Raw genomic sequence first — 541,279 nt, 5'->3', positions numbered from 1 at the left:
TGTAAAGCCATCGGCACAACCTCCAGTCCACCCCTGCTGCAGATCCATATGGAGAAACGCCAGAGCATCTGCCGCTCTTCCCAGCGAAGAAAAATGCTTTCGTGGACAAACTTCCTGTTTTGTAACTTGTCTCCTCTTGTTTATCAGCGGTCTACGGGGTAGAGCACGATAGTGTTGGTTTGACCCGCTGCCTGCAATCTTTCTGCCCTTTATACAGTATACGCTGGGATTTCCACAGACTGGAGTCGGCTCGTTTAACAGTTTGACATTGATGTCTGAACTCTTTTTTTTATCTTGATCAAACTGATGTGATGTCGTTTCACAAGAACGTCTGTGACTCTCGTAGAGAAAGACTTAATCATTTTGTTCGTTATATTATAAAAACAAGTTCCTAATTCATTTTTTCTGAATAGTGTGAAACAGCGGATTTAAATATTCAGTATAAAACGATCATTGCTGTCTTAATAAATAAAGATCATCTGTTTGGCGAATGAGAACATATTAAAACGTTTGTGAATAATTTAACATAACGTTAAAGTAACGACAAACACTTGTGTGTACGCTACCTACAAACGTGTCGTAAAGTCTGAACTCTTTAACACTATTTTCATTATTGATACATATGAACTTTATGTGGAAAAGTATGTCCGCACTTTTTTTGTGCTTACGACCCCTTCGTACATGAGGCCCCTGATGTTTAATCTTATTATTATTAACAGAGCAATATTACCGACGGCTTGTAAAACTATACGTTGCAGGCAACACTAGTCTCAGATACAGCAGAATGTAAAGGACTACATTAGCTTCTGTTAAACTTCCAAAGAATAAATGACTTATTTTTAAATTAATAACAGATAATCATTATTTAATCTCTTGACAGCAGTAATTATGATAAGCATAATATGTGTGATGTTCTTTAGATTGTGTCTTTTGGCCTTTACTTATAAATCATACATTTTATCTACCTGTGTACCAGCCTACTTACAACCATCCTGAGCAAAACAAAACAGGAAACACGCTGAGTCATATTCACACTGCAGACTATGACTCAAACTATAAAACTGTAAACTTCTTCTCACTTTCCCTCCATCCCGAAGTGCTACTGTTATGAAATCTACTTGACTCTGACACTTTTTCGTGTGACTTTACCAACAGTCGGAGACTACATTTGAAGGTGAACCGGAGAGAAAAAGACACTGAGCTTCAGTGAGACAAAAGAAGAAACAGCCCGAGGACATGAAACTGCACCAGAAAAACAAGAGGAGGCAATAGGAAGCTGTTCCTAGAACCAGTGCTACTTAGACAGCTGGTTTGAAAAAAAAACACACAACAGAGCATATATCTGCAAGTATTCAGCATCCATACGGACTTCATTTAGAGACGGCGAACAGATGCTGGAGCCTGAAGGCCAAGTATGAATGTATGCTGATTTGAAAGCGTCACCTAAAAGAGCAGCCAGTGTAGGAAAAAATATATACATTTTTATTGTACTGTTCAGTACGTTGTACCAAACGGTTCAACCGTCTGACAAACAAATTGTCTACGATACACATCCTCCTGTTCAAATGGCATGAAACAATAAAACATGTTTACAACTTCAATAAACCGGAAGAAAGTTTCATCCCAGCTGTGCGAGGAAGAGCCATTTTGTCAAGAAAAGAAGTTTGGAATCAACACCTTTTTTTTTTAATGTGTGTCATCTTTGCAATAGATATGAAATTCCTATACGGTTTAATCCTCTATTAGTTTTTTACCTCTCGCCATCTTTACTCAAGACAAATGCTGCGTTCTGTGTCGCTGTTATTATACCATTAAAGGTTTACATTTCCCTCCATCCACCCCCTGATGCTTTTAATTAGTGGCTGCTGCACTGGGTTCCAGCGCCACTGTGTTTTCACAGCCCATGAAGTACAACAGAGATGGTGCTGATGCTAAGAGGCGACGTCGCTTTCTGCAACAGGCTTCTATTAACTTGTGTCGAGATCTAAAATGGAATGTTGAAAATCAGTGCTTACAATAGCAGGCTTTTATTATACTCTAGACCTGATTCAGCTTGTATTAATAGTTGAACTGTATTTTTATTGTATGTCTTATTTTCATTGTTGCACAACTGTACACAAGCTAATCCGTGGAGCTTCAAATACAGATATTTCAGATGCTGATTTAGTATGTCGTGTCATGTTCCCTGTTTTTATTCCGTCTATTTCCTGTTCTTTTCTACCTTGACGGTAAACTGTGTCTGAAACTATCATGTTTTTAGGTTATTTTAGTGTTGCTTCTTTTGTTCTGCCGTGTTTGATTTCATTTTCATTTTCATTTTTACATACGTTCGGTCGGATCAACTATGGTTTTAGATTTCTGCCTTAAGGGTTTTTTTTCACAGCACACCAAGAACTATTTCCAAACAGGAAGTTAAAATGTAAGACAACAAAGGAATAAGTATTCCTTTTATTTTGAGAAAAAAGGTTTATTTTCACACCTTAAAATAGTTGTTTTCCTTCTCTGGTTGAATAATGCAGTTCATAACGGAGACTGCGAGCCATAATAAATCCACACAAAGGTCACAAATGCCCCCCGAGCCAGACATTCGGCAAACCTCTACCAGCCTTCTTTTTAGTGAAATTTGGTTTTGACTTGGCCATTTTTAATTCCAGCATATTTTCTAACATTTTTTATTGAAACTATGGACTATTTTAAGATTTGCTTCTGGGAGAACTGTGCGTTTGGGAAAGCGTGGCCTAGATTTTACTGGTTCAAACTTTAATTGGCTTCCGGGTCGGTTTGAATAAATAATGTGCAGCTGCAGTGCAGGCAGTAAACTTAAAATAAAACATGTCTGAGATATTCATCAAGATCAATTATTTTAATGGTCTACAGAATATTGTAAATAATATTGGGATTCAGGTCTTGTTGGTGAGAGAAGCGTTAATCTGTGAAGCTTTTCTGCTTTTAGAATATGAAAGCTATTATCTAGGGATTCTAAAGGGCAACTAATGTGAAAACCCAACTCTCCTGACTCTCTCACATGTTTCAAATGTTGAAACCTTCCTCTCCAAAATGAAGTCCCTCATCATGACCATGTTTTCAAGTTAGTACTTTATAAAGTTCTCCCTCCTCAACGAACGAGAGGTTACAAGAGCGTACATTATGACGTAATATCAGTTTCGCTCCTCCTCCAGCCAGCAGTAATCACGCCCGGCTTTGTTTACACAACGAGTCCTGGGGGTGGAGACTTCTTGGGATCGACGACGAGCCGTGACAAACCTTGACATTTGACCAATCACAGCAGAGTGGAGCAGGGTTATAAACCGTCTTTCATCTCCGGAAGAGGAAAGTGTTTGCAGTGGGCGGGGCTTAAGATCATTTTCTCATTCAATAAGATAAAGTTTTGTACAAACAGACACTGATGATACAATAGAGTCAAACATCTATTTAAGACACACTCAAATCAACACATTAGTTCTTTAAAAAGATCTTTTAAAAATGTCGTTGCCTCGTGTGATCGAGTCTGAACTAATACATCCTTTAAGAAACATCTTAAGACGTTCCTATTTGTTCAGGCTTTTCCTTGATTTTCTGGAACTCCTGTTGTGTTCTCAGTTTTATCTTGATCTTTAAAATATATACTTTATTGAATATTGTTTTGATTGTTTAAGCGCTTTGTGACCCTGGTCTGGAAAAGCGCTATACAAATAAAAATGACTTACTTACTTACTTACATTCAGCTCTTGTCACGACCACGTCCTCCTTTGTTTATACAACGAGTTCCTTTGGAGGCGGAGACTTCTGGCATTCATGACCCGTGGTGAAGAACCTCAATGTTTGACCAATCGCAGCAGAGTGGGTGTGGTTAAGATTTTATCTCCAGGAAAAGCTTTTGTCAGTGGGCGGGGCTTAAGCACGTAGTTTTCTAATGTAAATATTTCAATTTAAAGAGAGTTTTTGTACAAATAGACACTGATGATACAATAGAGTCCAACATCTATTTAAGACACACTTAAATCAACACATTAGTTCTTTAAAAGATCTTTAAAAAATGTTGTCGCCTCGTGTGATCGAGTCTAAACTAATACATTCAGCTCTTGTCACGGCCACGTCCTCCTTTGTTTATACAACGAGTCCCTTGGAGGCGGAGACTTCTGGCATTCACAAACATCAATGTTTGACCAATCACAGCAGAGTGGGCGTGGTTATGTTGAACACGATTTGATCTCCATGACAGCTTTTTTCAGTGGGCGGGGCTTAAGCACGTTTTCTAATGTAAATATTTCAATTTAAAGAGAGTTTTCGTACAAATAGACACGTACTGATGATACAATAGAGGTTTCAAGATCAATACTTGGTTGTCAGGAAGGATTTCAAACCTTGTAATCATTCTCTACAGCTTATTTCGTATCCGCCGCTGCAAGGATCGTGAAGGTACATACAGTTTTGCAGTTCTTTCCACTCGCACGTCGCCCACTGTACACTGCCTCCCTCTGCCGGTGGCGCGCAGGCGTGCACGAGCGCGGTGCTGGGAGGCTGCTGGTGGATCTGCTGGAGGACACGATGGGATAATCACGCGTGTCTGGCTCCGGGCGTTGATGCAGCTGCTGGACCAGGACTCGGGACTCAGGGACGCAGGGTTGGGTTCTCGTTGTTCACGGACGCGTTGGCATGATCCGGAACCTTGATGCTCTGGAACAAAATCCTCGGAAGACGCGACGGTTCGTTGGGCGTGAGGGGACTTGGTGCTGCAGATCTTTGACGGAGACATCGACCCTAATGGAGGACAGGATCCACCGGCGGTACTGAGAACTACTTGGGAAAAGGGAAACAATCCCCACCTCGCATGGTTTTCCAAATCGGGATATACAGATAGAAGGACTTTTCCACGGGTGGGAGCGGTGGATGGCGAGGGCTCAGTGAGGGGCTCAGAACCGGCTCGGACGGAAGGGAGGACTGGGACGGTGCGAGGCGGCTCCATGAGCGGCTCCTGCCGGGACCAGAGCCCCGCCGGAGCGTCCCCGCCACGGCAGCCAGTTTGGAAGTTTTGATGCATATGATCACAACCACCATGATTTTTATGATTCTTGGTGCTTCAGTTGTAATGGTAAGATCCTTCACTTTACTTTACGAGTGTGTTTTTAAAAAAAAAATACGCTCACCCCCTTTGGACTCCAAACCCATTTGTTCATCTTTTTCTTTTTTTTTTCTGTCATATTTTTTAATGATATTACGGGGAAGATGATTCGCTGCTTCCACGTCTTGACATGTCCCAGCTGACTGCATGTTTCCCTCGCAGGCGATCGCCTGTTTAATGGACATGAACGCACTACTGGATCGCTTTCACAACTACATCTTACCGCATCTGAGAGGGGAGGACCGGGTCTGCCACTGCAACTGTGGAAGGTAAACACCACCAAAAATCCCGCACGCTTTTTTTTCCATATTTCACATTTATTATAAAAAAAAAACTGCTGTATTCCCTCCTCCCTCCATCCCTTATCCAAGAGGCCCTTGGATGTGTCGGTGATAGCAGCAGCTCGACGCGGTCCTAATATCTTAACATTTCCACCACAGTAATGATCAGAAATGGCAGATGGTTCAGTTTTTTTTTTTCTCACACAGATTGACGTTTTTTTTCTTCTTTTTTTTGTGCCTCTGCTGCACAAGCTGGGGTGTGCCATAAATAGGTAATGAGCAATCCGAGGATGCTCAAAAACAATCTGAGCATCAAGTGCGATTCACATGGGCCTGCATCTCCAGCCTGATGCTGCTGCTGGATCAACATATGGTAGGGGCTGACAAAGTGCTCCTGGAAGGGGTTCGCTCCCTGAAAAAAAAAGTCTGAATATATCATGAATATATGAATTCAACCTGTAACGCAAAGGGTTGACAATAAGTATCAATTTTCTTTGCTGCAATCCAAAAAGATGCTGCTTAAAACAAAGCAACAGTGTGATCGGCGTGTACTGCAGTGAGGGGGTTGAGAGTGTTTTTACTCCCCAAAAAATGTGTCATGATGACAAGTAGGAAAATGCCACTGGTTGGGCTTGTAATACACTTCAGATCGTGAAGAGCGATAATCTCAATATCGGATCGTTTTTTTGTTTTTTCTATCGTTAGTGCAGACGCTTGCAGAGCCCATCCTGTCTTGATAGTTTTTAGGTTACTATAGCAACACTGTTTTCTTCCCATATGGCTTAAGACATCCGAAAGAAAGAGGGGTAAAAACAGGCTCATGATTTATATTATTTTTAAATTAACATTAGAGTAAAGTTTGCAATTTTAATTCATCACGTGATTTTAAAGGCTTTAATATTCCCAATATGAAGTAGCGGCAGCTGTCCATGGTGCTGAAGTTCGGTTGCTCACCAAGAGAGTTTTTCTTCTACTGCTGCTTAACATCGCAATGAGTCAACACTTAATGTATTTATCGGACTATATAAGGAGTCTAATGATAAACTCATTCAATCGCCATGACAACAAATATATAAGAAGGACATAGGTTCAATGACAGTTCCATAATAAGCAGATAATGCAATAAAGTCGTGCTAAGAGCTTCTAATCTCCTTATCTCCTACTGTTGTCTTCTTCATATGGATGTCTCGGTTTGGGTATTTTATGACCACTTGGAAAATGTATATCTAGTCCCCCTCATCTTGTCTTGGGCCAGACCCGTCGTCCTACTATCGAAAATAAACCCATTTATAGGTCATCCTAATGACCTCCTTTCTGATCAAATCACTTGGATGTATGATTTAGCTCTCACGTATTTAAGCCGTTCATTTTGTTTGGTATCTAAGTTTTATTTTGGTTAAAGCAGAATGTAAGTGGTTATGGATAAACAAAACCTAAAATATGGATAAGGTTTATTAAGATATAACATTGAGAAAAAATTACATTTGTATTGATTTGTCATAAATACCACATATACTTATAATAGGAATATATATGAATGTATATATTTATATATATGTTCATATAACTATGGACCAAACTGTGTATTAAATCAATGAAAGTAATATCTTGGGAGTCCTCAAACTGAATAGTTCTTGATATTGTTTCACGATTCTTAGTTGTTTTAAGATCCTCTGGTATTTTCCATCTATCAAAAGGTTTCGAGATGAAGCGTCTGTCCTGACAGGAACTTGAAAATGAATCAACACTTTCTGAATTAACTTGTCTCAGAGAAAAAAGTCCCCGAGGAGGAAGAGTGTTCTCTCTTCCAGCACTCTTTCATCTCTCTCACTGTGTCCTCGTACGCTGCTTGTTAGCTTTAGCAGAAGCTCTTGTCATCAGCGGAGGCGCCGCTCAAGTCTAGCGAGGATTTTCGGAACAAGCAGGCGTCACTTAGTGGAGCTTAAAGGCGGTAGAGTTGAGGAAGTTGGTGTTTCATTTTGATCCGATACAAGTTTAATTTCAATATGTCTGACCAACTATTCACATGTCTTGTTTCATTTAATAAAAGGTTGGGACTGAACTTTTTAGTGTCCCGTTAATGACTTATCTTGGGCATAGGTAAAATAAATGAACTGCCACTTTGTCAACATACTGTACATATTAGGAATCAGACCATATGTGGACTTTAATACAATTGTAAATGTCCCTCATAATTATATATATATAGAATTATTATTATAATTGTATCACTGCTCTCTGTTCTCTCTCTGCTTCTCTGAAGCAGTAAACGCCACCTCCGACCTTGATGATAATAACTCAATTCAAGTTTCCTCTTTTATTCGCTTGGAGTAAGATCATTAACGGCTTGTGAAACCACGACAGAGATATACCAGATAACTAACACCTCTGTGCTTCATGAAAAAAAATCAGACAGACATGTTAACTCTGTTCTACTTTTCTCACTTGTATACAAGTGAAATGTGTGACTTTAAACCATATCTAAATACTATTCTTTGTTTAAGTTATTTGAAGCTCTGATACCAGTTAAAAGTGAGTTTAAATCAAATCAGTATATCTAGATAAACATTTTGATCACCACACAGAGACTAATTTGTAGCCCCTTCTTCAGTCATTATGCTGAAAATAAATGCCAAACGGAAGAGTTGAGATAAAAAATTGTAAAATGAAACAAGTGAATTTATCATGAAAAGCAGAAGGATACACTTTTATCTGTATCATCGCTAATAATAGAGAAATAAATCACTTCTCTTGGATCCATAATTTGAGTGATAACACATGTTTTTTCCTAAAATAAAATAAGAATCAAAGAATAAAATTGATCCAAAATGCTGATAAGAAGTCTGCCATGGCTTATTTGAATTAGAAAAAAGGTTTATTACTTTTACTTACCGAATAAATGGACGCAGGGAAATGGGAGAACGTAGTTGATAGATTGACTGTACAGAGTGTCCTTCACCTATTGCCCTTTGTAGCTGGGTACCTCTAATGTCCTTCTCAACCCCATCAAGGGATATTGATCCTGCAACCTTCAAAGGACTATTACTTGATGTAATGTTGTAATGTAAATGTATATAAGAAAAATGGATGCTCTGAAAATGAAGCTCAGTAGTTGCTAGTCACGGCGTGGACAGAATAAAACACAGTGGAAGAAGATGGTCGTCTCCTGGGGCATGTGGACCATGACGTCATTTAACACGATCACGTCACCACGGAAGCCGTGACCGTGATGATGCTAATAAAACATGTGCCGCGTTATTTTCGCTCCATTTCTCAGCGTAAACGACATGATATCTGCGCAGGTGCAGCTATGAAGACCTTTGTCAGGAGGTCTTTGACCCGAGAGCCGGATCACTGCTTATTATCTGTTTCTTTTTAATGGTCTCATCTGTCCATTTATTTATGCTCCTATACCCTCAGAACTTTATTACATTTAACTTTGAAGACTCAGGGATGAGGATCAGCATCTCTTGGTTTGGTCAAAACGCCAATAGGTGTATGATGTATGAGGTATGAGAAAGGGTACTTGATAAAGCTCATCCAAAAAAGTATTTCAGGCACTTTTACAACATGAATATTTATATTACTTGCTCTCTTTAATACTTTACAGATACAATGTTGTTTGTATTTCCCTTGATGTGCATAATTCCCTGGCCTGTATTATGTCAGATATCTTTTATATTATTGTTTTTACTCTTTGCTTTTCGTCCACTGTAATTATGAAGTTCTCCACCTGTGTGGCCAAGAAGAAACTTTTTAATTAAATCTAAATAGCTAATATGAGTAGGAAGGCAACAGCAGTAACACAGATTCCAATAAAGTTAAAGCGTCTCTATAATATGAAGTGAGGAAAAGAAACGGATGTAATAGTTTGGATTTTGATTTTTAAATTGACCTCTTAATCAATCAAACCACATTCTTAGATTCTCCATTATTAATCCCTTGCTTATTTCATTAAAACATTTTCTTTAATTAATATAATAATCTGATTCGTTTGAGCCATTGAATGGTTTGATTGGAATCATCAAGTATGAGATTCTTCATTATAAAGCATCACAGTTGAAACATTTTTCCGCTCATACATCGAAATCGTCATTGAAATCTTCAGATTTAACAACCACTTTAATTAAATGGCTTCTTGAAAATGAATCCACATGTATTGTATCGTGACTAATGACAATTTTACCGTCTTCCCTCCAAGGCATCATGTCCACTACGTGATCCCGTACGACGGGGACCATTCTCTGGTGGACTCGTCAGAGAACTACTTTGTGAGTGACAGTGTGACCAAGCAGGAGATGGACTTGATGCTGGGCCTGCTGTTGGGCTTCTGCATCAGCTGGTTGCTCCTATGGCTGGACGGAGTTCTACACTGTGCCGTCAGGGCCTGGAGATCAAGCCGCTACTACGGTAAGATGAGAGAGTCTTGAAAAGCGAACGGTACGAAAACACTGGAGACGGAGTGCAAGTTGGAAGCACTCCAAGTGATCCATTTCTCTATGATCTCCAACTGCAATCACTTATTAAAGTACAACAACAAATATTTTCTTTGCTATTTTTGGCAATCTTTCATTTCATATCCAAACGTAAGGGCATCTGTGGTATAGAGCTATACATTTTTAATATTAATGGATTTAGAAATACAGTTACAATGTGAAGAAGAGGGCAGGATGGAACATAGAAATACTTTGTTGGTCCAAAATATTTGTGTTCTCTGCAATAGGTCGAAGCACAACCTTCTTTTGATCCTACTCTTTCCATTTAAAAGGGAATTTTTAAAGACTGGCACATTTCAGGGATGCTCCTCACTGTTAGCTCCAAAAATAGCAGCCTACTTTCCCTCTCTCTTCTCCACTCTCTGACACCTGTTGGAATTCCAGGGATGAGAGAAAGAGCTACTGCAAACCCAAGTAGGCGGCACCGAAATAGCCGGGAGGTTCATTTTCATGCCAGCATTGCTGCATGCCGCACTGAAAAAAAAAAAAACGGGAGCAGGGCGTTTTTACTCAATTTAAAAGTCACCCGCTTTGTCCTTCGCATTGATATCTGAGTAGAGTGACACATCAGCATCATTCCAAGCTCACTGCAGGGACACAAACTCCAACTTGAGCAAAGAAATACAAGAGTAAATCACAATATTAGATATTTCAAACACATTCTAACTGTTTTTATATTGTCATAAATACTTAAAAATGAATTTCAATACTCATTTACATCAATAAATAGATTAAAACTTTTATTAAAAATTACATTTATTTAAAGGTAATAGCTAATAAAACAAAAATATTAACTGATATCAAGAATATATATATTTTTAAATAGTGGATATGACTATAGGCCAAACATGAAAAAGGATATTTTCAATCTAAATCAAAATATATATATTTTTTTTAAACGGATAAATCTGGACATCTGAAACATGTTGGGGTATCAAGATTCTCAACCACGAGAGTCTCAATAACATTTATCTCAGTGGTCAATTTTGGACCCCTCTCCTCTCCTCTCTTCTTTCTCCCCCATTTCCATTATATTATACTGTATATAAATGGGCAAAAATAGTGTTCAATACTAAAACATATAAATCAACAGATGAAGTTTAAATATCAGAAAAGGACCTCAAAACCCCAAAAAATAAAAATTTAATTTTTAGATTTTACACAAAAACATGACGGGTCTGCAGTCCTGACTCCACCACCAGTCCAGGATCCATTAAACTTGCTGCGGACATGAGTAACATGAGACACTGTAAAACCTTTTTTAAACATTGTTTTTTCATGTTATTGAGGCAGGAGAGCGACAGCTTGCAGATTCCGCTGATAATGAAACACCTGTGGGAGGCATTGAAGATGCCGTGGTGACATCAGCTATAATATAAGACTGATGAACAGTGTACAGTAGGAGGTTCGCTTCTGTTCTCCCGCACGAAGCCAACTTGGCATAAATCGCAAACCCGCTGAAAGGAAATACAGTAGAAAATAAAGCCAACCTGCACAAACCAGCAGGAGATTTTTTTTGGCTCTTGTATGGCAGTAAAAGTCCGACAGCCCTTGCATCTTTGAAGGTGCAATCTTTTTATGTCACTGGCATCTATTCAAGCGATGCTGAAGCAGCGCTTGGTCGGAAAATATAGTAAAGCGGCACTTCTTTAAAAGACAGGCAAATGATGATAAAGTGTATGTCAATGATTTATTTTTTTAAAAACCCCTTAAGCAGGGGAAGTTTTCGGTTCAAAAGCCACTTCACGTCTCGAGTAAACGGTTGCGTTTTAAAAATAGTTTGGCAGCTGACAATCACATCTGGTCTTCACACGCCTTCACAGTCATGCGCAAAGTTTTAAAGGGCATCACTCGTTCAGGGATTGGTTCAAATCAAAACCTACTTTTGCCTGAAGATTCGCCATATGTGCTCGTGACATCTGTGCGTCAGAACAACGGGCAGATTGGCGCTTACAATCCCTGTAGTTGTCATCCAAAAATGATAGTTTGCTTGTATAGATATGATATTTAATGTGTCTATGTGTCGACACACACACGTACACAAATGGTCCCTTAGCTGTATTGTTATAAACTCCAGGAGCAGAGCACGAGGGATGAATGATCTTCCACCATCTGCTGTGCTACATTTACACATAACATATGTCAAACACACTCAAGTGTGATTGTAGCTCCTACATTTTCCTGCCTCCCATCAATGCCACAAATCTAAATATACGTGTCATTATTTCCGTGTTCACGACCCGCAGATGTGGCAGATGGAAAAGGATGGAACGTATATACTGCGCCAACGTGGCATGAAATGGTACTAACAGACAGGGATTGAGAATTCTACATTTAAAATAAACAAATAAATAAGATCATTTTAATTCAGTTCAGTACATGATCTAGTACATTAAATATTTCAGTCAATCCTTTAAATGTTATTGTTGCTCAGCTTTCTCATATATCTTTACCAACCCAAAGCAAATAGATGGTCTACATTTGAACTCTTTTATTCCAAATGTGTTATTAAATTGGAGATTTACAGTTGTTTTCTACTCTCCCTCATGTCGACTAAGGGTTGGGATTATTTTCAGAGTAATCTGTTCCTTTTTAGAATTATAGGCAAGTATGTTTGTTCATTTTAATGTAGCAACTTCAGCTGAGTTGTCTTTTTCGTCCAAAAAGACAATTAAAAACATCCAAATACCTCCATACTGCTCGTTTGTAACATCCATCTTGTACTGAAGCGTCGACATGAGCAAGGGGTGCGAATTTTTCTTTAACAAGTCTACATTTTAAGCGTGTTTGTAGCAAAAGCTTAAAGGCTAACATGCTACACAGAGACACGAAACTCCGGGTAAATATCTACTGTCTACTGTTGCGATACTTCAATACAAGATGGACGCTACAGACAAGCAGTGTGGAGGTATTTTGGATGTTTTTATGTGTCTTTTTGGACAACAAACTGAGCTCCTGTTGCTACATTAAAATTAAAAAAACATTTTTGTCTATAACTCAAAAGATGAATAGAGTACTCTGAAAATAATCCCAAACCTTAGTCGATACAAGGTTGAGTAAAAAATTAGAAATTTAATTTTTTTTCAATTCACCTCTGAATGACTGCACTAAGCTAAGCTATGCTAAGTTGCATTCCATTTAAAAGGTCTTTCTTTTGTATAGTTGAAGCTCTTGTCTGGGTTCATGGAGAACAATGCTTCTTCAGGGCATCACTGTCAAACACATCATCACGAAAACCACCCATAGAAGAAGAGGCATCCATATTCATCAGGTGTGGGGGCGGGGGGGGTCGAGGAGGATTCTTTCTTGGTGCCGGACGGGAATGCCCGTCGCTTCCACGGCGATGATGCTGATGCTGGGTCAGAATCATTTAGCCTCGTTGAGATGAGGAGTGAAGGTGAGGCTGACCGAGCAGTCAAGGGTGTAAGGTGATGGTGTTGGAGGGGGGGGGGGGGGTTCGGGATGGAGTCACATCCCCACCCCCACTTTCACACACACTCTTTCTAGAGCTATAAATAGAACGAGAGAGCAGCTGGAATGGCAAGTGAGACACACACACACACACACATGCAGCATCATTGAGATGCACATTGATTCTCACTTCTTTTCCCCTCCTTCTTCCATCTCCAGCTCCTCCCTTACTCCTCCCTCGTTCGCCTAGAGACACTCTCCTTCTCAATCTATGGGTTTTTATGTTTAATACTTCACCGCAACGCTCCTCCGAAGCTTTATCGATATAACTGAGACCTGTATTTATGTGACCCTGTTCCTTTGGATACCCTTCAAATCAGTCCCTGTGGACAGCATTGCCATTCACAGCTATAAATAACTCCCTCCCTCCCGCTCACCCTCACATCTCCTCCACCCAGTTTCAACCACACCAGGAACACCCCCATCCCTCTCCTACCAGCTCCTCCATTTCTGGTTTTTTTTTGCTGTCTGGGGCTCTTCCTCTCGCCTCAGTGGACCACGCTCTGCCTCGCCAGCTCCGATTTAGAAGCCGACATGTTTTTTTCATTCACCTGGCTCTCCATTCATATACCTTATTTATTCTCAGGTCTGTGACGGATTCTAGTCGCTGGCCTTTAAGTCTAACTAGATAATTGTTCTCTTCTTTCATTAGATGTCTTGATTGTTTGTCTTAATAAAAAAAAAAACCAGCAACTCTCCTACTTTCTAGTTTTTTATCGAATCAATTGTTCTTCTGTCGGCCCAGCATGCACTGCAGGGCAGAAGGCTTTCACTTGGCTTCTGATTTCTTCCCTTCTATATGGAGGTCATCTTATCTTGTTGTGAAAATCATTTACGTGGGAGTGTAAGCGGTGTCAGATAATCGGTAACTGCTGGTCAGCAGAACCAATGACACATTTTGGAGACAAAGTGGTGGAATAAAGAATTCAATTTGGGCAAATAATTTGAGACCAAACGAATAAAAACCTCCAAAGGGACTAACATTTGATTCATTTATTACTCACTCATGTCGACAAAGGTTTGGGATTATTTTCATGGTAATTTGTTCATTTTCAGAGGTATAGACAAAAATGTTTGTTCATTTTAATGTAGCCCCTCGAGCTCAGCTGTCTTCATTTTCATCCGAAAAGACAAACTGAAAAACATCCAGATACCTCCATACTGCTCACGAGCAAGTGATCCAAATTTTTTTTTTAAAACTCTACATTTTTAGCTTGTTTGTAGCAGAAGCTAAAAGGCTAACATGCTACACAGACAGGAAGTACTCCGGGTAAATATCTACTGTTTACCGTTGCGATACTTCAATATTAGATGGACGTTACAGACAAGCAGTATGGAGGTATTTTGGATGTTTTTAAGTGTCTTTTTGGACGAAGATGAAGAAGAAGCTCCAGTCGCTACATTAAAATGAACAAACATTTTTGTCTATAACTCTAAAAAGGGACCAGATTACTCTGAAAATAATCCCAACCATTAATGTTGGCAGAAAAAAATTAAAAAATCCAAATTGTCCAAAGATCAGCCACTTTTTCTCAGTTATGGCGTCACATCCTTCATTGGCTTCCTGTCCATTGGATTCATTTACCCTTGAAATAATCAATCCTTTAAAGTCTGTCTCGGATTGTATTGTTCTGATTCCAATACTAGCTTTCGTAGTCTTCAGAAGAAAGAGAGCGAGTAACACAATTCAATGTCAATCGAAGTCATTTATGAAACAAGAAAAGGTTAAAACTGCCTCTTAACTCCTATTTATCTTGATGCCCTTGTCATCCTTCCAGACACTCCGTCCTGGTCCTGGCTGCCCCAGTTCTGCAACTTCCGAGAGCTCCGTCGCCGAGCCCAGCTCAGACAGCTGGACGATTCCAGCGGCAACATGGTGCACATTAAGCAGAAGCTGTACCACAACGGCCACCCCAGCCCTCGCCACCTCTGACTCCCCTGAATAAAATCAAAATAAATAGAAGAAACTTACTCCCCCGGTTTCTCCTCAAACCTGTGCCAAAATCTGGTTTGCTGCAGTTGTTGCCTCAGAGACCCTGAAAACTGCCCTCTTAAAACCAAACAACTGGAGTTTCTTATGTCACAACCAGGCCACCGTCACCCACTGATAAAAGAAGAAAAAAAAATCCCAAATTATTTGTGGCCACTGTCGTACGTCGTGGGAGGAAGAAGCAAAACATTTTGAAGGTTGTTTTTTTTTTTTTCTGTATAGAGACATTTTCTGTGTTCATTGTTCAACTTGGCATGCTCTTTTAGAACAGGGTAAAATGTGGGCAGAGTGTTGACAGCAAGGAGGGTTGTTTTTTTATTTCTTTCTTTTTTTTTTCTCCCCTCTGTCGGGTGGGTCTGTGTTGGGAGGGGGTGAATGTGACTGCTGGGTGGGTGGGTTTTTTTATGGTTAGAATGCTGCTTCTGTAAATAGTTATAAATAGTTGGAGGTTTTTTTCCGTGAGTAATAAAAAGACGAAGGCTTGTGTAGGAATGGATCTGTGCGATGTTTTAAAAAACTGGATGTGATGTGGTTTCTGCTCAAAAACACAGATTAATTAGCTTTGTTACTTAGTACCTGAATGTATTAATTTTACCTGTAAATACGTGAGGGTGAGGGGGAGCAGCAGGGGCGTCAGCGATTCTTTCTGCCAAACGTTTGGAGACAACGGGGAGGAGGGACGCAGGAGCCAAACGCCAGCCAGGATGAGTCAGTTTCGACGGCGTCCATCTTCCACACACCGAGCTCAACAGCCCCAGTTCAATTTGCTTTATCCAATTCCCTCTCACTTATCAGGAGCAACCAGCCTATCGGCGGAGAGAACGCCCGCCCACCAACACCCCCCCTCACCCTCTCTGTCCAGACATTGCTGTTGTGAGGATGAAATGTCTGTTTTATTAAATGTGCCATTGAAGCACAACAGTGACCTCTGATGTTTGAGTATGTCATTCTCTGCTCGCGGCGGAGCACCGAGGAACGCATTCAGTTCTCGATAGAAATGAAGCGGAATTCTTCTCATGAATATCTAAAATTAAATTTATTCAAACACTTATTTAGTGAAATTACACTGAAATCTTCGGTTTTCTGGCAATATTGGGATTAAAAGAAGTTGGATCTCTCATGGAAATACAAAAGGAAGTTGACATCTTCAACTATTTATACAGTTTTCTTTCTTCCTCAGATTTCAACAAGATAAAATTCCTCTATTTAGGAACCGATCTGGTTAAAATATATTCACATTTCAACCTGATACTCCCCAATTAAACATAATATTTCATATTTACGCAACATATTGTTTTCAAGCAAAATCTGTTAATATATTTAAAGATAAACTTGATTTTTTTTAAATGTATTAAGTCCCTTGTTTTATCTTTATTTTGTATATGAATATGTAATAGTCTTAAGGTTAATTTACACTTTAGGTATAAATGGAGGCTTTTTAAGGCAGGGCTGCGGGAATTCAACGACCTCATTAGTTTCAACACAAAAGAAAGGAGGGATACAGAAGGAGCCTTTATATTATGTAAGAAAAAAAAAAGGTAAACACAAAATCTCAAGGGTAATTATGAACATACAGATACATAATTGATCAAATTTTGATCTTAAAAAGTATTTCAGGAACATTAAAAAAGAAGACCAAGGAGTACAAGGCAATGCACTAACAACCCTTTATACAATTAAATATACAATTTATTCAAAATTAACACAATTCAGTTAACAGAACACACTACAAAAAAAATGCCAGGAAGTCTGGAAAACAAAGAGCAAATCAGATGCACGATTCACTCAAACAAAAGCACAAATAGACAGTTGATGATTTAAAAAAAATGACCAAAACTGAGTAAATAAACAAGAGAAGACAGAGACCGGAATGGGAATGGACAAAATAAAATGTCTCTTAAGGGAATCATCACAAAGGGATTTGTTACATGTTTTGTTCTGTAAAATTAACAAGTGGGTTAAAAAAACATTTTGATTGGAATCAATGAAAAGTAAGTATGTTTTATATTGTTTGGACTCGATATTCTTGGCTCATTTCTTGCAAACGCGACTCAAATGATTTCAGTGATTATGTGTAAAACACACGTAACTACTTACTGCACCCTTTAGCTTTAAGTATAATGTCTCTTCTGGTGGCTCTTCGGTCACTGAATTATTTAACATACAAAGCCGCGTTCTCTTCTCCCCGCAGAGGGAAAGTGCACTGAGTGTGTCTTCGAGGCCTTCGGTGATCGCTCTTGGAGGGTAAAAATAAGAACACTGTCTATACAGTGTGGGATCAAAACATGGTTCAATTTAATAATACACATGTGAGACGACAATGAATATGTAGAATAGAGGGAGAATTGTTCTGAACATTCTCTGTGTTTTGCCAGAAGGATTATTGTGTCGCATCTAGACTACTTTCAGACTTAAATGTCTTTTACACACTTTTCTCACAATAAAATTATATTTGTTTATAAACAACGTCACTAACTGGTTAATTGGATATTATATATTATATTAAAATTTGTAAGTGATGGTCTGTAAAAGCTTCATGAAGCAGTGTCATTATTTGTCAGTAGATGGCGGACTTTGCACTATTTTCCTTTGTTTTGAACAAATGTACTAATGAAATTTCACATTATTTTTAAACCGATGGCGCCACCTACTGACCTCTAAACAAACATGACACTGTTTCATGAAGCTTCATCAGCTAGTGATGGTCTGTAAAAGCTTCATGAAGCAGTTTCATTATTTTTCAGAGTCCACTAGATGGCGGTTTCTGCACTATTTCCCTTTGTTTTGAACAACTGTACTAATGAAACATCACATTATTTTTAAACCAATGGCGCCACCTACTGACCTCTAAACAACATGGCAATGCTACATGAAGCTTCATCAGCACATCACTACCAATAGATAGATAGATAAAACTTTATTGATCCTTCTGGATCATTGTGTTTTTTTTTTTTAAATAAATCTATTTTTTTTATAACACTAGTAACTCAAAATCATCCTCATGTCAATTATATTTGTTTTTTTGTCAACATCAACTTCTCAATTTGGTCAAACGATGTCAAATTTTTGTAATTGTTTAAATCTAAAAACACATTTTAGGTTCTCACTGATACAGAAACATGCTTGTGTTATTGAACCTTCACTGTCATCATAAATTGTTCACGCATTTCTTTCTAAAGGCCAAAAAGACAGTTGAGTAACTGACCGGCCTTCAAAGTTCTATTATCCAACTTCGGTGGAGGAACGTGAACGCACCGTTCTGACGTCAACCTACGCGCTTACGTCACAGAGTGGGCGCGGCCTAAGGTTATATACACGCTGAACTACTGGAAGCTACTTCAGGGTCTTCCAAAAAAACAACAAAATCTCGAAATATAAGAACATGTCTGTGGTTTGTTTGGCGTTGAGTCGTAATGCGTTGGCCTTCCGTAACGCAGGAGGGATGGTGGTGAGTGAAATATACGTTAATGTCCTTTAAAATGGCTTATTCCTCGTTTTATAATAACGCTGAAAATTGCTAGAAATTTCACTGTTATTAGGTTTAAATAAACATTTTTATTTCCTTAGTAGTTTTATTATCTTATTTAAAACTTTATTACTGTTAATATTGACTGTACAATGTAGGTTATGGCCATTACTATTTCAAATGTTTGTTTACAACATTTATGTCCAGTATTTTTCTATACTTTTTTTCTTTTCTTACTATATAATGTAATGCACTTACTTTAATAATATTTACGGCCAAAATTAGAAGTTTTATTGTTCGAAGGAGACACTTGTGTAACATGAGGGCGAATCGTGATGTAACGTGGTTGTTGAAATTCACCCCAATGGCCACTAGGGAGCAGCACCTACTATTGAAACGACAATAATCTTGTGATTGATTATAACAAAAAACGAATATTTACTTCAATAGAGAGGGATTTTAGATTTAAATGAAGTATTATTAGATGTGCTTCTTTGCACGATGTTGAAATGAAGAAATCAATCATTGTTGGATATTTAATTGATTGAAGGAAAATAGATTGATTGAAAAACAGATAAAATAAACCCATTATTGTTGTTTTTTTCTCAAATATATGTTATTAACAACTGACCACAATTCTTGAAATGACAATCTTCAGTTTTTTTCAGGGTATTTAGAAAGTAGAGAATTTAATAACATGTTTTTTTTTCCCGCAATACTTTTTTTTAAGTGACAATGTTTAAGTATTTTCCTTCCATAATTATAAAGTCCTTGCAGTTTTTCATAGAGCCGAGCTGCTGGGTCACTTGTCCGCCTGCAAACCTTCTTGTTTACAAGTCTCCTCAGTTTAGTGAACTGCTGCTTGGGTTTTACTAGAGGGTGTGTGTCATAATACTAAAGATAACACGGAGAAGAGTGAGTGTAAAAACCCAGTAATTATATCCAGGATGTAAAAACATTTGCTCGCTATAATCCTCGGTTATAGATGGTGCGGTACGCCCAGACGGCAGCCGCTCCGGCTCCTGAACCACGGATTAAGAAATTTCAAATCTACCGATGGGATCCGGACACGGCTGGAGACAAACCACGGATGCAGACGTATGATATCGATCTCAACACGTAAGTGTCACAAAAGAAAGAATGTGCAAGAGCTTCATTGGTTCATTAATTAATCAATTTTTTTTGTTTTAAAAGGTGTGGTCCAATGGTTCTGGACGCCCTCATTAAGATCAAGAACGAGATGGACCCCACGCTCACTTTCCGACGATCCTGCCGAGAGGGTGGGCTCAGATTTTATCAAAAGTTAAAGAACAAGTGGTGTGAATGAACCTGAAGATAATTTTTTTAATTTGTTTTGGTCTTTCAGGGATATGCGGCTCATGTGCCATGAACATCAACGGAGGCAACACTTTGGCTTGTCTCAACAAGATTGACATCAACACAAGCAAACCCACTAAGATCTACCCCCTGCCTCACATGTATGTAGTGAAAGATCTCGTCCCGGTGAGTCCAGGTCAAGCATGTGTGGATAACACTGTAGAACAGACAGTCATAATTCATTGAATCCTTTTTGTTACATTTTCTGTCTTGCAGTAAAACAAATATTTGCGAAAAAGCTAAGCACTTATAAAAACAAGAACAGGATAAACCTGTAAAATAGAACAGATCTGTAAATTAGCAAGTTTTAAACAAGAATAAAGATCTACATTCTGGTTAAAGATGAAATGGTGCAAGAAGTAAGTCATGGTATTAGAAATAAGGTGTTCATCTGCAATCATTTTATCCGCCCACCAGGATATGAGCAACTTCTACGCCCAGTACAAATCCATCGAGCCTTACCTGAAGAAGAAGGACGACACCAAGGAAGGGAAGGAGCAATATTATCAGTCGGTGGAGGATCGACAGAAACTGGTGAGAAAATCTGTCTTTTATATTTGGATAAAAGTTAGTTTAGGACGAGCATTGAAGGAGAACTTACTTGGTATTGTTTGACCACAGGACGGACTGTACGAGTGCATCCTCTGCGCCTGCTGCAGCACCAGCTGCCCCAGTTACTGGTGGAACGGAGACAAGTACTTAGGACCTGCTGTTCTGATGCAGGTGAGATCCACCACTACTGAAGTACATCAGTGCCATCACAATATTAAATGGTTGAATTTATTTTTTCAAATAATGAAAGGTTGAAATCATTTCAATATTTGTTATATTTTAATTTCAATTATTCATTTTTTTTTTTTTTAATTAGTAGTCTTTAAAATTCAATATTAAAACATTTAAGCCTTTAAAATTCATTATAAAAAAAATACGAAGCCTTTTAAATTCAATATAAAAAGATTTAAGCCTTTTAAATTCAATATAAAAAAAAATACGAAGCCTTTTAAATTCAATATAAAAATGAGTACCAAGTTACTTTAATAAGTTTCAATTATTCAAAAATTTTAAATTAGTAGCCTTTTAAATTCAATATTAAAAAAAAGACACCAGCCAAAACCAAACGAGTACTGAGTTACTTTTATCATACTTGCATGCATAAACGATCAGGTGAATTTAAAAGGCTTTGAATTTTGAATTTGAAATGCTTAAAAAAAACGATATTGAATTTAAAATGCTTCGAAATTTTTACATTGAATTTTAAATACTTCAAATTGTTTAATATTGAATTTAAAACGCTCCGAATTAAACAAATATTGAATAATTGAAATTAAAATATAACAAATATTGAATAGTTGAAATTAAAATATAACAAATATTGAATAATTGAAATTAATTCAACATTTAAATATCTGAAAAGAAAAAAAATCCCACCATTCAATATTCTGATGGTATTAATTTACTTCGACAGGTTACTACCCTTATTGCCATAACTTCTTTTTCATAAACGTACAATAACTCTGCATCCCTTTCCAGGCATACCGGTGGATGATCGACTCTCGTGACGAGTTCACGGAGGAACGTCTGGCTAAACTTCAAGACCCTTTCTCCCTTTATCGATGCCACACCATAATGAATTGCACTAAAACTTGCCCAAAGGTAATTTGAGTAAATAGTGATTTGGTGTTTACACACTTTTATTTCTCATGCTGTCTACTCATCTTGTCTAACAGGGACTGAACCCAGGAAAAGCCATCGCAGAAATCAAGAAAATGATGGCGACGTACAAAGAGAAGAACGCAGCAGCTTCATAATTTGAATATAACATGTTTTTTTTTATCATGTTAGACGACAAACTGGATGTTCTATAAGGGAATATGTCGCTGGAGGACTATATTTCTTTCATCATTTAGGTGCATGTGTTTTAAAATGTTACGAATGATTTGATTTTGTTGTTTACTTATGAGTAAATATACCTCAGAATGTAAATATTCAGTGCTTGTCTATATCAAACAGTTATTGTGATTAATAATATGTAATACTCATCTGTTTAAGCATGGTGTGAAATAAACTATTGATCTTGGCTGACTCTGGTAAATCTACATGTACAACATGAGACTAATAATACATCAATAAAGTTCTATCTATCTATCTATCTATAAACTAATGTGTAAATAAACTCATATAATAGGTTTTAAACAGTGGCACCATTTGCATACGAGATGTTCTGAATTTGTCGGTCATTTATAGGAGAGGGTATAGACTGGTGATGACTTTTTATTTTATTTTTTTGGCTGATAAAATCAGCTTCTCTGAATGCGATGTAACCACGACTCAAGGTCTCGGAACTATGAGTAACAGGTCAACTTTGAAGGATTATCTGGGTAAAAAGAATGGTTGGTTCGGTTTTCTTTCTTGGGTAAAACTAATGTAAAATTGAAATTCACTGGATAATTTCAAAAAATGTATATTATTTATTAAAATATTTATTCATATTATATTATACATATATTTTTTAAATTAAAATTATAATCTATATTTGAGTATTGTCAACAAACACCAACGTCTACTATTATATTCAGTATTTGTTGATTTGTTGATACTCGCGCTAAAACTGAATCTGATTCGCCATTTTGGTCCATATTGCTTCCCGTAGTTCCCTCAGTCGTTTCTCCAATTGGTTGCTGGTTCTTCTGAGGACCAGCCAGCATGTATTGTTTGTGTTGTAAAAATGTAAAATTGTTTTATGTCACGTACTGTATCCAAAGACAAAATGGACCGAAGCGGTGAGTTTTTAAATGATTATTTAATCTTCATGCTACTGATGCTAATTGTGATGCTAGTTCACTATCATGTCAACATATGCTAGTCAGCTGGGCTAATATTGATGTTTTCTATAAGGATTATTCAACTTGAATGTCTTTTCTGTCTGTCGTTTAAGCAGCGACTAACTATTTTAAACTGTTAAATAAAATATGTGGTCAAGCTGTCAGCGAAATATATACTTTTAGGAGTCATTTTTGTTACTGCCAAGATCGTCCCCCAAGTGGGGCCTGTGTCACTATAGTTGTGTTCTTGTGTGGAATCCTTATGAACAACATTCTAGGAATAACAATGAAAAGGTCAAGAGCTCCTGTTTTAATAAAGTTATAATTAGTTTGCATAAGAGCTCGTTCACCCTGTGACGTGGTCAGTGCAAATAAGTAGAACGTAGACAAGAAAGATCAATGATAAAAATGTTATACCACCTTAAATTTAATTTAAAATTTGAAATGGCAACCAAATTCAATTTGAAGAAACTGTAGCACGTAGTTTTATTTAGTCATGTTTATTTAAATACTTTACAAGTGGACTGACTGTGAGTGTTTTGAGTCATTTAACAAATACTTTACAGTGTTGTTTATTCACATCATTTAAAGCTGACATTTGCTTTTCTACTGTTGCACTTTGTCCTGTTTTTTAAATCCGATGACCTTGTCAGACGACTGTGTCGTCACTTTTCATTTCCCCTTTTTAAGAGTTAAGATACGAGAGGTTAAAAAAAGAAAATCGACCCAGTGTTTGATGTGTTTGTCCTTAAAAGGAACACACAGTGTTTAAATGGACATGTATAACTGTACAGTATATACATTTAAAGGAGATTCTGGGAAACAGCTTCTTCTAAAGTTAAAAAAAAAAGAACGGTTGTGTGTTTGTTCGTGTTAGTTATTCCCAATTTCCAGCCAGAAATATAACGTATAATTTCCAACAGCTAAGATAATAAACAGCATTTTACATGTGCTATTTGTTTAGTTACATGACTAGTTAAACCCAATGTTATCTTTGCACTGACTGATGACTTAGTTCATTAATAATGTGTTATTGTTGCCATTAGGGTCATTTATTTATCCACGATAAGCGAGTCCCAACAAATGTTGCCAATAAAGTGGCACAGCAGAGTTTAAGTCTGTGTACACGGCAAGCCTGTATGTGTACATATCACTCCACAAGTTCTTATAATAGTAGCTTACACGTCACCTTTAAATTAATCCCTCTGAACGTCACATTATTGTTTATAAAACTTGTCTGTGCAAATAATGTTGTAATAGTCTCACGTTGATGGCTGTGCAGGTATTTTAAAGGCATCATATTGAAAACTGGGGAATCACACAATTGAGATCCTGTTTCCTTCTGACCTAAACTTTGTTCCGCATCTCCTCCCATAAATTGTATCAGATTTGAACCGTTCAAAATTCAGCTCGTTTCCGAAATGCGGGCTATGTTCTATCTTTCTTTTATCTCTTCCACTCTTTCTTTTATTTCTCTTTTTCTACCCCATTTATTTCAATAGGAAACATCTTCAACTCATGTTTCAACTCCTTCCACTTCTACTACTAATCCTAATACTACTTCTACGTTTACTACTAATGCTACTAGTACTTTTACTTTTCTGCAACTTTAACTTGTACTACTAATTCCACATCTTCTACTTTAACTACTATTTCCACTACTACTTCCACAACTACTTCAACAACTAATACTACTACTACTTCTACTTGTCTAATACTTCTGTTGTACTACTAATTCAACTTCTTCTACTTTAACTACTACTTCCACAACTACTTCTACAACTAATACTACTACTACTTCCATAACTACTTCTACAACTAATACTACTACTACTTCTACTTTTCTACTACTTCTGTTTTTACTACTAATTCCACTTCTTCTACTATAAATACTACGTCCACTACTACCTTTACTTTTATACTACTTCTATTTTCAATACTACTTCCACAGCACAGCAGGGTCAGCATTCACACTGCATTTTCTTCTGGAAATGCATTTTTCTAGTGTGAAATCTGATTTCGACTCATTTGAATGAACAACAATATTCTGAACAATAAATCGTATATAGTATTTTTTTTTTCATACAGGTTTTGTGAGTGTTTAAAGTTTAAATTGTTTATTTATAGAAACGTCTGATGGATTATTAATTCAAATAATAAATCCTTTAAATAATCCTTATTTTTAACGACTGATAAAAAGTAAAAACATACTGGCAATTCCAGTCCTGAATCCTCTTTGACCTCACCAGGTAAAACAAACAAACCTGGATACGCCCCCTATTGTCAATACAGGGAGAATAAAACCTGGTCTCAGGTCTGATCTGCTGTCGTTCCTGGAGGTCCTGTAACCTGTTCCACAAGTCCACAGGTGTTCTGAGGGAAGCGAAACCTTACCAGCCGGAATAGCGCTTAAAATGAATTCTTTTTTTGTGGATTAAAAAAAAAAAACCTGCTTGAATTGCTGTCGTCGACGGTGAGCGAAATCTCGGCTAAATAAAACAATAATCGTTATCAGTAATCGAGTTAACGCGAAAGTTACGGAAGTTTGTTGGACTAATGTTTATATTTTTTTAACGAGTTTTTTTATATGGTCCTTTTGTATTCAGTGGTCGTATTATTCAGCTTTATTATAGGATAAGTATGTATTTTACGAAGTGTTTATTGCTTTTTAAGTCATAAACGTCCACGTTTGCGAGTTGGTGCGTTCAATGGACTCGGGAATTTCCATGTTTTGAAATCGAAAGAAGATGTGAGGATAATATGGACTTCTTACTGAATTATATTCCTTTAATTTTTTTTTTAAGTTTCGTGTTTTAGCATTGAATTATTGTTGTGCAAAAGATTTACAAAATAAGTCGCAGTTTGAGGTGAATATAATGAAATGAAAGCAAATATAGTTGTACTTGTTTGTAACGAAACATTCGTTGAAATCTCTCTGTATATTAAAGGAAAAAAAAGAACTAGCAAAGTATGACAGCCAAAATAACATTTTAAAAGCCCAAGTTCTGGAAAATAAAACAAATGAAAAGTTTGATCAATTTGTTTTTCAAACAACTTAAATAAAACATTTTTGCTGTGAGAATATATTTTAAATGTGTCATGTTCACATAACCCTGTTCAAAATAGCTTATATATTTATATATATATATATATATATTTCTTTTAATGCTATTAATATTCTTTTAATGCAGTTATCAGCATTGGCACATAAAAATTGTTTCAGAATTGTTTGAGAATATTTTCCAACTTTGAAATTCCTCTCACAGACTGTTCCTAGATATCAAGTAGAACTACCTCTGAAAGTCACAAGCAGCTCAGTAAATGTCAAAAATGATCCAGGACTAATGCAAATTACTTGAGTTGTCATAATATAATTGTATACAAGGAATAACGGTGTTTAAGTGTTTTCTTTAAATATCAAGCGTTGACAGAAATGTTAAAGCATACATACAGTTAGTGATGTCATTATAGATTGTTACATATAAGCTATCAGACTTTTAAGAAAGATGTATTCCCTCTCTTTCAGGGTGTGTTGTCGACCTGCAGAGTGGACTCCCCTCACCCAATCTACGCAACCCTCTGTTCAGTCCTGACGGTCAAATGGTGAGGCCAGAGTCATTGTTTGCATTGATAAAATGTTGAATATACAAAGCAAATTGAATCTTACTATTAGAATTTTAATTGTGACAATGAACATGTTTCTCCCTTCCATCAGGATGTTGTGGGGTATAAGTGGGTGCAATGGCGAATTTGGATGTGCCGACTTGGAGCGTTGTTGTCCCTGGGCACACTACTAGTCCTTTTCCACTGGCGCCCCAGATTGGCCGTCCGTGCCCGCTGCCGTTCCTGCCCAGCAGTTCTGGCCGATGTTCTGATCATTACAGTAAGTTTTCCTTACCTTTATTCTTTTATGTATTCACCTTTGTGTATTTTTCTTGTCCTCCACCTCACCCTATGTATTTCTTATGTGTATCTTCTGGGAGGAGCTTTTTGTGATCTATTTACTTTTAAATTTAAATATTAAGAGAACAAACCCAATAACGTTTGAAGAATAAAAAGAAAAGATGACGAGGAAATTATTGATTTTTTTATTTTTTAGGATGGTTTTGGCCGGCAGCATGTGGTAGATGTTCAAACGGAGGAGACGGAGGAGGGAAGGTCAGTAGTGTCGATATATCATACCAGAGAATCTTGAGTAAATCTAATCGGTTCATTTCTTTGATTGTTGAAGTTTGGGGGCGTTTGGGGACCTTGGGGAAAATGAATGCCGAGATACGATCCAGCTCAACAAGGAAAATGTAAGTTGTATATTTCAACAAAATTCACTCACCTGTTGTTTATGTGTTGATAGATCATTTTTGTTCCAGAAAACACTTCTGCGCTACTACATTTATGAAGGATCACGCTTTGTCTGGTTGGACCGGAAAGGAGCTTTCTGTTCTGTTGGGTAAAGTTTAAACTCTCAAGTCTTCATTGTGTTTGTACACATTAGGTTATTGAATATTCGGTCACAATCAGCAGGACTCCACAATCTCTTAGTTGTTGTTGTTATGACACATTTTTTAGCATCAGATATGCGTTATCTAAGTTTTCTGGTTCTATTAATAGACCATTTGTTATTGCTTTTTTTTTGTCTCGCATTTGAACTTTAATTGCAGTATCAAATCTTGAATATATATTGGACTAAAGCTCTAAGCCCAGCTGGCCTATAATTGTAGCACTAGGAGATTTAATAAGTTTGGCTAAACATTTAATTACGAAGGTGTTTGTTAACAGGGTTTACTAATCCATAGGAGACAAAGGCGTCAATATTTGTCTCGTCACATGGCTTAATTACCTCCGCAAAGAAGGTGATGAACTGTCTGTCTTTCTATAATACCGATGACATTTTCCTGGTATGTTGACAATGGGACGAAGAACAGATTATTAGATTTTGGTGTTGACGTCATTCACGGTTAAATCATGTCCCAGTTATCATTTTTATTGAGTTTAATAAATTATTACATGGATACGAAAAATATAAAAGATGCATGTATAATAGAAATAATGACAAATAAATATAGTACTTGTCAAGCTTCCTCTTTTTCATCATCTGTGTCAAAGTCTAATTTGGTGCCATTTTTAGTGTCCTCAATGAGGACCGGACCTGCAGTGACCTGCACAGCCTCCAAAAAGGTTTGAGTCTATACGACCAGAGCTCAAGGTCAGAAGCCACTCAAGCTGATGGATCTGAAGGGGAAAGAATATGGCGCTTTAACCTTTTACTTTCCTGGCGTCTTCCAGGAGACAGATTTTTGGTCCCAACCTTATCGACGTGCCCGTCAAGTCATACCTCAGGCTGCTGTTTGAAGAGGTGACGTCTTATTGTCCGTTTATCGTTTGATCTCTCTCTTATAACTCTACATTCTGTTTTGTGTTTAGGTCCTGAACCCATTTTACGTCTTCCAGATCTTTAGTATAATCCTGTGGAGCATTGATGATTATTATTATTATGCCTCCTGTATATTTTTTATCTCGGTTCTCTCCATTAGTGTGTCACTGTACGAGATACGAAAGGTGAGTCACTAATGAAGCCCCATTCTTTTTCTCGATTAATAACGCGACTGATGTTACGTTCTTAACAAAGTGGAAAGAGTAATCGCTTCTCTGCACTCACAGCAAAGTGAAACGCTTCACGAAATGGCCCGTTTGGTCACGACCGTCGTCGTCCGCCGACAATCGGGAGGTAGGTTTGCATCTGGAGCTCCATTTTTTTGCTGATGACGTCGCTCACTCTTCTCCTTGCTTAGAGGAGCACAGCGTGAGCTCGGTGGAGCTCGTGCCCGGCGACTGCATCCTCATACCTCAAGATGGACTTGTGTTCCCATGTGACGCAGCCCTGCTGAGCGGGGAATGTCTGGTCAACGAAAGCATGCTCACAGGTGAAAGAAAATCTTCGGCATATCATATAAATAGACTGAGATTATTGTGGTATCCTGTTTTTGTAGTTTATTAGATGCGTTGCAGCCTACTCCCATCAGTATGTGATTGTGTCTGAATGGATGATTTATATACATACTGTATATATGTATATTCCATGTTACTTGTTTTACTAGTTTACAGACTTGTGTTTTAAGTAAACTTGACAGAACACAAGCTTGATTCAGATAAAATGAACACTGTGTTATGCTTTAATAATCAATACAACAGAAATTTTATCCGTTCTTTGTTTTCAATTTCTCCAGGTGAGAGTGTTCCAGTGCTGAAAACACCGTTGCCGGGAGGTGAAGGAATCTACAAATCCGAGACCGAGCGTCGCCACACAATATTCTGCGGGACTCACATTATTCAAACCAAAGGAGGAAAATCAGGAGAAGGTGGTGTTGCTATAGTAACCAAAACGGGTACGGAGATTGTTGACGATGAATATCTTTGTATTCATTGAGATTCCATTTCATGTCTATGAAGGTTAACGTTTAATAATTTTGCAGGTTTCCTCACAGCCAAAGGAAGCTTGATCAGCTCCATCTTGTATCCTGAACCAGGCAACTTCCGCTTCTACCAAGATTCCATTAAGTTTATGGCCGTCATGGCTCTTTTTGGTGAGTAACGGCAACAATTTCGTCAATAAAGAATTGGAGATTAACGTTTTCATCCTTTTTTTCAGCATTCATTGGAACCCTTTACAGCTTTGTTGTCTTCTATGAGTATCATGTAAGAAAGCTCTCATCTGGTGTGGCATTTAAAAATAAAACATAACCCCTGACTTATCCTTTCTGACCAGGCAAGCTGGCGGGATATCATATTTCGTAGCTTGGACGTAGTGACCATTGCTGTGCCTCCTGCTCTGCCGGCTGCACTCACCATCGGGACCATATTTGCCCAGAGGCGGCTGAAGAAGTTGGGCGTGTTCTGCATCAGTCCACCGCGCATCAACGCCTCTGGAAAAGTGTCCATGTTCTGCTTTGACAAGGTGAGGACCTCCTAGAGTCGTAGATAATTATCGATGGAAATAATAGCACTGTAAACAAGGCAGCCGAATTAAAAACGAATCAAAAATTATATCTCGGCCTCCAATGGGCAGTTTGTTCTTGTCTCAGTGATGGTAGTAACTAACAATGTAAGTAACAAACTATGAATCCTCACATTAAATCTTTATAGAATGATACAAAATGCATACAAATGTAGGCTGTGCATCTCTGGTCCTGTTGGGTCCAATATTAAATGTACCACAACAACAATAACTATGCTTAAACTTGCTATTGACAAAAAGGCGTGTTGGACAATGTATACCTCACCAAAGGATATACACAATAGTGTTGTGAAAAAATAATAAATAAAGATTTATCAGATGGCAATCATGAAGTCACATTGTACAGTTAAAGAATCGCATAAATAAATTCAATTTGACGAAAAAATGCTACACTTGAAGCATGTAAGATGGCGCTAAAGGAACCAATTAAATTAAGCGTAAAAAAGGAGAATAATTGTATTCATGTCTTAATTAACAGTAAACTACAAAACATATAGTCATCAAATCCATGTCACTTAAAAAATATACCTTGTCTTTTTTACTGATCTAATGTATTTTTTGAATTTTCTCTCTTAAATATTTTTAGGAATGTTTTATAAATGTTTTTTGTTGCCTCATTTACCATAACACTGATTATTTTCTTGATTCTATTTAATACATTTCTCCGTAATATCTTCAATACTTCTACCGCACAGATGGACACGTTATTCCAGGCCCTATGGATGATATCTATGTTATCTTACTACATTAAATAATTTGTTTATCATGATATGGGCTTCCTTGTGAACTCCTGTTTCTGTTACTTGTATGTTTGGATCTTTACTATCTCAATCAAAACATTGCCAACAATAATGTTTTTCAAATCAGACCTAAACACAAAGTATCAATCGTATAAATCGTATCAAGTATCAATCTTGTCTGTCATTGGGTTGTAAAGAGGAATTAATCTTCTATGAAAACTGAGAAAAACATTTTTTATTAATAGTATTCAATATCAAAATGGGAATACATTTAAAAATGGTTATTGAGACTGAGGCTGCCATCTCTTCTCTTCAAGACTGGAACCCTGACAGAGGATGGTCTGGATGTGTGGGGGGTGATGGAGGCGACACCTGCTGGCTTCTCAGATTTGGTCTCGGACCCCGCACTCCTTCCTGCGGGGCCCATGTTGTCAGGACTGGCGTGTGCCCACACGGTGACCCTGCTGAAAGGTCGGCCGCTAGGAGACCCTTTGGAGTTGAAGATGATGGATTCCACTGGCTGGGTAAGATTCGCATTAAACACATTTAGACTGTTGTAATCGATGCTAAATTAAATTGAATTGTTTTATAGACTCTTCACGAGCCAGAGGGAGATGAAAAGGTGCTCAATGAGGAGTTTGGAGGTCGCAGAGTTTTAAGCGTCATGAGACCACCGCTTGATAAACCAGTAGGTTTTTGTGCCACGAGGTAAAATAAGCCCTACACAGAAACCTTGAATCTCCTCATCCTCCTCAGAGTTCCTGTGAGGCGGTGGCCACCGTTCAGAGGTTCCCCTTTTCCTCGGTCTTGCAGAGGATGAGTGTGGTGACCGCGACCAGCGGGGGGCGCTGTGTCGCTTTTATGAAAGGCTCCCCAGAGATGGTGGCCAGTCTCTGCCACCAGAACACAGGTGCACGACTTGATAAGTGTTTAAGCCGCGTCTACAATGTGTTAATATTGAAAACCTTATCCTCGACAGTGCCGCCACAGTTCTCAAGTGTGCTTAAAAACTTTGCCAGTGAAGGTCTCAGGGTTCTCGCGCTGGCTTATAGGACCCTAGACGACAGCAGCGACTTGACGGCCATCAAACGGTAGTGAACGAAAGTCGCTTTCTGGTCAATTTTTGGGAGGATTCAATGATTATTCCGTCATCAGCGGGGAGATCGAGAGAGACATGACGTTCGTGGGCATGTTGATGTTGAAGAACCTGATCAAGCCAGAAAGTCCCAAGGCCATCAACGTCCTGAGACTGGCTCATCTGCGCACAGTCATGGTGACGGGTGAGAGAACCTCAAGACGTCTGAACCCCTCGAGTCATAATAAACGAGCGATTGATCACTTCCCAGGCGACAACCTCCTCACAGCCGTCAACGTTGCCAAGAACTGTGGGATGATCGGAGCTGAGGAGAAGGTGATTTTCATCAGCGCCACTCCAGCAACAGCCGAGGCCATGCCGACTCTCAAGTTCAGCCTGGAGGGAGTCGAGTCTACAGACTCTGAAGAGTCTGCAGAAACTTCAAGACAGGTCTTTCACTTTCATTTAAGGACTATTTTGACGTGAATAAACCGATGAAGAATTTCAGTTTCATGATTGAAGTCTGTCTATATTGTTTAACAGCAACTCTACCAGGGAGGATGGGAATACCACCTAGCCATCAGCGGGAAGTCCTTTGCTGTCCTCTGTGATCACTTTCGTGATTATCTGCCAAAGGTAAACGAGAGCCGAGGTGTGAAAATGGGATCATCGAACCTCCGACTACGGTCTGTTGCAGGTTTTGATGAAGGCGACAATATTTGCTCGTATGGCTCCCGACCAGAAGACCGAGCTGGTGAAGGAACTGCAGGACCTACAGTGAGTTTTCACGTTTTTGTGTCGCACGATGAGCTATAGATGAAGAGCTGTTGTTTTTTAATTCTACTTCAGTTACTCGGTGGGCATGTGTGGAGACGGAGCCAACGACTGTGGAGCCCTCCGGGCCTCCGATGCCGGCATTTCTCTGTCTGAAGCGGAAGCGTCCGTTGCTTCACCTTTCACCTCCAAGATAAGCAACATCAGCTGCGTCCCGCTGCTCATCAGGTGAGATCAGATCAAAGGTTTGCCGAAGAATCAGCCTGACTTTAATATTCCCCGTCGTTTTCCAGTGAAGGCCGATGCTCCCTGGTCACTTCCTTCAGTCTCTTCAGGTACATGGCCATGTACAGTATGATCCAGTTCCTGTCTGTGCTCATCCTGTACTCGGTGAGTGGCCGTGGGTGGGGGTACGGATACAAACTATTCTTCGGGAACTAATGTTGGTTTCCCGTTTCAGCGGCCTGAAATACAATGTCCATTACTGTCTTTTTAACCTAGTTTAAAAACTGATTACGTTCAACTGGTTTTAGTCAATAAAATGTTTGTTTTATTCTATTCTATTTAATAATGCAATTCCATTAACCCAACTAATAATGTATAATGTAAGTAGCCAATAATGAGTGTTATGGGAAACTTCACTCTCTACGTGAACTAGTTCAGGTCATAGTTCGTTATTTAAATTGTTCAAACGTTCACTGATCCAAGGATTAATTGGTTCATAGAACTCTTTTTTATACCTACTGCCACAGCCATACATGACCACAGACGGCAAATATTATATCTGTTTAACTGGATTCAAAATATTTTATTTTATTGTGATATCAGACACGATTTAACATTTATTCTGTGTTTTCTTAGTATTGTAAGAAATAAATATAAAGATATATAAATAATGCATAAAATAAACATTTATAAAAAAAATGAATTTAGCAACTCGTACATTTGGTTCACGAAAACCAAATATCACAGTTATTTTTACTATAAACATAAATTGCGTTCAAAGTTATGTATCTTATGTTTACTTAATTCACTTTCAAGTAATGTTCTCATGTTATCACATTACCTGCGTGTCGGTGTGATGTGTGACAATTTTTCGTTTATCCCTTTTCCCCCCCACAAGAAATTCTGTTTTATTTTCCATGTCTGTGTAGAATTCTGCTCATTAATGACTGCCCTGGAAGTGAAAGACACGAACCACAAATAGAGATAAAATGAGTACGTAAATAAAGACATTTTAAGACCAAATTTTGTTTCTCCGTGACCAGGTGAGGACTTCTCTGGGCGACTTCCAGTTCCTCTATTTTGACATCTTCCTCGTGACCGTCCTCGCCGTCCTCATGGGATTAGGAGGTCCAAGCAAAGAGCTTCACACCCGCAGACCCCCGGCCTGTCTTCTGTCGCTGCCGGTCCTGGGCAGCGTCGTCCTCCACGCTTGCGCTCTCTTCTCAACTCAGCTGGGCTCGCTCTTCATCACTACCTCACAAACGTGGTCAGTAGAATATCTCGCCTCACGTTGAACTCCTACCGTCCTCGTCACGATCCGGTTAATCACCACACTTCGTCGTTTAAGGTACGTTCCACTCAACACCACCCTGGTTGGAGAAGAGAACCTTCCGAACATGGTGAACACTGGTGTTTTCAGCGTGACTGGATACCAGTACATCTTCATCGCTGTGGTGCTCACCAAAGGATATCCTCACAAGCTGCCGCTCTACCGCACCCGTGAGTCAAATCAAGCTTGAGAAGATGATGGATTGAGTAAAGTGAGGTCATTTTTTAACTTCTTTTTTTTACAGCGATTTTCCTGTTCATCATAATTGGCCTGTTTTCCGTAATGACCTGGATGGCTTTGTATCCGGGGAAGGTTTTCGGCGGCTTGCTTGCATTGTTCGACTTAAGCGATATGGATTTCAAGCTGCTGTTGGTCGCGCTGGCTGCTCTTAACTTCCTCGTTTGCTTCGTGGTGGAGGTGAGTGACGAATGAATAGAAAACCTACCGTTCGTTTCAGGCTGAATATCTCATGATGACCACAGTAAAGATTAAACGTGCGTCTGCTTATTAAAGAATATCAAAACTTTTTATTCCGCAGCTTCTGATCGACAAGGGTTTGCTCGATTTATTCCGCTGTCGAGCAAAGCGTCCGTCGAAGAAAAAGTACAAGCTTCTGGACACGCAACTCGCTGGGTCGACCTTGTGGCCTCCGCTTAACCAAACCCTGTTTCCGTCGGAGCGGACAGTCATCAACTGCAGCTAACACCAGCTACCTCTCTTCACCTTTGGACTACATGAAGGTTTTCACTTGATTAAAAGCATTTTTTTTATACAAGCGTTTCCGGGTTTTGATGGCTTTACATAAAATGAAGGAAACTACACTTTTCTTTTTTATTAAATCTGTTTTTTTACAGGCAGTATTGAGAAGTACAGTTTGACTATTAGAACTCTTGATTTTTCTAACTATTCTTTCAGAACAGGCTGGAAATAAAGAGTCAGGAGGCACAATCATGACACGGCCCCAGCAACTGAGTTATGGCTTTAGATTTTCCAGTAAAAAGTGAGAAAAATAAAACATTTATCCAGCAACTACAGCTGAAGAAGTGTTGATCTTACCATGACTGATGATTTTATTGCGAAAATTTGCTTCCTATGATGACGGTGAAATCGATCAAACTTTCAGGTTCGAGTGGTTGGAAAAAAAATATATATATACAATCTCAGTTCATTCAGTCTGGCCAACATTCACCGTTCCTTCCAGCTGCTACACCAGATCCTGCACATATTTAAAAACTTCCTAGAGATACTTTTATATACACTTTGAGGGATTTTGGTAGGATTAAAAATACTTGATTTACCCAAAAAAAGGCAGAGAAAAAAAAAAAGGAAATTTAAAAAATAGATGAGGTCAGCAGTCTTGGTGGAGACAGCTGGTAAAGCACAACTTATTTAGAAAAAAAAACAACCCGTAAACATACACAACTTTACATTCAAACCCCGTCACTCTTTAAAAACAAATGGCAGCATGATTATGAGACCGACTGACACCACAGCTTGGTTAAAAAAAAAAATTAGACAGTGGAGTTGAACCTTACACTGACTGGGAGAGAATAAGTTGCAACTTCGACGGGTGCTGAGATTGTGGAGAAGCATCTCCTCTGGTAGTCTGTCTGCAGGGGGGTGATGGGTAAAAAAAAAAAAGGGGTGGATCTTTTTAAAGGGATCTTCACAGTGGATCCGGGTAAAGTCACAGTGTCAAACGGAGCGGAGAGAAAAGGGCCGAGATCCCATACACGCACACACACACAGTCTCATCTGAGGAACTGAACCACACACTCGCAAACACACACGAAAAAAAATGGCGCTGCTCTGCAGTCCAATTATCTGAGCTGCCGGAACCCGTGGTTGCCGTCAGGACTGGCTTGCTGCCGGACAGAGCTATTGTTGGATCTAGTGTCCTCAGATGATGATGAAGGGTTACCTCTTCCAGACCTGCTGGGGAAACACAAACGGGACTCGGTGTCATTCATGTTCAGACAACGATAATTACTACTTTGAAGATGAGAATATTCCGCGTATCTGTTGTAGAGCCTGGTGGGGAAACACCATCTAAACCATGTGGGAATTACAGGTTTATGTTCAATCATAGCGACATGGTAAAGGCAGTCTCACACCTCAAGTCATTTACAGCTGAACTCTATCACCGTTTTCACAATTCAATTAAAAGAATAAATATTATGAATTGAATCATTAAGTCAGCTTTTATCTGCTGGTGAAACAAGTGTTCATTCTTCATTGTCATTTTTGCTCTGTTAGACTTGGATGATTATGAAACACAGCAAAGCAAACATCCCGTGTGCCTCTGCGGTTAAGACACTCTGCTTTTACTGAAGCAACACAAGTAAGATTTCAGGTCTGTGATCTTTTCAATCATGAGAGTTGTTTTAGATAGATGGATAAAACGTTATTGATCCCTCTGGGGGTCTCTTTCGGGGAAATTGTTGGGAATAGTTTGCTGCTTTTTGGTTAATTTACCTGTCGTTATTGGTTTTATTATCCGGGGGCGTCTCGTCTGGACAGGCGCTCCCCAATATTCTTTTCCGGGCCTCGGCGTACTCGGCTTCTCGCTGGGCCAGAGACTTGACCTGCGGCGTGGGTCGGCTTTGGTTGAGGGGCGAGCCTAGGGACCCGTTGCTCGTGGGACGCTTTAGAATCCTGATCTGTGGTGGCGGTGCCATTGGGAGAGAGTCGTCCTGGATGACAATCGATGCCATCAGTGGAGGGGGCGAATGATTGTTGGAATCCCTGAAAAAAAGATAAGAAAATGAGCACAACATTATATTTTAGGAAGAAAATAGTCACAAGATGTAATCCAGAAACTATTTTTAAACATTTACTATAGTTGCATAATCTCATGCTGGTTAAGATCAAAGTCTTACTTTTCTCTTTGACTTATCCGTAGTTTCTCCTCCAGCCGTCTTTCCATTTCCTGTATAGGATGGAAAGAGGGTCAACGAACAAAAAACACCTGAATGACAATGATACGTGAATCCTTAAGGTGGGGCGAGGGCACCAGAGTGAGGCAAATAGAGGCTTCAGTTACGGAGTTAAAAATACACAGTAGCGGCAGCAGTGCCAAATCCAGCTCTGCAAGTCAACATCAGTGCCTGATATCCTCACACAGAGATTTAATTCCCCTGGTTTTATTGTACTTTTCACTCTTAATAAAGAGTTTTATTCCTCTTGAACATGTTTCTTTATAATACCATATTTAGATGAATCCAATGAATTTTGTTAGGTCAACATTAGAAATGAGAATCCAAATTAAGAAACTTATATATTAAAACAAGATTTGTTTGAATTTAAAAATGTGTATTTGCCTTAATAAAATATGTACCTCAATTGTAAAAAATAAATAAATAAAAAATAGTGATAATAAAGACCATATTTTATTTATATATTTGTTTCTACAATATGCACTTTTAAGAGTTGTTTTGTAATATTATTCAGTGAAAAAAATGTTAACGTTAATAAATAGAATTAGGATAAAGTTATTCTGTTAAACAATAATCACGATAAAGCCGGAAATGTCGTAGTTTAGCACCAGCCGATGAACTTCAATCAGTTCTGATCGTGTCAATCATCAGTGAAGTGAATTCTGGGAAATAATCCAGACATACCTTTTCTCTATTTCATTGTAAAAACAGACGAATGACGCCATTTTATGAACATTTCCGCGGTGAGCAACAAAAAGTTGATCATCTTCATTCAACAAACTTGAAACCAACACGAAACCAAACAAGCCAGCTTTCGAATTCAAGGTAAGCGAACCTTCCGAACCTGGAGTGAGAATTTACTTTAAAACAACACGTATTTGTCAACTATTTAACAATATAAACTGATAAATAATACAAATAGAATACGTTAGGAGCCAAGTAACAACTTAGCATTAGCTAACAACTTTAAACACATACATTAGCATAGCTCGGAATTCCCTTTAAAATACTACAATAGACTGGATAAAACAACGTCCGTGTCGTTTAAACTAGCTAGTAAACGTGTAGTTATTTGAGTTAAAGCCTTAAACTTGTGAATTTAAAGGTAGCTATAGCAGCTTACTTTCCCGACGCTAGCGAGTTAGCATTAGCCACATTGTTGGCCCACGAGACTTGTTTAAACACGAACAACAACTGACTCCAGATCAGCCGAGCGGGTCCAACGAGCGGATCCGAGAGCGTGCGAGAGTTCTGTGCGGTGTTGTCGTTATTTACCCCACTATCGGCGGCTTCCTCCCAACTTTCCGCGATCTCCTCATCCATGTTTCATGTTGCTTAAGACACGCTGAAGAGTCGGCCGGGATGCTCCGCCTCCATCGCCGCGTCACCTCCTCCTGAGACCGGCTTTCCCACAGCTCGAACTCCGCAGCGAAACTTCAACTGTGAGGGAGGACGAAGAAAAAGATCAACACACGAGTATGTACACAAAGAAAATATCTCGATTAGATAAATTCATCTTCTAAAAAACAGAACCTTAACTCACAATATTTTACAATTAATGTAGAACAAAAGTCTATTTTGACTTAAGCATCTGTGGTCATATTTCCACCAATATATTTGTTTTCTTTTGGGGTTGTGGAGCTCTTAGATTACTCTAGCTAATTGGTAAGAGAGGCGAGGGACACCCTGGACAGGATGCCAGTGCATCAAGAAAAAGCCATTTTTTGTATTCACATGAAGGGATTTAAAAAATGCATGCTTTTAATATGTTCCCTTATTAAGGTTTTGTTGAAATATATCAGATATTTCCATAAATATATATATTTTAAATGATTTATTTTAGCTTTCTAATATACAGTAGATAGATAGATAGATCAACTTTATTGATCATCTATAGAGTCGACAAATATGTTTTTGTCATCGCAAAATATGTGTTTATCTAAGGGTTTAATGATTAATACAATTTGTAGCCGGTTGACCCACAATAATAACACATTTTCTGCGGATAATTGAGATTAAGGAGCTTTGTGAGTGTTTGTCCAGAACACTGTGTTCCCACGAATATAGGTTTATTTTCTAGATATATAGTAAATTGCAGCTCACTGTGGTGGGAAAAAAATAGAGTAAGACCTTAACCAAAAATATATATTAATAGAAACAATATTGGAATAATATTAAAGTAATAGTGAGTGTTAGGTGTGGTATTGTTATAATACTTGTGTCATTACAATCAGCACACGGATTTTCTCAAATTAAAAGCATTCCATATAGTATCCCGCAGGGGGCGCTACTTGTCTATTCTAACGTAAGTTAATTTGCTGCAGCATTCAGGTGGCTGCTGGCTAGACAGCTCCCTGCACCATGGCATGAGTCATGACTCTGTAAGAACCCCTCAAATCACAGGGCTGCTGGGACATTTGCTTCACATCGAAACACACCTCACCCTCAGCCTTATTGCTGCAGTCAAAAAAACACAAGTTCAAGTAAAGCGATGGGTTATTGACGTCACATATAGCTAATGTTGAACAGTCTTAACTTCTATTTATTTTAAAGGCTCACATTAACAACGACTGCTACTCTTCATTGAGGCATCTTAACAAGAGAGGCAATGTCTTGCCTGGTGAATTCTGATTCTGATTAAACTCTTGGTAGATGTGCTGCACATTCTAATGTCTCTCTGGGGGGAGATCAGCTGTCTAATCCTGACAAAAGGTCCTCAGAAGGTCTGCACTGATCACTACCACCACACTATCCCCTTTGCACCCTGCATCACTTTGCACTTTTGCACTGAATCTATTACATCCGTGTGTGTGCATCAATCATATGTAGCCTTTCGTTCGATGAAATAAAACCTAAAAGCTTCCTGCACTTTCTGCAAACTGTGGTATACGACAGTCACCACTTCCTTCCGTGCAGCACGACAAAGTACTTCTCTGTTCACTTCTGTTTCAGGCAGAGTTTTTCATATGAATATTAGTATGCATTAATAAAAAGCACTCATTAACACATTTCTTATACTGCTTCCACTTCCACTATAATATCTTACCACTCCACATTACTACAACAACCAATTTTACATTAATATCACTTCATTTGTGGTAAGAAAATGGTTTGTTAAGCATCTTACATTTATATTATATACATTTTGCTTGTTTTTAATAGAAAATAAATGTGGTTATACACATTTTCTTGTTCATTTTATGCATTATTTTGCATCTGGCTGTATTTACAAACCCATCCGAAACCACACGTTGACGGTAAAAAAATCGGATCGGCCTTCAATGTCATCCTTGTCTTCTAGGCGTAATTCAATTAGAAAAAAAACGTTCGTTTCGTGTTATTTTCAGATCAGAAAGCAAGCAAATGGCTGTCAAAAAACATTGTTTTTATAATTTGACACAAAATGGCGTTTGACAAAGAAAGCGATCAATCTTCACACCACAAACACGGAAACTCATTTTTCTTGCTATTTAACCATTAAAAAAAAGGAACAAGACAAATTGACGGAATTAAAACAGCCCAATAAAGTACTATTTTTTTGTTTTTCAGTTTAATCTTATTGTTCAGTGCAGCTCATGTGTGGGTCCAAATTCGCGTTTGTGGTTCCGATCCGATTTTCTTTTCTTCCCTCCTCGCCATAATAGAACCTACATCACAACACACTCGTATCCACATTATGACGCCCTTATCCGTCCATTATCAAGATGCTTTCTGCTTCACTCGGGACTCCACCAGCATGGCAGTCCACAGTCCCCAAAAATAATCCAGAACCACGGAGGATGGGTTTTTATTTGCGGTTCACCAACACATGAAAATTGTACTTCCACTGGTTTATTGTTTTTACAAGATCCACAAGGAAAAGTCTCTGCAGTCGCAACGTATATGCGCTCCAACTGGTCTCCGCGTTTATCTTCCTTTCTCCTGTGAACGCCCACACCCGTGTGTCCCTCTCTGATTGGCTCGCCGGGCGCATGCGCTCGTCCTGTTACCGCAGTGGCGCAAGCGCACTTCTGCCCTGATACAAGGCTAAAAATAGCGGCTGGAGCAGAATAGACTTGTGGCATGGAAACATGAGAAAAAAATATAATTGCTATTACAACACAAGTTTTATTTATATAATTAATGTTTTCAATTTTAATTTAATCTTGCATTTTATTTGTAAAAATTCTTTCTGAAGCGGCATCTCTGTTATTATCTGTTATTATTGTCATCCTGGGAATTTGAGTCAAGTTTAATTGACTTCTTTCGTCATATTTAAACAAGAACTATTATTGATTTTAATTCACCTGAACTTCTATTGCTTTAATTTTTTTTTAATTTTTCGAAGCAACCAAAATAATTTAAACCAAAATACGTTAAGTGAGTAAGTAAGTAATTTTTATTTGTATAGCGCTTTTCCAGACCAGGGTCACAAAGCGCTTAAACAATCAAAACAATATTCAATAAAATATATACTTTAAAGTTCAAGATAAAACTGATAATACAACAGGAGTTCCAGAAAATCAAGGAAAAGCCTGAACAAATAAAAACGTCTTAAGATGTTTCTTAAAGGAGTCAGTAGACTCCATCAAAAAAAATATGTTGTTCATAACTTGAGTTGTTTGTAAACCAAGGTTTGAGTGATTTTACAGAACAGCTATTGCCTGGGGGAAAGAAGCTGTGAAGCAGATGGTATTGGAGCTTCGTGCTCTTGATGGTCTAGACGAGAAGGATTTTGCGTTTATTTTCCACATCTTGAAAAGAGGTCATCTATGAGCAGATCATCCTATCCGCATTTGTTTTCTTGTTGCTTAGTTGCAGTGCAGAACCAGACGCTGATGGACAAACAAAAGGCAGATAGGATCTTAGACCTTTAGAAATACCCTGGCAGCTTCTGGATCAGGTCATACTTCTTCAGTTGGGCGACATTGGAATCTATTAAGAGATTACACAGCCCATAAAGCTCCTGTCATTCATCATTGGCACTCCTCCTGCAGTTGCCTTGAATTGACGCACCAACTCGATCCAAGATGCAACCTAAGCATTTACAAGTTGCTATCAAAGTCCTTTCTTTGGACTTTGGTCAGGGGACTGATTGCTAAAGTTATTCATTACCTAAAAATAAAGAACAGGCTAAAGTCTGCGTGCTATAATCTCAGACTGGAGGGACATGATAGTGAGTGAAATAAACAGTACACATGTTTACGAACACTACATCTTATAACACAAACATTGCACATTTTAAGCTATGTTAAACATGTGCGTCAAATCAGAAGAATCCGGCGCATGGCAATACACTTTAATATCTAGATAGTTCTTAAAAGCCACATTTTTAAAATCATCTTTTGCTTTTATATATTTAATATGCGAATCATTAGTTGTTACATAAAAGATACACATAAATCAATTATATCTTATATCTTCACTGATTTAAGCAAGTACTATTTTCATGTTGTGATACTGTTGTTTGTCAATATAAAACCAAAATAATCCATTTTATCAACAAAAGTTGCTGACTGGACACATATTCCACATTCAATTTAATGAAAAAAAAGAATACATAAACAATAGAGCACTTAATTGTGGATTATGTTTGTGCATACACATTGTATTCGTCGTCAATTTGCATTTTTACATTGAAAGACCTTTCGTTTGATTTATAAGTCAATCCATTTTACCCAACATCCTCGGTTAATTCCTCCCGTGAATCCCTCAGGTCGGAACTGCCACAGGGCTTTTCTCACGCATGCGTGCTGACAGAACACTATCTCATCGGGTGAGGGAGAAGAGAAAAAAAAAAAAGTATTTCGCACACACAAAGCCACGCCTGCGCGGTGTCGACTCTCAATACAAACTTGCTGCATCTTTTTAGGAAGCCTCATGCTTTCTCTCGACAGGCAAAGGTCGCATGGTGTCAGGGGCGCGCCTTATCACGGGAGCAGTCCTGGAGGCGCGTTCACGAGGAAGCAGGGTCGCGCTCTGAAACAGCGAAGAGTATCAAAAGGGGATCCAAACCTGGTGATTTTTTTACCCCGGGTCACCACCACCAGTCAATGATTTGCACCGCGTGTGGTTTGTTTTTTTTGCGCTTGTATTTTTTATTTTTATTTTGCACTGGGATAAACTGACAGAGCCAAAGTCATCTGTATGATCGCGGAGCAGGAGCTCGCAGTATGGTCCGGGAAACCAGACATTTATGGGTGGGAAATTTACCCGAAAATGTCCGAGAGGAGAAAATAATTGAGCACTTCAAGCGGTGAGTGGGAACCGTGTTCTCTCCGTGTATTGTTGTATTTTCTCTTCGAAAATTGACGGGGTGCACGAGGAGCATCACCAGCCTTGTGTTGTCACATTTGTGTTTGGTGGGATGAGACCTGTCTGTCAGCTCTCTCCCCCATAACACTGGACACCCCACAACACACTGGACACCCCAGCTCCCAATCACAACACATGTTTTTGTCATTCTCACGTTAACTTTCGCCGAGGAATTGGAATCTACTCAATATTTGACTTTCCACGTCGCTCGTACTGTAAACAAAAGTTACCGGTGTCCTGCTCAACTAGCTGTGCTTTTATTACCTCTATAGCGTATTAAAACTAACACAATTCTCAACTATTATTGTCTAGTATTAAGGTGCGTTTTTAGCTTTATGTTTTAATTTACCTCAACAAAAACAAAAACATGTTGCACTGTCCTAGAGGCGGGATGTTTCTGTTTTCATGTCAAATTTGCGACATTTATTCTTATTTTTTGCGTTTTATTATTGTAAATATGATCCGTGTGTGCGCTCCCACACCATCCAGGAAAGAGCAGCTCCGTCCCCCCCGTCCATACGCGCGCAGAGCATCACCTTTAAAATCCGTTAAAAAACGATAAATTCGGAAATTAAGAAGCTTTACCAAAAATGAATGCTTCGCCTCTTTTGTTACCCGGAGCGCGCTCCGCACATGCAATGTTTTTTTTTTTGTCATGATGCAACGGACATGTCTGATTCCTGCAGCCTTGAACGCACCGACGTGTATTTTATTTACGGTGCTCAGGGTTGGTACTGTGGCGGGCAGTGATGTTGCGACGGAACCAGGCTCCGAAATAATAATAAAAAAAAGGGTTATTTTGCGTTGTTCCGCCTTAGCGGCTCGTTTGTTAACCCCGGAGGTTGTCCGAGCACGCAGGTGCATGACAGCCTCCCCCGATGTGTGATAGAAGTCATTGAAGATGGGGGACGGCAGAATGAGTAAGCAGCAGTGTGAACAGCTTTTTCTAAAATGGCGTCCGAGCTATTCAATGTTGTAAGTGGCATGCCAATAAATTTATGGGCAGCCTGTCGTCTCTTGTCTCTCCGACAGAGGAAATGATTTCCCCAGACGGTGATGATAAAACCAAATTTCTGAAGTCATGGCATTCTCTGCAGCGTTGACATCCCATTTTTTTTTTAAAATGCATAATACTGAATAACACCTGCTTTCAGTATTAATAATGTAATATTACACATGCATACATCGTGTGAAGAGAATGGGAAAAGTGATCTCAATGGAAATTTAAAACATGCATGCCTCTTATTAACACAAATCTAGTTGCTGGGTTACTGTTTCCCTGCATGACGCTTAAATACAAGACTTTTAACTACAGTGTGTCCAGTTATCAATAGGAAGTCAGTAGAAAATAGGTGAATAATTGACTTATTATGTTACGGCGTTGCAAAAATAAAATACTTTGCACCTAGGTTTATCTGGATGACACGATAATAAATAACTAGTTGTTTGATTTAACTATTTAAATCAGTGTTGCCTTGAAAATCTTGATTTATTTCACAAAATGAATTATACTTGACTTCTTTGTTTGACCTTAGAAGAGTAATATGTTCTCCTTAACCGCAGTTTGGTTTGTGAGGACATTTTTTTTCTCACGAGGTCGCATCAATTTTCAATGAAAATTGTAAGACGGTGTTCTTGTTGCTTATTGTATTTATTTTTGTGTGTCCACACTCTCGGCAAATAGAAACCAACAATAATAACACAAAGTTCTCAGGTCCTTGAGTATAATTTATAATTTATTTTTTGTTTTTTTTAGGAATTATTCTTTATTTATTGATATGCCATTTTATAGTAATGTCGATTATTTTATTTGAATACATGCGTTTTATTTTATTAATCACTTTTTATTATTTCATTTTTATATTCTGCATGTATTTTGCATCTTATTCTGGTGCAATCTGTCAAGGGAAAGTATAGTGTGGGAAATCTTCATAAACATATTTTATTTGAGATATGATTGTGTATGCAAATCCAAGAACAGCACAACACCATGAATGCATTATTTCTAAATGTCGCTGAAAAGGAGGCATTTGACAATGAGTTGTCAAATGAATTGTGAAAATTGTAGGGTTTTTTTGCTGGACTACTCCCAGATAACGCTGTTTGAATAACAAATTTTCTTTTCTTTCTAGGTATGGACGTGTGGAGAGCGTCAAGGTCCTCCCCAAGCGAGGATCTGAAGGTGGAGTCGCAGCCTTTGTGGATTTTGTGGACATTAAAAGTGCTCAAAAAGCTCACAATGCTATCAACAAAATGGGAGACAGAGACCTACGCACTGATTATAATGAACCGGGCACAATTCCGAGTGCCGCCAGGGGGCTGGACGATAGTCTATCGCTAGGCTCTCGTGGCCGGGATATATCAGGGTTCACAAGGACAGCAGGGGGGTCTGTTTATGGGCCTTCTGCGTCACTGCACAGCAGAGATGGACGCTATGAACGGAGACTAGACGGGTAAGTGGACCAAGTTTCTCTAAAGAAAGAGGAATCAATGGTTTGTGACAAACACCTCACCTCCAAGCATCTTTCCACCATCTTTTCATTTATGTGTTTTGGGGCCAACAGAGGTCATACTAAAGAGTTAATCTCATAGTGGTTACGTGTTACCTTTACGTGAGAGGTTTTTTTTTGGAATTTTCTCGTGAATTTAGTTAGACCAGAGAGGTGGATGTATCAAATGAAGTTCGGGGCAAGATTTGGTGGTGTAAAAATTTCCCCGGAATACTGGAGATGACTAGAGAGAGAATAAAAGAGAGAGTGGTCCAGCAACCATACCTGGGATTCCATTTAATCTGGAGTAACATTCCATGCCTGTTGGATTAATATCATCCCCTTTTCCTCATCCAACATAACCAAGAGCGCATATGTATCAGACCGGTTTGGATTAGCCTAATTTGGTTTTTGCTCAATGTGATCCCTCAAGATCTGGAGTTATACGGATAACCTTTCAAGGATATTAACTCTCCTCTCCTGGATTATATCTGGTTACCAATTGGAATCCACATTCTAATTTAAAAGATCTTAATTTGTCTTAAAACATCATTCAAATTTGAGAACTGGGAGATGTCGACTGGACTGATAGAGACAAGTGAGCAAATACTTTTTTACTGAATTGTCTTTTTTATTGTGGAGATTATATTTTTTCTCTTTTTCTTTTTTTTCCTTTTTTGCTTTTCAACATCCAAGACGTATTCCGGAACATGGGCTGTGCTTGGAGTGTATAATTCAAAGGCAAGATGCCGGAAAAAAAAAGTCCTTGACTCTGGAGATAACCTACATATCTGAGGCGTGTGGATTAATCCCCTCATTTCTTGGAATGAAACTAACATAACCTTGGATTCAATCAAGACTTTAAGAAAAACATGCCTTTGCCTCAGTTATATCACTTGACTCAGCTTTAGCTTGGACTATGTGAACCCTTTTTTGGTTTCTAAAGGAAATTCTCTGATTGACGTTATCACCCACCGAGCCAAACCTGGATTGGTTCAGCGCCACTATATATGAGAAGACGGATTATCATCCAGAAGCATCATCTTCCTTCATTCGCTCTTCTCTTTAAAAAGAATTGGACTACTTTGATGTTATCTCCTGGAATATTCTGGACATTACAGATGACAACGCCAAAAACCGATCCGACAATATACTGTTAACAAGAAGAAGGCTCTTGGATAACTTTTTTCCTTTTTTTAATCACTGACTTTGGATGTAATGATGGACTCTGCTTGACATTATCCAGCTTCCAAGACAACCCGGATCAATACGGCACACAAGCCATCACGCTCTAAGAACGAGGATTATGTTGGGTTTTTTTTTTTTAATGTGAAACCTCTCATCTAACTCCACTCATCATTTTTGCCCACCTTTTTCTGCTCACAAAGTTCTATCTCCCTAAATTGTATTTGGAATTATAGGTCAAGTTACCACTCTCTCAAAAGGTTGGTATGTTCTGCCCTGTGTATTTTAGTTCTCCTCTCTAACCCCCTAGTTTGAACCCATCTCTCTCCATTCCCTCCACTAACCGTAGTAGGTGGTATGTAGTTTATTTCTGTCTTCAAACGCAAACGTCTTTATCTTACCTTGTGTTGTTTTCCTTTTCTCTTTCACTTACTTGGCCCCACCTTTTCCCTTCTTTCCTGAAAAATCAATGCATTAATCTTGCAGTCGTTCTTCAGTAATACTCTTGTACGGCTATGACCTGCTGTCTTTTCTCGCAACTATCACACATGCTCTCTGTTAAATTACTTTTAACAACATTATAAATATATGCAAATTTGACACATTGATTGTTTTGAAAACAAGAAAGCGAGTATGCAAAATCTTTAGGTGATATTATTTAACCATTATATATACTTTATTTAAAAAAAACAAACGTCTAACATGATCCTTACACTAAATAATTCTAGGGTGTGGACAAAATGTTGTTTGTGTTTTCTACTCCATACAACCTATATTGTTGTTTGCTTTCAGTGTTGGCTGATGGAATCATGTTTGTTGTTTTAGAGAAACTAAACGTTAAGGTGCCGATGCAGGCTGAGATGGGAGGTTTGAAAGCTACGAGGGCAAAACAGCCTAAATAATCATTAATCACTATTTATTTTAAATTTACTTTTGCGGAAAAATAAGATGAAGAAAGAAAAGAAAATCATTGGCAAAGGCAAATTTATTTTTTTTATATTTAAAAAAGGTGATGGTTTTAAATGTTTATCAAGATACTGATGTTGATTAATTTAATTGGGTAAAACTGTTAAAATATGCAGAAATATTGTAAATTCAGAAGCCAAAAAAAACAACACATTTAGCCACTTAACAAAACCTTGAATCAAATGTAATTTTTACATTAATTACAATCAATATTAACATGATCTTACTATAGTTTAAAAAAAAAACACAAAACAAAAGAGAAGCAACATTAACTATTCACTTCCAAATAATAGGCATTTTCTTACCCTCGGATAAAAAAGAAAAACCTGCAATGTTTCTCATGCAAACATTCTAGTGACGTTAGATTTATGTATAGCTCTGCTGTTGCTGGGAGACTGTGGCGCATTGATGTTCTTTTGATGTAACTGCATTTCCCTCTGAAATTTAGTTGAAATACAGGTGGATAAGCGGAGATAAGAAACATTTTAGCACTCGATTGAAATGCATGATTGTCTTCAGTTTGGATCGATTAATTACAAACGTAGATGACAAAGACAAATCTTGTAACATTTACCTGAAGACGGTACAATGGGATTGTAGCTGTGCTGCTGTTTATAAAGAAATTAATGATCATTTTGAAAGAGAGATGTTACAAGGGATGTTTATTTATTAAAATGAAATATTTTCGCTTTCGAAGACATTATTTAGACATTATATGACTGATCATATGTAATATATGAACTGCAGCAGAAATACAATAGTAACAATGACCTTTAAAAACACCTCTAAAAACAAATCTATAGTATTAAATGCAGCGATGTTTGGATGCAAGTAACCTGCCTATTTTCCTAATTGCTGCTGGAACGCATCCCATTTTAATTAAAGCCGAAAGACAGAAGCGCCAAACGGCAGATGTGCTTTGCATGCACGACGGCAGTCTAATAATCAAATACTGATGGAAATTCTGCCAAAAGAACCACATTTTTTTTCAAGGTCCATGAATAATGGAGCGCTGGTATTGTGCAAAGTGAAATTGAAGGCTGTCTATTGAGCAGTGAACCTGCACTGCTAAAATTTGCATTTTCGAGAGCATCTAGGGGTCAAGGTAATCCATCAATTTCTCAGCACGCGTCATTATTCCAAAGATGGCATTCATGAATCCTGCGCATATTTGATGGATGCCTAAAAACTGGAACAGAATGTCCCCTAACATCTTACACAGAGCGGATGTGTACGACTGCTCTACTACTCTTGTTATTGTATATAAGTTATTAGGAATTACATTTTAACAAAACAGTATTTAATATTTGAGCACTATATGTATTTTGTAAGTATATATGGTTTGTTATTCACAACAAATTACATATAATTATAAATATAAGCACCAACCGTATGAAACATAGTAGAGGTTGTTAGTTCTCTGTCCATATTCAATGACTGTAGCTTAATCATTAAAAATATAAATGGATTTGAAAAAAGGAATTACCGAGAACCCATAGGTTTCTCACAGTTATCAAAACAATTTCAAGTAAAAAAAGATATATTATAATAATATAAATATATATATATATATATATATATATATATATATATATATATATTTGTATTGCATTATGCATTACTAAAATGAAACATCCTTCTAAAATAACTGCATATAATATCAATTATTATACGATCACATTATATTTATAATTGTAATTTCCAGTTGGTTAGTGTATATATGCATACAATAATTAAATTGAAATCTAAACACAAATCCATTAGATTAGCTTAAAAGAAGAAACCCAAAGCAGTAAGCACATATTTTTTCAAATCTACTGTCACTGAGAATTAACCTAAGCTCACTGTTATATCGCTTTTCTAATTAGCTGCCCGAAAAATAAAAAGGAATCAATCCAACCCATGTTCTTCTCAGTACAGCAAATATTATTGAAGCATAAATTGCAAAGAAGTCTAATCTCAGAAAAGCTGTAGAAAAGGCAACGAGATACACACAGTCAACCGGGGGAAAAAAGCATTTGTCAGAGCAGCTAGTCATTAATATGCGAGAAACGGCTTCTTTAATCTATTATTTTAGACGTATGCTTTTGAAGTGAACACTCACCACCAGCTTGCAAATCTCAACTCTCCGTATGCTACTTTGCTTAAAGTCACCCGAGCTTTACTGCGAAAACCCTTCTCTGAAAAAAACCTTCAGCTACTTGTTTAATTACGAAGAACCCTCCAAAAGCATAGCTTGTCCTCTTTCTGATACCAGCAGCTTTCTGAAACCGTTGTGTGATGGTGGCTCTCTTCTTCTTGATAGGACCACTGACACTCGCGAGAGGGCCTATGATCACAGTGCCTACGGACATCACGAGCGACCTGGTAGCAGTTTTGAGCGCCAGCGTCACTACGAAACAGACTATTATCGCGAGGCCAGAGAAAGGACTCTAAGTACTCCCGCCAATGGTTCTGGTACATCCAGTGGAAGCAGTACCACGGTGACGTCGGGCGCCGTTGGATCTATTGGAGTTGTCCCTGGTGCTGCAACTAGCGGATCTGTCGGTACCACAAGCGGAGTAAGTGGCGGGTCCGTCTCCAGCGGTGTCGGGTTCTACCGCTCTCACAGCAGGAGTCCGTGTCGTTTTGAGACACCAGAGCCTCGCTACGAGTCTCGCACACGGGAACCTTTCACGTTGGCGAGCGTGGTTCACCGGGACCTTTACCGGGAGGACCGGGGTCGACGCGCGGAGCGCTCTTATCGTCCCAGTCGCAGTCGGTCTCCTCACTCAACTCATTCACGAAACCCATCACCTCAGAGACTAGCTAGTCAGGCCACGCGGCCCATGCGCTCTCAAAGTGGGTCCCGCTCGCAAAGCCGTTCGTCCAGTTCGGATTCGGTCAGCAGTACCAGCAGCAGTACGAGTGGAAGGTGAGTGAAAAGCTTCGTTGTTAAGAATGTGTGAAATCATCAAACCTTTTACCACTAAGAATGAATAAGCATTAAACATTTTTTGAATTGTTGATTATTACAACTCTACGAATTGACTTGTCTTTTCTGGACACAAGATCGATTCACTGCTGTCAAATCATTTAAGATGTTTTTGTTGAAGGTGACACGACATCGTGAATGGAAATTGCATTTGTAGATGATTTTAAATGTGCTGGGAACAATGTCTTTGATGTGACGAAAATTGATATTATGCATGTCCAGGAAAGCACAGGTACTGTGCGGCAAGATCCCCCCAAATTGCTTGGTTTGAGCAAACGTTTTTTGCCCTTTAAAGCCAAAATCCTAAAATGATCAAAAACTCATTAATACATTGTTAACTGAATAGTGTTTTAAGGTTAAAAACCAGCAACATAAATGTCCTAATGGCTTGTATTTGTGGTTTTAGTTTCATGCGAAGCACCCTCGTGTGGGTGAAGATTTGGTTCCTCCCTCTTATTTTTTTTTTTATCTTTTAACCGCATCCTCTTACGATACCGTCGCTCCGAAAAAGAACCGGAGCGTCACATGCGGTCCGATGAGGTAGTGTTTCAAGAGAAATATCAGGGAGATGGTTGGCATTTTCTTTCTCGCCGCCTACCTCCGAGAGTGTGTACGCTTTTTTTGACTCCCCCCCCACCCCCCCGCCTCCGTGAGATCCAGTTGGAACTGGAAATTTCTGGCCAGCGCTGGCTACATGCCCACTCCCACAGGCCAGGCTCCGTCAGCGGCACTTCCGGGAGTGTCTGAGCTCAGGAGGAGAAAGTGAGAGGGAAAACAACAGAGTGCTTTAAAAGCTGCGACAGGCGCAGGACTGGGTTGAACAAAACTGTGAATGAGGCAGCGCTGATGCGTGAAGCCTTTCAGAGCCATCAGCCGCACTATTATGAGGGATCTTTAAGGATAAAAAACCATTTCCCGCACACAGATTATGAGAGAATAATTAATCATAGTCCATTATTCGCAAGTATTATCATTAAAATCAATGTATAAATAGACAATATGGGTATTGAAATACCTGAAGATGTATTAATTGCCAATTGACGGACATGTTTACCAACTTGAAATTCGCCATTGAAAAATGAATAATGCGGGTGGTGACCTCGGAAATCCCGGTGGGTGTCGATCAACTCGTAGAGACAATGTTCCTTCTCTGCCTCAGTGACTCAAGCAGCAGCTCAAGCGACGACTCTCCGGCACGTTCCGTACAGTCTGCCGCCGTCCCGGCACCCTCTGCACTTCCATTATCCTCCCTTGACAAGGAGGAACCCCGTAAAAGCTTTGGTATCAAGGTCCAAAATCTTCCTGTGCGGTCTACAGGTTAGTTCACGCACTAAAAACACTTGGGTTGACGGCTTTCATTCATGCTAAATGACAAATGATCTTGACTGCAGATACCAGTCTAAAGGATGGTTTGTTCCATGAGTTTAAAAAACACGGGAAAGTCACATCCGTACAAATCCATGGAGCTCTGGAGGACCGATACGGACTTGTGTTTTTCCGACAACAAGAAGACCAAGAAAAGGCTCTTACCGCGTCCAAAGGGAAGCTTTTTTTCGGGATGCAAATCGATGTCACCGCTTGGAACGGCCCTGGTATATTCTTATTTTATTGGCAAATCTTTCTTTTGAATCTAGGATATTACTAAATTAACTCTTTTTTTCACAGAGACTGAAAGTGAGAATGAGTTCAGGCCATTAGATGAAAGAATAGATGAGTTTCATCCAAAAGCCACCAGGACATTATTTATCGGCAACTTGGAAAAGACCACCACCTACCATGACCTGCTAAACATCTTCCAGCGCTTTGGAGAAATAGTTGTATGTATCTCTTGGCTTGCTTCTTCTTTTCAATACCAAACATAATTCCGGGTGTTAATCACTTTTCTTAATTCACCAATTTAGGATATTGACATTAAGAAAGTAAATGGAGCGCCACAGTATGCCTTCCTACAGTACTGCGACATTGCTAGTGTCTGTAAAGCCATCAAGAAAATGGATGGCGAGTACCTCGGTAACAACAGATTAAAGGTGAGAAACTGCGTAAACAAACATTCTTATTTTTAAAAAATTCAATTATATCATTATGTTTTGAATAGTTTTTCCGCTACAATGAACATTTTGGTTCTTCTCTATAGCTTGGCTTTGGAAAGAGTATGCCAACAACTTGTGTTTGGTTGGATGGATTGGCATCCAACACAACCGAACAGTTTCTTACCCGCCATTTCTGTTGCTATGGACATGTAGTAAAGGTAAGCATTTTACATAATCCTCAGCATGTACCCAGCATGAGCCTTCTTGCACAATGTAGTTACTATCTGGCTACTTTTAGGTGGTTTTTGACAGAATGAAAGGAATGGCTTTAATCCTATACAACAATATTGAATATGCACAAGCGGCTGTAAAAGACACAAAGGGATGGAAAATAGGAGGAAGTAAAATCAAGGTATGTACTGTAAATCAAGCTTGAAGAATGTGAATAATATTTACTTTATTTAAAACTTCTACGATATATTTTTCTTGCAAGGTGGACTTTGCTAATCAGGAGAGTCAAATGGCTTTCTATCGATCGATGCAGTCGTCTGGTCAGGATATTCGAGACTTTTATGACATTCTTTCTGAAAGGAGGTTTGTTCTTTTCTTTCCCCTGAATTAAATAAATTGAAAATCTAATTATTGACCGAAGTAAACTCGCTCTGATTCTCTCTGACAGGGAGGACCGTCGCTCTACTTATGAGTTTCAGACCGACAGACAATACTACGATAATGTACGAACTCCAGGAACATACACCGAAGAACAACGGCGTAAATACACTTCCAGGAATCGGGAATTCTACACCGAATGGGATCCGTACCAGGGAGATTACTATGAGACCCAGTACTTTGAAGATCCCCGGGAATACCGGGAGTACAGATCTGATCCTTATGAACAGGACATCCGTAAATACAGCTACTTGCAAAGAGAGCGAGAACGGGAGAGGGAGCGCTTTGAAACAGATCGAGGACGGGAGCATGGGAGGAGGACCATCGAGCGAAGCCAAAGCCCAACTCATAACACTTCCAGGAGAACCATTAGCCCAACTGCATCTCCTTCCCTCTCTGAAAGGATCAATAGCGACTCGGACCGTCTGATTTGCTGTCGATCCTCTGAAAGAAGCGGTAGTTGTAGTTCAATGTCTCCGCCCAGGTTTGAAAAGCTGGAAAAGGTTCGTACCGAACAGTTTGCTAAGCCTGACAAACTGGAGAAGGAGCGCATTTTTGAAGTTGAAAGACGCAATTTGGGTGAAAAGGAAAAAAGAATGGGACGAAAAGAAAGAGGGGACAAAGATAAGAGTGAGAAACAGAGGCTTAAAAAACTAAAAGTTGCATCCCCTGTGTTTCAACACTGTGAGACTGAGCCTATCCCTGAAAGGGATATCAGCCCAGAGTCTCTGATTCAATGTAAAATCAGCAAAATCCCAAGGGAAAACTTGAGTAAAGGCCGGTTGGACCTCCTCCCTTGTGTGGTGCAGTTAACAAGGGTGAAAGAAAAAGAAGGAAATTTGGTTTCTCATACAGGACAAGATAAACAAATTATGAAGTGTGACAGTCCGAAACTAGCGTCACCTCAAGCTGACCCGAGGCCCAAGAGTCCACCTTTTCTTTTTGATCAAAAGAGTGAAATTGCAAAGCACGGAAAAGTCCATAGAGAGAAAACTATACAAACGTTATTGGATCCAACAGACAAAGTTAATAAAGTAAAATCCAAGAAACATGGAAAATCAGAAGTAGGATTAGAATGTTCAATATCGATGGATAAAGACCGCTCTGCTGCAAGGAAAAGGCGTTTCGAGGAACCCGGTAAAAGTGAACGACAGAAGAGGACTAGTGAGGATGACCTCGGAAGACCTGGACTCCATAAGATATTAAACAATTCTAAGGAACGAGATTTGATCAAAGCTCCTCGTAAAAAGGAAATCCTCAAGGATAAATGTGACCACATGGCATCGGTTCATAGTCCTAAAGAGGGGCCTGATTCTGAAAGCAGCTTCATGCAGTCCCAGCTTTTGGAACCACCAGAATATTCCTCTATTCACTTAGATTCTCCGCAACCTAAAGTGGAATCAGAATTATCTGCAAGTGAAAATGGCTCAATTTTGAGAAAAGCTGATGATGTCTTTCTTGATTCCGAAGAAATTCAAGAGCACCAGAAGCTATCTGAAAGCGACCTACGAAAAAGAAAGCAAAGAGAGGCCGAAAATGCTGATGACTTATTTTTCAAAATTGACCTGGCAAACACTTGTTCAAAACAAAATGATCAAAGGCGTTGGCAAAAATCAAAGCATAGCGAGCTCGACCATTTTTTTAAGTATGAAAACACATCCTGTGTTGAGCCCCGAAACTACGAAAAGGATTACATGTCTTATGATGTTGGAAAACAAGTTGAAGGCATGAACAATGAAGACATGTCCTGCAAAAGAAAACAAAAAGAACTCTTTGACTACGATAGTTCAGGTGAGAGAAGCGAGCAGAAATTGTGTAGTTCTTTGAAAGAAAAAGAAGACATTTATCAGAGAAGATTTTCATCTATTGATGAGGAGGAAACTGCTCAGATCTCTGTGTCAGTTACAAAGAGGGAACGAAAATCTCTGGCCTCTGAATTGTTGAAAAGCAGTTCCAGTCTGAGGCAGTTTCATTCACCAGACATCGAGGCCACAAAAGTAAAGATGCAGCTGCTTGACAGTAATGAAGAATTCATGCACCAGTGGGAAACAAGGATTAAGTCAGATTCGCTCAGAATGAATATGAGTTTCCCTAACTACCTAGCAAAAAACGATACCTGCAAAAGCCAAGATCAGGATCTGGAACCTGGGGAAGTTCAGTCCGATTCCGATGAAGATGACGATGGAGACAGTAAACAAATGTGTTCTAAATCTAATCGTACTTTATCTTATGTTCTTCAGGAGCACGATGAGAGAGTCGGTGAACTCAAACTTTCTGGTTCACTCGAAAAGAATAAGTTTTATTCATTTGCGTTAGACAAAACCATAACTCCCGACACGAAAGCGCTTCTTGAGAGAGCTAAAACGCTCTATTCCTCCAGAGAAGACAACTGGTCGTTCCTTCCTTCACGTTTCCCTACATCCCACAGCTGCTCAGATAAGGACAAGGTGGAGCTAACACCGCGCCCTATTCCCTCATGGTACAAGAAAAAGATTCGCACAAACTCTGATGACAAGATACTTGACAAAAAGGAGGAACATCCGGATCAGGATCAGGAGCGGCAAGAGCTTTTCGCTTCCAGATTTCTACACAGCTCAATCTTTGAACAAGATTCACGCCGATTGCAGCATCTTGACCGTAAAGTCCAAGATGAAAAAGCTAGCTCATGTAGAACATTAATAAAGACAGAGACTCCAGAATTACTGCCTAAAACTTTGGACAACAATGCCACACATGAGCCAATAGTCTTATTCCATAGCCGTTTTTTGGAACTGCAGCAACAAAAAGACAAGGACCTTTTTCAACCAGATGGTGATTCAGTAATTCAGGATACGGACCAGAGTGACTCACAGAATTGTGGTGATGGGCTATTTGATAAAATGACTGACACAATTCAGAATGTGGACAGCAAAGCGAACAGTCCATCTAGAACTTTATCAGTTTCGCCAACTCTTTCAGTCCCTAAAGAAACATCCCCAAAAAGAGAAGTCATATCACCTCCTTCAAATCAGCCATTTGTTTGTCTTCAATATGAAAAAGCCGAGACAGTTCAAGAATCTGAATCTGAAGTGCCTGCTCTAGAGTTTGTCAAACCACTTTCTCCAAAGCCAACAATATCCATACTTCATGGTTCAGAAATAAAAGCAGAATCCAAAACAGATGTAGTGGTCAAAACAAAGATTAAGGAAGGTGTGGCATTGGAGGCCAGTGTTGACCAAGAAAACCTTCTCTCTGCCAGTTGTGCCTTGGCCACCTTTGAAGTCGAGAATGTAGAATCAACCTCCTCTGCCACTAAAACCGCAGAGGAAAAATGTGACAACTTGGAAGAAAAAACAATCGACATTGATCAGGCTGTAAGTAGAGAAGCAGAGTATTTTGATGAACATTTGAAAAATGAGATGGACACTGACTTGTCTAGGCCACACCTGGAAGTTGAAATCAAACCGTTGACCAATCGCAGACAGCCAAAAAGTAAAAGAGCAAAACCATTGTCCATACTGCGGTCCCTACAGTCTTTCCAGAGTGAGGCTGCAGAGAAACCTGCAACAAGAAAAAGTGAAAGAATTGACAAAGAGAAACTCAAAAAGGCCTCGTCTCCCCGGGCAGAAATGCCTAAAATTTCTGACTCTAGAACAAATCTCAACAAGTCACCAATTAATGCATCAGATTCCGACCAAAGTCTGGAATCCGGCTTGGTCCAAGGACGGACACGTCGCCGAAATGTGAGATCAGTCTACGCCAAGATTGGCGAAGGAGACCAAGCAGGCAAAGATGCTGTTGAGCCGTCACGCTCTATGCGCAAACGCGTTGCTGATAAGGATCCAATACCGAGTCAAGAGTCAAGCCCCCAAGCCCCGCCTACTCATGCTCGAAGAGGACGACCCCCGAAAAGAGGTGTGAAAAGAAATCAACCTGCACCAGTAAAAATTGAACAGCAGAAAATAACTGAAGTGGAGATGGAAGAGGAAGAAATATCAGTTGAAACAGAAGCTGTTAAAGGGTTGGAAGGCTGGCGATCGCCACGAAGCCAAAAAGTACCACAAACAAACAAGAAATCAAGTAAAACTGACAAACAATCTGGCATTGCCAACATACAACCTGACGAGATTGATCAGGAAGAGACTGAGACAAAAGAAGATTTGGAAGTACTAGGTTCACTATCTGAGAAGCTGGATGGGACTTCTGCACCTTTATCCAAGAAGGAAAAGGACCTTAAAGATGCCTTTGGGAAGAAAGCAGTGGAAGGGGCCGACTCTTGTGAAAGAAAGCTCCCTGAAAAGAGTGTTAAATTAAAAGGCACAAGATTTAAAAGGAACAGTAAAGCAGTCACCGATGATAAGTCACATGCCCTGAAGAATCTTGAGATCCGCGTCAGCGTTGATGATGTTAAAGATTTACTCAGGACTGAGAATGATGAGCCTCATTCGTTCCAAGTTTCAAGGCTAACAAAAATTAAGACATTGGTGCAAGCTCAGGAGGAAACGCATGTGTCGGGTATTAAAAAGGAAGCAGTGGAACCTGCAGTCCAGGAGGTAGAAAAGTGCTTATCTGAAGATGAACTTCCCATTGATCCAGCTACTTCTCTGTTAGCACGCCAAATGGAACTGGAGCAGGCTGTTGAAAATATAGCTAAGCTCACAGTTGAGCAAGCTCCTCGGCCTTTTAAAGAACCGCCAACCGAGCAGCCAGTCTCACTGCCTCCTGTTATTGTAGAGCAAGAAAGTGAGGCTGAAGAAGAAAAGAGGGAAAACCCTGCCAGTGAAACAGAACTTGCAGCAGCAATTGATTCCATAACTGGTGAAGTAACCTGTGTAGAGACCGATGGATTTACAGCTTCCCCAACTTACACTCCTCTCATCTCTACACCAGATTCCTTGGTATCCCCCTCCTCCAATGAGATAATGGAACCTGAGACCCATATGGTCATCAACAACATTCTAGCTGCCAGCTCAGATGATGATTCTCTGCTGCCCAGCCCAAAGAGGGAAATGCCTGAATCCAAGAGAGACGAAGAATCACTTATTCAGGAAGCAGCTAAAAGGTTGAGTAAAGTCAAACCTAAAACCACACAGAAGAAGCCCAGAGGAAGGAGAGGCACGTTGAACAAGAGAGGGGAGTCTTCTGCCAACGTTACTCTACCTGAGCCTTCCTTAGTGAAGTTACCTGAATCGATTCCTGAAGATCCAGAGTCCATCAAGTCAAAAGCTGTGGCTGTCACAGCTTGTACAACTATTGGGGCATCTGTAGTTACCGCAGTCACAACATGTAGACAAGATGTAACAAGTGCTATAACTGTTAACACTCCTAGAGAGGCAGAGCATCCTGACGTGGAACAGCCTGTTCCCAAAGAATCTGCCTTCCACTCTGGACCTAACAACAGCTCAAGGTTGAGTAAAATCCCTACACAACCACCAGATTTGTCCTTTCCTGTCCTTGCTCCTGCAAATCCTCAACATTTATCCCATATTAATGTCCCCCCACTTCGTCCACCTAAAATGTCCCTATCCCAAGAGTGGCCTACGAGAAGTGAGGAAAGTAAATCTGCTGCCGCTTCACGTCATGTCACAGTTGTAACTCCTACTAAGCAACATCACACGTCAAACATTCTGGGAAATCCTTCTATGAATCCCACAATGCCACCTGATACCAAGGCTTCAGATATCGACACAAGCTCAAGCACCTTGAGGAAAATCCTTATGGAGCCTAAATATGTAACAGCGTCAATTAGTAACTCTGCACACACCACCGTGGTGACATCTTCTCTTGGTGACCTGACACGGATGTCTGAGAATGAAAACCCCTCTGACACAGTGGGCTCAAGTCGGCTGTATCCAAAAGAGCGATCTTTACCGCCACAGCCCTTACTGCACAAACCATCCCCGCTAACCGAGTCCCAACAAAACTGTGGAGAGAAGACCCAGCTTCCATGTATTTCTCCCGCCACTTCAGTTATTAGTCGCATCCCAATGCCTTACGACACAGAGGAAACTCCAAGGATTTCTCTTAGTAACCGAAACACTGGTGTCAACATCTGCAAGCAGAGATTTCGATCTAATTCCAATGAAAACAGCCGCTATCATGACATGAACGTTGCTGAAGATGAACCAAGAGGGCACTCTGTTGTTGAGAGCAATCCCTTCAACCCAAGTTCCTCAACTGGTTTAAGACTTAACACGTCAGAGGGGGTTGTGGTGTTGAGTTATTCAGGCCAGAAGACAGAGGGCCCCCATAGAATGAGAGCCAAAATAAGTCAAATCCCTCAGGCCAATGCTGGAGATATTGAGTTCCAACAATCCATGTCCAAATCACAGACAAAGCAAGAGTCTCTAAACCCGGCGTCTCAGACACCATCTCAAAAAATAGCTTCTACTTCTTCACTGTATGGGCATACAGGCGTTCTCTTAACCAATCAGTCTTATACCTCTCAACCTTTCGTTCCTAGCACCAACCTTGAGAACGTTGGTTGTGACAACTCCGAAGCCTTGCATCACACGATGTCACAGGGCGGTGTTGTTAAAATGTTTCAACAGCCTATCAGCTCCCCGAAGGTCTTGATGTACAACCCGGCCGTGATCCAACAACATCATGGAAAGAGAGGATTGGTCACGGATCAGTTACCAAAGAAGGTGGACATTGCCGTTCAACAGTCAACCCGTAGTCCGATCGTGAACCATCCATCAGTAGCTAGTTCTCACACTGGCTCCATTGTCGGCGATAGGTCGCCGCACCTCCTGAAACAAGACCGCCAATCACCTCAAACCACAGTTCACTCCTCTACTTTTATAAAGACAAGTAATCCGCCCATGGGTGCCTCGGTTCTTAGCCACGGGATGCCGAAAACAACCGCATATCATTCTCCCATGCATCACCCGGAGCAGTCCTCTGTCATAATCCAGCCTCACAGCGTCACTCAGTCTATTGCACACGAAGCAAGGATAAACTCCTCCCAGATGCAAGGTATGAACCTCGGAAGGAGAAGCGAAACGATTTCATCCCAGAACCCTGCACCCGCACAGCGCTCGAATACACCTCAGCATAATGTTATCAGAGATATAGTCCTGAAGAGTCATTCCAGCCCTCATCGCTCCTTGTCGAACATTGAAAGCGGCAGCAGTGTAATCGAAGACGATATACGACACTTTACTCAAACCTCCGGTCGACCTCCTGTGTCACAGTTCCAGACAGAGCTCATGATGATGCACGGCGACCAGAGAGGACGCCACTCGGCGATGAGGATGGAACAATATAGAGATATGCACCAGCGCATACTCATGCACCAGCAACTGGGAGATCAGGCCCCGGCAGAACCCAGGCAGGTGCGCAGCTCGGACACAGGAGCAATGTCGTCCGGCAATATTTTAAGTCCCGGCAAAAGTTCAATTGTAAGAAAGAGCATGGAGTTCCCAACAAAAGAGTCTCTCAAGCAACTCGAGGGGAAGGTTATACATCAAACCAGCAACGAGAGCAGAATCATAGGAGTCCATTCAACCAGTCCAGTCATGGTTTCCCCACACCTCCACGGCAGTCCACTGGTCCACCCAGGAGGAACGAGCTCTTTCCCAATATATCGGGACACCAGAGGCTTTCCATCCCAGTTCCCTGGACACAATGTTTCCAATCAAGGCCTGGCATCGTCACAGGTGAGTCCGAGTGTCAACGTTAGCAAATATTTACATCCGTTAATCTTGAAACATTTCCAGCAGGTATCCACGGAGCATGAGTCGAGTCAAAGGGCGAAACCGGTGCAGTCAAGTTTGGCGGGAATGGACACGAAGCTGGAGAGTTCCCATCTCCGTCACACCACGTCCTCCGAGCTCCCCCACTTATCCAGAATGCCCGGCGAGAGGGTCTCACCCTCGTACCCGTCTCCCATCACCTCCCCTATAGCGTACACGCATAAGACGGATTTATCCCTCCAAAAAGCCCCGCCCTCCTTCTTGCCCACGACTCAATCAGTCGCGCCCTCGCTGGAGCACGGCGGACACCATTCCGTTGACACGGCGCAGCTCTTGGCGGTAAGATTGCGGCGATGGCGAACCTCAGGGATCCACCCAGAGTCCATTGATTTTTTTTTTTTTTTCTTTCTCCACAGAAATATCCAATCGTATGGCAAGGCCTGTTGGCGCTCAAGAACGATCAGTCGGCGGTCCAGTTGCACTTTGTCTCCGGTAACACCGTTCTGGCCCAGCGGTCCCTGCCACCACCCGAGGGAGGCCCACTCCTACGGATCGTGCAGAGAATGAGGCTGGAAGCGTCACAACTAGACAGCGTGGCCCGTCGAATGACCGTGAGTGTCTTGATGTTTTTTTTTGTTTCCGGGGTTATCTCTGACGGAGCGTTCACTCAGGTGGAGAACGACTACTGTCTGCTCCTGGCTTTACCCTGTGGCCGCGACCAAGAAGACGTCCTGAATCAAACCCAGGCTCTGAAGAGCGGCTTTATAACCTACCTGCAAGCCAAGCAGGCGGCTGGAATCATCAACGTGCCTAACCCTGGCTCCAATCAGGTCAGTGTTGCCCATTTCTAACTCATATCCTCCCGATTTCGCTAACAATCTTCCGTCTCTCCACAGCCGGCCTACGTGGTACAGATTTTCCCGCCCTGTGAGTTTTCAGAGAGCCACCTTTCACGCCTGGCCCCGGACCTTCTCAACAGCATCTACAGCATTTCCCCTCATCTCATGATTGTCATCGCCTCGGTTTAATCACCTCCACGACGGGAGAATATCAGCACCAGCCCTCTTGTACTGGTCCGGCTCTTTAAAGCTGGACTCGCCTCATGTTTCTACTGGGATCAGCATTGACTCTTTTCTCTGTCACCTCACCATGTCCTTAAGTGAAGACTTAAACAAAAGGGTGACATTCCACCGGGATCCTTATTCCTTTTTTTTTTCTTTTTTTTTTAATCATGTCGTTTTTGTCATTCGAATCAGTGTTTTCTAATTTGTAGCGTTCACAAAGCTGCAGATTTAGAATGTTGCTACTGGATATTTTTATCTTCAAAGAAGTATTTGTGATATATTTTCTCTTTTTTTAAAGAAAAAAAATGTGATACATCATTGCACTATGTTGAGGAAGAATTGTGAACTCTGTACAGATTTGAGTATAAAATGTAAATGACTTGTATTTAGCCGAGCTTGTGAGTTAAAAAAAAAAAAAAAAAAAAAGACCCTTAAAGGATCAATTCAACTTCTTTTGATTCCAACCTAAAAAACGCTCCTTCCAGAAACGTTCAGTTGTGGAGTTTACACTCAATGCCTCAAGTGGGACTTTATTTCTGTTTATTTGTGTCTTTGAACTGTAAATATCACATATTTAAAGCAACAAGAGGAGACCAAGTGAATTGTTATCAAGCTACAGTTTGTTTTTTCTCAGCCAAGGCTGATACAAAAAATATTTTTAAACAGAATCTGTGCCAAAATATCTCAATGTATTTAAAAAAACAACATATTTTCTTCATTTTTTTTACGGAAGAGTTTGTACAGTTTGTTGTTTTGGTTTAATTTTATTACCACTTCTCTGCTGCCCCCTGCTGTATGAAATCAACAGAACTATCTAACTCACGCATGCGCTGTTTGGTTTTTATTTTTATTCTAGGGGGAAATCATCAAAAGAAAAATGAATGTGACTTGAATATCATGCCGCTATTGGATGTGTTGATCGTCTCCCTTAACCTCTGACCCTTTCTAACGATCTTTGAGCTGTAAATACCGACTCTACGTGTGCGCTTGCGTGAAACCCCTCGTGCGTCTCCATTCGTTTTGTGTGATCGAGCAGAGAAGTCTGACAAAGACGAGGTCGTACCGATGCTGAAAGTAAACCGTGCTTGCAGGTTCTGTGTTGTAAATATATATATTATTTTTTTCTTTGCAAGCCGAAAATCCTCATGGTTATGTTGAAGGCACTTGTAATTTTTTAAATAAATGAAATGATGAAAAAAAAAAAAAAGAAGTAAAAAAAATGAATAACTTAAAGCGGTTATTATGAAAAAAAAGAAAAAAGTCTTTTGATCGATCTTCATTTTAAGTGTATTTTGCTGTTCCTCCATGAGGACATTTTAAACTGTAAAATAAATGGTTGTTTAAATCCTGAAGATCATTAAATGGTCAATCATTGCTGTTTTCTGAGTCTTTTCATCTTTAAAATTGCGTGAAAAAAAAAATATATATATTTCCCTTTCTTTGTCATATATATATTATTTATTATTATTTCTTGCTGCTTTTATTGAGACGTTACTTCTTTGTTAAAAAATTAATTGAATTTATTTTTTATTATATACTGCAAAGGTTCTTTTTACGATTTTACGCTGTAATATATATATTTATATATTTTATTTTAAACCAACTATATATTACTATTGTTCATTTACGATGTAAAATCGTAAAATAAGCAATAGTAGTATATAATTTGAAAAAAATCAATTTATTTATGAACAAAAAAGGAAGTGACGTCTGTATAAACGAGCAAAAACTAATAACATGTATGTTTTAATAAAAGAAAATGAAAAAAAAGAAATCATTGACTGAACTATTTTTTTTATTTGCAGGCTCTAGTTATCATGGATTTGTATGATCATTTCGATAAAAAATAAAGAGTGATATTTCAAAATAAAACACCATTTGTTATTTAATAACTGTAGAAGGATCTGAATGTTCAGTAGAAAAAAAATGTTTTTGCACATAAAGCTGCAGTTCATTTATTGCCGGTAGAGGTCAGTGTTTATCTACAAGTGCTCTATCAACCAACGTTAAACCATTTTCACCTTTATTTGTTCATTATAATTTAATAAAAAGCTGATTTCCTTTACCTGATGATTAATAATATTATCATGGGTTATTTCAAGCATCACTCGGTGCTTCCCTGAGCTCCACCCACCATAGTGCTGACTCAGATATCTGTGAACTGACAAACCTGCATTCAAAGAACCAGGAACTATCACTTACGGGCTCATCCTAGAACACAGCGGCATTGGGGTTTTTTGGAAAATTTTAAGACTGCGGCCGGGACATTAGGGTTTCCGGTTGCACCCATGCAAATGTGCCCGGAGAGGGATGCAGACTGGAGGCTTTTTGGTGGCCCTTGGCATTCTGCAAGGAACATTTAGTGGTCAGATGAAGAGAGAGCAGCTACTTTTTGAAAGTCGAAGAACGTGAGATTAATATAAATGAAAAACCGATACGAGCTTCAAACTATAGTCGATGTTGGATAAAATATAACAATGAGATTCAATATATTACAAATGAAATGGATTCATTTTTACTGCAGTAGAAGGAGCTCTACAGCAGAGGTGAACTCAAGGTTATTTATGGTTTTCCCCTAAAAGCCACTCGGAATGTTAATTGACGCACTAGTTGCACAACAAAAAATCTCAAACCTCTCCCTCCGTCCTCCATCGGCGAGGATCTCGCTCGGGTTCTTACCTCATCCAGCAGCTCCTCGCAGCAAGGTTACATTTTTTTAATTCCCACTTTAAGCCCGAAAAGAATTCCGACTATTCCCTCGGTTGGGTTTTTCCAGACAATGATAAGTGCATGTTTGCTTGTTTGTGTCCTTCTGGAGCTGCGATCGCAACATTCCTCGCTGCCGCCCGGGTGCGAGCGAGAGGGATCGGGGGGGATGGATGCCAGTGTGGAGTGGAGGCCGCGCTCCAGTTGAAGTGGTTTTTCGAGTAAAGACCCGCTCTGTTTACAGCGTGGGGTCAAAGGTCAGAGTGGCATCTACCTGCTAGCTTGTTTGGTTCACTTAAGAGTTTGCTGGATGCAGTGCATCGTGGGGCAGGAGAGTGATATATTGCCTGCCTTTTGGTAGCGGATGCAGCAGAGAACCAGATGGTGATGGGAAGGGTAATTTTGGATGTTGACAAAGGAGGCTTGTTTTAAGTATAGTAAGAGTAAAACACAGATTTTTTACGTTATTTACGTTTTTGTCAGCAATTTATATTTGCTTTTTAAATAATATATAACTTATCTGTTACTATTATGTCACTAATTTTCCACTTTTTCCTCTTTTATTTTATATTTAAGGTTTAAGTTTAATTGAAAAAGTTCGGGTTTAAAAAAAAACTATCTATCTGTCTGTCTGTCTGTCTATCTATACCCATCCATCCATCCATCCATCCATCCATCCATCCATCCATCCATCCATCCATCCATCCATCCATCCATCCATCCATCCATCCATCCATCCATCCATCCACCCATCCATCCATCCATCATCCATCCATCCATCCATCCATCCATCCATCCATCCATCCATCCATCCATCCATCCATCCATCATCCATCATCCATCCATCCATCCATCCATCCATCCATCCATCCATCAATCCATCCATCCATCCATCCATCCATCCATCCATCCGTCCACCAATCCATCCATCCATCCATCCATCCTTCCATCCATCCATCCATCCATCCATCCATCCATCCATCCATCCATCCATCCATCCATCCATCCATCCATCCATCCATCCATCCATCCATCCATCCATCCATCCATCCATCCTTCCATCCATCCATCCATCCATCCATCCATCCATCCATCCATCCATCCATCCATCCATCCATCCATCCATCTATCCATCTTAATTTGTTGTGTTTTATTTTATGAATCTCTTTTTATTTCATTCGTAATGTTTAATTTTTATATTCTTTAATTCCACCACTAAAAAAGCCAGTGTTGTGTTCACAATAAAACTTTTCTCCAAATTCCTCTCATTAAAAAAAACAAAAACCCCGCAGCAACTTTAACTGTCCACCCCTGAACTCCTCCTGTGAGTGGTCCAGTCCGCTTCCTTTCTTGACCTGGAGCCGATTCCCTGGATGTCGCAGCTGTTCCACTCAGAGTCGCTCCAGGATGACTGAGCTGTTGCCCTTATCTCTCCCTCCACGGTCCAGACGCCCTCCGGAGTCTTGTTGTTAATAGCCAGCTCCCCTTTTTTTCCTCACCATTAGATTGTTCATGACCTCCGAACCCGCCCGACATCTCACCCTAAAACTCCCTTCCTTGATTCCTCCGGAAATATCGATGCTTCCCAAATAAATAAGTCTTCGGAGGTACAGACAGAGCCGCCGATAAATCCCGCCACGTTGTAAACAGACGAGAAGTGAAGTGGCCTCCGGGGATTTTAGGGCGACCTGCTGTTCGACAGATGTTCCACGACAACTGTTAAATCAAGGTGAGCAGCTTATTAATGAGAGTGAACGAGCGTTCCCAGATCCCTTCCAGTGTTTTCCTTCTGCTGATTCCAAACAGCTAAATTTAATCCCAGGCACCAGAAAAACGTCTGTCGCTGGTTTGGATGGAAATGAATCGCGGTGGTGTTGGATAGTAAGTGTAAATGGACAGGCAGTGGCTTCACCTCCTCCCTCCTCAGGGCGACCAATTTGGGGTCTGGCTCCCGGGATTTGATTCGTGGTTTTGCTTTTTTCTTTTTTTTTGAAGATTTCTTTTTTTTGTCTTTGTATTTTTGTATTCATCTCAGGATTGTGACTGCAGGTCTTTTTAAGGCGGGCGTGGGTTGGGAAAGAGGGTGTACCCGCCCTCACTTACTCTGAAGTCGGCGTCCAGCGGAGACCATTAGGCGGAGGACAAAGAGCTTTTCTATACTCCAGAGAGCTTCATGAGCACCTTCAGGAATGTGCCGGGATTTGCCTCTTTTACTGGGACATGATGGGATGAAAGCTCAAATGTTTACACAGGATCTCGATGGGTATAGTTTTAAAATCTTTCACCAGGAATAGTACATATACATATGAATAATGATATAAAAAAATGAATAAATAAAAAGAAAATAAAGCGAATGAGGGTGTCCAGGGTGAAAGGGGGTCGGCTACAATCCTGCCTGCAGGCCTCGATGTCCTGGTGACGTACAGTTCCCGTAGAGATGGAAGAGAGCAGCCAATCACCTTCTCAGCAGAACGGTTAATCCGCTGTTCTTGTCCGTAGCTGTTGCAGCAGAGTACCACACGGTGATGAGGGAGGTGAGTGTGGACAATGGTGTAGAACTGCACCAGCATCATCCGTGGGAATTGGAATTTCCTCAACTGACACAGGAAGTACATCCGCTTCCGGGGCTTCTTTACGATGAGACTGATGTTCATCTCCCACTTCAGATCTCCAGTGACGATGGTAACCAGCTGACGAACAAATTGTCTTTCGGTATCATGTTTATTCCACTGCATATGTCAATGTACAGATTGGAATCCAGTAGGATCTGGAATTGTACTAGTACAGATTGGAAGAATCTATATTTAGATCCAAGTTCAGTAGTAGGATTCAATGTACTAGTACAGAGAATCCTACGACTGAATTGTTCCCATGGTTACACTGTGTATTGACAGAAGGGTTATCAGATCTAAAATATGAAGTATTTCCCCTAGAATAGTAATGGTAAATGTAGGCTTACCTAAGCTGAAATTGTAGGTGTGAAATGATTCATTTTCAAAATTGTTTTTATGTAATCCGGATTTCTCCTATTAGAATTGGAGATTGTCCTGGTAGAATTCCCATTTGTCCTAGGACAGATTGGAATTCCAATATTCAGATCCCAATACAATCTGTACTGCTACTATCTGTACTAGTACAGTACTAGTACTAGTACATGGATTTCCAGGGATTCCAGATACCACTGGTAGAGATTGGAATTCCAATCTGTACTAGTAGGATTCCAGATACTACTGGATTCCAATATGTACTGTGACACTTATATGGACATATATCCTTAATTATTTGTACCTAACTTTGCTTGAGGATAATGCAACAAAAGTTTGTGCAGTTGTGGATACTTCAATGAAAATAAGTATTTCTAAGTCTAAGTAAGTTTTACTGCCTTTAGCTCACCTATCTAACTGGTCATAGGCAGTAGAAAATGAATGTCTTTATGCATGTTAAGTCTTTTATTGAGTAAAAGTTAATTACAGCTAAAACATTTATTTTATTGATGTTTAGCAAATATCTGCCCATGAAGAAAATTGAAGGAAAGAAACCAACTTCAAGAAAATCCGCTGGATTCGAATCTTATTTGCAACTCAATCATCTGAGACGAGAGTTTTCTCGAACAGGGAGCTGATCTTACCTGACATCTGGGCCAATCAGACGGCCAACCCTGGCGCCGAAAGCTGCAGCTACAGCGCCCAAACTTGCAGCACTCGTAATGGGTAACAGATGCAGGAGAAAAAAATAAAAAAAAAACAACCTTCGAGCATCGAAATTTGTTAAATGGAGCCTCCAACACGAAGAAATAAGCTGTCAACAGTTTGCCGTAATTGAAATTCTTGTGCCCGCAGAGTTGTCGAGACACTACAGAGCTTTTTATCCTGATCGCAATGAAGTGAAACTTTTTCTTTGTATGTGCGGTAATTTTTGGAAACGTACGATCTTTACAAGGAGTCTTGGACTTAAGGTGACACTCAGACGTGAGGTGAAATTACAGTATAGGAAATAAAATGTGTCAGTGGGTCAACAGTGTGTGTATTTTATTGTCATAGATGGTGTGTGTTACATGCTTAAGACACCTGAAACGATTGGTTGTCTAATGTTTTTTGTTTCCTTTTGATCCAAAATTGTTCCAGATTCTGACACATTGTCTAAATCATGACATTTCCAAACATTGTAACTTATTATTTATTATTAAAATAAACTAAACTTTATTTATTTGTGTTTTTCAAAGTGACTCTGCTCATAACTCCACACCTGTTTGTGATAGTAATCTATCATTTATAATTTTGCTTTTCTGACTTAAAATCAACAATTGAGTTAATTTAAAATAAGATAAATGGTATTTTTGCAATTGTAGCTTTAGTTTTAAATTGTTTTGCCACCAAAATACATTCTTTGATAAAGAAATTAAAACATTCGTATTCATTTATCCATTATCTAGTAATGATAAATTATCATTAGCAATTGAGTTGTATCATTTAAGCATGTGCAATATGTGCTAGTAGCAAAATAAACTTCTTTTAATTTTATTACTAATTTAGCCCAATATAGTATTGTAATTAGCATTTTAGCTTTAGCATTTTTTAAAATGTCTCATTTTCCCTTTTGGCCTTGTTTTATTCAGCAAATAAATTGAATTTAGCCTTTTATTTGGTATCAATTTCCTTTAGCAACACAGCCTTTACTGCTATAAGATATATTTTTGCTACTTGTTTTTAACCGTTATCTACCCTCTCTATCTGGCCAAAGGTGGTAGAAAAGCAATGGCTTTTATGCATGTTAAGCTTACATTCTTCAGACTTTTAATATTCATTTAGTTAGTATTTTCATGAGCATTTTAGCATTAGCATTTTTTTTTTGGCAGTTGCTGTTTAGCGTTGTTTTATTTAGCAGATTAATTTAATTTATTTTAAATAAATAGTGGCGTTGAAGCTTAGCTGTATTGCTTTTTAATATTCGATCTAGTTCAAAGAAACAATATATTTACGTTTGTCATTAAATAACAAGAACATGAGACTTGTGTGAAATAAGTCATCAAAGTAACTACTACTGTGACTAATAAGTAACAAAATGTGTTATGACAGAATATTAATAATGATAATGATAAGGTAACATCACACCACAAGAAAGAACAGCAGCCTGGAGCAGAAATTGCAACAATTATTTTTGTTTTGAAGCTGCCGGCCGCCCCCGCAGGTGCAGGGGAGGAATTGCTTTGGTATTTTGTTGAAAGCCATCGACAAGCACTAACAGGCTGTCATACAGCAGGAGACTTGACGGGGAAATGAACCACCGACAGCTGTCACTTTCCCACCGCACCACTGTCCACCCCGATCAATGGCAGGGAACCCCCCGCAGTGCAGGCAGGTACATGGATACACCTGTTCTGTTCTCGCGCACATCCATGCACACACACTTGGTGTGTGTCTGTGTGAGCGGCAGCTGAAGACAGCCTGTCTAAACACAGGAGCCTCCTCTGACTGAGCTGTAAGTGAAAGTGTGTTTCCACCATCTGGAAGGTCACTTTAGGTGCCATGTGGAGGGAGGAGGTCACCGCCGAGCTGATAATGGCTCATTGTTTTACCGCGCCGAGGGTTTTCAGATTCATGCAATTCTTTTAAAGTCAAACCTCGACATATGTTAGGTCGCGGCCTTTTCCTGAACCTTTTTGAATAAACCATGAATGAATAATATCACATGAAGATACCGGGGTGATTTTAAGATGAATACATTTTAATTAAGCCAGTAAATTAATCTTTAAATCGTATTAATTAGAACAATACATTGATTTATTACATTAACAACAATTTAAATAATAAACAATGAGTCCTCGGATTAATCTTTGTAAAAATGATACAAAAATGATTTACTTAAACATGTCCAATATTGTGAAATGCTATTAAACTTAAACTTGCTACTTTGTAACTGATGAAAGTTTGAAAAGAAAAAATAAAGAAAAAAAAATAGATGGTATAAAAAAAGACAAACTGAGAATAAATTTTCCTCTCTAATTTCATTTAAATGTTTATTTTAATAATGTTGCATTAAATACCCAAACTTAAAAAAATTAATTATTAATAAAAGATGGTTGATAAAGACAAACTGTTTATTTTACATTCATTTTACGTAGGAATAATTTATTTGTTTCATTCTCTCAACTAACAATATACATTTTGGAAGTTAAGTAAAGAAAGAATTTTATTATTTTAACAATATTATTTTTAGATTTTCTTAAACCTGTAAACATATAACATTACTTGCAGGATAGAAAGTTGAATCATTAATATTTTATATATCTTGTTTCACCATTTAACATTATTTTAAAATAGTTATGATACGTTATGATAAATTTGTAATACACTAAAAACGGTGATTTATGAGATTGTGTCTCCTCGTTAGTTCGCTCTGAGTAGGAACTTTCATTATAATTATTTGTTCCCCTGGGACCTTTTAATTGGACGGACAATAACATTATGATTCCATTAAGAACTTCACAGAAGACTGAATTGTTACTAACAACATGAGTCAACCGGGTATTTATGTACTATTGTAACGTTTTATTTTTGTTTTACGTTGCTATTGTATTGTGTTTGTGACTTGTGTGAGTTTTTCAGTTCAGCGTAAGTTAAGAAATAAAGGAACGAAAACAACCAAATGCGTCTGTCGCCCTCGAGAAACCTGCATCAAGGTAAACATTTAATAATAATAATAATTAAAAGAAACAACAACAATATGTTGATTATATTTAATAATTAATTATTATAACTTTACTGTGAAGTTTAATAATAGAAAATAGTCACCAAAATACACGTTTTTTTAAGTAGTATTTAAGTATTTAAAGGGCGTTCATAGAAAGGAGTTATAAGAACAAAAAAATGATTAATATATATCTGGCTCTGTATATTTTAACTTGTGGTCTTCGTCAGTGTGATTTATTTTTTTTATGCATGTGACAAAAGTATTCATGGCAACAGTGAAGATTAATGAGCATCGAATGAGCAAAAATAAGCATCGAAATGATTGTTTGCATTACATGTCACTCCCCATCAGTTTGTTTGTGTAAGTACCCCTGAAAGTTGAATTAATTCCAATTCATTATCCTTTTACAAGATCCCAAAATAAGCTTCCTGTGAGAGAACACACACTCAGCTGTCCGGCACTTTCATTGGCATAGCAGCCGTCTGTTGCCGTTGGAGTCACAGTTAGACATGCCAGACATGCCGACATCAGCAAACCACAAGTACGGGGTGGGGAGGTGGGCTCCGGGACCACCAGGACAGGTGCTGCGCCAGTGACTTCACCCGAGGAAGTAGCAGCGATGACAGCAGCTACTGCCAGATAATGGAGTTATTACAGTTCGGAATTATTTGGGAACGTTGTTCTTGCGATTCTAATCAGCAAATATTTTAGTCACGAGTTGACGGGCGAGAAATGAATCGCGTCCAAAAGTGAATCGCACAACCTGTTTAAATAAACTTGAGCTGAGATTGTGCGGCGTGTTCAAACATTGTAACGCTTGATGTAAGTTCAGCAAAGAGACTTTTGTATTAATAATTTCTCTGATTTGTCAGTTTCTTGGCAGCGGCGCCGACACGCTGTGTCCTTTCAGATTAAGTTAATGTCGTTTAAGATCCCGGCCGAACGCAGAACTTTGGTCCGTGTTGTCAATCAACTCCTGCTAATTGCTGCCGGCAGGGAATGCGGACGAAGGCGGGCGGTGGGATTGTTTATCTCGCTCGGTACTTTGGGGAATAATTATTTCTGGTACCTCAGTCCATAATGATGTTGGTTAGCTCAGGGTTGCTGGTTCATACCCCCAGATGGACCACATACACAGCCTGTAAGAACAGATGTAGGGATTCATTTTGCAGCTTTTTTTTTGTACGTGCCCTAGAGCAGTACACTCTTCTGCTTTAGGGCACTTAACAACATGTGCTAAAAACATAATGAAGTAGAAGTCAAATTTACTAAGACATGCTGTAACTATCCTATCTTAATTATACTCACTATGGCCAGACTATAGATGTCCTTTGAGTAGAAATGTGTCTGTTCAGGAAAGATGATATGATTACAAATACGTTATTGATGATACGATACAAATGCATCTACTTTAAGGGCAACTAATGTGTCAATTTAAGTGCGTCTTAAATAGATGTTGGACTCTACTGTACTCATCAGTATGTGTCTGTTTGTACAAAACTCTCTTTGCATTGAAGTATTGACGTTAGAAAATGTGTTTAAGTCCCGCCCACTGAAAACACTGTTTATTTTTTTAGATGAAATGTTTACCATTACCACACCCACTCTACTGTGATTGGTCCCTCCAATGGACTCTTTTTATAAACAAAGCGAGGCGTGATTACAGCTGGCTGGAGGAGGAGTGAAGCAATTATTATGTCCTAATGGACTCCGCTCTCGTAACCTCTCATTTGCCAAGATTTATGACTGGGGAGAAGTAAAGTTATAACTTCAAAACATGGTCATGATGAGAGACTTTTAACATTTTAAAGAACAGGAGAATTGGGTTTTCAGCATTAGTTTCCATTTAATATCTCCTTTAAACTCCCTTAAATTAGTAAAGGTTTATTTAAATCCTTGAATTCAGAAACTCATCCATTCATTGTTTCTCTTTGTCCTTCTTGTCCAACACCGGTGGGGTCATGTGGAACAGAATCAACAGGTGTTTTCTTTACATTGAGGCCCTCCCTCTCCTCCTTTTTCTCTTCAACCTCTCTGAGAATCCTTTTTCTCCGCTCTATTAAAGGTCTTACTATGGCCTTTGGGTTTCCCGGTCACCTGATCTGGTAGGAGGAGAAGACGTAGGCGTCTGAAGGACCAGGTCATTCTACTTCGGTGAGCAAATGGGAACATCTGCCGCTCTCTCCTCCGTCCAGAGTCTCCAATAAAATGAAACACTGGAGGCGTCGTCTGAGAATATGAGCACGTTCCAGCTCAGGGCATCGGAATGCTGAGATAATGTTGTGATAAGGTTTGGATGGATGGCTCGGCACATTTATTCCGCTCTCCAGTGGTGCTTTCCAAGGACAGATAGCTCTAATGAGAGCAGTGGAGGTTGCTGCCAAGGCTGGAGAGCGTCTTAATCTGGGAGTAGCTGTTGGCATGCTATTGGAAAATATATGAGGTTCACATGATTTCTGACACAGGGAAGCAGGAGCTACTTTTTGAGTTAAAAGAGCTGCTATCCTCGGAGCGTTGTGGAATCTCTGTGTGTAAAAATAACATTTCTGCCGAATTACTGTGATCCAACTCTTACTCATCAAGTTCCAAGAAATTCGTTCCAAACAGGTTGTTTTACAGAGAAAAGAAGCTCATTTCCTTCTTTTCATTCTGTTACTTTCGTTTGACCATGTTCTCACCAAGGAGTTCTAAATAAACTAATACAAATTTATATGAAATGATACTGGAATTTAAAAAAATAAATAGCATGTCAGCACCCACATGTTAAAGAAAATATGATCTCGTCTACTATTTACGTTTTTCCTCCTTTTTTAGATTGTTATTTTTAATTAGGTCAAAGTCGTCATAATAAGTTTATATAATAAAGCTAAGCTATCTTGTTAGCTGACAAATAAACAACAAGAAACGTAACAAAATCCTGAAATAATCTTCTCAATAATGTGTTCATTTATACAGATATTCAAACTGAAACTGAAGTGACAGATGAGAGTGACATCGCAAAACCAGCACTGAAGTCAAACCCCTGCGTGTGCGACTCATTTCTCACTGTTTTTCGAGGCATCGTAACTTGTTCTAATTTGCATGGAGAGGAACTGAAGAAACCAGTTTGAGCGTTTGACATGTACAGACAGGTTTGGCGGAGCATTGTTCAACAGTAATTGTTTGATGAACGCAGCAGGAAAGGAAGTTCATATTAACACGACAACGTAAAGACTTATTTGTCGGACAAGTTTTTCTGTTTGTCCAAGGTTTGCATCGTAAAGTTGTCCCCAGACCCTCGGGTAAAACTGCTCTGCAACGTATGGAGATACACAACTACTTGTTTGTTAAGCTCATTTTGGCTGTGATGTTATATTATTAAGACCCAATTTAAAGATTTATAGGAGGTAAAAAGAAGACTTGTTGTTTTTGTTAAAACGTAATTACCTGTAAATATGTGGTCCCGTCTCAGGTTTTAATTCCCTTCGCTATTATCTTTCAATTCGGGACATAACGCACAACAACTGTTTCCTAGTCGTAAAAAGTGTCTTAAATTTGATATTAGACATTGTTTAGATTTACAAAAATGTAATCTCAGAATGACTAGCTAAGTATACAATTCATTGTGAATGTAATAGTCATGTGTAAGTGTAACAGTAATGTATGGGATGATCACAATGAAAAAAGCAGCTTTATTTAATCATTTCAGTAGCAAGACTATGATTTTGATATTTTAGGTTCAATAGATGATACGTCCATTAACATGAACTTTTGGGTTTAATTGACCTATTTATAGTTTTACAATAATTCACAATAATCTTTTTTTCCATTTTAAATAAATTTTTTGTTCCATTTTTATTATTTTGGACAATCATAAATTGGACACAAACCTTTTTTTTTAGTACAATGGAGTCATTTATTTTTATTATGAAGTGTAAATATCTATAATATAATGGGAAATTAATTAATTAATTAATTTTCTGTAACACATCCCAGAATTTTCGGGCGTGAGGGTGGGGACAACCCGGACAAGAGGCCGTAGGACACACAAAGACACACAACTAATCACACACACATACTCATACCTATGGACAATTTCACCAAATTCACAATCAACCTCTGTATGTTTTTGGACACTGGGAAGAAACCGGAGTAAACTTACGCAACACAAACAAATATTATCTTAGTGATAATTCTGTGATGCTTTTAATATATAACATGCAATAACTTGACGACTACATACAGAATCTTCTAGTAATTTCGTTTAAAGCACTAGGAAAAAACACAAGAAATTGGGGGTAAAGTTGTCAAGAATGGTGAAAATCGCAGAATCATAGCATTGCTTGCTTTAATGGAATCCACCCCATCGTTTGTTTCAAAAACCATTTGACGCCAGATCTAATCGAATGATGAACCCACTTTATTCCAGTATATCTGCCACAGAATAATCCACTGTCTGAGTTTGTCTCTGTGTTTTAAAAATCCTGTCTGTCCAAGTACAACATTTACACCATGGTACAGGCATGTGAGATGCTTTCAACAAGAAAAAGATTAATCTCAGCCTCAGCTGTTGTCGGACGTTTCCTCTCCCCTTCTGTGTGAAATACAAACGACCAACAGCTCCGATGGTTTACATTACAGCTCGACAGCAAGGTCACACCAGTCGTGGCAAACACACACACAAGCCTACTGTACTGTTCGAACACATGTACGCACAGAGAAGTATTTTGTTATTAGCTTGTACGTTCTTGTACCGGCTTCTGTCTCGCTAAGTACATTGTTAAAACAGCAGTTAATGTGACATGAATCATTATTTTTCTAAGGATCAACAGAATAATGGCAGGAAAAACATGTAACTCCCTGCAACCAGAGGACGAGATAAACAGGTTTAAAATGTACTGGTTTCACAAGACTAAGAGGGTTTTGAAAAAATAAGATGTTAAAGGACACGTGACGGCCTAGACCTGGGAAAAGTTTGCCTTTGCCTGTATTCGTGTAGAACTGTCCAATTTTATTTGGAGTTTGTCTTGTCTATACATAAATACTTCAATTCTAGATAGATTTCTGCAACTGAGTGTTGCTGAATTATGTTGTTTTCTACAATATATTACCATAAATTATATTTAAATGTTTAACTATTCTTTTTATTCTTTACAAGTATATTTACCACTTAAATATAATTTATTCAGACCTTTAAAAATCTATACATAACACATATATACTTTATACTGTATAGTCAATAACTTCACAACATGTTGATACTTACTCTACCGTACTTTTAGTCTTTGTAGTACATTTTTCGAAAATATTTTAAGAAGGTTTTTTGCACTTTTTTGACTTCCTGGTTTTAAAAACCAACACAACTGTGCCCGTAATTTAGAAATGAATACAAACTTTTCTTTAATTGAAGAAATCAATGGAGTTTCTGAAGTGTTAATCTCAGGATTTGGACTAAGCCCTGAGGACTGTTTTATAAAACATCTAATGAAGATATAATCCAGGACAAACCTTTATAAAATACTATCACACATAAGGTATACATTCTAATTTAAATGACCAGTTTATATATTTTCTTTAAATGGAGCATTATTTATATAACAGGACTCTATTTATTTTCCATAAAGAGCAAATAAATCATATCAAATTCTGTGGGAATTTTCCAGCAAAACATTTTTTTTGGATAATGATTGACATTGAAACACGCTTTAAGTGCTTCTGAACACCTAAGTTAACAGTTCAGCTCATGAAATTGATGACTATTCTGGTAGAGTGAGCCCTATGGTGCGTTTAAGGCCCCAAATCTGGCACCAGCCTTTGATGGATTGAAAACGACTTAAGACTCAATCAGGCCAAAACTTGAGCTAGTTTTTTTTTTCAAAAAAAAAGGTCATAAACGTCTTTTCGCCGCATCTGTTCTCCTGACCCGTCCTGCCAGAAACGGTAAACGTGCGCCGCTGCACATGGAACTATTTTCTCACGTCAGGTCACGAACGCGTCGGATCAACTGGATCAGGTGTGGTTTTGATGGGGTTGTTAGAGGATGGAAGTGAAGCTAATCAGACTAACAGATGAGTTCAGTATCTGTGTGTGTGTGAGAAACAATGGTCCCGCTGTTTGCCGTTCGCCCCACTGTTGCTAGAGTTGCCTTACACCTGTGCTTGCCTCCTATCCTGTCGCCCCCCGACGCACATATTCTCACACACACATTGAGCCCCTAACTACCCCCTCAGGCCCTCCGACACACACCCTGATCCACTTTAGTTCTCGGTTTACAGCCTTACATTGGCTCTTAATGCTGCACCACAAAAGGGGATACATATTCAGCAGGCTCACGGGGTCACGTCACGCATGTGGGCCCCTTCAGGCACGTCTCAGCGCTCCATATCAATGTGGACGGAATCAAAGCGTTCTTCCACTCGACCGCACTCATCCTGTCGTTAAGTGAACCCACAGACCAGTCCCCCCATCACTTCTGCTTAGAAACCACTGGAGTTGAAATGGGAGTTGATCAGAGAGGAGCCGCTAGTAAACTCTGCAGTGAGACTTCTGATCTGCTCTAGTAGAAGAACTCACATTTCCTCGATCCTTAAAACTCTTCACTGGCTGCTTCTTTCAGGATTCATTTTAAAATTCTGGTTCTTACTTTCAGATCTATTCATGGTCAGGCTCCTCCTTACATCAGTGATCTGATCCAGCCTTACACCCCAGCTCGGGCTCTGAGGTCTGTGGATCAGAATCTACTGATGGTTCCTCGCACATGGTTCAGGACCAGAGGAGAGAAATCCTTCCAGACTGTTGCTCTTAAACTTTGGAACGATCTTCCTCTCCCTCTGTGATTGATGGATTTACTTACTCCTTCAAGAAACAACTTAAGACCTTCTTATTTGTGCAGGCTTTTCCTAATCTTCTGAGACTCCTGTGTTTGTCTTAGGTGTCTTGATCTTTTAGAGTTTTTAAATTTCTAGGTATTTATTAAATGTGTATTGCTTTGGATTTTTAAAGCACTTTGTGACCCTGGTCTAGAAAAGCGCTTTAAAAATAAATATTATTTACTCACTTAGTGTCTGTTCATCTCGACAAAATCGCGTTACATAGTCACGTCTACGGCAGGAGGGCGAGTTTTCTCGCAGCATGCGAAGCGTCTGGAGGGTTTTGTGTAACCGAATCCTCCTCGGGTGAGTGACGGGGGGGCGGTTTAGTATCACAGTAACTACTTTCCTCCCGCGGTGTCGACATCACAGGTGCGAGCTCCGGTGCATGTGTGCGTTTCTCGTCAAAAACCACGTCGAATCAATGACACACTGTATTGTAATTATCTATTGTGTTGACCTCGAAGACGGTCACGAAAAACCAGGAAGAGCCCGGTTGGCTGCTGATAGGGCGACTCCTTATCATTTGCTATGGCTCAACATTTTGTCATAGTTACACTAAGCGGCAAACAATGAAAAAGATAAGCTTTACACGGAATTCCACTCCTCACCAGTTGCTAGGATTTCCCCCCTAATTCCCATATTCATACTGGACTCCCCAGACCTCTCTCCCACACTCACTCGTCAGCTTAGAAAAACGTGTCTGGTCCTGCTTTTTTTTCTTCATAAATCGTGCAGCAACTATCTTCAGACATGGCAGGGCGCAGCATTTTTAGGATATTTTCCATAAATTATGACGGGCTATCAGTGGGCCGGCTATTGAGCCCAGCGCTGGTCTTCACGCTCGCTTTTATGCTTTTATGAATACATTTCTCTCCGGCTGTCACGTCTATTCTGCATCTGTAATGCGGAGATGACGAGAACAAAAACACGTCCAGTAACTGCTTCTTTTTTTCTGCCCCTCCTCGGGTTTCTTTCAACAATAAGTGAATTAATATGCGGATGCAAATGATCGGGCCACAATGCAGGCAGCTGGATTGGAAGGTCGTGTAGTCATGGTGCGTTCAAGTGCAGTTTCTAGAATCAGGTCAGGATGCTGACTAGTGACTGTAGTTGGACAGAGACATTTAAAAGAACTTGTGGTTCGTTTAATTAACAGCAATTAGTTGATGTGAATTTTTACATATTCTCAAGACCTCAGCTGATCACAGACAGACCACTAATGATAATAAATTGTTGTTTCTTTTGGGTAAAATAAAACTTTGCAAGGGGTAGTTGAGCCCATGTTTAGGAACGTTATCATTTTTTAAATAACATAAAAAGTAATTATAATAATAAGAATATATTTTATTTATATTGTACTTTAGATCCGCACACAAATCTCAAAGTGCTAAAAAAAGTAGAAGTACAAAGCAGATTAATTGTTTTCTTTCAATGCATCCTCATTGATCTGTCGGTTATTGAGGGTTATTATATTTGTGGAGTTTTTATATTATTTACGAGTTTGAGTTTCCTCTGGTAATTCCATTTTACTCCAAACAAATGGGTTTGTTATCAAAGTTCCTTAAAGGCAATAAGATAAACTCAGATTATTATCTCCACCAAGAAATTCCCATGTTGTGTTAACAACACTGGCGATTAAAGACGCTGATTCTCATTCTGATAAAGCGGGTTTACTTCTTTTTTTTTAAAGGCAAAAGAAAATAAAAATAAAAAAACACCTAAAGTAGGGTTGGGAAATAATATTTTCAATGGGGTCACACTAGAGGTTGCCTAGTCATTTTTATTTAACATATACAGTATACTTCGATTATATAGTATTTAATTAACATTTTGTTGATTATTTTGTATTTTCTTTCTATTTAAGTGCTTAATTTGTTGTAAAATAAACTAGAAAAACATATCCCAATGTATAGGGACATGAAATATGCCCCAAAAAGGACAAATGATTTCATATATTTTTGAATATAAATAGAGGAATAAGAGTAAAAAGGCACTTATCATTGAATGTAATGGTAATGAAAAAGTTAAAAATGAAGTTGTTAGTGTTATCATATGATCTGTGAGTCACTCTGACTCCATGAGAGCCTCATGAGTAACATGTGTTCTTACTAGTATAGACTTGTTCATGTCCAGTGTGTCCTGCCCCAGGTAGCTGGGATTAACTGTGAAGCGACCTTGAAAAGTGCTTATAAATAAAATGTATTATTATTATTATTATTATTATATGATTTAGCCTCATCTGACCTTGTTCACAAATAATAAAAAAAAAACTCTCCAATAGAGGTTTGAAGACTTGAAGTTAAAAGTCACGTGGTGTGCTTTCAAATAGTAATAATAAATGTTTTTATAACAAATAAGTTTTATTTTTATCGCAGCTTTTGAAGTAAAATAAAACCCACAGCAGGTGATATTTCCGCCTGTTTCTAAGGGTGGCAAAGTTTATACTGTGAGCTCCTCCGCCCAGTTCCCCCTCACACACACACACACACACACACACGCACACGCACGCACACATTCCAGCAGGCGGGGTCGCCGCTGAATGAGCCGCAGCAGCAGCGACTTCGCTCCAGAGTCTCTGCGGACACACACAAGAACACACACCAGAACACAACTGTCTGCACAAATGGATTTCTTTACGGGACTCAGACCTTTACTTTTCTCCTACGTCCTCATCAATGGAATACTGGTCACTTTGCAATCCAAAGAAGGTGAGATCTCACTTCAGTTTTATTGTTTTGGAAACTTTTGCAAAAAGTCGCGTGCAAGTTTTTTTTTGTTGGGGGGAGAAGAACGTGAGCCCACGCGGAGTTTTTCCTTGAAGAAAACTTTTGCGTGTGTGTGTGTGTGTGTGTGTGCGGGAACTTTATTCCACGCGTGACAGGAACTAACTTATTAAAACTGGAATGACAAGTGACGTTTATGATTTAAAGACCAGCTCAGGTGGACTTTGTAACTGCCAACAGGTGAATCATCATAACAAAAAAGAATAAAAATGACCAAAACGGATCTGATCGATCGAATCTCAAGCAATAATTTTGAAAAATTAAAATATAGAACCTCTTTATTTTAGTCAAGTGTTCTTCCTCTATGAACCCTAAGGAGTTAATAGTTAATCTTAATAGCCTTCTATTATCATGCTAATATTTAAGACACTATTGTAATGCAGATTAGACAGATTATATTCCCCCCTTTATTTCCGATTAAGTTTTTCATCAAATGACAAAATCCCTATTAAGTCAGTAAATATTGGAATGTTTTGAAACTAATGCTAGTGTAAATGAAATCAGGTGAAATTGAAGGATTTTGTTACCATTTTTTCTCAATTAATATCGGCCTTTTTTCTAATAATTGAGACTCACAGTTACTTTTTTTTCTTTGCAGAAGTTCTCCTGGACATGAGGGCAGCAGGAAGTGAGCTGGGCTGGCTGCCCTGGTCTCTGGATCAAGGTGACAGGTCCGGGGTGAGTGTTGCTCAAGTTCTCCTCCAGTCTGCACCTGGAATTTTGCCCGAAGGATTACATCCGTAGAAATTGCTGAGAAACTGATCTATGACACTGAAATATTTGACCGTTTGCACTCGCTGTGAAGTGGCGCCCCCACTCCGAAAGTGTGTGTGTGCGTGTTGGGTCCGAGTCCCCGCCGGTTGCCCTGGATATGAGGATGTGAGATTGCAAGACTCATGTTGGGAGTTGCCCCGAGTCCCTGAGCATGTCTGGGCCGCGCCGGCACCCCGGCAGACACCGGAGCTCCTCGCACCAAACTGGCGAATACTTGTGGCTTCTTGCGGTCTTGAAGGGCCTCCACTCCTGAATTGTATGTTAGCGAAGCAATTAACCTTTGAAAGTCTGCAAGATGTGGCGCTACTTTGTGGAGTTAAGAGTGGCACGAAGGGAGGAACTCCTACTTTTACGGGATGAATAGTCACTTTTGAGGGTTGGAAATAAAAGGAAATTAGACGACATTGAGCTCATCTGGGGCTTCTTATTTAGGGGCCACATTTGATGACTTTAAAACGAGCAGGGGCCAAACAGCCTATAAAGCTATAGCTTATATCTTCACCCAGTTCAACAAAAATGGCAAACTTTTACCGCAAGTAAGTAAGTAAGTAATTCTTATTTGTATAGCGCTTTTCTAGACCAGGGTCACAAAGCGCTTAAACAATCAAAACAATATTCAATAAAATATATACTTTAAAGGTCAAGATAAAACAGATAACACAACAGGAGTTCCAGAAAATCAAGGAAAAGCATCAGCGTCAACACTTCAATCAAGTCGTGATCTTGGTTGGTCTTTAAAAAAAGGTTGTTTCGAAACTCATGTCATTTTCATACTGACTCTGGATTTTCGGTCCATTTTGATTGTAGCTCTCTTATCCAATTGAATCCACTTATCGTGGTAGAAGTGAAGACTGTACGAGATGACGGACAGCATAAGCGATCGACCCCCTAATGTGGAATAATGTTACGACACAGCAATTGTGGGAAGAGATCTTGAGGTTCCAAAAGTTTGACAAATGCCTTTTTTTCAAGCTCATCTTACATTAAAAATGTCCCCTTAAGTATACAAATCCCAGTGGACTGAACATAGTGGACGACCAACCGTTTAAATCCACCAATCAACTACAGAGTTGTTTTTGGACCGTGGGTGGAAACACGGCTCTCGGGGGGGAAGTCCACCAAGTACAGGAAGAACTGACTTCTCTTTACAAAAGTCCGTACATGGACAACCTAAATCTCTTAAGAGGTGATATCTCCTGACACGTTTTTTTTTTTCGTGTGTGTTCTATCTCTTAAGATAAAGCAAAGAATGTGTGGCCGGGGCATTATCGTCGATAAGGAGAAAACACTGGAAGTGTTTGTGGTCAATTATTTGCTCGTAGGATGAGGTTTTTTTTTATTGCGGTTTCAAAGTACTGGACCAGTCACTAATGCTAATTTCCTTATTTCATGTGCCGATGACTCAGAGGCATGTGTGTGCGTGTCGCTAAACGCTTCTCGAAAATTTTCACTTAAGTTTCAATGTTGGAAACTTTTTTTTTTATTGCGCCAATTTTCTCCTGTTACCACCATCAGTAGTGATAATTATTATTTTAACTTTTACGCTCCCATTATAAAGAAATGTTCCCCAAACCGTTTTAACTGCCTACTGTCGAGTTTTTTAAACGCCAGCAGAGCAACAGGGGCCACAAGCGGAGAGCAAAACCACAGCCTCGGACCCCCTCGGGCGGGGGGGCCGTTGTTGCAGAGCTATGTTGAAACATGCTGTCACATTTTTTTCGGGATATTTGCGGTAGCGTTTAAGCTGCGATGCCGTTCAAGTTTTCGAAGCCAAAAGCAGCAGCGAATTGTGAATAATTTGATCACTTGAATGTCTGCGATCATGCTTCAAGTTGCATTAGCGCCCGGGGCCACAAATAGCTACCCAGAAGGCATCACGCATAGCAGGTGGCCCTTGTTGCCTGCATTCCGGTTCCCACACATCTGGAGCTCACCTTTTAGTTAGTGTGTGTTAGGAGTGCTCACACGCTCCACTCATTCTTTAGGAAAGAAAGGTTAAATCTAGGGTTTTTGAACTACAAACTATAAATACGAAGCCATACAGAAACTACATTGAATTCATATTAAAATTAAGTTTACTGAAATGACTTTTCTTAGTTCTTTGACAAAATAAAAAAACATGTTTATACATAATATCCATTTATTAGTAATACAGGCGGACAGCTTACTTACTTAGGATAAGTAACTTATGCTAAATGCTATAAAAAAATGTTTAAAATCCATGTGTGTATTAGCAGGAGACTATCTAGTTTTTATCCCTTGGGTCACCTTGACCCAGAGATAACGCACAGGTTTATCATTGGCATTTATCTTTGGTCCAGCAGTCACTCTAAAGGAGTGATGGGAAATTACTTTTTCTCAGGGGCCACATTTTTTAAAAGGGACTGTTTAGCGAAAAGTTTAACATAGACTATTAAGAATTAAGCTTTATATGCTCAAATTATTATTTGATTTGATATCAATTTTATTAATATACAAAACAAATCTTATATAAAAGCACCTCTTTTATCCATATATCTTTTTATATTTACTTATATCTTTTCAAACGGCAATAAATACTCACAAAAATGAAGAAAAAAAAGAAAAAGCGGAGGACAAAAGTCCTGAAAAATATTGTTTTTATTGTATTTTATAAAACTTATTAAACAGAAAATGTCATACAAAACCGCCATTTTTCCAAATAACTTTTTATATTCACTTTTCTTCTCCTTTCACAGGCAATGAATACTCACAAAAAGGCCAAATTATATAATATAACATTTTTTCCTAAATTATTTTTTAATCTCACTTAAACCTATTTGTAAAACAATAAAATAAAACTCTCAAAATTGACAAAAGCAGAGGGAAAAAGTTGTAAAATAAAGACTATTAATGATGAGAAGCTAGACTGTAAATAAATAAATACATTTTAGTTTCTATATGATCTTCAGTCTCATAAGGGCTACATAAACACTCCGCCCTGGTCTAAACGACACTAATAACCGATAATTGACAATAAATAATGAAGTCATTAGCATATTGACTTTTCCCTTTCTAAATTCTTCTCCTGAAAAATTGTTCGTACCAAAAGCGGTGAACTACGGTCGAAGCAGGAACTTAACGAATTACTGATGGGTCACATTTCAACAAAAATAATCTTCTCATACCGATATAACCCAAACGTTTTCTGGGCCACCGAAAACTTTCGTCGAGCAACTAATTTGGGGAATTAAGTGGCCCTCGGGATCAGGATCATTGCTGTCGTTGGGAATCATGTTCCGCACAGAACCCTTGAGTTTGGATCTATAGTTACACGGCTCAACCTCAAACTGAGAGTGCATACTTCTGGGTAATTGCTTAAGTGTGGTGCCATGAGTCCTTCGGCTCGCTGGCTGTTTTGACTTCAAGGTTCATGTTTCGGCACTTGAACCCGTCGTGAAAATAAGAGGGGTCTTCTTATTTTTACCCCAGTTTTGGTTGCAAACTTACACGTCTGTACCTTTTTGTTTTGCTTCAGTGGGAGGTCGCTCAGAAGGCGCTGAACGGCTCACAGCTCTACACCTACTCCATCTGCAACGTCGGCACCCCGGATCAGGACAACTGGCTCCGCACCACCTTCGTCCAGCGGCACCCGGCCGTGTTCCGGGTCTTCGTGGAGCTCCAGTTCATCGTGCGGGACTGCAACTCCTTCGGCGGCATCTCCATGACCTGCAAGGAGACCTTCAACCTCCACATCTCGGAATCGGACGCCGACGTGGGCACGACCTTCCGCAAGGGCCAGTTCAAGAAGGTGGCCACCATCGCCCCGGACGAGATCACCAGCAAGAACGAGCTGCACATCAACACGGAGACCCGGGTCGTGGAGAGCCTGTCCAGGAAGGGCTTCTACCTGGCGTTCCAGGACATCGGCGCCTGCGTGGCCCTCCTCTCCGTCCGGGTTTACTACAAAATGTGTCCCGCCATCGTGGCCAACCTGGCCTCGTTCCCCGAGACCGTGGCCGGCGGCGAGAACCAGAATCTGATGAAAGTCAGCGGGGTGTGTGTGGATAACGCCGTCAGCGAGGAGCTGCCTCTCATCTTCTGCACCGTGGACGGAGACTGGGTGGTGCCGGTGGGTCAGTGCAAGTGCAAACCCGGCTACGAAGAAACGGAGGACGGCTGTCAAGGTAAGACCTTATTGTTCATGTCTTCATTTTTTATGGTGGTCAGCAGGGCCGGGTCTAGACAGGCATGTATGAGGGGGCAGCCACAAATCTTGAGGGGGCATTGTGCTGTTACTTACTTACTTACTTACATGTAAGTTTGAGGGGGCCAGGCCCCCTCTTGCCCCTGCCTAGACCCGGTCCTGGTGGTCAGAGATAACTTATGAACACGTTCCTCTAGAGATGTTCTAGCACAGTTAAAGGAGATGAACTATATAGTTTGATCTGGTCGCAATTATCAGCTGTAAAAAAAAAGCCTGTGTGGCTCCAGGGTGTGAAACCAAGATGCCGTTCTCACGAGAGTCCTTCCAAAACCAGCCATTTGGCATCTCTCGCCCTCTCAGCCTCCTTCTGATTATCATTGGTTGTTGTGACTTATTATCATTGTTCTGAGGTATTCTTGCCCTCGGCTCCGCGAGGCGGCGTTTTTTTTGCAATGGAAGGAATGTTTGGTTCTGGTGGTGCATGTCTCGGCGTCTTCCTTCGAAGCTGTTGGATTAGGTAATGTTCTGTTGGGCTTCAGCTATTTCGGTCCTGGGCTTGTTCTCCTCCGGAACATCTGGGAGGATGCTGATGCAGATGTTGGACATTGGACTTTCATAGAAAAAAAGATTTGTTGCACATTAAAAAAGGACTAGTTACACTTTAAATTAGCCAAACTTGTATTATGTATGTATTTCACAACTAAGAGGATTTAAAAAGTAATAATATTTGTTTCTCTACTATGTTCTAGAATTGACTGTCAAACTTCTCTTCCTGTCATTTTATTTGTTTTGTTTGACATTATTACAAAAGCTTTTATTGTTGTGGGACGAGCTGTCGGTTGAGTGAGTGATCAAAGGGGTTTTATTTGTGGTGGTGGCGGGGGGGCTACTGTACTCTACTGGATTAGCATCTTCAATGCTCCTCGGGGGGGCATAGGAAGCCCCTTTTGTTCTGGAGGATCATCAGAGAAAACCTCCCTCTGTGAGCAGGCTTGTCTTGTCCCAGGATCCTCGTCTTCCCCGCTGTCCCGGGACCATGTGCGGATCTCGGAGCTTTGGGCTGTTTTTCTATCAGGCCGGCGATATTTTTAAACAACAGCGGCGTGCCGGGACGTGTCGTGATCCGTCAGCAGACTCTCATCAGTGAGCGTTCCTTCTCCGCCTCCGCTGCATTTCTTTGGCTCATTCATTAAAGAACATGTGGATCAAAACAAGGGTTGGATGTTTGTCCAGATTGCGAACACTTTAAAAAAAAATTGTCCTTGAGATATAGAAGCATTATGACCACCTTTGCAGACAAGAGTGAGTTTCGCTTCTTACTTGGACCATTTCCGGAATAAGAACCCATTCGTACTCCGGAAAGTCAGGCCTGGGGGCCACAGGCGGCCCTTTCACTGTATTTATGTGGCCCTCATGAGGTCAAAGATCGTGTAGAGAACTTATGTTTTTACTTATCTATAAGGGTTGTTTAAGGGCTTTTATCCTTGGCTTTTGATTTAAAGGATAATATAAGATAAGTTATACCTTTATTCTTCCCATATTGGGGAAATTTGAGTTGTCACCGCAGTTCCCAAAAAAAGATTAAACATGCATACACATTGTATTAAAACATACAGTGCACATATTAACAACGAAACAATAATATGTATTAATAAAACAAATACAATAATAATACAACAAAATTGAAATAAAAAACATAATAATAAACAATGTTAGTGTATCATTTAAAAAAATTCCCTGAAATATTGTAAATTGTTCCCTTGAAAAAAGACTTCAAAAAATACAAGTTATACTTAAATATATAATAGTTTTGTATCAAATTAAAAAAAGGTATATAAAATACAATTCATAGTATTTTTTGCATGTTTAGCTTGATTTTATTACTTCCTATCCAATCCCTTTATTTTTGCTTGATGGCCCCTCACATTTTACAAAGTTTGGCGCCTGAGGAAATTAAATTGCCCACCACTACTCTAAAGTAATTTCTCACAGGGCGAACGACGTTTCAAAAAAATATTTTCCTGTGTCAAAAAGGAAACCTCGTCGCTTGTATTTCTAACTCCATAGCAACCTTCCAACTGGATCTATTTCCCGACGGCTGTAGGAAAAAGTCTTGTGTCGGTACGTCATATTTTTCAGGAAAGTGCCAGGTAGGATGATTAAGAGAAGAAGGGAGGAGAAGGAGAGGCAGGAAGGAATGAGAGAAAAGCAGCGGAGGTCGTGTGTTTAGCGGAGGGGTGTGATTTTTTAAACACACAGAGGTGAGGATCGGTATGTAAAGGTAGGAGGACAATGAAGCTCTGTTTCCACCAGGAGCCCGTCTCTATCTCCACCTCCTCTCTGTACATTCCTGATCAGATCGCTCCCGAGTAGACTCCTTCCCATGGGTGGGGTGGAAAAGGTAGGAGAGGGGGCAGAATAGGGTCAAGACCTCACATAAAAACGACTAAACAAAGAACAAAAAAACGACCAAATTAGAGGTCGGGGAGATGAAGGAAGCGGATGATGGTGGAAATGAATCGGGAGGTTGTGGCGGGTCAAGATGGATGGTTGCGCGGGCTTAGAGCGGAATCTCCTGCAGACACGTGCTTAATCATTCTGCCGACTTCTGTCCACCACTGTTCGCCGCTCAAGGAGAAACCACAGAACTTCAATTGTGGTGTTTTTTTTTTTCTCCTCCACGTTGAGAGATGCCTTCAGTCACTTTTTACGACTCCTCGCCCCCCCTGGGGGAGCCGTTTCGAGTGGAGATCGCCGCTTCATCTGGTTTCAGTCTCACTCTCTTCATCAGCCGTCTCTGTTGTTGCCTTCCGTCCGTCAAACCGAGCCCCAGTATTTTCTTTTTCGACTGCACTTCTGTCGTCGCTCATGTTAACCGCTGGACCAACAAACGCTGAAGATGAAAACAAACACAGGCCAGACCCACTGGAGAGTCAAGAACAGCAAATAGAAGGTTTTTATAAAGTGGTTATGAATCTTTTTTGTCAGCAGATGAACAGAGACCTTCGCTTGTGTTTATCATAAAAACAAGCTACAGTCGTTTAAAAATCTTACTTTGGCTTTTGACCCACAAATCCAACTCTAAAGTGAACTGTAATGAACTTGAACTGGAATTTGGGTATAAATTAGACTTAAGACGTATAAAATATTTTTAGTCTTTCGTCTGAGTCGTGTCAAAATATACATTCTTTTTTTAAGTCCTGGAAAAACCGTTTGTGAAGTGGTCAGGTTTGAAAGTGGCACTGTGGCCTCACCACATGTGACTCACTGTTGACACTGGGAGTTGATTGGAAGGTTTTGGGTTTGAACCCCAGATGTCCCTGCCGGGGCGAATCCCTGCTTTTTCCTTACACTTAGTGTGTTCATGATGTATATGAATCCAGTTGTCAATACACAATCTTACATCTATTATGTTACCCGGTGTGGCTATTTTCACCTGTGCAACATCAATCACCTCCTCTTTGGATCACTGGGATTCTCTCCTTGGCCTCACTTACAAATCCCTTTAAAAACTTCATCTGGTCCAGATCTCAGCTGCTCCCATCACCACCAAAACCCCCTCCATTCAACACCTCCTGTACTTCAAAGTCTCCACCGGTCAGTTCTGTATTCAATTCAAAAGTCCTCATCTTCACATTCAAGGCCATCCATAACCTCGCCATCCAGAACTCATCTGTTAAAAAGTCCAAAAACACACAGAGGTTCATTGGGAAACTTAGGGAAGGTGTCCTTAGATATGTGTGTTTGTGTGAATGGGATAAAGTGGTAGAAAATGAATGAATGTGTTTTGATGTTTTGAATGTATACAGTACAGGTCAAAGGTTTGGAAACACCTTCTGGGCTCATTGAAAAATTGTAAAAACTTGAGACTGACTAATTACATTTTTTTAAAGTAATGATGGCCACTCATTTCTCCTTACTTGGCTGATTGGTTCCTTCTGTAAAATGAACTATAAGATTGTGGTCCAATGATCCATTAACAGTCCATTAATAAAGCAAAAACTTCCTCTAGGTGACCCAGAAATGTCTGTACTGTACTCACTCACCATGTCCATAAAGTAAAGGATACAAAGATCAACATAGAATAGAATCTTCCTTTCACTTCACTCCTTCCCCGAAACTCAAAATTAAACAGCCTAATATCATGAGGTATGAATGAGTCCCTGAGTCTATTAGTGTTGCTGCAGGGGAGAAGCATTTAAAAGAGGAGAATATAAGTATTTTCTAGCATCCACGTTTTGCTGCTGACCCAGAATGTATGTGCTCAGTCTCGTGAGGAGCTAAGCTGCTGTGTTTAAATTGATTGTGTTCCATGATCTAAAATGATTTAACGTTCGTCGTGACTATTTCGGTGAAAGGTTCTCATCGGAATACTGTAAACATTCTTGATTAGGGTGAAGAGTGCCGTTCCACCATCTGCAACCATGCTCTGTTTACCAAGACATCCCTCACTGTTGAAGATTGCGTTTAATAGTCCAAATGTGCATTTCATCAGCCTCTTTAAAAGACTCCTAATCTATTATTACAGCGGAGGATGAAGCCAAATCTTTCCACAAATCAGTGAATCTTTAAGGCTCTTGAAGCAAATGGTGCCTCAGTGGAACAACTGGGTTCCAGTAAAGTTATTACTTCTCGCTATAAAAAGGTTCCAGTAAGCTATTTTCTCCTGTTCCCCTCCTTCACATTCCCAACTCATCCTCTGCTGATGTAACAAACAGTTGGTGACTGAGTTGTAGCGCTACGACTGAGCGCTGCGGTGAGTGATTTGTATGGGTAGTAATTGACTTGGGTGTGTTTGGGCTTTTTAGTGAAGTAACTACTAGTTCTGCATGCTTTTTTGCCTTTGTGTAATCTCTTCTTCTACTGCGCCCCACATCCTCAATACGCCCACCTTATGTTTATTTTAAGTACATTTATCTCATTACATTCCCATCTTAACTAAAGTCTGGGTTGTATAACATTGACAAAGTTGTGCAAGATTCCCGAAGAGCAACTAAACAAAACAAGTTTTTCCTCCGAGCACAGTTTCTTGTTGTCCGCGAAATCACAGAGAGGCTGTTATTTTTGGCCGACGTTCCCGTCCTGAATATGACACCCATAGAGTCGGAACATCCCGGTTCGCATGGCCACGATGGTTCTATTTGGGCTCAACAATTTTTAACTTTTACTCGCCCGTCAAAGACATATCTGCACCGGCCGACTCGAACAGACACATAGTTTGGTTCCTTTTTCAAACAAAAGAGGTTAAAGACTTACTTCCATGTTGCATATTTTGGAGAACTTGTAAATTCCCTGTCTAGATGTTGAGGAGGAACTTGGTTTAAAAAAACGTATTAGTTGTTTGTTAACAGCCTAAATACATGAAGCGGTTTTAAAGTTTAAAATAGCGAAACCCTACAGTAGAAAGGTCCTTCTTGACATATAATTACATCTTTTGACCCACTGGTGCCCAACCTAGTCTGTTAGGAAGTGTTAGGAAAAAAGAATAATCGTGTAATATTTCTAGTGTATTTATAACAAAAGTCTAAAATAGGTTTTTATTTTTATTTTTAAAAAGTGACTGGATTTTCTTTGAAGTATTTTCCAGTGCTTAACTCCGTCACATGATACATTACTAAAATAACTTGTTCGTGGTACACAAAAAAGGCAAGAGAAACTCTAACCAGTCATCTAAATTATGGGGTATCTAAAATTCTATATTGGTTTTAGCCAACATATCCAAATAAATATTTTGAAAAAACATGAAAGGGAATAAAGTACCTTTAATAGTAAACTATTTATTCATTCATTTTCTCTATACCGATTAATCCCTTATGGGGGTCGCGGGGAAACTATCCCAGTTTCTTTAGGCTTTAGGCAGGGGGACACCCTGGACAGGACGCCAGTCTGTTGTGAGTTAAAATAATATTTACTAAGATCTAACAAAATATGTTAGAGCTGTCGAATGCTATTTAGTTTTTGGTATTCCATGTTAAGCAATGACGGTGAGTCACAAATTAAAAATCTAATAGAGGGCGATGAGCACATGAATCAGATCAATGGCAGGAGGTATTTGGACATGCCGGCTCAAAATAAGTGAGCTGTCCTTAAAAAACAAGTGTGTTCAGGTTCATTTCCAGCCTGTACCTAGAGCAAAGTGTCTCTTGAAAATCCCCTTTAACCTCTTAAGTCGAAACCTTGTGCAATTCCGAGCTTATCTGATGGATGTGTACAAAGCACCACGAGAAAAACCACCACGCCTTAAACTGGATTAACCATAATGGAATCATCCCACTTGTGCAAGATAATCCTCCACCAAACTCCCTTCGCGATCCCTGGACTAGCTTGAGCTACCGAATCTGTCTTAAGATTTACGGTACGCAGTTATGAAAGCTGAGATAAGTTTTCCTTACTCATCACCAAAGCGCTTTGATTAGCCCAAATGTGTGTGTCCTTCAGATCTGCTGCCAGGGGAACGTCTGCCTGGCGGCCTGAGTTTGAGGGAGTTGGCTGGATAATGGGAGTTGCAAGGAAAGGTCCTTTCAAGTGGTGGCTTGCTCCGGCTTGTTCCACGTTCCTTCTGAAGTGAACTCTGATAATTGCACCAGAGGAGTTGACAGGATATGTTGCTGTTGATGTAACTTTGAAACTATTATTTCACAATGCATCAAATTTATCAAAAAAGTTTATATTAAGTGACAAGTCTGAGCCATGATGAAATTCCTTTCACAAAGATCAGATCGTGAGATATAGTTGTTTTCTTTTAGCATCAAGTTGCAGATCTTGTCAACCTGCACCATGACTCGCACAGGATTACTTGTGGAACTTTTTTTATTTGTAAATTACACCCCACCTCTGTGTTATTTTAAGTACATTCGCACGGGATAAGCAACGTCTGTAAAATAGTGTTTTTACTGACATTACGGCCAGATATGTCGTCACATCCGACAAGATGGCTGTGTCCGATGTACCTCGCGCTCCGAAACGTATACACTCCAAAAGTAGGCACTGGACTCGAGACGAGACAGTAAATTTAATATCGGTATGAGGCGAGGCCCGATACCAACGAAGGTTCGAATCTATAATAATAATAATAATAATAATAATCTCTATTTATATAGCGCCTTTCTAGTGCACAACAGATCAAGAGAAAGGTAGCATAAAAGTGGCAAGATGGAAAAGCACCCCATTACCATAATAAACACTGGGATAAAGTAGGTCATTTGCGGCGGAATTATTACATTACAAATCACGGACATTCTCACGGGATTAAATTATCTGACATTCTCCGCAATTATTACTAATCGCCTTTGGTCCACAGGTAATATTTATCCCGTGCGAATCGTGAAATAAAGTTGAGTAACTGATTCATTATACTCCGGTTAGCCTGAAATAACGTTGTAAAGTATCCAAGTTCAATGATGATCTCTATTTTTTAACCCACAAGTACGTGGAATGCCACCATATTTTTCCCCGGTGTGACATTCCTGAGCCCGACGCTTACGTGGTGTTGGGATTCATAGCTATGTGAAACACATTGTTTTGTAGTGCTGGTGTGTGAGGTCAGCACTTTCCTCCCCCCACTCCGTCCACTTCTATTCACTCGCAGCCTTCAGCGCTAACAGGACGAGTCCACAGCGGAAACCGGAGGTCACCTAATCCCTCGGTGACTCCCCAACCCGTCGGCTCAGGCCTTTTTCTATTGTCGCCCGGTGCTTCGACGGGCCTCGCTCGGCCACTTTCTATTTTGTGGTTCTGTCTAATAAGTCGTTTTTGTTTATTGGTGCATCTGGTTCCATTTGGGCCCCCCTAAACCAGGAAGCAGACGTTTGTCGGCATCCAGTGCGTGACCTGTGCTGTGAAGTGGTGTTGAGTTTGCCACCTGGCTGGCTGCTCACAAACGTGACCACATGACTGCGAACCTGTGGAAGAATTCTGTCGCTCTGTCGATCCAGTGAGATTTGCATCATAGTTCTGTGGTTTGTGAAAGTTTTTTCTTAATTTACTCATGTGAAGGATCTTTGTATTTGGAGGAAGCAAAGGATTCTTAAAGGAAAGAGGCTCAGGCTTCCCTCTCTCAAGTAATCTCTAAAAAAGTTCATTCTTTATCTACTGGGTCTAAGAACAGTGGTTATTCAGAGCTCTAGTAAAGCAGGTCCCTAGGTTCTTTAGAATGTCCCCAAAAATCGTTCTGTCAAGAGGTCTGTAAGTATGCTATCTTAGATATTAAAAATGCTAAAAAGGAATTGAATGATGTAGATTAAATAAATATAGAGCATCCATTTTTGTGGCGTTTCCAGTTGTAGAAATCTGTGTTTATCCTTAAAGGGAAAGTTCACCCAAAATGTTAAATTCACTTATTCTCTTCTCACCACTCTTTGTGTTATTTGTCTTTGATCTATGTTCTTTATACGTAGATTTTGTCATCTTGCACTTTTTTTTTTTGCACTTCGCTCTTATGAATCTATCTTCTGTGTTGCTGTGAGCTGGAAAACCAATTTCCCGAAGGAGACCTCCAGAGGGTTTAATAAAGTTTATCTATCTATCTACCCTCTTATCGGCTACATTTTGGGATTATTTTCAGAGTTATTCATTCCTTTTTATATATTTAGGAAAACATGTATGTTTATTTTAATCTTGCGCTCGGGTTTATTCGTCTTCATCTTCCTCGAAAATAAAAACAATCCAAATACTTGAGTACTTCCTGTCTGTGTAGCCTTTAAGTTCTACAAACAATCTTAAAATACAGAAGTTTTTTTTGAACAATTGAAACAACAACTCTTGTTTGGACGTTAAAGACGAGCAGTGCGGAGGTATTTGGATGTTTTTAAGTTTGTCTTTTTGGACGAAGACCAAGACAACGGAGTCGCTACATTAGAATAAACAAACATTTTTGACTATAACTCTAAAAAGGAACAGATTACTCTGAAAATAATCCCAACCCTTAGTCGACATGAGGGCGAACTATCACTATCGAATCTAAGGCTGTTGTCTGTGACTGACAACTGAACGAGGACCAATCAGAGCATTCATTGTGTTGTTAACAGCGAATGCAGATGAAAGCCTGAGAGCGATTGTAAAACAGATGTAATGCCCTCACAGCTGCTCCACCGGTCAGCTAATCCCTTTGACTAATGACCACCTCCCCTTCGCGCGAGCAGCCTTCCATCAGCCCTGACACCTTGACCGCCCGCCCCCCCGCGACCTCCTTCCTCTCTACCTCCCTGACCTCTTTCACCTCCAGCCATCAGAGGCCCCCTTTGTCCCGGCACAACCTGACTCCCCCCCCCTCCATGCTAATGATATGTTGTCACGCTTCACACAAACACAGCGACATGATATATGGCAATTATGGGGTCTTGACCGGCTTCGGGAATGACTCACAGGGGTGGATTGTGTCGTGAAAATATTGTCCTTCTGACTCATAATCCCCTTAGAGTGACTCGTTTCGGTGCTTTGACTAGTCCTTGGCTGTGTAAGTACAACTCATTGACATTGATTGATATATCGACTTTCACGACGTGAGATGAAAATGAGAGGCTAGAAAATAAATGCTAGTGTCATCTGCCATAAAAGTGAATCAACATTTCGTAAATCCAGATGCAACTTCACAACATTATCAAAGTATATTTTTATGCCACAAATCATATCACTCCTTGGAGGGGGTAATAATTCCAGTGCTTTATCAGCATCTTTGACCTCAAAAAAGAGAGCACTGTGAGGTTAAGACATGCCGTCTGAGCTTTCCAAACCAACTTAAAAAGAAGTTTTCATCCTCCACTTTAAGTGGAGTACAACTCTTCCTCCTCCTCCTCCTCCTCCTCCTCCTCCTCACTTCATCCATGTGTTTGTTTTACTTGGCCGCCGACTCTGCGTCAGCCATGCACAGTTTAACTCACAACTACCCCGAGGCAGACATGACCTCGTAAAAAGCTCGGTGCCCAAACTCGATTGCGTGGGGGCCCCCTTCTACTTCTTCCCCCCTCCAGTGCTGAGGGCCATTTCTGTTGTCAGGCCCCTCATGTTTCCCATTCATCCAGCTATCCGGCCGCGCATTCATCACTGTCGCCATCTCATCCATCTTAACTTCTGCCGACAAGCCGGGCGGCGTGGAGGGAGGGGCCCCCGAGAGCCACCGGGGCTCCCTTAATGTAATGGACTCTCGATAAACAAACACAGAGCCACTCCAGGCGTGCGGGGGCCCCTCGTATGACAAACAGTGCTTCACTTTTTAGAGAACCAGAGCAGACGTTGTGGGGACGCTTGAGTCCAGCGATTGTGTTCGACGGCGCCTCAGTTTCTCGATCGTTTCCTCGCATGTATTACTCTTTTCTCCGCTTTGATGTTCGCTCTGTCTTGTCGCCGTATGTTTTCACACTTTGATTGGCTGCCCGGAGGAAGGAAGAGCTGCGTCACCCGGCGCTTCCTGCTTCCTGTTGTGGTCCAGCAACGATCCAGTGGAACCTGGAAGTTTCCTTTCACTTCATCTCAAAACACACAAAGGACTTAAAAAAAAAAAAAGATAAACCAGCGCAGAAGGATGGTAGTCGACCACGCTGAGCTCACTGGAGTCAGGCGGGGACACGCGAAAAGACTGTCTCCGTTGTGTCATGTGTGCAGGAATGTGTCTTGATCATAGACTAGGGTTGAAAATGAGACCATGGAGTCCGCAGACTTGACCACGGCGCATCACAGCCGACACTGCGCTGCCTAAAAGAGGCCAGTCCTCTATTCAGTTGCCATGTGGCATATCAGCCGTTACCATCTGCAGCCGTGTGTGTGTGTGTGTGTTTCTCCTGAATGGCATTCTCCCTGCCTGCTGGTCAGCCATGAATTACAATGTTAATGGGTTAGCATGGAGCCGTTTCAGTACTCGGAGAAAGGAGGGGAGGCAGGAATTTAGGGATTACGAGTGAGGAGAGGTAGGGAATGAATCGGGGTCCCGGGGCAGCAGCTGTTTCCCCTTCTCAATAGAAGAATCGGGTCTTCTCCGTACCCCCTTGCTTAAGAGCGGTCCTCAGCAGGATACAGTATTCCTCTCCAGAACCTTCTGTCTCAAACCATCTCTCTCTCTGCCTCCGTTAATGAGTAACACTTTCTGTTATTGAAACATCTGTCCGAGGACGGTGTGGAGATGATGCCTTCAGGGACTCATTACACATTCTTCTTGTTGTGCTTTAGGTTAATAAACAACTGCGTAGCAACACCAGAGGGTGTTTTGAGAACGAGTCATTTATTTTATCGTATCATCTTTTGTTTTCTTGGTGGTAAATAAAATGGCCACGTCACAATGAAGCGAGTTATTTTCCCCATTTCTGAAGCGCACACTCCAGTCGTCCGTTGCTTTCACCTTCGTCCGGAAACTCATCACCTTCAGGATGTAGCGTTTCGGAAGCTTGCTCGGCCCGTAAGAACTCTTTACAGCGAGTAAAACCTTCAGTGGAAACATTAAAACGTCACTGCTTAAGACTTTAGGGGAAACATAGGTTTTACATTCTTAAGCTTCTGTACTGTCGTGTGCTGCTTAAGGGTCAACATTGTTAACTTGAACACTTCTTTATCACTTGGTAAATTCTTTCTTGAGCTGTTTTTTTCTGTTTCTACAAAAACTCTTCTTACTTGTAAATCTTCTTCCTGTACAAAATAAAGCAGGGAATGTGTGCTTTTGTGTCAGGCACAGTTGTGTTGACTTCTTAACATGTTTAAAAATATATATTTTTTAATACGTTAAGAAGAATTACATGGACGATTTCAACAAGTCCCATTTTATAAATGACAAATTATAAATTTACTTACTATAATAATTGCCATACATTTTAAAATAAACTCAGTTTATTATTGTTTATTTGTGCTTTTTGGTAGTTAGTTTGGATCCTTATGTAAAATAAATAGGGGATTATGAAAATTAAGTTTATTTTTGAAGTGTAAGGTGATAGAAATGTTTACTGGTTAAGCTAGTCGATAAAAAAATTCAACTTTTGAAGAGTAGAAACTACATTCTGTAAAAAGTATAAGCATTATTCTTAAGATTGTGCATCTTATCCTTTATGAAGTGTCTTAAGATGAAATGATCAGTTCCAGATCCCCGAAAAAAGGCACTTTTGTTGTTGAAAACATCCCTTTTTAAGTTTAATAAAGCAAGAATTTCCCCTTTCCGTTATCCATCTCCTCTGCTCTTTCTTTAACCTTCATGTTCATCTGCATCGCCGACATCTCACGACATCTGCGGAGAGCTATTTAAACCCTCTTGAGTTGCAGGCGAGGAAAAAGGGAAAGTGTGAATGGATATGGTTGCGGCTCAACTGAGTTGGAGCGACGTGAACAGGTGACGGGCAGCTCGTAATCCCTCCTCTGATGTCAGATTTACCAAGGCGTCCATGCATACATGTATGTGTGTTTGCCGCACATGTGGGGGCTTGTGTGTCGTGCACACACACGAGCGTGTGTTGGTGGCGAGGACGTGCGATGGTGTGACCGTGTCAGCAACAGCCGCCGGAGCGCTCAGGAAAGGCTCGTTTTCGACTCTCTTTTACGGCCGCCTCCTTAGAGATTTCACACCGTATTAAGTTCATATTTCACCACAGCTGGATCTTCTACCTGCTCCACTTAAGATGTCAGGAGTGTGTGAAGGAGTTTCTCATGTGGTCTGGGGAGAAAAGAAAAATAAGATGCTCTGTTGTCTTTGACTTTTTAATGCTCTGACTTGCTGCAGAGGAATGTGGGACAACCAGTTGTGGGAGCCGGTAAGAAGGAGGACGGGGGGGGGGTTAAGTGAAGGAGTGCCACTTCTGAGACTTCCTGTAGATTTATTATTCCACTTGCTGATCAACCGATGAGCTCTTTAACAAGCAGATGCACTTCCCTCCCGTCTATCTGTCACGAATTTGACCTTTACCCCGCACACGTCCACACAACGTAGCTCAGTCTCACACACTCGAGGTGAAAAGTTCACGGGATAATTCATCATCCAAAAACGACTCGTATCTGAGTTCAAACCAACCCCCTCACCTGCTCACGTGTTTTTTTTTCAGAATGCAAGGCTGGATCCTTCAAGGCCGAGGCGTCCGGGGAGAAGTGCGAGCCGTGTCCCGCCAACACCCACCGACAGGAGGCCGGGGCCGTGGTCTGTCCTTGCATGGATGGGTTCTACAGAGCCCCGAGCGACCCGCAGACCGGACCCTGCTCAGGTAGGCATCTTTGATTATAAATAAAAATGTTTGATTTTTTTAATTAAACGCTTCGTTCTTAGGTCTCCCTTCGGCTCCACGCAACCTGGCGGCGACCACCACTCAGCTCTCCGCGGGAAAGCTCCTCCTCACCTGGAGCCCACCCGAAGACACCGGCGGTCGCTCCGACATCACGTACAGCGTGGAGTGCCAGCGCTGTGACGGCTCCTCCTGTCAGCCCTGCGGCGAGAAGATCCACTACGACCCGGGGAACTCCGGCCTCACTGACACCAGAGTCTCCGTCAGCGACCTGGAGGCTCACTTCAACTACTCCTTCGTCGTGGCGGCGCACAGCGGCGTGTCGGTGTTGGACGGCGAGGGGACGCCGCGGGCGAACAGGCCGCCGTCCACCAGCGCGCTCACCACCTCCCTGCACTACACAGGTGAGGGATTCTGGAGAGCAGATGTTTCGTCCATGTTCAAGCCTTAGTTAATCATCTGTCCATCCTCAGATCCTCCGAAGATAACCTCCATGTGGCTCGTTGAAAAGAGCCCCAATAGCTTGTCTCTGTCTTGGGACGTCAACCCACGACCAAGATCTGCTCACCGGCCCTTCCGTTATGAACTCACCTACCGGAAAAAGGTACATAAGAAAAGTTATTTTATGTTTCCCTTGCAGTAGGACAACTAATGTGATTTAAGCCTGTCTTAAATACAACTTGAACCTCTATTGTACTCATCAGTATGTGTCTGTTTGTACAAAATGCTCTTTTCATTCAAATATATACGTTACAAAATGTACTTAAGCCCGGCCCACTGAACAAAAACGTTTTGTTTTTCTGGTGATTAAATCTTGTTTACCGTAAACACACCCAGTCTTCTGTGAATGGTCAATCGTCAAGATTTATTACCACGTCATCAATCCAGGAATTCTCCACCTCCAAGGGACTCGTTGTATAAACAAAGCGGGCCGTGATTACAGCTGGCTGGAGGAGGAGTGAAGCCAGCCATTTTTTATAATGGACTCTGCTCTTGTAACCTCTTGTTCGCTGAGATTTTCAGAAAGGGGAGAACTCAAAAATCCTCACGATAAAGTTCTTGGTGTTCTTATGGTTTTCACATTAGTTGTCCTTTAATGTTAAGGTATTAATCTCGGTCCGCAGCTGATATAGAAACTTTCATTTGCTTTCAACAAATTCCATCTCTTTTCTGATTTTCTGGATTCTTCTCCAGGATGACAACCTGGACGCAACAACCTACATTGTCCGCATCTTGGAGAAAACCTCGGTGCAGATCTTGGAGCTCAGCCCGGGGACCCCCTACTTGTTCCGGGTCCAGGCGCTGACCAGCGACGGTAGTCCGGGAGGCTCCAGCATCGAGGAGCAGTTTGAGACGTCGTCAGAAGGTAGAGAGCGACTCCTGTTTTTTGTTTTTTTTTGTGGGTCATCGTTCTTTCCTGGAGTTTTAACGCGTGTCTTTCTAGGGAATCACAACACCGCCGTCATCATTTGCTCAGCAGCCGGAGCAGCCGCTCTGTTGTTCGTTGTCGTTCTGGTCCTTTTCTTACGCAGACGGTGAGTAACCCCTCCGCTAGTTTCCTTCTTCTATTCTTCCTCTCCTCTGTCGTGGCGCCTCCTCACGGCCTCCAGAACCTCTCCATTCTCTCCCCGTTTGGCCGGCGTTCTGTCCTTCTTCGGTCGAGGATCTGTGTCGTCGCCCTCCTGGTGACCACGACTGTGCAGCTCCTCAATGCCTTCATTCTCCGCTGCCTTGAAAAGGAGTTGTGCCGAGAGTGCTGCACTGTTGTAGAAGAGAGACTCGCCACAGATCCTGAGCTCTCTGTTTTAAAGTTGACCCGTTCCATTGGTCCAGCTGACCTACTCTTCTACCCGCTTGTCCTCCTTTTCAAAAGTTCTCATTCGCTTTTTATCCAAGAGAGACTGGATCTGCTTGAACAAGGATTCTTTTGATGACGAAACTAGCCAGAAATGTTGTACTGATATTAAAGCAGACACAGACAAGTATTGTTTTATTTATTGGATTTGGTGTTTTTCTTTCAGGAAGAGAAACTCTCACAGCAGACAAGGACCAGAGGACACCTACTTCTCAAGCTCAGGTCAGGATTTGACTTTAAATTGACTTTATTAGTTTACATTTTTTTGCTTTATTGCCGTCTGTAAAAATCAGCTCTATCTTCTTTCCCAATCTCTACATGAAGTGTTTTTCTATTTGTAAACAAATAATGTAATTTGAGCTGCTAATATTTTAACAAAACACTTCACTACGGAATGACACAGCACATGGCATTTGCATTCATTTCCATAAATCATTGACAGTACTTTCAATGTTTCCCGGAAGACTTTATCACAAACCATGTATAACATTTGTTTTTATTTTATTTTCTTGTCATTCACTACGCAATGAACCTGCACAATACTGCATTTACATTCCTATTCATAAAGTTCCTCGAGATTTCCAATAAGATCTGAACACAAACCCAACAAGAGCTTTTTTTTTTATATTAAGTTAGCAAAATCTAATGGGTAATGTCACAAAAGTGCTGGATTCTTTTTTATTTAAGAAATTGAAATTACTCTTTTCTAACACTGGGAGGAGCCAGACATAAATATATTCAATCTTACTTAGAGCTTCTTTAGGTTGATAAATAGTTTTTTATAATGCGCAACATCTTAAACAAAAAATCGAATTTTAATTTTTTTCTGTTTGTTTCCTCGCAGAACAACTGAAGCCCCTGAAGACGTACGTGGACCCCCACACATACGAGGACCCCAACACAGCCATCATGAAGTTCGCCACGGAAATACACCCGGGCCACATCACCAAACAAAAAGTCATCGGAGCCGGTGAGTGACATCTCCCCTTCGAGAGCGGATTTAACTCTGATCTGTCGACAGACGATTCCTGACCCTAAATTTGCTGTTGACACAGCATGTTTTTTTTTTCCCGTACTGACAGTTTGATTGACAGGAGTTACTTTAGCAAGATTAGCATCTTTTTGCCAGCAGTTCTTGCAAAACAAGTTGAGACCGTTTTTTTTTTTCTTGTTGTGGAGCAGATCTTGGCCGCCACAAGCCAGTTTTGGCACCAGATGAAATGCGAGTGTTAAAGATTAACATCAGGAAATCACAGCAAATATTTCCTCGTACGTTTGAAGGTTGATTAAGGTTCTCAGTAGTAAAATAATCATGAAAAAAAACTGGCTGAATTGATTCCCGACAATAAACGTCAAGTTTTTTTTTGGCATTTATCATTTGATTACCACAGAGTTACCCTTTGACCTGTTGTCTTTACAACCCCCCGCCACCCCACTCTCCCTCACTCTTCATGTGACAGCTGACTCCCATGTTCCCACACCACAGGCCACTCACCAATTATCCTCCTTGTTGCTCTTCCTCGAGCACCTCTGTGTGAGCTTCCTCCTCTGTTCGCTCCGCTGCCGCTCGAAAGCCCCCGCAGGCAGAAACCCAAAACCCACGTATCGGATGTATCGGTATCAATCGTCTCCGTTCATGTCCTTTTCAGGGGAGTTCGGCGAAGTGTATCGGGGAATTCTAAAGGTGCCGGGGAGGAAAGAGGTGGCCGTGGCTATTAAGACACTGAAGCCTGGATACAGTGAGAAGCAGAGGCAGGACTTCCTGAGCGAGGCGTCCATCATGGGCCAGTTCTCCCACCAGAACATCATCCGTCTGGAGGGGGTTGTGACCAAATGTAAGGACTTCTGTGAGTCCTTGACCTTTTTTTTTTTTATATACACACCTTTTAAAAACTATCGACTAAAGTCTACTGATGTGAATTTATGTTAAATGTTGTTTTTTTTCTCGTGCAGTCAAACACGCCATGATCGTGACTGAGTATATGGAGAATGGAGCTCTGGACCGGTACCTTAGAGTAAGTTTATATTAAAATGTATAAGTCAATTTGACCTTGGCTCCCTGCGAGACTTGAAAAAAACATGTTTCGGGTTGTTATGTTAAACTACAGGATAGACATAGATCATAAATATACTTTTATAAAAGGCATATGGTGTAGTAAACGCCCTATAAGTTCAAAATATATATTTTTAATAAATATATTGGGCGATGAATGTACATGAGTTTTTCTCCTCAAGGATCAATTGTTCTTATTGAAGGTAAATAAAAGGTAGATAGATGGATGAATGGGTGGATGGATGGATGGAAGGATGGATGATTTCCTGGATGGCAATTAGGTTCCACTTCACAGCAAGTTTCATAAAAACAGAACAAGAACAAAGGTCAAACAAAAGAACTAAGTGCAAGAACATAGATCAAAAGGAAATAACTCAAAGAAAAATAACAAAGAAAGAGGATACAAAGATTAACATAGAATAGAATCATCTTTTCGCTCCACTCCTGCCCCCAAACTCAGAATATTAATAAACCTAATAATACGAGGAATTAATGAGTCCCTGAGTCTATTAGTGTTGCATCATGGGAGGAGCATTCGTGCACTTCATCTTCTTCTCTGTTCACTGATGACAGTGTTCAGAGGATGACCGTCATCATCCATTATTGACAGTAGTTTGTTGTCGATTAATATTAACCATGACATTGAAATCCACGTCTTCCCAGGACCACGACGGCGAGTTTTCCGCCTTCCAGCTGGTGGGAATGATGCGCGGGATCGCGGCGGGAATGAAGTATCTTTCCGAGATGAGCTACGTCCACCGAGACCTGGCGGCTCGCAACATCCTGGTGAACAACACGCTGGAGTGTAAAGTGTCCGACTTCGGTTTGTCTCGAGTGCTGGAAGACGACCCCGAGGGGACCTACACCACAAGCGTGAGTTTAAACCTATATCTAGTTTTAACGTTTTCTATTAGGTTTGCGTTTTATAATAATCGCTTCTGAACAGGGAGGGAAAATTCCCATCCGCTGGACGGCTCCCGAAGCGATCGCTTACAGGAAGTTCACATCAGCGAGCGACGTGTGGAGTTTCGGGATCGTAATGTGGGAAGTGATGGCGTTCGGAGAGAGGCCGTACTGGGACATGAGTAACCATGAGGTGAGTGAGCTTTATTGAGCGGTGGTAGTGGGTTTTTTTTTCAACACCAGACTAAAAAATGACGAATGACTCACAGGTAATGAAAGCCATCAACGAGGCGTTCAGGCTCCCGGCGCCGATGGACTGTCCCTCCGCCGTCTACCAGCTGATGCTGCAGTGCTGGCTGCAGGACCGGTCCAAGAGGCCGCGCTTCGGGGACATCGTCAGCCTGCTGGACAAACTGCTGAAGAGCCCGGACTCCCTCAAAGCCATCGCAGACTTCGACCCGCGGTAAGTGTTTATTTACAGTCCCGGCTCTAGAGCTGTGTATATATGTCCCGACGCCACAGTAAACAATCCTCTCAGACACTCGATCCCAAAATGGATTCTACTTTTAGTGCACTTACTTCTTCATCTTAAAAGACAAGAACAATTTAAATGACAAATAAGAATATTTTTAATGAAACAAAATAAAAATAAAGAATGCAGTAAGTCTCTCATTATGACCATGTTTTGAACTTATTACTCTATAAAGTTTTCCCCACGTCCAAAATCTTGGCAAACGAAAGGTTACAAGAGCAGAGTCCATTATGATGTAATAATGGCTTCACTCCTCCTCCAGCCAGCTGTAATCACGCCCCGCTTTGTTTATACAACGAGTCCCTCAGAGGTGGAGACTTCGGGGATGAATGACGATGTAATAAATCTCGACGCTTGACCAATCACAGCAAAGTGGGTGTGGTTAGGGAAAACGATGTATTAGTGGGCGGGGCTTAAGCACATTTTCTACTATAATAATTTCAGTGAAAAGAGAGTTTTGTACAAACAAACACATACTGATGATACAATAGAGCTTCAACATCTATTTAAGACACACTTAAATCAACACATTAGTTGAACTTTTAAGTTATTTTTAGGTTTTTTTTACACACATAATCCATGATTAACTTTAGTAATTTATATAATATAGTTGTATGTTTAGAGTTTCATTCTGGACATATTAGGAACATTCATCCAGAGATTAATTAAGCTTGAGTTTAACCAGCGTATTCTCGCTCCAGACACCGTATGTGAGAACATTGCCGCGCCTGTGAGATGCATAATGCTCTCCAGACTTGAACGCCATTAACTTGTCGCACCTCAACACGTGACGTAGACTTGATTATCCTCAGACTTGGATCGACTTCAGAAACATTCTCCCATTTGTTGTTTAGGGAAAACAAGAGTAAATGGCTTCCAAATAATGTCTATTAGGAAGCAGCAGACACCTGGCTTAGGTGATGATGATGATGATGATGATGATGAGCCAGTGTGTGCTCGTTCAGGAGCTCTGTGAGATCTTGTTCTTGAGCGTTGGCAGTGATGACTTCCTCTGTGCTCGGACACAAAGTGTGTCACGCTCACGTCAGTCGGCCTCCTTTTCATCTGTAATTACACGGCTCTGATGTGGGAAACGCCGAGCTCGTCTCATCTGGATCGACTTGTTCCGTCTCCTCCTAGAGTTTCCATCCGCCTGCCGAGCACCAGCGGCTCAGACGCGCCATTCCGGACGGTGTCGGAGTGGCTGGAGTCCATCAAGATGAACCAGTACAGCGAGAACTTCACCTGCGCCGGGATCGTCACCATGGACCAGGTCTTGATGATGAAGAACGAGTAGGTTCCTATTGTTCCTTCCATGAGTCCTGCATACTTTTCTGGAGTCGGCGGTTCAGTGTTTTTTTCCCAGGAGCGTGTGTTTACTGTCAAACAAAAACAATCACCTGTGTGATATTTTAGTGCCGCCACTGTTGTTATTCTGGGGCGGGTTTTCTAAACAGAAGTCGGACTTTTGTTGACGACGGATTCAACAAAAATAAACACACAACTTTATGCAAAATCATTTCTATTTTGGACCAGGATGTCACTCACTAGCTTGTACTGTCAAATTGTCGTTGTTCAGCAGCCTTTTTCCCACGCGTCCCCAAAGAATTTGTTTTCAAGTTCCTCTCGAGCATTGTGTGCTCTCGTAAACCTCGACATGAGAAATCCTCCGGAGGGAAAAAATAAATGGGGGGGAAATAAGAAGTGGGTTATTTGTGGCGGGGCTCGACGAGAGATGCTTGCGGTCTCCTCAGTTCTTATTCTTCTTCCCTTTCTTCATTCTTTCTCTGATCCCTTCATTCAGCCACACACAAGCAGCACTTTTGCTTGATCCCCCCGTAAAAACCGCCAGTTCACTGTGGGGAAGGAAAAAGGCAGAATTCCCAGTCAATAAGCAGCGACGACTCAGGCTCTGAAATAGACGGATGCGATTTTTGGATCCTCGGAGACGGTTCCTCTTTTAGACAGAGGTCAAAACTGAGCCCCTTAAACTTCTCACCGAGCCGTCTCAGGCAATTGTAGCTCATCAGATGTTCGTTGAGAGCATGATTTACTGAAGTTTAGGGGGGAAAAAGGCTTACTGACTTACTTACTGATGCACATAATAAAAGGTGCTGTGGTGCAGTAATGAGGGCCAGAGATTTTCCCCTCAAACTCCAAACCCTCGACTCTCTGTATCACAGTTTCGAGGAAGATGGAGCAGATTGTAGCGCAGAACCAGAAACCTTTTTGAAGATTTATGTCGCAGTGCATCCATCTGGCAACACTCCGGGGAGACCAGAAGTTATTTACAAGTCTCTGTTTGCCAGACGAGCGTTCACCGTCATCAGGGAGAATCCTCATTAAGTCACGCAGGATGCAATTAAGGTTTGGACTCGGAGGAAGTACGTGCTCCGGCTCTAAGAGCTGCTGTTAAGGTAGAAAATATGTAGATGGAATTGGAGGTAAAAGCTCACTTCATTTCTTTTAATCCCTTAAAAAGTAAATTACAAATCTGAGACGCCTGTACATTAACCTTTAACTTTATTTTTAACTGTCAGAACTAGAGCTTTGCACTCGTACAACGGTCATTACGGTAGCTCCCGCAACCACACAAACACAGACCGGATTCAAGAGACAAATCCTGATGCAATACAAGATATCTTTCTCTCAATTACTTGCTTTCATTCTATTTTATTATTTTTTTTCAATTTTTTACTTTGCTATTTTTTTTATTTGTTTTTAAAATGAAGACTTTTCTTTCAAAATAATAAACTATATATATAATAAATAATGTATATATATTTGTTTTTTTTCAATTACTTGCTTTAATTATATGTTCTTTTAATCTAATATACATTTTTTTACTTAAATAAAAACTAAAAATAATATATATATATATATTTATATATATATATATACATATATATATATATATATATATATATATATATATATATATATTTATATATATATATATATATATATTTATATATATATATATATATATATATATATTTATATATATATATATATACATATATATATATATATATATATATATATACATATATATATATATATATACATATATATATATATATATATATATATACATATATATATATATATATATATATATATATATGTAATAAATAATTTGTATTTTTTCTTACATTACTTACTTTGTTTCTATTTTATTTTTCTTTAAAGCATTTTTTAATTTTTCTTCTCTTTTTTTTAATGAAGACTATTTTCTCTCAAAATAATAAATAATATATATAATAAATAATGTGTATATATTTGGGGGGGTCTCTCTCAATTACTTACTTTATTATATATTTTTTTGTTTGTTTCTTAACATTTTTCTTTTTTTTCTCAAGATAATAATTATATACATAAATAAATAAACACATAATATAACATAACATATATATATATATAATTTGTTTAGTTTTTTCTTCCTCAATTAATATTTACTATTACTGTTTTTTAATTCTATTTTCTATTTCTTCAAATTTTTCTTTTCCATTTTTTTTAACATTTTTTTTAATGATGCCGTCAACTCACTGTGTGTATCTAGATTTTCGATTACCTTTTTTTGCAGTAAAAGTATTTTAAAATATTTTGTGTTTAATGGATATATAGATAAAACATGTTGGAAAAATGTAAGCTAAATTTCTAATGACAAGATCATGGAGGATGAAGGTAAAAAATAAGGAAGGCCACCTGATCATCTTCATCATCTCTTGGTCAGATTTGATGATCATCCTACTTCTGACGCCGTTTTTGAGAAAGAATAGAAAAAAAAACATCCAGCGTTTGGTCTGTAAAACACTAGGAAAAGTACGGATCTTCATTCATGACTGAAAACTGAACAACATCCTACTTCTGACGCTATTTTCTTCCAAGTGTTGAGGAGTTGAACTGTTACACTAACGTGTTATCTTTCTCTCTCTCAGGGACATTAAGAACATCGGGGTTCGGCTGCCGGGACACTTGAAGAGAATCGCCTACAGCATCCTGGGCTTAAAGGACCAGACCAGCACTCTGAGTGTGTTCGCCGTGTGAACGCCGACCCCCGCGGAACGGAACAAACAAAAAAAAAGTCAGGCACTGAAGCGAACAGCCCGCTGAACTCTTGAGCTCCACATGTCGTCGGCAGAACCGGGACCATCATCTCCCTGCAGACAAAAAAAACCCAAAGAACTTGGAGGAGACTCTGTAGATTTCTATTTTTATCTGTTGACACATATTTTCTTTTTCATTCCTGTTTTGTAAAGAAGAATCACGCGGGCTCTCGAAATACATCTCGGGGCGTCCGAGACGGAAGAGTGACATCCTCGCCCCCGGTAGGAAGTCGACGCCTGATTCTTGTTTAAGCCAATCAGGAAAGAGCGTCAGGAGAGGCTGGACTCGGCTTGAGTTGGCCCGTCCACGATCATACAGAACCTCTGCTGGCTCAGTTCAGGAATGAAGCTATGATCTTATGAGAAAGAGGCTGTGTAAGGTACTCTGTGTACAGTTGTGTAATGTTTTGATGAAACCACTGGGGTTTATCTGTAGCACTTGGATCACCAGTTTAAAAAAAAAAAAATCCCAGAAAGAAAGTTGTATTTTTCAGTGGAAAACGTATTTTTGCAAATAATTATGAATTTGAGTGACGATTTGATAAGTGCCTTCGTAGATGTCGTGGATGATTGACAGACCATCGTTTACTTGAACTCCATGGATCTATCGCTTGCTTTTTGGAAAAGGGATTGAATTTTTTTGACATCTGGTTTACTGGTGGAGTTTTAACCATTCATAGATTCTTTGTCTTCCTTGTTTTCCCTCTGCCTTTTTAAACACCTCCTTCTTCTGAACCGATGTTTTATACTGTATTTAATAGTCTATTTATTTTATACTTTTATTTATTTATCCTGATAAACACTGAGCTGGGATTGTTAAGTGAAGGCTGTTTTCTCTCAAAATAATAATAAAAAAATAAGCTCAAACTGTTTTTCTGAGTCGATGTGTCATTTTAATGAGTTGATATTTCTTTCTTTCTTTTATAGTCATTACTATTTTTATTTTAACCAAAAATGCATTTATATACACCAAGTATATATGTTTTGTATTAATTAACGACATTTCTTTTCAATTGAACTGTGTGTGTCTAAATATTGGATGACCTTTTTTTGCAGGAAAAGTATTTTAACTCATTTTGTATTTACTGGATAAACTTTTTTGTACAACTTGAGTCTCATAATAAAGTATTTTGTATGACTTTAATCCCGTAATAAATAATTTTTTATGACTTTATTACAAGATTAAAGACGGACGAAAATACTTTATTGCGAGATTAATTATACAAAATACTTTATTACGAGATTAAAGACGGACGAAAATACTTCATTACGAGATTAGTCGTACAAAATACTTTATTACGAGATTAAAGTAGGACGAAGAAACTTATTACGAGATTATTCATACAAAATACTTTATTACAAGATTAAAGTCGGAAGAAAATACTTAATTATGAGATTAGTTGTACAAAATACTTTATTACAAGATTAAAGTCGGACGAAAATACTTTATTACGAGATTAGTCGTACAAAATACTTTATTACAAGATTAAAGTCAGAAGAAAATACTTAATTATGAGATTAGTTGTACAAAATACTTTATTACAAGATTAAAGTCGGACGAAAATACTTTATTACGAGATTAAAGTATTTTGTACGACTTTAATGGCTCTCTGCAGTGTCCCCTAAAATATTTGTATTTATTCATTATTTATTTTATTTTTGCTGGATCTCAGTTCAACCCTGACATGCTGGGAACAATAACAACGAATTATTGTTTGTATCTAAATAAAAAACGGTCGGTTGAAATCTTGAAATTACAGCAACTTTCTTAACTATGACCCAGAGGCAAAGCAAGGGATACCACAAACACTTTTTTTTTCAGGCCTCCGTGTCACCTTGACCCAGAGATAAGACTCTCCACCGATGGTCAGAACGATGAAAAACCTTTATTTCTGTCACTCTGCAGCAGAGACGCACCGAGAGAGAAACTGAAAGGAACCTTCGAGTCGACGACTGGTCTCGTGGCTTCAGTAATCTGGCGTGGATTCCTCGCTGTCTGGTCTTGTTGCACTGAAACGTTTCAGGCGCTAATGAATCACCTGGAAACCACATAATAACCTCATTATAGGACGAATTCCAGCTAAATCAGAATGTAGGCTAGACCGAAACCAAACACCTTAAAGGTCACTTTTGCCTCTCAGGAAACATTTTTATTTTTATTTTACATCAGTCTAATGCTGCTAATGTTGCTAATAATAATGCTGCATAGCATTCAGTCACTAGTTTTAAATAAAGATAGTAAAGATACTATCTTCCACTTTTTTTTCTTATCATTTCAAAAGGAGCGATGAAAAGAAAAAAAGTAGATAATTTTAATGAAATAACTCTTTAAGAATCCTGAGGTAATCTTTATTCGAAACTACATTTTGCTATGCAGCATTATTGTTAGCAACATTAGCAGCATTAGACTGATGTAAAATAAAAATAGAAACATTTTCTGAGAGGCAAAAGGGACCTAGAGGTGCTTGGTTTCGTTTATTCTGTGGTTTCCAGGTGATTCATTAGCGCCTGAAACGTTTCACTGCAACAAGACCAGACAGCGAGGAATCCACGCCAGATTACTGAAGCCACAAGACCAGTCGTCGGCTCGAAGGTTCCTTTCAGTTTCTCTCTTGGTGCGTCTCTGCTGCGGAGTGACAGAAATAAAGGTTTTTCATTGTTCTTGTACTGGACAGTATTATCTCTGGGTCAAGGTGACCCGGAGGCCCTGATGTGGCGTACATGTGGCGCCAGATGAGGGATCGATGGCCGTCATAAACACATCTTTCTTACAGGTAATAATTGATCATGACATGAAAAGATCCAGGAACTTGTTGCTGAGGACCAGAGGAAGTATTTTCAGGAATGTGAAGGTGGATTTGTTTTTTTTTTGTTATATTTTTTTGTTATACCAGAGCCAAGGTGACCTGTAGGCCCCTAAAACAAATGTGTCTGTGGTATCCCCTGTGTTGTCTCTGGCTCAAGTTGACCCGGAAGCCTGAAAATAAATGTATTTGTGGTATCCCTTGCGTTGTCTTTGGGTCACGTTGACCCGGAAGCCTGAAAACAAATGTGTTTGTGGTTAACCTTTGTGTAGTCTCTGAGTCAAGGTGACACAAAGGCCTGAAATAAAAAAAAGATTGATAATAACAAAACACAAAGGTCAGTAAGAAATAGTTTTACCTTTCTTTGGTAAAATAATTGATCATGACATGAAACGATCCAGGAACTTGCTGCTGAGGACCAAAGGAAGTATTTTCAGTTGTTTTTTTTTAGCATTTTTATCTTATAAATAATATTAATATACATTTTTATTTAGAAATATTTGCCTGATTTCCTCTATTTTCTCTTCTCACATTTACTTTTTTCCCCTCAAATTTAGATAATGATTTTGTTAATATGTACTACTATTAATACTAGATTAATCTATTCATGTCATGATCAATTATTTTACCAAAAACAAAATAAAAGTATTTCTTATTGACCTCATGAAGACACTATGTGCCTCCAAAAAAATGGGTCTAAAATATTCAAGAGTGTTTTGTTATTATCGATCACATACCTGTAAGAAAGGTGTGTTCATGGCGGCCATTGATCTCTCGTCCGGCGCCACGTCACGACCCCACGCTGTCGTCTGCGGGACGACCCACTGTTGTTCTTCACCTTGAGCGCCGCACTTATCTCTGGGGCCTTCGGGAAAGCGCTCGACTGACGAAGCCTCTAATGGATTCTGCTGATAAGGGACAGGAATGTCAACATTGAGGGGAATCAATTTAATCTGGCGACTCCTCATCTCCTCCTGCGAGGGAGGAGAAGTTAAGTGTCGATGGACGCCACAGAGAGAGATTCTCCGGCAGACATTTTTTTGATCTTGTCATTAAGACGGTAAATGACAGGGAGATGTTTCTGTGTGGATTGAAGCAGCAAAGAGAAACTTCCCTGCAGGCCACAATAGCATGTGTGGCGATTGTGCCAAAGCTGTTCACCCCTTCCTCTCCTCCTCCTCCTCCTCCTCCTCCTCCTCTTCCTGTGGCCTGCTCAGCCTCTTTGTTCTCGGCCTAAACAGCGACACAGAAAACATCTCTTCATGTGCGACCTCTCCCTTTCACCGCCACCACCGCTCTATTTTTTAAAGGTTTTTATGTTTTCCCGGCAGCTCCCTCCATGTCATGCGTGGATTTTGTGATCGCTGAGGAATTTACATCCTGGCTAATTTTAGCTCCGGTTCCTGACCAGAAAACACATCCTCCAATTTCCGTCTATATCGGTCGTCGTGCGTCTTTCCGTTCGTCGCAGCAGAGACGCAGAAGTCACTGGTGGAGCTTATGAACGATGACTCAGCGTTTGATATCCCTGAAGTTCACTTTTAGATTGTTGCAGTACAATTGACATGTTAAAGTGCAGCATTAGCTTCAACTAAAAGTAACAGTATTTATCAGCTGTCATGAGGTCAAACTGTGACACTGTATAGTTTTTTTCTCCTTTTGCTACTAAATTATAAATATATAACATTATGCTTAGAAGTTTATGATTTGTATTTAAAGCTATTGACAATGTATCTTCTTTATTTTACATTTAGAAAACAAAAGGCATTTGTGAATTATTGTTAAATACAATAAATTCTTATTATTATATATTGTATATTTTTAAATGTAGTAAAATAGACAAGCATAGACAGTATTTCATATAATTGTGCCTTCTATGATTTAATGCATGTATAATGTATAATGTTACACTAAAATTGTTTTATTTATTCTTACTGTATTTGCTAAAAAACAACAATAAATCTTATATAGCCTCAACAGACAGTTGCCGCTTGTTCATAAACAGTAAATATACTCTTTTTTTAATCAGCTTCTGGTTAAAACTTCAGCGACCTCTTTTAAATGTTTAACCCTGGAAACAAATGTGGTTGTGGTATCCCTTGTAGTGTCCCTGGCTCAAGTTGACCCGGAGGCCTAAAAATAAATGTATTTGTGGTATCCCTTGAGTGGTCTCTGGGTCAAGGTGACCCGAAGGACAGAAAACAAATGTGTTTGTGGTATCCCTTGAGTTGTCTCTGGGTCAAGGTGACCCGAATGACAGAAAACAAATGTGTTTGTGGTATCCCGAGCATTGTCTCTTTGTCAAGGTGACCTGAAGGCCCGAAAACAAATGTGTTTGTGGTATCCCTTGAGTTGTCTCTGGGTCAAGGTGATCCGAAGGTCTGAAAACAAATGTGTTTTTGGTATCCCTAGCGTTGTCTCTTTGTCAAGGTGACCTGAAGGCCCGAAAACAAATGTGCTTGTGGTATCCCTAGAGTTGTCTCTTGGTCAAGGTGATCCAAAGGCCTGGAAACAATTGTGTTTGTGGTATCCCTTGTGTTGTCTTTGGCACAAGGTGGACACATCGTGAACACAAGGGATACCACAAACACATTTGTTTGGGGCCCCTGGGTCACCTTGACCCTGAGATAACACAAGGGTTAAAAAAGTCCAGCCTAACAATGCAGACACAGAGACACATTCAAGTACTTTAATAACTATATTCAAGTGGTCTAATAACTATAACTCTAACTTGCAGTCTGAGTCTCCCTCATTCCAGAATCCAGAGTCCTCCCTAGACCTCATCAAAAATGCTCTGCCCATGAAAAACAAACCCAGTCGCTGAAACAACATGTTTCCCAGCTTTAATAGAATGTTGAGAAAATAATTATTGCCTGCATGAAGCGTCTCACAAACTGTGGTGGAGATTTGCTGGATGTCAGCAGCAGGGGGGGCCGAGAGAAGAAACTCAAGCCGCTGTTGACACAAGACTCCTCTTGTGTATCTGAAAAAGTCTAATCCGACCCATATTTCTGCTGCTGACCTCACTGATGCTTCTCCTCATGTGGAACTGACCCGCTGGTATTATACAGTTTAAATACGCTTTTTTTTTATGTGTTTTTAAAACACAAACAAACACAAACAAACGAAAACCTTATTAGGTAATAAATATATATGTATATACAATGTAAAACACCAGGATAAATAATTATAAAATGTATATATTTTTCTTAAATTAAGTGAAAGAATATTGAAATATTACAACTAAATAGTTTAGTATTAAGTCATGTACAGTTTGTAAATAGTGTATGTCATATAAAAAAATTATAAATGTTGTTTTCTTAAGTTATTTATTTTAATTAGAATAGAAAAAAGGCAATATTTAGCAATTCTTCTAAGAAATATGTGCTGCTAAGAGATTGATAAAATTAAGAGATTCATTTATTATTATCTCTTATTAATGTACCCAATTCCTGGATATTTTAATCTTATGTAAATATCTCTAAACTTGAGTTTTTTTTTATTATTATTATTAATATATTTATTAAATGACCTTTTGTGGCAGATCAACGATAGATATATAACAACAAAAAAAAGTGGCTTCACAGGGTCATTTTCAAAACAGAATTAAATAAATTCCAAAAAGTTTCAAATATAAAATGATTGTCAGTTACTAAATCTCTAAATATTATAAGATATATAAATAATTTAATTTAAGTGAGTGAGCTAAAGAAGAAAACAAATACATTACATTACATTACATTACATAAAAATAAATCTACGTAACATTTTTGCTATAAAAATGAACACAAATTGAAAACTTGTTTGATAGTTTAAGAGCTTCATCAAAGTGTAAATGTTTGCAAACACGTTCCAAACATGCTTGAATAGAACTGTTATAGTGAGGCTGAGGGTTAAATAGCAGGATCTAGTCTCTTGTTAGTTGTCATCACCGGCATCCCATAGTTTTTATTTTATTGAACCACAAATAACTTTCATTTCTGGTGTTTCCTCGCCGGGCCTGGAGACGATTGAGCGAAGCCACAAGCATGATGTCGGCATGATTTAATCTGCTGTTTTATAAACTCCAGAAAGCCTTTTGGAGTGTTTGGAGAATATTTTCCGCCCTCTTTATCTTCCCACTGTTTTCCTTTCTGCCTCATTAACGTTTCACTCGCTGCTCTCTGATCACGCTGAAGGAATCTTTGCGAGGCTGGATTCACATGTGTTCAGAGGACACTACCAGACATTTTTTCATGGGATTCAACAATGATTTTTTAGTGTTTGAACCATCAACCTGTGTGAAATGCCTTCAAGGTCTTGCAACAGGAGTTGCGTCTGTAATTTTGTACAGACTTTCCCTTTTGCCTCGAAGGCTGGAACCAGGAGGTCGTCACGGGGTCGTGACCACAAACGTCAAAATAAATCACAATTTGCTGGTGGAAAAGAAGAAGAGGTTGCGTCATTTATGAGCAAGTGTTACACATTTCTCAACGTAAAACACTTCATATCTAATCAGGCAAGTACATCTCAATAGAATACAGTGTGGGTTTCAAGTAGTAAAGCTACACATCTTGATTTACTGTTGTGATCTAAAAGTCCAGATTTCACTCGTCAAAAATCACACGCAAAACATCTAAGGCAGGGAAAACATTCATTGGAATCCCTTTAATAATAAATGTTTTACCTTTAGCAGTGAGTCTTCCAAGTGATTCTGACCTGTGACATGATATTTGTTGTACAAGACAAATTGTCCACCACAAAAATCCATAAAACATTAAACAACAAAATAAAATCAACGTTGCCAAAGACGTTAAGAAAAATAAATACTCCCAAACTCATGTTTACTGAAATTTTCCGGCACTTACAATGTTAATTTTATGAATTTAATAAATTAAAAATACACTGTAACAAAGCTTTATGCTTCCATTAATGTATATTATACAATTATAGTGCGTTTGTTCAATTTTTTTTTTATGCATATTTTGAGAGACACATTTTTTAATTAAACGTTAATGAATTGATAAAAAATATAAACATACATGACGAAACCAGTGTTTTCTGTTTCATGGTCTAACACGCTAACCAACATAGCAAATTAAATATTTAGTAAGTTATTTTGAAAGTCGGATTTAACAAAAATATTGACTTAGTATTAAAAAGTTTGAGCGGAAATTCGTGCATTTTCACTGGTTTTAATAATCCATAACTTTCTTAATATTTATCAGATAGAAATTACACTTATATCACTGGAATCTTCTTTACAATAATTATCTAATATTTAAATTTTAAAAGTTTTAGACACATACCAACTAAGATCTAATTCTTGTTAAAAAATCGGTTACTGTCTCTTTAACGGAACAGGGACACCATGTTGTCACCTAAATTCAAAATTGGAACTAATAACAATAACGAAAATAAGAGTGGTGGAGTTTTGCTATTAATCCAAATAATATGTGTAAATTAGGTCGATTAATTAATATTAATTTATTAATATTATATTGTGATAAGAAAACCATAAGTAAACCCGAGTGTCCACTTCAGGTAACCATGATGGTGATGGCGCGTGAACTAGCGTATGAAGTTCAAGATTAAATGTCCATTTTTCGAAAGAAAATGTCTTCGACACGATGTTATGTGTTTTACTTTCTTTATTTGATATAACTTTATCTCATGCGTTGTTGTTTTTTCATCCTAAAGTGAACGACGGACTCGGGAATGGAACGTGAACGTCGCACTAATGCTAACAACAAGTTAGCAACGTAAGTTACACCATTTTGTTTGTTCACTTGTTTAAAGACGGTAAGGTTTTGAAGCCTAATTTGTTTCTTTACAACCTACAGTTACGTTTGCATGAATATACACTTAAATCCAAAAGTTTAAATCAATACAGAGTTTAGCTTTTAAGAAGCAAGTCCCAATATAAGTTAAACAGTTAGTTAAAAAGGTGCATCTTTAGAAATTGTAGGGTGTAAGTAAGTTTTCAACAATATTTGTTTCAATTGTGAGAGGTACAAAAAATATGGAAACAAAACTATTTAAGAAAGTGTTTGGTGCTTCATTTTATTTTAAGAATACTATTATTGTAGGGAAAAGTCGAAACAATCAGTGCATCCATTGTTTGTTTTCTCTAACACAGCAAGGATGTGTGACTTTTTCCCCTCCTTTGAAACTCCTCCACCTTCTTGTCTTAATTTCCGTCTGTCTGCATCTGTTTTGGAAGCCATTAATCGTCCTCCGCACCCCGAGCACCCCAGCAGATAATAACGGTCATTAAAGCAATTAGGGAGCGCATGGAGGGAGGTTCCACTCCAGCCCCGAGGACTCCCACTCCTGTTCCTCGGTGGTCCGCTGTAGAATCTGGCACCAGGCGTTGCAACAAAAAAAATGATGCCAGTGAATAAGGTTCAGCTGGGCTCGGGATTAATGCAGCTTCCTGTTGGTGTAGCCTTGACGGCGCTCGCCAAGAACTATTAGCAAGTAAAAAGTCCTGCCCACGTCCACATCCTCCACCAGGTTTTTTTGACTGTGTCATCGAAACTCGCAGCTGGGTGGGGATCGGTGGGAAAAAATGAGAAGGTTTGGGGAAAACGGGAGATAGTGGTTTTTTCATCCATCACGCCTCTCCTGGGCTAATATTATTCCTGCGCTCAAACTTACAGAGCGTTCAACTGCTATTGCTAATTTATTGAGACAAATGGAAATAGAGCTTTCCTCCCAGTCACCGTCTCGCGTGTAGACAAGCCACAAAAAGTCCCAATTGTGATTCAGGTTCCCAGAACTCGGTGTTGTCCTTGGAGTTCACCGACGTGGCGGATGCCAAGCAGGAGCTTTTTCACACGTTCGCCGCTGATTTATGAATGAGCGACGTCGTCACGACCGACAAAGGAACACTTTTTTAGGTTCGAAACTTCAACCAAGAGAAATAAGATGTCGGTCCAGACGGTCCTCCGGGTCGGGTCGGCTGTACAATCCTTCTCTTTCACAAACGATGGAAAGCAGTTCAAAGTAACAACTGGGATCAGTTTTCTTGTTTCTTGGACAGAACACAAAAGTTCTGCTAATAGTTTTTGTGTTTATACAGTCACTACCCATGCACCAGTTCATTCGTCTTTTGGCTGCAATTGACACATTAATTGACACAATAATATTGACAGGAAAGAGTAATCTTTGCATTCTTTATTATTTCCCTTCTTTTTGGGAAGAAGAATAATTTAAGTAATCTTAAGTAAATTCTTGTGGCCCCGAATCTTAAAATCGTATTAGGTTGTGTCAACATTTTTCGGCCAGCTTACATGTATTTAATCTTGTGCAGTATAATTATTTCATATTTATCGATCTTTGAGAAAAAGCTTAGCAACTGTTATCTTTAAACATTTAAATTTTTCGAAAGGCAGAAAGTTCCGCTTGTGGTTTTTGTGTTTATATACTCACTGCTCAACCAGAGCAAATTCTAACTCGTCTTTTGGCCTTAATGTGTTTACAATTATGAGGAATCGCGAAAGGAAAGATTCATCTTTTGCTTTTTTAGATAAAAGCCAGTGAATTGGAAAAGTCGAGATTTCCCTCAAAACAAGCACTTGGTGAAGACAGGAAGTGGCTTCTGATATTTTCATTTTATGAGATCAGAACTTGTTTGTCTTTCGAAGGTCGTCAAAAGTGTTTCTTCTTCTTTCGCACGAGTGTCTCTTTTCACTGTTCGTGGAATATAAACACAGAATGTCGCGGATGGTTTTCCAGGTCAATTCAGCCAAAATGGAAGTGTCCGAGTTTTGTGAATCTTGTTGAACTCTGACTAACAGCAGTCGTGTTGCGCTAGATTTAATCCAGCAGAACCCCCCGAATGTAAAATGAAAACAAATCTAAAGCCGTGGTTGGATAAGTAGGGCCGCAGTTTGGATCCCATGTGAGCCGCTCGGTGTGAAGGAAAATAATCTTTCATCGAAACCACAAGCGCCGTTTCTAGATCCAGAACTCTGTTGGTATTTCAGCGACCTTTGACTCTCGTTCTCCGTTAATGAGTTTAGATTTCTCCAAAAGTGTCAGGAGAGAAGTGTGTGTGTGAGTCACGGTGGTCTGATCCAGCAAATTTCATTTTTTTCCCCCCGTTATGATACAAACACTCCACAGCCGGTTTGGAAACCACTTCTGAGATAATATCACAAAATATATATTGATTTTCTCTATCAGCTGATGATCTGGTTTGGATTCCTGTGTAGATGGCTAAATAAACACTTTAATAGAATATGAAAAGTTAATGTTGGATCATGTGTTTCCACGCAGAAAAACAGAGTCTCTGACCGACTGACTGTGAGACTCTCAGCCTCATGACTAGTTCAATCCTTTAGTTTCTTGGACATTTTGCCCTTTATTTTAACACTTTATAATGGAAATTTAAAAAAATTACCTTCTTGATAAAGCTTATTGTCCACAGTAATGATCACTTATTGTTTAATGCCCTAATGTATTTTTTGAGCACTTCACAAATAAGGGAATTATAAGAAGTACTTAAAGATAAACTTTATTTAGCGATGTTGTTGCACTTCTCGTGTTTGAACACTAGAGGTCATACTTCTCCAGGCTAATTTTTCATACCGCATTTTTCGTTTCTTTCTCTCTGACGATCCCTTCTTTTTTGCTAATAATATAATTTTATAATGCAATAACTTACGTGTATTATCGTGGCCACGATTATTTAAATCTTATTAGTGTTGTCTGTTAACATTTTTAACTCACCTTATATATATTTAATCTTAATTGTACAATAACATGTATCAATGATCTTTAAGAAAAATCTAAGCATCTATCATCATAAAAAAATTTAATTTCTAATGTCAATGTGTGTAGATGAGATGGTCTTTTCTGAAGATCAACTTAAAAACGCGATCAAAACAATTGGAATTCAATCCTTCTATATGCAAATGTGAACAACCTCTTCCTCTATGTGTGACATCTTCAGTCGCACTTATTTTTGGATCAATTAGTTGAGGTAAAAGAGCGAAAAGTCTGGAGTGGCTTTGTTGCCGTGGTAACAGGATTCTCCATATGATGGCGGGAGACCGGCTGTTGATTTGGGTGACGTCAGTCAAGCTGGTTGTTCATTTGTAGACGGAGGGAAACGCTAATCTCCAGGAAATTCTGAAATATTCTTTTGATGTGAGCTGTGCCTCAGGGACAACTACTATCACAAGACATGCAATTATTATTTTTTTCATGGAAATTAAGAAACAGGAAAATCATTTTTTAAGCTTCTTTATGCAATAACCACATTATACGCAGCTTCCAAAGGTTATCTGATGTGAATGTACAGATAAATGGAAAGATTGGATTGGTGCTACAACATGGCTGAAGAATTATATGTACAATTATGATTATAAATTGATAGTGTTTGAAAAGTAGATACTGAATTATGTGTGGATAATAGAAATGGATGGATGATTAAAGGTGTATATTTGGATGATAGATTTCTCTCTTTGAAAAGACTGAGGAATCAATACACAAATATGAACTGGTGACGGATAGATGAAGCTGGGATAGAAAGAAGGGTAGAAAGATAACCAATGAATTAATTCATAAGTTATGGATGGTTGAAAGCTGGATGTTTATTTAAACAATTAATGACAATTGAAGGACGAAAGGAAAGCAAGTTAAAGATGGAGTAAAGAACTGATCACTTGGTTAAGATTGTGTTCAAATTAAAGTATGAAATGTCAGATGGATAGATGGTTAAATAATTTGAATTGGAAGGTTCATCTTAATTTAACACAAATCATCAGAATAGTTACATTTTAGTTGAATATAGAAATCAACTTTTCTACCTATTAACTAGACGAAACCATTTAAAAAATAGTTTTTTTTTTTCTCTAAATAAGTTAGTTGCCCTACTTTGAGGCTCAGAGTAAACATAGCTTATTTCTGATTGACAACTGGCAACTAGACTCATCAAACTTAAAAGATTAAAAAAACTTCAAATCACTTTTGTAAAAACCCTGTTTTATCAATGTTGCCTTCCATATGAGGCAAGAATGTATTTGAATGCTTGTAATGTACGTGAACATGGTCTGAAATGTGACGCATAAGGTTGAAATGATTGAAGTAAACCTGTGAGAAGATAAGGGCAGAAAAGAAGCTACAAAATAGAGGGGAGGGATTAAGGAAACGTCAGCACTGCCTTTGACACTTTCTCCACATTCCTCCCTCTTTTTGTCCCCCTCCTCTCTCTCTCTCCCCTCTCTCTCTCCCTCTCTTCACTAAGAAGCTGATGCTCATCAGGCACCTGCTCTTACTCCTCTCCAGCTCCTCCTCTCGGATCTGTTTCCTCGTCCTCGGCGCACCATGGGGACCAGATAACCGCCCGGCTTTCCGGCGACTATGGGTGCCTGCCTCTGCAGAGGTCACAGAGGTCAGTGACACCTGTGTTTTGCGAGGGTGGATGAACCTGCATCAAGAAGTTGAATGCAAGAGAATATGTGGCTTTAGAGTGGATATGAGCAGCTGACATCCTTGAGAATAGAAGAAGCAGAAGGTGAAACTGTTTGTAGAACATATTTTTTGCCTGACCTAGATGTTTGCTAGGCTCTGAAATTGAACAGCAGAAAATTGGTGTGAAACTTATTTCCACCTTCAGTATCTGCGTCCATCCCAGACTTTGATGATGAGTGGATGTTGAGCAGCGGAGGACAACAATTGTCGTGACTGAAAGATGTGACCTGGGTCTTTGATGTGATGTTTGCGTTACGTGCTTCAGATGGGCCACGATAGTTAAAGCCTGGGATGGTGGATGTAAACGCAGATCGTTTTTTGTTCGGAATGAGCAAAATGTTCGGAATGACTCGACGATTAAAGCTATTTTGTTGTCATTTTGACTTTCTATACTTTGTGCGACGCTATATTCAGATAGAAGAATAATCTAATGACTTGCAGACATGGTATGAGAGGATATGATATCATCATACATGACCAGAACAAGTATTAAGCACAAAGTCTAGAATGTCTTGTCCAGGCTTAAGATGAGATCCTTCAACTTCAAGTATGTTGGGTGAGAGATGGAACCATTTTATGGCTATAGGCAGCCATAGCATAGAGGAGGCCCAGGGGCAGATCCAGAACACACTTTGTCAATCAGTATACTGCATAAAATGAATCCAATTTATTTATATCATTTTTTTGGGAAAGTGCATAAGTCATAATTCTGATAGATTTAAAAAAATGTGTGTGTATATATATGTATATATATGTGTATATATATATATATATATATATATATATATAATGCTAAGTATGATTTGGTATATACATTTCAACACATTTTTAGTTTTGAGAAAAACTTCTGTTCAACTTTTAGGACACAAACGTAAACGGTCTGCATGAACAGGAGCTAATTGTATTAGCCCAGGTAGGACTAAAGTCACTCCCTCTATTGGTCAAATAGATAACTACAGTTAAAAGCTCATGTATAAGATTTAAATCCTTAGCTTTATTGTGGATTTTCTGTAAATTCGACATGAATCAGATTTTTTTTTTCCATGACTATCTTTTTTCCTATTCTGTGAAGTTTTAACTGTGTAAAAAAAGTAACAAGTTACAGATCAAATGGTTTACAATAAGTAACTTCCAAAAGATTCAACAAGTTAAAAAAGAACAAAAGAAGAAACCAGCTTTCAGCAGCTGGTCGTCTCAGGACATTTACGTAAATATCAGGTTATCATGCGTCATGTTCAGGCTCTATATGCGATGTGAAGTGAAAATATTCCGAGTAGACAAAGAGGAGTATTGTTCACAGAGGTGTAAAGAGCAGACGCTTTCAACCAGCAGAGGAACAACAACAACAACAACAACCGCAGCAGCAGCTGGGAAGCTCCAGACTAACACAGGAGATAAGAGAGGGTGGCTGGCGTGTGCGCCTGTGTGTGCGTTAAGATTCAGCCCATCATTTCAGGGTGGATGCATGACCTGCTGCCATCATATGAAGCCCCAACCCGTCAGCGAGTTTATTGTTGGTGTAACCTTGATTTCACTGAAATATTCCTGGTTATCTGCACTTCACAGACCTTTATTCTAAATGAACTTGATTTGACACTATATTTGTTTAGTTGTGTGCTTGTTGTGCCTTAACGAAAGGATGGATTCATGGATTCATGACTTTTAAGGTCATCAATTAGAAGACAAACTAGTTCTGCAGTCAGTGTTTTAAATTAATTTTGAGGTTTGACATGCAAGTTTTTAAAGAGTTAAACAGGACCTTTATGTAATTATTCACGCCCAACTTGAGTGCATTGGACCTCCAAACACTCAACACCACTTACGACATGTTGCTCCTCCGTTTCCAAAGCAACATCCTCTCCATAACAACCTCCTGGGGAAACCCCACCAGTGCATTTGCATTCTTGTTCCTGTGCTCTGACCACTCCGATCAAATTTTCCATCCCCCCCAGTCTGAGCATGAGTCACCTCCATCAATCATGGAATCAGCAGGAAGGGAACTCTTCGGACAGCTTCCAATTAACTGACTGATTTACCTCTTCTTGACTTCAATTTTGACTTTTGAAGACACAAAAAAAATTGCTGTGAAAATGGAGCCAAGAGATGTTTTCTGTCCTTTTTCTTGTAGATCTTCACTATCCCGTGACTGGACTGACTGCAGAGGGTCAACCGACTTGTTCCAATGTGAGTCTTAGCCTAGACAACTTTATGTCTAAATTTAACTTTTACCATTCAACTGATTTTTATTTTAAAAAAGCTTAACCTATGAAAAATAGCGGAATTGTTTTCAAACTTTATCTTAAAGGTGTTGATCTTCTTCTCCAGGATGATCAGGTGCCATCAAATGGAACACTCTCAGATAAGGCGGACCAGTACGACATTGGCGAGTTGGCTACCTCCTCTCTGATGGGTGAGACTAACCAGGCTCTTGCACACTGACACACACACACACGCACACACACAAATATGCAGCTCATCTTGTCTTTCATTATAATTCAAATATATAAGAGGCTGGACAAAGCTTGCTTGGAAATTGAGTTAGTAGCAATGGGAGGTCAGTAATAGGATTTTTTTTTTTTTTTTTCTGCTCGGTGCTGCTTCTCTCAACACACACACAGACACACAATCACAACAACACTCAGATAATAAGGTGGTTACATATCCCTCGATAGTATCATTTTTCTTTTTACAGTATCACAAACATTTCAGAAAATATAGGTCAATCCAAAAAAAAAATCCATGTCAGTGAAGTAAATCAGGGGAATGATTCTATGAATACATAAATATAAAATTATGAGATATAAGATTGAATGCTAATAATAATACAAGCGCTGACAAAAGGTCAAACATTAGCAGTCATGGTGTCTAGAGTTTCCAGTTTGTCCTAAATCTGATATGCACACAAGCTTGTTGAGTATTTCTGTCCTCTGTCCAAGCCTTGACGTTATGACCGTCTGCTTCACATTTTCCCCACTTTTGACGCAAACCTTTGTTGTTTTTGCTTCTCTCTGTTTTGAGCAGCCAAATCTCAAAAAGTGATCAAACCACACACACTGTGAGACCGGTGAGGCATGACTGACCCGTGTTGTCCACTAATGTTCCTCCAAATTGTTGAAACATCTACTAATGATCGGAACAGCCGGTGCCAGACCACTCATGTTGCCCGTGTCGACCCCTGTGCTCATGGGAAGGCAACAAAATGGCTGCATCAAATTTGATAATAATCCCTCGACAATAGAAACCCAGAACATCCTGCGTCGTCAATGCAAGGATTGTATCATTTGTATTAAAACCCTGAATAACTTTATCATTGTTTTTTTTCCTCTATTAGAGTGTAGAGGGAAAATTTGGTAATATATACATTTCAAAGAATTGTGTTTGCACTCTCTAGATTCAGTATTTTATTGCTCAGGCAGCTTTTGTATCACTTCATATTCACGTCCTTCTCTCATCCTCTCTCTGTGTAATCCACTCCATCAAGACGAATCTCTCCTCCTCCTCGTTTTGAAGGTCTGGTGGCCACGATAAAGGAGCACATCACCAAGCCGACAGCCATGGCACAAGGTCGAGTAGCTCACCTGATCGAGTGGAAGGGTTGGGGGGGCGCCGGCAATGCTGGAGGAAATGCAGCTCGGGGTAAAGGGCCGGGCGGTTGGGGAGCCGAGCTGCAGGAGGACGAACAGTTCTACTCCCAGATGACGGACGAGATCAAGGAAGCTCGATTTGCTGCAGGTGAGAAGAGATCTTGTGCAGTTCCAGTGATGACAGTAGCTCTGGTCTCTTACTTGTTTTTTGTTGTTGTCTCGCAGGGGTGGCTGAGCAGTTCGCCTTGGCCGAGGCTTCCATGAACATTTGGTCCCTGGACGATGACTCAGAGCAACCGTCCACCAGCAGGCAAGGTCAGGAAACCACGTTTTACTGTCAGGAATGTTTTCACTTTCATATGCCTCATTTAGACATGTGGTTACCTCAGAAATCCAAAACAGGATGTTAGTGGACGCCAACATTTTTATATATGGTATGCTCACATATAAGCTGTTTTATAATTTATTCTCTTATTTAAATATTAGTAATATTTTCTTCCCAAGGTGCACTGCATCAGTTGGAGCAACTGTCTCCAAAGTTAAACTCTCTTATATATTTCTCATTGAAGATGTTTTTTTTAGATTAGATTCTGGGATGTGACCACAGTTTTGCTCATACAGTAATTTTGTGAGGAAGAAAAAAACTTCGACAGGCATAATATTTATTTGCAAAGTTGTAATTTATTTGGATGTTGTCGGTGGATTTCAAATACTGTAGATTTTGGAGTAGAAAAAATGAGTCTTTGCATTGGAGAAAATGTTTCCTGAATCTTAAAAATGTAAATATACGTATTTATGTTTGTAGGATAATTCCGTTTAAGGCGATTTACATTTTATTACTTTTAGAATATGCTTCTTTTGTAAGCTTAACCTAATAGTATACTAGTGGAGAAGCTCAGCTGGCTATGAGTCAAATAAAGATAAAATCACAAATAAAATGGAAAATAAAGATTTAAAACATCAGCTGCTCATCCTCAATGTGTGTAATTTAATTAAATATAATTAAATATTTAGGTGTATAAAACATGATACTTACCATGGCATTAAAAATAAATGAAGTAATTGGGTTTTAAAAAAAACGTTATTTAACGTTAGCAGCTCTGATTGCTTCCCTGCGTCTCCAGCTCCTCAGAGCCTTTTCCTGTCTCACTTCCTGTTGGACGGTGGAAGTGTCGGGGTTCCTCACCACCTCTATAGCATTCATGCTCAGAACTACAGCGACAACCTAGCAGCCAGTTTAGTCTCTGCATCCCAGCAGCACAATCCAAGCTCCCATCGTGACACCAACCCTCCTGTGGGGAACGGACTCCCTGCAATTGTGGGGGACACGGTGCGACACGTGGACAGCAGCTCACTTTCAGAGGACGATGTTTTTTACAATTAGACTCTCTGGAAAGCTGGCCAAAGGAGGGGACGGAGACTGCAACTGGTCTCGGAGTGGATTGTTGGACGGCGAAAGAAGTGAAACCCAGCAAAAGAAGACATTTTATGAAGAGGGTTTTAATTTGGTGACTTCTGCGAGACCAATTCCTGTACATTCCTAGGACCATTCACTGCAACCGCCAATCAAATCCTCATTTTTGATGTGATTAAAACTTTATTTGAGGTCAAATCCCTGCTGAGGAAAAAGTGAAATCTTTGGACATTACATGTGAATGTTAAGCTGGATATTCAGTGTTCAAAGTCACCGTGTCTGTTTTACTGTGAGTTTAAACTGTAATTGAAGGACTTGTAAATATCATAAATCCTAATTTATACATCAGTGTGTTGTCCTCCTTAATGGTGTTGGAGAAAGAGTGTATCTCAATTCCACTGAGTTACTCCCTCTGAATGACTCACTCGTATGTTTGTCTTCTCTGCAGTAAGATTTAATAGGTACATTGTGAATTGGACTAGAAGCGCAGAGAAGCACACGTTATCTTTTTGATAAGCTTTATGTGAAGCCAGTGCCGCTAGCTGTCATTTAATCACACAATAGGCTGAACCGATGGCCTTTTTTTTTTATTCCCTGATGCGTTGCTCATTGATGGTGAAGCAGAGGGGAAAAAAGGCCACTTGGAAACTATTTTGATTCACCCATAAGAAAACAAAACCCTGCTTTCAAACTGAGTTTTAATTAGTGCAATCACTTAGAGGATGAAGACAACAAATGCATGTTTTAATTTTGGTTCCTTAAAGGGTATTTGAGGCAAGAGAACATTAAACTGAAGAATTACTGTTTTAATTAAAGGTTCCAAATACTGCTATGATTCAGATGATTGTGAAAAAAAAAAGAAGAAATTGCAAACTGATTGAAACTAGTCTTTAAGAGAAATGACTGTTAAAGTACCATTTAAATCACTAACTATTGAGTTTTTCACTTCTTGTTTTGTTGCTGGTTCTTTATTAAGCTGTTTTTATTTAATTTCTGGTTAAATAATTGTTCATCCTGAAAGCACCATCAATATCCAATCTGATTTGGGATTTGAGTGTCGCTTTTGGAAACACTTTTTCACAAATCACAATTTTAAGACTCGGCTGCTTCACAATGTGTCACAGTTTCTTGGCTTATGTGGAAACTAAACTCCTTGTCTAGGACATCTTACCAATAATTTATAAAAGTGCCATTCATGATATCATATAGGGCAACACAAAAGTACTTTTTGATACTTAATATTTATTCTTTAACATCAATACATGAAGCCGTTAAGGCTGAAATATATTCATTCGAATAGAAAAAGGATAAATTGATGGCATTTTAATTTGGCAAATACATCAGGATTTATGAAACGATCCCTGGGGCAACAAAGGTGTTTAAATAAGAGGCTAAAAATAGGACGTGATGGACTTAGAAGAGCCGTGTTGCTCGAACCGGTGACTCAAAAGAGACCTTATTGATTTTCCCATTTTCGTACAAAGCCACAGTAGATGACACACTCTTACGCAATCAGTAGACTGTGACAAATTAACCTCTATTTCAATTTTTTTGTGTTGGCTTTGGGCACTGTGAAAACGGACAAAAGAACCCGCCTGTCATCTAGCACTCAATATTTCTGCTCAAATAAATCCAGGCCACATCTGTTCATTTCTCAACGATCGTTCCCCCTTTTATGTCTTTTATCTCGTTGAACATGAACTGCTCATTTGTTGATTCTTTGAACCTCTTGCCGCCTTTTCCTGCATCTTTTAATTACTTTTCACTCCTCGCTCTTTCTTATGCGTCACTAGCATCCGCCTGTTTTTTTTATGCATCATCCATCATTAGTAAAACAGTTCTAATCAAGTCACTGTTGCCGCTGTTGTCACCGACATCCTTGTAAATTGAAAAAGTGCAGCAGCCTCTGTGTTAATATGAATCTCACGCCTCTAAATATACACATTGTTAACTATATGAAAGTGTTTTAACAGATACGAACCGAGAGGAGATTGTCCACGATGTCGTCTCGCTAGACGCATTTTCAATAAGCACAGACGCAAAGTGGGGATTTGTCTTTTGTAATTAGTTTTTCATCTCCTCCGACATGAGTTTATTTTAATTTTGTTGGTGCAGCATTGTTCTCCTTTATCTCCGGAGATGTGTTCAAATTAAAAAGGTCAGCGGATGTTTTCTTTTTTTTTCTTCTTCTTCTTCGCACGGATGATTAGATTTCTTTGGCCAAGTCTTCTAGTATTCTCTTCATCTGAAGGAAGGCAACAGAAGGAAGGAGTTAATCAGTTCAAATCCCGTTGTGATGCTCTTGGAAGAACAGAAGACGCGTCACGTTTAGAGATAACAATGGAAACACTACCTCTTGTTTTGTGATGAGCCCCAACAGGCGTCCTGCCTCCGTCACAAACACAGTCTGAGCTCCCATAATATTCAGCATATTGTGAGCCTGCAGAGGCAACATTACATCTCAGCAAAATTACTGGCGAGAGGAATTCTGTGCAACAAAAGATCCGAAGAGATCGACGTGTACCTCTTGGACGGTGACGTGAGGCGATATTTGAAATGTATTCTGGTGAATGTGAAACATCTCCTCCAGTGGCTTCGTCGTAGTCTGTGGAGGCGACAACGTTCTCTCATTATCAGAAAGTATTTTCCACTGACTTTTGACCCCTGCTCTACAGAAGTAGTTACCTCACTTTGGAAGGTCAGCAGCTCCGATTTGAGGACGAACCCGAGGAAAATTGGCGACCCTTGAAACAAGCCGAAAAAAGGGAATTTAAGTTCTGGACCACAGTACCGTTTAAAGTGTGTGACTCTCATAATAATGACGGCGAACTGCCCTGTTCACATAAAAAAATCCCATCTCCCAGATTGCAGATGAAAAGCCTCGCCTGGCCACCTATTTTCGCACCCTCGTCAGCTCCTTATAGACGTTCACACCCGTGATTTGCTCTTGAAAGCTACAATTGAATAGCGACTCACAAAGGAAATGCGTATAGAATTTTTTTTGAGGTTTCGTTTGCTTCTGCTAACGGCAAAATTCTCCCCAGAAGCCTTAAGGATGGTTTATTTTGTCAGACGGCTTTGACGTAAGATGAGTGTTTAGGCAGAGATCTTGGAGATATTCTCATGAGCCCACCGTGTGAGTCCACCACGGGGATTTGGGATTGAGTGCCGGTGTTGACAGCGAGCTGAATCTCTTCTGAGCCAGCGGATCTCTGAAGCTGAAAGGTTTTACCTCCCAAAACCTGCCCAACTGGTGTTGTGGAGATCCTGTAAAAGAGATGCGTCATTGAAAGAATACATTTGGTTTATTAAGTCTGACTTTTTTATGAACCAATATGGTTCTGACTTTTTATTTAGTCTATATACACTGGGACTTGGAATTGTCTTGTATGCAATTTTGCTTGTTTCTACCTAAAAATCTTGTCTGTAATTTTGCCAATTGTGTGCTAGCTAGTTAACCATTTGGTTATATGTTTAAATTACTAGTTTAGGTTCTAACTGGGTAATCATTTTGTTTTGTTTTTATTCATGATTTTTTTGGTTGGGGCCTAATAATCTAGTTATTTTCTGGGGGCTAGCTGGATTATAATTTAGTTATTCTTTTATCTTTATACTTTGGGTACTAGCTGGATTATAATTTATTCATTCACTTGGCTTTCTACTTAAATTGATACCTGGAATAAAATGTAGTTATTCACTTATCTCTCTAATTTGGGTGATATCTGGATTATAATTTAGTTATTCGCTTAGCTTTATACTATGGGTTCTAGCTGGATTATAGTTTAGTTATTCACTTATCCTTTTACTTTGGTTGCTAATTGTATTATAATTTAGTTCTATATTTAGCGTTTTACTTTGGGAGCTAGCTGGTTTATAATATAGTTATTCACTAAGATTTATACTTTGGGTCCTAGCTGGTTTATAATTTAGTTATTCACTTATCTTTATACGATGGGTGCTAGCTGGATTATAATTTAGTTATTCGCTTAACTTTATACTTTGGGTGCTAGCTGGATTATAATTTAGTTATTCTCTTATCTTTATACTTTGGGTACTAGCTGGATTATAATTTATTCATTCACTTGGCTTTCTACTTAAATTGATACCTGGAATAAAATGTAGTTATTCACTTATCTTTCTAATTTGGGTGATATCTGGATTATAATTTAGTTATTCGCTTATCCTTTTACTTTGGTTGCTAATTGTATTATAATTTAGTTCTATATTTAGCGTTATACTTTGGGAGCTAGCTGGTTTATAATATAGTTATTCACTAAGATTTATACTTTGGGTCCTAGCTGGATTATAATTTAGTTATTCGCTTAACTTTATACTTTTGGTGCTAGCTGGTTTATAATTTAGTTATACACTTATATTTATACTTTGGGTTCTACCTGGGTTATAATTTAACTATTTGTTTATCTTTATACTTTGGGTTGTAGCTGGTTTATAATTTAGTTATTCGTTTAGCTTTATACTTTTGGTGCTAGCTGGAATATAATTTAGTTATTTTCTTATCTTTATACTTTGGTTGCTAGCTGGATTATAATTTAGTTATTAATTTATCTTTAGTTTAGGTTCTTACTACTATTCATTTAGCGTTATACTTTGGGTTCTAGCTGGATTATAATTTAGTTATTCATTTATCTTTATAGTTTAGGTGCTTACTGGATTATAATTTTATTTTCTTGCTAGCTGGCTAACAATTTAGGTATTTATTTCACTTCGAAAGATTGGATTTTTTATTTCAGCTCCTCTATGGTTTGAAACCTGAGTTTGCTCAAGTATAACAATGACTTACTGAAGAGACGCTAGTATTAGAGATGGCAGGTGTGGAAGCCTTTTGCTTATAGATATGGCGTCATAGAACGATGGGCGATTTCCACGGCGAGCCACAGCGTTGGCGACCAGCGTGGCAATGAGAACAGGGATGGCGTGGCTGAGCTGGCCTGTTAACTCCACGGCCAGAAGAGGCTGGAGAGAGAGTGTGTGTGACGGCCCCAGAGAACGCGGCGGCACCTGAGTAACATTGTATTTCATATTTAGGCTTTATAGAGTTTTTTTTAAGTAAGTAAAGTACCAGCTAGAGCGTAGACACCAGGGTTGATGTGAACCCTCTCTGGGTTTGTTGCGGCGTACAAATACGCTGTACCTTCTGCTAGCAAGCGACCTAAAGCAGCGCCTGCAAAAAAAAGAGTTGGAGTAGGATTGTATTTAGAGTGTAGTTTAACTCACCGTAGATGAAAACTGGCATGAAATACCCAGCTGGCAGCGGCAGCGTGCAGGAGAGCAGCAGCATCCACAGCTGACGAACACACACACACACACACTTGCACAGATGCCTGCAGATGTTGCTGACAATCATTTTCAAATCAGTGTCTCTTAAATGGGTCGTTTACCTCGATTGTACTCATCAGTACGTGTCTGTCTGTACAAAACTCGCTTTTCATTGAAATGTTTACATTGGAAAATGATCTTAAGCCCCGCCCACTGACCCACTCTGCTGTGATTGGTCGAGCAATCTAGGTCATCAATCCCAGAGGTCTCCATCTCCAAGGGACTTGTTGTATAAACAAAGCGGGTGTGATTACAGTTGGCCGGAGGAGGAGTGAAGCCATTATTACGACATAATGGGCTCCGCTCTCGTAACCTCTTGTTTGCTGAGATTTCAGACGGGGGAGTACTTTATAAAGTAATAACTTCAAAACATGGTCATGATGAGAGACTAACTGCATCATGGAGAGAAAGACTGTCATGTACTTGCAGAACAATGATGTAGGTTGTATGAATCAGAAGAGTTCTTTGAAAAGATCTCCACTCGTGTCTCATACATATCCGCGTTTTACTAAAATATGCTCTTCTTGAACGATTCCTGGAACGACTAAACTAATGGTTTAAAATTGTTGAATCCATTCTCCGTCTGGGAGCGTTGCTAGGAGAACGCATCGGGGCTTCAGTCGACATTTCAGCCTCAAAGGTTAAACGGTCTGTAGCTTCTGTCTGCAGTCTGAAGGGACGTGTACCTTCATGATGAGGAAGACGGCCAGAGGGAGGTGGGCCGAGGATTCCGGGGAGCTCCACCTCAACTGAGGCTCGGCAGACGTGTTGTTGGGGACGGCGGTCCACTGTGTGTTGTCCAGCAGCGAGGTCAAGAGCTGCTTCATGGTGAACTGAGAGGAGAGAAGCTGCGGTTAGAATGATAAATATGCTCGACTCCTTTCGGAGTCTCACCTCGGAAGCCATGAAACCACCAGCAGCGTTAGGATACGTCAGAGTCGCCAGAAGGACGACCACCACACCCGAGTACAGAGTCTTCCTGCCGATATTAAGGAAGTGTCACCAAATTAGAACATCAGTTATGCATTCAAATATCCATAAGATTAAGGTTAAAAACACAAATATTAACTAAAATAAAGATTGCAACATCATTCTCTCCAAGCATGTGTGTGGGTGGAATGTGTTTCGTTGACAGAATATAACCTCATGTCAAACAGTAATCATATTTTGACTGATTTGGACAAATGTATCATAATTATAAATATTACAAATAGAAATGCATAAATAAAATAATAGGCAGGAAAAAATATGCTAAATTTGTATTAAGAAATTAAGTGGAAGTTGGAGTAATTTAAGTTAAATCTTATGATTTTAAATCAATAGAAATAAGGTAACGGAGGCAAAATAAACATGGTTTAAAAAGAATCCATGAAAGTTTTCTTAATTCCACCCATTAAAAAATATGATGTATTTTTAAATATATATTAAAATGGCTTAACTCATTTATTACAGTGAATATGTATGCAAAACATAAATAAACAACAAACACAAAAATCCTACTCACTTTAATAACAAGTAGTAATAAGTGAGTATAATGTTTGTGTGATGTTGTGCTGCTTTTATTAAGTGATTTGCAATAAGTATTTTTTCTTTACCTGGTCCATAACTTAAACTTAATAAAACAAATCTCCAAAATGGCTTTTGAAACTATTTAAAGGTCACTGAGCAGTGGGTTTAGAAGCTTCCATAAGACCAACAAAACAAAAAAGACTATTTTATTTGTGTGTGTGTCCTGTTGCCCTTTTTGTCATCAATTATTTGGCAGCTCATTGTGAAGAAACGTTAAAAGGGCAGGTAAATACTCCGCCATCTAGTGGTGGGAGGTTGTCACTACAATGTCCGCTTTAGGCTTCTACTTTGTAAGCTTGGTGAACGCTTAATGTATCTTAATGGAATCTCTACTCTGCACATTAAAACATTGAATCTTAACTAGAAAAGCTCTCACTCTGTCGTCAGCATCTTGATGAGAAATGGGTTGGTTTTGGTAAAGTTCAGAATCCAGCGATGGCAGCAGAGATAACCGCAGCTCACCGTTCCACACAACAGCCTTAGAGTTTGAGTCGTGCACATATTCACAGTTGATTAAAAGGGAGGAAGTCATTTAGGATGAAGTAGATCATATTTTAGACTCACCCCAAAAAAGCAAATAGAAGTATCTCCACCGGGAGAAAATGTAAAGATGTGGAGACATTAGTCTGAACCAAAGCCTGGAGAGTTTCTGGAAATCCAAAATAAATTGGGGGGTCATGCTATTTTCAGCGAACGTAAGTAGATTCAAAACATTTCTCAACGCCTTCACCTTCCTCTCCACTCCACACCGGGAACAGACGGAAAGTCAGAGCCCCGCAGGCGGCCGAGAAGAAACATGGGTAGTAATTATTGAGGGCAAAGTGAGACGACATGACTTCCATGCTGAACAACACACCTGTGTGAGCGGAGAAGACAGGAAATAAAAGATGGTGAAGAGGGAGAGGAAGTCAGTGGAGCTTTCACACGGTGCTTTGTAAAAACAGAATAGAAGCGAATAACTAGTATGAACAATAATTTAAAATTAAACAATATATAAAAGTTGATAAAATCAGATTTTCAAGGTGTGTTAATGCTGCAAAATATTCAGTTTAACTCAATTCAATTTAAAATTATTACAAAAACGTTTAATGGTTTCAATTAAACTAAGAGAAAATAGAAGCAGGTTCCAACGAATCAACAATGAGTGAATCATAATGCGATTAAAAAAATACATTAAAAAAAAGTTTCTTTTTTTTCTGCTTCAAGTGTTTTTATTAAGACTTCTTAGTATTGATGCTACACATGCAGTAATATAAGTATGTACGAGTACAAGGTAATTAAAATGCATATCAATAGAATAAAAGATGAATTATATATTTAGGTCACATGTAAACAGGTAGTGATGATAATGATTGTAAGAAAAAACATTATGTAAACATGTAATAAAATATATATACTGTATGTGAATATATATATATATATATATATATATATATATTATGACGTTTAAATCTCTCTCTCTATATATATACATATATTTAAACGTCATAATAAAGTAAAACGCTATATGGTTAGTGTTCTTTATGTCACAGTAACTTATCAGGGCCTATATAAATATATATTATAATATCCTAAATAAAATTGCCCTATATTTCTGTATTGTCTTTGGACAGAGCAATGACCTGATACACTGGTGGTGCTCGGCGGGGGAAAGGTGAAGAGCCCTTGTAGAATAAAAGGCCGATGTGATCATATATAATCTGTTTTCACTCTCTCACCGCTGACAGGAGCTCCAAAGCAGCTGGAGACTCCGACAGCAGCAGCAGCAACTAACATCCCTCCATCACACTTTGCCTGGAGGACAAGGTTTTTAGTCTTTCTTGAACTTCCATTTACTGCTTAAAAGGTGAATACTCTGCAGATAGGTTTGTTCATATCTTTATTCTGTTATTGAAGAGTCTTTTACCTGCTTGTGGTCTCGGATCAGAGAGCACATGTTGCTCAGGTATCCCGCCAATATGGTGGAGAGATGCACGAACGGACCCTGAAGTTCAGGCACATGCTTCTCAATTGCTCACCAACGCATCTTGAAACACTTAGTGACATTACAAAGATAAATGTAGGTCATTACGCTTGAGTCACTCACTACTTTGCCCAGGAAAACGGAAGTTCCCGCTGCCAGAGTGCAGGTGAGGCCCAGAAACTTGGCAAAGAAGTTGGTCAGAGATGAATGATGAGGCATGTGGACGCCTGAAAGCATCACTCTCACCTCTGGAATCCCAGATCCTGAAGATGCCAGGAGACATTTCTTTTTTTTAATCTCTGAGAAATGTCTCTTGAGATAACGGAGAAAGCATTTAAAAAATTCCTCGGTCGCTTTTGAGCTTCTTCCTCTTCAATGCTTTCTTGATACAACCGTGTATGTGCTGTGAAGCTGTGAGGTGCATCATGGGATAAATATCAAAGATTTTGAGGCATTTACCTAAACATTTGCAAGTTTATACGAATGCATAACTATCTTACCTATGCTTTAATGGTTTCCTTTACGTGTATAAATATTTAACAAACACATAAACGTTTATTATTTTTTTTACCTCATCTGTATTTGATAATTTATCGTTCGCAGTGAATTCGTTTCAGTCGCAAGAGGGCGCTAAAAACAAGAATCGTGACTGAATTACATTGAGTACATTTAAAAAGTGTATAATGTATTAATACATGGCGCATAATACGTCAGTTATATATTCATACTTCAAAAACTTTAGTCAAGTTTAACATAAAACCAGTTATAACCAGATCCTGTTTATATTTTCCCTGGAGGGTTCCAATAACAAGATGTTGAATAAGAAAGGTGCAAACGATAACATTATCCATTTCTATACTGTGTTAATTAACCTTAAACATTTCATATTACCATAATAAAGAATCTTTAATCTGTATTTTTAATCACAATTGAGAACTGCAGCTGCAACAATCTCCTCATCAGTCTGATGAGCTAAAATTAGACTGCAGTCGCTCACTAACTGTGACATTAATTCTCTAAATCATTGTTTCTCTCGTGCGCCTCATAATTAAATGTGAAGACAGACCTGTGGAGAAGGGACAGATGTTGTCAGAGAAAGTGGACGCCACGGCACACAGGCATGCTGGGTAAAGAGTCCAACAGAAGAATTGCAGCAGACTGTTGCCCTCTAGATTCCTGTAAAGCCACTTGTGAGCTGGAAAAAAAACAGTTAAAGCATTAGTTTTCTTTAATCTTTTTCATATTATCTTATTTAGTAAAGGTTTTTTATCTTAATATAACACGTTAAAGTGTTCAACCTTCAAGTTTTTCATATCCCTTGTAAGAATATTGAAAAAAAATTATAAAAAAATTTACATTCAAGCAACAATTTTAGTTGTTTCTTGTTAATTTTACATTTTTACCGTTTTTTGGTTATGATATGTAGACTCTCAGACAACAACAACAAGAACACAGCAAGATAAATATTTAACAGCACCTCTTCTTGTTGTTTTTGTAAATATGTTGTGTATATATAATATGGTGCAGATTTCTATTTTATTCTATTTAGATTTTTTTCATTTTATTATTTTATTTCTGGGTGTTTTATTTGTTGTATATTGCTCTGCTGTTGTTTAAACCGAATTTCCCCTCGCGGGACAAATAAAGGATTCTGATTCGGATTCTGATTCTCTCTGTCTTCATCCCTCATTTCAGTTCTTCTAGATGGATGCACCTCAAGAGACCAATGTAATGTGGCAGCTTAGGAAATGTGATTGCGTTTCTACCTCTTATCAACTTGGTGACGCTGAGATCCATGGCATAGCTGAGGGTTGCGGTTGAAATCCCGAGTGCAGCGTAGCAGTACCACTCTAGTCCACACAACAAACACAAGACATCTCGGAGTTTGAGCAGCCAGCCTGTAGAAGGTGTAGAAAAATGTAAAATAATAGAATAAAATAAAAATATGAAACCATTTGCCACCAATTAATATATTTTCTGTTCTTTAAATATTCATTTTATTACAATTTTCTATGAAATACTGACTGTGTTTATCAAAAAAGTAACTCATATTTCAAAGGATCGCTAGATTTAATCCATAGCCAATTTAAGAATCAACCACTTTGATTTGATTTTATGACGCACATTCTCTCAATCTCACCTTTGACCAACAGATGAGTCCGTCTCTGAGGTCTCGGTCGATCAGAGTCGAACGGAGACTGGAACGTCTTCAGTAGATTTTCTCTCTGTTGGTCGTCTTTGTTGTGCGCGCCGGCCTCTCCTCCAGGGGTCTCCTGCTTCTCTTTCATTTTGTCTTCCAATAAGAGTCAAAGGAAAAGACTCCAATACACTTGCTCAGTCTTCTGATCCATCTGTTGCTTGTGAGTTGCGTAAATGTGTGTGTGTGTGTGTGTGAGCCAGTGGTGGGTTCGTGTGACCTTCGCGAAGGTTGAAATAAAGGCAATCAGGCGGTCATGGTTCGTTGCTAGCAGTATTTAATAGCTAACTGATGTGAGGGACTTTTCTTCATGTCCACTCGACTTTGAAAGCTGAAATGAGTCTGAAATTGAAAAATCAAGTCAGGTTAAAGATCATGTGACATCGCACCAAGTTGTGTAGTACTCTATGTATTTAATAAAGTGTATTTGTTGTGTGAAGCAGAGCTGGAGGGTATCCTACGCCACTGAAAGCAAGCGATGGGGAGACACTCTGGACACCTTCACAAGAGGCCACTTATACACTGACGTCAACACACAAATTAAAGTCACACATTGTTATAAAACTCGATTTTTAACCTGAAAACGCGAATCAGAAAACCTTTATTGCAAGTAAACGCAACACATGAATGTGTTGTGGTGTCATTACAGAATATAAAAATAAAGTAATATGAAGGAATTTTAATAAATAAAGTAGAATAAAATAAACAACATTACCTTGAAATAAATTAATGATTAATGAAAAGCTTAATTCTTGCTACAATTCTTCCTATATGGCAAATTACCCAAAACATTATGACCAGCTGTCAAATATTTTTCAAGGTCCACTTTGCCCTCAAGGTTTTTCCCTGATCCATTGCACCTTAAACTCCGCCTGACACTCCCGAGTGTGTCCTGAGGCATCTGACACCGAGGTGTTTATGGCGTTGAGTCCAGTACAATGCACATTTGGGCCTCTAGACTGTGAGCAGCATATCTTTTATTACACTGGTATGAAGAGGCATATAAAATGAACTTTTGATAAGGGTGAAGAATTTTGAATCAAAGCACTTGCTTGTTTCATAAAGTTGTTTCTGACATCAACATGCAGCATAGCTTGTTGTTGTTGGTATGAATTCAAAGATAAATAAAACATGAGAGGTGTCCACGACTGCAAAAATCTGCTATAATGGAGAATCGCCGAGCTCTACGAAAGGTCAGCGCTGACTGCAAATAGGCCTGTAAGTTCTGGGAGTTCTTGATATTCATGAGTATTGGTAAACAAACATTTGAATATGGAGCGGCCCTGAAGCGACCTTCCAGTATTCGTTCAATCAGATCTGGTCGCCTGTCTGTCTTATTATGTAACGCGGCAGCTGAGGCTGAGACAAACACATGCGTTTCAGTGTTCCATGCTAAAGCAGGGTGGAATGCTTCTACACACACACACACACACAGAGGTGACTCAATGTCACGAGTGGATATGGTGTGTAGCGGATCAAGTGGATGTCAACACCCCAACAGCTTTGTTGTTTTTACATATTTTGCCACACCAACGTCTGAATCACTTCACACTGTTGATAGAATCCTGTTGTTACAAGTCAAAATAAATAAGAATTGTGGCGTAGAATCCTTCAATAACACACAGCTTGGATTCATCCTTCAGTGCTTCTTCACCCACGACCTGAAGTTGAAGATTAACGCCACTGTGTTATTGACCAATCAAATTCAAGATGGCTGCCTTGACCATTTTTCTATTTTTATTTTTCTCATTTTGAGTGTCAATACTGTTTCTTGTGAGTCATATTCAAGAGTTATGAGTATTGGGTCTCGCCCTGTTCTCTTTCTACCCGTCTGCTGTCCCGATCATGATTACTGTTTAATTAAATTCAATGTATTTTATTTTTATCAATTATTCTTCATTTATAAATTATTTTATTTTATATAAATTGAATTCATATTGTTTAATTTTTATATTCTGTAACACTGGCAATAAAAGTTGTCTGATTCTGAAACAGTTTATCATTGATCACTGTGTGGTATTCTGCTGCAACTTCTGACGGCAGCATTAGCCCTGCAGTCCATCTTAAAGTGAAAGTTTTTAATGACCTCCTGCAACACCGTGTGGTATTCTGCTGCAACTGACTCAGCCCGGAGGAGAATAAATGAAGGATATTTCAATATATATTCATTTTATTGTGCTGAATTTTGTGAAAATAACACGGGAAAGTATTTATTTAAACCTTAAATAATCTTTTTTTTTTCTGGAGGGATACATCCTGACGGGGAGGAGGTGTGTTGCTGTGCCGAATTTAGATCTTCGCAGGGATAGCTTTAAGTTGTGCGCCGATAAGAACGAAGCCACATATCACTGCGTGGTGTCACTGCTGGGCAACCTTTCCAAACACAAATGCTTCTGTTGTGAATTTTCAGGACTCGTCGTGCACGTGTGTGTGTGTGTGTGTGTGTGTGTTAGACCCGGCAACAGCAAACTCCCTACATGGATCAAGGAAGAGGAGAGAGGCATTTTCTAATCATGACGAGGTGTTCCGTGCTCGTGGATATAAATAGACACAAAGCAATGACACTACCATGTCCGTCCTCTCGACAGTCGCTTTGTTTTCGTGTGCATTCTTTCCGTCTTTGTTGTCGTCCTAATTATGCTCCTTGATCACTTCTATTTTCGGCAGAAACCTAAAGAGAACCGGACGGATCCTAAACATCTAGAACATTATTGGAATAGAGCTATACCTACTAAAGCCTTCTTCCTCTATCTATAACCTTAAGAAGTTTTCCGACCACATCCATCCCTCTGTGTGTCGCCTGTTAAATATAGATCACTATTAGCTTTTTCCCGTAGAGCTGTGACACACATGCCCTCCCACCGCACTCATGGGACGACTATATAAGAGCGGCTGAGCATCAGAGGGGAGCAGTGATCTCGTCAGAAGAAACAAGGATTTTTTTTTTTTAATAACACAGAAAATCCTTTGGAGTCCTACTAAAAGGGGGAGGTCTCCTGTTTCCTCTTTTTTCTGCTCTTCTCTCCTCCTCTGCTTCAGTCAGCTACCCATGAGTGCGACCAACTCCTCTGCTTATCGGTCGGAGCGAAGTTTCCACCAGACCTCATCTTCATCCTCGTCCTCCACTAATCCACACATGGAGAAAAGTCGGGGACTTTTTGCAGAAGATTTCGGCTCCTTCATGAGACCAGGAAGTGACACTATGGGGTTCTCCAGTAAGTTATTTGTTCGATTGTTGTTACATGAGATGATAAGCTTCGTGAAAGTTGTGTGGAGAGCAGAGGGGGCGACTTGTTGAGCCTGGTGCTCACAGATGAGTGCGAGTGATTGACATCTGAACTTTAAATGGGAACCTTGTGTCAAGGCCAGAGCACAAATGATTCCGAGGGCAAGCCTAGAGGGAGCTGAGGAAAGAAAAGACAAAACAACACACTGAAGCGCACACACACAAACACACACAAGCCAGATATGCAGAACCACTTGCCAGCAGTGTGACTTCACAAACCCAGCGTCTCTGATGACGCCTCCATAAGGAATGACCAGATGGTGGCCTGGTGACGAATGTCCAAATACACACGCACACTGTAAGAGACTCACAATAGTTTGATGACATCACAAACTTTGAGATCATTGTTAAGGTCCAAAAAACACTGACCTACTTCTGTGACTTGTGATGACTTTATTTGTGCAAATGATGCCATTTGAGGCTAGATCTTGAGGGGAAAAAAAGAGAATTAAAGTGAAAGATTAGCAAACGTCTTTTATTTTGCTTTATAAAGTAATTTAGTTAATGTCAAAAGGTTAAAAGGGAGTTATTAATTGTAAATTATTGTATGCAAAGATGACAATTACCATTGAAAAGCAATATTATGACATTGACTTTAAGAAAAAAAGGTATAAAGATGTGATTTATCTCAGGAAGTTTAATTATGAATGCGAAAAAAAGAGAAAGAAAATCATCCATTACATTTAGTAAATAAGCCTTTAGTAAGATGGCCATGCCAGGAAGTCCATTTCCAAAGTGCCCCTCAGCCAAAACTTCTTTACCATAATGATTTTCCATCATCTGTATTTGCGTTCACTGTTATTCAACCATTGACGCAGCTAAGTAGTAGAAAGCACTCGTTTTTTGAGCTCGCTTTGAAATTGATCTTCTGTGATGCGTTCAGGTGGCGAAGGGAACATCAAGACTCTCGGTGACACATACGAGTTCACGGTCGATGTCCGAGACTTCTCCCCGGAAGACGTCATCGTCACCACGTCCAACAACCAGATTGAAGTTCATGCAGAAAAGGTACCAATATTTCCTTTTTTCGTTTTAATTGTAATGGGTCGAGTTAATCCTCCACAGTTGTGTTGTTTCTTGAGATGATTAAGAGATGTTAACCTTTCTCACTTATGTTTCCTGTCACAGTTAGCCCAGGACGGTTCGGTGATGAACACGTTCACCCACAAGTGCCAGCTTCCCGAAGACGTGGACCCCACTTCCGTGACATCATCACTGGGCACGGAGGGGACCCTCACGGTCCGAGCCCGGCGACACCCGGCCAAGCATGAGCTCACACAGACCTTCCGCACAGAAATCAAGATCTAGAGTTGGAAGGCGACTCCTGGAATTGTGTTTTATTTTGAAGGGTTCATGTTTCTTCACTGATGAGTTTCAAATTGAACAAATTGGAAATGATCCTAAAGTAGGTTTTAAAATTATTTGAATGTGATCAACAGCAAACATACGGATAATAATCTATTTAACAGGCTATTTTCTGAAGGACAAGTCACAAAGGTCAACAATGAATCTGGTTACTCTCAAAACAAGAGGTGTAGATTAAAGGAATTCAATCAAAGATAATGTTTTTGGACATTAAGATGAGAGGAAAAAACATGTCTGAGTAAATGTATTTTTGCACTGCTTCAACACTTGTTTCTTTTCAATTACACGTAGATAATGTTTTGTCCTGTCTGAAACTTGTTTTTAAAATCGTTGCGCAAGGTAAAAGTCGTAGCCATTAGTTTTTCCATTGTATCTATCCTGCTTTAACAATAAACGAAATAGTTTAGAACTTTTTTTTTGAGCTGCTTAAAATGTATTTAATATTAAATGCATTGTGTCAATTGTATCTAACATAATCACAGAAATGCATTGCTTTTAATTACTGTTTTGTCAACAACGAAATAAAAGTGTAGTTGTTTTAAATAAATTGGAAATAATCTGCAATTTTAGCGATGAAGCTGTATTTTGTCAATATGCATGTCTACTGACACGTGGCTCCACCACCCGGTCATAAGGAGTATTACAGAATCATGACGCGCGCATGCTCAGTCGACATATCCGGCTGGTCTGTATCAATCGATCAGCGAGAGGAAGATGGTGGAGGACGGAGCAAAGCTGCGCTCGATCGATCACCGAAAAACTCGATTGGGTCCGGGGATGCCAAATCGACTGAATAACGTCGCGGATCCGAAGGTTTGACAACGAGACCGCGTCACGGATAACAAGTAGGTTAAAGCGAGACGAGCGGACTCAAAAATGGCGCTTTTGATCGCCACACTTTGAGAGCTTTGTGGGAGAATAACAACGACTCAACCCTCAGCTCCGCCATTTTGCGCCCACAGCATAAACAGAGAAAGGCACGCTAAATTAATCCCCGATAGCACACGAGTGAAGATTTAAGGCGAAGTAATCGATGTGTCGCACTGTGAGACGAAACTGTTCTGAATACATCATTTAGATTCTGAAATATACCTGGACCTGACAGTTTAAATACAGATATAGTACTTCACGTACATTTTAAGACATTTCTAGTTGTTGATAGAGTTAGACATGTCTTATGGAGTCGTTCGATTAGAAAATAAATCAAAGGAAATAAATAATTTAATGAGCGCCTTCGCCGTTAAGTATAAAATATATACTCAATTATAATTTATATTTATATACATTTTTTCGTAATTTAATGTAACTTATGTATTACGTATTGCATGTTTAACTTTACGGTTTAAAGATAACGTGTGTCTTATGTATTTAATAATTTAACCCTATAAACGTTCTATTATTATTCAGAATCAGAAACTTTTATTTCCAGTGTTGTAAATACAACATATGTTTTGTTTGTGTTTTCAGTACAGAATAAAATAATTAAATTAATTTATTTTTATTTTTTAAAGCAATAGAACCAAGCACAAAGGCAGTCTTTCTTCGGTGCCTATTCAGCAGTATTATGATTTTTATTATTATAAATAATCTGGTTTATAACTGAGATATCTCGGAGTTATGTGACAAAGAGCAACTTTTTTTTTTGTGAACTATAATTTAAAAACGTACGTTTATTTTTTGCACCGTTACCATACGATTTCTGTGCATTAATTTAACAACCATATATCTTTTGTATTTTTCAGATAATTTAAGCTGCAAACGTTGAGATGGAGTTTCCCTGGCATAGTGAAAAAGTCCTGGAGCAGCTGAATTGCCAGCGAAAACAAGGTCTGCTGTGTGACTGCACGTTCGTAGTGGACGGCGTGGACTTTAAGGCCCATAAAGCAGTCCTGGCTGCCTGTAGCGCCTATTTCCGCACCCTCTTTCTCGACCAGAATGATGTTGTGCATCTGGACATCAGTAATGCAGCAGGTGTGTATCTGCATTTCTGCTTACGTTTACATTTCTAAATAGAATTTTTATTCATTATGCTCTCTCTAAATGTAAGGTTTGGGACAAATCCTGGAGTTCATGTACACAGCCAAGCTGAGTTTGACCTCGGAAAACATTGAAGATGTGGCAGCAGTCGCTAATTTCTTGCAAATGCAAGAAATTATAAATGCCTGCTCCGCTTACCAGTCGATGACGCATCCTAAACCTCCAGTGGTGAACCTGGACTTCAGTGCTGGTGAGTACAAATCTACTGGATATGCCGACAATCTTAAGTCTGACCATTTATCACAAACAGGGAAGAATCCTGATCTTGAAAACAAGGAGGAGGAACAGAGTCCAGAAGGTTCAAGGGCAGATATTTTGGATGAAAGTCAGCATGCTGCCTCAGAACCTAACAATAACGGCACCAATTCTAATCAAAATCCATCCTCACTGGAAAAGAAAATATCCATCACACAGGATGGAAGTGAGTTCCAGGACGACCCCTCTGATACGGACTTCTTGCCCAGTGAGTTTATAACTGATATAATGATGAATATATAATATAATGAATTTGATGATGCGTTTTTTAACATGCAAAATATATTTTTACTGCTTAAAGAATCACCCCATAAATCGTCCGGTAACTCTGCGTTTGTGCGCACTCGTGGGAGAAGAATCCGAAGGCCGCCTCAACGCAACTTTCCACCCGGTGAATAGCTTTTCTTTATTTTCACAAACATATTATTATTGTAGTTTTTGTTAGTATTCTTGTTGTTGTTGTTGTTGTTGTTGTTGTTGTTATTAGGTTAGGTTAGGTAGAACTTTATTGATCTCTCAGGAGGTCAGCCACAGCAAATACAGCAATTTTTCATAAAAAAAATAAAAAAATAAAATAAGAACAAGAATAAAGAGAAAGAACAAGATGATACAATCGAAGTCTAAAGATAAAGAACATAGATCAAAGAGAAATAATAAAGACAAAGGATACAAAGACTAACATAGAACAGAACATCATGATACTTTTACTCCACTCCTGCCCCCGAACTCAGAATTAATGTTATTCATAAACAGATCATGATGCAACTGTAAGAACCAAATTTACATTACGCTACGCCCTCTTAAATTATCACCATTTTGTTTGTTTCATGATCGTAACTTTAGATAACTCTTCGGACGACGAGTGCAAGGCGAAGACGAGCGAGGGGAAACTGACGGACGCCGTCGGAGAAGAGGAGGATGACACGGCGGACTTCGATGAGGAGGATGAGGACGATGAGGAAGAGGAGGAGGAGGATGAAGATGAGATCGGTGAAGATGGGGACAGTGAAGGAAGCCAGCAAGACGAGGATATGAGTGACGTGCACGATGGAAAGCAGACTTTGCTCGGGTCTAACGGCAGATCTGAATCAAAACCTTACAGCTCCATGACCCACAAATGCGAGGTATTAAATACAATAAAATATGATAATAATACAATCGAACATATATAGATCATTTAACTAATATTCAAGTATATATTTCTATTTTTTCCCCCTAAGGATTGTGGTAAAAAATTCACCCACACTGGAAATTTCAAGAGACACATGCGTATTCATACTGGGGAGAAGCCCTTTACCTGTCGAGACTGCAAAAAGGCTTTCTCTGACCCAGCAGCGTGTAAAGCTCATGAGAAAACCCACAGGTGAGTCACAGATCTTTCCTTGTGATTTATTTATTTTTTAACCATCGCTTCTGTTCTCTCAGCCCTCTCAAGCCGTACTGCTGTTCAACATGTGGCAAAAGCTACCGGCAGATCAGTCTGCTCAATCTGCACCGCAAGCGTCACACGGACGAGGCCAAGTTCAGCTGCGAGGTGTGCGGCAAACTCTTCACGACCTCCGGGAACCTGAAGCGCCACCAGCTGGTGCACAGCGGGGAGAAACCACATCAGTGCCACTACTGCGACAAGTCCTTCTCGGACCCCACCGCTAAGATGAGACACCTGGAGACCCACGACACTGAAAAGGCCAACAAGTGTCCACACTGTGATAAATTCTTTAACCAGGTACTTTTCTATTTAAAATTATGACACTGATGGTTCCACGCACACGGTTCAGGACCAGAGGAGAGAAATCCTTCCAGGCTGTTGCTCCTAAGCTTTGGAACGATCTTCCTCTCCCTCTGTGTTTGATGATCTACTGACTCCTTTAAGAAACATCTTAAGACGTTTTTATTTGTTCAGGCTTTTCCTTGATTTTCTGGAACTCCTGTTTTGTTATTAGTTTTATCTTGACCTTTAAATTATATACTTTATTGAATATTGTTTTGATTGTTTAAGCGCTTTGTGACCCTGGTCTGGAAAAGCGCTATACAAATAAAAATGACTTACTTACTTACTAATATACACTCCTTCTATCTAGGTGGGGAATCTGAGGGCTCACTTAAAAATCCACGTTGCAGATGGGCCTCTCAAGTGTCGGGAATGTGGCAAACAGTTTACGACTTCAGGTATAAGAGGACTGAAGGTGGATCCGCTTTTAGGGCGAGCTCAAACTGTTTTTCTTTTTTAGGTAATCTGAAGAGACATTTGAGGGTCCACAGTGGTGAAAAACCGTACGTCTGTGTCCACTGTCGGAGAGCTTTCAGTGACCCTGGAGCTCTGCAGCGCCATGAACGCATCCACACAGGTATTTCTTAAAGATTGTAGAAAAGTATTATACATTTGATTAACTTTTTTTTTTACAGGAGAGAAGCCATGTGTCTGTCCGACGTGTGGAAAAGCTTTCACCCAGGCCAGTTCTCTCATCGCACACGTCCGTCAACACACTGGAGAGAAGCCATACGTGTGCGACCGCTGTGGTAAAAGGTATATTCCAATTATATTATGTCAAGCCCTAAGAACAGTTCACTGCTTAATCATTTATTCCTGACTTCGTCGTACCTATTGCAGGTTTGTTCAGTCCAGTCAACTGGCCAATCACATCCGGCATCACGACAACGTTCGTCCTCACAAGTGTCAAATGTGCAACAAGGCGTTTGTGAACGTAGGGGATCTTTCCAAGCACATCATCATTCACACAGGTAATCTAGTGGCTAGAATGCTTAAAGGATGCATGTTTTTAACGTTCATTTTTTTGTATTGTAGGGGAGAAGCCATTTTTGTGCGACAAATGTGGCAGAGGGTTTAACAGGGTGGACAATTTGCGCTCCCACGTCAAGACGGTTCACCAAGGCAATGCGGGGATGAAGCGACTCGTCATCGAAGGGGGCTGCATTACTGAAGAGCTCGACATTTGTGCTGAGACGTCCAACTCTGAAAGCGAGATAAACATTGTCACCGTCACAACGGAGGACATCGTTACTCTGGCTACGGAGTCGATGGCCGCCACCAATGTCGCCCAGCTCACAGGTGAGGAAGTTGTTTCCGCACGAGTGGTCGTGAGAAGATGTTTCAGGAGTGTAAATCTGAGGTTTGTGTGTTCACAGTTGTTCCAGTTGATGCTGCGATGTCTGCAGTCGATGCAGAGGCTATTAAAGCAGAAATCAACAAAGCGGTAGAGAAAGCCCAGGAAGCAGGTAAAATAATTTTTGTTTTTTTAATCATCAAGAGTTTCCAATTTTTCTAATTTATGTCTTTGCATTTTATTTCGCCTTCCCTCCAGACCCGAACACACAAATACTGTACGCCTGCGATTCATGCGGAGACAAATTTTTGGACGCTACTTCCCTGGCCCAGCACGTGCGCATCCACACAGCACAAGCTTTGGTCATGTTCCAAGCGGATTCAGACTTTTACCAGTACACCACGACCACCGCCGAAGAGGGTGACCCCGGAACCACCGAGCAGGTGGTACAGGAGGGACAGTTCATCTGCGAGGAGGACACTGAAATGAGGGAGGTGGAGGGAGAGGTCCAGATCCAGGAGGAGATGCAGATGGAGCTGAAGGGTGAAGCCGTCCAAAAGACTTTTGCAGAGGATGCGGAGCAGGATATGATTTGTGAGGTTCAAGTGTAAGGAGTGTGTCTCTTGTTTAGTTCGTCTGCACCCCCAACCATTGGAATAGATGCACAAAACGTTAACTCCACTTGATCAATGAATACATTCGGATCAGTACTTGTTTTGGACACTAACATAAAAAAAAAACTATTTTAAAGTTTCCTTTACCCTGAATCACTGGATTGTTTTAAAGTAATAATTTCCATTAAGAAATCTAAGATATTACATATTTAGTAAGTCATACTGACTTTCCCCCAGAAAACATGAAATGTGTTTGTGTTCATCTGATGATTATTTGGGTTCCTATTTTAGTTCTGCTACTATCGTTCCAATCAATGTGAAAAGTTGGCTAAATGTATAGCTAATATCTCAGTTGTTCGAAGACGAACGTTTTGTCTCGAGCATTGGCAGGATCAATTCCTTTAATGCTAAAGTATATGTTTATATGTTTTGTGTTCTCTGGCTATGTACAAAAATGTAGTTTAAATATAAACGCGAAGTTATTAAATACGATTTGATATTCTCTCAACGGATGTGTTGTCTTTTATTTCTAAATAATAAAAAGTATTATTTTTATTTTCATATATTTTTAATGTTCGGATACAATAAACTCTTCCCTCATTGGTTTGTCTTCCGCCTTTGAGACGCGTTCCGCTCCGTGATTGGCCGACGACGCCGGGGGTCAAAGTTGACTCGAATACTAACGCTGACGTCTACTTCTACGGGAAAATGGCGACGTTGTCAGAAGACGTGCGGCCAGCTCGGTCTGGGTCTTTGCAGAAACGCAACACAAAAATGGCCCTGCCGTCGTTTACGTTCTTCCACAAGAACATTGTTGTGTTGCTGTCGCTAGCTTCTTTGTTGCAGTGCGCGGTGGCTGATGGGAAGACGCTGGTTCTTCTGGACAACCTGAACATCCGTGACACCCATTCAATCTTCTTCCGCAGTCTCGCTGGTAAGCGTTTACATTCTAGCCTTTGCATTAAAGCTACTCTATGTATCCCTTTTTTCTAGTGGTCAATTTAACCATTTTCATTCGTATGTTGAGAACTGGGTGGTTCACAATGAGCCGCTAACAGAAATGTATACGTGACCAAACGAAGCAAAAACGTCCTTATTCTTTTGAATAATTTCACTCATACTTTTGCAATTTTACTTAATTGATAATAGGAAGTTTGATTTAATTGTTGTTTTAAATGTCAACATTAAATGTAATAGAAATATAATTGTATCACTTATTAAAAAAATAGTTTTTTTGCAAGGTAAACTGAGTATACCCAAGTCAATAATGTAATATTGTAATCTTTTCATCACAGATCGGGGCTTTGATCTAACTTTCAAGACTGCTGATGATCCTTCCTTGTCCCTCATCAAATATGGCCAGTTCCTTTATGAACACCTGGTCATCTTCTCCCCGTCTGTCGAAGGTAAGGCTTTGACTTTTGTTCACAATGACGGTCAATGTTTAATTGCTCTTCTGTGTTTTATTTTTTTGAAGACTTTGGAGGAAACATAAACGTGGAGACCATCACATCTTTTATTGATGGCGGTGGAAACGTCTTGGTGGCTGCAAACTCAGATATTGGTGAGTTAACTTATGAATTTTTACTTGATAATATTTAACAGTGAACAGGGATAACTGTAAAATAAACGTGACCAAACAAAAAAAAAACTCCCTGTTGTTCTGAATAATTCCACTCAAACGTTTGATTTTTATATACATTTATATTGGGCTGTGATATAAGTGATTGTTATTAAATTTATCAACGTTAAATTTCAGCATGCCAATAGAATTGTATCACTTTTTGTGGATTTTTGGTTGTACTAAGGAAAAGAGAACTTTTCTTTTTAATAAAGTACAAAGTACTAATAGAGTACAAAATCACAGGACTATTCTTTTAATGTTTGTTATTGTTAGTTTATTATTACAATTATATTTAATAAACTACACTTTAAGGCTAAAAACTGTTTTATTTTACATTAACAAACCAGCTACAGTTACAACCTGGTCCTAGTCTGAGAGGAAACCCAACGTGATATCCTGTAGAGGGCAGAGCATGCATGAAGTAGAACTGTTGTTTAAAATTAGGAGAAAAATAAAGTACATTGTAACTCCATTTTCATTATTCAAGAGCAGATTATTAATCGTTTTTATGAACCATAAGAATCAAAATCTAATCCACACTGTCCATAATACCCAGCTCAAATGTACAGTATATACTTATGATGTCATTCCCCACTTCAGGTGACCCCCTGCGGGAGTTGGGGAGTGAGTGTGGCATCGAGTTTGATGAAGAAAAAACTGCCGTCATTGATCATCACAACTATGACGTGTCTGATCCTGGAGAGGTAAACATCATGAAGTTTACCTTGTGTGGGTGTCGCTCCTGTAGGGTTGACATTTTACTTAAAACAACCATTCTTTCCAGCACACCCTGATTGTTGCTGACCCAGAGAACCTGCTGAAGGCTCCAACCATCGTTGGCAAGCACAGAAGTCAACCTGTTCTATTCAAAGGAGTTGGGTAAGCGACTAAACCCACATTTGTATGCAAGCTTAAATTTAAGAAAAAAAGTTACAATTTGTACTGAACTCCTTTATGTCTAATACGATTATTAATATCTTATGCATTTATCCTTTTGAAGCATGGTGGCTGATCCTGACAATCCTCTTGTCCTGGACATACTTACTGGTTCTTCAACATCCTACTCTTTCTTCCCTGATAGACCAATCTCTCAGGTAAAGTATCCACACGATTGCATATTTATCATCTTGTATTTGTGTAACTGTAACACCTTGACCTTTGCTAGCACACAGACCTGAAATATACAACAGCTAAATTACATTCAAATCTAACCATTGTTTCCTGCTTAGTACCCTCACGCTGTTGGAAAGAATACTCTGCTGATCGCGGGTCTTCAGGCCAGAAACAACGCCAGAGTGGTTTTCAGTGGCTCCCTGGACTTCTTCAGTGATGCCTTTTTCAACTCTGCTGTGCAGAAGGCCACCCCGGGATCCCAGAGGTTCGTTCTATTTAGATTCACGTTATTATTTCTTGCCTCAATTGTGTGCCAGTATCTCCTGAATATATAGACATTTAATACTTTCTATGTCTCATGGACTGCTTTTAAATGGATAGATAAAATAATACTGAGCATTATTTAACAGTTAAAGTAACAGAGGATCCAGTCCAGTTAAGTTTTCTAATAAGTATTTATTGAATTACTCTCATATTACATGTATTACACACTTATTATTAATTTCAACCCTTCAATGAAGATCCCAAGTTAAATGCATTCTAATACATTTTGGAAAATTCACACATTAATTCTAAAGAATACTTGGGAATGAAGGCGAATGGGTCCAGAGTGAACAAAATCAATTTCATGAAGCTTTTTGCTACTCTGGTTTACAGCTCGTCAAGATCAACAAACTCTTTGTTGTGGTTTTCGTCCCATTAGAGGGATTTACAGTTTCCTGTCTGACAATGGAATTATACATACATATACATTATAAAGTGTGTAACACAATTGTCACAGTTTTTGTAAAACATTATGGTCAATATGTCTCCTTTAGGCACGAGCGGACTGGAAACATGGAGCTGGCAGAGGCCCTCTCGCGCTGGGTTTTCAAGGAAGCTGGAGTTCTCAGAGTTGGAGCTGTGAGCCACCATCCTGTTGGAGAGACCAGCCCCCCTGCAGCCTATACCATCACAGACCTTGTGGTGAGCTGTTAGACCTGATGATTTCCAATGATAAATGGCATATAAAATGGATATATTCTAATAACGAATTATGTTATCAATATGTGGATCATGTTTATTTAATGTTTGGTCGAACCTTTTACTGCAGGAATACAACATTGTCATTGAGATGCTATCTGAGGGCCGATGGATTCCATTTGATGGGGACGACATTCAGCTGGAGTTTGTAAGGATTGACCCATTTGTAAGGACTTACCTGAAGAAAAACGGTATGTTGTCATACTTGTGGAATAGTGTTGTTAAATGCAATGACTTTTTAAAATCTAAAATAAAAGATATTCTCTCGTCAAGGTGGTAGATACAGCATCCAATTCAAGCTGCCCGATGTGTACGGAGTATTCCAGTTCAAGGTGGACTACAACCGTCTGGGTTTCACGCACCTGTACTCATCCACTCAGGTGAGTTTGAGAGTTTGTGATGAAGAATGCATCAGTGTGTCACATATTTCTTATTTATTAAGAAAATTAAGTTAAATATAACTTATTAAATTAATTTCCTTGTAGGTGTCAGTGCGTCCTCTCCAGCACACCCAATACGAGCGCTTCATCCCCTCAGCCTTCCCCTATTACGCCAGCGTCTTCTCAATGATGTCGGGCCTCTTCATTTTCAGCTTCGTCTTCTTGCACATGAAGGAGAAGGAAAAGTCTGAGTAAAGACACTGCAACAATGGGGGCTGTTCAGAATTCGGCTGGGACTTCAATGTTGAGAACAGTCGTACAAAGACTTGGACTGCAGTCCTCATAAAAGACCATCTAGGGTTGGGTATGATGTCGCTCAAGTCCGTGGGTCCGGTAACGCTAATGTTTTGTTTTTTGGGGTTTTGTTTGAAGTTGTGTCGAACTTTTGCCTCCGACCTAAATTCTGTCCTTCTCGAGCGATTATGGTAACTCCATGCACTGAATAGGCCTTCTTTTGTGTTTTTTGATACTTTCAAAAAAGGGTTAACAACACGGTAAATAATAAAGAAATTGACATTCCACCTTGTCTTGTGTCACGAGTCTGATATCCTTTCAAATTTTACACATTGGAATACAAGCTTATAACAAGGAACGTTGGATCAAACGGATTGCAATGATTCAAAAAGGAATGTTCATTGATGATGTGTACAATTTACATTTTCTTTTCACCGTTTTTGTGCACTGCTAGAATACAATGGGGTCAACCATGCTTGTGAGCCAAAACTAGGGCCATTGTAAAAATAGTTCGATGCATGACCATGTTCGGTGTTTTTCCTAATTTCCACGCCATACAAAGCAGATATAAATAGTCGGGCAAATTTGACTGCGGATCCGGCCATAGTTCTCCAGCAGGTGCTGGATACCGGAAGTGACGTCACACTTCGTCTGGAAGTTGAATTTTGGAGCCGTTCGCAAAAGTAAGCCTTATTATTTGTCCCTTAATTTGACCTCTTAAGTTAAAAAAAATGTTAGTTTAATGCTACTTGTTTGCGAATAGTAACTTTATTTAAAATGCTAAGGTTATTAATGTTAAGGTGATTGGGAACGGCTACGTTTTTGTTTTATTTTTGTCAAAAAGGAGACGGCAAGGGAATGCAACACTTTTATCAGCGCGTTTATTCCTGATGTATTGGGCGTTTTTTGTGTATTTGTGACCATCCAAAGGCGTGTTAACGCTGTCAATGTGTGCAACATTGCAGTAGCTAGTTAGCTAGCAGAGCGTTAGCAAAACAGGGAGTCATCTGACAGGCGGCTGTGAGCTGCCAGCGCACGAGTGATGGATCAACTCAAAGTAAAAGACCGGATTTTGGAAAACATCTCCTTTTCCGTCAAAAAGGTAAGCGCCTGTCGACTTTTACACACGCCACTGACATTGTCTTGTCTTTTAAAAGTGGGTCCCATAGTTTAGTAGCTACTGTGAGGTCATCTATTGTCCGCGGAAGACGCTAACTTGGGTTGTTTTCTTCTGAGGCCTTTGCGTTTCCGGTTTAGGGTTAAAGTATTTGGTCATTAATATGTTGACTTTCAAACTGAACAGCTGTCATGTCGTTTATTTGTGTGGATAGGACGTGGAGCTCGCAATGATCCAAGCCCGTGGAGTGTTCACTGCGACATGCAATGTCAACACAGCTTCTACCTGAGCCTTGTTTACCTCAACACTATTGCATTGAATCTTGAATTCTAGGTGGTCAATATTTCTAGGCCCTTTCCAGAATCTAAAAAGGCCTTTTATATGACTGACTTTCACTTGGCAGATATGCCCATCACATATTTACTTTCACTTTAAAGCATAGCTCAAATAAACTTTCAGGGTTTTCTTTAAAACTTAAATTGTAGAAAACTCTAGCCTATTTTACACAAAACTAAACAATGTGTATCTCTCCTTATGTCTGTTTAGTTTTAATGTGTACTTAGACCACCCATGTATCCTTTATTTTGCTTTAGCAAGGGTGCTAAAATATAACAGTCTCACCAACACCCTCCATTGTTTTGAATTAATTTTTCATCTGCTGCTTAATATCTTGGTTGAATTGCAGTTGATACCCTGTACTGCACTCTCAGTCATAATAATTGTAAAGAATGAATCCCTGAGTCAAAACCTTTAATGGAATAAAGTGTGACCATTGCTTAATAATGACACCTTTCCTAAGTATTTAAGTCTTCCCAAAATGTTCAGAATTCTGACTGAACAACCAACATGCAGAACTATTCTTCAGAATTGTCTTAATTCCCATTTACTATTATTTTCAAAACATTCATATTAATGTTTTTCTTGCATGGTGGTTGTTTATTGTTTGTGTGATCTAATCAATATGAATGCCTGTTTGCATGCTTCATTTTTTTTATTACTTCCAAACACAATCAGTTATTATGAAATACTGTGACGGGAATGAACAAAAGTTATTTATATGCCAAAGGAAGTAGAGAATTTATCTCTTCTCTTGTTAAGCAACAACTAAGTTCTTCTTGCATGCTAATACAGTAGCATAAAAATAAAGGCTATTTAAGATTTATTTTCAGAAAGCACTATAACATGTTTGACTCTTTGTTGTTTGTTTTATGGTTCTTATGATTTAATTCCGATCATCGTGCTCTGATAGCAGAATTTAAAAAAAAAAAGAAGAAAAAAAAGTTTACTCTTGGCAAACACTTTAGTCATGTGAGTGTCGTCACGGTATGTGAGCATGAAGACGCTAACTTAGGTTGTTTTCTTCTAAGGCCTTTGTGTTTTTGGTTTAGGTTAAAGTATTTTCTCATGAATATATTCACTTTCAAACTTAACAGCTGTCATGTCGTTTATTTGTGTGGATACTATGTGAAACTGAAGCCTTTTGTGAATAATTTGCGTGTAAAATATCTACTGTATGGTCTTGTCTGTAGACGTTTAGAAGGCCATTGGTTAATCTGTTCAAGAACATTCCAGAGCTCTGACCTGTTTTCTTTGAGAATTAATCCTCCACTGCAACTCAGCAGTTATGGTACATTTAAATGCATATGGAAAAAAGATTCCGGTTTATTTTTTGAGAATCTTTCCGGAGATTCTAAATAAGGAACAAAGTGATAAGCAATACCAATCCCAAATCTTCTGCACACGCAGTTGCAGAGTTACTTTGCAGCCTGTGAAGATGAAACCCCAGCGATCCGAAACCATGACCGTGTCTTGCAACGGCTGTGTGAACACCTCGACCATGCTCTGTTGTATGGGTAAGTTCAATACTATGTTGAATTGCAAATAAAATGATCATCTAATCAGCATGGTTTCAGCTTCGACAATAACCACTGCCAAGACCTATCCATCGAGCAAATAGTCTAGAATAAAAAAAAAAGATTTATTCTGAGGAGGCTTCTTTCTGACATTTAACAACTGTCTACAATGTCATCGTTGGTACTGAAATGTATTTATAACAACAATCCTGTGTCTGATTCTTTCATAGTCTGCAGGACATTTCCTCTGGCTATTGGGTCCTGGTCCTTCACCTGACCAGGAGAGAAGCTGTCCGTCAGATTGAGGAGTTGCAACACATCGCCACAAACCTTGGCCGAAGTAAGAGATATTATTTTTGGGTGTTCACTCTTGGCAATGCAGCACATTTAGTTCAAATTGTAATGCCTCTGCAGGTCGTGCGTGGTTGTATCTGGCCCTAAGTGAGAGCTCTTTAGAGAGCTATCTGCGCCTCTTCCAGGAAAATCAAGGATTATTACACAAGTATTATTTCAAGTAAGTAGCGGTTATCAAAATAACTTCCATGGAATATCATGTCTCACCACCCTCGCATTTGGTTCAGTTTCAAGAATAAGATATAGTGTAAAGTGGTTTTCATGAGATCCTCTTGTGAGTGAGAAATTCTCGTGTCTTGCTGATAATGGTTTATTTTCAATTCTAGAAATGCTCTAGTCTGCAGTCACGATCACCTCGCCCTCTTCCTGACTCTGGTGTCTGGCCTGGAGTTTATCCGCTTTGATTTGGAGCTGGTCAGCATTTATTTTAGGACTACACTGTTTAACATGACGTTAACAATGTCTTGGCGAATGAAGAATATATGTTATACATATGCGGTTTATTTTGGCTAGGATGTGCCGTATCTGGACGTGGCTCCGTACATGCCAGAATACTACAAGCCCCAGAACCTGCTGGACTTTGAAGAAAGGCTTCCCAGCTCTGATAGCTTGTCCCTGCATTCCTTCACTTCTCTCACCTCCACCAACCTGGAGTGGGACGACAGTGCAATTGCCCCATCAAGTGAGGGTGAGTTTTTATTACTTGGTTTATCTTAATGGATCCATTTTATGGTGTTGTTTCCACATGATTAGAGTGCACAGGAACATTATTTTGCTAACTGAATTTTGGAGAGAGTGTGTTGACTATCTGTAGATTTCTTACAGATTGCAACAAGCACTTGAGTTTCACATCTACTTAAGTGCAATTATTTAGTCAGAATGTTCCATTTGAAGGATTATTAATCTAATTTATTTTTCCATTGTTTCCGTTTTCATTCATCCTCACTGTCATGTTCCAATTATCCAGATTATTTTCCTAAACTATTTTCTTCGAAAACTTCACTGTAAATATTGAAATACAATCGCTGCTAATTCATCTTTGTCACTGAATCCGAAGATGATCACACGTATCTCATCCTGATTTAAATGGACTGATTCATATATTCTTTATCTGACATAATAGAGTTGAAATATTATGTTTCCCTCTTAATTTAATGATCAAAATCATTTTGTTTCCGTCACATTTTTTCCATCTGTATTTGCTATAATCTGTTGTTGTTTTTTTTCATCCCTCCCTTTTGTTATAGATTATGATTTTGGTGACATCTTCCCTGTGTTGCAGTCATTGCCAAGTGCAGACTGGGAAGGTGGGACTTTAGTTGATGCATCCCCCTGCTTGATTCTTTTCTGTCATTGTTTTTTATTTCATCTACCATCTTGACGTATTATTTTCGACTAACGGGTTCAGAGTGATGCAAGTTGCACTGGGAATATTGAGGATTGGCTCTGCTGTGCATGTGTGACTCACCGGGGCAGTGAACGGCAACTTCTTGAAGACTTGAATATATTATGTGGCTTTTTCTTTCCTTTTTTTTTTTTATCAACAGACTGTCAAAATGTGGCTTGCAATTGACTCTCTTGAACCGTTGTGGGACAACAAAAGTATATTATTGAGGAATCTTGACACACATAAATGAATACATGCAATATTTTTAGTTTAAAAGAAGAAAAATGATTTGTTGTGAATAAAATATTTTTGTGTGCCCACAGCGGTCATGCCTCTAAGCAAGTTCTGTTTTTTATTACTGGCTGAGCTTATTTATGTTGCACCTCCTAACATTTGTTTTGTGCAGTGCTTGTCAAATTGTTGATCCGTGTGTTCGTATTTACCAGCCCTGTGTTGTCGAAATGTGTTTCTAGAGGGTGATTTCACAGACCATACTAGCTGCCTGCGCTCTAGCGGCTCCGATCCCCAGACGGTCATCAGCGAGGCTATGGTGGTACCTGTTGGGAGCATCAACGTGATGGTCGGAGCTCATCGCTCCCCAGACAGCCCGCCGCTCAGATCGAACCCTTTCAACGACGACTCGGACACGAACACCTCAGTTGACATCACTCCAGTACACGTAGCTAATTGTACCGCGGTGGCCATAAACGGAGATGAAGCGGAGAGCAATGAGCTAGAAGTTATAAGGTAACTTCTACTCATGTTCGCTCTTGCTTTGAATCCACGGATTACAGCTAATCTTTGTTTTGCAGGATGGCTAGGAGAAGGAAACCTGCAAAAAAGCGACGGCCAAAGGGTTCCACAGATTCAGCCACTTCCCTGCACAACTCCCTTTCATCGGAGCACATCGAGTCGGACAGATATAGTCTGACCACCTCAGCCGACCTTGACTCTATAAACCACACTGTGAATAACCTGGACTATGATGGCGACGTGAGGACGGCACAGGCGGGCTCTGGTGTGATGGAGGAAGCGGATGAGGATAGGATGGAAGGTCTACGTCTTCCAGAGATGGCTGACACCTCCATGGATAATGTCGGTCAACCCTTAAGTGACGTTATGGACAAGCTGAATGGAGCTCTGGACGGTGACGAACCCTGGGATCACCCTGGAGTGAAGGGGAGCAGAGGAGGCAGCAGCCACGGCACTGAGCCTCCCACCCAGCAGCCCTTTCGGGAGGACTCCGAAGGAAAGCCCCCCGATCCAGCCGACGACGCGCCGAGTCCGACAGACCAGCTTTGCTGCTTTACCCCCAACAGTCCAGACTCTGCTTCCACAGGTGGTGGCCAGTATGACCTTACAGAGTATAGCCAGTCACAGACTTGTTCAGGTAGCAATGAAGATGAAGGAGAGGAAGCGGCTGCAGGATCAGAAGCCATCGTGAGCAATGGAGGGAGAATCCTTCAGGAGGAAGGGAGGCTGAGTCCTTCGGAAACTTCTCATCCTGCAGAATTCAAGTGAGTAGAAGATCCAAATGGATTGAGTTATCTAATAGAATACCATCTGGCATTTTAACATTTGTGAAAAATCTATTTTTAGGGTGGACAACAACCATTTGCTGCTTCTGATGATTCACGTGTTCAGAGAAAATGAGGAGCAGCTATTCAGGGTAAAGATTGTTTTTTCCATCTAAAAGGTTTTTTATCAACAGTTTTTATTTTTATTCATTCCTATCGTCTGCTGAAATATCTGCCAAATCTCAATATCCACGGCAAGATAATGACTTCTTTGAATAAGGTTTTGTCATGCGTCTGTTTACAGATGGTGAGGATGAGCACCGGCCATATGGAAGGAGACCTTCAGCCTCTCTACTTGTTGCTGACGGACTGTTACATTTACTTGCTGAGGAAAGGTCAGTATTGAGAGAAAAAACTGTCATCTATAGTCTTATGTTAAAAGATATGGATGAATTTGAATAATACACCTGAAGATTTAAAAACATTTCTATGTTTCAGGTGCAGCAGAAAAGCCTTATACTGTAGAAGAAGCCGTTTCGTACAATGAGTTGGATTATTTGTCGGTAAGCACAGCATGGGTTTATTTTTTTAAATCAGGCAAGTAGCAACTTGCAATAAGGTGACTTGTAAAATCTGAATTGTTTTTTTTTAACCCCTGCATGTTTCAATTATTTAATCTCCTGTCGAGCATGAAGGTTTGAAGTTTAATTGTGTGTATTTTTAAAACTTTCTTATAGGTCGGTCTGGATCAACAGACGGTTACAATAGTTTGCACCAATAGACGGAGGAAGTTTCTACTGGATACAGCGGATTCTTCTTTAACCCTGTGAGTTTCATCCCATTTTTAATTCTATCAAAAGAATTTAAAAAAAAATCTATTGCCACTTTTTTCTTCTAAAATATTAGATGTGTCGTTTTATCAGATATTGGTGCTTAAAAAATAAACACGAAGGGGTTTTTGACACGTAAATAATAAAATGAACCTGGACGTGTTTTCATTGTAATACACCAAGTTCCGCGGTATGTTCTGTCAGTATTATTTCTGGGGATAAATCTTGTCAATTGTTCAAGACTCTGAGTTGCTTTCTGTCAGTATAAATTTGCTTCTGAATTGTGAGCGCGTGATACTATCGGTATTGGATAACTTTTATTGCCAGTTTTTTATGGTGATGAAAGTACAGAATGAAATAAGAATCTCTGCCAGGAAAGGTTTTGCTGACAGTCTCTGTACTGACTCTATTATAAAATACATGTTGAATGTTTGTGGGACCAGAATCTCGGTTGTCCTATATCTGATTCAGATATTTAATCGCTTCTATAACCATAATGTGTCGGTCTGTAGGTGGTTCCTGTCTGTGCTCAAATCGTCCATGGTAAAGGGGTGCAGGGAGCCTCCATATCCCTCCATCCTGACTGATGCCACGATGGAGAAACTTGCTCTAACCAAGTTTGTCTCCCAGGAAGCTCATTGTGAGGTATATATTTGTAACTTAGTAATTTATATGTTCCAAAACTTGGGGTGTTTCCAAATTGTCTATTGCACAACTTTGACACATTTACCTGAAGAAGTGTTTCTAAAAGTAGAGTTTTAGTGTAATCTCTATTGTCTTGAATTCTACTTGCCTGTTACATAATGTTGCCCTCTTCCCTCCACAGGTCTCTGAAGTCTCGATACAGTTATACTCTCTCATTCAATGGGAAGATCCTATGGACGTGTGTTTGTCACCTCAGGGGAGCTCGGCCGGTTCCAGGTCACTCTCCAGCACCAAGGAGGGCTCGGTTCAGTACCGAGCCGGGTGGTCCTACTTGGGAAAAGAGCTGTGGAAAAGCTGTTACCTCGTGCTCAGGTGCTGACTTGTTTCTAACGTCCAATTTGATCAAAACTCCGTCAATAAATTTGATTTGAATCAAATGTCTACCATAATATTTAACCAAATTCTCAAATATAATCATCAAATATATTACATTTACCATTTTTCTATTGTAGATATTTATTGATTATTAAAAATGTGCTTATTTATGCATTTTTATTGTTATAGATTAATCAAAATGCTTTCTTCTTTACAGCAGTAACGGGATTCTGTACCTCTACGCAGACAGAACTGACGTGACCCCTCTGATGTCCGTCACCATGGGGTGAGCTTCGAGTGACGATTTGTACTTTGCGATGCCTCTGAATCGTCTTTGATTGACATCAGGAGATGATTTGAGATGGTCTTCTCCTTCTGTGGTTTTAGAGGCGAACACTGCGGAGGATGCCGTCGCTCGAACAGTGCAGAGCGCCTTCATGCTTTTCAAGTTATCCTGACGGAGCGCCCCCCGCTGGAGCTGAGCGCCGACAACGAACAGGACATGGCTGATTGGATGCAGCTCCTCTGTCAGTCGGTCTCTAAAGGGGCAAGTGTCGATGACATCAAACTAAATCAACTTTTTCTATTGTGGTCTTTTTGTAATGGTCTTCGAACCTTTCCTTCAGGTCATCCCTCAAGGTCTCGCTCCAACACCGTGTATTCCATGTTGCCTGGTGGTGACGGACCAGGCACTGCTCACTTGCCATCAGGACTGTCAAACCAGCTTTTTCCGCTCACTTGGAAGTGTCGATATCTGTGACGTTATCTCGGTCAGCCTGGATGCAGACGAGGAGTACTGTGTCATCGTAAGTACAAGGTTCCATTTGGTGGAGTCATCAGAACCTACTGGCTTTGCCGACATGAGTTCAACAGTTGTTTTTTTTTGCCTGACACGCGATTTGATTTGCTTCCATTTTGTAAAGTGATAGTTCACCCAGAATGGAATTTTTCCTCATTTTCTACTCGCCCGCATGTCGGCTAAAGGTTACGATTATTTTCAGAGTTATTGATCTCTTTTCGAAATTATAGACAGAAACCTATTTGACTGTCACGGCTCTCCCTTTTCTTCGTCCAAAAAGAGAAACATAAAAACCTCCAAATACCTCCATACTGCTCGTCTGTAACGTCCATCTTGTATTGAAGCCTCGACATGAGCAATTGTTTGGGAATAAAATTAAACAAGTTCATATTTTAAGCTTGTTTGTAGCAGAAGCTAAAAGTCCAGCATGCTAACAATGTAAACATTATACACTGGGAACTCTCGCGATAATTACCCAAAACAGAAACTACTGAATATTGAACTAATATTGAAACTGTGACCTAATTCTTGTGTCTGCGTGCAGGAGTTTGCATCCGACCGCGCTCAGTTTCTCCCCCCCTGGGTCTTGTACTTCAGCGGCTGCGAGGAGAGGGATCGCCTGCTGGACGTGTTGGGTCGCACTTGGAGAAGCATCTATCAGGTGGGTTCAGGGATGTGCAGTGAATGAATGTTGCCCATTTGCGAACGATTAACCTTCACGCTTGTGTGCAGGTGGATCTCCCCCACAGGGAGGTGTGTGATCCATTAATGCAGAAGCGCTGCAGCGAAGCCCTGGCACTGATGAAGAGTGCCTGGCAGCGGGCAGACAGTCTGGCACGGGGCCGCGCCCAGCGTGAACCGTGGTGCTGACGGACATTTGCACCGACACCGATATGTGAATATGTCTGAGGTTTCCACAGAACGATGCCCTTTCCTGACTTTACTCGATTTTTTTCCTGTAGAGTGAAAGTGTTTTGTTGACTAACCGGTCAAACGTTGCATCCGAAAAATTTTGACGAGGTTTCAGAAGAAATCGTACACGTGAAGGACAACACTGCTGCTGCTTCATGTCAACAGTTGCACCTTTTGCCTTTTTTTCCACTGGTCTCGCACACACCGATCACTCAAGCGTGACTCGACAACTTGATACAAATGTATGTATTCATGCTAAAGAAAGACCCGATGAACACTGTCGTTGACGTCGTCCGCAACACTCGCACTGTTGCACTTCTTTGAGCGAGAGGAAACACTCTGGCAGGAGTTTATGCACATTTGCCTTGTTTTCTCCTCTCCTGCACGAGGGCGGAGGCTTCCGAGCAGACTTGCACATTTATATTTGCCTCTAGTACTTTCCTAGAAAGCACCTGTTAACTCGCTTCAATCGTAGCATGTGTTATGACTGCGGCAGATTACTGTGAGGAAGGACGCGTCTCAGACATGTAGCGCTACACTGTACAGACGTGTAAATACTTGTATATGGATTCAATTGGAAAGATGAAGGCGTTTTATTCATTACTTATTCAGGTATTTCTACAGCAAAGGTTCACCAATATGTGGGTCACAAAATGGTTTTGCCTTCTGACAAGGACCTGCAGACACATCCTCTCATACGTGCTTTAATCAAAGTGCCACCATCTTCTCTGCTTTTTAAAAACAAAAACCTAATCTCAGGTGCCAACGGTACGTGACATCCACACCTTTTAACTGCTGCTTTTTGTTTCGTTGGTCTTTAATACAAAGATGTTGCCGTGTTTGAATGTGGAAAAGGAGGCGGAGCTGTTGACGAAACAGTGTTGAATAATAGAATAGATTTTAAAGTCGGCAGTAGCTCGCCGAGATGTTGGAATAATTCCCAAAGTTCAATATTGAGGACGTGTGAAGGAAAGTGCTGAACTTGCAAAAGTTACTTGAAACACAGTTGACTAAACAATCAGGAGATGTTGGCGCTGTGGTGAGGAAGGAGGAAAGTAAGACATTGCTGGACAATGATGGATGACATCACTAAGATGATGCTCGTGTTTTATCTTAAACTTGGGTACTCGTAATGGTCAGTAAATGATTAACCAAGGACACACTTGGGAAAATCTACTGACTGGCATTCTAGGTTTTCATGTACTGCTCATGGTTTCATGTAATGTCAACATAATATACATGTATTAAAGACTTTGAATGGGAATGACTGTCATACATTAACCTATCACGCATGTACAACTACTAACATTGTTTGTGTTTTAAGTAGAAACATGGACAAAGATTGACAGCTAGTAACCAAATGAAGTGTACTCCAGTCTAATGGAGTTTGGTCTTCAACTGATGTATTTAGAAATTCATTTTGATCTTGGATATTTTCCTTTATTTATAATACTTATCTCTGATAAGTAACAAATTGGGAATATCTTTTGGGCTATTACTTTTTTTGTACTATAAACTTTAATCTCTGCATCTGAGTCGCAAAGTTTGTATTTTGTTTTGTTTTGACTTTATTTGGAATATATGTAACTAATAATTTCTTGCCTAATATTCGCTTTGAATGCCTCCCATTTATGCCGTTGCTAGATAAGTGTTTAACTCAAAATATCTATAAATACACTTTAATATATTAAATAAAAGCTGGGTCTCGTAGCAGGTAGACCGGAAGTCTCATTGTTTTTAAAAGACAACAGAAGCCGTTTCTAGTAAGGTTTTATCAATTTTATTTTATAATACAGCCAGTTTTCCATTTTTCCCGGCGTTCCAACTGGATATCATATCTGAAAGGACTCTACTTACCGTAATACTTTACTTTAGTTATCAGTTTAATAATCGGTGCATGCACGTGCACACTCACAGAAACGTGCGCCTTCTTGACCCGGAACTCAAAATCATTTTGCTGATACACCTGCTCTGGTTCGGATCCCCCGGCGCTGGCAGGCGTCCGCAGTGGACGTTCTTGTCCGGCTCCAAACCGAACTGATCGCTTCCAACCCCCGCACCTTTCTGGACAGATTCTTCCTCCTCCCTCGGTTCTCCAGGTAAGGCGTTAAGTAACCCTTTACCCGCCATCTTCGCTGCTTGTTTTGAAACTTCCTTCTTCAAATGTGCGACTTTACGGTTCGACATGTTAGCTTCTGTTTGCTCCCGTGACGATTTACCGATGGTTCGTCTTTTCCGAGTGAAAGTTCCGCCTGATATGACTGAAGTAGCGACTTTTATTCAAAAATGGTTTCTTGAGTTACGACTAGAAACCATGTTGGCAGAGGCTCCTGAAGTAAGTAAGTAGCTTAAATAATTAAAACAATACTCATAAAATATATGTAAAAGGTCAAGACACCACCCTAGACAAACAGGAGTTTTTAAAGTGCCTTTCTAGACCAGGGTCACAAAGCGCTTGAACAATCAAAAGCAATACACATTTAAAAATACCTACTGATTTAAAAACTCTAAAAGGCCAAGACATAAGACCAACATAGGAGTCTCAGAGAATCAAGGAAGAGACTGCACCAATAAAAAGATCTTCAGTTGTTTCTTGAAGGAGTCAGTAGATCATCAAACTCGGTGGGAGAGGAAGATCGTTCCAAAGCTTAGGAGCAACAGCCTGGAAGGATTTCTCTCCTCTGGTCCAGAAGCTTGCGTGTGAAACCAACAGTAGATTCTGATCCACAGACCTCAGAGCCCGAGCTGGGGTGTAAGGCTGGATCAGATCACTGATGTAAGGTGGAGTCTGACCATGAATAGATCTGAAAGTAAGAACCTGAATTTTTAAATCGATCTGGAAGAAAATTGGCAGCTAATTGAGTTTTAAGGATCAGGGAAATGTGAGTTCTTCTACTAGAGCAGCTCAGAATCCTCGCTACAGTTTTCTATTAACGGCAGGCGAGACAGCTTCTTGTTTAGGCTGTTCAGCTCATCAGGATCGGACTGCGTCACTGGAACATTACATTTTGGTCCAGAACACAACTGACTGTTATTATATAGTTGAGGCTCCATATAAACTCTTTAACGTGTTATGTTTTTGCTCAATAGAATGTTAGTATTTCCGGGCTGACAAACGAGAATCTTCGTAAAAATGTTGGTATATTTCGCCATCTTGTGGTCATTAGGTTTATTGCTTTCAGGTAAACCCAAAGAACACGTTTCCACAACTCCACAAACGCATCAACTTCCCAACACGAGGTACAGAAGCACTCCAGGACTTGAGAGCTCGGAATGCAGCCTTCAAGGCTGGAGACAAGATGGTTCTGAGGACGACCAGGGCTAACCTGTCACGAGGCATCAAGATGGCCAAGAGGGAGTACTCCAGGAGGATTGCTGACCGCTTCAGCAGAGACACCAGGAACCTGTGGCGAGGGATGCGGACCATAACAGACTATAATCCCCCTCCTCAGACCTGTGACAGCTCCACCTCTGAACCAGCTGAACCACTCATTCGCTCGCGTCGCGGCAAACGACAGCACCCCAGGCCCAGAAGACAACGCCACCTCCTGAGGACCAGGTGCTCACGCTATCCCTGCAGACGCACAAACCTGACAACATTCCTGGTCGTGTCCTGAGGGACTGTGCCGATGAGCTCACAGATGTTGTAACCGACATCTTCAACTCCTCACTGAGACAATCTGTTGTCCCCACATGCCTCAAAGCCATCATCCCAGTCCCGAAGAAGTCATCCAGCTACAATGACTACTGTCCGATCGCACCCACTTCTATGTTCATGAAGTGCTTTTGAGCGGCTAGTCCTGCAACACAATTGTCTACTTCATGTTTTACATTGTGGGTCTATCTGAGAGGACTGCAATTTCATCTATGCTGTATGTCTTGCATACTTGTATATTTGTGAATAAAAGAACTTGAACTTGAAGTATTAATCGTTATAAAGCACCTCACTAGTGCTGTGTCAAATCGCATACTTCTCTAAGTTCACTGGTATAGTGTATGTACTAACTAGTGCGCAAATTCTCGACAGTGTGTAGCGGCAGTGTTTGATTTGAGACATACTAACAGCTTCTTCTTCTACTACCTTTTAACGATGATTGCAAGCACCTGTAGGAACACTATCACCGACACCTGCTGGCAGCACATTTTGTTTGGATCAAGAAATATGAGAAACAAAATATTTGTGAGATATTTACGCCGGTATCAGCACCAAAGACATGTCATTTTCTTACTGCTGACTGAAAATGCACCTGTATATGCATATACATAGATGTATATGTATATGCATATACAAGTATGCGATTTGAGACACGGCTCAATGTGCTTGTGGCACATGGCAATGTGTGAGGAGGTTGTGGTGTAGTGGTAAAGTTCTCACACCTGAAGACAATCAAGTCCCATTTTGGTCATTTCAGCTTATTCGACTTAAATTGAAAATTCTTAAGTATTGATCCAAAATGTGTGTTATAAATGTGGTGGGAGTACAAGCCCAAATGTGAGGAGGTTGTGGTGCAGTGGTTAATTTCTTGGACTTGAACACAGCATGCCAAAAGTTTAGTGAGATCAAGTCCTGCCTCGTGTGTTAGAGGAGAAAACTACCTAAACAATTTTTAAATAGTTTTTCCTCTTTGTTTATTATAAATGTGTGCAGAGCACATGTCCAAATGGGGAGGTTCTCTGTTCCTATTCCCTCCAACACTAACTAAAACAAACTGAGTGGGACATGGGGAGCCTAGAGGTAAGATTTTAGTTTGTCCTCAGTATGCTAAATACGCCCGGAGCACAGGTCCAAATGTCAAAGTTCTATGGTGTAGTATAGAGCAAGTGCCTCTCAAACGCTTTCGATTTGGGTGGTCATGGGTTCGATTCCCGTTTCCTCCACCACCAACAGAAAAACGAACTGAGGTAAGATTTAACGTTTGTCCGCAATATGTATGATAAATATGCCCGGAGCACAGGTCCAAATGTTAAAGTTCTCTGGTGGAGTGAATAGAGCAGGTGCCTCTGAAACCCTTTCGCTTGTGTTAGTCATGGGTTCAATTCCGTCTCCCTCCACTACCAACTGAGGTAAGATTTTAACGCGTCTGTCCTCAATATGTCTGCTAAATACGCCCGGAGAAGAAGTCCCTATGTGAAAGTCCCGTGGTGGAGTGAATAGAGCAACTACCTCTGAAACCATATTGGTTTGGTTAGTCATGGGTTCGATTCCCACTCCATCACAAACTGATCGGGACATGGAGATCCAAATGGTTACATTTTAACGTGTTTGTCCTCAATATGTATGCTAAATAAGCCCGGAGCACAGGTCCAAATGTAAGAGTTCTGTGGAGGAGTGAATAGAGCAAGTGGCTCTGAGACCCATTCGGTTGGGTTAGTTGTGGGTTCGAGTCCCACTCACTCCATCAATAACTGAAACAAACTGACTGGGACATGAAGAGCCAAGTGGTTCAATTTTAACGTGTTTGTCCTCAATATGTATGCTAAATACGCCCGGAGCGCAGGTCCAAATGTGAAAGTTCTGTGGTGGAGTGAATAGAGCAAGTGGCTCTGAGACCCATTCGGTTGGGTTAGTTGTGGGTTCGAGTCCCGCTCACTCCATCAATAACTGAAACAAACTGACTGGGACATGAAGAGCCAAGTGGTTCAATTTTAACGTGTTTGTCCTCAATATGTATGCTAAATACGCCCGGAGCGCAGGTCCAAATGTGAAAGTTCTGTGGTGGAGTGAATAGAGCAAGTGGCTCTGAGACCCATTCGGTTGGGTTAGTTGTGGGTTCGAATCCCGCTCACTCCATCAGTAACTGAAACAAACTGTGTGGGACATGGAGAGCCCAGTGATGCGTGAAGCCCCTGGAAAAAGTGACCTGGTGGAGTGACAAGAGCAAGTTGCTCTGAGACCCGTTCGGTTGGGTTAGTCGTGGGTTTGAGTCCCACTCACTCCATCAGTAACTGAAACAAACTGTGTGGGACATGGAGAGCCCAGTGATGCGTGAAGCCCCCCGAAAAAAGTGACCTGGTGGAGTGACAAGAGCAAATGGCTCTGAGACCCGTTCGGTTGGGTTAGTCATGGGTTCGAGTCCCACTCACTCCATCAACGAACTGTGTGGGACATGAAGAGCCCAGTGATGCGTGAAGCCCCCCGGAAAAAGTGACCTGGTGGAGTGACAAGAGCAAGTGGCTCTGAGACCCGTTCGGTTGGGTTAGTCGTGGGTTCGAGTCCCACTCACTCCATCAACGAACTGTGTGGGACATGGAGAGCCCAGTGATGCGTGAAGCCCCCCGGAAAAAGTGACTCGGTGGAGTGACAAGAGGACCCTGAGACCCGTTCGGTTGCGTGGGTTCGAGTCCCACTCCATCAACGAACTGTGGAGAGCCCAGTGATGCGTAACTGGAAAAAGTTGCTCTGAGACCCGTTGGGTTAGTCATCAACGAACTGTGGGACATGGAGAATGTGAAGAGAGATCTGGAGTGACTAGAGCAAGTGGTTAGTGACCAACCGACCTGGTGTCGGAGCCAGTGTAGTGGGTTCGAGTCCCACTCCATCACTGACATGAACTGGACTTGATGGAACTCTCTTGTCACTCCACCAGGTCACTTTTTCCGAGGGGCTTCACGCATCACTGGGCTCTCCATGTCCCACACAGTTCGTTGATGGAGTGAGTGGGACTCGAACCCACGACTAACCCAACCGAACGGGTCTCAGAGCCACTTGCTCTTGTCACTCCACCAGGTCACTTTTTCCGAGGGGCTTCACGCATCACTGGGCTCTCCATGTCCCACACAGTTCGTTGATGGAGTGAGTGGGACTCGAACCCACGACTAACCCAACCGAACGGGTCTCAGAGCAACTTGCTCTTGTCACTCCACCAGGTCACTTTTTCCGAGGGGCTTCACGCATCACTGGGCTCTCCATGTCCCACACAGTTCGTTGATGGAGTGAGTGGGACTCGAACCCACGACTAACCCAACCGAACGGGTCTCAGAGCCACTTGCTCTTGTCACTCCACCAGGTCACTTTTTCCGAGGGGCTTCACGCATCACTGGGCTCTCCATGTCCCACACAGTTCGTTGATGGAGTGAGTGGGACTCGAACCCACGACTAACCCAACCGAACGGGTCTCAGAGCAACTTGCTCTTGTCACTCCACCAGGTCACTTTTTCCGAGGGGCTTCACGCATCACTGGGCTCTCCATGTCCCACACAGTTCGTTGATGGAGTGAGTGGGACTCGAACCCACGACTAACCCAACCGAACGGGTCTCAGAGCCACTTGCTCTTGTCACTCCACCAGGTCACTTTTTCCGGGGGGCTTCACGCATCACTGGGCTCTCCATGTCCCACACAGTTTGTTTCAGTTATTGATGGAGTGAGTGGGACTCGAACCCACGACTAACCCAACCGAATGGGTCTCAGAGCCACTTGCTCTATTCACTCCACCACAGAACTTTCACATTTGGACCTGCGCTCCGGGCGTATTTAGCATACATATTGAGGACAAACACGTTAAAATTTAACCACTTGGCTCCTCATGTCCCATTTAGTTTGTTTCAGTTAGTGATGGAGTGAGTGGGACTCGAACCCACGACTAACCCAACTGAATGGGTCTCAGAGCCACTTGCTCTATTCACTCCTCCACAGAAGTTTCACATTTGGACCTGCGCTGCGGGCGTATTTAGCATACATATTGAGGACAAACGCGTTAAAATGTAACCACTTGGATCTTCATGTCCCGAACAGTTTGTGATGGAGTGGGAATCGAACCCATGACTAACCAAACCAATATGGTTTCAGATGTAGTTGCTCTATTCACTCCACCACGGGACTTTCACATAGGGACTTCTTCTCCGGGCGTATTTAGCATACATAGAGGACAAACACTTTAAAATTTATGTACCTGGCTCTCCGTATCCCACTCAGTTTGTGATGGAGTGAGTGGGAATCGAACCCACGACTAACCCAAGCGAAAGGGTCTCAGAGGCACCTGCTCTATTCACTCCACCACAGAACTTTAACGTTTGGACCTGTGCTGCGGGCGTATTTAGCAGACATATTGAGGACAAACGCGTTAAAATCTTACCTCAGTTCGTAGTGGAGGGAGACGGAATTGAACCCATGACTAACACAAGCGAAAGGGTTTCAGAGGCACCTGCTCTATTCACTCCACCACAGAACTTTAACGTTTGGACCTGTGCTCCGGGCGTATTTAGCAGACATATTGAGGACAAACACGTTAAAATCTTACCTCAGTTCGTAGTGGAGGGAGACGGAATTGAACCCATGACAAACACAAGCGAAAGGGTTTCAGAGGCACCTGCTCTATTCACTCCACCAGAGCACTTTGACATTTGGACCTGTGCTCCGGGCATATGTATCATACATATTGAGGCCAAACGTTAAAATCTTACCTCAGTTCGTTTTTTGTTGGAGGGAACGGGAATCGAACCCACGACTAACCCAACCAAAAGGGTCTCAGAGGTACTTGCTCTATTCACTCCACCACAGAAAGTTCATAGTGGAAACCTAATCACTTGGCTCTCGGTGTCCCACTCTTTTCAATTAGCGGGGGAGGAAGTGGGAATCAAACTCACAACTAACCCAACCGAACTGAAAGGTTTCAGAGGCACTTGCTCTATTCACTCCACCACAGAACTTTCACATTTGGACATGTGCTGCGGGCATATTTAGCTAATTTAGCTATTTAGTTAAGGTTTAACGACCAAAAATGTACAAGTGAAATGTGATCTAGTGAGATTGAACCCACGTGTTATCCAACTGAAGAGTTCATCAGGTACTTGCTCTACCCATCACACCACAGAATCTTCATGTTCACATATGTGCTCTTGGCACATGTATCATCAGAGGTCAACCTTGAACTTAAGTATGCCAAGAGGTATCAGGAAGTGGAGACTGAACGACACCATCACAGTTCATCAGCCAGATTAAACACACAAATGGGATACAAGTTCCAAGCGCATCCAGTGAGGGTTCATGTGGTGTTCAAAGATATTCCGTGACTAACACAGACAAACGAAAATACAAAAAACCTTCCACTCTTATGAAGCTATAGTGGACGATTAAAACGCCACCCACGAACCTAGCAGCAGCTCTGGAAACTTTTGGACTTGCAAACAATCGATCCACATCTCGAGACATGTTCCTCAGAGTGCACGAAAGCTTTCAGATGCACTTTTCTCTTTTTTAAACATCAATACAATAATTTAGCAAAATCACATATTCATAGTACACTTATTATACATCCGGGTAAACAGGATCAGGAATTACATCTCAGCAACGACATTTTTTCTCTATTTGGCAAAAGGATCACTCCTGGCTAAGCTTCTTTTTTTTAAAATCATCTGCTGCTGGTATAAAAACCAAAAATATAAATTATCTTTTCGAAGGTTCAATTGCACAACTCACCCAAAGAAACACAAGCTTTGGCCAACATGGATTCTGTACATCATGATGTTGCAATCTCTTCCCTACTTTATACACAAGCTGGTTTGAATTCATCGGCTTTTGATTCAACATCTGATGTAATTGGTTAAACATTATAAAATGCAAGGCTTTCCTGATTAATATTTGTATTCATATTATATGGAGTGTTAAGGTTTCACATGCACAATTGTATTAAAAGTCTCTTAATTTCTTATAATTTAACTTCAAAAAGTTGGAAATTTTCTCACCAAAAAACATTTTTAGCTTCACTACGGTTTCACAAACTTTACCAAAAGAAAAAATTAAAAAAGGACAGACACTTAAGACATGACTTTAGTTGCATATCTATTAAAATATATATTGGTGAAAGTAGAATAAAGTTCTGGTACATTCATGTGCTGGTGGATTCTTATTAGTATTTTTATCTATTAAGTCAATTGAAAGATTTCAGTGAAAACAACCCACTTTTAAACAACAACAGAAATAATGTTTGGACTATGTTTTGAACCAGAAAGATAAATAATTACAAAGTGAATCTTCTCTTTCAACCTTAATATAGCCTAGTTTCTGTGCATCTTTAGTATCTTTGTTAGTAAAAAAAAAACAACTCATCATTAAATTAAATCAGCCCTGACCAGTTGCCAAGTAAAAAAACGGTCTCATAAAGTCTAAAGAACCAATAGTTAACGTGACATTCTTATTCTTGTTTGAAGATTTTTTACTTGACTGAAACCAGACACGTTAAAGAATCAAAGGCTAATGTTTTATTGATTTTACAAGAGAAACTCATTTGATACATGATGTGATTAGCATGTTGAACTGTGAACCCCCCCGTCGCCCCCCCCCCCCCCGTCCCTCACTTGTCTGGTCTATTCCCACAAAACCAATATGATTGATTGACGACCTCTTAAGAGTCTCACATTGTCCTGAAAATAAAAAATATATATTCTATTGACCTCAAGTGTACAATGTGTTTTCTAACTTTATGGAGATATGCTTTCACAATGCAAGCTAGGAGTTCTTTCCCACAAACTCACATATATTGTAACAAAAATAGTTTTCATTTTTTAAATGAACATATACAGTATATTTGTGTGAACATGAACATAAATAAGGCTCACAGGTTTCAATACACAACTGTATACATGAATGTGTAAAAATGTTAACTATGTGCAAAGCATTTTTACATCTCATCAACCAGTGTTTCGAAAAGGGTTAAGATCAATATTCCTTTGCCTCACTTTCCTCATGACACCTTTCCTTTCTCCTACTCGAGGACATCCAAAACTTTTAGGGCTGCTGAAGAAGTTGCACTGGGTCGTGGGGTCTATGAACTGCAGGGTTGTGTTGTTGTGCTTGTCCTGGCTTGCTTAGTGCAGGTTCTCTGGGCTCAACAACATCCTAGAGGACAGGGACACATGGACATTATGACTCAGACATGTATGGACACAATATACAAAATGGAGCAATAGTGTCATTTATATGAATGATCTATTGTTCAGAACAGTCAAGAGACACACACATGGGGAGAGCAACAAAGAGAGAGAGAGAGACACACACACACACACACAGGGAAAAAGACACACATACAAGATTATTTAAGCCTTAATAATAATAATATTGTTGTTGGTGTTTATTCTGTATTTAATATTTAATAATAATCCTAAAAAAACATACCTTATACTTTTGCGTTAAACAATGCCATTGTTGAGCCGCATTTAAAAAAAAACATAGATGATATAAGTGCAAACATTCTTATAAAAATAACAATAATACAGCTCGTAGCTTCAAGTAGCGCAGCTGCTGCAGCGATCATTCATTTACAAACGAGCGATAAACGCGATAATAAAGTTAAAAATATAAAAACACTTCACCTCATTGTCTGCACCGAGAGGATCAATGATACACTTTAAATCCACACCATCAGGAAGACAAATAAAAAAAAGAATAGCAGAAACAAACGATGACTCGTGAGCGTTCTTGTGTGTGTGCGTCAATAAAAACACTCCCTTAGAATAGTTCCGCCGTTACCGTAACTTTCAACAATCACAATGCACTTATCGTTTATATATATTAGTGCCCTAATATATTATTACCACTTATGACTAATTTATTGGTGCACTTTAAACTACATCAACGATATATTAATTTTAATTTCTTCTGCATTTCTCACAAGAATCCATGACGCGAAACTCCAGTGTTTCCTCTGTGACTCTGTATATAATATAATATAATGTCGGATAAATTATCAAATATTTTATTATCAAGAACTATCGACAAAAAAATAAAGCTTTTAATGTAAATGAGTTGTCACTAGCAGCAAAGCTATCGTTTGCATCTTCTCCTGTTGTGCAAAATTACAAACAAATGACAATTGTTTTTGTTAAAATACTCACATTTATGCTTCACCATGGTCGCAAATATTCAGCATTGTTTCTGGGTAAATGCATCATACACCTCCTGTTTTTCGAAGGCTGCCCTCCGTCTTACCCCTCCCCCTTCATCCAACGGAGAATTGGGACACCCCTTCCAATTCTCGTCTGGCCTGGGAATACCTTAGGGTTCCCCAGGGAATAGCTAGAGCTGGATGGCCCAGAATAAAGTTGAAAGTTGATGATGGATCACAAAGAGATATGCTGAGGAGGCGCTCTGGTTTTTCTTTCCTCTTTTCGACATCATCCCAACCAGCGTAGCTGCAAGCACTGACCCAGAACTTAAGACCAGGGAACAAAATAAATCATTAATAAAACACACATTTAAAGATTCAGTACATGTGCACAAGGCAGTTATGCTGAACTAGATGCTAATAAGTGCGTGTAAGTATACGGTTATTAACTCACTCCAACCACCAGCATTTGTAATAGTTAATAAATAGGAAATTCGTTTTATAATTATTATGTTTTATAAATTAAAATGGTTTAGGGTAGATGTTTTTGTGTGTTGTTGCTGGCACTTTGACCAACTCATCAGCCCTCAGAAGAAGTTGTAATATAAAAAGGTTCATAAAAAACTATGTCGCAGATATTCATTCAATTACATATATTTACATATAAAATATTCATAATGTAGCAGTTTGTTTTATTTTGTCAGGGATTTTGTCCTGCAGCAGCTAACAAAGAGAGAGAGAGAGGAAAAAAGGGGATAATATTATGAAAACCAGATGCATTCATTATGTTAAAAGTATAGAGAGAACGGAGACAGAACAAGCCCCTCCTCACACCTGCTCTCAATGACTTTGGTGGTAAAATGTCTTGTTTTTTCCCTCCTCCCCCTCTGCTTCTACTCAATTATTCATGATGTGGAGCAGAGCCCGTGCAGCTTTTTTTTCTCCAACACATTTTCATTCCGCTTGAATGCAGTGAAGTGCGTGCGACCCTCCAGCCATCACGGTAATCCACAGCCATCCAGCGGCAGACCGCTGAAGAGGACGGCTCCACAGATGCATGGATGAAGATGATGAAGATGAAGATGATGATCCACAGCCTGCTGCAGACTTTACCATCAGCCTCGTTGTCGCTGCTCCGGAGTGTCCGTCTTTCCTCTCCCTGCAGCCTCCATTTCTAAATATAACTCAACTTAAAAGACTCTGATTTTGGCAGCCTTGTGGGAGTGTTGGGTTGGTTTCGGTGAATCATGCTGAGGAGAGGCACGGAGCCGGTGAAGGGGGACAGGGAGGTTCTGCTGGATCTGGAAAGCAGAGGCACGGACCAAACTTCAGACAGCTATGGAAGCCTACAGAGGAGTGGCTTCACTCCGTCAAGATTCGTGAGAACATTTTTCATTTATCTTCTTCTAGAAACTGCAGAGCGATCCTAAAATGGTTCCAAGTAGGAGTAGGAATATAATCTTCCATCTTAATACGCTCTCTTTCGGGGATCATCTCAGTAACCAATAACCTGGAAACATTTGTTTTGCTTACGGCAACAATTAGTGGTCCTTCCCTGTCATTTAATGTCAAGGCTGGATACCAATAATCTATACTGGATGAATGATGGCCCCAGGAAGGTCTAAATGTCAGTCCATAAAATCAGTGGTTTATCTGCTCCTGGGTCAGTGAGATCTGCTTTAAATGTTTAATTCTGAGGTTAAAACTTAACCCTGTGTTTTCTTTATCGAGTGATTATGTGTGTGTATATATTTAAAAGTGGGGTAGTTGTTCTTCAAAATGTCGTGATCAACCCACTCTGTTGAGAATGTTCCCCCTCACACCTGCAAAGGCTCATGGGACGGGAACATAGAGGGTGGGGCGAACATCAACTAGATCATAACTCGATAATATCAAAGAGCCACTTAAAAATGATGGGACGGTGTATCGACAACAGAGTACCTTCCTAAACGTTTTATTCTTGTTAAATCTCCAACGTACCTTCACCTTAAAATGGAATCCTGACAAACAAGACATTGTCATTTATGTTCTGGTAAGCATCAGATTAATAGCAACTCATATCTCAACCACTCTCCACATTTGTTAAAAAAAATCCCATTATGGTCCAACTGTAGAGCAGACATTTTAACGCACTAGAGATTTGTTGTGGGATATGATGGTGACGTTCAATTGTTTTCATGACTGTATGCCATCAGCTGCACTTCTGGTGGTTTCTAATTCAATAACTACGTGAATGCTTTCAGCTTTTATCTCCTAGTGAGCATGCAGATGGAGACTCCACTGAGTCATTCAAAGCCGAGCGTCAGCAAACGCTTAACCAGTCGGCTTCGGCGATGGAGAAGTGTTTCCGAGATGGAAGGACTAAAATTGGTAAGTTTTAGCCCAAAAAAAGTCTCTTCAACAATGTAAGTTTTAACTTTCGTTTAGATTTTGTGCTCGTGTGGGAGGTTCGGTCGCAGAGGAGACGACGAGGTAAAGGAAAGCCGGAGACTGAGGATGGGAAGGCAGCGCCGGCGGGGAAGAAAAGCAGGTCTGAACATCGGAAGGAAAAACTGGAACAGTGGAGGGAGAAGTTCGTGCAGAATCTCCAGTCGTCTGGACTTCTAATGGAGAAGGTAACGACGTGAATATAAAATGACATTTCTTTACAGATTGAAATATTTTCTTTTGTTTCAGGAAGAAACTGCAAACGAGAAGAAAACAATACATTTTCTCAAACTGAGCGCGCCATGGAAGGTGCTGGTCTACTATGCAGAAGAACTCTGCCTGAGAGCTCCACTGCAGGTAGAGATCTATAGAAGGCTTTATAGTTGTTAATATGCGATTCCTTTTTTATATCTTGAAACAAGAAGCTACTTACGATGTGACAAATACAAACTGATCTTTAGTATTTATTATACAAGAAGGAGCCATCTCGCCTGCAGTTAATACAAAACTCTGCAGCCAGAATTCTGACCTGCTCTAGTAGAAGAACTCACATTTCCCCGATCCTTCTTAAACTCTTCACTGGCTGCCAGTTTCTTTCAGGATCAATTTTTAAATTATTTGTATTACTTTCAAAGCAATTCATGGCTCCTCCTTACATCAGTGATCTGATCCAGCCTTTCACCCCAGCTCGGGCTCTGAGGTCTGTGGATCAGAACCTACTGATGGTTTCACACGCAAGCTTCAGAACCAGAGGAGAGAAATCCTTCCAGACTGTTGCTCCTAAGCTTTGGAACGATCTTCCTCTCCCTCTGCGTCAAGAGACATTTTTATTTGTGAAGGCTTTATCTTAATTTTCTTGGGGCTACTGGGTTTGCCTCGATTTTATCTTGGCCTTTTAAAGAATGTTCCTTTATTTTAACTGTGTATTGTTTTTGTTTAATCACATTGTGACCCTGGTCTGAGAAAGGCACTTTACAAATAATCACTTATTTACTATGTATATGATCAGTTTATGTCTGATATGCGTCTTTGCCAATAAAAGAAAATCAACACCACTTTAGATCAATAATTGAATCTATTTTATTATATAATTAAAAAGGCTTGTTTTGTTTCCCTCTGTCTTCAGGCTCAGCAGAATCTGGACCTAAACACATCTGCTCGAATTCTGAGTAAACTATGCATACCTAACATAATGACAGAGAGCGTTCCGAACAGGCCTCTGGATTATTACACATGTGCCTTTCGCAAGTCAAAGATAAACAGGTGAGTCGAGCCTCACAGAGCGCCGGCGTAAATAATATCAAGTTGTCCCCATTTCTGCGCAGATTCCTCGGCTCTGGGGACCACGAGACCTACTTCACCAACACCCAAAGACAACGCATTGTAGGGTAGTAACAATATGGACTTACTTCATTTATATTCCGAAACACTTTTCTTTGCAGGTGTACGAGATTCTTTCTAAAACCGTTTACGGCAAAAGGAAACGAGCAGAAGTGGGCATGGACAGGCTGATAAAGGAAGGAGCGTTCACTGCTGCGTTCCCTCTGCACGAGGTCCGGATGTTTTTCTCTTCTGAATATTGTTTTACTGATTGAGCTTTCCTCGTGTTAGGGTCAGTTTCAGTTGCCGAACTACGGCGTCAGGTGCGACGAGTTGAACCAGAGGCAGGTTCTGCACCACTTTTGGGCACGCTGGCTCAAATGGTACAAGTATCAACCCCTGGACCACATCAGGGAGTACTTTGGCGAGAAGATTGCCTTCTACTTCGCCTGGTTGGGTAGGTAGACAATGAACTATCATTTTTAGACCTCAGTTCAGTTTTCCCTTCCGTAGAATCATTCATAGTTTAGGAAATATCCTCCTTGTCACAGCGAATTATCTCATGGACACTCAAAATAAGACGGTAACGAGAGTCAGGATCAGAATTCTACTTTATTCCTTCTCAGTTAATTCAGCCTTCTGTGGCGTAAACCGAGCAGTGTTCTTCATCTCAGAGGTTTATCTGCTGCTTTTTCAAATGTAGGGCAAGATAAACGAGGGGAAAATAGAGGTCCACGGCGTAAGCACCCCAGAGAATAGAAATCTGTCTTCTGTCAACGAGGAAATCCAATATTCAAACTCCTGTTAATCAGTTTGCACACGCGGCTCTTCTTGAAATGCATCACAGACAGTTTGATGAAACGTCCTTTTTGATCCGTGCAGGTTTCTACACCGCCTGGCTTCTGCCAGCTGCGATCGTCGGGACGGTGGTTTTCGTGTCTGGGGTCCTGTCGATGAGTTCAAACACACCAGCGTAAGTGCAAACATAATCGCAGGATCACGAGGGAAAATGCTGCATTGACGCGACTTTTTTTTATAACATTTTTCTTTTCCACACCAGAGAGGAAATCTGCAACAGCAACGGCTCGTACCAAATGTGTCCGCTCTGTAATACATGTGAAGCCTGGAACATGTCAGAAATCTGCACCATGGCTAAGGTACAATAGATTTGCTCCCTAAACTGTTTAATTTTAACAAATATATATTTGTTTGGATCACAGCTGGGGTACTTGTTTGACCATCCTGGCACCGTCCTCTTCAGCGTGTTTATGTCCTTCTGGGCCGTGACGTTCCTTGAGTACTGGAAGCGGAAGATGGCCACACTAGCACATCACTGGGACTGCATGGACTTCCATGAAGAAGAGGTGATTTAAAAAAAAAAAAAGTAATAAAAAGAATTAAAACAGGACTTCATTTTCATGGTCTCAGGAGAGGCCACGTCCAGAGTTTGCAGCAACGGCTCCAATGATGGAACCAAACCCAGTGACTGGAGTCAAAGAACCTTACTTTCCCAAGAGGACCAGGATCGCTCGCATGCTTACCGGCTCAATGGTCATCATCATGATGGTGAGAGAGTTTGAGTTGAGCAATTAACTATCCTTTTTCTGCTAGAAGCAGCATAAAGTAGAAGTCGGATAAAACACTGTAAGGCTGGATCAGATCAGTGATGTAAGGAGGAGCCTGACCATGAATAGTTCTGAAAGTAAGAACCAGAATTTTAAAATTGATCCTGAAAGAAACTGGCAGCCAGTGAAGAGTTTTAAGAATCAGGGAAATGTGAGTTCTTCTACTAGAGCAGCTCACAATTCTAGCTGCAGAGTTTTGTATCAACTGCAGGCGAGACAGCTCCTTCTTGTTTAGTCATGAAAATAGCCTGTTACAATATTCTAAACGAGAAGACACAAACGCATGGATTATATTTGTTTTTATATTGATGGTAATACCATAAACCTAAACGAATCTGGGACTAGTTGGCAATATTTATTTGTATTAAATAGTTTTACCGATGCCATCATTCGTGTTTCTCCACAGCTGTGTGTGGTGATGATTTTCCTGGTGACGGTGGTGATCTGCCGAGGGATCATCAGTGTGATGATGTTCCACACCGGCAATCCAATCCTGCGAACAGAGGTTCATCTTTAATTAGTATTATTATCACTCATTTATTGTCTCTAAATAGCACCGTTTCCTAGGCTACCACGATTGCCAACATCGCGGGCAGCATAGTCAACCTGGGTCTTATCCTGTTGCTGGGTCGAGTCTACACGTCACTAGCTGAGCAACTCACCAAATGGGGTAAGAACGAAAACTACATCTGCAATAACTGTGAGAAAATGACTGGTTATTTTTAAACTTGTCATATTTCCAACGTTTTGCCTTTGCCAGAGATGCATCGCACACAAACCCAGTACGACAACGCCTTCATCTTCAAAGTGTTCATCTTCCAGTTCGTTAATTTCTACTCCTCGCCCTTCTATGTGGCGTTCTTCAAAGGACGGTGAGACCTATTTTCCATTTTTGATCACAAAAAAACACTTTTCAACTCCTCTCTCCATGCAGGTTTGTCGGTTACCCCACCAACTACGGCACCTTGTTCGGGATGAGAAATGAAGACGTGAGTTTAATTCATCAGTTCGGTTCAGAACCAATGTTTGAGTGTGTTTTGTCGTAACCCAGTGTGGTCCTGGAGGGTGTCTGATCGAACTGGCCCAGCAGCTCTTCATCATCATGGTGGGGAAGCAGCTTATTAACAACATCCAAGAGTTCATTATCCCGTGAGTAATAATAATCCACCTGAATCTAATCATCCAGTGATATTAAAAACGTGCTTCACTCTGACAGAAAAATTAAGGCCTGGAAGCAGAAGAGAAGTGTTGCAAAGGTTCTCGGTGAAAAGAAATCCGAGCAGCCTTGTCAATGGGAGGCGGACTACCAGCTTGTAGAGTACGAGGGTCTGTTTGAGGAGTATCTGGAAATGGGTGAGTGTTATCGTTGCGTCACTTTAATCGACATCATTAGAGCATTCCATTGCTTTTTTTCTTGCTACAGTCCTCCAGTTCGGCTTCATAACAATCTTCGTGGCTGCGTTCCCGCTCGCCCCGCTCTTCGCCCTCCTCAACAATTGGGTGGAAATCCGTCTCGACGCCCACAAGTTCATCTGCGAGTACCGTCGGCCCGTGGCCGAACGTGCCCAGAATATTGGCGTTTGGTTCAACATTTTAGAGGCACTGTCTCACGTGTCTGTCATCGCCAATGTGAGTCCAGTATCGCACGCTTGACACACTCATATTAATAGTGTGATTAATATAAACCGATTCTCTGCTCTGTTGCAGGCTTTCTTGATCGCTTTTACTTCGGATTTCTTGCCGAGGATGCTCTACCAGATCAAGTTTGACAAGGATCTGCATGGATATGTCAACTTCTCTTTGGCTTATGCCCCGCCGAATTTCACCGAGCACCCGATGTGCAGGTGTGACGTGGGATTTCATCTTGTGTTTTATCTCTTTCATATTTGTCTAACTGTGGTTTTAATTTAGATACAAAGCATTTAGGGACAATGATGGGAGCTTCACACTCTTCTACTGGGAACTTCTGGCCGTCAGACTTGGATTTATTATCGCTTTTGAGGTGAATAAAATCGCAAATGTGCCTTCTACCTTTTCTCCATGTTTGTTGTGATGCATTTATAAGATGACATATGTTTATTGATGTTTAATTTAGGGTATATTGTCTGTTTAATGTGTATATAATTTAAGATAAAGTCTGTTACAGTCAGTTTATATCTGTAATTGAATATATATTATATTTTTTAGCATGTTGTCTTCTTTGTGGTGCGAGCCATTGACTGGATCGTTCCGGACGTCCCAGAATCTCTGGAGCTGAAGATGAAGAGGGAACGATATCTGGCCAAACAAGCACTGGCGGAAAACCAGGAAGCGCTATTGGCGAGACGTACCAGAGGTGCCAACGCTTCCTCGCCGGGCTCCTCCAGCGCAGGTAAACGTTTTTCAGTAAATTATCAAAGCGCAATTGAAAGTGTTGCTACAAGGTTCCTTTTATCTGGGTGGTCTAGCTCAACAGTCAAGGTCATAGGTCATTTTTCGAGGTGATTGCTGATGCCAATAAACAAATTCCAGAATTTACCACATTTTAAAAATGCTTTCACCCAAGCAGAGGGAAAGCCCCTGTGAAACATTTGGGAATAAAAACTGAAATTGTTCCCAGAAAGTTTCACACAAGATAAGAGGTGACGCAGTTGATTTTATACTGAGGATTTTAATGCGACAATACCCCCAAAGTTTAAATGTTTGTGGCGCCCCCGTGTGTAAGAAAGTTGTCACTGCGATGCCATAAAATCTCCTATGCGCCATCGTCAAAGCTGGTATGTGCACGTGTTTACAAAACGAGACAAACGCTCTATATTCTCTCTTATCTCCTTTAAATCCTATAAAAAACACTCTCTGACTCCCTTGTGAAGCAACTCTATATAATTTTAACGATCTTGTCATTATTGCCGCTTCTATATTTAATGGCGTGATCTTATCGCTCTCATCTTCTTTTATGTTCCCTCCTATGGCAACAGTATTAACCCTCTTTTCTTCCTCCCGTCTGCTTCACATTCCTTCTCCGTTTGAACTCACCTGCACCATCTTCCCTGAAGCAAGCGATACATCCCTTGGAATTGCAAGTTAATACTTCAGCTGCACCGAGGTGTGGGTGGACTACATGCGTAAACGTATTCTGGAATTCACATCTTTATATTCAGGGGGAACAGAAGTAATGTCTTAAAGAAGACGCACATTCATTTTACTGAGATATGTGTTTTAGTTAAAGGATGGTGGATTCTGAAGATTTTATTTTAAAAGGGACTTGATCATCAATGAGCTATGCATCTTGGAAAATATGCATTTAGTTGTTAAAAATAAACAAAAGCAGGATTTATATGCACGATTAATTCAGGCTCTAAAAAGAACTCTCTAATGACTGGTCACCACGGTTACGCAGGACGATCTCACTCCTGTCACCTGACTTCAACATAGTTGTGAACACATCATGGCTGCTTCGTGTCTTCCTAGCTAAGTACGTCTGTTCAGGGATAACTTGGAGCAATACTTAAAGCCAGGTAGAAAGCCCTGTCATCCTCGTGAAAAAAAGAAAAAACTACCTTGTAAAAGGTACAACAAAAGTGTCTTCGGTGTAACGCTAGCTAGGATGTCATGTTGGCTACAAACTATCTGGGCCCGCAACTACTTGAAGACTCACTGAATAGTCCTCAGCAGGTCGACGACTTTTGTGCATTTGTGACTCTCGTGTACCGTCTGTTGAGTGTGGCCTTAGTAACAATAGCACAACGTTTACTAAAAGACGTCAAGCATGCACCAACGTGTTCTTTGTCTCTTTCCTGATTCTCTCTGGACTATTATTATAATTTATTTGTTTATATTTGGGCACATTATCGAGTGAGAAAAGATGTTATTGGCACAGATATGTTTTCAACTCAATGTTGTCTGAAATAAAAGTTAATATTTGATAGTAATATAAAAAACATGGCCTGTGAGTAAAGGTACTGCTACAAGAATCCAAAATGTGATTCATCGACACTGGCTTTTTAACTCATTTTGTAATGCAGGAGAATGTTTTTTGTGCACTTGTGGTTATTTAAGAGATGATTTAGACCAGGGGTGTGAAACTCAATCACTTTTGCACTTGAGTTAGAGGAACTGTATGAGTCCGAATGCAAAGTTTGATACGTATGGTTTAGACAAACAAACAAACTATAGTTTTGACACAAAGCTCTCTGTTTGCAGCTTCAATATATTACTTGCAAGAATATTTTCTAAACATTTTTCCTAAAAAAGAATCAAACCAAAAAAATAAATAAGTAGTTGTTTAAAAAGTCTCTTGCCGTTATTTACCTAAAAGAAATTGGGATAAATAACAACAAGCTTCGAGCTTAGTAGAACATTTATTTAAAGTCCACAAAGAAGGTGAATCGCCTTATTTTGCACGGAAGAAATTTCAAGGAATATTCTGAAGTGGATTTCATTAGCGTTGACATTTCGGAGAGCGTTGCAGACGACCGAACAGCATCCGAGGCATGTGCTGCATTATGTATAGTGAGAAGAACACGGAAAGAACATGCAACTCATCGACTGTAGTTGTTGTGAACCTGGTCTACAATCTTCAATTCACACTAGAATCAACCTGTGTTTGTGCTGCAACAAAAAGTGATTGAATCTGTATAGTATTTTCTGTATATTCTGTTGTACTTTTTGTCTTTGAGACTCAATAAATGAAGAATGTAATTCGTGTTAACTTTGTGTCTTGTCTTTGTGTGTGAATGCGTGTAAAAGTTCTCCCCCATGAAATCTCAGCGAACGAGGTTACAAGAGCAGAGTCCATTATGTCGTAATAATGGCTTCACTCCTCCTCCAGCCAGCTGTAATCACGGCCCACTTTGTTTACACATCGAGTCCCTTGGAGGTGGAGACTTCTGGGATTGGTGACAAACACTAATGCAAGACCAATCACAACAGAGTGGGCGTGGTCATGATCAACAAGATTTCATCTCCAAGTGTTTTCAGTGGGCGGGGCTTAAGATCATATTCCTATGTAAATACTTCAATGAAAAGAGTTTTGTACAAACAGACGCAAACTGATGATACAAAAGAGGTTCAACATCTATTTAAGACACTTAAATCAACACAAAAAACAGGTATTTTATGGTTAAAAAAAGAGCAACACACACACACACACAAATATAGCTAAAAAAAAAGGAACAAAATGATTACATTTTGATTCATGAGATAAATCAATATTATGAATTAATATAATGACTCCACGACTTCCAATTTTTTAAAGCCCACCCACACCCACACACACACACACACACACACACACACCTCACACACACCTCCCATTGCAGGACTTCCCATCATCCTCCAGATAGAAGCAGGTGATTTATGGGGCAGCAGCAGCAGACAGGTGCTTGTTAATAATCCCTCTCTTCCTCCCTGCACTCAAATCTCAGTGCCCTTTGGCAACTGCTGACTTTTTCTCTCTGTACCAACCAGGACCTTTTGGGTAAAACGTATGACTCTTCAGTTCCCTCCCTCTCTCTCTCTCTCTCTCCCTCCCTCTCCCTCTCTCTGTCCGCCACACTCCTGATTGTTGTGATTGCAGAACGTTCCTCAGCCGTGGCCTGCAGGAAGAGTGAGTTTGTACATGTCAGCGAGAAGAAACATGCTCTGTGGACACTGTCTGGCTCGATCGCTGCTTTCTAGACTCACTTAAGACAGACACGGTCATTTAGACGCCTACGCAGGACAAGTTAAAATATGTTAAAACCATAATAAATGCATCAAAAATACTGAACTTTTACACTTCTGTATTATTAAACTTTACAACAACAATGTGCTTCTATTTATGTTCTTCCATTGGTTCTCAAAGTAAGTTTGATTGTACTTTTTTTTTTTAATGTCTTTTATTTCTGTCTGCTTTAAACTACATTATTTTTAATGAATGTACTTTTTGATGTTTTTCTTGAAGGCACTTTATAAAAGAGTGATTACGAAAGACATCAACCCAAAATTATGTAGACGCACCATATTACAGGTACAGTTTAAATAAGAGTAAACACTACATTTATATGCATTTAAGTAGCTGCTTTAGAGAAAAAACATCTTCCTCTTGAGGTTTGAACTTCACAAACGACTCATAAAGCTCACAGACCTACAAAAATGCATCGGAGAGATTGTCTCTCCAGGTTAAGAACGGGATTGTTAAGAAGATTTGGAACCAGTGTGTTCTTCATTTATGCACGTTACTGTCCTAAAGTCTCTCTCAAAAGACAGTAAAGTTGTTCATTTCCTTACACATTCTTTATCACTTCAGTACTGATTCTAATATGTCTTGGTATAAATAGATCCAAAGATAAACAACTTTAAAATACTTCGATTTGACTACACTTTATATTTTCAGCTTTTTTTTTTAATGTTTTCTGCTGGTGCCAAAGGGAGACTAACTATTAGAGGACGGCGAGAGGGGGGAGGAGAGAAAATGGAGAGCTGGAACAGAAGCAGAGAGGGAGGGGAAAGGAGTGAGAGGGAAGAGTGAGGAGCTTAGAGTAGGGATCTGCATTGTAAGTAGTTCTGTGAGCAGCAAGTGCTGGAAGTTTTTTAACCGCCCCCCCCCCCCAAAAAAAAGAAAACGATGGAGAAAAAGCAGGACATTTAAAGGGAGCCTCGAAGAGCGGCGTTTTAATTTCAAGCCAGTATTGCATTGACACAGCAGGAGCGGAGGTCGAAAAAGGAGGAAGCGAAGGAAGGACTTAAGCTGGGAGGAACACAAGGCAGCAATGGATAGCGGAGCCTGACCCTGGGATGGCCTGGATTCACACACTGCTGCTGGCCGGCGTCCAGCTCCCACACTAGGCTGCTAATGCCAACAAGGTACGGAAGCTGAACAACTTTACCAATATCTGCTGCAACATCAGCTTGAAACGGGAGCCGTCGGCATGTCAGGTGTCCGAGCTCGTGGACGGAACAGAGGGAGATGTTGTTTCTATGGAATTCTGGATTTATCTTCCGGAATCAGTTGACAAAACAAAAGCTCTTGTGACCTGAAAACAAAGCTGATATTTACACAGTAAAGTGATTTCAAGTCGAATCCACGGCAGGTCGTTTATCATGTTATCTGAGTTTGCGTCTTGAATGTTTTGGGGGACCGAGGGAGCCTTGAATGCGATGGTTACAGTGTAGGGTTGCAGTGGAGCGGGGCAGGTAAGTGCATGTCTGGAGTATGCTGCATAAGAGGTTGTTAAAAAACTGTACACTGTTGAACCGTGGCAGCTCGCACCACCTGTACCTTCGTCACGACAACACAAGACCAAACGTTTGTCGTGCAATATTTTTTTTTTGTATTCATGCTCACCGCTGTCAGAGACTCGATGATCCGTCTGTCACTTTTCTCCCGTCACTCCAAAGTTCAAGTGAAGTCAGGTGATTAATTGGAGTCTGGAGGTTGTGTGGTTTTGTTTTATTGTGTTACCTCCTCAGGACCCTGGAGGAATAAGACACACGGTTTTAAAACACTTATTTAACCTCTTCTGTTGTGTAAAGAGTAACTTCCCTAGGAAGATGTTTTGAGTTCCTATAGTTCGGTCAATGTTTTTTAATATATATTTAGGATCTAAACTCACTCTAACTGGCTGACAATTCTTCAGGCTGCTTGTGTTGTTGTGTTAAGGATCACCAGTAAAACTTCCCCCAGTAGACACCAATGAAAGTGCTTGTGTGACTCAGCCACGGATGAACCGTCTGGAGCTTCGTATGTTGGCATTTTGACTCTTATTTTCACTTAGAAAACTACTTTTAATTCGAATAATTTTGTTGATTACTAAATCTGGTAGATTTGTCCCAGGTCAAATTACACTAGTAGTGTTAACAAAATCTATTTAAGCTTTAAAAAAAACAATGTTTATTAACTAACTTTATCAACAGAAATGAACTGGTTAATTAAAGAAATATTATTATTTGAATTATTTAAAAACAAACAACAAAAACAATCTTTTCTGAGGCCTCTTTAGGTAGAACAATCCCACTTGTTTTTGTAAAGCAGCTGAGAATTAAAAGTTCAAATTCAAAAATCTTCCTTGAATCTATGATGCTGCATTTACCTCCTAGTAAACAAAACTAACCTCTACATATAGAGTAATAATATTAACTACAATTATAATTTTTAATCGTAAACTGTGTACTTCTAAGAACATTTGTAACTTGTACTATCAATTTAAAAGTGTTTTTTCAGAGGTGATTCAACTTTCTAATAAAAAGATAATTGTAAGGCATAAAAAAATCAATCACGTCTTTGAAAAAAGTAATTGATGAAATAATGTTTTGCTTATAATCCGCACGTTGGCGTCATTCCTCTCTATAACTGTCATTCTCTGGCAGGATCCTGGCTCTTAAGCGTCTGGTCCTGTCTGGACTGCTCATCGTGGTTCATGTTGTTGACATGTGCTGCCGCACCCAAACATAATCTCTTACAGTTCTTATAGTTGAAAACGTTGCTTCACTTTGGATGCAGAGCTCAGTTTATAAAGGCATTCGAGCGGTAAAATCTGTTGAATGATCTTTTTACTCCTCAGGCGTCTGTTGATATGACACAGATTTATATCTCAGTTCACTGTTTAAAAAAACTTTGCCTCCCACTTCCTAACTCGTCTGGTCTGGAGAACACCTGCCAGTTCACCTGCGTGACAACGACGGCCCGAACACCTTTGTGTTTATAGCAAGGTTTGTCCGTCTGTCCTGCTGCACGTGCACGTGTGTGCAGGTCCAACTTTGCCTCAGATTGTGTGTGTGTGTGTGCACGTGCTGCTGGACTAGATCCAAGGCCGCCACACCTCGCGTCTCTACTTTCTTCGTCTCCTCCAGCTAAATGAGTTTCACACACACTCGCACACACACACCTGATCGTATGCACCGACTTGTTCTCCGTGCATGAAAATCATTAAGAGTCATGCGCGCGTGTGTGTGTGTGTGTGCACTCTGCCCCTTTAAACATTAGTCGTCCTGACAGTTTAAGCAGGAATTTAATCACTTTCTAGCCTTTTTTTTTCTTCTGCCTGTGGCCTGAACTGCAGCCGTAATGACCCTAACAGCCGCGCTCTTTACACTTGACTTTCTTCGGCTCACTTTAGAGACACGCCGCTCCGGGAATGTGAGTTTTTAGAAGGTTCCTGGGAGCCTCTGAAGTTGGACATTAACCTGCCTTCAAATTAACGGTGAAACCAACCACCTACTGTGGATTCACTTAATAATGACACGGTGACGTTTCAGGCTTTGAGACGCCAGAAGTTGAACTGTTTACACTCATCAATCAGGCAGGAATAAGGAACCTCTTACCTGGTGATGCATTCAAATGCTGTGCGTCTTTACATTGATGTGTAACACGAGATTTACAGTGTAATACAATTAAATAGGAATACATTTTTGCTCCACATTTATCATATTTTTAAATGCAAATGTGTGAAAATGCATGTCGTTAAAATCTACATGAAGAAATATAATTTATTTGTACAAGTTCATCACCTTATTTCCCTTAAATTTGAAATTAAAATATTTTAGTCACTGTTTTCAAGACAAAAATGGTAAGTTTCCTTGTTCATGTCTGACATTCTAGATGGAGATTGTTCTTCTTAATTGGATTTTAACTACATATTAATCCAGAAATATTAATTAAATTAATATATAACCCAGTGTCATGTCAAAAAGTGAACCCCAGTTATTATTTTTTAAATCTAATGGTCCACATTCTTCAGGGTTTAAGACACATTTAAGGTCCGATTACGGTTTAAAGTGTCTTGGTTTCTGCGAACGTTAGCTCACGTTTCAAAACAAGAACCGGGCCAATTGTTTGCTCGTCCGTTCCTGTCCGGATAATAAAAGTGAGAGGTGAGCGTTTGTCGATGGGCGACGACAGGTGACGGCTGGCGCTCAGCCGGAGATATTTCGGGGGCAACGAGTGAACACACGAGAAGAACGCAAAGGTCTGCAGCAAAATGTTTGTAAAAGTAGGTCAGAGCGCCAAATGGTTTGTTTTGATTGATGGCCGAGGAGGAGCTATTGGCCTTGTGTTGCTCATTGTTGGCTTTGAACAGCATCTTCCGGGTTCATCTCCAGTTGTGTTTGTATTTTCTTTAGCCCCGTGATGGTGTTTAATCGTGATATTATAAAGCATAATGTTCTGAAATGGGCAAAAAACTTGAATTGCTTATTGTTTGCATTGCTAAAAAAAAATGACTAGAAACAAATCTTTTGAGTTAAAAGAATATTTACTTTCCTTATGAAATGTAAACAAACCAGAGGAGACTATTGGATCTGAAATATTTGTCTAAAACAATGTGTCATTGTAAAACGTCAATATTAACCTGTTGATAATTAAAGGATTCCGAGAATTTAACTTCCGTGACTTTCAGTTTATTGCATTTCTGCAACACTTAGTGATTCAAAATTCAAACTTTACCTATTTCTACTCACTAATGTCAACTAAAGGATTATTTTCAGAGTAATCTTATTTTTTAAAGTGAAAGACAAAAATGTTTGTTCATTTTAATGTAGAGACTGGAGCTCAGTTTTCTTTGTCTTCATCTTCGTCCAAAAAGACAAACATAAAAACATCCAAATACCTCCATAATGCTCTTCTGTAACGTCCATCTCGTATTGAAGCCTCGACATGAGGAATAGTTTGGAATAAGAAACTTAAATAATTTTGTATATTTTAAGTTTGTTTTTAGCGGATGCTTCCAGTCTCTCAGCTCCTTGGCTGTGCACATGTTTAAGATACGCTGATATACTGGGATCTTCTGCTAAAAAAATATCTTAACAAATAGACTTGTTTAATTCTTTAATTCCTCATGTCGAGGCTTCAATACAAGATGGATGTTACAGACGAGCAGTTTGGAGGTATTTGGATGTTTTTAAGTGTCTTTTTGAAAGTTGCTACATTAAAATGAACAAACATTTTTGTCTATAACTCTAAAAAGGAGCAGATTACTCTGAAAATAATCCCAACCCTTAGTCGACATGAGGCCGAGTAGAAAACCAGTGAAGTTTGGTTGAACTTTCCCTTTAATGTCCGATAAATAGCTCTGGTTGTTTAGCTTGTAACGTGAGTCCATGAATGCAATGCATGCTGGGAAGTGGAAGGAGCTAGTTAGAGGTCCAAACATTGTCGTGTTTACGTGCGAGATGGTCGCCATATTTCCAGACCGCCGTAAAGGAAGGTGTTTGTTTGTGACAGGAATTCAGTGGGCGGGACAAGGCCAGGGAAAGACCCTCACTCTCACACACACACACACATTTGGGGGAAGTTGTCATCGTTTTCTCTGATTGTATGTCAAGTTGTCAGTTTGAATCTTCAGTGTGTGTGAAGATTTTTGGCTAAATTGCCCGAGGACCTGCAGAGGATTAAGAGGACCCGGACCATGTGTAAACACTGAGGTTTCCTCCCACCTACTCGCCTCCTCTGTAGCCTCTAGGGTCTCCACCTGTCTCGGTCTGGAACGAATGCCAAGGATTCCCTGACCTGAACTCAGTCAGCTATAGTCGCACTTTACACTAGTCTAATCTTACTTTCTTTAAGTGTGCACTTACATGACATCTGCATATGTTTACCTTGTGTCCAATTATTTGTGTGTCCTTATATGTGTAAGTGAATGTAGGGCAGTGCTATTTTCAAAAGTTTTGGACCCATAATGAATAATATTGACGCCTAAATTTAGTGTATAATGACTATAAAGTTTGACATACCTGCCATAGTTCTACTGCTAACCCAGTGAAAGTGCTGAAGGAAATGACAACATGCAGACTTTATACTAAGCGCAACATTGCTATTGTTGATATTTCTATTTTCTAACTTTAGTAGTTTGCTCATAAAAATAAAGTAATGAGGTAAAAAAGACGTTTTTTCCATGAAATTCCTCCGCGATGACGTCACGTCTTGTCTGGCCAGACACTGAAGATCTTCAGTCTTTCTCTCTGACAATTAGTGGTGAGATGTGACGGAGTTAAACTGCGGTCCGACACGCACACACGAGATGGTCGCAGCAAACTGACAAAACACTCCAGTGTGTCTGACCAAACACAGCGATGAGCGCTGGAGGTGCTCGGCCTCAATATTCTCGTGTTCGGGAATGAACTTTGTCCTTTTTTTGATCCTGATCAAATGTATCACATTCATCTGTAGTGTGTTCGCTCATTGTTTAATGGTCTCTTTCATGTTCATATTGTTGTCACGGTCAACATTGAGCTTTATCACTAGTGAGTGCTTGTTTTTATTTTATTTTTTTATTTATTTGACGTGGTTAAAGTATTATGTGCAAACTCTTCTTCATGAGATAGATAGTAAATACATGCAGCCCCCCCTATACTTTCTGTTCATGTACCACACAAAAAAACTTTATCTACCAGAAAATACTTAAGTATTTACGCACTTTGTTGATGTATGATAAAATAGTTAAGGTTTATATGCCAGAAAATACTTTGTGTTTGTCTACCACAAGAAAGTATTTTATTTATGTACCAGAAATTACACACTTTATGCTATAGAAAATACTTTGTGTCTATGTGCCACGAAATACTTTTTTTATGAACCAAAAAATACTTTATTTACCATTAAATACTTTTGTTGATGCATCAGAAAATAGTTAAGGTTTATATATCACAAAATACTTTGTGTCTATGTACCGGGAATTATTTTGTTTATGTACCAGACACTACTGTTTATGTACCAAAATTACTTTAAGTAGCAGAAATTACTTTGTCCCCGTACCAGAAATTATTTGGGTTATGTACCAAAAATACTTTATTTACCAGAAAATACTTTAAGTTTATGTACTGGAAATTACTTTTTATTTACCAAAAATACTTTATGTAACAGAAAGTACTTTGTCTATGCACCATTAAATACTTTCATATGGAAACACTAACCTCACCCCCACCCCCTTTACAAAACTTCTTTCTTCATCATGATCTTTTGTTGAAAACGTTTCCTCCATCAAAACAAACAATAAACCGAGCAGCTATTGTTGTCTTGCAGTGCTCAAACTAAGAGCCGCACAAATGATTGTCAGCAATATAACATTAAATCTATCTGCCTCTAGATAGTTTCAAGTCAAATAAGCCTAAATGACCATAAATAACACTGGAAGAAACAGCTTTGAGTTATTGCATCTAAACGTTTCTTCTCAGATCTTCTCATAGATTGTGCTTTGAGTGATTTTCCAACTTGAACTAAAATGTTTCACTTCACTTAGTCAAGCATCATCAGTCTTCCATCTCAGCACCTCTTGTTCTAAAGTGTAGTTGAACTTTAAATGACTCGCTGGTGTAGAAAAGTCTCTGAATCTACAAGAACCACAAACTCATCCAAGAGTAAACCGTTGTCTTATGACGACCTAAAGTCTGCTTTATTTGCTTCTTCTTGATGCAGCGCGCGCTGGTTTACGCTGGTTTACTCTGAGATGAAAAGATCATTGACGGTGAACATTAATACTGCCAACAATTAAAAACGCTCCTGCCGTAGCTGCTGGCATTAGAGCTTCCACAGTGTGCCATTCATTAGCTGCAGACAGCAGTCAGGGGAAATTACAGGGAGAAAGACGAGCAGCAAAGTCCATAACCCTCACAAATAACAGCCTTCTGGGACAAGGGAAATTACACGCTTGAGAATTGAAGTTTTGAATGGCATGAAATGTATATATCTGGAAGAGGAAGTTGAAGTATTATATAATAATTCTCTTCATTGATATTTTTGTCTATCTAATCTATGACAGGATTATTAATGTGCTCAGTATTGTGCATGAATGAGTTTTTAGACACTTTTGTTGTTGAATACGCAATAACAGTTTGACCTAAATCTTTGGTAAACGTTGGTATCCAAAGATGTTCTTTACCGACGGGCTATAAATACTGTAATATGCCTGAAAGTCTCTTTGCAAATTAGCAACAGAGAGCATTGAAGATGAACGACTGATGACATTTGACCTTAAGATTAAGGGAGAAAAAGAGCCTCAAAAACAGTTTGTTTGGACTAATTTGCACTCTTGGTTGTTTTGCCCTCAGGTTGGATGTTGTACCACCAGACAGTATTTGATGTATAGAGCATAATTTACTCCACACGTCTCAGATGGAGGATACGATACGAGACTCGAGTTAATCTCAGAAGGGATTACGGAATCCATGGGTAATCCCAGTATGGTGTTATTGTGCCGTGTGTGTTTATAAGACTCGAATGAGTGGATCAGTAAAGGTGGTTCCCACACGCTCTCAGGTGTCCTGTGTTGAGGATAAGGCTGCCATTGTCTCCAGCCACGAACAGGTGACCGTTTGTCTGGACAGGTACACGTGTGTGTGTGTGTGTGTGTGTGTGTGTGTGTGTGTGTGTGTGTGTGTGTGTGTGTGTGTGTGTGTGTGTGTGTGTGTGTGCGTGCGTTGGAGATACACACCTTCATTGCAGCTGTGGTTTTCCAATAGCCTCATACGTGTCGTGGATGAAACTGATTTAGCTGGTTCTCTTTGCTGCAGGTTTATCCTCCTGCAAAAACATGTATTACAAGATGGTTTTACAGGATGATGAGCATGTAACAAGCTTAACATAATGTTGACTAAATCCTCTTTATAATTGTATTTATTCATTAAACATTCACAGTTGCCTTGGATTATCATCCTCACAGAGGTCATAGTGTCACAACAGGCTGGTTATTTGGACGTTGTTTCAAGCTGGAATCTTCTTTTGATTGATGGCGTCTTACTGACTGACTTACAGTTGCCTAAGTAACTCTATCAAATGAGCTCATTTACAGTTTAATTTGACGGAAAAAACTGTCCTTTTTCTTTGTCCCAGCAAGACCAAAACATCCATATTTGAGGTATTTGTGTCTGTTTACTGTTCTCTACCCTTTGTTTTGGGAATGTTGTGTAAGCAGAAATTAACTCGGCTGACTTCCTCTGCAGACTGAGGTTCACATTTGCGGTTCTGTTATCAGGAGTGAAGCCTGGCACCAGAACAAAACCTGTCAGCATGGAATCGCTTGCAAAGTGATTGATAATTAATGAACTAAAGATTTAAAACACATGTGTTGCACTCTAATTTTGTATTAGGTTTTGAATTGAAAAATAGGGTCTTTACATTTGTGCTAAAAATGTAATTTATCAGCAGTTTTTTTTAAGACAATCCTCAACTCGTGACACATCTAAGTAAGATAATTTTTTAGCCACATTTGGGGGGAAATACCTTCACCATCTTGTAGTGATGTTGCAAAAATGTAATTAGGTTGCAATGGCAGAAATGTCAGCAAAAGTCTTCTAAAGCAGCTGCCAAACAAAACATTGAGAAATAAACCAGTCTAATATGCACACGTTTGTCTCAGGATTCACTTATTTTTTCATTTGGAAAAATACTTTCTGTGCAACAGGTCAAATCCCAGATAGCAGCCGAATAAACATGGCTGCCATAATTATGTTCTATTGGTGTGGCTAATGAACTGCTGCCTTTATTTACCCCTCAAATGAAAGCAAACTTCATATCTTACTCTAAACGCAGTAAACGTTATATGTCAACAACCATAAATATTAGTCTCTTCTGGACACAGGCCGCGGTCTGCATGTTGCACTCGTGTTGTTTGCACCATCTGCCAGCGGATCCCACTTTATTACCTCGACTCTAAACCAAAGGGTAAATACTCGCTCGGCTCATGTCCAGGGTCTGGACCGAGCTCTCGAGTGAGAGTAGCGCCTCGGTCCCAGCGAGTGTCGTGCGTCTGAGATGCTAAGTACAGGGGCTAGCTTCGGCGCGGCGAGGCCTTTAATTATCGCAGGAAGAAACGGCACGAGGAAGTGCGTTGCGACCAGACGTGCGTGTGCACGTGCGCGGCTGGTAAGACTGGGACGCTTCCTGCACGTGGCTGTAGTTTGGCAGGTCAACTTGCTAATTGCAGCGTGTGAGAGTAAGTTTTAGGACGTTTGGGAAAATCCCCGGTCATCGCACAACATCCTAAATTTATGTGGAATTAAAACATTTTTACAACAAAAAAATGTCAAATATTTTACTTTAAACCTCCTCTGTGTTGAGCAGCTCCTCAGTGTCAAGAGATAATGAAAGTATTTTTCATCTAAGGTGTCTGAAAGAAAATCTGTTTTGTCTGCAGCGTTCATGATCGGGTTCAGTCATGCTCCCTGGATATGGATTCTCACACTTCCCTGAATTCCAGACCCACTCGCACGCTTTCTGCTGCAGAGGAGGCAGTTCCGGCATGTGGATCCCCGACCCGACTCTGAGCGAGGTCCAGGAGGACTGCCCGCTCCTCCAGCACCACAAGCACATCGCCGTCTGTCAGGAGGAGACGCTGGCTTTCATCGAGCTGCAGCCGCCGGCGACTCCCAGAGTCAACGGCCTCAGATCCCCGAGGCACGACTCTCAGGGTTCCCCGGCTCCGGTGAACTCTTCGCGGCGTCCCCGCTGTGACTCGGAGAATGGCCGTCGCCTTGTGAACTTGAAAACATCTTTCGGTGGTGTATGCCAGAATGGCATCAGGACTTCCTTGCTGGAGCCGACTGACGCGGTCACTTCCTTCCCCTGTCCTCACCACACGTCTCCGAGCATCGCTCTGTCGTCCCCCCTCTCCTCGCCCTTCACGGACTCTTGGGACTCTCTGCTCTCGCCGCCCGCAGGCCAAGACCTCCACCAGCCTCAGAGGCGGACATGCCAGGGTTCGTTGAAGGAGAAATCCATCCGTGAGTGAATTTCAACTTGTTTAACGATCATGTATTTCTTTGCTGAACGTTCTGTCGGTTTTCCAGGGAGGAAGATGCAGGTTTATTCCCCAGACAGCCTCAGTGATGAATCTCTCAGCAGCCCAATCCTGGATCCAGACTACATTTTCTCAGGACCTTTTGCATCTTTCTTGGAGGAGGATCTTGGCGGTTTATCCTCGTCCGCGACTGTAACACCTGTTGAGGCTCCTCATGACGACCCACTGAGTACAGAACCGCTGCAGATCATCGAGGACTCTGGCGTGGACAGCAGTTCTACAGACAGTTCCACGGCCTCCGGAGGAGGAAGCTTCTTGCCGTGCAGTCGCCCTGGGGACCAGGAGCGAAGGAGGTTCTCCGCCTCCGAGCTGATCTCCAGACTTCAGCTGTCACAGAGGAAGAACTCGTTCACCTTGAAACTTGGAAAGTCGCTGTCGGCTCGCGTGTCCTCCAGAGACCGGCAGAGTTCCCACAGCCTCGGATCCAGCAGTGACTGTGAGTAGATACTCATTTATCAAAGTTTTGAAGATCTCTGTAAGTCTAAGAATTGCATCACTTCAGCATTATACATTTCATTTCAATTTGGGTTGATTGCTACCAGTTGAAACAACATTTTATATAGTTTGTTGAACAGAGGGAACCAAAAAAAAGACACTTACCCGAATTTAAATGATTGGATGGAGAATGTCTATCGAATTCTGCCGCCGTTCGTCCCGTCTTCAGTCCCACTGCAACCAATTGTCTTTACAAAAAGAAATATTACTTGCAAAGCAGCTCTGGAGGATGTTTAAGGGTAGAGCTTGAAAAAAAAGGTGCTCGGAATTTTAAATGTAGCTCGCTTAAACCATTTTCCAAGATCACCTACACCACCTTTAACTCCGTCATCTCAAAGAATACAAATGTGTCTTTAGCTTCTCCGTTCATCCTCAACTTCCACTGTTTTTCACTTGAGCTGATCTCTATCATTCTCGCACTCAAGACAAGTCTAACTCAAGGCAGCGATGCTCCGTTGGCTCCAGTGACAGCGCCCCCCACAGCCCGGTGGGACCTTCCCCTCCTCTACCCGGATCTGACAACGGAATTCATCGCTGGAGTGCCAAGCTTGGGTGAGCGACAATGAACATGCTTCTCACCACATAAAATGGCGCTCTTATTTGACGCTGGTGCTCTTCTGGACAGAATGAGAAAACGGTCGGTAGAAGAAGACGTGAGCGCTCATCAGACCGTGGCCTGTTCAAATCGACTGTCGAGATTTCTGCCCAGTTGTAAGTTCCATTTATTCTCGTGGCTTACTTTGAAGAGTCAAAGTTAAGCGTGTCTTGTTTTCTGCAGCGATTCTCTATCAGGAGTACAGTGACGTCGCCATCAACCGGGAGATCCAGCGCCAACAGGGGAAGGAGCCTGGAACCGAGGAGGAGGGGTTCGAAGGGACCGCCTCGCCGTCCAGTCTGTCGCCGTCCAGCTCCTTCCGCTCGTCCAGGGGATCGGCTTTTGCTCTGTGGCAGGACATTCCCGACGTCCGCACCAGTGGACAGCTGGACAACTTCAGCAACGAGGAGAGGAAGTTACAGGAGGTGAGATGAGTCCAGAACACAAAGTCTTGGGGTGAAGTATCGCCTCACCGAAGAATCCTGATATAGAAGAGAAGGTTATTGTTTTCTACTAAATCCAAGAGGCTCTCATGCTGCATACCTGTTAAATGGAGCTTGTGATGACGACCTGCAGGTGTGAGCATGCATGGTTGAACAAATGGTTTTCTTAGATTGTCCAAACGTAAATCGACACACTTGTAAAGTTATGGATTAGCGAATGGACGGAACATCTTGTATGTTAAAAGGGGACATAAGTACACACTGTAGAATGCACATATACACACAAGCGCACACACTTGCAGCTTATCACCCATAGCCATCAAAAGATGTACACAAACACACACACAACATATAATAAATAAGCCTACACACTCTTAAGGTTCTCCAAAAGACCACATTTCCATTTGTTGTGAGCTCCAGTTGACCTCCTGTGACCTCCTCCAGGCAAAGTTTGAGCTGGTGACGTCGGAGGCGTCGTACATCCGCAGCCTCACGATCGCGGTGGATCACTTCATGCTGTCCCAGGATCTCTCCGAGTGTCTGGGAGCGCAGGATAAACAGTGGCTCTTCTCCAAGCTGCCTGAGGTCAAAGATGTCAGCGAGAGGTAGCGCGGCCTTAATTGAACCGATCCGTCAGTCCTCCCGTCTCCATTAACGTCTCATCCGTGCAGGTTCCTTCAGGACCTGGAGCATCGCCTGGAGGAGGACATTCTGCGCTTTGACGTGTGCGACATCGTCCTGGAGCACTGCCCGGCTCTGCGGCGCGTCTACCTTCCTTATGTAACCAACCAGGCCTACCAGGAGCAGACGTACCAGCGCCTGCTGTGAGTTGCTTTTATTTCACGGGCTGCCTTGTTGTCTCCGTGCAAAGTAACTTAATCCCCAAACTATCTTTGATTCCATTTTGAGTGACGGGGTGTAAGCACAGGCTCGGTGCAGTCGGTGCTCGTGTCAATACCTGCGTTGCTATGGATACACCGGCTATATATGACAATTACAGCAGAAAATGTTCTGCTGAGTTAATCCCGTATCAAGAAGGTCATTCAACGATAGTCAGAAGGAGACAGAAGGAGACAAACCTAAGAGTTTCTTCAGTTGGTACCATTTTGTTCACTCTCTGGAAAATAAAATAAATTCCCCTGGAAACAAATAGAAGGAGATGCACGATTATAATGGTACTTGTGTTTTTACCAAAATAATAATCAAGCCGGGACATCGACTGCAACACAACTCACGTTCCAATCAGCACATTTACAAGTTACGCGTGCAAATAAAACACTTCAAACACAAAGATGACAAACTCAGTGATTTAAATAAATAAAAAAATATACACCAAAATAGAAATAAATAATCTTGATGAAAGACGCTTAAAGTTGACACACACCTTAAGACACCAGAGCTGTGTCTCAAATCGCATACTTGTGTACTTAAATGTAGTATTTTTAGTGCATAAGTGCGTCTCAATTCTTAGTATGCGTCATGTAGTGCGCCATGCACACTAAATTGTCACTAAACGCCCACAAAACTGAGTATGGATCGATGGACACTTTGTACCCTAAACGGCCGCCATCTTAGTGACGTTGACGTTGTAAAAGGAAGTTACGCAATATATATATATATATATTTATTCATATACTTACAGGTGCATTTTCAGCCAGCAGTAGGAGGATGACACGTCTTCGGTGCTGATACCGGCGTAAATATCTCGCGAATATTTAGTTTCTCATATTTCTTGATCCAAACTTGCAAACGTGCTGCCGGCAGGTGTTGCTGATAGTGTTCCTACAGCTGGTTACAACCAACGTTAAATAGTAGCAGAAGAAGAAAGTTCAACAAAATTCATACACACTAACAAACAGCGGCTCTGAGGTGCAGACCTTATTTTAAAAATGTTAAACTGGTTATATTTACAGTTTAGAAATATCTACAGGATCAGTGTGTGTGTGGCTGATGAAGTCTCAATCGTGTTACTGTAGTAAATAATCAACGGACGTCCAGTAAACCAAAAGTTCAAAAGACGTTCAACAGTTGCTCTGCGGCTGTTCAGGTGTGAATCACACACCAGCGTGACTGGACTTGCTCTGCTGGTGAGAATATTTCTGCTCAAGCTTTTTTTCTTTTTTTTTTAAAAATGTTTTTAGGCAAGAAAACACACGATTCCCCGCCGTCCTCGCTCGTCTGGAGGAGCACCTCGTCTGCCAACGACTCCCCCTCACGTCGTTTCTCATCCTGCCTTTCCAGAGGATCACCAGGCTCAAGATGCTGGTGGAGGTACTTGAGACACAACATGTGTTGAGTGGTTTCGGAGGAACACATTTATTGAAGTGTCTTCATGTTGATTTTTCCCAGAATATCTTGAAGAGAACACGACCGGGGTCTCGGGACGAAGACACGGCAACAAAAGCTTTTAACGAGCTCAAGAAGGTAAAATCTTTTATTATTCTGCTTGTTGAACATGAAGCTCACAGTTCCCTTCTGGTAGATCATCAAAGAATGTAACTCCAGCGTTCAGTCCATGAAGAGGATGGAAGAGCTGATCCACCTCAACAAGAAGATCCACTTTGAGGGAAAGGTGACACGGCACGTTCGCCTCCACCAGTGAGCCGAGCACCTCCTCACCAAGTCTGCTCTCTTCAGATCTTCCCTCTGATCTCTCAGTCGCGCTGGCTGGTGAAACACGGGGAGCTGCTGGAGGTGGACACTCAGATGATGAGCATCTCTGGCTCCAAACTCAAGCTGCCCACCAAACCGGTTTATCTGCACCTCTTCAACGACTGCCTGCTGCTGTCCAGGAGGAAGGAGTGAGTGTGATGTCAGATGTTGGTCTAAGAAAGAGCTAACATGCTTGTCTGTGCAGCACGTGGAAGTTCATGGTCTTCGTTCACGCCAAAATCGGAGAGCTGAAGGTGAAGGATCTGAGTCAGAAGCTGCAGGGGATCTCTGGTTTCATCTTCCACCTGCAGCTGTGTGAGGGGCAGCAGCAGAAGCACCAGATCCTGCTCAAGTCTCACACGGAGTCAGTGGCCACATTCCTCTCTCAGGCTCACAGACCCCGGAGCTCACTCAGCAACTTCTGCCTGTTTCAGGAGCGGGAAGCAACGATGGATCACGGCCATGTTTCCCTCGGATCCTCGGGAGGACATCGAGCAGGCCAGTGAGAACGACGGTGAGTTTTCTTCCACGTCCCTCAGACATTAACAGTTTACCTGCTTATAATTTTGAGTCTATTTACCCTATTTTTAACTTTTAAATGTTCTTTTTTTTCTACCTGCTGGTAATAATAAAATATTAACAGCTGAAAATGTTCAACCCTCCACAACAAATGCTTGAGTGAGGAACGTTGCGCCCTCAGATATGTTGCAGGTCCAGTGCATCAAAAGCTATCAGGCTCAGGAGCACGACGAGATGACGCTGGAGAAGGCGGACATCCTTCACGCCAAGACCATCACCAGTGACGGTGAGAAGAACCATGACATGTTACGGACCGTCTGCTGACGATGCGTTGCATCTGTCCAGGTTGGGTCGAGGGCATCAGACTGTCTGACGGCGAGCGGGGCTGGTTCCCCAAATCTTACGTGGAGGAGATCACCAGTCGCAGCGCTCGACTGCGAAACCTCAGAGAGAACATCCGCATCAAGTGTGTCACGCAGAAACTGGAGGGTGAGGACTGAGCAGTTTGAATCTTGACATGAACGAGTCCCCAACAAGTGCACTGCTGCCCCCCCCCCCCCAACAATAAACGTCCACAAGTCCAACGAACAGGTTTTTAATTACAAAACATTATTTATGAATAATCGTTTCTAACAGTCCTTCAGCTCTGTGCGACATACTCACGATGCTTCTACTACACTGGAGTTGTTTGTATTTAATTTTGCTGACGCAGCATGTATTTATACTCCTAGCTGGACTCTCTCTAAGGAGATGTAAATGTTCTCTTGTAGATTCTGTGACGACATGTAATTTATATGAATGGAAAAAACCTTTGTTAAACACAGCATCAGATCATGTGATTGAAATAAAAGTTTGACATGTTTTTTTGATATGTGCAGAAATGTCTGACGGGGGGATGTTACGTCATCACCTGACGAACACCTGTTACATGTTAGTGTGTCTTCCACTGGTTCAGATTATGAAGGAGCCTCATGACAAACATCACTTGCTTTGACTCTGATAGATAAAAAGTAGTAGAAGAAGAAGAAGTTGTCGAGTCATTTTCGTTAAGTGTGTAGCAGCAGTGTTTGATTTGTTAACGTGTACTATGAACCATTTCACAAAATAATTTAAAGTCGACCGATGTCTTGTTATCAAACCGAGTGAACGAGACCAATGTAACAGCTACTTATCGGGGTCTAGTGGTCCTGATGTTGCCATGGTTACCGACTCAGCCGCGTCCACTGATGTGAAGCTGGTCAGAGGGAATGACCGGCAACGTCTTCAGTGCGACAGGTGAGCTCACAGTAGAGTGGACAGTGGGGTCTGCCTGCAGGAAAAGTCAGTCAGTTTCGATATTTCCTCAACGGGACAACATGATGAAATAACCTGCTGAAGGTGGAAGATCCAGTTCTTGTAATCCTCCATGCAGGTACAAGACACCTGCAGAGGCTCCAGCAGATCGCCTGCACAACAAGTTATCAACCAGAGCACTTGTCAGATGGACAGAGCGTCCACTCACCCAGCAGCTCAAACTCGAAGCGTCCGGGTCGAGCCGACCGCTCCACGGCCTTGATGCTCGCTCGAGGCAGGCGACCCTGTGAGGAGCGTTCGAGAGGTGAACTCAAGGCTCCACGCCTGCGTGACGTTTGACGTTACCTCGTATCTCAGATTCAGCTGCTTAGTGTCGAGCGACAGCAGCAGAACATCCCGCGGGAAGAGAACCATCAACCTCTCGTGGAGTCCCTGCAGGAACAAGTAACCAAAGTCACTCCAGATTAAAATGAAGAGAATCAACGAACCTGTCTTTGTGAATTGATGATGTGAACGACGGATAAATATCCGGGGGGGCCCATGTGCTGGATCGGGGAGCCCTCCCAGTGCCATATTGGAGCCTGCAGCAGGTACTTCTTGAGTTCTTCTCTCTTCCAGTGCTCGTCACATGGCAGCTAGAGCACACAGCAAACTTCTCTAAGACATTTAATCCTTCACGTTCAATCTTGTAGCGAGATGATCCAGTACCAGGTAAGAGAGAGCACAGTGGGACGGGCTGCTGATCTGAGACCTGGACTTGCATCTGCGGTCTTCCAGGTGTTGCATCCATCTCCGCAGCTCCACAGCCGAGTGACAGTTAAAGATCTTGGCGTCCATCATCGGACCTGTGCACGAGCAGAACTGTAGCGGACCAGCTTCCAATGTTTGTTCCGTGACTTACTGCTGAGCTGGAGAAGATGAAGCGACGCGTCCGGATCCGGAGCGAGCTGCTGGAAGGAAAGTCCGGATAAAGGAAGGATCCCCTGCAACAATATAATATTACATTATTGAATATTTTGAGGTTAATAGTTCGATTTTTATGGTGGTGATTCTGGTTTATTTTCTCTATGTTTTTAGCGCCCTCAAGTGGTACATTTAAGAAATGCGTGCAGACGCTAAAACTGATCCCCAATTATTACGTTTAATGTCAGAATTATATTCTCAGAACAACCTTCGGATTCAAACAGTAAAAAGATAAATAATAAAGAGTCTGAATTATATTTATGACAGACCTTCAGATAAAAAACGTAAAACAAAATCACAGATTTTCACTTTTTTGTGACTAAACTTGCCTTGAACTGCCTGTATTGACATATCAAGTGTCAAAGGCTAGTATTACTTCAGAAAAAATACCAAATTAAAAAATTAAAAAAACCTTTCACACAGTATTCATCAATAGAACGGGAATTATCATGACAGACAGTGTTAAAAACATGAATTGTTTTTTCTTTTATGAAGCTTATGTCAACTTAAAGTATTATTATAAATAAATAAATGTATCATCATATATAGCAAAGCTAACATTAACTTTGGTTTAGTACCTCATATACAAAATCTTGTCTAGTTTGGTCCAGTGACAACAGGAGCAGGTGGAACGAGAACAAGACCAAGAAGTAGTCGTTGGATTCCTGCTGAGACAAAAATGATGTGACCTCAGACTTTGACTTTACAAGAGCGTTTGTGCACAAACTGGAAAGCTCACTTGAGTGTAGTTGTTGTAGAAGGACACCAGGGAAGAGTGGACGATCTCTCCATACATGTGCGCCGGTCGACCCTCCCAGTCTCTGATTGGCTGAGCAGAGTAGATCCTGTGATGGAGCTCCTCCCTGCTGCGTCCCCACAGCACCTGCAGACACCAAGTCAGACACACAACTATTTACACAGTGGTTTTTGGCACACAATTTTATCCAAGGGCAAACAAATGACAGTTGAACACACAATGAATGAAATAAGATTTCCAATAATTTTACGCACAAAAATACACGTTTAAAACCATGAAATGTGCTCTTTAAAAGATAAACAAATGATTTTTATATATTCATTCATGAATTGGAACTTATTTGTACATTGAATTATTTATGCATTTTGTTATTTCAACAATCATTCATTTTTGTACATTATACATTTTGTTTTCCATTTATTCATGTATTAATACATTTATTATTTTATTTATTCATTTATTCATACATTTAATCTGATCTATTAATGTATTTATACATTTCTTATATTAATTCATTTATTAATACATTTCTTATTTTATTAATTCATGTATTTATACATTTCCTATTTTATTTAGTCCTTTTTTAATAAATGTCTTCTTTTATTTATTCATGTATTGATACATATCATACATGCATGCCAAGTCTCATACCCACTTGCATACAAGAAACAACACCACACACACACACACACACACACACACACACACACACACACACACACACAGTGTGTGACCTCATGCTCCAGGTGCGTGGACGGAGGCGACTCGTCGTCTCTGCTGCTCCTCACTGCTAGTTGGAGTCGACTGTCTCCGACGCTGAACAGGCTGCAGAGACACGGATGGAAGTTGATCAGTGGCATCAGAATATATTGAATCGTTTCAAATGTTGACACCTGGAATGGACTTTGGAAATTTCCTTCAATTGTTTGATTATTGAAGAGATGAATTTGTTTTATTAATTTGGAAGAACATAGTTACAGTAAACAAGGTGTGAGTTAGTACCAAGTGTCTGTTAGTAGTTTTACATGTTCCACATTCAGAAGTGTTAGCAACATTTAAAAAATATTGTAGTAATCTATTCTGTACTTCCGTAGACAACAACATGGCAAGCTAGAACAATAGAAATGCTAATATGAATCAAGACAAGGACCTCCTCCTGGGAGCCCCTGCAGCCAGACATAAGCAGATTACTGTCGGGACCCTTAGACAGACCCACCTGTCGCTCCACAAACTAACTAGGAAGTTTAAATAGGTACATTACTAAAAATAAAAAAAAACACAATAAATTGTGAGGGGAATTGAACCTCACGTGTAAAGAAACAAGATTCTGTGTTGATCAAAGAAGGCTTCTGTGAATAAACATGTCTCGACCTGTTGGTTTGAGACACACGTGAGTCACAGTGACCAAACATACGGCTCCAAGTTGCTGCCGCGATTATCTTTGTCTAATTCCTTGTTCCTGGATTTGTCTTGTCCACACTCCGCATTAAACATGTCCACGCTCCAGCTATTGTCTACTAATAATCTCCTAATCACATCAGTGCGGCATCACTGAGCCTCCAAATTCATGTTGAGTAAATACCAGACAATTAGAACTGAAGCCTTCAGAGATGAGCAGAAGAATCTTACAGATCAACTACAAAAATGTACTTCAACTCTTTTAACTAATGCTTTTAAGTAAAAGACAAAGTATGACATGTTTGAAAATATTTTATGTCACTTTTGACACAATATAAATTAAAGATTAGTTTTGTAAATGTCAACAAAGACTGATTAAGAACCTGTTCGTAAATTAAATACAGATAAAAAAATACTATATAACCTTACAGAATCACTCATACATAAACACATATACTATTGACAGAATTAAAATAAATATATAAATTATTTTGTAACTATAAGGTGTTGTTTCTAATTTACTGCACAAAATAATTCAAATTCATGAGTGTGCTACATATAGAACCAAATGAAACAATTACATATATCAATTTATATTATATTAAATAATTAATGAAGTTCTTATTATTATTTAAGTTAAAATAAAAAAAATATTAAACTTTTAGTTTTGAGTCAAGTACGTGAACACCTCCCTTGAATCGGTTAGTTGTTTACTATTGTGGTTATTAAGATAATATTTATATGGCACCTTAGACAGCTAGTGATTTACATATTTGTATACAGAAATTGTAGAAACCCTTATAATATATCTGCTGAAACAATGTTAACTGTTTCATATTACAATTAACTTTTTTTAACTGAGCAATTTAATCGGGGAAAAAACTGTTGCATGAGCCGTGTATGTTGCAGTGCATTATGGGAGTGGTTGGGGTTTTGAGGGCCAAATACAGACATTTAATTTACGCTGTTTACATCACTGCAACATTATTCCGTGACATGTAAAATGAGTTCATCTCACCCGAGGTTGTCTCCGGAGAGTTCCAGCAGCTCAATCTCGTCCGGGCCCACCAGGTCTATCCCCGTGTGACTCTGGGTCACACTGCAGCATCCCATCATGGACCAACGTGTCTCGTCTCTAGTCCACACTGAGCCCCATCCGCACCCACAACAGTGTGGCACACCAGCCACAGAACACCGGGTGGAGGGGGGCGGGGGTTTCAAGTCCAAGTAGGATATTGTGCATTAGAAGGAAGGCTTGAGGGGGGGGGGGGCACACTGGTGCTTAAGCAGCAGTTCCCCCTTTATGTCCGCTCGATATTTCCATCCAGCCTCTTCTGTAAAGAGGAATAGAACAGCTTCCTCAACCAGTGGAAAACTGAGTCATGAATCATGATGGATATAAACTTTGGAGCTGATGACTGGACCGGTGTGGTCACATGGGTGTTGGTGGAGTTCATCATCGGTTTGGAAATGAAGCGGTGAAAAGATGCCGTCAAAACAACCAGACACAAGGGCCTGGTGATGGTGGGAGGAGTTTATTCACAGGTATGTCAACAGGTGACCTAAAAACTGATGATGATTCCAGTTCAAACTAGCATTAAAATAAATAAATGAATAAAAAGACATTCGTTTTTTTCTTTCTTGGCATGAACATTAGAGGTGTGTATTGGCAAGAATCTGCCGATATGATACATATCACGATATAGGGACAACGATATATAGCGATATATTACGTTAATGTAGGAACAAGGATATATTTGTAGTATTGTCCGAGTACTTGACTCTGGTGTTGCAGAATTTACAGACCACATGACTCTTGAAGTCGTTACCGCTTTCATTTGTTTTTGAAACCAAAATATTTCCAAACATCAGCTTTAAAAGCTGCAGTATCCTCTCGTCCTCAGTCATTGCTTGGATCTCTCAGGATTATGTTGTACATTTAGCTGCTGAGGACGTAGTGACTGCTGCCATCTAATGGCCTTAAGTGTATTTGCAACACAGAAATGAACAAACCCCTTGAATATTTACATGTTAATTGTAAAAAAAAAGAAGATATATACCTGTGTATATATATATATATATATATATATATATTTTATTTTTTTTCAACATGGGTATTGGTATTTCAACATGGTATGTAAGAATATAATAAATGCCTAAATATATATAGGATATTTTTCAATGTGTATTTATTCCTCAAAATAATGTTTCTTATGACTAAATGTAAATTAGGCCTCTTTATTGCAGTCGCAACACAATAACATGACTATAATAACCTCAAAAAAAGCCAATGCCGAATTGAAGGCTGTTCCTCTAATCCAAAGTTATTTTGGCAGGAAACAACTGAAGTGTAGAGTGAATTTAAAAATAAAATAACAGTTTGAAATGTCTAATTACTTTAATTCATAACATTTACTTCATAACCAGCGTCTTCCAACGCATCTCTCAGTGATGATGCGCTAACTTCAAGTCCTCACAACAAATGACACATCAGTTCGACAGCTGGCAGATCCATTAAAAAATGTTATCACTCCGACTCAATATAGATAGAGAACCTTATCACAAAGTGGACGATTGATTCATTTTATAACAGGACGGGCTGCTCCAATAAGCTGCTATTTTAAAAACATGGCTTTCATGTCGGTGCAGTGTCAATAAAGACAAAGCCAACGAAAAAAAAAATTGGGGAAAAATAATGTGCAGCATCATCACAAGTGTACAAACATAACGTATATTGAGAATATGAATAGACATGCGCATGTGCAGATGGAAATATTTAACCAAAGCGGTTATATTTAAAATATATATATATTTTAATTAAAGACACAATCTACATTAAATTAGCCTCACACAGATGGAGCTTTTCACGTCTTCAATAAGAGACGCTTCAGGCAACAATTGTACTGATGATCCACGAGACATAATCCTCAAAACATCACAACTGGGATCATTATAAGGATAATTGGTCCCTAAGAGCGTCGCTGTAGAAGCAACCTGGCAACATGACACCTGTAGGTGTGGCACCATCACCTGCAGCTGCCACAAGCGCCAGCAGGGGGCGCTGCCTCACAGACAAGTCACACGAGAACTGGACGGAGATACTTCTTCGATTAGTTTGAAACACTTAATTTAGACCAAAACATATTCATCCGTAATGAAACATTTTCAGATAATGATAGATACAATCATTTTTTTGATTTCCTGTTAATGCATCTGCTTGTTCTTGCTTTTATGAAACCTGCTATACTTGGAAATCTAATTTCTCGAAGGAGATCTCCAAAGGGATTTATACAATAAATCTAATGTACTTTTAATCCAGGGACAAATGTATTTTAAATAATTAACATCCATTTCATCATCAACTCAACTATCATCTTTTTCCAATGGATGTGTTCCACATCCTCCACCTCTAGATATGTTTGTGTCTCAGCTTTGTCCGTTGCTCATCTCCATGGCAACAGCATGTTCCCCAGGTGATTTTATCAGAGCTTCACAGGAACTGAAGTAGTCTGGCCTCTCGTCCAACAGGTACAAACAGTAAACGACTCATTTTCTTGCGCTCCACACATGGCAGTCAAGATTGATTGTAGCTCTCAATCCCCGGGACCAGAAAAGTCAGGACAAATCCAGTTCGACAGGTGTTTTGTTGGTACTGGCACATGAAAGGTTAACGCAGGTGAGGCGTTCAGGGTGCCGCCATCATCCTTACGTGAATGGAAAGGTTACTGACTCATCAGCTCCCTGTAGAAAGGCCAGCAGACAGCAAGACGGTGTTTAATTTTTACATCCGAGTTAAAGCAATATTTATATATACATTTATTTATTAGTAAATGTGTGTACACCCACTCAAGTACAGGAGAAATCTAGATTAATTGTATTTTTTTATTAATTAATTGGCAATATTTGTTACAAAAAAAGTCTGATTATCATGCTCAGTGAAACTTCAAATTGAGGTGTGTATCCAACATTTCTACTGCACATCAGAATCTAGATAAATTAATGAATGTATTTTTTTTATACCTACTGCCTTCTTTTTTCAGTTTAGATCATAATATAATTATATCAGACAACACAAAGGCATAAAATTGCGAACAACAAAATGCAATATATTTGAGAACACAGTTGTTTCTTTTTTTAAAGAGAGTGACTGAGAATACGACTTAAACACAAGCCTAACGTGAGTGGATTTATAGTTCTAAGGTCCGTCAAAATAAAATAAAAACATGAAAAATTGATTTTAAACAAAGTACTTTTTTCTCTTTGACACCTACAAAGAAATATCCTTATAGAGTCACACAGTTTGAATTCATTAATTCAACTCATCATACATTAGCCCCCAAAAAATCATCTGGTGTAGTTTGTCTTTATTGCCCGTATAAAACAGCTGATAAATATCTGGATCAATATTTGCTGAGCTGTGCCTTTATTGAACACCGTGATGGTGGCGGGGCGGTTGCTAGGAGACCACGAGTCAAATATGAAAGTCCTATATGGAGACAGATTATGTTTGACAAGCCAGTAAACCGAGAAGAATCACCTGTACACTCATTTCATCACTCATCTTGTTCCCCAAAAGCATATGTCCTGTAATAACCTTCCTAATAATATCTAATAACTCTCCCTGAATTGTAAACAGTGTCCTGGACATAAACCTAGAAACACCGAAGTCAACGGATTTTCTCAGTAGGTCAAGAGGGTAGAGATAAGTTGAGACCGTCAAAATTTTGACTGATTGTGTAATAAACACTGGTAACCAGGTTGCCAGGTTTAACAGGATACAACTTCCTGACAGCAAATCTCTAGATCCTTGTTTTTTTGTGTGTGTCAACACAGTTGCGCTCCACTGGTACTGTGGTACTGAGGTACTGTGGTACTTTATATGATGGTAGTAATAGAGATACAAAATAGTGGTTAATAATCTCAATAATTCAACACTAGGCCTTACGAACTAGATGTACTCAGAAAGTGGAAAGTATGTTTAACATGTATTTGGGATCTGAAGCGTTTCTCTCATTGGCTGTGATTAAAAGTGCCATATATCATATGACCAGAGGTGGCGCTATACTCAAGGATATTTAAGCGGCAGAGAAACGCTGACTATTACACACTTTATGCAAACTATTTAAATGAAAAATAGAGCAGGTCCCATAATGCACTGCAACATTGCGACTACTACTAAATAACAAGATGACTTGCATTTTTTTTTTTTTTTAATCTGAGTTTTAACACCTGCTCCTGCGCTTGAACCTTGAATACATATCTGTGAAACTTTCACTTAGTCACATGGTAACTGCTACTAGTTAGACTGGCTAACTAAGGTCATAATCAGCATATAAACTAACGTAACCCCTTTATTCTCTACTGTGAAAGGCAGGGGACACCCTGGAAAAGACACCAGTTCACCGAGCAACAGGCCGCAAAGCATCATTCCTTTGAAATTCGCCGATAACAAGACAATAATATCAAATGAACGCTGAACTACTGACATAAAATAAAAATGTGTTACCATGTGTTAACCTTTAAGCAATATCTAACTGTCTGGAGCCAAATCCCGCGGCAGGTATGCAGTTGAGCAACATAACATTTGTCTGCTCTCTCAATCCACTAAGCACTCGGAGTGAATGGACTGAGGGGGGAAACACCCAGGACCTGCCGCGGCTGGTAATTACACAAAATCTCCTCCCAACTGCCAGATAACCGACACAGATCCTGGAGCCAACAGCTACGCAACTGTGTAATTACTCGGTGTACCGCTGCGAGTGACGTCTGCTTCAGGTTTTTTGACAATTCTCTGATGTGACGATGACAAAAAGCTCCGTGGAAAAATAGATGGAATAGTTCTACACATACAGTTGGCTGACGTACAACAAGTAAACAGTAGCAACAGTTCTGATGATTTTTAAGTTAATTAACTAAAATCCAAGTTTATTTTAGAAATTTAGCTATTCTTTTAAATATATTAAACCCAGCAGCCTACGAGGGATCAAAACTCATAGCAGGAGTTTTACAGTTTACACACTTGGCAGATGGCGGAGCACGAGGCCGACGGGGTTGTAAAACAAGCCTGTTCTCTTTGTCCACCTACGCGACACTTTACACAGCCCGTCTATCAGATGGCAGCTCTTTATCAAGGCGTGTCTTCTGCTGGCTCCGCTCGACTCTCTGTCAAACTGGATCATGGCGGGATTGACTTTTGTAACCAGGACGCCCTGAACCCACTTCACCCACAAACGGCTTCTCCTTTTAAGGGTTCCAAGAAAATTATATTTAAAGAATACATTTGTTAAACAGGGTGTCTTCCCATGTCACAGGACCCCTACGGCACCACCTTTGGTCCCCCAAAATTCTGGGAGTTACTTCTAGTTAGGGTGGTTCGGTGGAAGAAGGGGAGGCGGGGGGGTTAAGTTACCATGTAAAGAGAGAATCAACTCAATAGGGTCCTCTCTCTGTCGCCCACTATTCATGACTTCCTTACAGGGTTACACAGCAAGTGCAGAGGTGGGGGCGACCTGGCGTTCCCAGGGTCCGTTTCCTCTCCCTCGCTCTGATGACAAATGTAAGAACGGATCAACCCGAGATCACATTTCAGCTAATGACATGAGAATGTGTGAATATGCAAATCCCTACCGTCAGCAACAGAGTTAGTATCTATTGACATTTTTTTAAGGTTACTAAACTTAAATGACCTAATTTCCCAAAAGATTAACAACCCAGATTTAGAAGGAAAATAATTAAGTTTCCCGTTTGAAATGAGAGTTTTACATTTTTGGAGACAGCAGCCAAAATATGTTTGTGTGGGGAAACTGTAGCAATATCAAGTTGGGGGCGAAATAATAACATTAAGTTATAATGTATGAAAAATAATGGGTGTAGAGTCTCACGCTGCGAATACCATAAAGAGTCTATAGAATAGAATATTGTGATGCTGTAGGAACAACAATATATTTGTAGTATTGTCCGAATACTTGACTCTGGTGTTGCAGAATTTAAGTCGTAACTGCTTTCATTTGTTTTGAAACAAAAACATGTCCAAACATCAGCTTTAAAAGCTGCTTGAGTCGACTGTATCCTCTCGTCCTCAGTCATCATCAGGATTTCATTGCAACTATAGCTCGGAGGACCAAAAGACTGATACCATCTATTCTATTTTACACAAACTTTACTGAATAAGAATTGTTGAAAACAAAAGGTGAAACTAAAGGTTGAATCTTGAATACAGAATGTGAATGACTAGTATACACGTGTTCGTCTGCCACAATAATTCAAATTAAAAAGACTCGAGGGGGGGAATTTATTAGAATCTCCTATTACTGTGAACATGAATATCTTGGAATACCTTCAATATTATTTCATGTTTTGACTCCTAATCATCCATCATTTCATGCAAAGACAAAGTCTGACGGTGAACAGACTTCTCAGCCGTCGCAACAGCGAACTGTGGACGGAGACTCCAGGATTGGGAGCAAGAATCATGGAAGAGAGCATGCTCAGACCAGCGCAGGAATCTTCTGCAGGCGGCGAGGAATGTGAGCCGGAGCTGTGACGTCACTGAGGTGGGAAATGATCCATTATTACCATCGGGGCTGCCATGATGAGTGACATATTTGGGTTTGAGAGTTTAGGGTGGATATTAATTAATGTATTTGAGGTACTACTGTAAAAGGGTATCAGCCAATATATTTTTTAAGCGTACTGTATATTGATGCAGATACCTGTAAATGATAACTACTACTACTCTATGTTCATGTAACAATTATATCAATAATACTATTGGTATGAATCGTGGTTAAAAAAATTAATTAAATAAGTCATCATTTTTTTCTCATTTTGTACTAATTTTGTTCCTGCACTTATTTCCTTATTGAGGTTCTGGCGGACTGAGGCCTATCCCAAGACCTTCATATAATTACATTCATAAAAAGATCACGTGTAAATAATAAAACATGTAATTGAAAAATAATCTACATGAAGGCAGATCATTTTAATGACCATCTTTAAATTTTGCGAAAACTTTACTGTAAAGGGTTAAAAGCAAGTCGACCCTCGGTTTGTGTCTAAACCGATGTAAATGTTTTTAATTATATATTTAACCCCTTCATGCTTTACGCTAACTGTTTAACTGAATGAGCTTCATTCAGTTATAATTTAAAAGCAGAAAACGACAGTTGTGCGGATGCTTCGTTAAATCCTGAGCTAAAATAGTTTTGGGAGTTAACAGAGCGAACAGAAGAGTGAACCTCTCGAACATGATGTACTTGTTGTAGATCGCTGAAGCCTGAAAATGAGTTCATGCTAACCGCATAAATGTGTCTTCTATGCTGAGCTGATAAAATCTGGAGATAAAGATAAAGATGACAACTGAGCCACAGATTTTTAAGTCACAGACGACACAACCACCAGGCGAAGCGAAAATATTTTACAGTACAAAACACCTGCAACTAACAAACCAGTCTTCTGTGCTCTGGTTCGGGACACAATGAGGGCTAAGCTGATGGGGGGGGGGGGGGGGGGGGGCTGATGGGTAAATGATGCATTTAAATGGAGGCTCTGTTCAGTGGAAACCTGATACCCACCTGACTGGGACTCAACATACCGGTCCTGCTGGGGGAGGAGCTCTCGCTGCTACACAGAAGCCTGAGAGAAACACTGAACCTAGAATTAACCTGTTTCAAGATATTTTTCTTCATCTTCCCCTGTACTGTAAACTGTCACTGAAGAATTACAACAGACTTGAGGAATGTCAAAAGTATGTAACAAAGTCAACACAGAAACTTCGTTTTCAACTTCTTTTCATATGTCTTGGGAATGCCCTGAGGTCATTACATGTTGGATATATTAGTGATTTGATCGAAGAAAAGATTCCATTGATCCCCCATGTATTGTTGATAAATGCCGACTGTGATTTGAACCTGACACGTCGACAAAAAAGAACCTTAGGGGCTGGTCTTACAGCAGCAAAGAAAATTTAAGCCCCAAGATGGAAGCCACCGCACTCAAACGTTGAAACAGTGGACCTAAAAATCGGTTTCCTGAATACATGGAGCCAGATCAAAGACTGTTGAAGACTGGGATTACATCTTTTTTGAAAAACTAATTCTTTGTCTTCATGATTTTTTTTGTTAGTATGTTGCCTTTCTTTCCTTCTTAAGAGTTGTTTTTTTTATTTCTTACTTTAAGAGATTGGCACTGGACTTCAAAAAAAAAAATTGCATGAGAAGTTAAAGTAGGATACAAGTATTTATTACATTGATTAAGGTAGAACTGGTGTAAAAATAAATTGTGCAAATTCTGGCGTCAAGAAGAAAATATTTTTATATGTTAATATTTTTACAAATGGAGGGCAAAGGTTGTTTATTAACAATGGAGCCATAAAATGGTATGACACTAAAAACTAAGTGATAGTAATGATACTGTACCTGTAACCGTTGATGATACAAACACAAATGAGAAACTGAAACAGTCGTACAATTTTTTTCACTTTATTGATAATTCTGTACAACATTACAATTTATACAATGAGTTTACAAAATACATGAATAAAAAACAATTCACAGCAAAATTAGAGAACATTCCTGCTATACAAGCCAGATGCTCAATGTAGAAACTTTGACCAAAGTCACATGGAAGAAAAAATTAAAACTACTTCCAGTGAAAGAATCATAGTTTGGATCCATGTGGCTGAGATCAGGCATAGATGCACCAGAGTGAGAAAGTGAGGAAGGAAGAGAGTGGAGGTTGGTGCCATTTAATGGACGGCATTACCAGACAGTATTAGACACCAGTTATTACATCTAACCATGTCTGGTAAGACGCCAATCAACAGGCTAAAAAGACGACCTCTGACCTTTCACCATGTGCAGGAGAGCAGGAAGAAAGGGGAAGAGCAGCACCGTCATGCAAACGTCATGACCCTGAGTCAAGAGGCAAAGTTTGCTCTGTAAACCGCCCTGTACGATGTCGTGACTATTAAAACACAAACAAGTGACGACAACGCGAAAGAGGCGAATGTATGTTTCCGCTTTGAGTAATAGAGCCGAGAGGGCAAACAAAGGCGCGGCTCACAATTCTAACCAATTTTCCCTCCTTCTACAAACACCGTTGCTTCACGTCTGTTTGCCTTTTGTTTATGACGTCTGTCCCACAATTTTAACCCTTCACGTCATTCTCCCCAGCATCGTTTTGGGGGGAAAAGTGGAATCTTTTTTATTCAGGTGAAAGTTTAGTTAGTTATCGGTGCGTCTGTTGTAACGGACCAATGAGCGAGGACAAGGAAATGGAGCCCTGCATGACCGGTGGAACCATAAATGGAGTGCTATTCTTTAACTTGGGTGGAGCTACTGTTAAATAAAGAAGAAATTAAAAATGGCAAAATCAAGACAAGAAAGTACCTTTTCCTGGTATCAGATTGGAGTGACTTGGATCTCATTGAAGCATCTCGGTCACCCAGGAAACATCGTTACCAGACAGTGTTAGAACACAGCAGTACAATCCAGCACTGTCAGGTAAGATGAATCCTGAGAGCCAATGGTCTCGCATGACGTTTGAAAAAGTGGTGGTGGTGGTGCAGACGGTGCCATCGGTTGACTATCATCATCATTACCAGGCAGTATTAGAGAGAGAGATGAAGTCCAATGCTGCCTCGTAAGATGGAGATAATCATCCAAATATTTTAGGGGCGAAGCGGGAACTTAAAAGCCGAGGGGGGGGGGGGGAGTCCAAGTGTGGAGGCAGTCCCGGGGTGTTGAGCTAGAACTGGCTGTCACAGAAGACTGGGCCACATTGGTTGTTAATGATTGCCCAAACCCGTTCTGACTAGTTCAAATCTAAGGGCACTACTAAGATGGGAGTGTAGTTTCAGCTAAAATACATGGCAGTTATTTAGTGTACATCTAGTTCTTCTAAAAAAAAAAAAAAACATCAAGTGATGCGCACTTCGGCCTCAGGGATGTTAGCAAAAGACAATGATCCTAAACCGCTTGTTTAAAGGAAAAAGGCGGTTTTGCCGTTTTTCCGTTGGTGGAACTGTCTGCCCGTCGTCTTTGTGTTTGCGGAGTGATGAAAGGCTGATGGAATGCTGCTCGGCTCGCCGGTGTGTGCGGAAGGTCACTGAATAATGAGGGTCATTCACAGGTATACGGTGTGAAAACCATCTATGATCAGGTTATTTAAAATTAAACGAAATAATATAGAATTGAACAGGTCGAGACCGTCGCGACTAGTGAATTTTAATCTAGAGTTTTCGTTGTCCTACAAGTTCTGCATTAGTGGAGCAACGCACTATGGGGGAGGGAGAACAAAGACAGAAGCAAAGAGTAGAGCAAGAATGTAGGATACACCTGTACACTTACCTTCAAGAAAGGTACCCCAAGGAAAGAATGCCACCGAGCCAAAGTACAGAGCAGGTTTTCAGGCTTAAGAAAAGTAAAGAAGGTTCTGCTCCAGCTCGCTGCTCTTCCTGTGCTCAGTCAGAAGCCATGAAATGACAAAGTGAAGCAGAGCTGCTCTCCCAGACCATTTAGTTAATGATCAGCATTATAAACCTGCAGGTCTCTGAGGAAGAAAGGACTGAGAAAGAGGGAGGGGGGAAAGTTTCAGATTATGAAAGTTCGATTTTACCTGCTCGACAAAGTGTCTAATCCAACCCCGACTACCTGGAACTAGGTTCTAAAACTCCCCCTAGCTTTGCCATTGTTAGATGGTGGGAGTTGCGAAGGCTAATGCTGCCCACGCTGCTCAGGCCTGTAGGACATGAGGCGTGATCAGGTAACTTTGCTGGAATGTGACTCCGCTGTGAAGTGAACGAGCCGATGGTAAACTGGCCTGGCCCTTAATCAATAGTTGCCGTCTTTGTGGCCAAACAATGGGAAGGAAACCCAAAACCTTATTTAAATCGGGACCTTATCTCAGCACCGCCTTCCTGAGCGGCCAGGTCGGCCGGCTGTTTAGGCCCCAAACTGCTTTGCATGCGTGCAACTGAAGCTACCTGGTGCTTTGTTAACACATTCATTTACATAAAGTTGTTTTAGCACTCTGTTCCTGCATTTGTTCCTTCAAACACCTGCCGGTTTGAATAAACAACACATTTCAATATGGAAATACTAGTTCCTTTTTTTCTTTGAATCAGCCAATTCAAATAAATTAATATTTAAATAATAAATATGTTTAAATTTTTTTTTTTAATGTTTAAAAATGTTAATAATTTTTTTTACATTTAAAAGAAAATAATTAAATAAACCAAATATTGAATTATTTTATTATTAAAATTAAATTAACTAAGAGTTCAAATTGAAAAAATACAAATAATCAAAAATAAAATAATTAAATATAAATAAATTAAATAACATAAATAAATTAAAAAAAATAAAGAAAAACTATAAATTAAGAAAATGATGTGAAAAGAAATCATAAAGGTGATTAAACACTGGGTATCATAAGCTATACGTTATAAATCTAAAAGGAACAATTGGATCTGAAGCACTAATAAATTCTGGCCAAATGTTGAGTGTACACGCAAATGTCCACCATTTCATGTTAAATCTGCTGCTCTGTCAGAAGTCTTCCCGCCCTGCAGCTGCACGCCGGGGCTCATGTGACCGGCTGCTATTCAACTATATGAAAGAAATGAACAAACGTTCGTCTTTCCACCAATCACGATCCTCCACCTCGCTGCTGCCGCCACTGCTGTACAGTAGTGGTCGACATTTGCCCTCCATTTTAACTTCACATGCGTCGACAATAATGCCAGTCGTTTCACAAAAAAACTTGTTAAAACTTGACAAAAACTTTTAAACGGCTTATCAAGGCTGGTGTGTTGCTCTTGGCGAGCAGCTGTTTGTTACGACTGGTTAGAAAAGTAGGCGATGAGCGAGGGATGAGCAGACATTTTACCTCAGTCGGGTATAGACAGAAAGAGTTGAATCAAGAAAAATGATGTGAGAATCAACAACCCACCACCCATTAGAAGAGTTACGAGTAATCAACAGGTTGTAGGAACTGAAATCATCAACGGTGACACAAAAGCGATTCATACCGTCATTTCGTGGAGCTCTCCATGTTCATTTCAGAGCCGCCGTCTTCATCTCCCCTTTTGACAAGTCTGGCAGTTTGCCTCTACCTGCCCCGACTGGTCTGTCCAGTTTAGGAATGAGCGTTGGCTCCATTGTTTCCTCTTCTTTCTTTCTGCTTAAATGGAGCTGGAATCTGATACGCATTATTTTCTCGCTTCCCATCGAAACTAGCTAAGCAACTTGGCCGCACGGTTGCCCAGGGCTTTGCAAGACGACTTGTATTTCCTGGAGTTAAAACTTTAAAACGGAGCGACAGGTCAATTCTTTAAAAAAGTAGAGAAAATTCTTCACCGAGTCTTTTTTTCCAGGTGTGGTCGCCCAGCCAGAAACGCAACACAAGAGGCATCATTGTACACGGGGCCGTCGCTGCCATTCCTGCCGTCGGTAAAAGACAGTTGATCTCCGGAGCGGAGGCGGAGGAAAAACATCCCTTTCAGGTAGATGCAGCCGGAAGCCCTGGTACCAGCCCGACCCGTTTGTTTCCTCCCAGTGTCGCTTATCGCTTGAACTCCTGGAGAAGTCTGAGGCAGAATCTGTGGCGTGTTGGTTTACATGTAGCCTGACCCCGCTCCTCCTCTTTCCCCCCACAGGTGTAATTTCAGGTCGCAGCCAATCTCCTTGGCCTCTGGCGCTTGCAGGTGTGTCTTGACCAATGACATCCGAGGCTTGAGCGGCAACTCTCGCTTAACTGGTTGGCGTGCCCCCTCCCTCGACGTCAGCCCCCAGGTACCCTGTTTTGTGTTGAGTTTTTTTTTTTATGATGTCAGCTTGAGCTTCTGTGGGAACGACCTCTGTCCCGGTTACAATACACACAACAAGCACGCCACCATCCTTCTCCAACGGCCGGTCACACCCATCCTGACCGAGAAGCCTCAAAATCGGAACCTAAATTTGATAAATGTCGTACACGAGTAGACTTTATCTCAGCAGCTTAAGTCCTAATAACCTGCCCTTTGGCCTCGAGCCTCACCCTGAGTCCACACACCAACAATGGCAGCGACAGGTGAGCACAACCTGTCGACAGTTGGATCACAGAGGTGGGGGTGAAGGGGATTCATAAAGGGGCTCTTTTTTCCCCCCTCAGGGTGATCAGAGGCCTAGTCTGAAGCCTGACTGGGGTTCGGATGGATACAGGGGCAAGGCAGCTACTTTCAGTCTCCAAGTGCAATTGTCGGGATTAGTCCCTCCACAATGAGCACAATGCCGTCGCCGGATCCAGTTTCAGGAGGGGCACGTAGGAACTGCTCACTCACAACTTATAATGGAGAATCAAGTGTTGGTGATTTGAGTTTTTCCACAGCGAAACTAGATGAAAACTAAATTAGGACACTTATAAATGGCCATTTATGAGCTCTAAAACAACTCTTACATTATATTTTGGGCCTTAATATTTGAAAAAAAACCTTTAAGTACCAGAAAAGTTTAAATCTCTGTGTTATAACATCACCATTTCAGTGATGACAGTAGACAAGTTGCTCACTAGATTCCACAAAAATGTGATGATGGATACACGTTCTTACCATCTGGTGACTTTAAAATGGCAATAATAGGTAGATCTTCCTATATTTTCAGTAGATTAACTATTTCAACACCTTTATTTATAAGTTGTTTTCTTTTACCCATTTCCTGATTTAAAGAGACGATGCATATGAAGTGCAACATCAAATCAATGATAATGTGTTTTTAATAAGGTGAGAAACATCAGGTAACTGAAACATTTCTTTTGAAGTTCAATTGAGTCACTACAAATGACACAATTCAAGTGTCTAAATGGCCAATAACTGAAGCTGAACCGTTTACACTCCAGTTGTTGAAACTAAAAGTTATACTTTTTTTTTATTAATGAATTAGTGGTTAGTGTCAATGTGGTAGATGTATCATCCTAACAAAGCCCTTATATTAGATATTTAAGTCCATTAAGCAATGAAACTAAGATCAGTAAACTTTTTTTTCCAGCATTTTAAACACTAACCCTAACACCGGAATATAAAAATTAAGAAATAAGAATGAAATAGAGATTAATAAAACAAAACAGAATAAAGTAAAATAAGATACATTACCATAGCATGTCAAATGAATAATTAAAAAAAAAAAGAAAGCCATTTAAAAGCTGAAACTTGAGTGCCAATTTAAAATACCTTATCTCTGAAATTCTGACCTGAAAGGGAAAATTAAAGATAATACTCACTATTCAGTTAAATTCATTTAAATGCTTGTTAAATCCGATACTTTGGTAGATATTTGAGGCAGAAAAGACTTTAAGGGAAGCATTTTCTTCATTTATGCAGTCATCATTTAAAACGTATAAACGTTTTATTTTAAAATATACAAAAAGTAAAAATGTATACTACTTCCCGTCATTTTTCTTTTCATCACACACCACCCGAGTCTTTCAAAGCAAGAAAATTGTCTCACAGCTTTGTTTGGCATTTTCATTTGCAAACCAAATGAGCTCCAGTGAATCACAGAAGACTGACCTCAACTCATTTGGCTGCTGATGGCTATCTGGTCGTCCCGTCATGCATGAGAGAACACAAGTGAGTCAACAGCAACACCAACCGACTGCTGCACCGGCAGAACCAACTACAGAGAGCTGCTTTCTCGAGACGACGCGAGTATAAATGAGTGTTATTCTTAAATTAAATCTAAAGATGGTCAAAAACAACAAGTGCCTGGAATTTTGGAAACAAAACATGATCATTAAACAACTATTGCAATGTATATAATGTTTACCATAATAAAACACTGATTTGTTACTTTTAAGTCCATATGCATGTCTGTCTCTTTAATAAACTGTTTAATAGTAACATTTCTGCTGACATGCTGAAGGTGCATCAGAAACAAGACAATCTGCCGACAGCTCAGTTTGAGATTAAGACTTTGTATTTGTCCTCACAGCAGCAACGCAAGGGAAAGTCTTGATCTTGCAGCATTTCACGTGACAAGAGAACAAAGAGCGGTTGGTTTTCAACCCGTCTTAGAACCTGTTGTGGATGATTTCCATGTAAACGTCCTTATCTGAATTAGTATCCACGACGACAAGACAAGCCAAACACCTTAGACTGACCAGCTCACACACAGACTGTTGCTGCTGGTTAATGCTCGAAGATATCCAACTTAAAAATGAGTCATAATTTAATATGAGAAAAACAAAGTGTAGCCTAAAATAGCATTACAGTCTGTCGAGTAACTGTGATTGTATGTAAGAATTACCAAAATATATTTTGTGTTGTCAAGGCAATCAGGCTTATCTCAACATATATTTTACAGGGGAAACAGATTCATTTTCTAGTTTAGAAGGTGTTGACTCAGCAACAATATTTTTATGTGATGACAAAAGCTCATCACTTATTCTTAGCTTTGCTGGTGGTAAATAGACACCTCACGCTCCATGAAACTGATCTTGAACAATAACCTGAGTGTTATAACATATTCATCAGTGATGAATAATGCATTAAAAATCTTTCCACTGGCCTGTGAAAGGTCATAGACGTTAAAATAAGACGGCTCTTGCTTAAATAAGAGGTTCTATCTGTGAATATGCAGCATCTGTCTCCTCTTGTTTTATTCACCTGCACCTCTGCTCAGGTGACTGCAGGATAATTACAGAGATTTACATTGTCTTGGAGGAAATTGAAGGACTTGCACGTGTGATGTTTAAAGGGCCGTTATTACTCAGTTCTCTGCCGACTTTAATGCCAATTAGCCTTCTGTCTGCATCATTTCCACTTTTCTTCCTTAATATAAATGCCATTTATTCTTTATTTCAAATGTTATCTCCATAACTTCTCTGCCTCGGCCAGCATCGGAGCAACAACCCCAGCCGTCTAGCAGCGGCAGCTGTGCCCAGACTTGCTTAGTGACACCAGCTCTGGGTAATTGGCCCCAAAGGATGGAGGGTGGGATGGTTGGTGCGGATGGCGTCTGATAATCTCCGCTGTGGCCAAAGAAGCGGAGGGAAGCATAGCAATTACTGCTCGCCTTATTCCACAACACACCTGTTTGACTCATCTGCTGGTCCACAGACAAACTGTGCAGATACACAACTGATCTAGAATGAATGACACGGACAGAACAAACTTATACTGTTAAAAGTACAAAGATTAGCACGGAAGCCAAAAAAATATAACGGGTATGAAATCACAATGTTTCTGCATGTAAAATATGTGAACTTTATCATGCAAATAGCGGTCCATTATAGCTAGCCTAAACATACGTTCACATTTATTAAAATAAACGTTTTAAATCTCGTGAACCCAAACTCCTTTCAAAAGGTAGAACCTGCTCCAGTCCAGCAAAAATGTGGAAAAATAAATGCATTAACATTAACCTATGTTTTCTAGACTTCATAAACTTTCAAGAGATCTAGATCAGAATGCATGGCGATTAGGGCTCAGTAATAAACTACAGTTATTTTGTGGTACCGACCGAAAATCTGCGGTAGTACAGAGTATAGAAATATCCTTTGGTACCCACGCAGAATCTAATAATGTGTGGATTTGTCTGAAGAAAAACTAATAGGAAGAATTTTTGGAAAAAATATTTTTTGGAAGAACAAAGCCTGAAGACTGACCTTAGCTGGAAAATTAAACCCGACTATGTGTAATGCGTTTTTTTTTTCTTTTGTTAGAATTGATTTTATGCAATTGGTCCTGAAAGAAGTATCCTTCAGAAACCGATATAGTTGTGAAGGTATCAATATTAGTAGCAGTATTGGAAATATTTGATCGGTACGTGGTCACAATCCAAGCTACGAGGCAGAATGTTACATCATTTTTGATTTTCACCTGAAATCCATTTTTCTCACTCAAAATGAATAATAATTCTGAATCACTTAATTGTATTTGAATATAACTGTACTTCAATATTGACTTTTGGGTTTTGCAGCTCTTAATCTTCCTTCTCACACACAACTAAAGCTACAGAAATGTTATGCTACGCATGTTCTCCAACTGTGAGATGATCCCTCCTCACTGAAAGAGCTGCCACAGGCTGGAATTGAACCTTTGCCTTCTCGTGAGGCTGTGTCACTAACCACCGCCCCACCTTTCTGCTCCGAATGTAAAATATATGTAAATACATTTTAACGAAAACAACCGTAGAGTCGTCTGTCACAACCAAACATCACATGTTTGCATCTTTAAGTCGGTAAAAACCATGTAACATTCTGCTGCATGTTAAAAATATTAAACAAAACAATATTCAATAAAGTATATACTTTAAAGGGACCAATTCAATGTTTTGCCAACAACCAACAAGTCACAATGAAGTTGGATTTGTTGTTCAGGTCTTTTATAGATGCCATCAGTCACGAGTCTTGTTCAAAGAACACGTTTCTTCATTTACATGTTGAATACACAGCCTGGTTCATTCATGATCGTTAAAGCTTTGCATCAGACAGTCAAACTGGTCCTCGTCTGAGCCTTTGTGGACATCCAAATGCTTTGTGTGTTCAGTTGTCATTGTGAAGCAGCATGATGGCAGACAAACACACCTGCTGGCTGCTCCCGAATATGAGCTCGTAGCAGGTAATGAGCTCACAGCTTAATGTGTTTGCTGAAGTATTCGGGCGGAGGGCTCGACAATGATCCTCCAACTAGTGAGGACATTGAGTCAATGATGGATGGACAATAGGGACGTGAATCTTTTGACTTATGGAACAAAAGACGAATAGCAGATGAATCACTTTTGATTCTTTTTACCCGATAAGCTGTAATGAATCAGCCGCAAATGTTGTGAAGATGCATCAATTTATAAATTATTTTTTCCCCAATATTCCAACATGAGTTCTTAAATAACTGAAGAAAAGTTTAAATCCGCTTTCCATTCATGTTCATCTGCTTATACCAGGACACAAAAAGAGGCCCAGACTCTCCTCCTGAGCTCTTGTGGGGGAACAGTGGGGAGAATCTCTCCAGCGTGTCCTGGGTCTGCACAACATCTCCCTTGGGAAGCATCATGATTTAATGCCACCTCAAATGGTTTCTCTTGATCTGAAGGCGCCGTTTAGACAAATATCTCAACACGGGGATGTAAAGAATAAGCCTTTACCAGGCTTTTTTGACCAGCAACAACCTGGTAGCAATAAATCTTGACCAACTCTTCACTGCTATGTTAAAGTGATAGTGACACCCACATTTAAAATTCCACTCATCTCCTTTCAACACATATTTTGACCAAGGGTCAGGATTATTTTCAGAGTAATCTGTTCCTTTTAAGAGCTATATGCTAGAATGTATATCCAAAAATACTTTTTAAAACTTACAAACATCCAAATACCTCCATATAGTAAAATCCATCTTTTATTGAAGCCTGGACTTAAAAAAAAACATTCTGATAGATAAAAACATTCTGATAGAGAGATATATATATATATATATATATATATATTTTTTTTTAATAGGTCTATATTTAAGTCTTGTTTTTAGCGGAAGATATCAGACCATCAGCGTGAATCTTCCACACGTGTACTGACACTTGCAATGTTTTTCAATCAGGACAAACTTCGAGGCTTTAATACAAAAGGTATGTTACAGACGAGCAATATGGAAATACTTTGTAGACGTTTCCCAAAATGACAAAAAAAAACTAACTGAGCTCCAGTCACTACATTAAAATAAACTTACAATGTTTCCTATAACTCCAAAAAAATAACAGATTACTCTGAAAATATTCCCAACCCTTGGTCTACATGAGGGCGAGTGGAAAATGAGTGAAATTTTAATTTTGGGTGAACAATCCCTTTGAGATGCAAGGTGTCATCTGTGCAGATCTTAATTTCATATCATCTTTGCGACAAGATTAATACATAGTATTGCATACAAACATATAAGACAAGCTTGAATATCCAGGTTATAAACTGAAGTATGTAAGCTGACAGTTGGCGTCAGGGGCTCATTGGCAGGGTAACAGCAGGTTCTGCTAATCACACGAGGTGTGCTTGGGATGAGGGCGGTCTCTGGGGAGGAGAGGCACAGATGGAAACACAGAAGCTGCCCGCTGGGGCCAGTTACCACGATGACTCACCTGCAGTGCAGGGCACGACTTCTTATTAAGAATTAAGGATGCTAATACAACAATTTGTTCCCTTTGTTTTTACATGCTGAACCAATTCCTATTGCCTTTGTTGAAAGACGATTAAATTAAAGAAACGAATAGATGTTTTAAATCATCATCATCTTGACAACTAGACACAGATCTGTGGGTCAATGTGTTGCAATTTGACACAGAACATAACCAACCTTCTTCTTGCATGTTATTAACAATGGTGGTATTTTTATTTTTTGGATTGAGAAGGTATTTATTCAGAAGCATGGCAAAGTTAGTTGAAGGTGTGTAGTCTGCATACAGGTGGAAAATTGGAAAGGGGGGGAGGAGTACAGAGGAGGAACACTTCATTAGCAGGAAAAACTGCAGTCAAGGTGACGGCAAGGATGGTGTCTCAAACTTAAAGGCTTATGCGTTTTTTTTTTACTTAAGACCTGTAGACGTGTCACAACCAGAAGAAAAAAGGGAGCAAAGTAAGCAAGTTACAATCAAAAAATCTAATTTTCATAGGTTCAACTTTTTTTTCCACCCTGTAGAGATTTGACTGAAACCAAACAACTACCCATCATGCTCTGCTTCACATTTTCAATATTACAACACAGCAGTTCTGGCTACTGCAGAACATAAAAACATTTCAGAACCTTTCCATCTTGAACTGAAGTCAGATCACATCTGTGTTTTATTGGCTGTTCATCAAATTCCACTGAGTTGTGTCCTTGTGTGCGCTCTCCTTTTCTTAAGAAAACTTTACAAAACTTCAGGTCCAAACTTGAAGATACAAATGTTAAAAGAAGTCAGATAATACATTTATCTACACATATAAATAAATAATAAAACTATACTATTTAAATTTTGAAAATGTATTAAAGAATTTAAATAACATTGCACTCTAAAAGGAAAATATTTGACTAAATATTGAAATAAAAGCCATATAAAATACACTAAATGTATTTAATTCTAAAACGTAAATGTTGCTCAAACATCAGGAGTTATGATTAATGTACGCCTTCATTCATTCACTCATACATTTTCTATGGGTAATAACATTGATATGGTCACATGGGTTTATGTCCATCCCAGCTAAAGACATTCTGCTCACTGGTGCAGTTCAAATAGATTAATCAACACCTCACAATTAAGATTTTTTTTTTTCTTTCTGACAGCACTGACCATATTTACGACTTTTCAAAAGAGAAGATTGTGCAAGAAGGATTTTCTTTCTTCTCATGTGAATGAAAAAGTCAAAGTCCAAACATAATCCAATATCCACAACCGCTCGACTGTAAAACGGCTACACATTAACAACTTTCTTCTAGCCGTTTATGACCCGGCACAGACGTCATATTCGAGACTCTTTGTAAACACCAGCGTCTCAACAGAGTGCTCTTCCTCCCGACCAATCAGGTACGACTTAACTCACGAGGGCCTGTAAGAGCTCAGCAGCTGTTCTCCGGGTCAGGAAGTGTAACCGCGTCCAGGATATTGAAGCCGACATTTTATAGATGTTTAATCAGTCTAATCATTGATCAGTCAGGAAGTGATTGAAGGTAAATCAACATCCTGGTCCATAACTCTCTAAAGATGAAGGCATTTCCCGTACACCGCCGGTCGGCTTTAACCTAGGCTGACCTACCTTGTGACGAACGTGACCTCTGACCTGCAATCTTTTCATCTGCTTCATGGGGAGAAGAGAAGACGCCTCGGCTTCTTGCCCCGAACCCACAATAGGCAACTTATCCTCTGTGGCTCCTCCAGCTGCTGCAGGAGCGAGTGTTTGAACGTGAGCTGGGAAACACAGAGAAGATACAAGATGTTGGCAGCTGTGATGTGTGTTGAGAGGAATGTGCCCGTGTTATCACTCGGTTATGCAATAGCAGTTTGGTGGAAACCTTTGCCTGGTACAGCTCTGACCCACAGACTCCGGCTGCTCCTCAACACACACGAACTTAAATTACTTAAAAGACAGCAGGAGTTTGGGGTTATCGCGTTTAAAACAGGAGGTTATTCTACTGAAATTACTTCCATTTCCTCTTAAGAATGGTCATTCTAGGCGTTGATCACAGGGCAGACAAAATACAAGTGCCAAATTTTCTTTAAACAAATATTTAAAATTATAATTTTTAATTGATTTTCTGTATCACATACAAACCATGTAGTTAAACTACAATAATGACTTTAATATCTGACATTTCCTCTTAAGAAAATACATTCTTGGTGTCAATGAGAGCACCAAACAAACGTAACAATTATCTAAATTTAAAACTCTGGGACATGTAGTACGAAAAGATTTTTTACAATATCTAAGACACTTTAAGAAGAATTCACTGACCCACAAATAGACGTCACTTGAATTACCATTTCCAATTCATAAATATGATTACCACTAACTTATAAAGACTCAAAACACGCACTTTATTGTTTGCTATAAACCTGTATTTACCTAAAAATTTTTTCTTTCCGTTGGTAAAGAACAGACATTGAACGGAACCCTCCATTTTGAATTGTCTAATATAATATAACTTCAATTGATGCTGTCGCTTTTAAGTCGAAGGAGGACACGATTGAAGCTTTAAATGGACTCACCTTTACTTTTAACCTCACCCAAATTATTAATGCGATCGGTTTAAAGTCATTTTTTGAGCATTTCTATCATTTAAACCGCTGCTTTAAACCGTTATTGTCATTTCGTCGCGTCAGAATTATCACAACCTTGGCTTCACTTTATACAGTTGCTTCCCAAAAAAACGTGTTTTTATTTTGAGATGTGTGACGAGAAAGTGCATCAACTCACCTGTTAAAAGTTCTTAAGAAAAAGCGCTCGACGATTGACGCCATTAAACGTGATTTTTTTTTTCCATCGACCAACAGGTGAGTCCGACCCAGCTAACGAGGGGTCACGTGACCTGACCCAAACAGGAAGTGCACACATGCATGGTTGTCAAAATAAACATACATTTTATTTTTATTTATCTTTTTTTTTTAATTTATTTTAAAAGCTCAAGTTCCGTGTAAGCAAATATAATGCCACTATAATTATTCTTAATAATAATAAAGGTATATAGCTGTGTTTACAATCATTTAGAAAGTGTGGTGAATAGAATAAAATCTCACTATCGTCTACATGCTTAGTGTTTAACAAACATGTCCAAAGGCTCCGGAGGGTTGATCGTGGTCCCGGGTCGCAGCCTCGGGCCGCCGGGCTGAATGGAGCGACAGTGGGGTGAGGAAGAGATGTATCAGATGCACACATGAAAGAGGCAGGTCACTGGATTTAGGGCTTTTTTTTTTGTCTATGGGCGTTCAAAGCAGGCAGCTGTCGACGGGCTCCTATTCATGTGGGGGGACCGCAGACAGAGACCTCGCCGACACACACTTCAAATGTACATTTCCCAACATGTTCAACACACACATCAGGAGAATATTGAAAAGGTCAACCAGTTGAACCGGCCTGGAATCGACTATAGAGAAGTGAGTTAAGTGAGAAAACGAAAGTAAAATTTATCTCTATGACTTTCAGTTGATATTTGCCTGTGACCCTGGCTTTCTATGAAACCTCCAATCTCGTTGGAAAGAAGGTCCTTGAACACATTGATTTACCTCGGGAATCTTTAACCTCTCGTGAGTGACTGACTTTTCCATTTAAATGTATGGAAAACCGAGCGGTCGAGGAAGCAGCTGCGCGTCTGGTCCGGCCTCGACTCTTTTGTAAAATCAAACCAAGATGCAAATCTGGTGAAGACAGCCAGGACCACGAGGAGGAGGAGGAGGTTCATGATCCCAGCGAGGGCAGGAGATGAGAGACGGACAGCTGAAGAGAATATGTATCATGATGTCTGTGTTGTGTTTTCGATCTTAACATGTTTGTGTCTTTAATTCTTTTTAAATATGGCAGATGCATTTGAAACTGAAACTAGAGTCTAAGACTTGTGGTAAAGATAATAATCATGATGAAAACAGAAAATCCTTTTTACTTGATCATTTGAACACCTGGAAATGTTTTTTTATATTTTAATATGTTTTATACTTTTGCATTTTTCCCCACAGGATCAGATTATTTACAGAATCCGAATTATTTTTATTTATTTATTTATTTTATATTATTATCAGCGAAAGGCTCCGTCAATTGGGTTGTGCAACATTAAAAATGAAATAAAATCTTAAAATAAAATAAAAAAAAAAAGTATTTTATTATATTAAGAATTGAAAGCGTGTTACTATAGGTTAATGTTCAAGAAACTGTTATAATAAGGACATTATTCGACACCCTTTACTTGAAAAAAAGTGAAGTCCAAATTGAAAATGAGCATTAAGATGATTAAAAACGTTAAAAAAGAGCGTGTTAATATGGTCCGCTTCAACTTTGATCTTTGATTTTGAACTTGATTGAAACCTAAACATGTGTGAGAGGAAAACCATATCATGTTTCTACCCATTATAACGATCAAAAAGGTGAATTAAGGACAAACTCTCCACGAGACTGACATGTCGTCCACCTGTTGACCAAGGGTTCACCATCTTTTATTTCTGAGAAAAAAAAGCGTATCAATCATAGAACAAAAACACCTTTGTGGCGCTCGGACATTCATTAACAGCCGCACGCTGCGACACCACTTATGATCCGAACCATCAAACGTATCTTATCTTTCAGTAACAAAGTAAAGCACATTTCATCTCATTGACTGATTATTGTGTTGAGACAGAATTAAAGCTAAGGTAAGTCGGGATTTAAGGTATAATGAGGTCGTGGTTCTGATGTCTTGCAGTGAGTTCCTGAGTCTTGTAGGAACTGATAGACGTTGGACTGAACAGAAGCAAACGAGGGAGTAAGACTAAGGCTTTGAACTCAGCTGTTGCTTTCATGTTTCTCTCATCTCTGCGTCAACTGTGGCATAAGTAGGATTGCGACTAGAAATACTGCAATAACATTTAATTGTGGAGCTTACTGACGGTCCATAAAGATTGTGAGTCACTCATCGGTGTGCTATATTATAAGAACAATGTGAAGAAAATGTGTTTCTATTTTAATGCCGTAGTGCATCATGGGACATGTAGTAAGAGAGTAAGTAAGTAAGTAATAGTTATTTGTGAAGCGCCTTTCTAGACCAGGGTCACGAAGCGCTTTAACAATCAAAAACAATACAGTTTAAAAAATATTCTTAAAAAATCAAGACACATAAGAGAAACACAGGAGTCCCAGAAAATTTGGAAAAAGCCTGGACAAATAAAAAAGGTCTTAGTGCCGATATATCAGCCAGAGTCACAGAGTTAAAGGAGGACCACAGGCTGGAGGTGAAGGTTTCGGTGATACAAAAAAGTACTTTTTAATACTTTTTTATATTAAAACATACACAAGATAAGACAAGAAAATACTTTTAAATACTTTTTTATATCAAAACATACACAAGATAAGACAAGAAAATAGTAATAATAAAAAAGAAAAGTCACAATATAAACAACAAATAAAATGTTTTCTTGGTGTGTCAATTTTTCCTGATTAGGAATGACTCCGAGGCCACTACTAAGAAATTATTATTTATATTGCGAGTCTTTCCAATTATGAAATATAAAATACTTTGCTTGTAGTCCTGGTCAAGGGACCTCTCCTCTTGGATGGTTTGTGGAAAAGTTAAAGAGGTGACAATAGGCGATAAAGTGTGGAAGTTTATCTCTCGTTTAAGTCGTCAAAATGTGTAATCAGGTACAATTATGCCCAATTACCTCTAACACTCACCCATCTGCCGCACAGAGACTCCTTTTCCTACAGGAAACGTAATAACCCCCTTCTTAACAAACCCAGCACCTGAGGGGCCGAGGAGACAGCGGGTCCACAACAATGAGGAGGTTCATGGGTGGGGGTGTTCGGGGGGGCTATTGAGGTGTTAAACAGGAAGACAGGTGGGTGTGGTCGGTCCTGAGTGATGAGAAAAAGAGCTGATATGTAATCTCACACTCTCACAATGAAGAGGAAAATGGATATCACGGCAGAATTCAAGGAGTGGGACAAACAAAACTTGTGTGTAAACGTATTACACCGGGAGGGCCGACTGTTGGCAGAGATTGCATCAGAGGAGCTCGTCATGGCAACAAGACAACTGGGATCGACCAGGGACGGGAACGACAACAAGGAAGTTTAACAAGATTTAAATACAAACATTACAACTTCCTGAATACAAAACCTTGACGTGATGAAGCAGCAGTTTGTAGAGAAACTAAATTTAAAAAGCTAAATATTTTAATACTTAGAAAATCTTTCTGACGTAATATTTCAAACTGTCAATATTCAACCCTGAAACAATAACTTTAAGACATTTGTTTTTCTTCTTCAAATTATTAGCTTAATAGTGACAAGTGGACAGAACACTTAGATACACCCATTATTTAGACTCTGGTTCCATCACACCCTAAAGTTGTTTTAATGTAACACGACATGTCGGTACAACATATAAAGAGATTATCACAAAGAATACACATTAAAAAGAACTAAAGTAAAACGCTCAACAATTCTTTTTTTTAACCAGCTATCGATGTAATCCTCAACAGCTGGATTCATTTATCTTTGGTGATGTTCCACTCTGAAAAAAAAAGACTGTAGTTTTTACAAAAACAAATGTTTAGTGACAGTGTCAACAGATACACATCAGCTCGATGGTCTGGTTTTTTACCTGCTGCAGGGGAGTCGACACACGAGACAAGTGTAAAGAAAACCTCAAATTTTAAGAGTTGCTCGGTGTGGATCAACTTTCTAAACGACTGTTCTGCCCTAATTTAGACGTTTGAACAAATCAGAAAATACGCGGTGTCTCGTTAAAAATAATCGTGTAAATATTGAATATTGTGGATCAAATATATATGTTTAAATTTGTAGCAGTAATTACGATGTTTTAAGATAGTTTAAGAGAATAGTTAAACTCGTTGACCTGCATCGACACCAAGGGGGAATAAGCCCGAAGAAAGCTTTAAACACTGCCCTCTCGTGGCCAGTAGCCATAACTGCAACAAGTTAACAAAAGAAACCCAAACAAAAAACTATTTCTATAATCTTTAAAATAAACATGTTACTAGAGTGGGTGTTGATTTTGAGAATTAAAAAGTGTGCGTGTTTTAAAAAATAAATAAACGCGAGTGCTATTTGCATAAAAATTACGTGTCTGATCTAAAATAAAAATGTTTTTATTCAACACAGTCGACTAAGCAAAATTAAACCATGAGCCAAAAGGCACGTTATTTAAATAAGATTGTCTGTTTAACGTAACATTGAGGAATTGCGTCAAGGAAGAACGCCCTCTTGTGGTCATTTGTTACACAACAACAAGGATGACGAGCAAGAACACGTTTCTTGTAGCAAGATTGCCCTCTAGTGGACATTTGACACATTGCAATAAGGAAAAACGAGCAAAACGAGAAAGACGCTGAACGAAGTGATTCAGTGTCTATATATTATATTTTTTTATGTTGGGAAATATTTTGCCGATGTGCTTAAATATGTGAAAATCAGGCTTTGTAGTTTATGTTTTTTAATTTAAAAACCATCCAGATGAACCAACATGTGACGCGATTATACTATTGTATTTACTACAAGTGCGCTTGAACCATAATATTTCGTCGTATTTTCCTGATAAAATACACGGATCTCTATGCAGGCCGCAAGTGGACGCGACGTTAAGGGACCGTCCTCCAATAGATGAGCAGTGAAAAAAGGGTTGAGTTCTTTTGATGCGTCTTTATAACTCCTTAACTTTAAGTCATATGGTCTCTATATTTATGTGACTAATGAAGGACCTCCATATTGTGTTACTACACTCATCATCTTTCAAATTCACCTTTGGAATCTTTAAAATCAATATTTTCATGCAATATTTCATAAACATTTTGTAATAGATTTGTAATTACAACTCTGATAGTCACCAAATGCGTGTAATTTATGAAAGACCTTCATATCATGTTACAGCAATCGTTACTTTTTAAAATTAACCTTTCAATTCTTTTAAATCTATCATTTTATGCAATATTTCATAAACATTTTGTAATAACTCCGTAATTACAACTCTGATGTTCACCAAATGTATGTCACTTATGGAGGACCTTCATATCATGTTCCTACACTCATTACTTTTTCAAATTTTGAACCATATTATTTAAAATCAACATTTTCATGCAATTTCTCATTAAAATTGTAATAACTTCGTAATTACAGCTCTGATGGTCCCAAAATGATGTCACTTAAAGAGGACCTATATCATGTTACTACACTCATTACTTTTTTTTTAAATTTTCCTCTAAATTCTTTTACATCAATATTTTCATCCAATTTTTCATAGACATTTTTTAATATCTTCGTAATAACAACTGTTATGTCACACTTAATAACTAAGACAAAGATGGTTGGAACATACAAAAGCAAGTTAATCATCTGATTTTTATGCACAATGCAATAAATGCAACCTTATATTTTTAATTTCAACTAAAACCGACTCAATTTTAGTTTTTTGTCAGATCAGCATAACAAAAACATGCTCTTCCACAAACATTACTACAAAACCTATAAAGCTTTCTCTTCCATTGACTAAAAGTTTATGTTTAAATTCTGAATAAATGTAAATCTGCAATCAAGTCTCATTTATAATTGACTAGCAGCCATTAAAGAGTGTTTGACTTTAATAATGCTTGTCTTTAGATAAGGTTCATACAGGAGGACTTGAAGAGATGAGGGATTCCCTCTGATCATTTGAGGTGGTAACAGTTTGGAGCGGTAGAGTTCGAGGAAGACCAGTCAGAGAATAAGGACAAGGTAACAGCATAGAAATCAGGAGTGACCGGAACAACTAGATAAAAGAACGTTCCTCCCAGAGCTGCTGTATGATGTGTAAATAATATCTCTGTTTGTTTTGTAGGTGCGTCCAACAACTCCTCAACACACTTGTTTTCAGTGTTAGCATGTTCTGTATGTTGACAGTTATCCATTACTCTTTGTATATAGCAATGTGTTGGTAATAATATTTTGTATTATAAGGACATTATTTAAATGTATTGTACATTTAGTGAACAGGGTTCAATATTTCATTTAAAAAGGGTGAAATGATACAGAGAATTTGACCCAAAAATATTTTTAACATGATATGGATGATCTTATAAATGACGTAAATTTGGTGACCATCAGAGTTGTTATTACATAGTGATAACACAATTTTAATGAAAAATCTGATAAAAATATTGATCTAAAATAATTTAGACTGAAATATTAAAAAGTAATGAGTGTAGTAACATGATATGGAGGCCCTTCATTACTGACATACATTTGGTGACCCTCAGAGTTGTAACTACGAAGGTAACTCTTCAATACATACTTTTAGTAGTATTTTTAATTACTCGTATAAAAATGTATTAAAGCGCAAAGGTCGAATCTGTCAATACCAAGCCAACCCTAATTTACACGACTTTAAGACGTGTACCTTTTGACCAATAGAAGACATTAATGCTTTATATCTTAAAAAATTTCGCTAAATATTTGAAACCGAAGAAGTAAAAATACAAAATTGTCCCTTTACAGGCAGAAACCTCGAGCCAAACCAGACTCCGAAACTCGTCTTCCAGTGATCAAAACTCGTAGCAGCATCTGTAATACAGGATTTTAGTAAAGTTAAATTATACACAACTCAACAAAGTTTCCTTAGAAAAAAGTTCAATATTTATTGCAAAATATTTTTGTACAGAATAAAACAGAAAAAGAGAACAGAAGAATGGACAGTAAGGCCGACAAACTCCGAGAGCTGAACTGTACAGGAGTAACATTTGCTGCTTTTATAGTCTTTTTTTTTTTAATCATTATTATACATAAATCACTTCCCGTCTACTCGCTCCTCCTTTCTGGGGAGAACAATTTAAAATGTGAATATTAACAATAATTATTGCCTTGGCCTGCAAACCCAGCAACTCAAAACACAGATTGACGACCGTCAACTTGTTTAATCTCTTTAAACAAAGCTTTGTTTTTCTGGATTAAATGTCGATGAACGTGTTCACAAGACTACACTCGAACTCGTCATCTTGGCCAAAAATGAAACACAAAAAACACTTTCACTTTAAATTCTAATTTGGTTTCAACCGAAATGATCAAATTGAGAGAAAACAGCTGGAGACACAGGAAATGACTGTAAATCCATCCAGATTAGCGACAACAAAGTTATATCCTTTCATGTGCTTCAAATGGTGACGGCAGCGTAAAATACCAAAGTTGGGGAGGAGGTGGGTTTTGAGTCTTTAGGTGGTTCAAAACTCTAGTATAACAAACGGTGTTAGTGGTGGACTTCACTGTTGGCCAAGATGATATAAAAATAAACATTAAATTTCAATGTTCTGTGCACGATCCTCACACATTATGGCACTGACGTAAATCTGATCCGTTCCCTGTAAACCTCTTCATGAACTCGTCCTCCTGTTGTTATTCACCGTGGATAAAAAGGCGGAGTGAGACAGGATCACTTCCCCTCCCCCCGACATTCACATATGTAACATTGGCTCTCCCAGAATATGGGATAAAAATAAAAACAACAACAACAACAACTCCTGCTTCTGAATTTCAGTTCAGCAAAGAAAAAAAAAAAAGATTAAAATTGTTTTCTCTTGTATTTAAAAGCCCTTCAAGAAAACACACCAAACAGATAAATAACAAAACGATGTACAATCGGCGAGGAGATGGACTGGACGACCGTAGTAGCGACGTGACGACAAGGTGTTTTTTGCCCTTCTGATTCTATGTCTATGAATATATATATTACAATACATCTGGTGGATAAATAACAACGAAAAAAAACAACCTCCTCCTCTGCCAGTAAACAAACAGCAGGCCTGTCAGACAGTAAACTCACTGCTGCTCCTCTTGTTCGTCGTCAGCTTTTGTTGCCTGAACCTGAATTGCAGAAACATTCATTTGAACAATGAAAGCGAGATTCGGGGGAAGGTAAACCAGAAATAGATTTTTTTTTTTAAGCTCTACAGCGAAGCGACATTTAAGCTTACGTGTTGGTTTCTTTTTTTTTTTTTCAATCTTTCATGGATATCACAAGTGCTTTGAATGATTTGATACCCTGAGTAGAGGATGTGTGGTCTGTGTCTTTCATTCAACATCCGACTGAAAAGTGAGAACTGATCCAGTAAATGTAGAAACACCGGAACTTTTTTTTAAAGTATATTCTTTCAATCAAAACCTTCTTAAATTTGGATAAATCCCCACTGAATCAGATCCCAGAGGCCTTTGCTTCCTACTCGCCGAAATGGACTTTTAAACGTGTCAAAAAAAAAAAAAAAGAAGCTTACTAGCACTTGAATGCATCATCGATAGATCACGTATTGAATTGACAAATGATGCACAGACCTCGTAGGCTTTGGGGGTGAAGAAGATGAGAAGAAAAAAAAACGGATGCTCGTGGATTTCGCTAAGTAACAACCAACTCACACATAAATAAAAAAAACGACACGGGTCGGTGCATTTTGAAAAACACAAACGAATATAATCTGAACCGATTTAAAAAAAAACAAAGGGACAGATCACCAATTGTTTTTCGGCTTTTTTTTTTCAGTATGCATATTCTCATGCATATATAGTGTACTTCCCCTGCGTACAGGCCGTTGGAGGGGGATATATAGAGGTGTAGCTAGAACAAACACTCCCTCGGTAGACTAACACTGATTAGTACTGGATCGATACGAATGAGAGCAGATGTAGTCGGCGACTTCCTGTTGCAGCCGTGTAAACGCGGACGACCAGAGAGGATGATGGGTAACAGACATCCACTTAAAGCAGCAAAAAGTTGGGACACATATCAGGAGGGCGGGGGAGTGAAGACGACCGGCTGCTCTTTCAATCGGAAAAAAAACCTTTTTTCTCACCGTTAAAAAAAGCCACAATGTGTTTTTTGGAAGCGGGAGGGTTGGCGGGTCAGACGAACAACTGGATGCGCTCGCGGATGGTCTGGCGGCAGATGGGGCAGGTCTTGAGCGCGGCGCTGCAGTCGATGCAGGAGGCGTGTCCGCACTGGAAGACCAGCTTGATTTGGTTGTCTATGCAGATGGGGCAGGTGATCCGCTCCTCCATCTGCCGGAAGCGAGACTTGAGCTGCTCCAGCAGGTTGTGCTGCTCGGAGTTCTCCGTGCTCGGGCTGCAGTCCACCTCCGTTTGATCTGGTGGTCGGAGAGACGGGAGGTTGAGGCGCTAAGAATTGTGTTCTGGTGCCACCGTTTCAGTTTTCTTGTGGGCAATAAAGTCAATTGTTAAGTAGTTTAGGTTGGTTCGGTGCTTGTTAATTTAAAGTTCAACTAATGTGTTGATTTAAGTGTCTTTTAAATAGATGTTTGACTCTATTGTACTCATCAGTATGCATTTGTTTGTACAAAACTCTTAAATTAAATATATACATTAGAAAATGTTTTTAAAACTTAGTTTTTCTGGAGATGAAATCGGGTCATGCCAAAACCACACCCAATCCGCTGTGATTGGTCAAACATCAAGGTTTGTCTACAGATCATTGATCCAGGAAGTCTCAACCTTCAAGGAACTCGTTGTATAAACAAAGCGAGGTGTGATTACAGCGAGTGAAGCCATTATTACGTCATAATGGACTTTAAAACATGGTCATGATGAGGGACTTACAGCATCTTGGAGAGAAAGACTTTTGAAGACATTTGAAACATGCGAGTGAGTCAGGAAATCTTTTTGACGTTAGTTTCCCTTAAATGTTTACTTAATGTATATATAATAATAAATAAGATACACAAACAGCTACTCAAGTCTCACAATTTATAAAGAAAGAAAAAAGATAATGACATGATAATATTAACAATTTGACTTTAAACTACCAGTAAACAATATAATAATATTCTGTTCATTTTACTCTTTATTTTTGTTATTATAGTTCAGTAAACTTAAAATCAAACCTGTAACAAAATGTTTTAAATGGGCTTTTCAGAATTGGTTTCCAATGAATTGTGGCGCAAACACTTGAAATCAACACAATTTCTTCTTTTACTTGATTCCATTTTTTTTGTCTGGTTCATTAACTTGTACTTTTACAGGAATCTCTCAGTACTTACTCCCCCATTATTTTAAAGTAAGATAAGTGAAATAACAGCCTCTTTACACACACGAGTATCGGAGGCATTTCATTTACCTTGTCGAATCTTCTTGGTGATTGTGACTTGGCATTTGATGCATTTTTTCATTCTGTGGGCGCATTCTGTGAAGAGGAAATCATCGGTGATGAGATCAGAGTCCAATAATAAACACATGAATGGAGCCTCAAAGTTGTGGACTGAGTCATCGATCTCACCTTCACACGCCACGCTGTGCTGACAGGGGCTGAAGAGGACGAGCAGCGCCAGCTCGGAGCAGATGAGGCATTCACTGGGCCCGGGCGGCGTGGGCAGCACCAGGTTGGTCATGGTGTTGGGCGTGGTGTGGACCCGTCGCATGCTGCTGCTGCTCAGGCCTTGTCCGCTGGTGATGGCCTGGAGACGCTGCAACCTGCGAGAGCGAATGATCATGAGAGGCTCGTGGACTCACGGCAGTTTCACGCCGGGGAACTGTTCGGACCTGTGCTTCTCAGAGAAACCCTTGATGAGATGCTGCATGCTGCTGTCCGCCACCAGGTCCAGAGGACTTTTGCCTTTGTGGTTGGCGTAGTTGATGTCGGCGCCCTCTTGTGCTAGGAAACAGGCGATTGCCGCGCCGACGCTTAACTCGGTGGTCCCGAGAAGACCCGAGGCGCTCAGCTGTGAAAAAAAAAAAACAATAGGAAATAAAGATTTAAAAATGTAATAATAAAACAATAACATGACTAATACATATGGCTTAGAAAAATAGATTGCAAAATACACATTTTTTATTGAAAAAACTATATGAAATATGCATTTTTAAAGAATTTCTGATTTCTAAATATCTTGTCAAAAGTGGCCGACGCTGCTGAAGTGTCTGTTCTACAGAGAAAAACTAATCAGCGCCGAAGAATTCCTCTGATAATGTCAGCTGACGACACATAAACAGCTCTTGGCTCGTAACGTGTGCGTTGTCTTGGCCTCGCGCCCGTATTTCAAGTGGAGCAGAAGTGTTTGTGGTCACGTAGACCGAAAGGAACATTCTTCATCTGTGCTCGGATGGACATTAAACTCTTGAAACTGGAACAAAGCCCGGTGTTAATATGTGTAGCATCTGTCCAACACAAAAACACTATTGTGTTTTAATACGTCCTTAAACCGTTGCCCTACTCGACAGTTCTCAACATAAGGACTTTGAAGAAGATGGAACACATCGACAAAAAGTTCTCTTCAGCCACTCGTAGGTGCCGTTCCACTCCAGTCCTGAATCAAGTCAGAAACTGAGTAAATACGTCCACATTCCTGACCTTAGTTTAGTGTTTGCAGTTTCCTCCCTGATTCAATAAAATTAAATTAAAGGCTTAACCGACTCTGTTGCTCTGCTCTGACCTCCTGGAAACCAAACAAATCCTCCTTTCTTCTTCTTCCCACTCTGCCTAGCTTTGATTGAGGATCCGACACCACTTCCTATTGTTCCGAACGTCTTTATTTAGCCTTCTTTCTCCTTTTGACACCTCATTAGTCTATATTTACACTTCCTCTATTTAGCCACTTTTACCTCGACACACTTGGGAAGAATCACTGTGGAGCCATCGAGTAAACCTCATTTAGTTTGAGCAAGTTTTCAGCTTTAGTTGGGATTCATTTTAGAGTAAAGTTCACCCAAAATTCAGCCTCATTTTCTACTCGTGCTCATGACTAAGGTTGTGATTCTTTTCTGTAAAACAATTTTTTGGATTCATAAACTAATGCTTGTCGTCTTCATTTTCGGCCAAAATGACGCAGTAAAAAACATTAAAATATCTCCAGTCGCTACATTAAAATGAACATATATTTTTATCTATAACTCTATAAAGCAGACCTGGGCAAAGTGTGGCCCGGGGGCCACATGCGGCCCTTTGACTGTATTTATGCGGCCCTTGTAATGTCAAAGTATGATCGTGTATAAATGGTTCTAATGCATTAAAAAGTGTATTTTGTATTTATTATTCATTTACAACACTTATTTACCTTTTCCCTCCTTTTTGTGTATACTTTTTTGAGTATATTTTAATCCCTCAAAATATTTAAAGTTAGTTGAAGAAATTTTTTGAAAAAAACTCATACAAGAATAAAATTGCAGCTTATTTAGCTTAATAAATGTCACGGCCTAATGACGCTCGTCCTTTTTTAAGGGATTTTCTCGTCTTTCTTTTTCCTGACGGCCCCTTACAACATTCACAGAATTTAATGTGGCCCTTGAAGAAATGTAATTGCCCACCCCTGCTATAAAGGAACAGATAACTCCGAAGTGTGCAACATTTCCGCCCAACATGACTTCTTAACTCTTTTATTCAACCCTCACCCTGCAGTAGAGCGTCGTGGCCGAACAGCCCTCGCCGCCGCCGCCGCCGCCGCCCTCCTCCGAGCTGCTCGTCCCCACCGACGGGCTGAGGATGACGTTGGCCAGCTGTGGGCGCAGCAGGGCCACGTGCATGGCCGTGTCCCCGTCTTCGTCCTCCATGTTGACGTCGGCGCCCTCCGCCACCAGCAGCAGGACCAGCTCGGTGTGGCCTTGCGTCACCGCCAGCTGGAGCGGAGTCTGGTTACGGTTGTTGCGGATGTTCAGGTCGCAGCGACCCTGTGGAAGAGAACGCGTTTTTAGATTCGTTCGGGAAATTGAAAGAAAATAAATGATGGTTTAAAATGGAAGAAATAAAAGATTCAGACATTTTAAATGTTTAAACAACAAATTAAGTAAGTGTATCGTCATATTTTCTATAGAAAAGTGGCACGAATGCTCCTTCCCAGGTGCAAGACAAATAGACTCAAGGACTCACTCATTCCTTGGGCTATTAAATTGTACAATTCTGAGTTCGGGGGCAGGAGTGGAGTAAAAGTATCTTGATGTTCTATTCTATGTTATTCTTTGTATCCTTTGATCTATGTATGTTCTTTATCTTTAGACTTTAACTGTATCATCTTGTTCTTTCTCTTTGTTCTTGTTCTTATTTTATTTATTTTTTATGAAAAATTGCAGTATTTGCTGTGGATAATTTGGAAAAAAAAACAATTTCCCAAAGGAGACCTCCTGAGGGATCAATAAAGTTCTACCTAACCTATTTACCACAGACAAAATCCCATGTTGTGTTTGCAAAACTGGCAATAAAAGTTTCTGCTTCTGATTCTCATGTACATATAATTTTTCATTAGATAATTGAACCCAATTTGTCTCTTTATGTGCAAATGGTTCTACAACATTTTACTACAAAGTCAGAATAATCAGCACCAAAACAAAAAAATATACATCTTTATTTCCGTACCTCCTTGATGAGGATCTCTGCGACGTCTCTGTGGTTGTTGAGGGAAGCCAGGTGCAGAGCGGAGAAGCCGTCCTCCTTCTTGACGTCGACGAGCTGCCGTGCACGGCCCAGGATCTTCTCCGTGGCTCTGCAACATTAGAGGAGAACATCCGGCGAATCATTCACAAACCTCGAGAGAACGTGAGCGTGCCAAAAAAACATGGTAATTAAAACGTTTTGCTTTTCTTCTAAACAGTCTATGGCTCGTTCTGGAGATATTTTACACACACATGGAATGCAGAGCAACAGATGATAAACTATAAATGTGTCAAAACCAGAGTTGATGTTATCCAGCGTCAGGGACTTTGAACGTGACAAAAAGCAGAAGTTGGTCTTTGAAAAACGGAACCATCTGAACCAGATCCTGTTTGCTGGATGTTGTAATCTCATCAAATCATTTAATTGTTTTACAAATAAGGAATTTACCTTTTGCACAGGGGAACTCAGGAAACAGTAAACAAGATGAACCTCATCATTAGAAGCCAATCAGGCGACAGAACATACGTTATGTGCCGGATCGAAAGCCGCAGTGGCGCAGAGATGTCACATGTACTTTCACATGGTCCACATCACCGAGTTGCATAATTACGAAGAAGGCTGACAGGGAGACACAGCTGGAGGTCATTGATACCTGCAATGCAGCTGTGCGTGTCAGAGTGTGTGTTAACTTGATGTGGACCTCTGGAGGGAGGCATCGCTCTCGACACATTAGCGGAGACTCGGAGGAACGACATTGTTTTACCTCCTGCGGTCATGTTTGCGATTTGGGAACCCGTGTTGTCTGGAGTCATCAAGTATTGCTTTAAGATGCGGAGAAAATCGACTCATCAACCTCCATGTTTGTCTTACGAAACAGACTCAATCCATCAGAGCTTGTGTAACTTTTAGGAAGTAAACTTAGACTGTGTTAATTCCCTAATCACGTATATTTCCAGAAAAAACCCACAAAGGGGGATTTTATCAAGAGGAACCAAACATGGTTCATCAATTCTGCAAACTAGTTTCCTTAAGAATTTGTTTATTAAAAGTGTATTTTGTCTGAATTCATTGTATTTAAAAGCATGACATTTTTATTTCAGAATCAGAAAACTTTTGTTGCCAGCGTTGATAAGCACAACTTGAATTTGTTGTGGTGACATTAAAGAATATAACAATTAAATAATAAGAGACATTACCATAAAACCGCATTTGGATAAATATTTCTACCAATTTATGCAAAATATAATCAATTTTGATTGTATTTATTTATTATATAATTACAATTATAAAAGTTAAAATTAAACAGTGAAACAATCTTATAAGATTTTGATTGTTACGGTTTCTTAAAGGACAATAAAAATGCTTTGTACATAAAGTGAGCAACTGAGTTCACACTGCCCAAGGAAGGTGGAAAATTAGAGATAGAAACATTTTTTCGGTGAGCCAGAGAAATCAGCTGACAGTGACTCGCTGGCCAATAATTTCTGCTTTTCGTCAAAACACAGCGAACAGACAATCCATCCGTTCATCCATTTATCTCTTTTGGCCCCACTAAGATCTGGCAGCTCGCCTTTCCCCCCCTTCTTTCCCAGAAGCGCACTTGGCCTCTAGCCTCCATTTTCCATTTCCTCACAATAAATAAATAGTACGACAAACAGATCGTGATTGAATTTCATTTCTCCGAGCTACGACAGCCGAAGAGAGACCGACATCTGGACGGCATTGTCACTTTAATTAGTGAATTAAATGAAATATGGATTAAAACGATAGCGATTAGTTCCTATAGGTGGAAAATATAACACTTGAAACGGCTCCTGGACTGCTTTATGGTGCCGATAACAAGTGAACTGGTGAACCAAGCGGTTCCTGTGACACCTAAATTCTATTTTGTCTCTAGCAGAGCAGCTCACTGGAGGCTAAACGGAGTCTGTGGAGAGCAGCAGAAACCTCAAGCAGCACACATATGACACTTGCCAGAGCAGATCAGACGTTAACTAAATAATCATGGACTGCGGTTGCCTTCCCACTTACACGGCAGTGACTGCAAGCCAACTTTTTTTTTCTGCTCCTTGTTTTGGAATCGAGAATATTTTCTAGAAAAGTGATTCCCAGGGTTTCCTGCCCCCCTGAGCTGTGCTGGGAGAGAGTGGCATGAGAATATAACATGCACTGTCTCAAAAACAAACAGCAGGGGATCAGTCAGTAATAGAAGTAATGCTAAGAATAAAATAGTGCAACAATTATTCAAGTAAAACAAGTGTAAGATTTAGAAGCTTAAATAATTTTATAAAGGAAACAAGCTTATATGAGATATATGTAATAAGTTAAAATAAGATTTTCCATCTGCGCATAATATGGCTCTCCAAATGAAAATGAGGTCATGAAAGCCCTGAGGAACCTCACAGCTCTGGACAATGACATGGTCCGTCAGTTTTAATTCAATATAGTACCTTGATTTTGACAAAAGCGGTAAAAATTAGGTAACAATTAAATATACTCTCACACCCAGGTGAAAACATTTTTAGCAGTTGAGGTAATACGTGTAAAATATTTGCCATCATCAACAACAAAAAACAATATTTTCCCCCAGTACGCAATTAATGTTTTAGTTAAACACTCAAAGACGAACTCAAATGGACATGAAGAAAAATGAATACATTAAAAAAGGCTTTCAAGATTGAGTCATAAAACATGATTCATATTCAAAAATAACTCCTTAAAGAAAGATTAATCTCCCAGTTTATAAGGATTAATACAGCTTTAAACTACTACTGGAATCCATGTTATAAATGTTAGGTCTCAATGTTAAGATGTCCAAAGGAATAGTGGTCACATTATCTGCCATGTGAAGGGATAATGATGAAACTTTGATAGAAAATAGATGAAAGATATAAACATTCTGACAATAAACAGAATCGAAAACAAACTGACGGTTATATAAGGCTTTGAACCGTTGAGAAGGTCTTGAAATATACTTACAGTTTGTTTCCTTTAAGTGCAGCGTGGTGGAGCAGATTGAATCCTCTGTGGTTCTGCTGGGTAAAATCGATGTTGGGAACCAGCACCAGGATCTCAATGATGTTTCGAAAGTCTTTAGCAATGGCGTCATGGAGCGGCGTGTCCCCGTATGAATCCTGCCAGAAAAGAGACGTTTTATAGTGAGTGAGTTTTTAATAAAACAATTAGTTTAGGCTCTTAATCCCAATGAGACACCAAACTTGAATTACATTTCTTGACAAAAAAAGCTTTATTATAGTTACCATGTTGAAAACAAAGTCCCTTTTTTTTTTTGTATTTCAGATGTTCATTAGTGACTTTAGCGCCTTAGCAAGCATATGAAATAAAACCGACTCATTTTATTTTCCAAAGTGGTTAATTTGAAGTTCTAACTGACTGACAATGATGAAGTAGTCCCACCACTACATTCACACACGACTAAATTAAGTTATTCATCACATTATTACCCAGCTCTATGTTCCTTACTGCTGGACCTGATGGACCTATTAAAATGTCGGACCTATTAAAAAGCCGAGCACGATGACTTCCAATGGAGAAATGATGAAGAAATGTCAACCGACTGTGACTAACTCTCACCTGGAGATTGACGTCAGCAGAATGTTCCGTCAGAACCTTCACCACTTCAGCGAAGCCCTTGTTGACAGCAATGTGGAGCGCCGTGCACATAGAGTTGTTGAGAAGGTTGACATTCGCCCCCTTGCTCAACAGCACTCGTGCGATTTCTGCCTGATTACTTTATGAAAAAAATTAAAAATTATATATTACAATTTGATCAAGTAACCATTAAGGTAATAGCTGTACTTTTAAAACATTTTTACATCAAATATATTTATAAAAATCAAATATATTTATTAAATATATAATCATGTTTTCCTCACACAAGGGGTTTATTACTGAAATGATTAAATGCTTAATTTTTCAAATGGATAATCACTTTTTACGTAGCATAAGAAGCTCCATGCATCATTTAGAGAGGGAGTGTGTGACGTCTCACCCGAAAGCCGTGTAATGCAGTGCCGCGTCCCCGTCTTCATCCTTGACTTCGATGGAGCTGTTGGCCTGGAGAAGAGCCTTCACCACCTCCATGTGTCCTTGATGAGCTGCTACCTGCAGCGCAGTCTTGCCCTGGTTCTTGATATCCACCTTTTGGGAATGTGGTTTACAGAATCAGCGGCTACAGCAGGAGACCTGGCACTACCGGAGTCTAATCCACACTGCCTGGAAATAAGCCCGACACCGACGACATTCGTCACCGCAATAATGAATAATCCCCTTGTTTATCATGGGAGCGCTACTCAAGACACTCACGTGTCTTCCCCTCATGCGTAAATATGTCTGTGTGACACTTTCTCAATCGATATATTCTTACTCTTGTGAGTTTGATATCTTCAAAACCCAACCAGACTGAAGTTCTGTCTTAAAGCTATTATAGGTAAGACTTGAGCTGGTCTCACCTTGTCTGGATGCTTTTGGAGCAACTCCCGCACTTTGTTGGCACTGCCGTGTGCCGCCTCGATAACCAGGCGGCTTGGATTGTCCTGTTCCGTCGACTGAGACAGCAGCTTCTCCAGCACGGAAATGACAGTACCTAGAAAGACAAGAAGGAAAATGTATATTTTTGGGAGGCCATTTTTGTGTTTCAAAAAAAAAAAAGGGGAAAGATGAATTAGATTGATCACAGAGTGTAGAATGAAAGCACAGGAATGAGTCAAAATGTCCTTTGATGCATCGTGATCATCACGTAACAACCCACCAGAATAATTATGAAAGCGAATCATGGTCAACCGAATATTGAGAAACATGGAAAAAAAATAAATGCATGCATTTCTCGTGACTTGCTGAAAGAAAATAAAGAGATGAAGCTGAAAGAAAAGTAAATCAAGAATGTAATGAGAAAAAGCCATATCCCTAAATAAAAGATGAAAAAAAAAAAAGTGAGCTCACTCGTCCCTGCCGAAGCCTTACTTCCAGATTCGCTGGGATCCTCTGCCGTCATGAGGTTGGCATCCACCTCGACAGGCTGTGCCGAGAGGCACGCAGGGTTAAATGTCCACGTCTGACCAGCAAACGCCACTCGAAGGTCCCCGTCGGCGTATACTTTTAGCACCTTTCCAACCTGGCCGAGCACCTGAAGAGACAGTTAGTTGCATGTTTAAACTAAATAATCATTATTACATTGTTATTTTCACACCTTTTTATTTTTAAAGTTAGCTAAAACTCTTTATTAGATAAGGTTTTAATACAATTTTATATCATTTCAACTTCAAAATATATATATTTATTTAAATCAAATGTGTTCTTAAGCCAAAGAAGCATACAGGCGTCATGCTGTCTGTCCACTCTCCATGCCCAGCTTGTAGTCTCTTCACACTATCCATGTCCTCCAGAACTCTGACGAGCTCACCGACTGCAAAAGTGTTAACCTATAGGATGTAATATACAAAAACACACATCGTTAGTTTAAACGGAACATCCCGATCATTATTTACATTGGCTACAAACGCACTTTAGTTAGGGCCCCTGGGTGAAAAGTCCAACGGATATTGTTGCTGTATTGAACTCTGACATCTCCTCTGTCAGTGATTCTGTGAACCGTCCCAATCCGACAGATGTACTGCAAATAATAAAAAAAGGCTTAACGCAGAGATTTTCTGTTGCACGTCCATGACCTGAATGTTCCCTTAAGCAGTTATAATTTAGGTTGTACGCTCGGTTTTCTTTCACTCTGTTGAACAGAGCTCCATCTGAGCCACTTATACATAAATATTAGCTACCCCCAGTTTAGCTTAAACGCACTCTGCTCATAACCGGGGCTTAAAAAACATGAGACAAATCCGTTCTACAATTGCATACCTCTGCCATTTTGGGGTTCCACCCTCCGTGACCTTCCTGCATCTGTCTTAAAATGTCAACCTCCAAAAGACATTTGACTTTGTCACCCTGCTGAAAGGAATGGCCGTCAGCACTCTCCTGTCGCTGCAGCTCCGCATGTTCACCTGGATGAGCAAGAGACGACATTAAGAAATCATTATTTGAATAGAAAATTAAACGTATTCCACTTTTCCTTCTCCATTCTAAATGATGTCTATATAGTATATATATGGAGTAGACAAACAAGTTGCTTACCAAGCTTCGGTAGGTGGTCTTTGTAGTAGAAGCCTCCCTGCCCGTCCGACACATACTTCAGGTCTACCTTTCCCTTGTGCCCCATTCGGTAGACATTTGTGGTTCCATTGGACCATGTAACACTGGCCACGCTGCGTCCAGATTCTGTGTCCCAGCCACGAATGTCCACTACCTTCCCAACCTTACCCTCCCCGCCTACACACAGATGAATACACACAAATATGCACGTTTGTTCATGTGATACGAGGGAGACGGAAAGGAAGCGTTAATAGCAAATACAATCAGGAGTTAGTTGTCAAGGGAACGACAGTGTATGCAGGAGACGGGAAGAATGATTATTGATTAATGTGAGAGACGATTTAATCAAGCACTACACAGATAACAATGATATCTAGATGATCAAGCAAAAAAAGATTACATAGACGAACATAGAAAGCAACTTGTATGTCCACACAATGGTGTAAACGATCAGTCTGTGTAACAAAACTCATTTGATGTTGGAGATTCTGAGCATGCTTAGTTGGTCTTCATTACTCTCCTGCACGAACCATTTAAGCTCATGAAGCCCAGAGCATTGATTTCAAAGGCACCCAAAGGACATTTTGACTCATTCGCTCCATCCCAGAAAATAGAATGCTTCTATTTTCAGAGGCAAAGACAACCCTCAGACTGATTTATTATAGGATTTCTTTCACCTACAGTTCATGCATTGCCATTTCTCATTTTGGTCCAAATAAAACCTCTTAGATCCTTCTTCCCTCCGTTTAAAAAAAAACAAACAAAATTAAACAAAACAAAGAACACAAACAAGCACATCTGTACAGCAGACATGCATGAGTCACACATAACCATGTAGGTGCAGACACATTATAAACCAACAGTTTCTGGGGTTAATGAGATGTGAGGCTGGATTGTTATGGGATGCAGGTGAGGAAAAGAAAAAGCTCCTTCGGCAAAAGAGGCAGTGGGTGGGCCTGCTGTGCAGCGCCAGGTTAGTCAGGAGAGCGGCCACGTGCACATGCAACTTACCGTCTTGGTTACCCCAGTCCCAGTCGGGCCCACGGACCACTTTTACACCCTGGAAGATTCCTTTCAGGATGATCCTTGGAAGGTTCTGCCTCGGTGCCAAACTGACTCTGTGGTGAGAGCATGAAGAGGCTGTTAAAAGCAACACATATATACTCCCTGCTGTCACGAGTCAGAGAAGACAGTCTCCACACACATAAGTCGGAAGTCATGGGAATGCAAAGGGAGGAGAAATTCATTAAAGGCCAACACCACTGTACAAGAAACGCTGGTTTTAAACAACACAAACTTTCAGGGGTGAAGACTATAGATAAAAACATCCTTAAAATGTTACTAATTAGCCTCATGGGAACCATTGAGTAGAAATATGTAGTTCCTGAAAGACGTATATGTAACTTGTTTATCAGAGAAGTATTAAATGTTAAAACCAGAATGGATTCTGTTCTTCAAATCCACAGCATTGATAATAATATAATGTAAACACTAATAGCTAATATCATTTCCAAAAAGGCTTTGAAAGATAATGTATTCCGAACAACCGCAACAGAGAGAAAGGATCAATAAATCACACATACCTTACCTTATGGTAAAGATTTGATCAGATCTTGGAGCAAAGGAGCTAGCTATTCCCATAATTCCTTCATAAAAGTCAAAAGCAGTCGTCCATACCAAACAAATTATTCCCAGTGTCCAAAAAATGATAAGAAAGAGGTTTGCGGATTGAAGCTCTCAGACTTTAAAGCCATCGGTCTTTGAAGCCTCAGGTCTAAATCTTTTCTGATCTCATGCCATTGTATCAATTTTTCTCATCCTGAATCCAGACCACTTGGTTCTCAGGGACAAGTCACAGCAAGGATCTGTGCGAGACTGAGCTCGGAGGTCTGAACTGAGAAGAGCACTCATCTGAAAACAGGGCTTTGAGCCTAATCCCATGAACTTTAGAGCTGTCAGAAAGCAGGTCACTCTGGGGCAAAACTTCAGGAATGCAGTCATTGCTCTATATACTCTGATTAACAATTCTATTTTCTTTTTGGAACTTTGAACAACAACGTGTTAATGTATCATCACACAAATTAAAGTGTCCTACCTCCTGGATTTAAACACAAGTAGGTTAAGATTTTATCAACCTCCCTACTCAAAATGTACCATATTTTTAAACAGCAATAGCGGATATAAAGTGACCCTATTCGGTTTGTTATGAAAACATGACACGTTTCTCCAAATTGGCACACAACAAGGGATCAAGAATCCTAATCCTACCAGGCCAAATGTCACCGTTCTTCCAGACAGAAACAAGGCACGAGTCCTACAACCACACGCACAAGGGTAAGGTCATAAGGCCGTCACTGCTTGGTTTAAGAATAGGTATTAAAAGACACGTTTTATTTGACACGCCATACCAGAGTAACCCACTCAAACTGTCTTTTTTAGCTCAGAATAGGGATTTACATGGAACTGTAAAGAAAGAAATTTAAATGTTACAGAAAATTGAATAGATGTTCAGATCTAGTTTTGTACAAGACCATCAACAAGGCTGGATATGAGAACAGTTGAGCCACGGACGTGTTGCTTGATGTGCAAAGGAAGGATTAAGCACTCTGACCTGGTAGGTTCTAAAGAACTGCGTGAGGGTTGTTTGTGTGACGACGAGCTGATTAACCAGCTACATACCATCCATGTCATAAACATATGTTCCAAACATATGCTCTAAGCAGCATGTACATGTGTCGCCGGCCAAACACTCCGAGTCACAGCAATAGCATTAGGGAGTCTTTAATATGCTATTGAACTATAAATACTGGTGTGTCAGTGAGCAAATCTGTCATCTATATTTAAACATCACATCAAGTCTAAACACATCAGTGCTAGAAACTTGGATGTACTTGAATTCTGGTTACTTGGAGAATGGAAAGGTAGCTCAGGATTAACTTTCACACTAAGACTATGTGGCTTAAAAGGCAGGAACCCTGCGAGACAGCAAAATGAATACTAAACTTAGAGTTGTTGCTTTTTAATTTAATTTCCAATGCGTTTAATGTCAGAGACAAGGAACATTTGAGTCCTTTTCCTAATGAAATGCTTTGATTTATGACCACTTAAATTACAGCGAACATAAATAGACACATCACTTTATTATTATCATAAAACCAGTTGGGTCCAAGGTTACTGAATCCCATCTAAACATTTAAAATGGGCCATGAAAAAAGACACATTCAGTGCCTGTGGCAGGCCAGGAAGATAAAATGTTATGTTTATGCACACGCTTAGAAAAGTACACATGCTAATCCAGTTAAATCTATTATAATTACAGGGAACCCTCATGTGCAGAACATCTGATCCGATCCTCACACCATTATCATGAAGCTTCAACATGAGCCTCTTATCATTTAATTCCATTAATGACAGCATCGATTCACTCCAGTTGTGCCGGTCAGGACACAAAGTTATTGCCTACAGACAGAAGTTTTCTACAGCAAATCGAAAACAAGCCACATTTTCAGAAGAAAAGAGCCTTAATATAACTCTTGAAAAAACCCCAGCACACCCCATGACTGCACAAGAGTCTGTGGAACAAAAAGAACGTTTTGCACCTGAATACGAAGATTGTCACATTTAATTTAGTGATTAATATTGCAGTTCTGTGGAAAGTCCAGGCACAAGCACACCAGCAGATACTATCAAGACAAACTAAATTATTTTACAAGTTCTAGGAGGTGTGTCAGGATGACACATTAGAATTAAATGATAGTACTTGGACCGTTTTATTGCTTGTTATTCTGGCTTGGAACTAACATAATATGCATCGTTATTTTATTATTAATATTTCTCCATGTAACCAGTACAAGACAGAGGGCCAGCAGACCAAAGTGAAATAAACAACGATGGCAGTACGAAGGAATCTGGGTCATACATATCACCTTGTTAAAATGAGAACAGGGCATCCTGCTGACATTCAGACAGTGCCCAAAGCAGCTGGGAGCTTTGCCGTGAAATGAAGCATAAGAGCTGGGAGAGCAGACGCCAGTAAATGTAGAGACAAAAGGGACACGAGTAACAACTCACTAGGCATTTACGAAGGTAGCCGAGGCGGCTGTGTAAAGGCTTTGCATATATATAAATAGGGAATACTATTTTAGCAAGTGCTCCCACTTCATAATAAACACCAGTAGCTGGTTTCGTAACCTAAAACAATCATCAAGTGGCAGCAAACACAATGAAACATCAGGAATACAGTGAGTTAAAATGGTTTTCCGGGAGTAAAAAAACGAGTTTAGCCCCCTTTGGACCGATTAGCATTGGCATTTTCATCATGTTATCAGCCAAGATGTCAAACTTGTTTGTGCAATGAATGCAAATTCAAGTCATCTCCCAACCTTTGACATTCATTTTGAGTCAAACCACCTAAAGCGCGACCTTTACGTGGAAGTCTAGGCCTGAAGAGAAAACTCGAGGAGTACAGGGGTTAAACCTGAACGCCAAAAATAGACAACAAATGCCTCGATTTTTCTGCATTTTAACAAAAATAAAAAGCTGAGATGAGCTTTCTGTTGTCCATTACAAACATTGTGAAAATGATTAGTTAAAATTAGAAACAGGTTGAAATACTTGAAACAACCTTAGGCCTTTTGACCCCAGTTATCCCGCTCACTCGGAGATAAACAGCTTGGCAAATGCTTTGTTTTCGGCGACGGTATTCAATGAAAAGCTGTTTACTCCTGGAAAGTTCAACGTAGGACGTTTATCCAGCCGTATGTTGTAAGAAGGACTTTGGCTCAGTGAAAGACGGCATCAACACTGAACCGCATGAGTGAAGGTTCTTAAGCACGAACCCCAAGATAGCCGGATATATCACCAGATTAGACCCCACAGACACAAAAAGGAATGACAAATAGTACACACATGGAGAAAGTTAATTGACTTAAAGCTCTAATATTAAAGAACCTGTGTAATGGGAAAAAAAAGTCTAATGAAGGTTAATTAGCGGAAACATACTTGTGAGGTTTTTAAGGATTTAAATACCAGACAGAAGCCAAATAAAAATGCTGAAGGTGACTTACGGTTGAGAATGGGCTGTTTCATATCTCTCAAAAGCATGGCTGAGGTCGTGTTTGTTGTTCATGTAACACTGTGTGCACAGGTCATAGTCGAAGCACACTTTGCACTTCCATCGCATTCCCATGATTCCATGCTTCTTGCAACTGTCGCAGATTATGTTTGAGTGGCGAACGCCTGAAGGGAAAAAGAACGGGAGAAAATGATGGGTCAAAATTAATGGATCGTGTAAGCAAGAGCGAGCATATGGCACATCCTTAAGATGCTTCTAAAATCAGAGGGTCACCAACATGGCATGTGCTCTAAATTAAGCAATAACTGCCTGAAAAAAAAAAAACCTTATGGCTCTCACACCCTTCAGCATCCCATCACATCTATTCTTCCACTTCATTAACCTAACGGCCGTTCTCTCAAGCATTAAAATGGCACTTTGAATGAAGAAAATACTCATCATCTGTTCCGGTCTTGGGGTTTTTTTGTTTTCTTTTTTTCACATATTCTTTAGTTTGACACAAAAATTATATTGTGAACTTGGCCTGGTTTGCCAGATTCAATCCTTCTTAAGTACAAAAGAAGGCTCTTAGGACGGGTTCAGCTAAGATACAGTTTCTATGAGCTTTGTTTATTATTTAGAAATGTAGAGGATATGATCACTGAGCATTTGGTTACCAAGAAGGCTGTTAAGAGTGTGTCAGCTCGATCTTACATTTCCTTCTTACAGAACGAGTTTCTTGAGCTACAAGCGACTCTAAGGATCTTTCTTTCTCACAGTTTCTATAAGTGCTCATAGAAGAATGTAGCACTTAAGAGCTTACCAAATTATTTGTGGTAACCATTATAAACAATTCTGCAATTTTGTGTGCGTCTTTCTTAATTTTTCTTTGTAGTCACTGCCATTGGAAAATGTTGAAAAAAAAGGACTTTCAATGTTAACACAATTAAATGAGTTTCAGAATTTGATGACATCATCAAAACGATCACTGAAAACGAGGATACAAATTGAATCCGTTTGTGAATATGTACCCAAAAAATTCCTAAAATGAGTAAGAAAACATTTGTTATTGAGCAACATCTCTTCGGGGGAAACTAACTTTGGTTTCACAGAAAACAAATATCTCCCCATAAATCTGTTAGATAATTAAATACTAAATATATTCTTATAAATATAGAGCTTACCTATTTGAGCATTGTCATACAGCAGCAGGTCGAAGGCTCCCTGGTACCCGGTCCGATAATTTGTCCGTGTGCCGCTGTCCCACTGCACCACCACGGTCTTGTCTGGCGTGGTGGTGCTCCCTTGCCGGCCGATTTCCACCACCGTTCCCACGTGACCCTCGCTGTCGTCCTGGTTTCCCCACTTCCAGTCCAGACCCCGCACCACTCGCATGCCCACCTCCATGTTTGCCCTGATCCGACCTGGCTTGGGGATGGATCGCGGCGGTTGGGGTTTGTTCCCGGTGCTGCTGCGCCTCCGGGTCTTGTGAGGAGCAGCACTGATGATTGCTGATGATACGGCAGGAAGTGGTGGAACTAGGGGGGTTTCCAGAAGCAGATCTGGGCTAACTGTAGAGTCAGAGATTAAGAAAGGGTAAATGGGGGGGAAGAACAAAACAGTACAATATCCACTATATTCACCAAAGGTTTTGAAAAGAAAGCATGGATATGCTGAGGAAAGTCTTCATCGGAGGACTCTTTATGGTGAATTTTCTCATTAGATGTGGGTCAATATAACTATATAAAAGCAGAACAATATTTTTGGTGAGATAAGTCGAAAAGCAACCCACAATTAGGATTGTTTTTCAATTTCCAGCCCAAAGACTACGAGAGCTATGGTAAAATGTTATTTCAAAACCTTCATTGAAATGTAAGAAACACTTTTTCTTTTAAATAATATGTCATGTTATTGAATTATCGTATAATAACATTGCTCTAATTTGGATGACAGAATGAAACTTAAGGTAATGTTCTTATCCATGCAGACATACTGATCATTAAAAACATGTCAGAGTCAGACGAAAAAAAAAAAAAAAGAGTCAACGGAAAAAAAAAAAAAAAATCAATCAAACTGATCTGAGCCGGTTCTTCGGTTGCAAAATCACAAGCACTTGTGTAAATATTCAGCAGAAACACTGTCAAAGATATGAGTGATACTGGAGATACTCTTAATCCATTAAAAAAAAAACATTCAAAGTCCAAAAGTTTTTAGAAAGTCTAACTAGAAAAAAGAAAGACTATTTTTCAAACACCACTGAGAAAAGATTATTTACCCGATGAATCAATATTATAGACTTAAAAAATTAAAACAATCATTTTAATAATAATTAGTTAAGCAAATAGTCTTTATTTAACTGTCTTATGTTTTTCGCAATTAAAACATTTAATGTCGTTAAAATATTTATTAAGTTCAAATAAAGTTCAGGACACACAGTCCAGTTCAGAGGGTTCAGTCGACGCACAATACATGTTTGCACAAGTGGAAAAGTAAGACGGGTAATTTGGAAAGCATGAGGTGACGAAGCTTAAGATATTCAAGCATTATCTAGTAAATCTGACAAGGTCGCAGGTCAACAAAGGGCCAATTCGGGATTTCACCGACGGGAGGGGTACAAGTCTAGACCGATCTTAATCAGACGCAAATAGACGGGCAGTCACGAAATCTAATCTGATCACTTTTTTTTTGGTTTTCAATTCCTAAAACTAAAGAGTATATGGAACCATGGTTCAACTGAGGATCGTGTCCTGCCGTTCCAGAGGTGGTCGGTCAAGTATAGACTCACTTCAAGAGCAGTAGATTGTGGCCTTGACCACGCCACCTGTGTTGTTGGAACTTCTCTGCCGATCTACAGCCGAGTGCTAATAAGAGGAGCAGGATTACCGCTCGGCGCCGCCAATAGCAGATGGACTCGCTTCCGTCATACACGCACTGCTAAGGGCCAATTTGTGGACACAAAGTCAACCTGTGCCACACAAACAACCGGGCCGGCGAACAAACGCAGCACGAAGGTAAACACTGTAATGCACACAACAAGCCGAAATTATCTCTTTTCTCAGAAAGAGGTTCAATATGAGGGGACATACATGAAATGGCAATTGAATTATGAGATAAACTACATCAATTAACTACATTTAAACGCGGGAGTGCTGAAGAAAAAGACAATGAAAATGAGATTGACCACTAATCAATTATCTATAATCATTATAATGTTTTTTAACTCATGGCCTACAGAGCAAGATAAAACCTGCAGATTTCAATGAATCAAATCATTAGTAGATTGCGATTGAAGATAAGATGTTTCAACAAGAACGCTCACACGTCATGTTACAGCTATGTCACGTGATGCGTGACAGTCAAGTGACAGCTATGTCACGCGTTACACTCTTTATCTGATAAAGATGCTCCGCGGTTTAAACTCAAAGGAATGTATTCTATTGAGGAGGCAGGAAAGCCAGACCAAGACTGATTTGGACAACAGAGAACCTTTATGTCGGAATTTAAAAATAAGTCAAAGACCTTCAAGTTGCCAAAAAAACCCATAAAAGATGAGTTAAACATTACTGGTAATGAGAAATCAAATATAAACAAGTAGGCAATAGTTAATGTGCTAAAATATATTTCTTTGTATGGGACTTTTTCCAGTTTTTGCCTTAACTAAATTTAGAGAGACATACCTTAACTGGCACATTGTAAAAAGAAAAGAACATTTTTTTTTATGTTTATTTTTAAGTACTATTCAATTTGATCAATTAATTAATCAATAATCAATATTCCTTATATTTTAAACATTGTAAATAAATAAACCAAACAATTATTGCCATTTAAAAAAAAGAACCATAATCAACATCGATTAATAAACCACCTGCATATGTATGCGATTTTAAATTCTAAATGTAATACTATATGGGTATATATAACTTAATTTATAAAAACACATTTTGTGTAAAGTGTGTGATTCAATCATGGGTAACAGGAGAGAACACAAATCTGTGTTAATCATCAAAATGAGTAGAAGAAAGTTGGAACTGGAGCTTGTCAGAAACTGGCTCCATGAGTTCAGTCTGAGCAAATAAAACGTTTACAAATACCCTACACAGTAGGTGACATTTCACTTCATCAATGATCCATTAGTGAATGCAAACTCGATAGTAACTCAAATTATTTTAACTTCATCTCCAACAGTCATCACAACTACAACTTAACAACTTTAAATTAAAAGCATACTCACTGCCCAGGATCTTGAATCCATTTTTAAACATGTTCAACTAAATTCTGCGTGTCCATCCAAGTTATTAAATTCCAGGATATGACAAGCAGACAATGTCAAAAGCGGTGAACCACTGAACGGTCCCCAGAGAAAGATCTGCAGTACATCCTTCGTATTTGTTTTTGCTGTGAACTTTGCTCTTTGTTTTGGAACATTTTGGGTTTTATACCTCCTCCCCTGCTAGGCGGGCTTTTTGTGTCACAGATGTTGCTCAAGGACCAGACTAGCCTGATGCCTTATCTTTCTTTTAAAAAAAAACACCCTTTGTGGTACAGTGACAGACAAAGAGCAGCTCGCATTCACACGAGTTCATCACAGAGTATAAGATAGCCTAGAGTTGATGAACCATATCTCAGGATAGTAAAGTCAAATTGTCACAAGACTTGTCGACAGCCGGAGGATTCTTTGATCGTTTAGATCCCTTGTGGGTAGAAACCTCAAATTAGACTTCAGTCACTTTTTCTCATTATCACTTGTGAAATCAGCACAAGACACACAAAAACAAGAGCCCAGATGTTGTCCGTTCTAAATGGTATTATCTTTGAATTTTACCATTTTCATCATTACTTCTTAAAGACATTGAAATTAGTAGTACTTTAAAACAATCAAGAGAACAAGAAATTGGCGTATTTTACTGTAAATCCAGCCATTTACGACATTATAAAGCCACCAAATCTGGACAAACTATATATCAAAAATCAAGCGAGATGTTATGAACAAACCTATAAGGCAAACTCAAGTGGACTTTTTGCACCTAAACCAACATACTAATATCCAAGGATAAAAAATATAGAACCTTATAGTAAAAACCTTCATTATTTGAGTTTAAAAGTAGTCAGACTGAAGCACATTCTGGCAACATAACAGGAGTATTTTGTATTTCTCATGTCATCCTGTGCTTTTGGAAGCCTTAAAAAAAAACACAACAAGGAGGAGCATGTTAAGTGACAAAAGCACATGCCAAAGAACATGTTCAACAAGTTACAAGACGGAAGAAGAAATATTTAAACATGGTCTATGGCTCTGAGACTAAAAAGCTCTTGTTGGAAAACGGGTATCAACAGATCAGGTCGAACATGTTCTAATCGAATTCGTAGTATGCAAGTTATTATAATGGTTTTACAATGTCTTCTGTCAGAATTAGTTTTTCACCATCAGTGGTGATATTGCTTGTAATATGTTCGTCTTTATATTTTAAATTAATGTGAATATATGATAATAACCGAGCTAAACTACACCACTGTAATCATGACTATAGGACACAGTTTGATGGTCCTTACCTGATATAGACATGGAATAAATATCAATTTTGAAATTCATAAAAGAGAGCACTCAGCTTGTAAATAGTTTTTCTTAGTACAGCGAACATTTGTGGGAAAAGTGTGTTGGTCGATTACACGACCATTTCTGAAGTACTGCATTTAGACTGGAACCACTAGCATGAGGCTCCGACTACACCAGCCTCACAGTAGTACATCTTCTATTTAAAGATCAAACTGACATCAGAAGGTACGGCATGCTCTTCTTTCAGTCACAAAGTGAGGCATGCATGCATGAATATCATCTGATACTAGAAAGACCACCACAAACACGGTAGGAAAAAAAATGGCCACAACCTTTTGCAGGTTAGAAAAGAAAATGTGTCAAACATGGAAGAACAGTAAACAAGTCGTACCTTCTACTACATAAAAGGCATCAGATGGTACCAGCTTACGTTTATATTTTTAAAAAAACGTCTCCTCGGGCTACAACGTTGGTGTGTGCTCCTTGAATGAACCGGCCGAGGCGGGGGAGGCGGGGACGGAGGGGGGAGGAGGCCGGCGATATATACATTAGCAAACGTACAGGCGCCGAGGATGAGCGCGTCGCCCTGCCGGAGGATGCCGCCGGTGTTTTTAGTCCTTTGTGTGTTGTGTCAGCAAGGATTAGCTGCACGGAGGAGGTGGAGAGACGACGGGAGGAGGAGGAGGAGGAGGAGGATGACCAGGCTGCCCGACCGGAGCCGCATTCAGGTCGACATCCCCTCCCCGTGATGGGGATAAAGCCTCGTGGGGTTCGCCCCCCTACGAGCCCATCCCGATGTTATATTCCCCGATCTTCGGTCACACACCGGTGACACGCCGTAGTTACCGATCATCACACATGGAGCAGAAGGATGTGGAAGTCCTCGCATCATCTGCCCGGTTGCCAATGAGCAGACAAGCAAATGGGGAGGGGGAGGGGCAACACATTTTGGGAGGAGGGTCCTCTTGTTGTTTTTTTTTGAGAGAAGTGGGGGGGGAGGTGATTTGGGGAGCTAAAGAAAAGAGGTGGGGTCCAAGGAAAATTTGATGAATGAACACCTGCCACCACACTTGTAACATTTAAGTCATTTGGGAAATGTGTGTTGAAACCAAGACCCTTCCTCTCTGGGCACCATTATTCACAGTCGTTCACACATGTGCCTCGGAGCAGATGCAGCATCACATGCTTTTAAATACACTAACGGGCATACAAATAGGCACACTAACCCATACATTTCGTTTTAAACTAAGTTACGGGAATGATCCACGCTTGCAATGTGAACGCCATCTTTGTACCAAACATGCAGTCGTATATCTTTACATATAAATAACGTGACTGGTCACGTTTCTCAAACTGAAAGATAAACACGGGCATGGAACAAGAATGTGTTTCACTAGAATCATATGTGGGAGACAAAACAAAGATCTTGAATTGTTTTGATCATGCGATACCAGCATTAGATTCCAAAGAAATAGAGCATGACCTTCCTCGAAATCTGATGTGTGCACAGCGAGTGAACCAAAAAACGTTTGTGTTTTTTCCAACCATAGGTATCAAAAGACAAACCTGAAAAGGGCAACTATTGTGATTTGATTGTCTCTTAAATTGATTCGAGTGCCTTTTTTTACTTTAAAATTCGACTTACTACAGAACTAAAAACCAGAGATTCAGAACCCCCCCCCTCAACCATGACCATACGTGAGGGTAGGGACATAGATCGACTGGTACACAGAGAGCTCTGCCTTTTTGCTTAGCTCACTATTAACCACAACCAAGTGGTGAAGCCCCCCGGATAACTGCTTACACCGCCCGCCAACTGCAAGCTTCATTTTTCATTCGCTCGTGAACAAGACCCCAAGATAAATGAACTTCTTCACTTGGGGCAGTATCTCATCCCCAACCTGGAAAGGACTCTACACCTTATTCCGATTGAAAACCATGGACTCTGATTTGGAGGTGCTGATTCTCATCCCTGTCACTTCAAACTTAGTTGCAAACCCTTCCAGCTGGAAGCCATGGTCTGATGAGGCCGACAGGACCACCTCATCTGAAAAAATAAAGCAGTGAGCCAATCCATAGCCCACCAAACCGGACCCCCTGAGTAGCCTGGCTGCATCTAGAAATTCTGTCTGTAAAATTTCGGAATCGGGGATAAAGGGCAGCCATGAGTCCAACCCTCACTGGAAACTATTCTGATTTACTACTGGCTATGAGAACCAGACCAGATCCACAAAAAAATAAATAGAACGGATGGAAGGACTCCCATGCCACCTAAAATATCCTGCCCATCAGTTCCATGATCCGGATGAAAACAATTTTTTTTGCCGTCTTTGCAGAATTTAGTTTACAGTTAAATCAATAAACAATGTCTACTATGGTGTCATTATAGTACACATTTACATGATGAAATGTATTTTTTTTTAAATATTTCCTATTTAACATTTACTAATTTTGTTACATAATCACTGAGACTTTTGTTATAACAGACAGTTTCTGTCACTTCCAACGCTAATGTCATGAATTAAATAAATAAAAAATACACTGTAACTGTGAGTTATGTTTCCATTACTGTACTCTAAACAATATATTGCACGTTTGCTCAGTCTGAGATATTATTTGCCTTTTTTAATGCATATTCTGAAAGACAAAATTGATTATAAATTATTCAAATCATTTTCACACAATGAAACCTCATTTTTCCAGTTTCTTTGTTTAGCAAGCTTTCTGATAATATGAACCTTTTTAAAATGGGGTAAACATTAAGTAGGTTATTTTGAAAATGTATTTAATAACCATAACTTTCTTAATATTTACCACAGGAAGATAATACTTCCCTGGAATCATCTGTACAAGACCTGTCGGATAATATTGTTTATACTTTCATACAAATAAATTCTTCTAGGAAATCTTCCACACATTCCTAATATATCTGTCCTGATAACGTTCAGAGCTCCACGAAAAACCAAATTCCACTGCTTTGCACTTAAATCCGGAATAAATGCACATTGATTCGACATTTGAATACTAATAGTAAAGGATTTAACTGAACATCAAATGTTTGACAGCAAATCCTCGATGACATGCTTCATATTTGCTGTCCTGTTTTAGGAAAAGCCTGTGTCTGCTAATCCCAGGAAGGTTCTCCATTACAAGACAACAGTTGCGACGTGAAATAAAATATCCCTTTCATTATTCAACAGACTCGTGTTTTAACAATACATGAAAATAAAGGTTGGTAGAGACAGTGAAGCGTCACATTACCTGATGTTCTCATGGCTAGCTTGTCAAACGCTAGCTAGCTCCCCAATGTTTGGCTACATTTTAATTCGTACGAAGAAAAAAAAGGCCTATTTTAATTTTCTGGATACTCACCACGTATTAGGCGATTTTGATTTATTTGCCGGCGAGGTGGACCTCCATATCCCCGGGTCCAAACACCGGTGACAAGGGTTGTTTTTTAACAAATAAGTGTTTACTTCTCGGGATGGTTTTGCTGCACACAGCCATGTCTACACGCCCATGCATTACGTCACGTTCAATGCTGCGTTCACTGGCGCCTCGTAAATGCAGAAATGTTGCGTTTAAAAGCTAAATGAGATGAAGTCACGCTTTTATAAATGATCGGATTGGAGACGTTTCTCGAGGACCACCGGATAAAATAATCCAGTTATTTAATTGATTTTATGTCAAAAGAGTTTTAAAAAAAAATCTACAAATGTGGAAATTTGACGTTTGATTTTACAACGCAAACCTTTATTGTTAGATACATTCTCGTTAAAATATATTTTTTCCATTATCTGGGGAAATACAATGCAGGTTGAAGATTTGTAACTGCTGAGTTTTAACGCTCTATATAAAGTCGAGTATCTTAAATTGTGAAATACTGCCCCCTGCTGGAAGCTGTACGTCACACATTCACGATCTGTACTAACTACAGGTATTTGCCATTAGAAACTTCGAAAATGATCAAATTACTCATGGCTTGTAAGACCTTTTCTGTCAAGTGTGTAACAATGATACTTTTTCAAAGCACTTTCTATATTATTTATATCTATGTTCTTTATCTTTAGACCTAGATTGTATCATCTTGTTCTTTCTCTTTGTTCTTGTTCTTATTTTATTTGTATTCATTTTTTATGAATAATCGTCTGTATTGCTGTGTCTAATTGGAAAAAAACAATTTATTTATTTAATTTTGATCAATAAAGTTCTACCTAACCTAACCTATATTACTCTGTACTGTATTTTCACATGGAAGCGTTCTTTTTTCAAGTGAGCCATCATTTATCAGTTGTATTTAGCTTTGCATCAACTGTGAAGTTGATTTCTTTCCGAGAGTGTATGGGTTTACATTTATCAAACAATAAGCAGCTTTCACACATAGCGTCGCCATAGAATAAGCCGTACACAACACGGTTGCATCTGTTGTTTTTTTAATCAAGCAAAGCGATGTTAGTCGTCTGTCAAAATATAGCAAAAATCCTTAAATTTGAGTTGTACCAGTTTTTAAATATTGATTGTGAGGGTTGAGAAACATGACATTAAAACTTTTAAAAATAAAATAACACTGAAAAAGAAAAAACATCTGAGGACTGACCTAAAAAACTAACCTAAACACATATATTAAGTAATAAATTAAACCGTGTGACATTTTTCAGATTCCTCCAGTTTTTGTCGTATTAAAACGTGAAGTCACAGCAACGGCAGGCTGCCCGGCGGCGCCAGGATGATGCCGAACACATAGAAGAGTCCCATCAGGAGGTTCAGCTTGGCCGTCTTCTGTGGGATTTTGGCGTAGCACCTGCTGCGAAACTGCTTCTCCAGAGGGAACGCCATGGGCAGTGTTAACAGTGGGAGCGCCATGCTGATGGAGTAGCGTGTGGCGAGGATGCAGAAGAGCACGTAAGGAACGAAGAGCAGGATGTTGTACAGGACGTAAGACAGCGTCGGGCCGATGAGGATCGCCAGGGTGACGATGCCCGCCTGCTTGTCGGAGTCCATGTCTCTGGTGTTGTTGCTGTGCAGAATGGCTTCCGTGTTGAGAGCGAGCGGGACGGCGTACACCAGAGGAAGTACCGACAGGTAGCCCACCTGCACTGCATGGGCGAACACGACCGCCAGGGGACCAAATGTAATGAGGATCACAACATCTCCCAGAGCCACGTACTTAAGACCTATGCCTGGAAAGAAGGAAGCGGTGTCAGAAGGTTTATAAGAAACAGCAAAAGGGACATAATAAATCTAGATGAGTATTGAGGAATTCTTAAACACAAACAAAAGGCTTTTATAAGTGAACAAAAAGAAAATCCACTTATTTATATAAAAATATTGACTCACCTCCTGTATATAAAAAAGAGCTTGACAGTCCCCCGAAGTATATAAGGGCGAGATGCTCCAGTCTTAGTGTTGACAAGAAGTATAAAAGAGTCGCACACAAGCAACCCAAAGAATATAACAAAGCCCCAAACATCACGACGTCCTGCGGGGCCAGGATCTCATCCACCAGAGTCCTGTCGTCGCTCTTCTTGTGGTCGATTCCTTTGGAGAAGTCATAAAAGGTGTTGACCAGGTTCCCCGCTCCGTGGACCACGAGGACCGCGATAGCACACACCAACAGGATCACCAAGTCCACGGATCCTTCCAGCTTGTAAGCCAACGCGCTGCCGAGGGCGACGGGCGTGAGCGAGGCGCTGAAACTCCACGGCCTCAGAGCAAGAACGTAGGCAGCACACTTTTGCTTTACATCCAGGGCAACACGGGACATCCTCGACTTGTGGTTAGCAGCTGACAAGTGATGGGTGTTATTTATAGAAGTCTGCCATTGTTGCCCGTTGTGGCCGTTCGACCCGGCCAGTACAAATGTCTCAAATGGTGCGTACTTCTGTTCCCGAGTCATTGTGTCTGATATTCTTGCCACGACCCTGAAACAGCAGAAAAAAACATGTTAAAATCAACAGTTTCAAATAAACAACATCGAAAAAGTTAGATAAAAAGGGTTAATCCAAGAACCAAATTCATATTCAAACATGAACTTTTGTCTTCCTGCACAATTATTTTCTGTCCTCAAAGGACGTACAACCACATTGTGTTTTAAGACAAGCTTTATTATTGATTACTGAATATAAAACAGCGCATCAGTGCTCTGACCCGCCGCTAAGTTGCTACTAGCAAAGCAACTGACGCAACACATGCATGCACTGTGAATGAAATACTTGAACTCAAATGCACTTAAATGATAATAATAAAATACTACGATAAAAGCTGAACAGTACTCTACCTCTCTTTTTAATATAGTTGAGTGTTAAGGCATCATTTATATTTTTATTTAGGCCATAACTAGAGACATTATTGTGAAGAGTGGGCCAAATAAACATTAAAAATAATGCTTTTTTTTGTTGGCATTATTTACATTATTATACATTTGACATGAGAGGATATTCTGAATTTATCTTAGTTTGTCAATTTTTTGTTATAATTTAAGAAAGATCATTTGTTGGAAAACTAATGTGAAAACACAACTGTCCCGTCTTTCTCACATGTTTCACGCCTCGCTTTGTTTTTACAACGAGTCAATGCGAGATGGAGACTTCCGGGATTAATGACACGCGGTGACATATCTTAATGCTTCACCAATTGTAAAAGAGTGGGTGTGGTTGTGGTAAAAGACCTAGAGGAAAGCGTTTCTAGGCACATTTTTAGACACATACTGATGAGTACAATAGAGTCCAACATCTATTTAAGACACTAAACTGAACACATTAGCTGCAATTTCAAAAATCGAAATATTTATACATGCATAACTATCAGAGAACATACTTTTTTGCCGATCATTTTGTTGTGAAATGCTTAAGGCAAATTAATATATTGTTTATAAACATAGCTTTTCTTCTCCAAGAGGCCTGGTTAACTGTCTTCCTGGGAATTCAGGAAAGTTAGAAGCCCGTTCAAAATACACAACCAGACCACCATCTATTTAGTTTCGACAACTGCACTCTACGTAATATTGTCCTACTTTTAGAGATACAGAACATGTTCCCTCTGGATAATAGGATTAGAGCTAGTAGCCATTGAGACGCACAGCTAACCTTCTCCGGGCGGACACACACGAACAAATGTCCGGCTCAAACACTCACCAGTTCACGACTCCATGTTACGAGTGATGTTCGTGTTCTAAAATAACCTCAAAGACATTTCTGTCCACTTGAGGTCCGGCACGAAGAGCAAATGTTCACGACAGGTTACGTGTCAACCTGGAGGAGATTTCAGCACCTTAGTACACTTGATAGTCGCCATTTCCTCTGTGGGTGTGCGTCGTTAAAGAGTCCGACTGGAAACCAAGTACGGGGACGTCGTTCCACCATTTGGTTCAACTCTAGACTTAATTATTTCAAAAATTCAATTATTTAATTTAATTTTAATTATTTATTCGTTTTTTTTAATGAATATTTAATTAATACCAAAAATGTGTCTTTTAGATACAGAGTACTTCAAACTGAAACCTATATTTCATTTTTGGAATACATCGAAATAGTATTTCGGTTCGATTGTTTAAGTAAAAAAGATGTCAATTTTCAGGAAGATTTTCATCTAATTATGGTTTATCTACACTATTACTTTTTGCAAAGGTTTTAAAAAGGTCAACATTGCCAGATTTGCAAACATTTTAATGCAACCTGTTAAGAAAGAGAAATACATTGGTGTGTTTGCTTAATGAAAAATAAATTTAAACATTTAAATATATTAAATAATAGATTTGTATTAATAGTTTATATTTCATATTTTAAACTCTAGGCATCAGCCCAAATCTTGCACACTGATACTTGCAATGTGTTTCAATGAGGATACACTTGTGGCAAGAGCTGATAACTTTGCTACAAACTAATTTAAAATATAAATAAAGAAAATGTAAAGTTTTTTTTTAAACAATTCCTCCCAGTATGGAGGTATTTGGATGTTTTTAAGTTTGCCTTTTTGGAGGAAGATGAAGACAAAAAATCACTGTGCTCCAGTCACTACAGTAAAATGTTTTTTACATATTTGTCTATGACTCGTATTACCGTGAAAACAATAGTGAAATTTGAATTTTGGGTGAACTATCACTTTAAGAACGATCGAATCTATGGATCTCTGCCAATAACAGTTGCAAATACCAATTTGTATTATATGTTTTTCCCCCTTAACCATAACAAATTATGTATTAAGCGTCATAAAAATGTATGGTATAAACCGGGTAATATCGATAAATCGAGTTTTTTTTTGTATTTTTCAATAGTTTTTCCATTCCGTTGGATAAAGTCACGACGTGGAATTAAAAGCTTGTGATAGTTTCTGCGCGTGTTTTGATGGACTGATGACGTCTGCTCTCCATGAGATCGTCTCCACACTGACCCCCTGCCCCTCCATCCAGTAACGTGAAACCAGCCCCTCTGGCTGACGAGACTCGAGCAGCAGAAAGTCTTCCCCGCATCAGCAGCTGCTCCGCCGGCTTCAGCTTCAGCTCCAGCGCCTCCCGACTCCAGACTTGACAAAAGTCCGCTGGAAGTGCAACGATGGGCGAGAAGTGATATTTTTCGCGAGTGACTGTGATCTTGTCCTGCAGGACTTTTCGAGGAGCGGATCTTTTTTTTTTTTTTTTTCCTCCTTCTTCTCCAGGAGGTGTGATATCGCAGACATGGTGCACCTTCCGGACCCTGGAAGCAGCAGGGACTTCGCTCCTCTGTTGGCGGCCGCGCTGCTCATCCTGCTGGCGGCAGAGACGCGACCGAGCTCAGCCTTTCCCTCCTGGAGGTCAGAGGTATGCACTCACTCTCAGGAAAGTCTACTCAATAAAATAAAATAAAAAACAAGATTCTTTAAAAACAGCTACCAATTCGCATCTGGATTAAAAGTAGTAGTAGTAGTAGTATTTATTTAGTAAGATTAATGTATTGCAATACATCTCGATGTTGACTCAGCATAATAATAACAGATGTTTGTCTTTTATTTGAACCATTTAACTGATCAATTATATATAAATATAATACAGTTTTCATTAAAAAAAAAGACATGTATCTCCGCAGGATCATTGGTTGTAAGTCACAACTTGTATCTGAAGTCTGTGCCAGACAAATTATTAATAATATTTATGTGTTTTGCTTCACCGTTGCTAGGATTTACTCAACGTGTCTAAACTATCTTACACCTCGGAATGTTTTTTTTTATGCACCATTTTTTTTAGAACCATAAATCCATTTTCTGCAATCTGAAGCACTTTTTTTTTTAACCCTTAAGTTGTCTCTGGGTCAAGGTGAACGACCCCCACCACTTCATATGTATATCTGTAACCCAGGGAGGTCGTTCACCTTGACCCAGAGAGAACACAAGGGATACCTCAAACACATTTGTTGTCGGGCATCGGGTCTCCTTCACCCAGAGGGAACTCCAGGGTTAAAAGAATGTTTACGATGGGACCCAAGTTGTCACAGAGTTAAACTTTAATATTGGGTCACCTTCAATTTCTCCATATTTGGATTCAGTCCTCGCCGTAAACGTCCAGCTGCAGGAATGTCACAAGTCAGAACTAGAAGATCTAATTTCTTGTGAAAACACTCTGTTATCAAACACTCACAGTAGTGAGAAAAACTTCCAAAAAAGCCCGACGACGGAACAGATTCCTGCAGTGCCGTAGTGAAGTTGGATCACATCTTGGATCTCTGGCAGTGAGGCAGCGCCTCAGCAGTCATTTCCTTTGCCACACACTCATTGAGAGTCTGTCTGTGCTGGTTATGCAAGAGCCTTAGATAAGCTACTGTGTGTGGCCTGCAGCCAGCGCAGCACATGGAACTCAAAACCAGACATTTTTTCATCATATTTATGCATAAACAATTTTTACTCAAATCATCTCCATATGTTCTCGTACAAATACATTATTCAACAAAAGACATTTTCATCATTATGTCTTGACCCCTAAAGAAAATTTCCTTTTTCGAATGCGACGCCGTCAGAAAACCTGGACTCATCACTTGAAAACGAATCACCATTAAAAACCTACTGACCTCATCAGCGACTGCAGTCATGACAAAAACCTCTGCCAAGCCCGACTGATTGGAGCGGTGGAATATTTATGAAGCATTTGACTGTAAAGTGCAGTAGACGTCCCCATAAACGAAGAACTTAACCCACTTGTTATTATCTGGAGTCAGAGTCTTCCATCAGACACGAGCAAATCTGTGAAAAGAATCACAGTGTGTTTGGAAGGACTGCCGACCACTTCCCTTTTCCATTAGATGAGATGCCTTAAACTCTGATCCGTTACACCGACACGGTGAAATAACAGGAGCTCTGTAACAAATGGTGTAAATGGTTTCGCACACACACCCCAAAAAGTAGTTGGAAGGCTAAATGTTTATAGATAAAAAACAAAGCTTGCCCCATGCATGAAAAGTAGGTAGTATCAAAAAACCAAAGGCTGCTGGAAACTCTATGATTAAAAACTAAACCTAGGTCTAAACCTAAATGAAAGACACTTTTTAAAGTGGATAACACCAATGAAAAATGAAAAAAAGAATAAGCTTAAGGTCAAAATCAAGAAAGGGCAAAAGGCATGGACTTGGACGTGACATTTTCGATGCACTAGTAACACACAAAGAGATCTTAAACAGAACAGAAGGGAGCAGGAAGGGGAGCATTCACCAAAATAAAGCTGGAATTGTTGTAAAATGTTAAGAAATAAATATCTTGAAATTCAAATTTCCCATATTTTCTACTCATCTCACCTTGGGTACAAATTGGGATTAATTTCAGAATAATTTGTTCCTTTTTTTTAGTTATATTTAATATTAAATATCTAATATATTATTTTTTTTATTCTATTTATAACATATTGCACTATTTTTTAACTTATTTATATTTATACTTTTATATACATTATTATATGCAATATTTAAAACGTTATTTATTTATTCTGTTTATACTATATTGCACTATTTTTAACTTATTAATATTTATATTTATACTTTTCATATACTGTATACATTCACTCTGCTTTTGTGTTTTTTAACGGTTGCTAAGCAACAAAGTTGCCAGTTTCACAGCTGTGTTTTCTGTGCAATGACAATAAAATAAAGTCTAAAGACGTAAGTCTAAACCAAATGTATTTCTATATGAAAATGTCAAAAACACTTGAAAACCTCCATGTGTTTTGTGTCCAATGTTTTTTGAACAAAGATGAAGACAACTGAGCTACAGTTGCTACATTAAAATGAACAAACATTTTTGTCTAGAACTCTAAAAAAGAACAGATTACTCTGAAAAGAATCCCAACAAAATGAGTGAAGTTTGGGTGAACCATTGATGACGTGTGACCGGTGATTTAAACACGCGTAAAAATGTGCGAGTCCTCGAACATGTTTGTGTTACTAAAAGATTTCTCTTTGTGTAAGGAAGAAGCTTACACCACCGTGTTGCTCGTCGGGATCCGCAAAGAAGCTCGCTCACAAGTTCTCCACGTGTCCAGGAACAAACGCTACACCCTCACGCCAGAGATGCTCAAATGGGACAAACTAAAGTTGACATACAAGTATTTATATTTTTACTTGCTGAGTCAGCTCACTGTTTAAAACTTTTAAAAGCAGTGGTGTTTTCTCAACAGGCTGCTTTCTCATCCGACAAACTTGATCAACGCCAGCGACACGCGCAAAGGTATCGCGAAAGCCTTCGCCGCGTGGAGCGACGTCTCGCCGTTCAGCTTCAGGGAAGTGCCGGCGGACCAGGAGGCCGACATCAAGATCGGTCAGTAGCACCACGTGCAACGTCATCCCCGACGACGCCCTTTTTTTCCTTCCAAATCTCTCAAGCGAGCGACCGCAGCTACTTTGATTCATATTCCTGAAAGTCGTTTCACTCGTGTCAGCGAGAGCCGGAGCAGCCGGGAATGATGTTTTCGCTCCATGTCTGGATGCAAATGTCAAAATTCCAGCATGGACTCGCACTGACATGGAGGAGAAGGTGGATGACGGCTGATGGAAAACAGTTGTTCTTATTCAGGGACGATAAAACAGGTCCTGGACTATAGTAGGAGAAGATCAGGATTCACCAAATTAAGACCTTTTTTAAGAAAACTAGTGTAATGTCCAACAAAGGGTCAAAGTGACCCGGAGGCCTGAAAACAAATGTGTTTGTGGTATCCTCTGTGTTGTCTCCGAGTCTGGTGCTGTGTCTCAAATCGCATACTTCTCTTAGTATACTAGACGTTAGTATGTATCATGATAGTGTACATACTAACTAGTACGCAAATTCTCAACAGATAGTATGTCTCAAATCAAACTCTGCTGCTACACACTAACAGGAAATGACGAGACAGCTTCTTCTTCTACTACTATTTAACGATGTTGCAACCAGCTGTTGGAACACTATCGCCGACACCTGCTGGCAGCACGTTTTGCAAGTTTGGAAAAAGAAATAAAATTTGAGAATCGAAATATTCGCGAGATATTTAAGCTGGTATCAGCAGCGAAGACGTCTCATCCTTCTACTGCTGCTGAAAATGCACCTGTAAGTATATGCATATATATACATATATATATGACGTAACTTCCGTTTAAAACGTCACTAAGATGGCGACCGTTTAGAGTGGTTAGTGTCCATCGAACCAAGGTCAGTTTTAGTGTCGTTTTAGAACACCAATTTAGTGTGCATGGCGCACTAAATTTCGCATACTAAGAATTGAGACGCACTTACGCACTAAAAATACAAACTTTGAGTAATCAAGTATGCGATTTGAGACACAGCCCCGGTGATTTGTTTTCGGGTCACTTTGACCCAGACGACTTTCAGAGCTCAGATAAATAACAAGATGATTTTGAAAAGGGTTTAAGAAGCCAGAGTACCAACTGAAAGAAAATAAAAAAGACCAGATATCACGTCTATGAGCAAGATTCTGAGGCGTTAGATCTTTGTGTTCCAGGCTTCTATCCCATCAACCACACTGACTGTCTTCAGTCCTACCTGCACCACTGTTTCGACGGGATCACGGGAGAACTGGCGCACGCCTTCTTCCCCACGACGGGCGAGATCCACTTCGACGACCACGAGTACTGGATCCTAGGGAACATGCGCTTCAGCTGGAAGAAAGGTAACTTTTTCATTCATTCCATGTGGACGAGAAAACCTAGACAAGAGTTTATGTCAAGATAAGATGCATTTACAGTTAAATTAGTGACTTACCTTCGTGTGAATATTAACAACAATAACCATATCAGTGAACAGAGAAGCAGAATGAGTGAACGAATGCTCCTTCCCAGGTGCAAAACAAATAGACTCAAGGACTCATTCATTCCTCGGGCTATTAAATTGTACGATTCTGAGTTCGGGGGCAGGAGTGGAGTAAAAGTATCTGGATGTTCCGTTCTATGTTAGTCTTTGTATCCTTTGTCTTTGTTATTTTTCTTTGATCTATGTTCTGTATCTTTAGACTTAGATTGTATCATCTTGTTCTTTCTCTTTATGTTCTTGTTCTTATTTTATTTTGATTTATTTTTAATGAAAAATTGCTGTATTTTCTGTGGCTATTGGAAGAAAAAAAAATTTAAAGGTCAATAAAGTTTTACCTTACCCTACCTTATACATACATATGTATATATAAGTATTACTTCCTGGTTTTCTGTGTATAATATTTGTTTCTGTTTTCTACCAGGTATTAACAAGTTATTCTAACTTAAAATCAGTATTTTCTACGTTTTCTGAGCCCACTTAATGCTAGAGTTTGGTGTTTTTCTGCAAGCCTGTTTTGAAGTGTACAGTTTTATCTAAAATAATAACAAAAAGAATATTTTCCAAGACTTGTCAGCAACACCTGGAGAGAAAGGATAATGAGGTTTTTTGCTTCGCAGGTGTTTGGCTGACGGACCTGGTTCATGTAGCGACTCACGAGATCGGCCACGCCCTCGGACTCATGCACTCCATGAACCCCAAGGCGATCATGCACCTGAACGCCACGCTGACGGGACGCAAGCTGATCACCCAGGACGAGGTGTGGGGTTTGCAGCGTCTCTACGGTGAGATTTATTGCACGACACCAGGTGTCTTACATCAGTCCAACCGAAAAAGCTTCTTGAATAACGATGGATGCTTGCGCAACGTGGAGCACTTTTTTTTTTTTTTTAGTTTGGAAATCTGCTGTTTCGGTCCATCTGGACACATCTGCAAACACATTTGTTTTGATTGCACGGCAGCTTTGATGAAATCCCATTAGATAGAATAAGCAAACACTGCGGATGACTGCGGAGTCGGCGCTTTTTTCACATAAACATCCGCCTTTTGGAGAATAAAGGAGGCCTTTAATCTGAGTCTCCAAACTGTTGCGTGGGCCGTTTTTCTGGCATTCGATAGATACCACCGTGGAGCTAAAGGGAGGGAACCTTCGGATGGAGAAGACTTCTCTTGGACCCCATGTCGATACATCCTGATATTGTCTTATCTCGTCGTAGGTTGTTTGGACCGCCTGTTCATCTGTCCGGCCTGGGCCCGGAAAGGCTTCTGCGACAGCAAGCGTGGGCTGATGGCGAAGCACTGCCCCTCCAGCTGCGACTTCTGCTACGGTGAGACGAGGGGAAATCACTCATTCAGACTTCCAGCGAAAAAAAGGAACAGAACAGACGCTGGAGCCAACAGGACCGGCCAACTGCGCTCTGTAGAAAGATTATTGGTTGTTGAAAGGAGTTCCTGCTGCACCGTGACACGACTATATTCATCTATAGAAGACCGAAAGAAAGGTTTTTATGTCGTACAACAGGAAGCGGCTCCTTAAAATATGGCAGACTTCTGTGGGTTTTTTCTGACATTTTTGTCACCAACAAGGGACAGCAGAGAGAGAGAAGCAGGAGTATTTCTGCTCACACTAGTCTGTTCCTCATTGTTGATTATGGAAACATTGTCGATCCCTTCCAAACCGCTGGAATGCCTGAACGTGGCTCGAGGTTAAGGACTCAAAAGCAGGATTTTTGTTACAGTGGAAGATGAACACACAATTGTTGTGATATCAGATGGAAGATGTTATTAATAATAACTCACAGATGCAGCAGACGAGTTGAGAGAAAAATGAAGAGCTGGGTGCAGCGATGCAGTTTGGATGCTTGGAAAAGAGGAGCATCGGGGTCATTCTAAGATACCGGGGCCACTTCAACAAATAAAAAAAATACTTACAATTATTAAGACACATATGCACTAAAACAATTAAAAAAGCAATTAAAGTTAAGTTTTAAAAAAATACATTATCTCAAAACCAAAAAAAGAGCAAATAAATCATATACATTTACCTGTTTCAGTGATGTCACTAAAAGAAACAGTGTCTTTGTTATAGCCAGATCCTAGTTTTAATAAGGACATTGGTTAACCCTTGTGTTACCTCTGGGTCAAGGTGACCCAGTGGCTAGAAAACAAGTGTTTGTGGTATCCCTTGTGTCGTCTCTGGGTCAAGATGAATGACCTCCACCACTGCATATGTATTTATGGAAGACAGGGAGGCCACAGGGTCACCTTGACCCAGAGACAACACATGGGTTAGAAAAAAATAGATGGTAATCCTATGCAGGAATTTTCCACACTTTGGTAAATGATCTATGGATTTGTTCAAATTACTTAAAAAGTCTATATTTATATTTAGAAAAACAATGAAACATTAATAAAAGTTAATCCTTTTGAATATATTTAGATAATTTATTTTACATTTCGAAAGGTGTCAAATTACTAGAACATTATAAAGAATAGTGTTTTTTAAAATGGAAATTCAAGAAAAAAAGAATGCATCGTTAGTAAAAAAAACATATTTAATGGAAAGTGTTCATGTATTTGTAAAAATTACTTAAAAAGTGAAGATTTTATACATTAATGTTGATCCTTTTGAATATATATTTTAATAATTATTTTACATTTCGAATGGCGGTAAGTTATTAAAATGATAAGGAATAATTAGTGTTTTTAAAATAGAAATTCAAGAAAGAAAATGCAGTTAGAAAAAAACATTTAGTGGAAAATTGTTCATGTATTTGCAAAAATTACATGAAAAGTGTAGTTTTTATATTTACAAAATCAATTAAACATTCCAAATAGGTGGAATTATTGGATATATTTTGATGATTGATTGTACATTTTGAATGGTGGTAAATGACTAGAACATGATAAAGAATAAATATTGTTTTTAAAGTATTAATTTAAGAAAACACTATCACCAGTAAAAAAAACATATTTAGTGGAGGCCTTTTTTTTAGTTATCGTTTCTTTTCTTCCCAGAATTCCCGTTCCCCACCGTGGCTCCCACTCCGAAGCCCCCCAGGACCAAAAACAAGCTTGTGGTGGAGGGTAAGAAGCTCACCTTCCGTTGCGGGAAGAAGATCGCCTCCAAGAAGGGCAAAGTCTAGTGAGTATTGGCTCAAACATCACGTTCCCAGTACACGACAACGACTGACTCGACCTCCTGACCTTACAGCTGGTACAAAGATGGCGAGCTCCTGGAGTTCTCTCACCCCAACTACATCACTCTGAAGGACGACCACATAACCATCGTCGCCAACGCCATCAACGAGGGCACCTACACCTGCGTGGTGAAAAAAAGGGAGAAGGTTCTGACCAACTACTCGTGGAGGGTCCGTGTTCGCTTCTGACGATACACCGCGTGATTCCAAAACCTTCAACTCCGGCACATACGTCTCTCGTGTATTTTCCACAAAGCTGTATCAGTTTGTCACTGTGCTTTTTTTGTATCGAAAACTCTCACCACTTTTGATATGATTTCAAACTGTGAGAGATTCCGTGTTGTCCGAAATCTACGCAGCAGCTCAGAGCAAAAAACATTTTCCTCCTAAACTATTGGTCAAAGGCATCGTATATTTATTTGCTGATTAGTCATGATATATATCGGGATGTTTTAAATTGTGCAGCGGAAATTTTGAACTGGAAACGCTAATGGCTTCATGCTTCTTTGCTATTGTGAAGTAAAGGTTATAACAGAATGGTATTGTGGTTGCAGCAGATTCCCGGATGGTGATGGAATACTGTCACGTGTGACTAAGGTCTAATTTATCGTTCGTTTGTTGCAGCAGAGAACAACACACTGATGAAATACAAGCAAACATGGTTTTGGGCATCTGGGCTTGATTAAGCTAATTATTTACAGGCATAGTTAAAACATTAAATTATTATTTTAGTCCCATTACCATGTGCTATTATTGCTTACAATCATTTCTATTAAGGGTCTCACTTAAGTGAACCTAGTCTTGAAACTGACACCAAAAGAATCGTCCAATAAGAACACTGCTAAATACAAAAAAATAAAATAGTAAGAGAAGACAAAATGAAGAACAAATTATAGAACATACTATCTTTCTATTGTCACTGGTGAAATAATAGATCGTCTCTTGAAGTTATTCACACATGTGCCAAACGAAAAAAGGACTACGGCTTCTGGAAGAACTTGGAGCCTTCACTGTGCATCTGGAACACCTCAGACGTCTCGTTTACTTTACTAGCCTCGCAGTTATGCCAACAGTCTGCTTCCAGATTCAGCAGCAGCTTCTAGCAGCAGTTTCTCCGTCCAAGTGGATTCAACACATCAGGTGTAATAATCTGCACCAAAGGTAGCGCAGAGCAGATAAAGATTAACCGACATTTCCATGTGTTTCTAGCTCGGGATTCTGTTTGTATCCGTTCCAGAGAAAGTCGCATGTTTTCCTTCAAGGGAAGTAAACGGTTCTGTTTATTTTCATCGGATCGGAATCAAAGAATTTATTGGTTTATTTAAAGAGCCGTAAAGAAGAAGACTGAGCCTCTCTTTGCTAACAAAGTACGCGGACAAAGAGTTGCAGCGTGACGAGTGACCTCACAGTTGGACGGCACCGAGTAAAGGAAACTGTCCTTCCGTTATTACACTTTATGGAAGTTTACGAAAGGAAAACTGCAGAAAAGATTTTCAAACTTTATTTCTTACAAAAACGTCTGTCGTGGAGTAGGGGCTAACGATCCCGGGAGAATTCCTAAAAAAAACCAAAGCAATACACAGTAGCTGCTCCAGCCAGAATGTACCAGCACTTACTCGTCCAGGACCTCACTTATTGCAACAGTGGAATAAAGACGGTTAACCTTCCGTATTTGATAACAGAGAGCGCTGGGTTACCAGCGGAGACATGATTTACAAGGAGCGCGAAGCCAGAAATGAGTTGAACCACTGGCCTTGCTTTGAGAAAGTCCTTAGGTGTAGCAGTTCTGATATCATTCTGGAGTTTGATGCATCGTCCAGACGCATGATCTTCTGGTTTCATCTCCGTTTTGGCTAAAATGGTAGGCTCAGAATTTAAGGCTGAATCCTGGTCCGACTGCAGACGCCCCCTGGTTACTGGTTGTGAGGTGGAATCCTGTGTCTTTGAGGTCATCGTCCCCCTGGAGACAAGAGACAATCGTCACGTGGGACACGCGTTATAACTTAATTGATTTTATATTGAAAACATACATCGACTATAATCCATCTATACGTGTAAAACACTACAACGCTGCACTAGGGAAGATTGAATATATTAGTTTCTGGCTCCCTCTTCTGTTGAAATAGTGGAATTGCGTTTTCGTTAAAATTGTTCTGCCGGCAGTCCTGATGTACATTTGTTAGCAAAACAAGAAAAAGGTTGTTGATACACGAGTCTTTTCTGCCAGGAAGGTTATGAAAGTATTATCAGTACTTGGAGAATGAATGCAACTTCTGCTCAAAACTTCTTCCATAAATCAGTTGGGTGGTGAACAGAAAGGCTAAAGATGTGCAGTGAATAGCTAGAGAGATCTACTATGCGAGTCATGGTTGTTCAAAAGAGAAGAGTTCAGTACCAAAATAAATGGTTTTTAAGCACGTATCCAATTTTCCAACATTACCTTTGTAAGCTTACATTGCATCATGCTGACATCCCCAGATTCTAACAGAAATAAAACCTTTACAGCTTGGCAGGTTTAATAAAAATAATTATTTTTGGAAGCTACAAAATAAACATCTTGAAGTGTGGGTGCAGGTAATCTTTTACAAAATAATTCTGTTAATATTTCCCCCTGGGTTGCTTATTTATTTTAATTACAACTATCCTCATTCTTAAGTAATAGTTCACAAACGTGGATTTGAGCCTGAGACGCGAGGCTCTAGACTGCAGCAGATTTACGCAAATGTGAGTAGACGTTCTCCAAGCACAGCTGTTTTCAAGCAGACATTCTAGGGTATTTACTAAGCACTCAAATATGACTAAAAATGTGTTGTAGGTGTGTGTGGCTGCAGATCGTTCCAACACAAACAGAGCAGAAACATCATGTTAAGATGTTCTAAAAGACCCGCCCAAAGTCTTACATCAGAATTTAGAGGGCGAAGGGGTCGAGATGGAGCCTCAGGTCATAGTTGGACAGAGTCACTCAAAAGGTAGTTTTTTCTTTTTAATCAATCGTATTAATGGAGTAATTAAACATATTGCACAGCCAGGTGTCGTCTAAACACGTCATCATCACCTTTGTGCGTGTCAAGTATTGCATAATTATAATTTATGATGATAACAAAACTAGTGTTGACGTCGTATTTGTTCATTTTTGCTTCTGATTCTCATCTGTATATGGTTAGTTTGAGTTCAGCTGTTAATTTCACATTTTGTTAATCACCCTCAGCTAGCTCAGATTCACATTTATTTCACTGTACTTTTACTTAATTTCATTATCAAGTCAGTAGGGCGACTGAATTTGGGTGGAAAATACATTTCCATAAAAACACCCAAAAGTATATTAAACAATATTTTGAGCCAATAAATGATCCAAAATGTAGATGGGAAAGCAAATGACTTCAGCCACACTTTCAACATCTTAAAAATGACTTCAGGGTCGGACGGACCACTGTTGAAAACATTAGAAATTAAAAGGTGCTCATCATGGAAAACACAAGGAGGAAACAGGCAGACACGAGGCATCAAGCTGTAGGTCTGTAATCTATTTAACACAGGCGGCATTTGGAAAGCCTGGTAGTCGTGTGTAATGGAGAAACTGAAGACTAATGTCCTTACCAGTTGACTGTAGCCCAGGCCTCCCTCGGGGGGACGGGGACTGGTGCCTCTCTTCACCCTCTGCTGCTCGCTCTTGGCCGGCCAGGTGGGGAACATGGACGGATCGATGGGCAGGGGCGTCTCACGGAGGTACTCGTGCTTCAGGCCGTCGTCAGACAAAATCCTCTTACTCGGACAAAAGGTGAGAAATCTGGACGTCAGGGAAATAAAATGGAATTAGAAAATGCAAGATTTTCTTGTCATTCAATACAAATTATGATGAAAAAGCACCAGTATGGAAAATATGAGGCAAAAGATCACCATGGATTTTACACACAGGCATGTGATATTTGTAACTTCTCTGTCAAATCTACATGTCAACAAGCAGCGAGTCTAACCAAGTGTTGCTTGAGTGCCTGTAGTGTCAAAGTTACTGCTGATATGGACACTTTGTTTTTTCCAGCCTCATCTTCAGAGAACGGGTTATGATCCACAGCACCTGGATTTATTATAACCACGGATGGGTTGTTAGAACTAGCAAGAATCAGGTTGGGATTTTAGTTTTTTTTAGGAAAACCAAAGGAGAAATGAAATAAAAAATCTTAAACATAAATAAAACAGTTAAACTATTTACACAGTCCAAATTTCCTACTGAATTTCTTTCACCACTTTGACTCTGCGCTTTTAGTTTTTTCTTTATAACGTCATGTGAAACAAGCCACTCATGCAGAGGTAAGCATGATCTCAGTGCACTTTTACACTCTTCCTGAGACCTTGACAAAACCCAGGTGCCCAATTTCACAATGTATGTTAACTGTTTACATTTTCATACAAGTAGAAGTTCTGTTCTCACTTGTTCATCAGGTCGAAGCCTTGGTCCGACAGCAGCGCGCCGAATCGCTTTCGCAGGTTGTTGTAGGGATACTCTGTGAAAGTCATCTTCTTCACGGCGGGCAGCTCGTTGTACCCTGGCCAGATCTTCTCGCTGGGTGACCCCAGATCCTACCGGCAGCACAAACAAGTCAGCAGACGTATGGCGCTGCTCGGCCGCAGACTCGTGGCAAAACACACCAGAGTCCCAAGTACATTTCAACATTGGGATTCGTCTGTAATACGACTTGAGCGCTCTGAATGACATCAGACTAATAAGGCTAGCTGTGATTCAGGCAGCTGGGTGGCCCTGCCAGGTTCACTGAGCTTCACCTGTACTAACGCTCAGCTGCAGCTCCACCCGGTGGGCATTGTTAAACTGCAGTGTGGTTTACTTCTGACAGATGGCACGCTTAGAAGATTTACAGGCCTTAAACATAAGAGTGTGAGCTAGTTTTATGGTCAAACGGAATCAAAGCCTTCTACCTTGAATATCTTGTTAATTTGGTCGATTTCAGATTTTCCAGGGAAAAGTGGCTTCTGGGTGAGGAGTTCGCCAAATATGCAACCCACTGACCACATGTCCACAGCTGTAGAGTACTCCTGTGGAGAGAAGAGCAAACACAGTGGCAGTCCACAGAGACGGAGTAGACAGTCTGCCTGGCACGTTTCTGCGCTTGTCTGTCTGCGAGAAAGTGGGATATGTTATGACGGCTCCCGTTTGCCGACCAAAATCATATGGTGTAAAACTTAAATTGTGTTTCTGCGGTATCGGGTTTCCTGTGAGCCAAGTGCTTCACATATTCTTTTTTTTTTTCTCCTAATTTTGGGGGGGAAAAAAACGGGGAAAACAGAGATGATGCAATCTTCTAATACATGGAAATACTATCTGAAGTTTCCTCTTAAGGTCATATTTCTCTGCCACGTGTGGGGAGTTTGGCTCTTACCTTGGCTCCGAGCAGCAATTCCGGTGATCGGTACCACAAAGTCACCACTATAGGGGTGTACGGCTTCAGAGGGGAACCGTACTCTCGGGCCAAACCGAAATCGCCTATCTGAAAAAACATTTGGTCAAATTAGTGTTGCAAAAAACATAATAAAATTAAATTGTAATCCTAAAATATACAAATGTACATCCATAAAAAACAGATGACGAATAATTAAAAACCACTTTGTCTTGTCTGAAGATACTATTCAGTATTCCAAAGCACAAACTCAACAGGTTGTGCTGCACATGTAAATCCTCAAGTGACTTATAAACCAAATTCTGCACTTTCTAGCCAAAGGAAAACAGTGAGAAGCTTTGTGGCTTCGCTGTGGCGCTCAAGTGCAGACCGATATAAATCACTGCTTATTATAGTAGGGGTGTGTTATGCCTGGTGCTGAAATCATGGCTGTTCGACTAGCGACTCCACTTGTGCTCCGATAGGCCTTTTATTGTTTGTCAAGCTAGTTTGTGTATTATATCAAATTTTCAATGAAGAACCACAAACTTCTAAAGTTAGGAGAATGAGCTTGAACCACTTATTCAATTTTAATATACAAAAAACATCATTACTTTTACAATAATCTAGACAGAATACCTTCAAGATCCCCTTGTGACTCAGCAGCAGGTTGGACGTCTTCAGATCTCTGTGTAGAATCCAGTTATCATGTAGATGTCGGACGCCTCGAAGCAGCTGAATCATTAGAGTCTTTACTTCACCTGAGAACATAGAAATCATAGTTTGTTGAAATAAACTTGTGAGCACAACAGGATCACTGAGCTATGCGGAGAATGTTTCTAAGAGACTCCAAGATCTTGTTGGAGGCAGCTCTGACCTGGCAGGAAAGGTTGTTTCATAGTTTCCATCAGACTTTTCAGATCGTGTTCGACATAGTTCATCACAATGTAGATCTTGTCCATGTTGCTACCGACAACGATTTCCTAGGAGAAAGACTTCAGTCAACATTGGGTATATTTTGCATCTGCATTTTTAGGAAGAGACTCACCCGCACTGTGACGATGTTTGGATGTTGAGCTTTAAGGATTGTATTGATTTCCCTTAAAGAAGTGATCGGGAATCCTTCCTTCTCCTTTTCCATCTTCAGCCTTTTCAAAGCTACAATCTCATCTGCAAACAGACTCTTGTCAACACTCATTCTACCTTCAATCAGAACCTATGCTGCAGATGTGTACCAGTCTTTTTGTCCTTGGCTCTGTACACCACTCCATACGTTCCCTCCTCGATTCTGTTCAGACACTGAAATTCCTCCACACTTCTACAACCCTGAGAGCACACAATTCACCACATTACACCTGAACTACACAACTGTAACATTGTTGGAATGGCGGTTACCTGCAACGCAGGCAGATATTTGGGCAGCTCCTTCTTCAGCTCCACGGGTGAAATCGGAGGCGAGTCTGGGATATAGTTCTCTTCGGGGGTCGGAGAGCGAGAATGAGTCTGCGATTGTGGCGTGGGGTCATTATCCGCAGCATCTTCCTCTTCCTCGTCCTCCATTTCTTCACCACTCTCTTCTGAGTCATGGTCGAAACGAGACTCGGGCACTTTGGGGATGAAAAGAATCATTAAAATATTTATTCAGTCAAGCATGTTTCTATACATTATTAAATTGATGAAGGAGCACATTTGATTTTCTAAAACTTTTTCTGCTTTAGCAAACAAAAAACTAGGAAAAAATGTAGACTTCAACAGGCCTTTATCCTGTGACGAAAATAACACGCAACTAAATCATTTGACGAGAACTAAACCAGACTATATATTCAAAATCAATCTACATTTACATCAGACAAAAAACGAGCCAAGTAATTATTACATTTCTTAAAAACCACCAAAAAAACACTGCTTTGCATTTACATTGATGAGAGTGATCCGAAGAGAATGGGGCTTTAAGTAATACTTCCCAAAAACAAATGAACAAAAGAACAGTGTGTTGGATTTTTATTTAACATTTGATAATCAATACAGTCCATGATGAAAGTGGGACATGAACGTTTCTTTGTAGACTACTTGCTCTGGCTAACTTTATATCAAACCACCTATAAGGTGAAGGTCTTCCGTGTCTGCGATGGATGCACATCACAAACAAAGATGGAAGAAAAAATCTCATTGGGAATGTACTTACCTACTGCAACATGAGTTCCGTTTTCTCTTTCCTCTTCAAATTCTTCTTCAGACTGATCATCCTCACTGACGTCTTCTGAATTGGAGCAGATGTGTTATTTTTCCAGTACAAATGTGTGGATCCAGAATTTGGAGCTTTAGATCTGAGCCGTTAAACCGTTGACAAGTTTTTGATAACAATATTTAAACAAATTAAACACTCTCATACATTCTTGTGGAGCTGCCAGAGATAGAGTCTCCCTTAAAAAAATGAATGATAAATACAAGCTTATCAGTTGAATCCACAGATTAACAGTTTCTCTTTGCATCAATCATTTTTTTCCAGGCGAGTTTCGTGGAACTCTGTGGCGTGAAATAAAGCAATTATGTGAAATGTAGTGTTGCCCGGCACTTGGTTATCAACTGCAAGATCGTTGAAGCATTTAAATGGAAAAGGATTCAAACCAGGGGTTTGATGGGAATACATATAATATATAATATAAATAATATAATATAAATAAATTTTTACCTGCACTGTGCTCAGATGCGCCTGATTCAGAGCCAGACTCTTCCTCCCCTTCCTCTTCTCCTTGGCTCTGGCTGCTGGACTCTTCTTCTTCTTCTTCCTCCTCCCCCTCCTCCTCCTCTTCTTCCCCTTCTTCAGAGCCCGATGCTTTTAAGACAAACAAAACAAAAATAATGATGTCAAAGAATCAGGACAACATTCATCGATGCCTTCCTTAATCAAGCTAAAGGGTACATTCAAATAATGTTTGTGGTCATTTTAAGATCCAAATGGTTTACCATTTAATACATAAAATATCAACCAGATTCTTGATTGTGAGCGTGAAAGGCAATTTCACATAATGTACCCATTGAAGATTCTGCAGAGCTGGTCTTCCTCTCACTGTCACTAATGTCCTGAAGGTCAGCGAGAAGGTCTTTGATATCTGGCTTCTCCTCCTTTGCCGCTGAAGACCACGAAGAGAAGATTGTCGGTGAGAATTTAAAACAACATTTAATTTCAAGAGAAGTAACTCACGTCCAGTTTTCCGTGGCTCTGTGGGTTCAGGCCTCTCACGTGGCGCCCGGGGAGGACTGCGGCTTCGGTTACTTTGTTTAGACTCGTAATCTTCAGGTAACATGCGGTGGTGAATGGGTACTGTAAGACAAACATTTTGAGTCTAGTTGGTGAACTTCATGAATCTTAGCAGGTTGTTTTTTGTTACTGACCATCCCTCCTGCCATCCTTATCCTTGCGGCGCTCCTCTGCCCGTCTCTCGCGGTCTTTCATCTCCCGCTGCTCTTTTTGTTGCTCTCGCATTTTTCGGTCCCGTTCACGCTGGCGCTCAAGCTGTTCCAGTCGATCCCTATGGTCCAAAAAAAACCCAGGAGAGTCCAGTCGGGGTCTGTCCGGACAACCAGAAGCCCAGTCTTGTCATTGTTTGAGGTATTTACAGTTTAGCAGGTGATGAGAGACATACAGTGATTACAAAGGAAAAATAGTTACCATCAGAATGTCAAGGCTATTTCAACATTACATTTTAGGGAAATAAAGATCGATAAAACTTGTAACAAATGTACATTGATATATGCTAGAGATATCATCTTTCAAGTGACACTTTAAGCATCTTTTTGGAGGAAGTTCAGCCACTGGGCTTCAGCCGCTACATTAAAATGAACATACATTTTTGCCTATAACTCTAAAAAAGTACAGATTACTCTGAAAATACTCCCAACCCTTAGTCGATATGAGTTTGAGTAGAAAATGAGTTAAGCTTGAATTTTGTGTGAACTAACGCTTTAAGTGTATGTCAAACAACGATGATTGTTCCACCTAATTAGATCAACATAAAATCTGTACCCATATTTTCCAAAAACGCTTATTAATCCACTCAGTCACCTCTCTCTGCGCGAGTGTTGCCTGGCCTGCTCCCTTCGTTTCTGTCGCTCCCAGTCCCGCCGGGCTTTGTCTTCTTCCCATTGCCGCTTCCTTCGTTCACCTTCTCTGTCTTTTTCTTTCGGACGAACGTGCTTAGCACCTAGTGGGCCACAGATTCATCACTGACATTTACTTAAGACAGATCCATATTTTTCATGTTGGCGTTTACAGACCTTCTTCGGCTGAATGACTGCGATGTCGTCTTTTATCTTTTCTCTTCTCCTCCTTTCTGTGGTGAGACTTTTCTTTTCTGGCGGCTATTTGCTGTGGGGGTTTTATTGCCAAGGAATCATCTTCCTCTCCCCTAAATGGGATTAAACTTCCTAAGAATTTTGTTTCTGCTGTAAAGAATTTTGCAATAAACATACACAGTGTATCAAAATACCTGTCTTCTGTTGAGTCTTCCCGTGTATACGGGGAGTTACGGATTGTTATTTCCATCCTTTGGTCCTGAAGTTCTCCTTCCTCCGGAGTATCTCGTTTGGCTTTACGATCATCCGCCTGTGAAATACGGGCCTGGGAGTTCTGAAAATAAAAAACCCCAAAGATTATTACATTGGCTGTGAATTTTTTTATATTTTTTTACGATAAATTTCAAAATGGTTCAACAAATATAAAAACATTTACAAATGTATGTGTATTTTTTTTTTATACAGGTTATGTAATTTTAATTGTAGCAGATTTTCTTGGCGTTTAAATCCATGCATTCGTAAAAAACACTTTCTCTTTGTATGGATTAGTATCTTTCAAATGTAGCATCTGAGTATTGTCAGAAGGTGTGATGTGATTTCTTCAATATTTGTGTGAGATCCAAATATAATATAGAAAATTATTGGCCTAAAGATGTATGAATACACAAGTAAATTACATTTTTAAGGCGCTTAGGCTCTCTCTTTTCTTCCAACTCTCGTCTGCGCTTTTTCTCCAGAAGTATTTCGTCAAGTGTTTTAACTTTCCAAGTCTCTTTTTCGTCCCCCATCAGCATCCACTGTGCTCCGCCTGGAAGAACCACACATTGTTACAATTTATATACAAGATGTATAGGATTAATGTAGATCAAAATGCAGAACAAATCATACAACAGCAGTTTCAAACTACAGTACCAAACTTCTGTAGACAAATCTGTATCTTAACTGCTGGGAAACAACACTTCAAACCCAGGCAGTCTTTTTGATGGGCTTTAAACAGTAAAGCATTTAATTGGAATTATTATTATTAGTTATCCTTTCAGTTCATTAACCAGTGTTAAGTTGTAATACAAACCTACTAGTGAGTGAATATCAATGACTGTTCGCTTTGAAGTAAAGAAGATCAAAGGTAGCTATTCACCAAAATAACTTCTGACCGTATACAAGTGTAAGCTTAAGGAGGGAAATAAGGTAAAACTTAATTGATCCCTCAGGAGGTCTCCATTCGGGAAATTGTTTCATGATAACTAAATCTAGAATTTTCGGTGTTGTTATCATGTTAGCACGATAGCGGGCTAACACCGCTACGATTAGCAAATTGAAAACGAATTTATTTTGAACAGCGCGACTCCATAAAGCAAAGATATTTGCTGGAAATTATGAACATTTTGTTGTGTGACATATGTAAACAAAAGAAAGTTGTAAAAAGCAACACGTTTCCAAACATTAACACAAAAGGCGGGAAGCGTAAGTGCTCAGCCATACCTGAAACGCACAGAGCTCGGTCTGACACTCCGGAGGACAAAATGTGTTGCAACCTGCAACGGAAAGGAAACACTTCCGGTGTGAGATCTTCTTCTTCTACAATCTATACCGCTTTGAAAACACCACAATGGTTACCGCCACCTAACGGTATGGAGCGTTGATCGGAAATAGAAATGTTTGCTTTACCCCAAAACTACCGTAACATATAAATAGATAAAAAAAGGATAAATTATACACAAAATTAAACAATCTTATATTATTTTTATTAAATGACTCATCCTACCATAGAATAGAGTAGTATTAAATCTTAAAATATCTCATTGGAACTTCTAATTAATATATTTCTTAAATCGTTTTTTTTTACTGATAATAAATGGGCTTAATTATCATTTTTATTTCCACTTCTTTACCTTTTGCTTCCTGTAAAATCCAAATGGCCCCACCATCCGCAAATTATTATTAATAATATAATTATTAACACTTTAATGGTGAGGGATTCTAAAAAAAAAAAAAAAAAAAAAAAAAGTGGAAACCATGGGCAAATAAGTACAATGCTGCCACCTGCTGGCTATTACAGACAGATGCCAGAAACGTGTAATTGTCACCTGTAGGTCACTTAAGGGCAGGTCAGTGTCGTCAGTTAAAAAAAAAAAAGCGACTTGTAATACTTCATATTCCATCAGCATTATTCCTCTTTCAAAGACACTTACACCAACGCAAACATATTTGTCATACAAAGAACTATAATTTCATAGAAATTGATACAGGACATTATTGTCTAATTCATTTTTACTGTAAGCAAATTAAAGTATTCTGACCTTCAGTGGAAAAAAATGCTGGTGCTTAAATCAACGTCAATAATTGTTGTCTATCAAATTGATAAGCAAAAACAATTCTAAATTGTTAGAAAGCGTACGCCTCTTAGTGGCTGATTTTCCTCTGCAATAATTGTACGACAATAAACTGGTACTTAATTTTTACCCGTATTGTACTAGTATTGAGGATCTAGAGGGCGCTCTAGGACCGAGCTGGCCTTCCTAGTCACTTTGTTCATCTTTTTCCTGTCAATAATCTTCAGCTTCTCTTTATTTCCTGGCTTCTCGTTTAATACGTTGGTAATGTGAGGATTTATTCGAGGTTTGAAAGATATTTGTCTATGTGGTGAATTTATCTTCTGGCATTTACTGCAGCGGTCCAGGCGACAGGTTGTGGGTTCAACTCCCAACTGTGTCTGATCTGGTTTTTAATGACTTCAGTATGTGTTCGACACCAGACGAGTGTCTGGATCACACGTGTGAGTCGTGAACAGTTGTGGTCGAGCGCTTACGGTAAAAGCCGCTGCTCAAGTCTTCAGTCACCGAGTTCAAATCCAACTCTTCCACCAAAGACAGCGTGACACAGAAGCGATGATGTGTTCAGAACATTGTGTAAAGTCAAGAGTGAACTTGAGTGAGTTTGATTGACACAAACTATATAAAAAAAAAAATTAAATTACATATACATTAAATAAATGCCATAACCACTTCAACTGTAACTGCTGAATCAGCACTTTTACACTCAATATTTGGATTAAAGTGATTGAAAACTGTTAAGATGTAAATGGGATTTGAACCTGCGACATGCAGAAGTCTGAGTTGCAGTCTATAGCTATACAAGTTAAACATTAGCGATAAGATATAAGGTATGATGTGTCTGGGATATGAGGATGGATGTCAGCCTTTATTTATGTGTCCAGACTTTTTATTTTAGATCATTAATGTGGAAATAGAATAGTAAACAACCTTGAACTTATTACACACCGTGGAATAATCAACCAATTATTTGTAATTAATGTATATTTTTTTGTGTTTTTTCTTGTCCAACTTTATTGTCCATGTTTTTCAGTTCTACTCCTCGTAGAACATACGACAGAGACACGCGTGTCGCCTCCACCAGCCAAAGAAGAACTAGTGAACTTAAAAAATGAGTTCAAATGTGTTCATGTGGTCGACACAGTTCGAACCAAATATTATTTGTCACAAGTTGCACATAAAAAAAACATCTTCGACGTGTCCAAGGTCGAGGCAAAATTGTTGACCTTCGTCGCATATGTCACTCTTCAGTCTTTCAGCACCTGGATGGACGACAAGAAAGGTGAAGATGTTAATCAGTAAACTTTTAAACAGATATGCACGACTGCAGTTAGTAGACATGATGACACACCTTAGATTTTAAATGTTTTTCATAGTAAATGCAATGATATGGACACAACGTGTGAGAAAATATCGCTAAAAAATGTTTTGCAGTATTTTTTCCACAATATTGTATCGATATTCTAACAAATAACATACAAGTATTTATGGCATTTGTTCATTTATGTTTTGCAATTAAGCTTTTGGCCGCTAGACGGCAGCAGTCATTACGTCCTCTGCAACTAAAGAAGCAATGGAGTCCTGTGAGATCCCGGCGATGACTGAGGACGAGAGGATACAGTTGACTCCAGCAGCTTTAAAAACAGATTTCTCTCATTGTAGCCCAAGTTTGGAGTGTTTATTTTTTTTTCTACTTAAAAATAACAGTTTTGCGTTCTAATTAAACCTCCGGCCACTAGATGGCAGCAGTTATTACATCCTCTGCAACTAAAGGAACAATTAAATACCGTGATATACGGCGATGACTGAGGACGAGAGGATACAATCGACTCCAGAAGCTTTGTTTGGACATATTTTGGTTTTCAGAACAAATGAAAGCAGTTACAACTTCATCAAGAGTCATGTGGTCTGTAAATCCTGCAACACCAGAGTCAAGTACTCAGACAATACTACAAATATATACTACAGTATCTCAATACATACATATAGTACCACCAGATTATTGTCAATACACACGCCTTACTACTCACAGAGTGTGGAGTTCATGCAGGACTGTCACTGACTGTCAAGAGTTCAACTTGAAGATAATTGTGGGGCTCATTTGCGGATATAGGGGTTCAAGTATAGATGAGAGGGAGGAAAAGGACAAGTGGAGACAGGTATAATTGTCGGGCTAACACAAATGACCTCCAGGTTTTCGGGTCTGACATCAATCACGCCTCGGCCTTTGTGGAAACGTCAAGCGTGATCCGATAATGACGCTTAAATAAACTTCAATAAAGCAGGTCGTGCGCGGTTCGACGCGCCTTGTTAGCCTATAGAGAGGTGTGTCGACGTAACGCGGGTTAGATAAACTGTAATTCAGCCGAGCACACTCACATACCTGCACACATGCAGCAGCCTCGCCTGCAGCTGCACACACACACACTCAGGTGAAGCACTCCATGCTGGCCTTGGCACGTTCCATCTCGTGCAGGAAATTGTAGAACTGAGGCAGCGTCAACTCTGGAGGCAGGAAACATGAAAATGTGGTCAGAAACCTCAACGTTTTTACGAGAGCGACACGAGACTTCAGCTCAGGTTTGCTAGTAAACGTGGAGTAAACTCCAGTTGTACTGGCAGAGCTTCAGACGAAGACGTGACGTGATTTCATTTTGTATTTTGTCTCAAAACCAGCCAACTATACATACGAAAAAAACCTGAATGGAGGATTTCAAATATTAGACCAAACACGCCTTTGCCACGGTAACAAAAGTAAACATAATGGCACCTGCATAGCGAAGGTTTCTTCTCATCTTTTATCAAAACAAAGATGAACTTTTATTTTCTCATGGCTGGGTTATTCTTCTTTAGACAATAAAGTTATGACAATATTATGGTTTTCAGCAATGTAAGTGATCTTGATCTTGAGCTTGTACAATTACGTGTCAAAGAGTAACGTTTTTTTTTTTAACCTTTATTTATAGTCAGTTTAAGAAACTCACCCATGTAAACATTTTCCGTGGAACTTCCTTTCCTGACCACCAGTTTCAGCTGCACAAGAAAATATAAGAGGAATTAAACATTAACTTCAACTGTCTCATTTAGTTCATGACATCATCATAAAGTGACACTAACTACTTTATAATCATGTGACATCAGCGTCGCACACAAATTCTTCTCGAGCACAGAAAGGAAGTCAAATGGAAAAACATGTGTTCTCATGTTGAAGTCTGAGTGCTTTTTACCTGAAGGAAGATGTTGCCAACTTTCTGGATCTCACTCGTGCCGACAGTAACTGCGGAAGTCAAACATACTTTTAATGACTCAAGACTAGATCAGACATGGACGGGGTGGAGTGAAAGGAAATTTGAGAATTAGTTTAAGTGTTTTTTGTATTTTAATAAGAATTAAATCAATTTACTTTTAATGCGTTATAATAAATGTTTTGTCCTCTAAACATGTTTTTAAATGCTTTTTAATGGGGTTTTTTAATACCACAATATCTTTAAATCACTGTCATTATCGTTATGTAAACACATTTATTATCCAATTGATCTTTGCCTAAGTAGGGACATGATCAAGGGCCAAGAATTAGCACTAGCCTGATGTGCATGGCCTTATAAATATGTGTATGTTGTATAGTTCCCAAGATTGCATGACTCTGTTGACTCATTGAACACACAATTTATGGCAAGTATAAATTCTGATTCATATATTTTAAATGAAGAATACTAACGCTTAAAAACCTTGCATGTTGATCTTTTTATCCAACAACAAGATGATGAACATGTTTATCTTATTTTAGTACTTCAGCAACAGACTTTGTGTGTGTTTTTTAGGACAAGGAATAAATCTAAACACTGTGAAGCTACAGCTATACATTGTCTCTGACTAGTCTAGACCAACAGCTGACTTGTTGAGAAACCTGTAGAGACAGGATCTGCTCTGGGGGGTTTTTCGCATCTCAAGTGATAGCATGTCAATCTGAAGCCAAGTGCAGGACACTAAAGCTGGAGCATTAGCATCTGTGTGGGTCATTAGCCTGCATGAATAAACAGTGAGTCGATCAGAGACTGTCAGCTACTCTAACTTCAGCGGAACAATGGACGACACTAGGGATGCTAACGACGCTGTCAAGTTAAAGACTTTTGAATTGAATGCGAAACGCTTGTACTAAGTGAAATAAAAACATTGAATTGTATTGGCTTCAACAGGCATCTCATCTGCCGTTATACTTTCATTATTTAAATGATTGTTTTTGTCCATCGGGCTCACCTCCGAATTTCCACTCCATGTCTACCAACTGGTTGACCATCAGAGTCTGTCCAATGGCAAGTCTGGACATGACAGGATAATGAGTCCCCCACTGCAAGGAGAGACGGATATTTGTGTTAAACGGGTTTTGTAAGAAAATAAAGTTAAAACTTTCTCATTCAAACAGAATCTTGTTTTTTAAGCACAGTCGGCTAACTTGTAAATGCAACAAATATGAACCATACCTGCTCTGAAAATTGACTTGCTTTGTCTTCATGTAGTCCTGTAAGTTAAGAAAAATTGAATAGTAGCAAAAGTGTTTTAATAAAGCTTGACAATTGCCTGATATATGATGATTTGATCATGCATGTGATATAATATTTTACTTGATGCAGAAGATACACAAATGTTGGGAAATGTAAATCACTTGTTTTTAAAAATAAAAACAACTTGCACATTTTTTCTCTTATAAAATACAGGGATTACAATGTGAAATCCAAATAAAATGTTTGTAAAATTAAAAGAATATTTTCTTTCTGGGGAATAATCTCAAATAGCCTTTAAAGTAAAAACAAGAGAACAAGATATATAATAAGAAACAAGAGAAACTTAAATTGTATTTAAGGTGAAATAACAATAAAGATGTATTATTATTTATTATAACTAGAAAAAAAGGTGAACAATACTGGTTCATATGAATATTTCTTGAGTTAAGATCTTGGTGAATTCTTACCCAGCATCTGAAAATCTTCTTTGATTTGTTCAACTGTCAAACTCTTCTTCAGAGATCCTGAGAAGAAAGAAAACGAAGCACAGTTTTTAGAAAACTAAAATAAACGTAATAAACAAAACAATTCGACTCCAGTTTGTACATTTGAACAAAGATAAATCATATATTATCATCTAAGGATGTTTGAATGTCTCACCCTGCAGCACCATCAACACACTCTTCATCAGGTTCCTGAGAGGACCAGCACTCATCGAGTGTTCTGCCGCAAAGTCATTGAGTTGCTGCACAAACCTTTCTGTCTGCCAGCAGAAAAAATATATATCATATTTTAAAATGCATGCACCGCTGATCTGTGTGAACTCACCTCTTTTGGCTCCAACAGAAAATGAAACAAAATTTCAATCAGACGAGGAAACTGCTGTAAGAGAGAAAATTGAAACAACATTTTTAAAAAACTAATAAAAAACCTTAATTCAAATATTATCAAGACTTGTTTAGGACAGTTAGATCTTAGTTTAACGCATCAGTATTCATTTGAATTCGTTGTTTTCATTTGCAAAAACTAAGATAATAAAGGAGTCTGAAATGGATGAACTGTTATGATGGGATAAAAATTAACATTTTAATCGCAACAGAAAAGTTTGTTTTCTCTTCAGTTCCAGGCGTGAATCACATGATGCGCGTGGAAAGCAGCTAATGTGGATCACATCGCTTTCTTTTAAACATATTAAACGTACATTACTGTCTTTATTTCATTTAATTTAGATATAAAGACGACAATCGAATCTAAAAAAATAAAAATAAAAAAGCGTAACACGGATCGTCACATACCTGTTCGTTAAATTTGTTCAGGTTTTGGAAGTCGGTACTGACAGAGTCCGGTAAATTGTCTTTAGTAAAGTGAAGCTGCATTTTTATTGTTTTATTCTTTTTAATTCACGCCGAAAGTCAACAGCCTGTACTACTCTGTACACTTCCGGGTTCTGGCACTGGCGCATGCGCCTTCATCTTCAGAGCCTGGGACAATAACAAGAGTGAAATAAAGTTTATTATACAAAACACAAGAATGAGAATTACTGGGTCGTTCATAACAGTAATGGCAGTTAACTATGAGCTAGTTTTACCTCTGATTTAATGGTTCAAAACCCGAGGAAGCGGCAGGCTAACGTTATCATTTAAAGTGCAAAGGTCAGGCTCAATGTTCTGTTATTCTACACAATTGTGTCTTTTTTCAGGGAACGTTGAAATAATTCGAAGCAAATCAAGTTTAATGTGCAAAAAAGGAAAGAAAATATGTCAAAAAGTGACTGGACATCCTTTTGTTTAAGCGACACGTCATTAAAAAATAGGAATCTTGTTCCAAAGTAATAAAATAAAAATGAAATGGTCAAAAAGTGAGAAAAGTGGCAAAAGATTATAAGTCAAAGCACTACACATTAAAACCAGGTTAAATTATAACATTGGATGCACAAAAATGGAAATTATTGGATGAAACTGAAAAAAAACAACAACCTTATCCTGCAAACAAGTACCATTACTCCAGGCTTTAAATGTGTAACTGTAGGTAAGTAAGTAAGTAAGTAAGTAAAGGTAATATTTATAGAGCACTTTTCCAGACCAGGGTCACAAAGCGCTTAAACAATCAAAACAATACTCAATAAAATATATACTTAAAATGTCATGATAACACAGAGAACAACACAGGAGTTCCAGAAAATAAAGGAAAATCCTGCACAAATATAAAATGTCTTAAGATGTTTCTTGAAGGAGTCAGTAGATCATCAAACACAGAGAGAGAGGAAGATCATTCCAAATCTTAGGAGCAACAGCCTGGAAGGATTTAAATATTTATTAACTAATCACAATAATGTTTATTGCGTCATTTTCATGTTAGTGTGTCGTGTTGAACTGGATTGTTTGTTTACAAGTCTTATGTTATGCTTTTTTTGTGGTGTTTCAGTGTCAAAAATGTTTCAGCTGAAACAATAAAAGATGCACATCTGTACTTGATATAGTCAATAAATGCTTATAAACATTAGACATTTTGGCAAAGAAAAAAAAAGGCTTCTTAAGCAACACATTTGAAGACAGTGGTTCTTTGATTAAGACTTTAAAACAAACAACTTCACTGTAATAGCATGTTCATTTGTTTAATATAGTTTTCAAAAGATAAAGTGTTAAATTCTAGGGCAGAATCCAGAATGTTTACAAGCTAAGCTACCAAGTTTACAATTCAGCTGAAACATTAACTTATAATAATAATAAAAATGTTCAAATGTGTATAGTTTCATCGATAAAGCACTACAGGGTGGTAAACTTCATGGACTCTTAGTACCAGCAAGAGAATTTTTTTCAATTTACTTTGTTAAGTTCATTGTTTTACTTTAACAAAATCCATCTAACTGTGAATGCATTTACATATTCTTTGGCCCTCTGTGACAAATGAAAAAAATAATAAGAAATTGTGTAGGCACTTGTCTAAGATCTTGGCTTTCTTTTTTTTTTTTTTACAAACCAAACTGCTTGTACGTTCATGCTTTTAAATCCATTAATCATGATTTTCTCTTCAAAAAGTACATATGTTCTACAGTATGTTATAAACAGGTATGACTCTAAAGAGAGAAGATGATAGTGATGGATGAAATAATGACCGACTCATGCTTCTACATGCATTAGAGAAAAAGATAAGAACACCTCACATGTTAGTTCACTTTGACACACAAGTTAACCAACAAATCTTGACATTTGAGGTATAAGACGTGGCAAAAAAAACGTATTTCTTTATTTTTTCCTATCTCTCTGTAGTTCCTGAAGTGTTACTTAGAGTTCAAATGTAAAAGCAGCTGCTCAACGCTGGGTGTGTTGACACCTGAAAATACTTTTTTTTTTGTTCTATCCCTCAGGTCACATTTAATGGGTGTTTACATCTCATAAGCACTTCACTCGAGACCCAATGTGAGCTCACCTCTCCACAGGTCGCCCACCCCTTCTTTTTAAAAGACACACACACACACACATACTCACAGCCTGCGGACACACACACACAGAGGAGAGAGAGTACAAGTGCAGATCTGCAGCAGCACGCTTCTTCTGCGTGATCCGTCGAACCAGCGAGTCCAGAAACTTCATCACTTGTTTTCAACAAGAAGTTTTTGAAAATACAATTTTCGAGTCCGACACGCGTGGATACCTGCACCAGGAGGCAATGTAAGTTACTTTTATTCGCATTACTCGTTTTTTTTAAACACCTTACGATACAGTTATTCCTCGAGTCGTGCGTAAAAATCGTGCACGTGTTTGAAAAAACATCGAGACAAGTTTATATTTCATGTTTGAACTACAAATGCACTCATTACGTGTTGTACATATAGATAATAAGGGCGTTATATACAATATATTACTCGATACGACGAGTTTTTTTTTCTTAAAATAAAGATTTGGCATTCAATATATTACAGTTTAAACATCTTTACTGTCGTTGTTTAGGTTTGCTTTGTTGCTTTTCCTTTTGCTTTGCAAGTTATCAACTTAACCTTTTAAAAAATATAAGAGGCTTGGAGCCCATTTTAGTAGTTGAACCATCTTGAAAAGTTAAGCCATAGTAGTAGACTTCTTGAATTGGCTCAAATATGGGTAATAAAGTAATGTAATAGTATGTCTTGGTGTTAGTTTTGGGTGGCGGTGGTTGGCATGAGTCAGTATCTGAAAGTTGAAAGTGGGTTCAAGTTCACTAAAGGTTCAAGTGTTACAACTCAAAGTACACTAGAATGACACGAGGTTGGACAATTTACAAAGCCAAAGCAAATATTACCCTTGTTACTATCAGTAATTGAACATTAACAACAGGTATTTAAAAGTCCAAAGTAAGACACAGCCTCTCTTTGTATTAATGTGTTAAAATGTGGCCCCGATGTATTGTTAAAATATGGTTGTGGACCCGTTTGGACTGCTTGGATCAACTGCAAATTATTCTCTTCCTCACACACACACACACACACACACACACACCAGGACACCGAGTAGACATGTTTGCTACACCCAGAATTAATGAATTCTACAAGACACCCAAAACATGCACTTGCAGTTAAAGTGAGTTAAACTGAAAGGGAGTCTGTAAACCAATGAAAAATTATGAGCAACGTGTCGATTCATCTCATCAGGCAAAGGTGTGATTCAGGAAATCTGCAGGGACCATCGACCCACATGGGTATTTATCTGTGTCCCCATTTCAACCCACAATTCAGGCATGAAGCTACTGGAGCAGTTTCAAAATCACCGCTAGCTAATTCTTGAACACGCTCACAGTGATAGATTGAGATGTTGAAAGAAAAGATTAAATTCACTTCAAAGTTACAAGTCTCAATTTCAAGTGATGACTGGTCCTCATCTTACCAAACACACTTTATATTTGTGGCCCTTTGTCAGCAGGTAGTGGAGCGGCGACAACGCCGCACATCGAATCTGTCTAAATCTGCCTCAAATGTTACATTTAAAAATGTTGGACGGACTCATTATTCTTGTTGCCATGACAACATCATTTCATGGTGGTCTAGGGATGGCAGCGAAGTCACTTTGGTAATTGAGCACAAAATCAGTGTATAATGGAGTTGTCTGGACTGAAGGGAGAATGCAGTGTATGGGCTCACTGTGGCATCAGCGCGGACAATGGACATCACACTTTCAATTTTCGAGGGTGGAACCAAACTGGAAGGGGCCACGAAGTACATGACAGACGAGGAATGCAGCCCCCAGCAAAAGACCCTGCAGAGCCGATCCCCCCCCCCACCCCTCAAACACACACACACATTTTTGCAAGTGAACAATTCCCCTTTTGCAGTGCAGTCTCTAATCTCTCAGAACCAGACACAACTTTGAAGTGCAACTGCACCCCCTCTCCTCAATGTCCCCTTTCTCTGGGCCCCTCACTCCCCCCCCCGGGTTCCTCTAAAACTTTTTTTTTTCCTGAAACATGTTCCTGCAGAGCTGCAAGATGACGTTCACTACTGCATCGATATAATAATGTAGAGCTTCATGATTCAACATCACAGCAGTGCATTGTTAATAAGAACTGGTTTGTAAACCACAGTCAAAATCCACTCGACGGGTTAGATTGGGCCAAATATCTTTCAGGTGCTAACACAGGAGTTCTGGGGATATAAGCAATACATTCTGATTGAGTTTTGCACTCGAGACGTAAACCACCAAGAAGCAGAAGTACTTCAAGTGATGAAAAAGAAAAAGAACTATGAAAGTGTGGTTTTAACGGTTTATATGTCATGATAAACATAATTATAATTAAAACAAATAGTTATCCAATCATTTAGAGTCACAAACTATTATTGCCAGTGTTTTAAACAACATATTACACCTCATTCATCGGTAATTATCACCTAAAAACTATGAAAATATTATAGTATTATATAAGAAGTATTAAAAGTGACCGTTAGGATGGTAGTAAATACACCAGGATTGAAGATTGATAGGAATGAGTTTTCAGTGGGTTATATGCTGCTTAAACAAGTATTTCATGAATGGTAAAGTGTAACAAAAAAAGATTTTTGAGTGTGTAGAAAATACTTTTTTCTCTCCTGTAGCGTTTTTTTTTACAGTGTCTCTCTAGAAAAAAAATGCCTTAGCATTGATAAGAGCAAGTTCAAGTTGGGGTTACGTTCATGTTTGACTGTAGAAATAAATCAAAAATCTTCTAACTCTCATGACATTTGACACAACATTAATTTGAAAAACCTTTGACTGGCCTATAAATACATTTTCACGGCCTGAATGTTAAAGCCTAGTTCAAGATTTGAACCAAGTTCACTTCCTGTTTGTTCAGGAACTCGCTCACCTCATGGAGGAGGAAGTTTCTTTTTTTTATAGCAGTTTCTCCTTCATACTGTTGGGTACATCCTCCCATGATGCACCAGTAGACATTCGGTTGTGCAACGTTCGTTTCAGAGAAGGAGTTTTTAACCATTGACCAGCGTCACCTTTAACCCTGACTTCTCCTGCAGGTTTGAAAAGGAGTCAGGACAAGAGTTGGACCAGTCGACTGTGACGGTCAAACCTCCCAGCCAATACTCTGCAGCGATCATGGAGGAGAGCAACAACATGACAGCGACGGTGAGTCGAACAACACTTTTGTTGGGACGCGGCGATGGTGGAGTTGCATTCAGAATGACAATATAAACTGTGGAAAAAAGGTTCACCGCTCAAGTGGGGGAATTAGGTGAATGAAATGAACGTCAGGTAAAACATGCACTTGCATGTTCAGGCGTTGATTCTGCTGAATTCAAGTGCTTGATCATTTTCACACATATTTGTTTAACTGTCCGTTAACACTCCTTCCTCTTTTCCCAGCATCATAAGTCACTTTTTCTGAAAGGTACATTTCCTTCCTGCTCCATCTGTTTCCTACTTCACTTTCTCACTCTCTGACTCACTTTGTTTATTATATACATCTATTAAATCCCTGCAGATTGCTGTTGTCAATCATTGAGATGCAATTGAGGACTTGTTTATGCTGACAATTTAAAATAATTGTAGGTTTACTTGTGAGTTCAAGCATTACTTGAAATGATGCGTATCACGTCTTGATAGAGCTTCATAAAACAATAACATACTTAATTTTAGCGTGTTTGTGTGTCCCAAAAAGCGCAAAATAAATATGATGTTTATTATTATTTTATGACTATAGATCAGGACCACTGATGGCGAGACATGTCCTAAAAAATTAAACATAAATTTGACTTTCAAACAATGTTAAACATAAATAATACATTTTGTAATTATTAGTACCATTACTATTATTATAATAATGTACAGTAGTGTATTTAATTAAGAAAAAATAAATGTACAATACAGACAATGTCCTGTATTTGGCATTTATTTAAATAGTGTATTTTTACAGGAAATATATCAGTTTTTTCATGCTGATAAAGGGTTATCTTCATGGGTCTTTATATCAACATGACCACATATTATACTGTTAAAAATCATAGAAGTTGAAAAAACATGGGAAATTACCTGAATACGAGTACTATGGAAGTACTGATGATTCAGCGAATGAATCAAAGCTTGAGAACTACAGTAATTTCAAACGCGCTTAAATAAAGCGTGGGTCATGTTTGAACGTGTGAGTCATTACTATTGGCTGGAGGTGAGACGTCTGAGTCACAGATTCCTCATGTCAGCAGGTAAGATCAACAGCATGCAGGTCGAGATGACCCTCTTGTCTACATGTATACAGTTGGATTGGATCGGATTAGAGGGGTCCCTTGCGACCCGCGGGCCCATGACCTCCATTAATTGCATAATATTTTACGAGTGTAGTCAGAGCCATTGATGTTCAATGTCAGATAAGGAATAAAGATTATCACATCAAATGGTATAATTGGTATAGCTTCGATTATATAGTTAGGATTTCTCAAATAAAATAACATAAATTCCCAGGGTGACCACACAAATCCATTAAACCACAAAATATAATAATCAAAATTGTCAAAGAAAACTGGAAGAAAGACCCCCCAGTCTGCAGTCCAGTCTCCACAAGAACTGACATCTGGTTGAGTTAGAAACAATTTTAAAAAGTCTTCTGATTTAATGTGAATACGCTGGTGGTGTTCTGGCTGTAATAATCATTTAGTCTGGGCCAAGTTATCTGACAGAGTCCTCAGAGCGCCTCAGGACAAGTCTTCACCTACAGTGGAATGTTGGTGATGCGAGCGCGGCGTGCACACACACTGATGTAAATGTTTTTTATTATCATCTGCCTGTTCACACACGTAATGCACTTCCACACAAGTGTTTGAAGTTAAGTTGAGCTAATCTTTCGATACATTTTTAATTACACATTTGTCACAGTTTGGTGAATGCACCCTTGTTAAGTGTTAATACTGAGAGCGCAGTCATGTTTAAACAAATGCTAGCGCCGCTGCTGTATCACCAGAGAACCCGGCCGCCTCACACGGGTCTTCTTTTTCGCTCGCCGAAATGTTGACAATCCTGCACCAGGTCTGTCTTGCCTCTACACTATCACGTCAATCTCACTGACAATGGGAAGCTTTGGCTGAAACTTCAGACGGATTTGTCCTGTCGTCGAGTTTTTCTCATGATCTCTTTTACCTGAAATGAAAATCAGCTTCTGCTGTGATGTTTTTTGCCAGCGTTTCCTTGCTTGTCACCAGTGTAATGCTTTAAATTGAGCATTTCTAGTTAACATACATTTCTATCGCTGAATAAATATTGTAGTATCAGGGTCAAAATAAATAAAAGTGGTTAAAAGTAGGCGTCATAATATTCAGTATATAGATAGAGTCAAATATCATATTTTTTCATAATACCGTATCAACATTCAAGATGTACAGGATTAAAAAAGATTCAACTCATATTATTTCAATAAAGTTTGAATAAAATACAATAATTGGATTACAAATTTAAAATTAACATAACAATAATTACCCTATTTTGTGATGCAATCAAATTTTAGTCTGGAAGCAGTTATAATCTTCCCAATCAAAGTGATGACTGAGGATGAGAGGATACAATCAACTTCAGCTGCTTTTGAAGCTAAATATTGGACATATTTTGGTTTCAAAACCAATTAAAGCAGTTTCGACGTATCCAGTATCTCAATATATTGTATCATGGTAGGTATCTTATCACCAGATTCTTACACACCACTAGACTGACTCGCAAGAAGGAACCACAGAAGAAGAAGGGCGGGGAACAGAGGGTGCTCGTCCGATTAGGATCACAGGGATCCAAACCTTATGTTCGTTAGCAAAAATACTTAATTCAACACGTCAAGACCTGGTCAGCAATTCTCTCAAGTTAATTCCTTATTATGCTCACGATAAATGCAGCCATTATTAACAATTTCTTATGACTTATATTGATCGTTGATCTACCGTGTATCCAGGCGGTGGTGAACGGGGACAAACCTCCGACAGACGGTCTCTCAGAGAACGTCAGCGGCGTGGGACTCACCAATGAAAACATCGCGCTGACCGGAGCGGAACCGCCGTCACCGTTCAGCCCCAAACAGAACGGAGGCGCCACTTCGCCTCAAGGTACGCGTTTTATGACCCAACAGATTTAAGCCTTGATATGAAGTCAAAAAGTGAAAGTTCAGTTTTTACTTTGACATGTTAGTTTGCCCGAAAGGTAGAAGCAAATATTAGGTTTCTCCTGTGCCATCTGTCTAACCTTCTGTTACGTCACTGCCTCCAGAGGACAACCAGTGTCTGACGGGCTCCAGGAAGCGGAGCAGGAAGAGGTCTGAGGAGGAGGAGAATGCCTGGGACAGCTACAGCGAGGTACGTCTTTGAACGGAACTAGAACGTCAGACCTGAAGAGCAAACCTCACAACTTTTTATTCCTCCAGGAAAAGTCCCTGCGTCAGACACCGCAACCCAGAACCATCTTCCAGGCCGGTCTGACGGAAAACTCAAATCCCAAGCCCCGCAGACACAACCGCAAACATGACCATATGCACGCAGCGGTGAATACAGATTTTGCTGAAACTTAAAAACAGTCCACGTTGATGCTAAGATATTCTTAAATATTTACCTCCAGTGTGGAAGAGGTCCTGCAGCGGGTCTGGCCGTGTCCAAAGGCGTTGAGGCTCCCCGCCTGGAGCTGATGGAGCAGGACTCCAAAGACTCGGCTCAAAGCAGCAGCACCTCGTCCAGCGTGGAGAGACAGCCAGAGTACAACGTAAGTCACACAAGATCAAAGTAGCAAGTCCACTTTTTTAGCTTTATTATCTCTATAAACTTCCTAAATTATACAAGTTATGTCTCAGCAAGTAGAAGACATGCGTGTCCAGTAGGAATTTACGAGTGTCGCCTGAGGGCATCCCCCCCCCCCCCCGAGAGAAATCTGATCTTTGATCTTTCCCCCTTCGTTCGGGCGGGACAAACCCGTGTTTACCCTGATCCGGTCGACTCTCAGGTATTAGGAACCATCAGTAAATGAAACCGGCATCCGAACATCTGCGAGTCTGTGCACGCCCGCTGGAAAGCGTATGCTTCCACTTCATTCTTGTTCAGTTCAGTGACTCATGTTGCACCTTTTTTTTTGTCTTTATGAAGCTTAAAAGCTTGTTGGATCAGCTGGACTGGTGCGTGCTGCCATTTGTTCAAGAATACAATGAACATATATTTGACCCAATAAAAGGGGACATTGAATGTACACTATCCTAATGAAGCAAAGCGGGAAAATAGATTTCTTGGAGTTATAAAGCATATTTAATATCATTGATCATAATATATAAGTGACCATTTCTCCCGCTTAATTACCTCTGCCAAGGAGATTATGTGATGTGGACAGTGCAACAAAGAATGAAGTATTGGTGGTTTTTCCAGATTATTCAGTAAAGTAATTACAGGGATAATAAAACGAGACGTTGAATTCTCAGGATAACAAAGGTTATACCATCGGCGAGCTGGTGTGGGGGAAAATCAAGGGATTTTCCTGGTGGCCCGGGATCGTAGTAACATGGAGGGCGACTGGGAAGCGACAGGCCACACACGGGATGAGGTGGCTGCAGTGGTTCGGGGACGGCAAGTTCTCAGAGGTGAGTCAAAAAAACAGGATCCTTTTTCCCGGCAGAACTAGCCATAGAAATGTCTCTTTATGGCTCACCTGACCACGTTTGTTACAGGTGTCGGCGGACAAGCTGGACTCCATCACTGCCTTCGAAAAGTTCTTCAACCAGGCTTCCTACACCAAGCTGGCCTCCTATAGAAGAGCCATCTTCCAGGCTCTGGAGGTGAGACTCTAGTTTAAATGACCACAAAAACAAGATGTTTGACCTGTCAATTTTTAACACAATATCTATTTAAGCAAGTGACAGAGTGTTTTTTAAAAGGGAGGACGACCTGTCAACAACACGTCACGTCTTGTTGCCGTGTGATATCTGTTTCTTTTCCTTCAACATCCCATCAACTCGCACTCGTCCTGCTCTTTTGTCTCCTTTGGCTTTTGAAATCTTTTCTTTGTACTATCTGAGAACACACAAAAGAAAGAAGAAAAAAAAAGCACATAATAACGGGTGTTTCCCTTCTATGGTAACATGGTTAAGTCTTCCACAAACATTTTTTTTTCTTGCCTCCTGAAGATCGCCAGCATCCGGGCAGAGAAGACGTTCCCTCAGAGTGAATCAGAGAATCCAGAGGACCAGGTCAAACCCATGTTGGACTGGGCCAACGGGGGCTTCCTGCCTAAAGGAGAGGAGGGACTCAAGCCAACACAAAATGGCGGTAAGCAACAGATCAAGTTAGAATGAAATGGACGTTTGTATCGATAAGTTCATCCCAACAATAAGTTTCGTCGCCTTGTCCGAGTAGACCGTAAAACACTGGACCAGGTTCTGGATGTCGCCATTCCCGAGTACTTCCCGAGTGCCAAGCGACCCCGTGTCAGCGCCAGCAAGGCCAAGGCAGGACCCGAGGAGACGTACAGCAGAGGTTTGGATCCGATCCGACTCCGCTCACTTCCACACAACTGCAACCGTGATCTAACATGACGTCTGCTCTGTCCACAGAACAAATGGTGAATGAAGTGGTGAAAAACAAAAGAAGTTTAGAAGGTACGGGCTTTTAATTTCATGTGTTAGGATGTGAGGGAAAAAACACACTATATTACTTATAATACATAAATTTAACTTAATTCCAATTCATCCAAAAATGTGACTTTAAATGACAATTATATACATTTTAGATTCATAAATTGAATGGCTTTTAAGACTTTCCAAAGAACCTTGTTCATGTTTTCATGTCTTCTATCTTTAGAGTTCTGCCTCTCATGTGGCAAGATGAGAGTCGTGACTTTCCATCCGCTGTTTGAAGGAGGCCTGTGCCAGACATGCAAGGTAAACCATCTCCTATCACCTGTTCTTCTTAGTTTAATGGCTGAGGAATCTTAAAAATGAGGCAGGAGCGAATCCATCTCTCCTCCATGGGGAGCATTTTTAATGTAAAGCTGTTATTTTTCTCTTCTAACACAGTTTAAATAACATTTTCTCTGCAGATTTTTTTTTAACATTCAGTTGAAATAACTCAAATTAAGATGATAAATGTGTCATTTAGTGGATAACATAAACCTTGAAGTTACAGGAACTTCAAAGTATCCACTGCTGTCGTAAGTGTCAAAGTGTTTAACAGGACATTTACGAGACTTTCACTCAATACATTCCTTCAATCCAGCTCGAGGCAAACATGCAGTACGTTCCACATTAGAAAAACCTACAGAGGTGGATTGAGAACACAAAATTGTCTGGATGTGGTTGTCTTTGTGTGCACAAAGTAGCTGTCTTTAGGATGAATGAAAATGAATGAAGTAATTCACGATAAATCTGTGTCCAGGATGTGTACCTGGAGATGTCGTACATGTACGATGACGACGGCTACCAGTCGTACTGCACCATTTGCTGCGGAGGACGAGAGGTTCTGCTGTGCGGCAACGCAAACTGCTGCAGGTGAGAGACACGAACAAAAAAACTAAATGTAAAAGTGTGTAGTGGCAAGAATCTGGCGACACAATATAATGCAATACTGTATGAACAAGGATATATTTGTAGTATTGTCCGAGTACTGACAGAATTTACAAACTGCATGAATCTTCTCCAGAGGGATTAATAAAGTATTTCTATCTATCCATCTATTTTGAAACAAAGATATGTCTGATCAGCTTTTAGAGCTGCTGGAGTCCACTGTATCCTCTCGTCCCCAGTTCTCGCCACAATTAAGGTTGTAATGAATGCTGCCATCTAGTGGCCGGAACTTTAATTGGATCACAAAAATCATAAAATGCTGTAAGTAAGTAAGTAAGTAAGTAAGTAATATTTATTTATATAGCGCTTTTCGAGACCAGGGTCACAAAGCGCTTTAACAATCAAAACAATACTCAAAACAGTACGTACTTCAAAGATCAAGACAACACCGAGAACAACACAGGAGTTCGAGAAATTCAAGGAAAAGCCTGAACAAATAGATGTTAATAGTAACAAAAAACATTGTGATCAATATAGTTTGGAAATGTAGTTTTGAATTATAACAAAATATATGTATCGTATCCGTATATTCGTACACCACTACACATGAGTACATGCAATTGAAGTTTTTCTTTAATCTCACAAAAACTCCTTCACATGTCTTCAGGTGTTTCTGTGTCGACTGTCTGGACATTTTGGTGGATCCCGGTGCGTCGAACAACGCCCGGTATCTGGATCCGTGGCGCTGCTACATGTGTCAGCCACCACTTCAGTACGGCGTCCTGAAGCAACGACACAACTGGAGTTTCAAGCTGCAGGAGTTTTTCGGCAACGACAACGGACAAGAGTTTGTAAGTCGATTTTCAAGATCTTAAGAATCAGCAAAGACTAACAGCAAAAACGAACTCCCCCTCGCCTTCTTCCTCCAGGAGAAACCAAAGATTTATCCAGCAGTTCCTGCAGAGCAGAGGCGACCAATCAGAGTTCTTTCGCTGTTTGATGGCATCGCTACTGGTAGGATGTTCAAGTGACTTAAAAATGTATTTTGTTGCTCACATGTTGGCGTCTCTGTTCACAGGGTATCTGGTTCTGAGGGATCTGGGTTTCAAGCTTGACCAGTACATAGCATCGGAAGTGTGCGAGGAATCCATCTCTGTGGGCGTCGTCAGACATGAAGGAAGGATCCAGTACGTCCACGATGTCAGGAACATCACCAGGAAACATGTGGGTACAATTTTAAAAGCAAAACACAAATGTAAAGTTGGCGATGATATTGAAGGTATTAGGGCCAACAGAATATTGAGGGGTTGAATTTAACATTGTAAATGTAGAAACTTTTTTAATTGTTAAGTATTTTAAAGCATTGAATTAATTTTTACAATTAATTGTATTATATACGTGTATTGAAAATCTTAATTTGTTTTATTTATAATAGAATTTTAAAAATTCAAATATTGAATGAAAATGAATGTTTTTTTAACCTGGTATTATTTCTGTAATAGTTTACTGTAAAAAAAGAAAAAAGAATATATATATATATATATATATATATTTTTATAATATAATATTAAACTTCTAAAAAAGTTATTCATTTTGAAAATGTTGAATTTTTCCAAATTCAATATTAAAAAATATTTTAACGTACAAATTATTGAATAGAATGAAATTGAAACTAATTTTACCTTTCAATATAAAATTGTTGACTTTAATTGTTGTTAATCATAATTTTAAGAGTTTAAGTAAGTAAGTTTAATTACATTTTAATTGTTCAAATCATCCATTAAATATTCTGACATTATTTAAAGAGTTTTTTCCGTATATGTCGATATAATATATGATTTTCTGTACGACAACTTTTAATGCTGGAGGACGTTGTTGTGTCACAGATACAAGAATGGGGTCCATTCGACCTGGTGATTGGAGGAAGTCCCTGTAACGACTTGTCCATCGTGAACCCGGCGAGAAAAGGTCTTTACGGTAAGACCTCCATCAAGAGACTTAAAGAAGGTTCAAGTTGTCAATTTCATCGCTCATGTCTGTTCTAGAAGGGACTGGGAGGTTGTTTTTCGAGTTCTACCGCCTGCTGAGTGAAGCCAAACCCAAAGAAGGAGAGAACCGGCCGTTCTTCTGGATGTTTGAAAACGTGGTCGCGATGGGAGTCAACGACAAGCGGGACATCTCGCGCTTCCTGGAGGTGAGGACACTTTTTTTAAGAAGGGTTTGATCTTGTTTTTGGATGGGATTTGACTCAAACGGATTTCTTTAGTGCAACCCTGTGATGATCGACGCCATCGAGGTCTCTGCTGCTCACCGTGCCAGATACTTTTGGGGGAACCTGCCTGGCATGAACAGACCTCTGTGTGCGTCTGGGATGGACAAGCTGGAGCTGCAGGACTGCTTGGACCACGGACGGGTTGCTAAGGTTTGAAGCACACAGAGAATGTTAAACTTGATGTTTGTTTTTTCTTGAGAAAATTAACCTCTTTTTCCTACTTTTGCAGTTTGGGAAAGTGCGCACCATCACCACACGCTCCAACTCCATCAAACAAGGGAAGGACCAACACTTTCCTGTGATGATGAACGGCAAGGAGGACATCCTGTGGTGCACAGAACTAGAGAGGTGAGTTAACGCTGTAGCAAGTCACATGAAAGTCTTAAGAATAAAGAGAAACGGTTTGATCCCTGAAGATCAATGATGCTCATCACCGACCTTTTTTAATCAATGAAATTTAAAATCAGTTAAATATACGAACAGTGTCGAAAAAAGATCAGTTCCATCTAAATAATGAATGCTTAATTTGGAAATTTCAACACTTTAATTTTTCTTCTTAACCTTTTTTGTTTACCATTCAATTGTTTTTAATTATATTAATTCAATAACTTCTATATTGAAAGTTTGAGGTTTTTTTATTGAATAATCGTATTAAATCATTTGTATATTTAAAGGTTGAATTTGTTTAATATTTAAATAATTCATTTCAGAAAATAGATATTTGCATTATTAATGTTTTTTTTTTTTTTTTACAAAGTTGATATTCGTTTTCCTATAAATAAAAATAAATTTTCTGCATTATTTTTTATTTTATTTATAGACTTTTTTAATACATTTTTTCTAAATTTATGTCAATAATTAAACATTTTCAATACACAATTATACCATAAAAAGAGATGTCAATTTTCGCATTGACAAATAAAAACGCAACGATTCCATATAAAGTCAATTCATCTATTCTGATATACTAATAAAGTGCATCGAGAGCTATCCTAGGATGTAACTTGGCATGTTGTGCAGCAGGGGGTGCTGTTGCTCAATGCTTTATTAACACAGATCACCTTCTCTTTCAGGATTTTTGGTTTCCCCGTCCACTACACAGACGTGTCCAACATGGGTCGCGGTGCGAGGCAGAGACTTCTGGGCCGGTCCTGGAGTGTCCCCGTCATCCGACATTTGTTCGCACCCCTCAAAGACTACTTTGCCTGCGAATAGACGTCACCGACCACTGCATGTGTCCAGAAGGTGGCGACGTGTTTACAGCCTGTTGACTGTACACAGTATTCTGCTCGATGCACTACAACCTAAAATATCACAGGAATGCAGTATCAAAGATAATCACGTTTGTAGCCTTTTAGGCGTTTTTTTCTAAAAGGTTTTTGGTATATTTTGGTTAGGAGACGTTAATGCTGCTGATACAAACACCTACAGTTACTTTAAACCAAAGTTATCATGGATGTTGCCTCGGTTTGTTTTTGTAACATTTGAAATTGTGTAACAAAGTAGTTTAAAAACCTGGCGAGTTACGTTTATCAAAGCAGGTTAAGGAAAACACTTGTAAGCTAAAGGCAGCATATTTTACCTCGTTCGTAGTTTTACACCACTTTTATCTGTAGTTGTGAGCAATTATTCTAGACTGTTTTTTACACAATTTCTAAACAGGTTTAAATGTTCTTAAAAACCTAATACCAATACTTGAAACTTCTTTCTTGTATATTTTTGTGTTGATTCCAGAGAGTTGAGAAGGTATTTTGCGCCGATACGAACCGTCTGGAACTTCAACTCTAAGCACTGACTTACGCAGGTTGTTCAACGTTGGCGTATCCGTTATTTAATTCTATTTAAAGTTGTGATACGGTCAGAACACTGGGATGACGTGTGATACTTTTTGAGCCCAGAAAACTGGAAGCATTGGAACATTTTGAGCTTTTACCTCAAACTAGTCAACACTGTCTTTGGTGCTCATAGTTATAGTAATATTTTTATACCTTTTGTACTGAACAGAGAGAGTTTTTTTTCATCACTTTTGAGGATATTAAAGGAAAACCTTTGTGTATATTGTTGAGATCATCATGGAAACCAAAACATGTTTACACTGTAAAAATGACCATGTCTTGTTTGGGTTAATCAAGTACAAACTTTTGGCTTTAATATTTTGTTTGGAAAACAAATCAAGACTTTATTAAAATAACCAGTTTTGGTTTGTTTGTTCAAGTATATCTTAGATGATTCTTCATCTTTTTTGATTCAAACATTGTTCTTCACACAATGTCTTCCCCAAAAACACTGTTCTTTTCTTTGAAAGGTTTGAAAAAGTAGTTACACTGTAGCTTTTGTATTTCCGATTTACTGTTGTACATATACTGTTTACTCAATAAAGCCTAGATTTGTTGATGCAAAAATCAAGTTGTCTTCAAATATTTACTTATTCCAAATGATTTTTTTCCCCACTGAATTTTACTGATCCAGGTCATTTCACATTTGACCCCATTCTTCCTGGAGCTCTGACAACAAGTTGACCTTTCAACTATTTTCAACTACTTTCAAACAATTTCCCGAAGGAGACCTCCTGAGGGATCAATAAAGTTTTACCTTACCTTACCCTTATTTACTGAACTACTTAGAAAACGATTACTACTACATATTTTATAAATTGCTCACTGTGATGTCCGTCAACGTTGCAACATTAATCACACCCCAAAATAAACCCTGGATACTTTCCCTCCACGTCGCCTGCATGAGTTCAGCACGCTTCCAAGTCGTGCTGAGAGTTGGCGGTCATCAGGTTCTTTTGGGACGACTCCAGCCCGGGTTCATGGTGTGGAAATGTGACTCAAGTTTTGCGGAGTCACTCAACAGAGAGACGGGAATAGACTCACTTCCCTTCTGTGACCCGATGATTTGTTAAGCAGCAGTACATAATTCTGGTGGTTTAAAAAAAACGTATGTTGATTTAAGTGAGTCTTGAATAGATGTTGGACCTCTCTTTTCATTGAAATATTTACATTAGAAAATGATCTTAAGCCCCGCCTACTTCGACAAAATCTTGTTTACCATAACCACCGCGCGTTATGAACCACGGAAGTCTCCATCTCCAAGGGGCTTGTTGTATAAACAAAGCGGAGTGTGATTACAGCTGGCTGGAGGAGGAGTGAAGCCATTATTACGTCATAATGGACTTCACTCTCGTAACCTCTCGTTCGCCTTGGTTTAAGACGGGGGAGAACTTTATAAAGTAATAAGTTAAAAACATGGTCATGATGAGAGACTTAAACATTCGAAACATCAGTGAGTCAAGAAAGTGTTCAGATTAGTTGCACCTTTAAGGTCGAACCGTCACGACTCAGTTGAAATCTCAGGTTCTGAGACATTGAAGTTTTCCTGTTGTGACACTAGGGGGAGCCACTTGAACAGTTTCTATTCAGCAGCCCTTTAAGATTTTTCGTTGAGCGACGACCACAACCAGAGCGATATGTAGCATGTTCACACCATCCCCAAGAACTTTTACAGTGAAACTAAAAATCACACAAAACACCTAAAGTCACGGTATACGAGTCATTCAACTTGTTTTAAGTTGTGTCATCACAAGTTTTATGAAAATATTTCAGTACAAAAAAAATGAAGGTGTATATTACGGCTGTTTGGATTCTTACAAACTCTGTCAAACTCTACCCCACAATCTAACAAAAACAGTTGGATCGTTTAGTGTTTGATTAGTTGTTGTAAAGCAATGTTTTTGATTCATCTAGTTCATCTTGAATTAGCAGTTCCTTTTAGCGAGTTTTCTGACCTGCTCTAGTAGAAGAACTCACATTTCTCAGATCCTTCAATCTCTTCACTGGCTGCCAGTTTCTTTCAGGATCAATTTAAAATTCTGGTTCTTAGAATTCATGGTCAGGCTCCTCCTTACATCAGTGATCTGATCCAGCCTTACACTCCAGCTCGGGCTCTGAGGATCAGAATCTACTGATGGTTCTGCGCACACGGTTCAGGACCAGAGAAAGAAATCCTTCCAGACTGTTGCTCCTAAGCTTTGGAACGATCTTCCTCTCCCTCTGTGTTTGATGATCTACTGACTCCTTCAAGAAACATCTTAAGACTTTTATTCGTGCAGCCTTTTCCTTGATTCTCTGAGACTCCTGTGTTGTTCTCTGTGTTGTCTTGACCTTTTAAGAATCTATTTTATTAGGTATTGTATTGATTGTTTAAGCGCTTTGTGACCCTGGTCCAGAAAAGCGCTCTACAAATATTACTTACCTACTTTTACGTTTCTGCATTTCCCATCAGTGGTTGACAGGTAGTCAGCCTCCTCTTCATCACTCCATTCCTCTTGCCTGGATCATTTTCACCTTCATCTTTTGGGTCACATGACCCACAGTACGTTCACATTCAAGACCTGATCTGAACCCAATCCTATTTTAACATCATGTCAGCCATTTGCTATTCCGAGGCTGAAATAAGAGGTGGATGAAACAGACACTGAGGGTGGGGGGGGGCAGCGAGGAGATTTTTTTCCGCCTGCTTACATGATAGAGCTCAGAAGGAGGCGTGCGCGGTGTGTAGGAAGAAAACTAAAGATCCTCATCTTGCACAATTGAGTTCCATGTTTGGATTTCTATGCGCTCTGGATTTCAGACTGTCCGGTCGCATCAGAAAGTTCCCTGACATAAGGTGAGTAGTTTGAAGGTCCATACAGGTGTTAAACAATGATTTGTGCAAAACTAGTTTACAAGTTTTATTTGACAGTGGCCGCTACAGCAGTGGATTTCAACAGCTTCAGTCAAAATAGTAACATTTTTTATTCGCTTTTAAACAAAGCTGTATAATTATCTTACTTCCTTACTCACTCGTTTTCTGATGCTTGGCTCAGAGGCAACGACAAAACTGTTCTTTTGTCATGACGCTTGTAAACAACTGAACATTTTCAGGTGAAAACTAATTATCTCAACTTCATTTTTAATGAGTCCGAATTGACAGAATTTAATGAGTCATGATATCAAATGATGTTTTGACTTCTGACCTAGATCCGACTCAAGTAGGTCATATAAAGGCAGCTAAAATAAGAAAGTATGTCTCGGATCACTGCCGTTACTTATATTTCATATTTATAAATGGATGTTAAATGAGACGTGGATATCATGCTCGCACGATCCGTCGTCGGCCTCAGCAGTTGATGAACCAGGCCATCGGGAGAAACAATTCAATGAGGAGTAACCTTTGACCTACATCCCTGTTTTAGTCTTCAAAGCTATGTTGGATATATTTTCAGGCGCTCAGGATTTATAGCAGAACATACCGTACTCAGTGCTGCAGAAAGTTGATCCTTCCGTTAGTTAATCTCATAATACAGTCTATACAATTTGATCTTTCCAGCCATCTCTTAACCGTTTGTATTCACAAGTGATTTTCTGAAGTAAAAAAAAAGCTAGTTCAAACCAATTCTGGTCAAATTGATTTTTACACGAGGAAAGAGTAAACTAGATAGTTTTAAAATAGAACGATCAATACGAGCTCTTCAAATAAACAACAAGCTTTGGAGTCAAGGGACGACAGAAAGCAAACATCCAGAGGCTTTGATATCAGAGAAAACAAACAAGTCTAACACTAACCTCACTGATCCCGGTTCAGATTATTGTGGAGCTGTGAGTTCAAACGTTAGACAAATTTAAATTTGTCTAACGTTTCTACTTCCGTCTGTAATGAAAAGAAAGTATAAGATGAACAGTATCATATAAATATCTGTCTTTCCTTTATGCTGAACTCTTGATAAATGCCTCGAGTCGAAAGGGAGCCATTTCAGGAGTTTGTGAAGTTTTATTTTAACCCTTGTGTCGTTTCTGGGTCAAGGTCAATGACCTTTACCACTGCATGTGTAATTTTAATTTTAAGCAAGGGAAGTAATTCATCTTGACCCAGAAAAAACACAAGGGATACGACATACACATTTGTTGTTGGGCATCCTGATACAACAAGGATAAAGTGTCCAATCATAACAAAGTTATGTCTATATAACTTGCAGTTTAAAAATCCCTTAAAATAAGAGAAAAACAGGTCACAGCGAGTCAAAATGTGTGCCGTTGATGAGAAAAACATCTCAGACAGAAATCTCAAGCAGAACCAGACTCAGGCTGGATCAGAGAGTGGGGGAATGGAAAGAACTTGGTCAAAGTAGCTCAAAGTGGATATAAAAGTTGGTTTCATGGCCATCATGTTATAATAGTATTGAAAGGACTTTGTCTCCATGTAGGATGGTCACACTGTAGACCGGCGACACAACGCACCATGACCAGTGTCAACGCTCCCGCCTGCCTGCTCGCCCGAAACCACTTCTACAAGAGTAAGTCACGACAAACACAAGATCAGGAGGAAAGAAATAACAGAGTCATGCGTTTCACGTGGTCGTGCTGTAAACACACTTATCAGTCTCACGAGAACTGTGACCCAAACATAGTAGAGTATTGTTTTGATTGTTTAAGCGCTTTGTGACCCTGGTCTGGAAAAGCGCTCCAAATATAAATTACTTCCTTAATGGACTCAAGTTTATACAACCTTTGAACCAATCACTTTATAGTCCCTGCTTCCACAAACAACAGCACCAATTACTCTGAACACCAAGTCATAGTTTGACTTTGACCCTGCGTACACTCAAGTAACAACATCAGTATTTTGATTTGAGAAAACACTTGTAGTGCAGATAAACCGTTGACTGATCAAGACTCATCAATGACAAACATGATCAGTTCAGACCTAGTAAATAAACAGACTTGAGATAACAGACATGACTTTTACCGGATTATGACCACAGTAAAGTTACCTGCACCAAGGAGATTATAATTTGGGGTTGTTTTCATAACGTTTCAGACTGCACATCTACTGCAGGGCAAGACAGACCCAACTACAGCTGTGACTACGGTTCAGCCCGACCTGGGCAGAGAATGGTCACCCTCATGATCACCATGGAAACACCCGCAGGTAAACATGGGCTTAACGTGGACAGGATTGATATTTGGGACTTACTTCCAAAATAATTTTGGGTGAAAGGGTAAATCTTTCCCGACTGCTGCAGGAACATCATACTCCAGAACTCCATGTTCTTTCAGGCAGGGCCTCTTTCAGGGGGGCGGGGGGGTTTGACCGTCATACTTTGCAAAAACAACTGATTCATACTCTGTTGCTGGCAGTGCCTCGTGTTTATCCTTAGTCGCTGCACAAAACACAGCTTCGTTCTTTCACACGTGTCAGCAGAATCTTGATGGTGTTTTCTCACCGACTCAAGTAGGTCAGCAAACACAGGTATGTCGGAGGACAGATCGTTCAGGGACAGTATTCCATGTTGTTTTCACCCTGAGATCTTTGAGGGTTGCAGGTTTATATGGAGGGGGGGGGGTTAAGAAAATATTGATACTTTCCCACTATAATGTATATATTACTTCATTCAACTTTCTATGAAATCAAATAATTTGATTAATTATTTACAAGTAACAAGCAAATACTTACAACTGGATGTCAGATGGCAGCATCATTACGTCCTGTGCAGCTAAAGAAACAAAACATGCCAGATCCAAGCGATGACTAAGGACGAGGGGATACAGTCAACTCCAGCAGCTTTTTAAAGCCGAGTTATTGGCAAATTTCTATTTCATTAACAAATAAAGCGGTTACGACTTTATCAAGAGTCATGTGGTCTGTAAATTCTGCAACCCTAAAGGTCAAGTACTCGACAATACTACAAATATATCCTCGTTCCTACAGTATCACAATATAATGTATTGTTGCGCCTGCATTATGAATTATAATGCAGGCGCAACAATTTCGGAATTTGGAGGTTACACCTGAAATATAAATGGTTTGAATTAAAAATTATAATAAATGTATCGATATTAACCTACATTTACATAGAATACTCAAAACTATTTTTTCGCAGGTGGTAGGAGACTCGAACTGTGGGTAGATGTTACCCTTAGGTCCTCAGAGCCGCCCAAACCATCAGCCCAGCGGAATGTGAGGAAAATCAACTGAACCTCCCCTGAAGAGGAATACATGGAGGAAAACCCGGCTCGCGTTGCACTTTTGGACCACCTGATTCACAAGGACACCCATATGGTTCTGGACCCATAGAAAAATGTGAAAAAATACATTTTTCATGCATGTTGCGTGAACTACTGAGGTTAACAGCTACACTTACTAACTTTAACAGGGAAAGAGACAAGTTTCTAACCACAAGTACATTTTGGCACTTTTCTATTTACTTAGTTGAAGACTATTTTACTAAGTCAAGTTTTATCATGAAAATATTCAGAATCAACATTCAATCAATCAGTTTTGGTTATTGAGTGACGAGTGCAAAAGCCTGACTCGGTAGTGTCATGATGCACAGTAAAGTCAGACAACGATGCATTGAGAAGACACATTCTGTCCGTCAGATAAAAAGGGAACCAACGAGTCAATTTGTTGGAAGATTATTCATGTTTATCGAGAGAAAACAGCGCTTACCTCGATTCCTGGATGCTCACTGAATCATCTGCATCTTGTTGGAGGACAATCTGATTCATCACCTTAAAATATAGTCAAGAAAGAAAGATAAAAAATAATTTTCTGACTGCTTTATAGAGCATTTATATGCATGATTGACCTTTAAAATCTAAATTAAATGCGTATTCATGTGTGTCACTGAACCACCAATAAGTCGATGACCTGGAAAAACTGCCAACTTCATCTCCAGACAGCAGAAGAGAACAAACATGCTTTTCACCCTTTTCCACTCATGCCGAGCATCCACTCCACCATTGTTTGTCTTCCCTCTGCTCCATGGAGCCCGAACAGAGGACAGTGGTGGTTACACAAACCGTTTTACTGTTGAGTGGGAAAAATCCTCACATCAGGAGAGTTCTCTCATCGTTAATGGGTCAAGAGATAAAGAGCTCGTAGAAAATTTGGTTCAGCTTTTTTTTGCATCGTCGCTGGTTTTTCGGTGGGGCCGGCTAACGGTTAAGCGTCGAGTCAGCAGAGGGTGAGCGAGGTTACGCAATCGCTGGAGTGGCTTCATATCACAGCTCGTCTACTTGAAGGAAAACAACTTGAAAACGGATGCATTAAAGAGTATCACATAAAGTACAACATAAATGACAATAAGGACCCCTGGTCCGGTTACCGGTACTGGGCCGTGAGGCTTCTGTTACAGGGTCTTACAGAGAGAAAATAAAATCTCTTGTGTACAATTTCTGTTCTATTGATTTCTAACGTCTGAAAGAAGTTTTATTTTGGTAAAAGATGATATTTTCTCTAAAGTAACATTAGCCTTTGAAATAAACCTGTAAACTAGTGAAATTAGCTAAACACAAAAATGATTTATTAGTACCTAAAAGTATTTGGATATAATGTAATATAAAGACAAAACCAGTTTACTATTGACTTTACTTGGTTTACTATTCAAATTGTATTAGATAAAAATATTCTACTTGTTTGTTTGTTTTTTAAGTCGCAAAGAAATGAAGGGACAAATAATATTGACCTGATCGTGTCATGATGCAAAGTGAAGTCAGTAATTTCTCTTAAATAACAGTCAATGAATCTTGGCAAGTTTATTTAAAACCTGTAAAAATGAGTGGAAAAAAAAACAACCTATAAAGATTAATTTGTACCGTTTTTATCTTAAGGTAATTCCAACAATTTACGGTGAAAATAGGTTCGGGAACCTTGTTATGAACAAATAAGCATGTGTACTCAAAGATAAAAACACATAATAAAATGAAAAATAAAATGTTATTATGAAAGCAGTATAACAAGTTCAAAAACGTATTTATTATTATTAATAATAGTAATAAATGCGAAGTTTTAATAGCAAATAAAGGCTTGTAATAACCATTACCTTTGTCACTTCCGTTTTGCTCCTAAACCATCATCTTGTAGAGGTTCACGTGTAAACATTCGCTTAAAGCCTGTTCTTTCATTAGCATAGATATACTCGTTTAAAGACAGTTTTGAGAGAGAAACTCACCAGAACCTTCTTTAAATTAATCGCGTCTCGAACTAATTAAATTAAACAGGTGGTTCAATCAACGTCCAGTCACGTGGGCTCGTCCCTCGCGTGACGTCACAGCATTAGTTTGAATTATTTTTCTTTTTTTTATATATATACTTTTTTCTATATGTCCTAAATAAATACCTTTATGACAATTTAACACATTATGGAATGCACCTTTTCCTTTTAGATTTTTAACATACAATGATTTAAATGTGGACTTTTACGTTTCTTACACAATCACAACAATTGAGCTCAAAAACAGCTATTTTTAAGTCTATATTTGTTAAGAGTTTTAAGGTCGTTTAAATATTTTTTTAGCGCAGAAAATGGACAAATTCATCTATTCGGGAATTCATTAACATATTAACATTAATCACGTGACTTCCTGTTTTGGTGTAGGTACACCTCAGGCGTGTACGTGTAGGTACGTTACCTCATTGTTTGATTAGCCTAGATATCTAATTTAACTTTTTGTCTATCTGTAATGTCTTCCGTGCACAGATGAAAATACATTTAAGAAAAAGTCGTAGAGATCAGTGTTTTTAAAGTGAAAACAAAAATCTGTTTTCCATTTTCACCGAAACATCTGCCGGAACTAAAGAAAATATCGAGTGACCTACTTTCCAGATGTGCACGTTGACATGCAGCCAAGAGTTAAATAACCTCAGTGAAGGGTGTTGTAACCATTTGTTTTCCCATCTTCCATTTGGAATTAAGCAGTATTTTACTAAATAATGCCATTTCCAGGTTTAATCAATTAAAAAGGGCAATACAATAAGTTTGATTTTGTGTCTCTTGATTGATTCATGAAACATAAATTCCTGTGATACCATAGCCTTTGTCCAAGTGTAAACAAGTCGCTGACACAAGCCTTCAGGCTGCAAAGTCTACTTTATTGCATGTTTTTCTTCTTCAATTACATGGTGACAAAGTGGAAAAATATCCGGCATTAAATGCGTGTCCAAGATGCCACAGTAGTACAAACACACATCAGTACAAATGTTAAAAAAAAAAACATGATTAACAATAAATGTTTCTACTCAGTGCATTACAGGCACAGAATAACTGGTGCTCATCAGTTACATTTTTTTAAAAACATTTGTTTTTGTATACACTTTTTTTTTGGTCTCCAATAAAAAGAATATTACCAAAACACACATGGCAGCCTTCACTACAATGAACCGTGACAAAAATGATACAATGTAAAAAAAAAATAAAGAAATGTAAACGGGACATCCTCCCGCCACCTAGCGTTGGTCATAGTTTTTGGTGGTGTTGGGGGCGACAGGATCAGGGGGAGGTGGGACTTCCTGAGTCACTGCTCTCGCTCACTTGACGCTGCAACACCATCTCCCTGGCGATGCACGTGATCTGACCGCCTTGAACCCCCGCCCTGAGGAGACAGAAACACTTAAAATCTGCCAATGGATTCTTGATGCATCATATCAAAGATGCATAGAAGATTAAAAAAAAACTAAGTTAACGAAGTGTGTCCCTTACTTCTGCTGTGCCTCCTCAGTAAGGGGGGTCATCCCCGGGTTCTTCCCAAAGAAGAAACTAGACCACCAATGGCCAGAGTCCTGTTTGGGGAGTCCTGTTCAGACAACGACAATACAAAAAGTTATTGTAAAAGTTCACAGCAGGTTCAAGATTAGCTCTGAAAAGCTCTAGTTGGACTTCAGTGACTTGTTTTCCCCCCCTTCTGTCAGAACATTCGTCTCTGCCAGCAGAACTCATGGGCTGCCCCGGACCCCCCCGCCCCACCCGGCAGCTGCTGCTCCTCACAGGACTGTAGCTACATACCAAACGAATTCTAGGTCAAAATACTTTTCCCACTCAAGACATAGTGGACTTCAATGCAGCTTCTGTTTGCAGAAGGATGTCTCAGCACAAAGAAACAACATGACCTAGTTTTGAGGACTTGAGAATCTGCAGCGACGACTTAATTCAGGGCAAACTCCAGCGTCAACTTTCACCTACTTCACAGCGAGGAAGAAAAAAAAAAACTGCTACACTAACAGGCACATACAGCAAACAAATCACTGAGCACTCTTGACAGCATGTACGACCTTTAAACCCTTTATTTCAACGATCAGCTTCAATAAACAAAGACAAACGGATGTATTCCACTCAGTATCCAATACAGTTACGTCAATGGAACCCGCAACCAATATTCTGTAGTGATAATGGCTACACAATGATACTTGCGTAAGTAAAAAGAACCGCTTCCATTTTAAAAACATATTTTACGATGTCGTCATTATGCCATCATTTGTAATATGTGTACTTTACATATTAATATAATGTTTATTCTTTTGTGAACATCTGTGATTATTAATAAAAAGGTGTATCAAGCAATCAATACATTAAAATTAATTTGCCATAAACTAGAACCAGTTGAAATGAGGAGTTTATCTGCCCCAAAGTAACGTCAATAACAACAACCATCATCTCTCAAAGACTCACCCGGATGGTGAGGGATGACCTCGCCGCTGAACTCCGAACTGCCACACGAGCTGCTGCTGGACGTAGAGCCGATGCGCCCTGAAGGTGGAGAAATAAATATATATATAAATACACCGCGTTTAACCAAAACAAATATTTTTACGACAAATCATGTTATCATAAAGTCAAACACAGTCGTTGGCCTCAAGCGCTAAACTATGGCCTCGTTTTTAAAGTCAACAATAAGCAGAAGAAGATGGACTTTGATCATACAATACTGGCCTAGAAAAGGCGCTACACAAATATAATAATATTATTATTATACTCACTTCGGTAGTAGTCAGTGGTGGCCATGAGAGAACCGCCTGCTGGGATGGCTGCCATCGTGCTGTCCGAGGTCACTGTTCGTTGAACACTTGATGGAAACCTGGAATAAAACAAAAATGGAAACATTATATATTAGATATTGTCCAGAGTCCAGAAAAATGATTAAACACCCCCAAATAACACCCATTATTTAATAAATTAAAATATAGGTCATGTTTGGAAATGGTGTTTTAACTAATCCAACGAGTTTTTTTTTGTTTGTTTTTTTTAATTCAGACTATGTCAACAAATTAAAATGACGTCATCGCTTCAAACATCTACATGAGGCTCAACTGCAGCAAAACAACGCCGCATTCTGGGGGAAATGACGTCACGTCTTGTTTTGTTTTTGCAAAGCTGTAGTTTCGATGCCATCCATGAACTCACGATAAATCGCAATAGTGCATCAAAATGGCGCAGTTTTAATGTTTTTTATACCGAATAAATGAGTTTAATAACGATTTTAAGATGGAACATTCCTCCATTTTGACGCCATTGCAAAGAGTAAAAAAAAAAGGAAACATGTTGGTGTAAATAGACAGAATAATTTAACTCTTCAGTTTTATTAAAAGTATTTGATCAGTTCATTATTCGTTACACAGCGACAGACGCACAGGAAACATGGATTTAAAAAGCAGATGTTCTTGTCCACCATTTTACTAACGGTGACCCCGGAGAAGACGCTCACCTTCCTGTGACCCAAACGTGCTCTATGTTCGGCGGCGCTCAGTTCTGCTCGGTCAGCGAGGCTGCGGGGGATGAACGCTAGGCGACGGGGCCCATTTGAACGAAGGTTCGGGTCAATGTCACCCTCCAACCCGGGAGGATTTCAACGCTGCGGTTTAATGGCTCCGAGCGGACCGTCGGGCTTTTATAGACGAGCTGTGACGTATACAAGGATGGGCGTGGTCAGCTCCTCTCCACAGCCCCTCCCTTCGGAAAAATCTTGTAAATCCCCCCAAAAAACAAGTAAAAAACAAACAATAAAAAAAAACGCAGTTTAATTCTAAACAAATGCATCGTATGACAGTAAAATAGAACTGAAAGCTTTTTTTTTTCTGGCGTCACAACAACAAAAAACATTTAATCAATTATTTTTTTTACAGTATTAAATCCTAACACAAATATCCACAAACATTTTATAGTGTATTCGTAAATAAATAATTGCACTACAATTTATTGTAATTTTTCGACACACATTCGCCCCCCCAAAAAAAGTTTGGGGGGCGTTTAAAAATAAAAATAAAGCGCCGACTAGTGGTACAATTATGCCACAGCAATGTGACGAACCACAACACTTACTGTAGACAATATTCTGTAGTTTAAAAGGTGCATAAATCGGTTGGGTAAAGCAATATTTAAAACTTTTTTTTTCACTAAACATGATCTATTTATTTACCTATATTTTTAAAGTTCACATTATTTTTTTCGAGCGCTTTGTGACCCTGGTCTGCGACCCTATTTGCTTTACAAATATAAATTAGTTTCTTACTTACAAATAATAAATGCAACAACTTTTAATGTTCATTGATTATGTCAATAAACCTCATTGGAGTAGAATTTAATATTTTCTAGATTTTAACAAAAACAGAACAAAAGTCTGATCTAAACTGAACTCTATTTAAGTAAGTAAGTCATTTTTATTTGTATAACGCTTTTCCAGACCAGGGTCACAAAGCGCTTAAACAATCAAAACAATATTCAATAAAGTATATACCTTAAAGTCAAGATAAAACTGATAACACAACAGTAGTTAAGGTACAGATTAACTTGTTTGTAGTCAATAATGCATTACCTCGTGTCCTGAGATGCACCATGAAATGAGACACCTCAGGAATTTAACAAGCTTAACTTGCTGCCGGGAAACGGAATTTCTCCTTCGGGGGATCAATAAAGTATCCATCTTGTCTTGCCTGCAATTCTGCTCTGGAAAACATGAACATGGAGAAACATGCTGGAGGTTGAGCTGAATAAAAACACATCACTCAAAAGCCTCTTAAAGGAATGCTTTATTGATATGCACATATCATATAGAACATATACAACAAAACCTAATTAATCAATTATTATCTGAAATCTGATCCCTTTCATTTTCTACACCGCTGAGGTCCAGGACCTGAAGTAAAGCTATGTGCATTTTTTTCTTCTACATTCAGCTTCTGCGTCAGATAGTTTCTGGGAAATTAAAGCCACAAATATATGAACAAAAATCTTCTGATAAAACACGCGACAGCGACACTGCGGGTGTCTTCGTTCTATCTCCATCTTCTGTTGTGTCATAACTTTATGGATTAAAATCGTTGACGCAGACGTTTGTAACAGACTCGACAATTGGCGACGGTTTGACCAAAAGGAAACTTAAAAACTCTTCCCAAGTAAAGAAAAAATATCAACCAAAAAATGAGAGACAAACAAAACAGTGTATATTTGGCAACAGATGGCGAGAGATGTTGGCATAAGTGTAGTATAATTGGCCTTTTGTGGGATTAATATGGATGAACGCAATGTTTTTAAGAGCTAAAGAGGAAATTTAATCATCGATTCAACTACATACTAGATATACAACATGAGGCGTCACGTAGTCAAGTTGTATTTCTGGAGCCTTTTGTTAGTCGAGATCCTACATCAGAGCGGGAAGCCATTAGTGTTAAAGCTGCATGTTTGTTTTCTTCTTCTACCATTAATGCCTCAATTCTAGCACGGCCTTCCTCGACCCACCCCAGTCTATACAACTGTACACCACAAAATAAAATACTTCTACTCATCACCAGGTGAATAAGGCCCGTTCGCTGAATCCTAACAAGTGTCGAGTGATGGCGTTTGAATTTAGCGTCTAAGAGTATAAAACATCCCCGTCTTCGCCAGCCGTGCCGCCGCACCCTCCGACCTTCCGGCGGCATTTTACAGTTGTACAGGTTCAAAGTTGCGTAAAAACATCTCGCAAAGCCGTGGAAAAGTGTTTATAATACAAAATGCAGTTTTCATCCTGGGATGGTGTTTGTACACGGGTGTGGCTGAGATGATATGCACATGCACGAAGCTAGTCGCTCGAGTACGTGGAAATAAAGACGGGATGAAAGAGGGGAAGAGGGGAGTTTTTGGAGGTGCTCACAGTGCTGATTGAAGCCAACAAAAAAAAAAACCCTTCTTTCTCACATTAGCTTCAAATCTGTCCAAATCATGGAGAAACATGTGGCACAAACAAGAGGCAGAAGAGGAGACAAGTGACCTGAGTTGATCTAACGGAAGTGAGGGGGGGGGGGGGGGGGTTATGTAACAAGGCAAGATTTAATTGCTGAGGCAAAGGCAGAGACAGGAAGGCTCAGAGATCTGCAGTGGTGGCACCTCCTCTCGCCTCGAAGGGTTCGTGGTTGAAGGGTGAAAGGTCAGGAGTGGACTCCACGAGGTGAGGTGATAACAGTACAGTCTCGGGGCGGAGCGTAGGGGTGGCAGAGAGGCGGCGGAGTGGACTCAGAACGGCGGGTTCTCCTGGGTCGGGGTGGTATCGGTCGGGGAGCCGACGGCGTCGCCGTTGCCCTTCGCTCCCACCACCTTGTACTTGGAGAAAGACAGCAATGTGTTATTGATCGTGGCTCAGCAAGAGCTTTGATTTGAGCCAATAAAGGATTGCGGGGGGAGCAAGTAGAGCACAGACCACCTGTAGCATTGGCCTGAAATACTTAAGTAAATAAGTATTTCGTTACAAAGTTTATGGAACTAAATCAATGCCATTTGAATATTGAAATTTAACACTGAATTTTCAAGCATTGATCACTTTTTGTTTGAATAATTGAAATCTATAATTTCTATATTGAAAGGTTATATTTTAATGTTTTATTTTTTAAATCATTGAATTTTAATATTTTAATATTCAATACCAATTCAAAGATGAATTTAAAAGGCTACGAATTAAAATAAATATTGAATTGAGTAAATGTTTTTTAGAGTTACTATTTTTGAATAAACATTCAAAACGGTTTTGAAAATATTCAATTGTTTTGATTAAATTATTCAAGTAAAAAAAAGGATCCACTGTTTAAATTAAATAAATTAAAATTATTTAAAAAAATTAAACAACTAAATCAATGCTTAAAAAAAAAGCAACTTTTCAATAAAAATGTAAAAATGGAAAAGTTAACCATTAAATATTCTGATGGTACTCATGCCCTCAACATGAACTGGTATCTGTAAATAAACATGTTTATGGAAGTACAAGATGACAAGCGGTTTTTGTGTGAGTTTGAATAAGTAAACAAGTATATATAAAGATTGTTTATATATAAATAAGTCACTTAATCTCTCTTTAAGGTTCCAACGCTCACCTTCAGGTTCCCAACTTTATCCTCAAATGACTTGAAAGTAGCAGAGTTCCTGCAAAAGAGACGAAGATTTATAAGCAACAGCACCTGAACCGTCAAAGCATGTGAATTGATGGATTCATTCAGAACAAATGTCTCCTACATTAAAATAATATATCTTTTAGTTACTTTTGTAAAAGGGATTAGAAAACTAGAGCTACATCAAAAACAATATAACTTGATTTAGAAAATCCTCAGGACCTTCAACGCCCACAAATGCGTCAACAATCTTCTAGGGGTGCGGAGCAGCTTTTACAAATGAGAGCAGGAGGGATTGATACTTTACCTCATGGCGGGCATACTTATCGAGTGGCGAATGGAATAGTTGCTACTTTGAAAGCGTTTAGGAGGAGAGAAGAGAAGTGCAGGTGTTAAAGCGAGCAGTGACACACACACACACATACACACACATTGTGATCACGCTGGTTATTAGCAAGATTTTCTTTACATTTGCAAATCATGGAGAATCAGCATAAGAGCTAAAATTAAGAAGTGCAGCATCATAATTGATGATATTAAAAAGGTTAATGCCTTGAGCGCTGAATGATTACTGAGAAAACGACATGCATAATGTACAAATGAGATAGAAAATGTTCACATGACAGAATGACACAAAAACAACATATATTGAAGTATGCAGTAAATATTCTTCAGTGAAAAGGAAAAGTATGAATTATTGCAGGAATAATAACCGTTCTTCTCTCAGCATCTTTTCAATCGTAATAAATATATAAATTGTTGAATACAATTGAAAATTCTATGATTTCTGTGTAAAATAGTTTAAATACAGTTGAAAATTGTACGATTACTGTGTAAAACAGTTTAAATACAGTTGAAAATTCTATGATTTCTGTGTAAAATAGTTTGAATACAGTTAAGAACTCTACAATTACTGTGTAAAATAATGATGTCTGATTGAATTCTAGTTGAATATTCTATGTATATGTATATGATATGAACAAAAACATGCAAAAACCTGTACCTAAAATGACAAGATTGAATATATATATATATATAGAAATGTTTTTAAGCTGCAACATTAACACACCCAACATTAATGATAGAAAACATAAATAAATATAAAATGAATCATTGTCATCTTATAGTTTTTGACGTTACCCAAATTACCCATTAATGTTTTTTACAGTCTATACAGTCGTATCAAAAAGGTACTTCAGTGTTAAACTAGAAAAAGATTACACAGGCAGTTAGTCTTACCTAAAAGAATTAGAGAATGGCAGTGCCCTGCGGAGTCGAATGCAACAAAAGAGGGAAAAAAGAGAATTTTAAGCCACACAAAATCAGAAAGGTTGACAGGGAGATTAGTAACAGCAGTGTTATCAGCAAGGAAGGCCAGACAATAAAAGCAGAGCGACAAAGAAGCGGAGGGTTGCTGGGTAACCACGGTAACAAGAGCGCCTGATGGAAAGAAATCTAAAATTGCTCATCACTGAGTGGTTAAACTCAAGTCAACATTTTTAAACCTCATATTAACCTATGAGAAAAAGGCAACATATTCATTAGAATTTAACCTTTGTACCATATATTCATTATCGCTTTTCTCGACCATCCTAACATAAACAATTTAGGGTTAAAAAGCTTTAAGGTATAACGCCACCTGGTGTTTATTGGCGGCCATGATTAAGTACTATGTCACAAATATTCAGTTGGTGGCCTGAACTTGCTGCTGGTTTTCTAAATAAAATGCTAAACATCATCAATACCCAAAGAGGATGTGGTCAAAGTCAAGAAGACAAATTGACTTTTCAACACCATTGAAACTTCATGCAACATGCAGAGGACAAGCACGACAACTTTTAACTACAGTAGCTTCTAACATGCATCTATATATTTCCTTAATGTTAGTTTGACACCACAGCTAATCATTTAATAAGTGTGTTTCATAAGGAGACTAATGGTTGAGGATTATGATGGAACACCTGATGGAATAATCTACTAATAGTGTTTTTAACTATGTCATTTTTAACTTTATTTTAACTACCGGCCGTCTGGACTCACCTCATGTCGCCCAGTCTCCTGCTGAGGGCCGTGCCCACCGTGGAGATGGCTGCACTGGTCTTCTGTCCAGCCTGAGAAAGAGTCTCCTGAGTCTTCTTGTATCTGCAGGGAGGAGGTGGTCAAAGAAAGAAGGGGATGAGGAAAGGGTGAGAGACGAGGGAAGAGGAAGACAAAGGAAATGGGTCAAGAGCAAGTCGCTGACGTTGGTGTAAAGTGATACATGCAGCTCCTCCGTCTTTTCACCACCTAAACGTTAGTAGTCACCATGAAGTTTCGATACCGTTTGAGCAACTTGGCACAAGGAGCTAGTGACACAAAGTGACGAGTCAGCAGATCTGGTTACAGGGCAGTTCAAAGGAGAGAAAAAAAGGGGGGAAAAACCAGCAGGAGGATATTTGTAAGAGAAACAATGTCCAGGCTGTCATTCTTCTTCTATGGAAAAGAGCCGCCGGCATATTTCTTTTAAAGCAAATTTCCTGCCTTGACAAAAAATATTGTGTGTAAAAAATATTTAGTTGGAATTTTCCGTGGTCAACGAGAAAATGCAATTCATACAGTTGACAATCATTACTGTAGTAGTAAGTATTTTCCTCAACAAATACCCAAATTGCAACCCACAAAGTTCCTAGCAGACATTCTGACGCATCACCTGCAAAGGTTTCTGGGAACAACTTACTTTATCAAGTCTAAATATTTAAATAAAAAAACATTAAAACAAGGTTTTTTAGGCGCAAACTAGTTCAGAATAACACAACAAAAAATGCATCACTAAAAAACATAATGATCACTAATTTCATAATTTCTGTTTCACCAATAAATTGATTCTTAACAAGGCGCTTTAATTAGAACACACAATCCTCCTCCCTATGTTTAATCCCTTCAACAGCAGATGAGATAAAGCTCGGCAAGTCATTGCTAGAAGTTGAAAGAAGAAGTAAAAAAACCTGCCCAAAAGTCCTGTGCATGAAGACAACCTGAGCCAAAACACATAAGAGAAAGGGGTCAACTCACGCTTCCGAGCGGGTAATGTCATCCAAAGTGGCTGAGGCAGACAGATATCTGAAGACACAACAGCAGGATCATGACACAGATGTAACCACGGACATGCATCACACAACAGCAGACATGTTACTACTTCCTGTCCATAGTGATCGCTTCCCATCTCAAACTCATGGGATGAATACGATTAATTGAGCCTAAAAGAATGAAAAGATATTATCAAAATCTCCTACATTCCCTATGGGAAGTATACATTTTATTCGGCCCTCCACTTTAACTGCTTAAATATTTCAGCGCCTTGTGTGATTGAGTTTGACACCTCTGTTGTACACAAAAATGAATAAAGAACCCGAATGAGCCAATAATACCTCATACCAGTGATTCCTAACCTGTGGGCCCCCTAGTGGGATGCGAAGGTATTGCAAGTGGACCAGTAAATAATTTCCAAAATGGTATCATTTTTTTTGTGGGAGGGTGGATTTGATTATATGAAATTAAAAATACACATAATAATGTTTTTAATGTTAAAGCTCGTTAAGTTTAAAAGGATATAAAACATTTTCAAATATTCTTTTCATTATATTGTTTTTCCTTATAGTATTATAGATATGACAAGGAAATGATAACGCATTATAATGCCTTCGTATTTATGGGGTGGGAGGTGGGCCGCAAGACTTAAAAGTGGTCCCAGAGATGGAAAAGGTTGGGGACCACTGCCTTATACTGTATAGAGATTCCAGCAGTTCACAGAAAGGATTTGAATTATTCACTAACTTACAATAAATAAACAACTAACCAGTTAACATTCAAAGCATGCATTATTCGACCAACACTGCATTATAAACATTGCATTAATATTTAAATACAGGTTATTAAGAAATGTAACCTACTAAATATTCTGGTTGTCACTCTGATACGATCAGAAAATCAAACGTCTAGCAACTGTTTAGGTAAGTGAAACTACTTCACAGCAATGGTTATGATCTATGATGACGAAGGTTTTCTTATCATCTGTTCCTCATCTGTTGTCGATACACAGAGACGTCGCCACGTGAGCGCTGAGCTGCAGCAAACAAGGATCAACTGTCAGCTTATCTCCAACGGAACAATGTCTCAGACTGTACAGCTCACTGACTTCATACTGTTGGCTGGAAAAAAAAACAACTAAAAAACCTGCAAGATTCTAAATTATAATCCATCTATTACAATGTTTATTTGTAGGTAGCTTGAACTATACCTAAATATTTTTAAATATTGTCTAGAATAGTTGACTGAATCTCTCCATGGACGACAAGAAAACTGGTCTCCACACTTACAAGCGATTAATTATTTAAAGGCCATTTCCTGCACTCTGAATCATCATTTTTATCTGCCTCTCTCTGAACACTCTACGACACAGAGTGTCTGTTTTTGTTCCTGCCGTGCTCTCCTACATTCCTCTCTACATTTAGCCCAGGAGACTGGAAGTCTGCTCACCAGGAATGGCTTTTAGGAATAACACAAAACAACAATATGAGGGCAAAATTTGACATTGTAGTGTATAAAACAAAGCGACAATTTGCAACAAAAGAGAACAAAGTGTCCCGTGTTAATGGTCACTTGAATAAGTGGAAGTACAAACGCGCAGCTGTATGGGTGTGCGAGTCAGACTAACACTGACTGATCTTGCCAATCTAGTTCCCCACAGAAGCAGCAACACGTAAAAATTCCACTAGCACCAGAACCACAGCAGCATACTTGAATATTTCCAGTCTTTCAACAATAATGAGAAACACTATTGCAACGCTAAACAACATAGGCAGAGGCCATAAAACAGTAACTGTATACATTATGTGTCAACAGAAAATATGCAGCAATAAATAATCAAATATTCACTCATCATTCATAAACATAAGAAACCAGTAATACAAGAGTTCATATTCTATTTTTCCTGAAAGTGAAGTGAGACACTATGAAGTTCATCGTCAGTTCCAAGCATGCAGACCTTTTAACAGGGGAGGGAAATTCAAAGACATGCCTGCAACTGTGGAAAGAAATGTTATTTAAAGAGGAAGAGGACATGCGTTAAGATTTCTGGGTGAAGGAAGAGAACCCATCTTTCTCTTCACTCCTGGGGGAGAAATAAAGAGCTGGGTATTCGAACAAAAGGTTAGGATGAAAAGATCAAGCTTTTCCAGCTTTGCAGCTCACGGGATATACTGGACTTTCTCAAAGGTCTTTTTCGGTCAAACCTACTTCTATTCAAAATATTTCTAACTTTCCAACTGAGGTGGAATTTATCAGCTCGTGACACTTTTGGAATTATCAGAATTTCTTCAAACTATAAAATTAATATAACAAAGAACACATTGATGTATGGGTGAGGTGGTAAAATATCTGTCTATGCATGACCTTATGACTTGATTAAAAAATAAATGCAACTCAGAAACTGCAGAAAGAGAACCAGTTTCATGGAATGACGCCATTTATAGCGAACACCCTTGCATTAGTGAAGCCGTACGACTTTAACATTAGCACAACAAAACAAAAAAGTTAAGGTACTGTCAAAATAGAAAATCACCTAATCAGTTCAAGGACCATATCTTTACAATTTGTAGGTCTCGTGGCTGCCCTCATAGCATTTCTAGAATCCTAGTCAGATACCAGTTCACCGTGAAACAAGGCGGCAGGCAGTCACAACAATCACGTTCTGTTCAATGACCAGACAAGAACCCAAAAGCTTTTTCAAACACGGTTAGCAGGCGCAGGGAAGAAAGACGGGAGCAGACAAGAGTTAAAGTCAAGAGTGTGAGAGCAAACATCACGGAAGCTCAGACATCACCAGTAGGCAAACAGTGCATGAACTCACAGCTCCAAACCGCCAGCTTTCTCATTCCACTCGGACAGTTTCTCACTGGTTCTCACATAGCTAGAAACAAAGACACGAGGGTGTTACGCCACAGAAGGTCAGCAATGACTGAAAGCCGTCTGCCCCAGAAAATGACATTAGAAAATACAAAAAAAAAAAAATACTATTCTTGTTTTAAAATAATTATGATAAGATGATAAATATACTACACTAAAGTCAACATTATATTACATATTAGAATCAAATTTAGTATTTAAGATTATTACCCAGCATGAGCAAATGTTTATCATGCGTTTCCAGCTGATTTCATTAAGAAAACTTTTGGTTGGGTTGGGATAAAAATATGAGACACGTTTCTACATTCAAGTGTAGGATACGATCCAAATGTAAACGATGTAGAATGATTCAGAATTCTTAGGGACTGTTTAAAAAGAAAATTCTGCAAGATACAGAACTTTTAGACAACAATCAAAAAGCCTAAATCATCGTCACTATTCTTTAACATAAAAGGGACAATTTTCACTTATTTGCTCCAAACATGGAAACTTGCAGAAAAGCCATCAAGCAATAGAGCGTCAGAGTTTGCCCACAAAAGTAACAGGAATGAAATCTCTTAAGCTCAACAAAAAAGCAATATAAATACCACAAAAATAAAAAAATATGAGGCGGGAAAACACATGTTGTTCATTCCTGGAGAGAGAGGGCAGAAAGCATTTTAGTCGTGTGCAAAAGATGTAGTGAGTTGTATGTATGGCTTTATATCCTGGTGAGTTAAAAATGATTATTGATATCGTTGTTAATAACCATCCTGACAGTCTGTGTTAACTTTGGTTCCGCTCGCAGAAGTAGTTGATACATACGCATTAGACGTCTGCACATCTTGCCAGCTCTTTGTAATGTTCTGCTTGAGCTCGTTGAGCGGGCTGAGGCCGAGCTTCCTCTTGAGCTCTGTGGCGTGTCTCTCTTTGGCCGACAGCACTTGACGGAGAGTGTTGATCTCCTCCTCAACCTGAAACACAAACACCTGCATTCATGGCCTTGTCGTGCACTTTCTAAGCACAACCAAACTGCAGTAAAAATCACACTCAACCTTCATGCAAGACATCAATGGAAACTCATTTTTAATTCATTAAACATGATTATTAAGGAAATTGAGAATAGCCATCAGTAAAAATAGTCTCCATAATATAAAACAATATATTTTGATTGTTTACCTTAGTGAGTTCAATGCGGAGCTCTTCTGCCTCTTCCTCCGTCAGGCCTGGTGGGAGAGGGTTGACCGAGTTTCCCACTGCACCCTCCACTGGCACATCGTTCAAGCTGTCCACACCATGATCCACACCATGATCCACACCAAGACCCTTGTTGGGAGAGTTCAAATTGATATCTAGAGAAGACAGAATGAAGGATTTAGTGACTTCACATGCAAACGATAAGAGAGGTCAGGGGATGGTTACAAGTCAACTGGAGTCATAGTGCAGGATACAAGAGCAGCTCTCACAACTTTTAGTGTAGTGGAAGGTTTGCACAACTTTAACAGTCAGTCTTGACTTTGAAAGGCGATAATAGGAAAGCTCTGGTAGTGCCAAAAGTGGCATCAAGGACATCAGGATAAAAAAAAAACCGCAGCCTTCAGCTCTAAAAATAGATTTTGGTGGAGAACTTATTTGATCCTGTAAAAAAAAAGGATAATAACACAACCAGTAGATTCAGACTGCATCATTGAAAAAAAATGCAACACTGAAAATGTTTTGTTTTTAAACCACAGACTAAGATGGCACTTAAAAGATAAAATAGTTTTCTGATATTTGGCACATAAATCGTTTCCTAATATGATAACATGATATGTAGTTTAAGGTGGCATGCTTTATATAAACATTTTATAATTGGCCTGTTTTCCAAATGCAAAACAATGAAGGCTGACAGGAAAGAAAAACTAATTATAAATCTTGACAAGATTCTTTCAGTTTTCTTAACAACCGGCAACCTAAATGTTATCTTAGCAGAAGACACCGCACAGGTTACTAAAGCATTAAGAAAAGACCTTATGGCATTCAATCGTGCAGACCCGTAAGTTATAAAAATAGATTAAATTAAGCTTAACAAAACCTTTGTGACTTCAAATAATATGCGTGACTGTGAACAAAACAAAAAAAAAGAAGACATTTTCTGTAAAGGTGCTATAACGCTGCCTTTCTTCATCCAATTTAAAATGTGATCCCTCACTTGTAACTTAAAGAACCCTGATGCAAACAAACTTGCACGACATCACCAATATGCTGATAAGAACATGATTAGTGGTGTGGGCTCCATTATAGACTCCTCATTCCGAGATAAATTTAACAAATGGACCGAGGTCCGCGGATACCAAGACAGTAAAGGACAGACCACAACATCGACACTTCTCTTCCTATAATCTCTCTTTTGTCTTTTTTAATCGCATTTCTGTCTACATTAAAAAACAATTCATGATGGCATTCAAATTTAACATATATTTTGCATCATCATTCATCGTTTTTCCTTTGTTTTGCGGAGGGCTGGCTCATCAGAACTTTATGTTTCTAAATTATTAATTGGAAATAAAATGTATTTCTCCGTTTGTGAGCAGTCACGCTGAGAGATAGGATCATTGCTTCATGTTTTTTTTAATGTATTGTGCCACTGCCACCGTTGTCTGTCCTGATTTGTTCCACTTGATGAATCCAGAGACAAGCATGTGCCTCTGAAAATACATTCCTTAGCATCGTTACGCTACATTTAAGCTTTGACAACGACACACATTTGACCTATACACGCCTGTTTGATTGGTGCCAGATCCATAATCATTCTAAATCTCTTGAGTCATCATCCATTGATCACCAGAGTCAATATTGAGGGACTTCAGTCAAAGTACACATTAAAGCCGACATCATCACCGATGACATTTTGAACTGGGTTAAATAGTTTTGTTAGAAAGTTTTGTCTGAAATGCATTTTAAGTAAACCAACTATTATGGACGGTGTACATCACATGGAAGTTCAAAGATTAAATTCAGTCCTGGGTTAAAAGATTCCCATAAAACAACAAATGTTTGTGGTAAGGTTGGATTATGTTGGTTTTAGGAAGCAACTAATGCATGACATTATCGTACTTTATGAGAATAAAAGCGTCACTTGGAAACAACACATCACTGTAGAAGGCTTTCTAAGAGGTCTTGAGTCTATACACAATAGATGACACAGGAGGGTGTGTTGGTTATTTACAGTCGAAGAAGCCAACAAACGTACTTTAATGTCATCGATTTGAAAGATAAATAACAATGAATAATACGATGGTAAATAGTATTTACTCGACAACACATGACATGCCCGTCATCGACCAACCTTTCCACGAGCCAGAAACTGAAAACTGTTTAAGAAAACAACTATTATTTATTTTTAACTAACTAAATACCGATTTGTGTTGACGGATTAAAAGACCAGGAAACGTGGACAATACACATTTACGTAATATTACGCAAAGTCATTGTGTTTGGGAAGTGTTTAAGGTCAACATTTTAATGGTTATAAAGTATATCCGTGAATTATATAATATATTTACATGACAGAAAACAAAATTAGACACAATGCTAAGCTAGGAGCTAGCTAACTTGCTTGCTAAGCTAACAGTTGTACTTACCTTGACTGGCGGGGTCCATGACGTCAGGAAACTCTGTCGTGTCACTTCTACCGTGAATATAAACGATAAACTTAGTCGTGGGTTTTTCGCTCGATGAAAAGAGGATTTTTTAAATGACTGCTCCCCAAAGAAAGTCGTCAACAGTCCGACTGTCAGAAGCCCAAACAACAAACGTCTGGAAGCTGACGAAACATTAAGAGCTTCCGGTGAGGATTTCAAACTAAAAGTGCGAGTGACGTCTTATTTGATTTGAAATTCAAACTCTTTAGTGATTGTTTTGTTTCCGAATATCTTCTACATCTTAATGGTGAGTTGTTTTTTGCTCATACCATTGACTTAAAAATTTCTGTATTTTAAATAATTCAAATTTAGGTATCTACTTTTTTTTTTCTTTTCTGTTTGTATTTACCTTTATTTAATGTTTATTTGAATTAAGAACTGTCCCCAAATCATGGTTTTCTTTTTAACAATTCCATATATATTATAACAAGAATATAACAGTAAAATGTATTTTTTTACATTTCCAGTGTCACCAAAAATAAATGGTATGCAATTAAATATTCACCTCATCTGGGGATTATATTTAATATATATATATATATATATATATATATATATATATATATATATATATATAAAAGAGTCACACAGATTGAATCATTAAAAACATTTATTTTTAAACAGATCATAGACTTCATTAAATCATTCATCTCACACACACACACACACACGACTCATTCCACACGAAAAAAACATCTACATCTCAAGTTACACTGCTGTTGTAAACCCACGTCATTGACTGTGTCCCTAAACTTCTCAAGGACAACTAGTTGATTAAAAAAAAAAGAAAAGTAAAGAAAAATAAAATAAATAAAGTGAATCCAGATCACCTGATTACTCTATTCACACGTGCAAGGTTCCTGTTATTTATGTCATTGTTTAAGACGCAACATTTATGCTTTCATCATCAGATACAAGTAAAAAGGAGCTGCTTGTTTAGTTAAAAGTAAAATAAATGGTGAAACGCTCCCATCATTATTATATGAATTAAAACTTGAAGTATTTTTTTTTCTTCATGAAGAAAAACATGAAATCAAATACGATTTTGATCTGCTCGTATTGCACGTTTCTCATGATATGTAAGAAAAATACCAGGTGCTTGTTTTAGTGGTTGTTCCACGCGGCAGAATTTTAAGTTTAAACTGTCCTCTTATAAAGTACAAAATAACAAAGCGACATAAACCCAGGACTGTCCTGTCCACCATCTTGGAAACTTCCACGACCGCCTTCCCTTCCTTGAATAACATAAATAAGAGAAACTTACAAACTCGAAATCTACAAACAAATACATCCGAGTGTTAACATTTTAAAACTCAAAAAAAAAGAAAAAAAATGTGACGTCAAATCTAAGCAAACAATTTGCACAACATGTAAAGCATCCACAAAACAAAAACTATACACAGATGGACGTCGGCTCAGACTGTGATTTATGAGATGGTCATTTCTCTTATAAACAGGTGAGAAGCCACTCTGATTATTCCTGACTAAAACATGGAAATCATGGAGGAAGGAAGCAGAGAGGAACTGGTGAGTCACTCCAGCATCATCTGGTGGAAGACTGGTGACCACTAGGACAAATTAAAATCCGGAATTTATAAAATAATTACTTCATTTACAAGATTAGTTTAGTCAAAATGGGACTTGCTGATGTAAAACCCCTCCAAGATAAAATCAACCTCATCTATGTGTATTATTTTGGAAGATAAACCTTTTCCATTTGCTTCCTCCAAGACAGCAGTTAAAACTCCAGAACCTCTCAGTCCTGACGGTCCTGTTCAGGCTGCCTCAAGCACGTTGAAGTCGGATGTGTTTTTTACAACGAGCGGCTCTGGAGAGGATGTACTGTGAGCGGGTCGTAGGTCTTAGTATGCTTCGGTCCGGTAGCTGTGGTGGGCGTCCGAGGTGAGCCCGGTTGATTCTGTGGCCGAGGACGGCTGCGTCATGATCGGGTCGGAGCCGTCTGTGGAGAAACCAAACACGACTAAAAAAAAAAAAAAAGACTTGTACGTCATTACATTGTATGAGAAATATACTTAAATATTGCAATATTTTTTCTGCAATACTGTACTGAACCTCAACAGTATATCAACGTTTTTCAGTTTGGGTTCCAAATAATATTTTATTTTTACAATAGTTCTTTTATGGTTTATATTTCATTAAAGTGCATGCAATATTGCAATTACACTTCCAGTCACTAGATGGCAGTCATTTTGTCCTCCGCACCTAAAGGAATAATTAAATCCCCAGAGATCCCTGCAATGACTGAGGATGAGAGGATACAGTCGACTCCAGCAACTTTTAAAGCTGATGTTTGTAAATATTTTGGTTTCAATATAAATTAAAGCAGTTACGACTTGGCCAGAATCATGTGGTCTGTAAATTCTGCAACACCAGAGTCAAGTACTCGGACAACACTACAAATATATAGTAGATCCTACGGTACCGTAATATATTGTATTGTTGCCCCTGTATCGTGAAACATATCATATCAATACACATCTTTAATTAATATTGTAAAAAACTTGGTGAATAAATATTATTCCTGAACTTGGACTCACCTCGCTCGTCTGCGGTCATCTGAGCCTCCAGGTCTTCCGGAGACACGTAGAACTCGGGATCCTGGTCCATGGGGGGCCGGGGTTTACACTTGCCGCAGCAGCAGTTGCAGCAGCAGCACAGGCAGCAGCAGAAGTAGCAGCCGGTGGACAGACAGCAGAAGACGAACAAGGCCTGTGACGACAACGAGAGCGTTTCGCTTTTTGTCGCTTCAACCAAATCCGTGGATAGAAAATGTGTCGCTCTGTACCTTCGCCCACCAGCTGGACAGGACGAAGTATGTGTTGACGTTCTCCTCTCCGAACTGCTCGGCGACGTACAGTCCCAGGGAGCCGTACTTGTCGTAAATGTTCTTCTTGGTAGCGTCGGCCAAGATGGAGTGAGCGTTGTTGATTTCCTTAAATTTGTCGGCGGCTTCGGGATTGTCTGGGTTTTTGTCCGGATGAAACTTTAACGCCAATTTCCTACAAACAGTGAAGGACAAACTATTAAAGAAAATACCAAAAGGATTTTTGGTGCAGTTTGAATTGGTGTACACTAGAGGGCGACGTTGAACTGCCTTGAGGAGAGACACTAATAAGTTGCCAAAAAACAGATCAAATCCTTTTTGAATGTAAGTACAACACAAAAAAATGAACACTATAAAAAATAAACACATGCACAGATTTTTAATTAGTTTTTATAACTCCCACCTCCAACTTCTTTAACAATGTTTTTATTTAATATTGTTTTTCTTATTACATTTCAATATGTGAACTATATATTTGAATCTATTGTGTATGTTTTTTCTCTTCGAGGAAGATCATCATTACATATCATTAGTGTGTTCAGTCTTTCTTTAAACAGCCGCCCTGTCGTGCTTTACAATCGATACCACACTTCTCACCTGTAACATTTTTTAATGTCCTCCGTCGTGGCGTTCTTGTCGACCCCTAGCACGATGTAGAGGGATTCTCCTGACGTGGACAGAGCCCTCTGTCTCTGCTGCTCCATGATCTCTTTCCTTCTTTCTCTCCTTCACTCTAACCTGCCAGAAGACAAAGACACAAGGAGCCATTTAAAAACAATATTAATTTATTTCATTGAATTAAATACATTATTATGGCCATATACAGTATTTGAGGTCGTCCCTTGTTTATGCTCTTAAAGACGCCAGATCAAACAAAATCTGAAAAGTAATAACCAATTACCGTAATTCCCAGACTATAAAGGCACCCGATTATCAGCCGCAGGTTTTAATTGTTACAAATAATCAGTAGCGGCGCCAGGATTGAAGCTCTTATCAAAGGAATTTGTTAATAAACACATGAACTTTATGAATGAAGTGTAATATGCTCTCATAATGTGTCCACTTCTGGGTAATATTACACAAACAAGAATGGTTGGACATCTTTACGCTCATAAAAAATGTCACCACTGACACAGCCTTCTTGAACATGCCGTGCGTCACTGGACTCGCCTGTTTTGCGCAACATATTCAGCCTTCGGCGCGTCTGGTTAGAACATGAGATAAAGACAGGAAGATGGTACACAGAAGTTTTTCCATTGACATTTTAACTTAACGAAAAATTGTTTTCTTGTTAATTTGCGAACTCAACATTGTGAAGAGGAGCCATTCCTCTCACCAACCCTCTCAGTAACGGTGACCTGGGCATCTACCAAATTGCTTTGCCGCCCAGCAAACCAATCACAGCCGACGATCACTTTGACGTAGGGACATGGCCATATAAATTAAATAGAGTTTTGTAGCGACAAGAGGCGTCTGTCAACATGTACACTTGTAAATGGTGACCAATGTTTTGAGGCTTTTACAGCAACAACTCACAAGCTTTTTATGAAAAAAAAAGTACAACAATTGTATTTACACACAAGTGTTTATTGTACAAATACAAGGTTACAAAATGTTTTTAAATGACAACATATAGTGCCATTTCGTAGTTTTCTCCGCACGGCATATTATATGGAGCCTAGCGGAGTAAGATTTAGTAATCATTTGAGGTCAGTCTACAAGAATAACATTTTTGTCTGATATTTAATGGAAGGGCTTTATTGTTATGGGATAAGGAAGGGTTAAATTGGAAACCTCTAGTGTTTATAAAGTACAACTGCATGCAATCAGATACAAACACATATACATACATACATATATATATACATATATATATATATATATATATATATATATATATAGTATATGTATATTTATATACACACACACAGATAAAGGTGCTGTATATATTTTACGTACATTTGTATTTTAACATCTTAATATTTTTTATATTCTCTATAAATTTAGCTCTACATTTATATTTATTCTGAAGTTGTTGTTTCCTATAACTGACTCGAAGAACCCGCACAAGGTGTGCCTGTCTTTTAAAGCACAAATGGCAAATAAAAACCTTGAACCTTGACTCCAAGTTTAGCAATAATGGTAACAGTGACAGCCTTTGTTAAAATATGGTTAAGGTTTCGAAGTTTGAGGAAACACCGGGTTGAATCTGAGATTTTTTGGCAGCATACGGAAAAGGAAAATGTTTTTTGCTCCAGGCCAACCCACAGTGCGTTTACTTAATCACGTTTGACAACACAATGATATTACACAAGCTTCAATCCCACTCCAGACTTTGCACGGGATTACCCACTCACAACACTTGACTCCTCTTACGCTTGACTTGGATTAACCAATGGTAACGGGCGGTATTCTCGTGGGATTAGGAGGCGTTTGTGCGAGTTATCACATCCAACTACTGGACTCAGCTCAGAGCTATGATGACGTATATATGACAGTAGCAAACAGCTAATGGAGAAAACTGCCCTTCATTGGATCATGCTGAAGAGAGGTGGACTGAAAAAATGATTTAGTTTCCTTTTGTGTATTTTATAATATAAACCATTTTTTACAACAGTTATTTAAATGATGTATTATTAAAGGCACACAGTGCTGCACCTCACACTCAAGCATATTAAGTTGCCAAAATTAAAAACAACTTATCAGAAGAGTTGCTGCATCTATTCAGCTTCAGATGAGCAATTATCTCTAAATCGAATATAGAATACGTTTGAGAAAAACCCTTGGGACAACCGAAGGAAATCTTAGATTTCATCCAGTTTATTTAACAGTAAAACAACATTTAAATCGTTACTGACAGGTTAAAACCAGTTAATTAAAAATGCAATTGAATCTAGATTAAGTTTAAATTAAATGCAAGTTTTTTTTTCCTTTGGAGGTCAAATGATAGAAGAGTTGACTTCTACTATCAATACAGTTTATTATGCTTCTTTGGTGGTAACTGGACCAAGAAAACTTTGAAAGAGACTGTTGTGACCAAACTGTAGACGCTTTTAAATCCAATTAAAATATTGTAAATACTGATTAATGACACAATATGCCTAAATTAAACATGAAATATTTGTTTCAATATAAGATATCATATTTTTTCTTAAATTGGTCACCAGTACTGGGTTGGATGCCAGACATGGTTTGAATGGTCACTGTGTGCACTGAGGCAGCGATGCACAAAGACGGAGGTTCAACAGGACACAGAAGACGTGGTTCACCTGAGCAGGTGGATTCTGTTACATTATTTAGTGAACATTTGCACGAAGGCCATTAATAAAACATGTTCGAGTATCTTCTTTCCTACGCTCTTATATAAACATTTTTTAAATGCATCAACTAAACTTTACTCAGTGCGACAAGAGCCTTGCATAGGAATTTGGGGAATGTAGGTTCAGGACGATCTTCTTCACAGTGTGGTCTGGCTCTGGTGACATTGAAGCTGCTCGTGTAAATGAATATTTTATTAGTGCTTTATGTGGAATCATCCATCAATTAGCAACTTGAAATGTGAGACAGCACACCGGTGGAAGAAATTAGTGAAAAACTATTTTGTTTTTATAGGTGTATTTTTTCCACATCGCTGTATCAGCTGTGAAAATAACTTTCAAAAAACTTTCCTTTATTGTCTCGTTAATCTCCCTTAATAAAGACTTTAAAATGAGATTTTAAGTTTCTCGTCCCCGGCTTGCCTCAAATAAGTATGCCTGTGATAAAACACAAGCACCTCCGTCCGTCTTGGGTCAGAGTCTGAGAATATTATGTGCGATCAGACGGACTCTCTCACTAGATGGTAACGTGACCATGTTGTTGCCCTGGACACTGTCAACACAGCTGGCTCTAAAAACACACCTTCCAGTTCAAAATCTGTCTTTGTTTTTTTTTATATATAGACACAGGTGAGTCTACGTTGCAACATTTAAGATAATAATATTCAACCATTAAGACAGAACCATCAAGAGTGAAGGATACATTTCCCTCTTTTGTAATAGAATCAATGACCTGCATTGAAAAGGAAAATTATCGGGAAAATCAGGAAATGCTCTTCAATACAAGGAAGGTGACTGACCTCAGAAAAACAACATCTTAGTTTAAGGAAATGCGAAGTGAAAATGGTATATTACGAAAACAAGTCACAAGAAAAAAGACCACAAGTCTGAGGTTGATCAACTGAAGTTGAAGGAAACAACAGATTCAGCTAAATAAAGAGGTTGCATTGCAATATTTTTTTTAATAATTTTTTTAAAAAAGATGTGCGTTTCATTCAAAGCTGGCAATTTTCTTAAAAGTCGACACAAACGTGCCCTTTGATTTCAGTCTAGTAAAATACGGCTGCTTCAAAAACAAAAAAGGATTCTAGATTCCAAATACTAGCCTTATTTTAAAACTTCTGGAGAAATTATTGCTCACATTTATCATCTATATAACAGTTAATTCAGTGGTTATTCAATGACCCGTTTCTCCTGCTCGTGCTGCCATGTTAACATAGTTTGAAAATGATTCCAAGTGACTGCTTTTGAATGACTCACCAGTGACCTCGAGTCACATGACTTCATTTACAGTCATGCGTTTCCCGTCATCGTAACACTGTCAGTAAATCCTTCTTTTTTATACATGTGACACGGCCAAAGTTCTTGTAACAATAAAAAATAATGAGATAATATACTATGAAGTATATTTTGCTCCAATCTTGTCTGAGACACACACAAGATAAATCAGCTTCATTGAATTCCATTTAAAATCCTTTATTGACCATCTTTCTTATGGTGCTTTTAAGTTAATATAGTTAATTGATCATTAAATAAATCATGTCAATGTTCTAAATGTTAAAAAAGGATATATTGAAATATTCCAAAAATACACATCCTATTCAACTGTCCATACAAATATTGTGTGAACCTGTACGTGTTAAATGTCCATGTATTTTAATACATGTTGACACACGTCTTTTAAAGAGGAAGTAAAATACACATTTAAAAAATTACAGTATACAAATAACTTAAATTAAACAGAGCACAATTGGTTTGTTTAAACAAGAAAGAAAACATTGTTTAATATCAATCTATTTACCGTATAATAGGTAAAAGCGAATCAACATTATTTGTATGTTGAAAATAAAAACGAAAGAAAAACTTCCTGGAAAACATTACTTATTTAGGATCTCAAACATTAACATTTGAAAAGGTAAGACAATACGAGATCCTTACAAAGGTGTTCGTTGCATCAAATGTATCGTCCTGTGTTACGCTTTCAAAACCGTTATTCCTCATTTCTTACTGCGTAACGACGACAGTCGAGTGAGCAGTACAACGATACAAGGGGTTTTTGACTCAATTGCAATTTAAGTAAAACACCTACAATGTAAAATCTGAGATTACAACAATGTCTACACTGGGACACAGACAAATCCGGATTAATCCCGCAGTGACATCTAGTTTTACCACCTTTGTGGCTCGATTTCGTCACGTCTGGATCTTTTCTCACCTCACTGATGCATCTGGAAGTGTTTGTTTAAACAGATAAGTTTCGCTTTTGCACTTTGTTGTGGTCAACTGAGAGAGAAACGAAGGTTCAAGTGGTTAAAGCGGATAATCTCCAAGAACCTAAACAGCATCCATATTGGTTAGCCTGTAGCATAGCTCTAATCCAAGGACGGTTAAAGCTTCACTCTTTCATCTTAAACTCGGATTTCCTTACCTTTATTTCTGTCCGAGGGACTTTGTGTGACTCCACCGGTGATGTACAGCCCAAGGCGCTCACAGACTCATTCCGATTCGGTTTCAATTTCCGCCGATACAGCTTTGAATCAGAGGCGGTGCAAACACGGAGCTAGCTGCTAAACAACCGCGAGCGAGCGAGCGGCTGTCAATCCCGCGGAACTTCTTCTTCTGTTCTGCGCCTGTACATAATGAGGAATGATATTCAGTATAAACAGCGCCCTCTGGTGTACACTGGTGGGACGAATTTAAAATATTGCCAATAGAGTCAATTTATGATTAAGACAATTAAAATGGGAAGGCATTTCTCATGCAGATCAAAAAAAGCGTATCCACGAAAAAACGTTTGGTTAAAAAAGCACATGTAAAAAAAATCGGTTGAAAAGTGTTCCATCCAAAATAGAAATGTATCATAATAATGGTCCAGTTTTTGAAAGGTAATCTGATTGGATCATGCAATCCAATTCTCATTCTGTTCTGGATTAAACCTTTGTGAGAACCGAGTTTGTGTTCAGAACTTCCTTCGTATGATCCGGATTACTTTAACACAAAAAACAACAACAGATTTATCCTCATTATAACATTTGGTAGGATTACAAGGTGGATTTCAGGGAAAAAAGAAGAAGCATCAAAACCTTAAAAATTGGTAAAATAATTTATTTTTAATAATATTTATATTTTGTATTTGATTGTTCAACTGTTGCAATGAAGAAGTAAATTACCAATTTACTTTTGTAATAGAAGTAAAATGCTATTTTCTAACTAAAATAAGCCCCAAGAAAATAACAAATCAACGTGTCCTTTATCACTGAACATAAATTCATAGATGGATATCATTTCTAACCCTGAACATTCTTTGTCTTGTTTGGACTTGTATTGGACATTATCGGACAAAACATGATTTAAGACTCTTTTTTGAATAGCCACGATATATTTTTTCATGTCTATTTCTTGCTTGTCGTGGCTCAGATGAGTGGTTATAAAATTAAATGTAAATAGAAGTGGATGTTAATTTTGTGTTTTGTCTCAAAATAAGAAAACACACTTAAGATGTCACTACCTGTTGTTTCTTTATATTGCTAGACTCAAACATCAAGTCAAGTCAAGTCCTTTTATTGTGAAATATGCATGTATTAAGACATATGTTTATGTCTTAATACATATGTTTATGTATTAATATACATGTATTAAGACATGTGTATATGTATTAATATGTATGTATTAAGACATATGTTTATGTATTAATATACATGTATTAGGACATGTGTATATGTATTAATATGTATGTATTAAGACATGTGTATATGTATTACTATGTATGTATTAAGACAAATGTTTTTGTATTAATATACATGTATTAGGACATGTGTATATGTATTAATATGCATGTATTAAGAAATAGAGCATAAATACAAACATGATGTTGTTCCATTTATAGCATCTGTAATCCATTTTTGTTCATCTTAAAAACAGTGAATCCGCGTCAGGCTGATCCAAAAGTCATTTTAATCCAGGTTTTGTATTTTTAAAGAAGCATTTGACTGAAACTGATCGAGTCATCGAACCTTCCTGTCAACACACTCCTGCACAGTAGGTGGCGCCAGTCTGCCTTATTACGTGTCATTTGTACAACAAACAAGAAGCAAGCGACGCTAACTAAGGAGGTTAGAACAACTTCGTGACCAAATCTTAAGGTATTTAACGACGAAACAAATATATATTTTTCATTATTCGCGACGAATAAATTACTCTAATTGAGTGAAATCCTGGATATCTATTGCGATTGCTGTTTTTCCTGGTCGGCATCAATTTAAACGCCGTTTGCCGTTTTAGCCCAGTCATCGGCTAACATTAGCACTTTTGTTAGCTACGTGTTTGTTCAGATACTAATAATCTGTTAGTGTGACACATATATGCGTATGAGGAACACAACTGGGCGAAATTTAACTTTATTTTTCTGATCCACGAGAGACATTTCTTTATTAAACACTGTCATTCGTATCAACAACTACGAACAATCCGTCTACTAAGTATTGACTATTAAAACGATGGAAATGCTGTTTTATACAGATAGTAGTAACGTTATTTGATATTATAATTTTATTTAGTCCCTTTTAATACCCACAATCCATCTGTTGTTTACCAGTTTCAGTTGACTTGACAGGTTCTCTTCCCTCAGAACTACAAAGATGTCGTCAGGTGCTCTTTTCCCGAGCCTAGTGAGCGGCTCCAGAGGCAGCTCCAGCAAGTACCTGGTGGAGTTCCGTGCTGGTAAAATGACGATGCAGGGGAACGTGGTGACGCCAGACAAACGTAAGGGGTCGGTGTATATCCAGCAGTCGGACGACTCGCTCATACACTTCTGCTGGAAGGACAGGACCACCGGCAATGTTGACGATGTAAGAAATGGGTTTGAATTTGCGAAAACGGTAACACAATCCAAGCTGGATTTAAAAAAAACAAACGTTTATTTCAGGACCTCATCATCTTCCCGGATGACTGTGAATTCAAGAAGGTGAGCCAGTGCACCACCGGGCGGGTGTTTGTGCTTAAATTCAAGGCTGGATCCAAGAGGCTCTTCTTCTGGATGCAGGTAACAAACCAGCGTCTCCTCCCGAGGGGGAAACTCGGTTCATGACCTTTGACCTTTTGTCCACAGGAGCCCAAGACGGACAAGGACGACGAATACTGTCGCAAGGTGAACGAATACCTCAACAACCCGCCCATCCCTGGAGCTCCGGGCAGCGGAGGCGGCAGCGGCCATGAGCTCTCTGCTCTCAGTGGAGAGGGGGGGCTTCAGAACCTGCTGGGGAACATGAGTCACAACCAGCTGATGCAGCTGATCGGACCCACTGGTTTGGGAGGACTGGGTGAGTCTCGAGTCCAACTTTTAAAAATGGGTGTCTGTCGTAGGTTTTGTATCCATCAAACAAAATGTGATTTTTATTCAGGTCTTGGAGCTCTAGCTGGACCGGGACTTGCCAACCTACTGGGTAGTGGAGGACCCGCCACCAGTAGTTCCTCCTCAAGGTCAGAATCTTTCCACATAAATTATGTTTTTTGTTCATTAAAAAAGCAAGTAAAGTTATTATTTTAATGTTAAACAGTCATGACTCACGATACTAGTACAATAAGATACAGTACATGTCACAATATATTGCAATACTTTAGCAGCAAGGATATATTTGTAGTATTGATGAGCACTTGACTCTGGCTTCGCAAAATTTACAGACCACATTATTCTTGACGAAATCGTAACTCACTTTTTTTTAAACCATAATAGTTCCAAACATAAGCTTCTAAAGCTGCTGGAGTTGACTGTATCCTCTAATCCTCAGTCATTATCGAGGTCTGCAGGATTACATTGTTCTTTTAGCTGCAGAGGACTTGGTAACTGCTGCCATCTAGTGGGCGCAAATTGAGTTGCTACAAATGAATAAACACTGAATATCTGCATTTTGATTGGAAATAGAAAATTCTTTTTTATTTTACACACAATTTATTCAATATATAAACCATAAAAAGGGTTTTTAAAAAAACAAAAAGTACAGTATTTTCCAAAAAGTGTTGCAATATTTAAGTGTATAGTACTGACGATTTCTAACAGTGGGATACAAGAATTTACAAGATAAGGCAGTTACTGTGTTAAGACACAAGGCGTCACCATTTTTCTATACCTTCATCAGCTCTCGCAGCCAGTCGGCAGCTGCGACGCCATCATCAGGAGGTGCTCCTCGACTGAGCTCCTCCCAAGCTCCGACCACCCCCGTGACCCCTGCAGCCACCGCCGTGTCCCCCACGACCGTTGCTCCTACAACTCCAGGTACGCGAGAACCCGTGAGAAGGTCGTCAACCATAACTACACAGTTTGAATGTAACAATTATGACTGTGTGCAGCTGCAGCTCCGGCTCCTCTGGTCCCAGCATCCGTGGGAAGTCCCACCTCCCACCAGCCCATCCAGCTCAGTGACCTCCAGAGCATCCTGGCCACCATGAATGTGCCGGCCTCTGCCCAGGGATCTGCAGGTGGGTCATTACGTCGCATTTAGTCTATCAGCTTTAAAAGCTGCTGGAGTCGACCGTATCCTCTCGTCCTCAGTCATCGCCCAAAAAACAAGCACTTTTTCTTCTTCTTCAGTGGATCTTGCGAGCGTGTGCACCCCTGAGATGATGGCACCCATCCTAGCCAACGCCGAGGTCCAGCAGAGGCTCCTGCCGTTCCTCCCCAGCGGAGAGAGTCTACCTCAGAGCGCCGAGGAGATCCAGAACACGCTGAGCTCGCCTCAGTTCCAGCAGGTGCGTGAACTAACGTCACACTTTTCAAACAAAAAGCGATCTGAGACCAAAGTCTTTGTACCTTCAGTCCATGAGCATGTTCAGCAGCGCCCTCGCCTCCGGGCAGCTGGGACCCCTGCTGAGTCAGTTCGGTCTGCCCGCCGAAGCCGTGGACGCTGCGAACAGAGGAGGTGAATATATAAGATGTCACCGTTGAGGTGTTTAAGTTACCGAGTCCTGATGGTTCTTCTCCGTCCAGACGTGGAGGCGTTCGCCAAAGCCATGCAGGGCAGCAAGGGAGACGCCAAGGACAAGAAGGAGGACGACGAGGACATGAGTCTGGATTAGACGAGGGACCACTTGTCCGGAAATATAAAAGCAGCAAGAATGAGCCTTTTTTTTTGTTGAGTTTTTTTATCTGCTTGTAACCGTCGGCGACAATAAGTCTCAATAAATGCAAAGAGAAACGAGTGGTTTGAAAAAAATCCTTTATTTGAAAAAGTAGACGTACGAGGAGGAGGAGGCGTGAAGGAGCTTATCTCAACGGTGCGATTATAACACGGTTATTACAGTAAAGATTCACACTTGTTTGGTAATACACGGTCGACGCAGTACTTTAAACCGCTGTTGACCGAAACACACATTTACTAGAGTTCAGTGTACCGACTTCACAGCTAGAGGAATATAGTCTAGGCTGGAAATATTTCATATAATAGATGATAAAGGCACATATCAAAAATAATCATGTCAATCAAAACATTATTTACAATATACTACATTAATATTTATAAGCTGACGAGGGAGTCGTCTCTACATGCAGGCAGTCGTCAGTGTTGTAGCACCCTGTAGCACACGTTGTGACATTTAAAATAAAACCTTTTCTGGAAAGAAAATAAATATTCACAAATATATATATACTTTAAATTAGCTACAGTTACATGACACCCACCACCAGGTACGTCGGGAGGAATGTGAGGGTGAGACTGTCCTTGTGTGTGTTGGTCAGAGCCTACATTCTGGGGCAACCCTGGGTCCCCACGGATCCGTGCAGGGACAGGGGTTTGACGAGGGAGGCCGACTTGTTGTTGATGGAGGCTCGACGGATGCAGCCGTGGAAGGATGGGAGGCCGACGGGGAGGCCTGGGAATGTGACGCCATCTAGAGGAGACACGGTTTTGATCAGTCATAGGTCAAGATCTTAACCTAAACAAGCGGAAAGATTTAAAGTTTTCCAACCTGGAACTCCACCGAGGTAAACGATCTCCTTGGAAACTGACGAGTGGTTCTGTTTGGGTCCGAACCCATGCTCCATAGCTGCGTCCACACGGAGCTGCAGGACGTTGTTCTTCTTCGACACTGAAGGAGCGAAACGGACGTTAAAAAAAAAAAGTTAGTGGTGAAACAGTGACACCTGCCGTTCAATGACCTGTATTGCAACAGTGTGTCACAGTAAGTAAGTAATTTATTTGTATAGCGCTTTTCCAGACCAGGGTCACAAAGCGCTTAAACAATCAAAACACGATTCAATAAAGTATATACTTTAAAGGGCAAGATAAAACTGATAACACAACAGGAGTTCCATTAAACTACGCTGTTTAAGCAGTTCACATAAAAAAGATTAAACATATATACACATGAAGACATTCATAAATTAAAATAATTATCAATAATAATTTATATTAATGAAAATGGAATAATAACTGAATAAATATCACAATAATTTAGTGATGGACTGTATATTTTACAATAACTTTTACGTCTGGTCGTGGAAGTTTATCGTATTTCAATAAATATCTAAATAATGTATAAGGAAATAAGCAAAGAGAGGTAAATCTAAAATAAGAACAAATACATTGTCAGTATTGTAAAAAAAAAAAAGAAAGAAAAAGGAATTGTGTGGTGTTTTTTAATAAATTGATTATAAGTTAAAATGAATGAAATAAAATACAATCAAATAATGATGGTATCTTATTTATTGTATCTATTTATTTTAAAGTGGGAATATATACGTATAATAATTTATTAAAACAATTAAATAATTATAACAAAAAAATAATTTAAGGTTGAAATAGGAGACGATGAATCTCTTCCCTGTTCTAAAAGAATGATAAAGATCATGTGTTTTCCATGTTCAACTGACGGACGACATCATAATAATCACTCACCCGTGACGGTGTGCCAGCCTCCGTTACACAAGGCCTCTTCAGGAGTGAAGGACACGGAATATTCTCCTCTGCCGCCGTTCATGGACACCTTCACCTGCAAACGTGTCCACAGGTGTAAACGTGGGGGGGGAACCACAGTCTAAGGTCGTGACCTCTCACCTCTCCCTGGTGGATGACTAGCGTCAGGTGCTGGTCTGCCGATGTTCCGGCGTGCAGCAGCAACCCGGAGTCGGACACGGGTCGCACCTCCAGCTGGATCTCGAGATCACGACCCAAATTTAGGGTCTCGTCTGGCGGAGAGCAGAGGGTTTAACACACCGGCGCGAGAACACGACCACGAGGCCACCTACCTATGGTCATGTGACCGCCCTTTCCGGAGAAGTAGGCTCCGGGCTGCAGGGAGGTCAGGAAGCAAGGAACCGTCCCCTGGCTGTGGTCGGGACGTCCGGACGGAGCCTCGTTCAGGGTCAGATCTCGAACGCACCCGACGAAGCCTCCAGATCCTGGAGCCTGCAGGCGGGTCCACGAGTTAGAGCGAGCTGCAAAAAATGGGGGTTCAGGCGCTCTCACCTTCAGTGACGGGGGGACGCCGCCGATGTACAGCGGACCGGTCAGACGACTGCGGTCTCCAGAGGGAACTCTCTTGGACTGAGCACTGATGCCGTCCACGATCAGACTCATCTTCTCGCCCTCGCGCTTCACGAACACCTGAGATCACACGTGGAGTGTCAGAAAATATCGATACATATCGCGATATTTCTTTCATGATACTGTTACAATATTGATCAGCACTGTTTTGATTATATTTGTCTTTAAAATCATGTTTTATTTTTTATCATATTATGGTTTAATTTATGCTTAATATTACAATAAAGTTCGTTTTTGCGTCGCAATTAAACCTCCAGCCACTAGATGGCAGTAGTCATCACGTCCTCTGCAGCTACAGGAAAATTAAATATTACAGTTTTATGTGATTCTATTATTTTCCTTAAGCACTTGTAAAGTGATGAGTTTTGAAAGGTGTTTATAAATAAAATGCTTGATTACTTTTATCATTTTATTCCGCCAGTTTCCAGCGGTGACTGAGGACAAGAGGATACAGTTGACTCCAGCAGCTTTTAAAAGCTGAGGTTTGCTTTTATTTGTCATTAAAGATATGTCCAGTTACGAGTCAAGTACTCTACAAATACTACAAATAAATCGCCGCTTCACGCCAACGCTCCATCTTGCTCCCTCTAGTGGCGACTTTACCGTGTGCCACTGGCCGTCGTTGTACTTCTTGCGGCTGCGCAGCGTGACCTTCTTCTTCCCGCCGTCGATGAGCAGCAGCAGGTGTCCGTCCGTGAGGCTCAGTGACATCGCCGCCCCCCGCTGGCCGCTCGCCACGTAGAGCACCAGACCGTCGGAGGAGTTGATCTTCATGGCCATGGAGATGTGAGGCCTGCAGAGGAATCAGGGTTTGTCTCAGAGATCCTGATCATGACGAGAACCTCAGATGGACCAACCTGGAGCTGAGCGAGCTTGGCAGAGAGTCGAATCTCTGGTAGCTGTGGGTGGAGCCGCTGAAGTGAGTCGCTCCGGCCTCCTGGTCCGACAGCTCCCCCTTGCAGGACTCCCTGGTATTACGGCTGCGCGACGCTGAAGGCTTCTTGTTCTTTCCCTGAAGAGACCAATAATGAAGTCTTCTATGAAATGTGTGTATCTAGTGTGCATGCGTTTGTGTGCGATTTCTTCGAGTGTGTAGGTGTTTCTCTCAGTTTGTGTATGTGTGTCAGTTTGTGCACGTATGTGTTTGTGAGTCTGTGTGTGTGTGGGCCTGTTTCTTAAAGTGTTTTATGTGTGATTGTGTGATATTTCTCTGAGTGTGTCTGAACATAAGTTTTTTAGGTCTGTATGTGTTTTTGTGTCTGTGTGATATTTCTCTGAGTGTGTCCCTGAATGAGTGTGTATGTGTTTCTCGGAACGTGTCCGTGTGTTAGTTTGTGCATGTATGCGTTTTTGTGTGTCTGTCTCTGTGTGTGTGCATCAGTTTCTTTTTAATCAGTATGCGTTTGTGTCTCTGAATGTGTCCCTGAATTAGTGTTTTTGTTTCTCTGAGTGTATTTCTGTTACTCTGAAGGTGTGTGTTTGTGGTTTTATCTATTTGTGTGTCCGTTTCTCGGAGTGTGTGTGTCACTCCAAGTGTGTGGGCATGAGTGAGTTTGTGTATTTGCATTTCCCTGAGTGATTGAGTGTGTTCATCTTTGTGTATCTGTTTCTCTGTGTGTGTTTGTGTTTGACTTTACATGTGCATGTATGTGTATATCCTTGTCTGTGTGCATGGTTTGCCGGGTGTTTGTATATGTGTTACTCTCTGAGTGTGTGTGTGCGTGTGTGTGTGTGCGTACCTTGGACTTGTGTTTGGGTGCAGCAGCAACAATCTGTTGAGGTTTCTTGGCAGCAGGACAGTCGAGAGGAACGTTGACGTTTTCTTTGGCCTTCAGCAGATTCATCACCATCTGAGTCTGAGTCTCCCTGGTTGAGATAAATCACAATGTTGTGAACCTTTTACTGACGGCGACAGGATCGGACTTTTAAAATGAAGTTTGATTTAACGAGAATGTTAAAACATCGTGAATAAGAAAATGTAAACAAGAAGTATCCGATGCTGGACCCATCTGCAGTGATGAGTTCACTGAGAGGGAGTGAGACAAATCATTTTATAAAGTCAGAAATTGAGTCATGAAGTGTCTTTTGTTGTAGTTGGAAGTCTTTTTTAAAAATGTTTGATTTCATAGTTGAACCTAAGAAAGGAAAAACGTTTGCTCACCTTTTGACGAAGACGTTGCTGATGCATCCAGTGAGGTTACTGGAGGTTTGGTCCGGCATACCTCCCAGGTACGTGCTGCCCTCTGACCCTGTGGGAACCCCACGGGTCCTGCTGTCCAGCCTGATCCCCTCCTTCGCTTTCTCCAGCATGTCGTCCATGTAGAGACGCATCCTGCGGACGACCAGCGAAGAGTTCAACGGAGTCTTAACCACAGAGTCGAGAGTCTGGTCTCACCCCTGCACGTTGTTGTAGATGGCGATGTAGTGGCTGTTGTCGTCGTTGTAGGTCTTTTGCGTCTTGACCTCGCTGTTTCCGGCTCGGACCACCACGTGGCCTTCGTTCAAAAACACCTGACACACTCCATCCTGTGTCGGAACACGTGACCCGGTCAGGAGATCAGAAGTCAGGGGAAGATAAAAGCGAGAGGCGTCCCACCTTATCTTGGTGGTAGAACATGAGTCCATCTTTCTTCTCGGTTCTGAAGCTGAAACTGGCGTAGAAGTTGTTCCTCAGGCTTGGGACGTCCGTCAGAGCCAAGTCCAGGTAGCTCTGACCTGAGAAGTGAGCCTCACGGGCCACCTGCAGAGAAACATTCGACTTGATCTTCCAAACACTCTCGAGTCAAAGACAATTTTTGAGCCGAGTCTTACCAGGAGGTCGCTGTCGCAGCCAAAACTGACTCCAGAGCTTTTCATTCTCTTCAGGTCGATGTGAGAGGTATCGGCCTTCACGTTCCTGAAGCATCCCTTCACTGAACCGTGCTTGACGAACTGGCTCTTCAACCTGGACACGGAACAAAAAATGGATCAGAAATTGAGTTGAATAAAGAGGATTTATTGTCACAATAAGGATGTTGATCGACCAAAGAGATTTCTTAAACGTGAAACACATATTTTAACTTAACTGTATAAGGTTTTCTATTTCTCTGCACTTTAAACTCAATTAATATTGAAGAAAAGTTCAGTTTTTTAAATCGACATAATAATATTTATATAAAAGTATATCCGTGCCATTCAATATTGAATGGGTGAATTTTACATTTCAAATTTCAACTTTGACTTTATTAAATTTCGATTTCATTTTTATTTTTTTTAGAATTCTCTCTTTTTTTATATAATTAAATTCAATAATTTATATAATTAATTAATTAATTAATTAATTAATTACATTTATAATATTTTCAATATGACAGAGTTTGATATTTAAATTCCAATAATTCAAAAATACATTTTCGAAGTTAAACTAGTTTTTCATTCGTACCCTTTCAAATTCAATATAAAGTTATTGGCATTATAATGCGACAAGACAATACCAAACAATCACAGAGCTTTCCAGCAAGATTCCAGCCAATCATTATTATTTTATTATTTTGAAATTATTTAAAAAAAAAACAATTGTTCAAATACAATTATTAAACAGCACATTAAAAAAACACTATGTTTCTTATTAACTTAAAAGTTCAATTCAAAGCATTCTATTGTTATTGAAGTTTGACTATTTAATAATTACGCTGCAGCTTTTATCAAGTATTATCTTGAATAATAACGCAAATAAAAACCTTTTTATTTGAAAATTACAGTGAAAATCTTTAGAAGATGTAAACCACTTAAATCCTGTTATTATTAAACAAACATTACTAGAGTAGATTTGAAATACACACATCATATAAATACAGGCACCAAGTGATGGAATTAAGAATCAAAGTCTTACTCCACAGGCATCTTGTTCTCAGGAACTCCTCCGAGGAAGTAGTAGCTGCTGAACGGAGGTATTCCCTCCTGGAACTGGTGCATGTAGACGATGAATCTGTTGTTTCTCACCACGATACGGTTTTGGCTTCGCAGGATGATGATTTCCACCTGGACGGTCAAAGGAGGAACATTTCAAAGTCTGTTCATAAATCCAACATTTTCATCACTTTTGCTCACATTTTTTAGTCATTTAAGCTTTTAACTTTTAAATCATGTTTATCAACAAAAGCCTGAAACGTACAGCTTTGGGGTCGGCATCGCTGATCTTCAGGGAAATCGACGTCGGGTCTTTGGGCTCCATTTCTACCATGGCACCGTTGAATTTATAGAACACCTTCAGGATTCCGTTACGAGCTGCCAGACAGAGGAACTGATTCTGGAGGAGAAATATAAAAAAAAACATTTATTTCACCGTCTTAAACGTGTTAAAACTGAAGTTCGTACCCCGCTCGGCAGCAGCAGCAGGATTCCGTTGTGCGAGAGCAGCTTCACTTCCTGCTCGAAGCGCTGCATGATCGCGGTGATATTGGAGAAGGTGATCTCGGCGTAGCCGGTTCCATCGAAGTAGGCGCCGTCGTTCACCCAGGCCTGAGTCAGCACCGGCTTGGCCCTGGTCGAGACTCCTCATGAGACAGAACTCTGGTACCACATGCGAGTGAAGGGAGACGACGCTCACCTGCCGCACGGCTTCTCCTCCGTGGTGTTGAGCTGGAAGATGTTCTTGAAGTTGTACAGACTGAGAACCTCTTCGTTCAGAGTGTCCAGCTCGATGCAGCCCTTGAAGTTGGGCAGAGCGAGGGCCGGAGGCGGCTGAAGGGTCGGTCGAGAAAGGTTTGTTATTCAACGATCAGGACACAGAGCAGATAATCAGAGCTTAAAAGAATATAAAAAATGACCTTGAATGTAGTGGGGTATCCGCCCACATAGAACACAGTGTCGTCTGTCAACAGGTTGAGAAGACCCTGATCTCCTCCGGCCTCCACGTACGCTTTTGTCACCCTCTGGTCTCCCTCAGAGGCCTCGGATGACATGGACATTTGGCCGTACTGCAGGATCCTACACAACACAACACAACACAACACAACACAACAAGTGTTAACAGCTTCTCTGCACAGTAACACAAAGTCAGTCTTGAAATGATTGTTTGTGTTGTAAATTAACTATAGATGTTTTAGTTAAAGGTCATGTAGCTGCTTCGATCTTTAGAGATGTGTGTCTGCGTGTGGTTGGCTGTGTGGTTGTGTGCGTTCGTGTGTGTTTGTGCAGGTGCCTCTGTATGTCTGTATCTATGTATGCGTCTGAATGTATTTATTTGTGTCTATGTGTGTGTGTGTGTGTATATATGTGTGTGTGTGTGTGTGAATGGGTCAGCATGACTTTGTGGTTGTGTGTGTGTGTGTGTGTGTGCGAATGGGTCAGCATGACTGTGTGTGTGTGTGTGTGTGTGTGTGTGTGTGTTTGTGTGTGAATGGGTCAGCATGACTGTGTGTGTGTGAATGGGTCAGCATGACTGTGTGTGTGTGTGTGTGTGTGTGTGTGTGTGTGTGTGTGTGTGTGTGTGTGTGTGTGTGTGTGTGTGTGTGTGAGTGTGTGTGAATGGGTCAGCATGACTGTGTGTGTGTGTGTGTGTGTGTGTGTGTGTGTGTGTGTGTGTGTGTGTGTGTGTGTGAATGGGTCAGCATGACTGTGTATCTGTGTGGGTGCTTGTATGTGTGTTTGAGTGACTCTATATGTGCGTATTTGTCTGTGCGTGTGTCTGTGTGCGTCCATGTGTGTGTGTGTGTGTGTGTGTGTGTGTGTGAGTGTGTGTTGTGTGTGTGTGTGTCTATGTTTGTGCGTGTGTCTGTGTTTGTACGTGAGATGTGTGTCCGTGTATGTATGTGTGCGTGCATGTGTGTTAGTGTGTGTCTGTGTGTATACGTGCGTATGTCTGTGCTTGTGAATGTGTCTGTGTGTGTGTCTATGTTTGTGCCTGTCTCTGTGTGTCTGTGCGTTTGAGTCTGTGTGTGTGTTTTTGTCTGTAAGTGTGTGTGTCTATGCAGTTGTGTACGTGTGTATGTCTATGTGTGTATGTGGGTGAATATGTGTGTGTGTGTGTGCAAACTCACCTCTCCAGCACGATACTGTTGAAGTTTCCATTAGCTTTGACGTCTTCCGACATCAACACCTCAGCAGTTTCTCCTCCGACGTTAAAGTACCAGCGAAGTCTCTTCCCGTCCAGCGCCATCCCCAGGAACTCCTTCGACGACTAGACAGAAACACTCTTCAGACACACGCTCACACCATCGACGGCGTGGGTGTGTTGCACGCTCACGTCTTTGTTGCCGAGGTAGAAGACGAACTGCTTGACGTTGTCTCCCTGTCGTCTGGCTCGCGCCGCTTCAGGCAGAGTGATGTACAGCTTGAGCGACGTGTACGCCGCCAGGTCGGCCAGGTTGTGCGGGGTGCGGACCTGGACGCCGGCGCCGCCGTTGAACTTGACCGGTACGCTGACCTGTGCGGGGGACGAGCCGCGTTAATATATGTTTGGCTGAATCTCAGTTGGTGAAAGAACCGCATTTCCCAGAGTGCACCAGCAGCAGCAAACCAGCTGCTTCAGCACCTGTGAACTGTGAAATCATGGAGGTTCTCAGTCAGTCAGTTGGTCAGAGAGAGAAGACGCTCCAAGTTCGCAACGAGAGTTCAGTCCAAAGACGCCAATGGTTGGTGAAATGTTTGATTTACCTTGACTTAGTGCCTGTTAATTCATTTAAAATATTTGATTAAGTTGTTTAAATTAATTTAAAATATTTGAATGTTTAAGTAATTGAATGAATTCAAAATGTTTAAGTTAATTTAGAATGTTTAATTGAAATGGATAATTAAAATGGTTTGTTTATCTGGTTTTATAGGTTTACAATCTAATTAACGACAATCCGAAAGAAAATAAAAGAGATTGACTGGAACATTTGAGTTGTCCTCGTGTCCTTTGGAACCTGAACAAGAGTTTGGACCTGACAGTTGTGAACCAACCAACTTGACAGTTCTAAACCAAGCGGTGGACTTGACAATATATTCTATTCTATTCTTAAAAACGTGATCTCTAGTGCGACGACCGCACGAGCGCGTACTTTGCTGGCTGCATTCCGAGCCTGTTGGATGAGCTGTCGGATGCGGCTGATGTCCTCGGAGATGTTGGGCATCTGTGTGGAGTGACTCCCCAACTTGTCCAGCTTCTTCAGGAGGAGAGGGATCGTGTCGCCCAGCATGTTGACTGCAGACACAGCAAGAGCAGAACATGAGGGTCTAAACTTTAAGAATCACATTTATTTGTCCATATAATCGGAACATATTTTTAGCATTTGAAATAAGATTGATATCGGTAACGTTCCAGAACTCGCTTGCACAACACACCAGGTGCATCACAACAGAAAGTAGGGGTGTATGGCAAAAGACATTCCTCTGGACCCTCTACTCTATCTTCTGGATGTATCAAAAGAATATTTGTATACCAAAGACCAACTTTAATTACTACATATACTGTTGTTAACTGCAAGAAAAATGATCACAATTCACTGGATGAAAACAAACCTGCCAACATCGGATCAATGGAAACAGAAGCATGTTTACCAGATGGAAACAATGACTGCCCAACTGCAACTTAAAGTCCCTTTGTTTAAAAAAAGATGGTCCGCTGTCATTCATTATTACGGTCAAGAAGTGGTTGGTTGGTGAGCAATTACTGTAGTAATAGCAGTGTAATACAGTTGTGATTTGTTTTTGTGGATTTGTTTTACTTCTCTTCCTCTTCACTCCTTCTTTTGTTTCAGTTTCAAGAACTTAAAGTATACTTGAGATGCATAATCTGAATACAGATACTGTCGAACTGAATGTTTAGCTCTATCTTAATTTGTCTCAAGGTAAAGGTTGTTGATGTTTTTTTTGTTTTTATTTTTTTTATTTCTCGTATTCTTTTTTTTTTCTTTCTTTCGTTTGATTTGCCTTTGTATTACTGTGTTTATTATATCTACCTGATGGTAGACTTGAATAGGAGTACCTTGTTGTATGTATACTACATATTATGGATATGTCATCCATGTTGATGTGCATTGACAATTAAAAAAGGCGAGAGAGAATCAGACGATACGACACAAAGCTAACAATATGATATATTGCGATATTGTGGGTACAACAATATAGTTGTAGTATTGTCCCAGTACTTGACTACAAGATCTCACGTATTATCTTATCGTTCCCATAGCTGCGCAGGACGTAACGACTGCTGCCATCTAGTGGTCGGAAGTTAAATTGCGACACAAAAATAAACAACGGCGTGAATATATGAATGTTGATGTGTTGACATATAATCGGATCATTTTTTTTAGCATTTGAAATAAGATTGATATCAGTAACTTTCCAGAACTCGCTTGCACAACACACCAGGGGCATCACAACAGAAAGTAAGGGTGTGTATTTGAGAGAATCAGACGATACGACACAAAGCTAACAATATGATATATTGCGATATTGTGGGTACAACAATACATTTGTAGTATTGTCCCAGTACTTGACTACAAGATCTCACGTGTTATTTCATCGTTCCTTAAGCTGTGCAGGACGTGATGACTGCTGCCATCTAGTGGTCGTGAGTTAAATTGCAACACAAAAATAAACAACGGCGTGAATATTTGAATGTTAACATATTGAATCATGAACCAAAAAATAACTTTGATAAAGATATACTGGGATTTGAAAGCGAAATAAATACACATCGCGATCAAACTTCTTACACCCCTAATATAGAGATCCCTTAAATTAATTGTGGAACCTGACTGACGGATAAAAACACGTACCCGTCTTGTTAGCTTCCATCAGGGCGCTGTTGATGTCGTCGTTGGTGGTGTTGGCGTCGCCGTACGTCTTCTGCCACTCATCCAGCTTCTCTTGGATCGGTCGGAGAGCGTCGCTGACTTTCGTCGCGGTTGTGTTAGCCTGGTCGGCCGCTCGCTTCGCCGCGTCGATCAACTCTCCTGCGTCTGCTCAGGATCGCGGAAGTTGAATATCTATTTGTGTGTATTTGTGACAACAAATTATATTTCTCACCTGATGTTGTGTTCAGGTTTTTCTGAGCGCTCTCCAAATCTTTCATCACATCCGATTGTTTTATTTTGGCATCTTGCAGGCGTGTCTTTGCATCGTCCAGCTGCGGCTTCAGGTCTGTGAGGCAACAACATTTCTGCCTCGTGAGTTTAGAACCTTTTAAAACCGACTGCTCTAATAACATTAAAGGTCGTAAGAGCTTTAATCCATGAGTTTGACACGTCTGCTGGACATCGAGAACGTTGAGACTTTTACCATTTTCTAGCTCTTCCCTCAGAGTCATGACTTCATCCTTCAGTTCAAGACTGTGGTTCCTCAGAGAGTCGGCCACCTGAGCGAGGTCCTGGTCTTTCACGTTCTACGACACGCATCACGGTCAGAAGATGGAAAATACAATTTTGGCTCGAGAGTGTTGTTTTTTTTTTACCTCCAGTGCGGTGGTAGCGGCTTTGTCGGCCATTTTAGCCGCTTTCTCCGCTTCTTTGATGCTGTTGACGATGTTGTTGTAAGCTTTTGTCACGTCAACGAATGACTCCTTCTTGGTGTCTTCCACCAAACTGCAGAGAGAAAAAGTATTACTTCTGGCCAAAAACCCAGAACAAGAAAACGTGTATGAAAAATATATTTAAATGAACCAACCCTAGTCTAGAAATCAAATGTTATAAATTATAATGATATTATAATTATAATTTATATTCGAATATCAATCTCTGTGGAAATGGTATTTACTGGTATTTGTAAGCTTTAAATTCTATATAAAATTACATTTAAAATGCTTAGAATAAAAAATATTATATATATATATATAATTTAGAAAATGTATTTTCTATATTTAAAAGAAAATAGAATATTTTCAAAATGAGTTTGGATTTTTTATTCTAACAATAATGAAATACATTTTCTAAATGTAAGATTTTTTTATTTGTATCCTTTTGAACACAGTATTGTCTGATTAAACTATTATACCAACATTTATATATTAAATGTCAAAGGCTATAAAATAAGAAATACTGATGGATTTGGGGGGAATTGTTGGAATTAAAAATTCATTTAAAAAAATATTTATTTTATTTAATTATTGACAAAATTAAACGTAATCCCCATTCAATATAACATTGATTATTCAAAAAAAAAAAAAAAATGAATAATGAAACGAAGGTTTTAACATGTGAAATGTTATATTCAATCAACTCATTATTTTAACGGCACTGATATACCTCCATAGATATCAATCAGAGATTGAGATCCTACCTGGTCAGATTGTCGGCCAAAGAGTTGAGCATGGCAGCGTGTCTCTCCGCCTCCTCCACCAGTAGAATCTTAGAGTCCACCCAACCGAAGCCTTCCACCTTCTTAGCCAACGGTGCTCGAGCACCATCCAACTGGGCTGACAATCTCTCGTACTCCTGGGTGGAAAAAATGCCAAAAATGTTGGATTGATCAACAGCTTTGATGAAATAAAAACATCTGTAGCTGATGATGCTTTACCTCTTTGAGTTCCTGCAGTATCGGCAGCATATCATTGACCTGAGCGACACCATCTTCAGCCATGCTCAACTGATCCTCCAACTCCTTCTGATCGGCCACCAAATTGTCGATTCTCCTCTGAAGGATATTTAGCAACATTATATCCACTTTATCGGTGAAAATTCGTTCCGTGAAAACCAACCTGATTGTCCTCCAGAGTTTTCTCATTCGCGTTGTTCATCTCCACGGCTTGAGCCGTTTGATTCACGGCGTCGTTCAACGCATCCCGCAGGTCCATCATCACGGAGTTCAACCGGGACAAGCGGTCCCTGATGGCCTTGGCCAGCTCGTCGTTGTCCATCTGCCGATCTTTGAATGACTTGTTGACTTTATTCAACACTAGAAGAGAAAATATTATAATCGAGTTATCAATAATATCCTTCACGATTGTTTTTAACATGTCTTACGTTTCTCTGCTTCGTTCTTCTCCTTTTCCGCCACTTTCTTCTGGCCAAAGAAGCTTCTGAACCGCATCTCTCTCAGCATGGTCTGAACTTCCGTCATCTTCCGATCTCTCTCTTCGTAGTCCTGATCGTCTTCGGTCTCATTCGTCGACGTGCGGTTCGCCATCACCAAGATGTCTGCCGGGGAGGAGATTGGGTAATTTGAGGTTAATTGCATAAAACAATGCAACACGTATACGTTACCCCTCTGTTCCGTGATGCATACTCTCTCATAACTCTCTCATCTGCTGCTACCAACTTGTTTTATTTTGTTGCTTTTATCCTTCACCTCCTGGTTTTTATCATATTGTGTGATTTTATTGTATTGTGTGAATATTAACTAGTTGAATTTAACATATTCAATGTTTAAAACTTTCACATTTTCCATTGAAATGTTGCAAGTAATTGTTCTTTTTTGGAATAATTGAATTAAATATTCTCTATATTTAAATGTTGAATTGTTTTTTTATTTTAAAAAAATGAGTTAGTAGAAGATAGTTTTTAAAAATATATAATTTAGTTGATGTGATTTTTATTTTATTTTATTTTTTAGAGTTTATAGTTTCAACTAAATGGTTGGTACTACCTGAAGATGAAATAAAAAAAATACACACACAATGTTGGTATTATAGTGCCATCAGAAAACATTCAAATTAGGCTATAAATGTTTTAAAATGTGCTTTAGAATAATCGAAATTATAACATCTAACTTTATGTTTAAATTAAATCATTATTTTTGAAAATGATAATGATAATTTAATTAAATTATTAAAAATAACAAACCTACCTTTTAATCAAGAACTTATTGATTTCAATTATTTAAAAAAAATGCGTCTCTTACTATTTATTTCCACGGTCATGTTGTGGACGAATATAAGGAGATCCTCCGCCCTCTGGTGGGTGTTTGAGGTACTGTTGTTCAAATCACCAACTCGGCCAGACATGGTTGACGACTGAAAACACCAAATATGAAGTCAACAAAGATACATTCTGCAGATTATACAATAGAGGGTAGAAGTGTGTCTACTAACCTTATCCTGCAGATTGTTAATGTCTGAATTAATGTTGGCAATTTCTGCATCCAGCAAATCGGCCCGACTGCTGCCTTCGTCCAGCGTGCTGTTGTAGTCTTCGATGCTTTGCTAGAAACGTATATGTTATATAAGATTTCGCTCCTCAAACGTCCTCTCAGTGAGTGTGTGGACTTACAGCGATTACATCCATCGACTTGTTGAGGTTCTCCAGCTGAGTCCAGGCCATGGAGCTGGCGTTGAGATTCCTCAGCTGATGCGCCGCCGCGTGGAACTCTGCGTTCATCTTGTCCAGATCCTCCAGCAGGTCGACCACACAGCTGTCGCAGCCTGGAGATCCAAAAGCGAATGATCAACTTCACGGGACTCTTGAGCTCGAGTGACGTTGCTTACTTTCGCAGTGCATGTCATGGCCGTGCTCCACGGGGACGCTGTACTTGTGTTCGCAGGTGTCGCACTGTTTTCCCGTCATGCCGTCAGGACAGCGGCACTCTCCTGTCCGCGGGTCACAGCGACCCCCTTTACAATGACATTCTGTGGAGGAATGAAGACAATGATGAGAGGAGAGTAATGCTTTAAATCAGTGCAATGAGGGTGTATCAAAAAATACATCGGTTTAGAGGCAAATACTTGTTGAAATCACCTCTTATTTTCACAGAATATAAAGAAACAGATCAGGATTTTATATCAAAAGTTTTATTTTTTATTGTGTTCTCAGTTTAAGATATGCCTTGCACTACCCAAGAGAAGTCATTTTGTGTCTCGGAAGCATGTCTTTTGTTTATCTCAGGGTCATGGTGACCCAAAGGCCCTGAAAACAAATGTGTTTGTGGTATCCCTTGTGTTGTCTCTGGGTCATGGTAACCGACCTCCCTGGCTTTGATAAATACATATGCAGTCATGGAAGTTGCTAACATTGACCCAGAGACAACACAAGGGATACCTCAAAGACATTTGTTTGCGGGCCTTTGGGTCACCTTGACCCTGAGATAACACACAAGGGTTAATACACAATTAGGCTTTGAGGACAAGTTGGACAAACGTCATAAACGTTGGATTATTCATATTTATAAGACGCAAAATAACTTCTCTTTGGTAGTAAACGGCAACTAAACCTGAAAAAGAAAAAAAAAACATTAAATATTACAATCCCTATCTGTAAATATCTATTTTATAGAAATGTTATTGCAAAACGAATTGCCAAAATGATTAACCTGTAAAATAATTTAAGATGTATATTTCCTGTTTTAGGAACGAAAATAACGGAATAAGTAAGTAAGTAAGTAATATTTGTAGAGCCCTTTTTTCTAGACCAGGGTCACAAAGCGCTTAAACAATCAAAACAATACCCAATAAAATATATACTAAAAAGGTCAAGATAACACTGAGAACAACGTAGCGAAAATGTATTTTTTAAATTACTTAGAACTGTTTTAAAAAACTTTGGTGTTTTTAAATTATTTAAAAAATCATTTTTAGTGTTGACTGACCACGAAAATCACACATTTATTTTAATTCAAACTTGACTTTAGAGGCGGTTCTTACTCTTGCATCCGTTCGGGCCGTAGTCCCAGTATCCAGGGGCGCACTGTTTGCAGTTGGGTCCGTTGACCCCAGGCTGGCAGGAGCACTGACCGCTCTGAGGATCACAGGGCTGCACCAGAGCTGCCGACGCGTCACAGTCACACTGACGACAGCCAGAGCAGCTATCGAAGCCAAACGTTCCGCCCTGGAAACAACAGCACGGTGAAAAGTCCGGAGAGGAAATATTTCACACGTGGAAGAGAAACCTGCGGATTTTTTATTCCAGAGAGCAACACCTTGAACCATCTAAAGGTCGGATAAGTTACCTGGCAGCGGTCACACTGGGGTCCGGTGACTCCTCGCCTACAGACGCACTGACCAGTTTTAGGGTCACATGACTCAGTGCCACATGAAGAACAGCTGCATTCTGGTTATAACAAAAAAAAAACAAGTTAATCTGAAACTGAAACCACTCGTCCGTCCGTCCGACAGCGACCAAGACTCACTGGTGCAGTTTTTGGCCACGATGGCGTCGCCATAGTAACCGGGGGCACAGACGTCGCAGTGCGGCCCGGCGGTGTCGTGCATGCAGCTGAGGCATTCACCGGTCAGAGGGTGACAGTCCGTGAACAACATGTTTGGGTCCGTGTTGCCGTGGCAGTCGCACAGCTGGCACCTGCTTCCGAGCACCATGGGGTTGCCATAGTAACCCGGGGCACATCTGTTTTTGAACGACAGGTTGAACAAGTGAATGAAACAGTAGAACAGAGATATTAAACTAATAAATAAGTGGGATTTGTTTATTTGAATGTATGTAAACTTTTAAGGTTTCAATCATTTTCATGTTATTTATTTAATCACTCCGCTGTTTTTAATGTATTTATATGTTTTAAATAATATTATGGTTATTATTATTGTTATTATTTCTCTCTATCATGTTATTTTATCAAAACATTTCCATAAAATGTGTGCCGGTTTTAAAAAAAAAAATGTACAAAGTATTTAATTATCAATAAACATGACGTTAAAAATATAAATAGAAGGATAAATAAGTAAATGTGTCTCAATATTTATTATTTCCAAGCAGCTGCTTACCTTTCACAGTGAGGGCCAGCGTACCCCGGCATACACAAACACTGCATCCTATCGTTCTTCTGCAAACATCCCTCTGCAAAACTGCACAGACAATAGAAATGTAAGAAAAGAAGTCACATGGTTGACCTTTAAGATACAGTTCAAAACAGGCGACTCACTTGTTGGATGAAACTCTGAGTGGACACGGACAACTCGAGCACGCCAGCGCCTGTCCGTCCAGGGAGTTGTTGCCAAGGAAACCACCAAGGCATTTCTCGCAGTGGTCGCCCGCCGTGTTGTGTTGGCAATTCTGTTCGACAAACATGAGGTCATGACATGTATTATTTTTGTCAATCGCTTTACCATGACTGTGTCCATCTCTCTACCCATATTATTAACATATTACTGTAGTTTTTTTAAAATTAATTTCTAATTGTTTCTGCTGTGAGTGTTAGTTTGAGTTGAGTTTTTCCAAATATATATACAAAAAAAAAAATTCGTTACAACAGACCTAATATGGCCCTTTGACTTCATGAGGGCCACATTAATGCAGTCGAAGAAAAAAAGATCATCTAAAAACTAACTTATAATTTTAATTTCTATTTCTATTTCTCATTCATTGGTGTCTTTTATACCAATAACGAGGCCAAACAGATGCCATTAATACAGCTAAAGAGTGGAGGACAGAGGAGCCTCTTAAAGAGGAAGTTACAGGTCTGTGATAGTCAGAAATCTTGCTGGTTTGTTATCGACCAAATACTTATTTTCCACCATAATTTGTCAATAAATTATTTAAAAACCAGACAATGGGATTTGTGGGGATTTTGACTTTTATCCTCCGTTACTGACATATTTGTAACTATCTATTTCGCCTAAAAGATTAAGGTGAATATTAAAAATAGATATTTGGAAAAAGTGCTTTTATACAAGATCTTTTTCTAATTCAAGTTATATAGAATATAATTAAAATACATATAATTTACAAATATTTCGCTTGAATTTATTAGATTTTTTTCCAGCCTCTGAGGGAATTTAATTTCCCGCCACTACGCTAGAGGTTCGACCTGTATTATAAAATCTTTTTTTTCTTGTATATGACTAACTTTTTACTTTTTTAGTTTTTTCTTCGTGTATCATGTCATGTCTTCCAATAAAAAATAAAAAATAAAATTCTTTTAATTTAATTTAATTTCCATTAACAGAGTGTTAAGAGATTCTCACCATGCAGATGCCAGTTCCATCCAGGCAGGTGTCAGAGTGACCGTGACAGTTGCACGGGACACATTTGCCCAAGAACAGTCCAATGGTGTCTCTGTAATAACCTGGAGCACATTTCTACGAAGAAGAAGAAGAACATTTGTAGAGATTTGTTGTTGTAAACAAATGAATGTTTGGAGTAAAAATCACCTGACAAGAGTCGCCCAAGTAGTTAGCAGGACACATGCAGATCTCCACATTGTTGGCATGGCGGCCAGTAGTTCGGGTTTCTGCCCCGTCCAGCACCACGCCGCGGATTGACACCGAGTGTGCCGACTGGGAGTGAAGAGCTCGGATCTGCAGGGACTCTAAACCGACCAGAACCATCATCAGCTCCTCGCGGGACACGGAGTTACCGGTCTGTGCGTGACGGAAGCTTCCCTGGGATAGAATGGAAACAATGTTAAATAAAATTAACTTGTTATATCTTTAACTCCACTAATAAAGCATGTGGCATTTCACAAAAAAAACATTAAAGGCTTGAAAAAAAAGAGTCCTTCAAGTTGGAATACTTTACATTTAACTTAATTAATTGTAAATACTTGAGAGGAGGCTGAAATTAAAACATATTCCATGCTCAGGTTCATCTTTTACCTCCACGATGTGAACGATTCCAAGATGAGGCTCCTCAGGCGAGGAATATTCTCGCTCCATGAACACCAGGGTCATCTGGTTCCCCTGTGGAGAGAAAGATTGAATATTATTTATGTATTCTCATTAAAAGATAATTGCTTACACTATTTCTTCAATACCTTGAGGATGATGTCAGGCCTGGGCGCTTCTGCTGGCAGCGACAGAACGTCACCTCTCATGGTTTGAGTGTGGAGACGGTACCTCAGGTAACCTCCGTATGAAGAGACCTGCAGAGCGTTCGTGTTTAGGCAACATCAGGACAATCTCAGGTATTCAGAGATTAAATCCAGATCAATGGATGAGATGAATGCAAAGATTCTTCTACGATTCTTACAGTTTAGACATGAAGCTTCACCAATGACAACACAAAGATCATGTTTTCTGGCATTCTGGGTAAATAAACCTAGAAAATTGCCAAAGAAATGGAATAATTTCTCATAATCATCACCTTATCTCCAAGATAAGTCCTGGGTGCATGCCAGTGGAGATCCTGGTAGACATCAGGGACGTCGCTAAGATCCACTTCTACAAGATCCTGACCTGGGTATGTCGTCACCTGCACTTCCTGTTTGTCTGCACCCAGCAATACCCAGGCCTCCATGTTCATAATCTACAGAAAAAAACAAGAGATTAAACACAGTGACATTTTGTTTTCAATCTTAAACAGATCATTTATCATTCAGCCAGTCACAGCAAAAGATAATTCAAACTGAGTCTGGTTCTGCTCAAGGTTTCTGCTTGTTAAACCAGTTAAAACTGCAATGTGTCTTGAGATCAATCCATATGATTTGACATGTAACATATCGCACCTCGAATCGTCTTTTCTCAGAGCTGCGACATCGGTCTGTCGCCCCGAAGCAGAAGCAACTGGTGCATCCCTTGGGGTTCGTTGGGTCCAAGTGGAACGTCCCGACTCTGCACTGGTCACAGCGGGATCCCTGAACATTTTCCTTAAAAAAAAAAGAAACAAATTAAAGTTAAAGATTTGAACAAACTCCATATGTGTGTCAGCGTCTTCGCTCACCTTGCAGAGACACTGTCCTGTAAAAGAGTCGCACACTTCCTCTTCGGTTCCCGCCTCGTTGCAGTCACACTGCCTGCAGTTGGGGTAACCGTAGAAACCGGGGGCGCAGCGGTCGCACTGACGACCAACAATATTGTCCTTACACCTGAAAAACAAGTAAATATAATGTTTTTCTTAAAGTGAAATATTCAAGGGATTTTAACTCTTGTGTTATATCAGGGTCAAGGAGACTCAGTGGCCTAAAACAAATGTGTTTGAGTTATCCCTTGTCAACAAAGATGTCTCCTTGACTTAGAGATAACACAAGGGTTTATATTGTTTTTTATTGTACAGTAATTATATTAGATTGAAACAAGATTGATGATTGTATTATCTAATGTAAAAAAATTACTTTTTAATGTAAAAATTAATATAAATATAGTCATTAATAAGCCAAACCAGGTCTATAAGGTTGAGATAATTACAAGATAAGTTACAGATTGATGTAAAAAACTATGGAGACTTCCAAGAATGAAAATGTTGATATAATCCGACTCATAAATATACATTTTGTTGACAGTGATATAGACTAATAGATTTTGGCCCCTGTGTGATTGATTTTGACGGCCCCTATGAAAACGTACCGGCACTGTCCACTGAGAGTGTCACAGCTGTAGTCGGTAGATTCGATTCCGGGCCGGGAGCAGTTGCAGATCTCACACCCGACCACCGGGTGACAGCCAAAAGTCTGAGGCTCGCATACGGTACACTCGGGCCGGAGGGTGCGCGGCGGACAAATGCAGTCACCGGTCACGGGTTCACATAGATTAGAACCACAGTCACAGGCTGATGTAGAAAAGACAAAGATGCTAGTTAACTTTTGCTACATTAGGAAGCTTTAAAAAGTGTAATCAAAGTGACTCACGTCTGCAGTTGGGGAAGCCCCAGTAGCCGGTGGCACACATGGAACATTCCCTCCCGATCACGTTGGGTCTGCAGAAGCACTGACCGCCGAAGGGTTCGCAGGTGCCTCTCTCGGCGCCGACCTCATGGCAGGCACAGGGCATCGCCCCATTGTTGAAGAATGCAGACAGAGACACTGCCGAGCTGAGGCAGAATGGAGAAGCTGTCGAAGGACTAAAGAGGGGAAAATAACTGTTATTAAGAGCGTATGAGAAACAGATGAAAGCACTTAAGCAGTACGCACTTGATGTGGAAGCTATTTTGGCCACAGTTGCTGATGAAGTCGTAAGATTTATCCAGAGGTTCTTCACTCAGGTAGCTGGAACTGTAGCTCGCTTCAGGGACAACCAGAATATAATCCTAAAGAGACAAGAAATTAGTTATTATTATTATTAATAAGTTATTGATTTCTCTGTTGAGAACCGTTTCATACATGGATCGAACTACTGAAAATCCTGACTAACTTTCTTAAAATTAACAGCAGATGCGTGGACTAAAATGTCTTAACAATAGGGGTGTGTCTACACAAGAATATGGCGCTAAAATACGCATAACGACACTGTAAGATCAATTTGTAGTATTGTCCGCCAACTACTAGTCAACTGTATCCTCTCGTCCTCAGTCATAGCCAGGATCTCACAGGATTACATTGTTTCTTTAGCTGCAGAGGATGACTGTTGCCATCTAGTGGGCAGTGTTTAATTGCAACACAAAACTGAACAAATGCTGTGAATATTTGCCTGTTAATTGTATAACAAATTTAAATAATTGAATTTTATTTTTCAATATGAACCATATTGGATTGAGTCATCCAATTATGATGAGTTTTGTCGCGCGTGTTCATTTAATATTGTGGACTTTGTAAGATTTGTTTTGTCTTGCTTTTTGAAAATCTAAAATAATAATGCAACATAAAGTCATATAAATACAACAAAAAAAAATAAAAGAAATGCGGGAAACTTACCAGCCAGAGTGTTTTCCCGGCAGGTATCTGTACAGTGATGAAGATCTCATGGTCCGTCACGTCCAGAATGATCTTATTTTCAGAGACCAGGATGTTTCTACAGCCGTAAGCGTGAGGGCAGAAGGAAGCGTTTGCGTGACCTGACAAAAATTAATAAAAGTCAGCTAACAAGCTAAACGTCAAGTAAACTGTTTTGATCTGCTCCCTTTTCTTACCCTGCCAGATCCGACCCCCGTTGATGAAAACCTGGACTGGATAGGTTGGATGGAGCGGCTGGTGGAAGTGGAGGATGAAGACGTATCGTCCGAGGGCATGCACACGGGCTGAGTACACTGCGGCATTCTGGGTAAGGAAAATAAAATACTTGAAATTTAACTGAAGCTGCTATAAATATTGTTTTAAAATAAAGAAAAATACATAGTATGTGTGATTCTTTTAACAAAGGTCTTAGAATAATCTATTTTAGATTTTTTTTTCCACAATCGAGCGAGAATAGAAGGCTAAAGATGCCTTGATGTTTTTCAATGGTGCACACCTGATCTGAATCCAGCCTGACGTGGTCACCGTTGTCTGCTCCAAGAGGAGGACGTTCTCCAACAGTCCAGAGGGGATCATCTCTCAGCTGGTAGGGCAGAGGAGGTGGAGGAGCAGGGGTGGCCTGCAAGTGATCCAGCATGGAGGAGCTCTGACCCTCTTTCAGCACCAGCGAGTCTGAGGGGTTCTGGAAGCGTGAGGGGATGCAGGAGGAGCTGAGGAGGGCAAAATAAAAGGTCAACAAGGTATATTTAAGAATACAATTTGAGTTTCTTAGAGTGTTTTTACCTGTCTGGAGAAAACTGCCCATGGGTGCTAATGCAGTGGACCTTTGGTTCAATGTACTCCATCTTGAACTGATCTTTTGGTACCAAATACACTTGGTGCTTTAAAAACAAAAGGAAATGTATAATAATTTCAGGTTCAATCAATTTCAAATGAGATAAAAAAATATTATTTTTCACGTATTCTGAGAAATTACCAGGAAGAAGGAGGCACGGTCGGAGATGAGCTGCAGTTCGGTGTCAGCGGAAAGAGAAAATACCGCCACCTTGTTCTGTTGGTCAATGGCCACGACTCGGCACAGGAAGCTGTAGAACACACATTGCGATTATGAGCTGTTGACACACTTATTAAAGCAGTGACAGTGACAGTAAACCGACAACCAGCTGAGTCTACACATCCCAGTGGAAGGTCTTAACTACAAGGATATAAACTGCTCTTTTACAGCCTCCTGGAAGCAGACTATTGAAGTACATCAGTGCCATCAGAATATTGAATGAACTTTAATTTTTAAATGTTGAATGCTTTGTTTATGCTTTGATACATTTTTTTAATAATTGAGAGTGATGATTTGTATACAGAAAGGTTACATTTTTTGATCATTTATTTTTAAAATGTATGGATTTTTAAGTCCAATCATTGAAAAATAAACTTGTTTCAATTTGTAGCATTTAAAATCTGATATAAAAATGTTGATATAATAATGATGAAGTAGCTCTGGTGGCACAAATTTTATATTCAATTTAAAAAGGCTAGGAAATTAAAAAAAAAAAAAGAAAATGGAATAGAAAACATTTAGTATTATTATTATTATTATATATTAATATATATATTTAATATATTATAATTATTTTGAAAATATTCAAATTTAAAGTTCATTAAAAAAAATCCACCTTTCAATTCACAAATTATGGGATTCAATTATTAAATAAAACAAATTCAACCTTTCAATATATAAATTATTGAATCAAATTATTCAAACAATACAATGTTTAAAAAACAATTAAAAATTGAAAAAAAAAAACGTAAATTTGAATGTCAAATCCAACCATTTAATATTCTGATATACTTCCATAAAAGGACACACACTGGTAACACGCATGTTCTGTCTTTTGCGGATGAAATCACTTTTAATTTTCTTCTAAATATGTTTGTAATAAAAGTCATCACTCACCTGTATTTACAATGCAGCAGAGTGACGGTGTGTTGCCGCCCACGAGCGCCCGGCGAGTTGAAAGCCACTGTCAAAGTCTGCGGCAATTCTTCCTCACTGGAATATTCCACGACTAAAACATGGTCGCCCGGAGCTCGCAGATTAGTCCGCAACTCCACACTCATCTTCAGGAAACATTCATATGCGTTTAATCAAACACAAAAAAGGCATTATTCTGAAGTTGAAAAATGCATGTTTTACTGGCTTACATCATAGCCGCTGCAGACGGCCATGTCGGGGTGACGCGGGGTGACCTTCTCAGATGGACACGGGCGAGGCAGGTGGTTATCAATGCGACAGTTTGCGTCATTCCCGGAGATGGATGGAAAGGGCTCCAGAGACAGATAGCTGTACATCAGACAGCTGGACAGAGACAGAAGAGGTTAAATCTTGCTTGCAACCCACAGGTTAACCATCACAGAGAGAATATTGAGAACAAATAGAAGAATTATTCATGTGATTAACAACAAGGGTTAAATAGATTTCAAGGACTTACTTCTCGTTGGGATCAGGCTCTGAGCTGTAAGTGCAGGGTTCAGAAACTTTGATCTGCAGGATGGGAGCTTCATAGTAGGCGCTGGGCAGCAGGACCAAGTAGTCCTAAACAAGTACATTCAAGTTAATATTCAGAAACACAACAATCACTCAACCAACGTGTGTGTATTACCAGAAGGATTCCCTCAGCCTCGATAACCACAGTCCATGTTCCAGGGTTCAGGACGAAGGGCTCGACGAAGTTGTTCTGAGGGACGTTGACGAAGGTCGGCTCCACACTGGGAGCAAAAACTATCTGTTTGGATTGTTCGGAACCTGAAATTCGACGCAACAGGGATTATTCATTGTCTTGGAAATATACACATGTATACAAATATAACATCTAATTTACTATAATAAATTAATTTTGAATTAATGACATTATTCATTTATTTAAGTTGCTTAAGTACATGAAATATTTGGTAACTTTTGTTACTGTTGAGCTTTACTAAAATGATTTATGATTTAATATAAATTTCCAGTGGCACCACATTGTATACAAATGATAAACAAGTGTTTTTTTTTAAGGAAAACAGCTAATGTTTAAAAAATGTATAAACATGTATATAAGAAATATTGACAATTTACATTAAAAACAAATAAATAAACAAAAATAAAACACAAACAATTGTATGAAATAATACCAAATAATCTCAACTATTGACCAATGTTATATTATATATAATAAAAAAAAATGCTTTAGATTGAAAAGTTAATTTAGGCACGATTTAAAAAAAGGCTAAAGTTTTGAAACTTCAATAAAAAAGTAGAAAATGTGAAAAACAAAAAAAAACACAAAATTGTTTTTTGACACAAAGTTATACTACTGGCACAGACGTCTAAATATTACATAGAAGAAACTTTCTTCATTTCAACAGGAATTTACTGGCAAAAGGATTGAATGTGGTTCCCGAACGGAACTGTAAGGCATTCGTTACCAGGCCACACAGAAATAAAAAGTAATTTATATAATTCCTGTTCTATTATTATTAATCTTGAAAAGGTGTTTCGTTTTTTTTTTATTTAAGGTATTTTCCCTGAAGTAACATTAGCTTGTGACATTTCATTCACAACTTTCTTATTTAAGTTAAGTTTACTCAATAATTAAACCTGTAAACTAGTGGTGAAAGTGAGTAAAACACAAACTTTATATGGTTTGTATTAGTTATATCTGAAGATCAGTCCATTAATATAATGCAGACATTAAACGAAGGTTGTAGACCTTCTGACTTAAATAATCAGCGAGTCTAAATGTACTTCTGTGTCACATCAAACAAAGAAGGGATATGATTTGTGAAGACGTACCTCTGCGGTTCACCTGATATGCCGTTATTTTACCAGTGGAAGTGTCACCTTCAGAGTTTACATATCTGAGAATGAAGCGAGTCAGATAGACGTCTGCCTCGCTGACATAAACCTGAAGCTTCACTGCATTCTATGAGGACAGGTGAGAGAAGGAGGCGGAGCAAATCAAGGGTGGTGAGACAGAAGAGAAAGATAAAGGAGGAATGAGTGAGAGAGGTTGAAGAAAAAAAGAGTAGAAAATAACTGTTAAAATCCTGGACGCTAAACTGATCTGTGGCCCTGATGTTATGAAAAAACCTTAAGCTGATCGAGGATCACGAGACGATGAGAGATAGATGAAGGAGACAAACATGTTAAAAGCAAGCAAAGAAAGGAGCAACAAAGACAACTTACAATTACCACAGAAGTACTGCCAGCTGTGCTCCAGGACCGCAACCCGGCCCTTCACCTCCGAACCCCCCCAGTTGGCATATCGGAGCACCACACGGAAAAGGTCTGGAGAGTTGACCGACACCGCCACAAACACCCTGGACTGCAGAAGGACCCGACAGGAAAGTGGGACAGGTGGAGAAAAAGGGGGAAAGGTTGTAATAAAAGAAAGACCAAAGCCAACGATTGATTGATAGATAGAAGAGGTAAAAGCGTGTGAACAATCGAAAAGGAGTGATTATAGTTGATATTTAGGTGAGAAAGAGAAACTTTAACACCACAAAGACACATTGGAAAAACCACCACCTTTGTCTTGGAAAGCATTTTAGACAGAAAATGTAACAAATCTAAACTAGGATTAATGTTAAACATTGACACACTCTGAACTATTTTGAAGAATGATGTAAGTTGATCTTAACATCAGGGCCACAGACAAAAACACAAACATTTTGAATGAACAGAATGACACGAGCAGTAGCTACAACGTGATCGTCTAAATACAGTGGTCCCTCATTTATTGAAGTAGTGACTATTTCATTTTTTTTACGTGTTTAAATTAACAACTTGCATTTGAACTTATAAAAACTCCAGCTAACATAAGAGGTCTTATCCCAACAACCCTCTTGGTAATGTGACCTGAACAGCCTCCCATATTGTTTTGCCGCCCAGCAAACCAAGATCACTTTTGACATTGAAAAATAGAAGTAGAATTAAAATACAGTATTGTAGTTGCCAAAAAGCAGTCGCTAAATTGAGCAGGTTGTAGAAGGGCATCATGGGTAATGCGGTACTAAGTGCCTCCGATTAAGTGTATCTGCTGTTCATGTAGGTCACCTGTTTGTAACACTGTGAATAATGACTAGGAGCTTACTAAAATATATCTAGATGTTCAGTACCGTGTGTAAAATAAAGCGAGGGACCACAGTACTCTGTAGGCTAAACCACAACAAACGCTAAATTATTAACTACCTGGATTGGAGTCATCTGTGCGTAACCTCTCCAACTGAAATGAGGGAACTCCAGGTGATTGTAGCCAAATCGCACTGGTCGTCCATCCAGCATGGTTCCTTCCTCAATTTCAAATCTCAGATGATGAAGATCTGGGAAGTAATGATCCGGGCGAGGCCTGAAAAAACGTTAAAACTAATAAGAAGAAAAGCCTACGGTGTTACTTTCCTGATTAAAATGTTTGGGATATTGACAGAAATTTAAGCGATGATTTCGGGGGTTTTTAACCTACAGGTTGCACTGAACCCCGTCCACATTGGGCCTGCATCGACATCGACCGTTACGCTCTCCACAAGATTGACCGACCGAGCCTCCGATGTCACACTGACAACCTGCACATGAGGGTCCAAGATAAGTCACGGCAACATATTATTACTGTCGCGGAGAGAACGACACGGACCCTGGCAGCCGAAGTAGTTGTTCTCTTGCAGGTCGTAGTAGCCATCTTTACAGGTGGAGCAGGTTCCACTGCAGGCGTTTGGCTTGCAGTGACACTGACCAGTTTCCTGTGGGACACAAAGATGAGTTCATAATTGTAATGTCTTATTTTAAATAAACCATTACCAGAAGTATTCAAAATGAATGCACTGACCTGGGCACACTCGGCGACGCCACTCAACGTTCCAGGAATGTTACACTCACAGTCTGCAGAGGAGGTTTTGCACCTTTTAAAGTCGTCAAGATGGCAACAGGCATGTGTTTACGTGTGTGTCGGGTTTATCTTACTGGAACATCCTTCAGGGGTATCCGGGGAGAGATTCCAGTAGAGAGGTTTACATTTGTCGCAGGCCAGGCCTTCCACGTGGTCACGGCACTCGCATTGACCCTGAGAGGAAGAAGCAACACTTTGTTTAAGTAAAGTGAAGAAGACAAGTGAGTCCTTGATGTTGTTGAATGAAAACGTACCACTGGAGGAGGCACCACGTACTGGACTGATCCCGCCGGATGACAGGTGCCAGCTTTAACAACAACACAAATGTTTCTTTGTTATCCCAAGTATTCAACAATCTCTCTAGATTTGTCAATAAATTATGTTAAGGATTATATAAACAAACCAAAAATTCATTCTATTTACATAACCTGACCTTGGAAAAGCAATAGAAGATAAAGATGTAGGTAGTTAAATGTATTAAAATATATTATTTGTCATAAATATATTTAATTTAACCAATGTTAATCACTTTTCATTTTGTTTGAGCCCAGATATTCAAGAAAGAATGGGATATAAAAAATGCACTTAGAGCAGTTGAATCGAACTTAATCACACAAAGGGGCAAAATCTTTTACAGACTAAGTCATGTGGGAAAACAAAAAATATATATTTAGTATATATATAGTATAAAGTATAAAGTGTGCTTGTGATATTGTATTTTCATTCTCAATATATTTCCAAATATTTCCTCTGCCAGACTCATTTCCTTCAACATAAGTTTTGAAGTTATAAAAAGTCTTTGTATAATTGTTCACATAGAAGCATGAATCTATTTGAATTGTGAACAAACCATCCAGCGGTCCACATAAAGCTACTTGGATGGCCAGAGTCTTATTAGTGTTTATTAAACAGATTTAATAGTTAATCTTAATTAAAAAAAAACTTTTAAAAAGTTGAATCAAAATAATAATAAAAAGATTTATTAGGTCTTAAAAAACTACTGTAGCCCTGCAAGAAATTGTGTACCTGAACGCACCAGTGGGCGCATAATTGGCGTTTCTCAAGGTGTATATAAATGCTGTAAATCAAATTATACTTTAAGCACCAAGTTGCGACACTGAACCAACTCAACAGGTAGTCTGTGCTCTACTTCCTCTCTAGCTGCAGCAAAAATAGAAGCTTTGTGTAACGCATATGATGACGTTTCCTGTTCTGAAAACAATTTTGTGTTGACGGATTAATGAGGCTCAATCATTGACACATGTTTACATATTGTTCTTGTGTGTAATGTTGTGTGTATGTGGGCCTCTACCTTGACAGTTGGGGAAGCCATAAGCCCCGTGAGAGCAGCTCTCACACCTCAGTCCAGCCACGTTGGGGAGACACAGACACTGACCGGTCACCTGATCACAGCTGGTGTAGCGAGAACCTTCTGCCGAACACTGACACGCTGGAACATAAACAAAAAGATTCATTTTTCGGCTATGATAATAAAAACATTGTGGGTACGTACGAGTGCAGCTGGGGTAGCTGTAGTAACCAGGTGCACACTGGTCACATGACGCGCCGCTGTAGTTGGGGCGACAGCTGCAGAGTCCTGAGGCCGTGCAGCTGGCTTCCAACGAGGTGCGAGGATCACAGGTGCATTCTGGGAGAAGATCTTTGTCAGAAGTTTGATGCATCAAATATTTTTTATCACCAACATATTAACTATTTCGAACATTCTCTTCCTTATGTCAGATGAGCTAGTTTGAAGTCAACATAACACCTCATTAGGAGGTTTTTAGTGTGTGGTCCTCTCATATCATCGCACTTCATAAACTCTCCAGGAGGGAGTCTTTGGTGTCTGGTACCTTGACAGTTGGGATACGAGTGGAATCCTGATCTGCACTGTTCACATCGTGGCCCCTGAAATTCCGGTTTACACAAACATTGACCGGATTCATCGCAGCCTTCCGGCAGAGAGCCGACGTTGCTGCAGCCGCACACTACAACACAACAGAGAGAATCAATGTAAGTTATCCAAAACACTTATGATGCAACATTCAATTAAAGTGGACAAAAATGTAATTAAATTGAATTAAATACATTTCAAGAAAAATAGTTTCGCTGTCACCAAGGCAAAAGCTAAAAGGTTTCGACTCACATTGGCACAGCGGGTAGTCAAAGTAGCCCCGTGCACACTGGTCACATTGGTAACCCTGGAAACCACTCCGACATACACCATCCCCTGTTAGCATGTCACATGACCCGTCCAGACAGCCAGGACCTGAACACCGGCAACCTGAAGTAGACACATTTGTGAGTAGGTCTTGGGGGGGGGACTTACAAAGATCGGAAGGCTTGTAAACTACATGTTTACTCAGGTGTGTGTACGTGTGTGTGCGTGGGGGGGCGACTAAGACTAAATAAATAAACACACCACTAAATACAGTGTCTGGTATTCCAAGCACTGCGTTGTTTGTGTGCTACTGTGCCAGAATGTAAGCGGGGTGTTTGTAAATGGGTGAAAAAAAATGGTGGTTCTGTCCACTAAAATTGGAAAAAGTTATTTTCAGAACTTCCGGGTCTAACAGGACAGGATATCGTTGTGATTTAGCGGCTCTGGCAGAGAAAGCCATCAGGGATTTCTGGATCATGTGACTTAAGAGAGTTAGTGAAAATGGACATTCTCTGGATTCATGTAGATGTTCATTGGAACCCTTCAATTTCACGGACAATATTTAATTACGGCCCGTTTCGTTCTGACCTTGACAGTTGAGTCCGAAGAAACCGGGGGCGCAGGTGTCGCAGTGGTCGCCGGTGAAGCCGATTTTGCAGATGCAGGTTCGTGTGCGAGGGTCCGGCCTGCACGAGTTGTCCACGGTACCAGCTGCACTGCACTCACAATCTGAGGACATATTTGTTTATTGTAAATAACCGAGACATAAAAGTCTTCCTGTGGTGAGAAAGTGTCGAGTGTATTGAAACTGTGTGTAAATAAATGCAGGTTTGATATCAGTGCATGTGGTGATTAAAGAGCCAATAACTTCTAAACCAGGGGTTCAGGCTGTAAAATATAAGCTGTTGAGGTCCCAGAACAACAAAATGTATATTAAGTTAACTGTCTTTAACAGGAAGTAGGAGTCTGATTGTGTTTTTCTTCAACAAATATTCACAGCAAATACATTTTTTACTCCAGTTTTGCTTTTGAAAATTCATGTATAATTGTTGACATCCATAATCTCATGATTTTACCTTAAATATCTCTATAGGTCACTAAAGGTGTGTTTTTGCAGTAATCTGGCAATATGATAAGTATCATGATCAGTATACTATATATTTTAATACTGTAGTAACAAGGATATATTTGTAGTATTGTCAAGTACTTGACTCTGGTGTTGGAGAATTTAAAGACCACATGACTCTAGACGAGGTCTTAACTGCTTTCATTTGTCTTGAAACCAAACATGTCTAAACATCAGCTTCAAAAGCTGCTGGAGTCGACTGTATCCTCTCGTCCTCAGTGAATTACGGGATATGGCGGGATTTCATTGTTCCGTTAGGACGTAATGAGTGCGATACACTGCTGTTTTTTATCTACACAGTATTGTGAAAAACAAAAAAGAATTGAACATATCGCTGTAACGATGTGTTTAAGATGTTCAGTTGAAGACAAAAAACTTACTGATGATTTCTCCGGCTGGTTTGGCCTCACCGTTGTTGTTATTTGTAGGATAGGTAGGGACGGCTGAAAGTAAAATAAAGAACGAGTGTTCAATGTGATCCGACACATTCGAATTCATCATTCACGAGACTCACGGTAACACTCTGGGAAGTTAATGAAGCCACTAGCGCAGGAGTCGCAGTTCTCTCCGCTGTAGTTGGGTTTGCAGAAGCAACGGCCGGTCACGTCCTCGCAGGTGCCGTCGGTGAACTCTGACCGACAGTCGCAGGCTTCAGGTCGATGGAAGAGAAGATTCTTTCATTCTACCCGAACATTTTGCTTCAAGAAGACCAATCTATCTTACGTGAGCAGGCCAGTGGGGAGTCGACGGAATGATCAGGTGATCTGTAGTATGTTGGTATGCAGCGCTCGCAGTTCACTCCGGTGGTATGATGCTGAAAAAAACAAATAAAAATAAAAAGTTCAGTTTAACCGACTCCCCTTATATGCTCCTCAATAGAGCTCAGGTGTGCTGCATTACTCACCTGACAGTTGAGGCAGACGCCTCCTCCTATGAAGTGTCCGTGCATGTCCATGCTGCCTCTTCTCTGCTCCACCTCGGGGTCATAGAAGCAGTCGAACGAGTGACGATGGCAGTTACATTCTGAGGCAAGAAAGGTGACACAAACAGACTTTATTAAACGATATAAGGGAAATCTACAACTTTATTTCTTTTTTCCTTGTCTCTCTTTGGTCACAGCTGAAGACGGCTTTATACCGGGTCTGGTTCTGATTGAGGTTTCTGCCTGTTAAAAAGAGGTTTTTCCTCATTGGAATTGGCTGTTTTTTTCCTGTCTCTTTTATAGTGTATTTTAAGCTGTAAAGTGTCTTAATATAACTCTCTTGTGATTTGACACTTTAAATAAAATGTAACTTAATTTAATATAATGCTAATCCGTCTAATACAAAATGCATTTTTTTAATGTTTCCGTTATAATTTTTTAGATATTTAAGTAAGAATTAATAGAATAGATCAATAGATATGAGGAAAAACTGTGCAAGATTTATTGTAAATAAAATATTCTGTACAACAATGATTTTAATGTAGACCAAGACGAACATAAAGACATTATTAGAAATTCCTGTCCTTTAACAATGTTGTTTTTCTCTTGCTTTTAATCTGGATCCTTTTATAGCTCACATGAATAAATGTATATACTTAAAATGTACTATCAACCATCTGCTGGGCCAAATAATAACAATTGGCATATCTTCCCCTTGAGTCCAAGACCTTATTAATGACCCTAGAGTTCATATAGTTGATGAATTAAAACAGTTTAAAATAACCATGCGTCTTGAACAAATCTGCCACCGACGCTCGACGTGAGTGTACTCAGATGGCAACTCAAAAGAAAAGGTTGAATATTTACCAGTCAACTCAAAATACCTTTTCCAAGTCATTTAGAAAGTTTTGTTTGAAGCGTAACAGTCGAGTCAGGGAGCACAACCTCACGCATGAATCACCGGGGTCTCTGTGAAGTCGCATCTATCATGTTTCCTATGACAGCCGTTCGTTCGGCAAAGATCAAACACTCGGAGAGTCACGTGAGACGTATAGATCTTTCACAAAATAAGAAGGTATAATTAACACAACCACATCTGATTAACACACACCAGAGGGGAAAAGATTCCATTACAAAATGTATGTTTTATGTAAGAGTTATGCCCTGACATTGATGTTTATGATGACTTGTACATATAGATGAGATAATTGGTGTTAAAAAATGAAATATATGTTTTTAAAGCACATATTTAAAGTCTTCACGAGGTCAGTGCTGGAGCATCTGGTTTCTCTCTTTCTGGTTCATTTCAAACCAAAATAATCCTCTTGACTTTCTAACTTCCCTTTCAGATGCTGCAGAAGCCTTAAATGCATCTTTCGAAAAGAGAAAAAGCAGATGTTCCAAACGTCTGTTTGAGATGCACCGAGGACGAAAGGATATAAATAATCACCCTGAAATCTCCAATGTATTGAAATGATTATTCAAAGGATATATTAGGGATCAGTTCAACCGACCAAACATTAAGGTTGAGTGCAAAGCTGTGATACAGACCTTGATCAAACTTCCCTCTTCACGCTAAACCAGTGAAACTCAGAGTCCTTATCTGCCCCTCAGCACACCAAAGGTGGCGGCGGAATAAACCAGCGCTCTTATCCTTCACCGGCTCCTGGCTGATAATTCTCGAGTGTTCAAACACGACTTGGAGGATGTTTGAGGCACCATTTGTCTTTCTTTAAATAACCAGGAGAGAAGACTTCAAAAAGATTATCGTGGAAGAGCCCTTGTGAGCAAGTCAGCTGATAAGACTCTTGACTTGTGGATCCGACAAGAAAGTCTGTCGGGAATCACATCCTGGGAGAAGAGACTCGAGCGGAGAGTGGAAAACACTTCACCAAAGATGGTCGTAAACTTCTGAAAGTGCTTCCAACTATTGAACATGTTGAGGTCTATTTTAAGGGAACAATAATATTTGGTGAATGAAAAAAAGGTTAAGATCAGCAACAAATTTCTCAAATGTATGTATAGAGAATATATTTGGGGATAAAATAGAATAAAAATAAACTTCATTAATTCATTATTTTATTTATAGTAATATGCTTGTGTTAACTCTTTCTTAGTTTGTATTGACTTTTGTAATTTTGATTGTCTTGGCGACCAATTTTTAATTTAATCTGGATACAATTTCTTCTCCGTAATTCATGAATTTTACTTATTAAACGAGAAATTTGTAGCTTTAAAATGTTTAAACATCAAGTGTCACGCTGCCCTCTGTGGTCAGAGTCACATGACCAACAGTTGGATAAGAAGAAGATCTCGTGAAAAATGTTGGTATTTTTTCTCACTCCGTTTAAGCAAGACACATTCCTCAGGATCAGCCATGAGACATCAGATCCAGTGAAGCAGCAGTGTGTTCATGTGTACTCACGTTCACACTCATTTGCACTGTAGGTCGTGGCCGGTTTCCATGGTAATTGGTTGAATCCAGGGCAGCACTGGTCACATGACAAACCACAGGTGTTGTGCTTACAGTCACACTGCAACCTGTTCGCAAGGAAACAACAAATTAAACGACGGAAAGAGGATTTTTTACATTTGTTTTTCATCAAACAGTCATCAAAAGCAGTTTCAGAACTAATCTGTATTTTTAATTGTGTTATCTTATTTTTTAATATTGTGTTTTAGTCTAAAAATAATTTTTAATCTAATATGTGCAAATCTTACTGGTATTATTATTATTATTTATTAAAATATGTGTATTTTTTAATATATCTAAGGAGTTCTATTGACAATATATAGACTACACCTTAAAATAAAATGAAAAATGTATTCACAATAGTTGATCTTTAATAAACTTGTATCTAGGCTATGTAGTTTATTATGTGTGTAACGTGCAGTTTTTGAAAGTCAAACTACAGATTTCAGTTAAATTTGGTGGATCGTCATTGACCTTAACAAATTTAGAGTTTTAGTTTTAATGATTCAGCAACTTCTTTGACAATCTATTTAACATTTTATTCAGATGAGATTAAAGATTAAATATCATCTTTCAGTCAATTATTTTTGGTATGGAGTAAATATATTGAGTTACTTATTTAAAAACATCTATTATTCCTGCAACAATCTTTGTTTCGTCTGATACTCATTAGCATGTACTTTGGTCAAAACACTTGTTTGAACTTTCCACAGAAGTTCATCTCCATCAGACGGAGAGAAAAACCACAACAGAGACTTTTATCCATCCCTGACAGAAACCGACAACTCCGAGTCAGATCGGCTTAAGAAGCCGCAGCCTGTGGTGACTGTGGCCAAAACACTGCAGGGAAGAATTTCCCAGAAGAAAAGGTGAAAGAAAAGCTTCACAGACGTTCCAAGAGTCTCAGGCTGACTTCTGGTATTAGGGTCATCAGACATGAGAATTCAAGTCATGATTGAAACATTCATCTTTTTTTTTAAATTACAGATATATGAGAGAGATTGTTAAGTCTTCACCAACGATTGGATTAAGTTTAATGAGACTTGAAGTGTTGGCACAGAAATGTTAGACAATCCTTGACATTCATGTTATGGTCCGTGTTGTGTTCTGTCCCGCGCTGATAACACATCTGTGTATCCAGTTTCAACAAGCTGATTGCATTCGCAGCTTTCACCTTCACTATCAAACGCATTCTTCTCACATGTTCGAATCCTCAGAGCAACTCTTTCGTTTACTCCCTGGATATCCAATTGAAAGGAAATGACTTTCAATGGACGGTTTCCGTCAAAATTCAATACATAATTGTTCAGTTGATTCCTCTACTGTAACCTTAAACTTTAACATTTGGTCTTCACCATTTCCCTGTAAATCATTCACGTGTATTCAGTCAGACTTTACTGTCTTTTATTTTGAACATTTGATGGACCATAAACTATGTTTTGAAAAAGTAAAGTATACATGGCATACGTCTGAAGTCACATCTGTTATGTGTTAGATGGGAAAGTTTCTCCTGCATTGTAACTACAGGTTGAATCTGCTTCTCATAGACCAACACCAGATCCAATTGAAATTTAAGACACTCCATCCTTCGGGAGGTTTAAATAAAAAAATAAAAGTGCATCCGCTAAAACCACATATTGCTCTTCTTAGACAGTAAAAAATAACCACATACTTTAGGTCGATGTTCACATTCTATTCAGGCATGTATTCCACATCTTTGCTGACAATGTTCCAGGTTACAACAACCCTATGACTGGTAGGTTGCTGGTTTAACACCCCACTACCCCCAGAACAGATTTACAAAACCATTTTTAATACGATAAAGTTGACCTAACAAAGCATTTTTAAATATTAATTAGGCGGAACGAAGATAAAGTACAAAACAGTGACAAAAAAAATGTAAGAACATGATATAAAATGTCAATTACTTCAGTTACAGTATGTGGATTATAAGGATTTGACATACTAGTTAAGAGAAAGTGTGAACATCACTGTATTGATTCATTAGCTTCGTATATATTGTAAAAAATACTTTTTCTGTGGGAGTTTTGAGAGTTCAATTCCAACAAGATTTTGGAACACTGGAATAATTGTAAAAACGTCTTATTACTTATCAGCAAATTACTTTCTTATTGTTGTAGTAAGTACTTCTTATGCTGACCAACTCCTAACAATTAGGACCTATAAAGACCAATGGTACAGAGACCTATGAAGATGCCATTGCAGAGACAAAAATGGCTGACATCAGCAATTTAGGATTTAGTAGATTTTGGACTCTTTATGTGATTGAGTTTAACAGCACTGAATTGGATCATTGGTGGTTAATCTGCATAAGTAAAAGCAATATTATATATGTATATACAGTATAGAATTAAGGAATAAACACATTTATTTCTAATCCACAAGTTCTAGAACTTCATTTTGATTTAAAAAAAAAATGTTTTTTAATGATACACTTTTGGTTTCACTGCTGCATCAGGATCTGCTCAAGGGTAAGAGAACATCTGTGCAAGACATTACCGCAGCTCTGTGTGCAGCACATTTGATCAAGTCTTTTTTTCTGTGTAAAGAAGGTCACACCTTCATACGCGGTTGTTATGCAGTAAACAGGATTATCACTCGATTATCTTGGCGAGGAGAACTTGGTCACGAGCCGAGGAAGACATTAATGTTACGGTGCAATCATGACACACTCAAGCTTACTTTGTCCAAATAATAATGTTGGTTTATAAAAAGGTTATTTTGCTACAAGAGATAAGAATAAACCAATTTTTTTAAAGACTATTTCAAAGGACAGCAAATGTACCTGCAAGTAATAGAATCAAATTTATTTTTAAAACTGTAAAAATAAATTATATAGAGTTTGTGTTTCACTCATTTTCACTAGTTTACGGTTTTATTTTTTGAGTAAACTTGACTGAAACAAGAGTCATAGACTTACACCATCTTCTTTCAAAACTAAACACCTTTCAGGTGATAAAAATCAATAAAACATAACTCGTACAATTGCCTTTTTTTCTGTGCGACCCAGTAACGAAATGCCTCACATACCAATAACAATCCCCAGGACTGGGTTAGGGGACCAGTATTGTTGTGTTGTATATTATTTAGTGTGTATTTTTTTTATGATTTTGGAAGGTCAAATAAAGAGAATTGGATCAGAGATGAGCAGAATTTTAGAAATAAAAACATGCCACTATAAAAGTAAAAATTCTGATATAAAAAAACATTTAAATGTGTCAATAGCAGAAATCATTTAATAACTTGGCTTAAGTGTATTATCATCAGGTTTCTTTTGATAAAAGTATGAAGGCGTGAAACTCAAAACTATTTTTAAAAAGAGCAGGAACAGCGATGGATGTTTCCCATTAGCTGTCAGTCACATATTACATCAGCAACAAGTTCGGAACCGACATTTATTCCATGCAGGTGTGTGTTTGACTGATCGGGAGGAATTCGTATATAAATCCCTGCCGACCTCATCAGGTTTCGGAGATTCACTGTCTGGTTTACATCATCGAGAAGGTATGTGGAGCCATGAGCATCGGTTTTGAAAAGTAGACTACGGGTTTGCATCCTGGAAACGGGATGCAGGGATGTCATGACGTCGGTGCATCCGACTTGTGTTTCCCACAACACACCTCTGGTCTCAGAGTCACACGTAGTAGTGATAACGGTCATCATTGAAGGAGGACTCAAGCAAACACTCTGAAGTCCACAACATATCAGGAATAATGTCCATATTTAAGTTAAAGTTTGTACAGACAAGTTTATGAAATTTGTAAATTTAAAATCCTTAAATACATCATCCAGGATTTTAATTCAATACAGTACTTTATAATCAAAAAATAATAAACCCCATTTGGCGCTCCAAATGTCACCAACACACCAGGGGTCATCGTCAAAATGTGAACCATAATCTGGGTCACGGGCAAAATATAATGTACCGAATATTTGTTGACTAGTCAAAAACTGGCTCGCCCTTAAAAAGAGATCAAAAGTATGTCATATTTTCTTTGTTATTTTCTTCATTTCATGATTGATGTGTCGATCTCAGCTTTCTATAATACCTTCACTTAGTGTATATGTACCAAAATGCGTTTGCAGGCCACATAAAAATAAGTTATTATTTGGCTCCGGGGCCTTGAGTTTTTGACACATGCCTTACACTTAAAGTACATCTTACTTCACAATCCTCTAAGAGGCAACGACATGGGAAAAGTTTTTTACAAGGCAGTTGATACCTGTGACAAGTCTGTACGAGCGTTCATTTACTCCCTCAGTGGGTGGCTCTCGCATGTATGCAGAACTAAACACACAACCGTTTATGAGCCTCATTAAATGTGTTCATTCTTATGGAATCGACGGACAGATGACAGACGGATGTAGAAAACAATATCCAGCAGGAAGCGACGCAGACACTTGATACACACGTATCTGCTGAATACATGCATGCGAGTACACATCTGCTACTGTATCATTAAATTAATCACACACTGTCCACTTCCCTGCTGCACTGTACTTATCCACACATCCTCACCGAATCAAGCACGACATGTTCCATCTCGCGTCGCGACAATGAAACGAGAGGAAGTTTATCCGTATCCAGGTAGTAATCTGTCTCGCTTCTATTGACTTTTCTCTTTCTACACTTTCTGACGAAGTGTGTTTGTATTAACATCACCATCAAAATACCACAGCTGAAGTATTCCAATATGATTTATTGGAATTAAGTCTCCATTGTTCATGTTTATAACCTACAAATATCTCAAGATATTGAACGTAAACTGTATAATCCTGTTTGGTAAATATCATTTTTGTACGACTTTTTCCGACCCCTTGTGTGTTTGAGTTCGACACCTCTGCTTTAAACAAATCACTGAACAACTTCACGATCTGATTATTAATTAATGGAAGACTAAACAGTTTACTTCGTGTCTTAAAAACGGCTGTTTCTTCATCCAGAACTGAATTATTAACACATGAGTTTCTTCATATTGGCTTCATGCTCGTGGTTGTATATTTATACATCCACATAAGGTTGAGCCAAATACTTCAAGCAGGATCATGTGCGCTGCAACGTATCTCGACTCATTACTGCAACACAGGAATGCAGATGATTCTTTTACGACTGCAGACTAATTAAACCTTTGCTAGTTGGATCATTTATTTTGCAGTGAGCCTAAAATTGATTTTATTGCCAAACGTTTTTATAACCGGCGGCTACTATAAATCAATGCAATACTGCTGGGCACAAATTTAATTACATGAGTGAGTTTTTCACACGTTGAACAATGTGAGCGTTTGTGACTTACTTGTAAGGATCACTCGGGTCTTTGGCGTTGCAGGCTTCAGCATGACCGTTACACACACAGCGGCCGCCAATACTGATGTCTTTGATGCTGTAGTAGTACTACAGAGACGGAAAAAACACATGTGTTACATGATCAATTATTTCTTGGTGGTAAACAACGTGTTATAATGTGAATAAAGTGTTTTTTCTGAAGATCATGGTAACTCTTATAAAGCATGCAAAACGCTTTGTTTTTAACCAGGAGAAGGACCACAAGCCTCTGAAAATTTGGGGTGTTTTGGGGTCAGACCCACTGACCTGATGTATGTATAACTATTCAAACAACAATCAGGGTTTTGAATTTTAACATTGAAACATTGCTATGTTTTTATGCTTACTTGGTCAACTTGTGTTTTGTGAATTTTCTCCATTTGTTTTTCTTGATACAATGATAGAAATAATATATTTTATTTCAGTGGGAAATTGAGGTGAGATGCGTGTACAATCATTTTTAAAAGACAACATTTCATACACAGCATTTACATTTATTCAAATAATCTGATCAAGATTTTATATATAGTTTTATTTAAAAAAAAAAGGTTTATATCAATTAAGTGGAAAAACTCTAGAACATTATTATAGATGAAAAAGGTACATTACTTTGACTTTTCATAATTAATATATGTATTACCACTTTAGATTTATTAGTAAGTACCTCGTTCTCACTAATAAATATCTGGTCTGATCAATTGAAATAGTTTGATTAAAGTTTAAAACCCTTTGATTTCAGGTCATAATTTGGTTGACTACAGCTGAAAATGTTTGACTGTCGCTGAAATCTCTTAAATTTATTTTACCAATTAATAAATAAAATAAATAAAAATAAATCCAAAAATGAATAGATACAATTTTACCAAGTAAAAAATGGGTCGACCGAGAATCAAGACATACATCAATGATGTGTTTCCGTCAAATAACAAAATCATTGGTCACTGGCCCCTCACCCTCCGAGTGACCGTGGGATCACGAAGTGCCTTCCCCATCAGGTGACCCAGCAGGGTGTTGGTTCTCAAGAAGCGCAGGCGAATGTTTGTTGCCTTTGTGAATTCCCTCAGCACTGGAGAGTAGGAGAAGTTCATCGCTCCGGGACGGCCGTTCACCAAGGACACCACGATCTACGAAATCAGAAGGGTGAGCACATTTCTATCATTTGGGATTTGACCACATTAACAGGAGTTTTTTAACTTCATAACACATAGTAAGAGATGCCAATCGTAGTTAATAAGTTATTAATTTACATGTAACATAAGATGCGTGAAATGTATCTTATAATAGAAACTGTAAGGGAAAAGATTAAGAGAATAAACTTGTTTGTAATTATTGTAATTGCTTTGATTAATACCTTTTTTCTAGATAGTTTCTTTTGACTCACTCACCTCTCCATTTTCCAGTGGCACGATTCGTGAATACTCAGTCGTGCAGGCGATGTCGTCATCGTGGTTGATTCTCTCGATGGTCCTCTGGCCAAATCGCTCAATACAGTCTCTCTTAGAAGCTTCACACACACACACACACACACACACACACACACACACACACACACACACACACACACACACACACACACACACACACACACACACACACACACACACACACACACACACACACACACACACACACACACACACACACACAGGAAAGGGGCAGTGAAAGGGGAGAGAAAAGCTTCTAATCAGCGACAACCTCATATTTGAAATGTGTGAACATCCTCTCGCGCTCGACTTGAGCGGCGTAAACCATCCCGTGGCATTTTAATGATGCGTCTCGGGGACGATAATTAAAGAGCGCTCTGGCTCAGATGGGGTCTCTTTTTTCTTGACTAAACACAACCTGGCTGGAGCTTCACAACATCTGGAACATCCCAGTCATTAGCCACGACTGACTGCACGTCTGCGGTAACTTTCTTAAGTCCCGACCTCACACCCCAAACTAGTAAACTGGGCCAGGTCAAGTACGACTTGTTACAACCTGAGATAAAAAGTTATTCAAGTAACAGAGAATTTTATGACCAGTAGATTTACCTCCCGTTTAAGTATTTTAGTTAAATCAACCAGTAGGAAAAATCTACTGGACAGGACTTGTCAAACTTCTCAGAGATGCGATGGTAAAGAAATTTAGATTGTTTACATAATGTTTTCAATGCATGAATGAAGAGACATTCCTGCTGTGTTGGCTCTTTGATTTATCCTCAACATGGAAAGGAAAGCGGACGCAATAAACCAGAGGTAAGAACTTTGTCAAAACGTTCTTTGTTTGGCTCGGCTCATACTTTCAGAGTCCAAACATCTTGTTAAAGTTATTATGACTGTTGAATTTAGATGCTGTTTTTGGAGAAATAAAGACATGAACTTGAGTTTCTTGTTCTGCAGAATTGAAGTTTTTGGTGAGGTCAACCGTTGGCGCAGTTTCCCAAAACAACTCAAGGAAAGTTTATTTTTATTGTGAATTAGACAATATTTTATTTATTGTTTGATACTTAACCTTAAATGAAATAATATCTTTACAGCTTAAAAAACAATGTATTGCAATTATAAACATAAATACAACATATATAGTCATTTAACAACATTTCTTTTAAATTAATAACCAGGATTTATTCTTTAAATGACAATAAAAGGTGAGAATGGTGAGTTTTAAAGAGGAAATAAAAGCTTGCACTGTAAACTTGTGTCTTTTAACTATTGTTGTCTGTGACTTTGTACATTGTTTAAAGAAATGTTTTAGAATATCTTTAAAGATTTAAAAAGAAACTTCTTGCCCAACAAACATAAAAGCAACTTGTTTGATTATTTTAAAATAGTTCCGTAAAAACATTTTGAAATTGAACCATGTTTGTTTTTTTAATTGACATAAAAGATGTTTCAAGAAAATGGCTTCAAGAACAATCGAGGATTAACTGTCCCAGTGAACGCCTTTTACAACATAAAAAAAAAGAAGTTGATCAATATAATTAAATAGAAAATTGTAAATATGTAACAATTTTATGTAAAAAGTATGTATCAGTGTGCAACAACTAAAAAGGTAAAAGCGTTATTAACTGCAAAAGAAAAATACTCATCTTAGTCTGAATGGATGTTGTCTGTTGCTACATGAGTGACATGTCTTGCTTTAACTAAGTCAATATTTTAACAGCAGGATGAGAGCATGGAGTTAAACGTTCGGTGACATCATGTTATAAATAGCAGGTTGAAGTCATTATTTAAGCTGTCAATCACACGTGTTGTTTTATCCAGACAAAAAGAAGAGTCAAAAAATAAAAATGGAATAAACAAACGTCCCCCCCAACTCTGTTTCTCAGGTGAAGATCAAGCAGCAACCTGTTGTCTAAAATGCCTGGAATTCCCCAACAGCTCTTCCAAACTGACAGCTGCTGCGACCAATCGGCTGGCTTCGTGGTGATGCAACGACCCCCCCCCCCCCCTAACCAGTCGGATGTTTAGCTGCCCCCCCCCCTCAGGCTCGCTTTTTCACCGGAGATTAGCAGGGAGAAGTGATTCTAACCCAGGGGGGAGGTTAGGAAAGCATGAAGTGATGCTGATGGAATCCGTCTTGCTTCAGGACTCATCTCCACATCTGGACTTGTGTCACATGCGTCCTGACGCCGATGTGTTTTCTACAGTACGTGAAGAAGGTACTTCTACTTACAGGCAAAGTACTGCCAAGGGTGGTAGCTTTGTCCAAAGTCAACAGATCTCTCCAGCACCCAGAGGTCCGGTCGCGGAGAGTTGGCGAACTTGATCAGCACATACGCCACGTGGAAGAGCTGCAAACACATACGAAGAAAAACAAAGGTTGATTATTATTAGAGAATAAGATTTTGGGCAATTTTTATAAATCAATTTGACCCGAACTAAGACCGGTTTGCTTTGACTGGAAGATCGGAGACGGTGAAACCTGCTCCGAGGATGCGTCACCTCACTATTCCCCACACCTTGTTAGATGTATGATGTCTTGTTACATCATGTTACATCTCCTGTCTGTAATAACCTCCAGATGTTCCCTGCGCTTCACTCCTCTGTCCTTTCGCTCTTCAGCGTTCATTTCCTGACAGACTCCGAAAGCAGGTTAGATGACCATGACAAGATTCCTCCCGGGGGTGGTTGGCTGCATGGCTCGAGCTTGTCAAAATAAGAGATTGCTTCGCAGTTGAGAAAAAACTCAATAAGAAACGGTCGCACGGATCACAACAGTGTGATGGTTGTTTGGAAAAGCCACATGTTATTGTGAACCTATTCTCAAGCGAGTAAGTGAGATTGTTCTCTGAAGTTTACAATTTGGGGAGAAGATTCAAGAGTCTTTATTGTCTTTATGCACCCATTTAAAATAATGCACAATAATGGAGAGACTTCTGGCATTAAGACAGTGCTCTTAGATAGATGTTGGACTCTATTGTAGCCATCTGTATGTGTTGGTTTGAACAAAACTCTCTTTTCATTGAAATATTTACATTAGAAAACCCTTTTTTTGGAGATTAATCTTATTTAGACCCACTCTGCTGTGATTGGTCAAGCATCAAGGTTTGCCACAAGTCAATGGTCGGTGAAATGTTTTATTTACTTTCATTGTGTTTAAAATGCTTCTGAGATGTTCAAATTTGTCTTTAACTACAGTAAATATTAGTTAAGGAACACACTGCCACATTTACTTTATTGATTTATTGATATCAGAGCTTTACTAAAAAGTTTTGGAAAAATCATGAAGAGATTTCGTGCTTATTAATTCATTTAAAATATTTGCATTTTCACCCAATCCTGGTTACTTTTAACTCGGGAGTTTTTAAAAGGCATTCATTCGTCTAACTGCTACAAACTTAAGGTTAACTTTTTTATCCAGAATTTTACATTGTGTCATCCAATAATTTTTCACTAAAGTGCAAGTAAACAGTGTAAAGTTGAATAGCATATTACCTGGGAATTGAACTTGAATGAAAGTGTTTGTGAAACTCAATCTCAAGAGTCAAGATTATAAGAACTTGAGGAAGAAAATCTTGACATTAACTCACATATGTATCTATGATTGGCTGTGAGGTCTTACGTTGTTTTTATATACATCAATTGCAGAGTAGATATGAGTGTGTATATGAACGACTCAGAACTCAAACCATGAGATTGAATAGGTTGGGAAGGCGGAGGCAAAAAATGTCTTAGTAAGCCTGGGTTGGAAAATACTAGACAGGATAAACGATATATTGAAGTCCTAAATATAAAAAACTTGAATAAGTCACCAGTGAGATTTGTGGCCTCCAAACACAGAGTCTTGCAGAAAGGATAGAATCCACTAAAGCTGGACTCAAACCTGTAGCTTTATTGCTGTGAGGCTGCAGCACCAACCTTTTCTTTATAACTAGAAAAAAGCAACATTTTCAATTTAAACACAAAACTAATTCAAAGACATTTTTTATACTTTAATGAATTGACATAATATATTGTTGACAAACATTTTGGCCCGAACTTTTTTTTTTTCCATACCATCGAGATCCTGCTTTTGAGCAACGCTCCGGCGTGTTCAGACGTGAACTCTCGCACACCCATGTATACAAACACACACGCTTTGATCATCCATCACTGAGCCAGAGCCTCTGATCTCCCAACTTCCTCCTTTGACACCGAACTATGGCGCGAAACGCTGACGACACATTTGCAAACTCACTCAAAATAACTATCCCTCCGTCACTCTGAAGGGCCCAGGGGCCTTCAATGTTGATGGATGAGAGGAAAAGAGGATGAAGGAGGAGAGGAATATTTCATCGTTCGTATGGCAACGTGAAGCACATTTTCCATGTCAGCTTAGGTTTGCAAAAAACTTCTATACTTGTTATAAGAGCTTGTTCTGCTGTTATTTTCTCTATAAATAATATACTTTTTTCTGTCAATTCTTGAAAATCTCATTAAGTGGCTGATTTTTTTCATCAATATAAGCTGAACATTTACTACGATTTAATCTCATTTTAGATAGAAGTGAATTCCTAAAACGCATCCCATTCAATGCCTTTGGTAGCGCAGCATTTCTACAACATAAAGGACATACACAGTCACACATGGGGGTTGGCGTTTTTTGACAGTTCTTTTTCCCTTCACACCACCAAAGAATGTATGGATTAGTAGCAGCGTTGGAGGTCAGCCTCCACAAATCAGCCACAGACCCATCAATCAGTCCACTATTGGGTTGAATAGCCAGAACGGGGTCAAACTTGGGTGACGGATAAGAACGATCACAAGGTAAAAATGTGCACACAGGTGGAACACAAGCAGAGGATTTAAAAAAAATGAATAGAAAACTACATCCTCCATCTTGAATTCAATCATTAAAGAAGTTTCTATAACCCACCTATAGGGCAACGATATGTGTACGTGGAAGGAATGCAGGTATGCGACTGTGTTTGTGAGTCTGGCTCCTGGCTGGTTTAATAATTGTACACATTCCTTGGTGGCACCGCATTCCCAGTGCCTCAGGTAACCATGGAGATAAGAGGGGACAACAAAGGGACAGAGTAAGGATGGAGGAGGGAAACCTGAACTCAGGAGCAAGTCGATCAGGAGACAAAAAAAAAAAGGTTGTGATATAAATATGCATTTAATGATGTTAAAATAACCTCTTAATCCCAGACTTTGTCAGTGAAGGTTCAGGGGCCTGGACTATGGATTTTATTTATAATCAGACTATGCAGCGTTATAATGAGTAATAGCAAAAAACCGCCAGTGAATATCTTGTTAAGTGACAGCTGATGAACATTTCTGTCTAAAAAGATACAGGCCGCTCTTCTACTGATAGAACCGCCAACTTCCACTGATCGAGTGGGAGAAAATTTGCTGTTATCAGCACAACAAGCTAGTTTCGTCTCAGGCTAATGAGCTCTATGAAACTGATGAATTGTGGCAGCTGGAAAGCAAACACTCTCCCCGACCAATCCAAATAAAGATACGGTTATTTGAACATTACCTTGACGATTTCATGTTTTAATTTTAATTTTCATTACCTTTTTTTTGTCACTATAAACATAATTTATACTCAAATCAGTGACAAACCGAATGGTTTGCTCAAAATGAAAGAAGACAAATGTTCATATGGTGACATATAAAGATTCCAGTGTTTAAGTGACCAGTAGAACTGAGGTTGATGGGAATTCGATACTGCCTGATAAAGAAAGTTTTGCATACATAAAATGTGTTTGGTCCGTGAGCATCATTTTTTTGTATCAAATTGATCCATTTATGAGTCAATCAATAGGTTTAAAATGTGTCAAACGCCAACACGACCTTATACTTTCATAAATAACTAAAGCAAAGTGTTACCCTCCGTGACTGTGTGTGTTTTCTGTACACCATGTTTGTGTCAAGCACGACAGCGCTCAGAAAATCGGGGTCATTCTCTACATTCCAAGTTGCGGCACGTGTCTTTCTTGTACCTTTGTACTAGTGCCGTTTCCTAATCCTCCTTGAACACTTGTTAATTTCTCTTCTTTCGTCATCCTTTGCTCTTTTTTTCATTCATGATTTCAAGAAAAATAAATCCCTTTTATTTCATTGATTAATTGAAACTGCTCTTTTATAGCATGCCAAAAAACACACACCAACAAGATCCTACTGCTTCATAAATCCGCTTTGTTTTCAGAAGACAAGCAAAGATAAACCTTGATTGAAAAGGTAATTAAATCCACTAAACTTTGAAGGATTGGATGCAAAAAAAAGGAGAGACAGATAGGAAGTAAGACAAATCTGTCAAGGCTGCTGCCACGTCTCTTTCATCGGGCACCGTCACCTCTATAGGGGTTCAAAAATGCATGTCAATTTTTCCTTTAAAATTCCTGAAGAGCACCAACAGACAAAATTCTTCTGGAAGGAATCTGAAAGGGATCTTCTCCCTCATATTGTGTTTCAGCACATGTGCCACAGCGCCAACGTTTAGTGAAGATGTGACTTCCATCATAGTCGCGGACTCGACTTCACTTGACAAGTTGATTTATCCGCTCAACTGAGGACCTGACGTGGTGTGAAGCTCTATCCTCGCCGACACACTGAGAACAAACAAAACAAGTTTGGGGTTCACTATGCGCTAAACAAAGGCGCTTGTATGAAGGGCTGTCTGAACACGCCTGGTGTGTTTATGGCTCAGGTCAGGACAGCGTGAAAAAGAAAGGCCTGCCATTGTGTTTGTCTTTTACTGAGCCTGTTCAAGGCGGAGAAATTGCCGTGATTACGCCTTTTTTACAGAAAAGGCCTAAACGTGGGAACAGCATGGTCCAGTGTTGTACCAACAGTGATGGCGCCAAATCAAACTTTGCCGTTTGAATTATAGCGAGTGACACACTCCATTCACAGGATATAATCTTACACGTCGCTCGTCTCATTGAACCCTGGCATGATATCTGAAAACATACCATGTTGGAGCCAATACAAAGCTCACGGATCTAGTGAGCTCACCTAGCAACCTTAAAAAACGTCTCCGGATAATAAAACATTTTGTCACACCACCGATGATTTATCTCAGTGATTCCTTTTTGTCAAGTCAAGTTTTCCATGGTTTGTACTTCTTAAAACGGCATGATGCGTGGCGGCAGTAAAAAAGACATACGTTTCAATGAGAAAACCTCGATAGTCCTACAGCTAACTACAAAAATATAATCTTATATTTCTTGTCCAGCTATTAACATGTACAGAATCTTTCAATTTAAATAGGCCAGGGAGATAAAATTCAATGAATCATTAATTTAGCTTACAGTAAGTGCATGCTCCTGCATGGACTGCTTTAAGTTGTGGAATTGTTTAAAAGTAAAAACAATAAAAATTGTCATTGATATGTATTTTTCTTCAGATGCATCATCTGATACTGCTTTATACATTTCTCTTTCAATGTCAATATAAGTTGAATCTTCTCCCTTTATTTCAATGTATGCTTAATTTGCCTTTATCTCACAAATAAATACAATATACTACAAAGTAAATTAATATTGTATTAGAGAAAAGGGCATGAAAAGCGGACATTGAAAAAATAATCGCATATTTAATCGCAATATTGAGGAAAATAATCGCAATTAGATAATTTTCAATAATCGTTCAGCTGTTAATGTAACCACAATGCTCTTATTCAAATATGTTCATCTGTTTTTAAGTTATTTGGCCAAGAGACCAATAAAAAGGACAGCCACATGACCTCCTTGGCAGTGGTAATGTATTTGCGTCATAAGTATTATGTATTAAAGTATTTATTTAATGAGTATTACACGCCTCTTGTCTTTTATTTGGCTTGTAAGCTGTTCTTCTATGAAAGGGGTAAAATTAGCCAGGTCACTTTCTCGTTTTGGGAGTGACCCCATTTCTAAATGACCTGTAAATATGAGGCTTATATGGTTTAAACCCAAAGCTAATAATTTATTTAAAGGGTCTAATCTGTAATCTGCCAACCAGAGGAAGTAGAGTAAAAATATGAAAGGAAATACAAGCAGTATGTGCACAAGGCTTTTCATCACTCAAAATAATAAAGGGAACTGATGGAAACCAGGTGGGTTGCCTCACTCTCCCCATTTGAATCACACAGTTCTCCAGCTGGTGTTCGACTGCCCGCAGGCTACAGATATCCAGAAACATCCAGAGCATCTCCTCATCGACTGCCGGCCTGCACATGCTCAGCCAGTGTTTCTACAACACTTGAGAAATGTAAAGATTACAGACCGTCTGTCTTCAACCTTCCAGCCCCTCACTGGCGTTGGAGCTTCTGCACATACCTATACGTTCTAACAGTTCTGACAAGTCGAGGCAAGACGGGAAAGTGGGGTTAAGCCTTGGTGATAAGCTGCGTTCCAGGGATGTCACCGAGTCGGAAATATTGACTTCCTAGAAAAGGAATGCAGTGACTTTGTAAGGAAATCTGTAGGTGAGGTCACATGCTGCAAGAAACACAAGCTTTGTGCCAGAGTCTAGTGAAGAAACTAACAATAAAAAAAAAAAGAATATTACTATACATGATGATGAAACAATTTCCTTTAGAATTAAATAGAATTTTCTGCAGAATTAATTTGTATTTCAAGCCGAATTAAATTATATATTTTTTGGATTCAATTATACATTTCTGAAGAAAATGATTGTGTCTTCTGTAGAATTAAATTACATTTTCTTTAGAAAGAAAATGGCATTCTCTGCAAAATTTAATTCTAGTTTTAGAAGAATTAAATTACATTTCCTTTGGAAAGAAAATTATATTTTGTGCAGAATTAAGTTTTATTTTCTTTACAATTACATTGTATTTTCTTCATAATTCAATTGTATTTTGTGCAGAATTAGGTTATATTTTCTTTACAATTAAAATTGTATTTTCTGCAGAAATAAATTGTATTTGCAGTAGAGTTTGTAATTAATTTAATTTTTTTTAAGTCGAGTTCTTATTTTGTTTATCTCTTGATTACTGTAGACAAACCAAACAGATAATAATTGTACACAGATATTTCTTTTTTAGAAAGAAAATAAATGTTTTAACGTTTCATTTGGTACCTGCTCTAGAAGTCTTTCGCCAAGATTCCTACTTTTATGTTCTCCCTGAAATTGGTGCAATGTTACGATGTTACTTCATGATGGAATGGATTGTGGGATAATGCTTAAAGGCAAGGAGGAGGTCAATGCCCTTTGGCTGTGGCTATATAGTATTCAAGATAGTTGTTGAGTGAAGCGTTGTGACATCTTTACGACCCACACTAGCAAATGTTAAGCTCCTGTTACAACTCACCAACTGCCTCAACAAAACTATTACTGATCATAAACCATTGACATGGAGTCAAAGAGGGCTTGGAAACGGGTCTTCATTAGGAAAAAAGGTTTGCAAAATGTGTCCATATCCAACCACAAGACTTTCTTCTCAAAAGATTTTCATAAGAATACCATTTGGGAACTAGTGTTAAAAACAGCTCAAGCAGTCATGAAGGTTTTCAGGAGGGAAAATCAGAGGGTAAGAAATAAAAAGGTTGAACTATCTTTAGGGTCCTCGGGTCAAAGAAGGAAAAGAGATAAAGGGAGTCGTCATGGAAAAGCCGACTTCACTGTCTTCTCAGCGTTCTTATCAGAAGAAGCCAGGAAAAAGGGAGAGACAGCAAGTAGGGAAGAGATAAAGAAGGATGTCTAGAGGTGTAGGAGGGGTTGACGTTGGAGAGCTGGAAGGGAAGTTGGGATTGATAAATTGAAGACTGGACTGCTACTGAAGAAAGCTCTGGGGGGTTCTTCAAACACATTCTGTTTTACAAAGTTATACAATGAGTAGAATGATAAAGAGGCAAGGGAGTGGGCTTTTTTGGAGTTTTGGGTCATTTCAGGACAAAGATCAGTTTTAAAAGTGTTGCTGAAAATATTTTGTTTGCTGGACTGCATCTTGTGATGAGGAACCAGATAAAGGTAAAACGAAAAGGCAGATGTTCTGAACTCGATAAGCTGAAATGTCTGACACGTTGCAGCCTGAAATGCCTACAGCAGGAGGGGATCAGTAGTTCCACCTTGGATGCTCAAGACTGTCCAAAATGTGGCAACACCAGAAAGCCAGAGGAAATAGAAATTAATGAAGGAGACAGGCCCAAAAAAAAGGGAGGACAGGCGGGAGGAAGGGAGGTTTCCCCTGCTCTGACCTTGACTCTCTGCACGTTCCACTTGTGCGACTACTTTCGTTTGTCGGTATCTTGCGTTGCAGAAGACAGTTTGTGTTCGTTAATTAGGACGAAGGGATGGATGATGGGAAATAGTATGATAAGAAAAATGGGAGGATAGATAACCTTGAGCTGAGGAAAATGTCAAATGTCGACTATTTATCACATTAAAGAGTAGACGAGGTAACTTTATATTAATCATCCCTTATTATGTATTAAGAAACAGAAAAATCGGCATAATTTGACATTACAAAGAAATAAAAATCATGACAGCAGATGAAAAGTGCTGAAGTTGACACACATTCTCCCTGCAATTCCAAAAATCCTCAGTATGCCTTACAGTTGAAGATTACATTTTAATGGTGGCTTGGAGCGTTGAGTCTCTCCAGCTGTTGCTTTTTAATAGAAGCCGTCACAGTCGCTGCAGTCCACAGCTTGTTACCCTCCTTTAGCGATAAACACATCTCACTCTGCCTGTCGGCGTGAATATCTAAATGTATCAGTGCCTGCTTCGATGAAGGAAACAAGCTGACAATTGGCCGAACTATGGAGCTCCGCCGACAACCGAAAGTGTCGCTTAAATGCATGGAATCCCTACGAGATTTTGAAGTGAGATATGTGAACCAGAACCAATGAAGTCTTCTCTCCCTTTCACTGGTCAACGCCATAGTTTCCCAGAGTAATTGGGCTTTACATGCGGACTTTGCCCCCGTGGAGCCCTTCGGTCGGTCACAGTTGCTGAACTCTGACTAAGCTTCTCACAGGACCGGGTTCATTACAGAGGTGAACAAAAGCTAAATCTGTGTTCGATAAACACATAGAAGGAACAAAAGCATGAGTTTACCACCAAACTAACAGACTTGCTAGTGTTTACAATTTCAGAACACAATAATAGGTTCAAGACTATTGTTAACAATGTTTACTTTTACCTTTAGGAATAAAAATATTTACTATTTTAAAGAGGATCGTATTTAAAAACGACTTACAAAGAAGTTACCGGTTATTTCAGTTGACGTGACACAATCTTTACATGTGTGTTTTCTTTGGTCAACACACCCGCTTGTGGCAACACAATATAACAGATTTATTACTATGAGAAAACACCGCTGTTTGCGACACTCATCTTCTTCCATTCTGATTCATCTCCAAGCCCGCTCCTTTATTTGTTGAGGAGGGGGACATTCCTGAATCTGCAGGACTTAAAGGTCACTTACGGGCGGCAACAAAAAAAAAAAAAGGTTTGCTCACAGGTCAATAAGCTGGTCATGCATGCCTGCGCTCCTTATATCGAGTAAGTAATACGCTTCTAGATTCAATCAAACAACAATCATCTCAATTAGATGTTTTTTATTTAAATAAATATATGTACATTCAGCTATCAAGTAGTGTTATTGACAAAAAGTATTCTCATAGTAGGGAGGCCAACTAAAGAAATACTTTATTAATATAACTTGGTTACATTTTAGCATTTATAATCACAGAAAAACCTCATTTTTGTGGTGTGAACTCTGTGACCTTTTGAAAAGCAGGTGCTAAGGAAAAGAAACTCAAACACTGGGTGGACCTGGTTTAAACCAATATTTGCCATGACATTACCACAATCAAACCTCCTTCTTTGTTTCCACTCTTTTGTCTCTCATTCCATCCGTCTGCTCTTTCTTAAAATTATTGTCAGAGGCATGCTTATCCGTCTCCATTCGAGAAGATACTGAGAAGTTACGATAACACGAGTGTGGGTAGATTTCTAGACTTGAAACATTCCAGTGAAGTGACCCGACATAGACTGGATGTAATCATGGAAAAATGAAATGACAAGTAGCACAAGGTATGTCTTATTTGACAGTAAATGGGCTCAATGGTAGCAGACCCACATTAGTATCTATTCTTAGAGCGGGTCGGCGGCGTGAAAGAAAACAGTTTCAAGTCTTTTACCGATCTGTCATGGACATTCCATTCAACTATCTTCAATTGTTTAACAGCACACAGTGTTCTAGTCTTGGTATTTAGCTTTTATTTGAGATTAGCCTTCTTCAAACATTAGTTTATGTCAACAATACAACAACATTTCAGTGCACAGACTCAGGAAGTTGAACAACCTAAACCTCTTCATGCTCAACACAAAATATAAAGAATACTCTCACTTATCTCAATGCATTCCGTCTGCTATCTTCCAATTAAATTCTCCTTGAATCCCATTTCCTTTATCCTTCTCTTGGACGTTACACTCTTCACACCCAATTGTTTTTCCTTCATGCTTGCTAACTGAAGTGTTTGTTCTGACCAAATACTCTAATTGACACAATGGTGGGATAAACAATCTGAACAACTGGTGGGCCAAAACAAACACAATGGTCCAAAAAAAGCAGGAAAATTAACACTTTACACTCTGTTGAAGACTTCATAAGCCAGCAATGGGGGAAAAAAAGTGAAATCATTCATTATACTGATTGTTCTTATACATTTTCTTCCACATTTCTTTAAAGCTGTCCATCAATCTCTGCAACACTTTTGGGCTTATCTGCTGCTCTCTGGGGTCAGAAGGAAGATACACTGACGCTTAAAGCAGTGAGACAGAAATTAGGGTGGAATAGATCAACTTAAGGAAGACTTATGTAAATAGTTTACATTAGATTGACTGACTTGCCTCTCTGACCTCCTAACAAGCCCTGGAAGACTCACTTTTCAAGCGATCTAAAACAAGAACTTACCCTTTTCCCTTTTCACTCAAAATAACAAGATGCCATACACATCTCCTTCCAGCTCCAGAATCTCTCCTATTTAGGTCATTTTTCCTCCGTCACATCGAGCTTGTTTTCCCAACGCTCCGCACTTGAATGACAAGCTTCGAGTGTCATTGGCTGAGGCGGGAAGAATGGACACGGATGGTACGATTGGTGGGGAAAATAAAGAGCGAATGAAAGCAGCTGTGGTGCTTAAAGTCAAGGACTAACATGTTCAAATGGTTTACGACTAAAAGGCAAAATCTATTAAGTAATTTGTATTAGTAATTTAGTGACAATCTGTCCAACAAGCGAGATGAAAACATTGTGATCCATATATTTGATCAAATACATGATTTTAAAATGGTCTTTCGAATTACAATCCCTTGGCTGTTAGCATGTTCTTGGCGCTTTATAGGTAACATTCTTACCACATCAATAGCAGGAAGCGCCGCAGGAAGCATGCGAACAGGAGCAGTTGGCACCAAACGCGGCGTTACACTTCTTGAACAATGGAACTACCTCAGCGGCACATATCTGCCGAACAGGGACGTCTGCCAAACGACCAGGAAACCAAAGCCACTTGAGAGGGAGTGTGTATCTTTGATAACTGACCTACACCATTGAATGAGGACCATCTTTGTTTTGCCATGTTTGATTGAATTGAGATTGTTAGAGTCGCTGGAAACTGTTTAGTGTGTCAGTCAACCTTTTCCGTTCTCTATCCCATTGACGTAGATCTGTTACAAAAGTCGGGGCTGTTGTTGTTTTTGTAATAGTTTGGTTATAAATAGATGGTAAATAAAGTTTCTCTGATGAATAAGTGCATAACAAAGCAGATTTCTTAAGTAAAAATAAAGAAATAGATATGCAATATATCAAGCAAGTATGTTTTCAAAGGTAATAAATGTTAATGTGTTGTGCTTAAGGAAACATTAAATGAATAGTGTTATTACTTTTTACATTATAAAAGTCATGAAATGCTGATTACGCTTTAACAACGTTCTTTTGGCTTGATTTCCGCCTCCATATTATGGTTGACTCATTTTATACGAGAAACAAGGATGCATTTTGGCCTTTTTAAATTGGATAGATGTTATCATCACCCTCTGTTAATTGGAACAATTAGTCAGATCCCCGTGAAGGCCCTCTACTTTGGAAATACACAATGGGAAACTGTTTTCAACACACATTGCCATAGCTTGAGGGTAAAGGAAAACAAGGGGGGTAATCTCAAAAGCCCGCCCCTTTGCAGGTTGAAACAGGTTAACTGACATTCCGATCTTTCCATCCTCGTCTTTTCCATACAGACAGAGGGATTTTGTGTACGTGTGCCTGTTGGGGTGTACATCACTTCCACTTAACCCCCCTATGTTTTCTCTGGGGACTTCAGATCCTCCACTTTTTTCCTTTACTAGCTCTTATGAATGATTTCGCATGTATAGGAAATCTTTAACTCCTGTAAATCTTTACCATCTATGACTCCTTCCCAGAGTGGTTTCAACATTAACTTAACCTTCAACCGATCAACCTCTTTACAAGAGGTCCGGACTAGGTTTATTTTCCTCTTATGACTTTTTCTCAGGTCAGCGTTTAGCATGCTTTGGTAAAAAAAAGAGATCATTTTTATGATTCTCAAGCCATAATTGTGGAACTATTTTTCTTTAAATCTACATTATTCGCATGAAAAACATGGAAATAGACGGTTCAAGACATACAACATAAACCTATTTTCAGGGATTTATCCGATCTTGAATCGGCATCAAATTTAAGGTGTTCTTATTATATGAAAAAAAGGTATTTAAATTCATAAGCAGGTGGATTTAAAGCAAAATCAACTAGTAAATTGATTTTGAAAAGTATCTCGGAAAGACCCCTCAGTTAAGTTTTTTTTTTCTTTCACAAACTAGGTAAACAAGCACTTGAAGCCTTTACAAGCGGCTTCCACATTAACAGTGACAGTCACAGTCCTCTGCTTCTCTATGGAGTGAGGGGCATGAGAGGGAGGAACGACTGTCGCGAGTAAACATAAAAGAGTGAACGAGGAAAAGGGGGGGGAGCGGGGCTGTCATGGCAGGCAACACAGAAATGGGGGAACACAAGTCTGCACACTTGCACGCACACACACACCCTCGAATGAATGCGTCTGTACCGATGAGTAAGAAAGGCACTCGAGTAGAAGAGCTTGGCACAAAGGACTGACATTGAAAGACATTTAAATACACTTGAGTCAGAGGAAGTGACAGAGTGGACTGTTTGAGTATGTTTTCATGTGAAATAAAGCAAATAAAAACCTGTATTTGTGGTCAAATTAAGTAGAAATGACTCTTACCTGGCCCAGATCCAGTGTCACGTTCACCTGGTTGAACTCTGTGCTACGGGAGAGAGGAGGGCTTTGCCACCATCTCTCGGTTCCGTCGATGGCGTTGGTGATCGGATGGGCTCGATCGCTCTCCCCCTGGCTGCAGATGTCACAGTACTGGCCCTGGGGAGACAGAGACGGACAGAGTTGGAAGAAGATCCACAGGACACAGGTGTCAAACAATTCCTGACATCTGGAGTGACAAGTTCAATCAAACAAGGGGCCAAAAGTCTTTTAGGAGTCAAAATTGTAAGCCGGATGAAATGTTTATTTACCTAACAGAAAGAAGAAGTTGGATAATTCTAAAGTGTCTTTAATTTTTGAGGCTAAATTAATCTTAATTATATCTCCTTCACCAAACAAATTCCACTTTAACTCCTATTTCTGAGAATCCATAAGCCCGTTCCCTCATCTTATCATAAAAACTCACTTCTTTATAGGTCACTTTATCAACAGGAACAATAATATACGTTGATTTTTAAGGCGGTGGGCCACATAAAATGACTTTGTGGGCAGGGTTTGGCCCCTGGGACCTGAGTTAAAGTTTTTGCCTTACATGAAAAATTGCCAAAATCATTTACTTTTTTTTTAAACCTCACGTAAAGAGTTGTTTTTGAACATTTTTGGCAATAAACAAAAAGTCCTATAAGTAACTCTGCACGTTAACTATTGCCAAAATATAAGGGCACTACTAGAAAATGTATTTCCTGTCATAAAAGTCTATAATTGCATTCTGATGATGAGACATTTCATCGACTCTTGGCGAGGGCAGATTCAGAAGTTATTTTTAGTATTCTATAGTTCCCATCCGTCAACGCTGCAGCTGGCCTCGCAAAAGAACTACTGAAAACCTACAGAATCTGTCAGTACATTAACTTTATCATGTAATAAGTCAGACACATGTGCGAAGAGCCACGTGTCCGCTACAAAAGAGTCGGTCCTGTCTTTACACTGAAGATATGAAGTCTAGAGGGTTAGAAGGAAACAAAAGTCTTCACCCTAAGGGACCAAAGTTTAGTTTCTTTGAACACAACTGTGACTCCACCCAGCTACTATGACCGTCAGTCTTTTCTATATCATAGGATGATATTACATAAAAAAAACATCCTAGTTAAATAATATGCATACATAACATTTTAATAAATTATTCATAATCAAAATACATTTAAAAAATGAATTTTACAGTCACTTGTAGTGCATATTTTGTTTTTTAAATCCCTCCCTCTCCACTATTTAATCCAAAGAGTTTGTCTGAGCATTCATCCCACTAGTGTCTGCCATGTAAGCATTAGCATAAACTAAACAAGCACCAGCTTGAACAAAAGGACGGGTTAGGTGATGTTATCACTGGAGGTCAGTGGAGTCAAAGGTCGCTGCCCACTATTTGCCTTTGTTTCCCTTCCTGCAATCCCATCCCACTCTTCTCGCAAGCTCACACTATTAGAAGTCAATTAACCTGATAGTGAATCTCTCTCACACACACACACACATACACACAAAGCTATTAAACCACTATTACTATTTTATTTGTCTTATTTGTGTCTTATGGATGTGAAGAGGGCACTTTGTTATCACATTTTATACAGCTATAATTTTCTAAATTTGATGTTTTACTAAGCATTCCAAACTTACACGTCCTCTAAAGCCTTCTCATCCGGAGACAACTATATACACATGTGGATTTTTAAACTGGTCAAGGAATCCATGTCCATTTATGAAATATCTCATTTTTCTCACATGCCTTATATCACAGATTCTTGGTATCTATAGATCTTATATTCTGTATGATTTGTCTTAATGGATCAGATTTAATTGAATGTTAGTCAAAGTATCAAAACACAGTTATCACAAGTAGCTTTAAAGTTAAATAACACTTATAAAAGGGAGAAAAACTGAAAATTATAATGAGTAAAAGTGGTGAGGAAAAGCTTCCTTTTAACAGGCAGATATTTCAAGCAGAACCAGACTCAGTTCGCTTAGATTATCTCTATAACTAAAGATTTTGTTTGTATTAATATATAGATGTTCGCAGTAGTTTTTGTATGATGCCAGTTCCAAACTTGTACTTTTGAAATGTTAGAACCATAACTGTTTTTTCCAGTTTACAAAACATGATTTATTAAAAGATATTAACTTGAATCTGCAACCATTTCGTGGACCATATAAAATGACTAGACTCTTGATTGAGATTATTGGAAGCAAACTATAATAATAGGTAATTACTTTACACAAGAAACTTCGTCATCCTTCAGATGAACTAGAGGCGTCTCAGAATTCCCCACATCCACACTCACATTCCCCTGTCCGGTCCTCCTGCTGCTGCTTTTAATTAATAAAAACACTGCTGTGTCTCTCCGCCAAATAAAAACAGGATTAACCAGAGCAGGAAAAAAAAAGTGTGTGTTTAGTACTCAAGGAGATGGGAATTGAGAAGCGGCACAATAGCCCAACGATGTGAGCTAAACCTCTTGCCCCAGACACATAAAAGCACCATTCCTTGATCTAATGACTGGATTTCTTTCAGCTCATTTGGGGGATTTCCTGAGTTAATTGCACACACGTTTGAACTGATGAAAGATCAAGTAGCTGGTAATTCAAAGTCTGTTTATAAATCATTAGAAAATGGGTAAATCCTGTATTGGTAAATGTAGGTAAATCTTGAAAATGTCCGCTGTACTCTTTAGAAAAGAGGTTCACTATTCAAAATGTAGCCGTATACTAACTTTAAAATAAAGTATTGTGAGATTCTCAAGTGTCTGTGCCCGAGGCACCATTTTTTTTTCCTGTCTTCCCTCCTTTCCTTCAAGTCATCCAAGCACATATTTTTGGTTTTTCTTGTCAGTTTAAATTTCAACTTCACCTAAAAAAAACAGACTTCTTAAAGAACAAGAAGTCTTAAAGGCACCAACTTCTGAGCAGCAGAGACACTCTTGATAATCTTTGGCCCGGGCGCAGATACACCCGGGCTGATTGGAGGACATGGGTCAATCACCCTGAGGAATGTGGGGAGCAGGTGGGAGACGGGCTCGTCTGTTATCGCCTGCAGTGGTGCCTTTTAATGGTTAATCCACGCAATAATCAAGTTACCGGGTGATACTCGGGAGGGTTAATTGGACGGGCGGTTACTTTAATAGAGGCGATCGTTAAAAAGTCATCTGTGTGCGAAACAACAAGCAACACAATAGCCGAGAGACTGGAAGTTGTATTTCTGGTGGACGATGGGAAAAGGGTCCTTATATAAAGGGAGCCATGATGCCAAGTCCCACAAAGGAAGCGGTGCATGAAATAATGACTTGGCAGGGTGAGCAGCAGATTTATGCACACTGCTGACCCCCTCTGTTCAACTGGGAGGGCAGTCGAGTGTGTAAAGACTGAAAATATATAACCTCAGATTAAAGTCATGGAAGTGACTGGAGTGCATTATTAGGGGGTTGATGGTGGATCATATCTTTATAGACAGATCAAGACGAGCATTAAAGTGAAAGTTCACACTTCAATCAATTTATTTTTAATTGTTGACTATTTGTTGGGGTTATTTTGGAGAGTAATCTGTTCACTTTTATAGTAAAATTGTATTAGTAAAGTTTATTTTAATGTAGCTACTGGAGCTCAGTTGACTTTGTCTTCATCTTCGTCCAAAAAGACGCTTAAAAACAACCAAATACCTTAATTAAACTTAAAATATATAGACTTATTTAAGTTTTTCAGAACAATTCCTCATGTCGAGGCTTCAATACAATATGGACATTAGATGAGCAGTATGGAGGTATGTGGTTGTTTTTAAGTGTGTATTTTTTGGACAAAGATGAAGACAACTGAGCACCGGTCTTTCAGAGAGTAGAGTAGAAAATGAGTGAACTATGACTTTAACCTGAAATGACACCGGACAGGTACTTGCCCCTTCTTTATTTTTTTATATGATTGTTACTAACATTGTATCACTATTGTTGCCTGAAAACTAGTTTTCAAAATGTATTTATGTGAAGATAAATAAAGATATTATAGGTTGTAATTTAAGTTAAGAACTTTACACCAGATCCTTACGCGTCAAAGGTGTTCCGGGCTCACCTGTATGGTCTGGCTCGGGTCTCCAGAGACTGGGCCGCCGACCAGCTTGCAGTACAAGTCCTGCACGGACCTCCCGGTGTCGTTGTCCTCGCCGCAGGTCGCCGTCGCCGTGATCTTCGTGCCCTCCGCCAGGTTGAAGTACGGCGGGTGGAGGCTGTAGCCGTTCACGCCGTTCGCCGGCAACTCCTGGCCAGACGTCCAGCCCAGAGACCAGAGCAGGAGCAGGACCCGCATCAGGCTGCGTGGAGCCGGCAAGATCCTCGCCATCAGATCCACCTGTCCGCCCGCACCGAGAACTAGTCGAACTTGGGAAGAGATGGAACTTCTGCTGCTACCTTCTAGGGGAAAGCGGCATCTGTAAAGGGTTGTATGGGGGGGTGAAAAAAAAGAGATGGAGTAAAAGGATTGTCGAGAGTTCTGGCCCCGTCTCTCTCTTCGTCTTTCCAACAGAGGCACCTTTTCCAAACTTCAGTCCTCCCTCCCCCTTTCTGTCGGTAGGTCCGTCCCTAGTGGCTGGAGGTGGGCACAGCCACCGACAGAGGGTTCCTGGGTTTTTTTCAAGAACTCTCACTCATGGGATGGATGCTGGTGGATCACGATCAGGTCACTTATTTAAGCATAAAATCACAATTTAGGATTAAAAAAAGATTCAATATTGACCTGATAAATGTAAGTGTATCATGCACAGGTTGAAAAAGGTGATTTTTTAAAGATATAAAAGTTGGTATTCTGCTCCATCTTGATAAAAAGGGTAATTCTAATAAAAATGTCGACCATTTTTTAGGATTATTTAAGAACTTAAAATCAATGTCCCTCTTTTCAAGTAGAAATTCACTACTTTGTTGTGATCCTTGTTAGATACCTGTTGTGATGCAAGACATTTATTTATTTTTGTTTTTAAAAAAGTATAATAACAAGGGCATTGTTTTAATTATATGTGTTTTAATGATAATGTTTCATTTTGTTATTATTTTAAACATGAAAAAAAATTATATTTTTTTGGTAAAAATCAGTGTAAGACTTATGTTTATAATAATATGAAACATGCATTATATAATTTGACATGTTTACAATTATACAGAGAATTCCAAATAACAGTTAAACTGATTTCAAAGGAAATAAATTAGTTTGAAAGGATGAAAACGACATAGAAGATCATTTAGATACACTGAACCTCTAAAAGTAAGGAAAAAACATTGATGTAGTCATACTTCTTGTTACAGAAAGTTATAAATATTACTTTTATTTCGACCCACAACTGAGTTTGACACGCCTGCTCCTATTTACAACACTGTGATCATTTTAAATTAATTGTTAAAGCACCAGTTTCATAAAGACATTCCTACATAAGCCTTTCACAGAGTTATCTACACAAGCTAATCCACTATGACTTTATCTTTCCTTAAGCCAATTTCTCCCATTCATCTTCTCTGCAGCGTCTCAGGCAACAAATGGGAAATGGAACCACACACACTCAAAGGCAAACCTGGGGATCTCAACACAAACAGAAACCAACACACAGGTGTTAAAAACAAACAAGGGGGACACAGAAGGCCACACACAGTCTGTGGAGAGAGATCTCTGAATACACAACATTAGATATATAAATAAATAATAAATGATCATGTGTTTAAGATAAGGGGCAGATATGATATAGGTTGGAGTTCAAATGGTGTTGAAGGAGAATAAACAGAGAGGATTCAGGTGACTTGAGCCTCAAAGAATGAAACTTCCCGTCCAGTAAATTAACATTTTTGTTTCACTTTCGAGTTAGGAGGGCATGTGGCCTTCAGGAGCAGTCGTTTGATTGGTCGGTTATCAGGTTTACCTGCATCTACGGACAACAAGACCACAACCCAAGATAGATAGATTCGATTTCTTCTCTGAGCTGAATAGTCCTTATTATTCCATCTCAACACTAACTCTGCCACCCTCAAAAAGTTCCTGTCACATAAAAATAAAAAAAAAGCTTCCTGGCTCCTACTCAACTCAACCCTCCAGGACTGAATAGAGCAGAAGGAGAATAAGGAGAATATATGAGGACACTCAAGTCACCAGAAGAAAACTTGGAAACCGTTTAGGATGCAAGCAGCTCTTCAAGGACTGGCATGACATCAAGGAGAGGTTAAGGGGTGTTAGGAGTTCCCAGGAACAGAAACCACAACGTCTTTAATGGTGAAATCAAGGGGCTACATGTTGATGTATAAATATTCAAGTATTCTATTTACCGCACCATATTTCTGAAGAGATATATTTTCATCCATATTCCTCCTACAAAATAGAAACACAAGTAATTTTCAGAATGCACTGGGTGATATGTGTTTTACTTACTTAAATTGGTAAAAATGTAGGCACTATTCAAATTTTAAATTCATCATTCAGTGTATGAGGCTCATTCTTTAACTTGCCGAGAAAAAAATGACTTTACCGTACAAGATTAGTAACGAACACAAACTAGAGGAGGTTGCTAATGTCATATAATAGGTTTTATCCTTTTTTTTTTTAACTGAATTAAGTTTTTCTTGTGGGAATAAGTCATGTTTTTTGCGCTGTATAATACATTGATTGCTGTGATTTCTGTCGAGCACTATGCGCTTTACATTGCAAATCAATTCTACTTTTTTTAATAATTAATATATTGTTGCTAATTGTAGTATTAATTGTTTTTTTTGTTTAGTTTTCTTACGGGAGGAAAAAAAAGCAACACAACTATTTGTGAAAGGCAATGTTTTGTCCTATAAAACCAAATATATAAATAAAATAATCAGTATTCTGCATTCATCAACTTTTGTGCTCAGTATTTTATTTTTAATTCATTAAAAAAAATACATACAAAAGAGTGCTGTGTAGGTTTTTTTTTCCAAAAAAGGTGTGTGAGAAAGATGCAGGAAGCACCTGAACAGCTGTGTGTTGGTGTGTTTCTCATGCGTCGCGGAGCAGCACCGTCTAATTAAACTGCAGGAACCACATTAGAGGATGAAAGAGTCGCTCACTAACACACACCCAGGCGCAGGTAACATCTGCTGAGCAGAGTTAAAGCAGCGTTCTCGGGCATCAGCGGGTTAGTTTGTCCTTAACTATCAACGATCCGGTGTCCAGAGTCCAGAACCTTCAACACTTCCACTTCCTCCACTCTCTGTCTAACACATGCTGAACTCTGACCCGTCAACTTCTCGTTGTCGCACTCGCAACATACACGGACCCACACACACACCCACTGACACACACACACATACATACACACACACACAAGCTAGCAGGGGTCAGTGACCTCCTGTAGTTTAAAGGAGTCTCGGAGCAGTGTGTTAATGCAGCGGAGCTTCATTCACTGACACACTAGAACATTCCACAGTCCATTGTGTCAAACAGACACGTCCAGAGTTAATGACATCAAACATGTTGATCTAGAATGATACACGCAGCAGAGGTCAGATTTATGATATCATATCTTTGCCTGATCACGTCCAAAACGTCTCTTAAAAGTGCCACAGGGCGGATATTTCGATTTGCTTTGGCTAAGAAAACCCACGTCTAGACTTTAAACTCTCACGCCTCAGATTAATTCCCATGAGTCACTCTCATTATTTCGTAACATTGAAGACCAGAAGATCTCAGAGTCAGTCATGGACTTTGCAGCTGTCATTAAAAGATGAAGGTTTATAAAACGAGTGTCAAACTCAATCACATAAAAGGGCCAGAATAAATATGTGTGCAACAGGAACTAGAAGTCTGACTTTGATTTTGTCATCCTTTGAGGCTTAATTCATCTGAATTTTCTGTGTGTTCTTCCAGTTTTACTCGTATTTTTGGCCTTCATAATCTGTATCTGTCCCAAAAATCTGTAAGCATGCTTGTTCGCGGACGAACAGGGAAGTCTCTGTATTATTATTGTCATCTTTGTCCCTTATCTTACCTTAAACAATAGAATCTATAGGTCACCATATGACCATGAACATTAATATACTTTAATTTTGAGCCAACAATCCGACGGGCCACATAAAATGATTTGGCAGGCTGCTTACGGCCCCCGAGACATGAGTTGGAAAATTGTGGTTCATATAGTTTTGAGGAAATATATCATGGAAACCGTTTTTCCATGAATGACGGAGCATAACTGAGGGCATTTCATCGTCTGTAGACTGTAAAAATACAAACATGTGAGGAAGATTCCCTGAAGAAAAAATTAAGTGACGAGATGAAAGGCGGCTTGTCGTCTCACCTCTTTAATCCCCTCATCCCCACCCACCCCCCCTAAACTCTAGAACTAATCTGCTTCCTGGCTACCCGGAGGACCAGAATAGAAGTGAGCCGGGCCACTTGTTACCGTGGAAACTGCTAACTGCTGCATCAAGATTGGCTTTTGCAGTCGCAAATTGCACACAAACAAGTAGAAAAGTTAAGGATTGTGGCAATTTAGAATGAAGTAATATATAACAAAAAATATGAATAAATGACATTAAAGTAATACATATTAGATGCCAAAAGAATAAGTATAGACAAAACCTTCTTGGATAGTAAAATGTTTGAATTTGGAATATTTATGCTAAAGCTAGAATTGAATAATAATAGGTAGAGAATTACAAAGGTTTCTGTTTCAACTATAATACTAATGAGTATTTTGTTTTTACATTTCTGCCCTTAAATAATGTTATTTCTGGATATTTTGCCCAAAAAAATGTTTGTAACATAATTTTCTGTAACTGCAACTTCTTCAAATTATTCTTCCAAATCCGTGTCAAGAATCAGAGCTAAATTAGGGCAAAACCTGCTCCAAAATGCCACTTTCTAAAACATATTATCCTTTTGAGTCATCTAAAAACGAAGACCTATTTCATTTCTATCTCATCTGTGAAAGTCTGTTTTAAGTCCAAACTTTACTTAAGTCTCCAGATGCCAGGATATGATATGAGTTTCTGTGGAAGCAGCCAAAACAGCAGGACACCAGGCTAGATAACTGTATTGAATAAATATGGTTTGTCTATTTGCAGCATTCTTCTGATGCTCGGCCTGCCTGCTGGATCAGATAGAGCTGGAACATGGACTGACAAACGCGCCGAGATGAGGGCTGATCTGTTTGAAGTGCTCAGGGGTGGGGAGGGGATGTTTGGGGTTGACAGCAGACTTAATAGTGTGTGTGTGTGAGACAGGTACCTACATGTCCTTTTCTTTGTCTGCTTCGACAAAACATCTCAGGCGACACACACTCGACGTGGGGCCTCTGCGTTCTCGCGCACTTTTGTTCCTCTTTCTCTCTACCAGACGAAGACCGACGTAACACCATGAATGTTTCATGCAAGTACTTTACGGTCAAAATATCTATTTTTAAAGATATTTAACACAGTTAAATAGACCTAAGATAAATATTATATTTATTGTTTTTTCAAATACATATTTTTATAAATATTCAAGCGTAAGACAAACGGAAAAAATCCCAACCCTGTAAAATATTTAATAATCATGGAAAAAAGAAAATGATAATAATAGTAAAAACATTTGTATAAATACACACATTAATTGTAAAACAGATTAAAAATACTTGTACAAGTACAAGACACATGTAGTTCAGTACATATAGTGGAATAATCCAATTGATTCAAATGAATATAAATAAATAATTATGTTGAAATAATAACAAAATTCGTTTTAAAAATAACTAATTCCATAAATTAAACCATTTAGCGTAAATGTCTAATAAAAAGGTTCAGATCTCATATTGCATAAAAGGCGACCAGGTTTCATCAAATTTCTCCAGACAATTGGAGCGACTTTATCTTTGACTTTTTTTTTTTAATGTTTTTTAAAGATTCTCAGACCACCATTGTCTCTCTTCCTTCCGCTTTTCCTTCAAAATTTCAGCTTTTTAAGTAATTTCCCTTCATAGATTTCACTACTTTGAAGTGTTCTAGAGTCTGACAGGAGACAAAAGGTGAGCATGTGATGAAAAAAGAAGAGGAAAGGTTCATGGTGAAAGTTACACAACATTTTTATACCCTTGTTTGTCACATGCTTATGCTCCATTAATCATTAAAACGTGTACCATAAACTCTGCCATAGGTGTGCATTGGTTCCATGTTCCTTGTCTCGAAAGTAGAAACAGGGGGTTCTTTGTCTGCGATGCATGTGTGTGTGTGTGTGTGTGTGTGTGAGAGGTATGCAAGAGGGCCAGGTGAGGGGGTTAGGCACCAGCACGAAGGGCTTCCGTCCTTTTTTTTTTGTTCAAGCCATTGTTTGGCGAGTTGCGACTCGTCTTAGCAGCACTATAGTGTTTCACGTTCATCTTGTGAGTTTGTATTCAAAACATAACACAATACGTGTGTCAAATCGAAGTTATTCTGCTTAAAATGCATGATAAATCAAAGTGTTTGGTGGCGTTCACACACCTGCCTACGCCTTAGGAGTGCTGGGAAAAAAAAAAAAAAAAAGCGAGGGAAGAGGAGGTGATGGAGACGATGATGACATCCTTCTTGTCCTAGTCCTTCCCCTCACCTGAAGGGGAAAAGAGAGAATGTGTGGGAAAAAAGCCGTAAAGCGTCAGTTGATGACAGCCGTCGTTACCTTAGTAAAGGGTCAGAGCGGTGTTTTAGAAACGCTCTCACACACACCGTCAACCGTGTTTAGCGTAATGACCGGTGTGACCTTCACTGTACCCTGTCATTCTGTCTGCAGGGCCGTGAGAAGCTAAAGCTACATCTTTTTTATTCAATTAAACAGCGACAATATCTTGAGTGCTCAACGCTTATCTCTACTTTCAAACAACAAATGCATACATTTCTGATTTTAAATGTTATTTTTTAACTCAAACAATATCAATTCTATCAATTCAATGAATTAAACACATTTGTAAAGTTAGCTCTGGCTGTTAGCATTAAGTGGTTAGCTAGCACATACTAGTTTAGTAAGGTAAGGCAAGGTAAAACTTTATCGTCATGTACACATTAAAAATTAAAAAAAAGTTCATTGAATTGCTTTAAAAAAGTTATTTAAATAAATAATGAAGTAAACAGAGGTAAACTTTCATTAGGTTAAAAAGGTATTTTCTCATACATTACCTGTCATATGTTCCGTTGTGGTGCCTTGAAATAAATTTGACTGAAGTGTACATATTTGACGTCGAAAAGAAATGAAAAGAGACTGAAATATATGTATTTATATTTGTCAAATTAATGTTTTTCCAAACATGGATTACCTGCATAGAAGAATCGAAAAATCGAATTTCCTGTCATATGCTGCCACCTACTGGCAAAGACAAAGTAATACAGTTGCTGTCAAGGAGAAACATTTGCAAAAGCTGGAATGCAGTTTAAAACATCGAACATGTTCAGCAATATTTTATTAACTCGGTAGTATATGTGCCACTATTCATTATCTTTCTCGAGAAGCTTTTTTTTTAAAGTAAATTATTTTTATTTTTACTTAGGTTGCTAATGTTCAACTAATTGAGTTCCTGCAATTACTGTGGAATGCATTTAGTATTTCCGTCATGTGGGACGAGGGAATCATCAACATCGCATGGACATCAGTACCTATTCCTAGATCATGATGCGTGTACCATTATAACTCCAGACCCAAAATAAACAATCTTGTGTTCACCGGTGAATAAATGTTTCTCCATTTCTCTTCAGGGCAGTTAATATGGTCTTTTGCAAATTGGAATCTTTTAGCAGGTTTTTTCTTTATTTTCATCAGTGGGACTTTTCTGGGGCTTCTTGCCAATAAATTGACTTCACATAAGATTCTTTTAAGTCTCATTACTTACCTTTGGTCTTTGATATTCTTCAAATGATTCCGTTTTCTTCCACGTGTCTCTTGATTTGAACAATGTCTGGAACAACCCAAGCTTCTCAGGTTTTTTAGACTAAGGCTCACCTGTTTAACACCAGTTTCTTCACAGAACATATCATCTCACTAGTTGAGAGTCCACAGCACTATTATAAGGAACACACCCCTTTCAATGACTAATATCATGAACGCACTGTGACACGACTCTGGGTAAGCAAAGACGAGACAAGTCATTGAATGCAGCTAGTCTAACATACCAACCTTTACATGCTGAACATGTTAAGACAATCCAAGGCGACATGGTTAATGGATTTCTTAGTCAAATCGAAAAACAAACTCGAAATTTGTACCGCTTTAAATTTCTAAGCAAAATATTTACTCCATTACACAGTTCATTCATCTTTATAACTCACATTTGAAAACATGAAGTTCCGATTAAGGCTCAACTAAAACACCATTCTGCTAAAAAAGGTAGAAATTTCATAAACCGAGCCTCTGTCTGATTATATTATGCAAATCCAAGATTTGTACCCGATAATAAATTGTATTTTTTATTTATTTAAAAAAGTAACTGACAGTGGGAAGTTAAAAAACAAAGAAAAATAAGTCAAATATTGTTTTTGGCATTTTTATTTTTACAAAGTTTCCACAGCTTCAAGTTCAGATGTTCCTGGAGGAAAGAAGGAAAACATTACGATCATCATACGAATGTCAGTTATTTCATACAGCACAATTGCAGATGACAAATATACAATGGGAATCTATATTAAAACAGTTACGATATTTTCTAGAATAGAAAGTTTGTTTCTCTTAAACAGATGCACTCATTGTAAATGTGCTCAACTTGAAACAACTGGTCTTACTTTGAAACCATGCCGTCCTCCTTTGCGAGCCGGAGGATGGAGTCGTCAGACTCACCCTGTCGAATAAGAGAACAGTTCAAACGATGGTAACAATGAAAGGTGAGAAATAAATAAATAACCAAAAGGAAATTAAGCTGAAAATGTTTTTCTCCACCAACAGCAGCTGGTTACATTTCTTCTACTTTCCTACTGGTTAATTCTCTCAGTGAAAAAAAAAACTAAATCTACAAGCGATCATTGAAGAAACGAATTTAAATAGTCTTGATAAACCTTGGTGTGGAAATATTCAGCAAGTATATAGAGTACATTAGTGAACAATTGTTTTAATAAACCATATCATCAATTAAAATTTTGATTAGATAGGGTGAATCTGATTAAGTTTATCAACATAATTTGAAATATAAATCCACAGAGTAACCTTCAGTGCAAAAAGGTGGCGTGGGGAAAAAAAAAAGTACTTACCATTCTGCGGATGGCACCACAGATGGCATAGGTCTTGAACTGACCGTTGAAGCGTCCAGTTACCTTGTCAACCTGCAGAAAAGACAATGGGTTTTTAAAAGCGCTTAACATTGAGGTAAAGATGCCCAACAGCCAAGCAACAGCCATCTTGTGTATTAGAAAAGTAATTTAACAATTTGACACTGTGTATAATATAGTTAAAGGCTACTTCAATGTAGAAAGATGGATTCATAAATCAGTTATTTTTAAAAAACAAAATCAAGCTGACATTAAGTCATTTTATGATAGAAATTTGGAGATCTCACACTGAGCGCATGTATAGCGTTTAAATGTTAACACACGCAATATACTTGCTTGTTCATTGGCTTGTTCATGAGTTTTAAACAATACCCATACGGTCAAGTTCAGAACATATTTTTAACACCCACTACTGCCACATGGCACCTTCAAAATGATAAAATAAGTTTGAGTTCAGGTTTCCCTAAAACTTAAAACTTTGGGGAACTTGTGTTTTGAATTCAAACTCTACTGTTGACCATCATAAATGATGAAAATGCTGAAGTGTAAATAAAATCAGCATGAAGCTTCAAAATCAATCTGAAGATTTGAACATACCTCTGCGATGTTGATCTGGACAGATGCATGATCCTTAGCACCAATGATCCTGTTGCTAGCAGAGCTGCAAGACAAAGACGGATGAATAACTATTTCCACTGATAAGAAAAATAAATAATAAAGAAACCCACCATTTACGGGGGACGTAAAGGTCCACGAATTCACCAGCGTCGTTCTGCATGACTGAAAAATGGCAGGTCTCCTAGACACCTGAATTAAACAGAAACAAAGAAAATTGACAGTCGATATGAGCCCTTTAAATAAAGGTAAAGTGTAGAAACAGTTAGAAATTAGCGAATACGTTATCAGAACACTTTTAAGTGTATCGCCTGACAGTAATTTTACTTTGTTTAAGTAAAACTATAGCATATCACACAAGACTGAACCGTTTACTTGGGGAACAAAGATAAAACCTTATGAATAAGACACAAATGCGATTATAAAATATGTAATCGACGGGAATAAGCATTAAATCCAACATGCTAGGTAGCTTAGCTGTTAGCATCAGGCAGCATGCGGCTGCTCACCGAAGCCTTTTGCAACACGCCTTGTTTACAGGTTTCTTCTATTCAAAACAGGCTTCAACTATCAAGGTTGTTCAGCCAGCGACACGAAGGGAACAATTCGACAAAGAAATGCGTTTATCGACGGGCCAGTGGCGTTTTAAAGAGCGTTTTATAACAAGAGCTCGGAAGACACCAACCGTAAGCGACTGAGGGCCGACAGGAAAGGAAGGACAGACGACCCGGAAGAAGAATCTTCCATTTGACCCCGTTTCTGTCGCCGTCTGCTGGAAGCTTGATAGTATTTATCTCAAATATATTACATTTATAATGGAAGCTTTAATTTAATCCACCTCCTCCTTTCCATTCCTCTCTCTTTATGAATACATTTACAAATAAAATCAGATTTCTCCGCCTTTAACATGATTACATCACATTTATGTTAGTTTTATCTTTTAAGTTTTTATTATGTTACATTACTGCAATTGTTTAACTTGTTCTGTCTTCACGTTTATTAAGTTGAGCATTCATACTATATTTATGTTAAAAACAGTTTTTTCTTTTCAGATAAATACTAATATTATGTTAAAATAAAAAGAGAAACCACCTGTTTAGTTTTATTCTTACACATTCTCATCTCCACACTTGGTGTGTCCGTGTGTATGTTCGTGTGACTAATATTCAGAGTTGAAACTCGACTCCCCCCCCACTCTCCAGTGAGTCCTCCCCCTTATGCCCTGTTTTCTCCCAACTCAAAATACATTCACTCGGGCTGCAGATGGCAAGAAAGCATCGGCGACACAATCCAAAACACTGACCATGAGTGTGGAGAAGTGAGTTGAAAATGTGCAGGAAAAGGAGGATCAGGAGAACTATGTGATGTCCACACCTGCCTTGTTAGAGTCCCGGGAGCTGGGGGGGTCACCTGTGACCTTTTAATTCGATATCAGTCGAGAATTTGAACTTTTGGATGACATTAATCTGAATAAGTAAGTCAATCATTATTTTATTATTCATCATTATTCTGTTCTCTGTAAGATATTCACTTTGTATGTATGAATGCAAATCAAGTCATTTAAAAAAAATGTGTTTGTTGAGTTAAATAATATAGGAGAATGTTATTTACAAAGTTAATTAATATTATGATATGTATTTGTTCACACTGCACCAAAGCGGTCCTATATTTTAACCTTTAGTTATTTCTTATAACTTCGGTTAAATGTCTGAATCATGTTTATTACATAATCTATAATCTATTTTAAAACGCCACAACATGAATCGTCACTTGTTGACGCCCTGTTTGTATTTTTTCTAGTTTTATTTTACTGTTTTTCAAGTATTTTCCCCCTAAATATGAACAAACGTTGACATTTTTCTCAATTCCCACAGGCGGACAGCCATGTCACTGCCCACAGACCTGAGTCAACTGCGAGGAATTGAACCGGCGGAGCTGGGCGTGCTGGAGAAGCAGCTCACCTGCCCGATCTGCCTCCAGATCTTCAACAAACCCGTGGTTATCCTGCCCTGTCAGCATAACCTTTGCAGGAAGTGTGCCAATGAGCTCTACCAGGTGAGCAGTGCCATTCTCTCAGAGACTTTCTAACTACCTTTCTTATGCTTTTCTACCACTTATGTCTTTATCGGGGTCAGTTGTTGTAAGAGCCCAAAAAATCTATAGAGTCAAAAGCAAGAGCAGTAGAGCAGAGATGAGGAATATATTTCACTTTCTCTGTGGGAAACAGTTGTCGGTTGAAACACGTAATGATCAAGTAACAACAAAGGAACAGGTGTTTTTTTCCTTTAAAATTGTTTATTAAAAATTCCAGTTTCATCTATAACACACACATTACGAACAACCACAACATAAAATAAATAAATAATAATAATTTGTGCACCGGTGCAGTCTCCAAGAAACAAAAAAAGAGAAGGCTAGTCAAGGCTTTTCTCTAAGTTTCTCTTTTCCTTTGGCTTTCTTAATAGATAAAGTTAACATACATACATGACCTATTGTTCCCAAAGTTGTGCAAAGTCTTTCTGTTTTATTCATATATACAGTATGTCTGCCTCTCTACGGAAAATGAAATGAAGCAGTCGTTTACTATTCATGCAAGAAAAAAAAGGAATAAAAGACAGTTATAATAGTCAATGAACGAAAGGGTAACACATTGCTGTCAATCAATTAAAAAAGTCGCAGTCATACGCTTTGATTTATCACGATTAATCTTAAGTATAAAATAGAAGGATTGTCAGGTAGATTTGGAAAAAAAAGTATATGATTTAATCTCAAAATCTGCAAAAGACAATTGATGAATATATTTTGTGATACTAAAATTCATGAGGCCTAAGAGGAAAGGTATAACTTTTAATTCATATTCTTCGTCTTCAGTACTGTGTTGCAGTTGTTTGCACGTCAGTGTCGAAGATTATCAGGGTCTAAATTAGGACATGAGACGTTGACGGAAACCCTCTTGTTTAGCACCTGTTGTGACCCAGATTTGCTGCTATTGTTTTGAATGGGAGGGAAGAAAATGGCCGACATGTGTCATAGCATCTTTTATTTGATATGGAGCTCCAATTATTTTGTCAATTTAAACAAGAAAGAAATAAAATTAGTAGAAAAGAAGAACTCATTCCTACATGTCATATTTGTCGAATTAGATCTTTATGGGCCATAACGTTGTAGGTTAGCTTCTATTTAAATCCATTTTAAAGCCTTTAATTTAAGATCTAACTCACTAAACTCATGTCAGGGATGTATTTTAACCAACATGACACTTGCCTCTACCATCCTCTGACAACCTGTAATCCCTCCAATCAGGTCCAGCAGCAGCTGAGGATTATTAGATGCCTCTATTTTGGTCTGCTTTCCCCCCCACATCGTCCCCTTAACCCCTGCCTTTATTCATCTTCTTTGTCCTTCATTGTTGCTCATAACTCTAGTTCTGCCCCAGATAATATTGATCTGTTGTCGCCCGAGCGACCAGAAAACTTTTTATCAATGATTCACTTGTGTCGAACTTAAGTTTTGTGGCCACATCCGACTCATTTTATGTGTCTCACTCCATCATAATCCAAATATAAAGGAGCTACTTCTGCGTTGCATTTTTCACCTGCTACTGAGATGCAAAGAACCTGCGGACATGTCTGAGGCTAAAGTACATTTAACAGAAGACAAACAATATATTTCCTTCTCTGATTTGTTTCATTCATATACTTTCATGTTTAAATGTTTATTCACTGTTTATAAAAACATAAATACAGGGGAAACAGATTCTTATTAAACTTGCTGCACCTTCTATTGTCTGCTGTGAAATGGAAACACGATTTCCTAAACTACATTTCCAGAGGGATTAATAAATAAATAAATCTATCTATCAATAAAGTTCATCCATCCGTCTATCCATTCCTCTAGTTTAAATATGATGTAAAATAATAACATTGAAATTCTACATTAGTTTACATCCGGCTCCTTATAACAGTTCATCAGTTCTTTCATTCATGTTTTTACTGTGGAAATATAGATTTATTTCACAATTTAAAAAAGCATGTTATATTTTGATGTATATAATGTGGCAACATAAATTTCACTTCAAATGAAACAGTACTGACCTACGTAGTTCACGTAGAAATTGAACTTTCGAACACTGGATATTGTGATAAAGATGCTAGTGTTTAATCGTAGCCAATGAATAGAGATTATTGATAACTTAGTCAACTACTCACATTTCTGACTCTTTGTTTTTGTGCTCAGCCCTCTTTGTTTCAGGCTCGGACGACCATGATCATCAACAGCGGGCGTTTCCGCTGCCCTACCTGCCACTTCGACGTGGTTCTGGACCGCCACGGCGTTTACGGCTTACCACGAAACCTGCTGGTGGAGAACATCATCGACATCTACAAAGAGGAAGTCAGCAACACAGAGAGAGTTCAGACGTGAGGAGCAGGGAATATGAGAGGAGGATTAGATTACTTGGTGGTTACTTCTCATGATTTATGATCTTCCCTCTCAGGCCTACATCGCCTCTTCAAGCTTCTCCGGGTTTGACGTGTTCGGATCATGAAGGCGAGAAGCTCAACATCTTCTGTGTGACCTGCCAGGTCCCGACCTGCTCCCTGTGTAAAGTGTTCGGGGCTCATCAGTCCTGTCAGGTGGCTCCTCTGACCGACATCCATCAGCTGCAGAAGGTAAGTTTGTCCACGTGGACACAAAATAATTTCTAAATCTAATTTAAAGATCGTTTGATTCTCCCCAGGACGAGCTGAGCAAAGAAATCAATTCCCTCAAGTTGATCTCCGTCCGAGCGCAGACCTTGGTCGGCGAGTTGGAGGATTCCTGCAGAAGTATCGAGGTTTGCGTCCAACTTTTTATTCAAAGGCGACGAAAAACTTCATTGAAGCTACTCCTGCAGGACAATTGTAGCGCCCAGAAACAGATGGTGTCGGACCAATTCCACCGCATGCTGTCCATCCTGGAGGAGAAACGAAAGGTCTGTGTCCTCCTTTGCAGAACAGTCTGCAGACCTGTCTTCTCAGGCCCCTGCACCTGCTCTCTCAAGCCCCTACTTTTTAGAGGGGTACTGAATTGCTCAGGCCCCTCTCCCTGCAGACCCCCACCTCTCAAGCCCCTTCATATACACGCACACATATACAATTATAAACATATATATATATATAGCTTTTTCCACCAGGCTATCAGGACTAAACTCCCTCCCTGTCCTACCATCACTCTCACCTTGACTTATTTTTTTTTATGTTCTGTTTGTTGGTTGATTGTTTAAGTATTGTTGTTTATTTATTTCATTTTGTTGATTATTTATTTTGCTTTTGGAAGTCCTTTTGTTGTCTGCTTCATGTTTTTGCATCGTGGGTTTGAGAGGACCACAATTTAATTTATGCTGCACGTCTTGATACATGTATAATTGACAAATAAAGAACTTGAACTTGAATACATATTAAAAAAAAGTCAAATTTAGAAATCTAAACAACAAGTATTTTATACTAAATAAGGGATATTTACACTATTTCATCACAGTTCATTTGTAAGGGGGAGCAATGGAAAAAAAAAGAAAATTCAATTATTTAGGAGAAATTTTAACCATATGTAGTTTATACCAAATCATTTAGATTTGCAGAAATTCAACACCCTTTGTTTATTGTAAGAGGGCACAAAGGAAGACCCCCACCCCCTGAAAAGGGGGAAATAAAAAGAAAATAAATTCAAATATGTTTAATTTAGATTAAATGTAAAGCATGTATATTTCACAATGACTAAGGTAGATATTTTGCAACAGATCCTGAACATGCTTTGAATGCGATCTAGGTGATGATGCTGCAGATCAGCTCGGAGGAGGAAGAGAAAACCGGGAGCTCCAGAGTGCTGATGCGTCGCTATGGAGACCACACAGCAGCCAACTGCAGACTGATAGAACAAGCTCGGAGCAGCATGGAAGAGTCCGACGAAGCCGGGTTTGTGCAGGTCAGTGGATAAATTCTTTGCACCATCAGCATTATATTGAATCGAATAATGTTAATTTTCACTAGTTTACATGTTTATTTTGGGTGTAAACTTGACTAATATCGTCACAGACTGTTACTTTCGGGGAAAATACCACTTTCTTTCAAAATAAAACATATTTCAGATAGTAATAACTGATAAATTGGGGACCACTGGATTAAGGTTCTTGCTTTAAGTCCGTACCAATAGCAAATTAGTTCCTTGGCAGATGTATGCCCTTGCTCCGTGCTGCATTTATGGATAACTGTCACATTTATTTTCCCCAACAGAAATCTGGAGAGCTGATCACACAGTGAGTATTGTCAAAATGTATGTTTCGAAGGCTCTTCCTGTCTCTCACATGAACCATGTGACCCGACACGTTCATCCCTGATCTTCGCTCCTCTCTTCTCCAAGACTGATCTCAGCAGCCAACAACTGTCGAGCCCAGACACCTGAACCCTCCGTGGAGAACCTGAGCCTCTTCACATATAACTTCTGCAGCCAGGAGCGAGCTCTGAGGAGCTTGGACTTCATCAAAGGTAAAAAGAGAAAATATATTCATGAGTTTAATGTGTTGTTTATTTGATGGCGTGAATGTTAGTGAGTGATCCTTGAAGAGACGTGTGACATAAACAAGAGTAACGATGTAACACACACTCGTAACACCAAAAATAGTTTGTAGCAGAAAGTGATTTTGTCGCCGGCGCACGATGACCAGAATACACCGGAGTTGAAAGGTTTCTCTGATCGGTGCCAAAAGCCTGGAGTGAATTTCTTGGGCAGATGTCGCCGTAGTTACCAGAAGGTGGATGGTTTAAGTTTAAGGGGTGTCAAACTCAATCACAGGAGGGTGTTGCAGTTGAAGTTGATTTTTAAATTTATGGCATCAATAATCTCTGTTTTATCTCAAATACTGTGGCTTTTATAGGTGACAATATGAACGTGAACATTGATCTACTTTGATGAAAAGAGTTGTAGAATCTCTCTCACAGGCTTGAGTTTTAAACTTGCTTTAGTTAGTTCAGTCACATACTATAAAATACTCAAGTTAAATTGAGGTTATACATCTTATTATCAATCATTATTACTAAATAAATCTTAAACACACGGTTTTTTATTTCTATGTATATTTGTCGACGTTTAAATGATAAAAAAAAAAAGTATTTTACACTTTATTTTGAAGGGACAATGAATACTGTCAAAATGGACAAATAAGGACATTTAAATAGTACAATTTCATTTTCATTTTCAACTAGTAATGAGTGGTGAAAAATGTAATAAAATGACTATAGTATCCACATTGCATGATTCAAACTCATGGCCCAAGGGGCCACATTTGGCCCGTCAAGTTATTTTATGTGGCCTGTGGGGTGGTTGGTTCCAAATCAAAGTAGATTAAAGATAAGGTTGATATTGTGATGTATAAAGATGCCAGTGTTTAAGATAAGATAAAGGATATGTTAGGTAAAGGCAGACAAACACACAAGATAGATCAAGCTTCTGTGATCCTCCCATGTTCTGATCAACATGATCAGGTTTAAACTTTTACTTTGACTCCACAAGAGCCACTTAGACACAACCAAAGGGCCACTAATTAGTGGTTAGATGCTAAAAATAAGTGCATCTTCCTAGAAAATGTGTTCAAAACTTCAACACAAACACTGTGTAAATGTGAAATTTGATGTTGATCTCTCATATGTACCAATGTTCTTTCTAGATGAAGAAGAAAACAGCGCTGAAGAGTCTGAGGACGAGTCACATCCAGCAGAAGCTGAGGGACCGTCAGAGCAGGAGGGAGAAATAAAGACAATTCCACACACTTGTGTCGCGGAGCAGATGATGATGACGGCGGAACCGGCAGCACCTCCAGAACCAGTCACGGGTCCCTCAAGTCCCAGCCTGGCGAGGGAGTGCGAGGAGGTGTTGGAGGATGAAACTCACACAGAGACTGACGATCTACTGGACACGAGTTTGGAGACGGTCGACCATAGCGTCGGCAAAAAGGAGGACGAAGGAGAACGTGTGACGAGTGAGGTCGAAGAAAAGGTGGAAGGATGTGTTGCCAAGACTCGCATAATAATGGATAAAGAAGAACAAGGGATGAGTACACAGCAGGTATCAAGCAAACTTATTTTTCAATTGTATTTTCTGTAAACCAAAGAAATCCTTATTGTAAAACACATTCATTTTTTTTTTTTAGGAATTATGAGATATTTTCACCCAACAATGAGAGGAGAATGAGTGAATAAGATTACATGAAAAAAAGTTAATTTTGTACACAAAACTGTCTACAGTGTTAAGTTAATTTGTTATTAATCATTAAATCTCCTTTTCCCTCTTTGAACAAGATTTTTATCTATGTTCTTTCTCATAGTGTTGCCTCTCAATCCCTTCATTTTGAAACAATTTACAATCTTTTAGCGTGACCTTTGACATTTATTTCAACTTTTCTTAACCCTTTCATGTTGATCTGTGCTCTTGTCTTTCAAACAGGCTGTAGTTCTCGCCTTCTACCTGCTGGCCTTCCTGCTCATCCTGCAGAGGGTTTGGTCCTACACCGGCTTCTTCATTTGCACATAAAAAAAAGGTCCAAAAATGTGCAACACAGCAGAAAAAAAAAACAAAACCCTGCGACCCGTCTTTGAAAAAAAGAAGACCCAACACGATTTAAAATGAGTTAAATGAAGCTCTTTTGACCCCTTGCGGCTGACGTGTGTTATTACAGCTCATTCCAAACCCTCCATCGTAAATGTGGCACGTTTGTGAGTTTTATAGTTTTATAGTCACGTGACGATCGAATGCTGACGTGAAAGGAAGTTCAAGTTAACTTTTACGAAAATTAAACAGAAATTTGCAGAACAATATTGGGTGTTTACTCATGAATATATATAGTTTATTCAGCACATACTGTAGAAAATGGGTTCAATAATATATATTGATGTTGTTTTCACATGTTTGTGTTTTCAAAAGGATTCAAATGCAGAATAACAAGATGGGAGAGGCTCGGTTTCCAATGGGGCCACATTTCTGTCCTGTTGTTGGGAAGCATTAAATCATTGGTCGACGTGTCTGCTCACGTTTGCAAACATTCATTTGCTGTCGTGAAAGGATGACACGAACGAGATCTTCTCTTGGCTCAGAAGTTATAAACCGGATCGGTCCAGGGAAAAGACCCTGTGGCCCTCATGAGGTGAAAGATCATGAAGAAACTAACAATTTTAATTTGTTTTTTATTCATTTTAGTCATTTTTAGTCTTTAAATATTTCTACAGGGTTTTTCGTTTTAGGGCTTGTGTTATTTTTGCGAGTATTTATGGCCCTCAAATTATTATACAATTGTATTTTATAAGACTTAAAAAATATATATTTTAAGCACTTTTTCTTCTCCAAGTTTTTCACTTGAATATCTTTAAGCTATAAATCTAGATTTTATCACTGATTATATGCTTTTAGCTACTTTACTTTTTGCTTGATGGTCCCATTTGTTGGCTTGAAAAATGTGTTTACAATTTAAACACTTAAACGTCTTTGTACTACTCATTTTAATTTGGATAAAATGCACTATTTGTCCAGTAGATCATTTAACAAAGACACATTTTTAAACATTGAAATAAGGGGAAATGTCGAAAAGAAGATCTAATTTCAGTTTCAGTTTTTTTATTTAAAAATACACATGACAGGTGTTTGCAGGTGGAAGACACATTGAACAAAACATTTAAAGAACAAGAGTCATGTTGACAATAATAAATAAACTCTGAAGTGCATAGATGAAGGAAGGACCAAAGGAAAGGTCAGAGTTCCAGAGTGAGACGAGGGAAAAGGCTGCATAGAATCTTCAGGAGACAATCTCTAACATAGAGAAGACATCAAGTGACTCCCGAGGGAGTTAAATATAAGAGAATATGTCAAAATGGAGGTTAAAATCCGCCTCTTTGACCGCAAACCTTCCTGTAATTCAACCAGGCTACACTAGAGGGAGTCCTAGAGCCGAAATAAAACACCGGAAGTGAACTTTGACAACAGACGAACCCACTTATCCATTGAAATGGTTCGTGTTTACAACTCTTCACGCAGCTCTAAATGTGAGTTCTTAACATACATTTACAAATGTAACAGCTCCAGCGGTCATCAAATTAAATTAATTAAAGTTATGGTACAAAATTCTGGAAGTTTTATCATAAAAACGTTTTTGGATCAAATCACAAGTTCAGTGAGTCGGTCGACGATACAAAACATGTAGTAAAATATGCTTTAAAAAAAATATATGACCAGTTTCTTCTCGAGGCAAAACGCAAAGTGCAACAACGATTGTGTTTCCAACATATTGATGTTCATATTTAAATGTTTTAATTGTTGACATTAGGGTTTGAATCCCATTATATTAACTGCATATCTTCTGGAATATTATAATTATTATTAAATTATTGAGTTGTCTGAGCTGATACATTATAAGATAAATGTAACTCTGCAGTTTATTGCTGGGTTGAATACGGTAGTTGATATCTTGTTTTCACATAGTTGTGCTTGTTTTGTAATAAACTTTTCATTTGTCGTCTTTGGCTCGTTTGAAACGTTAATCGAGTTAAACGCTCAAGAACTCACAGTGCTTCTTCACTTTGGCGTGTGCGGAGCAGGCGTGGTGACAGCCGTGTCTTCAGTGTGGCTCTAGTTCGTACCGTGCCTTTGAGCAAGGCATCACCCGAGTCTCTATGGCGAACTGAAGAGGAGGAGGAGGAGGAGGAGGAGGAGGCCGGTGCTACGACTGCTGCTGCATCAGTCTCCTGTAATGCGGCATGACCTTGCTCTCGGGGAGATAGAGCGCCATCTCCAGGGCGACCAGGATGGTGAACTCGAAGGTGATCAGCTCCCTCCTGCCGATCCGAAATCTCTCCTCCAGCTTCTACAGGAGAGACACAAAAGTACTTTTTATCAGTTTTCCCTCAAGTTGAATTGAAAAAGAACCCCACACAATGCAGCGTAAGAAAAACTAAAATTTGAACCCTTTTACACAGTAACAAAAGCACATTTTTAATGATTTAATATTTTGTTTTCTGGCAACTGTAGCACAATAAATAAATACATTTCTGACTCATTGTCCAACCCAATAAACACAATTTCCCTTATTCTCACTCCCTCTCAGTGAACTTACCGACACAGCCGTGTCTATTTTCATTTTTCTTTTCAACTATTTGGATTGTTCAGTTTGTATGCGTGTGTAACTGGTGAAATGTAAAGGTGTGTTTAAAACACACCAGCAACTAAAAAAGAAAATGTTTAAATTGTAATCATTTGTGCGTCTTACATCAATGAGGTGTTTCACTTCCTGCTTTTTCAGATCGCTGCTGATCTTGGCAGCCAATAGGAGGCAGGCGGCTGACACCAGCTTCCTGCAACATAAAGCACTTAATGAAAGTTTTCTTTGGATGGACAAACATTTTTAACGAGGCGGCTCAGGACTTAATGGCTTTCAATGGACACTAGAGGGCGCTTTATAAGGACTTTCGTGCTCACCTGTTCTGTTTGTTGAGTCGACCCTGCAGCACCAACTTCTCAAAGTACACGAATGACATGGCGATGGTGGCGGGCTGCAAACCGGACTCCTCCCCCACGACTCTCATCTCCCTCTTCAGACTGAAATAAACAAACGGATCAATTATTTCTAAATAAAAAAGGTGGGGGTGGGGGGGGGGGCAGAAAAAAGGTTAAAACAAGGTTTTCGGCTTTTACCTCCGAATTTTGCTGAGTGTGAGTTTGACGTGCGGAAACTTTTCCTTAAACGTCTCGTTCATGTCTTTCTTGAGGTCGGACGGTTTCACGTACTCGATCACTGTCGTCTGCAGGGAGAGATAGATGAATGAATGAATGAATCACAAGCCGTTTGTACATGTGTGTTTAAAGGGTGTGTAATAATGAGTGCCATTCTTTTTTTATTACACATTTTTACTATTCAAAGTGTTTAATTAAATCATAAACTATTTTTTTAACGTTCACTTCTTAAACACCAATCTATTTTTCAGTGATACGATTCCCAGACGTTTTGAAATAATGTTTAAATACAAAACAACTTAGAGATGACTTGAACTTCACTACAATATTTTTGACTTTAAATCATTGATATCAATTGAATAATAGCAGTTGGAGAACTTTTAGTGACGCACTGAAAACACAAAGGAGGTTTTTTCCTCACCATGTAGGAAGCAAAGATGAGCACACGCTTGTGTTTCCCACAAGGCCACTGTGGGTCACTGAGAATGTTGGGGTCGTAGTCGCTCATGTCGTCGAGTGCTGGGAAACACACAAGAACAACACAATCATGAAACAAAAATTGTGAGTAAGTGGGTAATAGTTATTTGTGAAGCGCCTTTTCTAGACCAGGGTCACAAGGAGCTTGAATAATCAAAAGCAATACACATTTAAAAATACCTACATATTTAAAAACTCTAAAAGGCCAAGACTGAAGACAAATAGGAGTCCCAGAAAAATAGAAAACGCCTGGACAAATAAAAAGGTCTTAAGATGTTTATGGAAGGAGTCAGTAAATCCATCAAACACAGAGGGAGAGGGAGATCGTTCCAAGGCTGGATCACTGATGTAAGGAGGAGTCTGACCATGAATAGATCTGAGAGTAAGAACCAGAATTTTAAAGTTGATCCTGAAAGAAATTGGCAGCCAGTGAAGAGTTTTAAGGATCGGGGAAATGTGAGTTCTTCTATTAGAGCAGGTCAGAATTCTCACTACATCATTTTCCTAAGTTTATAGATTTTTCTCAGTTGAAGGAAACATTTTCTGGTCATTCTTTTGCAGTGTTGAACTGGAGACATGTCTTTATTAAATACAACACACTGGTTTCTCAGGCTCAGCTTAACAGGCTTAAGTCACCCAAGTACTGACTCAACCCTGGAACTTAATCATCAGGTGCAGTCACTTTCATCCAGTTAACCAAGAAAACCAAAAAAAAAAGAAAGAGATTCTCCGACTAACCTTCCGTCCTTTAGCTTCAACCATTTTAAGTGCAACATTACTTCCATTCCAGCTCCTCCGTTTGTCCAATCTGGACGTAAGAAGCTTTAACCACGCCTGGAATCTAAATTCCTGTTTGAGTCTCACTACCACAAATTCTCCTTTGATCCTCAGACTTAAAACCCTCAGCGCTGCCTCGATGTATCACATTTATATCCACAAACACACGTGGAATTGAGACGAACGTCATCCCCGAACAGCTGCAGCAGCGTCCGTCTCTTATTTTAAGACCCTTTCTCTCCACCCCTTTACACTCTCACGTCTCTCCTACACCCTCTCTTTTCATCACCCTGTCGCTCTCCTCCCGGTCACAGAATGATGCTACACAGAGTCTGGCTCTGCTCGAGGTTTCTGCCCGCCTCGGCACAAACAGAATCTCACCCAGGTCCAGTCCCACGGCGCTGCTGAGTCTGCTGGAGGCGATGCTCCTCCCCGGCATGCTGTGTGTGCTCCTGGACGCTGGGATCTGCAGCGTCAGATCGCTGGTGGACGAAGGCTTGTGCCGGACCAGAGCGTTGGTGGGGTACAGGAACTGTGCGTACGACACAGACTGAGAGAGAGAGAGAAATCATCGTTAAAGATGTCGAGACTAGAACCACAGGCCCGAGAGGTCCGTCTACCCGGCCGTAGGTGTCGAGGTGGAAGCCCTCCAGGCCCGGCAGCATCTCCAGGGTCGCCGAGATGTTCCCGGACGAGTGTCGTCTCCTGGAGTGGTTCAGCGTGGGGTCGCTGGAGACGCGAGCGGGTCGTCACAAAAGTCACAGAGGTAAAGATGGGAGAATCTTTGTGAGTAAACACATTAAGCTCTTAAACCTCGGAGCTGAGGCAGCTGCTCTGGCTGCATATAAATCCTCTGAAAAACCAAATAAGTAGGAGGTCGAGCATGAGTCACTCGACCCTCACAGTGTGTCTGAGAAGATCTTGAGAGTTTATCGACTCGTGGTTACACACGAGCATCACTTCCTAGTGGAGGTCAAGTCTGAGGAACATGGGAAATGACAACTGCACACGGAGGTGCACGTCACAGTTGTTGTGAAATGATCATTCGCCGCAAACCGAGTAATTCTCAGTTCTATGTGTGCAACTGTGTGTACACATCCGATTGTGTTATATGACGTCTATGATCTTTTTTTTTAGCATTATTGTGGTTGTTATTGTGTGTGATTGTAGTTGTGTGAATCTGCCTTTGAGTGTCTCAGACTGTGCATATGTGTTGCTGTTCTGAGTGTGAATATTTATGTGTGTTTATGAAATTGTAGTTCATGCCTCAGAGTGTTTTTAATTATGTCTCAGTTTGTGCCTTTGTGTCTGCCTGTGTGTGTGTGTGTACGTGCGTGCGTATCCATGTGTGTGTGTGTATCCATTTGATTGTGCGTGTCCATGCATGTATAGCTGTGTGTGCATTTACATGTGTGATTGTGTGTCCATGTGTGCGTGTGTATGTCCATGTGCGTATCTCTGTGTGTGTGTGCATGCATCTGTGATTGTGTGTGCGTGTGTGCGTGCGTGCGTGTCCGTGTGTGTGTCCGTGTGTGTGTGCATCATGCGTATCCATGTCCATGTGTATGTATGTCCATGCGTTTGTCTTTGTGTGTGCATCCATAAGTGATTATGTGTTTCCATGTGCGTGTGTGTGGGTGTATACGTGTGTGTTTGTGTCCATGTTTGTGTCCATGTGTGCGTGTGTCTGTGTGTGCATGTCCCTGTGTGATTGTGTGTCCATGTGTGTGTTTCCATCCGTTTATGTCTGCGTGTTCGTGTTTTTATTTCTGTGTGTGTGCGTCCATGTGTGTCTGTGCTTCCGTCAATTCATGTGTGTGTGTTTCCATGCGTGTGTCCATGCGTGTGTGTGTGTGTGTGCATGAGTGTCTACAGTATGTATGTACCTGAGATAAAAACTTTCTCCATATGGCAGAACAGAGAAGGCCGCACACAGAGATCTCTTGGCACAGATCAGAACAATCCTGCAAGGAAACAGAAACACATTTGTCGTCATTTACAGCTAATTTGGTGCCTTCACATGGGTGGAGACGCTTCTGAGAGTGTTTGTTTGTATTCAGTGGAAAGTCTAGGGCTCTAGAGCAGTTACTGTGGTGCTGGTGTCTCGCCGGGACTTTCTACAGTCGTCCCATCGGGGACCGGAGGAGCCGCACCGTGTGTCAACAGTGAAACGGTCTCACCCTCCGGGGCGCAGGGATGGGTTCAACTCCAGGGTGCATGGGAAAGTCAAGAGCAGGAAGCCTCTGGGAATTCTGCAAGCATGACTCAGCCAGCATTAACCTTGTGCCGCAGATTTTAAAACACATCCTCATCACGGAAGAACAGACCAGAGCCGTCCTTCGTCGTGGAAGGTCGGTAGTTCAACCGACAGATGATCCTTAATCCGGCCCAGAATTCCCTTTTACTTGACCAGGAAAACTGATACCGTGATTGACCCGTTACTCAGCGGTGACCCGGCTGACCTACCATCATCCAGTCCTGCCGCCAGAGATCTATTTTCAACCATCAGCCGCTGGTCTATATCCGTCTCATAAGTGGTCCTGTGATCTTTGACCTACATGTCGGATTCATAGACGCTGAGCGGGAAGATAAAAAAATAGCAAACAATAGATAAAAGAACAGCGACGGATAGAACTGAAGGAAGATGGAAATATCTTCTCAATAAATGTCATTTCGCTTCCACATTTTCATGGTCACGTTTGGAAAAAAAAAAAAGCGGTTTGATTTACACCGATAACCACTCAGCTGTGGACGAAGTGAGCCGATGATCGGACCATAAAAGCCAGGAGCACCGTCACTGTGCCGTAACTCAACATGCCGGGGACAGCAGGGGTCAACGTTCTCCAGATACATGGAGCAGAATGGTCTTTCCACAATAAAACAAAGACGCAGAATATAAAAATATATTCCCGTCTCTGATGAAAGATGGGAAAGTATGAGTCAATTCCTTCTTACTGTATTACTTTTTAAGTGTTTTGGAATCTTCCAGACTTCACTTCACAGACTAATAAAATGTCTTGACAGGCCATATTTGGTCCATAAGCCTCAAGTTTTTCAGAAAAATAAGATGGAAGACAAAGAAAAATGGATCTAAAATGTATTTGTATTTGTGATTTTCCTGGTGATATCCAATGTTCCATCAGATATATTTAAACTTAATACTGACAACTGAAACCAGAAAATAATGTAATGTAAAAACAATCTACAAACAATTGCGTTAAACATTAGAAAATATTTGACTTTAACATGTCGCCTCGGAAGCATAAAGAAACAGGATTATAATCCACTTTAAATGTTGAATACAGAAGCACTTCAATGTTTTAATAATCTTATTCAAAACGGCTGAAGATGATCATCCATATAGTTATAAGGAAGTGGACTCACTTTATTTCTGAATATTTATATACGGACCAAATAAGCAATAGTCGAGTAAATCCATGCAGAACCTCACCTGCTTCCTCTGGTGTCGTACTGTTTCATGTTCTTGATGAAGTGGATCTTCTTCGCGTGTCTTGGTTTTGGAGAGCCTCCGGAAAGGTTGCGGGTCCTGAGGGGCAGACGTGGAACTGAGTCGGTCAACAGTATTTTGAAAAACATTGTTTTTATTTCAGGACAATTTTAGAAAATGTAAAAATCTTCCTCTTAACTGTAAAAAGGATGAGATGATTATTAAATTGTTGATTTAATAACTCATTTTACAGAGATGCTGATGTAATTCTTGAGCTGGAAGAAACGTGAAACCATGTGCTCCTCTGGGACTGTCTTCTGAAGGTCAGGCCACGACTCGGGCTGAATCACGGCTTTGACCTCACGGATTAACGGTAACAGACCTCGACATGAACGCAGGCCAAGAAGGAGAAGAGAATCTGTGACATCACAACCTCTTGCGTAACTGCCCTGGCAGACTCACCCCGTACACCTGCACGGGCTAAACCCACAAATTACGCACAGAAAGTGTTGCATCTTTCTATTCATCGGAAAATATGATCCGCGGTGTATTGAACGACACGGAGGCTCGAAGCACATCCTGCACATCTGAGACCAAGAAACTGCTGTTACACAACTGCGCACACGGATAAACACACACGCAGCATCTGTTAGTGTTTTTATATGGCCAACCCCACGACTGTTATCACTTCCCTCTGACTCGCACACACTCGATTCTCCAAGAAATGTCTTTACATCTGAGCAGTATCTTTGTTTAAAAACTGATCTGAAGACAGTATCTTGAAGATGTCGCCAACATTCCTTCGAGTCGTAAGGCATTATCAATATTGCCTCATGTGCATAAATTCAGCTCAGTGCAGCTGAAGCTGGAGAGGAGGTAGAAGATAGTATTAATATATAAACATCCGGTTTCCTTTCAAAATAAAGGAGCGATCCCATTTGCCACAAAAATGTTGCGTAAACTTTAGATTTTTGTGAGGTTCTAGAATTTAAACTCTGGCGTCTATAAATCAGTCTTACGGTCAAACAGCCGTCATCCATGTGAACCGGTGGGTTTGTTGTGGAAAGTTTGTGGGAATGGAAAAATCCTGCCTTTCCCAAACAGCGCAGGAAGAGGATGATTGGTATGTAGATAAAGACATGCAAGAGTTGCACGTTCACAAACATCTCGAGGACCAACCAGGCTGATTCTCAAATTCAAATATTTTCAGGAAGCAGATGTTCAAACACGGTCTCAAACCGTCTAGAGGCAGGTGTCTGTCGTTTGTCTGGAATCCCAGAAGCAGTCGTTCTTCTAGCTCTGGAGACGTTTTCAGTGACCACTGAGGCCTTAATCCTCATCCAACTAGACCGCCATATTTTTAATTACATTCGGTCCCTTAACAAAAAAAAACCCAATCTCCTTGGGGGAGATAATAAACCAAAACAAATTTAAATTCCAATTCATTCTAGGGGTGTGTATTGGCAATAATTTGATGATGCAATATGCATCTAAAAACAAAGGCAGCGATATGATATATTGTGATGTATTGAAACACCGTGGGAACAACTATATACTTGAAGTATTGCCCAAGTACTTGACTTTGCAGTATTAACAGACCGCATGACTCTTGCATGGTCTAGTAACCGTTTTCATTGGACCAAAATATGTCCAAAAATCTGCTTTAAAAGCTGCTGGAATGCATCCTCTCGTCCTCAGTCATCGCTGGGATTTTGCAAAGTTTAATTGTTCCTTTAGCTACGTAGGATGTGATGACTGCTTCCATCTAGCTTGAAATTTAATCAAACACAGATTAAAAAAATAATACAAATTAACAAATGGCCTGAATTAACTAAATATTTTCCCACGTCCCTACTTATTGATCGATGTTGTGTTTTTTGTGGTATTGGTTTATTTGCATACATCACAAAAGTTTTAAGGTTGGTTAGAATAGGCTCACTTAAAAAAAACATCTAGGCAATAAAAAGGGAGAATTAAAAAAAAGTTTAGCTTTAAAAGCTGCTTGAGTCGACTGTATCCTCTCGACCTCAGTCATCAACATGATTTCCTTTTTCTAGCTGTGGAGGACGTTAAGACTGCTGCCATCTAGTGGCTGTAAGTTCAATTACGAAACAAAAACATTTTACATATTGAATATTTGCATGTTAAGTGGAGTATAATACATTTCTTTTTAATTAAATTGATTTTACATACAGATACAGTACAGTTTTGTAGAAAAAATATCAGGATATTTAAAGTTATTAATATTTTCTTACACCCATACTGGACATCATTTGCAAATAAAAATCTAGTCATAAAGCGAAATCATCAGTTGACAATTGTCAATTATAAAAACATTAATGAGAAAACGTATATGGTTATTTTTATTATACAAGCAAACAGAGACATATTTTTCTTGAGGCTAAAGCCCTTAAGATCAAGAGGAGCCGATGACGCCAACACTCGCGACTACAGAAAAGCTAATGTCAGTAATTTAAACAAATGAAGGAGAGGTAATGACCTACATTAGCGTTCGTGACGATCAACAACTTGCCATTTTTGGATCTAGTCTAAAACATTTTTTTTTTCTTCATTTTCAGTACCCACAGCGAGTCTAATTATAGCCGCAGACGTTTATCTGAAAATAAGCGAACATCCTGTCGGTCTGCAATCTTAAAATAGTTTGAAGCAAATTCTCAACTTTGATCATTTGTCATTTTGGCATTTCTGGTTCTTAAGTTTTTTTCAACAGCTTTCACCAGGAGAATGTGACAAGACTTGAGCGTCTGCAGAGGCTTTCGTTTAAATAAACGGAGTTTGTAAAGCAGACGTGGCAGCTAAACAAATCTCATATTTCCCTGAAGGGAAATTCTGGTTCTTACACGTCATCGCCTCGCAGGTAATATGACGAATAATACATTAATGCAAAAACACATCATGACAGACCATGAAGAACATCGAAGAGTCGTACTATTTTAATTTGGATTTTTTGACATTGACCTTCCAACCTTTGTCGATAAAGGTTAATAAAATGAATAAATGGGTGAAAAAAGGAAGATTTTTTTTTGGGTCTCCTCAACTGTCCTCAAGTCTCCTACTTTAAAATCCATCATGCTTAATCCTAGCTTGAGCACACCCTCCACATGGAATCTGGCTGACCGGCCGCCACCATAGATTAAACGTCCTATTGGTTAAATCCTCCCAGCACACACACACACACACACACACACACACACACACACACAAGAATGTGGGAACAATCTGTCCACACTTGTGACATTGACTTGCAGACTGGATTAAACGACACGTTCAGTGGACTGACGAACAGATCTCATCAGCCTTAGCCGTCGCCACGGCTCGTCTGAGGACGTTTGACATTTATTGTCGTGTGCTTGACCCGTCAATGGTCGTCTTCGAATCGTTTTGTGTTCAGGTGCAAGAATATAGTAGTTTGTTGATTGACCGGTGTTAACGGCTCAGGGTTTCTAATCGAGGACGGACAAACTCAACAATTTGACAACAAAAAAAACTTGATAATTCTCTTAGGACAAGTCGTTTTTACAACTTTTACACTTTCCTGTTGAGTTTAAGCAGTTGAGGTCACTCCAGTGCTTTTTGGCCCCTTGTGCGATTGAGTTTGAGACCCCTGGTTATGGGGTTTAATATAAAAATACACAAAAAAGCACATACCATTTGGCTATATATATATATATATATATATACTGTATATATATCTCATTACGTTCTCCGCTAGAAGAACAATGAAACTTTGCGAAATCCTGGTGATGACTGAGGATGAGAGGATACACTTAATTTTAGGAGCTTTTAAAGCCGATTTTGGGACATATTTTGGTTTCAAAACACATAAAAAACTGTTAAGATTTTGTCAAGATTAATGCGGTCAGTAAAGTCTGCAACACCAGAGTCAAGTACTTGGACAATGTACTACCAATATATCCTTGTTACTACGGTATTATATCGTACCATTCACACACACCTGTCATATCTTGATCTTTAAAGTATCTTTATTGAATATTGTTTTGATTGTTTAAGCGCTTTGTGACCCTGGTCTGGAAAAGCGCTATATAAATAAAAATGACTTACTTACTTACCTTCAGTAAGTGTAACTAAACATCTAAAATTCTAATAATATTCCGATGTTCTCTTGAACTTTCTCTGCGTTTTATTTAAGAGAAAAGATCAAACGTGGTGTGAGTCAGCAGGACATTAACCACCTGGCGCCGCTATATTTGATGTACTGCAAACACAGCCGTGTCAATAACTCCGTTAACTGCGGTCGAGCTGAGTTCTCTCAGGAGTAATCAAAGGCCAGGAGAAAGATCATTAGACAACAACACGCTCAGTTACAGGCTCAAAAGATAACAGTCTTTACTCACAGCTGAACCCACGCTGAAGTGTGTGTGTGTGTGTGTGTGTGTGTTAATTCAGCTGGATAATGAGACAACCGGCTCAGAGCTCTCTGGCAGGACCTCACAAAGTGAACCCGGTTATAGTTAGACATGCTAAACACTGGGTGAGTGATAGTCTGGTGATGGCCAGATTCCATCGCAGCAGGAAGTGTGTCAGCGAAACAGGAAGCTCAAGAGTTTTCGGTAATGAAAACAAGTCAATATGTAAACTAGTGAACCAGTGATCATCATCCACCAGATGAATGAGGTTTACAATTCATTACCTTCTACTCTCGGACATGAACACGCACCAGACGAACAACCTGACAGTTGATGGCGAGTCACGCGGTCGCACTAATGAGCCGTTAGCTGCCGGTCATTCCTCAGTCTGTCGTTTGGTGTAAATAGGTTAAGCGGTGTTTATCTCAGCGGGACCTGACATTCTCCGGGGTTTGATACGCAGCCAACGAGGTGACGACACTCGTTCGGCCGTCATCGTCGACACACGCCAGGAAGCATGTCTGAACACACACACACATGCACACACACACATACACACACATGCGGTTTAACTTCAAGAGCAGCGTGAGGAGGTTCATGACAAAAGCTGCGCTTTAGACAATGACACCAAAGCAGAAGTTAACCAAGTCGACAATGACGCTTTTTAAGACCGGAACATGACTCGGACAAATCACAAAACACAATGAGAGAGAGCGCAGACCTCCACCAAGCAGCTTTAAGAAATAAAGAATGATTGTTCTACATTTATTTTATTTCAAAAAATGCTTGAACACACAGAAAATGAAGAGGTTTGTTGAGTTTATACGGAAACTCTGTCCTGATGGACGGATTCATGGATCCAGATGTTCATCCAAAACACCAGCGATTTCTTCCAAAAACATCTCTTTTAGTTTTTCTTTCCAACAGAAAGACATAATAAAAAACACATAAGGTCATTTAGTAACATCCTAGGCTGAAAGAATAAATCTCTCTCTATATAAAATAGTCTTGAAAATAAGCATGTGGACGAGTGAAGATCACATGTAAATTCAAACCTGTCCAGTTTTAATTCAATTATATAAGAAGATTTACATAATTTCATATCTATTGTTAATCATTATAATCCAACTTTCTCTCCTCCTCTCTCTATTCAGAATTGTTTGGGTCATTTCATTTTTAAATTTCTTCTTTATACTTGGGAAACGTTTAGTATTTTAGCTAGTATAGTATAAAAGAAGAAGACAATGGAAACAGTAGAATACAAAACAATAAAAATTAACTCTATAAACTGTAATTTTGCCCCATTAAGTTACCATAGCGACCAAAATTGTATTTAAATTTTTGTTCACTTCAATGCAACTTGAAAAAACAGTGTCTTTGTAATAGCCTGTTAAAAAACCTACAGTACCTGTTGTTTCAACATAAAGGGAAAGGAGACAAAGGGCAACAGTTTTGACCCAACACTGCCTGAAGACTTGAGCTATGCTGGATTAATGGAAGGTGGACTGAAGGGCTTGGTCTGGTTCACATGTCGTGACTCAGCGAGGGCGTTTCCTCTGACACACACACACACACACACACACCAGTGTGTGCAGCAATCCTAACCTTACGAGAGGAGAGCTCAGACCATGGAAGTTCATCGGTGCCATCAGAATATTGGATGGTTTAATTCAACATTTCAAACAATCAAACTTAATTTTTTATTTCAATTAATTGTTGTTCAACCATTGAATTATTATTTTTTATATTAATCTGTTTTCATTTAATAATTACCAAATTACAAACAGGGCTATACAGGCTTTGTGGGCGGGGCTTAGTCATAGTATGACATCATTCCTGCCGAGATCCATTGACGTCATGATTGAACGTGAGCTATAATAAAGCATTTTGAGACCTCGGGTGGAGAAAACAAAGTTGTCTGGATAAAACCTGAATTGATGTACTTCGAAGCCGCCCCGTGATATTCTGCGCATGGCAAGATCAAGTAGCTCGGTACTCCATTGGTATTGTCTGGTGGCTTTAATTGTAAGTTAGTAAGTAATTTTTATTTATATACCGCTTTTCCAGACCAGGGTCACAAAGCGCTTAAACAATCAAAACAATACTCAATAAAGTATATACTTTAAATGTCAAGAGAAAACTGAAAACACAACAGGAGTTCCATAAAATCAAGGAAAATCCTTCACAAATAAAAATGTCTTCAGATGTTTCTTGAAGGAGTCAGTAGATCATCAAACACAGAGAGAGATGAAGATTGTTCCAAAGCTTAGGAGCAACAGCCTGCCAACATTTTTATATTGAATTTAAAAGTCCATGATTTAAAAAAAATATTGAATTTGGAGAATGATTTTAAAATGATTGGAGTTGAGCGCTTTGTGACCCTGGTCTGGAAAAGCGATATACAAATAAAAATTACTTACTTACTTGGAGGGATCAATAAAGTTTTACCTTACCTTACTTATAAACAACCGTTTTTATCTTCACTATTTAAAAATATTAAAAATTCAGCGAAAACAACGTGTTTAAAATACATTTTAATAAAAGATTTCCACTAGGATTTATAGTTTCTAGAAAATCTAATCAAAAGTGATGTATGAATGTAATGACACTTAAATAAACAGTGTCTTTGTAATAACAAATTCCAGCTTTAAATATTTGAATAATTGAATTCAAGTGTTCAATAAAAAACAAATCAACCTTTTTATGTTTACTTTAAATAAAATTGAATTGAATACTTCAACAAAAACAAATTCCAACACAACCTCACATTAATAAATATATGATTGTTACAAACAACCATTTTTTTCTCCACTATTTACAAATATTCAGCACAAAAACGTGTTTAAAATATATTTTAATAAATTCCACTACGATTTATAATTTATAGAAAACCTAATCAAAAGGGATGTATGAATGTAATGACACTTAAAGAAACAGTGTCTTTGTAATAACCAATTCCGGCTTTCAATATTTGAATAATTGAATTCAAGTGTTCAATAAAAACAAAATCAACCTTTTTATTGTTTGAATTAATAAATACTGTTATTTAATTTAAAAAAAACAAAGAAATTATTGAATTTAACTCTAAAAACATGTTCCTGGAGCCCCAGCAGCCAGATGTGCTGCAGTATCCCCCCTAACTTCTCTCACCTCTGCCGCGGCTCGGAGGTCACGGAGTTGCAGCTCTGGACCGACAGCAGCGTGGAAGACTTCCGCGGTCCCACCGGGGACGGCAACAGGCTGGCGTTGGACGTGGACGCCGACAGCAGGCGACTGTTCCCGGGGGAAGAGACGGAGCCCCGGCGACAGTCCACCAGCAGCTCCGCGCTGCCCTCGCAGCAGCCGCCGGGCTCCGACGGCAGCACCAGGATGGAGGGCACGGTGAGCAGCCCGGTCCTCTGAGGACTCACCTCCGCGGGGAAAGTCCCGTACTGGCTGCCAGACTCCGGGTAGAGTCTCGGCGGGTCCTCGTCGCTGCTCGTCACCGAGAGAACCGGACGCCCGTCCAGAGAGATGTTGCTGAGGAACAGAAGCGCCGCTTGTCTCCGGCGAGAGTTCTCCCGGTTTCTGCGGCTGGTGTGCGGCGGCTTCTTGCCCGCGACAGCCCCGTGAGGACCGCAGGCAGCAGCGGCGGCCGCCATGCTCGGGGTCCCGCTGAGGAAGTGAAGCCGCGGATCAGAAGCAACTGTCAAATCCCTGTTACCCACCGCTTTAAGTCGTCCTGCGCGCTGATTGGCTGAGAGCGGGCGGTGACGCCGTGACGTGACGACGCGACGTTGTAAACAGACTGATAGGAATTTGTGTCACACTGACTGTAATAATGATGACACAAACACGCTGCTACACAACTTATGATATCCATGAAACTAAAACACACGTTTGTTTTTGTTGTGTGCCTAGTTTATTAGTCATTAGATGATACAAAATGTGTTTTTAAAGGGTCAAATAATCCAACATTTTATGAAATACTATCATACGCTTTTAATTTTTAATTAAATCATCCCTTTTTTTTATTTAATACTAAGTACATGGATAATTTCCACACCAACACTTTCAATTTAATTCAAAATGCTCTGTTTTAAAAGTAATTAATTTAAGTAAGTAAGTAAGTAATTTTTATTTGTATAGCGCTTTTCCAGACCAGGGTCACAAAGCGCTTAAACAATCAAAACAATATTCAATAAATTATATACTTTAAAGGGCAAGATACAACTGATAACACAACAGGAGTTCCAGAAAAGCAGGGAAAAGCCTGAACAAATAAAAATGTCTTCAGATGTTTCTTAAAGGAGTCAGTAGATCATCAAACACAGAGAGAGATGAAGATCGTTCCAAAGCTTAGGAACAACAGCCTGGAAGGATTTCTCTCCTCTGGTCCTGAACCGTGTGTGTGGAACCATCAGTAGATTCTGATCCACAGAACTTAATTAATTTACCCAAAATAACTCAAATTTTCTATTTTCTATACCCTTTTTTAGAATAATCTGTTCTTTTTTAGTTCTTTTTGAGTTATAGGCAAATTAATACCACTCGTCCGTAACATCCCTGTTTTATTAAAGCTTTAAAAAAATTAAAAAGTCTATATTTTAAGCTTGTTTTTAGCGGACGCTGTGAGAAACACTTTAGCATGGACTTACCTTTTGACTATAACTCTAAAAAGGAACAGAATACTCTGAAAATAATCCCAATCCTTAGTGAATGTTGGGTGAAATATCACTTAAAGTAAGTAAGTAAGTAAGTAATTTTCAAGAAAAAACTGATAACACAACAGGAGTTCCAGAAAATCAGGGGAAAACCTGAACAAATAAAAACGTCTTAAGATGTTTCTTAAAGGAGTCAGTAGACTCCAGTGTCTTGAGCACCAAATGTTTTAAACAACAGTAACAGTCATGTAACTGGTAAGGAGTAAACATAGAGAAAGCACTTATACTTGTCCGTATATATTTCTTTTATACAGCACTCAGAGCTAATGGAACCGTCGTCCATTGTGACGAACATTCACAATATGTGACGTCAGCAGAGAGAGGCTCGAGTCTAAATGTTTTGGTCTCCAGCATATCTTAAGTGCACAAAGCAGCAGCAGCAGAAGGGATTACTAGCTGCTGCCACATGGCTTACGCTCTCATGTGATCGACATTGTAACCGTTTCCATTGTTGCTTTCAGCGCGTCCTGAGCCGTGTGACGAGAAGTCAGGCACGTGCACTATATGTATGTCGACCTCAATCCTGCCCAGGATGAAACTGCAGCCTCACAACTCTTCCCCGTCGTTGACTCTGCTTTGAGTCATCCTTGTGTCAGCGCGGTCGGCCGTGTCCTCACGGGAACTTGACCAGCTCATTTTTCATTTAAATCAAAAAATAAAAGGTCGTTACAACAACTTTTCAAGTGGTCAAAGTTAACTAAATCATCCTGGTTATGAAAGAAGTTCAGCCGTGAAAACGATACAGCTCATCGATCTGTCTTGATTTAAAAAAATGTGTCATCTGGCAAAGGATCATGGGAGAAAAGCAATTTAAAAATTTTGGCAGGTGGGCTTCATCGCATGAAAAATAAAAACTTGCATCAGTGCACAGCGACTCCATCTGTGACGCATCACAAGCCCTTCAATACCAACAAGCCTCCGGCCAAAAAGTTTGGAAATGAAATTGGTGGCCGACCAACTCTCCTGACCTCATCGTCTCTCACTGGCAGATGAATCCACATTATTCAAAACCCACGCCAGATCTCTTGAATGTTTATAAATATCTGAGAAAAAAACACTTTTGTCATATAATGACCACCTCAAATCCTCATTAGAAGTCTTATTTTTAGCAAATTATCATGCATTACATCGTCAATCATGGCCTTGTTCCGACATATGTTTGTTTATTTTAAAGTCAAATTGAATATATTATAGTTAGAGTCGCTCACTCCAAGATTTATTCAATGATATTTGCTGTCTTAGTAAGAACAAACCCTCTTTTTTGATACCTGCTGTTTCTCTTTGACCACCGCTGAGGTGGCCGAACACAAGCACATGATTTTACTTCTAAAAATACCTCACAGGACACAAGATCTAATCCCTGCAGTGTATAATCTTTGTCGTCTGCGGGCAGCTGTTGGTTATTATGATTGTAGTTTGAATATCACTGACTGGGATTTTTTCATCATCTATGATACGATTACCACAAAGACTTCAGGATAAGAGGTGGAGAGTGCGTGTGTCGCTGGGCTGAAGAGGATAATGTGATGACAAATACCAGCAAACAGATAATTGCAGAGATTACTGTGCAGCGTAATCTGATGATGGGGATCATATTCTGTCTGCAGTCGCCGTCTGACCAGCATTTTTTTTTTTTTTCAATCTTGGCGTGTCAGGAAATTTTCTCAAGGGCAAACTAAAGGAGTCCAAACTGCCTTAAAGAGGTAGATCTGGTTTAAGTGTCTTTAGAATGAGTTTAAATCTCATAATATTTGCACCTTTTTTCAATCTTTTATTCCAATGTCCTGTTTGTTCAAATAAATTAAAACATATAATTGATTTTAACTGTGATTCTTCAATAAAAGGTAATTCATGGTTGATAAGAATTCTAAATTAACATTAACAAGACTAAAAAAGTACAGGTAAAAGTTCATTATCCAAAGAATAAAACATCTAGCATAGAAACAAAAGTTGAAGTAAGATTAGTAAAATCATCAGAACTTATTTCCCTTATTTTAATTTGCTGATTCACTTCCCTTCGATCATCGTCAATTCCTTATTTCTTTCCTGATTCATATGTGACATTTAAGATTTACTAAAACAACATTTTAACACAGTAGTATATGTCTCTACAGAACAGTGCAACAAATACATAATCTCAGGGGCCACATTATATACAGTGACAGTTGTGGGGGGCCCTTGAGCAAAAATGAAAGATTTTAAAAGCATAAATAAATGGGAAAAAAAAGGTTACTCAGAAATCTATTACATTTAACTTGTTCTTATCTGATATAAAAGTAAGTAAGTAAGTAAGTAATGGTTATTTCTAGAGCGCCTTTTCTAGACCAGGGAACCCTTTTCTATAATTTTATATTCTCTTAAATCTTTTTGAGAGGAAATAAATAATCAAGAAAATTATAAAAATGGAGGACAAATGTCCTAAAACTAAGACCCTAAAGTCATATTCAGAGACTAGTAATGCATGATAAAAATAAATCTTGAATAAAATAGTTAGTTTCTACATATTCTTGACCTCATGAGGGCCACATAAATACAGACAAAGGGCCTATTAATCCAAAATGATGTACTCAAATCACTTGTGCTGCGTAACATGAGTTGGTTGACCAATATTTAGTGGCTCCAAAACACTGAGGCCTCATGGGAAGTGAGATTCATGAAGCGATACACATAAAACCAACTGTAAAGGAAGTATTTGCGATGAATCGCTCTCACAATTGACAGGGTTTAATTTCATTGTGAATTGCATCAATTAAAACCACATTTCTATTAAGATCGAATAAAAGGAAGTCTTATAATAAAAGAACAAGTAGCATGTAAATATACTTTTGTATGTTGTGACGTATCATGTAGCAAAGAACAAAATACAGGTCAATGTTTATAAAATAAAAGCATCACACTTAAATAACACAACACACTAGTTCTACACACGTCAGTGTTTAGCTAACACTATTTACATCAAGTTAAAGGACTAAAACTAGCAAAATTGGTACGTAACACGGTGACCCCGGCGAGGCCAGTGGCTCTCTCTGTCGCTCTCTGATGTTAGTGGAGCTGGCAGGGGACGAGACTGGGGGGCAGAGACGCAGTGCATCATGGGAAGGTCAGGCCGATGCCAGGACGACGGGGTCAATGCTGCATGGGTCACGTGAAAAAAAATACACGGCAACACAGGCACATGCATACATTGTTGACATTAAATATCTGGGTTTTATTCATGTTTATACATTTAATTTACATTAAATATTTCCAGGATGTTCTTCTGGTCGTTTTAAAAGAGCAGCACAAACGATCTTTAAGCCTCAGTTGCCCCCAAGTGGTGAAACAGTCACTCCACACACTCAAAAGATTATCACAGGAATCAAGAATTCTATCCAATTTTGATTTATTTCGCTATTATTTAAATAAAAAAGTCATTTATATGATCCTATATCAGCTCCTTGAGCCTTTAGCTTTGACTGTAACAAACACATGGATGACAACATGGAGCCATCGACCCCAGTTTGGAACCAAAAATCCACAAAAAAGCTGCAAGCTAGCCTGGACAATCAGAGATAGTAGTCCTCTTCCTCGATGTCTCCATGTGAGCCCTGGAAGCCCAGCGCCTGGATGTCGTGCGTGATGTCGGTGATGCGTCGGTTGAACTCCTGCGACCCCGAGTTCATATGGTCGTGATCGTATCTAAAGTAATGGCAGTAAAGAAGAGAAACTACTACATCATCTCAGGTTCCACTCGGCGTAAATAAATCATCAAGTACCCTCTCATGGCGGTGGCTGACGTGCTGCTCATGCTGCGTTTGATGCGTCCAAAACTGTCCGTCAGAATTCCTCCTTCCCGGATTCCGATGCTTTCCAAGAAACTCTCGAACACGCCGATGTCTTTGTCCGGGATGAAGGGACGCATGCCTGGTGTGAAGGAGCAAACCGTTGGACCGGCTCAAGATATGCTGAAATAATACGTTTTAAATCGTAGATTTGAGGCTAAGTTAAGACTAAGTTTCAATCATAAGAAAGGAGGACGTTCTTGTCCTGATTTGAGGAGTTTAGGAACCTCTGGGAAAGATGAAGGCGATCCTTACTCAATAGGACTGTATTGGTCCAAAAAAAGAGCTGAGCCAGAAGACAAATATTTCTATTTCCCTTTAGATCTACAGTATATACACACTTGGATGAATTAAAGTTTGACGGTTTAGTGTGTGTTAGTTTGTCTCACCCATGAGCAGGAACTTGCGGTTGTCGCCGTATAGATGAAGCAACTCGGAGCAGAAATGGTCGATGTGTGAACCGAGTCTGTATTCTCTCAGCAGCACCGCAAACCTCTGCAGCTCTACAGGGCTCAGTTTGTTACGCAGCTACACACATGCACACGCAGACCCACACAGACCCACACACAGACAGACAGACACAACACACAAAAGCACATGCACAATGACATACACACAAAGACAGACACAAAAACCCACAAAGACAGACGGACAAAACACAAACACAAACACAAACACAGACACAGACACAACACACAAAAGCACACACACATGCACAATGACATACACACAAAGACAGACAGACACAAAAAAATACATGTGTACACACAAACACAAAGTCACATACACACAGACAGACAGAAATAGGTTGCACACACACACAAAAACCCACAAAGACAGACAGACAAAACACAAACACACACAGACAGATAGACACAACACACAAAAGCACACACATGCACAATGACATACATACAAAAAAAGACAGACACAAAATATACATGTGCGCACACACACACAAACACAATACACACATATAAAACACACACGCTCAAACAGATGTACACAAACAAACACACTCACACACAGACAGACAAACACAATACATACATATAAAACACACACACTCACACAGAAGTACACAAACAACACACTCACAGACAGACAGACAAACACAATACACACATATAAAACACACGCTCACACAGATGTACACAAACAAAGTCACTCACACACACATAGACAGACGCAAACACAATACACACATATGAAACACACACGCTCACACACAGACAGACAAACACAATACATACATATAAAACACACACACACACACACAGACAAACACAGTATAATTTCAGTTAGCGTAACATTATGACCATTTCAGAGTATTACCTTGTGATATATGTCAATACATTCAAAAGTGTACATTAACAATAAATAATCACTCTTGATGAGAAACTATAGTGAGACAAAAAACTTGTGTTTGTGGGTCAGAACCTGGAGTCTACAGTTTCATCTCCATGTGTAGTTGTTGACTCACAGTGATCATGTACTCCTGCATCAGCACCAGCGTGGGGTTGTCCTCGCCTGCGTCAGCGGCTGAAGTCAGACTGCGGTGAGACACGGACGAACTCTCGCTGTACGTCTCACTGTAGTAGAGCTCGAAGGCCTCCTGGGATCCATCGCTGAAGAAAGATAGAATAGAAAACTCTAGAATACTCGACTGTCAAGAGTCATGACTGATCCAAGAGATCGAGGAGCAATGAATCCTATTTCAAAACAGAGAATCTTGATGGTTTATCATCAAAAATAAATGTATTTTTTTGTTCTTTCCCAATTCTCCTGCAATCCCTTAACAATGAATGGCGGAAAAAGTAGAAATAGATCTAAAGGAAAAATTCATTAATGCCAAACTGTTCGTTTTTAACAAGATAACTTTCGACAGTGAAGTGATTTCTCAGTCAAAATGACAGAGACACAGAAAAATACTAATAAAATGATCATTTTCAAGTACACAAGTTACACGTACATTTTGCTCCACGACGACCCGTGCGACTGAAATATGAATAAAACAATTCCCTGTATTTTATTTAAGCTGCTTTAATATTCATCAGTTTGAAAAAGTTCCCTCGATATTTCACTTAAGTGATAGTTGTTTTCTTTACCATCCATCATTGTGAGAAAATATCGATACAAAAATCTATCACGACATTATTTTTCAAAATACTGTATCAACATTCAACAGTACTATCATAGTTCCTTGGTAGTTTAGGTATCAATAAATGTAATGGTAAATAAAATAATTAGATTTTTGATTATAGTTTAGTCGTTTTTTTTTTTTTTTTTACAATTGCCTTAAAACAATGACACATTTTCAAAACTCTTGCTTTTAATTATCCATGACAGTTTTGACTGGATTTTTCCATAAACTTATTTCCAATTAATGTTTTCTATAAATAAACAATGTATGCATCTAAACCTACTACATGCAAAAAACAACCTGACGAACCTCTAAGAGGTTCAAAATAAACGGTGCCAAATATGTGCTGGTGTTTGGTTGATATGTTGTATAGTGTTTGTATTCTTGAATTTTGAAAACTAGTGTACAGTGACATGCATGAAAACATGTGTCATTTATCAGTGTTCAAATGATTGTAAAAACAAATCCTGTAAACATCTACAGTGTTTGTTCATTTTTGTGTTGCAATTAAACTCCCAGCCTCTAGATGGCGGTAATCACCACATCCTCCGCAGTTAAAGGAACAATGAAATCCCACTAAATAGAACCCCCCGGCGATGACTGAGGACAAGAGGATACAGTAGACTCGAGCAGTGTTTAAAGCTAATATTTGGACATATTTGGTTTTAAAACAAATTAAATCAGTTACTACTTTATCAAGAGTCATGTGGTCTGTAAATTCTGCAACACCAGAGTCAAGTACTCGAGAATACTACAAATATATCCTTGTTACTACAGTGTCGCAATATATCGTATTGTTGCCCCGTATTTAATACGTAGTGTTGCCAGATTCTTGCCAATACACACATCCCTTAATTCCTGAAACACTCCTGGGTTCACTCAGTGCTAGGACGTGTAGGAACCTCTAGGGTGAACAGGACTCACTAGGAGCTGCAGTACTCGGGATCATACGTGTAGGACACGTCAGTCAGACAGCTGTCGCCTGCAGACAAACAACATTGGTTTTATTCAACTGAACGCAGAGGTCGTAGCGATCCCTCCTCACTTCTCTGCAGCCAGTAGCGGTCGGGCATGGTCTGGTGGAACCCGGCCCGGTCCACGCACTCGATGGTTTGGTGGCCGTAGATGATCTGGAACATCTGACAGATCAGGGAGCAGTACTCCTCAGCCGCGTCCTGCACATATATGAACACTCAGCTGGTGATGGTCACACCTGGAGGAGGAGGAGGAGGTCCGAGGAGGAACCGCACCTTGTTCTCTACCGCCAGGATGACCAGGTTACAGTAGGCGTCGGGACACGGCGTCGGCTCCAGCGGGTTGTGGTTCCTCCTCTCCCAGCTGCCGTAGCTCTTCCCTCTCTCCCAGCTCCCAGTGCAGGCCTGCCTCCGCTCCCAGCTCCCCCCCAGACCACCAGCTCCTCCCCTCCTCTCCCAGCTCCCCCCTCCACAGTGCCTGGTCTCCCAGCTTCCACCTCCAACCCCCCAGCTCCCACTGGTGGGTCTGGCCCGGCGGTTCTCCCAGCTCCCTCCTCCTGGTTTCCTTGCCGTCTGCCTCCTCTCCCAGCTCCCCCCGGCCCTCTTCCTCTCTAGACTCCCACCTCCTCCTCTCTCACCTCCTCCTCCTCCTCCTCCTCCTCCTCCTCTCTCACCTCCTCCTCCTCCTCCTCCTCCTCTCTCCACCGTTTGGTTCTTCTCATGGGTGTTCCTGGACCGGGATGGCCTCCAGTCCAGCCCACAGATGGTATGTCTACGCTCCATGGTCCCTCCGGCGGGTCGAGGGTCAGAGTTCCCGCTCATGGTTTCTCGTCGCCCGGCCACGCCCGTCTGCTTCTTCCGGTCCAGACTGTCGTCCCCGGCAACCACCGTGTCCACGTTCAGACCTGAGTGATGTTCAGAACTCTTAGTCCGGTCCATCGTCAATCAAACCGGTTGATTGACAGCTTTATCTTGGCATTTGTATGTCGGTTATTATAAAGGATGATAAATATATATATATATATATATATATATATATATATATATATATATATATATTTGATACATCATTTAACTTAGAAATAAACAAATAAATGTAAAAATAAATAAAAGACGAAAAGTAGAAAACGAAAATGAATAAATGAATGCAAGAATAAATAAATGTTGTAATTACAAATACATAAATAAATAAATAAATAAATAAAAGTGAAATGCATACATAAATAAATGGCACAGTTCTTGGACAAAAATGTAAAAAAAAAAGTACACATTTAGTTATTTTTTGTTATACCTGAGTGATGTTCAGAACTCTTAGTCCAGTCCATCATGAATCAAACCGGTTGATTGACAGATTTATCTTGGCATTTATATGTCAGTTATTATGTTGGTGTTGAATATATTTATATATATATATATTTGATACATCATTTAACTTTTAAATACATTTGTGAATAAACAAATAAATGTAAAAATAAATAAAATACGAAAGTAGAAAAACGAAAATGAATAAAAAGCTAAATCTATGAATACAATAATAAATAAATGTTGGAATTACAAAATACAGAAATAAATATTAATGAATAAAACTTAAATGCATACATAAATAAATGGCTAAGTTCTTGGACAAAAATGTAAAAAAAAAGAAGTATACATTTAGTTATGTTTTTGTACATATAATAAATAAATAATGTCGCCCTCCATAAGCAAAAATCTCAACTTTCAACCTGTCTTGAGGACCAGCAGGTGCAGTGCATCATCTCGCAGGTAGGAGGCAGCAGCGATCTCGTGCGTGGGGATCCTCATCAGCAGCTTCTCGTTGTCTCTCCATGTCAGCAGGAGACATCTAGCAGACAGACTGAGGATGCAGTCCTGGTCTACGCTGGTCTTCAGAGGCAGCACCTTCAGTTGCTAAACACAAAAACACAGATAAACACACACTGATGTTGACAGATCTGCGATAACTCACTCTGGCTGTGTCCAACAACTGAAGGAGCTCATCGCGGCTTGAAGGGTTCAAGGACACGGACACCCAGGTCAGGTGACCCAAGAACTGAGGAGACACAACATCCAGTCACAGGTGTCGACAGGTGTGTGTGTGTGTGTGTGAGTCTTTCGTACCTTAACCTCCTTCTCCACGTAGTCGAAGATGAGTCTCTCCGGGTGGATGAGGTAGTCTGGGGCGTACAGAGGGACGGAGTGCAGAGGTCGTCGGTAGACGCTGCCACGGTCCACGGGCCGCCGGCTGGACTTGGACCAGACCAGGCGTTTGATGGGCGACACGAAACCCTGTAGGTCGAGGAAGAAGTATTAGTTATTCTCTATTCTTAAGTGTTTAGTCGCCTCATCAAGTTAGCTCAAGAATACTAGAGTATCTCTTACTCACTCAAAACACACAAGTATTAACAAAGTCTTGTTTCAAACATCAGCATAGTCTTGTTGCAAGCATTAGCAAAGTCTTGTTGCAAGCATTAGCATAGTCTTGTTGCAAGTATTAGCATAGTCTTATTGCAAGCATTAGCAAAGTCTTGTTGCAAGCATTAGCATAGTCTTGTTGCAAGTATTAGCATAGTCTTATTGCAAGCATTAGCAAAGTCTTGTTGCAAGTATTAGCATAGTCTTATTGCAAGCATTAGCAAAGTCTTGTTGCAAGCATTAGCATAGTCTTGTTGCAAGCATTAGCATAGTCTTGTTGCAAGTATTAGCATAGTCTTATTGCAAGCATTAGCAAAGTCTTGTTGCAAGTATTAGCATAGTCTTATTGCAAGCATTAGCATAGTCTTGTTGCAAGTATTAGCATAGTCTTATTGCAAGCATTAGCAAAGTCTTGTTGCAAGCATTAGCATAGTCTTGTTGCATGCATTAGCATAGTCTTGTTGCATGCATTAGAATAGTCTTGTTACAATAATTAGCATAATCATGTTACAATCATTATCATAGTCATGTTAAAATCATTAGCATATTATTGTTACAAGCATTAGCATAGTCTTGTTACAAGCATTATCATAGTCGTGTTACAAGCATTAGCATAGTCTTGATGCAAACATTAGCATAGTCATGTTACAAGCATTAGCATAATCATGTTGCAAGCATTAGCATAGTCTTGTTACAAGCATTAGCATAGCATAGTCATGTTACAAGCATTAGCATAATCATTTCGCAAGCATTAGCATAGTCTTGTTACAAGCATTAGCATAGTCTTGGTGCAATCATTATCATAGTCTTGATGCAAACATTAGCATAGTCATGTAGCAAGAATTAGCATAGTCATGTTACAAGCATTAGCATAGTCATGTTACAAGCATTAGCATAGTCTTGTTGCAAGCATTAGCATAATCTTGTTGCAAGCAGTAGCATAGTCATGTAGAAAGTATTAGCATAGTCTTGTTGCAAGCAGTAGCATAGTCTTGTTGCAAGCAGTAGCATAGTCATGTAGCAAGCATTAGCATAGTCTTGTTGCAAGCATTAGCATAGTCATGTAGAAAGTATTAGCATAGTCTTGTTGCAAGCAGTAGCATAGTCATGTAGCAAGCATTATCATAGTCTTGTTGCAAGCATTATCACAGTCATGTAGCAAGCATTAGCATAGTCTTGTTGCGAGCATTAGCATAGTCATGTAGCAAGCATTAGCATAGTCTTGTTGCAAGCATTAGCGTAGTCTTGTTGCAAGCATTATCATAGTCATGTAGCAAGCATTAGCATAGTCTTGTTGCAAGCAGTAGCACAGTCATGTAGTAAGCATTAGCATAGTCTTGTTGCAAGCATTAGCATAGTCTTGTAGCAAGCATTATCATAGTCTTGTTGCAAGCATTAGCGTAGTCTTGTAGCAAGCATTAGCATAGCCATGTAGCAAGTATTAGCTTAGGCACGTTGCAAGCTGCTACCTTTTCTAAGGTAACTTTGGGGCCAATCACGTGTCTTTAGCGAAAAAATGTCAGAGAAGTATTTAAGTAAGATGCAGGATTTATCAACAGACATATTAAGCCTACTTTTTCCATAACAATTGATCAAACGCTACTGAATGTCCAGAAACCATAGCAACGGAGGAAAATTACAGTTATTTTGTTTTATAATCTCTTATGTGCCTTCAATGTCTGGTTACAAAATCAAGTCTACTGTAGACCGACAAAAATTCTCCTTATGAAACAAAATAAGACTAACATCCTTTTATCGTCTGGACACAAACTAACTACTTTCTCCGAATTTCAAGTAATTGAATTGTGTCCCAGCATGCATTGCAACACTAAAACTTTCCACTGCAGTTTTTCTTCATAGAGGTAACTATTTAAGTGTCCATATCTTAAAGGTACGACCTATTTTCTAAGCTGCCACTGACATTTAATAAATGTTTAACTGAAGCTTAACTGTGTCAACAACCAAACTATTTTAAAACAGTTTTATTTTAAACATCAAACTACGAGACCCGCAGAAGCGTGAAGGAGGTAATTCAGGCGACATCTTTTCCACAGGCAGGACGTTGACATGTGTGTTAACGTGTCTCGCTTTTCTAGCATCTGCGTACGTGTCAGTACGTCCTCACTCGGCTATGATTGACAGGTGACGAGCAATCACTGACGTCCTCCTGTGGAGATTGAGTCACAACACAGCGGGCCGCGTTAGATAAAGACCGAATCAAAAACGCTGCCGTTTATTGCAGCCCCGGAGATAAGGTTTTTTTTTTAAGCATTTTCTTGTCTTTCACGGCGAATCAAGGATAAATCTGTTGAACAGAACAAAGGAAACATATCCTCAGTCAGCTCAATTTAATTGGCAGGAGTGAGACGGAGGAAAATGACAAGATAAGCGAATGCTTATTAAAAAGAAAATCCTGAGCGCTTCCACTGAACTAAAATGTTCGTCGCTCCGTCATAAGACATAACATTGGGATCATATTACGTAGCTTGACCTTGACATAAAAGGTCAATTTCAGTTTCTGATTGAGCTTGATGTTATATATATAGTATAAAAAACACTGAGCTCACCTTCTTCTGTTTCTTGGGTTCATAGTCCATTGTGGATCCTTCAGTCGTGGTCACGCAAGTCTTTCATCAGTTCTGCTGATTTCTCCGTCCATCCTTCTGTTTGGACTTCAATCTTATAGCTTCTCAGCTTCTTCTTCGACACGATGAAGGACATACACACAAACACACACAATTCATTTTCTACCAATCTTTTGTCGAGTGTCGCTTCAGAGAATCCTCCATGAGAAGCATTTGTGAGGGTTTTCTTTTTTGTACGAGGGAATGCTTAACTCAGGTCTATACACAACTTCATTTAACACACACACAACTACACAAATTGGACAATAGAGCAGGAAACTGAGGAAGTGCAGCAGGAAACTCCACCACAGCCTGATAAGCCAGTCCTTAAATTCCCAACAACGCAAATAAACAAACTTATCAAGATAAAAACTAATTTTAAAAAACTTTTTTTGAATTATAGGATTTTTTTTTAAACATCTATGCGAGTTTTAATCCATTTTTATATTGCGTCCTGCGGTAACCGTCTACATCCAGGGGGGGGCAGCACTGCGTAACCCTGAGGTCTCTGCAGGAGTGACGACATTAAATCCTGTGACCTCTCTGTCACGTAACGTCACCTGCAGTCACACACGAGCCCGAGCTGTGAGCACGAGCACCTCGCTGACCATAAAAAAAAGGTATTTTTTGGGGGGTAATCTTTTCAAGGTGACCGCAGGGCTCACTGACCGTGCAGTTACCATGGAAACGGGAGACAAAGAAAGCGATTACTTTTTGTTATCCGTGCCTGAAATGTCAGGTTAGAGAAGCAGAACTAAACACATTCTCCTGATGAAACAACTTAAGATTTTAATTATTTCATTCCAAAAAAAAAAACACTAATAGTTTTTAAGCACATGAAAAAAACAACTTTATTTTGGGGGTCCTATAAAAAATATTGATATATTATTGATAAACATTTATATGTATTTCCCCACCACTACAATACATTATTAAATACACAATACATTTTAATTGTGTCTCATTTTTACCTTCATATAATGGAAATGCATTTGAGACGCGTTATTTAAAAAGATTTTTATTTCGAAAAAAGGACCTCAGTTTGATATTAAATATTAAATGTTATGCTATTTATAAGAGTTTCGATTTTACAGGGTGGTAAATTAATCTCACCATTATCCCACTTGTTATCCACGACCTAAGCTAACATGTATAGCTACATACATTTTTTATTAGTTTTTATGTGTCGTTGTGTAGCTGAACTACCATATCTAACCATCACAATTATGGTTTATTTAATATTTTTTAAGGACTTTACACAAATAATGAAATGGCTAAAGCATGTCCATGTTCCAAGAACGGTGCTAATGGCTACTGTCTAATCTATAGAAACGTTTTTTTAAATTTAAGATATCATTAACTAATGATGATTAATAAAAAACTAAAAGTATATTTGTGAGTAGATTGACTGTGGCTCTATGGATGTATACATTTTCCCTTTATTTACCTGATCGTGTGACGGTGAGAACATCAGTCATGCATCAGCCTCCCATTGTTGCTCTTGAGAGAGCAGTGTTCTGCGGGCGGATAAAATAGAGAGCGATCTGTTTTAAATAAGAAAGAAAATAGAAAATCAATACCCGGGCGGTCGATGTTGATGTTGTGTCGGGGTCGAGCGGGACGGATCGATGGGTGGAAAACACTGCTTTTTATCACCCGAGTCAGAGACACTTCTGACAAAACAGTCAATTCCCGGATAACGACGAGAGGTAAGTGGTTTACTAGCTAACAACTGTCCGAGGAGGAACTAGAAGTCGGACTTGACGCGACCCTGAAGTTGAGATATGACGTGGGAAAATTTTCCAGTTAGTGTTTTTAAAACATGCCGTATATAATATAGAAAAACAAAAATGAACAGGAATTACATGTTAAAGTCGCACACAGTCTAAAAATGTATTTGCCCTTTAGCTCAGCTCTCAATATATTTTCAACTTCTTAACTTGTTTCTTCAAACCCTCTTTAAAAATAAGCCACACTGCAGTGAATTCAATCCCAAATTGGAACTTGTTGTTTGGAGGTTTAAGGGCCACACGGGACAAACTGTGAGCTCACGACAGCGTCTTTCAACTTCCTGAGAGCTTGATCTTGTTAGCGTGTTTTTAACTGATCCAGCAGCAGCCGCCGTTCACTTAAACACCAGCCATTGATCCAAACACAGCGGCAGCGTCTGTGTTTTTCAGAGAACAACAGAAAATATCCAGGTCATCCTACCAGACGCTTTATTATATAAGACGCATTTACTGGTTTTAAAAATGGATTCGTTTCCAGAACCAGCGAGATGTTTGTATGATGCCATCACCTGAAGCAGTGGTCTCCAACCCTCTGGTCTGGGGACCGATACTGGGACGTGATGCATTCGTTACTGGGCCCCGAAAAGTACAATATAAAAATTAAAAAAAATTGATGATTTATTGATTATTACAGTCTGAAATTGTTTGGTTTTTTAAAAACAGGATGATATTTTCTCTGAAGTAACATCAGTTTGTGACTCTTAACACGTAAAGTCGCTCATTTCATTGAAGTTTACTCCAAAAAAAACCCTGTAAACTAGTGAAAAACAAGTGAAAACATGAACTCTGTAAGATTTATTTTAACCGTTTTGATGCGAGAAAATCAATCTGTACTCATGACCCAAATAAAGAGTGTGTTTGGCTGTGTCCCAAATCGAGCACTTCTGCACTTACACTTAATATTTTGAGTGCACAAGTGCGTCCCGATGAGCAGTGTGCTAAAATGTAGTGCGCAATGGCCAGAAAATTGAGTGTGGATCGAATGACACTATCCACACTTAACGGCCGCCATCTTAGTGACGTAGATGACGCTAAACGGAAGCTAAAGCATCCCATAATACCTTGAAACAAAGACACAGATGCAAGTTTTATTTCGACGGCTGTTCAGCCATTTTTACTACGGTAGTCTTCCCATCTACAGTTATCAGCACAGCTTGTTATATTTTTTTTCTAACGTCATATACATTTTCACCACTGGTTTTTTATTTTTCCTGTTCATTCACTCCGAGGGTTTTTTTTAATGAAGCAGCATATTCCGAACATCCAGCACATTCTCACGTACACGGAACACACACCGGCCTAAAACACGCTCATACAGTCCTAGATGAACAACCACTCTGGTATTTACAGATATATAGATGAGTAAAAAAAATCTATTTTCACTTTTTACATCTTAATAGAATAGTCATACCAAAGACATGGCCACCAAGTGAATAATAAACAAGAGATAAATAGATATAAAACCAAATACAAAAATAAAGTAACATAAATACTTGCATCCATTAATAAAAGATGACTTGAGTTTTCAACTCGCTTTTTCACATGTTTTTGTACAAGTCGATATATATATAGAATAAGCTCACCACAACTGTTATAGTACCTCGAAAAAAACAGAGATCGGCTGGTGAGCCGCTCACAGAAATGTGCTCGCCGCACGAACGCATCCTTTTTTTTGTACATTAGCCTATCATGGTCTACATGACATGAACGTGGTCGACATAAGAGTTGTTGTTGTTTTTCAGCACCATTTACATCGCCGTTACCACGGTAACCGACACATATAAGCTCGGGGGACGACGCCGTCTCGTCGACTTGATGTTTTTTTGTTTTTTTTTGGCTTTCAAGTCCCAGATCTGATTTTGCTTTCATGACACAGATGTGCTTTTTTTTTTTTTAAATCCGAACACACGAGCACCTATGTTATCTTTCAGAGCCGCGTCTACATTCTCAGAAGCCAGAACAACCCACGAGGTCAACGATGTGGACGGTGAAATTAGCAGCAGAAAAGAACGCCTCCCAAATCCGTTTCTTACTTCCATTTTTTTCTTTCTGTTAAGCAGCATGTTGTTCAGATATCAGCGTGTGCTGTTGTCTCGATGGCTGCTTGTCGATGTCAAACACGTATACAAGTGTAGGCGCTGAACTACTCCTGGTACTTCAAGCCCGGTTTAGCGAAGAGGCGGAGCGGAGGCAGCATGATGTGTGAAACTTAAACCAATGGTCGGCATTTTGAATAACATAAAAAAAAGGCAAGAACTCCAAAATCCACTTGGAAAAAAACATCTGTTTTAAAATAGCATATGCGTTGAAATTAGCTTAAATCAGTGCTAGCTTGTGCTTGTGTCAGTTAGCCCGGAACCGTTAGCATGTCGTCGTGTGCGTCCATTAAAACCATGCTATAAACCACACAGCATCTCATATACTACCTGAAATGTTCGTAGACAAACATGCTTTTCCAGACGGATGAGTTTTTTTTTTCCTCTATTTCAAAATAAAACATTTCCTGCTACAGCGCGAGAGAAGACGCCTGCTTCGTATGAAAACATCGCCGATTTTTTGAAAGAAGGGCAGCGCTCAGAAGATGCTAGCTTGGTGGCTAAGGTTAGCTTGTTTTTTCCGTGGTAGCGTCATGATTTCGTCTCCTGGCGCTTGATAGTAACAGTCCCTCAGCAGGGCGGAGCTCGACGGTCTTCTCTGGTTTTGTGTTTATCATTCTGTTGTCTAACAGTGTTTGTACATCTTTGAAGGCCTGTACATGGTTTTCATTTTTGTAAACTCCACACAAAACATGACATAGCAGCTATTGCTAACACGCAAGCTTGTCACTGCCTACCCAACATGGGCATCACATTCCAAGAACACGTAAAAGCAAAAAAGAAAAAATAACTCTCACATTTAGACTCTTTCGAGTTTTTCATCTTTTTTCCTTTCTTTCCTTAACTACAGCTTATTGTATTCGCACATCGTGTTCTACTGTACAACCGGATCGGTTCGTGATCGAGGAGTTTGATTTCACAGTACTCTGAGTCCAACAATCTTTGCGAGTCTTTACAGATGGGAATGACTGCGGGTGGGATGTAAACGGTGGCGTCTTTTCTATCGCATATGGGCGGTTTTTCCTCGGCATGGGGGTCGACCGGGGTTTTTGTTTCGTGAAACGGTTCTTTTCGGCCGGACTTCTAAATGGGATTGAAGAGTGACGAGCTTTTTCTCTTCAAATCCAAGATGGCCGCTAATGTAGCAAAAAGGGTTAGTGGGACGTGCAACCTGATGTGGGACATTCCGGATTCCTGGTTTTCTTTAGGGAAGATGCTAAAACCAAGCTCTCTCGTTCTCTTGATGGAAAAGATGGAAAGTGCCGCTTCTTACACCAGATATCAATCCCATAACGTAGGATCCGATCGTCCCTGATTTGAACCCAATGTATTTCGGCAACTCCTGATTAGAGACATGTTGGAATCGACGCCTGAAAAAAAGGTTGCACGTCCAGCACGAACCCTGCCCTTTAGCAAAGCCAATCGAGCGTCCTTCCTGGGATCAGAGCCTCCGTCGTCCGTCGCTCCACAGTTTCATTACACCTTCTATGAGGTTTTGCGGTTCAAACTTAGTACTCTCCGGCATTCCGTTGATCAATGACGATTGAACAGTTCTCCATCCGGCGCCCCTGGGCCCCGTTCATGCTACTAATTCTCCGCCCCCTTGTCCCGAGGGCCCCGGGAAACAGATTGCACTTCACATTTTACAGTTCGACCACATTTTTTAACAACCGCCACTGGTTCCCGTCTCCTCCCGGCATGAAGAGTCCTGAAACAGATCTCAGGTCGGATCTTAGTCCTCCCCCTTTTTTCTGGATGTTTTGTTTTACAGCCTTTTTTTTCTCTTTTTAACGGCCTCTAGACAGTCGTCTCGTACTCGAGCACCTCCTTGCTGCCCATCATGCTACTCCGGTACTGAATCCTCGGGCTGACGGCGGACGTCGTCTCCAGAAGGAGGATGGTCTTCCGGAGCCGGCGGTCTATGAAGTGGGCGTCCCAGGCCGGGTATCTTTTCCTGGGGAGGTCGATGCGGATCACGGGTCCTTCCTGCGTCCGCGACGAGGACGACGTCCGGTGAAGGAGTGCTGGTGAGGACGAGGGCGAGGGGCGCACCTGAAAGACGGGCAGGCAACTGTCCCCCGTCTCCCCGGGGACCGGCTCCCCTGTGTCCTTAGTCCTGGGGAGAGTCCTCGGCGGGCTGGTGATCACCATGTCCGTTTGGGACCCTTGGGACGGGGTAAGGCAGGCGTCGATCACGCCCCCCACCCCTCCGGCGCCCACGACGCCCTCGTCCACGCACGCCCCCCAATGCGAGCCCAGGATGGGTCCGTCCGGGTGCAACCAGCAGTAGTACACCAACATGAAGAAGGTCCCCAGCGCGAAGCTGCAGGCCACCAGGCAGACCACCACCAGGGCCGAGGAGTCGGTGGTCTGCGGCCCGCGGTAGGTGTACCAGGCCGCCGTGAGGGCCACGTTCTCCGCCAGCGTCACGGAGTAGTAGACGGTCATCCTGAAGCGGCTCGGACCCTCCTTGACGTTGAACCAGCAGAAGATGTAGATGATGCCCACCACCATGTTGTAGATGATCTCCTCCCACTTGGACATGCAGAAGTCGGTCTCGCCCTGGATGATCCAGAACGTCATGATGCACCTTTGAAGACAGTTGAAACGGGACATAAGTTCTTTGTCCCACATTAAAAACCCTTCAAAAGACCCAGTACTGACCAGTGGCTGACGATGAATATGCCGAAGTACAGCTGGAAGACGGAGGCGAAGAGCGCGAAGGCAACAGTCCTGGCGCCGATGGTGAAGAAGTGCCAGAGCATCTGAGCGATGACGGCCTTGTAGGACATCGGCAGCTTGTCGTCCCGCGAGTCCCGCAGGACCTTCTGATACGAGGCGATCATCCAGGCCAGAGACACCAGGGAGGCGGAGGCAGAGAGACCTGTCGGAGTCGGGAGGAAAAAAGTCGTGGTTACGGAATGAGTCGGTCGGTGCAAAGATAAGGCTGATGATTAAATGTGACTAAGAAGAAAAAGAAAGATTGTTTAAAAAAGCCTCCATTTTTAAAATGAAAAATGACAAATTGCTCATCTTATCTCAGTTTGATCTGAGCAGGGGAAGCTGATGCGTCTTTTTCAATCTTTCTTCAAGGATTCTTTTTTAAATGAATGTTTTATACTTCTTTTGTTAACTGCTTTTTTGAAGATTTTAGTACGTCACACATTGAGAAATATTCAAAATGAAATGGAATTGTTGGAAATTCATTTGATTAGTATTAACACTAACAGACAAAATATTAAATTGAAATTTCTTAAAAATACACGTATTAAAATTCTAAATACAATAATTTCATTTTTTTTATTTCAACTATTGTCCGTGATTGCTACTCTTGAATATAATTTACATTTTATTCATTGGAGAAGTGATTTAACTCATGCGTTATCTCAGGGTCAAGGTGACCCGAAGCTCCGGCCTCCACCACTGCATCTGCATTTCTGGAAGCAAGGGAAGTTGTTCACCTTGACCCAGAGACAACACAAGGGATTCCACAAACACATTTGTTTTTTTTGGGCCTTTAGGTCACCTTGACACAGAAATAACCCAAGGGATACCACAAACACATTTGTTTTTTTGGGCCTTTAGGTCACCTTGACAGAAATAACCCAAGGGATACCACAAACACATTATTTTTCCAGCCTTTGGGTCACCTTGACTCAGAGACAACACAAGGGATACCACAAACACATTTGTTTTTTTCGGGCCTTTGGGTCACCTTGACTCAGAGACAACAAAACAAACAAAAAAAACTATATTTTTTACTCTACCAGTTAAAATGTTAACATTTTACTAAGAAAAAATGTTTAACGTAAATAGTTTTAATATGATTAAAAAAATAAAAATCAACAATTTGGTAATTATCAAAATTTAAATGGTTAATAAAATAATTTATGAAACATTTTTTAACCACTTATTATTTATTAGTATTTGCCTGAATCATTATTAAATGCAGCATTTTGATTCTGAAATAAATCGAAAAACACTCATCAGAGTCTTCATGTTGTTTAGGGCAGGATGAAAAACCCCAAAAATAAATCAACATGGTAAATTCCTGCAGCATCCACAGCTTCAATTTAAATCAAAAGTAGATATAAAAAAATCTCCTGCCGGGTTGAGGAGCGTGTTTGTGCTTTAAGAAGCAGAACCATTGTTTTATTCATCGATGAGACATGAATAAACGATCACACCTGCAGCTCTCCGCTGACGTCCGACTGTAGTAGAAGTCAAAGGTCACATGACGTCACACAGAGACGTGTTTCTGCTGGACGTGCAGAATCTCAGAGAAACCGTGTTGTGAGGTCGAGCGTGTCGACACGTCTCGTATGTTGTTACACCAACTGAGCCTTCGCTCAAGGTCAGGAGCAGGTTCAGGGTCAGGCCGGGTACCGGGTCAGGGCTGCAGTTTCCTCTTCGGGGAATTCATATCAGTGTAATGGTCACTCAGGTGATGGAACACTCTCCTACACAACCCCCCCCCCCACTCTCTTGAGGTCAAAGAGAAACTACTGGGGTGCTCCATGATTAAGGGTGTATCGCAATATTTATTTTCACAATACTGTATTGATTTATTAATTTATGCCTTTTTGTTTACTCATTTATGGTTCATATTCCGATTAGGTGTCTGAAATATTAATTAATTTGAGTTATTTAATTATAACATGCAAATATTCAGGGTGTTTGTTCATTTTTGTGTTGCAATTCTTCTTCGGGGCCACTAGATGGAAGCATTCATTGCGGAACAATGAAATCCTGCAAGAACCCGCTGATGACTGAGGACAAGAGGATACAGTCAACTAGAGTAGCTTTGAAAGCTAATGTTTGGACTCGTTTGGTTATAAAAACAAATGCAGTTACGACTTCGTCAAGAGTCATGTGGTCTGTATATTCACCAGAGTCAAGTACTCGACAATACTACAAATATATCCTCGTTACTACAGTATCACCATACATAGGGGGGGGGGGATCTCTCACCTTGTAGGGGCAGCACGGTGCTCCCGTGAATCATGATGCTCAGCTGGAGGACGAGCTGCGGCGCAGATTTCAAAAAGGCCTCTAGGAGGCGCAGCATGGTGATGTCGGCGCACTCGAACATCAGCCGCCAGTGGAAGTGGCGCCGGGGACCGTTGCCGTGCCAGCGACTTTGGGCGCCCAGGTAGAGGGCATGGATGTACCTGTCGCAACAGAACACAACTTTATTAGTCAAGCGGGACGAACATTCATTTTTTTCCCCCATTAAAAGCAACTCAAACGACACCTGCTTGAATTCAATTTAAAGGTGTTTTTATAGAACAAATACCTCATTTGTCACAACACAGCAGAAAGAAAAGCAGGAGAATGAAATAATTAGACGACACAACGATGAGAGTTCAACAGCTTTGTGTTTTGTGTTTAACTGCTGCACAATATTAGGCAAAAAACAAACAGACAAGAAGAGAAGTATTGATCACTTCTGCTGGAACTATGGCTGTATATCAGTGGCAGCAGAATATTGAACGGTTTAATTTAACATTTTGACTTAAAACTGACTTTTATTCACAGTTTTTCTGTAGCTGTTCTTAGTGCCTTTCACTCGTTTTCTTTTCTTTTATTGTATTATCTTTGTGTTTTTTTCTCATTGAGAACTTTGTGCCAACTACTTATGTTTTAAAGTGCTAAATAAATAAAGTCGAGTTAGGAATTTCAATCGTTAAAAAAGAAAATTGTCGGGGAAATGTTTTTTTCAAGCATTTAATGATTATTTCTGGAATAACTGAATTCAATCATTTATAAATATATGTGAATAAATAAATTAAAAAATGTCCCAATTATTGTTATTATTATTTTTTTGTATACAGAATTAGAAAAATCTTATTCCAATAATTTACATTAAAACTTAATTTCTACATTCAATTGCAAAGATTACAAATTAAAATGATACATTGGATTTTTAAGTTGTATTGTTATATCAATGGAAACTAGAATATCAAACTACAAGTCTAAAAAAAAACCCTTTATTTATTTTTTAAAATAGTAAAATATAATTTTAAAAAAAACATTTGAGATACAAATAATTAAATGGTTCAATAAAAACAATTAAATTAAATTATTAAACCAGAATTAAATGCTTGAAAAAAAACAAAACAGTTTTAACATATACAATGTTAAATTCATTCAATATTCTGTGTTATTGATAAACTTCCACATGAAATTCATAGTCAAGCTTAGAAGCTTGAAGAACAAGAAATGGTTCCACATGACGACCAGTTACAGGTGAAGCTTTTGCTAAGGTTCGAGTGTCTCACAGCTGCATGAGCGTAACGGCTGGTTTCAGAGGAGGACGTGAACAATAAAAAAAAGGTGATCCTTCTACATGCTGTTCTCCGGAGGGACGTGGACGCCCTCGGCTGTCACCGCTCTGCTCACTTTTTGTTTTGTTGTCAGACGGCAGGTTGTGTCGGGTCACCCCGGCACGCTCCGCTGCTGCTGTTCATGTGCTGAGACGGATATTTACAGTTTTTTCTTCCCGTCGCATACGTTGATAAACGGACGCTAAGGAAGCTCACGGAGGAGCCCAAGGAGTCGCGGTGCAGCGGGTCAGAGAAAATGAAGCTGCCTGGAAGAAAACTGAGACGACACTCACTTCCTGGTGCTTCTGCTTCCTCAAGCAGATTTTAAATTGAGTGGCAAAAATAACCCACGCACACACACACACACACACACACACACGTCAGCATATATGACAATGTTACAGCTGGCAAGGTTGTGTGCACATCTACACACTCTGACACAGGAACACTCGGAGAAGGGGGGGGGGTGATAGACAGACAGGAAGTCCTACATGGCAACCTGGAATTCTGCGTCTCAACAAATAATCGTTTTTTTTGTGTTTTTTTTTTGAAGCTCTGGCTCTTTTCTTCCGAAAACGCTTCTCTTATTCATTTTGTCGTTCTCCGTTTTGTGTTGATACGATCCACGTCTGTAGGCCTCGTTTATAATTCATGATTGTATATATTCTCGTGGAGAGAACGCTCCATTGTATTCAAGCTGCCATTATTCTCTGCCTGGAACCATTTCTTTTGCAGCCCCGTTTTATATTATCTATATTATCTATATTATAATATTTAACTCCCAAACGAATGCTCCTTCCCAGATGCAACACTAATAGACTCAGGGACTCATTCATTCCTCGTATTATTAGGCTGTTTAATTCTTAGTTTGGGGGCAGGAGTGAAGTGAAAAGATGATTCTATACAAGCATCCATTTCATTGAAAAAAACATTTATTAATCTTTAAGTATTTGATAAATATACGTGTTTCCTGTCAGTAATTACTTTTAAGGAAGTATATAAGTTCCATAAAAATATTTAATAGTTGAATTTAACATTTCAAATGTTGAATTTTTTTTATTTAAAATATTTAAATTTAAATGTTCTACATTTTTTATACTGAAAGGTTGTGTTTTTTTAATGTAATAATTGGATTCAATCATTTGTATCTTGAAAGGTTTATTTAAAACAATGTCATTAAAAAACTGGATTAAAAAAATGATTTTATTTTGTAGATACATTTTTTTTTTTAATTCAATAGAGAAATATTGGTATCATAGTGGCAATATTTTTTACATTACATTTAAAAATGCTACACATACAATTAAAATACGATATACTGTATATATTATATAAAACAACATTATATAAAATATTTTAAAATGTGTGGAAAAAAGAATATCATTTTGAAAAAGAAAAATCAAAGTTAATTATAAAAATAGATTCATTCTTTCACTATAGAAACAATGGAATTCAACTTTAACACATTTTGATTTTCAATTTTTAAACGTGTACTGCATTATTCTCATGGCACTGATACTTCTTTACACTTTAAACCAACAAGACATGTTCGATTTAAATCATGGCTTTGGGACAGTTGCAGTGCATTGTGGGAATTGTAGTATGGATGGATGGATTTTATTGTCAAGGAAAGTTGAAATAAATATTTAGAAATTAAGTGCTTTTATTTCCAGACTGTTTCTACGATATCTCTCCTGATGATGGCGTGAACGATGATCGTCAATAACTCCAGATAATAAAAACGATAAATCCTTCACGATCACCAACTATCGCAGCAAAAACCGTCTAAATTTCCGTCCATCTCGTTTCACCCTCCGATCACTCGTCCTCTCCTCCTCCTTGTTTTTATCTTTCATTTTGTTTCCTTCTCAATCCAATTCCATTCAGCCATTGTCCTCCCCTCTCATTCCTCCCCTCTTTCTCTCTCCGTCCAATTTATTTTGTTCTTCCCTCCGGCGTTCACTCGGCCTCCAGCTTCAGATCCATCTCCTCTGAACGAATCCTTCCTTCTCTTCCTCCATCCTTCTCCTCCGCCTCTTTTCTCTCCTGCTGAATTTTCATCAAACGGCACATTTGCGTTGTTTTTGTCTCTAATTGAATCTGTTCCTCTTGTTTACTGAAGCATTAGATGGAGAGAAGTGATGCTGATGATTGACAGGACGCAGCTTTGACTGGGTTGAAGGTTTGAAACCTGTTGCTGCCGTCGTTCAACTTAAAAATGAATTAGAAGAAAGAAAATCATTGAAAATTGTAACATCAGGTTGTGATGATAGTGGGATGACAATGGTTTTAGCGGAGATAAGAAGGGCACACAAGTACACACAAACGCACACACACTTCTACACACCTGGTTCATGAACTGAAGAGGTGGAAACTTTTGACCTTCGTCGCTCATGAAGTGACTCTCGACCTTCACATTATCACGTCAACAATCAGTGGCATTTACTGCCCGTCTGTGTGAGTCTGTGTGAGTGTCTGTGAGTCTGTGTGAGTCTGTGTGAGTCTGTGTGAGTCTGTGTGAGTCTGTGTGAGTGTGTGTGAGTGTGTGTGAGTGTGTGAGTCTGTGTGAGTCTGTGTGAGTGTCTCTGTGTGTGAGTCTGTGTGAGTGTGTGTGTCTCTCTCTGTGTGAGTCTTTGTGAATCTGTGTGAGTGTCTCTTTGTGTGAGTCTGTGTGAGTCTGTGAGTGGACACGTCTCTGTGTGTTTGTCTGTGTGAGTGTGCGTGTCTCTGTGTGTGAGTACAGATGTGTCTGTATGTGTGTGTGACTGTGTTGTTGTCTGTGTGTGAGTGTAAATGTGTCTGTGACTGTGTGTGTGTCTTTGTTTACCGACGTGTGCTTTGTGTGTCTTTCTGTGTGGGGCTATAAGTGTGCATGTGTGCGTGTGTATACGCATATGTGTGTGTGCATGTGTGTGTGTGTGTTTGTACATGTTCACATTTCTGTGTGTGTGTATTGTGTGCGTGTGTGTATTTGCATGTGTTAGTGTGCATGGGTGTGTGAATATGTTAGTGTGCATGTGTGTATATGAGCATGAAGTTTGTATGAGCATGCGTGTGTGTGCATGTGTGTATTGACATATGTTAGTGTGTGTGTGTATTTGCATGTGTAAGTGTGCACGTGCCTGTCTGTGCTTGTGAGTGTGTGTGTCATAAAATGCAGGTTGTGTGTTGCTAGTTTGAGACTCAGTCGTGCACTAAGTGAGATAAAAATACTCAGAGCTCTGCAGACGTTGAATAATACGTGTCGTGCTCCAGGACTCGCAGGAAAAGTAGCTTCAGGTGTGAAAGAACTAAAGCCAAGCATGAAAAATAATTTTCCACTCGTGTTTCAATCAAGTCGATGATCGAGAAGATAAAGAGCATGTTGTGTGTTTACAGAGTCAAACAAACACGGAGGTGATAAGATGACAAAATAAATCTATCATTTCTTTTTGAAAGGCTACAGTATTTCTTAAGTGAAAAAATACACAGAGTTTGATATTGTACTTCCAATAATTCAAAAATAATCCTTCTAAATAAAACTATTGTATTTTTCATACCTTTTAAATTCCATTTTAAGTGTTTGTGCCACAAGACAATACTGGATTTAAATGTCTACAAATTAAAATATACAACATTTTATTTAAAATATTAACAGAATATTAATATAAGTGACAAAAATAATTAATTAAATACTAAAAAAAAAAAATGGATCCTGTCAATTATAGAATTTGTTTTGTACTACAAAAAATAAAATGCCTAGTAAACTATTTCAAAATAAAACTCAAGTGCCTCATCTGCTAATAATAATAAATGTCTACATATTAAAATATATAAAATTTCATTTAAAATATTTACAGAATATTAATATAAGTGACAAAAATAATTAATTAAATACTAAAAAAAAAAAATCGATCCTGTCAATTATAGAATTTTTTTTGTACTACAAAAAATAAAATGCCTAGTAAACTATTTCAAAATAAAACTCAAGTACCTCATCTGCTAATAATAATACATGTCTACATATTAAAATATATAAAATTTCATTTAAAATATTTACAGAATATTAATATAAGTGAAAAAATAATTAATTAAATACAAAAAAAAAAAAATCGATCCTGTCAATTATATAATTTTTTTTGTACTACAAAAAATAAAATGCCTAGTAAACTATTTCAAAATAAAACTCAAGTACCTCATCTGCTAATAATAATACATGTCTACATATTAAAATATATACAATTTCATTTAAAATATTTACAGAATATTAATATAAGTGAAAAAATAATTAATTAAATACTAAAAAAAAAAAATCGATCCTGTCAATTTTATAATTTTTTATTTATTTTATACTACAAAAAATAAAATGCCTAGTAAACTATTTCAAAATAAAACTCAAGTACCTCATCTGACTGTGTCTGTAGTAGTTTTTCTGAACCTGACTATAACTGACGGTGAAATGATTTCACCAGTCAGCACTTTCACGCACAGAGCATTCCCGTTATCATTATGGGATGTTGCAGGTCCCCCCCTCCCACGTATGGCGGCGACCCACACAGACACCAGTTAGCGTGTCAGCAACATGGCAGCAGCAGCAGATGAGACGCCCCCTGCAGAGGGTGGAGGGAGGTTAGAGCCGTCGACCTCCTGCTGCTCACTGAATAATGCAGCTGTCACCAGCTCAAAATTAAACACACCGAGGCTGGAGGGGGCGCCGTTCACACTCATGATCCCATACGTGGAGGGTTTAGAAGGGTCTTCCTTCACCCGGAGACTCCACGACTGTGGCCGTTTAACCAGGTATAACACAAGCGGCTTTAGTCCCGTGATATTCTCCGCTATCACACATCACCCTCGCCTTGTTGTTATAAATAATTCAAACGGCAAATATAAGAGGATTTTGTGTAGAACGATAATTGACTTTATTTATCTGTGTAACTGTCACACGGTTGAAACAACACGCTGCGAGAAAGAACTAGATTTATGGTGCAATGGTTAGTTAGATCAGTAGAGTTGTGACAAAAAACTGTTGAGCTTCGTTTAAAAGATATTTCTATACGTCAGTACTGGTTATATTTACAGAGTCATGAAGGACACATTTGTAATGAAGGACACATTAGTAATGCAGTAAACACTTGTGATAAAGAACACACTTGTAATGCAGTACATATTTGTAATGAAGAACACATTTGTAATGCAGTACATATTTGTAATGAAGAACACATTTGTAATGCAGTACATATTTGTTATAAAGAACACATTTGTTATGTAGTACACGTTTGTAATGAAGAACACATTTGTAATGCAGTACACATTTGTAATGCAGTACACATTTGTAATGCAGTACACATTTGTAATGAAGAACACATTTGTAATTCAGTACACATGTGTAATGAAGCACACATTTGTAATGCAGTACACATTTTTTATAAAGAACACATTTGTGATGAAGAACACATTTGTAATGCAGTACACATTTGTAATGAAGAACACATTTGTAATGCAGTACACATTTGTAATGCAGTACACATTTGTAATGAAGAACAAATTTGTAATGTGTAATGAAGCACACATTTGTAATGCAGTACACATGTGTAATGAAGAACACATTTGTAATGCAGTACACATGTTTAATGAAGAACACATTTGTAATGCAGTACACATTTGTAATGAAGAACACATTTGTAATGCAGTACACATGTTTAATGAAGAACACATTTGTAATGCAGTACACATTTGTAATGAAGAACACATTTGTAACAATGTACACGGCCTTTACTAATAACGATCACATTTGTAATGAACAAGAACACAATGTTACTATCAACAACACCATAGCTCCCAGAAGCATCAAAGCTTCAGCTGAATGAAAGTGAAAAGTGAAAGATGAAAGTTTGACACGTGACACAATTTTATAATTTTTTAAGATTGGAAAGTCAACTTTAGAAACTCTTTTAGTGAGGGAGTGTTGATTTGTAGAAAATAAAAAGTCAACATACACTAGAACATCCTTCGTACAGAAACGCACATGCCTAATGCATGCAGGCAGATTCCAGACCAGCCGACTTTGCAAAGGTGCCGCGTGGACAGACGCCGGTAAACGCCTGGACATGATCTCAGACCTGCGGCTGTTTTCATTCTATGGATCCGTGGCGAGTGAGTGTTTGCATGGAAGCCCACACAGAGCCCGAATAATGTCTGGAGAACTCAGCTGTCAACATCGACCTACTTACTCCCGACAAACTGAGAGAAGGATACAGAGAGCAGGATGTGAGATTATGAGGAAGAGAGAAAAGGGGGGAAGGATGGGGAGCGATGGAAGAGAGGGAAGGACAGAAAAGAGGAAGTGAACGGGTGAGGGACGGTAGAGGCAGCAGAGATGTCAGACGTTTGTGCGAGTGAGACAGAGGTGATGAGCATCGATCGCTGCTGCCAAAGCTGCCGAGCTGCTGATCAGATAAGATCACGCCGTGCGCTCAAGTGTTTAATTGGGAATTGTCTGACTGTGTGTGTGCGTTTGTGTGCGCGTTTGTGTGTTATCACATAACTCAAGGGCTCAAGTTTTATCTCTCATCTCTCGGCTGCTTTTCTTTCCTCATCCATCCAACGTTCGGCGGTTGTTACTCCGACCTCACTGATCTTCAAGGTGAGGACAAGAGAGCAGGAGATGCAACACGATGGTGTAAAGATGTGGTCAGTGGACCAGCTTAGAGACGCAGGTGATGGGAGTTTTGGTCGGAAGGAAAAGAAAGAACCGCAGGATCATGAAAGTAAATGAGCGAAGAAGTAGCAGATATAGAAACAAGAAGTTGGAGTCGAACAGATGAAAGCCAAATATTGACAAACCATGAGTCATGAATAACACATTTGTAATGAACAACACACGTGTAGTGATGAACACATTTGTCACAAAGAACACATTTGTAATGAAGAGCATGTTTTTGTGAAGAACACAATTGATTGAATAACACATTTATAAAAATTGAAATGTTTGTAATGAAGAACACATTGGAATCGAGAACTCAAACTGTAATGAAGAACACATTTGTAATGAACAACACATTTATAATGAACAACATTTGTGGTGAATAACACATTTGTAGTGAAGAACACATTTGTTGTGAAGAACACATTTGTTGTGAAGAACACATTTGTAATGAACAACACATTTGTAATGAAGAACATATTTATAATGAACAACACATTTGTTTTGAAGAACACATTTGTTGTGAAGAACACATTTGTAATGAACAACACATTTATAATGAACAACATTTGTGGTGAAGAACACATTTGTTGTGAAGAACACATTTGTTGTGAAGAACACATTTGTTGTGAAGAACACATTTGTAAGGAACAACACATTTGTAATGAAGAACATATTTATAATGAAGAACACATTTGTTTTGAAGAACACATTTGTTTTGAAGAACACATTTGTTTTGAAGAACACATTATTAATGAACAAGACATTTGTTGTGAAGATTGCATTCGTAATGAAAAACACATTTGTAATAAAGAACACATTTGTGATAAAGAACACATTTGTAAGGAAAGACATTTGTAATGAAATACATTTGTAATGAACAAGATATTTGTAATGAACAACACATTTGTGATAAAGAACACATTTGTAATGAAAGACATTTGTAATGAAATACATTTGTAATGAACAACATATTTGTAATGAACAACACATTTGTGATAAAGAACACATTTGTGATAAAGAACACATTTGTTGTGAAGAATGCATTTGTGATGAGGAAAACATTTGTAATGAACACCACATTTGCACAGAAGAACAAATATTTAACCAAGGAACACATTTTTCACTGATGCTAACATTTGTAATGACAAATTCAAGAGACAAGGCCGGACATTTAAGCTCAACAGTTTGAAAACTTTCTAGTAAAAGTTTAAAAATACTGAAAAGGTGCAGCTGATCACGGGTGGATGTTGGTGAGGATGGTAACAAAAGTGGCAAAAAACCATGCAGGGAGATTTATGTGGTGAGAAAAAGGTAATGGGGGGAGAGAAGGAAGGTAATGGAGGAGAGAAGAAAGAGGTATTGAGGAGGAGATGATCGGTGAGCTGCTGCCTGCACTGATCAATCACTGTTTATGGAACAATCACACGGGAGACCAGTGGAGAGACGAGGCCGGAGATGGAGAAGGAGACGGATATTTATAGTGAGAGAGGAATAAACGATAATGGGGCAGGTGAAGGAGAGAAATGCTGGTTTCTGGTGGTCTGGTTCACGGTCGGCGGCTCTAACGACGGAGCCATATTTCTTCTGATATGGTGGCGACGGGACCAGAACATTTAAGTGAAAGGTTTCCTCTCTTTACACAAGCGTGTTCGGATCCCAGCTTAAAATACCTTCTTAAATCAGAGATTGTTCGTCCTGCACCAGAGCTCAGGATTTGAAACATGTTTCCTCCAAACTAGTTTGATTCGTAAATATATAAATGTACATTTGAAAACTGTGTTTAGGCAAATGCACCTTGAGAATCAACAATAAACCTATATGTCTGATATAGAAACATAAAGTCAGGAAAGTGAACAAATATATTCCAAATATGACAAACTACGAGCCATGAATAACACATTTGTAGTGAAGAAAACATTTGAAAGAAAGAACACATTTGAAATAAAAACACATTTGCAATGAAGAACAGATTTGAAATGAAGAACACATTTGTAATGAAAAACAGATTTGAAATAAGAACACCTTTTAAATAAAAACAGATTTGAAATAAAGAACACATTTGAAATGAAGAACACATTTGAAATGAAGAATGCATTTGTAATGACGAACACATTTGAAACAAAAACACATTTGCAATGAAGAAGACATTTGCAATAAGGAATTACTGTGTAATGAAGAACACATTTATATTGAAGAACACTTTTGCTGTGAAGAACACATTTGTAATGAAGAATCAATTTGTAATGTAGAACACATTTGAAATAAATCACATTTGCAATGAAGAACACATTTGTCATGAAGGACACATTTGTAATGAAGAACGAATTTGTAATGAAAAACACTGTGTAATTAGACACAAATTTGAAATAAAACATATTTGCAATAATTAACACATTTGTAATGAATACACACTTGTAACGAAGAACCCGTTTTACACTTTTTAACGGAGGGCACGTTTCAAATTGAGAACACATTTGTAATAAAGAACACAATGGTGATAAAGAACACAATTTCCCTGAAGATACAATTTGTAATGATAAACACATTTGCATAGAAGAGCCAATATTTATATCAAATATAAAGGTAAGTAGGTTTTGACCAACCGTGGTAAATGCACCTTGATGGCCACCAATCAACCTCTGTATGATTTGTGGGAGGAAACCTGAGTGTCTGAAGGACGACACTTAAGAACAATGGGAACACAACATGACTCAGAAAGGTCACATGTTCTGATCTAATCTAGACTATGAAATTGAAATGACCTTTGGTAACCTTGAGTGGAAGCCTTCACTGCACTCATAACTCTCTCTGCAGCCAGACTTGTGCGAGGCATTCCTGACGGAGAAGTGTTTTCCACCAGGAATAAAACTAAAAAAATCACTCATGCCTTTTTTTAACTCGTGGTTTACGTCAGGTTCTGCTTTGAGAAGCAGCTCTTGGTCCTCCTGGAGCTCCAAAGTGGTGAAGAGTGGAGAGCTTAAATGAATACTTACGGACTTAAGCAAGAGTGAGACAAATTAAATTATGTCGACTCAGGAAAGTTTTAATCTTCAAACCAAGAAGTCTAAAGCGCATGAAAAATGAAACTATATGAGAACTAAATGCAATTTAAGGCTGTAATGATAAAAATAAGAATAAAATATGGGCACATTTATAAACCATGTCCATATTTTACATTAAAAAAATGAAAATATTTAAACTTTTCTTGATGAATCTTCTACTGATGTATATAGATGAGGCACATTTGCAGTGAAGAACACAAAGGTCATGTTGGAATTAAGAACAAATTTGTGATGCAGTACACATTTGTAATGAAGATCACATTTGTAATGAAAGACACATTTGTAATGAAGATCACATTTGTATTGAAATACACATTTGTAATGAAGAACAATTTTTTTAATGAAGAACACATTGTTATAATGAAAATATGAGTAATGAGGAAAACATTTGTAATGCAGTACACATTTGTAATGAACAACCAATTTGTAATGAAGTACACATTTGTAATAAAGAACACATGTGTAATGCAGTACAAATTTGTAATGCAGAACACATTTGTATTGCAGTACACATTTGTAATAATGAAAATAGGTGTAATGAACAACACATTTGTAATGCAGTACAAATATGCAATGAAGAACACATTTGTTATGAAGAACACATTTGTAATGCAGTCTACATTTGAAATAAAAAACACATTTGAAATGAAGAACACATTTGTAATGCAGTACACATTAGAAATATAAAACACGTTTTAAATGAAGAACACATTTTAAATGAAGAACACATCTGAAATAAAGAACACATTTGTAATGAAGAAAAAATGTGCAATGCAGTAGAGATTTGAAATAAAAACACATTTGAAATGAAGAACACATTTGAAATAAAGAACACATTTGTAATGCAGTACACACTTGAAATAAAGAACACATTTTAAATGAAGACCACATTTGTAATGCAGTACACATTTGTACTTCATAACTACATTCACCTTTTGTTTTATTTAAAAGTACAATCGTGACTCAGTTATTCGTCATCTACAAATGGTTTTGATCTTTCGCGGAGACAAGTGACATTTACAAGACAAACACTCATGCACGTCCCTCGCTGTTAAAAGCAACGTTTAACAATAAATATGCATTTATTCTTCAAGAAAAAAAACACATCAGCAAGATTCTCAAGAAACACACACACACACACACACACGAACACACACACGGGTGAAGATCAGCCTGGAGTTGGCGATAGGATAATCAGTCACGTCTAGTCTAGCTTCCATGGTAACGCCCAGACATCAGGTACCACCGAGCGCCAAGAATAAAACATTGAGGCTGATTATTCTCTCTTCTCACTCGCGCACACACACACACACACACACACACACACACACACACGCACAAACACACACACACACACGCTATAAATAGCCACTTGCCACTCAAAGTAAATCAGTTGTCTATCCCCGAGCTGCTGTCCCACATAGTGTGTGTGTGTCTGGTGTGTGTGTAACAGAATAAACATTCTGTCCCCGGAGGATGATGCAGGTACCTCCATTAAAACACTGGTAATGAGTCCACGATCGCTGCATCTCATCAAAGGCGTGATTAAAGATCCACAACTTTGATGGTCAAACATCTGCTTACTCACGGTTTGATCAATCTCGACCTCCTTTCGTCTTTTTACAAAAGAGCAGCACGGTTAGATTTAACAGAAAAAAAAACATGATTTATACCGAGGGCAGTGAACGCACCACAGCAGGTGCTGCAGTGCCGTACGCTGCCCGCAGCAAACTTCACAGACGATTAAAAAGACAAGAAGATCTGGTTTGAGCGCTGAACGATGTCATGAAAAATGGAGCAGTGAAGAGGTGGAGGCAGTTGTTTTTTTTTGTTGCTTTTTACGCTCTTGAGAAGCTCGGCCAGTTACGAGGCAGGAAAGGAAATGGTTTTTAACAAACCTAGACACAGCTGAAATATTTAAATTCTATATATTATTCAAAAACCTCTTTTTTTTTGGTCAATTTTAAAAATGGAGTGACAAAGAGCTAACATGATCATTTGTCAATATATATATTGCATTTGGTTGTTCCTTTTTTAGATTTTCAATGTCAAATAGAAATTTGACATTGACTGTTAATATGTGGCCCCTTATGAGACCAAGATCATGACTATTTTATTTTGTGTTAATTTATATTATTCAATACTATTTTAATTTATTTGTACTGTTTCTGTCATCTTCCATAAGTATTTATTACCCATCAAAATGAATAAAGTGCATATAAAAAGAACATTATATCAGATTTAAAAAAAATAATAATAATATATTGAGCTTTATTTTATTATATTTTGTAGTAACTGTTTTTTTTTTCTATTTTTAATTTATTTAATTTTCAACTCTTTCTACCCGTCTGCTGTCTGGATCGTAATTATTGTTTAGTTTAATGTTATGTATTTTATGGTTAATAATTATTTTTTACATCATTTTATAGTAAAGCCTTTATTTTATTTATTATTATTTATTTATTGTGATTTTTATGTATTTTATTGTATTGTTTTATTTTTTTAATTTCATTTTATATTCTTACATTTTCTGTTTTATATTCTTTAATTCCACCACGACATATTTCAGTGTTGCATTTATTAATAAAAGGTTATGATTCTGATATCAGATGTTTAACTTCTTTTCTTTTTTTTGCTTGACGGCCCCTTACACGACACAATGTATATAAACACCAACCACTACTTTTGTTGCATTTTAGCTGTATTATTGTTTCATATATCTGTTTCTTTCATTCATTTGTAGAAGCACCCAGAGTTTGTGTCTTACAGGTGTGCAGCTAGATTTCCAAGTAGGTTGTATTTTATTTATTTGTGGGTACATAATGAATTCACAGCACTGCAGATGGCAGCCAGTGTTAGGGTGTGTCCATATTTTCAACTTGCACTGTGTGTGTGTGTGACAAACTTTAGATCGTGTGTGTCTGAATAACTTCTTATCTTCAATCGACGTGATGTGACTCGTCTTCATCTGAAACATCTAAATATCACCAATATTCTGCTTGCTCTCTGTGAGCATCAAGATATGGCACGTTTCACCCCCAGTCGCCATGGATACTGACCCACATTCAGGCCACTTGGATATCTGCCTCTTACTCTCTACCTCCACTGGAGTCTGCAGCCGGACGCGGCAGCTCTGCGGTGAAAGTGTGTGAAGTATCCTGCGAGTTCAGAGCGGAAGAACGACGCCGAGCGTCTGTACTTTCTCAGACGAGAATGATGTAATTGTGGGATGGTTGAGAATCTTGTTCTGCGAGAGTTCCTTTGATGAACATCAAATGTGTTTTCAGATAAGAGCAGAAGCTAAAACACTCACAGAACGCTATTATTTTTATCTTCTCCTCTGACAGGTTTTTACAATAAGGTGTTTCCGTACAACCCGGTGAAGTCCATAACAATTTATAATTTAAAAAACATCTTTGATGCAGTGATTCTACCATGTGAGATTTTATCTGGAATATTTGAGAAAAGGAAATAAAATAAAAGTCTTGTGTCTAGTTTTCTGGCTACAAGTTGTGCACTTGTACGTTTATTAATAGCTAATGTTATGGTAAGATGATGTTAAGTCATTGTGATGTGCTGTCAAGTGCAACTTCTATAGTGATATAAATACACAAGTAGTCATTAGCTCATCAATGCTTTATGTTATCAGCACATGTCACTTTCAGTTGTCACATTAGCCTCCATAGAAGCAAGAACATGGATGAAAAAATAAAGCTTTGCCAGCTGTTCTGCTGACACGGAAAAAGCTTCCAGACGTCCGTATGAAAGTTCAATAAAAGTGAATCTCTATTCTACAAAAGTGTTAATTGTATTTCATTCTCGAAGTTTGTGTTCACCGTTTCCGTTGTCTTAACAAGAAGGAGCTGTCTCGCCTGCAGTTAATACAAAACTCTACAGCGAGAATTCTGACCAGCTCTAGTAGAAGAACTCACATTTCTCCAGTCCTTAAAACTCTTCACTGGCTGACAGTTTCTTTCAGGATCAACTTCAAAATTCTGATTCTTACTTTCAGATCTATTCATGGTCAGACCTTCCATCAGTGATCTGATCCAGACTTACACCCCAGCTCGGGCTCTGAGGTCTGTGGATCAGAATCTACTGATGGTTCCTGAACACGCTTCGGGACCAGAGGAGAGAAATCCTTCCAGGCTGTTGCTCCTAAGCTTTGGAATGATCTTCCTATCCGTAAGAAACATCTTAAGACATTCTTATTTGTGCAGGCTATTCCCTCATTTTTTGGGACTCCTGTGTTTGTCTTATGTGGCATGGCCTTGTATTTGCATGTATTTTAGCTGTATATCGTATTCAGTTGTTCAAGCGCTTTGTGACCCTGGTCTAGAAAGTCGATACTCAAAGCCCAGGTGTCGTTATTGGTTCCATTGGTCACTTGTTTCTGCCGCTGACCGCTTTGAAGGACACATCTATCCAGAGCGAGAGAGGACAATTCGAACAGGATGTGAGACGAATCGGTAAAATAGTTTGTCCAGACTTCGCGGTTGAAGTGAAACAAACAACATGTTAAATCCGGTGACATGACCTTCAGTGTGAAAAAACAACCATGCAAGAAGTGGGACGGATTTGGTCAAATAACCATGTCCCGGTTTATTGTCCTTCTTTGACCAGAGCGTGGAGTTTCAATCCTCGAAACGAAACAGGAGAAACCTTGAGTACGACCCGCAGACTGTTTTTTAAAATAAACACAAACGAATCAATACGTCGCTGGCCTCATCTACACTCTCTCCTTTTCACCGACCATTAACAACAAACGACTCATTTAAAGCGAGGCGTCACCTTCAAAGAAGGATCTCCATCAGGATTCACGACACAGCCTCCGAGCTCACCATCAGTCAGTTAAGGCAACGCGAGTCGATCGGGTCAGTTCAGGTGAGGCAGCAAGACGGTTGCCTCAGACTTGTCCATTAAGCCTTTATTGCATTGGTTAATCATCAAATCTTTTTTTAATTTGAGACGTATCAATATTTAACGAGACATTTTCTTTCCCCGCTTCAAAACTTCTATTTGCATTCGTGTTGGAATCTATCTCGCTTCCAGAAGGGGGTCTGTAGCACAAATCCTGCTAAGTCACAGTTGGGGGTAAACATTCCAAGAAAACACATACAATTATTTTTTCCTGAACAAAAAAAAAGGCTGGGTGGGTGGATCGCGAAAGAGAAACAGATGCAGAGAAAGTTAGACGCTTGAAGGCCACCTGATCCACTTGCTTGTGTTCAGATGTGACGGTAGAAAAAAAAGAAAGCATGACGGAGGAGAGGAGCGTTCATCGGAGCAGCAGCTGCAGGTCCATTTATATCATCGGATAAAGACACTAATGAGCAGCATGCGGGATGAAAAGAGCAGGAGGAAACTGGGGATGTGTTAAAAGAGCAATAAATAGGCCAGGATTTTGACACGAGCGCCGCTTCTTCAACACAATCGCAGGAAAGTTCCACCTCAAAAAAAAAAAAGAGTGAGAAAAGTGAAAGATATCTCGCAGTTGAATTCTCAACATCAGCTGCTCGTGTCATCTGTTCTTCTCACTTTTCATGGACAGAATAGGATGATAAAAGGAGGGGGGGGGGATATGGCAGTTGGGTTGGTTGGATCTTTGCTTTCAGCGGATAAAATGGATCTGGATTAGTGGGGAAAATTCTTCCCCGAAAAATGTGAAGCAGGAAAGATGGAGCATTAGATTGACATTGGTGCAGCGTCCTCCCCCAGAGCTCCCATTAAGAACGTGCTGAGCCAAAAATGGTGATTGACTTTTACTTATAGAGCGATTTTCAAAGCTTTTTTTAATCACCCAAATAGCTTTAAGACTTCACCCTCACACTGATGGCAGTAGGCTGCAACGCATCGCACCATATCAACCAACATCAGCAATCAGGGTTCAGTGTCTTGCTCAGGGACACGAAGACACAAAGTTGACTGAGAAATTACCTTTTTTCTATCAGGTGTCTGGACTGTCCCTTGACTTCGTCATGTCTCATGATTTTATTTTGAAACTTCTTTTGTTTGTCTTGTCTGCTTCCTGAGTCCCATGGCGCCAGATTATTATTATTATTCATTGTTTTTTCTCCGCCCGACTTCTGGTGTGCTTTCCTTTGGACTGTGATAAGGAAACTTTTCTAGAATTTTTGGGGATTTTCTTTTTCATTAACTATGTTTGGTTTCTTCCAATTTATGGACACTGAAGTCCAGCTCTAGTCAAAGCCTCACAGACTGTCCCTTCACATTATGACACTGGTTCTGACATAAACGATACTAACCAGGCCAAAAAACAGATATTTCGTTGCTACACTTGGGATTTGCCTGCATTTTCCATGATAAATACTGCAGTAATAAATACAAAATGTTTTTGAATAAATATAGTTATTTAGCCAGTGATTCCAATAACTCGCCCTAATACAAGGTGTCTCAAACGTAGATAATTTAACTCCAAATGTATACTGACAGAACGTAACTCGGTTTACGATTAACACAATTTAACCCAAAGGTATTTAATTCTACACATTCTAAGTAATTTGATACTACTAAACATTTTCGAAACGTAACAGTTTGGACACAATTTTAATACATTTTTATTCATGCAGCCTTTCCGAGACTCCTGTGTCGTTCCCGGTGTTATCTTGATCTATTAAGTATATATTTTATTGAGTTTTGTTTTGATTGTTTAAGCGCTTTGTGACCCTGGTCTGGAAAAGTGCTCTACAAATCTAATTTACTTACAATTTACTATCAGATAAAACGTGAATGATAGCCATCCCTAGAGCTGAGTCGTCTTGTAGAGACTCTGTGTAGTACTCAGGACCTGTCCAACTGTGGGGGGAAGCCCAGGGGCATACCGAGGGGACTCTCAATTGTTTCTGGTAGTTGTATAATCAATTAGATCTTTATAGGTCATAACACAAGTTGTTTGGTGAAAGTAGCATTTGGTAAGTGGCGCACTGATAAGTGAAAACAAGAGGAAGGTAGATGAGCCGCAGTAATAAAAGTATACAGCAGGTAATAAAGCTCTAAGTGTGGCGGTGAATGAGGATTTTCTACTTCAGATGTCTCGTGGGGAAACAAGCAGAATCGCGCTCAGTTCTAATCATGTTCTCCGTGTAAATGTGGGATTGACTTTCACCTGCCTGACAAGAGGCAACAGACCCCCCCGGGGGACCGACTGGTGACTCCACCAGTGGGATGATGATGCAAACACCCGGAAAGAGCGCAGATAAAAGAGCGCGAGCGAGATGTTAAAATAGATGAGCGGGAGACGAGGAAGAGCTCATGAACATTAATGCGACATTCATCCTCGTGAATCAGCGTAACTCAGGTCGGACCGCATCAAACGAGCGACGCCGGAATACGACTCGTATTAGCATTTAGTGAATGTACGCGCCTGATAAAAGAGTGGTACGTCCTGCTGCCGTTAGCGTGGGCGACTAAAGGGTCAATTCCCCGGACGATCGTTCCCGAGTAACCCCGGTTGACTTGTGAGCTACTTCAATGCACATCAGGGCAACACTGGTGGTAGATCAAAGACGGGGGAAATCAATTGTGAAAAGCTCTAGGTTGTTATTCAGTACACACTCCTGCCACTCATGACGACTGCCCTTGAGCAAGCATCAGAGAACACAATGCGAAGAACAACAGGTAGTATGTGTTGTATGTCATGGCGTAATAAGATAATATGACATCTTATTTTCTGGGTGTTTGTCTTATGTGTCTTGGCCTTTTAAAGTATATATTTTAACTGTGTGTTTCTGTTCTCTAAGTGCACTGCTTTGCAGTACACTAAGTCAATAAGGGTAAAAACGATGTCGAGGGAAAGGAATTGAATGGGAGTGCTTGTCAAGAAGGATAAAACACAAAGATAATTAAAATAAAATGGGCCTCAAAGGCGATATACTTTAAAAAAGACAGTTTAATAGCTTTATTTTGGCCTGCAACTGAAAGATTTCGGCCCCTCGTATAACTCAGTTTGTCAAGCCTTCTTTAGACGAGAGTCAGGAACAGAACATATTTCTCGCGCCTCCATGGAAAACCACCGGGACACACGAGTGTTCCTGTGTGTCCAGGAGTTTCCGTGCATCTACCATATGATGTATAACATGAAATGATGGACACCAACTCATTTAACACGTTTCTATTCACATCCACGTGTACGCACAGAGGCGCAGACAGACTTCATTGATTTTCATTGTTCCATCCATCCATCTTCCTGACAGTCCGCCCTCCCGCCTCCGTCTGCCTCCACTCCCTCATGTACCGTGTTTGTATTTGTATATCTGCCACATTCGGCTTGTTGAGAGATCTTTCAGGGATATTTTTAACCGCTTGATCGTCCGTTTGATTGACGGATGAGTGAGTGGGTTGAATAGGAATCCACTTGGTTCATTACTATTAGTCCCACATATACAAGACGGAGGTTCCCTGCTTGTTAATTATGAAAATCTACATTCTTTCCATTTACTGAGGAGACATCCTATCATGGTTGAATTATCTGCTCAGCACAGGCTGCGAGAGCTTCCGTCGCGAAGAATAAAAATACCTGATAGAGCACATCAATCATCTCCTTCTTTTAGACCAGGAGTGTCAAACTCAACCACACCATTGGCCCACATTCTAAACTCTGACTGGATCTCCCTAAAGATGATTTACTCTCAGCAGCCTTAAGACGGTTTATAACCTGTAGTTATTGTCGCCATTTACCTATTATGACTTCTCCTTCCTAAAGAACATGATACCAACATTGTTTTTTTATTGAGATTGGCAACTTGAAGTTACTTATTATATCATTTGTTGCGATTATTTTTAAATTCAATGCTTTATCTATAAAGATGTGACCTTCTGCAACACTTGCCATATTTGGTGTTTAACAAGATCTAAATCCAAATGATTGAAAATTGTAGCTTTTAGCACTTCAAACTGGAAAGTCGCCTTATTCAATGTGAAGATTCACACTCTCCAACTCTCCAAGGATCTAGTCAGACATCTTCCTATAGAGAAAATAGGATATTCCACAAACGATAGATAACATATGGCAGCAAATATATATTATTTTTCAAAAAAACTGGCTACGATGACACAATATCTCTAGAAATATTGTTATATAATGCTTATATTATTGTAGTTGGGCTACTTATTGTTTCATTTATTTGTTCTGCAATTTGTTTTTGTGTTTCTGATGCGTGTGATGGAGTCGTCAATATCAATATCATCTCTGGGGTAACTTAACAACAAATGTTAAGAATGAGTGCAAACATTTGGAGCCGGGAAAGTAGGTTGAGCACAGTCGGCAGTGCGACGATCCAAAGAGTGATTTTCAAAAGGCTATTGAGAGCTTGGAGGATCTGAATGACAACGTAGCCAGGGTTTAGTGAGTGAGGTTCCAAACACACTCGCCAACACAAGCATTTAAACAATTTTCCCAGCTCTTTAAATAACTTTCGTGGAAATGTTCTGTTGTGAAATCGTCTTCATCCCCGTCTCAGACACGACTAACGCACTTTGAATTTTTAGTCAAGCCTCACTGCTAACTGTTCTTATTGATCTTTTCTCTTCACCTCTGCCTCTTTCTTATTTTTCATTCATCATCCTAGTTGATCCCCTTTTTTATATTCTGTCCGTCTCCAATTCTCAATCTCCTGTCTTCCGTTTATACCATCCATCTCCCCTCTTCTGCGCCTTCTTGATCGCTTTCCTAACCTCTGTTTTTTTTTTACACTTTCCATTTCCTCCCTCCCTCTTCCTCTCATCAGCGAGCAGACGGATGGATTTGATGAGGAAAATGTAAATGTCAGGCCCCGTTTCTGCCGGGAAGATGAGCTTCAAAGTGAACATGACAATACTGGCTTTAATAAAGCCTCCGGTCAGAATCAAAGAGGTCTCCCAAGACTCCTGTCAGCGCCTCCACCGGGGGAGACAAGTTGCTCGGCTCACGTGTACATCGTCAGGCTGCTAATGGCTGGGATGGATTCAATTGTTTGAATGAAAAAAAAGTCTCTGAAGGACCAAAGAAAATTAAATTCTTCAGCAAAGATTTACTTACTTGAATACCATTATTGTTTCTCTGCTAGTGGATGTCTTGGGTGTCACTTACAACAAAGTCTTAACTATATATATATATATATATATATATATATATATATATATATTTAAATTGCTATATCATATCTCAGACCTTTTACATGTTGATACTCTCCGACTGATTTATCCTGACATTTAAACCATTCGTCACAGACTATTTTAGGTCACTCTGAAGTGTGTCGATGGTCGTCTTGGCCCAGAATAGAAGTCCATGGATGTTGCCAACATATTTTTGGATCTCTATGTAGATACTTTCTGGCTCAAAAATTACTGATGATAAAATTGGCCGTTATTTCAACATGTTAAAAAGCTAAAAATAGTTTCAGCTAATCTGAACATGTTACTCTTATTCACGTCTATTTATTTTCAATTAGTTGCCATTACAGAAAAACACTTGACCAGACGTGTGATCCGATGGACAGGAAGTGAACATATACAGTCAATTTAAATCACTAAATAACCACCGGGGAAAGAAGAACCAATGCAATCGAGTTTTGCAAGTCAGACCTCTAATGTGATGGATTTGTCAGCTTCATAAAAAAATAAGTAGTTGCCAGGCAACAGATGCCCCACACATAATTAATATTTAACCACTGTCAGGGATATAAGAGGAACTGCAGACAACCAATTATAAGAAGAAACTCATGGTGGCTACAAACTACATGGCTGAAGGGAAAATTTGTCATATTATATCTACTGCAGAGTTCAGATATTTTAACCTCCCCTTTAATAAGCTTTGGTTGAGGTCTGATTAAAAGGTTGGATAACAACGAAATATCCGAGTTGATTTCGAAACTATTAAGTAAATGTATAATCAGACAGAGATCCTTAAAACTTAACCTTAACGTGACGAAACATTTCCATTAGAAACTTAATTCACTCCTTTTTTGACATTTAAATAATAAATCAGTACCTTCTTTTCTTTAAAATGAAACATCGTATTGTATCTATTACTATTGTATGTATTTAAATGACAATTTAAAGATACAATGCTTTGTGTTTTTTTAATTATCTTTTGCAAAAAATGTCCAGTTTTAGACCAATACTGGTTCACTTTTATTTTATTTCTCAAAATGGTTTAACAATTTCTTTTTAATTATATTATATATTTTAATACAATTTGAATAGTGACTTGAGTCGATGCAATTCTACCAAATGTTGAATGTACAATAATAATTGAGCCTTTTAGAATGTATGTGTGTGTGTATATTACTGCACATAAAAATAATTCCAGCACTGTGGCCAGATGTATCAAATATACATGATATTTATTAATATAATCATATCATATATTTAATACATATGGGTTCGCAGAGTTGAAGCTCAGTGGCTGAAGCATCGTGGACATTAAGACAGGTAGAAAGTACAACTTGTGACACGGCATTTGGCCTTGGTCTCTACTGGGGTCTAGAATTTGGGGTCAAAATCAGAAGCTCCAAGAAAAGAGCCAGAAGGGCCAGAGAAAGAATCAGTGAGCGTCAGAGCCAGTTTCAGCACCAAGGACAGCGAACAACATAAACTATCTCACACAGATGACTTGACGTAGTTGTACCATGACGTAAGGTGTTTTTAACAACGAAATCTTACATTGGAAACAGGCTGTTGAAACTAGTATTACCTAGTCAAAAGAATTTCTAGAATAGTTTGATTTTTAAATCGGGGAAACATGGACTGTAATTGCAGTAACAGGTAGGAAAACCTGGACAACTTGTAGCAGTGTGATAACAACCTTTATCTATCTCTGTTGTCCAGACCATTGTGTGTTAAGAAGTGTGTCTGTTTGCCTGTGTGTTTGTGTGTGTGTGCCATAAATATGCTTATACAGCAAACAGCCCAGGGTGGAAACATGGAGGAGACATCCATTGGGAGTTATTGTTGTCGCCAACGGCAACTCTCTCTCTGCGAGTGTTTCTGTGTGTTGCTGAATATCTGCGGATGAATCGAGACTGTATCCACACGGGCACCCAGGAGGCTGCCATGTTAAGTACACATCATGAAAGAACCTGGCGAGGTAAAAATAAATTCTACCATTTGTACATCTCTTCAGGATTCTGCCGACAACACAGGTGTTGTGAATGAATTAAGGAGTCGGATCACTTGAAAGGAAAGCTCTTACAGTTCAACTTGAGACGTGGTCGGCTTGTTAGGGACCAACGAAAGACCTTGGGCGAAGTGGGCGGGGCATCAGTAGAGTCTCCAGGAAAGCCAATTTACCCGACTAACCTCGAAGCTTCTCCTGAATAAAGTAGGTTTTGAATAATGTAAAAGTGCTCAGGCTGATGAAAGCCTGTCACCTAAGACCATACTATTACATGCAATAAACAAAACCATCTTATTTGCACTGATCTGTCTCCAGGGCAGTTCATCATTTGACTTGTCAACTCCGAAGACTTGAACTTGTGACCATGACCTCTGGGCTGCTGTCACCCTCAATTCTATAGCGCAGGCACAGTATTGAAGACTGCTCTGCCGTCTCCATGTGAAAGCTCAGTAGGGAAAAAAAAAGCTTGGCTTTTTATGACCCAGAACAACATAAGCCAAACATTTTGGACTTTCTCTTCTCTGGAGAGCAGCAAAGGATTCTGGAAAAATAATTGGATGTTGCTGTTTTTGTCTTTATCTGTCGAGTTAACCGAGTTTACTCAAGTACAATTTACATATTTAATTTCTTACTCCAATTCTATCCATTTTCCAACATCATGTGTCTTTTACTTCCTCGACTGATTCCTCACTTTATCCTGAACTTTGCACACACAGTTACTGGTATATAAAGCCTCAGAACTATCTTTAGAGAGAGTCCTTTAGCTAACGGAAGAAGAATTTCTCGAGGGCAGAAAAATGCATAGTCGAGGTCAAGACATGAAGAGAGTGTGAACATTGAATGCAAGAGGTGGACCTTCAACCATAAATTATGCAATGCAGACAAGAAAACATGTTCTCAATTGAACATTCTGGCACCAGAGAAGCCTCCATGTTTCTCAAGAAATAACACCAACTAGAACTGGAGGAGTTTCAGTTCATCTTGAATGTTCATTGTACTTCTGAGACACAAAGTTGTTCTAGTACTTTTGGCATATCTTAGCAACACACGGCACGTCGTCATCGGCATAAAGAAAAAGAATCTGCTCATGTGAAGACCCAATTTGACTGGGATTGTTGTTTGTGCTGGATGTTGTTTTTTTTATGTCACTACTTTAATCGTACAATGCATGAAAGGAAAGTAGATTTGCTCTGTGAACACACATTCATTGGGAAGTCAAAAGAAAAGCAGACGCCGCCATCAGTCTAAAAAGATGACAAAGTAGCCGCAGCTGCTTGATGTCGACAACAAACATGAAATTCTACAATAAAAGTCGGAACTGGAATGCCTTCTTTTCAAAATACAAATGACTTTGGTGCATTTGTTGATGTATTTTTAAAGTAAAATATATATTCCTGGCCAAAGAAAGAGTCACAACTTGGACTTAACCAAGTTAATTGTGTAAGAACTCATTTCCTGCTGTTCATCTAAACACCTGGATAATCTCTTTTTTAACTTCCTGGTTTGCATGTTCATGTTCCAGGAAAAAAAAGTCAAAATTAATCAGGATCACAATTGTATGGATTGAATATAGCAGCCCGGTTCACACTTCTCATGGATCCTCAGGTACAGACAGTGTATGATTTTGTTAAAGCTCAGGATTCAATGCAGAAACTACAGGGAGCTCTCAGATGAAGCTCCAGGCTGGAAACGTCGCCCTGCTGTTCACTCTGCTCTGGCTACGACAAGAGTCTTATTAAACCGACCGCAGTGTTTGTGTTTAACCGATGTTCCTGTTGGCTCAGCCTAACTTTGTCTTATTTACAAGCACAGGTGCATCTGAGTTGGTTTAAACGTAATCCAGCGCCAGCATGTAACTGATCCTGACAGGCAGCGCGAGATAAACAGACCTGTGGCAACAATCCCGCACTAAAGACCCTCATAAATCATAAGCCAGTGGACGAGATAGAAGGATGGAGTCCTGTTCGATCAAACCTTTCTTTAGGCATTTTAATCAATTCATTTTTTGCTGGTATACTTTGCTAGTATTTTACTGTGATGTAAAGTCAACCCAATATTTTACATTGGCTTGAAACCAATTATCTACACATTTAAAGAACATAAAATATATATAATATATCTATACATCACGAAGAGTGCTGTGCTCAAGCTGACAGGTTTGAAAGGGAATTGAGGTTCTACTGGTTGATCCACTACATCTTTAATAATCTCTAAATTCTTAAAGTTACCCCCTTTCTTAGAAGTCCAACCTCAGACCAGCAGTCTTTTTAACTTCCATGAGATAAAACACACAGAGAGTCAAAGAGAGGTTAAGCTCTCACTTGAGGGCTTTTTTTTTTTTTTTTCTTGCCGTTTCACCGCTTCTCCTCCGTTTCTCCCGCCAGGCTTTGATGACACATTGTTTTTGAAAGATTTTTCTTAGAGAAAAAAGAAAAAAAGGAACGCAACATTGTGCATTCAGTATTTTACATTCTTTTCCCCGCCGATGATTACTTCTTTTCATGTCTCGACGCAACCGTTTGCAAATTGCTAACACAAGCCTTTACATATTTGATTCTTTGTCTTCTCTAATGGAGGAAACCTGACAGAGGTTTGGCCCCTGCCGGAGCCTCTGAGCTTTGTTTTTTAACAGGCCGTCGTGGCTGGTGTTTTCAGCAATGAACCGAAAAGAAAAAAAAAGAGTAGCAGAACAACCGGCAAAAATGAGTAAAGTTGAGAGGGATAACAATGAAGATTGACATGTGGTTTGAGGGGAAAACAACAACAACAACGCAGAGAAGAAATGTCAAATTTGATGCGATTGTTTGCATGTCAGGATTTTCAATCTTTACTTGACAGGCGCTGAGAAGTGAACCTTTTGTTTGACGGCAGAGACGAGAGAAACTTGGCGGTTTAAAGAGCTCGGAGTAAGTATTTGTTTTACGCAGATTAAACACTGTTTTATGAATCAGAATTCCTCATAATGATGATTACTATTAAGATTTTACATGTTTTCATTTCCAAATGCAGTTGTTGAAGTATAACAAATACTGACTAATTAAGATAAATTGAGACTTGAAGAATGAAAAAACAAAATGAAAATCAGACTCGTACTTCATTTTGGGTTAATAAACATACAGTATAGTTTTCCCCCCGACTTTAACTGCTAAAAAAGTTAAGCGTGTAGTTTGACACATTGTTTTGTTGATACACACTATATTTAGCAGCATCTGCTCCCCTTAAAAGCATCTTCACTGGAAGTTTTGGGAATACAAATCACGTTGCGTACTTATCATTATGTAAAGATTGACTTCACGCTCAGACGTCAGAACAAAAATCCCCTTCGGACATGTCCGAAAAGCGAAGTCACTGACTGACATCCTGCAATGTTTACATCAGCTCTAGAGTTTTTTTTTGTTGAAAACTAAAGCAGACAGTTTCATCATCCAGGACTCAAGTGTGCTTCTTTTTCAAATGTTCACGCGTATTCCGTCTATTCACTTGTAAACAACTCGAAGAGGCACTTTTCTTTAGGGAGCGGTGAGTAAAAAGCCAGCAGACTACTAACAAACTTTTAAAAGTCTTGCACAGAATCAAAAGACTATTGGGAATCATTACATTCTGCAGATTAATACATAAGAAATACATACAATTTAATTTGGTCAAATTGTTTTACAAGCATATTAATTAAATTAAAACATAACATAAAGGAAGCCGTTTGTAAGTAAGTGTTTCACCGTAACTAAGAAAACAATCTTTAAAAACAATCAAACGTACAAAGAAAATCCTCAATAGATCAAGAGTGTCATCATTAAAAAAGCAAGAGAAGGGTTCAAAGAAAAGAACCTTTTGTAAATCTTATCATGTTCAAAGCCAAAGAATTTCCTGGATCATTAAATAAAAGACTGATTCATCATTTCACCGCGGGACACAAGGCATTGTCCACTTTTACTGTCCCTGTTAAATGGGTTTCACTGCGAGCACGGAGGCCGGCAACACCGGTTCTCAACACAACAACAGATTAAAGCTGCGGCTAACTAAGTGATCGATTGATCGGGCCTGTTCCCCTCAGAGCCTAATTTCTCAGTGCGAAAGAAAAGACCTGATCTTGGTGGGCCATAAATCACGGGCACAAGACAAAGAGGAAGCTTTTCTGTTGACTTCAGACTGAAATAAGTGCACTTGTTTACCATCTGTTTACTGTCCTGAACTGTCTGCACATTCTTTTCCAAGTCCGCCTCCTCTTATACCTATCTTGATCATCCTCTCTTATCGCTCCTCTCCTCTTTAAGTCCTCATTTACCACATCCATGAACGTCGCCGACTATATTAACAGCTGGATTAGCTTAAAGCCCACAGGTTTTCTTCTTGGTAGTAAATCACTCCCAAATAAAGGCAACCCTTCTCGTAATATTTGGATTTATTTGTTGGTTATTGTAAGTATTTATATTTCTCTTAGTCTTTTATTTTGAAAGTACATTGGGTTTTGTGTTTTAGCTGTTGTTTTTTTGTGTTTCTTTTCAGGAGAGAGAAGGGAGTTAAATGTGTAGTAAATAAGTTCAACTTTTAATCGCTCCAAATAACTTGTATTTCTGTCATTTTTTCTTGTCATCTTAAAATATAAAAATATTTTGTATTTTGTTCCAGGTTCTCGAAGGTTAAGTTAAGTCGTGACAGCTTTCATTGTTGGCTTCTTCACTCAGCATGTAAGATAAGATAAAACGTTTGTGTTTATTGACTTGAACACAACAGAAAAAAACTTATCAAACCAAAAAATTAAAAAAGAAAAGTAATGTAAACTATTATTTATAATACATTTGAGCAAATGTTTGGCGTATTATTTTCCTTTTTTATCTCCTCTACTGTCTTGAACTTTAATGGCATCCAAGATTTCCTTAATACAATTTATACTTTTCTCACTTTTAAAGGTTTTGCTTATTGTGAAGTGTAAACAGTTGGTCCCTGGAGCTAAATCAATATGCCCTTCAATTTTAAAAAAAGTTGTTCCAGACAGCCAAATCTATTTTATGTCTCTTGAATTTTGTCGGAGAAAATAAAAACTTTGTCTCGGATCAAATTGACCATTTCTTACTCAAATAGTTTATAATGCTAGAATGTGTTGCTCTTAACTCTTTTTTCTTAAAGCATGGGCGTCAAACTCGATCACAGATGAGGGTGAAATCTTTGATCACTCTTGGTCACTGGCTAAACTAATATTATTTTTACAGAACCATCTTTAACGGTAAGTATCGACTCCACCAACCTTAGTTTTACAATATCTTTCCACATGTGTTTTAAAGTGAGTTATTATCTAAATTATTGTTTAAATACTAAACTACCAAAGCGGGTCTCTGGTCTCCCACTTCCAACCACTAACAAACTTGTGATTTTAACACTAAAAATCATCTTAATTCTTATGTAATATCTAATTAAGTTTATCTATCCATCTAATTAGTAGTGAATAGGAAAAGTCTCCACTTGGGGGCCGTCAATCTTCTTCCTGCCGTTGGGCGGAATGAGCTCAATTTCAGAGAGTATTTCTACAAAGTAAATCAAAAACAGCTATTTTTGCCATTAGCTATCTTGAGAGCGCTCATTGTGAAAAACGATTCTGCCGCCCCGGCCTGCATGTGTGTGTAGATCTCTATGCCCCCTTTTCCCCCACGCTTCACTTTGACTTCCGCTGTGTTATATTTAAATGTCTCTTCTTTAGGATTTAGAATATTCAGAGCTGGGATCAAAGCCTGGCGCCACTGGGACTCTGGAACAGCGGTATAAAACAGTTGTAATGCAAAATTAGATCTCCAACTGTTCCACTGAGGCTGCCTTCTCAGTTAGTGATATGAAAGCCTGATGTTGGAGACATAGAATCCTGGTGGTCTTAGATCATGTCCCCCCTCTCATCTTCTATATCAGGGCCATTACATTTCTATAGTCTCAAATAAATCATGACTTGATTCAGAACACAGGGGCAGTTTTTTGAAGTAAAAAAAGAAAAAGAAAAAGGGAATCAACGAGGAAATGTTCTGGTCGATGTCAGGGCAGCCGTGAACCAGCAGCCATTGAATCAACTGTAATTAACTGTGTGTGATCGATACGTGCAGCGATCTATTCTGCCTGATGCACGATGTTGATCTCACTGTTGAGGTCAATGGATCTCACAGACCCACATCATGGCTTTGGATCGGGACTCTCTCAACTGCTATGAGGTGATTCTTCGGAAATCTTCATCATTTAAATGAAACACAATAGTTAGTTAAGTAATTATTATGCATTTTCTAGTTGATGTTCCTGGTGGATAAGACTATTGTCAAAGGACTGCAATTGGCCCGTTGTCCCGACTTGCATTAGACTCTCAATGAAGCATCAGCTCCGGTATAAAAAACACATGGTTACAATGAGGTTTGGTCGTGTAAATTCAGCATTTAAGTTTTACTTCTATATTTCTTAATCAAAAGTTATCGACAGCTGTGACTTGTCGGCTGGGCGGCAAAGCATCATGGGAGTTGTACAGGTCAATATTAGTGACAGGGTTTTGAGAGGTGTGGCACTTCATATGTAAGGTTTCGTTTGCAAGTTCCAATAAATAAATGTTAATTTTAACTTTGACTACGCCCATCTACTTTATATTTGCATGCTATTAAAATAATATGGGTTTTTTTTAGGTTTATTATCACAGTGAACAAAGAAGCAGATGGAGTGCACGAATGCTCCTCACCAGATGCAACACTAATAGACTCAGGGACTTATTCATTCCAAGTGCCGAAGGAGATCTATCCATCCAACCATCCATCCATCCATCAGACAACTGCGTGTGAAAGTGGAAAGTGGAAATGATAGTTTAGGAAGGATTTATAAACAGCGCAAAGAGTGGATGTATTTGAATATTGAAAAATGTAAGTCAGTAATTCACACATTTAGTTTAATACAGGAGTGCAAGGAGTCTGGTTCTGACCAAGGTTTCTGCCTTTTAAAAGTTTGTCCCCCACCCCTGTCAATCATTGTTATTGATAGTATAGTGTTTTTTAACTGTAAAGTTTTGCGAGAAGTTTTTTATTAATGATTTAACACTTTCAATAAAATATAATCAACATTTGAAAGAACAAGAGCTCTTCTCTCTTTTAGCAAATTAACTTTAAGTCAAGTGTATCTGAATAATATTTTCAGGAAATATATATATATTTATTTATATGAATTACTTTGTAAATGTCTGGATTGAAAAAAAGAAGCTCCAGCAGGAGCTCCACCTTTTGCTTGCTTGTACTAAAAAAATCCTAGTAATTGAACTATTGTTATACATAGCAGTAACTTGAGCGAGTAAGTAGTAGTAGAAATAATTAGTCGTATCCTCACAGAAGTGGTAGAGATCGTAGGATTAGAGCAGCAGCAGCAGCAGCAGCTTGAGCCTCAGACGAGTTATGAAGTAGTAGCAAGGCTTTTTTTAAAATATACATTGACCTAAATCTTGTTGTTAGATGTGAGCAAACCTTCGGGTGAGTGTAACAGAAAACACACTTACAGGAGATCCTCCCATCGAGCGAGTGCTCTCTGGGTCACCGTCGTAGAGATGTGACCTCTCTTTTTTAGAGGACTGACACACCCACACATCTTGAAACACACAATCTTTGAGAGGGAAACTCAGACGGACAGATCGGAGCAAGGAGTTCAGAGAGAGAAAAGCGTTGCGACACAAGCGTTCCCGTTTCACTTTGAACACACAGTTCACACACTCCAGAAGAACGTGTCGGGTGTGTTTGTGGGAATGAGAGAAGATGGTGAAAGAAATATTGTGTATTCGTGTGTGTGTGTGTGTGTGTGTGTGTGTGTGTGTGGGGGTGTGTGTGTGTGTGTGTGTGTGTGTTCACCTGCAGGCCGCACCATAAGAACATGCATCACTGAAGTGCACACATGACAAAACAATAAGGCCTGAGTCCACGTTCTGTCCCAGATCATCTGTCTGTCTGTGATTGGACGCAGGTATCTGGCGTAAAATACAACAATAAAACTATGATAATACTTCAGCATCAGAAGTGTAATAGTTTGAAATAACTGGAAAATAATTGATGGCGCTTCAATACAATTTTTCGCTGTTCACTTGTATGGCCTCTCACTGCTGCTGCTAACATGTGTGTAGCTGTGAAGAGGTTAAGGAAGAGGCAGGATGTGATGTTTTTTTTAAGTATCTATAAACTACGGGTCGGCAGATAAACTCAAGAAACAGTTTGAATGTTCCATAAAAGTTGCTTCTTCGCAAATGGGTCAAGTTTCATTTAAATGTCAGCAGAGGAACTAACTACACTTATTTAAGCAAGTATTTGGGTTAAATTAAACAGAGAAATGGACGAAGACTAGAAAAGTGATGAGGAGAGTGCAGGCAAGGTGGAATGACACTAAGAACAAGATTAGAAATTGATCACAGAAAACATCTTGGATGATAAAAATAAGAAATAATTATACATATGTTATTTAGCTAGGATGTAGTATAAGAGCTGATTAAAACTTGGTTGCTTGTTTTGAACATTTCAACCCTTTCAACCAATGATAAAGGTTGGAAGAAGCCATGGTTCGCAAACGCTTGCTATAGAATGAGGACATGAAAGGTGAAAGGAAAAGAAAAAGTCAAACAATGAGGATCACGATAATTTGGAAGAATGTGCAGAATACGTTAAAAAGTCACTTTTCATAAACGGGAAAAATATTTACTTGCGGGAAAGAGAGTCTACTGACTCCTTTAAGAAACATCTTAAGACGTTTCTATTTGTTCAGGCTTTTCCTTGAATTTCTCGAACTCCTGTGTTGTTCTCGGTGTTGTCTTGATCTTTGAAGTATGTACTGTTTTGAGTATTGTTTTGATTGTTAAAGCGCTTTGTGACCCTGGTCTCGAAAAGCGCTATATAAATAAATATTACTTACTTACTTACTTACTTACTTTTACAGGCCGATTTTTTTACTTTGAATAAGAGGCGACAGATTGCAGATGTATTTTTAACCAGCTAAATAATATGTTTTATTAGCAGGCACGGGAATGTTGAGTTGACAGAATATGATTGCAAAACCAGTTCAAGTTGATCCCCGAGAGGAATCTGGGTCATTCATTTGCTCATAGAAAGCAGTGAGGCAGATCGGACCCGGCGGGCGAAGAGTTTCTTCTTTTTTTTTAACACTAGTCTGTAGAAAAGTCTTACTGACAGAGATAATAATATATTTTTCTTTTACATTTCAATGTCTACTGACTAATTTAGCTTCCTCCGGCAAGGCGGGAAAGAGAGCATTATGGTTCAATGTTTCTTCTTGGAGGATTCATAAAATATTGCCGATACGGCCGAGCCAGAAAAAAAAACTATTACAACTTTTCCAAGTCAGGTTTTGACTTCACTGTTTACTTCCCCAGAGAACAAAAAGAGATTGATTTTTATTTTCTTTCAGTAGAGCCCCGAATATTGCTCGGAGTCCATGATTAATCACTTGTTGCTGTACAACTAAGAGTGTGTGGGTGAACAGTGCAAGAGTGAAAATACTAGTTTCAACGATACTTTTTTTTTATTGTTTACACAATGTTTACACTCAGGTACAACATATTTATAGTTTCTACTTTAGTTTAAAAGCCCATCCATTTCTCGCTTGAATAAACCTCTGTTCATTTTACACGAGGAAGAGGAGGAAGTGGTTCAGTCGGACTCATCTGTTGATGGAAACTAGTTTATAGGTAGCAATTCAACATTAATAATCACAATTATGGATGCTGGGCTTCTTTTAAGAGTCACTCTATTTAGGAAAACAAACTTTTGTACGCTTCATTTAAGACCAGCTGCAATTTGGTAATTTCGGTTGTGAACTTTGTTTTCGTCCCTCGGGTAATCAACTTATTTTATTTTGATTTATTTTTTATGAGAAATTGTTGTATTTGCTGTGGCTATTGGAATAAAACAATTTCCCGAAGGAGACCTCCTGAGGGATCAATAAAGTTCTACCTTACCTTACCTTAACTTAAGATGGAGTATAAAGATGCAACCGAAACGTACGTTCTTGCTTCAGATTGAAATCAGACATGAGAAGATTCTGTATTAATCTCTCTTTGATGCAAGTAAAATTGTTAAGACTTTAAACCAAATATGATATCCGATCTTTTCTTGATATTAAAGGCAGATTCCTTCACCTGGGTTGCATACCAATAACATGTGTCGCAGCTACACACACATGCACACACAAACACAAGAGAGGGAAGAGAAACATCACAGAGATTTACACCCTGCACCTTGACATCACATCCACACCTCTACTCCGGTTGCAGCTCAACAACTGAAAGCGAGAGTCGCGCTCACACACAAAGGAACAGTGAGCGCTGGCAGTGCAGAAGAGATCCCTTCACACGTCCGCGGGTGATTGACAGCTCCCTGAAGGGCTGAAGAGGAATATTCAGCGCGGTGTGACGGACGGACACGGAGACGGAGGCGGATAATCAAGAGAGCGGCTACGAGCGGCAGGCCGTGGATCATCAAAACATTTCTCCGGGCGGGATTTTTATTCATAATCAATAAGTTGATTGAATATTGCATCAGGCTCCGCACTTTTCTCAGTCCAGGGGATGTTAAATTGTTAAGTACACTTGTTTCAAGTCTGGCTTCACCTGCTGCTGGCCACGCACACTTCAAATTGTGTTCATAAAAAAGTGTTAACAACACTTCAAGGCTGGAATAACATCTGTGGAAAAGCAGGTAAATTGTTGCACTTGTGGGTGAAACATGGTTTTAAAGCTAAAGCGGAATACTTTCTGAACAGTTTTCCTGATGCGGAAAGAACTGAATAAACATTCAGGGAACTAAAATAAACAAATGGCTCTCAGAGAAACACTAAATTATCCAGCGTGTAACAATTTATTTAATAAAGCAGTTAGTTAATGATGAGAGAAAATGCAATCTCATCATATTTCCTAACATTTAATGCGCAAACACTAATTAATGATCCCAACAGCAGACATTACTTTGCTGAAGTGGCACTTTAAGTGGATTAGTTTGTACTTTTTAATGCATCATTAGAGGAAATACATGTTGAAGAAAACATTGTAATGAGTGTCTCGATTATCTTGTGCTTCTATTCCATTTTAAAGTCAGACATGATCATGAAAGAACTTTAATGTAAAACTTTAAATAAGATTTTTCTATTAGAGCAGTCAATGGATAATTTTATACACACATTCTTCCAATTCTTTTTCATCAGTATTGATGTTTTATTTTCATCATTTTGTTTTTACATTTAATTCATTAAAATGATTATATAATTACCATTTAAATTGCTTTTTTTCTATATCTGATGAGTTTGTTGGTTATAAATATACCAAAGTACGAAAATTAAATTAGAAATCATGTTTCAAAAAAGTAATTTAAACAAGAATTAAATGAGAACCTGAATAATGCAAATTTTACTTAATCAACTATTTAATATTAAGCTAAATTCAATAAAAAACGAGAAAATAAAACCTTAACAAAAATTATCATGTTTTAAAAAGATAAAAAGTTTATGCCAGACAAGATACAATTGACAACTTCAATGATGGAAAATGTTACTTAACTTATTAGTTATATATATATATATATATATATATAGAAAGTATAAGAGCCATAAAAAACCTAAATCCTGAATATGATGGTCTCGAAGTTAAACGTTAAATACAATTATTAATCCCGTTTTTGAATGCCAACATACATTTTTAAATCACTTTATCTGGATGATATTGTATATATTTACAACGATGAGAAGGCACCGATATCGGCATCTCCGCATGTTTGTGTTTGCAGCTCACTGGGAGAAAAACTATCTGACGACAAACATAATTAGAGCGGAAGCCGCGATTTCTCTAATGAAGACATTTCTAGCAGGTACAATTAGCCCCGCTGTCTCTCAAAGACGCTTCCCTGATACTTTGTTAATTCGCAGGGTGTTTAATTTCCCAACAAAAGGCCCGATGTTGAGACAAGCACGAGCACAAACGCTGCTAAATAGGGGACAAAGGATTGAACGAATACGCAGAGCAAAAAGACATTCACCACTTTTCTCAATAATATAAGCACAGAAGGGTTTGCCAACTTTCACCGTAGATCCACTGGATGGTCTTTCATCTATTGTTATGTTCTACTTTTTTTGAAGCCGTTCTGGAACTACGATTGAACATCCCAGCTTCTGCTGACCCACATTTCCATCTGCATTAGAACAAATTGACAATTATGACATGTATCAAGCAAAGCACGAATGTATGTTAATCGAAGCAAACATCCTGTTTTTCTAAAATATGTATCTTTTTTTTAATATCTTAACAATATAATGAAGTGTCCATTTGACCATACAATAATAACCACATTGAGTAAGTAAGTAATTCTTATTTGTATAGCACTTTTCTAGACCAGGGTCACAAAGCGCTTAAACAATCAAAACAATATTCAATAAAGTATATACTTTAAAGGTCAAGATAAAACTGATAACACAACAGGAGTTCCAGAAAATCAAGGAAAAGCCTGAACAAATAGAAACGTCTTAAGATGTTTCTTAAAGGAGTCAGTAGACTCCATCAAGCGCAAAGAGAGAGGAAGATTGTTCCAAAGCTTAAGGAGCAACAGCCTGAAAATATTTCTCTCCTCTGGTCCTGAACCGTGTGCGAGGAACCATAAGTAGATTCTGATCCACAGACCTCAGAACCCGAGCTGGGGTGTAAGGCTGGATCAGATCACTGATGTAAGGAGGAGCCTGACCATGAATAGATCTGAAAGTAAGAACCAGAATTTTAAAGTTGATCCTAAAAGAAACTGGAAGCCAGTGAAGAGTTTTAAGGATCGGAGAAATGTGAGTTCTTCTACTTGAACTTGAGTATGGTGTATATAATTTCCTCTTGTAAATATATATTTTCTATTTATATTTGAATGCATATTTGTCTAGAGGCTGGTTTCTTACTGAACCCTCTCTTTTCCTGTCCAAGCCTGGAGAGTCTATACTTTAGGAAGTACATTTCTGCTGGACCGCTGGCCTTCCTTAATCCATTCTCTAGACAAGTGACTCGATGGTATGGAGCCTCCGCTCGTCTTCAATGAGAATCTCTTCCACCGAACTCTTCTATGATACACGAAACACAGACAAACTCTCAATGATTCAAACTATCGAGCGGAAGTCGGGCCTGCCAGTTAACCACTCCGGCTGATTATTAGCTCCGGCGGAACTGCCCGGGCTAACGACCGGACCACCTGAGCTGACTGACCATTTGGAACCCGTTCAATGCCTCTTTCAGGGATTGATTGATCTGGTCTGGCACCGACGACGTGGCCTTTAAACTCGCTTGATTCTCGCTGACCACGGCACAACGGGCGGGGACTCTATAAATCTTAAAGAAATGAATGAGCTCGACCAGTATTTAAAAGAAGGCAAGAGAGTGAAACAACTGCACTGATGTGATGAGAGTAAAAAAAAAAGGCTGATGAATAGTTTCTGGCGCAGTGGGAAGCGAGCGCTGCTGACCAGCAAGGTAGTGCTGCGGCGGCAGAAATAACAGACTCACGCTGGACTTGTTGGTGCCAAGATATGATTGGTGTCAACCACGAGCATTACTAGAACATAAAAAAAAAGATAGAGTTTCAAACCAAACAGCATTTCTTTGACAAAATTGAGGATAATTATTACCTGAAGAAAGACTTTAAACATGACAAGACTTTAAACCAAATGGCACCAAAGGAGATTAATGTTCATTTGGTTGAGGGTATGAAGATGCCATTGTTTAAAAAAAACATAGTTATACAGTTAAACTGTCGTAAAAGGAAAGAAAATGTGTTTCATGAAGGACAAACAGATGAACCTCCAACAAAATAAACGCAATATCGGAATCAGATTCATACTTCCTGTTGTTAAATATAGATTTTGCTAAACAACCTTTTTTTGCATTATTTTCACGCACCGGCCTTCAAATAAAACAAGAATAAAAAGGCGCGATCTGCAAAAACTTTTTTAGTGCATAAATAAACGCCGAGTCAGCAAGAGCCCCGAACTGGTTTCTCTACAACTAGATATAGAGTTTTTTCTATAGAGTCAATATTTATTTTATAAAATAAAACAATAATAAATCGATACAACATAAATTAAACATTTTTTCCTCTAATAATCTCTACGACCCGGTATTAAATGGCTTGTGGACCGGTACTGGCCACCGGACCCCTGTGATGCTAAAAACAAATTAACCTAACCCCTTTTGTGTTCTTGCATTTTTCTCTGCATATTCCTGGATGTCCAAAAAGCAAAACTGTGATATTTTTATTCAAATTAAAAAACACCCCTGGTGGTCTTTGAAATAATTAAAACCGCATTTATTCTTTATTCAATATTCTCGCGCTACTCTGCGATTATTACAAATGCCCAGAGAGCCGTTAAACATCTTCCATGAGAGGTGCCATTAAACAACTTCTAGTTCCAGCCGGTGTCAAGAACTGGTCAGTATGAGAGGGGAAATAAAAAACTAAATCTGTATTTGCTAATAAATAAAGCTGGAGTTTATTTATGGCCAGAACTATTCCCCTTAAAAATGATTGCAGCCATTTCCCAGTGGGAGTCAAACGATATGAGCTTTCTCTAAATTGCTTCTCTTGAAGATTTCAAATGTGTTTCTTTCACACGCATCAATACTTGTATGTGCCCGTCGCAGGCGGAGCGTTCGTGACTCGCACTTTTTATTTTTAGTCAAAATCCGAGCAAGAACTGGATACAGCTAATGAAGTTTAAAATTGGAATCTCACTCCCACCGCAGTCCCGATGAAGCCTGGTGCGGATCTCCTGGTAATCACGGCGAAGCGTTCTCATTCTACAGCATCTCGGCATCTCATTGTTGTTCATTACTCCGGTGTCGTGACAGACGCTGGAACAATTATCGGGAAGTTTTTGGAATGTGCTCGTTTTGAGAGGAAAAGCTGAAAAAAAGGTCTTGGTGTTGATTAGTGTGATTTCTGATGCCGACAGTTGGGATTTAGAAGCTTTGGACGTCAACAAGACTTCTGACCCAAAAGATTAAATGATGAAGTCATTTTGGCCGTTTAGTATGGTTTAGGAAAGGGGTCGACCCCTGGTCCAGAGACTGGTACTGGCCCGCGGGGCATTAGTTACTGAGCCGCACAAAAAGAAGAAATCATTTATGTAGCTTCTTTAATTTAGTTCAACGCAGCAAAAACTCATTAAAAACTGTTTGCTTCAACAGAGAAAATCTCTTAATTTAGGAAAATAATGTCACAACACGATCTGGAGTTTATAACCCATGCGTTTGTGTCATCTCGTTTGGACTATTTTAACAGTTTATTTTGGTGTCTAAACAAGAAGGAGCTGTCTTGCCTCCAGTTAATAAAACAATCAACTCTGCAGCGAGAATCCTGAGCTGCTCTAGTAGAAGAACTCACATTTCCCCGATCCCTAAAACCCTGCATTAGCTGCCGGTTTCTTTCACATCCAGTTCATTTTCTCTGAAGTGTGTGACTTTTGACACGTCAATAGTGTCGTTTCAGCCAAGTTTACTCAAAAAAAGAAACCTGTAAACTATTGAAAATGTGTGAAACACAAACTATACGATTTATTTGGCCTTTTTTATAGCATTAAACTTAAAAAAGGTCTGGGACTCTTGGTTTAAGAGACACTACATTGTCTTTCTGTAGAACTGTTACAGACTGGATTAGTCTTGCCCAGGGACATGGAGTAAAGTAAAGATGGCCAGGATTTTGTTGAAACTAATCCACTACTACTTGGAGCAGTAGTCTCCAAAATTCTAATAAATAGAGAATTCCTTTTCACTTCCTCGCAAATCAAACTTTGGATGTTGTTAACTATATTTAAAACATTCACCACTAACAAAAATAACACAATGATTAGTGCAAAATATGACTTTTCAGTTACTGTAGTGTGACGACCTCTGCTGATATAATTATAGATAATAATGATAAAAATCATACGCACAGAAATATATCCCTAACACGTCAGCGCTGGGCTCTGACTTCTATGTGTGGGAAACGTGTTCAAACAAGAACGAGTCCCTTTCAAAGAGACGTCTCTGGAACAGGCTGAATAAAAATAGTTTCAATAATGTAACAACTGGGAAACTTTTCTGTCAGGTGCTGCCGGCTAAAAATGAAAACAAATAAATAAATAGAAAGAGTAGACAACTCTCTGTGTTGGTTTTTTCTCTTTTTCTACAAAGTGTTCTCGTGATGTTTTCACTCTTTGTAGATTATGGCTGCGTGAGTCAAGTCGACCCGTTCTTCCTTAATTATCTGAGATGTTTTTATTACAACTGTTGGTTTGACATTTTCTCTGGTTTGTTTTGAATGTGTTTTATCACTCGTCACTGCCTGCAGACTCCAAACGATTCCAGTATTTGTAGGTTTGCGGTGCCAAGTAGCTTTAATCTGGACTGCATGAAACACTATGAAGGCTTATATTACAGGTGGTTAAATGCTGTATTTATTCGACATAAATCATTTTATTTGATAAAAGAAATGTTTGAATGGTTTCTGTTGATTCGGTTGTAAATGCCTATTATGCGTTTCCATCTTTTAAGAGTTATTTATGGTGCCGGCAAATTTAAAAGTGACCTCAAAGACGTAGTTTGACGCAGCATTTTCCAGCGTCAAACAACAATGTACATGGATTTAGTTTGCTTTGATCTACAAGTTTGTATAAAGTTGAGGCAAAGGCTCATGGGAAACCTCTATACAAGTAAAAGAAAATTCATATCGCTGTAGAAAGAGGAAGAAAATCCGCTTCTCAGGTGTTTACAACAAAAACATCTTCGTAAAAACGACCACAAGCTTCTCTAAATGCTTCACCGAGTCATATTTCAATACTTTCAAATCAAAGCGAAGACTTATTTGCGAAAAGGATCGTTGGAAACGCACGTTTGTAGTCCTTTTCTCTCTCTTTTCTTTCCAACGATCAAACAATCCTCGTTGAGTTAAATTTAGCAGACCAAGCTAAGGACTATGATGGAACACACACAACTTCATTTCATGACATCATCAGGGAGGAGCAGTAAAGGTTGCACTTAGAAATGGAAACTAAAACCTTGACATATATATCGAGAGAGGGGAGGAAAAAACAAACCGGTTTGTCGCCCGGTTTGCAAGAACGTGTCGTTTCTGTTGGGAATATTTAAGTGTAAAGGAAGGAAATAAATCAAATTGTATAGTCACTGAGAGAAATGATGGACTATTGATTGTGCAGTAGGTTTTAAACAGTTGTGTTACATGAAATAAAGCAGGAGTGATAGTACAAAGAGGACAAAACACACACTCAAAAGCCAAACATACACCCCAAAAATCGTCCTACCTCCAGACCTGTCCCAGCTGCAGGATGTGTAGCACGCTCTGAAAGACCCACATGCATATGGTGCAGCACCTCCGAGGACCCGCGACCCTACCGGCGGCGGCCGGGGTGTTGGACGCGTAAACCGGGGTGGCGTTGGCCGCGTTCCCGGTTCCTGCCGCTGCCGCGTTGGCGCCGCGTTGGTCGCTGTCCTTGGTGCTCGCCGCGTTGTCTCCCGCAGGCGCCGCGCCGCTCGCCGCGCCTGCCTCCGCCGCGCCGCCGTCGCTCGCCGCCGCTCCTCCGCCGCTCAGCTCCGTGTAGTCGTAGACAAACCAGCGGAAGCTCAGCACCTGCACCACCGCCGACGGAACCACCACGAACACCAGCGTCAGCCCGAACCACCAGTTGTTTTTCCTCAGGTAGTAGTCGGCGGCCAGCCACAGGTCGGTGGCGCCGTCGGAGAAGAAGACCAGGAGGGCGCACAGGATCCAGCAACAGTCCAGCAGCGAGTACGGCTTCCCGCCGGTGCCGCCGCCGCCGCCGCCGCTCCTCCCGGGGTGCCCCGACTCCGACAGGCTTCTCGGGGTGTTGTCGTCTTCCACAGCCACGGCTGCTCCATCCGACTTAGCGGCCATGTTGGTTGGGAGACGGAGAGAAAGACAGAGGAAGAGGTGGGGACACGGGAGGGGGAGGGGGGGAGAGATTACATCATAACTAGCCCCATCATCAGCCAATTAATCTCGAGGCGTCATTACTAACAGGCTCTTAGCGCCGCTGACGCCGCAGCGATGTGTCCGCCGTTCAAACCAACCAATGATTTGGTTTTATTTCTTATTAAATGTAGTCTTTTTTTTTAACGCGGTGGTTTAGTTTCTACACCTGTGCCCGCAGTCCTGCTGCACACGCTTCAGTTGATGATGCTTTTTGTCTCGCTGGACAAACAAACACCTTTCAATGTTTCTTCTAGTCTTTAAATATATTTTTTATTAAACATAACTAAATGAATAATGTGAAAACAGTTTTCCCATTAAAAAAAACCTGAAGGTTTCCCAAAAATTGATTTAAAGGGTAATGCAAGTCGATCGCCTCTAGGTGTATGAGACGTTATCACATCAGAGTTAAAATGTTTCATTCATTCATTTTCTACCGCTTTATCCCAGTTTCATTGGGCGAGAGGCAGGGGACACCCTGGACAGGACGCAAAGTCTGTCGCCGGGAATACACAGACACACAACCATTTACAAATATGGACAATTTCCCCAAGTTCTCAATCAACCTCTGTGTGTTTTTTTGGACTGTGGGAGGAAACCGGAGTGCCCGGAGTAAACCCACGCAACATAGGGAGAACATACAAACTCCATACAGAAAGGTCACGAGTTGGCTTTTCCTGGAAGCGAACCAGCAACCTTCTTGTTAGGACCAGACCTAACCAATATCAAAACATTCAAAGCTTTCCAGTCGTAATTTTTCGGATATTGTGTCTTATTTTGTTAAATCCCTTCCTGTTCCGTTCCAAGTTTTTACCGCGTTTTCAGCTGGAGGCAGGTGAGCACAGTTGAGATGATCATTGGAGGACCCTCCCACTTTCTTAGGGGCAGCATACTCATGTGTCTCAAATCGCATACTTGCGTACATAAACTTGGTATTTTTAGTGCATAAGTGCGTCTCAATTCTTAGTATGCGAAATGTAGTGCACCATGCACACTAACTTGTCACTAAAACACCCGCAAAACTGAGTATGGTTCGATGTACACTATCTACCCTAAACGGCTTCCATCTTAGTGACGTTACAAATGGAAGTTACGTCAAATATATATTTACTGTATATATATTCATATACGTACAGGTGTATTTTCAGCAGCAGGAGGATGACACGTCTTCGGTGCTGATACCAGCTTAAATATCTCGCGAATATTTCGATTCTCATATTTTTTCTTTATTTATTTTTCCAAACCTGAAAAACGTGCTGCCAGCAGGTGTCGATAGCGTTCAAAAAGCTGGTTGCAACCATTGTTAAATAGTAGTAGAAGAAGAAGCTGTCCCGTCATTTCCTGTTAGTGTGTAGCAGCAGTGTTTGATTTGAGACAAACTATCTGTGGAGAATTTGCGTACTAGTTAGTATGTACACTATCCTGACGCATACTAACTTCTAGTATACTAAGAGAAGTATGCGATTTGAGACACAGCATTGGACTGTGGGAGGAAACCGGAGTGCCTGGAGTAAACCAACACAACACAGGGAGATCATACAAACTCCATACAGAAAGGTCCCGAGTTGGCTTGGCCTGGAAGCGAACCAGCAACCTTCTTGTTAGGACCAGACTTAACCACTATCAAAACATTCAAAGCTTTCCTAGCTGTCATAATTCTTCGTATATTGTGTCTTATTTTGTTGAATCCCTTCCTGTTCTAGTCCGTGTTTTTACTGCGTCTTCAGCTGGAGGCAGGTGTGCAAAGTAGAGATGATGAGTGGGGGTCCCTCCCACTTTATAGGGGCAGCAAAGCTTAAGGAGATCGCAGCGCTATAGCTGTGTCTAAAAACGCATACTTGCGTACTTAAACTTTAGTATTTTTAGTGCATAAGAGCGTCTAAATTCTTAGTATGCGAAATGTAGTGCGCCATGAGTATGGATCGATGGACGCTTTCTAACCTAAACGGCCGCCATCTTCAACGTCACTACAACTTAAATGGAGGCGGCAAGAGAAAACGTTGAGAGCGACACCCCATCGGTTAATATTTCATCTTCATACTGGTGTAGGTTTTTCATGTCATACACTTCGTTTCTCATATTTCTTGATCCAAACAAAACGTGCTGCCAGCAGGTGTCAGTGATAGTGTTCCTACAGCTGGTTGTTCATCGTTAAATAGTAGTAGAAGAAGAAGCTGTCTCAATTTCCTGATAGTGCGTAGCGGGAGTGTTTGATTTGAGACAAACTATCTGTCGAGAATTTGAGTACTAGTTAGTACGTACACTATCCTGATGCATACTTACTGCCAGTGCACTAAGAGAAGTATGTGATTTGAGACACAGCACATGACTAGGGCTCTGCCCTAAATCCTGCACTTCTGCACTTACACTGAGTATTTTAAGTGCACAAGTGCGTACCAATTAGTAGTGTGCGAAAATGTAGTGTGCAATGAGCACTCAAACAGCCAGAAAATTAAGTGTGGATCGATGGACACTTTCCACCCTTAACGGCCGCCATCTTAGTGATGTAGATGACGCTAAATGTCTCAAGAAAAACTAGTTTTACCACAAAACGACACAATGAAACACAACTTAATAACTTGTTTCAATTGGCGAAAAGTGCTGTCAAGTGTCGGCGATAGAGTTCCAACGACTGGTTGCAAACGTTAAAAAGTAGTAGAAGAAGAAGCTGTCGAGTGTGTAGCAGCAGTGTTTGATTTGAGACAGTACTACCCTGTCGTAGTTTGAGCACTTTCTCACGGTGTACTGTAAAGCAGTGCACTTAGAGAAGTGTGCGATTTGAGACACAGCACTGGTTTGGCTTCTACTCTGTTTGAATCTTGTACTTTGTCCATTTTGAAATTCCCAGACTGACGTTGTCAGCGTATTCTTTTGTAATGAGTTTTTTTCCCCTCTTTTTATAGTTCGCTATTCATAGTCCAGTTCCAGCCATGCCTGTTTCTTCTGTTTTTTACCCTTCTATGAATTTTATTTATTAAAGACAGTGACTTTGGATGTTCTTTTGTATGTTTCTGCTGATGCTCCACCAGTGAAACTTTTATGAACATGTTCTCAATTTGTATAAATAATTAAAAAAACGTTCAATTTCAAACCCAATAGATCCCCCCCCCCGATAAACACTATTGTGTCCCCACATCTGTATGCAGGCAAACGGGAAACAAAGTGGTGCGATTCCCGCGGATGCACAAATTGGCTTTTTATATCTTCCACCACAGACATTCGGGTTCACTCCTGACTCGGATAATCTCGCTCAGCTCGGAAACCTGGCTGCTGATTGGTTCACGGAGGGCAGTGAAGAACGGAGCGATAATTCAACAAAGAGTTTTACTGCCTATTCTCCTCAGACTTTATAGCATCTTTTCAATTAGCCTCCTGACTGCTGTAAACAGGGCCGGCCCTTGTGTGTTTTGTCACTTTTATGCATCGCTGCCTTGTAACAATTAGACAAATGCACTTTGAAGGCTCTGCTCTTGAGACGGTGGCACGCTGTCCCGAGAAGATGAGGAGCTTCATGACAACATGGAGACCATTAAATATGTTCAAATCATATCAGATGTGTTACTTAAAAAAAGTTCAATTTGTACCGAATATTTTTTTTTAAGTATCCAAGTTTTCATAACCTTTTTTAGCTTTTGAAAACCAGTTGATATCTTTAGTAGCCAAATTAGCCCAACAGAAGGTGGCCGTTTTTTTGACCAAAAACTTTCTGAATACTTTATCGAAATATGTTCATCATTTACTTTAATCTAAGTATGTTACCATTTTAATAATGGAAGGGTAAATAAAAATGCAGTGGACGTTTTTGAGGCATTTGAAAAATGTATATTTCTGTTGCGTGTGTTCTATAATTGTAAGTAAGTAAGTAATATTTATTTATATAGCGCTTTTCCACACCAGGGTCACAAAGCGCTTTAACAATCAAAACAATACTCAAAAAAGTATATACTTTAAAGATCAAGATAATACTGAGAACAACACAGGAGTTCCAGAAAATCAAGGAAAAGCCTGAACAAATAGAAACTTCTTAAGATGTTTCTTAAAGGAGTCAGTAGACTCCATCAATTAAAAATCAGGTACTGCTGATTCAGATTTATAGTAATTTAAAAAACGTTATGCACTTAATATTCATGGAATGTTATCCACTACCATACTTTAGTAATTAACTGCGTACATTTTGTAGAATGGTACAAAAGGATTGGGGACTTTTGCTCTGAAGCTAAGGCCTCCTACCACTAGATGGCGCCACTGAATCTCATCAATTGGTCCCAAAATATATTTTCAAATAAAATAAACTGATACTCTGTAATTCACTTTCTTAAAGTTCAGAGTTAAATACGAGTATCAGCTTTTCATCGCTAAGTGGATAAAGAGAAGAAGTAAAATAGGACACAAAACCTAAGAAAAGCGATACTTTAGTCCAACAAAAGTTTGTCTATTTCTAAAGAAAAACCAATCAAAATTCAATATTCCCCTCATTACAAGAGCACCTTGATCGAGCGCCAAAGCAAACACTCGTCTTCCCCTCCTTCACCTGAACTCGCCGAGTCTTCCTGGGAGTCTGCTCACCAGTTGCACGTTCCCTTACAAACACGGGTCATTACGAGTTTGGGCGTCCTGGGATCTAATTAAAGGTCTCAGATCGGTGCGGCTGCGATTCACTCCGGTGGATCCTGCAGACTCCAGCTTCAGTGGGACCTCCAGAACATCTGCGCAGCCAGGAAAATGTTTTCCAAATACTGCTTTGGATGTTTTGAGAGCTGCCTGCTGGTATTTTTTCAGCGGAGAATGAGAGGAAAAAGACAAACGACTTGTCATTTTAGGAAAACATGTGTTGATGAAGCTGGTGTTCAACTGGTGTCTTGTGTGAGTGGGTTTTACGGTAGTGATGTTGAAACATGAACAACAGCTCTTATCCCCTATATTAAGATATTTTGATTGACACAAGGACAACCACATGACCTCCTTGGCAGGGGTAAGAATACCTATAACAAGTTGTTTCGGAAACAGAACAAGTAAACTAGTTCAAGAACAAGCATTATTGAATCAAACAAAATGGCTAAAAAGATAAATTCATAATTAACATTCCAAATTGATGGGGTTTTTACATTTTTCTGTTGCGATTAACCTTCCGGCCGCTAGATGGCAGCAGTCATTCCTTCCTCTACAGCTAATTGAACGAAGGCTTGATCCCAAATCGCGCACTACTGTACATAAACTTAGTCTTTTGAGTACACAAGTGATTCCCAATTAGTAGTGTGGGAAAATGCAGTGTGCAATGAGCACTCAATTGCGCACTCAAATTGTCAGAAAATTGAGGGTGTATCGATGGACACTTTCCACCCTTAACGGCCGCCATCTTGGTGACGTAGGTGACGCTAAACTGAAGCTAGATACAGGCGTAAATGTATCGAGAAAACACTCATTTTACCACAAAACAAAACAACAATAATAATAACACAATGAAACACAAGTTAATTACTTGTGTCTTGATAGCGTTTCAACGGCCAATTGCGATCAGCGTTAAAAAGTAGTAGAAGAAGAAGCTGTCGAGTCATTTCCGGTAAGTGTGTAGCGACAGTGTTTGATTTGAGACGGTACTACCCTGTTGAAAATTTGGACTTGCACTCTCTTAACGTGTACTGTAAACCAGTGCGCGATTCGGGACACAGCCAATGAAATACCGTGAGATCCCAGAGAGGACTAAGGACGAGAGGATACAGACCAAAGACCACAAAAAAACTAAAGCAGTTTCGACTTCATCAAGAGTCGTGTGGTCTGAAAATTCTGAAAACACCAGAGTCAAGTACTCGACAATACAAAAAATATATCCTCGTTACTACAATATCACAATATATCGGATCCTTGCATCTCCATCGTAATTTATATCGTTTCGCCGTATTCGTGCCAATACACACCTCATATATATCGTAAATCCTTACAACATGTTTTTGTCCTTGGGTTAAAAACCAAACAAAAAACAAGCTTGATTTCAAATAGTCACATCTAAATTTTAAAAAAAGAAATTTAAACCTAAAAGAATCGTTTTAGCAGATATGAAAATGTTATGTAACTATTCTGGACAACATGAATGTGACAAGTATTGTATTTTAACACATTTATTTATATGCTTCCTCTCAGCTCCGGGGGGGTGTAGGTGGACGGAATAAAAAAATGGGAATTCAATTTTAATACTTGTCCATCTATTATCCTTTAAAAAAAAAGAACAGAATTGTGTGAATCACATAAAAAAACAAACATAAATACATAACATCATCTTTGGCATCGGAATAGGAATTGAATTGTTATTATCCTCAAATGCATGTGGAAATAAACATGGGGAAATAAATACAATCTAGACAAGTGAAGTTCCATTACTTTTTGTGTTTATTTCCCACCAATATTGTCATGTTTGTCCATATTTACTTCATGTACACAAACTGCTGCTTGATGAGAATTCTCAATAGTTTGATCTTTCAAATGACACACAATATCAACGACACTCGCAACAACTGGGAACGTGAGACACCGAAGCCCCAGAGGGAATAAAAATCCGCAATTTTTCTTTTCCAGATTCTTTTCGGAAAGCCGTTTTTTGCATCAGCACCGCTGCCTCGTCGACTCTGTGTTGTGTTGTCACGTGCTACACACAAAGACGCACACACGCAGCGACGACTTAGGCTAAGCCATTGTCATGGTGTCTTAGAGTCACGGTCCACTTTTGTCCTTGTGGTGTTTCTCCCAGAGGCCCGTTGGTTGCGGCGGTGGCGTGTTGTTTGTGCAGAGGCACACGCCGATGTCACCGCACATCCATTCAACACGCGTCGCACATGTTTGCGTTTGTCCGGTCCGATTCTTCCGTGGAGGACTCACTGTCTCCGCCGATGATTTACATCCACGCAGTGATGGAGGACACGGTGAGACTCGGTGTGAAGCAAGGAACTTCCAATAAAGGACTCAAGTGGAATCTTCATGTCAACACTTATTAAGAATAAGTATATTCAAGTATATTCATGAGTATACAGTACTTATTTTAGACAAATTAAACTAGTATTCTCGAAGTTTACTTTTGACATAATATACTCCAAAATAGTTCACCGTTGTATGCCAATATTTAAGTATACTTTATGAAATGTAATTCAAGTACTACTTTTTTTTTTATTGAGGTGATCCAGATGTGAACTCTGCAAAGGATTATGGGATTGGGCGAAGGGCGGCAGGAAAAAAAAACTTGCTATTGTTAGATACACACATTTTCTTTGAGCTATTACCCCCATTATACAGTACATGTTTATGCAATACTGGCTTTCAGGTTTATAACAAATATTATCATTTACTTATTTACATTACCTTAAAGACACAAAAATGGATTTTCCAGATGACATAAAGTGGCGTAGTACTCAGAGCCTATACTTAAGTTTGCTGGTTTGTTAAATATAGTGCATATTATCAAATATGTACATGAAATATATACTTGGTACATACAGAGAATAGTGTAATTTGAGTATACTTTAGTATAGCACTGTAAACTAAACCAAAGATGTGGAGTGTATACTTAGTACACAGGCAGTATAGAGATTAGTGTACTTGAAAGAATACTTATTTACTATACTATACTACTACTATACTAATACTTACTTTTTTGTAATCTTAAAATGTACCAGTTTAGTCGGAAGAAATATCAAGTATACTTTCAGAACACTACAAGTACACCTACTATACTGATACACAACGATACAACGCAAACACATTTCAATGACTTCTCATTTAGCCACAGATTTGATATTATTTGGTGAAAGTTTTGAGCTCAATGAATCCGGGGCTGGACTTGTCAGTATAAACACTCAGTAAATTCATCAGTCAACGTCCGAGCGCTGATGGATGTTTCCACCGGGGGCCACTGTGATGGAGCGCCAGCGCTCGCTCACAGCACTGATCCCATATTAAACCGTAGACTTGTTGTGCCGCGACCGTCACCGATCCAGGAGGCGCTCTTTCATCAACGGAACACCCTGGACGCGTGGAAAGGAAATGAGATGGAGGGAGAAGATGGAGAATCATGTGGACACAGGAAGAAAAAAAAGATTTGAAACCATCTACAGCAGATCATCAAATGTTGCCTGTTTCTAAAAATGCTTCATGTTTAGCTTAAAGGGTTAAAAATGGAGATTTATATCATTGTGTTCGGAGTCAATAAAGATGTTTACACTACAACAGTGGTGAGCAATTACATCTCCTCAGGGGGCAGATCGTGTATAGTGGCTGTTGTGAGGGGCTGTCAAGCAAAAACAAAGGAGTGAAAAAAGTATTAAATCAAGCTTAATATGCTTGAATATATAAGCTTTTTTTCCATATATGTTTTTATAACGATTGTAAAGTCCTGAGCTAAAGTATGTTTAGAATATTAACTACATATGATATTATAATAATTGTATCACTGCTGCTGTTTTCATCACTGCTTGTGTTAGAAAGAAAATCATGTGTCTTCGTACCAACCTTTGGAGTACGATCATTAACAGCTTCTTTAACAGCTTCTTTAACAGCGAACTAACAGCTCAGTGTTTCAGAAAGATTTCCAACAGACATATAAACTCTATTCTCACTAAAATGTGACCTTAAACCAGATCTGATTTATATTCCTTGCTTAAGTAGAAGCGTTGAGTCAGATTTCTAACCTGACAATATACACTTGAATTAATTTTAGGGAAAATAAATACTCCTGACAAAATGGCTAATGAAAAATAGTTATTTTCTACATTGATCTTATTCCACCGTTTGCTTCAATTTGTGTCTGTTTTTGCTTCCACAAGTTCCTCAGGCTGCGTTGTATGGAAGACTTGCTTTTACCCTACGTATTCATTAATGTGAAGAAGTATTGTTGAACCACTTAAAAGTTAAGTTACAAGTTCAGAGTTTGAAGTATTTAAGTATTTATAACAAATAACTATTATGAGGTTATTTCTAAATCTCTGCCACTAGAGCTCAATAGTTAATCAGAAAACTACAATATGCTCCGTCCAGGTCTGTCCTTCACATTCTTGAATACAAAAAGCAGCTTAAAAAATATCCCTCACCGCAGACCTCAGGTCAGTTTCAATGGATCAGGGCTGTAATCACGAAAAGAGGCTTCTCTGTGTGTGTCCTCCATAATCAGCAATAATTAAACACACAAACACATTTTCCTCGTCACCCGTGGAACAAACAACACTTTTTTCCGAACAGCTCGGTGATAATAAAAAAAGCGAAACAGAGACTATTATTTCCAGTAAGTCATCACGGAAAGGTTGATGGTGTGATTTCCGACAACCCTATAGTTTAATATTGTTTATTTATGATCAGCCTCCACAATAATAATCATTATTATTATGTATATTGCAATGTGGTCTAAATAACTCTGGGACAAAAATAAAAAAAACATTTTAATGCAATTTTTCTATTGGTTAATTTCTGTCCTAATTAATGTACCACCCTGTCTGCACTCTCTTCATCACCTCCCTCACTTCATGCTTGGCCTGGTAATGAAAATAACTGGTCAGAATATATAGAGAGAAACAGATACTCTTTGCAGACGCATCCTCGCCCTCGAACGACCCGCCGCTGACTCACAGATGCCACCTTGGATGGCTCGTGATTCCACCGATATTGACACAGCAGTCGGGAGTCAGTAACATCGGCTCGCAGAGAAAATAAAGCGGTTCCGTGATAAACTTTTCATGAGCTGCAGTAGGTCAGAACAAACGCAGAGTGATACTCGCGCTGAGCACAAATCCCCTGAATATTTAATGACGCTCAAACATCGGGGGCCCCGGACCTAACTAACAACAAATGTACCATCTTGAAAAAAAATCAAACATTGAAACACACTTACAGCAGTGTTTACGACGCTGTGTCTCCGGGCTTGGCTGTCAACAAACCAATCCCTCAACAAATCATCTTAATAAAAGGTCATTAAAAAGCAATGTTTACACATTTTAGTGTGAGAATCTTGTAGCTGATTTGACCCTCTACACGTTTCTCGAGGTGTTGAATACGGAGAAAGTGTTCCTTATGTGCCGTTGATCAACTCAATCATTGGGGAGGAGGGTGAGCTCGACAGAAAAAGCATAAGGGAGGGAGAGACGAGGTGACATCACTGCCAGAGAGTGAGCTAATGTCTGTGACACACACCGGTGGGCAGCAGTGTCCCAACATACTGCAGTGACATCCAGACGTTTGTCCCGACTGGCTTTCAATGTATAATCCCACTGTATATGTCTATTTAAAAGTGATATGTATCGATGCTCACCTATTAGGCATTTCAGTTTTAATAATATACCTATATTTCTGTCACAGACGAGGCAGACACTGCTCTGCTGCCATCTGGTGGTGATGGTCTGCAACTTCACTTCTGTTTAAAGACCCATTTGTGTTGCGTTGTGAGGTTTAGTAGTAACAAAGTTATTATTGAACAATAAAGATAAGTAATTGAAACACAACTTTACTGCCAAAATAAATAACCAATGTTGTAATTCAGAGAAATGTTCCAAAATATTCTGAAATATAGGCAAATTAACACGCAAAAGAACTGGTTAAAAAACATCGTCAGAAGGGTTAAAGTTCATTAGGTCAGAGACAACTGAAGAGTCTCATTTCGCTACACTTATCAAGCCAACAACACAACTTACACACTCTGAAACAAAATGACAATAGCCTAAATTAAATGTACAATTTCCTTAAATTCTGTTTAAGAGTTTGCAAATTTGTTTCAACGTTTGTCATTTTGTGTCAGAGTTGTTTACATTTATTTTGTACTTCCAGGACTCCATATTAATCCCTTTCACATATTTCCAGGGTATTCAAGCCCTTCACATTACCATACATTATTATTAATTCATTTACTACAATAAATACATATTTAGGATTGAGTAACAGCTGGCTTGTTGAACAATTGCAGATTTCTGTTTAAAATAACTATATATCACATGACTAAATCTGCTATTTTTCTTGAATAAATCCAAAATGCTGCAGGAAAAATCCTCCAAACTCAGTCATCTGATTGACACAACTTTTGTTGTTTGTTCTGGAAGTTGCCAGAAAGTGTGCGACAGTTGGAAAATGTCTGGAATTATCACTGCGATAATAAAAATGACCAATAAAAATATGCTGTGAATTTATTTTACAATTCAACCTTTACTATTTCTATTCTTCTTTTACTGGAGAAATTGATTAAAAATATACCCTTTTTTTCACGTAACTAAAATAGCATTTTAAATATATTAATGAACTCAAAATTGCTCGCCCACACAATTTTGGAAATGTGTTAACAATATATTATCATAAATAAGTCTAAATAAGTCAATAAAATAAATAAGTTAGAGTATAAACCTTTAAAATCTTTAAGTATATATTTTGCAAATAAGCAGCAACAGCATTAGAAAACATACTTTGGTTAATTTTCATGATGGCATTTATACATTTTCTTTGTAAAAAACACATACACACGTTAAAAAGGTCATTGTCAGTGTACATAGTTGTGTGTCTATATGTGTGGCCTGTGGTGTGGAGTAAATAAAAGTAATAAATCATCATGTATTCAGACCACAAGTCTTTAAGTCATAACTGCTGCGACGGATTTAAAAAAAACGACATGATGGCCATAAATCATGTTTAAAAAAAGTGAATATTATAGTGTATTTTTCTACATAAAAAACACTGTTTTGGTGTAAGAAAAATATTGGTGCCCGTCCGTCCACAATTACACTCGTGGTTAAACCACAGGTTTTCATCCTATGGTGCAGGAACACACACACACACACACACGTTGCCATGAAAGGGAGACCTCAGATGGCGAGGAGAAAAATGAAACAACAAGAGAGACCAAAATAAGATGTTAGTTTGTCCTTTTTTTTTCATCTTCTTCTAGCTGAGTCAGCAGTTTATTAATAGCAAGCATAGCAGCATCAATCACATTTGACAGATGCACTCAAAGAACAAAAAATCTTTGTTAACTCTCAGTTTTTTTTTATTCTCTCACATGAGTTGATGAATTATATAGAGTTTGTTTTTAAAAAAAATCCTCCACGTCCTCCTTCACCTCTCGACTTGGCTCCCTCCGTCCCTTCAGCTTCTTGAAGTCAGTCGTAACTTTTATTCTCACAGTCTGCTGGCAGCCAGGAGCGCAGCTTACAGCGGCGTCACGCTGGGTCACCGAGCCACCACACACACACACACACACACACAGACGGAGACACACACCACCACACGGCGTCAGTGCATGTAACCAATGCAGCAGACAACGGCAACAACTTATAAAAATGGGCTGAAATTCCTTTTAATTTTGGGATATTTCCACATCAGTGGCGCTCTCACGAAACCAGTGTTTAGACGCACTTGTAGTTTTTTGGAAAACCGACGGAGCCAGAAAGATAAATAACTTGGGATTATGAGAGAAAGTTTCCTCCACATATAGCACAGGGACTTTTGTTCTGGGTTTAAAATTAGACCTCTCAGACCACAGGGAGTCTACGGTCGCGTCGTTTATCTTGGTTCTGTTTTTTTTGCTGCCTCACTTTTTAGAATCCTGCACACATTCTCATGAGTGCTGGAGAACGTGTGTCTGGTTTTTATCGCTGCATCATCTCCATTATGAGAACCTGATTGATTGTGGAAATACATGTTCGTCTTCTCGCTGACTCAGATTCTCTCTCCACTGATTGCCTTGTTTTCTTGGAGAGGAAGGTTGTTGGAGTTTTTTTTGTTTTTTTTTCCTGCCCACAGCTTTAATCCCCAAATCTACACTCTGTATAAAGCGACTGAATCAGTGGATCTCTGTGGTTCGAGGACAGTGCGGGCGACACCAGAACAACAGTTTGAAAGATGCTGATGATGATGGAGATTCCTCCACGTCACCCTACGGTCCTTCTTCGACATGGAATATTTCTTAGCTTGTCAGGGTGAGAAGCAGTTGAGACCCCAAACCAGACTTGTTTTTGTTTTATTGGGGCAAATAATGTGTTGATTTAAGTGTTTTTTAAATAGATGTTGGACTCTATTGTATCATCAGTATGTTTCTGTTTGTACAAAACTTTATTTTCATTGAAATATTTACATTAGAAAATGATCTTAACCCACTGAAAACTCTTTGTTTGTCCGGAGATTAAATCTTATTTACCATAACCACGCCCACTCTGCTGTGATTGGTCAAGCATCAAGGTGTGTCACCGCACGTCATCAATCCTCCACCTCCAAGAGACTCGTTGTTTAAACAAAGCGGGGCGTGATTACAGCTGGAGCTGGAGGAGGAGTGAAACTCATTATTACATCATAATGGATTCCACTCTCGTAACCTCTCCTTCGCCTGGATTTCAGATTACATTTACTTTATAAAGTAATAAATTCAAAATATGGTCATGATGAGGGACTAACTGAATTTTGGAGAGGAAGGAGGAAGTCATTATTTGCCCTTTAAGTGAATACTATTTTTTTTTCTTGATGGCTCCTCACAACATACCCTGACTCAAATGTGGCCCCTGGGGGAAATGTAATTGCCCACCACCTATGGACAGTTTATAGTTGTCAATCAATCTTTGTGAAAGGAAACCAGAGAACCAGGAATAGATCCAATGCAAACGTGTGGAGAAACGTTTGACTCTAAAGTTATAAACGACGCAATTAAATGAATTATGCCCTTATTACTGTATCATTTGATACCACACAGAACTTTCACGTTTTTACAAAGACGCTTTTTTTTTCTAGTGACATCACAGACAGAACACGACTAAAACCTTGCAGGAGCAAAGATCTCAAGCAGCAAATTCCCAAACAATTTTCACTTGATTTATTTTCTCTACTTTTTCTGCATATTATCTTTTCCCCTTTAATTGATTTATGTTTAAGTTATATATATATTTTTAAATCCAGTCTTTCTTGACTGGACCTGGCACTGGAGGCTTGTTGTGGGGTCAAAAACATCTGTCAGGCCCGGTGTCTATCGAAAGAATAGGACTCCACTCAGGGTCAGATCTTATTGTCTCTTTCCTGTGAGCCGTGAAAATAGATCCTCTGTCACCAGGTCAATAAAAGTACAATCCAGCTTCCTCCCAGAAGAGCCTTCCCGATCGCACAGATCCAATCTGGAGCCGAGGCGGTGACGATGGTCCCGCTGTGGTCCGTGACCTCGATTCGATGCGTCTTTTTTTTTCACGATTTCGCACTTCCTCCACACGACGTGTCCTTCATTACCAACCACCAGTTAGCACAAGGTGAACTCTTTCTTCTGGCTCCCAGTTGTGCATGAGACAGGAAGTGAACGCACAGCTACTTCCTGCAGAGGCAAAAAACAGGAAGTAGTGGGGGTGGAAAAGAATCCAAACGCACTGGGAAATGCTGACAAAACCAATGGCATCATCCGTATTACGAGTATATCCGCAACTTCCTGTTTTCTATCTGGACATAATGAAAATAAAACGACATCATGATGGGTTTGGAGAAAAAAGTGGTCAGATTTGTGAAACAAAAATGTTCCAATGTTTTCTTCGGAAAAATATGCGAAATTGGATTATGACACAAAGTTGGCTTCTCTGTGTCTTCAGCCGTCGTACTTTAAAAAAAAAAGAAGTTTTGATCCGACTTGAGGCAAACATCAGAATCTGATTTAAATAAAGGAGGGAAACATGGGGGCCAATGGTTTGAGATGGTAAACACAGGCACTGGTCTATCTGCGGAATATTCAAAAGCGCAAAACAAGAGTCGCCCGTGGTGACGCATCTGACATGCTAACCACATGTGGCCAATAAAAAAATCAGAGAAGAAGAGAAAAAGGGGAAAGTCCCCCCCTCTCTCTCTCTCTCTTTCTCTCTCTCTCTTCACCATTCTTGTTTTTATTCACCCTCTTCTTTCCATGTCAATCAAATCTAGATCCATTCTTCTGGTTAATACGTCTCACTAAAGAACAATTTGAATAAAAGTGCACCAAAAACAATGTAAAATACTCATTTAATATGTGGTCCACAACACGGAACATCCAGCATCGTTGCAGTGACACAACAGTTCTCTGTTGAACTCTGAAATACAAGTGTCCGTGGCCCACTTGGTTAAAAAGAGGAATTCTCCGGTGTTATCTTTTCCAGTGAAGGGGTGAGTTATTCCCACCACAACACGCACCTCTTCCTCTCTCTTGCAACACACCCTTTCCGAACATCCCAAACTTCCACATGAGTTTCCTCCCCGTTTTTCCAAATTCCTGTCCGTTACCTCAGCCCGGAGGCACACCAAAACTCACAAGTGCTGGTGTGAGTTCAGAGTACAAATATTGTATGGGAAACATGGGAAACACATTTGCGGAGTGCTTGAGCTGCACAAGAATTGGTTGAATTCTGACTGGAAATGTTCCATCAATGATCCAGAGGGTCCAGTTTTAGAGACTGGTTTTGTGGGAGTACCAACTCACTTTATTGACCAGGTATGTCACCTGTAAAGGGGCATGTCGAGGACATAAGCAGCACTTAAAGTATTCAATGAAAGGTGGATCCAGAGTCTAGTTCTTGAACTTCTATGAACATCCATTGGTCGAGTTAATAGCAAGAGACACGCCAACTTCTCGCTCGTGGTAAACAAGATCTCACTCAAAGTGTCGGTCTGGTTTAAAGGGAACGTTTGACGTTTAAAGTGAATAATAAAAGGCGACTTGTGTGACACAAAAGATAATATTCTTACACACTCACACAACAAAACGGATATTATAGAATATCTGTGAAACATACAGTATATGCATTAAATGAGCTTTGAATTTGGTGAAACTAACTTTGAAATGTTGATTCTTTTATGCAATGTAATTCCATTACTTCAATATTGGAATTTTAAATCGTTTTTAAATAGTTAACTTGAATTTAATTTGTAATAATTAAATATTTTTTAAAATCAAAGATATTTTACACATGGGGTTTGATATTCTAATTACAATAACTCAAAAATGAATCTTCTAACCTTTAAAATTAATTGATAAAATGTTGAAAACATTATATCAGTATTTTTATATTGAACTCAAAATGACAAGGACGAAGCCAGATTTTTCATATTTGGCTTAATTCCTTCGTAAAGGTGAGGAAGGCTGAAAACGGTTGTGCGTGACTACTCTTTGTATTGATGGTTATAATTTAAATTACTATTACTATGTTTTGATTAAAACTAGAGCACTGTTGCTCAAATATTCAGCAAGTTACAGCCTTTTTAAAGTCGCTTGCACATTTCTTTTTTTGCCTTCTTTTAGCCCCGTAGCAGCTTCTGCGTAATTTATCATATTTTTCGTGGTTTTGTATCTTACAAAAATCTCAGGGTGATACTGGGTACTTCAGCTAGTACTTCCATATCTTTCTCTCCTGCAAACTCTGTCAGTGTGACATTATCCGGCTCACAGACGAGCACTTCAAATACAAACGTCGTCTTTGAATCATTTTGACATTTCTGTTGTTGTTCTCGTCACGTCTGCTCAGTGACAGGATTTGATATTGATTTTATCACGTTTCATTGATGTATTCTGTAATTTATATTACATTCTTGCTAAGATTAATTAATAAGTGTGTATCAGACTTACTAATTTAACATTTATTTTATTCTTCATTCATCTTCAGCTTGTGTTCTATTTTTCCAATTGATCATAATAAATCAAAGTTAAGTTAAATCATTTTAAGAGCATGGATGTAAATTCAAAAAACACAATAATCCAGTTATTCACACTATCACAAGTATTCCTTAAACATTTGATTAAAAACATTTAAAAAGATTGGGACTGAAGGAACCATCTATACTATGATTGATGACTGATAACTTTTATCTTTTCTCGCTATTGATTATTATTTTTTTTTAAAAACAATGAATCAGTTAAAATATTCATGACAACATCAATAATTCAGACTCATGAGTCAAACTGGTGTCTTTATGAAGCCTTTAATACATAAACTTTACAGATTCATTTAGAAAAACCACAAATATTCTCTTAAATATAAACAAATTCAATCAAATTCTACATGTAAAACATGAATATATAAACACAAGATCCCTGTCAGACATATTTTTGAAACATCACAGTGACACTTTGGGGAAACTCTGGTTTTCAATTGCAAAGAAAAAGAAAGATAATTGCATGTATTAAAACGAATAAAATGCTTTTTAGTGTTGTTTTTTTCCCCCCAAAAGATAATTATTACCAAAAGCTCCAGAGTTATTGCACGACTTGAAAGAAAAAAAAAAAAAAAATCAACCCTTGCTCTGATGTTCTTTATGTGTCACAGTAAATTAAAATGGAAACGAAACTCTGTTTGGTGTCAATAGAAAAGAATGTCAAATGCAGATGTGGAAGACTTTTTTTTCTTTTTCTCCTGATAGTTTGAACTGCCACTGCTCCGCGGCTGCATCCTCCAGAGGAAATTTTGGAAGGATCTACTCTCGCTCTGCTTTCAAACGAGAGAGGCCACAAAGACTGTGTGGTGAATACAACTGCTGACACTTGAGTCACTTGAGTTCGCTCTACTGTTCCCCGTCCAACAACATATTGTCTGTGCGACTAATTCAGCACAGATGAGAGAACAAACATTTATAACTTCAGCGTTTGGCTCCGTCGTGAACAGAACTATTGACTATGAGATGCTACATAAACACAGAGAGACCTCTACAGTGTGGATTTTCATTTTCCCAGAACGAACAAAACCAGAAATTCCTCCTTAAATATCCTGCCAGAGTTAAAGAAAAAAAAAAATCTTGTTTGATATCATATCCCTCCATTGACCCATTACGACCACTCTGTCATGTAATAGCGCTTTACAATTACAAACCTTCTTTTCAAAGATGCAAAGCATTACGAAAAAAATATGGTTTCTTGGAGGAAATTTTAGAGAAAAGCTGAGACGAATCATTGCATTGTGTGAAGCAGAAAGACTGGAGCAGAGATGGAGATAATGAGGTGTTAGTGGGAGTGACCAGGAAGGACAAGATTGAAAATTAGTTCACAAGTATCACTGTAAAAAAAACAAAAAAAACCTTTATGAAAAGCACATTTTTTCTAAATACATTTGTTTTTTTCTTTGGATGTAGGTTCCACGTAATAAAACACATGTTTACACTCTTTTTTGTCATTGAAATGTAGCCATTTCTTTATTACTTTATATCAATTTTCATCTATCAAACTAACTTTTCATGTTAATACGGTGTTTAAGGTAAGATAAGGGATAATAGATGTTGGATGTCAAACTGGAATTTGTTTGAAAGAGACAACCCGAGAGATAATTGAGATGAATTGAGCCTCAGAGAATGAAAGTCCATTCCGCCTCATGTGATTGAGTTTGACACTGATGCTCTGAACCATATTTAAGCATCTTGAACAGTGCAGTGATGCAAGATGGTTTGGACGTGAAGGGAACATGGGAGGCGTTGGCTAAAGAACTAAGAAAGAAGTTACTAGCGATTTCTTTCATTCAGGTGATGGATGAGTGTAAAACACAGCCTCTGTTGGATTTAACCTCCTTCAAGACTGTCAAACTATTCAAGTGGAAAAAACATTTTTTCTTCTGTACAACACTCTAAAGTAGTTCTCTCACTATACAGTTTCAGCATAAGACCCAGTGCAAAAGAGAACGATCTACCCTCCACGCGCCGCCAACAACTTTTTATCATGTTCACGGATTTACGACCGTTTCATTTCAAACCGGAGATTAATGTGATTGTGCTTTAACTTTCGATGACTTCCCAAGGATGTTCAAGTCTCACACAAAAGGTCTTGGACCAGGAAGTATCACGGTATCACGGCTCGTAAACGACCCCGATAGTTAGTGGTGTACGTCGGCCTGTGTTTGACTCGTGGCCAAGGCTTTCCCCGGCATAGCTGTGGTGAACGCCGTGAGATTCACTTTCCCTTTGACCATCTCCGTTGTTTTCCTTTTACACCGATTTAAAACTTTGAACATTCCATATCATAACCATGACTCGCTGGACTGAGACGGCCTGAGATGAAGTCATCGTTTGATAAAAAAAAACACAGACTAATTTAAGTGCAGCTCAGGACTTGAACTTTTGACAACTCTTCCTGAATTTAAAGTTCAATCTCCAGTTTTTCATTTGTCTAAGACGATAAAATATGTACGTTTATGACATAAAAACTCCTTGAAGTTATTCGATTTTTGGTGTTTTCTGTAATTCCATCTGGATCCAAGAAGGTAACTGATAGCTTAGTTCAGAACTAGCAAAAAAACTCAAATAAAAGTGTTTTATTCGATTGTATGCAACACTCTGGAAGAGGTATGCGCTGCGTCAGTGCTTTTCTAGCTGGTTTGTGTTATTTAACTATTCAGATCATACATCCAACTCGAGTTGAACCAACTAATAACTGACTGGTGCTTTCAGGGACGTGGGAGCTGGTGAATTGGACGACAAAAACCGTCCACTTATCCAGTGATGCAGGCACTGTAGTAGACCGCACTGCTGGCGTCGGAGAGAGCCGATATAAGAGGGCTGATCCCGTCCTCGCACCCCCCCGCCCCGCCCATGAAGTCCCTGGTGATGCCTCCACCGACGTTCATGCCGCCTCCTAAACCGTTACCACCTCGCCCGGCCAGGACTTTGGAGCCTCCTCCCCCACACGCGCCGTAGACCTGATCCCTGTGAACGTACTGGTCATATTCCTGCCTGTTCACCTCGGACCAGAACTCGGCGGTGGACGACCCGTCCGGCTCTAGCGGGGATAGGAAAGTCGCAGACTGGGTGGAGGAGGAAGAAAGCAAGGGAGCAGATTCAGGTGGAGGTGAGAGCTGCCCCAGGTGGGAAGGGTTGTACTGGTTCGGAGCACTGGTTCTATAGATTTGACTGAAATAACCCGCTTGCGTTTGCTGAGAGTTATTGGTCTCTGAGAGGGCGGCATTAAGGTAGGGACTGGAGGAGGTGTCGGAAGAACACTTCATGGAACTCCTCAAGGCAATATGGGAACCGGGAGACTGAGATGTGTTTAATCTGGTATTGACCGAGCTTGAAAAGACGGGGGTGCTAATGTTAGACGCCATTTTGGACTCGACACATGTCAGTCTGGAATCGAGTCTGGAACTTCGGCTGGGACTAATAGTGGCGCTGAGGGCGGCGCTCCCGCTGGACCCGACGGTCTGACTGTGCGCCAATGACGCGCCGTGCATGGTGTTCTGATGGTTGTTGTATGCGTGGCTGTAGTGGAGATGGTGCAGGTTGTGGTTGTACCCATTCCAGGCTCCGACTGAACTTTCCTCCTGCACATGTTGTGGAAAAAACACAGACTCGCTGCCGCCGTCCTCCAGAACGTCCAGAGGAGACATCTCTGGAGTGGGCAGTCCATAGCTCTCCAGCTCTTGGTGTCCCGGTGTCTGCAGGTCCTTGAAGTGACTCACGGAGGGTAACATGTGGTGGTTCTGGTGCGAGTGATGGCCGCCCAGATGACCGTAGCCAGAACTCCCCTCAGAACCGAAGGACCCCAATCCGAGAGAAGACGCTCCGCCCTGGGCCAAACTCTGAAGCAAGATCCCTGGCTCGACGCGCTTCATTTTCTTCGTGGTCTTCTTACGCCGAGGGCGGTACTTGTAGTTGGGGTGATCCTGCAGGTGCTGGACGCGAAGACGCTCGGCTTCCTCCACGAACGGACGCTTATCTGTGGCGTTCAGAGCTTTCCAAGACTGACCTGAGAGACGAGTACAAGAGTGTTAGATTCTAATTGAAGTAGTGGAAAGAAAAAAAACATTGTGAAATACCCTCCATGAAAAAAAACAGAGAAATTGTGAAATCGATCAGAACAACTGTTTCAGGATTAAAGATGACAACTACTACTACTAAGTAAAAAACATTTTAAACATAGTACGTAGTAGATTTAGCTTCCGTTTGGTCAGATATATTTAAGCACTATAACTTCTTGTTTTAGCTTATAAACAGTAATTTAATGTACTATATATTTATGGTTTGTTTATTGGAATTTAATGGGAACTTGAAAAGTCAGATGCTTGCAAAGCGTTTTAGAGTAAAAAAGCAAAAGATATTTATAGAAAACTACTTTTGGATTTTGGATTGGAACACTTGTTAGGTTGTCATGGTTTCATGAGCGACATACACCAATCCGTCATAATAAACAAAACAAAAAAGAGCTGAGTAGTAGGTCAGGAGTCTTTCCTATTAAACAAAATGTGTCAGTTATTGACATCAGGACCATTTATAAAAATTAAACCTTAAGTTTGTGTTGGTCCTGATCTTGTTAGTGAGTCAGAAATTATTTTTAAAAAGTACACGTTGAATAAATTAAAGTTCTGCTTTTACACATTACTATAAAGTTTTAGTGTTGACACTTTGAGGATGATAAACTTTTTCATCTATGACTAACACACTCTCTTTCCTTGTGTGTTTGTTGAAAAACAGTCTTGAGGATCAGATGTGGAAAGTAAATCCTTTTGGCTTTTTCTCCTGTTTACAGAAACATGAACTAAAAATGACCCCCGACTTCATTAACCCTTCTTAAATGTATGAATGCATGTTATGAGCTAGCGTTGTTAAATAGCGCTCGTGAAAACGATAAAACAAGATTCTTGTGCTCAAATTGAAGACTTTAGGTTGTAAGGATTCATCAAAACTTAAAAACATGACAAAGAATTGTTGAAAATAAACTTTTCTGTGACCTACCGAGCATTTTGCTGAGCACAGCGTTGTGCAGGTCGGGGTTCTGCATCGCCAGACGCTTCCTCTCGTCTTTGGCCCAGACCATGAAGGCGTTCATGGGCCTCCGGATCCTCTGCTCGCCCCCCATTGTCTTGCCGTCGCCGGTGCCCGCTGTCAAACTCGTGGTCAACTCAGGACTGTGCTGACCCGGACCCGGGGTCAGAGCGATCCTGGCGTCCCCCCTCTTGAGGCTCCCGAGTCCTTCGGGAGAACTGTCTCCGGACAGGTTCTGCTCGAAACCCATTTCGGGGTCGGACGAAGGACTGGGCGTCCGAGAGGCCCAGGGGTCTCTGAGGGACACCTGACCTCGATGTAGAAGAGTTTCTCTGGACAAACTGGAATCGGCCAAATTCATTCCAGAACTTTAAGTTTAGTCTTCGAACGAATCTCCTTGTTTTTGAGTGTTCTGTTAAAAACGAGTTGAGTTGGAGAAGACTTCCCAAACACAAACATCGGGATCTGATGAAAAAAAAAAAGGAGGCTGTAGAGAGAACAAACTGGATATTCTCCTGAATAAAAAAAAAGTTCCACGATGACGAAGTCTCTTGTGTTCGTCGTCGCCGCCGCCGCTTGTTTGGAAGTGTGCGGTGAGTCGCTTTCGTCCCCTTCTGTCACTCTCTGGTGACTCACTGTCTCTCTCTGTCTGTCTGTCCGGGACCAGAAGTTTTTCGAAACTTGTGGGAAGACTTAACCGACCCACGTTACGTATATATACACCCCGCCCTGGCCAATGGCGTAAATATATGCCCTGCTGTGTTCACCAATGAGACGCCAGGCAGGCGAGGCCGGGGGACCGGCGTGTGTGGGAGACGGAGAAAAGGAGGGCGAGGGGTGGTCTGTCGTGTTGCCTCCCCCTCTTTCCTCCACTGTGTCCGCCACCCTTTCCTCCCTCCTAACACTACACACACACACACACACACACACTACACACACACAGTGCATGTACAGGGAGATGTAATCAGAGAGGTTCCATTGTTTGTGCCCAACTGAGAACGCAGCTTCTCACACATCAGTACACACATTCAAGACACACACACACACACACACACACACACACACACACACGAGACATGCATCACTTCACACACTTACCTAAGACAAACTTTTAAAAAACACGAATGTGAATTAAGACAGGGATTCCTAGTCAGGTAGTGCGACACCCGTGAGTGTGTGTGTGTGTGTGTGTGTGTGTGTGTGTGTGTGTGTGTGTGTGTGTGTGTGTGTGTGTTTGTGTGCGCAGGCAAGACAGTGGTGACAGAAGAGACCACAGTCGCAACCAGAGTGATTAGTGGTCGAAGTTTACAGCACTACATACTTGGGTTCAGTGAGACGCTGAACTGCAATGAAAAGCTGCTAAATTGTAAAATATAATAAAATAAAGAAATGCTATTTTCGAGGCGTTTGAAGATCGATATGGAAGTTTTAAGTGAGGAGAGTTGAAGCCCAAAAGATGCTGAGCTCGACAATAAGGCAGAACATTGGCCGTTTGGTAAACGTGCAATTTCGAAATGTTCTCGCAACAGGACCAGATGTTTTTCCCGCTTCGTGCTACTTGTCATGTCAAAATTGTTTCTTGTGAGAATTAGTTAACATAACATGGCATATTTTGGTTTAAATGTTAAAATATATATAGTTAAAATCGTATAGGAAATCGTACTCTGGTTCATTTGGAGTATTTAGATGTTTAAATATGCAGTCAAGACATAATTAATATTTATTATTATGAATTAATATGACACTCAATCTTTGCAGGGTGAATCTTCCTTATCAATTCAGCACTTCCTGTTTCTGTCGCACGGATATAAATACTTTCCTTGTTAATAATATCTTACTGTTGAGGAGGTTAAACCTGGTCAACTCATGACTACTTTAAGGCTTTTCAAATACTGTGTAATTCAGCCTCACTCACTTATTCTACTGGAGGAGCTACTGCCGTTCCATGAACACCTGCTTCCTGTCCAACGACTCGGACTCACTGGGATCTGTGGGATTCCCCCGGTGGGGCAACGTATAGGATTCTGTTGACGAGGAAGTAAAGAGGAAAGACGTCACCAGACGAGAGAATGTGGGAAGTGAAAACTTCATCGATTGGATGTTGTGTCAAAATACAAAACTCTTCTCCACCGACTCTGCGTCACAACAACACAACACACTCTTACCCAACGACTCGTCTTGCCACTGTTGAACCGAAAGGCGTTGACTCATCGATAGCCGAGCAGCTTTGATCTTGAAAAACAAAGTTGACTCTTAAACGTTATTCGGATCAGATGAGTCTCAAAATTAGCCCAAGATGTTGTTGAAGTGTCAAATACGTACTCAGACACAGTTCAGTGATTTATCTGCAAGTTCTCAATGTGGCTTTGTGACCCAATGATGAAAATACTTCCCTTAAGAGTCAATTTTTGTTTGAAAGAATTTCTATTTTTAAACTTGTGTGGAACTCATTAAAACGTGGTTTTGGTGCAAAGCTGTGAGTACTTTGGTGCTAGAAAAATACAAAATGGAATTTGTAAGTTCTACATTCCCAGAGGTTAGGACCTCCAGTCTGGTTATGCTCAAGGTTTCTGCCTGTTACAGATGAGGTTTTTCCTCTCCACTGTCAATTATTCCGATTCACTGGGATCTGTTTTCTCTTCTCTTTTATAGTTTCTATTAAACTGGAAGGTTTCTTGGAATAACTAATCGAATTCCATTGAATTTTCTATCTATCATGGTTTCTTATTGTGAGTATTTTATTTGGGACTCACAAGATACACACGATTAATTTGTTTAAAGAAAAATGTATACGATATGATGCATAAACAAATGTACCGGCCTATCTGAGCTCGATGCTCGTGTCAATAGCCATCTGTCCTGACGGTTCAGATTGTGTATAATAAAACAGTGACCTGCAAGACTTTGCTTGGCCTGCTTTCCATTACTCAGAAAGAGGCCCAGTGGAGAACAGCTTAGCACTCGCAGTCTCCTTGAATCGTGATGTCATACTTTGAGGTATGACCTCCGACCTTTCGGTGCATCCCCCCAAGCCTCGGACCGGCAAGTCCTCTCATTATCCTACCATCTTCATTCAACACGTTTTTTTATGTTCTTCTTATTCCCTTCAGTCCAGCTCACTTTCCAAACATGACTTCAATCAGAGAGTGGACCTTATATATCAAGTCTTTTGTTTCTCTGCCAGGGACAAGTAGCCCCCCCTTTATAACATCGTAATGACCCTGCACACACACACTCACAATAACACACACTTTCCTCCCCACACCCAACTCCAAGGGAGACTGCTGTGGCGTCTCTGAGCCTCCTGCTTGACCAACCAGGAACTACTCCCTCTGTGCTGTCCCGGGCTTCTTCATCTGTGTGTGTGAGTGTGAGTGTAAGTGAGTGTGTGTGAGTGTGTGTGTGTGTGGTCACTGTTCTAACAAGGTTGTTCTCATCATAAAGAGTTATGGACCGGACAAACATCTATAAACGACAGTGTTCTACAGAACAGGGAGGCTGGACTATATCGGTTCTCTTTAGGAGTCTTGAAACTTTACCGGACTCCAGAACGTTTAGCGATGAGTCAGCTGTTATTCGTTGACCTGCACGAACCTTTAAATGTTGTTTGATTGTTTGTTTGGCTTCATTTTCGAGATTGTTGAAGATTCAAATGTATTAAGAAAGAGCAGGTTCCGTTTCGTGAGATACTTTTTCCAACTCTTGCCGTTTTGTTTTGTAGTTTAAATACTATTATATCCTGTTAAAAAAAACAGATTTTCTCAATAAATACTAGGACTAGAGGTTAAACATACCCCAAAAACCAGCTTCGTAGGCTGGTCAGACCTGGATGTGTTTTGTACCAATGACGTGAATTCAGACCAGAGCTAAAAGCTACTTTTATCTTCAGGTTTACAAACATATTCACTCGTCTATATGTTGGAATTAGCAACGGAGTTCAGAATTGTTTGGACCTAAGAGACTCACTCAGATGAACGAAATAATTCTGTAAATTTTAGGATAATTTGACAGACTTTTTTTTCTTACAGTTACAGTGTGTTTACGTTAAAACTGGTCCGGAGACGGACGTATTAAGATAAAAAAAAAAGCTGCAGATATGAGCAGATAAGTCATTGTTATGAGTGGAATTTAATGAACATGCTTTACTCGTTTCTGAACGACCTCTCGGTTTGATATGGTGCCTCTCGTTCACACTCACGACCCATAAGTGCGCCTCGCCGCTACAAAAATTGAAGTGGTCATTTCATTTTAGCACCACCTCGGAAAACCACTTATTCATCAATGGCCCCTAACGGGTGAGTAAAATAAATGGATAATACTCTTAAATAAATAATAACCTGAGGAAGATTACTGAAAGCTTAAAATATTAAACATTAAGACATTATTGTCATACGAAATATTGTCATTTTGGCATCGCGATCAGAGGTTTTCGATGAAAGACTTTGTTTATTTGTGCCTTTATGTGCGTGTTCATGACACCGCACCTTGGCCATTACGGAAATTTGGCAGCTACTCCAGACTCGATGGCGAGAGAGAAAAGAGCGAGGGAGATCAGGGGAGAGAGAGAGAGAGAGAGGGACAGACAAGTGGCTGGGTTTTTTCTTACCTTCTCCTGCACACACACACACAGTCACCTTCTGAGACACACAATGGCATCATCAAGGGTGTGTTTACCGTTGGTGTGTGAGTAAGTAAGAGTGCTTTTGTGTGGGAGAGGTCATGTTCACACACCGGTCTATTTCGGAATATGCTGAGGAAGGGAAGTGTGTGTGATGATGGATGGGAGACACGGGTCACGGCGGGAATCCCCTACCTTTATCACACACTGACACACACACACACACACACGGAGCACGTTCAATTCAATTAAAAAGACAATCGAACACACAACCTCCCACACTTGTGTAACCTTTGGCCTGTGTATCAATCAAGCTTCAAATAGACCATCAAACCGAATGTAATACAGTTTTTCTTGGGAAAAAACAGCAAAAAAATTATGAGTTTCCTTTAAAAATTGAAGACATTTGAAGAGAAATTATCTGAATAAGTAAAGGTTCTTTACACATTTTGAAGTGCCAAATTGTATGTAAGGAAAAACAAAAACAAAAATACAGTAGTTGTGTTTATTTATTTTAAAGTTTCACTCCACTCTGCTGAATCTACAAAAAAACAACTTTGTAATTGTGTGTTTTCTCTTCCTCTCTCTGGCACAAAGAGTGGGCTCCACGCAGACTGCCATCGCAAACCCACTGTACAATTCCCAAAAGTGCTGCTTAGTGTGTGTTTTATGATCCAAAAATAAAGGGGTGTGATCGTATAAATAAACCTCAATTCGCATCCAAGTGAGTCTTTATGTCTGTGTCATCCAACTCAGGACTATAAACTCTGATTGAATAATTTCATAAATGTGTGATAATGATAAACGGTTGACTTTATGTTTTAGCTTTGAAGAGCGAAATTGAGTCACTGTGTTGGACACAACACCAAAGTGAACAGAACAGTGAGGCTTTACGGTCATTTTGTCATTTATATTTAATTGATATAATCATTTTAAGATTATTGTGTGCTTGTGATGAGTTTATATTTTTGTCTCAAACATTGGAACAAACATTTCTTCAGGTAAGAGATGATGTTCACAATGAAATATATACGTAATGTAGCATCTTGTTCTCAATTGATGATCCACCAGCAGATGAACATGTTTCTAAACTACACTGAAGCATATTGAAGTCACAAAAAGAAGAGAAATTGTGTTTGTTTACTGTGGGGAGACTTCTTTTTTTTTCGTCCAGGGAATAAAAGAAACAAGTTGATTTTACACGCGACCGCTGAACTGGTTTGTTGCCATGGTAACTGTGAGCAACAAAGGGAAAACACGGAGTTGGAAAACGCAAGTATCAAAATCACACTAAATTGTCCAGTTGAGTGAACAATTTGACGAGCCGGTCATATTTCGACACACCCACCGGCCGTCTTCGTGCGAACACAGAACCTCACGAGTCAGATGTTTGTGATTGACTTCAGCTGAAAACAAATCTACAGCGTGAATGTCATCTCTGGGGCGTGAAGAGTTGAATCCAAAGTCAAGTCAATTTTACGATAGATGGACATGATAGAGATGGAGAGATAGATGGATGGATGGATAGATCGATAGATGAGTAGCGACACGCTACGATACGATGCGCTTTGATACGCTACAATACAACGGATGGATGGATAGCGATATGCTATGATACAACGGATGGATTGATGGATGGATGGATAGATAGCGATATGCTACGGTTCAACGGATGAATAAATTGCGATACGCTACAACGGATGGATAGATGGATGGATGGATGGATGGATGGATGGATGGATGGATGGATGGATGGCGATATGTCATGATACAACGGATAGATAGATAGCAAAACGCTACGATACAACTGATGGATAGATGGGTGGATGGATGGATAGATAGCGATACGCTACGATACAACTGATGGATAGATGGATGGATAGATAGCGATACGCCACAATACAACGGATGGATAGATAGCAAAACGCTACGATACAACTGATGGATAGACGGAAGGATAGATAGCGATATGCTACGATACACCACAATACAACGGATGGATAGATAGCAAAACGCTACGATACAACTGATGGATAGACGGAAGGATAGATAGCGATATGCTACGATACACCACAATACAACGGATGGATAGATAGCAAAACGCTACGATACAACTGATGGATAGACGGAAGGATAGATAGCGATATGCTACGATACACCACAGTACAACGGATGGATAGATAGCAAAACGCTACGATACAACTGATGGATAGATGGATGGATAGATAGCGATACGCTACAACAGACAGACGGCGATAAACTACGATGTGCTTTGATACACTATGATACGCTACGGTTTAACATAGATAGCAATATGCTACGATACGATGCACTTTGATCCGCTACTATAAGACATAGATTGATAGCGATACGCTACGATTCAACATAGATAGATAGCAATATGCTACGATACGATGCACTTTGATATGCTACGATACAACAGATAGATAAATAGCGATGCGTTATGATACACTTTGAAACGCTACAACAAATAGATACCATAGATTCCATAAATACCACTGATACCAGCGATGGATACTATAGAAACCATCTTAAGGTCATCACTTCTGAACCCCGTCACCTTGTCATGGGCACCCAAGGTTGATCACACTGATCAATGCATTCCAGCGGGTGTTTGTTGTTTCCAGTGTTAGCGAGCAGATCATTTTTGTTTCGCTCCAGCGTGCATGTTTAATTCTCCATGTGTTGGCCTTGCATCAGACGCAGATTCGAAGCACATGGAGCCAACTGAAGGGTTGCCAGTTTGAATCTCATTGAAGGGTGCTTGTCATTGAGTTGTCAACTCATAAACTCCCGCTGAGAAGTTGGACACAGCAGATTATCGCTGTGTAAACCCGCAGTACTTCAGTTCGACACAGCCTTCAAGACTGGTCAGATATGTTTGAAAAACATCTGCACAGTTGCAAGACCTGGCACGGATCTAGTGGCAGCAACACTTGGTGATTGGTCAAAGATTTGTTCTGCTATTTAGCAAGACATCATTTGGAGATTGGATTTCACTTTTTCTCTTTTAATCTTTCTAATTCTGGGTTTCACACAGGTCCGTTCGGGCTACACACTAAGTTGTGTGGAAATGTTCGGCCCAGGATCAAGTTGTCTCCCTAATGATGGTGGACAGAAAGAGTTCACCTTCTAGCATCATCCTGAGGTTTCGGGGTAGGCGTGACCCGGACACCCCTCGTCAAGAGGGAACTGCATTTCATACTTGTCCAAGTTGAGTTCTTGATGTTGTGCAGACATCCACAGGGAAATGTCGGTCCAGCCAAAGACAAGAGCCGTTCCAGATCGAGACACTTCTACGTCCAAGTCATGTCCGGGCCGAGGCACATCCAGACTGAGAAAAGTCCAAACTAAAACAGAACTGCACAAGACATGTCCATACCGAGACATGTCCACACCCACACATGTGCAGATTGACACATGTCCAGATCGAGACCCATCCAGACCATGATACGTCCAGACTGTGAACTGTCCAGACCAAGACACGTCCATACCGAGACATGTCCAGACCAAGACACGTCTATACCGAAACCTGTCCAGACCAATACATGTCCAGACCAACACATGACCATACCAAGACATTTCCTGACCAAGTTCCTTGTCCAGACCAAGACACGTCCATACCAAGACATGTCCATACCGAGACCTGTCCAGACCAACACATGACCATACCAAGACATTTCCTGACCAAGGCTGTTGTCCAGACCATGACTCGTCCAAGACATGTCCAGAAAATGTGTTCAGACCAAGACACGTCCATACCGAGACCTGTCCAGACCAATACATGTCCAGACCAACACACGACCATACCAAGTACTGTCCTGACCAAGACACGTCCAGACTAAGAGACGTCCAGAATGAGAAATATCCAGAACGAAACATGTCCAGCACAAGACACGTCCGGTCCGAGACACATCCAGACTGAGACATGTCCAGACCAATACATGTCCAACACATGTCCAGGACAACACAGGACCATACCAAGATATGTCCTGACCAAGGCTGTTGTCTAGACCAAGACATGTCAATACCCGAGACAGGTCCAGACCGAGACACTTCCAGACCAATTTACTTTCAGACCAAAACATGTCCAACAAATGTCCAGACCAACACACGACTATACCATACTATATCCTGACCAAGGCTGTTGTTTAGACAAAGACACAAGACATGTCGAGACAAAGACAAGTCCATACCGATAGACTTTCCATGTCCAGACCAAGGAATCCATGACATTGTAAATAACCGAGAAGATGAACAACAGGGTTCATCAACTACATTTGTAGAATGACCAGAGGTCCACATGCCATGTCTTCAGATCAATGCATTATTGGGTTTCCATACGGTCTCCGTCGTTTTTCTGTCGTTCTTCTTGTCTAAATGAAGGAGTTTCAGGAGACACAGCTCTTATTCAATCTCAGTGTCAGAGTCCTTGAGACGCAGGACGAAATGCCAGCAACCACGTTCGCAATCCACGATCATCACGTACTCAGCTTTTCACGTATCCACTCTTTGTTTCCGAGACAAAGTCCTGCCTGTTTAGTCTCAACACTTATCTTATGTTTCTCTTATTTTTCAATCTGAACTCCGCACATATTTTCCCAATGTCCGGCAGTCACACACATATCTCACATCCATCACACAGAGCGCCAGAGAAACCCCCCAAAAAAGAGGGAGGGCCAAACGGCAAAACTCTGAAATGCTGGTTGAGAGATAAACTTTTTTTGTTGGTCTGTGGTGTGTGAGTGAAGTCTATTTTCTCTTTTTGTGGCGTGTGTGTAAAGTGTGGGCATTTTTTGATTCTTTTGTGGAGAGCCTGTGGGAACTGCCGAATGAGATGGAATGATTTGGGGAGTCAATGCCATCAGCTACACACACACTAAAACACCGTCCAAGTTGGGAAGCGGCAGGATTTTTTTTTTTTATCCGGAGGCACAATTAGACAAAGTGGGAAGTGTGAGGATGATAAGAAAAAAGGGGTAATTCCACAGTTGGGGGTGTTGGTTTGGTAACACTTTAGAATGGTGAACATATATTAACCATCAATAAGCTACTTATTTATTTGCATCAGAAAATGAATGAATGAGTCACATATTAACCATTATAAAAGATTAACTTATTCATTGTGACTATCTTTAATAGCAGTTATGAGTTCACTCTGAACTACACCTTAATTACTGATCATTAACAGGAAATGAAGGAATTAAAGATTAACTTTGGTGTAAATTAACTAGCATAAGAGCAGTAGCTCACTATCATATTCAAACTGTATACTTATAGTTACACTGTATATTCTTTAAAAAGGAGAAAAAAAAACTATGAAAACAAATAAAAAAACAAGTATTTATAATTGTAAATATGTTCCCTTTTCTAAAGTGGCAGCATATTCATTGTTAATCCCCAAGTATTTGACAATTCTGACATTAAAAATCAAGTTTTTTCTACTGGGGAAAAAACACAAATCTTAGGTATAAACCTCATCCTTAGTACCGTGTATATATTCACATCCTTATTTTTGTGCAATTAGGATGCTATTAATACAAGTATATTTTTGCTTTTTCATTTAAAAGAGAAAGTGTTATTAATAGTTAATTACTTATTTCTTGGTACCTAATAAGGGGAACATTTTCTTTTTAAACCAAAGTTAATCTTAAATTACATCTTTATTTTCTGTAAATAATCAGTAATTAAGTTTTAGTTCAGAGTAAACTCCTGAATACTATGATATGAAGGATAGATGTTGAACAATGTGTAAGTTAGTACTTTATATTGGTTAATAAGTGACTCGTTTGCCGTTAATACAAATATAAATAAGTGTCTTATTAATGTAAATATGTGTTCCCTGTTCTAAAGTGTTGAATTTCTTGTATTTCTACTCATGTACTCATCATGTATCAGCCAATACAAGAGTAGACACTTTCAATGTTCCTTATTTTTAAGTTACAGTTGGAAAAAAAAAAAACCTTCTCAAACTATTGAAATGAAACTCCTAAATCGGTAAATAAATCTTAATCCCCCCCTATAATAATACAATAAACTAGGAAGGAAATTACTGTAAATACATATGGGAAAATAGAAATTCAAAATTATATCTGGGTTAAATGACGTTCGATTGTTTTTTAAACATGTTTTACGCTCAAGAGTTGTTTCTCTTTCTGTTGACACCTCCAGAACCATTTGCTAGTGAAACCCGAGCGCTGCTGCCGCCGCAACCCAGCGCCGTGTACTGGACTCGGGTCGGACTCTCAGCTCGTCTTCTGACGGAACGAAGAATTCCTCGGCGTTCCTCGGAGAGCTTTGGCCGCCGCCGCGCCAAGTCAGCTCCCAGTTAAACCGCAGAAGGCGAGCGGAGCCAGGCCAGTGGAGGGCAACAGACCCCGGACCAGGAGAACAGAACCGAGGTTTGTGTGGGAGAACAATTGAAGGGAGGCCTCTTCTGGCTTTGACGTGTCCAACATCATCTTACTGAGGCACCATAAGTGTCAGAAGAGATGGACATCAACCAGGAGAACCTTTCAACGCCGGTGATTTAACAAAACTATTTTGAAAGTAGTTTTTTCCATTTTGTTTAGATATGGAAGTTTCATATCAGTAAAAAGGAAATCAAGGTTAGGTATTTGGATGTATATATTGTTTTCTTGTTAATCAACAATTAAATAAGCTTAAATAAGACTTTCCTGATGATAATTATGCCTGATTAAATCTTTTTTCATTAGAGTTTTTCGACTTTTTTACTTCAGGATTATTTAAAAGGTGATGAAATAATTGTTCAATTGAATATTAATGCCTCGAAGGTGTTTTATTTTCTTTAAAATAATATTAAAGTGTGACTTAAAACTTATTTTTCAGTCCTCATTCAAAATAAATAATGCTAAAACACAAACTCACACATTGGCATAAAGTCTCTAAAAGCCAGGAGACACACACATACAGCACACCATTGTCTACATATATCAAATATACATAGATACAAATACACAAAACATCTTGTTGTAACCAGTCCAGAGATTTTGCTGATTTAGCGTTATGGTCATTTCATGCACTCAAATCTAGTTTTTCTACTCGCAATACCTTTTTTTTCCTATCGTCAGTCCGTGAATATAATCCCGACATTTAACTGGTCCCTGGTACAGAAAAGGTTGGTGTAATAACATTTTATCTGTTATTTTCAGATCATTGTGGTCGGTAAAAAGCAAGAGCTCAAGCTTTCCCCCGAAATCAGTCAAATATTTGAGACGTGTACTTCGATATTGTTGTCAATCAAGAATTTTTCTTTCCAATTTCTTCCTCTCTAGCAAACACATGTTAGAACCGATACCTACAAAACATCTAAGACAGATATTGGTTGGACTGGCCCAAGAGTTGACACAGAAAACAGACTAATGGACAAAAGGACTAAAGGACGAATGGACTGAAAAAATATCTTCAAAAAGTGAGAGCAAGAGTTTTTCCATGTTGCTTTTGTGACGCAGTCAACAAAGAGTCTAATGTGGAGACACTTAGCTGTTGCTATTTAAATACATACATTCTTAAAGGTTTATAAAATTGTCTATATATATGTTTTCTTCCATTTGCCCAACATTCAACAGGAAATATTATTAGTTGTTGTTCCTTCTGAAAATCTGTCCCTTGAAAATTGGTAATAGCAAGGAAGACCCATGCAATGTATGGCCCAAGATATTTGTTCATTTTATTTTTGTGCTACACTATTAGACCAAATTAAATAGAACTTGTTGAAGTTCTTGTTAATAATTAATTATTAATACCTTAACTAATCATTTTCCTCCATATATATATATATATATATATATATATATATATATATATATAAAGAAAAGATCCTGAAATAAACTGGCACCCAGTGAAGAGTTTTAAGGATTGGGGAAATGTGAGTTCTCCTACTAGAGCGGGTCAGAATTCTCGCTGAAGTTTTGTATTAACAGCAGTTGAGCTCCTTCTTGTTTAGACTCAAAAATAAACTGTTACAATAGTCTAAACGAGAAGACACGAACGCATGGATTATAAACTCTAAATCTCGTCACATCACTACACTGAAGGTTTTATCATAAAGGACTTAAGTCTGGGTCCTTTGTTAGCGGATTAGCATCGCACTCGGACGATGCCGACTCGTCTGAAGTGTGTGTGAATCAAACAACTGGTAGGACTCGCGACGATCTGCCCGTGTGCTCACCTCAACGTCTCTCCCCCCTCGCCATCCCGACGCTTGCTTATTTCACAACCTCCAATCTGCCGTGTACGCTAACAAAACACTGGAGACCAGTGTCTCCGCTGGTCAGGCCCCGGGGCCGCTACCGCACCGGCACGATGTGGCCGTGTGGTTTGGTGAGGTTGTAATTCATCCCCGTCACTGCAGAGAGACAGCGAGAACACAGTCCGTCCGATTTACCCTGGCGAGCTCCGCTGTTTTCTTAGGCTTAATTGTTGACTTATGTTTGAGGGATTAAGTCTGCCGGTGGAACGAAACACAATCCTGAAATGTGTGGTCGTCCGACTTGCAGGAGCCTTCAGTGGGGTCTTTACATGCATGCCCTAATTTAATATAAATTATATGTACTTTGTATATAGGTTTCCAAGTTACACAGTCGGTTTCTTTTCGCCGTCCAGCGGCGTGTGGTCACACATCGTTTCTATTCACAACAACTTACAGGAGTTTTTTGTTGCTTGTTTAGTCCACAAATTGTTATTATTATTTAAGATATATTTATAAGATTTAGGGTTTTCTTGGGTAAAGACAGAACATCTCGCCAACCCAGAGACATTACATGGAACATGAGTTCCTGTATTTATCTGGCCTTAAAAAACTGCTGCTATCATAGTTTTTTACATTCATTATTTATCATTATTTGATGCCCAATTTATTCACTGTCACATGTGAATCCAGTGATGTATTTTTCAAGATGCAGGGGAGTCACACTGTACATACCAGAAGAAGAGAGAGAGAGGAAAAAAAAAAGGTGGAAGTGGCTGAAATAGACAGAGAAGCATGAAAGAGGATTGCTGGAGCCTCCAGTTCAGTCGGCCACAGAAGTATTTCTGTGGTCGCTGCAACTATTCCGAATATGTTCAAGACGCGGCAGAGCCGAGGGGTCTGTGTGCGAGCAACGAGAGGGGGGTACCTTACCGTGGTGCGTTCAAGGACTTTTAAAATGGAAGGATCGGGAAAATTCAGGGAGTTATA

The 541,279-nt window shown here is 39.4% G+C and overlaps 33 protein-coding genes and 3 long non-coding RNA genes across 61 annotated transcripts; 19 read left to right on the top strand and 17 right to left on the bottom strand.

The window, feature by feature from the left end:
- The first annotated feature begins 4,527 nt into the window (after positions 1–4,527).
- Positions 4,528–16,285, top strand: tmem240a (transmembrane protein 240a). The gene is made up of 4 exons (XM_087782264.1): positions 4,528–5,092; positions 5,285–5,391; positions 9,605–9,813; positions 15,149–16,285. The coding sequence occupies exons 1-4, from the start codon at positions 5,036–5,038 to the stop codon at positions 15,301–15,303; spliced, it is 528 nt and encodes a 175-aa protein (XP_087638390.1). The 5' UTR covers positions 4,528–5,035; the 3' UTR covers positions 15,304–16,285.
- A 2,381-nt stretch (positions 16,286–18,666) lies between these two features.
- On the top strand, positions 18,667–22,280 carry LOC148059609 (succinate dehydrogenase [ubiquinone] iron-sulfur subunit, mitochondrial). The gene is made up of 8 exons (XM_087782083.1): positions 18,667–18,808; positions 19,812–19,945; positions 20,021–20,106; positions 20,193–20,329; positions 20,621–20,737; positions 20,825–20,926; positions 21,734–21,856; positions 21,931–22,280. The coding sequence occupies exons 1-8, from the start codon at positions 18,743–18,745 to the stop codon at positions 22,009–22,011; spliced, it is 846 nt and encodes a 281-aa protein (XP_087638209.1). The 5' UTR covers positions 18,667–18,742; the 3' UTR covers positions 22,012–22,280.
- Positions 22,281–22,870: 590 nt separating this feature from the next.
- On the top strand, positions 22,871–34,956 carry atp13a2 (ATPase cation transporting 13A2). Of its 2 annotated transcripts, none has more exons than XM_087781205.1 (29): positions 22,871–22,983; positions 26,552–26,628; positions 26,741–26,908; positions 27,125–27,183; positions 27,257–27,323; positions 27,393–27,472; positions 28,151–28,228; positions 28,309–28,378; positions 28,447–28,581; positions 28,684–28,750; positions 28,815–28,946; positions 29,250–29,408; positions 29,496–29,606; positions 29,672–29,718; positions 29,789–29,977; positions 31,095–31,301; positions 31,370–31,465; positions 31,534–31,687; positions 31,757–31,868; positions 31,933–32,057; positions 32,124–32,302; positions 32,396–32,488; positions 32,550–32,629; positions 32,702–32,854; positions 32,920–33,016; positions 33,895–34,118; positions 34,200–34,351; positions 34,426–34,598; positions 34,720–34,956. In XM_087781205.1, exons 1-29 carry the CDS (start codon positions 22,944–22,946, stop codon positions 34,882–34,884), a joined length of 3,489 nt encoding a protein of 1,162 aa, XP_087637331.1. In that variant the 5' UTR covers positions 22,871–22,943; the 3' UTR covers positions 34,885–34,956. The 2 variants fall into 2 exon arrangements, with proteins under 2 accessions (XP_087637331.1, XP_087637332.1); XM_087781206.1 differs by lacking the exon at positions 22,871–22,983 and adding an exon at positions 25,353–25,498.
- Positions 34,957–34,998: 42 nt separating this feature from the next.
- szrd1 (SUZ RNA binding domain containing 1) lies at positions 34,999–40,975 on the bottom strand. 2 transcript variants are annotated; one of them, XM_087781207.1, is made up of 5 exons: positions 40,769–40,975; positions 38,393–38,557; positions 37,061–37,110; positions 36,657–36,926; positions 34,999–36,116 (listed from the first exon to the last, which is right to left on the bottom strand). In XM_087781207.1, the coding sequence occupies exons 2-5, from the start codon at positions 38,438–38,440 to the stop codon at positions 36,002–36,004; spliced, it is 483 nt and encodes a 160-aa protein (XP_087637333.1). In that variant the 5' UTR covers positions 38,441–38,557; positions 40,769–40,975; the 3' UTR covers positions 34,999–36,001. The 2 variants fall into 2 exon arrangements, with proteins under 2 accessions (XP_087637333.1, XP_087637334.1); XM_087781208.1 differs by having other exon boundaries at positions 34,999–36,113.
- Positions 40,976–42,823: 1,848 nt separating this feature from the next.
- Positions 42,824–63,839, top strand: spen (spen family transcriptional repressor). 2 transcript variants are annotated; one of them, XM_087782366.1, is made up of 15 exons: positions 42,824–43,352; positions 45,544–45,864; positions 50,357–50,965; positions 52,185–52,342; positions 52,417–52,617; positions 52,691–52,842; positions 52,927–53,052; positions 53,160–53,273; positions 53,354–53,467; positions 53,549–53,649; positions 53,735–61,364; positions 61,428–61,739; positions 61,817–62,011; positions 62,072–62,230; positions 62,297–63,839. In XM_087782366.1, exons 1-15 carry the CDS (start codon positions 43,270–43,272, stop codon positions 62,426–62,428), a joined length of 10,407 nt encoding a protein of 3,468 aa, XP_087638492.1. In that variant the 5' UTR covers positions 42,824–43,269; the 3' UTR covers positions 62,429–63,839. The 2 variants fall into 2 exon arrangements, with proteins under 2 accessions (XP_087638492.1, XP_087638491.1); XM_087782365.1 differs by having other exon boundaries at positions 61,425–61,739.
- Positions 63,840–81,269: 17,430 nt separating this feature from the next.
- Positions 81,270–109,941, top strand: epha2b (eph receptor A2 b). 3 transcript variants are annotated; one of them, XM_087781150.1, is made up of 17 exons: positions 81,270–81,419; positions 82,093–82,172; positions 85,765–86,413; positions 99,444–99,599; positions 99,662–100,021; positions 100,091–100,221; positions 100,812–100,983; positions 101,062–101,152; positions 101,639–101,694; positions 102,317–102,442; positions 103,122–103,307; positions 103,426–103,487; positions 104,189–104,398; positions 104,472–104,621; positions 104,698–104,891; positions 106,101–106,253; positions 108,902–109,941. In XM_087781150.1, the coding sequence occupies exons 1-17, from the start codon at positions 81,335–81,337 to the stop codon at positions 109,008–109,010; spliced, it is 2,970 nt and encodes a 989-aa protein (XP_087637276.1). In that variant the 5' UTR covers positions 81,270–81,334; the 3' UTR covers positions 109,011–109,941. The 3 variants fall into 3 exon arrangements, with proteins under 3 accessions (XP_087637276.1, XP_087637275.1, XP_087637277.1); XM_087781149.1 differs by having other exon boundaries at positions 103,122–103,319; XM_087781151.1 differs by having other exon boundaries at positions 100,812–101,152.
- A 7,355-nt stretch (positions 109,942–117,296) lies between these two features.
- On the top strand, positions 117,297–127,663 carry fam131c (family with sequence similarity 131 member C). 3 transcript variants are annotated; one of them, XM_087781880.1, is made up of 8 exons: positions 117,297–117,396; positions 117,553–117,614; positions 122,149–122,254; positions 124,463–124,518; positions 124,660–124,744; positions 125,845–126,066; positions 126,144–126,233; positions 127,043–127,663. In XM_087781880.1, the coding sequence occupies exons 3-8, from the start codon at positions 122,224–122,226 to the stop codon at positions 127,300–127,302; spliced, it is 744 nt and encodes a 247-aa protein (XP_087638006.1). In that variant the 5' UTR covers positions 117,297–117,396; positions 117,553–117,614; positions 122,149–122,223; the 3' UTR covers positions 127,303–127,663. The 3 variants fall into 3 exon arrangements, with proteins under 3 accessions (XP_087638006.1, XP_087638005.1, XP_087638004.1); XM_087781879.1 differs by having other exon boundaries at positions 122,111–122,254; XM_087781878.1 differs by having other exon boundaries at positions 122,108–122,254.
- Positions 127,664–128,554: 891 nt separating this feature from the next.
- On the bottom strand, positions 128,555–138,531 carry clcnk (chloride voltage-gated channel K). The gene is given in 20 exon segments (XM_087781877.1): positions 128,555–129,577; positions 129,686–129,772; positions 129,857–129,937; positions 130,018–130,076; positions 130,466–130,599; positions 132,134–132,303; positions 132,305–132,351; positions 132,413–132,514; positions 132,568–132,637; positions 133,356–133,502; positions 133,564–133,648; positions 134,615–134,716; positions 134,803–134,887; positions 134,969–135,094; positions 135,957–136,032; positions 136,145–136,222; positions 136,325–136,464; positions 137,268–137,396; positions 137,968–138,099; positions 138,342–138,531. Coding segments are annotated over 20 exon segments (2,037 nt in total). The 5' UTR covers positions 138,490–138,531; the 3' UTR covers positions 128,555–129,538.
- A 2,454-nt stretch (positions 138,532–140,985) lies between these two features.
- hspb7 (heat shock protein family B (small) member 7) lies at positions 140,986–143,611 on the top strand. The gene is made up of 3 exons (XM_087781322.1): positions 140,986–141,613; positions 142,568–142,692; positions 142,813–143,611. The coding sequence occupies exons 1-3, from the start codon at positions 141,448–141,450 to the stop codon at positions 142,990–142,992; spliced, it is 471 nt and encodes a 156-aa protein (XP_087637448.1). The 5' UTR covers positions 140,986–141,447; the 3' UTR covers positions 142,993–143,611.
- Positions 143,612–143,753: 142 nt separating this feature from the next.
- zbtb17 (zinc finger and BTB domain containing 17) lies at positions 143,754–149,528 on the top strand. The gene is made up of 15 exons (XM_087781860.1): positions 143,754–143,894; positions 144,792–145,020; positions 145,097–145,276; positions 145,337–145,549; positions 145,643–145,732; positions 146,185–146,465; positions 146,562–146,704; positions 146,767–147,067; positions 147,423–147,510; positions 147,573–147,689; positions 147,748–147,868; positions 147,953–148,083; positions 148,148–148,411; positions 148,489–148,578; positions 148,665–149,528. Exons 2-15 carry the CDS (start codon positions 144,816–144,818, stop codon positions 149,015–149,017), a joined length of 2,577 nt encoding a protein of 858 aa, XP_087637986.1. The 5' UTR covers positions 143,754–143,894; positions 144,792–144,815; the 3' UTR covers positions 149,018–149,528.
- A 184-nt stretch (positions 149,529–149,712) lies between these two features.
- Positions 149,713–153,746, top strand: ddost (dolichyl-diphosphooligosaccharide--protein glycosyltransferase subunit (non-catalytic)). Its single transcript, XM_087782191.1, has 11 exons — positions 149,713–149,954; positions 150,316–150,426; positions 150,498–150,584; positions 151,245–151,348; positions 151,429–151,523; positions 151,645–151,738; positions 151,874–152,022; positions 152,576–152,723; positions 152,851–152,971; positions 153,054–153,160; positions 153,266–153,746. Exons 1-11 carry the CDS (start codon positions 149,729–149,731, stop codon positions 153,413–153,415), a joined length of 1,392 nt encoding a protein of 463 aa, XP_087638317.1. The 5' UTR covers positions 149,713–149,728; the 3' UTR covers positions 153,416–153,746.
- Positions 153,747–154,113: 367 nt separating this feature from the next.
- plekhm2 (pleckstrin homology and RUN domain containing M2) lies at positions 154,114–164,507 on the top strand. Of its 3 annotated transcripts, none has more exons than XM_087781659.1 (20): positions 154,114–154,556; positions 156,318–156,424; positions 156,655–156,764; positions 156,839–156,938; positions 157,105–157,192; positions 157,292–157,466; positions 158,026–158,085; positions 158,639–158,912; positions 158,978–159,682; positions 159,765–159,834; positions 159,987–160,077; positions 160,181–160,245; positions 160,420–160,508; positions 161,025–161,157; positions 161,339–161,529; positions 161,753–161,818; positions 161,920–162,079; positions 162,159–162,338; positions 162,876–162,992; positions 163,064–164,507. In XM_087781659.1, exons 1-20 carry the CDS (start codon positions 154,497–154,499, stop codon positions 163,199–163,201), a joined length of 2,979 nt encoding a protein of 992 aa, XP_087637785.1. In that variant the 5' UTR covers positions 154,114–154,496; the 3' UTR covers positions 163,202–164,507. The 3 variants fall into 3 exon arrangements, with proteins under 3 accessions (XP_087637785.1, XP_087637784.1, XP_087637786.1); XM_087781658.1 differs by having other exon boundaries at positions 161,750–161,818; XM_087781660.1 differs by lacking the exon at positions 158,026–158,085 and having other exon boundaries at positions 161,750–161,818.
- Positions 164,508–165,211: 704 nt separating this feature from the next.
- LOC148059598 (uncharacterized) lies at positions 165,212–167,165 on the top strand. The gene is made up of 2 exons (XM_087781836.1): positions 165,212–165,342; positions 166,426–167,165. Exon 2 carries the CDS (start codon positions 166,543–166,545, stop codon positions 166,858–166,860), a length of 318 nt encoding a protein of 105 aa, XP_087637962.1. The 5' UTR covers positions 165,212–165,342; positions 166,426–166,542; the 3' UTR covers positions 166,861–167,165.
- An 8,876-nt stretch (positions 167,166–176,041) lies between these two features.
- Positions 176,042–184,772, top strand: ano11 (anoctamin 11). The gene is made up of 23 exons (XM_087781152.1): positions 176,042–176,442; positions 177,307–177,433; positions 177,491–177,678; positions 177,740–177,847; positions 178,617–178,753; positions 178,816–178,873; positions 178,933–179,043; positions 179,102–179,267; positions 179,693–179,783; positions 179,871–179,967; positions 180,031–180,174; positions 180,239–180,376; positions 180,842–180,940; positions 181,003–181,105; positions 181,196–181,307; positions 181,370–181,424; positions 181,487–181,584; positions 181,652–181,788; positions 181,859–182,064; positions 182,143–182,279; positions 182,347–182,437; positions 182,623–182,806; positions 183,471–184,772. Exons 1-23 carry the CDS (start codon positions 176,311–176,313, stop codon positions 183,500–183,502), a joined length of 2,751 nt encoding a protein of 916 aa, XP_087637278.1. The 5' UTR covers positions 176,042–176,310; the 3' UTR covers positions 183,503–184,772.
- Positions 184,773–186,792: 2,020 nt separating this feature from the next.
- Positions 186,793–202,405, top strand: arhgef19 (Rho guanine nucleotide exchange factor 19). Of its 2 annotated transcripts, none has more exons than XM_087781153.1 (16): positions 186,793–187,260; positions 196,521–197,106; positions 197,173–197,619; positions 198,104–198,230; positions 198,304–198,389; positions 198,457–198,698; positions 199,161–199,321; positions 199,388–199,540; positions 200,858–200,987; positions 201,066–201,140; positions 201,199–201,288; positions 201,354–201,517; positions 201,574–201,732; positions 201,803–201,882; positions 202,069–202,173; positions 202,233–202,405. In XM_087781153.1, the coding sequence occupies exons 2-16, from the start codon at positions 196,542–196,544 to the stop codon at positions 202,385–202,387; spliced, it is 2,739 nt and encodes a 912-aa protein (XP_087637279.1). In that variant the 5' UTR covers positions 186,793–187,260; positions 196,521–196,541; the 3' UTR covers positions 202,388–202,405. The 2 variants fall into 2 exon arrangements, with proteins under 2 accessions (XP_087637279.1, XP_087637280.1); XM_087781154.1 differs by lacking the exon at positions 186,793–187,260 and adding an exon at positions 187,462–187,590.
- A 654-nt stretch (positions 202,406–203,059) lies between these two features.
- Positions 203,060–207,418, bottom strand: LOC148059595 (pleckstrin homology domain-containing family N member 1). Of its 2 annotated transcripts, none has more exons than XM_087781156.1 (11): positions 207,317–207,418; positions 205,635–205,725; positions 204,883–205,026; positions 204,722–204,811; positions 204,082–204,163; positions 203,889–204,025; positions 203,669–203,815; positions 203,526–203,612; positions 203,389–203,464; positions 203,256–203,332; positions 203,060–203,196 (listed from the first exon to the last, which is right to left on the bottom strand). In XM_087781156.1, the coding sequence occupies exons 1-11, from the start codon at positions 207,412–207,414 to the stop codon at positions 203,098–203,100; spliced, it is 1,128 nt and encodes a 375-aa protein (XP_087637282.1). In that variant the 5' UTR covers positions 207,415–207,418; the 3' UTR covers positions 203,060–203,097. The 2 variants fall into 2 exon arrangements, with proteins under 2 accessions (XP_087637282.1, XP_087637283.1); XM_087781157.1 differs by having other exon boundaries at positions 204,722–204,808.
- An 11,175-nt stretch (positions 207,419–218,593) lies between these two features.
- Positions 218,594–222,065, top strand: LOC148059594 (uncharacterized). Its single transcript, XR_015709393.1, has 3 exons — positions 218,594–219,802; positions 219,956–220,368; positions 220,450–222,065. It is a non-coding gene; the product is annotated as an uncharacterized LOC148059594 (long non-coding RNA).
- A 14,009-nt stretch (positions 222,066–236,074) lies between these two features.
- On the bottom strand, positions 236,075–263,109 carry mib2 (MIB E3 ubiquitin protein ligase 2). 4 transcript variants are annotated; one of them, XM_087781690.1, is made up of 19 exons: positions 262,960–263,109; positions 255,218–255,604; positions 254,047–254,218; positions 249,992–250,098; positions 248,963–249,157; positions 248,690–248,832; positions 248,343–248,450; positions 248,155–248,259; positions 247,781–247,964; positions 247,291–247,424; positions 246,831–246,979; positions 246,413–246,569; positions 245,798–245,952; positions 242,801–242,927; positions 241,843–242,118; positions 239,998–240,176; positions 239,735–239,928; positions 239,576–239,641; positions 236,075–238,589 (listed from the first exon to the last, which is right to left on the bottom strand). In XM_087781690.1, exons 2-19 carry the CDS (start codon positions 255,438–255,440, stop codon positions 238,348–238,350), a joined length of 2,916 nt encoding a protein of 971 aa, XP_087637816.1. In that variant the 5' UTR covers positions 255,441–255,604; positions 262,960–263,109; the 3' UTR covers positions 236,075–238,347. The 4 variants fall into 4 exon arrangements, with proteins under 4 accessions (XP_087637816.1, XP_087637814.1, XP_087637815.1 ...); XM_087781688.1 differs by lacking the exon at positions 262,960–263,109 and adding an exon at positions 258,265–258,433; XM_087781689.1 differs by lacking the exon at positions 262,960–263,109 and adding an exon at positions 258,265–258,432 and having other exon boundaries at positions 247,802–247,964.
- Positions 263,110–264,003: 894 nt separating this feature from the next.
- On the bottom strand, positions 264,004–266,895 carry ubiad1 (UbiA prenyltransferase domain containing 1). The gene is made up of 3 exons (XM_087781687.1): positions 266,721–266,895; positions 264,925–265,508; positions 264,004–264,767 (listed from the first exon to the last, which is right to left on the bottom strand). The coding sequence occupies exons 2-3, from the start codon at positions 265,481–265,483 to the stop codon at positions 264,280–264,282; spliced, it is 1,047 nt and encodes a 348-aa protein (XP_087637813.1). The 5' UTR covers positions 265,484–265,508; positions 266,721–266,895; the 3' UTR covers positions 264,004–264,279.
- Positions 266,896–267,542: 647 nt separating this feature from the next.
- On the top strand, positions 267,543–276,730 carry mmp23ba (matrix metallopeptidase 23ba). Its single transcript, XM_087781686.1, has 8 exons — positions 267,543–268,381; positions 271,008–271,144; positions 271,217–271,356; positions 272,531–272,698; positions 273,456–273,620; positions 274,053–274,163; positions 275,854–275,980; positions 276,050–276,730. Exons 1-8 carry the CDS (start codon positions 268,259–268,261, stop codon positions 276,222–276,224), a joined length of 1,146 nt encoding a protein of 381 aa, XP_087637812.1. The 5' UTR covers positions 267,543–268,258; the 3' UTR covers positions 276,225–276,730.
- Positions 268,229–273,440, bottom strand: LOC148059591 (uncharacterized). Its single transcript, XR_015709401.1, has 3 exons — positions 272,791–273,440; positions 272,572–272,687; positions 268,229–268,368 (listed from the first exon to the last, which is right to left on the bottom strand). It is a non-coding gene; the product is annotated as an uncharacterized LOC148059591 (long non-coding RNA).
- A 790-nt stretch (positions 276,731–277,520) lies between the features above and the next one.
- On the bottom strand, positions 277,521–287,254 carry cdk11b (cyclin dependent kinase 11B). Of its 2 annotated transcripts, none has more exons than XM_087781683.1 (20): positions 287,204–287,254; positions 286,399–286,529; positions 285,916–286,055; positions 285,704–285,834; positions 285,492–285,630; positions 284,822–284,997; positions 284,631–284,750; positions 284,461–284,559; positions 284,118–284,261; positions 283,611–283,685; positions 282,821–283,032; positions 282,661–282,751; positions 282,474–282,595; positions 282,303–282,408; positions 282,065–282,186; positions 281,429–281,536; positions 280,968–281,084; positions 280,465–280,613; positions 279,633–279,822; positions 277,521–277,995 (listed from the first exon to the last, which is right to left on the bottom strand). In XM_087781683.1, exons 2-20 carry the CDS (start codon positions 286,513–286,515, stop codon positions 277,903–277,905), a joined length of 2,451 nt encoding a protein of 816 aa, XP_087637809.1. In that variant the 5' UTR covers positions 286,516–286,529; positions 287,204–287,254; the 3' UTR covers positions 277,521–277,902. The 2 variants fall into 2 exon arrangements, with proteins under 2 accessions (XP_087637809.1, XP_087637810.1); XM_087781684.1 differs by having other exon boundaries at positions 284,822–284,958.
- A 1,924-nt stretch (positions 287,255–289,178) lies between these two features.
- Positions 289,179–293,994, bottom strand: commd7 (COMM domain containing 7). Its single transcript, XM_087781271.1, has 10 exons — positions 293,852–293,994; positions 293,385–293,438; positions 293,217–293,319; positions 293,024–293,080; positions 292,536–292,573; positions 292,312–292,402; positions 291,282–291,331; positions 291,039–291,087; positions 290,438–290,559; positions 289,179–289,316 (listed from the first exon to the last, which is right to left on the bottom strand). Exons 1-9 carry the CDS (start codon positions 293,930–293,932, stop codon positions 290,483–290,485), a joined length of 600 nt encoding a protein of 199 aa, XP_087637397.1. The 5' UTR covers positions 293,933–293,994; the 3' UTR covers positions 289,179–289,316; positions 290,438–290,482.
- Positions 293,995–296,040: 2,046 nt separating this feature from the next.
- On the top strand, positions 296,041–309,095 carry dnmt3bb.1 (DNA (cytosine-5-)-methyltransferase 3 beta, duplicate b.1). The gene is made up of 21 exons (XM_087781074.1): positions 296,041–296,227; positions 299,032–299,140; positions 301,938–302,088; positions 302,249–302,334; positions 302,403–302,519; positions 302,594–302,734; positions 303,438–303,596; positions 303,684–303,791; positions 304,140–304,281; positions 304,369–304,488; positions 304,566–304,610; positions 304,813–304,892; positions 305,386–305,498; positions 306,181–306,364; positions 306,443–306,527; positions 306,592–306,737; positions 307,400–307,490; positions 307,559–307,707; positions 307,780–307,935; positions 308,015–308,133; positions 308,859–309,095. Coding segments are annotated over exons 1-21 (2,445 nt in total). The 5' UTR covers positions 296,041–296,225; the 3' UTR covers positions 309,001–309,095.
- Positions 309,096–312,315: 3,220 nt separating this feature from the next.
- LOC148059586 (uncharacterized) lies at positions 312,316–317,003 on the top strand. The gene is made up of 4 exons (XR_015709382.1): positions 312,316–312,456; positions 314,033–314,122; positions 314,647–314,757; positions 315,710–317,003. It is a non-coding gene; the product is annotated as an uncharacterized LOC148059586 (long non-coding RNA).
- A 1,678-nt stretch (positions 317,004–318,681) lies between these two features.
- On the bottom strand, positions 318,682–321,466 carry ppdpfb (pancreatic progenitor cell differentiation and proliferation factor b). Its single transcript, XM_087781158.1, has 5 exons — positions 321,309–321,466; positions 320,584–320,681; positions 320,276–320,353; positions 319,310–319,403; positions 318,682–319,202 (listed from the first exon to the last, which is right to left on the bottom strand). Exons 2-5 carry the CDS (start codon positions 320,636–320,638, stop codon positions 319,100–319,102), a joined length of 330 nt encoding a protein of 109 aa, XP_087637284.1. The 5' UTR covers positions 320,639–320,681; positions 321,309–321,466; the 3' UTR covers positions 318,682–319,099.
- A 1,145-nt stretch (positions 321,467–322,611) lies between these two features.
- tpd52l2b (tpd52 like 2b) lies at positions 322,612–334,681 on the bottom strand. Of its 7 annotated transcripts, none has more exons than XM_087780689.1 (9): positions 334,503–334,681; positions 332,059–332,231; positions 331,705–331,853; positions 328,009–328,056; positions 326,998–327,099; positions 326,197–326,223; positions 325,265–325,309; positions 324,943–324,991; positions 322,612–324,178 (listed from the first exon to the last, which is right to left on the bottom strand). In XM_087780689.1, the coding sequence occupies exons 1-9, from the start codon at positions 334,519–334,521 to the stop codon at positions 324,092–324,094; spliced, it is 699 nt and encodes a 232-aa protein (XP_087636815.1). In that variant the 5' UTR covers positions 334,522–334,681; the 3' UTR covers positions 322,612–324,091. The 7 variants fall into 7 exon arrangements, with proteins under 7 accessions (XP_087636815.1, XP_087636817.1, XP_087636816.1 ...); XM_087780691.1 differs by having other exon boundaries at positions 322,612–324,172; XM_087780690.1 differs by having other exon boundaries at positions 325,265–325,306.
- Positions 334,682–335,154: 473 nt separating this feature from the next.
- Positions 335,155–343,325, bottom strand: dnajc5ab (DnaJ (Hsp40) homolog, subfamily C, member 5ab). Its single transcript, XM_087780696.1, has 5 exons — positions 343,153–343,325; positions 338,005–338,145; positions 337,369–337,582; positions 337,121–337,292; positions 335,155–336,522 (listed from the first exon to the last, which is right to left on the bottom strand). The coding sequence occupies exons 2-5, from the start codon at positions 338,109–338,111 to the stop codon at positions 336,425–336,427; spliced, it is 591 nt and encodes a 196-aa protein (XP_087636822.1). The 5' UTR covers positions 338,112–338,145; positions 343,153–343,325; the 3' UTR covers positions 335,155–336,424.
- A 1,476-nt stretch (positions 343,326–344,801) lies between these two features.
- On the top strand, positions 344,802–347,917 carry adrm1 (ADRM1 26S proteasome ubiquitin receptor). Its single transcript, XM_087782317.1, has 10 exons — positions 344,802–344,866; positions 345,352–345,571; positions 345,649–345,765; positions 345,832–346,042; positions 346,124–346,202; positions 346,859–346,995; positions 347,070–347,198; positions 347,311–347,468; positions 347,536–347,638; positions 347,707–347,917. Exons 2-10 carry the CDS (start codon positions 345,362–345,364, stop codon positions 347,793–347,795), a joined length of 1,233 nt encoding a protein of 410 aa, XP_087638443.1. The 5' UTR covers positions 344,802–344,866; positions 345,352–345,361; the 3' UTR covers positions 347,796–347,917.
- A 448-nt stretch (positions 347,918–348,365) lies between these two features.
- Positions 348,366–408,858, bottom strand: lama5 (laminin, alpha 5). Of its 3 annotated transcripts, XM_087782315.1 has the most exons (80): positions 408,436–408,857; positions 404,338–404,490; positions 391,311–391,428; positions 389,039–389,157; positions 388,607–388,777; positions 387,625–387,722; positions 382,262–382,377; positions 379,819–379,937; positions 379,638–379,728; positions 379,429–379,563; positions 379,295–379,357; positions 378,377–378,517; positions 377,774–377,911; positions 377,481–377,615; positions 377,141–377,275; positions 376,940–377,077; positions 375,882–375,934; positions 375,702–375,801; positions 375,568–375,620; positions 375,376–375,481; positions 375,208–375,307; positions 374,937–375,093; positions 373,932–374,070; positions 372,367–372,509; positions 372,196–372,299; positions 371,909–372,062; positions 371,661–371,824; positions 370,686–370,794; positions 370,493–370,590; positions 370,206–370,419; positions 369,886–370,012; positions 369,671–369,810; positions 368,951–369,066; positions 368,669–368,880; positions 368,388–368,589; positions 367,765–367,909; positions 367,550–367,690; positions 367,189–367,350; positions 366,860–366,967; positions 366,702–366,785; positions 366,258–366,488; positions 366,072–366,185; positions 365,030–365,160; positions 364,872–364,952; positions 364,283–364,497; positions 364,103–364,203; positions 363,798–363,981; positions 362,646–362,786; positions 362,431–362,582; positions 362,253–362,363; positions 362,063–362,174; positions 361,186–361,359; positions 360,921–361,117; positions 360,740–360,856; positions 360,503–360,657; positions 359,679–359,808; positions 359,507–359,609; positions 359,255–359,368; positions 359,005–359,187; positions 357,283–357,425; positions 356,487–356,666; positions 356,281–356,420; positions 355,069–355,228; positions 354,849–354,982; positions 354,617–354,782; positions 354,414–354,548; positions 354,132–354,280; positions 353,072–353,204; positions 352,857–353,000; positions 352,656–352,786; positions 352,422–352,592; positions 352,000–352,126; positions 351,118–351,272; positions 350,864–351,053; positions 350,183–350,320; positions 349,963–350,122; positions 349,772–349,902; positions 349,613–349,706; positions 348,684–348,803; positions 348,366–348,605 (listed from the first exon to the last, which is right to left on the bottom strand). In XM_087782315.1, the coding sequence occupies exons 1-80, from the start codon at positions 408,700–408,702 to the stop codon at positions 348,457–348,459; spliced, it is 11,064 nt and encodes a 3,687-aa protein (XP_087638441.1). In that variant the 5' UTR covers positions 408,703–408,857; the 3' UTR covers positions 348,366–348,456. The 3 variants fall into 3 exon arrangements, with proteins under 3 accessions (XP_087638441.1, XP_087638440.1, XP_087638442.1); XM_087782314.1 differs by having other exon boundaries at positions 349,963–350,320; positions 408,436–408,858; XM_087782316.1 differs by lacking the exon at positions 373,932–374,070 and adding an exon at positions 373,539–373,668 and having other exon boundaries at positions 349,963–350,320.
- Positions 408,859–416,828: 7,970 nt separating this feature from the next.
- rps21 (ribosomal protein S21) lies at positions 416,829–418,882 on the bottom strand. Of its 2 annotated transcripts, XM_087781797.1 has the most exons (6): positions 418,858–418,881; positions 418,286–418,364; positions 418,155–418,218; positions 417,540–417,611; positions 417,078–417,133; positions 416,829–416,884 (listed from the first exon to the last, which is right to left on the bottom strand). In XM_087781797.1, the coding sequence occupies exons 2-6, from the start codon at positions 418,333–418,335 to the stop codon at positions 416,875–416,877; spliced, it is 252 nt and encodes an 83-aa protein (XP_087637923.1). In that variant the 5' UTR covers positions 418,336–418,364; positions 418,858–418,881; the 3' UTR covers positions 416,829–416,874. The 2 variants fall into 2 exon arrangements, with proteins under 2 accessions (XP_087637923.1, XP_087637924.1); XM_087781798.1 differs by lacking the exon at positions 416,829–416,884 and having other exon boundaries at positions 417,074–417,133; positions 418,858–418,882.
- A 561-nt stretch (positions 418,883–419,443) lies between these two features.
- Positions 419,444–426,950, top strand: LOC148059579 (tripartite motif-containing protein 54-like). Its single transcript, XM_087781795.1, has 11 exons — positions 419,444–419,646; positions 420,047–420,227; positions 422,409–422,590; positions 422,668–422,842; positions 422,911–423,006; positions 423,067–423,144; positions 423,978–424,133; positions 424,442–424,464; positions 424,569–424,693; positions 425,872–426,269; positions 426,648–426,950. The coding sequence occupies exons 2-11, from the start codon at positions 420,057–420,059 to the stop codon at positions 426,732–426,734; spliced, it is 1,491 nt and encodes a 496-aa protein (XP_087637921.1). The 5' UTR covers positions 419,444–419,646; positions 420,047–420,056; the 3' UTR covers positions 426,735–426,950.
- Positions 426,951–427,820: 870 nt separating this feature from the next.
- Positions 427,821–442,676, bottom strand: cables2b (Cdk5 and Abl enzyme substrate 2b). Its single transcript, XM_087781981.1, has 10 exons — positions 442,161–442,676; positions 434,626–434,721; positions 433,061–433,138; positions 431,795–431,903; positions 431,556–431,724; positions 430,342–430,439; positions 429,882–429,988; positions 429,666–429,785; positions 429,457–429,541; positions 427,821–429,054 (listed from the first exon to the last, which is right to left on the bottom strand). Exons 1-10 carry the CDS (start codon positions 442,649–442,651, stop codon positions 428,911–428,913), a joined length of 1,497 nt encoding a protein of 498 aa, XP_087638107.1. The 5' UTR covers positions 442,652–442,676; the 3' UTR covers positions 427,821–428,910.
- A 3,990-nt stretch (positions 442,677–446,666) lies between these two features.
- Positions 446,667–455,899, bottom strand: ccm2l (CCM2 like scaffold protein). Of its 2 annotated transcripts, XM_087782025.1 has the most exons (12): positions 455,631–455,899; positions 452,770–452,937; positions 452,618–452,701; positions 452,376–452,559; positions 451,326–451,556; positions 450,928–451,274; positions 450,723–450,852; positions 450,602–450,659; positions 449,018–449,162; positions 447,924–448,062; positions 447,469–447,616; positions 446,668–447,391 (listed from the first exon to the last, which is right to left on the bottom strand). In XM_087782025.1, the coding sequence occupies exons 1-12, from the start codon at positions 455,658–455,660 to the stop codon at positions 447,259–447,261; spliced, it is 1,797 nt and encodes a 598-aa protein (XP_087638151.1). In that variant the 5' UTR covers positions 455,661–455,899; the 3' UTR covers positions 446,668–447,258. The 2 variants fall into 2 exon arrangements, with proteins under 2 accessions (XP_087638150.1, XP_087638151.1); XM_087782024.1 differs by having other exon boundaries at positions 446,667–447,391; positions 450,928–451,556.
- Positions 455,900–458,563: 2,664 nt separating this feature from the next.
- Positions 458,564–505,688, bottom strand: xkr7b (XK, Kell blood group complex subunit-related family, member 7b). Its single transcript, XM_087781148.1, has 4 exons — positions 505,078–505,688; positions 464,545–464,744; positions 462,238–462,457; positions 458,564–462,163 (listed from the first exon to the last, which is right to left on the bottom strand). Exons 1-4 carry the CDS (start codon positions 505,686–505,688, stop codon positions 461,371–461,373), a joined length of 1,824 nt encoding a protein of 607 aa, XP_087637274.1. The 3' UTR covers positions 458,564–461,370.
- A 17,238-nt stretch (positions 505,689–522,926) lies between these two features.
- Positions 522,927–528,343, bottom strand: sox18 (SRY-box transcription factor 18). Its single transcript, XM_087781759.1, has 2 exons — positions 527,412–528,343; positions 522,927–526,425 (listed from the first exon to the last, which is right to left on the bottom strand). The coding sequence occupies exons 1-2, from the start codon at positions 527,800–527,802 to the stop codon at positions 525,173–525,175; spliced, it is 1,644 nt and encodes a 547-aa protein (XP_087637885.1). The 5' UTR covers positions 527,803–528,343; the 3' UTR covers positions 522,927–525,172.
- Positions 528,344–541,279: the final 12,936 nt, after the last annotated feature.

Source organism: Callionymus lyra, chromosome 19 (genome assembly GCF_982586985.1).
Source record: "Callionymus lyra chromosome 19, fCalLyr1.hap1.1, whole genome shotgun sequence".
NCBI classification, from domain to species: domain Eukaryota; kingdom Metazoa; phylum Chordata; class Actinopteri; order Syngnathiformes; family Callionymidae; genus Callionymus; species Callionymus lyra.
Note: the sequence above shows the minus strand (reverse complement) of the source record. Positions and strands in the feature narration are given on the sequence as shown.

Coding starts and splice junctions, on each gene's coding strand:
- ppdpfb (XM_087781158.1), bottom strand. CDS start 320,638: ATGGCAGCCATCCCAGCAGGCGGTTCTCTCATGGCCACCACTGACTAC. Junction 319,404..320,275: donor GGTCATCCCTCACCATCCGG/GTGAGTCTTTGA, acceptor TTGTCTGAACAG/GACTCCCCAAACAGGACTCT. Junction 319,203..319,309: donor ACTGAGGAGGCACAGCAGAA/GTAAGGGACACA, acceptor CTGTCTCCTCAG/GGCGGGGGTTCAAGGCGGTC.
- adrm1 (XM_087782317.1), top strand. CDS start 345,362: ATGTCGTCAGGTGCTCTTTTCCCGAGCCTAGTGAGCGGCTCCAGAGGC. Junction 346,043..346,123: donor CACTGGTTTGGGAGGACTGG/GTGAGTCTCGAG, acceptor ATTTTTATTCAG/GTCTTGGAGCTCTAGCTGGA. Junction 346,203..346,858: donor ACCAGTAGTTCCTCCTCAAG/GTCAGAATCTTT, acceptor TACCTTCATCAG/CTCTCGCAGCCAGTCGGCAG.
- fam131c (XM_087781880.1), top strand. CDS start 122,224: ATGGGTGCCTGCCTCTGCAGAGGTCACAGAG. Junction 124,745..125,844: donor GGCTACCTCCTCTCTGATGG/GTGAGACTAACC, acceptor CTCGTTTTGAAG/GTCTGGTGGCCACGATAAAG. Junction 126,234..127,042: donor ACCGTCCACCAGCAGGCAAG/GTCAGGAAACCA, acceptor CTGCGTCTCCAG/CTCCTCAGAGCCTTTTCCTG.
- arhgef19 (XM_087781153.1), top strand. CDS start 196,542: ATGCTCCCTGGATATGGATTCTCACACTTCCCTGAATTCCAGACCCAC. Junction 198,231..198,303: donor CGCTGGAGTGCCAAGCTTGG/GTGAGCGACAAT, acceptor TCTTCTGGACAG/AATGAGAAAACGGTCGGTAG. Junction 201,141..201,198: donor CTTTTAACGAGCTCAAGAAG/GTAAAATCTTTT, acceptor CCCTTCTGGTAG/ATCATCAAAGAATGTAACTC.
- tmem240a (XM_087782264.1), top strand. CDS start 5,036: ATGCATATGATCACAACCACCATGATTTTTATGATTCTTGGTGCTTCA. Junction 5,392..9,604: donor TGCCACTGCAACTGTGGAAG/GTAAACACCACC, acceptor CTTCCCTCCAAG/GCATCATGTCCACTACGTGA. Junction 9,814..15,148: donor GAGATCAAGCCGCTACTACG/GTAAGATGAGAG, acceptor TCATCCTTCCAG/ACACTCCGTCCTGGTCCTGG.
- plekhm2 (XM_087781658.1), top strand. CDS start 154,497: ATGGATCAACTCAAAGTAAAAGACCGGATTTTGGAAAACATCTCCTTT. Junction 162,339..162,875: donor ACGAGGAGTACTGTGTCATC/GTAAGTACAAGG, acceptor GTCTGCGTGCAG/GAGTTTGCATCCGACCGCGC. Junction 162,993..163,063: donor CTTGGAGAAGCATCTATCAG/GTGGGTTCAGGG, acceptor GCTTGTGTGCAG/GTGGATCTCCCCCACAGGGA.
- dnajc5ab (XM_087780696.1), bottom strand. CDS start 338,111: ATGGAGCAGCAGAGACAGAGGGCTCTGTCCACGTCAGGAGAATCCCTC. Junction 337,583..338,004: donor GACATTAAAAAATGTTACAG/GTGAGAAGTGTG, acceptor CACTGTTTGTAG/GAAATTGGCGTTAAAGTTTC. Junction 336,523..337,120: donor GATGACCGCAGACGAGCGAG/GTGAGTCCAAGT, acceptor GTTTCTCCACAG/ACGGCTCCGACCCGATCATG.
- ubiad1 (XM_087781687.1), bottom strand. CDS start 265,483: ATGACTCGGGAACAGAAGTACGCACCATTTGAGACATTTGTACTGGCC. Junction 264,768..264,924: donor CTCTTTTTTATATACAGGAG/GTGAGTCAATAT, acceptor CCTTCTTTCCAG/GCATAGGTCTTAAGTACGTG.
- spen (XM_087782365.1), top strand. CDS start 43,270: ATGGTCCGGGAAACCAGACATTTATGGGTGGGAAATTTACCCGAAAAT. Junction 53,053..53,159: donor TCGGTAACAACAGATTAAAG/GTGAGAAACTGC, acceptor TCTTCTCTATAG/CTTGGCTTTGGAAAGAGTAT. Junction 53,468..53,548: donor TAGGAGGAAGTAAAATCAAG/GTATGTACTGTA, acceptor TTTTCTTGCAAG/GTGGACTTTGCTAATCAGGA.
- atp13a2 (XM_087781205.1), top strand. CDS start 22,944: ATGTCACGTACTGTATCCAAAGACAAAATGGACCGAAGCG. Junction 28,379..28,446: donor TCAGGCTGCTGTTTGAAGAG/GTGACGTCTTAT, acceptor TTTTGTGTTTAG/GTCCTGAACCCATTTTACGT. Junction 31,302..31,369: donor TGATGGATTCCACTGGCTGG/GTAAGATTCGCA, acceptor ATTGTTTTATAG/ACTCTTCACGAGCCAGAGGG.
- commd7 (XM_087781271.1), bottom strand. CDS start 293,932: ATGCAGCTTCACTTTACTAAAGACAATTTACCGGACTCTGTCAGTACC. Junction 293,320..293,384: donor TTCTGTTGGAGCCAAAAGAG/GTGAGTTCACAC, acceptor TTCTGCTGGCAG/ACAGAAAGGTTTGTGCAGCA. Junction 293,081..293,216: donor TGTGTTGATGGTGCTGCAGG/GTGAGACATTCA, acceptor CTTTCTTCTCAG/GATCTCTGAAGAAGAGTTTG.
- mib2 (XM_087781688.1), bottom strand. CDS start 258,295: ATGTTTAAAAATGGATTCAAGATCCTGGGCA. Junction 246,980..247,290: donor TCCAAAAGCATCCAGACAAG/GTGAGACCAGCT, acceptor CATTCCCAAAAG/GTGGATATCAAGAACCAGGG. Junction 238,590..239,575: donor CACCAAGAAGATTCGACAAG/GTAAATGAAATG, acceptor TCCGACCACCAG/ATCAAACGGAGGTGGACTGC.
- ano11 (XM_087781152.1), top strand. CDS start 176,311: ATGCTGAGGAGAGGCACGGAGCCGGTGAAGGGGGACAGGGAGGTTCTG. Junction 181,106..181,195: donor TGAGCAACTCACCAAATGGG/GTAAGAACGAAA, acceptor TGCCTTTGCCAG/AGATGCATCGCACACAAACC. Junction 182,807..183,470: donor GCCGGGCTCCTCCAGCGCAG/GTAAACGTTTTT, acceptor TCTTCCCTGAAG/CAAGCGATACATCCCTTGGA.
- LOC148059598 (XM_087781836.1), top strand. CDS start 166,543: ATGGTTCTGAGGACGACCAGGGCTAACCTGTCACGAGGCATCAAGATG.
- LOC148059609 (XM_087782083.1), top strand. CDS start 18,743: ATGTCTGTGGTTTGTTTGGCGTTGAGTCGTAATGCGTTGGCCTTCCGT. Junction 20,107..20,192: donor CCGACGATCCTGCCGAGAGG/GTGGGCTCAGAT, acceptor TTGGTCTTTCAG/GGATATGCGGCTCATGTGCC. Junction 20,738..20,824: donor TGGAGGATCGACAGAAACTG/GTGAGAAAATCT, acceptor GTTTGACCACAG/GACGGACTGTACGAGTGCAT.
- LOC148059595 (XM_087781156.1), bottom strand. CDS start 207,414: ATGATGGGATGCTGCAGTGTGACCCAGAGTCACACGGGGATAGACCTG. Junction 203,816..203,888: donor ACTGTGCTCTCTCTTACCTG/GTACTGGATCAT, acceptor TGTGTGCTCTAG/CTGCCATGTGACGAGCACTG. Junction 203,333..203,388: donor CTTCGAGTTTGAGCTGCTGG/GTGAGTGGACGC, acceptor CTTGTTGTGCAG/GCGATCTGCTGGAGCCTCTG.
- lama5 (XM_087782314.1), bottom strand. CDS start 408,702: ATGGCGAGGATCTTGCCGGCTCCACGCAGCCTGATGCGGGTCCTGCTC. Junction 366,786..366,859: donor GGCCTGACATCATCCTCAAG/GTATTGAAGAAA, acceptor TTCTCTCCACAG/GGGAACCAGATGACCCTGGT. Junction 350,321..350,863: donor ACGACGGCCAGTGGCACACG/GTAAAGTCGCCA, acceptor GTGTGATCTCAG/GTGTTCGTGAAGCGCGAGGG.
- LOC148059579 (XM_087781795.1), top strand. CDS start 420,057: ATGTCACTGCCCACAGACCTGAGTCAACTGCGAGGAATTGAACCGGCG. Junction 420,228..422,408: donor GTGCCAATGAGCTCTACCAG/GTGAGCAGTGCC, acceptor TTTTGTGCTCAG/CCCTCTTTGTTTCAGGCTCG. Junction 423,145..423,977: donor TCCTGGAGGAGAAACGAAAG/GTCTGTGTCCTC, acceptor AATGCGATCTAG/GTGATGATGCTGCAGATCAG.
- ccm2l (XM_087782024.1), bottom strand. CDS start 455,660: ATGGACTATGAACCCAAGAAACAGAAGAAG. Junction 452,938..455,630: donor AACCCAAGAAACAGAAGAAG/GTGAGCTCAGTG, acceptor CTCGACCTACAG/GGTTTCGTGTCGCCCATCAA. Junction 450,853..450,927: donor TCCTGGCGGTAGAGAACAAG/GTGCGGTTCCTC, acceptor ATATATGTGCAG/GACGCGGCTGAGGAGTACTG.
- mmp23ba (XM_087781686.1), top strand. CDS start 268,259: ATGGTGCACCTTCCGGACCCTGGAAGCAGCAGGGACTTCGCTCCTCTG. Junction 273,621..274,052: donor GGGTTTGCAGCGTCTCTACG/GTGAGATTTATT, acceptor ATCTCGTCGTAG/GTTGTTTGGACCGCCTGTTC. Junction 274,164..275,853: donor CAGCTGCGACTTCTGCTACG/GTGAGACGAGGG, acceptor TTTTCTTCCCAG/AATTCCCGTTCCCCACCGTG.
- xkr7b (XM_087781148.1), bottom strand. CDS start 505,688: ATGGCCGCTAAGTCGGATGGAGCAGCCGTGGCTGTGGAAGACGACAAC. Junction 462,458..464,544: donor CACCGTGCTGCCCCTACAAG/GTGAGAGATCCC, acceptor CGACTCCGACAG/GTCTCTCTGCCTCCGCCTCC. Junction 462,164..462,237: donor ATATTCATCGTCAGCCACTG/GTCAGTACTGGG, acceptor CTGTCTTCAAAG/GTGCATCATGACGTTCTGGA.
- hspb7 (XM_087781322.1), top strand. CDS start 141,448: ATGAGTGCGACCAACTCCTCTGCTTATCGGTCGGAGCGAAGTTTCCAC. Junction 141,614..142,567: donor TGACACTATGGGGTTCTCCA/GTAAGTTATTTG, acceptor TGATGCGTTCAG/GTGGCGAAGGGAACATCAAG. Junction 142,693..142,812: donor TTGAAGTTCATGCAGAAAAG/GTACCAATATTT, acceptor TTCCTGTCACAG/TTAGCCCAGGACGGTTCGGT.
- szrd1 (XM_087781207.1), bottom strand. CDS start 38,440: ATGGATGAGGAGATCGCGGAAAGTTGGGAGGAAGCCGCCGATAGTGGG. Junction 37,111..38,392: donor AGGAAGCCGCCGATAGTGGG/GTAAATAACGAC, acceptor CATCCTATACAG/GAAATGGAAAGACGGCTGGA. Junction 36,117..36,656: donor AATAAAACCAATAACGACAG/GTAAATTAACCA, acceptor GTGTTTCCCCAG/CAGGTCTGGAAGAGGTAACC.
- dnmt3bb.1 (XM_087781074.1), top strand. Junction 304,489..304,565: donor CGAGGAGACGTACAGCAGAG/GTTTGGATCCGA, acceptor CTCTGTCCACAG/AACAAATGGTGAATGAAGTG. Junction 306,528..306,591: donor GTTTGATGGCATCGCTACTG/GTAGGATGTTCA, acceptor CTCTGTTCACAG/GGTATCTGGTTCTGAGGGAT.
- epha2b (XM_087781151.1), top strand. CDS start 81,335: ATGGATTTCTTTACGGGACTCAGACCTTTACTTTTCTCCTACGTCCTC. Junction 100,022..100,090: donor CACCTCCCTGCACTACACAG/GTGAGGGATTCT, acceptor GTCCATCCTCAG/ATCCTCCGAAGATAACCTCC. Junction 100,222..100,811: donor AACTCACCTACCGGAAAAAG/GTACATAAGAAA, acceptor ATTCTTCTCCAG/GATGACAACCTGGACGCAAC.
- cdk11b (XM_087781683.1), bottom strand. CDS start 286,515: ATGCTGATGGGGGACGAAAAAGAGACTTGGAAAGTTAAAACACTTGAC. Junction 280,614..280,967: donor AAATTAACAAGATATTCAAG/GTAGAAGGCTTT, acceptor TGCTGCCGGTAG/GATCTGGGGTCACCCAGCGA. Junction 277,996..279,632: donor GCCTGGGCTACAGTCAACTG/GTAAGGACATTA, acceptor TCTTGTCTCCAG/GGGGACGATGACCTCAAAGA.
- ddost (XM_087782191.1), top strand. CDS start 149,729: ATGGCGACGTTGTCAGAAGACGTGCGGCCAGCTCGGTCTGGGTCTTTG. Junction 150,585..151,244: donor GGCTGCAAACTCAGATATTG/GTGAGTTAACTT, acceptor TCCCCACTTCAG/GTGACCCCCTGCGGGAGTTG. Junction 152,972..153,053: donor GACTTACCTGAAGAAAAACG/GTATGTTGTCAT, acceptor TCTCTCGTCAAG/GTGGTAGATACAGCATCCAA.
- sox18 (XM_087781759.1), bottom strand. CDS start 527,802: ATGAATTTGGCCGATTCCAGTTTGTCCAGAGAAACTCTTCTACATCGA. Junction 526,426..527,411: donor TGTGCTCAGCAAAATGCTCG/GTAGGTCACAGA, acceptor CTCGTCTCTCAG/GTCAGTCTTGGAAAGCTCTG.
- cables2b (XM_087781981.1), bottom strand. CDS start 442,651: ATGGCGGCCGCCGCTGCTGCCTGCGGTCCTCACGGGGCTGTCGCGGGC. Junction 430,440..431,555: donor CGCCGTGGGACTGGACCTGG/GTGAGATTCTGT, acceptor TGTGTTTCCCAG/CACTCGACGACATGAGCGAC. Junction 429,786..429,881: donor ACACTCAGCAAAATTCGGAG/GTAAAAGCCGAA, acceptor TGTTTATTTCAG/TCTGAAGAGGGAGATGAGAG.
- tpd52l2b (XM_087780689.1), bottom strand. Junction 328,057..331,704: donor GATGTGCAGACGTCTAATGC/GTATGTATCAAC, acceptor TTGTGTCTTCAG/ATATCTGTCTGCCTCAGCCA. Junction 324,179..324,942: donor ATAAAGTTGGGAACCTGAAG/GTGAGCGTTGGA, acceptor TCTTTCTCCAAG/TACAAGGTGGTGGGAGCGAA.
- rps21 (XM_087781797.1), bottom strand. CDS start 418,335: ATGCAGAACGACGCTGGTGAATTCGTGGACCTTTACGTCCCCCGTAAA. Junction 418,219..418,285: donor CTTTACGTCCCCCGTAAATG/GTGGGTTTCTTT, acceptor TTTGTCTTGCAG/CTCTGCTAGCAACAGGATCA. Junction 417,612..418,154: donor TCCAGATCAACATCGCAGAG/GTATGTTCAAAT, acceptor TCTTTTCTGCAG/GTTGACAAGGTAACTGGACG.
- zbtb17 (XM_087781860.1), top strand. CDS start 144,816: ATGGAGTTTCCCTGGCATAGTGAAAAAGTCCTGGAGCAGCTGAATTGC. Junction 147,068..147,422: donor GTGATAAATTCTTTAACCAG/GTACTTTTCTAT, acceptor CCTTCTATCTAG/GTGGGGAATCTGAGGGCTCA. Junction 147,869..147,952: donor TGCGACCGCTGTGGTAAAAG/GTATATTCCAAT, acceptor TACCTATTGCAG/GTTTGTTCAGTCCAGTCAAC.